General features: G+C 42.6%; 3 protein-coding genes across 3 annotated transcripts; 1 reads left to right on the top strand and 2 right to left on the bottom strand.

The window, feature by feature from the left end:
• Positions 1 to 19,000: 19,000 nt before the first annotated feature.
• On the bottom strand, positions 19,001 to 22,259 carry GDPGP1 (GDP-D-glucose phosphorylase 1). Its single transcript, XM_063445650.1, has 2 exons — positions 22,189 to 22,259; positions 19,001 to 20,563 (listed from the first exon to the last, which is right to left on the bottom strand). Exon 2 carries the CDS (start codon positions 20,530 to 20,532, stop codon positions 19,336 to 19,338), a length of 1,197 nt encoding a protein of 398 aa, XP_063301720.1. The 5' UTR covers positions 20,533 to 20,563; positions 22,189 to 22,259; the 3' UTR covers positions 19,001 to 19,335.
• A 1,164-nt stretch (positions 22,260 to 23,423) lies between these two features.
• On the top strand, positions 23,424 to 46,975 carry CIB1 (calcium and integrin binding 1). The gene is made up of 7 exons (XM_063445649.1): positions 23,424 to 23,622; positions 28,140 to 28,174; positions 30,828 to 30,930; positions 32,373 to 32,526; positions 43,837 to 43,955; positions 45,246 to 45,334; positions 45,904 to 46,975. Exons 1-7 carry the CDS (start codon positions 23,572 to 23,574, stop codon positions 45,923 to 45,925), a joined length of 573 nt encoding a protein of 190 aa, XP_063301719.1. The 5' UTR covers positions 23,424 to 23,571; the 3' UTR covers positions 45,926 to 46,975.
• Positions 46,976 to 97,387: 50,412 nt separating this feature from the next.
• Positions 97,388 to 384,914, bottom strand: SEMA4B (semaphorin 4B). Its single transcript, XM_063448921.1, has 16 exons — positions 384,756 to 384,914; positions 309,587 to 309,644; positions 149,833 to 150,179; positions 118,185 to 118,345; positions 118,034 to 118,096; positions 116,955 to 117,053; positions 115,901 to 116,012; positions 115,667 to 115,783; positions 113,086 to 113,243; positions 105,557 to 105,738; positions 104,678 to 104,828; positions 104,003 to 104,213; positions 102,095 to 102,210; positions 101,647 to 101,813; positions 101,453 to 101,547; positions 97,388 to 101,273 (listed from the first exon to the last, which is right to left on the bottom strand). The coding sequence occupies exons 3-16, from the start codon at positions 149,933 to 149,935 to the stop codon at positions 100,480 to 100,482; spliced, it is 2,529 nt and encodes an 842-aa protein (XP_063304991.1). The 5' UTR covers positions 149,936 to 150,179; positions 309,587 to 309,644; positions 384,756 to 384,914; the 3' UTR covers positions 97,388 to 100,479.
• Between the last annotated feature and the right edge of the window lie 191,802 nt (positions 384,915 to 576,716).

Here is a 576,716-nt window from a genome sequence, read left to right as displayed (position 1 = left end):
TGGTAGGTGGAGTCCTACTGATTTTAATGTTGTGTCTACTCCTGCCGTGTCTTATACCCTTAGTAGTTAGGTCTGTGCAAAGCCTGATAGAAAATATAGCAGAGAGGAAGGCTGCTGCACAGATAATGGCAATTTATAAGTATAAGGCTTTAGATCAGGGAGAACCAATGCAGGAAGATGAGTGTTAAAAGATTCACATCATAAGATAAGTCTGGTCTGGTTCAAGGTAACTTGCGGTGTATGCAAACCAAGGTTAAGTGATGCCTCAAGTAATTGTGAAATATCAAGAGGCATCAAAGGGGGGAATGTGGTGGAATCTCGGTAAAAATAATTTTAGTAGGCCGAGATTACCACGTGGCATGTGTACGTGCATATGCTGACGTATCGATCAGTTGGTTGCACGAGGCAAGATACGATCAGTAGTGTACGGAGCATGTGCAAGAATACAGGATGTAGTATTCCCCCTCCTCCATTGTGCTGGACAAGCCATGTGGTCAAACAGGAAGTTAATTCTTATTTGTGTTGATTGGTGAAGAGAATGTGCGGGTGGAGCTTAATATGGGAGGAGTTATGTGCCTATATAAGGAGCCTGCACTATTGTCCGGGGCTCAGAATTTGCTGTATTTTGGTGACGCTAGTCCCTCTGAGTCCCGATCGGTGATCCAATAAAGAATCTCTTCCTTCCTGAAGAAACCTGTGTCCATCTCTCTGTGCTTGGCTTCCGTCAGTTTCTCCGGTATCATTACTTGGGTGAGTGATGGAGGTGTGAGGGTTACTGGTGTGTGAGTGTTACTAGTGTTAGTGCTGGAGGGGATGTGAGGGTTACTGGGGTGAGAGCTGGAGGGGGTGGGAGGTTTACTGGTGTGAGTGCTGGAGGGGGTGTGAGGCTTACTTGGGTGAGTGCTGGAGTGGCTGTGAGGGTTACTGGGGAGAGTGCTGCACAGGCTGTGAGGATTTCTGGGGTAAGTACTGGAGGGGATGTGAGTATTGCTAGGGTTAGTGCTGGAGGGTCTGTAATGGCTAGTGCGGTGAGAGTAGGAGGGAAGGCGAATGTTACTGGTGTGGAAGCTGAAGGGTTGTGTGGGTTACTGGCGTGAGAGCTGGAAGGGGAACAAGTATAAGCAATTAAATTAAAAATAATAATAAATTAAATATGCCCCAATGCATCTCACTATACACACGCTACACCCCATTATACTACCCATATACACATTCACTACAACCCTGTACACACACACTATGCTCCCTACATAAACACGCTATACTGTTTATACACTCTTGCTATACACCCTATACTAACACTGCACCTCCTATACACAAACACACTATACCTCCTATACACAAACACACTATACCTCCTATACACATACAATATACCTCCTATACACACATATACAATGTAACCCTTATACACATATACACAAACTACAGCCCCTCCAGACACATAAACACTCAAAAATCCTGCACTGGGAGGGGTGCCTTTGATCTCACTTACCTTTATTTTATTACAGTAATACTATAGTGTTGTGAATAAAAATGCACAAACATAAAAAAGGGTCTGTGTTTCATGGCATCCTGACACTATTTTTTAGGACTGTGTATCTGTATCTGCATCTTAATAGTATATTAGTTCTATCGTTAACACATTAGTTTGTTTACTGCGGTTTTATTTTATAAATATACTTATATTGCATTTACAAGTTTAATACCTGTGATTAAACATTTTTATTTTTTATTCTTTATTTTAGCAGTGCTTCGCAGCAAACTTGGTATGTTACAAGCCACAATATGTTAATGGTATTCACAAGATTAGCACTTAGGTGTTAAAAACAAAGCACAATTTATTTATTTTATATACAAGTAGTGACAAAGTGGGTTCACCTGAGGAGTCATCGTCACAGAGAGACTGTAGGGATCGGGTCTCGGGTTCCCTAGATTGGACATTGGCAATATGCATGTTATTGTAAAAAACAGAAAAGAGTATAATCACTAAAGATATACATCATCTATGAAGCGCCGCCACAGGACCAAACCGCCTGTATTAATCATCTGGGATGGTACTCTGGAAAATCTTGAGATATTTTTGAGTCAAGTCAATGACAATGATTATAATTTAAAATTTACTTCTGTGTCTAGTGATCTAACTATAAACTTTCTAGACTTAACCATATACATAGAGCAAAATCAGTTAAAAACGAAAACATTTTTTAAGCCCACTGACTGTAATACAGCAATCGAGTATTCCAGTACTCATTATCCCCCTTGGCTCTCCAACATCCACAAGAGCCAGTTCACCCGACTCAGAAGGAACGGTACTGAAGCCCACGGAACAACGCAGAGGGGGAGTGGGCCTTGACAGGGCCAGAGAGTGGGCAGGGAAAAGATTTGGGGGTGGGCTTAGGGTAATGCAGCGTGGGGGTGGTCTAAGAGCAAGTTAAATAGCGGCCACCTTAGAGAGGAGCCATTTTAACAGAATTTCACTCACCTGTTCTTTGTCCCACCCACCCTCCCTTTAGGTTTTGGTTGTGTTCCCGTTTGGTCACAGCGGCGGGAACAGGGCATGGTAAAGTCGGAAGTTGGCTGGAATTGGAAGTGGATAGGCCAAGGCCTAGGCCGGAGTAGGCCAGGTGGATAAGAGTGTTGGTAGGTTCAAGCTCTTCGGTGGCTACGAACCTAGGGGGTAGGGGTGTCTGGGTACACCCCTACAGTAACGTTTGGTTGGGGCCTCTTTGGTAGGCCGTGTGTTATAAGTTAAATGTTATTGAAATGTTATTTATTGTTTAAGTGCTAGGGTCATTGTCAGGGGTATTGTATGGGGGGATAGTAACGAAATGTCAGAAATGACAATGACCCTAAATTTGTTAATTTGTTTAAGATTTAATAAAAGCTGTGGACGTTATACTCCAACAGAATAACTGGTGTCCGAGTCTTATTAAAGGTAATTTAAACTAACACCTGCCGAATAACGACAGTGCCTATGTCAAGATAACCAGGTTTTTTTAGAACAATCTGCAATCATTAAACAAAGATATGCTGATAAGGGTTACAATATTAAGAAAATGGAAACAGCAGAGAACGAGATACTAAATCTAGACAGATCACTAGTTTTGGAAAATAAAAACAAAAATATGAATGAAAGCGTAAATAATGACACAACTATTCAAAAAAAATTGAAAAATACATTTATAAAAAATAAAGACACCAACAACAGATTTGAATTTGCTTTTATAACACAATTTAATTCCCAAGCAAAAAAGGTAGAAAAAAATACTCAAAAAACACTGGTATATTCTGAAGAGAGACGATATTTTAAAACACGTTACCTGCGTTTCCAACAGTAATTTATAAGAAATCAACTAACTTAAAAAACAAATTGGCGCCTAGTTTGTTACCTATAACTCCCTCTCACAATAATGTTCTCAAAATCCCTATACAGGGCTTCTACAAGTGTGGCCATTGTTCTACATGCACACACCAAAAAAGAAAAATTAACAACTTTGTGGGAACATATACTAAGAAAACCTATACTATAAAAAAACATATTCATTGTTCTTCTTCTTTTGTCATTTATCTGTTACAATGTGGCTGTGGGGCCCAATATGTGGGTCGCACATCTAGAAAATTACATATTAGGATTCTAGAACACTTTAATAATATAAAGAAAAATAAACTTGATCACAGTGTACCAAAACACTGCAATTCTTGTCCCTTATTCTGTTGGAACACCTTCCAAGCCTTTGGAATTGATTCGGTGCAATTGGGTTGGAGAGGAGGAGACAAAATGCAGGAGTTAATCAAAAAGGAAGCCTTTTGGATTTTTAATCTTATAACTCTTCATTTAGGACTCAATCAAGAAATTGATCTCCAAGGTCTTATCTAACAGTGTTTTCTTTGAAAGTTCTCTAAAAATATACATGCATATTTACTATCTTTCATTCACGATTATGTTTTTATTGGATTATAGTGTTTATTACTGGAATATATTGTTTATGGATGGTATATCTATTATTATACCTACTAAGTGGGTGTTGGTATGTTTTTTAGTGTGGTGCAACAGAACATGATACACCAGCTTATATATTTATTTACATACATGTTACATAGTTACATAGTTACATAGTTAGATAGCTGAAAAGAGACTTGCGTCCATCAAGTTCAGCCTTCCTCACACCTGTTTTTTGCTGTTGATCCAAAAGGCAAAAAAAAAAAAAAAACCCAGTTTGAAGCACAATTTTGCAACAAACTAGGACAAAAAATTCCTTCTTGACCCCAGAATGGCAGTCAGATTTATCCTTGAATCAAGCAGTTATTACCCTACATTGAAAGATTATATCCTTGAATATTCTGTCTTTGCAAGTATGCATCTAGTAGCTGTTTGAACATCTGTATGGACTCTGATAAAACCACTTCTTCAGGCAGAGAATTCCACATCCTGATTGTTCTTACAGTAAAAAAACCTTTCCTTTGCCTTAGACGAAATCTTCTTTCTTCCAGTCTAAACGCATGGCCTCGTGTCCTATGTAAAGTCCGGTTTGTGAATAGATTTCCACACAATGGTTTGTATTGGCCCCGAATATATTTGTATAATGTTATCATATCCCCTCTCAGTCGACGTTTTTCTAAACTAAATAGGTTTAAATTTGTTAACCTTTCTTCATAGCTGATATGTTCCATTCCTTTTATTAATTTTGTAGGCCGCCTCTGCACTTTTTCTAGTGCCATGATATCCTTCTTTAGAACAGGTGCCCAAAATTGCACAGCATATTCAATATGTGGTCTTACCAGTGATTTATAGAGAGGCAAAATGATATTCTCGTCCCGAGAATGAATGCCCCTTTTCATGCATGACAATACCTTACTGGCCTTGGCCACTGCTGATTGACATTGCACATTGTTGCATAGTTTGTTGTCTATAACAATTCCCAAGTCCTTTTCGTGTGTTGTTATCCCTAATTCACTTCCATTAAGGGTATACGTTGCTTGTGTATTCTTTACGCCGAAGTGCATAACTTTGCATTTTTCAACATTAAATTTCATCTGCCATTTGAGTGCCCAGTCCTCCAGTCTATCTAAATCCTTCTGCAGCAAAGTAATATCTTGCTCACATTGTATTATTTTACAAAGTTTTGTGTCATCTGCAAACACTGAAACATGACTTTCAATGCTGTCTTCAAGATCATTTATAAAAATGTTAAATAGAAGGGGTCCCAGAACAGACCCCTGAGGGACACCACTTGCCACCTCTGTCCAGCTTGAAAATTTACCATTAACGACAACTCTTTGTATTCTGTTTTTAAGCCAATGTTCTACCCAAGAACAAGCATTTTCATCGAGACCGATTTCCTTGAGTTTGAACACTAATCTTTTGTGTGGAACTGTATCAAATGCCTTGGCAAAATCCAAATAGATCACATCCACTGCAACACCCTGATCTATACTTCTACTTACTTCTTCGTAGAACGCAATCAAGTTAGTTTGACATGACCTGTGCTTCATAAAACCGTGCTGATTTTTGCTGATAACCATATTCTTCTCAAGGAATTCTTGAATATTATCCCTTAATAACCTTTCAAATATTTTACCAGCCACAGAAGTTAAGCTCACAGGTCTATAATTTCCAGGCAAGGATTTTGAACCCTTTTTGAATATAGGAACCACATCGGCCTTCCTCCAATCCTCCGGAACACTTCCTGAAAGAAAAGAATCTTGAAAGATTAAAAACAGAGGTTCACTTATTTCTACACTTAGTTCCTTAAGTACACGTGGATGGATACCGTCAGGCCCTGGAGCTTTGTTTATATTAACTTTCTTTAGTTGCTGCAGCACATTGTCTTGAGTTAACCAATTACAATTATTCTGCAAGTTTTTAGTAGCAATCATTTGCACATCTATTGCCATGGGTTCTTCTTTAATATATACGGAGGAGAAATAGTTATTTAGAATTCCTGCCTTTTCTTGGTCTTCATTAACCAACACCCCCGTTTCAGTTTTAAGTGTACCTATACTTTCATTTTTGGGTTTTTTGGAATTTATGTACTTAAAAAATGCTTTGGGGTTGGTTTTGCTCTCTTTAGCTATCATTTTTTCATTTTGAAGTTTAGCAAGTTTAATTGCCTTTTTGCACGCATTATTTGCTTTCTTATATCTTTTATATGATGCATCTGATTTGTCTGATTTAAATGCTTTAAATGCCCTTTTCTTATTTTTAATCTCTTGTTTTACTTCTCTACTAAGCCACATTGGTTTTAATTTGTTTCTTTTATATTTATTTCCCAATGGTACATACTGAGAAATGTACCTTTCTAATATTTGTTGGAAGATGATCCATTTATCCTCAGTGTTCTTTTCACTAAAGAGTTTATGCCAGTCAATATATTGTAAAGCTTCCCTTATCTTATTGAAATTGGCCTTTTTAAAATTACATGTTTTAGTATACCCCATGTGCTTTTGTTTTTTTGAGTTTATTTCAAAGGACACTATATTGTGATCACTATTTCCCAAGTGCTCACCTACTTGAATGTTGGTCAAAAGATCAACGTTGTTTGTTAAAACCAGGTCCAGACAAGCGTCCATTCTAGTTGGTGCTTGTACAAGTTGTGACATGAAGTTGTCATTTAACAAGTTTACAAACCTAATTCCCTTTGCTGAGCTACTAGTCCCTATGTCCCAATTTATGTCTGGGTAATTAAAATCTTCAATAATTAAAGTGTTACCAAGATTTGCAGCTTTCTCAATTTGCTCAAACAGCTGTTGTTCCTCGTCAATATTAACATTAGGTGGTTTATAACATATCCCAACCAATAGTTGGTTTCCCTTCTTTTCCCCCAAGCAGATATTTACCCATAAAGCTTCCACATTTTCCTCATCGCATTCAATTTGCTTAAGATTTGGCTTTAAATCATGGTTGACATACAAACATACCCCACCACCCTTCTTGTTTTTCCTATCCTTCCTAAATAATGTGTACCCATTTAAGTTAACTGCCCAGTCATGTGTCTCATCCCACCATGTTTCAGTTATGCCTATTATATCATATTGTTTAGTGTATGCTAATGCCTCTAGTTCCCCCATTTTGTTATTTAGGCTCCTTGCATTAGTAAGCATACATTTAATATCATGCGTCTCTTGTTTATTTTGTGAATTACCAACATTACATAGCTTCTCTGTTCTGAGCTTGCCCCTCCCCCCGTCTCCACCCTCCTTATACTGTTCTAAAGCCCATCTCCTTTCTGTCCTATCTCCATTTTGTAGATTGCTATGACCCTCCCCCCCTACTACTAGTTTAAAATCTCCTCCAACCTTCTAGCCATCCTATCCCCCAGCACTGCAGACCCCCTTCCGTTTAGGTGCAATCCATCACTACTATATAGGTTATACCCAATCGCAAAGTCGGCCCAGTTTTTCATTACTTTCTTTTATATATAGATTTTTGTATATATATGTATATAAGTTTTTCATATACATATATTTTTTAATTATAAATTTCTATATTTTTCTATTATATTGTTTTTATTTATGTTAATAATTTTTATTTTGTCACTTATCTTATTGTTTGCTATATATGTATGCATTGTTCCAGTGCACCACACCGATATTCATTATACTTTGTGTATATATATCAGTTGTTCAGGCGATTTTTTCGTCTTTTGTCCTCCTTAGGCTACGTTTTTTTCATGTTTACGCATGCACGATTGTAGCGCGCATGCGCTACACAACCCAGAACTATTACAGACACCCATGGACATTCCCGCGCTGTTTATGCGCTTCATTAATGGAACGCACGTCAAAACGCCAAGTGTTCCGGATTAAACGAAGATTAACCACAGTATATATACATGTCAGGAGGAGTATGGAGATATCCCTGAAGAAGTCCAGCACCTGATCGGACGAAACGCGTTGGATACAATTTCTGTGTACCTTGTTCAAGTTTTATTTGTATTTTAATTTTTGTTTGGGTTTTTGGCTGCCTCTACACCATTGCTCCTAGATCCCTATTGTGGATGCTTACACCAGCACTCAGGAGCTCTAAGATTGTATGGAGACGCTACTTTTTATCTTCTATGTGTAAGTGCAACCAATAAATGCGATTTTGTATTTTTTTAAACAAACTTCACTATTCGATTTCTTTCATTTCCATATACTCCATTGGAAGACATGCAAGCCTTTATCCATCATATTACCCCTGAGAGGGTGACAAGCCTGATCACACGTTCGTTTGTGAGTGTACCTATATTTAGATTTATCTAAAATAATTCTTTATACTATTTTATGCTATGTTAGCTGTTTGATTTTTTTATACAGACCACATCTACGAATATTTTACCTGAATCCAGGTTGTTGTAATTTTTTTTTTTTTTTTATTCTTTATTTTTGTAGTGCATTTAGATGAAACATAGTCGCATGAGGTACCCCAGCGGCAATCCTCAGGTTCATTGTCAGCTTTTGTTACATGAAAGGCTTCAAGGATACTTAAACAATGAGGGAAGGGGTTATGAACACATGCACATTTTTATGTGTTAAAACAGGCTAATTACAGGTATGATCTTGTATCTATAGCTTAGTGGAAGCAGTGAGTGAATAGTAAGTCGATTAATATGCAATGGTAGATTAAAATTTCCAGCCTAAAGTGAGATAAGTAGATGCTGTATGGTGCTTATAATAAGCTGGGTGGTTGCTTGAAGTGGGGGAGATAGGATTCACCCCTTAGGCCCCTATAGCCACACATAGGTAGGTTTAGTAATAGTAAGGTTGGCTCATCATGACAGACTAACTTACGGTTACGCCATATACTAATTATGCAGGTTAGTCAGTGGGGCGCTTTAGCAGAGTGTCCTGATGAGTCCCTGTGTAGCTGATGCCCCCTGTGGGCTGTGTGTGTTCTCGCTGCATCCCGGCTCTCTGTACGTGTCGTGGTTCCTTCAGCTTTGGTCACGAGATCCAGGAGTGGTTTATGGCATCTAGCATGGGAGGTTGGTTTGTGTGGAGAGTAGGGTGTCGCAGGCTGTGTTTCGATGGTGTGTGCCGCTTGGCTGTGTCTCCGTCTCTTCTGCCCGGCTCCAGTGTCCTGGTGAGTTCCATAGGATGATTGTCATGCTGGGGCACTAAGACACGTGGCTGCTACACCACCGGGAGCTGGGTCGGTTGGTGTCTGTGAGCTGCGCTGGTTACGAGTGGTGCAGGGAGATAGTTTCCAGTCTCTCCTCCGCAGCACTGGTGCACGTGTCCTCCGCCATCTTTGATGCAGGTCGAGGTGGTAATGTAGTTTGATCCTGGGTGCTTGGTAGCAGTCGGGGCTCCATGGTGAGGACCGGGATCACCCCCACCGGTCCAGAGGGGGGGGGGGACAGGGCCAGTTCCTCGCTGGCCTGGGTCCCTGGTTGGGCACTGTTAGGCAGGATAGCGGAGCAGCGGCCGTCTGCTCCGCTCACTGCCAGAGTAGGCCTCCACCGGGATCACGGATGTCTCTCCTCCAAGGGACTGAAGCTTAGGGAGCCAGCCTCTCCTCAGATCCAGTGCCCCCTGTGCACTGAGGGCCGCCGTTGCTGGTCGGTATAGCCGTCAAAAATCTCAGTTTCAGGGCTTAGATGTAGAAAAATTGCCGGAGCTGAACTTTCCTGCGGCCATCCAGCTCGGCGGTCCAGCCCCGCCCCCCCAGGTTGTTGTAATTTTTAATCTTTATCTATTTCACGTATTCTGGGTGTTTTTCCACTTTTTGCTCTATTAAATATGCATGTTATATCTGCATAAGGGACAAAGGATGGTGCATATCAACGAGATCAAAGCTTACATAATTACTCCCGGTATATGGGGATTAGATTGGCGTGGAGAGGAACATGTAGGAGATCTAGTTTACAACATATTTCACCAATCAGTCGCCAGTGAAATCTAAACTATAAACCAACTTAAAACATAAAAAGGAGAAAGGAAAGAAACATTAACAGAACAGGTGTACATCTGCAGTGAGCTATGTGCAAGACAGTTCAGTTATTTATGCCAACCCCCAGTGAAGTCAGGTAACTGTGTCTTGCGATCCTCCGGCTCTCGATACGAACTGGACTATGGTAGTAGGGATACAGGTTTCCATGGGGGCTGCTGTAGTTGGGTTTGCGGTTTTGTCTGCCAGTCCCAATGATGTTAGGAAGGTGGGTACCTCTGCTTCTGAGGCAATGTGTGTGTGGCTCCCTTGTGTAAGGCCACCAAAGTTCCAGATGGTCCCCATCTAGAAGCTATCCCCGCAGCTCATAATATTGAAGTGGTCAGTCCCAGGGATTTGCGCCACTGGAGGGTAGCTCGAGTAAAGTCTTTAAAAAAGGATAAGGATGCCACCTGGTAGACTCCATTGATGTACACTCTTTTTGCAACTGGGTGAGGTAAGATTGTACATAGTAGGGTCTGAATGTAGTGCGGTAGCTCTTCGGTTGAGATAGTGGTTGAGATGCCGCGAATTTTAACATGGTTTCACCGCTGTCTGTTCTCCATGGTTGTCATTTGCCCATGTTATTTGCGGGTGCCTTCTGGGTTGTACAGGCCGTTGGAGCATGGTCCCAATATCTTTGCCTTCAGCTGCAGCGTTAGGCTTCTGGGAGCGGCGGCCCATGGCCGACATGCGTTCTAGCTGGGTTGGTGAGTCGGCTGATGTTCTTTCCGCTGGTTCCGCCAATGATTGATTCTAATCCGAGGATTGGTGGCGGAAAGTAGGCCTTGGTCTTGCGGCGCAGCCTAGGCTGTTTCGTCGGTTGAAAGACAGGAATCTAGTGATGCAGCCCGACCTGGAGAAACAGGTTATCGTATTTGGCAGGCTAGAGAGGCAGGGGGTTAAGGGGTATTTTTCTTAGTTTTGCGATTGATTGTGAGGAGCTGTTGTAAATGGCGTCTGATCAGGTTGCTTGCAAGCTCCGCCCCCGATAAAACATTTTTAAAATCAAGATTTCTTATTTTATTTTGGGGTTAATAAGAAAGGAAGTTTAAAAAGGTGGGAGATAATGGATGAGGGGGTGTAGCCAAGGAGACGCGCTGTAACGGTTGTTGCACAGGATGTCTAAAGGCCCATGGCCGGCCCTGGTTATGTGATAGAATAATACAAATAAAAATAATAAAAATAATGGGCTTTAAGTCCCCTATAGAAGAGGACACCTGAAAAAATATGCAGTGGGCATTCACTGAAGTGTAAACTGTGTCGAATTCAAAGTAAATCCAAAATAGCCAAACTCTGAAACAGGTGAATTTGAAAACTGTTCCAATTTAGCAGTCTTGCTCTAAAATGGTAAAACATGATAGTTTAGCCAGCTCCTCAATCAGTGGTATGTATACTTACTATATAATATTCCGAGGTAAAGCAGGGCATGGTATAATTTTATTTTGAAACAATGTGACTTGACTTTAGGGTCAGAAAGATTTATATTAAAATATCTGGCGTGAGATAGCGCTTGTTTTTAAACAGACATCAGGGGGCTCTTGTGTGAGTTAAGTGTTGCTTGTGTCACCAATAAAACTGGTAGTGGATGTTATTCTGTGTGCCTGGTCCTCCTTTTTTAAATATGGACATGGACTTGTTCACTTGAATGGGAAACTAGACAATGGATTTGCTAATTTTAGGACAAAATACCTAAAATGGAAAATCTCACACTCCTGATAACAATTTTGGCAGATTATGGTATGGGACCATGTGCACAGAATTTCTTCCCAGTGCATGTCTACTTGTGAATAAACAGGTCTCAAACATACAGTTCTTTGTTGTTGATTCCCCATATCAGCGTGTACAAGAAAAGTTACATCAGCGTGGGAGAAACAAAAAAAGAGAGACTTTGGACATGTTTTGTGCTTTTTCACTCAAAAGCAGTTCTGACTCTGAGTACACTACATGTTAAGGTAACACCCAATAGAGGTATTCTATGTTACCACATTTTTTTATCCAAGCAATAGATATTATGTATTTGTCCCGTGAAACCGTAATCCCTTAATCAGATAAAATCATTGAAATTCTAACGTAGTCAAAATATATCATAAGACAAAGTAAGGACTACTTTGTCTCATGGTAAATCCTCAAGTTGACAAAACTTGACAAAAGGCTAAGCTACTGCCATCAAGTTTTGTGGCTTCCCACAGCCATCGCGCAATAAAATATCTATGGAGGGTACCTCAGTCTTGCTGTATTCTCCTTTGACATTAGTGTTGTACTCTTGCTCATGTACGAGAGTAGAGTACTAACATGGGCTCCTGGCAGATGAAGCACCAGGAGCTAAAGATCAAAGATGAGCGGACAGCATTAAGTAAGTATAACTCACCTCTGTTGCAATCCTGGGTCACCCAAGAAGGGGACAGAGTTGCGGTATTGGTATTGGACCAACAGCTGTCCTATTTGGTTTTTACCACTTAGACATGACTTTTAAAGACATCTCCCAAAATGTCAAAATGACAAACAGTGACAATTTAAAGTAAAAAGCCATTTATATAAGGTTTTGATTTGATGTGTTTTTGTTTTGTGAAACTCTACACAGCACCTGGCTCTAACCCTTTTGTTGACGTTAACAATCTGCAAGATCGCATCTGTATTGTCATTCATTTTTAGTCATGTTAGCAACCAAACTTGTTAGGTTTTTTAAAAAAAACGTGTGTTTCCAGACACAATAGGGAATACATGCACACTCACCTGACATAGCACTGGAGTTGGCCCCCATATCCTTTATGCATCTTACAAATAATACATTCTACAATGCAAATAAATAAGAATAATCTTCTGCGCCATTCAAGTTTGCTACAAATTAGCAGCTTCATAAAAGACCAGGAAGAGGATGGTTATGGGAAGCCAGTCATGTTCCTACCATTGTTCCTAATGGAGGTGCTTATCATATCCCATAATTCTCTTTTCAGCAGCGGTTTATGAGACACTGGCAGGAGCAGATGCTAAAGAATTAAAATATTATTAGAAAATGTAATAGAATTAAACTACTGCAAGTTACAGAAGTATTTGTGTAGGATTTTTTTTTAGATTGCTTAATAGTTTCAGGTTTTTTTTTTTTTTTTAGTAATGAACTTACTTGGCAGTTACACCACAGACACAATGTATTGAATAAGTGTGCAAAGGTTTGTGAAGATATGCATGCAAATATTTATGTGGTCACTGAGAGGCGTACCTTCCTCCGAGATGTATCATAGGGCAGGAAAGGGAGATTTAGCTTGAACAATAAGTGCCAATCAATGTGACACTTTGGCAGCTCTTCATTATTAGCCGTGAGTCTCCCGCAAAGCAGCAATTAAAAGTGTTACTTCTCTCTAACACGGGTTTTCACCAAAGAGAGAATTCCAAGTGAATTCACAGAATGTCATCAAATTAAAGGGAAAGCAGCTGAACTGAAAGCATAGATGATTTTGTTTTTCAGTTATTTTTACCTTAAAGGACAACTGTCATCAAATTTTAATTTCTCATTTTATAAAAGTTGATTGCATTGAAAGAAACCTCACAATATTTCTGAAATGATGTAAATTGATAAAAAAAAAAAATATTTTTTAGAAAACTTTTTTATCTGCCTGAGCAGCCATGTTGGGTCACACTCCACGCTACTTAACCTATCTTGCCTGCAACTGTGATTGCTCTGTGCTCTCTGTGTTAAAATGCAGCTGCAGGTATGTTAGGTTGAGCAGCAGTTTGCGTAATGTCACTATGAGAGATCTCGCTCTCATTAGAGAGGTTGTTATTATTTTATTATTTATATAGCGCCATCAGATTCCGTAGCGCCTTACAATGGGATCTCCTTTAAACGCTTCCACCGTCTCAATCAAATTCAGGCAGTGAATAAACACTATGTGTTTATTAAACGCACCAGACTCTGCCTTCTTCTTTTTGACCTTACTAAAAAAAAATGTTTTCATTTATATTTAATTATACTATGATTACACCATAATGTATATAAATTATTTGTGTTTCATTGGAAAATTTATCTAAAAAATGGTTCTAGGAATGTAGGATGTGCTATTCCTAAATCGCTTTACAGACAAACCTGTTTTAAAGTACATTTTATTAAAAGAAGATTCAATTATAATAGAGTAAAATTGTTATATATACTATTTATATTCCATCTGACAGAGTATTTAGTACATATATGATCTATAACACTACACCAACTTTAACCCCAATGTGTGTCCAAAAATGAGTCGAATTCAGTTAATTTTTATTAACATGTTTATTATTAGTTGTCTATTAGTGTTCACCTATATGTATCACGCTTTTAGTCTTTTGAAACATTAGCAGAATTCTTCAGTTTCTAATAGATTGTCTCTATTTCACTTCTTATATATATACACACATGGTTTAATGTTGATTGGATCGAACAGATCTAGTTGCAGTACATGAATATGTAAATAAAGGACTTCTACGAATAACCAGTTGAAATATACAAGGGCGGACCACGATCTGCCCTTAAATACCCATACTAAAGATGGAGAAACTATAATCAACATCCTGACAAAGCCAGAAGGCAAAACGCGTAGTTGTATGAGGCAACGCCATATTATGGGCGGAGTCTAAAGGGCCAGCAGCATTCCGTTTGAATGGTTATTCCCGGGAATAAACAAGTTTGGAACCACAGAAGATAGCCAACCTGTGCATTGGTGTCGGGAATAAACTATTATTGATCTCTTATCGTCCATTTCTTTGTGAGCAGCGGCTTTTCAGCTGCATAAACTCATTAGTGTTTTCCAGTAAAAGGCTGTAATTCCCTTTTCCCTGTTCTATTTTTTTTTTTTTTTTTTTTTTTTAAATCTTTCTTTTATTAAGGCATATATGAGGGATACAAAATGAAGAAAGGGAAATGTATATGTATTACATATCTTGGTGCTAGTACATCGAAGACATAGTTAGTGACATTTCCAGAAAAGCAATGCCTTGTTTTTTATATTTTGTGAGTCGCTTGTTGCAGACAAGTTGTAAGCATGTTAGAATATAATGCAGCACAGCGAGTAAGAGCTTTGCATTAGAAATTAAAGACAGGTAGGCAATACAGTGTACAGTACACAAGTTAGTGTCTCGGGTAGCTAAGTCATGGTATGTCATTTAATGGCAGCCTGTGTCAGCCAGATTAGCATTGGGTGCATAAATAGCCATCAGCAGCAAATTAACCGGCTAGTTCGCCATCAAGGTCGCAGCTTAAATAGCCCATAGTCATATTAACACATGATGATATTTAGCGCTAAGGTATATATGGGCCATGGGCCTAACAAATAACATTAGTACAGTTACGCTAATGATAGCAATAGGCAACCTTAAGATATCGCTGTTCAGTGCCGGCTAAGGGGTAAATGACTGACCACAAAACCAAGGTGGCAATACACATGCTTTAAGAGTATGGTTATGGAAATGACACAAAAATAAGAGATTAAGTCCCCTGGCGGCCACCCCTGTAGTAAGTATAACACAAACATAGCTAAACATAAACTGAACAAGTGGGGGACCCTATGACAATGGAGCCGGTGTGGTAATTTTAGTAGGCTATATTGGGAGCATGGGTCTCCTGCCCTGTTGTCCCCTGGCATTTACCCTATACCCTTGCTGAAGAGGAGTGCGGCATACAGTGACAGTGTCCCGGTAGTCCATGTGTGGCCACTCTGCCAGCCCCAGGCCTTCACGAGGGCTCTTATGCAGTTCCCACCTCTCCGGTTGCTGACAGCTCCGTAAGCGAGGTCTCGGGCGGTCGCAGGTTGGTATCGGGCCGTCCGGATGTGTGGGATAAGCGTCGGGGGGCATCCCCTTCGTGCCCTCGGCCCAGGAAGGCGGTAGTGGGTCTTGGACTTAGTGGGTTGTTTCTTCTTCTTTGTTCTCCTCTTGTTGATTGGCACAGGCCGCCTCCAGTTCCCGCCATGGGCATGGTGCGGTTTGAGTGAGGGTGGGTATCTCTGCTCAGCTCTCGGTTGCTTCTCCCTTGAGGTGTGGAACCCTTTGCAATTTCAGCCAGAAGCTGTTAAGAAGGTCCTCCAGTCGCTGTTCGAATGTTGTCAGATGGGCCAGCATTTCCAAGGTTTGTTGGGCAGCCGCCATCTTTGGTCGGTTACAGTTATGCAATGCTCGTCTCACTCTGTCCGCAGCTCCCGTTAGCAGGGTGAGTGAAGCTGCTTATTTGCGGACCGGGATGACCCCCGCCGGTCCTGGGGGGGGGATGATGTCACTGGGGTCCCAGTCTGCGGTGCGTCGCCCGGAGAGCGGCCGTCTCTCCGTGGCTGAGTATTAGGTAGGCCGCAAACCTCGGCGTGTCCGGACGAGTGTACCGGGGTTCGAGAGAGGTACCCTTCGAATCGGCAGCCCCTCCCGGTCACCGTTATTGCGGTCTGCAGCTTGTGGGTGCTTGTGGCTGGGTGTAGTACCCCGTTTTCCGGCCCCAGACGTGGGAGCTCGCTTTGGGCACGTCTGGGCTGCTTGATCGCTTGGCTCCGCCCCCCCTGTTCTATTTTTTTTAAATTGTGCATGTTTAACAAACGTTTACATGTTATTACTGCACTTATGTTCTGTTTATAATGACTAAGTTGCATAGTTAGCTCTGGATATGTTGATTTTGTAATATATACAAATAGGGAATATCCTGTTAGGGAGAAAAATGGCACAACATAGTGCAAAACTGTGTGTTTTAATGATTTATGTATATGTCAAATGGCCACTCACAATTGTAAGAAGTAAAAAAGCCTTCATTTTAGTTGTTATGAAGTGGTTTTTAAAGATTGCTGAATTGTCACTGATGAAGTCCCTGAACGGGATGAAACGCGTAGGACTATTTTTCATGCCGACATTCATACCTGCTCATAACAACTTAAGTGCAAGCTAATAAATCTGCATTGTGCACTTTATCTTGGTTGCCTTGTCATTGGATACTCTGCTGTTTCTTCTCATTCTGAGAGACTGAAAATTCAAGATCACCAACAGACCTGCATCTTCAAAAACATATTGAAGGCTTTTTTTTTTTTACTTCTTACAAATTGTGAGTGGCCATTTGACATATACATAAATCATTAAAACACACAGTTGTGCCATTTTTCTCCCTAACAGGATATTCCCTATTTGTATATATTGGTTATTAATGAAGTTTATGCTGAGGAAATCTTTGGGTTTATTATCCTTAAAGGGACGTGTATTCATTTATGTATTCACTTTGTTTGTATAAATAACCACATCAATTGCACTTGGATCAATTTATCTAGTTGTGGAAGGTACTATTGTATTATAATATATGTTGATTTTGGTCACTTTTAAAACAGTATCACACTACTATTCTGCTTTTAAATAAATGTCTACATGATACACCTGCTCTTTCGTTCTATTTATAATGATAAAGAGGTATGATTAGCTCCGGATGATGAAAGTTGCAGTTTTCAATATTGCCCATTTTTTTTTAATATACATTTTTATAACATACATACACTATTATTTTTTAATGTTGCTTTTTTACATGTTCACTGGATTATATTCTGCCATTTAATTTAGACAGTCTTATATGAGTATAAGTACAATATATTGATATTTGTGTATTTGTATCCTTTTTATATATTATTTACACTAAAATGGTAATGGAAAACATGATATATGTTTGTGTATTATGCATTTTTAGCTGTTCTGGCTCCTCCTGCAATGGAAGGTAGAAATTATTTTTGAACAACTTTCAAAAGTGAAACATCATATGAATAATCAGATGTCTCATTTACTCTGGAACTTATGGAAAATATGTACACCACGTCTCCATAAAAATCATTGTTTTCTAATGATACATATATATTTTTTAAACATCCTGGCTTAAATGGAAAATCTGACGAATCTAGTCTATAGTTGAGTTACCAACACTGCTGACCAGGAAATATGATCTCCTGCATCACTGGTATTGCAGAAGGGAACACAAAGCTCAGTGAAAGCAGACTTGTTGTTTACATTATTAATTATAAAGTGCAGCTTATATGTGAAACTACTACATTACCTAGTCTTATGGGTTTCTATTTACATACCACCTTTAAATTTCTATCTAAAGTAATAATGCTTGTAACTCAAGGCCTTGTAAGGGGAAGAATGCTTGGCTTTTTGGCAATCTTTAAGGGTTGCGAGTGGGCACTTTATGTATCTCTCCAACCCCCCATATAAACAGGGTTATTTACTAAAGTGTGAATTGCCAGGAAGTCAACGTGAAATTCAATTAGGGCTGTATTTTCTGGAAGGCTAACAAGGCATTTGCCTTGGGCGGGACTTTCAGAGATGCGGCAAAAAACGCCCTGCCAGATGCCTTGTTAGCCTCATGTCATGGGGAGGTTCAAGAACTGACCGGCTGGCCACCTTAGCCCCCGAGGCATTCCGCTGCCCACGTTTTAGTGAGTAAGCGAGTGGGCACTGTCCTCTGAGCTCTTCTTGCTCTGCTCCCTCGTGTACCCGTCTGTGATGTCAAGAGCCAGAATATGACATCACTCTGGCCCTGGTATCACTAAGTGGCGCTCGAGGGAGCAGAGCAAGAAGAACTAAGCACCCTCACCGCCTCCATTGCGTGCCCACTTCCCTTCCTGTACATCAGCCCAGCCAGGAGCCTAGCAGCTACACTGGACTCAGGGACAGAATCCACTTCAGCTCTCCCAAAAGTAGGGCGGCTGAGTGGATTTAAAAAAAAAAAAAAAAAAAAAAATTTGTAAGTGTATGAGAAAATGTGTGTGTGTGTCTGTCAGTGAATGTGTGTGTCAGTGAGTCTGTCAATGAGTTTGTATGTGTCTGTCAGTGAATGAGTGTGTGTGTGTCTGTCGGTGAATGTGTGTGTCAGTGAGTGTGTGTATCTGAGAGTGAAAGTTCGTGGTGGCTAAACAGTGTGTGCGCCAATGACTGTTTATCTGTCTGTGAGTGTACGTCAATGCATGTATCAAAGAGGGCATGTGTCTGTTAGTCAAAAAAGTGTGTATTGGTCTTAAACAGGAAGAGGTGCGGCCTTGACAGGAAGGTGTGGGGCAAATTTAGATTAGGGGGGTGCCAAAGTTTAGTCATTCCTAGGGCAGCACAAATTCCAAATACACCACTGGTTATGGTGATTGGAGTGTTCCTTTAATGCAGCCATGAAATATGATTTCCAGCTAGGGCTTCTGTTAGATCTGTTGAGCAGAGACATCTCATTGGATCCCTGATTATTTCATCAATGTTATTGGATTATTCGATAACAAATAAATGAGAGAATACACCCATTTTATCAAAATCCCTTCAATCCATATAAAGCTGTTCAGTGGTCAGATTGTGCATTTGGAAAGAGACAAGCATGGACTTTCACATACAATCTCATATAGTATTTATTAACAGTTTTCCTCAAATAGCTATATGTGTTTACTAGTAATAAATTATCAAGCGTCTTTTGTCAAATGGGCTAAGAGTCCAGAAGATATCTCAGCAAATTCTTCATCTGAGAAAAGATACTTCTTAATAATACCAATGACAGATTCTTCTGTGGCACTGATAAAATCGTCATGGTTTTTCATTGGTAGGTGACCTGCAAGTTCACACAAAGCCACATTAAAAGCAGATTCCTCTTTGGCACCAAAGCACGACCTTCTGGCCCATAAGAAGACCCGTATGCCTTTTTTAGAAGTCATACTTCCAGGTTCACTCCCTCTGGTTGCAAACATGTTATGTGCAATATTTTTTCCAACAAAATATTCTGTAGCTTTGCATATATTCTGTGCCACCGATGCCAAGTCCTTCTCATTGGTATAAAACATAAAACCAGGAGCTGGGAAATTCGTCAGCAGGTGTAGGTTAAGTTTGGGACACAGCGGTTTGCTGCTTGAAGACTCTATCAAAAGTTCATGGTCCAGATAAAACCCATGCAAGTGTAAATGGTTCACAGAGGCAAAGGCCCCAAGGCTGTTGAACCCAACTCTAAATCCAGGATGTGAACTGAGGAGAATTGCTTTTAGACCAAACAGCATAAGATCGCAGGTGAGAATTTGTGTCAGACAGAGAGACGGATCAGGGATAAATAAGACGTGTCCAAATTCTAGAGGACTGACATTAATTACAACTAAGGTACCTTTACTACTAGAGGCAGACTCTACTGGACAAGGCTGCTGCAGTGTGATTACAGACTCTTGACTCAAAGATCCATGCAACACATTGTTAACTTCTTGACCATGCTTCATGAGTTCACTCCCCCGTGTCCTGACCATTTGAAACAACACCTCATTTGGGTTGATCTTATTGAAGTTAAATTGGCTGGCTTTAAACTTCTCCTGAATGCTCTGTATGTCTTGTGGCTTCCTCCGTTCCATGCCTCTCTTTATGTTAAGTTGCGCTACATAACTCATTTTACCAGGTAATATCCTGGTCTCTAAACTCCACAAGGGATAACGGAAAAAACCCTGCTTCATTTTCTCTACCCACTTGCTCCTCAGGGCTCTGTCAAACTTTGAAAGGGTGCTTTCATTTTCTCTACATTTCTGTCTGTCTTGCCAAGTCAATCCATGTATCATGAAATCGGACTCTGTATAATTATAATTTTCTATGTTTGCCCCACTAAGACCATTGACGTGATGCTCCTCCATCTTCCACCACTGAATATTTTACATGTATTTCCTGTTACAAAAAGAAAAAATTCAATGAAAATTAAATAAAATCCAATATATTTAGTGTTAAAGGGATACTATAAGTGCCATTAATACAAAGCTGTTTTCCTGGCACTACCGATCCCTCTACCTCACCCTCCCCCCCCCCCCCCCCCCACATGCGCTCCCTCCTAACCGGTAAATAAAGGGTTAAAAAAAACTTTATTTACTTACCTTATCCCAGCGTAGAAGTCCCTCAGTGAAATGGGTCAAAGCTCCGCCCCCTCCTCCATCCCATGACGAACGGGGTCTAATGCGCATGTGTGGCAAATGCCACGGGAGCATTAGACCTCTCCATAGGAAAGCATTGAATCATTGATTTGCTATGGGGAAAATCTGACGCTGGAGGTCCTCATGCAGAGCGTGAGGACGCCCAGCAGCAGATAACAGATCAAAAGTCTGTTACGATTCCGGAAGCACCCTCAGTGGGTCCACTGAGGGCAGACTTAGTGCTGCAATGTAAACATTGCAGTTTCTCTGGCACTGCAATGTTTTACACTAAATGCAAAAGAGTTACAGCACCCAGACCACTTTAATGAGCTGAAGTGGTCTGGGTGCCTACAATGTCCCTATAAGTTTTCTAGAATTAGTTTTAGTACCAGAATAAGTGGTAGTATATCCTGTTTTGGTTTTTGTGCATTTGTTAGTTCTCATATGTAAACAGTACTTAAATAGTTTATTGCATGAACCTACACTATGGTCACCCAGATAACTTCATCTTACAAAGTTTGACTCAATGAAACGATGCTGGATCTGCTCATGCTCTGCATCTGTCAGGGAAAGCACTGAGCAATGCTTTACTACGCGGAGGCCTAATGTGTGCGCAGGAGGGGGGGGGGGGGGGGGGGGCGACGACTGAGGAACATCTTTGTGTCCCTAACACTAAAGTATTCCTATAAGCCGATCAGAATCCCACACTCAAGACCTTGGCATGGATTAACCCCAAACTTCCTCTGATGGAAGGATCCAACTTCCTAATAAAAGCCATGCACTGGGCGTTCTTAATAGCCTGAGAGAGTCAGCGGATGCTTTCAGCCTATCACTGGATAAAATAGATAAGTAGCCTTTTCACCCAGTTTACTGAAAGATGACCTAGTGATAAGCTGAGCGTATCAGCAGACATTCTCAGCTTAACAATGGCGACCAGTCCGAGGAATACTGTACTGAAGACAAAAGACGAACTTGCTGGGTGCCATCTTTAAATGTTTGGGCTTAAATGGTTAACGCCTTAAAGAAAGCCAGCGCCTTAGACCTCTTGAAGCCATTATGATTGGGCTTTAAGGTTTAACGCCTTAAAGAAAGCCAGCACCTTGGACCTTCTGAAGCAATAACAACTTAATTGCCATGAAGTTGTTATGGTGCCCGGAGTGGTCCTTTAAGTCTGTTACAACTATTGAGTGTGAAACCTCCACCTGTTAGAATCACCCTATGGTTAGGGGAATGTACATTTTGTGTCAAAATATGAACCTGGAAAAATAGCCAAATTGCTAAATGTTTCTAGTTTGGCTATTTGGGCTTCTATTGTACAATTCACTTGTAATTTATTTTGTGGAGTTTGTGGAGCCATGAACCCCCCTCAGTGACTGCAAGTGGTACCTCTCACTCGTTACTGTGTCCGGCATCCCATACATTCCTCCTGTTCACAGCCGGTGCCTGAGTCGCTTACTTCCTGCTCGGACTGTACCACTAGGGTTACAGAGGAGGGGTGGGGAGGGGTGTGCTATCAGCATAGTATTTACAAGCTGTACTGAGATAACATAAATCAGTTTACATTGCGTTTTTCCCCTGAGGAATATTATAGATTTTCAAAATGTTCCCGTTTCCCTCTGGTAGTGTTCCCTGCTTTATACCATATTACATGTGGTCTACCCCTTTCTATGGACATTGGTTTAACCCCTTAAGGACCAAACTTCTGGAATAAAAGGGAATCATGACATGTCACACATGTCCTGTGTCCTTAAGGGGTTAACTTCCACATCACAGATTGTTGGTTATTTGTCACACTTGTTGAAGGATAGTGTAAGAGTGTGGATATTACACAGCATATATGTGGATATTGTAAGAGTGTGGATATTATACAGCATATATGTGGATATTGTAAGAGTGTGGATATTATAATATACAGCATATATGTGGATATTGTAAGAGTGTGGATATTATAATATACAGCATATATGTGGATATTGTAAGAGTGTGGCTATTGTACAGCAAGGTCCATGGGGTACATACTATTTATAATGATTATTCATGAGATCATTACCCAAAACAATGTATCCAAACATTGAACAAAGCATTCCAAATGCCATAAAAATGTCTGTGAGCATAAAATATGAGAAATAGACACTCAGTTTCATGGAAGTTGATCAGTAGAGGGTACTAGGGTATGCCAGATAATGTCTGACATGATATTTTGTGGTTTTCTCCCACAAGAAGCAGTGATGCCCAGATTAAATCTGCACTATATTATAAATGATGTTCAGATAGCTGGATATAAAAGGCATCATGGGAAATGTAGTCAGTGAGCAGTGCCACTAGTTGGACTCCCTTGCACCGCTTTTACTTGACCGCTAGAGGGCGGCCCTATAGCTGGCTAAGGTAATACACGGTTGTACTGCCCTGCACCGTCTTTACTTGGCGGCTAGAGGGCGCTGTTCTATAGCTGGCTATGGTAATGCACGGTTGTACTCCCCTGCACCGTCTTTACCTGGCCGCTAGAGGGCGCCCCTATAGCTGACTATAGTAATGCACGCTTGTACTCTCCTGCACCGTCTTAACTTGGCCGCTAGAGGGCGCTGTTCTATAGCTGGCTATGGTAATGCGCGGTTGCCTGGGGACGCAGTGACGTTGAAGGCGGAAGCTGTTGCTCGGCTGGGGGGCAGAAAGTTTCCGGAGTTGTTGTTGGGGTGAGGTGTGTTTGCCGAGCTCTGTGAGGGGTTCACTGACCGCAGCTCCATTATCATCATTATCATCATTATCATCATGGGGGGCTCATCCAGCCAGCTGTCCAAATCACTCATCAACGAGTATCAGGTAACTGGGCTCAGCTATCAGGAAGTGCATCAGGCTATCAGCTATTATCATTATTATTATTAATATCATAGTATGGCGGGCTATCAGTTATTATTATTATTATTATTATTATCATCATTATTATTATCATAGTATGGCAGGCTATCAGTTATTATTATTATTATTATTATTATTATTAATATCATAGTATGGCGGGCTATCAGTTATTATTATTATTATTATTATTATTAATATCATAGTATGGCGGGCTATCAGTTATTATTATTATTATTATTATTAATATCATAGTATTGCAGGCTATGTTATTATTATTAATATCATAGTATGGCAGGCTATCAGTTATTATTATTAATGTAGTATGGCAGGCTATCAGTTATTATTATTATTAATATCATAGTATGGCGGGCTATCAGTTATTATTATTAATGTAGTATGGCAGGCTATCAGTTATTATTATTATTATTAATATCATAGTATGGCAGGCTATCAGTTATTATTATTATTATTATTATTATTATTATCATAGTATGGCAGGCTATCAGTTATTATTATTATTAATATCATAGTATGGCAGGCTATCAGTTATTATTATTATTAATATCATAGTATGGCAGGCTATCAGTTATTATTATTATTAATATCATAGTATGGCAGGCTATCAGTTATTATTAATAATATCATAGTATGGCAGGCTATCAGTTATTATTATTATTATTATTATTATTATTATTATTATTATTATCATAGTATGGCAGGCTATCAGTTATTATTAATATTATTAATATCATAGTATGGCAGGCTATCAGTTATTATTATTAATAATATCATAGTATGGCAGGCTATCAGTTATTATTATTATTAATATCATAGTATGGCAGGCTATCGGTTATTATTATTATTATTAATATCATAGTATGGCAGGCTATCAGTTATTATTATTATTAATATCATAGTATGGCAGGCTATCAGTTATTATTAATAATATCATAGTATGGCAGGCTATCAGTTATTATTATTATTATTATTATTATTATTATCATAGTATGGCAGGCTATCAGTTATTATTATTATTATTATCATAGTATGGCAGGCTATCAGTTATTATTATTATTAATATCATAGTATGGCGGGCTATCAGTTATTATTATTAATGTAGTATGGCAGGCTATCAGTTATTATTATTATTATTAATATCATAGTATGGCAGGCTATCAGTTATTATTAATAATATCATAGTATGGCAGGCTATCAGTTATTATTATTATTATTATTATCATAGTATGGCAGGCTATCAGTTATTATTATTATTAATATCATAGTATGGCAGGCTATCAGTTATTATTATTATTAATATCATAGTATGGCAGGCTATCAGTTATTATTAATAATATCATAGTATGGCAGGCTATCAGTTATTATTATTATTATTATTATTATTATTATCATAGTATGGCAGGCTATCAGTTATTATTAATATTATTAATATCATAGTATGGCAGGCTATCAGTTATTATTATTAATAATATCATAGTATGGCAGGCTATCAGTTATTATTATTATTAATATCATAGTATGGCAGGCTATCGGTTATTATTATTATTATTATTATTATTAATATCATAGTATGGCAGGCTATCAGTTATTATTATTAATATCATAGTATGGCAGGCTATCAGTTATTATTAATAATATCATAGTATGGCAGGCTATCAGTTATTATTATTATTATTATTATTATCATAGTATGGCAGGCTATCAGTTATTATTATTATTAATATCATAGTATGGCAGGCTATCAGTTATTATTATTATTATTATTATTATTAATAATATCATAGTATGGCAGGCTATCGGTTATTATTATTAATATCATAGTATGGCAGGCTATCAGTTATTATTATTAATATCATACTATGGCAGGCTATCAGTGATTGTTATTATTATTATTATTAATATCATAGTATGGCAGGCTATCAGTTATTATTATTATTAATATAGTATGGCAGGTTATTATTATTATTAATACCATAGTATGGCAGGCTATCAGTTATTATTATTATTAATATAGTATGGCAGGCTATCAGTTATTATTATTATTATTATTAATATAGTATGGCAGGCTATCAGTTATTATTATTATTATTATTATTAATATAGTATGGCAGGTTATTATTATTATTAATATAGTATGGCAGGTTATTATTATTATTATTACCATAGTATGGCAGGTTATTATTATTACCATAGTATGGCAGGTTATTATTATTATTATTATTATTACCATAGTATGGCAGGTTATTATTATTACCATAGTATGGCAGGTTATTATTATTATTATTATTATTACCATAGTATGGCAGGTTATTAGTTTTATTATTAATGTCATAGTTCGGGGACACAGGGAATGTCATAGTATGGGGATAAAGGAAAGACCTCTAGGGTAATTATTATTATATTATTATTAATAATGTCATAGTTTGGGGGTAAAGGAAAAACCTCTCTATGGTAATTATTATTATATTATTAGGAATAATGTTATAGTATGGGGACACAGGGCAGACTTCTCCAGAAGCACTAGAGTTATTACTGGAAAGCTGATATTTAATGGGGGATTAGGGTATTGGGTGCTATGATTAGTGACTCCCCCCCTGTGAAAGTGTCCAGCAGGTGGGACCCATACAGACCGTACTACTGACAAGAAAGCTTTTAAATAAACAAATATATACACACACACCAAATTATTCTTTTATGCGGAGGGCAATACATATAAAGTTCTGCCCTGTAGTGTATCTTAGTATTGTTTCAGTATGGGACTCTGTTAATCAAGGAGAATTTGTTTTCCTTTTGCGGCATATGAATCCTACTTCCTACAAGGCAGTGCTTTTCATGCACAGTTAACCAGCGCAGAAAGTGATATTATGTGCCTTGGAAAATGTAATAGATCTTCTATAACGGGGTGAGGTAGTGCAAACAAAATAGAGGGTATATACCATATTTACCCGAATCTAATGTGCCATCAAATTTAATGCGCTCTTCAAGTTTTGAAACCTGGAAGATGACATTTTTTTTTCGCTTGCGAATGTAACTCGCATTTGTACACAGAAACCAAGTCTTGCATCCCTGTCGCAGCGATGCAAATGCGGGGAAGAAATACCTGTATATTAGAGGGAAAATATCATGTACAGTTTCATAATACCATAGCCTGCAGATGTTCAGTATGAAATTAAAGTGTGGCCACTAAATAGATTACTACAAGTTCTTAGAAGGAACCCTGCAGAGATCATCTAGCAATGTTTTCAGACTTGGGCTCATCTTACTGAATACTTACTGGAGATTTAGGGGCCCTCGGTAAATATACTGAAATATGTGGCCTTCTGTAAATAAACTGCAATATTCAGCTACCTATTCTTTATCTGATTTGCTGTGGCATTTGGTACACATTCTGCCTTGCTGTTTTTTCAGAAAAGTAAAGTAAGTAAAGTGTATTCTCACTATTGTGGGCATAGGTATTGGAATTGAATAATGATGAAATGCACTGGATTTTGGTGATAACCCCTTCAGTATGTTAGGGTGGTTATGGTTCCTGCATGTTAAAAGGGAACTGTCACTTCTATTTAAATGAAAGTTTCTCGTTCACTCACCACAGTAAACCTTGTTGAAGTGCTTGCCGGAGTTAAATAGTGCTGTGGACATAAGTCTAAGAAAGAAAAAAAACAAAAACATACCTCTGCCTTGCCTCTGTGTTAGGGACACTATTATCTGCTGATTACGCTTGGGTGAAAAAAAATAATGCATGTGCATGGAAATGCCATACAACCATATGTTACAGTTAAACAGATGAGATTATTATTATTTTTTAAATGAATGGGACACCCAATAACTAACTAAAAGCGATTGAGATGTGCAAAAATCCTACTAGTGACAGTTCTGGCTTGTCTGCTTCAGATGATTTCCTGAAGTTTACTTTTGTGAAGTTAAGTGTCTTTTACTCCACATATTGTATTTTGGAAACAGATGGTGCCTACCAAGGCACAATAAAGAAGGGATAATTCAAAGATCACATTATCTCCCTCAGTGTGCTTCTGTGAATCCAGATAACTCATTTCTAAACTGTAGTCTTGCTTTCAGTTATTTTATGCTGATTGTTCTGCAGACCCTGCGACGGGGTGAAAAACATGGAAATATGCTGGTGATATCAAGTAATATTTAGCATAGAGTAACAATAGGCAATGACAGCATTCATATTTGCACAACTTCATTAAACATTTTATTGAGTGGGTTAACTGTGGTAGAACAATAAGGTGTTTTTTTGTTTTTTTTTTCCATTAGGCCACTTGGCTTATCTGACTCGGATGTGGCCAACCTAACATAGGACCCATATTGTGCAATCCTTGTTTATTTCACTAATGCCCCTCATCTATGAGACACCAGAGAATTTGTGAATAACATTCTTGATACTAGGAAGGAAATGTATGCTGGTGGAGTTTGTGCTAACATATATCTGCTTCTTTATTTAGGAGCTGACCTACCTTACAAAGCAAGAGATCCTTCTGTAAGTACTGTGTGTTATATTTTACATGTAATTCTTGCAAACTTGTTGCCAGTGGCTGTGGTTTTGGAGTAACGTAGATGGCAATATATGACTTAAGCAGCTGCAATTGTCAAAAAAGATGTAGGGTACAAAATAGAGCACAATACACCCCAAATCAAGCCTACCACGTACAGACTACTAATAATCATGTTGATTACATATGAAATGATTCCTACCAGGACAGCCCAGTGCTGTATTCCAGGTACGTAAAACTTTTTTTTGTTTTTGTTGCTGCAGAAGGCCATAGTTACATAGTATTAGGATAGCTGTGTAACCTGTGTTGGAAATCTCATTGCGATGGCCTTGCAATGCCCTCTGTTGACTGATCGTAAATGTGTCAGTTTACATAATGTTGGTATGCAAATTAGCAAAATCAACAAGCAGATAGGCCTGCTCACAGAGACCCCGTCTCAGCGATGATCCCTCACTGAGGGGGCAGAACTGCATCAAAGGTGGAGTATCCAGGAAATTGATAGGCTCTGGGCAACACGTGCCTTCACAGACGTCTTACTGGAATACTGTTAATAAATGACCTATTTCACTTCCTTGTACACATTACTGTGGTTAAGTTATATTGCATTGCTTGAGGGTTGTTCTAGTTTATTGGCATGTGATTGCCTCTGTCACTATAGTCACAAGTTTACACTCCTAGTCAGAATAGTCTATTCACCGCTGTAAACTATTAAACAGGTAATGCATTAACCTTGTTCAACTGAGATTGCTGTTCACTTAACTTTACATTGTAAGCTTGTTTGGACAGGGCCCTCTTCACCTACTCTTTCTGCATGTCATGTGTGTTTTGTTAGAATGAAATGTTTGTCTTGTATTTATTGCACAGCGCTACAGAATATGTTGGAGCTGTATAAATAATTGTAAATGTAACTAAGCAATGGATATTGGGCAGCAAACTATTGGGTGTAAACTATGTATGATTCTGTTATAAACTAAATCATGCACATTTTTTTTTAATAATATCCATTTAAATATAAACTTGTAATTTTCATCTTTATATGGAACTTACTGATTAAGATGTCCATTAAAAGCAACACCTCTAAGAGTATTTGAAATTAATGATTAACTCTGTGGATACGACTTAACACTCAATTTAATTAGATTTCCAAATTACTCAATAGTGTTGCCTTGCCTTCTTAGGTCAGCTTCCTCGCTTCTAGCAGGGGACCCCGGAGCATGTCAGACCCCTTAGCCAAAGTCTGGATACCTCTACCCTGGATCAAGCAATTATAGTTATAGATCCCTGCAGAAGTTATATGGTTATTGCTTTGGAGACCGTCTCTCCTGTAAAGCGGTGATTATAGAATTTCCCTTACACATTAGTCATAACTGAATGTAGGGGAGTAGAACACATCTTTATTGTACACAACTCAATTATTTATACACAGAATCCTATATTCCCAAACCAGGGTGATCTCCATGCAATACAATTTCCCTTACATTTCGTCCCACCCTGGTGGCACTTTATCTGGGGTCTTGATTGCACCATTCCCAGGAAACAAGATAGACTCCCTGCTGTGCCTTCCCAGACCTGTAGGCAAGATGTACGTAATGTACCCTGCATAGAGGCACCTAGTACTTTTGCTGTCCAAATATCACCTTGAGCAGTCGTCGGGGGACCAAGAGATCAAAGATTCATAACCCCAATAAAAACATGCATTTATTTATGCTTTTTTTTCATTTGGATATATTTAAATACAGCTTGTAAAAGCAGCAAATATCTTGTCTGAAGCCTATAGAAAGTCCTCACCTTTTATCCCAGCATAGAAGCAAAAGAAAACCTCCAAGGCTTTCTGATTGACAGCCAGGGTGTTGTTTCTTCTCCAAACTATGATTTATATTTCGATTGGTTCTTTTATAAACTGTCACAAATGTGACACAAAGCACTTTTGTGGAGTGTTCCTTTAAAATGATTGAAATTCAGGCTCTAGAGGGTGAGCCATTACAATTGCTTGACTGGCATGCCATAGTAATTTCTGGAAGGGGGCTCTGGTAGCAGAAACCCTTCTCATTGCTCCATTATGGTTCATCTTAGGTATTATTGCATTATGGCTCTTGGGTCTGCAAGAGGTCTTGTGAAAGCTCTCTGTAGCTGAAAAATAATCGACGTATGTTGCTTTATAAACTAGACAGCAGGGAAGAAAGTGTGCTACAAAGGTAGGAGAGTAGCAGTGTAGAGGGCAATGAAAATGATTGAAGCATATAGAAGAAAGGTGAGAAGACAGAGCAGTATTATAGATGAGAAAGGAAGCAAGGTGTTGTGAGCAAAGAGAAGGTCTAAGCATGAGTAATTGGAGGATGGATGGGGAGAGCAGTGATGGGTCAAAGAGAAATGGAGGACATTGGAGATGGGGGAGACCTAGAGACTAAAGTAATGGATTTTAGGAAACCTTGGCTATAAAACCAGTATAATGTGTTCGCCATAAACCTTTATTAAGGTTAAAAAGGTAGATAACCAGCGTCGATCATATTGATAAATAAACTTAATATTGCTAAAGCTGTCTGGATGATAAATCCATTTTTAAAAGAGCAGCGTGCTTATAGTAATAAAATGATCTACTGAAACATTAGCCTTTTCTTAGATTTGTCCTTTCTTCTGCAGGGCTTATAGAAGATTCATTGAGCTGCTTCAAAAAGAAAACAGAAGCAACATTGAATCAGTTCGGATCCCCACGGAAAGGTTCTTGACCCTACCTGAATTAAAGGTACGTATGTTTTCTAGGTTTATGTTTAACATGCAAGAGACGTTCTAGAGTGTGCAGTGCCAGTTTACCTCTCCACATTCTTCATTTCTCAAATAGCTGGTATCTTTACTTTTTGAAACATGATGCAGTGTACTATCCATGTCTTAATGTTGAACAGTGACTTTTTTTTTTTTAGCTTTTTATGTCCTTCGGATATATATAATGTTGATATTTCTATTATTTTAATCATTACGTGAAATCTCCCATGCAGCTTTGAAGTATGATCTGTTAATGCAACAGCACGCTTTAATAGCAATAACTTAAAGGATCACTATAGGGTCAGGAACACAAACATGTATTCCTGACCTTATAGTGTTCAAACCGCCATCTAGCCCCCCCTGGGCCTCGCATGCTTCCATAAATATAGCAACATCTTACTGTATTAAAGACAGATGCTGAAGATCTGCATGCTGTTTGCCTAAAAAAAAACGAGCAGTCTGCTGACCTCATCAAAAGTGATAGCGTGATCCAATCACAATGCTTCCCCATAGGATTGGCTAGGACTGATAAAGAGGCAGATCAGGGGCAGAGTCAGCATGATTCAAACACAGCCCTGGCCAATCAGCATCTCCTCATAGAGGTGAATTGAATCAATGAATCTCTATGAGGAAAGTTCAGTGTCTGCATGGAGAGGGAGGGAATACTGAATGTTTGGATGCATTTTAGGCAGCCATGACCCAGGAAGGATCTCTAACAGCTATCTGAGGAGTGGCCAGTGAAGTTATCACTAGGCTGTAATGTAAACACTGCATTTTCTCTGAAAAGACAATGTTTACAGCAAAAAGCCTGAAGGGAATGATTATACTCACCAGAACAAATTCAATAAGCTGTAGTTGTTCTGGTGACTATAGTGTCCCTTTAATTAATCTGTTGATTCTGTTAACACGTACAGACATGAATGTTCATTGCAAGGGCTGATAAAGCATCATTGGAGGTCCTTGTGTTTTTGTTTTTACACCAAGTGGTCTGTCATACAGTGTAAATCTTTTTGTATCCAATCCTCATATATACAGGTGAAATCTTTTTCAACAATGTTAAAAATAAACCAGTGCACACATTTGCTATTATGCAAAAATATTTATCGATACAGAATTGTCAAAGTCAGCGCTAATAAAGTTCATAATATGAATATCAAGTATCAATATAGTATCACCATGGTATATAATAATATATCCTAATATATACAATGTAAGCATATGCTAACAAAATCATATATATACCATAAAACCACAAGTGTAACCATAAGTTAAGTGATCAAGATTTGAGTCAAGGGTCACAGCCACAATGTTTCTGCCTGATGCCTTTCTCAAGCGGAACCCCTTTATCCCATAAATGATGCACTTCCTCTATAAGTGATCTAATAGAACTACACAGAGCATTAATTTTGTTTTTGCTCTTTACAGGCAAATCCATTCAAACACCGCATCTGCCATGTGTTCTCTACTTCTGACCAGGGAGATGACAGCATGTCTTTTGAAGACTTCCTTGACATGCTCAGTGCTTTTAGTGAATCTGCTACTCTTGAAGTTAAATCCCATTATGCTTTTCGGATCTTTGGTAAGTTTTAGCCCATGTGATTTATTTTTTATTTTTTTATATTTATTTTATTTATTCAAGTTATGACATTCATCATGAGAAAACGCCAACACAACTTCTTTACACATCAACATAATAGTATTATATAACATAAAATAGCTAGAATTTCCATATACGAAATATAGTATTCAATAAAGACCATCAATTATGTATAGATAAAATATCTTCCAATTACACATTATACTTGCTTTAATAGCCAGCCATTATTGCAAGACTAATAGAAAAAATCCTTCAACCATATAGCTGTTACATTTGTGTACATAATCATTATTCCGATAATCCTTCAGCCATATAACTGATACAATGATAACTGATATATTTATATACATAATCATTATTCTGATAAAATGGAACTAACTAAAAAGAAAGAAAAAAAAAAAAACACAAAATAAATCAAGTTCCTGAGTCTCGACAAGGGGTTCAAAATGTCACAATCTTTGTTATCTTATAGTGTGTCTGTTTTTCCAGGGTGGCCATAGTTTATTCAAGTTCCTAGTACCAAAAAAGGGGTTCGATTCCATCCTATGCTGATAATCTATTTGCTCCGTAATATTATGCCAAGATAAAGGGATGTAAGATTTCCAAGCCCTAGCTATACATATTTTAAAGGCAAAAAAAAAAATGGGTCGGAAGGTATTTTTGATATTTGTCTTGTGAAGGAAAATCAATATTAAAAAGGAAGAGTTGGGGGCTAATTTCTTTTTTCCTTAAAAATAGAGTTAACAAGGCCCAACATTTGGATTTTAACATTATTAAGCCCCTGACATTCCCACCATGTTTGGTATATAGTGCCCTCCTTATTTCCACATCTCCAGCAAATCCTAGAATAGGCAGATTATATTTTGTGAGTCTAGCCGGTACCATATACCATCTATATATTATCTTTAGATGAGTTTCGTAAAGAGAGACACTTTGTAAGCAACGTTTTACTAGGAGTGTAACTTTGGTCCATTCTAAAAGTGGAAATGATTCCCCAATATCTTGTTCCCATTTAAAAAAGGAAGTAACATGGGAGTCTTGTTCCGTTGATTCTAATAATTTAATAAATCTAGAAATCCCTCCCTTCTTTTTATATAGCACTATAAGAGGATTGACATTATGGGACAATTCTAGATAATATAAAAAATGTAATCCTTAAATATTGAAAAAGATCTCTGGGGGGAAGATTATATTTTGCTTGTATTTGTGTAAATGGAACAGGTTTAGACCCATCCCATAAATCAGAATTCTTCAGTATGCCTAGGTGTTTCCAGGATTGAACATATATGTCATTCATTGTGTGTTGCAGGACCGCTAATGGAACACCATATATTAATTTGTCCTCCAACTTAAATTTTTTTATTTAGGATTTTGGAGGTGTTAATCATATCTATTAATATTTTAGTGGAAAAACACTTAATGTCCAATTCCCCTAGCTTCAACATACCCAACCAAAAGAGAACAGACAATTTATATCTGGAACTATCCTCCTGTTCTAAAGTAAGCCATGATTGAGTTCCCTGATCCGCATGTAACCTGTCAGGGTACCTGAGGCCTCTACCTCTAAAAGAGGTAGAGACTTAGTAGTTTATCCGTCCAAACGAGCTGTTTCCTTCGTTCCTCGCGGTTCATCCAGTCACTTAAACACCGACCGCGAGGAATCCACGTCCTTTTCTAGCGGGACGCTTAATACGTGACGTCATGACGCTATCACGAGCGACCTGCCACTCAAGTGTCCGATATCCAATCGGTACTTGTCAGAGGCGTGTCTACCATCCGGAGCCAGGGTATTTAAGCTTACTTCTCACTTCAGCTCATTGCCCTGTCGTGGTTCTAGCTTGTCTAGTCACTCAGTGCTCTGGTATTCTAGTTTGCTCTATTGGTTTTGACTCGGCTTGTTGTACTACCCTGCTTATCTCTGTTATCCCTTGACCCGGCTTGTCTCTCGCTTATCTGTCTTCTCGTTCCCTCGACCTCGGCTTGTCTCTGACTATTCTCTATTACTCTCGGTACGTTAGTCCGGCCATTCTAAGGCCCGGTATACGTACCTTTCCACTCTTTGTACCCTGCGTGTTGGATCCCTGTCCCGATCCTGACATTACGACAGGGCCAATGGATCCTGCAGGTACAAACAGTCAGCTTGGTTCCTCTGATCCCAGGTTTGACGCCATGGAGCATAGGATGGATCAGATGGCTCTAGCACTACAGGCACTTTTGTCTCGTGCTAGTAACCCACCTGAGGAGACACGTACTCCTTCTATTTCTCCTGCAGTCTCAGGTCTAGAGGTAGCCACTGTAGGTGCTTCTTCCCGTATTACCCCACCAGTACGTTATGGCGGGTCACCGGAGAAGTGTCGTGGCTTTCTGAACCAGATTAGCATCCATTTCGAATTACAACCCCGCTCTTATCCTACAGATAGAGCGAAGGTTGGATTTGTTATTACTTTACTCATTGAGAAAGCTCTGAGATGGGCCAATCCTTTATGGGAGAATGATAATCCACTAGTCTATAATTATAATGCCTTTGTAGCTGCGTTTAGAAGAACTTTTGACCCCCCTGGTAGAAAGGTCAATGCAGCTAGATTACTGTTGCGCCTTAGACAGGACAATCGAACACTTGTGGATTATGCACTAGAGTTCAGGTCCTTGGCGGCAGAAGTTAAGTGGAACGAACAGGCTTATATAGATGTGTTTCTGAATGGGTTATCAGATGTAATTCTTGACGAGGTCGCTACTAGAGAACTCCCTGAGAATTTGGAGGATTTAATTTCTTTTATATCTCGTATTGATGAACGCCTAAGAGAGAGGCAGAACACTCGAGATAGGACCCGTAGACCCTCCTTTAAACTAGCGCCTACCTTTCAAAATTCTGAGTTCGAGGACTTACGTATTTCTGAACCTATGCAGATAGGCAGTACTCATCTCACAGAGAGGGAGAGACAGTACAGGAGAAGGGAGGGTTTATGTATGTATTGTGGAGTCAGAGGTCATTTACGCCTAAATTGTCCTAATCGTTCGGGAAACGCTCGCACCTAAGTTTCTCTAGAGGACAGGCCTTGGGTGTTTCTACTTTGTCCTCTATTCACAACTACAAAGAGCTCAGGCTTCTGTTACCCGTTTCTTTAAAGTGGGAAAAGGGAGTAGTAAAGACTATGGCACTAATCGATTCTGGAGCTGCTGAGAGCTTTATAGATCAGGGTTTTGCTGCCAAGCATGCTATTCCATCCCAGTTAAAAGAGACACCACTGGCTGTTGAGGCCATCGATGGTAGACCGTTACTTGAGCCTGTTATTTTCCGTGAGACCATACCGATTAACTTAACTGTTGGCATCCTACATAGAGAGGACATATCCTTACTGCTCATTTCTTCTCCGTCTATTCCCATAGTCCTGGGGTACTCCTGGTTGAGGAGACATAACCCTATTATTAATTGGGAGTCAGGGGAGATAGTTTCATGGGGACAGAATTGTCAAGAGAAATGCTTGCGGAAGGTCTCACCTCTCTGCTTAACCAACACCTCGGCTAACTCTGACAATCCTACAGAGACACAAATTCCGCCTCAGTATCTAGATTTAAAGGCAGTATTTGACAAAAAGAAAGCCGATACCTTACCCCCACACAGGTCCTTTGATTGCAAAATTAACCTACTCCCTGGTACCATGCCGCCCAGAGGTCATGTATACCCGTTATCTACGAAAGAGAACTCAGTTCTAGAGGAGTATATTCACGAAAATTTAGACAAGGGATTCATTAGGAGGTCCTCCTCTCCTGCCGGGGCTAGATTTTTTTTTGTTAAAAAGAAGGATGGTTCTTTAAGACCTTGTATTGATTATCGAGGCCTAAATAAGATAACCATTAAAAATGCCTACCCGATTCCCTTGATCACCGAACTCTTCGATCGTTTGAAGGGCTCTACAATTTTCACCAAGTTAGATCTCAGAGGGGCATATAACTTGGTGAGAATCCAGCAGGGACATGAGTGGATGACGGCATTCAATACTCGATATGGCCACTATGAATATACAGTTATGCCTTTTGGGTTATGCAATGCACCAGCTGTATTCCAGGATCTGATAAATGAGGTTCTTAGGGAATTTCAGCAAGATTGCGTCATTGTATACCTAGATGATATACTCATACATTCTAGTGAGATTGAGACTCATCACAAGCAAGTCAGGAGGGTTTTGCACAAGCTTCTCCAGCATGGCTTGTACTGCAAGTTGGAGAAATGTAGCTTTGATCAAACCCAGGTAACCTTTCTCGGCTATGTGATCTCTGGGGAGGGATTTAAGATGGATCCGGATAAGCTCCAGTCCATTCTAGAGTGGCCTTTACCCAAAGGTCTTAAAGCCGTACAGAGATTTATTGGTTTTTCTAATTATTATAGGCGCTTTATTAAGGGTTATTCTTCAATTATCGCGCCTATCACCAATATGACCAAACAGGGGGCTGATACTAAGAATTGGACTACTGAAGCTCTTCTTGCGTTCAAAACTCTCAAGGAGCTTTTCGCTTCCGCTCCAATTTTAGTTCACCCCGACACTTCCCTGCCTTTTCTACTTGAGGTAGACGCATCAGAGACTGGTTTAGGTGCTGTCCTATCTCAAAGGTTGGGTGTTGATAAACCATTACATCCATGTGGATTTTTCTCTAAAAAATTGTCTGGTACAGAGAGCAGATATGACATTGGTGACAGAGAATTACTAGCGGTTATCAAGGCTTTGAAAGAGTGGAGACATTTATTGGAAGGTACATTACATCCTGTTACCATTCTAACGGACCACAAAAATTTGTCTTATATCGGAGAGGCCAAGCGTTTGTCCTCCAGGCAGGCTCGTTGGTCGTTATTTCTTACCCATTTCAATTACGTTCTGACTTACAGACCTGGGTAAAAAAATTCTAAAGCCGATGCGCTATCTCGCCAATATGAGCCTTCTGCTTCAGTTGAACCACTTTTGTCCTCCATTGTACCCAAATGCAATATTATTGCTAATACCAGTCTCAAAATCCATTCTCCGCTACTTGACCAGATCTTGAAGTCACAACATCTGGCACCCGGAAACACTCCTGAGGGAAGAAACTTTGTCCCTCCTGAACTCCAACTGGAGCTCTTACAATGTTTTCACGAAAGTAAAGTAGCTGGCCATCCTGGTATTCGCAAGACATACTCTCTGATATCCAAGGATTTCTGGTGGTCTTCACTACGAAAAGATATTGAGGAGTTCGTCGCAGCTTGTGAGACTTGTGCCAAGACTAAACAACCTCATACATCTCCTTGTGGTCTGTTACACCCCTTGGACATTCCTGAGAAACCTTGGTCCTGTTTGTCCATAGACTTTATCGTAGATTTGCCTGCTTCCAAGAGACAGACTGTTATTCTCACGGTGGTGGATAGATTTACTAAGATGGCCCATTTCGTGCCATTACCTAAACTTCCGACTTCTCCTGAATTGGCAGAGATTTTTGCGAGAGAGGTTTTTCGCCTACATGGGATTCCTTCGGAGATTGTTTCTGATAGAGGTTCTCAATTTGTCTCACGTTTCTGGAGATCCTTTTGTTCTCAAATGGGAATCAAATTGAACTTCTCCTCTGCCTATCACCCTCAGTCTAACGGAGCTGCTGAACGTACCAATCAAAAGATCGAGCAGTATCTACGTTGCTTTGTTTCCGAACACCAGGACGATTGGGTCGGTTTGATTCCTTGGGCGGAGTTCGCACACAATAACCTTGTTTGTGATTCAACTCGCTCTAGCCCTTTCTTCATGAACTATGGCTTTCATCCTTCAATTTTTCCTTCGGTTTCCTCTTCTCAGGGGATACCGTCGGTTGATGATCATGTCGCCAACCTGAAGAAATTATGGGATCAGACTCGGCAAATTCTGTTACATAATTCCTCGTTATTCAAGAAACACGCTGACAAGCATAGAAGAGCGGCTCCTGTCTTTGTTCCTGGGGATAGGGTGTGGTTGAGTACTAAGAATATTCGCCTAAAAGTTCCATCTATGAAATTTGCTCCTCGCTACATAGGTCCTTACAGGGTTCTCACTCGTATCAACCCGGTTGCGTATCGCCTTGCTCTGCCACCTGCCTTACGCATTCCTAACTCTTTTCATGTCTCCTTGTTGAAACCTCTTATTTGCAACAAATTCTCCTCTAAGGTTTCCTCACCTCGTCCTGTTCAGGTGGAGGGTCGGGAGGAGTACGAGGTCAGCTCCATCATTGATTCCAGAATTTCAAGGGGAAAATTGCAATATCTGGTCAACTGGAGGGGATATGGTCCTGAGGAGAGGAGTTGGGTACCTCAGGAGGACGTTCATGCTTCTCGCCTTCGCAGAGCATTTCACCTCCGCTTCCCATCTCGTCCCGGTTCCTTCCGCCCGGTGGGCGTATCTGAGAGGGGGGGTACTGTCAGGGTACCTGAGGCCTCTACCTCTAAAAGAGGTAGAGACTTAGTAGTTTATCCGTCCAAACGAGCTGTTTCCTTCGTTCCTCGCGGTTCATCCAGTCACTTAAACACCGACCGCGAGGAATCCACGTCCTTTTCTAGCGGGACGCTTAATACGTGACGTCATGACGCTATCACGAGCGACCTGCCACTCAAGTGTCCGATATCCAATCGGTACTTGTCAGAGGCGTGTCTACCATCCGGAGCCAGGGTATTTAAGCTTACTTCTCACTTCAGCTCATTGCCCTGTCGTGGTTCTAGCTTGTCTAGTCACTCAGTGCTCTGGTATTCTAGTTTGCTCTATTGGTTTTGACTCGGCTTGTTGTACTACCCTGCTTATCTCTGTTATCCCTTGACCCGGCTTGTCTCTCGCTTATCTGTCTTCTCGTTCCCTCGACCTCGGCTTGTCTCTGACTATTCTCTATTACTCTCGGTACGTTAGTCCGGCCATTCTAAGGCCCGGTATACGTACCTTTCCACTCTTTGTACCCTGCGTGTTGGATCCCTGTCCCGATCCTGACATAACCACAATAAGAGATGAGTTGCCATACATGCTTCATGGATTTTATCGACATATGGAAATGCTATTCCTCCCTTCTTAAAATCCATTTGGAGGATATCGAACGCTATCCTAGATGGTTTGTTTGCCCAAATGTATTTAGAAATCAGATTTTGAAATTGATTAAGAATTCCTTTCCCCAGTCTATAGGGAGTCGCCCTAAGATAGTATATGAGTTTGGGTATTAGGACTGCTTTGGCCATATTTAATCTTCCTATCCATGAAGTCTCAATATTCCTCCATTGATCCACCTGTTGTTGCAAATCTTTTAATAGATCGTCATAATTCGTTTGTATCATCCTGTCAATATCAAACGATAATTTAATCCCCAAGTAACCAATAGTATCCTTTGCCCATGGGAAGTGAAAGGGTACGGTCAGGAGATCTTTCAGTCAAGGTAAGAAGGACGTCCTCTGCAAAAAGGGAAATCCTGATTTCCCCATTATGAGACTTAATCCCCTTTACATTGATATTCTGGCTAATCAAAGTAGCTAGGGGTTCATTTGTGAGGATGTATAACAGGGGAGCCAAAGGGCAGCCCTGTCTAGTACCATTTTTAACCTCAAAAAGGTCAGACTCAAAAAAGGAATTAGTTATCTTGGCAGTGGAGTTCCTATATAACAGCATAGTTTTACATCTGAACTTTCCCTCTAGGCCAAACTGACGCATGACAGAGTCAAGGAATCTCCTATTGACTCTGTCAAAGGCCTTCTCAGCATCAAGGGCCATAATAACAGATCCCCATTTATGCTAATTTATTCTATGGATTAAATTGAATATCCTACGTGTGTTTGCTGTAGTACCTCTCCCTCTCACAAATCCAGACTGGTCAACATTAATCAGCTCACCAATAACCTCTTTAAATTGATTAGAAAATATTTGAGAAAATATTTTCATATCTAAATTGATAAGAGATATGGGTCTATAGTTAGCAATAAGTGTTGAATCTTTTCCTACTTTAGGTATGGGAATAATTGATGCCAACAACATCTCATTGGTGAAGGGGGTATCATCAGATACCTTCTTAAACATCTCTAGAAGGATAGGGGCAATAAATCTAGAGAAAGTTTTATAAAAAATTGCGGAAAAGCCGTCAGGGCCCGGTGCCTTGTTCAGTTTTAAATTCTCTTTTGCTTCAGTTACTTCAGATAATAGAAACGGGGCATTTAACATTTCCAACTTCCTTTGATTAATTTTTGAAAGTTTTAGATTTCCTAAGAATTTATCAATTTCTTCACTACTTTTCCCTACCTCCTCTAGATTGGATAAAGATCTATAAAATTCTGCAAATGCGTTTGCAATATCATTTGGTGAAGTTAAGTGTTTATCCCCTAGGACAATTTTCTAAAAAGTGTATGTGATGTATTTATATCTCTGCATGTAATGGAGAAATTGCCCTAATGTTTCAAAATGTACTTTAGGTGGATACTGACCTCCACTTTTACCCAAGCAGTAGCTTGTTCTATTACAAAACATTGTGTAGTCCAATATACCTCAGGGATCTACTCTACCCTGAACTTTTAGGCATACCATTTTAATGCTGGACTCTCTTGAGAGAGAGCATAACTCTGTCAGTTTTCATGACGGGTAATTGTAACGAGCGCTGGTATTTCATATAACCGTTCGTTCCTATGCTTCCGAACAGCTAGAGGCAGTGATTATAGCCCGCAGTCCGAAGCACTGATTCTTACATTCCCAAGAATCAAAGTGCAGCATGAAAGTACATTCAGCGGTTCATCAGTCACATACCCAAATATCAGCCTAGACTAGATGAAAGGTACAACAGCCGGCTTTTATGCAATTCAGGAGTGCAGTATACACTCCCCCAAAAACTCCCACAACATGCCCACGAAATTCTGAGTCACCATGACTCTGCATAAAATACAAAATATTAAAAAATACATAATACACACAAAACATATAGGGACCCCCATAAATGTCATATCCCCGGATAGCCTGGATCTGAGTGCCCAAGTTGTCCAAAAAGCGCTCAGATCCCACGAACACAGACGAAATGCTACCGGGGTAAAGTTTTGACTGACCGCTCATGAAGCACCTGTCCGAAATAGTTCCATAGTTTCTGTGGTAGCGGTCGTTCAATTTCGGGAGTTCTAAACCGAAACAAAACAACAAATGGTTCCCCTGGCTCATTGGTAGAGTTTGTTCGCCTTGTTTGTGGGAACAAACCTACCGAATAGCGCTCTCCTCCTGGCTTGTCTGTGAAAAGAAGCAGGCGTTCGCGAAGTTGCCCACGTGTTCACGGGGTCGATTGTCCGACTTGGAGTTCCAGACACTCAACGACCAAGTCCCGCTGCCTCTTTTCATGCGACACGTGTTGTTCGGTTATATAAACGGCGGCCACACAGGGAGAGCACTAAGTCCTGTGGTTTTCTTTGAACTTAATAAGCCAGGGGGGTGGTTGGTGTTCGGTAGATTTATCTACCGAACGCAGATTAATAAATTTTGGCAACCAAAGTATGTTGTTTTGTCACAGTAATAAAGCAGCCAAGGACATGGTCAGATCATCCTTGAAGGGGAAATGATCACTAAATTATATCTAATTTATAGTTTTTTTTTTTTTTTTGAGCTTCTCAAATACATGTCAAAATTTTTAAAATTAGTTCAGTATTCTCAGAATTATAATAGTATAGATACATAAAATTTGCAAAACATAGATTCCTGATGTGGTGGCCGGCTGGATAGGGACATGGGTCTCGCCGCCAAGAATGTTCTTTTTCCCCTATCTGGAACTCTGCTGCGCCGGATTCAGTGATTTAACTGCTAAGTGATTATAGCTGCCAGGTAATTAAAGCTGTTATAGCTTTCCCCCACAGACATTAGCCAAGACTTAATGCTGGGAGTGAACTGGTTTAATAGGTCATGGTACAGGCAATTTATACACAGACCACCCCAGCAGGGGGTCTCTGTACAGTTACATACAAACTCCTCCTCCGCGTCTCTGTGTCTGGGAGATAGTGTACTTTTGCTTAAACTAATTATCTCTCAGGCACAGAGGTACAATGTTCAAAACACCCTAAAACATATATAATATTACAAGAGACCCCCACAAGTCCTATATCCCCGGATAGCCTGGATTTGAGCGCCCAACATATTTAAATAACGCTCGGATCCCACGAACACAGCCAAATCGCCACCGGGGTAAAGTTTTGACCAACTGCACACGTGGTGCCTGCAAAAAATCTTTCCAGGAGAAATGTGGTGGTGGTTGCTCTCTTTTGGGAGTCCAAAAACAAATAAAAAACCGAACAGATTCTCTGGCTCCTAGGTAGCGATTCTTTCGCCTAGTTCATGCGAACAATCCTACCGAACAACGCTCTTCTGAGAGGTACGTAAACTAAAGCAGGTGAGGATGGAAGTTCAGCAGTGTTCGCGAGTTAGTCTATCTGATTTTAGTTTCATGCACTCGTCGACCAAACACTGCTGCATGCGTTTGTGCGACAAGACAAAATGGCCACCAAATCATTTCCCACGTGTTCGTCCATGCGAACAGCGCCCACCCAGCCGAACACTTGACATAACGAGGTGTGAAACGATGATGGAGGTGCCAAGAAGGGTCAACAGGGGTTAACAAGCTCAGAGGTGGTCAAAGTACGGGGGATATAAATGGGCAATTTGTTTGTTTGGTTCCTGAACCATAAGGGGATCACTATTGCACATGGGAAATATGAACGATCACATGAACATTTTATTGTGGACAGTTATCTGGAGTCTGTGAAATATGACTTACCTGTTCCAAGCAAAGCATGGGAGCCCAATTTTAAGATCCACGGAGAACTTCTGATTTAAAAAGATGATAATTGAAAAAAACTGCTCATAGTGTAACTTTCTATCCCTTTAATGCTAATAAACATCCAGTGCATTGCACCTGGTGACTCGGGTTTTAGAGTGTCAATGCCAGGAATGGGCTAGAGCTATTGACTACAAAGGATTCATCATAAAAACTATAACATGAATTCAAACAAATGTGCGACATAGCACTATACAAACTATATGCCAGGCTGTAAGAAGCTGTAGTATTTGTTCAAGTTTTCATCTTTCTGATGTTAAATAAAGAGTATAACTGAATTTGATAAATAGAGCATTTATATTCTAATCTAGTGCAAATTATTAGAAAGATGTGCTCGTGGATGAATAACTTTATGTTTTGATTATTGGATATACAATATAAAGAGCAGTGCTTATGGCAGGGGTGCTATACCACTGAGGCAGAGTAGAGTACCCTGCAGGGTCCCTATACTAATAAACCATGTGACTTTCCTGTCTGCAGATTTTGATGGTGATGGTGCTTTGAATGAATCTGATCTAGAAAAACTGGTGAACCACTTGACTGGGGAAGAGGAAAACACAAAATTAAGCCAAAATGAAATGAAGCAGCTGATTGCAAATGTGAGTTTGAAATGATCAATGGGAAATGACAGTATGCATACCAACTGTGCATACATTAGTATTACTAACACAGTGGTGCCCTGCGGCCCACCCTCCCACCTCGGACATATAAAGGTTTTAAAGAAACCTTTATTTACTCACCCGATTCCAGTGGGCCCTCTGCCTCCTCCAACGTCATCCAACGTGGGGACGTAATGTGCATGTGCGACCAGCGCCATGAGCACATGAGGCACTCACTTTTCAGTGACTTGTAAGTTTACGGATATAAACATGTGGGCACGAACATCTTTGCTAACTAAGTGTTTGGCCAAATGATCATCATTCTTTTATGCTGTTGCTTTAAATAAATGGAGAGCTAATACCCAGGGTGCTGGACTGTCATTTATTTTATAGCTATACTAGATTGGGTATCTCTATTTCAGTGCTCACCTAATTTCTTTTTAACTATTTGCTATGATAACAATAATCGCTAAAGGAAGAAATCCGCATGTTTTGGTATTGCCACAGAGTGGTTTATTTTTGGAAAGAGCTTTCCAGAGTGCTTTGCAAACTCACTGCTTCCTTCTTATACAGCCGCTATGCTTCACCAAACTCACCTCTTTACAAGACTATGAAATGTCTAATCTTGTGGGTACTGAATGCAGGGAAATCTGCTATCCCTCTGGCTAGGTGGATGCAGTGCAAACAATAGAGGATTTTAGACAGTTGGAGAACTAAACATCAAAGTCTCCTAATACTGTGGAGAGCTGTATAACTCACTGTTTCTACCGGTCATAACTCCCGTTTAGCCCGTTACTCCCCTGCACAGGATTTTCTTGTAATGGCAAATCATTTTACCCAAAGAGAATGAAAGTGATGATAATGAAACCCTCTTCATTTTGTGGGCTTATCTTGGGGGTTTGTGTAACATCTTGTCAATAAAACCTGACTGACTAAAGAGGAGAGAAAATCCATTGAGATATCCTATTATAAAAAAGTATCTAGCACAGGGGTAGGCAACCTTCAGCACTCCTGACGTTGTGGACTTTATCTTCCCTGATGCTTCACCAGCATTATGGTACAGTCCAGCCCTACTATCCTGCTTTTATAACACTGCAAGTAATGCAACCTGAAACATTTATACTGCAGCTTTTAAAGGTCTACATTGTGTTTGTTTTTTGTTTTTCCCCATAAGAGAGTGTTTTTGTCTCTCTTATAAGTGTTACGTGTTTCAGCACTGCATAGTCACTGGGTAAAAAGGTTTGATTTGTGTTGACAGTTCTGATATATGTATTTTCTACATTTTCTCAGATCTTGGAAGAATCTGATATTGACAAGGATGGAACCATCAATCACTCGGAATTTCAGCATGTCATCTCCCGATCACCTGACTTTGTCAGGTATATATTTTACTGCTGTCCTCTATAGTGTGTGTGTTTGTGTATCTAAAACGGTTGTTATTTTAAATATAGCCCAGCAAACAAATTATAAATTATAATCAGCTTGTCACAATTTGGAAAGAAATGGGCAAATATAGAAAATGGTTATTTCACCAAAAGAAATGTCTTCCAAGCAGGTACTGATCCATTGCCCAATTGATATATTGTAAAAAGATACTTGGCTGAACAATTGCCGGGGTCTGCCTCGTCTCCGTATAAATGGAAACAACTAATCATTTCTTTTTTAATATCATTTTATGCAATTATAATGAAGTATTCTATGCTTGTCAGAGAACAAGGACAGTTACAGAAGACAATAGAAAATACATAGGGTAGAACACCACTAGGCAATGGAATTGCTGGTCTTGGATAAAAGTTGTGAAAATTTTGTAAGTGGTCAGTAATATAAAAAATCCAGGGTGACCAAATTGTAACTGCAAGTCCTTATTCTTTATATGATTAGCTGTCTTTGCCAACATTAAGGTGAAGGTTACATCATTTTAACCTTTGTTTTGTCATTTGTTTTTCAGTTCTTTCAAGATTGTGCTGTGATTGAATCAACAGTATGACTTAAGTCTCATTAGTTTTTTGCCAACGGAATGAATCTGTCTCTTGTAAATACCTCCCTTCTCCAATCTATGCAAGTAACCCAATGAGTGCAGCTACCTGAATGCTACGGAGATAAGTTCTACTATGAACAAACCGTCACAAACCTCCGTGGAGTGAAATAGTTTTATCTGTTGAGTCTGTTTGTGTTTCAATATATACGACTGATTTTATGTGTGTAGTTCTAGACAAGGCACAGAGGTCTCAGAAGGGCTCTAAAGGCAGAGGGTATTTCTGTACAGTACACCTTGGTTTACAGCTATTCATTTAATACAGTATGAAGTCTTTAGAAATACTTTCTATCATAATGGGAATTTTTAAACCACCCATTTTAGCTGACCTGGCACTAAGACCATTTTAACCATAACATATATATAATTTCATTTTCTATTTTATTTTTTTTCCTATTTACTTGATATTGTGTCTGTATTTAGTAATTCCCTTAAATACTTCTCCATGTCAAGTATATGTTTAGATTATTGATGGTTAACCCTTCGCACTCCAGGTGTCTGGCTGTCTCAACATCGGGGAAAAAACTGTCCACAATAGCTGGGGTGTCTAAGATCATCTTATCTCTGTATTTTGCAGTGCGCTTTCTTTGGTCTGGTCAGTGTAAATACTGATTTTATATACCATACACTACCGATGTAGTATCTGTACCCCCTGTACCCCCTGAAACGAAATGTTTACTGGAACTGGAGAATTTTAAGATACATTTGTCTCGTTCTAGGAATGATTGCTATTAAACGGGTATGTGGTCTTCCCTGTGAAAAAAAAAAAATGAAATGGTCATTACTGTTAAATGTAAATAATTTTACATACATGGACGCTGTACATTTCATACTTCACACCAGAACATCATATTGTGATTAAATGATTCTATTTTTTTCTATACACTGTTCAAAACAAATGACTACTGGTTTTTAAACTTGCACTATTTATAATTAATTTTTCTGTAGAGCAGAAATATATTGTAATAAAAATAAATCTAACTTCCTTCAGCTTCATTGGTGCAATTCTGTATATAAGTAATAATTAAGTGTAATTATGTGCATGGTTTGGTCATCCTGGTCATTTTGTAGGGCATTCATTTATTTTATTTTATTTTTTTAAATCTTTTATCCGCTTCCTTTCAAGTGGGCTTCATTAACTGTATCCTTAAAGTCACTCCTCTGATCTCAAATGGACAAAATTGCTTTAGTGATTATAGCAGTTGGTACCACTAGGGGGCTGAGCAATCCAAAAATATATGACCTAGGTTACTTGCAAATTCCGAGGTATGTAATTTGAACTTGAATTGGTCTGCACATGTTAGGCATCTGGCCTTTTAGTGTAGAATTACTTGAGAGGCCTTTGTCACGTCCACGTGACTCCTGCTTACAGTGTTAAAAGTGGTACCAATGTTCCAGAGAACCGAGCCTTTTGCATTTAACATCTCGAACATCCGTTTACTCTAGCAACATTTAGGATTTCCATGTTATCTCAATATATCAACTATAATACAGTGATATAATGGAGTACTTAATGATTTTAATTAATTGGATTGCTTTGTGCTAACAAGATTCGCTTTCTCCACTGAGCTTATATTTTTGCTCTGTGAAAAGGGACTTATAAGTAATGACTGCCGCTAATAAAGTAAGCTGACCATTATTTGCGTTGCTTCCTTATTAAGCATCAGACAGTTGTTCATTTCTGAGTCTATGTAATGTAACATTTTTTTTTTTTTTTTCAAATTCTTTATTTTTGGAGTGACATTGGTATTTCTTCGTATAACACATCGCAAGTTACATTACAAGTTCCCCTGTTTACAATGGTTTGTGTACAATTGGCACTGGAACATACCGCGTCCGCGGTTTAGATATAGTTTCTCAGGTTCGTTAGTGTTAGCTAATTGGTGTCACGGTTATACATTATATACATTGTACATGTAGATAAACGACAAAAGTCATAAAAAGAGAACGACATAAAGAACAAAAACATATTAAATGTGCATGCTATAGAAGTGGCTAAGTAAACTTGATTAAACCATGTAGTGTCCAGCCCGGAGGGACGAGCCACGTAGCCCAGACCTGTGCTCCGAGCGTGGGGTATCCACTCATGTATCATCAAACACTGCTCGTTGGCTGGACACTTAATGGGTAAGTCCTCTCGATGCTGCGGATGAGTAGACTTAGCCTGTTGTCCCTCATCTTCTCTAGTAGGAATTAACCGAGGGGGGGGGGGGGGGAGGATAGTCTGGGGGGGGGGTAGGAGCGGAGTCTCATGGTGAGCATCGGAGCGTCGTGCAGGAGGTGTGACACTTCTTACCAGTCAAGCGTGTTAGCGGTGGAAGGCAGTGTGTCAGTGGGGTGGTCCTAGTATGGTTTACTTATGAGCCCCAGTCACCAGCCATCCACATTTCCCAGATTTTTTCGTATGATTTTATATTGCCTCTCACTTGTGCTGTGAGGTCGTCCATAACCCGTATGTCCTTTATTTTAGAAATTAGTGCGGTCACCTGGGGGATTTCTGGTTTAAGCCAAGCCTGTGCCATGGTAAGTCTGGTTGCTAACGTGATTTTATGCAACAGTTTTTGTTGCTTCCTAGGCCAGTCGTCTAGAGTTCTCGAGAGTAAGAACACCCATGGGTCTATCGTTACGTGCCTGTGGAATACTTGTTGCAATAGGTTCCCTACATCTCTCCAGAAAGCCTGTGCTTTAGGGCATACCCACCACATATGGATGTAAGTCCCCTTATGCCCGCACCCTCTCCAGCATAGGTCGTCGGGTTTTTCCCATGCGGTATAGTTTTGCCGGGGTCGTATACCATCTCAGCATGGTCTTGTAGGCCTGCTCTTGTTGGGTGACGCATATCGAGATGGTTTTGTTCGCTTCCCAGATTTCCCTCCAATCTGTGCCCTCTAGTGTCTCATTGAGGTCAGTTTCCCACTGTGTGGTGTAGGGGAGGTTGCCCCAATCTGAGCTGTTTGTGCATAGGTGTGCGTAGAGGTTAGATATCAACCCCTTTGGGGGGTTTTCTCTGAGGCACATTCGCTCGAAACCTGTGAGTGCAGTGGTTGCTGCCGTTTTTGCTAAATTATGTTGTGCGAAATCACGAATTTGCATGTATCTAAAGAAGTCTGAGGGGCCTAACCTGGTCCTTTCTGTCAGCATGTCGAACGTCACCAATTGGTTCCCTTCATATAAGTGTAACGCCCTCTGTATCCTCGCCTCCTCTATGTTTTTAAAATCTTGGGCCCTCATACCCGGTAAGAAAGCTCTATTTCGAAACAGGGGCATCATTGGGGAGGGGGCCGAGGTTAGTTTGAATTTTAGGGCCGTGGAGTCCCATACCCGTAGGGAGTTCAGTATGGCTGGGCAGCCCGTGCGCAGGATAGCCCTGTGTTCTCTCAGTACCCATATGTAGAATTGGGGCAAGTCGGCACCCGTGAAGCCAGCTTCAAGGTCTGCCCATCTGCGGTTTCCCGGTGTTGAATGCCACAAGGCCACCTGTGCAAATTGAGCCGCTAGGTAGTAGTTGTAAAGATGGGGTAACCCCAACCCCCCTCCATCTTTGGGTCTGTATAATATGTTGCGGGCCACCCTGTGTCGTTTGCGCTGCCATATAAAGTCTCCGATAGCCCTCTGTAAGGGGGCCAGGTCATTTTTAGTGACGGGGATGGGGAGGGCTTGGAAGAGGAAGAGGAGCCTGGGGAGTATATTCATTTTGATTGTGTGTACTCTCCCTATCCAGGATATGGGCTTATCAGTCCATTTGTCAAGGTCCGCGTCCAGGGTCTTGAGAAGGGGGGTGTAGTTAGCTCCGTACAGCTTTCGGGGATCAGCCGTCAAATGTATCCCTAGATACTTGATCGCGGTATGTGTTATGGGTATGTGGTGGTGATTCCTAATGTGCATCGTGTCGTTCGCCGTCATGGCTATTGGGAGGGCAGTGGATTTTGATAAGTTGACTTTATATCCTGAGAGGGCTCCGTATTCTGTTAGGTCTCTGTCTAGAGCCGTCATCGAAGTTCCTGGATTTGTGAGGGTGAGAAGGACATCGTCTGCATATCCTGAGACCTTATATGTTTGGTCGCCCACTGTGATTCCCTCTATGGCCTTGTTTGTTCTAATTGCTTGCAGCAAGGGTTCTAACGTGAGTACGAATAGGAGGGGCGATAGTGGGCAGCCTTGGCGTGTGCCGTTATGCAGGGTGATGGGGGATGTCTTGGCGCCGGGGATCCGTATGAGTGCCTTGACGTCGGTGTACATGGCTTGGATCGTTTTTATATATGTGTCTGGGAATTGGAGATGTCGTAAGAGTTCAAACAGGTATAACCAATTAACTCTGTCGAACGCCTTTTCGGCGTCTAGAGAGAGAACGAGCGTAGGGGTTTGTGAAGTCGTCTGTGTCCAAATAAGGTTGATGTTACGTCTGGTATTTTCGAACAGTTGGCGGTCGGGGATGAATCCTACTTGGTCGGGATGGACTAGTTTATGTATGTGTGGGGACAGTCTGTCTGCTAGTATCTTAGCTAATAGTTTTACGTCGTGGTTGATCAATGATATGGGCCTGTAATGTTCCGGGTATGACGCGTCCTTCCCCGGTTTAGGTATTAATACTATGTGGGCTGTTGACATATCTGGGTCGGGGCGTCCGCCCTGCATCAGGTGGTTAAACCATCCTAGCAGGTGGGGTATCAGTTCCTCCCTATACGTCTTGTTGTCAGACCTTCCGGCATTCGCTAACCGTGGACTTCCGGGTTCTCGGAGCGCGGCCACTCCCCCTCCTATGACGTGGTCGTTCCCAGGGTTCATAGAGAGTCCGCGCCAACACCACAGTGCTTGATCAACTCGAAAGCTCCCGCGAACTTCAAACTGGATATTTACTTCTACTGTGTATCGGACCCGGACTGTTTAATCATTTACCCTCCTTCTCCTCTCCTACGACCTCGGACTGTTTCTGGACATTCTCTTGCCTGTTGCAACCTCGATCCTCTGTGGAACCTCCATCACCAATTTGGATTATCTCTCCTTCATAAGTTAAGTAAACCAGATTGGCTCAAGTTTAATATAAAACCATCTCTAATCTAAGTGGTTTGCATTCTGCTCCACTTATTAATTATCTGCATCCTAATTTGGAACTTCTCGCTGGTTGTGTTAAAGTTACCTTATCCTAAAACAACTTCAAACACCGCTGCTGGTTATAACCTGCCAGGAATTAAAGAGACAGTTCAAAATTGATTATCTTTTTTATTTTAAAGTAATAAACGTTATCAAATTCAGAAATCTGCAGTTGTTTCCATCTTATCAACAATTGAGCGTTACAGATTGATCAAGCCTAATTAATGGATACAGCAGATCTCACTTCTGAAATCACCAGATTAAACCAAAGGGTGGATACTCTCACTCAAGGCATGCAAGATCTACAGATCACCAATGAAAGAATCCTTACTTATGTAAGGGACTTGCAAACCCATACTCCTCACACAGTTACACACTCGGCTAGTGACCCTGCTGTCTCCAACCCCGAAAAATTCTCTGGAGACAGGTCCCAATACCGAGAGTTCATCAATTCTTGCAAGTTGTTGATTGCATTAAAACCCCGATCATATCCCACAGAAAGATCTAAAGTCTGTTCTGTTATTTCATTTTTGAGAGGTGAACCCATGGCCTGGGCCCATTCCTTTCTTGAGAATGATGATCCCATATTGGATTCTCTGGATGAATTCTTTGAAGCCATGTCTCTCCTTTACGAAGACCCAAACAAACAAGCGACTGCAGATTTCACCATCAGAACACTGCAGCAAAGAAACCGGCCTGTTGAAGATTACATTGCTGAATTTAAACGATGGGCACCTGAAACTCAGTGGAATGACATAACTCTACGTAACCAGTTCCGTATTGGGTTATCTGAAGCTGTCAAAGATGAGCTCTCCAGAACTGAACTACCTACTACACTAAATACACTTATTCAACTGTCAATCAGTATCGACAGAAGACTTAGGGAAAGAAAAGCTGAGAAATCACTCACTAGCTCTCTATGGAAAAAACCCTTCACCTCTTCAAAGGCACCGGAGAAACCTATAACTCCCGCTGAACCTATGGAAATAGGGGTTGTGAGAAGTCCTCTTACTCCAGAAGAGAGAACCAGAAGAAGACAACTGAACCTCTGCATGTACTGTGCTTCGCAAGAACATGTGGTCCCAGACTGTCCCCTATTGAAACGTCCAAGAGGCGGTAAGCATGGTTCTACCACGGCTATAATGAGTGTACTTCCTTCTAAACCAACCTCTCATTTCTCCTCTGTCTCTCTCATACTACAGTGGGACAAAGAAAGAATTACTACTAAGGCCCTTATTGATTCCGGTGCTAATGGGGTGTTCCTGGACTCATCCTTTGTTACAAAAAATAAAATTCCTTGTGTTCAAAAACGTAATTCCGTCTCTGTCAGAGTTATTGATGGCTCCTTAATCTCCTCGGGGCCCATTCGCCTTGAAACTGTCCCTTTAAGGATTACTACTAATTATGTCCATTCTGAATTTCTTGTTTTTGATGTCATAAATTCTCCTCTTTATCCTATAATATTGGGGATAGACTGGTTACGGACTCACAACCCACTTATTACCTGGGCTCCTTTCTCTCTCACGTTTAACTCTGCATATTGCCAGAAAACATGTCTACAACACATCCCCATTTTGCATGTTACTAGGGAATCCACTATACCTTCCAGCTATTCGGAGTTTGCTGATGTGTTCAGTAAAAAGGAAGCAGAGACACTTCCTCCTCATCGACCATATGATTGTCCGATTGACCTTGTTCCTGGTGCTCCTATCCCTTTTGGACATATTTATCCCCTCTCTGAATCAGAACTAAAAACCCTCAAGGAATACCTAGATGAAAACCTCCGGAAGGGGTTCATTAGACCTTCCTGTTCACCAGCCGCTTCCAGCATGTTTTTTGTGAGAAACAAGGACCAGACTATACGCCCCATCATCGATTACAGGTCTTTAAATAAAATAACTATTAAGAATCGTTACCCTCTTCCCCTGATCAATGAGTTGATTGAAAGATTAAGAACAGCTACCATCTACACTAAACTTGACCTTCGTGGAGCATATAACCTTGTTAGAATCAAGGCCAATGATGAATGGAAAACGGCGTTCAGAACCCGATATGGTCTTTACGAATATCTTGTCATGCCCTTCGGGCTATGTAACGCCCCTGCAACCTTTCAGCATTTCATTAACGATATCTTCCGAGATCTCCTAGACGTTTGTGTCATCATTTACTTAGATGATATTCTCATCTACTCCAACAACCTTGAAGAACACAGAAAACACGTGAGATGGGTATTATCCAGATTAAGAACACACAAATTATACGCAAAACCAGAAAAATGTATATTTGAAGTCAATGAAATCACTTTTTTGGGATATGTTATCTCCCCTCATTCAATAAGTATGGATACCTCCAAAATAGATTGCATTGTCAACTGGTCTACTCCTACTAATACTAAAGACTTACAACGTTTTTTGGGATTTGCCAACTTCTATAGGAAGTTCATTAAAAATTACTCTAAGGTTGCTCATCCCCTCAACCTGCTCAATAGCAGTAAACGATCCTTTGCTTGGAACGAAGAGGCTCAAGCAGCCTTTGATGAATTAAAACGGAGATTCACAAGTGCTCCCATTCTTCAACTACCTAATCCTGCTTTTCTCTACGTCATGGAAACGGATGCTTCTGATACAGCTATCGGGGCTGTACTCTCTCAACACCAAACGCCTCAAGATCCTCTCCATCCAGTAGCTTTTTTTTCACGATCTTTGTCTCCTGCTGAACGCAATTATCCTGTAGGAGAAAAAGAATTATTAAGTATTAAAGCTGCATTCGAAAACTGGCGTCACATACTTGAAGACACACGCACTCCTGTAATTGTTTATACCGACCACAGGAACCTTGAATATCTTCATTCCAACAAAACACTCTCTGCCAGACAAGTACGCTGGAATCTTTTCTTTTCCCGTTTTAATTTTCAAATCATCTACAGACCGGGATCCAGAAATAAAAAGGCAGATGCCCTGTCCAGAATTCACCAAGATCTTCCTGTAAACGAAACTCAACCTCCTAAAATCATAGGTATTATTTCGTCATTAACTGATGAGATTAAACATCTTAAAGAAGAAGATCTTGAACTTCCCAAACAAGACAATCTATCAAAAAAGGACGGGTTGTACTACTTCAAAGACAGGTTATACATTCCTCCCTTGCTTAGGAATAAAATACTCTCCTTGATTCATGATTCCCCTCTGGCTGGTCATCCTGGTACAAGAAAAACACTGGAGCTGTCTAAAAGATATTACTGGTGGCCTCGCCAGGACAGAACCATAGAATCTTATGTCAAAAACTGCCCAACCTGTCTGAGATCAAAATCTGACCATCATCCACCATTCGGTCAATTACTGAGCCTACCTGTTCCAGAAAGACCTTGGCAGTCCATCTCAATGGATTTCTTGGTAGAACTCCCTCCTTCGCAACATCATACCACCATTCTGGTGGTGGTAGACCGTTTCACCAAGATGTCCCATTTTATTCCTTTAAAGAAATTACCCTCTTCATCTGAACTTGCAAAAGTATTCATCAACAACATCGTGAAACTCCATGGTCTTCCTGAAGAAATCATATCAGACAGAGGAACACAGTTCACCTCCAAATTCTGGAATGAGATGTGTTCCTCCCTCAACATTCAACGTAAATTATCTTCAGCCTATCATCCTCAAACCAACGGACAAACAGAGAGAGTTAACCAATGTCTTGAACAATACTTGCGGTGTTATTGCTCTCATTTACAAGATGATTGGATCACGTGGTTACCAATGGCAGAGTTCTCATACAACAACTCGGTACACGCTAGTAGCAAAATGACTCCATTCTTCTCAAATTTTGGATTCCATCCTTCTTCATTTCCCGATCAAGGACTTCCTTCTTCTAATCCATACGTCTCCAACCATAACTCGTTCATGTCTGCCCTCTTCCTCAAGTTACGTGATAACCTTAAAAATGCATCATCTGCTCAGAAAAAGTTTTTCGATACTGGTAGACGACCTTCCCCTACTTACAAGGTTGGTGATCTCGTATGGCTCTCTTCAAAAAACATTGTTACCAACCGTCCCTCAAAGAAACTAAGTTCACTCTTCCTTGGCCCTTTTCGTATATTGTCACTCATCAACGAAAACGTGGTTAGATTGAAACTTCCACCTACCATGAAACTGCATCCAGTCTTCCATGTGTCGTTGCTTAAACCACACCACTCCGACCCTTTCATGAGGGATGTTCATACCACTCCTGATCCCATTCTGGTACAAGGTGAAGAAGAATACGAGGTTCAGAGGATTCTCGACTCACGAATCCATCGTGGTTCCTTACAATATCTTGTCCGGTGGAAGGGCTACGGTGTTGACGAAGACTCATGGGTGTCGTCCTCCGCGGTGCATGCTCGTCGACTTATCAACGCGTACCATGCTCGCTACCCATCCAGACCTCGTTGACAGCATCCGGTGGCTGCTTCTTATGAGGGGGGTTCTGTCAGACCTTCCGGCATTCGCTAACCGTGGACTTCCGGGTTCTCGGAGCGCGGCCACTCCCCCTCCTATGACGTGGTCGTTCCCAGGGTTCATAGAGAGTCCGCGCCAACACCACAGTGCTTGATCAACTCGAAAGCTCCCGCGAACTTCAAACTGGATATTTACTTCTACTGTGTATCGGACCCGGACTGTTTAATCATTTACCCTCCTTCTCCTCTCCTACGACCTCGGACTGTTTCTGGACATTCTCTTGCCTGTTGCAACCTCGATCCTCTGTGGAACCTCCATCACCAATTTGGATTATCTCTCCTTCATAAGTTAAGTAAACCAGATTGGCTCAAGTTTAATATAAAACCATCTCTAATCTAAGTGGTTTGCATTCTGCTCCACTTATTAATTATCTGCATCCTAATTTGGAACTTCTCGCTGGTTGTGTTAAAGTTACCTTATCCTAAAACAACTTCAAACACCGCTGCTGGTTATAACCTGCCAGGAATTAAAGAGACAGTTCAAAATTGATTATCTTTTTTATTTTAAAGTAATAAACGTTATCAAATTCAGAAATCTGCAGTTGTTTCCATCTTATCAACAATTGAGCGTTACACTTGTAATAGCTGCCCTCATAGCCGTCTGGGCCCGGGGCTTTATGTCCTTTAAGTCGAGTGATGGCTCTATCTATTTCTTTTTTTTTTTTAATTCTTTATTTTGGTGGTGCATAGCAAGGTCATGGTATTACAATACACTTTTAGCCAGACATTGGCTGCAGCATTATACGATGGTAAAGCTTTAACAAGGCACCTTTTTGGTTTTATAGATAGATTTACAAGAATGAGCAGTCGGTTTGGGTTAATGGTTAATGGTAAAGGGTTAAGACAAGTAATAGAGGCATATCAGTGTAGTAGCATCATAAGCGTTACATAATAGGTTTCTCAGACTGATTCTGCAAGTGATCTTATGCAAAGTTGTGAGGACGCTTAAGAAGTTAGTGACAAGCTGCCATGGTAGGTATATTCAACTTGCGTATAGTACTGCATAGCATGCTATTCTACGTACATGTGCTTCCCATAGCATAAAGATAAACGTGCACGTTGTATATCAGTGGGTCCTGTCAACATTTACTGTGCCCGCCTAGCAGACCGTAAGCACTTGGACAATCCCAGTGTGTAATTAGACTAAGCCCATGTGCTGATTTTACATGGAGCTACATGGATAAGCGCACATTTTTTTAAAAAGAAAAAAAGTACAACAATTAACATGCAAGATTTAAATGGTTAACATTAATGCGGAACAGTTAATCTGGAAGCATAGCGGTCTAGGCTCGGTTATTACAGGGTTAAGCCGTGATGTGGCCGGTGTAAAGGTATGTGTGTCGTGTGTGGGGTACCACATGTGAGCCAAGTGCGTCTGGTGTATTTTTCAAAACATAACATGGCATAGAAAGGTCGTACGTGGTTTAAACTGACTATTGTGGGTAGGAGCTATGTATAGTTGAGTCGTCAGGGCTTTGAGTTAGACATTATACGCACACTTATGCTAGGTCTACATACGGTAACATGTTCGCTGCCTTAAGTGTGTGTCTGCGCCCTAGGGCTTACTAGTGTAGCTAGTTGTCATGCCTCGTGTTATGTGTGTAACTGGAGATCGTTGGGCAGCATGTCTGTCCAATGATAGTCCGAGTCAATGCAAGGGCCAAGAGTGCTATGCCTGGGTTTGTGCCCATGGGTGTAAGCATGGTCCAAGTGTTCGTCGAGTTAGGTGGGTTCTGTGTCTTTGTCGGCGTCATCACCGGAGCTGGCCAGCAGGCAGTTCGGGTCCTCTCACTCGCTCATCCGATGCCCAGTCTGTGGGGAGGTGTGTTTTCGTTCAGGCACGTTTGACCGGGAACCACATTGGTCCTAGGCATGCGAGGCAAGTCAGTCTCTTGGGCCGGGGTCCTCCAAGGTGCTGTGGGTGTGCCAGGAGGGCGCAGTCGAGGGTCTCTGTGGTGGGTGGCGAGGTGACAAAGGGGTAGTCCCTGCTGGGAGGTAGGACGACTCACCGCTGTTCGTGGTCTGTGGTGTCGGGATTGTTGCGTGATCGGGGCCCTCCAAGCCTGGGGCCCCCAGGGGGAAATCAAGTCCAGGAATCTTGAGGGCTTGTTGGGGCCTTGGTGCGCCGCTGGTAGCTTATTTCCCTGGTACCGCTTGAAAGCTGGTGCTTTTTCACCACGAGCCCGATTTCCGGTGCGGCCCGGGGTCTCCCCTGTCGGGATTTTACGGTGGGCTTTGTTTGCTGGTCGCCGTCGTTTGTGGTTTGCTCCCCTCCGTCTGTGTGGCTGACACCTGTGGGGTACCTCGCCTTTAGCTTTAGGTCCAGTAGGGCCCCTGGTTCGAGACTGGGGTCCCCGACCGGCTGTTTGTGTCGCGGTCTTTCTGTGGCATGGCCCTGCCGTCTGCATGCGGCTCAGTAATTGGGCCCAGAAGTTCTCGAAGATAACATCGATCGGGTCTCTCTTGCTCTCGCTGGGGCTCAACCTGGCAGGTTGGAATCCGTCTCTTGTAGCTGGTGCAGATATGTCCACCCTTTTGGAGGTTTCAAGCCCCCCTTTGCCCTTTAGTGTCGCTAGCTGGATCAGGGGTTGCGGGGTGTGGGGTGCTCCGTTTGGTGGGGACCGGGATAACCCCCACCGGTCCATAGGGGGGGGGGGGTTGCTGAACATGCTCTCGAGCAGCCGTGTGCGGTTGGCGGGGAAGCGGCCGCCATTCCCCGCTGCCGCCTGCAGTAGGCCTCATTCCGTCGTGGCGGTTCCCGGTACACCTGGGTGTAGATTTTGGTATCGCCAGGTTCGGGAGAGTGCTCCCCGGTGGATTGGTGCGGTTTGTCGTCGGTTTGTGGCGTTCCAACCCAGGCTAAACCGTGGAAATTGCGTTCGCCAGCAGGAGCTCAGTCCGAGCACGACCTGTCCGCTTGCTGGCCTAGCTCCGCCCCCCCGGCTCTATCTATTTCATCTGCTGTAAATTCTTCCCCTAGGGTTTCTATGAGTGAAGGGGTCAGTTTCGGGAGGTTGAGTTTATGTAGATATTGCCTAATCTCGTCCTGTATGTGTGGGGTCTTGTCTGCGTCTGTGGGTGTGTGGTTGTATAGAGTTTTATAGAATTCTGTGAATATTTGAGCTATGTCGGTGGGTGCTGTCTTTGTCTGACCTTCACGGTCTCTAATTGCCGTGATATGATTTTGTTTTGGCCGCGGGCGGAGAGTGCACGCTAAGAGCGTGTGCATCTTGTTGGCTTGTTCATAGAAATTTCTCTTGGACCAGGTCATAGCCTTAGCTACGTCATCTAGTAGGGTTTCCCTGATGTGGCGTCTGGTAATTTGTAGGGCTGCGAGTCCTTCGGGGGAGGGGTTAGTTTTGTGTCTCTGTTCTTGGGTGTGGAGGTCACGTAAAAGGGATTTTCAGTGCGTCGTTTTTCTTAACTTTTTTCTGGTCGCCTCTCTAATTATGGCACCTCTGATGACCGATTTATGAGCGGCCCATATGGTGGCCGGTGTCAGGTCCTGGGTGGTGTTTAACTGGAAGTATTCTACTATTTCTTTGCGGATAGTCTCTTTAATATCTGGGTCTTGTAGAAGGGAGGTGTTTAGTTTCCAATTCCATTGGGTTCCCGCGCACAGACTGCCCAGTTCTATGGAAATGTCTGCATGGTCAGACCAGGTGATAGATCCTATTGTTGTCTTAGTGGTTCTTTGGATGGTTTGGCCATTAACTAGAAAAAAGTCTATGCGGGAGTAAGAGTCGTGGGGCGCTGAGTAGAATGTATAGTCAACCTCCCCTGGGTGTTGGGCTCTCCACGCGTCTATCAGACCCGATGAGTTTATGAAGTCGTGTACCAGTCTATCTTGTCGCCCTCTACCGTGCGAGCGTGGTAGGCCCCTTATGGTCCCCCTATACGTAGCTGGGCACGGAGCAGCATTAAAGTCTCCCCCCATTATGATCATGCCGTGTTGCAGGGCCCGTAACTTGTCAGACATTTGGTCCCAGAATTCTCTGGTTGGTTCGTTAGGAGCGTATATATTTATCAGGTGTACGGTGTGTGCATACAATGTCCCGGATAGTATTATGTACCTCCCGTCTGCATCCAGCTTGACCCCTGTGACCCGTAGTGGGCAGCGTTTGTGTATCAGTATCGCAACACCGTTGCGTTTGGAGTGCGCTCTAGCCTCATAACCCGTGTTGTATATGTGGTCTTTGAGGGCAAACCCTAGAGATTTTGGGAGGTGAGTTTCCTGTAAGAAGGCTATGTCCGGGGCTAGTCGCTTAAGTTCTCTGTATAGGAGTCTGCGTTTTTTAGGGGCGTTCAACCCTTTAACGTTTAGGGAGTTAATTCGTGTGGTCATGGTGGTGAGTGGGTTGTGTGCGTGTGAGCTGACTTACGGGTGTTGCCTTCCTGCTGATTCTAGGGCGTTGTCTTAGGGTTGTCCCAACTCCTTGTTGCCTTGACCTCCTAGTCTGAGACGCTCCGGTCACCATGAGGGGGGAGAGGGAGGGGAGGGAGAGAGAGAGGTTATTCAAATTATCGCACATATATTTACAGAAACACATACAAATACAAATACAAATAACGTAAAAGAAACATAGTAGAGAGATAAACCGTCTGGTCTTATCTTTTGCCAGACTTGTGTGGGGCGTCTGCATCGGGGCTGCTGACCCTAAAAAAGAAAATGGGTCTAGTGCACCGAAGCAAGGTCCCGTACTGGTACCAATTTGTCCATTAGGCCCTGTGGTGGATGCATGAGCGCGGCTACTGGGTTGTCTCATCGCTCTGGCAGACCTGCCCGCCGGCCTGTGAGTTGCTCTCGTGGACTTTGCGCTGTACTTCTCTAACACGGCTGGGCAGAGTTCTTTTGGGGCATCTCAACACTCAAGAGTCTCCTTGTGTCTGGAAGAGGGATAGCGAGCCTCTTAGCCCTGTAGTGTATGCATTCCCTGTCCTACGACACAGTTCCCTTTTTCCCCTCCATACCCCCCATTCCCCCACCCCAATCAGGCTGGGACCAAGTGTCCAGGTGGCCTTCTGTCTTTACAAAAAGAAGCTGTGGATCACCTCTGCCATTCGTCTGGGTATTCTATCTCAGTTCGATAGTTTTTATTGCAAAAAAGTAAGTTCTTGGGTGTGGGCAGAACCTTGAATGGTCACATTGTCCTTCATGACCAACTTTTAGTTTAATTTTTGCTTGTTGACTGGTTTATTTGTGTTATTGTCATTTTTTATTTAACTTTTTTTTTATTTTTTTATTTTTTTTTTGTTTATTGTTTTTTCTACTATTTGAGTATTGTTTAAAAAAAAAAAACATTGTTAACCCCTTAAGGACTGGACTTTTTTTGCGATGTTGTACATTTGCGACCAGGCATCTTTTTGACACTTTTGTGGTGTTTGTGTTTAGCTGTAATTTTCCGCTCTCTCATTTACTGTTCCCATACAAATTATATATTGTTTTTTTCAGGACAAAAGGGGCTTTCTTTACATACCATTATTTATATAATCTCATCTAATTTAATTTAAAAAATATGATGAAAAATTGAAAAAAATACACGTTTTTTGAATTTTATGTGAAAAATCTTTTACTCATCTACAAAAGCGAATGAAAAAAACTGCTAAATAGATTAAAAATGTTGTCCTGAGTTCAAAAATACCCAGTGTTTACATGCTTTTTGCTTTTTTTTTGCATGTTATAGGGCTATAAGTACAAGTAGGATATTGCGGTTTCAAAACATACATTTTTAAAATGTATCAATAGTGACATTGTAACACTGTTATCTGTCATAAATTGCTAAATAACACCCCACATGTACATATTTTTTTAAAAGTAGACAACCCAGGGTATTCAATATGGGGTATGTCCAGACTTTTTTAGTAGCCACTTAGTCGCAAACACTGGCCAAAGTTAGCGTTCATATTTGTTTGTGTGTGAAAAAAGTAAAAAACTAAATTGAACGCTAATTTTGGCCAGTGTTTGTGACTAAGTGGTTACTAAAAACGACTGGACTTACCCCATTTGCAATACCTTGGGTTGTCTTCTTTTGCAAATGGTATGCCATCATGGGGGTAATTCTCATTCCTGGGCTACCATATGCTCTCAAAGGCAACGTAACCAACCTGGCCATTTTCAATGTAAAAATATTTGACCTATATATTTGACCCTGTAACTTTCAAAAACGCTATAAAACCTGTACATGGGGGGTCCTGTTCTACTCAGGAGACTTTGCTGAACACAAATATTAGTGTTTCAAAACTGGAAAATGTATCACAACAATTATATCATCAGTAAAAGTGCTGTTTGTGTGTGAAAAATGCAAAAAAAGTCACTTTCACTGACAATATCATCGCTGTGATATGTTTTACTGTTTTGAATCACTAATATTTGTGTTCAGCGAAGTCTCCCGAGTAAAACAGTACCCCCCATGTACATGTTTTAGGGTGTCGTAGAACGTTACAGGGTAAAATACAGTGATAGCAAATTAAATTCTCTGGTCTTTCGGCCTGGGTTGGCAGGCAGGTCCCTTAAATTGCAATCAATAAAATAACTTAATTATGTAAAAATATTACCTAAATACGCACGTAGAATTTAAATATATATGCATATTTATATATTTGAAGTCTACGTGTATATTTATATAATTATTTATGTAATTTTGTATATCGACATATGAATAGTTCGCATTCTTTTTATTTATTTAAATATACATAGATATATATACAATTTCATTCTAAGTGTATTTTGATATAAATATATATATATTAATATCAAAATACAGTTAGAATAAAATTTCGTATAGATATATAATTTTTTTTAAATTTTTTATTATTATTTTTAATTTTTTTAATTTAATTTAAATTATTTATTATTCGTATTTTATAATAATATATATATACAATATATATAGTTATTATATATATTATATATATACGTGTGCAAATTAATTATAAGTGTATTTTTATATTAATATATGTACATATTAATATAAAAATACACTTAGCATGACATTATATATATGATATATAGACATATATTATATAGGTATAATATATGTCTATATATCATATATACACATATATAATAATATATTTTTTTTTTATTAACTATAACTTTAAATTTTTTTATGATTTTACAGTTGCAGGGAGACTGCCTGTCAGCACAGACAGTCCCCCTGCAGGCAGAGTCTAGGACACCTATTGTGACCATGTGGTCGCCCTGTTGGGCGATCACATGGCCCCAGGGGTCCTAAACCGCCATGGGGAGACTGTCTGGGCTGCAGGCAGTCTCCCCACAACGGGAGCACCGCCGATCGCCGCCGGGGGAACGACGGCGATCGGGTAAGTACATTTTAAATTTAGGACGGTTCAGGACCGTCGTCGGTCGGCAACGCAAAAATGCCGATGACGGTCCTGAACCGTCCTGCGTCCTCAAGGGGTTAAACATTTAGAAAGTTATCATTCGGTATTCGTTAAAGACTTATTGTCTATCCTAATAATTTGAACTAGATCGTAATATTACATTACTGTTAATATTCGCTAGTTTTCTCTTTTTTTATATATATTTTCAAAACATTTTTCTTTTTTTCCTTTTTATTTTTTTAAGTTTTTTATAGTTTATTATTATTTTTTATTTTGGGGGTACAATGGGTCATGTCCTGCTGTCGTAGGGTAAGTGTCCCTGGGAAGAAAAGGTTCCCTTTTCCCACTGTCCAATTTCTGTGAATTAACTATTTGATAACAGTTTAGAGATTAATGTCCTTCTTTTTTTTTTTTTTTTTTTATTGTTTTTTGTTGTTTGTTTTCCCCCATTTTCTCATAATGCTGAGAGTTACGGGGCGCTTTGGGGGGAAAAGAAAGGAGTGATCTAGGGGGGGGGGGCATGATCGTCCATGGAGTCCCTGTTTACCTCACCCTTCCGAGGATGCATGTCCATGCGGGGTAGGTCTTGATGACAGGGAGCAAGCTCATAAGTAGTCAGTACCGAGGGTCGCCTTCACTAGTCCCCGGCTGTATACCACTCCCTGGGTAGCTGCTGTATGTCCGTCGGGTTTGCGGTCTGCCATTGTAAATTTGGCGGGGCCTGTATGTCTAGTGCGTGGAGGAAGGCTGTTGCGTCCCCATCAGGCGCCAACGTCTTCGGTCTTCCATTTTTGAAGGCCATGAGCTTAAACGGGTGTCCCCAGGCGTATTTTATGTTGTGATTTCTGAGTAAGTCCGTGATCGGTCGCCATTCCTTTGTCTCTGGAGGGTCTCTGGGGCCAGATCTTGGAATAGAAGAATTTTAGTCCCCTTATAAGAGACTGGGCCTTCCCTGCTGCACTTCATTATGGCTTCTTTTGTTTGGAAGTTTTGGAACCGCATTATGACATCTCTCGGCTGTTTAGTATCAGCTTTCCTGGCGCCTAGGGCTCTATGTACCCGATCAAGATGCCATAGTTGGTCGGGGATGTTTGGTGCAAGGGGTTTTAAGATTGCCAGCACTATGTCCTGTAGGCTACCCTCCCCCTCACCTTCAGGTAGGCCTCTCAGCCTAATGTTATTCCGGCGTGAGCGGTTGGCTAGGTCTTCAAGTGCGGATTCCGCAGCCCGCAGCCTCGTGGTGAGGGAATTTACCTGGCAGGTGACCTCATTATGTGCTCTGACGGTGGTCTCCTGCCTCTGTTCCAGGATGGCCGTGCGGTGCCCCAGTGCCGCGATCTCGGCCTTTACCTCCGCCGTGGTCCTGTTGATTTCGCCCTTCCAGCAGTTGCGCGATGATCTGGGAGGTGTCCCCTTTCGGTAAGCTGGGGCTCCGTGGGGACTCCGGTCGCACCGGTGTCGACGAGGTCTTAGGGCTGTGTCGGCTGCCATCTTGCTGCTCCGGCTGGTCCGCACGGGAAGCCGCGAACATGTCTGCTACGGACGTACCCGTTTCTGTCAGCTTCTTGTTTAGTTTCCGCTGGATCCTTCTATCCATGCCGCTGCCCAGTGTGAGTTTTTCTGCGTTTTTTGCTCGTTTGGTAGCTTTTGTGTGCTTTGGGGCCTAATGTCGGCGGGAGCTTAGCTTACATGCGTCCGCTCGGCTTCGTGGTCAGGCCACCTAACCTCATGTAACATTTTATATATTTGCGAATAGTTTTTTTTTTTTGGCAAGACAATTGCCTGTTTTACAAGGTTTAGATATACAACCCCATCCAATGACAAGAAGATAAAATACATCTTCATCATTTGGAACGTGAGACCTGTGGACCATGTTAATTGACCTGGTCTTTCTACCTTGCCTCTTACTGGGCACTGAACCTCCTGTAATACCTGCAAGGAATATACAGGGAATTCACATAAACCAGCTCTTGTCTCTTGTTCTGGGTTGGCCAATGAAAGCTGCTGCAGTTACACTTATGCAAGCAACAAAATATCAAATGTTTTGCTGCACGTCCAGGGTCCTTCCATCACAACCACTTCTAAACACTGTAAGGAAGTTGTAGTTGTTGTTGTTTGACTAGTTAAACTACAACTCCCAACAAATTGAGTGGGTCACATAGACAGCAAGGCTCAATTAGGCACTTTAATGTAATGGGGACCAGTGACAACTGGTGAAATATCAATATGGTGGGACACTCGACATTAGAACTTGAGTGTGTGTGGGAACGATTGGTGAAGAGGGCAATGCGCAAACAAGTTTATAATCTTATATCGGATTAAGTGTGTCTTGGACATTAATATAACTCTCCCCCCCTCCCCATATCTCCACTAAAATATATTTATAGATGTAAAAACCTGATAAAATTTGTATCTTTAATACAGAATTTATTTTAATGACAAGCTTTCGGGAGAACCTCCCTTTCTCAAGTCTAAAGCATTTCTGAGCAAAGACGACACATAGAATTCAAAGTTGAGTTGTGATACACGGGTTAAAGCGACATGAGTGCAGATAAGACACAGGTTTGTTAGAAAATAGACACCATTCTCACAGAGGGTCGTAAACAGGCCCGGACTGGCCATCGGGCACATCGGGCAAATGCCCGGTGGGCCGCGATGGCCGTGGGGCCGAGGCCGGCAGGGGAGATCACAGGATCTCCCCTGCCAGCCCCAGCAGGGCCAGCGCACTACCCAAGCGCCGGCCCCGCTGTGTGCCTCCATGGGCCGGTGGGGAGATCAAAGATCTCCCTCACCGGCCCACAGGCACTGTTAAAGGTGGCCGCCAGCTGGGGTGTGAAGGAGGGAGGCAGGAGAGGACCGGCGGAGCTCTAGCCAGCAGCTCCGCCGGGTCCTCTCGCGGGATTCTGAGCATTACCGCGGCAACGCTCAGATCTCACGAGAGTGAACTCTAGCCTGCAGGCTAGAGTTCACTCTCACCACTGGACCACCAGGGAAGTAAGCATTGTCCCCCCCCTCATGGCAGAATGGCTCCCATTGATACCGGAGAAACTGACGGAAGCAAAGCACAGAGAGATGGACACAGGTTTCTTCAGGAAGGAAGAGATTCTTTATTGGATCACCGATCGGGACTCAGAGGGACTAATGTCACCAAAATACAGCAAGTTCTGAGCCCCGGACAATAGTGCAGGCTCCTTATATAGGCACATAACTCCTCCCATATTAAGCTCCACCCGCACATTCTCTTGACCAATCAATACAAATAAGAATTAACTTCCTGCTTGACCGCATGGCTTGTCCAGCACAATGGAGGAGGGGAATACTATATCCTGTATTCTTGCACATGCTCCGTACACTACTGATCGTATCTTGCCTCGTGCAACCAACTGATCGATACGTCAGCATATGCACGTACACATGCCACGTGGTAATCTCGGCCTACTAAATTTATTTTTACCGAGATTCCACCACATTCCCCCCTTTGATGCCTCTTGATATTTCACAATTACTTGAGGCATCACTTAACCTTGGTTTGCATACACCGCAAGTTACCTTGAACCAAACCAGACTTATCTTATGATGTGAATCTTCAACACTCATCTTCCTGCATTGGTTCTCCCTGATCTAGAGCCTTATATTTATAAATTGCCATTATCTGTGCTGCAGCCTTCCTCTCTGCTATATTTTCTATCAGGCTTTGCACAGACCTAACTACTAAGGGTATAAGGCACGGCAGGAGTAGACACAACATTAAAATCAGTAGGACTCCACCTACCACTGCCTTGAGCCCTCCAAACCACTCATACCAGCTACCAAACCAGCTACTTGGATTGTACCCTTTCCATACCTGAGTAGGCACATGCGCTAGTTTAACCATATGGCTAGTAAGCTCAGCTATTGCTTTCCCTTCGTCATCTATTTGAAGACAGCAATTGCTCAGGTTAAACTTCCCACATACACCTCCCTCTACTGCCAAAAGGTAATCCAACGCTAATCTATTTTGGTATACTGCTGTCCTCATCCTGGTATTATGCTTCGCTAGAAGATTGAGCGCTTGTGATGTTTCGTTAGTAATGATCTCAACCACTGCCTGTAATCTTATAATACGGTTGAGCATATAAATAGGGGTTCTATAACCAAAGGTACCATCCTCTGCCCACGTGGCTGGCCCATAATAATCTATAATACGCTGGGGAGGCCATTCATTATCTTCCCAGGCGCCTATCTCTATGGGTCCCCTTTTCTTCCTATGATTCACATCATACACTTTAACACCTAAAGTCTCACCTGTTTCAATAGGTAACAAGAAGAAGGATGGTTTGAGCATACCCAACACACATGCCCCTTCCCAGTCCTGTGGCAACTCCGAATAGGCTTTCTTACCACAGATCCAGTACAAATTTGCTGGGGCTCTCCAGTTAGATGTGATGGATAAATCAAACCACACATCCTTTAAATTGGTGTATCTAGCAAACGGGTTAGATGGTTCTGAGACATTTGAAGCCGACCACCAAGTTGTATTCTTTGTATCATCATCATAAGCTTTTTGCCCTAGACAAGTTAATTCTCCTACAGAAGTATTATACATCATTCCTTTCCTCGCTATGCAAACATAACCTATGATGGAGGTCTTTAATCTCCACTCAGATTTACCTCTAACACTCATATGATAATCGGCTTGTGTAGATATTAATTGGTCAACTGCCTCAGAACCGGACATTACCTCCTTTGCTTCCCAAGGCCATTGGTCTCCCATGTTAGTACCTCCACACACATAGCAGTTGGTAACATTAAGACTACCGGCAATACTTTCGGCTAAATCTATGAACAGGTTTTTAGCATTATGGGGGATCTTATTATCTATGCTCATCTCTTCATAAAAGGAGTGGTATACTTGATGAGTTTGGGAGGTTACCGTATCAGTCTCTATCCCTATAAACAATATTGTCCCAGGATCTAAACCCGTCCCATATATTTGAAACCCAAATAAATTACCATATTTATCTAAGAACTTGTCGGGGTTATTTATAAGTATATGGATTGGATTGCATTCCATAGACTTACAGTATGAACTAGTAGGCAACTTAGTCACAATCATGTCCTTGTCTGCTGTCTGTCCCCAAGTTGCCCACCCCACACAAGACCAATATGGGCAAAAGTTATAATCTCTATTTGGGCATCTAGGACTCACATACTTATTTTTACTACTGGGACAAATATATTTATCGTTAGACCCATACGTTCTCTCCCATCTAAGATCCCCACATATATTCCACGGCTTTCTACCACTTGATATCGCCTTACACGCATCAAATAGCAGAACACCTGAAGAATATACGGATTCTAATACTGTCTTGTTAATTAGGGTCCCCTGAGGATCTCCATTCCTGAGAGTCAACCAAATTGTACGGGGTTGATACTCTGGACTGAAGCACTTAGGTTCTCCTACTCCTAAATGGCACACACTATATTCTATATTTAAGTATCTACATCTTGATACATCTCCTTTACATTCATATTGCGAATGCCAAATTAGGGTCTGGGATATATGGTTACCTGTTCTTGTAGTCTTAATGCATACCTCACAGCTAGGAGTGTCGGTACCTCTACCTTCCTGAATATAAAAATACACATAAATAAACATTATTATAAGCACATCTTTCGTCGTCATCCTCAGTCTTCGTCCGTGCGAAGGCACCTCAGCTTCCAGGTTGTAAGGGCTGCAGGGAATGGAGTTCTGCTCGTCTTCACAGGGGTCCCTTCGAGACTTTTCTGACTTATCACTCGTTGGTGGGTGGACAGGCTTTATTATGGCCTTCCCACTCACTTACCAAATCTCTGAAACAATAAAATTTGTAATCCACAAGGTTCCTCGTCACTCCGACTGAGTCGTGCGTTTTAACCGGATCTTGCAGGGATTCTCTGGATCTGCTGTAACTTGCCAAGAATCGACTGCTGCTGGTTTAACCCTGGAGTGATGTATCCACGGAGTCACTTCGGCTACTTTTATCGCTGTAGGGGTAGACAAAAGAACAACATAAGGACCTCTCCACTTGGGCCCTAACGGTACATTATTCCACTCTTTAATCCACACTTGGTCTCCTGGGTGGTAACTATGAACTGGGGGATAAATATTCACAGGTAATCTATCTTGTACCCATTTCTGTACCTCCTCCATAGTCTTACCCAACTCTACAACCTGCTGCCGGGTAATTCCTTCTCCCAACTGACTCAAATCCCCCCTTAAGTTACCAAGTACGGGAGGTGGTCGCCCATACATGATTTCAAAAGGAGAGAGGCCCATCCTTCTGGTAGGTGTACTGCGGATTCGCAATAGAGCTATGGGCAAGAGAACGTTCCACTTAAGTTGTGTTTCCTGACACATTTTAGCCAACTGATTCTTAATAGTTCTATTCATTCTCTCTACCTTACCAGAACTTTGGGGTCTATATGCCGTATGAAGCCTCCACTTTATACCAAGCATATGAGTCAGTTGTTGTAGGCACTGATGAACAAAAGCTGGACCATTGTCCGATCCTATAGAGCAGGGTAGTCCATATCGGGGTATTATTTCTCGTAGCAGGAATCTCACAACTTCTCCTGCTTTCTCTGTACGAGTAGGACATGCTTCTACCCAGCCTGAATAGGTGCACACAACTACCAGCAGGTAACGATGTCCACCCGATTTAGGCATCACTGTATAGTCAATTTGTAAATCGGACATGGGGAGTCCCCCCATAAACTGGACTCCTGGTGGCTTTACTGGTCCTTGTCTTGCATTATTTTAGCACACGTTACACATCTTCGTACAATGGCCTGAGTCAAGTTGGACAATCTTGGTATGTAGAAATGTTTTCTGAGAGATTCTTCTGTGCTATCTCTCCCAGAATGTGTCCCGTTGTGATAGTTCTGGACAATTTCTACCGCTAGTGATGCTGGAATGACTATTCTTCCATCTTCTAACTGATACCATTTGTTCTCCAAATACTTTCCAGGTTCAGTCTTTAACCACTCCTCTTCTTGAGCTGTATAAACTGGAGTCCATTGAGACAGTGGAGTTGGTATAAGAGCAGCTATATGCCCCACATACTCCTGTCTTCCCGATTCAGCAGCACGCTTAGCTGCACTATCTGCCATCCGATTTCCTTTGGTTACATCACCATCTCCTCTCAGATGCGCTCGACAATTAATAATACCGACTTCTTTCGGCTCCCACACTGCTTCCAATAGTTGTAGGATTTCAGCTGCGTATTTGATTTCTTTGCCTTCTGAATTCAATAGTCCTCTTTCTTTATACAAAGCTCCGTGGGCATGAGTGGTTAAAAACGCATACTTGGAGTCCGTGTAGATGTTCACTCTTAAACCTTCAGCCAATTGTAACGCTCGTGTCAGTGCTATTAATTCTGCCTTTTGTGCTGATGTTCCTTTTGCCAGTGGCCGAGCTTCTATCACCTTGTCTATCGTTGTTACTGCATATCCTGCATAGCGGATCCCTTCTTTCACATAACTACTGCCGTCGGTGTAATATTGAACATCGGGGTTCTGGATGGGAAAATCACGAAGATCTGGTCTACTTGAAAATACTTCATCCATCACTTCCAAACAATCATGTTGACTTTCAGTAGGTTGTGGCAAAAGGGTAGCTGGATTTAAGGTGTTTACAGTCTCTAAATGCACTCTTGGGTTTTCACACAACATTGCTTGATACTTGGTCATACGGCTGTTACTAAACCAATGATTTACTTTGTAATCCAACAACGTCTGTACTGCATGTGGGACTCGTACATAAAGTTCTTGACCCAGAGTGAGTTTATCGGCTTCATCTACGAGCAGGGCGGCTGCAGCTACGGCTCTTAGACAAGGTGGAAGTCCGCTGGCCACTGCATCCAATTGCTTAGACATGTAGGCAACAGGTCTTTGCCATGATCCCAAGTACTGTGTCAATACTCCCACAGCCATTCTTCTTTGCTCATGTACGTACAGGTAGAATGGTCGTGTGTGATCAGGTAGACCTAATGCTGGGGCACTCATCAAAGCCTTCTTCACATCTTCAAATGCCGTTTGCTGTTCCTGAGTCCATAAGAAGGGGTCGTGCTCAGTACCTTTAATAGCTGCATACAGAGGTTTTGCCATTATCGCGTAGCTGGGAATCCATATCCTACAGAAGCCTGCTGCCCCCAAGAATTCTCGCACTTGTCTTCTATTCTTGGGTATCGGTATTTGGCACACAGCTTCTTTTCTCTCTGGCCCCATAATTCTTTGACCTTCAGAGATATGGAATCCCAGATATTTGACAGTTGGCAAACACAACTGAGCCTTCTTTCTGGACACCTTGTATCCTGCCTTCCAAAGAATGTGTAGTAGATCGTGCGTTGCTTGCTGACATATTTCCTTTGTAACTGCTGCTATCAACAAGTCATCTACATATTGTAACAATACACACTCTCCTGGGATAGACTCGAAATCCAGTAGATCTTGACTTAGAGCTGAAACAAATAGGGTAGGTGAATTTTTAAACCCTTGGGGCAGTCTTGTCCAAGTCATTTGGCGTTTTGAGCCCGTTACAGCGTTTTCCCATTGGAAAGCGAAGATACATTGGCTTTCTGCGGCAATTCGGAGGCAAAAGAAGGCATCTTTGAGATCTAAGACTGTAAAATAAGTAGCCCCGCCCGGAATTAAAGCAAGCAGGTTATATGGATTGGGCACAACTGGATGTATACTAACAACCGCATCATTGACTGCTCTCAAGTCCTGCACAGGTCGATACTCATCTGTACCGGGCTTTTGAACAGGCAGCAATGGGGTGTTCCAGGGGGAAGTACAGAATTTTAGGATACCATACCGTATGAACTTATCCAGATAGGATTGGATGTTCTTCTTAGCCTTCTGTGGGATGTGATATTGTCTTAGGCTCACTGGATAAACCCCAAGTTTTAGTTCGATTTTAATAGGTGGAATATTGCGGGCCAGTCCTGGTGGGTTGTTCTCTGCCCAAACTCCTGTTATGTTGAATAAGGATTCATCACTCCTAGGGTTTTGGCTAGTCAACGCTGTATAAAGTCGCCACTCTTCTTCCTTTGGTACGGATAATGTCATAATACCTGAAGGTCCATTAAACTTTAGGGATGTTGTTCCATTTGGTAGGAACGAAATCTGCGCTTGTAATTTGGATAGCATATCACGTCCCAGCAATTGGACTGGACATTCAGGCATATAAAGGAATTGATGTTTTACTATGTGGCCTCCCAATGTACAGAGTCGACTTTTAAGAACCGGTTTTTCAGCACTTCTCCCAGTTGCTCCTATTACAGTAATAGTTCTTCCAGATGGAGGAGCAACTAGATTAGTCACCACCGAATGTTCAGCACCAGTGTCGATCATGAACGCACTCCTTTTTCCCCCTATTGATACATCGACCATAGGCTCCGCTCGACCAAGGGGGATGGAGCCCGGTCGGTATCAATAGTCCTCCATGACCGTGTCAGCCAATCCCACAAAGTCCCTACCTTCTCTATCGCGGGACCTTTGCGCTGCTGGAAAATACCTATCTTCCCTAACACTTCCTCTGTTTCCATTGCTCCCTCTATTACCATTACTCCCTCCGGGGCCTCCTCTACCTCTCGCTCTGCCTCTAAAGTTTCCGTAACCTGCCCTGGGTCTGTCTCTCTCATACTGTTCTCTTCGCGGACACTCACTTCTCCAATGCCCTTCTTCCCTACAGTATGCGCACTGATTTCTACTCAGAGGTTCCTCATTCCACTTACTATCGCCTCTATCTGGGCCCCGTCTATCTACGCCTGCGATCGCTACCGCTAGCATATCTGCCTTTCTACGCATCTTGCGCTCTTCCTCTTTCTTACTTTCTGTTTCCCTATTCATGTATACTTTATTCGCTACCTCCATTAGTTGGGTGATAGACATACCTGCAAACCCTTCTAATTTCTGTAGCTTGCGCTTAATATCTCCGTAAGCTTGGCTGACAAAGGCGGAGTTCACCATTCGGGAGTTATCAGCGTCTTCCGGATTAAAGGGGGTATACAAGCGGTATGCCTCCAATAATCGGTCATAAAAGACACTGGGCGCTTCATCACTTTTCTGAATCACCTCAACTGTCTTCGACATATTGATAGCTTTCTTCCCTCCGGCTTTCATGCCAGCAATTATAGCGTCTCTATAGGCTCTGAGTTGAACCATATCTGCGCCATTTACATTCCAGTCGGGATCGGTGTTAGGGTAATGTGTTGCGGCCAATGCTGCCGGATTGGCTTGATTCAAAGCACGGGCTCTATCCTCTAGCGCTTTAATGGCCGCTTGATTAATCCTTGTCCTTTCCTCATTATTAAACAAAGTCATTAATAACTGCTGGCAATCAGCCCATGTCGGGTTATGTGTCTGAACTATCGAGGTGAACAGATCGGTCATAGCTTGTGGTTTCTCAGTGTACGAGGAGTTGTGGGTCTTCCAATTCAAGAGATCGGTAGTCGTGAACGGGACATATACGAAGACTGGGTCAGCATGTGCCATTTGACCTGCGGCATCGATATAGGCTGACCCAGGATTCAGACGAAGAGGCATCTGATAATGTTTTAATTGTTGGGTACCGGTCAGTTGTCGGGTTAGTATAGGGCTACGTGGAGGGGCGTCAGTTAGAGATTCCGGTCGGGGGGTAATAGAGCATAAGGATGTGGGAGCTTGATTTTGGGAAAAGTTGGTAAATAGAACACTTCGAGCCGAGCTAGAAGAAGCTTGACCGGAAGTTTGAAATGGCGCCAAATCAGGATATTCAGATCTAATGGGGGTTGGTCCTGGTTCCGGAAGGGGAGATTTAGATTTAGAGAGGGGGTGGATTCTGTACTAGAGGAGGAAGCGGAAGTGGATGGGGGCAATGGGGGAAGGGGTGCAGAACTTCCTGCATTCGCGTCACTTCCTCTTAAAGGAAAGTAAGGGGGCGGCAAAGGGATCTCGGACTCAGGGGGCGTGTCCAAAATGGGCCTAACCACAGTCCTAGTGGACAAACAAGTCCTGGCCACCATGAGGCGACATTGCTCCTCGTGGCATATCTGAATCCATTTTGGCGAGTCATTTACAGCCTGTCTCCAACAATCAATATAAGGAAACTGCCCGTAAAGTTCAGGCCTACCCGATACAGTCACGTGTACGCGCTGTACCAGAGTTGGATCCAAACTGCCACGTGGCGGCCATGCCGCAACCAAAGTAGGCCACTCCCTAGTGCACAAAGTGACCAAACGTACAGGAGACATTTTAACCCCAAAATCACATGTTTTGAATCCCTTTTTAAAATGCTTCACCATACAACCTAAGGGATCCGGAATCGTTGACTCCGACGCGCCCATACTTATCAATGGAACGTCGTTGACAACGAATACTATGCACGCGTTCTATTCAACAGTCACACCCGTTTCCTCTGGCAACAGCACCACGTGGTACGGTTACCAAGTGAAACGTACACAATAACACAATAAACACTCAGGGAATTCCCGTGCATACACAGCTGTTACACCAGTCACTAAATAATCAATATTATGCCCTTTGGCGAAACTATACAGTCACCCACGCTATAATTCTCTATATATGAATTACCCGTCTATAACACACCCCAGTAACATCGTCTTTTACAAATAGTGGTTACAGTACGGTTAGCATAGGTCAAAGCACAATTTAAGGTCACAATACAATTATTAGTGGTTATGGTGTTAAACATGCAATAGACGACAATGATTAGTACTTATATACAGTGTCAGTAAATATACAGGGTTATGGTACTGTTATGGTACTTTTTAGCAGTAAACCAAAATGTTTAAATGTCTATCTGTTCCTGTCCAAATTAATAAAATAAATTGCGTATATACGCTGAAGTAATTAAGTCTGACACACAAGGTTCAGGTTAAAATAACTTCGAGAAAATTTATTGGCAAGTGATTAAAAAGCGGACGCGCAGGTCCTTTTAAGAGACATTTTACGTCATCATTGATTATTAGAATATCAGCAAATAAACATCATTAATTGGATTAATTGTTAAGTGTCGGGATTAGTGTCCTCCTATCGATATTATTAATTGGTTCACACAACTAAGTGGTTAGTCCCGTGTCCACCCACCAAGAGGTGGGATTGTTCTGGACACGGGTGGGGGACAAGGGGTCTTGAGCGTCATTTTACACGGTCGGTGATCTCAGGCCTCGTGGCCAGGTGCAAGGTCTCTTATGAATAGAACATTTCATTACTACTGTGTTCTCATGGCCTTCAAACTATACTATGTTGCAAATCTAAGGAAAAGTCAGCAATTCCTGTGTTAATCATGTCTTTATAGAAAATACAGTCTTTGTTCTATTGTATTAGATGTGCTGGGAAATTCTGTCATGTAAGGTAGTTTTAAAATGAACAAGTTAGGTTATGAGGACAAAATGGAGGATTGAAGAAGTCAGGTAAGGAGGACAAAATGGAGGATTGTCACAGTATAAAGTTAAAATGGAGTTAGTGCAATAATTGAATACAAGTGCAATAAGGTTTTTTAAATAATCCCACATCAGTCCCCCCTATGAAATGTTAGATTCTAAGAGATAAAACTTTATTAAGTTAGTACCAGGAAGACGTGTTAACCCAAAGGCACAGAAACCCCATGGCCGCTAGCTAGGTGTTAATGCAAAGTGCAAGGCTGTCCCTAGTTCTGACCCTGATAGGCTAACTCATCCGTCAGTATGGCTCTCGAACACTTCACACCCATGGGTATCCCATGGCAGCTAACCCACCACTTCTCCAACACGGGGCCTTTACCATTCACTGACAGATGCTGTCCCTAAGTTAGTCCCTTCCTAGAATTCCTGCACTTTATCAACAAAAGGGATTGTTTGCAGCGGCAGACAGGGTGAGTTGATGTCTTGGAGCTCTTGGTCATCAACTTCGAGATGGGTGAAAGTGGGTGCCGCTTGGTCAACAGTCTTCAGGAGGGATTTTCTCAGACATGGGAGGATACAACAAAAGAGAAGAGCAAAGATAAAAAGAAAAATTAGTATAGCCATACCAATATGCATTAAAGCCTTTTGCCATCCTGTCATCCAACCAAACCATCTTTCCCAGGGATCTTGTATCCCAGAATTCCTTTTTAACTCTATAGACAGGTCATTTAATTTTTCTATGGCTAATGTAACTTTACCATTAGGGCCTGTGTTTTCTGGGATGTAGGTACAACAGGTCAAGGTGTCAGGTAAAATTTTACAAACCCCTCCTTTTTCGGCTAAGATCATATCTAGGGCCATTCTATTCTGGAAAGCCATTTGGGATGTGGCCTGCAACTGTTCGGCCAACCCCTGGAGGGCGTCTCTGGTATAATTAACAAAACGCTGTTGATTATAATAAATGTAATTGATCCAATTTAAATTCTTGTTAGTGGTAACTATGGCAAAAAGTGATTCAAATCCTGCAGCAACTTCATCTCTTGCTTTAAATTCATTGGGCACCCCCCTCGGCACCCCAATAGCATCAATATAAACATGAGGATCAAAACTTCCTTTCACTGGGGCGTCACGCTTAACCTTAGTGTGCCTGGACTCATGGGTGACGAGGTGTGTGTCAGAGATAATATGTATAGGCATAATAGCTTTAGCCAAAGTACACTCCCCCCACCACTCCTTGTCCATTCTGGATCTCAGCTGTAAATCCCCACACAACCAGTAGATATCCCCTAATGACCTGGTGTGGAACTGCAACAAGTCCATAGAGACACTCCTGTAGGTAGCACAATACCCCTTAGAGAAGTTACCCAAGAATCTACCAATTCCATCATAATTAGCATAACAAGTGTAATTACCTTTATACACGGTAATACCGTCGGGGGGTTTGACATCCTTGGTTAGGAGAGGATACTCCTTTGTCCATGCACTACATATGGACCTGTTAAAATCATAGTGATAGGCAAAAAGGCTTAAAACACATTCCTCTATATCTACTGGCAGGATTAGAGGTACAGTACCCAGGTGAGGCCGGGCACCACCACACACATAGCAAGCAGTCTTATTATGCTTATTAGCATTATATTTCATCCATTCTAACCATAAATTTACATCATTAAAACCTGTTTCAGCGGCCATGGTATCTTCAAAGGTGGGGTTAGCAATGGCCATCATGTCTTGAAAGGTCTGGATATGAGGTTTTAATGGGTTAGGGACCATATGGGTGGCCCCTTGCCACTCGGAAGAGTTGCACATATCTTTTAGGAAGAAATGCCCTAATTTACGGTAGGAACCCTTTTTCCAATACATCCCCATCACGTACTGGTCTGCATCCGTTGGGCTTGGATGCTCAATGTTAAGGATTAATTTCATTGGTGTACCTCCCCCAGGCTTTCTCAAAGTCATTCTCTGGAGAAGGGATCTACCTTGTTCATCTACTTTAGATAAGGCACTTTTTGGTTTGTAACCCCAGGCAGGCCCGGCATTCCATCCCGCCGCCCCCCAATGATTACAATTGTGCCCCCATTGTTTGTCAACTACACAAACATATGGGTCTTTTGAATGAGGGATATCTCTGTAAATACTCTGGATTTGTGATGTGGGGAACGGGCATTCTACAATGTCACAATAGTCAAAGGTGTAAGTAGCCACATGGGTGCATGATGAATTGTACCAGAAGGTATACCCACTAATATCTTTGGTGATGGCTACTTGTTGGGCCTTTATAAGGCTGATTAAGGAGAAGGTGTACCAGAGGTACATGCTTGTGCGGTATCTGCTTCCTCAGGGGCTGGAGATTTCTTGCAGTGGGAAGCGTGGATCCAATTTGGCCTACCGGCCAGTTTGACGGAGGTTGCGGTAATCAGGAGAACTTGGAATGGACCGTCAAATCTTGGTTCCAGGGTATTTTTCCGCACAAACTTCTTGACCAGAACCCAATCTCCGGGAAGCAGGTTATGGGTACCTGTGTCCGAATCAGGATCTGGAATTGAAGAGAAAACTTGGGCATGTATTTTGTTCAAGGCACTTGCAAGTTCAGTTACATAATCTACTAAAACATCTGATTGGAGCTGTAACTGCTGCGGATAATAACAACCTAGTCTGGGTGCTGTCCCAAATAGAATTTCATATGGGGACAGTGAATGCTTCCCTCTAGGTGTGTGCCTAACACTAAATAAAGCTATTGACAGGCTTTCTGGCCAGGGCATCTTTGTTTCTTGCGACATTTTTAACATTCTGGCTTTTAGAGTGCCATTCATGCGCTCTACTTTACCACTACTTTGTGGGTGGTAAGGGGTGTGGAAGGCTAGGGTCACCCCTAGAGCAGTCCAAATTTCTTTAGTCACTGTTGCTGTGAAGGCTGGGCCTTGATCACTTTCAATGACTTCTGGGAGTCCAAACCTACATACTATCTCTGTAAGTAGGCGTCTTGCGGTTGTTTTCGCAGTGATATTGGCCACTGGGTAGGCCTCTGGCCATCCTGAGAACATGTCCACTATGACTAGTGCATATTCATGGGGCCCACTCTTGGGCATTTGGATGTGGTCAATTTGAATTCGCTGGAAGGGGTACATGGGCTTTGCCAGGTGTTTTGCAGGCACCTTAATTGGTCTTCCTGGATTGCATTTTGCACAAATAACACAGGCCTTACAGAAGCTGCTGATCAATGTTGTGATTCCGGGTGCTTCATAATACTTCTGTATGAGGGCGGCCATCAATTCTTTTGACAGGTGTGCAGGCCCATGTGCCCATTGGACAACTGCTGGATATACATTTTTTGGAAGACAAAATTTGAAGTTGTTGTAATATACTCCGTCCTTTTGGACAGCTCCTTTATTTTTCCATTTTTGGGTTTCTTCAGGAGTGACTGCAGCTTGCTGTTCTCGCAAAATTCGCAAATCAGTAGGAAGAGTTTGCAGAGCAAAAATAGGGACTTCTTCTTCTTCTTCTTCTCCGGACACTTCTTCATCCACTTCCTGCAGATCCCTGGCTGCTAGCTTAGCAGCCTGATCGGCCAAATGGTTGCCCTTTGCTTCATCTGTATCCAATTTCCCATGGGCCTTTACCTTCAAAACGGCCACTTCTTCAGGGAGTAGGAGGGCATCCATTAGCTCCTTGATTGCAGTACTATGTTTGACTGGTGTACCGGCGGTGGTAAGAAATCCTCTTGTCTTCCAAATTAGGCCGAAGTCATGTGCCACACCCAGAGCATATCTTGAATCTGTATAGATGTTGGCACGTTTTCCTTCGGAAATTTTGCATGCTGAAGTCAGAGCCTGTAATTCAGCTTCTTGCGCAGACATTGCTGGCGGTAAGGATGATGATTTGATAACTTCGTCTGTTGTGGTTACGGCATATCCTGTATGATATCTTCCTTCTTCATCAGCATATCTTGAGCCGTCCACAAACAGGGTAAAATCTGGATCTTGTAATGGATTCTCATGCACAGTTGGTAGGTGTACTGTCTCCATTTTCATCTGTTCAAAACAGTCATGAGGTGTTTCGGGGTCATAATCATTCATTATGACCAGATCTTGAAATTCCTTTTCTAGGAAGTGGCGTGGCCATGCTTCCAGAAGGTCAGTTGTTGGGTATTTGACAATACCATTTTCCTGTAGCTGTTCTTCATCCATGGTGGCCCATAGCTTTGCCATGGGCCCAAGGTCATTCCATGACCTTGTCTTCAGTTTGGTAACAGGAATATGTGGGATAGCAGTATCCCAATGGCGGTAGAGGTAGTTAAGTTGTTGAGGTAGTTGGATCAAGACCATGCTATTGCCTTCAGAGTCACAATAGAAATCTTGAGCAGTGAGCTTCACATCAGTCCAGTGGTAAAGCTCATCTTCATAGCAAGGTTCGGGAGTAATGTCTGGTTTGTACCACATGGTACAGAAGGCGTAATCTGGGCCTTCACAGAGAGGCTTCTCATCTTCATGAAATGTCAAATGTGGATGCATGACTTTCTTGATACATCCACAAAGCAGGTAAATGTAGGTTTCATCTGTGATAAATCCATAATAGATACCCCCCTCAGGGAGTGGAAGAAGAGTGGATGGGTTAAGAACTTGACATCTTTGGATGGAAATATTGTCAGGTAGAAGAAGATGGCACTGGAGGCGTAGGTGTCTGGCTGGAGACACGTGCTTGAGCTGGACTTGGTTGATGATGGCAGAAATGTCATGAGGGGCCAAAACAACCAGAGGGTGGCCAAGGACCAGGTCTGAGGTTCTTTCTATGAGCTCTCTTGCAGCAAAAACAGCCCTGAGACAGGAAGGAGTCCCTCTTGCCACAATGTCCAGTTGACATGAGAAATATCCAATAGGCCTTTGGCGGCCTCTTAAGTCATTAGTTTGGGTGAGAACTCCTGTTTGAGAACTCCTGTTGCGTGGCCTTGTCTTTCAGAGACAAATAATTTGAAAGGTTTTGAGTAGTCAGGTAGGCCCAAGGCAGGAGCAGAAGCAATGGCACGTTTGAGAGCATTGAAATTGTCCAGAGCTTCATTAGGCAAACAGAAAGGGTCAGACTTAAGTGCGTCATAGAGAGGTTGCATGAGCAGGGAGGCTTCTGGGATCCATGCTCTGCAGTAGGAAATGAGGCCTAGGAAGGCATGGAGGGATTTCGAAGTCCTTGGAGTTGGAATATCCAGTACAGCTCTCACCCGGTCCCGGGTAAGATGTCTGGCACCTTGAGATAGGCAATGTCCAAGGAAAATTACTGAGGGTTGGCAGAACTGTAGCTTGATGAGCGAAGCTTTGCATCCTTGTTCTGCCAAATAACAAAGCAGACTAATTGAGCACTGTTCAGTAGTGGGTATATCATCTCCACAGAGCAGTAAATCGTCCACATACTGGAGCAGGACAACTTCTGGGTGCTCAGCTTGCCATGGGTCAAGGATGGTGGCCATGGCCTTTGCAAATTGACTTGGTGAATTTTGTGCCCCTTGGGGCATGACAGTCCAGGTATACTGTTGCATCTCATGGGTGAAAGCAAACATGTATTGGCAGGATGGGTCCAGTGGGACACTGAAGAAAGCATTTGCTAGGTCAATGACTGTGAAAAATTTTGCAGATGGTGGGACTCCAGAGAGCAGAGTATGGGGGTTTGGTACAAGAGGGGTGTCCAGGACGGTAGCTTCATTGACAGCACGGAGATCCTGAACCATCCTGTACTTCTCTGGCTCACCTTTGGGAGTTTTCTTTTTCACAGGGAATAATGGGGTGTTGCATTCAGATTTACATTTCACCAGGGCACCCTTCTCCAAGAGTGCCTTGATGTGGGTAGAAATGGCAGCGGCCTGTGCTGGTTTCAATGGATATTGTGGTTTTCTTGGTAATTTAGCTCCTGGAATGAGCTTTACCACCACAGGGGGAACATTTAGGTGACCTATGTCCTCTGGGCCTGAGGACCATAACTTGGCGGGCACCTGTATCTTTAATGCCTCTGGGAAATTGGACCTTAATTCTGCTGCTTTCTCACGGGGCTTTTCTAAATGCAGCATTAGAGGCAAGGAGCACAAGGCTGAGGTGTCTGATTCAGATAGAGGTGTGGACATTTCTACCTGCCCATCCGGGGTAAAGGTGATGGATGCTTGCAGGCGTGAGAGAACATCAGCACCTAATAGGTTAATTGGGCATGTGGAGGATACCACAAAGCGAGCAAGCAGGCTAGAGCCAACTCGTAATGGAGTTGTTAAAGGGCTATGTCTTGGCTGGCCATCCACTCCAACACAAGAGACGTCAATATTTGACAGAAAGGATGGGTCTGGCAGGTCGTGTTCTCGCAGAACACTACGGGCTGCACCTGTGTCAACTAGAAATGTGGTAGGGTGGCCTTCAATGGGCAAAGTCACTGTGGCAAGTGGCCCCCCCTTATCCCCTGTAGACACTGCCATGACAGGGGTTGCAGACACAGGCTTGCCAATTTCCTAATCATCTGGTTCCTCAATTATCGGAACCTGTTTGGTGGCTTTGGGAGCTGGGGCAGGTTTAGAGGGCTTTCTGGGCTCCCTTGGCTCCTTTTTAGGTTCTGGGCAGTCACTTCTAAAGTGCCCCTTGGCTCCACAATTAAAACAATGTCCCCCCTCCTCCGGTCTAGTACCTTTTGGGACTGGGGTGGAGCGGGATACCATGAGAGGCGCTGAAGTGGATCTTCTTGGGGTCTGAGCGGATTCCAAACCTCTAGCAACTAAAAGTAGGGTGTCCAGGGGAACAACCTTATATTCAGGGCGTGCAGCAATGATTCCCTTGCGTATAGAGTCCTTAACACCTTGGACAAACGCACCTGACAGCATTTGTGAATGAATTTTGTCAGTAAGATCAAACCCCAAATCTGTAAACATTTGATACAGTCTTGCATGAAACCTTTCCACTGATTCTCCTTTATCTTGAATAACATCAGTAAGGCCAGCAGCCTGATCTGCAAGTTTGTCCTTAGCCCATTCTTTTAATTGGGTGCAAAAGGTTACTCCAGAGGGATAATCAACATCACTGTTGAGCTGATCTGTACTGAGGTGTCGGGCCATACTTGGCCAATATGCATCCCCTGCTTTAATAGCACAAATGCTCAATAGATCACGCCATGCGGCTGAATAAGTCTTTTGAATTTGAACTATCCCTCGGTAGAAGGGCATGGGCTGCTTTTCTGGGTCCGGGAGTGATTTCATCAGAGCACTAGCTTGAGTGGGGTTAAAAGCTACATATTTAGGAGGGGCCTGTTCTCCCCGACCCTTGTGGCCGAAGGGATCATCGATAGAACGATGAGTTGGGGCTCCCGCAGCAAGTTCCGATGAGACATGGGACACCCTGTCCATCTCGTCATCATCGAATTCTATGATATTGACTCTTCTACGCGGTGCAGGTCCCGCGTGAGGTGAAAGGATCGGTGGTTGGGAATGAGCCCCAGATGCAGGGGTGGCTAGCGAGTCGTAACCTGGGGACAGGTAGTCGCCGGGAATTACTGGCATCAGGGCTGAACTGGGAGCCGCCATATTGGAGGCGGGGAAAGGAGTTGCTTCAGGATTAAGGGAAGAAGCGGCGGCCATATTTGATATGGGCACTTCCGGGGCAGATTGGGCCGGACTGGGCATGACCGGAACCTGGGGAGTGGCTTGGGGAAAGGGAGGGTAACCGGGGTAGGGCAGGGCCATGGGATATGGGAAGGGGTAGGGCCAGGCAGGGGAGGGCAAAAGAGTAGGGTGGGCAGGTACGGTTAAGGAGGTAGGATATTGGACTGGGGCGGAGCTGGTTATCGGAGGAGACAGGACAGGATTAGTAGGGATGGACGCAGAAAGAGGAGTCGTAGCATGGGAGGGAGGGGTAGTTAGCTGGGCGGGTGCTGATGGAAGGGGATTAACCATAGAGAGGGATTGCAGGGAGGAGGCGGCAGATGAGATGTTAGGATTAGGCATGGAAGGGAGCGTGGGGATGGCTGAGGATGATGGGACCGTTAGAGAAAGGGAAGGGGTAAAGAAAGATCCATCAGAATTCAGGACCGGGCAGACAGGGGAGGTGATGGGATGGGATTCGGGAGGATCGGGAGTGGGGAACATAGTCAGCTGGCTATCACCTATGGCTGACTGAACCTTGGGGACGGACATCCCCTGGGCGCCATTTTGGGGCGCTGGCTGAGGGTAAACCCCAGCAACACAATTTTTATGATACACAAACAATTTCACACCTTTGTGATTTACTTCTTCCTCAACCCAACCTTCTAACTGAATAGCCTTCGCTACTCTGTACCATGCTTCAGCAGTCTTTAATAAACCATTATCTGTAAGCTTGCCTTTCATTTCTGCTAGTAACTTGCGCCAACTTTCTGGTTGCAATCTCCCACATGTCGGCACAGCAATTTTACATACTTTTGCAATCTTTTCAACACCTTTAACCATCTCTTCACCCTCTCTGTTCTCTACCAAATCACATGCTAACCAGCCCTTACTGGGCTTATCCAAATCCTGTCCCATAGTCCCTCTACCCCTATACCAGCGTCCCAGATATATAGAGAGAGAAGGAAAACTGAACAGGAACGTCTACAATGCTCGACTGCCACCCGAAAATCGTGGGACTTTCTCAGGTGCGTCTTCCCAAAACGTAGACCAGTCACTGAATCCGCCTACCCGGGGTGGTAGACACGGATTGGAGCGAGGTGAGAAGTGTGTGACCAATCACTTCTCTTTTAAGAGGAATGGGAGTGGATAGTATAATAATATAGAGAGTGTAGAAAAGATGAAAGGCAAGGAAAAATCCTTAGAGACAGACACAGGAGTACATGAGACTCCTCATTAAACAAACAAGACAACAATACAGTTAAAATACAGTGTATGCATCACAGTTCAAATGAAATCAACAATAATTCCTTTCCTTTACTCATGTGCTTACTCCAAAGTCACCTCCCTCAACCCCGTAGTGCCCCTATAAAACCCACTTATAAGTCTCACTACCACAAATAAACAGAAAAACTGGAATTCCACCAGCCCCAGCGCTCAGGGCTGTGGTTACCAAAAGAAAACTGGAATCCCCCCCGCCGAAGCTGAGGTTTACCAAAACTGGAATCCCCCCAGCCTCGGTACTCGGGACAGTGGTTACCAAACTTGGAATTTCACTAGCCCCAGTACTCGAAACTGTGGGTTACCACGTGCACAATGAGGCTAGCTAAGCTCTCAGAGTGTCACCAGAAGGACCACAGGAAATTATGAGTCTACACAAAATCCACAGTTCCAACAATCCCCTTTTTCCCTACAGCCACAGCCACGAGGCTCCTAAAAGAGGTAAACAGGCAAAGAAGACCCCCAGGAACGCATCCACAGGTCAACCCCCCTTTTTCCCTACAACCACAGCACCGTGGTTCCTAAAAGGAGTAAAACAGGCAACAGAAGACCCAGGCAAATCCCCTCAGGTCCACCCCCCTTTATCCCAAAAGGGGCAAAATACAAACAGATAGACAGATATACTGAAGACCCAGGCAAATCCCCTTAGGTCCACCCCCCTTTATCCCAAAAAGGGGAAAACAAGCAAGACAGAACCCCAGGCAAATCCCCTACAGGTCCACCCCCCCTTTATCTCAAAATGGGGAAACAGGCAAACAATTCAAACACAATCCAAACACACCCAGGCAACAGATAGACTAAAATGCAGGTAAACAAATGAGTAACGAGACACCGGGCAAGATATTACCTGTCTTTGATGTCCTCCCGGGAAGCAGTCACAGACACGTGGACGGGTCAATCAAAGGGGCCGGAACATACCGGTGGCTCTGCAGAAGTCTCTACCGTGTACCTGGAGGTGATCAATCTCCTTTCCTTCCCCCTGGATTCCTCCGTCCAACAGCGTCTTCCTTAGGACGGCTCACCGGCCAGACATAGCCCGGTGCCCCACGTTGGGCGCCAAGTTGTTATGGTACTTTTTAGCAGTAAACCAAAATGTTTAAATGTCTATCTGTTCCTGTCCAAATTAATAAAATAAATTGCGTATATACGCTGAAGTAATTAAGTCTGACACACAAGGTTCAGGTTAAAATAACTTCGAGAAAATTTATTGGCAAGTGATTAAAAAGCGGACGCGCAGGTCCTTTTAAGAGACATTTTACGTCATCATTGATTATTAGAATATCAGCAAAAAAAACATCATTAATTGGATTAATTGTTAAGTGTCGGGATTAGTGTCCTCCTATCGATATTATTAATTGGTTCACACAACTAAGTGGTTAGTCCCGTGTCCACCCACCAAGAGGTGGGATTGTTCTGGACACGGGTGGGGGACAAGGGGTCTTGAGCGTCATTTTACACGGTCGGTTATCTCAGGCCTCGTGGCCAGGTGCAAGGTCTCTTATGAATAGAACATTTCATTACTACTGTGTTCTCATGGCCTTCAAACTATACTATGTTGCAAATCTAAGGAAAAGTCAGCAATTCCTGTGTTAATCATGTCTTTATAGAAAATACAGTCTTTGTTCTATTGTATTAGATGTGCTGGGAAATTCTGTCATGTAAGGTAGTTTTAAAATGAACAAGTTAGGTTATGAGGACAAAATGGAGGATTGAAGAAGTCAGGTAAGGAGGACAAAATGGAGGATTGTCACAGTATAAAGTTAAAATGGAGTTAGTGCAATAATTGAATACAAGTGCAATAAGGTTTTTTAAATAATCCCACATCAGTACCGTGCACTATGATACAGCAACACACTATTAACACTCTCGCTAGACGGCTGAGCTTGCGCTATCTAACAAGATATACACTTTACTAAACAATCTTTAACACATTTACAATCCCAACTAAACTATTGGCCAGTACCTTGAATGGACTACCTAAAACTATATACATCCGTTTTGGTTAGCCACACTGCCCAAGCACCACATATAGCGAGCTAAAGGACCGAATTTACACAGACGCCTCTTAGTCGATTACTATCAAAAATCTAGTGGGTTCCAAATTTACACGCCTTCCCACTTAGCCAAGATAGGTTGAGAGCTAGCGAACCGAATTTACACAGACGCCGCTTAGTCTCCCAGTCCCTCCGACCTAGCGAACAAAAATATACACCCTAGAACGCTAGTCTAGACAAGACACCGGTGTCCGGCTAGGGCTATTTACACCAGAACCCCGCCTGACTAACCAAATCAAACGGTCTTACTAAAGAGCGTTCGATTGAGCGGTGCGCCTTCGCTCCTTCCCTCCGACAGAGGGGGCAGATTCCATACACAGATTTAAACCCCTTTTGGGCCTACCGCACAATCGGTATACCCCTAGTGGGTCTGCCGTCTAAAACAGCAGTTGTCTTACCTCCTCGTTCCTGAACCTGAGTTCACACTCATCGACGGGGACACCCCAGCACTTCTTACGTAGAGGCCGATGATCTCCTGGACAACAGACCAGTGGCGCCGAGACGAAGGGAGGTCCACGCAGAAGTTCAGGGGTGCAGCCGTAGAGAACGTGGGCAAAGATAGACCGTCTCAAGCCTCTGCCTCTCAGCTACCGTTGAACGATGAGCTTCCCGGCCAATGCACCAAATGATACCGGAGAAACTGACGGAAGCAAAGCACAGAGAGATGGACACAGGTTTCTTCAGGAAGGAAGAGATTCTTTATTGGATCACCGATCGGGACTCAGAGGGACTAATGTCACCAAAATACAGCAAGTTCTGAGCCCCGGACAATAGTGCAGGCTCCTTATATAGGCACATAACTCCTCCCATATTAAGCTCCACCCGCACATTCTCTTGACCAATCAATACAAATAAGAATTAACTTCCTGCTTGACCGCATGGCTTGTCCAGCACAATGGAGGAGGGGAATACTATATCCTGTATTCTTGCACATGCTCCGTACACTACTGATCGTATCTTGCCTCGTGCAACCAACTGATCGATACGTCAGCATATGCACGTACACATGCCACGTGGTAATCTCGGCCTACTAAATTTATTTTTACCGAGATTCCACCACACCATCATGGCAGAACGGCTAACCCCCTCCCAGACTAAAGGTAAGAAGGGAGGGGGGGGGGGGATATAACTTTTTATTTTATTTTTTTATTAATACAAAAATATATTTTTTAATTTAAATACAAAATACAGTCACACAGCACCCAAACACACGCAGCACCCACAGCACTCCCAGGCGCACACAGCACCCCCAGACGCACACAGCACCCCAGACGCACACAGCGCACCGTCAAACATAGCACCCTCGCTCACACACACTATATATATATATATATATATATATATATATAATAACCCTCAGTGAGTTAACAAAGAAAATTAGAAACCTAGAATGTGACGGCAGATAAAAACACCCTCACACACAGCACCCCTCTTACATACACACACTCACTGCGCCCCTCACACAAACAATACTTCAAAATAAATATATATATATATATATATATATATATACACACACACACACACACACACTACAGCAACCCTCACACTGCACCACTACACACATTACGCTCCAGATACAAGCTAGATCCCTTACCCTATATGCACTCTTAATCCTCTATACACACACACACAATCTCCTATACACACTCTGGGTCCATTACACACTAGAACTCCTACACACACACTGCATTCCTTCTGAGCAAACACATACAACATTCTCTAAACACACCCTCTCTACAACCCCTACACACACTACGTCCCGTATACACACACTCGTTACATCCCCTATAACACTATGCCCTCTATACACACACTCTCTACAGCCCCTAGCCACACATATTACACCACAAACACAAATTAAATTGACCTATTTACACAATACCACACCACACTCTACATACACGCAATCCCTCAAGCAGGCTCCAAACACATGCACCATACACTTTCCTGGCCCTTTTGTCCTCTGGTATCTCACTTGTGGAGACACCAGAGACAATTTAAAAGCAAACACAGCGCAAGCATGTTATTAAATATGCTTGCGCTGCGCAGAACAAATTCAGGGCCTTTTTCTAATGCTAGAGCTCTTCAGCACGGCTCTGCGCATTGAACCAACATGCTCACTTTGAGAGGGGGCGTGCTTGTAATTAGTGATGACAAAACACACCCTCTCTGGCCCCGCCTCGTTAGGGGGCCGCTCTGATTGAAAAATGCCGGGCCTAATTTTTGTCCCAGTTCGGCCCTGGTCGTAAATATCTTGTGTGAAGATCACAGAGTGAGGGGAGAGAGAGAGGAAAAAAAGCAAACAGCGCAGAAGATGGTGCTAGAAGGGGAGAGTAAAAACTAAATAATTACTTATATTAAGAATGCATGAATTCCCATCCAAGAGTTACAGAATATGCATGAAGGCCTATATCCAGCATTTAAAAACACCTCACCTAGGCAAAAAATAATGGGGGTTTAGTCACATTATATGATTATATATTGCATAAGCCTGCCAATATATGATCATATAATGTAACTAACCCCCTGTAATTTTATGCCTAGGTGAGGTGTCTTTTTAAATAAAACTATCACAATCTATGAGATTTGAAATCATTGTTTAGTGAATAAGCGAGTGCGCTGGATTGTGTATTTTGTATGTTATATATATTTTTTTGCAGCCCTAATTTAAGGTAAGCTTACTATAACTTTTCATAACGGAGGCCTTCAACCCTTCCCACCCCCCCCTCCCCCCCCCCCCACTCTCCCCCTCCTCCTACCCACTGTCCCGACGGACAGACTCGTTAATACTTATGTAGAGTCCATCCTGCTGACTTCCACAATGCGATAAGTAGTTGTGGCATCTGCCACAAACCGATCTCCGACGTACCGACTGACAGACCTACGCACCCCCTGGTGGGCCGTACCACCCTTATACGTCCTACTAATACTCTGCTTTCCAACCAATTTCATTAGTACCAGTACTGGTAACTTCACATACGACCTATTCAGGCTAGGCCTGATAACCCCAGGACCACCGCCCTTAGACCATGCTCATCTACCTGCACGTTCCTTGGTTTCAGATTACACAAGCCCCACCGATGATGTTTGGCAATGAAGCCAAGCAGCATGGTATGTTACCCTGCGAACCTTTCACTGGCACCCAGTTATCCCTTGGCTCTACCCCAATCTGCAATGTATACTTACACCCCAATTGATATTGATGACCATGTCGGAACTAGCATTCTTGTTACTTCTAACCATACTGTATGACGGTTTCTATGTGCTATATGTCGTCACCTGAACTGTAACATTGTACAAACATCTTTTCAAAATGTTGTCATGACCTTTTAACCAGAATTCATATAATGAAAAATAAAGATTGTCAAGATTACCAAGGTGAAGGAAAGAGAAGGAAAGGTAGGGAGAAAAGTGGAGATAAAGTATGACAGGTGGAAGCTACCCGCAGATATGTAAATGTATAAAATCATATCACTAAACTGCTAACATGAAGCTAGACAGCCTTGTATGTAATCCAGTAGATTTCCACATGTGTTTAACTATACTCCTGCCACCCCCAATACATCAAAGTTTATTTACTTAATTACGGAAGTTGATAATACTGTTCAGACTAGCACTCTTCGCTTTTAAATATGTTTGCCTACGATTATTTGTTAACTGACATTCGAAACGTAATATTGTAAAAATGTTCTTCGATATTGTTGTTCTGTAACTCGCTATGAAAAATTAAAAATAAAGATTGTCAAAAAAAATAAAAAATTAACCCCCCCATCAACATATATAATGTATCAAGCTTCAGGGCGACAGGACTACAATCTAAATTATCTACATGGATCTGCAGCAATTCTGATTTATGGGCAGTAAATGTGACTCTTCAAAAGCCTTTATGGGAAAATATTATTCCTTTCAGAGCTTAAGAACAGATTTGTTGTTGTTTTTTTTTCTCAAATCTATGCCATATACAGTACTTACCACCAGATCTTGAGTTTAAAGGGACACTATAGTCACCAGAACAACTACAGCTTATTGAATTTGTTCTGGTGAGTAGAATCATTCCCTTCAGGCTTTTTGCTGTAAACAACTGTCCTTTCAGAAAAAATGCAGTGTTTACATTACAGCCTAGTGATAACTTCACTGGCCACTCCTCAGATGGCTGTTAGAGATCCTTCCTGGGTCATGGCTGCCTAAAATACATCCAAACATTCAGTATCTCCTCCCTCTGCATGCAGACACTGAACTTTCCTCATAGAGATTCATTGATTCAATTCATCTCTATGAGGAGATGCTGACCAGGGCTGTGTTTGGCTTGTGCTAGCTCTGCCCCTGATCTGCCTTTTTGTCAGTCTCAGCCAATCCTATGGGGAAGCATTGTGATTGGATCAGCCTACCATTTCTGCTGATGTCAGCAGGGAGTGGGCAGGTCTAAAGGAAACAGTGACAAAGCCAGCAGCTCCAGACTTGAATACATGTAAGATTTTATTGTAGGGAGGCATGAGGGGACCAGTGTGGCTAGATGGTGGTTTTAACCCTATAGGGTCAGGAATACATGTTTGTGTTCCTGACCCTAGAGTAGTGCTCCTTTAAAGAAAAATGTAAAATGAGAATAAAACCACCAACCTTAGAATACACAGAATCATAGACACAGACCTGAACGAGAACATGCAATCCGCAGGCTATCCTAAGTCTCAACAGGCTGCACACTCTCAAGGGACTTACATTCCTCCTACAGTCCTATAACAGATCTCCTAGAGGTGTATGCGTATCCCCATAGAGGTTCCCAGCAGCTCACTATACGTTCAATGCTGTATGTTTTTGTTTCCTGTCTTATATACCCATACCCAGTGAAATGTTTACTATTATTCTTTTACAATTCACAGACAATGGAAAAGCTGTATAATTTATATACAAATTCTAATAAAATACAAATTGAAAAAAATACACAGAAAAATATTAATACTGTACAAGGAAATGTAACAAATGCTTATGGCATCTTTCTAATAACCTGTGGAAGAAAACCTTATTGGGAGTGGACTCATATTTTATAGTTCTGGTTGAGTGAATCTGCTGAGCAAGCAGTTCTTTGGATTCTTCTGTTCTTCCAGGTGAATTGATGTTTAAGGTTTACCTGTACACAACTTAAAATGAGCGTTGTCACTTTTAGGAGTCTTTGTATATTTCCAACGAGCCCCAAATGTGACATGCCAACTTGTTGTGTGTCAGTCGGGGGAGAAAATTAAGGCAGATAAGCTTTCACTCTTGGGTAGATCGTTCTAGTGATTCAGCCACCATGAGCTGGCATCTGTGATGTACTCTTCCACACAAGCAAATGTACAAAACAGAAGATTGGCAAAAGCCTCCACACAACTTATCTCGCAATGTGCCATTTCTTTTCAATGTGAACTGACAAAATCTGAAGGCTGATGCTGCACCATTTTTTTAAATTATATTCTTTTCCTTTTTCATCAATAAAAGAAACAGACATTACATGCATGGTAAACGGTAAGTAATGAAAGGCAAGAGTTCAAAAATACCAATGGGCTCCCAACATTCAGCATATTAAATACGAGAACATCAAGTTAAAAGTTCAGACTCTCTATTAGCCAAGGTTCATCTGAAGAGAATTATGAAGTCAAGGTTTTGGTGAGTTATACTGAGAATCAATCAAGGGAGGCATAAGAAGAGATCATGCCTATTGTGGAAGAACAGTAATACCGGTGATGGTGAAATAGGTATCCCTGGGGTATGTTTTCAAAGTCAGCCTATGAAAGTAATGTCTGGTAACTGCGATTGTGCTGTTGTCTATAGACCACCCCAATTGTTGGCTTGTGATGATGTCCTTACCGGTAAGCTACAAGGTATGTTATGAGCATCAGGTCAAAATTGAGGAACAAGGACTTGGTCGAAGGGGGTAATGGAACAGAGATATATACATACAACAGTGGGGTAGAGTAATAAAGGAGGAAGGGAAACTATGGGGTAGTGAACAGGTGTTGAAAGTGGAATCAGGTGCCTGCAACCCTCCAGAGGTAAAGAAAAGAAGAGACAAAGAAAGAGTGGAAGAGAAGAGATAATTAAATTGGTACCAGAAAGCACCTTTCCATTTCATAGTGTAGAAGAGGCTGAATTATGCATGGTGAGGTGAACTTTTTAAATTAACAAGAAAAATAGTTTTCTCCATCTAATCAAGGATCCAAAATTTTGTGAAAGGTGTTGATGGTATCGTGTAATTGTGATGCAAGTTGGTCCATATCGATGTTCTCCCAAATATTTTTTTTTCTCTCCCGATCTTGGTGGTAACCCAGACTTTACCAATTTCTCTGTGGGTGGATAGTGCTGTACTTGCGGTTAGCTTGTTCTGTGTCCTAGTGAAGAAGTCTAAAGTTTACAAAGTTAACAGGGCCCAAGGGTCTAGCGGGTACAATTTGCCAAGAACTTGAAAGAGTGTGGCTACGATTAAATTCCAAAGTGGTTTGAGCTTTGGACAGGTCTACCAGCAGTGAAGGAAGTGAGTAAATTCATTTTAATCAAGGCAACATGAACCAGTCAGAAAAAGTTCTTCATTGTGTTAAGTCCACGTGTGCTTTCTGCTGAAGGGGTGCATAGTTCCTGTCGAAGAGAGTGCTAAGGTCGCTAGAGACATAGATGGATGCCCAGATAAGTAATATTGGTTGTGCACATATGAGATGGAAATTCCCTTTGTAATTGAGTTGAGAGTCTATCACCTATTTCACTTGGAAACAATTCAGATTTTGTCAAGTTCAGTTTGAATCCTAAAATTATTGAGATTTGATATAGAAGGTCAAGTAGGGCTGAAATAGATGTCTGGTTTTGTGAGGGTATGAAGAACATCATTAGCATAAGCTGCAACTTTGAAAATTACACCTATAAAATGTATCCCTTCGATGATTTGGCTGGATTGTATCACCTGCAGCAAAGGTTCAAGGGACAATGCAAAAAGGAGGGGAGATAGTGGTCATCCTTGTCTGGTGCCGTTTGCTATAAGGAAAAAAGGAGGGGGAATGCTGAGGAGAGTTATAGATAGCTTTAAGGAAGCTAAAAAATTCTATAGGGAATTTGAGATGTGTGAGGAATGTGACCAGGAAGGGCATGCGCTCCCCTCCTGTCGGTCACATAATGTAGCGTGGCCGAGCAGGCAGACCGGGTAGGGGCAGTGGCGCACATACCGGGTCGCAGGGGTCGTGGCTGCGACCGGGCCGGCCCACCAGGGGGCCCGGCCGCCCCTGCAACCCAGTATGTACGCACTGGGCCAGCCTCTTCTCCTGGGGGGCCCAGGAGCCGGCCACCTCCGGGCCCCCCGAGGCTGGCCCTACTTACACACGGTTGGCAGTCAGGCTGGCCGGTGTGCGAGGGAGCACTCTCCCCTGAATGCTTCCTCTTCAGCTCCCTCGCGCGCCGCACTGATACCGGCGCCGGAAGATCACGTCATGACGTCATGTTAGTGTGTGTGTTAGTGTTACTGTGAGTGTTAGTGAGTGGTTTAGTGTTACTGTGAGTGTCAGTGAGTGTGTGTCTGCTAGTGAGTGTCAGTGAGTGTTACTGTGTGTCTGTTACTGAGTGTGTTTGTGTTAGTGATTTGCCTTGCCTTGCGGCTAACAGACATGCCGGTGAGCTGCTGGGCGGCCGGGCGGCCGGCGAGGGAGCACTTCCCCTGAGCTGTTTGCTCTGCTCCCTCGCCGGCCGCAGAGTGAGGCTGGGAGGCGGAGCCGGAATATGACGTCATATTCCGGCTCCCAGCCTCACTCTGCAGCGCGCGAGGGAGCTGAGCAAACAGCTCAGGGGAAGTGCTCCCTCGCCAGCCGCGCCGCCCGACCGCCCAGCCCAGCAGCCACTGGACCACCAGGGAGGAAGAGACCCCCCCAGCATTCACAAAGGTAAGGAGGCTTGGGGGGGGGGTGTCTAAATAAATGTAAAAAAATGTGTTAATGTGGGTGAGTGTGTGTGTGTGTGTATGTTAGTGTGTGTCTGTGTCTGTTAGTGTGTGTCTGTGTCTGTTAGTGTGTGTGTGTTAGTGTGTATGTTAGTGTGTGTCTGTGTGTATGTTAGTGTGTGTCTGTGTGTATGTTAGTGTGTGTATGTTAGTGTGTGTCTGTGTGTATGTTAGTGTGTGTCTGTGTATGTTAGTGTGTGTCTGTGTATGTTAGTGTGTGTGTGTGTCTGTTAGTGTGTGTGTGTGTCTGTTAGTGTGTGTCTGTGTCTATGTCTGTTAGTGTGTGTCTGTTAGTGTGTCTGTTAGTGTGTGTCTGTTAGTGTGTGTCTGTGAGTGTGTGTCTGTGAGTGTGTGTCTGTTAGTGAGTGTGTGTGTCTGACTGTGTGTGTGTGGCTGTCTGCCTATGTTTGTGTGTGTGTGAGACTGTCTGCGCGTGTGTGACTGTTTGCGTGTGTGTGTGAGACTGTCTGCCAGTGTGTGTGTGTGTCTGTCTGTGTGTGTGTGGCTGTCTGACAGTGTGTGTTTGTCTGTGTGTGTTTGACTGTTTGTGTGTGTGTGTGTGGCTGTTTGCCTCTGTGTGTGTGGCTGTTTGCCTCTGTGTGTGTGGCTGTCTGCCTGTGTGTTTGTGTGTGTTTGTGTGTGACTGCCTATGTGTGACTGTCTGGGCAGACTAGATGGGCCGAATGGTTCTTATCTGCCGTCACATTCTATGTCTGTGTGTGTGGCTGTCTGTGTATGACTGCCTGAGTGTGTTTGGCTGTCTGCCTGCGTGTGTGTGTGTGTGTGACAGGGTGTGTGGGAAGGGGTAAGGAGTGGGGGAGGGGGGGGCGCTGTGAAGATTTTTTGCACAGGGCGCCCAAATGCCTAAGGCCGGCCCTGAGTCTGTTTGATGTCTGTTAGTGAGTGTGTGTTTGTCAGAGTGTATGTTTTGTAAGTGAGTGTGTATGTATGTCTGTCGCTGAGTGTGTCTCTGTCAGTAAATGTGTGTGTCTGTTAGCTAGTGTGTAAGCGTCTGTTCGTGAGTGTGTGTGTGTCTTCAGCACTTACCTTTCTCCAGCGCCGGACTCCCTTGGCGCAGGGGATCCCTCCGCCGCTCAGCTCCGAATGCGTGGCAAGAGCCGTGCGCACATTCAAACCGCCCATAGGAAAGCATTACTCAATGCTTTCCTATGGACGTTCAGTGTCTTAGAATCGCGGAAGCTCCTCTAGCGGCTGTCAGTGAGACAGCCGCTAGAGGCTGGATTAACCCTCAGTGAAACATAGCAGTTTCTCTGAAACTGCTATGCTTTTAGCTGCAGGGTTAAAACTAGAGGGACCTGACACCCAGACCACTTCATTGAGCTGATGTGATCTGGGTGTCTGTAGTGGTCCTTTAAGTGTGTGTGCATCTGCATGCACTGGTGTACATGCCGCGGTCGCAGGGGTCGCAACCCTGCAACCCCTGCGACCAGGTGCCCGCCGCCATGTGTTGCGGCCCCGGCCTGCGCAGAGTAAGCATGTGGGGGGGGGGGGCCCACGGATCAATTTTCGCACCGGGGCCCCATATGTGTACGCCACTGGGTAGGGGAGCTTCTGTTCCCCTACCCGGTCTGTCAGGAACCTGCAAGCGAGAATGCTCCTCCCGCGAGCAGGCAGGTGCGTTGATGTGCGTTACCATGACAACGCTCCAACCTGCCTGCTGTTCTCGCGGGAGAAGAGCGAAGTCAGCCTGCAGCCAGAGGAGCTGCAGGCTGAACAGCACGGGCCACCACTGGACCACCAGGGATTGAAAAGTTCCCCCTCTCCCCTGGGCCCTGACCAAAGGTCCTTACCTTTTTTTTTTTTTAATATAAATATATCAATGCTATAAACCCCCCCCATACACACACTACACTCCTCCCCCCACCAACAGCACCCCTCCACACACACAGAACCCCCCCACACAAACAGAACCCCTTCACACACACAGAACCCCCCCCCACACAAACAGAACCCCTTCACACACACACAGAACCCCCCCCCACACACACAGAACCTCTTCACACCTTCACACACACAAAACCCACCAACACACACAGAACCCCCCACACACAGAATCCCTTCACACCTTCACACACACACACACACACACAGAACCCCTTCACACCTCCACGCACACATAACCCATCCATGCACACACAGAACCCCATCACACATAAACAGCACCCTCCACATACACAGCACCCCTTCACGCACACAGCACCCCTTCACGCACACAGCACCCCTGCACGCACACAGCACCCCTCCACGCACACAGCACCCCTCCACGCACACAGCACCCCTCCACGCACACAGCACCCCTCCACGCACACAGCACCCCTCCACGCACACAGCACCGCTCCACGCACACCGCTCCACGCACACCGCACCGCTCCACGCACACCGCACCCCTCCACGCACACCGCACCCCTCCACGCACACCGCACCCCTCCACGCACACCGCACCCCTCCACGCACACCGCACCCCTCCACGCACACCGCACCCCTCCACGCACACCGCACCCCTCCACGCACACCGCACCCCTCCACGCACACCGCACCCCTCCACGCACAAACGATTTCTTTCATGTTTGAGTGATAGTTTTAATTTTTTTTCCCGCTTCCATATCTGCGCACTATGCATTACGGGGCTGGTATCGAATTTTTTTCCAGGGCTGCTTTTCATTCCCAGTCTGGCCCTGCATCTAGCCATCACTATTTGGACCTTGTAAAAGTCACACATGAAATTTAAGAACCAACTGTTCACTTGCTGCTCAATATACCTCACTCCATGAGGTTTGTCACTGCACGTTTTACATATAATGTCCAAAAGCCCTCACACAAAGCCTAAACCATGCTTTCTCTTGTACCAGGAGAGAAAGATAGGGGTGGACTTTGGCTCTGCCTACAGCTGAACATAACCATAGTCTGTTCTCATGTGCACGCAATGCTGGGAATTCTGGAATACTTGTGTAACCAGGATTTCTTTGAATTTCTGTGCCCAGAGTGCAACTTGAGATATGCTGGTGATACACAAATGATTTATTTATTTATGCTTATATTAAGTGTTCACTTTCTATTTTTGTGGAAACAGCTATGTATTAGGTTGTACTTTACATTACAGTTTACACATATTCTTATTCTACAGAAGTAAGACATCCAAATAGAAAATAGCCAACATGATTTGTAGTTTTAAATTTTTTATTAAAAATTATAAAGTGCTTACATAAAAAACATAAACCAAAAACAGATGAGATCTCCTGTGCCGTTGAGGAGAAAAATCTAGAAATGGGGGACATATCACCAATTGATGGTTTGGCACAAAAAGCAGAACATTGATATTTACAGCAAACTTTGAATTAAGAAGCATGCAAAGTCATTTATTAAAAAACTAGCCCTGCTTTTATGCTGTCCTCATGGATTGGTGCAGTATTAGTTACTGACGCTAGGGGCATTGGTACATAGGAGCAGGCACTTCAAACAGGATGAATGCTCCCCCAGAAAGTGCCCAGGCTATGTGCAGCCACAAAGCATGGACATTTGGGTAGCATTTACATTGTGTGCCTATAGAGAAGAGAAAAACTAACAAACAGATCCTTTTTGCACAACTTCTACAAGTTACTTTAAAAGCTGGAGAGTGGATGTGCTTTTGTTTTTAACAAATTGTAAATACTGTACATTTTCTGGGCATATCTACAGTTTGGGGCATTTTTAACAGGCTTTATATTTGAAGATTAGCCTAGTCCTCTATCTGTGCTATACATGGCACCTATTTAGCAAGGCATATAATGCTAAGATAATTTAAACAACTCTTTCGGAGTTTAAGATTTCCTTTCTACCCAAATAGGGTATTTTTGTGCTCTTTTCTCCTCTCCACCTTACTCTATACAATATGCACATAAAATCTGTCTGACGACATGCACTTAAACAGGAATTCAACAGAAAGGATCCAACACACCACTGGCATCTTTCAGCTTGTGAGAGCAGTCAAGTCAATACACAGAAAGAGCTGAACAGCCTCCATTTGTGCTTTCTCATCTGTCTATGGCAGAAGCACCATAAGGAGAAGGCAAGGTACCACTGTTAAACATTCCCTTCTATATCAAAAATGATTACCAACACGGGAGAATAGATTGTCCATGAGAACACAAACATCACTGAAACCAATAGGTGACAGGGAAAACAAATACAGAAACCTGCTTCTACGTGATGTGCGTGAAGAAGGGGTTGAGGAATCAAAACACTTTTTAAACTAAATTCTCATTATTAACACTTAGAACCAACGCTTCAAGTTAGTGCTTCAAAATCCCTGTGGATCCAGTATGATCTTGAGCACCGGTCTTGCAAGATAATTTATGATGTATTTGTCATCATACGGACTACATAGTAGTCAGGAAAGCAAAAAAATTAAATTAAATTAAAAAAAAAGTATCTGAAAGGTTTATCACTTTTCACAAGACTCTGAAAAAACAAAACCTGAAAAAAAAGTAGTCTTCATTCATAACTTATTAGAACACATCAACTTGAATGAAGGTTATGAAACGTATTTGCAAACTTGGTGGGTTAATTTAATGACGGATGAAATATGCAGGTGTAATGATTAAAAAGTAAGGCTTCATGTGTTCTTCTAAAGTAGTCAATCACTCATGGATCTAGAAAACAGCGATAGCGACACACTCAAGATATCGTTTTGCTTGCCAACACTAAGTGATGAATAAAGCTTATTTTTCCGCATTTGCTAGCAGGCTCCTGTGAGTATAGCAGGATCTGTCAGAAATGTTGTTTAGCGTTATTCTGTATTTTTCCATTGATCCATTTTGCTTTAATGCAGGAAACAGACTATAGATAACCAGAAACTACATCTACTGCAATACGAGAAATAGCTGTCGGAAAGCCAAATATAGGCATTAAACGTATGTAAAGCACAGACATAAATACAAAATGACATTTATGCATTGTTATGTCACTTTTTTTGTTAAATCAAAGTGAGAGCATCATGAGATGAATCTCATGGGAATGCGTTAAAGCAATGGTTTCGGTTATGAAGGCACTAGAGAAGGTCTAAGAGGTATGAGAGGTCAATGGTCGTATGTTTGTCTCATTTTTGATAAAGCATGTCTACAGGTGGCTGGTCTCCAGACTGTAGCTGATGGGCTTTGCAATACAAATGGAGATGCTAAATATTGATGTCTCCTTGTTACTGTTACTAGCTCCAACTTGTAACTGGCAAACATCCGCACTGACTGATATTTCAGGGGCGGAGTAATATTACCAAAGTAATGGATTATGGGGATTATGGTTTCCAGCCTGGCCATGTTTCTTACTCGGTATACATATACACATGTATGCACTTGTACCAAACATTTAGCTAAACAGGTCAACAGATTGCAGTGAAGAAAAACAAAATGTACATCACAAAAACCATTCCATTTCAGAACATCCCACAAAAACAAAAAAATATTGGGTGAATAATTTAGGTAGAACATTATGTCCCTCATTGTGCTAGAGGCAGATAAATAGCTGGTTGTCAGTGTTAAGAACACCTAGTGTTTCTTTCACATTCTTTTTAAAGAAAAACAAAAATAAACAAAAAAACCAACAAATTTACCCACTCCTCAAATACAAAAACATAAACGTCCGTTATCAAACACAAACAATGGTAGTATGACATTACAAAAAAACAAGAAAAACCCCAAACTTGCTTCCATCCCTCCCTTCCTCTCTCCAAAATGTTGTGTAATAGGATTTGAAGGTGAGCTCAATCCTTTCCAACAAGTCCATAGAGCCGCGGTTATGTTCAGTTTGAGCAATATCGACTTGAATCGTCATACTTTGTGAAGACAATGAAACCTTTCTGTCGTGCTGGGCTATGACAAACTCAAGCAAGTCTCACTGGCAGTCAGCATTCCTGTGCTGGAGGTGCATTTACACTTCATCTGATGATAGGGGACAGTTGATTAATCCAAACACAATGTTTTTCGACAACTCAATGCTTCCTCCTCTCTTGCAGTAAGCAATGCTTTCTATTAATTCGAGTGATGATTGGAATAGGAAAAACCTTGATAATTTCACGATGAACATCTACAGTGCCTGCACAAAGAAGCTTTTTCCATGTATAAATGTTGACAATGTAAAAGTAATTGCCTCATCCAACTAGCATGCACAAATAAAAAAAAAAAAGGTTTTCCAGATTACTCTGTAGAGCACAAAGCCACTCAGTCTAGTCCCTTTGTGGCTTTAGTACATGGAAACGGTTTGTTCCATCAAACTGGTTCTCATACTACTGAATCTCGGATTTCTGATCCCAGCCGTACTCTGGGCCTCTGGCATGGTGGAGACACCTCTACAAAAGTATCCTTGACATTTAATGGCCTTTTCTCCGATTCCATTACTATTTTATTGATGATCAATGGGTCATGGACAGGAGTGCTGATTATGTAGTTGTCATTGAGAGTCTGGTAACCTTTGTGATCAGCTGCTGGAAGCGGAGCACTGGTCCCATTCAATGGCAAGCTTTCTGCAGGTTTCCCATTTTTACGGAGTTTCTTGTTCTGCTTTTCGGGGTGCTCTACTGGCTTCAGTATGGATTTCATTTGGTTCCGTTTCTTATATAAGAAAAAAAGGGTCATAACCACAACTACCAACCCAAACAATGAGGTCATGATTATGAATTCGTACCAGTAGGATTTCCCCAGTAGTTGCGCAGAATGGCTCCCAGAAGAGCTAAACGATGAGGAGTTTACAACTTTATCAATCGCACTCACTTTCTGAAGTATTGCTCCTGTTTTTGGACTTTGAGTAGTTGTCTTTTTCACACCCTCTGCTTCCACACAATATTTCACCATTAGCTTTCTGAAGTCTTCTTCTACAGACCAGCATTCGTATGTCCCCAGCCTTTCTGGGCTACTCAGAGGAATCAGCTCCCCGTTTTGCAAAACTAAATAAGAGGAGTTTATCTCCTTCCCATTGTGCATCCACAGACGAGTTGCCAAGTTAGATAAGAGTTTACAGCTCAAATTATTTTGTGATTTTGAGTCCAGGATAACCTTTTTACATGTTGGTGGTTCTTCTGTAGATAAAACAAACATGAGATTCTAGTTACTATTATAATAAATTGCTTCATGATATAAGATCTATTTTAACAAGTGACAGTCTTTAGGATTAGTAATATAACTTTCACTAGTAGGGACCTCTGATTAGAATCGGTCCCTAATGTCTAAAAAGCCATCCTGTCATTGCAGAACTTACCAGTACTTAAAGCAACTCGACCAGAAGGTCCTGTGCTGTTAAAGCGCTCACAATGCTTTTCTGTGTCTGCGTTTTCAATATCTTGGACCCAATGTCTGAAAAACAAGAACAAAATAGTTGTTTAGAATGGGGACCACTTTACCAGCCTTGATAAATGACTCAAAATATAGAAGGATAATATGGACAGCACATACTTTGAGACTGGTTCGTGCACATGGTGGGGCACATTATGACAGCCTCTCTTGTTCCATGCGCAGTAGGGATCTCGAGACAGAATGCATTCACCACACGTCCTGTACATGCTGCAGTTTGAGACAGGAATCTGGACCACCATGGATCGGGAGGATGCATATATTAGACCCTAAGAAGGGGAATACAAATAGCCATTAGGACGATTTTATCTTAGTGAAATATTTGCACTAATTATCCACAAATCATGGTACACATATTTCCATTAAAATCCAGGACTTGATGCCACCCCATGTTGGGCAGTAATGAGAGTGGGCACAGGGTGCCATAAGTACCAAGCACTTTGGAAAAATGCAATGTTTATCACAAATTATATGTAATAGACACATGCAAACACTCACAAGGGCAGTGTATGCAACGTAAAAAGACTGGGTTAATGTGGACATGGTTTACCTTATTGTGATCAATAAGCAACTCTTCAACTGGCTGTGAATTCTTAAACAGCTTGATCTCCTCGATGATGTGCTCCTTGCCACCAACACTCACTGCTTTGTGCAGTCTGCCATCATCTGCACTCCGGGAAAACATAAAAAAGACATTGTCTTTACAGCAGAAAACTATTAAGTCACTACAAATAACATATTATTGTTTTCCAGCTATGCCTTCCCTATTCTGTCAGACCATTTTGAGCGGTTGGCAAAAAGGATTTCCCTCTCACACCCAAAGCCAGGCCTGACAACCTTGGATTACTGTGATAAGCTCAGAGCACGTTAGCCGTGACCCTCACCCCTTTGTTGTTGTCCAAAGCTAGGTAGTTTTGAGCAACAATTCTCAAAAAGAAAATTAAGGGACTAGAAAAAGTAGTAAGCGGAATTGAAGATTTTAGTCATATAGAAAAGCTATAAAAATATCACCCAAGAGGTGTCTACGTTGCGATATGAAAACATCTTTCTTATAATCTGTTCATGTACAGAAGTGTACAACACAAAGTCAATTGGAAAGGGTTTTTAAAAGAAAACACACACATATATATATATATATATATATATATATATATATATATATATATATATATATATATATATATATATATATATATATATATATAAATAAAGATTTATATATGGTTGTTCAATGCATTAATTGGCACACAACACAACGTCACTAGACCCTGAATTTCATATAACAATAATAACTTCTTGATCCCGATCAAATCTTACTGCAATGTTACATATAGTTACATAGCTGAAAAGAGACTTGCATCCATCAAGTTCAGCCTTCTTCACATATGTTTTTGCTGTTGATCCAAAAGAAGGCAAGAAACCTAGTCTGAAGCGCTTCCAATTTTGCAACAAACTAGGAAAAAATTCATTCTTGACCGCAAAATAGCAGTCAGATGTCTCCTTGGATCAAGCAACTATTACGCCACTAATAGAAATTATATCCATATACGATATGTTTTTGCAAGTATTTATCCAATTGCAGTTTAAACATCTGTATGGATGGATAATTCCATATCCTTATTGCTCTTACTGTAAAAAAAACCTTTTATTTTCCTTAGATGAAATCTCCTTTCTTCCAGCCTAAATGCGTGAAATTGTGTCCTATGTTTAGCCCTGTTTATGAATAGATTTCCAGATAATGGTTTATATACTGGTCCCGAATATATTTGTATAATGTTATCATATCCCCTCCGAGATGCCGTTTTTCCAAACTAAAGAGATTTACATTTTTTAACCTTTCTTCGTTACTAAAATGCTCCATTCCTTTTAGCAATTTTGTAGCTCGTCTCTGCACTTTTCTAGTGCCATAATATTCTTCTTTAGAACAGGTGCCCAAAATTGCACAGCATATTCAAGGTGTGGTCTTACCAGTGATTTAAAAAAAGAGGCAAAATTATATTTTCATCCCGAGAATTTATGCCTCTATTTATACATGACAAAACCTTACTGGCCTTAACAACTGCAGATTGATATTGCTGGGATTTTATGTGCAAACTTGTTGTTTTATTCATATCATTGAGCTGATCCTTGAAGTACTTTTGAGGTGTTGTGTGTGTGTGTGTGTGTGTGTATGTATATGTGTATGTATTTATATATATTATTTATACATCACATTCAAAAAGGAATGGGCAGCTCCAGTCTGAAGTGTTTGTAACTATAGTAGTTTAGGATAGAAATATAGTCCTTACAGATACAGGTCACACGGTGGAGGGACTGCACAACAAATAACTGCAAACACATTATTAGAAAGGAGCAAAATACATATGGATACATCGGGACAGGAGGTCACGGTCTCACACAGCTTATAATAGCAAGACAAAAATAATACAAGCAGAGTCTCTGTGTATGTTTTCCTCACCTGTTCCTAGGAAGATGACATCAAAGGTTTGGGTCAGTCCTTTGACCCTCTGTACACTGATCTGCTGATAGCGTATTTGTGTCTGTAGCAGTAATGGCTTGCTCCTTATGGCGCTGTCCATAAGGAAATGATCCTTGATAAAGTTCAGAACACGGTCAGGCATTTGTAGCGAGGAATTGATTTTCATGTTCCGCACTCTGTTGGTAATGCACTGTTGGGACAAATAAAAAGAAAGCTCTTGAGATCTATCCATCTATAACTTTTTTTTCCCCTTTTCCTTCTTCAATGCATTCTGAATAAAGGGGTACATGAAGTTTCTCAGTTTTCTCACTAGAGGGCGATATTGATCTGTAACATGCCGGGGAGCGACACAAATGCTTAAAAACATTTAGCAGATTTCTTTTAGCAGGTATTAATTATGTCTGTCTAATCTCCTAAAACCATAGTCAGAAAAACCTCCAAACATGGCTGTTCACAGAGTCTGCAGAGCGAGTGTCGCTGTCACCATGCAGTGAGATTACATTAGCCAGGTACAGCAACTGAAATCCACAGAGTCTTTTATATTCAAACTCCATGCAACTTCAGACACACATGCCATTTAATTCTCGCCGTCCCCCAGATCCCAAAAATGTAACCAAAGTGTTTCGTCTCTTAAACACATATTGTAATACTCACAGCGCCAGGCCGTGGCTCCGGTACAGAGTGTGTATATGTGTACCACTGCTGGGTTTCACGGTTTACTTCCTTGTAGAGGCCACTGAAAGCCTTCTGTACATCACGCATGTTGAACGCACAAACTGCAGAGCCCCCAGCACCTCCCTTGTTCCTGGTGAAAAAAATATACAGATAATTACATATATGTAGATATTCAGACATTCCTCTAAAATACGCATCTTGTATGGTCAAGAGGACAATAAATGAGGTTTTCTTTTTTGTTCTTAGACAAAAGCAATTTATATTGACATATGTTGCAATGAAAAGAAGAAGAAAAAAAAAGACTAATTAAAAATCCATTTCAAAATATTTAAAAAAGGGACACATGGCACCCCACTACACTATATATTAAAGTAGAGTCTTTGTTGCACAGATGCTGCTCCTCTTCTTGGGCAACAGAAAACACTGCTATTTCTGGGAAATGGCAATGTTTACATTTCTCTGAAAACAAGTGTCTAGCGGCTGTCAAATTGACACTAGAGTTGTGTTTACCTAACACCTGCTATTTATGAAGATCTTCACACCCAGCATCATCACTTCCCTATGAGAAGCATTGAATTGGAAAAACACATTCATTGCTGCTAATGCACCACGTGTCCTCTGTGCTTCTTTATGAGAAGCATCTGATTGGAAAAAAGTCATTAGAATTGATCATTTAAACTGAGGAGGATCTGGATACAATAAGGAGACTGTACTGGAATAAAGGCAAGTTTTTATGACACATAAGTGAAGATTTGTTTTTTTAAATATGTTGGGAGTAGCTTGATAATCACAACATTAAGCCAACGTTTCATTGTTGTCTCCCACCAACACAGACTGAATATAAATATCTTAACATGCCATTGTGATGTGAAGACCCCGTAAAACACTGTGCTGTTCCAATGTTTCTCCCCCGGTGTGAGCACAAACATGTCTTGAAGGACATTGAAAGGAAAACCATCTTCTTGACGTATGCACAGTAACTGAGCCTTGAGGAATGAAGTCCACCGTCTCTGTAGGACACGCTCTCCACCAAGGTCTCCCTGTGTGAAGAACATTAATTGGTTAGGACAGCAGAATCAATGTCATACACTACAGAAAACCATCTAAAAGCTTGGATACCTAGTTTTCACTTTTAAAAGGTCTTCAAAGACTTGCCAGACTAGAAATAGCAGTAATATAACCAGAAATTGAACAGTTCCATTAAAGAAGATATTTTTAGAATCTTAATTCTTTGACAGGGGAAGCAAGACCAGTAACTGAATTGTTACAGATGAAGAGTTCAGAAATCCATGCTCTTGACAATTATATTATAAACTATGTCTAAATCAGCTTCCGTTGTTTTGAAGACAGCAGGGCTCACTACTATAAAAACATTGGACAAGTCTATTCCAAACAGTTCTCCACAACCATGCAGTAAACTACTCAAGAGCAACAACTGGGAGTTTGGCTGTAGAGAGGACTACCTTTATAAAAAATGTTGCTCTACACAATCTGATGTAAGGATTACATTGACCCATCAGAATATATATATTATTTTGGTTATGATGCCAGGAGCACCATGGCGACATTCATGGGCATCCACAGGGGGAGGTAATGACATCCATGCCCGGCCACTTTTTGACAGTGTCATAAAGGTGAGGGGCTTGGTCATTATCGCATAAAGCACAGGCATGCAAAGGACTGAGAAACCTGATGCAAAATCTTAGAAAAATAAAGTTGACATTGTTTGATTTAGGCATTGCAATTTCTAATCTGTTTTAATGTTAACACTATTCAAAGCATCCCATCAGTCATACACCCATGATCAAGGCACTATAACTGAATTATAAAAATAAAAACATAGAATCTGCATTTGGTGTTACATTGGGCCACAGCAATAGGTGACATGCACAGCACCAGATTGTACCCACAGCACTTTTTTGAATTGTATTTTTGCAGTGCATATAAAAGTTACAACACGCTTGAGGTACCCCAACGGCATTCCTCAGTACAAAGGGGTGAACGAATGTTCATGCACAATTTTTATATTAATAACAAGCTAGAACTGGATAGGTTGTTTCAAAGTAAAAGGTACGAATTTAAACTACAGGTTCAGATGCTTAAGGGAAACAGGCTTAATCTAGTAGTGAGTTTCATGCATTAGAAATACATTTTAGTACAAGCTTAAGTTGTTGGGCATGTTTATTTAACATATTGGTTATTTGTATGGTCTAACCAGCTTGGTCTAACCAGTGTGTGTCTGCACAAGAACTATAGGTAAGCATCATTGCATGGTATAACATCTGGCATATGATCTATAGTAGCCTAAGGGAAGAAGAAAGCAGATTTAATCTATGATTGTACCAAAAGCAGATCATCGGGGCATTGTGTTCTGTAAGGGCTGCACAGGATCAGCTATTCTGCCGCAGAATTCAGTGCAGCAATCACTCGTCCAAAGCTTACTGCTAGAGGGTGGGCCATGAGTCAGGTAGGTCAGCCGATGCCTAGAGGTGGGAGGCTAGTAGCTGGTGGGTGCTTGTGTCCGTCCGCAGCTCTATGGGAGGGGAGACCGTGCCGAGCTCTGAATGCTTGGCACTGCGTCTTGAGGCCTTCTCGCTGCACGCTGCGGCTGACCGCCTTTCGCTGTACTCCCAATCTTCCCACTACCTGAGCAGAGGCGGCTCTCTAATTAGGCGGTTTAGGCGGCCGCCTAAGGCCTCGCGCTGGCGGGGGCCTCGCGGCCGCCTAAACCGCCTGTTAGCAGAGTGTGTCAGGTCCTCGGTCAGTGACCGAGGACCTGACACCAGGAGGGGGCCCGGCGGCTTGCCCAGTATGCCGCCGGGTGCGAGGCCCCTCCTGGCTGCCAGGCCGGCCACCGCAGACACTGGTCTGCAGCTCCGCAGTGTGCAGAGCTGCAGACCATGTGACTCGCGAGAATTGGCCAATCAGAGCGTTGCCGCGGGTTACCACGGCAACGCTCTGAATCTCGCGAGATTACACGGTCTGCAGCTCTGTGGAGCTGCAGACCGGGAGCAGGGGCCACCGGACCACCAGGGAGCCCACTGGACCACCAGGGAAAGGTAGGCTCACCCACCACCATCACCCCCACCACCCTTAGCTTCACCCCCTACCACCATCACCCCCACCACCCTTAGCTTCACCCCCCACCACCATCACCCCCACCACCCTCAGCCTCACCCCCACCACCATCACCCCCACCACCCTCAGCCTCACCCCCACCACCACCATCACCCCCCACCACCCTCAGCTTCACCCTCAGCTTCACCCCCCACCACCCCCACCACCCCCACTACCCTCAGCTTCACCCCCCCACCACCACCATCACCCGCCACCACCCTCAGCTTCACCCCCCACCATCACCATCACCCCCCCACCAACCTCAGCTTCAACCCCCACCACCATCACCCCCACCACCCTCAGCCTCACCCCCACCACCCCACCCTCAGCCTCACCACCACCATCACCCTCACCACCCTCAGCCTCACCCCCACCACCCTCAGCTTCATCCCCCACCACCCTCAGCTTCACCCCCCACCACCCTCAGCTTCACCCCCCACCACCACCATCACCCCCAACACCCTCAGCCTCACCCCCACCACCATCACCCCCACTACCCTCAGCTTCACCCCCCCACCACCACCATCACCCGCCACCACCCTCAGCTTCACCCCCCACCATCACCATCACCCCCACCAACCTCAGCTTCAACCCCCACCACCATCACTCCCACCACCCTCAGCCTCACCACCACCATCACCCTCACCACCCACCACCATCACCCCCACCACCCTCAGCTTCACCCCCCACCACCACCATCAGCCTCACCCCCACCCTCACCATCACCCCCCACCACCCTCAGCCTCACCCCCCACCACCATCACCCCCACCACCCTCAGCTTCACCCCCACCACCATCACCCCCACCACCCTCAGCTTCACCCCCCACCACCATCAGCCTCACCCCCACCATCACCCCCCACCACCCTCAGCCTCACCCCCCACCACCCTCAGCTTCACCCCCCACCACCATCAACCCCACCACCCTCAGCCTCACCCCCACCACCCCACCCTCAGCCTCACCACCACCATCATCACCCCCACCACCCTCAGCTTCACCCCCCACCACCATCAACCTCACCCCCACCCTCACCATCACCCCCCACCACCCTCAGCCTCACCCCCCACCACCATCACCCCCCACCACCCTCAGCCTCACCCCCCACCACCATCACCCCCCACCACCCTCAGCCTCACCCCCACCACCCTCAGCTACACCCACCACCACCATCAGCTTCACCCCCCCACCACCGTCACCATCACCCCCCACCAACCTCAGCCTCATTCCCCACCACCATCATCCACCATCACCACCCTCAGCCTCACCCCCCACCACCCTCAGCTTAACCCCCACCACCATCACCCCCCACCACCCTCACCATCACCCCTCCCCACCATCACCCCCACCACCCTCAGCCTCACCCCCACCACCCTCAGCTACACCCACCACCACCGTCACCATCACCCCACCACCATCACCCCCCACCACCCTCAGCTTCACCCCTGCCCACCCTCAGCTTCACCCCTGCCCACCCTCAGCTTCACCCCTGCCCACCCTCAGCCTCACCCCCACCACCCTCACCATTACCCCTTCACCCTCAGCCTCACCCCCCACCACCCTCAGCCTCACCCCACCCTACACTATATTTTTCTATATTCCTTCTTGTAGATTGTATTTTGTATTAAGAAGATTGAAGGTTCTTCTTACAATCTAACATTTGGTAATTTTATTTTATATATTTTTTACCTACTGGGGAGCACGTGTGTTGTGTGTATACATACATTTCTGTCACCCCACCCTCAGCTTCACCACCCCTCAGCATCACTCCCCCCACCACCTTCAGCATCACCCCCCTCAGCATCACCACCCTCAGCATCACCCCTCACCACCCTCAGCATTACCCCCCACCACCCTCAGCATCACCACCCTCAGCATAACCCTCCGTCACCACCCTCAGCTTCCCCCCACTCACCATCACCCCCTCCTTCTCACATCACCCCCTTCTCACTCTCACATTACCCCCCCACTCTCACATTACCCCCCCACTCTCACATTACCCCCCCACTCTCACATTACCCCCCCACTCTCACATTACGCGCCCCACTCTCACATTACGCGCCCCACTCTCACATTACGCGCCCCACTCTCACATTACGCGCCCCACTCTCACATTACGCGCCCCACTCTCACATTACGCGCCCCACTCTCACATTACGCGCCCCACTCTCACATTACCCCCTCTCACTCTCACATTACCCCCTCTCACTCTCACATTAACCCCCTCTCACTCTCACATTAACCCCCTCACTCTCACATTAACCCCCTCACTCTCACATTAACCCCCTCACTCTCACATTAACCCCCTCACTCTCACATTACCCCCTCTCACTCTCACATTACCCCCTCTCACTCTCACATTACCCCCTCTCACTCTCACATTACTATCACCCCCTGCTCCCTCTCACATTACCATCAACCCCCCGCTCCCTTTCACCATCACCGTCCACTCCCTCTCACCATCACACCCCCCGCTCCCTCTCACCATCAGCTACCCCATACACATAGGGTCTCAGACAAAAACACAAACATGCTCACAGAGACATACATTCGCACACACAAGGATACTCTCTGTCAGACACACTCTCAGGCACATACACAGGTAGACAGTGCGTCAATGTGTATATGTGACACTTTTTTGTTAGTGGGGCCTCATGTTTGCGTTTCGCCTAAGGCCTCATAAAGTCTAGAGCCGCCTCTGTACCTGAGCATGTGTGATAGGACCGTGGGCCCGCCGGAGCCTTGCTCTCCTGGGACCTCTCCGGGTAGGAGGGCGGTGAGTCAGGCTTCTGTATTGAGAGTCCTTCTGCCCATGAGGAGGCCTGTTGCTCCCAACGGTTGTGGATGTCCGCGGTCTGTGGTGCCGAGTTAGGCGGTGTGTTTGGCCCTGTATGCTCCGCTGTGGTTTCGCTGCGGCCATTTTGCAGCCTCCACGTGGGTGCCGCTGTGGCCGGGCGCCATGACGTGTAGCAGCATTTCGTTGCATGCGCTTTTCCAATTTGCGCCAGAATGCCATGAAGATAGCTTCCAGCCGTGCTGCATAATCATTGTGGTCGGCTTGACTATCGGGCAGTTTTCCTCTGCTCTCTCCGGGTTGCTGGGGTACTCCCACAGCGGCAGTCCCATGGAGTCTGCTGGATTCCAAGCTGTATTGTGGGGGTAATCGTCCCCAGCGAAGACCGGGATATCCCCCGCTGGTCCAGAGGGGGGGGGGGGCAGCAGGGCTGTGGTGAGTCCTCTCGTGTGAGCGTGTCCTGTGCCGGGAGATCGGCCGCCTCCCCCATGCATCAGGTTCCGCTCTTGATTAGGCCGCATGGCCGGTGATGGCTGTTCCGTGGTGTTTTTGTGACAGGCAGGCACCATTCTGTTTCTTGAGGTCTCCTGTGTCCGTCTCCGGTCACCGTGTGCCGCTAGCATTATTAGTTCGGTCGGAGTTGGTATGATTGTGGCCACTTTTACAGGAGCTCTCGATGTGTGCGACCGGCCATCTTGGCTATCAGACCACGCCCCCCCCAAAGCACTTTTCACATCACAGCACCAGATTTCACCCACAGTGCCAGGTTTCACTTGCCACAGCACCAGACTGCAAACAAAGCTATTGCCACATCAATAGGTAGCAAGCACAGCACTTACAAAGCTACAGTACAGTCCGTGTGTCTCAATCCCCCCCCTGTGTTTCATTCAACTTCCAGCCCCTCTACGTGTCTCATTCACATTTTAGCCCCTCCATGTGTCTCATTTCCCACCCCCGTGCCCCTCCATGTTTCTTTCCCATCCCTTCCTGTGTCTGCTGACCTCCAAGTAGCATGGCAGAGCAGACCACGGTAGAGGATCGTGTGTATATATATATATATATATATATATATATATATTCTAAACAGGGTGCCCTTATGGGCCAACCTTTATATGGAGTTATTTCAAATTAAAGCAAATTGCAAATTTAAGACAAAGTTTGATTTGAAAAAAATATATATTTTGGCTTTAATTTTGCAATTCAGTTTTCAATTTACTATAACACAGAGTTTAGTGAAGACCCTGTTGCGTGTTTTCATTTCTGCAGAGCTCCTTAATGTAATATTTACTGTAGGAACAGCAATAAACCTCTCATATCACATGATCGTTTACCCTTAATCCCCTAGTGTCCTCCAGATACTCTCCCCCACTTTCCCTCTTTCTGTATATATTTTACCACCAACTTCTATCCCTCTCCTCATATTCTGCCCCACACCTTCTGCTTTCTCTACATCCACCCACCTCTCTCTCTCTCTCACACACACACACACACACACGAAAATCCTGTGTCCCTTTTCTAATATCCCCACATTAACCCCACGCACCTTTTGTCCTTTTTCTCATAATCTGCTCTAAACCGTCACCTTTCTCGATACTCTCCCCACTTTGTGTCCCCTTTTTCAAAATCACCCCACACTTCTCTATTATAATCAGATATAATTTCACCTTCATATTCCCCCTCCCACCCCCCATTCTGTCCCTTTCTCCATATATTTTCCCTGTCTCTACCTACCTGCTCAGGTGTAGTCTGGCTGAGTGGCATGGGACTGGTAGTCCTTGCAGAGAGCTCAGTTTAGTTTGGCGCCACCTGCAGGTAGGAGGCAGCAGTGCTTGAAATCTATCCCTGCTCTCCTTTGCAGCCTACTCACGGGAGTGAACACTCAGCTGCTTCATGTGCACACACTCTAAGTGCAGGCTTTTTACATTTTTATTAGTTAGTAAACAAAGTACCTGCTTCAGGTAATACTGCATGGGTACCTGTGGGGAAGGGGAGCAAGTTGAAAAATCCAGGCGGACATTTTAAGAGGGCAAACTGTTTTGTAAGGGTTTGCTGCTTCATGGCTTTCCCCGGACGCCAAGCCTCCCTAGATGGCAGCTGAACTGCGTCTGGCTTCTGCAGAGCTGCAAAAGCCGCATGCCAATCCTGCTGTTCATTCATTGGCTGAGAGCATAAGCTGAGTACTTTAAGCGAACGAATGAGTACCTGTGCAACTAAACATCACATAAATGACAGAGGCCTGGAACTCTTGTTCTGGGCTGGCTAATGGGTCTGCTGAAGATGGAGTCAAACCAGCTAGCCTAAATAACTATATACAGATTCCTTGCACAATGGCCACTTCAAAACACTGGAGTGGTTATAGCGCTGGGAATACCCTTTTAAAGTATACTCTTTCAAGTAGTACTTTGACCTACAAGATCCAAATATTTACATACAATACTCTGTGGCTGTAACACAACATGCACTGGGCAGTTTTAAGTACCTTGCATACACGAGCGATCCTTGAAACAATAGTGTTCTCGAAGAAATCAAACTCTGTCCCAGTCTCGCTAAAGAAAAAATAGACCTTATCATCATCTCCCACTGGATTTCCATTGGGAAGACTCTCCGGGATATGAGCCGAGCCAACAAAATCTGGGTCTGCGGTGACAAAAGCATGAAATTAATTTGATAGGAATAGAATGTCTTCTTTAACATGAATTGTGAAATCACCATAACCATGACTCATGTAACTACGAACAACAGTCATCAGCTTATCTACACACCAGGAAATGGACATCTCAGTTTAAAGTCTGCCTTCTGTGTAACCTTGGCAAATAAGGCTAAAGTAAATTTTTTTACATTATAAATGTATTCTTCTAATGATGCCTACAGAATTGTGGGTATGTTTCCCTCCCCAACGTGTCCCATTCTCAAGCTATTGGTGTGTAATAGGGACAGTTAAACTAATTGGAACTGCGTTCAGACGACTCAGAATGTTAGTGTTAATTAATCCTTTCATTGTACTATTTAATGTGTAACCTGGCTGTTGGTTGCCATCAGTTGTCCATCCATGTATGCAGAAGGGGTAGCCAATATTATGGTCAGGAAGAAGCAAGCATTTAAAAAAATAAATAAATTACAAACAGGGGAGTTTATGTCATGCTTGGTGGCAGTGCACATTTATATGTCCTTTACAGAAAGCAGTTTGTCTTCCTTTCCTGGAGGTGCACTCACTGACCCGGGCCTAGCTCTACTGAATTGTGCACCAAAACATGTCATGCTTAATCGAAATAAAACGAGCCTATGAACAAAATATGCATTGCTGTAAATATTTGTATTGCTAAATACAGGAAACACCCTCCACCAGACAGTATATTTTTCCTACACTTGAAAATCTAGTATGTACAAGAGAAAAGAAAAAAATAACAGCACAAAACACACTTTCTGCAGATAAGGCATCCTTAGCGCTGTGGTCTAGGCTGATACCAAATTACCTTTTACTTTCTTAATTGTCTTCCATACTTTATCCCAACCCAAAGCCACCCCATCCAAAACCCCTAAAATGAGTTTAGATCGTATTCCCAGGACTGTATCCCCATGTCATTTATTTTACCATTTATTTCATAAAAAAAGCGTTTTTGTTTTTTTTATATCTTGTTTCCAATGGGTAAAAAAAATTTGAAAGCCTGATTAACAGAAATCTTGAAAAGCAAACTTTTTAAAATTACAAGATCAATATCAGTCTGAATGCCAAACTGAATTCATGACACTATAGGATAAAAATATATAAAATCATTTAATGTATAGAAAGGTGGGTTACATGACGGTACATACAGCATAACATGGGTTTGATTTTAAATAGCTATATGCATGGGGCAGCCATAGTATTAACCTAGCTGGTTACAACAAACGGCTTGTGTGCCATCATACTTAGAAACAAATCAATCATGTTTAAACAGAGATATGTAATGAAAATGGTATCCAGGATTACATCACTTTGCAAACACTGCTTTTACAAAGGTTATCTGCAATGAGGTATTAAAACAAGATGGCGTGCCTTCCAGTATATAAGAGGAAGTACAGTAAGCTGTGATGAGGCTTTGGCATTGCGATAACAGGGATATATTACCATGTGACGCATGGTAGCAACCTTTCAATCCATTATCTGCTTCTAATCACATTGTCAGTGTCATCACGGAATACGCCGTTATAATAAGCATGTCCTGCATTGTCAGCCATGGTAAGGATAATTCAATTATACTAGGTGTACTCTTCCTCGGCAAAGACGGTGGGTACTCTGTATCTCTTATCATAACCACCTTTGAATTTTGCTAGTTAATTGCACTCAGCAAATACAGCTTCCTGTTACATGTTCTATTCATGTGTATCATATAATCCATTGTAACATTTGATTGTTTTCAAGGATAATCATTTAAGTGAACCTTGCAAACAGTTCTGCATTTCTCATCCCTCTTATTAAACCTTTAACAAAGCTCTATCCTATCCTCCCCTTTTCACTGCTTTGCCTTGTCAGTCTAGTTTTAAAGGCATCTATTAAAAAAAATAAAATAAAACATTTTAAATCTCAAAGATCGCGACCTTGCAATCTCGGAGTGGATTTCCTTCACATTGGGGCTCTAACTTTCCAACACAGACTTCAATGGCAACTTACTGGGGAATCTCGTTTTCTAAAAATCAAGCTATGTGTCTTGTTGGATATTAAAACTTACCCATTTAACAAGTCATATGAAAATCGCAAGTAATCAACGATTTCCCATAAACTCCCGTAATCCTCAGATAGCCAGGAGGTTTGTTTTATTAGGGTATAGGTACTGCCTAGCTCTCTAGTATTGCTCTCCTCTTCAAGCAACACAGTCTGACTGTGAAAGTGACTACGTGACTGTCTTTAAGAGATAAAGCCCATCTTTAAATGCGGATTTATGTTTTAGTTAAGCTTAGCCCATGAAAGGCCAAGCCATAGATCTCCAGCGGCTATTAAATTACAGACCTCATGCTACTTTACCAGCCCATGAACTACAGAGTAAAGATCCAGTGCTGTCATAAAGGAATGTTATACAAACCTTGGAGCCAGTTCAAGGAATTCTCGGTCTTCAGCGATATCCTGCTGTCGTGGCTCTTGTAAACGATGGGCTCGTTCCCTTGGAAATTGCTGATAGTGCCAGCATACATTTCTCCATCTGACAGAAGGGGAGAAGTGTTGGATGAAATGTAGTTTGGAAACAAGGTTGAGCTTTGTTGGCATGTTATTTAGATAATTTTACTCCCCGATTTAGTATCAAGTGGGTGACACTCACCAACCATTATGGCTGTAGTCTTGTATTTTGGATCGAATGGACACCGTCCCTTACAATCATCCAGAAGAATATTTCCAGAAGAATCTCTTTCCAGAGAAAAGTCAGCAATTCTCTACAACAGAAAGCAGCAGCCTTAGTCCCTTTTTCTAATCACTCATGGTAGCAAACAAATATTGATATTAAACATAGAAAATATACATCAATGACTAGATTAATCAATGAAAAAAAAAAAAAAACTTTCTTTCTTCAACACAGCTAATATTTCATTATATCGCACTTCAAAAAACATCGTAGTCCAAATCTAGGATACACACTACCTGTCAGTGTGTACAGATCTGTGAAGAATGTTTCTCAGAGTTTTGGGACATTCTAATTGGTTTTCACAGCAGGAAGTGTTGAAACAAGCTGAAATGTTTATCTGTTTACACATTTACATGTGCACCCTTGGGTATCAATGCATCTGTGCACATAACTTTGCTTATGTCAGGAGGGGGAGCAGTTGGTGTGTGGATAAATATTTGGATGCCAGGTCATTTATTACGTTTTGGTGTGCGCACAGTATTATTATTATTGCCATTTATATAGCGCCAACAGATTCCGTAGCGCTTTACAATATTATGAGAGGGGGGATTTAACTATAACTAGGACAATTACAAGAAAACTTACAGGAACAATAGGTTGAAGAGAACCCTGCTCAAACGAGCTTACAGTCTATAGGAGGTGTGGATAACTTGCTAGCTGCTGTCTAAGCCTTTCAAAACCAGGTGGGAATACTTTAACACAATAATAGGATTAACACTCTGATAGATGACTTTACTAAATTGAAGCGATCGGCAACAGACATGTATTGATAGGAGTGGGAGATGTCAATATGCAAATAAGGAAATGTTGTGGAGGGGTCAACATTCTATTTTATTATAATGTATTTGCTTTAAGCTAGGAAAAAGCAGGTCTAGAGTCTGAATATATACTCCTGTGCTGCCTGTTAAGAGACCATGAAGCCATTCACACCCAGTCCGTTTAGGTGAGATGGTGTTGGAGGAGTCATGCTTACGATGTAAGTGCAGTTGGGGCTGAAGGCGTATGTTCCACAGGTATAAAGGTGTGTGCTGTTCAATGGCAGGAGGATCTTGATGTAGTTCTGACAGTCTCTCTGAAACAATGACAAAGGTTTTCAGTTACTGGATTGCTTTCAGGCTGTTTATGGTATTCTCAGGTTTCAGCTCAGTTTACACCCACTATTGCTGAATTAGCACGCAAACATTTCTCCTTTAAAAAGGACATACATTTTCTTGGTGAGAGCCCTATCATTCTTCCTCTAGTCCCTCTCAACAACCTATTTTATTACACAGCCTAAAGCATCACCTGCTTGGCTGCCACAGAATAGACTGGCTAAAGAGATCTCATGAGAGAGAGAGTCTTTAAATCATAAAAAAACAAGTGTAAACTGTAGGTAGTGACACTGCATTGGTTCGGCTGCTTATTCTGCAACAACTCCCATCATGTTCAGCAAGCCAAACACTGACACTCTTGGTAGATCAGACATTAGATTGCAAACCCAGCAGAGCAGGACACTATTCTTGCCAACAACTGTAATCCAGTCTAAAACATTTAGCATGTGGTAATATGTTTTTAAAGTGAAACTCCTCTGTACCAAAACAAACAGACAAAAAAGAAAATAAAAAAAACTGTTTCGAGAATGACACCATGCTTGTTGAGGCTTTATATCTAAAAATAGTTTGCAAAAGTTGCAGATCTCGTCTGCTGCCTTTGCAAGTCCCTCCCTTTCTAACCCCGCCCAGACTTGTTGTGCCTGTCCAATCACAGACTTCCCAATGCAGCTCAATGAGAAGTATTTTGCAAGGCAAAGTTTAGTTGAGTTTAGTTCCACTGAGTTAACCAAATCAGGAAGTAACAAGACCTGCTGTTTGATTGACAGCCAGAGGGTATAACAAGGTTAATTTAGAAGTGTCAGAAAATAAAAAAAACTAAAACCAAAGTGCTTTAGAGGTCTGGAGTGTCTTTTCAATCACAGTAAAACTGAGATGTTTAAATCTAAAAGTCTACTTCCACAACAACAACAAATTATATATATACATATATATATATACACACATATGATATGGGCCATACCTGTGAATCCTTTCCCTTTGAAACGCATTCTCTCTTATTGTTGTCCTCTGCTTTCCATGTCAACTGAAAGAGAATGAGTATTTGTTGTTACCATGATGGGAAAGACAAGAGACCAGTTATGCGATAAGTTGAGTGGAAGGATGAAATTTACCTGCAGCTGGCCCTCAGCAGACATAAAGTTTGTGCTGTTAAGTGAAAATAGAGATTCTCTCGCTCCCACGTACAATGTGTTTCCATCTTTACTAAGAAGAAGGGTGGTAAAATGATTGGAAGCATCAGCCTCAAACCTGTTCACAGTTCTTTCTGGTGAACCTAAAAGAAAAAAAAAGAAAAAACAAGGATTATTACTATCACTGCCCGTTCCACTGGAATGGGCCAATCTAATGATTGAAAGTGCGAGAGAAGAGTTTTTAAAAAAAAAAAAAAAAAAAAAAAAAAAAAAAAGCGGCCCCACAACAACACAACACAAACAAAAAGCAAACCTAACAACGACAGGAAGATGGTGGGACAGGAACCAGGAGGAAAGGAAACATGGGAATGAGCAGAGGCCCTGTGGAGAGGTATTATTTTTTAAATGCCTGTCTCCTCACAGATATCCTGGTTAAAGCCTTCTTTCCCTGTACTGCAGTCTTGTAAGGACTGTAAAAGGATGTGAAGAACACTTTAATCCAGAGCTTTAATTTAACATCAAAGTGACTATTCTGTTCCTCAGGAGAGCTGAGACAACTTGTCGTTTATGAGAATCTCCGGATAAACAGGCACGTTGCGCTACTCACTTATAGGTCCTACCCCTCAACCCCAGCTGTTATGAGGTACAAATAGGAGTAGGACTACACAGGTGTGGATTAAATAGCGGTTTGCAAACATGGTTATTTGCTGAACCAGAAACGGACAGATAGAACTGCAGTTTTGTGGCCAAAATTGAGAAATCTTCTGAATCAGATCTTTTCATTGAGCTTGGCTATCTTGGCCTAAAACGATAGGGTTTCCACATGTACCTGGATATAGGCACTCATGACACAGGCTATAGTTACAGGAATAAAACAAGTGGCCAATGAATATAGTTAAAAGATGACAAGTTTAAACTTATCAGGTGTATTAGAACGACAGTAATCTCAGGAACAAAGGATATGTGTTAAGAAAGGCCATCAATACCTACTCCATATTGATTTTCCATTTAACCTAACAGAGTATTTTTCATGCTTTAGCCAAGAGGGCTAGGAGACTTCGGAAAAAGAGCAACACACCATTTTCTGATTGCAACTTAGAATTGGATATGTGTCACGCAGATGGTGGAAGATGTGACAATTCCATATCCTTTGGCCGATGGCCATCTTAAAGTGATCCACTTTAAAGTGATGAACTTTTTTTGACTTGTTTATAGCCCTACAAAGGCAGGTCTCACTTGAAAATTGGCTCGCGCGCGATGTTATATCTACTTCTGCTTGATGAGGTTCATCTAGACTTCTTGACATCTAGTTTGGGCCTGTTTGTCAGTATCCAATATCTGGAAATATTTTCCACAGTTTAATACAGTCATATGTTATTCTATTATTGCTAAAATAGCCCATCATAAAGGCTCAAGGTGACAACTTGCACTTAACCAACAAGTGTTTAATACATATTCCCTTGGTACAATGACTTCCATTACAATGTATTTATTATTCTCACTGCACACCTGAAACAGTGAAATCTGCGATCAAGGACTAAGTACACCAGTTGGTTCCATAATAAACAAACATATACATAGATTGATATAAAGACTTAAATAAACTATTTAGGAGAGCAGCCATGTCATTCTCTTACCACCCAGCCTCATAAAGGCCTGTAAGCAAAGAAAAAATGGCTTTAACAAAATAATACGGAGCTTTGTAATCTGATAAAGACTGCATCGCAGACTTTAAAGCACAAGAACACATGCAAAATTAAACTAATTAAAATGTAAATACGAGATCCATTTGTGGCGATGATAAAGCTAGATAAAGCAAGGGAAATTAATTGTTGCATATCTAAAGAAATTAGGAAATAATGTAATAGATTGATGCAAGCAGCCTGGGGGGTCAACAAAAAGGCTCCAGCAGAGACAGCTTCTGAAATTAATTCTGAGGAAGGGAGAGAGGGAAGAATAAGGGATAAAGGATGGGAAAGACGGAAAAAAAAAAAATTGAGAGGGGAGATCACAGCAGGGGCTAAATAATTCTGCATGTTCAGAGTAAAGTATCAGTTCCACTACCAGCAGCAGCCAGTGTACCAATCAATTGATCCCCAGTGGGAAGGTAGACAAGAGCGAGAGAGCAGAGGACAAACTGTGTCCCCTTTGAAAGGTTTTACACTTCATTAATAACCATGAAGTGATCACAATTCCCCCATGTGAGTTTAATGAAGTCCTTGTTTCCCCATAGCCGGCTTCGCAGCACATAGTCTGTTGGTCCTCCGCACACAGATTTTTGGCTGGGAAACGTATCAATATGTTCGACAGCATGACTGCTGCACAGTTCTACACAAGCAGCCGATAGACACGAAACAAGTGCTGGAGTAAAAAGCGCTAAGCAATTATCTGTTTACAGTAACGTCTATGTGTTAGGACAGTGAGAGTCCCTTTTGAAACTCGTTCCACTGTGCGTCCCATGACTGCAAGTGAATAATAACTCAAAGTGTTAATGGATGAGAATTACATTGGGCATGTTCCTGCACTTAAACAGCAACACACACAAAACAAAAACAGGTCGTCATAGCTGGTTTTTATTTGTTTTAGATTTTTTTTTTCCCTTTAACATGCTGTAACTGGAAATAGCAAGGCTGTTTAGACAAGCCACAGAACACTAAACAACAATAAAATACAGACTGTCCTTGGCTGTGAATCTAGCAAAGGCCACTGCCTCGCGAGGCCCAAGCACTGTCCCTGATGCTCTAGGAGAAAAATCAAAAGAAAATACATTTCTTTTAAGGACATTCTGTGTCGTTCAGGTGTCTGTTTGATGCACTAATCCGGCTTTTTAAGAAGTACTGTTTCTTTATTGGCGGGCTGAAAATTTTTCAGATAATCCTAGTTTTCTCCTCCCACCCAAAAATAATATGCAATTCATGCATTTTGGTTGTGTATAGACCATTAAAGACAAGCTTCAAAGCACTGGAGGCTTAGATGTTGGTTTTACGCTATGTTCTTTTTTTTAATATTTATTTCGTTGTTTGACTTGATTTTAGGAAAGTTTTTCTGTAATGACTCCTAATAAAATAATAGCCTACACAATTTCTGAAAGGCAAGCATAACCCTTAGGCTTTCATACTAAGCTGCAAACAAGCCATATTAATACTTTTCATTTATTTTAATTAAAATGTTCTGCAACTCAACAATAATATAAAGAAAAATCAGTCCAACAAATAATGGAAATGTTAACCCATGAAGCAAGTGGTTTCTTCTATGTGAACAGCAATAAGATAACCAACATAGGATGCAATCTCATTAGGGGGAAAATCAGTCCTCCTCCATGTCTGGATATCGAGCAGAAAAGGAGGGGGGGGGGGGGGAGGGGTATCACAGTATATGTATTATGCTCAAATGTCCTTAATTCATAATAAAGAGCATGGTTCCCAGTGGGACCTTCACATCAGACCTAACAAAACCGAGCATGCCTAGCATCAGAGATTTGAAGAAACCGGGATAGGAAACTGAAGGCAGCTTAGCAGACAGTAAATTCTTCCAGTATTTTCAGCCAGGAATGAGCAGGAGGCCCTTGTAAGTTGAGTTGCACCTGACCCACCCCCTAACAAGTGTCCTACGACGTTGGGTCTCTGTGAATCAACCCATATGTTCCTTTTAATGAATTGCCTGAATAAAAAACTAGGGCAATTTGGTTGGATATGGTATGGACGATAGGGAATTGTCCACCATAGGTCCTTGCTATAACCCTTGAAACCTCAGGACTGAAGGTTCAATACAATTGATGCTCTGGAGGATTATACACGGACTACCACGGAGATGGACAAAAATAAAATATAGGCACAAAATGTGGAATATTCATAACGCATAAGTTGTTCTCTTAAATAATAAGCAGGCTTTAAAAGCTCATTATGTAAAACATGGCTTTTATCAATTGTCAAATCTCAGGCAGCACGACCTGCTGTGTTTGACTAATTAACATGTCAGTCAGTTAACTGGACCATTAGAGATGTATGCCTTGGAACATTTTTCTTTCCCCATTTATAGGTACGGGCGGACATAAAAATGATCTTTACCGTTGGATTCATTATAGATTGTAGCGGTGCAATCTGGGAAATAGTTAGAACATTGAGAATGGGATTGAAAGTAGTCAAGGCTAGAAAGAACAACGGCATGGACCAGCATATCAAAGATGCTCAATAATTTCCCCCCAAATAATATTCACATGTTAAAGAGTGAGAATATGTAACAGCGGCGGAGGTAATGCAGTTTATAGTTACTGGTTAAAATCTAAGGTACGCTTAGTAATGCATTTAAGAATTATGACCAGAAACAAACAATTTTAGAAAGCTTGGGATTGTGTGGGTAATAATTAGGGTCTAGATTCACAGAAAACAAATGACAAAGTACACACCTGGATCATCTGGGTAAAAAACATCTATCTACATGCATTTATAAGTAGATACTGCCCCACTGGGTGGTAGGTATATACATAGAGAGGCCAAGATAGATGTCTAGATAGATTAGATATACCCAATTAGTCATTGCTCTCCTCCCCCCAGAGTTAGCTGCATTCTATGGATTTTTTAAAAATATATTTCAACCATAGCCCGGTATAATTTGTTGTTATATTAGTTTTATATTCATGTCCTCCTGGGACATCATGTCCCCTCCACCTCCAAAAATAAACCTCCCCCTAACACCTAAAAAAAAAAAAAAAAAACAATTTCACACCACAGAAAAAAAAGCTACAATTTAAATGGTTGAATTAGACAATATTTTATAAAGGATCCTGATGTTTTGTGACAGTCAACTATATGTTGCTTTCACAAGCGCAGGTCTCGTTAAACAATTATTCATCTAATCATATTCAACAGACGTCCAAGTAGGCGGTAATCCACTCCAAACCTTGACGAATTCCCCAGTATTCTCTGTGTACCTCAATGCTCACAATGGTTTATTTTAGTGGCAATCTATAAAATTTAATAACATGCAGAGGCAGCGTTTATTGAAGGAGCGGCCTTATTCCTTGATGCTCTGGAGAGTTTAACAAAATCTAATTTACAAACCGTGAAAACCTTTTTTTAGGCCTGGCAACATGGGACAAAGCCTCGCTGCTGTACACATCTGCAAGTCACTTGTAGCATTAGCATTGTAAAACACATTCTAGTACTAAAACTCAATGGCGCTTTTGAACTGAAATCAAACAAAAAAACCAAAACACAGTATAAGAATGATGCCGGCAGCCAAAATCAACGCTGGTTTGGTTCATAGAGATCTAAAAAGGTTTATATATTATTTTAGCAAAAAAAAAAAAAAAAAAAACTGTGCTTGTGTTTAATATATTTTATACCTGTTATTTCCACCTCCCTTTTAGAACACATTTTCTTTAACCCCTTAAGGACCAAGCTTCTGGAATAAAAGGGAATCATGACGTGTCACACACGTCATGTGTCCTTAAGGGGTTAAATGCTGGATTTAAAACAAACATTGTGCCTAAAGTTAGAGTAGAGTCAATTGGCCCTCTGTCACCATATATGTAATTATGAAGGATTTGTTGGTAATAAGCATCTCAAATCGGGTAGGTAGTCGCACATCTAACTTCCATAACACTTTGCTTATTATGACGTATGTCTGCCTTTACCAAGTTTTGACATTGGAGCAATTCAGAGATGATATTACCCCTAATTTTTACACACCATCTAGAAAATACATTAACATCGTCTTTCATTCTGAAAGATCACCTACATCTCTCTGTTACAAAAATAAATAAAATATTGGCAGGGATAACTTAAAGGTATACTACAATGTTAGGAATACAAACCTAACACTATACAGTAGTTCCCACTGATTCCCTCCTTCTTCATGGCTCCCCCAGGCCAATAAAGGTTTAAAAACAATGTAGATGGTCACTAGAGGCTCTTAGTCCTGCAATATAAACATTGCAGGACTAAGAGTTATAGCGACACTATACCCAGTCCACTTCAATGAGCTAAAGTAGTCTGTGTGCCTATAGAGTCCGTTTAATAATTCAATGCATTACAGACATTAACATACTCCATGATTTAGTTTACTCATAAGCCTTGCATCTGTAAAATCGCTAAATACGTCGCATAATGGGTAGACTTGGTTTACCAAATTTTTTTTTTTTGAATGATTTATGTGAAGCACTTGGTCTATGAAACTCATTATTTTACTCTTTCAGTTTTCCTTTATTTAGGCAACTATTATTACTGAAGAAAATCAGTAATAATTCCCCAATCGCCCTTTTTGCCATTAACAGCTGTATTTATGATAATTCAGTCTCTGCTATTTCCCTTGATGCAAAAGCCATTGGGATAGGCTACCTGGCTTACCTGGAAATGGACGATTTGCCAACAACCCACATTCTAACTAGGGAGAGCACAAAACAAATAAGAACATTTCAACTTAAAGGAGAATTTCACTTCACTATAGGTTATGGTGCAAGGAGATCATGGTCTCCCCTTCTGCTTTTAAATTTCCAATTCACTACAATTACTATATAACCAGAATAGCAGAGACTACATTTTAACAAATACACATGTTAATCAGACAATAATGTGAGCTTTTGGGGGATTCTTTCAATAAAGTAAAGTTCATCACATAATTCATGGAACTAAGAGGATTCTGGAGTGGATTGTAGGCTCAGAATGCCCTTTACAGTAAAAGAGCCAATAAAAGATGTAAGAAACCATCTAATATGGTTTGAGACTTGGGATGCTGTAAATGAATCTTGACACACAGTGCTATGTGCTGAGCAAGCATAAATCTGGATTATGGAAGTGTGCGATAGAACAGAAACCAGAGCACTTCAGTACTAAAGATAGGTCTGTCTGGGAGCTGCCAAGCGCAGACTAAACAGGCAGAGTTTCAAGGACACGCTTCATTATAATCTACATCAGTTGGGTGATATCTTACACGTCTGATCAGGGACATTTCACTACGAAGCGTTGCAGAGTTAAGCGTCTGCTGCCGGAGGTGTAAAAAGAATTTCTTGCTGGCCAACATCCATTCTGTGCATATTGGATGCCTGGAAGTCGGCACACCTAGCATGCCGGCGACAGGTGTCCAATGGCGGCACCACCCTTTCCCCTCCATGCCTCCCATCTGCTAGTCCTCAAACTGCATCCCTCCTCTGGCAGCTAGGAAGAGAACCTGGCCTCTGAGCTAGAACCTGAAAGGTAGGAGAGGGGGTGGGACCAGTATAGGAATGGATTCTCTAACCGAAACAAAACCAGTGTTTCTGAAGACATGGTTTCGGGTTGGTGTAATATTTTGGAATAAAAATATTCCATTGAGTTTATAAAGTTGAAATCCTGATTTAAAAAAAAATAATAATAAAATAAATAAGTATTGATCAACCATGGAAAGATGCCCCACAAATGCTGGGATAGAAAGTGTATACTTTTTTTTTTTAGCTGCACATCTCTCACCCCAGGTGTCACCTTAACGCTAGAAATAGTACTTAGAGTAACATTTACCTTTCACTTGTGCAAACTATCACTTTAAGCAATTACAATATATGTATGCAAGCTATCCAAAATTTACAATATGCATTAAAATGTTCCAGATGTATCCACTAAACTGACATATTGTGAGTTCACAAAACCAGGGCACAACAACATTTTAGGCCAAAACTAATTCAGAAAGATTTAGCATTTTCCACCAAGCATAATGTATTTTTTTTTTTTTACATTTTCCAGCATTTCTCAACTCACTGTTTAGTGAATAAACCCCCAAACTGTCTGCGTTTGATGGCCATTTCCGCTCTCCATAAATGAAACATTATTCCATTATCATACCTTTCCAAGAAACCAATGGGCCTTCGAACTGCAAACTCAGCACTCCTGCTGTACGGTTATACAATCTATATAACCGGCAGGTCATTGACAGCAATAGGCAAATTATAGAATAGAATATTGAGCATTTCAGCCGTAAAAAAAGCAACAACGTCAAAATCAGTACGCATAGAATAAACGACACATAAAAGATTGATTTTATATTTTTGGAAGTGAAACAGCAAAGCATTAAAATGTAATTAAAATCAAGTATACTACAGCTTAGAATTAACCTAACACTGCAATGTCGCCAGAGAAGGCAAAGAAAAAATAAATATAACAAGTCTTTCCAAACGGTGGTGAAAGTGTTTAAACAGTCTAGACCTGCACAATTTGTGGGAATTGGAAGTTTCACTTAACCCCTTTAGAACTTTAAATACTTGCATTTTAATATGAATATGTAGATCAGTTCTATCTAAACAGAACCCTAGACTGGAGGTGTGCAATGTATCTGAACTGAAAGGTCTTCCAAACTAGATGGCAGGGTGTCCAGCAAACACACAAACCCCTGATGACTAAAAGGACCACTATAGTGCCAGGAAAACAAACTCGTTTTCCTGGCACTATAGTGCCCTGAGGGTGCCGCCACTCTCAGGGTCCCACTCCTGCCGGGCTGAAGGGGGTTAAACACTCTCCTCCTCCTTCGGTCGTCATTGGCTGAATGCGCATGCGCGGCAAGAGCCGCACGCACATTCAGCCAGTCCATAGGAAAGCATTCTCAATGCTTTCCTATGGACGCTGACGTCTTCTCACTGTGAAAATCAGTGAGAAGCGCAGCCACTAGAGGGTGGATTAACCCATATGTAAACATAGCAGTTTCTTTGAAACTGCTATGTTTACAGCAGGCAGGGTTATCCTAGATGGACCTGGCACGCAGACCACTTTATTGAACTGAAGTGGTCTGGTTGCCTATAGTGGTCCTTTAACAATGGGCTTTAGCAGGACAATTTGTATTCAAAAACAGAACGGTCCAGCCTTGTCCCTACAGATGCTGTATGACCAAATTTCTCATAACTTTCTACAAGCCTATTTGTAGTTTAAACCTTTAAAAGGTGCACGTTAAACATCTGTAGTGGTTATGGTTCCAGGAGTGCCCTGCTGTCCCCCTATTGTAAGTAGTAAAAATGTTTGAGAACGGTTTGACTTCTTACCTGGTATCCATTAGGTGTGGCTCCCCTGTCCATAATCATTATAAATGGTTACCCTTTTCTACCATGGAACATAGTTCGTGGACATAACTCCTCCTCATTTGCCCCGAGTCCCCTGGCTTTGCCTGAGCTGAAATGGATTAAATCTTAAATGTTTACATTGCAGGATTAAGACAGCCACTAGAGGTGCTTCCTGCATGTTCACAGAGTTTAACACACTGAGCATGAGGACGTCCAGCATCTTCACAATCCCCATATGAAAACATTTATTCAATGCTTTCCTATGGGAAAGTTCTTAACGCTACAGTGTTCCTTTAATATCGTTATTTAAAGAAAACAAAGTAGAACATGAAAAACAAAAATGGTCAACACAAGATATAGGGGATGTGGAAGGTTTTATTATTCAATGTTGTAATTTTCCAGAGTGACAGTTCCACTGGAATGGAGGAAATAGAATAAATATAGGCTCTGGTTAGCTGAACAAAACAGGCAATGCAGAATTGCAACATAATGTAAAGCGGGGCACATGGCTAGAACAGACCTTTAATTCCAAAATGATGATCGTGTTTAAATGAGGCACAAAGTTAGAGACGGTTAAGATACAGAATGCCAACATTAATAACTGTGCCAATCTCTGCTTCGTGGAAACAAAAATGGCTCAAAGAATAAATAAAAAGCATCCTCAATCATTTCACATGATAATTCTCTCTAATAAGTCACACCCTCCCCCTTGAAAAAAACTTGCCAAGACATAATTTATGTAGGAATATCCATAACCTGTTAAGGGGTCAAGACATAAACCACTAAAAAAAGCAAGTTAAATCTCTATGGAGCCTCACTGCTGTCATGGGGATATCTTCGGGCCCCATGAAAAATTGTTTTGAAACAACAGCATGCAGACTACTTGTAAAAGGCAAAATGTATTCTTTTTATATTACAGGTTATTCATCTTTAAAAGCAGCCGGTATTTGTATTTGCCATGATACTTGACAGCATTAAACTGTCCATGATTAATTCCCTTTAAGTCTCCCTGCCATGTTGTGCAGAGTCTGGCATACACATACTGGCTAATTTTAAAACTCTGCATTGAAGTAGGAATTGCGTTCATGATAAATACTGCTCCCCCGATACAGAACAAACACTAGCCTGCACTAGCCAGAGTCACTGCGCGCAAATAATTCTGTCAACTCAGTCTAAAATTAAATGGATTCATGCGGCTACCTTCCCCTCTATGTAATCACTAACTTACAGTCTGATTAATAAGTGCACGCACAGAGATATTTTAGCCATGAAAACATAAAGCTAGATTATTTAAATTTACATCATAACATTTTCTTCTTGGTATATTCACCATGTAAACGTCATCTTGTCGCACTTTGCAGTAAAACCCTACATTAGCCTGATAATGCCTTGGACCCTGAATAAATTACTTTTAAAATTTGCTCAGAAATTTAAGATCATATTAGTAAGAAGTTTCAGGCAAGATTTTTTGAATTCTATGCTCTGTTAGACAGCATTTCCTCCTCCTTGAATATATAATATATATAAAAAAAAAAATAAAAAAATTATATATATATATATATATATATATATATATATATATATATATATATATATATATATATAAATGTTGCATTTAGTATAGGATACAACGTTGACCTCAACAAAGAAGGTCTAGGAGATTGGAAGACTGGAATAGAGCATGCTCTAGGTCAAAGACATGTAATGACACAAGGAAAGTATTACAATGCCAACGCAATCTAAGCAGCTTTTTGTCCTTCACCGATACATTATTTTAGAACACAAATTATGTCAATGAGACTTGAACCATTTCAAAACACATCTACTGTTTATTATTATTATTGCCATTTATATAGCGCCAACAGATTCCGTAGCGCTTTACAATATTATGAGAGGGGGGATTTAACTATAAATAGGACAATTACAAGAAAACTTAGGAGCCTATATTTTAGCATGAATATTACAAAGTATAGTTATAGAAAACCAATAACAAAAACAAACACATAAAGCGACAATTAGGAAAGAAATCATCTATATCTGTGCTCAATGGATAGTGTCCCCTGTAACGAACCCTGAAGTGGTAGCTATGGGTTTGTATGATTTGAGCCGAACGGCAGAGAGCCAGGGATTATAGCTCGCCGTTCGGTTCTTCTGGTTGGTAGTTAAAGTCCAAAGAAACGAAATCCTCTAGTACAGCTTTCCCAAAGTAGTAATCGGGTACCCAAACACCAGCCGAAACATGATGAAGGGTGTAACAAGACTGATGTTTATTGAGACCACACATGCTTTTATGGAGGTCCCCTTGCAGGAGGACCTCCCACAGTACACAAACCAAATAGCCAATCATAAGTTACAGTTACACTTAAACACTCCTTGTCTCCGCCTGCGAGATAATGAGATAAGTTAAGGAATAACCCAATTATCTCCAGGCGAAGTGCACACATTTTCCCCAAAACTCAGAACACCCCTTTATGCTTAAGGTATCCCCACAAATGTCACATCCCCTGATAGCCAGGGCCGGCGCGTCCATAAGGCGGCACAGGCGGCCGCCTTAGGGCGCCAGAGGAGGGGGGCGCAAAAATCCGAATCCCCTGCCTCTGGCTGGAGACTCGGATTTTTAATCTCACCTCTCTCCCTGCAGCCAGCACACAGGAGCCTGGCAGTGAAGTCAGCCGTCCTCCTCTGATGATGTCAGAAGGGGGCGGGACTTCTACTGCTCCCAGACTCCCCAGCGGTCCTGATTGCAGTTCCAGCCTCCAGCCTCCAGTGCAGCCCATCCCATCCCATCCGACCACCAGGGGTAAGATTCTCCCTCCTGGACCAAGGTAAGTCTCTGGGAGGGGGTGGGGGAAGAACTTGTAGCATTTTTTTTTTTTTTTTTTAAATCAAAACTTTTTTTTTCAGCCCCTGCCCCCACCATACTCCCCCCTGCCCCCACCATACTCCCCCCTGCCCCCACCATACTCCCCCTGCCCCCACCATACTCCCCCCTGCCCCCACCATACTCCCCCCTGCCCCCACCATACTCCCCCCTGCCCCCACCATACTCCCCCCTGCCCCCACCATACTCCCCCTGCCCCCCACCATACTCCCCCTGCCCCCACCATACTCCCCCTGCCCCCACTATACTATCCCTGCCCCCACTATACTATCCCTGCCCCCACTATACTGCCCCTGCCCCCACTATACTGCCCCTGCCCCCACTATACTCCCCCTGCCCCCACTATACTCCCCCTTCCCCCACTATACTCCCCCTGCCCCCACCATACTATCCCTGCCCCCACCATACTATCCCTGCCCCACCATACTATCCCTGCCCCCACCATACTATCCCTGCCCCCACCATACACCCCCTGCCCCCACCATACACCCCCTGCCCCCACTATACTCCCCCTGCCCCCACTATACTCCCCTGCCACCTCTATAGCCCCTGCCCCCACTATACTCCCCTGCCCCCTCTACAGCCCCTACCCCTCCAAACTGCCCCTCCAAACTGCCCCACCATACTACCCCTGCCCCCTTTACAGCCCCTCTATAGCCCCTGCCCCACCATAGTTCCTCTGCCCCCTCTACTGCCCCATGTGCCCCTCTACAGCACTTCTATTTCCCTCTATAGACCCTGCCCCCACCATACTGCCCCCTTTACAGCCCCTGCCCCCACTATACTCCCCCTGCCCCCACTATACTCCCCCCTGCCCCCACTATACTCCCCCCTGCCCCCACTATACTCCCCCCTGCCCCCACTATACTCCCCCTGCCCCCACTATACTCCCGCTGCCCCACCATACTACCCCTGCCCCACCATACTCCCCCCTGCCCCCACCATACTCCCCCCTGCCCCCACCATACTCCCCCCTGCCCCCACCATACTCCCCCCTGCCCCCACCATACTACCCCTGCCACCTCTATAGCCCCTGCCCCACCATACTACCCCTGCCACCTCTATAGCCCCTGCCCCACCATACTACCCCTGCCACCTCTATAGCCCCTGCCCCATCATACTACCCCTGCCCCCTTTACAGCCCCTCAATAGTCCCTGCCCCCTCTACTGCCCCATGTGCCCCTCTACAGCACTTCTATTTCCCTCTACAGCCCCTGCCCCCTGCCTCTGCCCCCCTTTCACACGCCTCTACTGCCCCTGTCTCCCCCCTCTACTTCCTCTACCCGCCTCAACAGCCCCTGTCCCCCTCTCTACTTCCCATTTACCCCCTACCATACTGTCCCTGTGACACCACTTTATTGCCTCAGTGTCCCTCGTTACAGCCTGTGCCCACACCATACTGCCCCTGTGTCCCCCTCTACTGCCCCTGTGTCCCCCCTCTACTGCCCATTTCCAACCACATTGCCCCTTTGCTCCCACCACAGCCCCTATACTCCCTTCTACAGCCTCTAACTCCCTTACTTCACATCCCTTCCACTCCCTTTTACCCCATAGCTCCAGTACAGCCCCTATTCCCTTACTACAGTCCTTACCCCCACTACAGCCCCTCTCCCCCAAATTGCTGCCCATATCCCCCACACTACAGCCCCTGTTCCCACTTGCAGCCATCAACCTACTTCAGTCCCTAACCCCCTACTACAGCCCCAATTCCCCACTACATTTCCTAAGCCCCCAATTACAGCCCCTAACTCTCAACTACAGCCCCTGTCCCCCTACTACAGCCCTTAACTCCTTAATTAGAGCCCCTATTACCCCACTAAAACTCACTACCACCTCCCCCCCCACCCAAGATTAGGTTCTGGATCTGCCCCTGCTCTGTATACCTGTCTGCATGTCTCTGTATGACTGTCTGTCTGTGTCTGTATGTCTCTATATGACTGTGTCCGTGTGTTTCTGAATGTCCCTGTATGCCTGTATGTCGCTGTATGACTGTATCCATATGTCTCTGTATGCCTTGTTCTGTATATCTTTGTGTGACTGTCTGTGTATATATGTCTCTGTATGCATTGTTCGTTATGTCTCTGTATGCCTGCATCTTCATGTCTCTGTATGTCTGTGTTTGTATAACTGTGTTTTTATTTATCTATATGCCAGTGTCTGCATGTCTGTGTGTGTGTGTGTGTGTGTGTCTGTATGACTGTATGTCTGTGTACCTGTATGTGTTGATTGTATGACTGTGTGCCTGTATGGCTGTGTTTGTTTGATTGTGTGCCTGCATATTTCTGTGACTATGTGCCTGTATGTGTGTGTGTGTAGCTATATATCTATGTCTATATCTATATGGCTTGGGAGGGAAAAGTTACACAAAGGAGCCTGAGGGGAAGAGGGACACACAAAAAACAGGCTGAGGGGAGAGACCCACAGAAAAGGGCTGTGGGAAAGAAAGACACACACAAAGGGGCTGGGGGGGGGGGGGGAAAGGAGATACACATGGGGGTTGTAAGAGACATACAAGGGGGTGTAAGACACACTAAAGGGGGGTACAATACACTACATGGGGATTTCAAAAGGCTGGATATGAGACACCGCTAAAGATACATCTTATTTGTGTGTGGGGGCGGCAAAATTCATCTTCGCCTGTGTAGCCAAAAATCCTTGCACCGGCCCTGCTGATAGCCCCGATCTGGGGGAACAAGATATTCAAATTTCACCCAGATCGGTTCAGGGTTTTTAAAAAAGTGTGGAAGTTACCGACCGGTCGGTCAATTCTGAAAATGTCAAATAACTCCATAATCCACGAACGGAGCCTCCTGGCTCATAGGAGCGATTGTTCCCCTCATACAAATACATCAAAGTACCGAAAAGCGCTCTCCTAGCGGTTCGGGTAATACAGTTCCATCGTTCGTATGTTTCAGACCGGTGTTCAGGAAGTCGAGTGTCCGATTTTAGTTCCAGACACTCAATGACCAAGTCCCGCTGCCTTTGTCCCGAATAAACAAGATGGCCGCCATTTTCTCTGCCACGTGACATTTGTATATACGAATGGCGGCCACCCTGAGAGAGCGCTTAATTGACGGGCCCCTTTGAAGTCAATGAGCCAGGAGGGTGGTCGGTGTTCGGTAGTTTCAATCTACCGAACCAATGTGGCATAAACTAACCAAATAAACTAAACAGACGAATGCTCAGAGAAAACCCCGAACTCCCTGTGGATTTTCTCACATCCCCCTACCTCCCCATTTTCTATTTTTAATAGAAACGTCACTATATTGAATAAAATACATGCCAGGTAAGATATCTTTTACCTATCAGTACAAATCTTTAAGTGTTTTAGGAGAAAATTCTGTGTTCTGCATTCCAAAGAGGAGCCGAAATACTAAAATGGGTGGAGAGGAGGCAGTAAATGTGATTAGAGCTGGGACCACGTCCATGCCAGTCTGCTTACAATGTAAAGGACTAATGAGCACAAGGTTAGGTCACATATTTTTGACTAGGTAGGATTGAGAAGACCTTCCCATGCATTAAGCAAATCAGTCCTCTCCTTCAGCCACACAAACAATGACCCAAGTCACAGATAAGTAGTGGAAGGTAGGGGACAGGGAAAGACTGAAAGAATGGAAACTAATGTACAGGTTAAGATAGAACATAAAATCCTGAAACATATTAAAATGGAATACAATGTTGGAACGGTCGACCTATGCACCGTGTAATACACCCATCCCAAGTGAATGTCAAAACACATTCCTTGGCTTGGTATTTCATTGAGCAATGAAAACAAGAACTAAGTTATCGTAAAGGAACATCAATGTAATAAAAGCAGAGAAAGACTGAGTAGGATGCTTGGAATGATAAGAATAGAATTTTTACAGACAGACAGTTCCGCAAATCACAGAGTCCTAGGTTTAACCAGTGGAGTAGCAGGAAGAGTGGTGCAATAAGTTACATTAGTTAGCCGATTATCACTTTATTCCGGTTTTTCAATACCAGTTAGGAATCTCCCACTTTCACAGGGATTCGTCTTATTTCTATATTTAACTATTTGATGGAAACTGACCACTTTGTCCCAAATCTAAGAAGTTTGGATTTGGTGACATTGCTTCTATGAAGAGTTGTGGAATAATCCTTGTTATCCTGAGCCAGACACTGAAATCGCAGCGAGCCCCAATAATAATCAGATTGAGCTGCACAGGACTTCAGAATGGATGGGACAAAGGCTGTGCAATGCTAGGAAGAACTTCATTACAAACCAATGGTGAAAATATACCAATGGCTTTTGTCCTCAACAGAGATTTAAATGTTATATAACAAAGTATGAGGCTATTAATCCCCTGCCACTGCATTAAATCTTATAGCCTCGAAATACCCGCAACTGTGTTCAGGTCTGACTGCAGGAAGAGGGAAGTACCTGGGATTTTCTTGAGTAGTAAAACTAGTTCTGTGTATTCTCGGGGACAGTAGCCATTCTTGAAGAGTAATATCAGCTAATTTTTAACATTTTAACAGTAGGAATTCCAGCAAACAATCTCACTACAGTAAACAATGTATCTAATGAATGTGATAACTGGTAAGAACTATGTCAAGTTGAAAGCAGCTGATCAAACTAGGAAAACAAATATATTCGCCCAATGTGTGCAGTAAAGTATTACACCAAACATCTTTATTTTCTTCACATTTAAAAATTTGTCTGGAACTACACAGCAGAAAGGGGGGGGGGGGGTGGGGGAGAGACCTAACCATGATGAGGTTTACGTGTTTTGTGCCTATTTCTTGAGTCCAAAATTAAGAAATACATAATTTAAACATTTATAGCACTGAAGTCCCCATCAGTCCTGGGCCCCCTCACACTCAGGTAGGCCGGTCCTCGTGGTCCGTCCACTGGTTCCCTGGACTGCCGTTGACAACAATGCCCTCAGGGGATGTCCGGGCAAGGCCTTACCCTGCGGCGTCTATCTGTAGTCCGGAGCAGTGAGGTCTTGGCGTGGTCCAGAGTGATGCGAGGAAGCATGCGGTTGCGCAAGATCTCCCAGACTCGCGCACGCAATCAAATTCACAGAGAAGTGCCTCCTCTGCTTCAAGTATGTCAGCAGTTCGCAGAGGTGTACAACACAGCCTATGCCTGCAGGAACCTGGCAGTAGTAAATTCCAACAGTCAACTGAGTTCTGTTAGCGAGTAGCCAAGTTTTGTGGCCAAATTGCGCCCAGTAACTACCGTAAGCATTTGGCTTAATAATTCGAGTTTTAAAGGAGCTCCAGCCACATACAACTAGCTTGGTTGGCTGTTGGGCTCCGCATACAAGCGTTTTTTTTTTTCTCAACCCCTGCAGTGACATTTCATGTATACGTCTGTATATAATTTAAGACTAAATTTTTTTTAGGAAAAAAAACAAAACAAAAACTGTTTTATACATGGAAAAATACAGTACATTTATTGTTGTCCATAAACAACTGAAAATCTTACCACGATACAGTGAAAGAAAATGCACTATAATCACCATTTCGCAAGTTTAAGTGATGAGGTGTATACCAGCACAGTGTGACTCTGGTAAATAACAAGCAGGAAAACAAGTTTGCTTTTTCTTTCCATTATGAGTTCACATTTTGTTTTATTTTATTTTTATTTTTTTTAACATGAGGGTGAACAAACTACTCTTATCTGCCTGCATGTTAGCTTCTCGTTAGCCTTTAGAAATACATTTTACAGTTCCTCAATCCACTAGGTTAGAAGGTTACAGTATCCCCACAAATGTCACATCCCCTGATAGCCCCGATCTGGGGGAACAACATATTCAAATTTCACCCAGATTGGTTCAGGGTTTTTAAAAAAGTGTGGAAGTTACCAACCGGTCGGTCAATTCTGAAAATGTCAAATAACTCCATAATCCACGAACGGAGCCTCCTGGCTCATAGGAGCGAATGTTCCCCTCATACAAATACATCAAAGTACCGAAAAGCGCTCTCCTAGCGGTTCGGGAAATACAGTTCCATCGTTCGTATGTTTCAGACCGGTGTTCAGGAAGTCGAGTGTCCGATTTTAGTTCCAGACACTCAATGACCAAGTCCCGCTGCCTTTGTCTCGAATAAACAAGATGAGGAAGCATGCGGTTGCGCAAGATCTCCCAGACTCACGCACGCAATCAAATTCACAGAGAAGCGCCTCCTCTGCTTCAAGTATGTCAGCAGGTCGCAGAGGTGTACAACACAACCTATGCCTGCAGGAACCTGGCAGTAGTAAATTCCAACAGTCAACTGAGTTCTGTTAGCGAGTAGCCAAGTTTTGTGGCCAAATTGCGCCGAGTAACTACCGTAAGCATTTGGCTTAATAATTCGAGTTTTAAAGGAGCTCCAGCCACATACAACTAGCTTGGTTGGCTGTTGGGCTCCGCGTACAAGCGTTTCTTTTTATCAAGACTAAATTTTTTTTAGGAAAAAAACAAAACAAAAACTGTCTTATACATGGAAAAATACAGTACATTTATTGTTGTCCATAAACAACTGAAAATCTTACCACAATATAGTGAAACAAAATGCACTATAACCACCATTTTCGCAAGTTTAAGTGATGAGGTGTATACCAGCACAGTGTGACTCTGGTAAATAACAAGCAGGAAAACAAGTTTGCTTTTTCTTTCCATTATGAGTTCACATTTTGTTTTATTTTATTTTTATTTTTTTTAACATGAGGGTGACCAAACTACTCTTATCTGCCTGCATGTTAGCTTCTCGTTAGCCTTTAGAAATACATTTTACAGTTCCTCAATCCACTAGGTTAGAAGGTTACATAAAAACAACACAATACACATGCAAACAAAAAGAAAAATCGGTATCTGGAACACGTTTCTGGGTTCTATTCTGCAAAGATCCACCTTGCCAAATAGGTGGTCTATGTCAGAGTCTGTGCCTTCGTTAATGACATGTCATAAGTAAAGATGGATTTGGACACTTAGAAGACAATAGAAAAAAAAAACAAGAAAAAAATACTGCTGTGAAGTGGTTACGGCCTATTTTGGCATTGACAAAGACAATATAAAATGCAAACAGACACAAAAGCACTACACTACCTTTGGCCTTTAGGGGCTATAGTAGGGGTTCATATCATAGCGGCAAGTTTCAGCAGGCTTGGAGAGCGTATGGTTCACATTGACATATATGGGGTTTTGCTTCAAGTCCAGATGTATGTCTTAATGAAGTGGTCAGGGGGGGAAGTGGTCCTGCAGTTTATTTTTTTAGAAACTCCAAGGTTTACACTGCATGGTTAAGTCCACCTTTTGAGGCGGTCATACTGAAAATCAGTAGAGGTGCTTCCGCAGGACTGACCATATGATACGGAAGCTCATAGGTAAGCACTGAATACAATGCCTTCATGTGAGTAGAGCCAAGTTATCTATATAGATAAAAAGGTACCTATATAGATCTATATATGAACTTGTATTGTGTTAGCAATACAGGTTCATATATTGCTAGTGACACAGTATTCCGTTAACATATATAATAAATATTTAGAAAGTGGCATCACAATTAAGTTCCAGCACAGCCAGGGAACACAATGCAAATGAGGAAAATAAAAACACTGTTTAAATTTCTCTGCTTCCAATAAATATATTCAATGGCAGAAAAAGGACAACATTTCTAACGATTGGCATGGAGCCAAGATGAAGGACCAGAGGCAGTGTGTTGCTGAAAAGACTGACAAGGCAAGTAAGACAGGTTCTTGCTATAGTAGTTATTCTGGGAACCCTCGTGCCTATGTCCTTATTCTGGTCTGACCTAACTTTATTCAGCGTAGGGGCCCCTGACGCACTTAACTTTACACGAGAAGAGGACACAGAGGTATGAATCCCACAGCAGCTAAGGTCTTGTGTGATGAGCGGTTAATGACTACTCACCAGCAGTTGTCACTTTGAAGGTCCTTAAGAAAGGACCTGCAGTATTAAAGAAAATAAACAAATATTTTGTAAAGTCTTTGTCTGCAAAGTAGATCTTCAGTCTTCATACAACTATCTTTCATGTTGTCTGTGCTCACTCTGCAATCACTGTTAATCTACTGGTAGAGCAGTCTCTGCATGAATGGTCTCAAAATGTTCCAGGGTATCCTAGGAGCTAAAATGCTTGAAGCTATGAAATAGTTGATGTTAACAGAGAATCATAAACAAACCATGTTAGTCTGAGTGAGCACCCCTGACGTCCATCCTACAATGACTGCAGTCTCTGCGCCACCAAGTGCTATCTTGTGTGGTGAAATGGACCGGCCGGCCATCAATAAATTAAGGCAAAACTAGCATTTTTAAATTGCTAATCACTCCCTAAAATGAATAGTCCTCACTTTACTAAAAAAGACACATTTTAACAGGTTTTAGAAAAGTTATCTTCTGCTCTGCTGACAACTTCATAGGTCACATGCACAGTAAGCTACATGTATGGATTAAACGTCATATATAAATCTGTCTATAAAAAAGTTAGTAAAATAATCAGGGCATGTTGACTTTTGTTTCACTTAACTGCTTCACGTGGCAATGCATCATAAAATCCATTACCACAAATCAAACAATAAAACAAACAGATTAAATAATAATAATAAGAAGAATATATAATCATGCATGTTTAGCCGGAATTACCACTTGAAGATCGATCAGTGTTTTAGTGCAGAGGTGGCCATCTTGGAATTGTATTACAATCTAAGGAAAAGTAGATGTTGTAGAGAGCATGTCATTACCTCCCAAAAAAAGGATTCTCTGCATTCAAAGTTTAATCTCTATGCTCTGCTTAAAAGGTGCAATAATGAGCATGATTAATTTCAAAATAATTTTTCCAAAATTATTTGTCGAAATAACTGAATCGTTGAAAGTCCTCTTGCTGCACAGAACAGACACAGGCTTCGTAGCTTGTGTCAATAACATGGGCCTGAGAGGGACTGCAACCTTGCCCTCCCTGCACCATAACCACTGCAATAGGCTGTGATATTTGAAGTGTTCTATTAAAACAACCTATGAAGGGCTTCAGGAACCATGTTGTAATGCCTGCAAAAAAAAATAATGTATTTCATCCTGAAGGGGTTAAGACAGCGCCCACTTTAAGTTTGTTCTATTTTAAGACCGTGAGAAATAAAAAAAAAATAAAAAAAATATTAAACACATGTTGGGAAGAGTATAATTGTCTACTCCTTAAAAACAAGCACAAGTTTAAAACCTTGGAGCAGAGCCAAGCCAGCAAACCCTTAGGACAAGGAGCAAAACACCAGTAACTGAGATCAACAATCCATGGCAATTTGCAGATATGACAATCACGGTTTCATTTTAGAAAGCAATGGGGGAAAAAAAAATTATAAAATACTTAGATAGATATTTTTGGTGACAACATATAATATTAGAAAAAGAAAAAATAATGATAGCCTGCTGTAAGTAGCAGTCATTCCAATTATTGCTCAGGAAAAGTAAATGATGCTCAGTAATGAATCTGTAACATAGCCAAAACAACGGATTTTCTGTCACTGGATCTTCATACTTTTTGTTGTTGCCATGGAAACAACTAGTAACTTGCAAAAAAGGAAAAAAATAAATTAGGTAGCAAAGCACACACACACACACACCTTTTGTCACTGTATTAATCAGAATGTGGTGTTCAGCAGCAAGCAGCTATATCTTAACAAGTTTAAAGCAAAATAAACAAAATTAAATAAAGTTAATAAGAACTTTAATAATAGGTTTAAATTAGGGGTCCACAGAAATACTGCAAATACAAATGGTACCAACACCCTGGTTTGAATGACATCATGTAAAAAAGTATGTTTTACACTGCAACATGAAAATAAAACCAGGAAGTGAGGCCATGTCTATGTTTGAAATGTAAAGTGTAAATAATCCCTCATTCATCTAGACGTCCAAAGGCAGTTAAATTATAGTAAATCATTGACATGGCAGTCTGAGCAAACACAAACACCTAATACTAAGAACGCAAAGTGCATTTTGGCCTGTGAACGTGCACTGTATATCGCATGACTTGTGTAAGAGTTTCCCCTCTGTCCTACAAAGTATAAAACACAGGCTGCTTTGAATAAAGACAATACATTTCAGTAGTAAATATGCCCTTTTATACATAAAATTGAATCTACATTGTGGTAGCAGATTTACTAGCAAATGTATGGAATGGGGAAAAAAAACCCTATTTAAAGAGAGAGTCTAAGCTGAATAATTTGCTGACAAGGGAGAGCAGAGAAGACATCACTACACATCACGCTGTTAGCACTGGCTATGAAATATGGGATAATGGAATACTGGCAACGAAACCAGCGTGTTGGAATCACAAAGGAGTTTTGTCCCGCTTGGGGGGCAGCCCCAAGAAGCGCAAAGGAAAGACTGGGAGAACCAATAATGGACCGGAGGTGGGTGTTACAGAAGAGTAACTCCACGAAGCTGAGGACATGGCAGTACTGGATTGAAGGAGAGTAGATCTAAAAAGATTTATATACATTTTTATAAATATGAAGCCAAAACACTGAATGAGAAGCATATAGGTGTGTAGAAATGTGCAGTAGGTCCTCAATGCTTCTTGTGAGAAGCACTGGACCAGAGATCATCCAGATGGATAATCTCAGAACAGGTGGAGGTCTAGTGATAGGAGACTACCCATGGCTAGATTATATATGTTAAGGGGGATAGCATAATTTAAAAGGTAGGTAGCGTGACACCATTAAAAATAAATATTTATCCGTAATTTTATAGTAATTATTTAAAAACGATTTGCAAAATAAAGAGGAAAAGAAAAATGCCCACAATGAGGGCCCCTTTTGGGCCCATTAGGATTTTTCATGCAGTAAGGACAGAAAACACATCTTGCAAACAGACCAGGAAAACAAGCATAAAGTAAGATAATACACCCAGACTTGTAGAACAAGGACATTCCCATCTTGTCTTTTTCCTCCTATTTTCTTTCACTAATAATTGAAAAGCTGCCAGTTTTTGCAGCCAAATAAGCATGTTGGGACAGGACTGACCCCTCCTTGATCGACTGTTCAAGACAGTGTTAGGCAGCCTTGATCTATAATCTCAGAACGCACCTAGAGCAGTTAACCTGCAGCCTGTCAACAACACAATGTCTCTTTGCCAGACCCATTTCCAAAGTCCATAACATTAACTTACAGCAATATACATAAACAAATAAAAATGTATCACACCTAGTGTTAAACTAAGTTATCTGAAACACTCCCTTTTTGTGCACGAAGGATATGTGCTCTGCCTGATGAGATAGTATAACAGGAATGATTAACTTCTCCAAAAAGGTCTCTGGCCACCATTATTTGTGATATGAGCAGCTGGAACTCCCTCACATTAAAGAAGGACCACAATCTGCAATAAGCTTGGTACAGCAGCCATTTTGCTTATATAAAAGAGGCAGCGAGATAGGTTAAATGCTGTTCTCTCCTGTTTATATTAAATCATTAAGAAGTATACACCAAAACGACAGTAATACATTTCCAACAGTTTTAGAATCCTCTTTAATTCCTAAATAAATGCATAGAACCCACCTTTACTATATTATTATTTATAAAGTGCTGTACAATAGCTGAACTAACAGACATATAATTGCACCACGACAAGTTGGACGCACAGGAACACAGGGAATTGAGGGTAAAGTGGCACAAGAGGTAAGGGTAGGTTGTAATTCATGTATTGGAAATAAAGTTGGTTACTAGGCATTTTTTGTTCACTCCTTGGTACACGAACACATAACATGTCATGTATACTCTAAACCAGTAGGTAAACAGAATACTAGCTCCTTTGCTCAGAATCTAAAGTTCCAAAAATATCAGTGCTGCTGAAACAGTTACTCTTCTACCACATAGTTTGTTGTTAAAGGTCTACTGATGCATTTTGTTCCCCCGTGCAATAAAAAGTTGGGGGAAATATATGCTGTATTTTTACAACTCTAATCAAATTATAACACTTTTCAACATAAACTCTCACGCATGTCCTGGATACATTTATGGGTATACAACAGCTTTAAGTGCAGTTCTCCAGCTGTTTGGGTGGGGTGATGGGCATTGTAGTCCACCAGCTGCTCAGCTTCTATTCTAAGAACATATAAAATCAGAGATTTAAAATGTGCTAAATAGCCCCCACTGTGAAATAATTTGAAATCACATTATTGTACAGTATAATAAAAGGCCATACCTCCCAGCATTAAGGCTGCAATACACTAATGCACATAAAACAGAGCAGGCAGGTGAATCTTACCAAATATTAATATCAGTTCCAGTAAATCAAATTTAAATGTTGACTACGGTAATTCTTGTTGCATTGGCTGCAGGGGAAACAGTCCAAGCATCTTCCCATAAGACAGTTCTTTCCGAGCAAGCATTACCCTTCAGTGTATGTGCTTCCAATTTAAACAAACTTCAGGTCACTGAAGGCATCTAGCTGACAACTCTATGGTTTTAGATGACAAACATCCTGATAGGAACAGGAAGGACTCCCTGGGTGGGGGTGGTAACCTCAGTCTGCTCAGCTCGTGGGAATATCTACTACCCTCATTGAGAGTTGTGGTCCACAGCAGTTGGAGCAAAGGAAGCTATGGTTGACATCAGCTGTGACAACACTTGAGACCAACCTGGGAGAAACCCATAGCATTCCTGGACTAGAATATTCACACCACATGATTTTTCCCTGGTCGTTTCCACGATCCCTTAATGATTTAGGCAAACATGTGTCAGGATAAAACGCAGAGTACGTAAAATATGCAGAGCAATTAAGCACATAAGTAATAAACAAAAAAGTAGCTAACTCCGGAGTATGGCAATAATGAACCAAGGCAGACTGAACACCAACGACACTCAAAATTAATAAATAAAAACTAAAACAAATAAGTATCAAAAGCAACATGGTATTGTTACGATTCCTTTATTAATAGATCTTGTGTTAGGATACAACAATACGAGCAGCACATTTTTAATTTTACAGAGCTCATATGTATGTGTATATATACACACACACACACACACACACACACACACACACATATATATATATACACACACATATACACACACACATACACATACAAAGAGCCATGAAACTGAGTCAAGAGAAACAAGTGTGTAATAACTGAATCAAAGATGGCATTACACAATGGTGCAGGAGATGGAATAAAAGTATGATATTGTCTACAGAGGAAGAGAGATTTTTATGACAAAGAAGTCCAGTGCAATTAGGAATGATTTATTCCACAAAACCAAAGACGGAAAGCAATGCAGCCCTAGACAGAGTCCAGGAGATCTTTCAACATGTTGAATTTCAGCAGTTAACATGATTTGGACGGACACTGCAGGCGATAATATTTATTGGGGTTGTAGTTTGGAGAGGCATTTATAGTAGAGATGAAATTTGGAGCAAATTAAACTTTGCTGGTATCAGCTAGTCACTGGCTCATTAACTGGCTATAACCCTTAGGCAATGTCCTGAAAATCTGGAGAAGTTATATCTTCTATTAAAGGAACACTGTAGGCACCCAGACCACTTCAGCTCATTGTAGTGGTCTGGGTGCCAATTCCCATCACCCTTTACCCTGCAAGTGTAATTATTGCAGTTTTTATAAACCGCAATAATTACCTTGCAGGGTTAACTCCTCCTCTAGTGGCTGTCTACCAGACAGCCACTAGACGGACTTCCGGCTTCTTAGACGACTTTTGGTCGTCTAAACCAGTGTTCCCCAACCCAGTCCTCGTGGACCACCAACAGTCCTGGATTTATGTACTTCCCTGTTGTATTCCAATGGAGATACTGACAAAACCTGGACTGTTGGTGGTCCATGAGGACTGGGTTGGGGAACACTGGTCTAAAACGACTCTGGACGTCCTCACGTTATACATGAGGGCTTTCAGCGTCACCAGAATCCACATAGGAAAGCATAGGAATGCGCATGTGCATTAGGTCTCCCCTGCCAGTGGACGTCATTGGAGAAGGAGCGTGGGCAGAGCCAGATCCAGCGACGTGGAACATCGGTGCGGGTTCAGGCAAGTGACTGAAGGGGTTTTAACCCCTTCAGTGACATAGGAGGGCACTCCATGATTCTCTAGTGCCAGGAAAACAAACTGTTTGTTTTGCTGGTAATGGAGAATCCTTTTAAGATAGTACAGCTCAAGATCCTTTAAATTATATTCTGCAAGTACACAATGTTGCTATATAGAATTTCTAAACCCATTCACCATCAATGAGGTAACATGAGCAGATGGTTTAGTCACAGTAACAGGAGATAGGCTAAGCTTTCAACAGATTGGGGAGCCTAGACGGTACATTAAAAGGGCTCCCATCAGTCTGGCTTTATTGCAACTTTCTATAGTTGTATCTATTCAGACTGATTAGTTTAACTCCTAGCATTTTATTTTTAAAAGAATAAAGCATTACAAGATGAGCTGCATCCAATTGAGAGAGTTCTTATTTGTACGATACTATATAGCAGGGGTGCCCAAAAAGGTAGATTCCCAGATGTTGTAGAACTACAACTCCCATGATGCTTTGCATGCCTTTAGAATAACAAAGCGTCATAAAGACTGTAGTTTTAAAACATCTGGGGATCTACCTTTTGTGAACCCCAGATCTAGACTAGGAATGATGTGAGATATATGCTTGGGGGGGGAGGGGGGGGGAGGCTGATAAAGAGCAGACGAATAAAGCAGAGTGGGGTACACCATCTATATAAAAACAGCCTGGTCCAGAGATAATGGCCATAAATGAAACAGTAGAGGCGAACATCTACATTACAACTGGGTAACGATATCCCCTCCATCGAACTACCCTGCCTAAATAGATGCAGTAATGGTAGCTGTATGCCACACCACTTAGGTGCCCACAAGAAAAAACATTTGCATAAGACAAGACTTTCTTTTAAGAATGATATATAGGGATCTCTCAATGAAGGGTCTCAAGAGAAATTATTTTAAATGCAAGCATGGAAGGAGGTGGTTTAATTATACACTCCACAAAACTTGACACTTATGTATCCGGGCATCTCCATGATTAATCTCCTAATGAGATCCAACCTGCCACCTCCTAAAACTGCAGCTGCTATATGGACGACTAGTCTCTCAAGATACTCGACCCGCCTTGCCGCTGAGCAACATGTAAATATTGTTAATTCTGGTCAACCTGCTTTGTCCTGCAAGTTAACATTACTTTTTCTAATTAGATGTATATGTATTAGGAGAAACCCATGGGTGTTTCTGTAGGGGAGTGGTGGGTTGAAGACTATTCGTACATTTGAAATAAGTTCTCCTCCCTACGAACAATACGATAAGGCAATCAGTTTGACCTGGCCCGATATTACCCAACAAGTAGAAAGTTCTACTATACAAACATCTCCATCCATAGTCACAATTCATAATGTAAAAGGTGTGGCTTGTCTCAACATGCACGGCTCATAGGTTTGCGTAAATAAAGAATATCAAGCATTCATCATTGTTTGAGAGAACTGATGGAGTCGCCATAGTATTTGTAAGAAGCAACTGCTAATCTCAGCACTGCAGATATTTGTGAACTCCACTTCTTATGATGCTCAAACTTTTGCAATGCAAAGGCGAGCCTGAGCCACCACTGCTATGACTGTATCAGTAACCTCCATAATATAGCACCGGTAGGCAATAGATAATATACTTATTAATATGCCATCAAAGGCCATGCTGAAAAAAGGATTAAATGTTAACAGACTACATTTGGTCACGGTATGGAGATCATTCTTGCTTAAGGAGTAAATATTTACTGAGACATTAGAGGGAAATATTGATAAATAATTGCATGACATTATGTAAAGGATGAGCCATAAAAATTGATTCTATGTAAGCCAAAACCAACACAACACTTAGCTCAAAGCTCTGTTTTTCAATCACAAAAGGCCAGGTTAATTTAACACACATTTTATGAAGAAAGAAGAAGAACTCTCTCCTTCTGCTTTGCCTCTCACGCACATATGCTTACATCAGGGTACTCGTAAAGTTCAGCAGACGGATAAGAAACGTTCTGAATCTCTGTAACAGAGAACACACATTATACTGCCATAAAACCCTTTAGTTTTATGTACTATTGAGGGATTATGAGACTTGATAAGGGAACTGCAATTCTAGGCCAAAATACCTGAACTGGGAAATATTTACTAGCCATCTATTTTTCTAGTGAATTGTAGCCATAAACGTGACATAGTAAATAAACTCCAATTGTTCTTTGTCGAGAACACGTAGACACTACGTACTCCTTTCTGGAAGTAGCTCAAAAGACAGTCATTTCTTGTGCAAGCTTCAAACCAACAATATAAATATTTAGCTAAATAAATCCTTTCATCAAAAAAAAAATTAAAAAAAATAAATCACAATTGTAAATGTTTAAACATGGGTTTCTATAATAATAAGATCAATATTTATGTGTGATGGCTACATTAAATGCAATGTGTATCAATGCTGATGCGTCATAGTCAAGAGTTTTCCCCATGATCTCTTTGGATTCCTGTACCAATCATCACTTGTATCTCCAACAGGGTGTTCAGCATCCAACATTATGTTAACTGCAAACCTGTACACGAGGGACAATGTACAAGATCATACAAAGGGCCCCTGGAGATTGGCTTCTGTGCAGAGCTACATTTGACTGTTAAAACATATATAGATTACCTAAAGAGTTTTGTTTTTGGCGGAATAGGAGATAATGAGTTAAACATGCAGGGGGTGGATGAGTGCCAACTTGTTGAAGGGTCAAGTCAGAATATTCATGTGAGGTGAAACCAGGACAGCCAACTAATTGGCAGTGAATCTAAAGGCCCTGCATAAAAACACATTGGATGCTACCCTGGCATTGAATTGGTTAAACGTTGAGTCGTTCCCTTGGTTTCAGCGATTAAGGGATTTAACCATTGTAGCAGGGGGCTATAGAACCTTATTGTCTATGGGCAGTAGCACGTCAAAAAACCTTTTATAGTCTTAGACTAGGAAAGAGGGCAAGCGGATGCCAGTGAATGTACTATAACCCCCATCTCTCCAGGAGTAATGGGAGCAGTAGTCCAAGAGCACCAAAGAAAGTGCAAGGATTAGTTTGAGAAGACAAATGCTGCATTTTATGTCAGTAGTGGCATACAATCTTAATGTGACACGCACATGGGAAAGATATTAGATTCTAGTTATTTGCAGACACTATAAGCATGACACAGGCCAAGTCTCCTGTGCAGCGTCCTGCAGGCCAGTGCAGAGTGGTGTTTACCGTAATCACTTGCATGATAAAACAAGCGTCAGCTGGAATACACGTAATACCCTAAACAGTATCCAAAAAGACAAAAACGTATAAAGCTATCTTTGATGCTCTTGAGGCTTATTTTATACCAAATAAAACAAGTCGGTACGGGAGCTTTACATACAGCAGTAAAAGTTGCAGCATTTTCACAGCAGGATGTGTCCCAATGAGGGCGCTGTGCCAACAGTAACTACAGTTAATTCTTCCAGTGCCAGTCCAGCAAAATCCAACACATTTTTATCTATTTTTTGGAAAAACAAAAAAACAAACTTGACACAAACATTACTTCTGTGATATATTCCCTTTCGTAGATCCTACAATATTGTCTAAAATAATTTAGTCAAGAGAAGTTAAATTATTTAAGGACACTTCTTTAGAAGAGAGTGTGGTGGGCAGTGTTAAATAAAAGCAAAAATTACAAACAAAAAAACAACCATGTGTCATAAAATAAAAAAAATATTCTAAATTACATTGCTGGTTATGGTTTGCAGTAAATAACTTTTTTTTTTTCCTTTTTGTTTTATCAGTCTGGTGGAGCAATTTGTGCTGACATTGCTTGACATAAAAGGCAGCAGATGTACCATAGTATGGAATTTAAAGCAACAGTATAGAGTGAGGATGCACTCCTTGGAAATCAGGAGACAAAATAACTAGCAAAATGGCTCTTTATCAGGAAACTGATTTTAAATCAAGAACGAGGAGTCATAAATACCAGCATCAGATTGATGGGTAGGACAGATTAAACCTCTAATTGTACCACTTTACTAGTTCCAATGCCATTCATATAGTGGATGATTCATATGCTAATCAGCTCACAGAGACTACATTTACCATCATCACTCCATCAGAAGAGAAAAGTTTAACAAAAGTACACCCAATCAGCCCTTTAAAACATGTGTACACAATCCCTTCATAAACCAATGAATGCAGTGGCATGTATGACCAACTGACATATTTTATTTGATTTACACCACATCAATATTCTAATAAATATTATTACACACACACACACTATAAAAAGTGTAGTTTTTCTAATACCCAATATATGCTTATGTTAGTAATGAAGTTACCTGCAAAAGCAGTGTAGAATTACGGCTGCCACCGATAAGATGTAACCCCTGTTTGAAACCAAATATGCATTTTAGACCACAAAAACAATCAGATATTTCAGATACGTTGTATGTTCCATTAGAAGGTAAAAAAATACACCGTAGGCATTCTATTTAATATTGTGACAGTTTTGCTCCCTAAGAATGGGGCTTGATTGAATGGTTTAGTAGTTGACAGTTCTTCAAAAAGACTCCTGTTTCAGATCACCATGAAATACAAGCTTTTTTTTTTTTGCAGCTTTCAGCAAAGTACACACAGAGCAACCAGCTCACCATGTGTTCTCAATCTACATGATCAGCCCTGCTACTCTGTGCACCATTGTCTCACTGGAGTTATAATTGCAACACTTTTCTTCCTGATCTACTGTCATTTAACCCTTTAAGTATTGGCATAATCCACTGCAGCTAGTCAATGATAGCTTTGCCAAAGTAATATTTTACACTTTCAATAACAACAACAACAAACTTTAAACACAAGCAGTAACAATTAGATGACTAGCACCAGAGCTCTTTGGGTAAACCACAAATTATTTATATCTGAGTATCTAATTATATAATTTTACTATAATTAAACTAACTTAGAATAAATAACTAAGTATTACTATTACTTAGTCTGAAAGGGTTAATAACATGGAAAATAATTAACAGCAAGGAGGAGGAGATAGAGATATTTGCCATCCTAATCACCTGTCAGGGCTGGGAGTTTGCAGCAGTAAAGTAGCAAAGGTCACTCACAACAGAGAGAGCTGATCGCGCACAGCAAGCAGGGGGTGGGGAGACTACACATGGGGTGGATTCACCAAACAGTGTACTGAAAGCCACATTTGCAAAACGAAGGATATGAAACCAGTAGATAAGGGACAATTCCTAACACGACCATGTAAGAAAAACTTGCTTATATTGTCCCAAACTGAGAAAAATAAATAAAAATATTGTTACCATTTTATCACAAACTCACAATGTAAAATATCCCACTGTGGGCACAAAATGTCCTGCAACATGCTTTATTAACCCTTTCCCTTGCATACATAGAGACTGTACAAAACAGTAAAGTAAAAGGCAAAGTCTAGCAGAACAATCTGTAGAATCCTGAAATTCGCTTTTATGCCAACACAGATAGAATAAGAACAATATTTGAAGATTCAGGTGTTATTAGATCAAAACTAAAATGAACAGGGTAAATATAAACCACAGTGCAGATAAGGTACAGTCGAACAATGAAATATAATGTTTTGAAACATAAGTAAAACCCACCCCCTTTAGTGATAGCCTTCCCTCAGGTTAGATTGCAAGCTCTTGTGAACAGCACAGTTTGTTTCGGTCACAGGCGGACTGTGTAATGGTAATAAAGCAAGTCAGCACTTACCATACTGTAGGGTGAGCCTGGGGATGACTTCTTCGTTGGCTTGGAGAAGAAACAAGGTGCTAAGTGTCTGTCCCATGACAAAGAACCAACTCCAGCTCCCCATGGCTGAGATTGGCAGGCTTCTTTTCAATAATCCAGATGGGTTGTTTTCCTCTCTGTATGAGCTGATTTTTGGTTGTTTACCCCTTTCGTAGAGCCAAGGCACGGGCTGTTAATCCAAATCAGGACAGGTTTCTTCCTCCTAGTTAGCGATGTGATCCACTTGGTAAAAGTTCACTGAGTGTGTGTAGCAAGGCTGTCCCTCTCTCTATGGGCTGTAACCTTGACTCCGCCTCCTCCACCCTGTGCTGTCACACAAAAGAAAGGCTCTTTAAAAAAACAACTCACACTGATTGGCTAACAGCAAGAGGTAAGGGTCTCCCTGCTCCCACTAGAGAGTGAGACACAATGCAAAATATCAAATGTTCAGCTCAGCTAACAGGGAATGGGGGGAAGATCTTCTAGAATTATGTTTGCAGAATGCTTTTAGAGTGGAGCAATCACCATGGAAACTAATGGAATGTTACTAATGGCGAGTGTTCCCTTTTTAGAGCTTTACTTTGGGTAATTTTAAATTAGTCCCTGTATATCTGCAATATATATTTTTAATTGGGGACAAAATGCTTTTATAAAAAACAAAAAAAAACAACACATTATACAGAAACTGTGATGCAGAGCAGAACATACACATCTATCATGCAGAACAACATCCATCTTAAGTTTCCTGGTGCAAGATATGCCAGTATATTAAATGAAGGGTTGGCACTGAGACCCTTTAAGATCAAGACCAATGTCAGAGTAGGCAGCTGTCTACAGGCACTTATCTGCTAAGGACACCTAATTTAACACGTTTTCTTTTTTTTTTTTTGTAGTTTCAGAAAATTCTTCATTTAGGTAATTCCCTTATTTGTTTATTAATTTTAATTTGTGAAAGTGAGAGATATTCTTCTTGACACTTTGACTCTTGTGTATCCTCAAAATCACAGAACAAGTAACTGTGAACTAGACTTTTTTTTTGCTGGTGAGGGGGTAAGGGCACCTGAAAATTCTGCAACTAGTTAAACAGCATAAACTGTGTACACGCCGTAGAAGTTAAAGGAACAATATAGAGTTAGGAATACAAACATCTATGTATAGTTTTAAGTTTTACTTGCCTTTTCAGCCCTCGCCACGCCGATTCCAAGTATGGGTCACGATTAAATCCTCAATAAAAATATTTAAACCGATTGGGATATTTAGAAATATGTGCATGCCTTTTATTTGTAACAGAAAAAAATACTTTGATTTTATTTTATTAAAGGTGCACTTCAAACTCTTAAAGCTGAAGTGATTTAGGGGTTAACAGAGTGTCTGCTGTTCCACACTTTTACATTTCCTAATTTTAAGAGAAATCGTAACTTTCATAAAAGTGCCAAGATGCTGGCAATCAGACAGCTGGGAGGTCGCTCTTCCCCATCACAAAGCAATTGACGAGGATTCTGTTTTAACTCAGTGCTTTTAATTTTAGTTTTGGACTTACATTACAAATTTACTTGAACTCCACATATCGAACTACATTAGTAAATAAATATGTCACTAAATATGTCACTAGCTGCAGATTGATACCTATTAAATCTGTATGTCGTATATGTCCCACACATTCAGGGCCAGATTAGGAGTTCATTGGGCCTGGTGCTGACAATTAAAACAGGTATACCTCCAAAGCAACATGTATCTGGTGGAGGTGGTGCTGGAGGGAAACTCACAGGATATAGCTATCAGAAAACACATACCCTTTGCTAATCCATCTTTCAAGTAAACCCATACCCCCTAACAGCAGTGTCTGGTGAAGCAGGATTTCGGTGAGCAGGGTAGAAGGGTGGGCCACTGATGTGAATCACGTAACCAGAACCACCCAAAGGGACAAACATACCCAAAAAGCATGCACGAAGAATTAGATGGTCAGCCTGGCGTGAATGCACTTCAGGCTGCCTACCAATCATGCAGGATGGCCAACCAAAGGCATACTGTGCAGATAGCACCCTGAGCTTGGCATAAATGCGTCTAATGATGTGCTAGCACTCACTTGCCCTCTCCTTACCTTCTTACTAGCAGGCAGAAGCTCCTGTTATACAGGAGACAGATAAAAGGTGGATGTAGTAAGTGTAGAAGTAAGGGAACATGTCACGGAGTTAGAGAGACTGAATCAGCAAGAGAATGTGCATAGCTAGTTAGTTACCTTAACTAATTTCATTGTCCGCCAGTACACACCAGTTTTGTTCCCCTACATCCATCTTAAGTTTCCATACTTAAGCAAGAGCATGTGAAGAGTAGTAAGAATTTTTTTTTTTTTTTTTTAAATCAATGGGCTATTCCACAGGCATGGGCCTGGAGCTGCAGCTCAACTGACTGCAATAGACAAATTTCATTTGCAAAGATTTAATCATGTATACATGATTGCAGGGTATAGGTGCCCATCCTGGCATTCATATACACAAGTGCCGACATGAAGGGGTTAAGGTAAACGGTTTTGTTTCAGCTTTCAATTCATTACACTTTGCTCTTAAGTGAATAGACCCCTCTGTAGCATTACCTAACTAGCTATGTCCAATTTATATCTTGCCTCTTACAAATGTAAAGCCTAACACAAACCAAGGTTTATCATTTCTTTCTGTTATGAATTTATTATTCTAAAATACAAAATTACATGAAAGTAGGCATTATGTCAGAAAAGTATGTACTTCTTGTCAGCAATAGACTTGGTTTTCCACCAATAGCCTAATCAGTAGTCAATGGAAGATGAAATTATATACTGACCTGAAGTCTTCTTCTCTGCTAGTGAATGGGTCCAAGCACTGTACTCTAGAGCAGTGGTGTATCCTTGTTTTGTGTTGCCCTAGGCAGGACAAAACTCAATGCACAATGCACTCATAGGCCAAGTTGTAATTTTATAATCTACTCTACCAGTCAAGAGTTAGAATAAACTTCTTGGAAAACAAACTTTAGGTTTTTAACTGTTCAACATCGCATAACTTTATTGAAATATTTGATGCTGTGTATACATGCTACAGTGTACTAAACAATGCATAAATAGTGTCAAAGAGAGGATTGGGAATGATAGGATAAGGACAGAAGGTGAAGGAGAGTTCACTCTAAAAACCTGACCTGCCCTGTCTCTGGATCACAATCATATATAGATTTACAAAAAATCAATGTTCTTGCAAAACCACAACGGTGTGTTTGAAGATTGTTTAAGAAAGCAATTTTGCCCAAGAGAAGCACATCCAGCGAGAGGACACCACAAAGCAAGAGTACTAATGCATTTGGCAGGTCGGTAGTGGTACACAGGGCCACCAGATCCACTCTTCCAGGACACAAATCACTTCTACGTGCTCACAATCGAGGTTCACAGTGTTGCAAAGGTCATAATTGCAACCTGTCAGATGGCCAGGGAGAGACGGCGCCCCCCACCTTCAAAACCGCTATTCAATATATTGCTTTATTTGGCAATATTGTAATATGGTCCATAGTGGGAATTCTGACACCCTCAGCCTAAGCCATTGGACCCCAGGGAAAGTCACCCTCCTACACCAAAAAGGTAGGAAACAGGAGGGTGACATTTTACGTGTGTGTGTGTGTGTATTGTATGTATGTATGTATCTCTGTGTGTATGTGTCTCTGTATGTCTGTGTGTTTATATGTATGTGTCTGTGTGTGTGTTTGTATGTACCGTATGTATGTATGTGCCTGTATGTGTGTGTTTGTGTATGTGTGTGTTTGTGTCTACATGTGTATGTCTATGTATGTGTCTGGATGTATGGGTCTCTGTGTGTGTGTGTGTTTGTATGTATGTGTCTGTATTTATGTGTGTTTGTATGTATGTGTGTGTTTGTGACTGTCTGTGTCTACCTGTATGTGTGTGTCTATGTGTGTGTCTGCATGTGTATCTGTTTGTCTGCATTTGTGGGGGGGCGTGGACATGTTGGGGGCGGGGACATATGGAATGGGGGGTAGATGTATGGGGAGGGCATGTGGGGGGGGGGTATGTGGGGGTGGGCGCCTAGGGCAATTTTCGCACCGGGGCCCTGTGGTTTCTAGTTACACCTCTGAGCTCACCACTACTTCACAGTACCCCAATATCGCTGGGTCCTACACTAATTCCAAATGTAATTAAATAGTGCTAGTGCTAAATAAGCTAAAGTGCATTTAAATAATCTGTTGTAACAGCATTGCAAACAAATAATGCACAATTAATGTGACAAAAACACAACACAAAATTTGCAGTGTCAGAACGTAACAATTATAGTGATAGCGCTTTTATTTATATACTCAACGCATATCATATATCTGCCCTATAACAACTGAAAATCATATTTAAAGTGACATTACTATATAACACCTGCTTTTAGAGGCATTTGTGGCAGCTTCCCTTTCAAGAAGCCAAAGGTGGTATGAGGTGTTTTTGATTGATCTAGATTCAAGATTTCCTGATTTCAGTATATGGCGATGCAGGCCAGGCAAAGAACTATGCACTTTTGTGTTCCTGTACATTTTAGACATATATCTAGGTGGAATTAGTAAAAGATTGCTGTAAAGTTAAAAAGTTGAAATGCACATTTTTTTTTAGTATTATTTATGCTTTTTTCTTGACAAATGTTTGGCTATCAGCTTTCATAGAGCAGCGATCAAATCTCAGCTTCACAAAGAAAGGATTCTTTTATTTTTCACAGCTTTATTGTTAAAGAAAGCACAGGAGTCTAGACTAACTGACATTTGTGCAATAAAATGATAGAAGTTTCTGTATGTTCTGAATTCCAGATTTAAGCACATAAAATATTCACTATTCTAAGCCTTATAAAAAGAGGGGGGGGGGGGGGGAGAAAAAAAACACCAACTGTGTAAGAAAATACTTGCACCTGTTAACGCAGCAAGATTACTGTAATGTACTATTGAAAGAATTAGAGACCATGCATGCTATTCATTCAACGACTCCTTGTCAAATAAATCAAATTTCCCATAAAAAATAATTGTGTAAGCCTGCAAATAAAAGTTACAGTAATTTCAAAAACAGCATTAAAAGCATTGGTATTTATCTCACACCCATTCCACCCCAATCCCCCCACCAACACACTTACATTTCTATTAACTGTAGGCAGCACATGTCTTAAAAATGACTGTACATTTAAATGAACTTGTTTAACTAAAATAAATAAAAGAAGAATATTAATAAATAGGTAATACCATGCATACTTGGATGATATTGTATTTTTTTGGAGGGGAGACTCATTTAAAGGGACACTATAGTCACCAGAACCTCTACAGCTTAATGTAGTAGTTCTGTGGAATATAGACTGTCACTGCAGGTAGAGCAAGTCTATTGGTCATCAAATTTTCATTTCATCAGAACACATTTGGACAAAACAATGTATAGTTTTGTCCAAAAAGAATTTCATCTATTCATTCATTTTCAGATAAAATTTGGCCTTTTTTTTTTTTATTCATACTAATGAAATTCTGATCCATGCTGTGGGCTGGATCTTACAGCTGTTTAAGCAGATAACTCCCTAAATTGGTATCCTTTTGATGCCCAGTCGCTAATCCAATCCTGACACATGTCCCCCATACCCACATGGTGGGGAAACTATTAAAATAAGTAACTGTGTGGGGACACAGCTTCACAATAAAATAGACAAGTAAGTGTCAAAATGTACCTGACAGAGCACTCTGATTGCTTGGCTTATCCAATAGCTGCCCAGTTGCTATTATTTTATTAATGTTATTATTAACAACCTACTTACAGCATGGTGGGTAGGGACAGAAGGGAGGATTTAACCTCCCTTATACTAATAAGGGGATTATATTAACTGCGTAGGTGAAAGATGAAGCAGGACATGGAGGGATTTACATGAGGTAGCCGCAAGCCGGTAACATCCTCCTTGTAATTATGACGAATGGAAGAACGAATTGCATGGATGAAATTTCGTCCAGCAAGCAATTCGCTCTTCGTTTCATTAGTTGTAACTCGTATTCATCCATTCATCTTTTGAAAAAATTGTTGAAAATTCGTATGAAAACATTAGGAATACATGTTTGTATTCGTAATGCTTTAGTGTTCCTTTACAATGACACTATTGGCACTCAGACCATTTCATCTCATTGTGGTCAAGTGGTCTGGGTGCAGTGCCCTTGTGCCCTTAATCCTGCAATGGTAATTATTGCAGTTTCTGAGACACTGCAATAATTACCTGTCAGGGTTAACTCCTTCTGTCTGGGGGACAGCCACTAGAGGCGGTTCTTGGTGTTTCACTGAGTTTTTCAAAGAGCTCGCTGTGCATGCATAATAGGTCTCCCCGTCGCTGGAGAGGAGGATGACGATTCAACGCCAAGAGACCTCATCGCTGGAGTAAAGGAATGTGAATGAAAGGGATTTTAACCCTTTCATGACAGGGACACACCGGAGAGGCAGAGGGAAACTATATTTTCCTTTAACGTGAAAAAGAATATAATGCTTTTTATCGTACTTCCAAATATACAATATTGTAAATTTTAGGTCAAAATAGCTGAACTGGAAACATTTTTCAACTTTCAACTCCACAATTGCTGATATACTGAATAATCCAAGAATCCTTAGACCCAAAACCAACATTAAATGTATGGTGTGTATGAGTGTATCACAGCAATTAAATTCACAGTGCTTTTTAAACTGCAGTAAATGCGTTTATAAATGAGTTTGCATAAATAAAACTACATTGTTTTCACTGAAAATGATTTGCGAAATTAATAATAATAAAAATCTGCATCATTACATATACTTGCTCTGTGAACTAGGCCCATGCAGAGAGTGCTGGTGCCGTATTGTGGGGGCCAGCCAATCAGGCTGTCAGTTCGCCTGGGGTGCTTGATGCCATGCTGACACATCCCTTCAGTGGGCAGACCAGTAAAGCGAGTCACGTGACTGGCAATTCTTCAATCAGGACCCAGCCACCAGATCTCATAATATTAATACTCTAATTGTATTATTATGAAAAAAATAATAATAATTTAAGCACCACAATGACCTCTGCACGTTGAATCAATTATGGTTATGAGCTAACAAGCACTGACTTTCTATTCACTCATTTTAGTGGTTATGGTGCAAATACATATCGGACATAATCCTCCAGTCATATACATGCATCTTGCGTCAGACTGTGTTTAAAAACCATCAGTCTCTCTGGTCTTTCTGTTTCTGTGCAGGGAGTGGTTTGAGAGCAGTGGTAATATAGTATTAACCTGCAATGTAAAACTTTGCAGGCTTAACTCTCTAGTGGCTGTTGTTAAAGAGGATCCTTTACATGACTAGAAAGTACTGTTCTCCCCCCCCCCCCCCCCGGTGCTACATCCCATTCCTATCCGAGCAAGATAGGCTGTGACCCAAGAGTCTAGCCACCTGGTCACTAATATACCCCATGAAAGACCAAGAAGAAACTCGGAGGTGCAAAGTTGGATGTATGGAATTATACACCGAATGAGAACTTAGCCGCAGCCGACCAAAGTTATAACCAAGTAGCGATCGAACCCCATATGGACAATCAAGGCACTCTTTTGACCGGGGGTAGCTGAAGGTGTGAGTTATCTAGGGATACCTTTGTTAATAGGAACTCTATGTTCTGGGGGGTTCTAAGGGTTATGCTCTAGGCTCCCTAGCTGGAAATGGTGGGAGAATATCAGCCAGGGCCGGACTGGCCCATCGGGATACCGGGAAATTTCCCAGTGGGCCGTGGCACTTGGGGCCGCACAGTGCAGCAGTCCCTACTCCCCTACCCAGTACACACACTCACATTGGGGGTCTGAGGAGCAAAGGTCACCCCTTACCTTCTTGAAGACACTTTCCTTTATCCACTTGCGAGCAGCAAGTGCTGGAAATTGAACTGTGTCAGTATGGATCAATATGTGTGTCTGTGTCAGTATGCATTAATTGTGTGTCGGTATAGATCAATATGCGTGTCTGTGTCAGTATGCATTAATTGTGTGTCGGTATGGATCAATATGTGTGTGTGTGTGTGTGTCAGTATGGATCAATGTGTGTGTCGGTATGGATCAATGTGTGTGTATCTGTATGTGTGTCAGTATGGATCAATGTGTGTGCGTGTGTCAGTATGGATCAATGTGTGTGTGTGTGTGTGTGTGTGTCAGTATGGATCAGTGTGTGTGTGTGTGTGTGTGTGTGTGTGTGTCAGTATGGATCAGTGTGTGTGTCAGTATGGCTCAATTTGTGTGTATGTCAGGGAGTATGTGTGCATTAGTGATTGTGTACCAGTGTTTGTATGGGATGCAGCATTAGTTTGTTTGTGTTCCAGTGTCTGTTGATGAGTATATGCCAGTATATGCATGTGTGGGCATCAGTGTGTCCATGTGTCTGTCTATATCTGTTTTTTTATTTAAAATAACAGATTGAATGAAAAAAATATATATATACTTAGTTTTGCTTTATCTATGTGATTTGTGGGAGTATTATGCATCTATATATTTGCACAAATGTATATTAATATATGTGCATTATATCAATATATATATAGGGCTAAACAAATATATATAGAGCTCAACAAATCCCAGGCGCCTGGGATTTGTCAGCCTGTTCAGCACCCGCAGTGACTGGCTGCCTGAGAGGGCAGCACAAAACCAGGATACACCACTGAAGGTAATGATTCTACCAGAACAAATTCAATAAGCTGTAGTGGTTCTGGTGACTATAGTGTCCCTTTAAGAATTTTATTTTTGGTGTTGATTTCTCTGGCTCCTAGCTTTTCTAGCTGACTGCTAGATTCCAGACACAAAGGTAATCTTATAAATTATCTTTATAATATATGATCAAACATCAGTATGATACACACATGTTAATAGACATATGTATACATAATACACATTTGTAAATTACACACACGTATATAAATGCAACAAGGGTTTTACATTTGTCAAAGGGTTATTCACTAAATTTCTAATTTTAGGAAGTGAAACTCTAAATTGCATAATTTAAACCAAAATAGCGGATCTGAAAAATCCAAACTTAGCCATACTGACAGCTTGACTATTGTAGCCTACTTTCTGGAATTCACAAAAATGATTTGTTTAGTGGATAATCCTGCCCTTCTCTCAGTCTTTCATTCCCTGGTATCAAACTACTGTATATCCAACACAGAGTGCACTCATAGGATTGAGGACTAAACAAAATAAAATTAATTTAAATCAGACAATGTAGCATGAAACGTGGGATAAATAACTTTCAATCTTTGGGGTTTTTCCACCTGTATATCTGTCACAGTTGGCACAATTAATGTTAGGGTTGATGCAAAAAAATTCCAGGCCTGCTTTTTATTCCTAGTGCGGCCCTGCTATCAGCCCCAGACCCGGAGGCGTTATTATTCTTTTGCCCTGTTATTAACCCCCTGGAGAGTGATTACACATTCTGACCAGTAGAAATATGGTGCCTGATTTTCAATAAATTTTATTTTTTTACCCTTTATTAAAAACCAACTGGTGTATGGGAAGGTTGCTGTCATCACTCTGGGTGTTTGAGCTGAACAAGGAAGGGACACTAGCAGAAATACTATGCTCGAGTACTGGAGCTTAGCTAAAGCTGTCTTCCTCACAACCACAGGCGCTTCCACAAGAACAGCCAATTAAAACTTATCTGACCAATGCAGCTCATAGGAATTTTAGATTGTAAGCTTATGGGCAGGGTCATCTACCCGTTGTATCAGTCTGTTCTTATTGTGATTATCTTTTTCCCAATTGTACAGCGCTGCAGAAAATGTTGGCATTTTATATATGACAATAATAAATAAATAAAATAGTAAAGCACTGAATTCACTACTTTCCTATGAGAAACATTTGGATGGGTGCCACACTCGGCGCACATGAGCATCAGTCTCTAATGCTCCTCTACGAGGAGAATTTTATTGGTCATCGCAGGAAGATCCAGATGACATGTTGGGAGTAGTTGCGTGTGGCAGAGCAGAGAGAATATTAGTGCTGCTATGAAGATAATTTAAACTTTTTAAAAAAAGGTTTTTACAGCAATTGGTGGAGGGGGGCTTGTATGCCTGATGCTATAGTGTTCCTTTAAAGGGACTCTCCAGTGCCAGGAAAACAAACAGTTTTCCTGGCACTGCAGGTCCCCTCTCCCTCCCACCCCCCATCCCAAGTTGCTGAAGGGGTTAAAACCCCTTCAGGGACTTACCTGTATCCAGCAACGATGCCCCTCAGCGATGGCTCACCGTTTGCTCACGCTCCTCCCCCGCCGACGTCATCCAGGGGGAGACCTAATGCGCATTAGACCTCCCCATAGGAAAGCATTGAATAATGCTTTCAATGCTTTCCTATGGGGATTTCAGCAACGCTGGAGGTCCTCACACAGCGCAAGGACCTATGAACACGGAAGTGTCCTCTAGTGGCTGTCTGGTAGGCAGCCACTAGAGGAGAACTTAACCCTTCAAGGTAAATATTGCAGTTTATGAAAACTGCAATAATTACACTTGCAGGGTTAAGGGTAGTGGGAGTTGGCACCCAGACCACTCCAATGGGCAGAAGTGGTCTGGGTGCCTGGAGTGTCCCTTTAAGGAAAACTGTATGACTCAAGTAGAAGAGCTCTTGCCTTTGTTGCAATTATTAAGTTTAATTTACTTTTAGTGAGACAGTGTTAACAACACTTGCTTTTATAGTGGAACTCAACATTGCTACAATAGACTTTTTAGTGGGGTTTTTAGTATTTTTTACTGCTATTTTTCGATCTTTATCTGATATAGCCCCTTTGGTGGTTACCATATTAACATTACTTTGTATAATTATGGAATAAAGACTTCTTAGTAGAATGAACATTAAAGGGACACTTTTAACACCATAACCACTACAACTCATGGTAGTGGTTATGATGCCACCAGGAGTTCCCTGGTATGGCCCAACAGTAAACTGAATTTATTTAAGAGTGGCGTGACACTAACCTGTCTCTGTGTGGCGCCTGCTGTCTGAACTGGTATGGTAAAGCTGACATTTTGTCATTGTCCTACCAAGCTAGGATATTATAGTGTGCCTGAGAGATATCAGCTAACTCTCTCAGCCAATGAATAATGTACCAGCTTGGTTTGAGTTGGTATGCTAATTCAGAAGTATAAAGTTATGCTTTGCCACACCAGCTCAGACCAGAAACAGAGGTCTGCATGCAGTAATGCGTATATGGTGCTTAGGGTATGCATTTTAGGTAGAAGGACATTACATAGATAAATATATCCTCTGTGCCAAAATATCTTTTTAACCCAGGCATTCACTAATACTGACAACTGTCTTGTTTACTTTATAGTAACCTGTTTGTGGTTTGTGTAGAGAGACTGGGATCCATGTCTTGGTTTCTAGCTTATAATAAAATCAGTTTCATATCCAATGACTAATAGCTGTTTTGTTTCCATGTCACATGGAATGAGGGCATGTTGCTCCCAGAAAAAAAAATACATCTTGGCATCCTATGAAATCCAGAGTGAGTTGTCACATACAGGTGACCTATATGTAATATGAAAATCATCTTAGCTAGTGTAGTAATAATGATTCATGCTAATATCTAAGTGTATCTGTCATGGACAATTAACCTGGTATGCCTTTAAAACTAATGATATTGTAGCTAGACCAAATGGCTAGCAAATGCATTAGTTAAACTGCTTTTTTTTTTTTTTTTTTTTTTTTTACTTTATAGAGCTAGGCACTAAAAATATTGAGGTTTCAGAGAATGCAGAGACATCTGTATGCTTTCAAATCAACAGCATTAAATAATACCAACTGTGTGACAGCCATCTTGGAGGAGGCAGCACAAACTTTAACAAAGTCAAATTTATTAATCTATGACTTTTTTCATTATTTTGTTAGTACAGTTTATATAATGTTTAATTTATACCACAAAGACACCTTTTGTGGAGGACATATCCATTTTAAGGGAACACGATGGCGTTTGGAATACACACTTGTATTCCTAACGTTACATTGTTCCCCTCATGTTTTGGGTGTCTGGTCTCCTCCTGTGAGGCTCTGCAAAATGGCAAAGTTTTCCGCTGCAGAGTTAAAAAGACACATGGACACTGCATCCAGACCACTTCACTGCGTTCAAGAACAGTTTAACCCCTTAAGATAGGAAAGCTCACCAGGGCCTCCTGGCATCATGGTGACCGGAGTGTTCTTTTGATGTTTGCTAAGAGCAAGAACACTTTGTTAGAAGTTCCTTATACAATGGTAAACATTCAAAATGAAAAATATCTCTAGAACTCAGCGTCAAAGGTGATACTAAAATTCTACAAAGTCACCTTTATTTTAGGTCAAGAAATTACATGAAACAAAATTAAATATTTTGCATTGCATTCTATAAACTACAGGGACTTAATCATAGATTAAGATACATTTTTTAGAATGAATTATTATGGATTCATATGCTTCTATACTTTTTTAACATAATAAAAATGGCTTTGCAGCCTTTTAATATTACTTTTGATGCTTGGTGCCACAGATGTTTTTCATTGATCATTGCAGAAGTTGAAGGTTTGGACTGCTACTACACACAGGTGCAACTACATTATGCATTGGTGAGTGCATTTTTTGGAGTGTCTGCTCCCTTGTTGAACCTGCCGTATGGTCGTTGGAGACCAATTTCTTTCAGCTTTTTCTATATTTAGAAGTTCCTTATGTCCAAAAACCTGGTGGGATTCAATTACACCATCATAACAGATGATGTGCCGAAAATATGATATATATATATATTTTGTACACTGATCTGAAACATACGTTTCTCTTTACAGGCATAGACAAAGTAGGAGCAGAGGCAAGTAAATGTATTGGCTATAGATATTGTTATGTATAGATATGGCTGATGAAGGCTTCAAGATGTGTCATCAGATATCCTGCAAGCTCCATCAGTATTATTTGCACAGAATAAACACACAAATTTCATTGCCAGTTACTGACTAAACACCTTACAGGATATCATACATAGTGGATGTACGATGTATGGCAACCTGGTCAGCCTCAGATACCATAGTCCACCACGTAATATCTCAGTGGGCCACTCCAGGCCTGGAGAAAATTGAGAGCACAGATCACCAACCCTATGCACAAACACATGTAGTGTCAGGCTAGCAAAGGCTGCGGATAATTCACACCTTCTGACTGACTCCTGTTGAATTGGGAAACAAATATCCTAATACACTTTTTAATTTTCAGAAGAGTTTGAGGCTGCTGCCCACAACTCTTTTGCAGGTTGACCTCCCATGCTAATGGCAAGTCAAGCAGTGTGTAATGACATTGATGTTACAAGGTTTTGGAGTCCAGTAGCCAGATCAGCAATGTTTTCTTCCAGAGGTAGCAACTTGTTACCCAGGTGGTTGAGCCCCTGAGCCTTGAGTGGCCGTCTGGTCTTAAGCAGAGATGACAGACTGGAACAGAAAGATGATAATCGTAGTGAGGCAAGCCGAGGTCATTGGGAAGGAGAAGCAGCAAAGTCAAAACGGTCCAAATTCAGCAACAGGTAGGAGAAACAGGAACAAGCTTGATTAGAGAGTACAGCAACCACAATAATCTGGCAGAGGTACAGAGACAGGAAGTGGCTTATATAGGCCAAGAACCAGATACCTGACCAGACACAGCTGAAGAGAGTTGTCACTGATATCATTGCTTGTAGAGTCACATTTGCAAAAGGTAGGCTGGTGTACTGGTAAGGAAGAGGTTTGGCAGCATGTAAACCAGGGTTTGAAACCCAGCAGAGTCAGTTCCTCACTCAGTGTGTGTGTGTCTGACAGTGTAACAATGTGCACGTGTGTTAGACATTGTGTATGTCAATGGCTGACAGTAGTATCCTTTTGTGTATGTTTCTGCCAGTGTGTATCTGGATGCACGTGTAAACAGGAGTGCATCTGGAATGCATATCTGTGTATGTGTCTAAGAGTGTGTGTCTGAGGGTGCCAAGCCAATGGGTTTGTAAGAATACCAAGATTTGTGATGGCAGTCCCGCTTGTGTGCCATGTAAGCATACTAACTAATTTTACAAGTAATTTGAAGAAAGCATGTTTGTGAAAAGGAATAAAGCTCATTAGGTTACAGTAGAATAAATTAGAATATGTAGCAACATGTTGCATTTTCGGAATAGCGCTCTATCAAAATGAAGTGGTGGGAAAATAAAATGATATGGTCCCCTCGATGTTGATATCTTTTTATTATTATGTACTAATTTTTGTTGATATCTAATTTAAATAAAACTACAGAGAAGAAGGTGGGAGAAGTGCAAATATTTATGCAGAAAATGTGCTAGAATAACAGAACTAGTACACCTGACACATCTAGGTATATTTGAAATATGATGTGTATAGTGTGAGTGAGTTATCAATGTCATACAGTTCTAAGTAATCAGAAAAGGGAAGAAAAATAAACAAAAGAGTAAAAAAAAGAAAAGAAATTGAAATTTGAATATTAAATTTGAGAAATTTGAGAAACACTCCACATACATAAAGCACTTTACCTTGCTGACATGGCATCTGTCATATTTGTGACAGTTTATAAAAGCACTGATTTTGATAGAAATTTTATAATCAGGGCAGAAACATTTCACTTAGACAGCCAGGGAGGTTTTCTTCCACTTCTGTGAGCTCCACGTAGCTCACAAAAGCATCAGGGTAGCTGTACTAGTGTTACGATAACTTACCTTTCCCCGCCGGACCCGCGCAGCGCGGCGTCCACTTCATATACTTCCGAGAGGCGGCCCAGTCTTTCTGACGCCGGCTGCTAGTAACACGCCCACTTTCAGCAAAATAGTGCTGCCAAAATTCAAACGTGGCCACGCTCCCTGACCTTTTGGGGGCGTGGTTTTAAAGCAAAATATCCCACACTATAAAAAAGCAGCCATGGCATTTGTTAGGCGCCCTAGTGCGGTTCTTGTCTGAGTCCTCTAGCGCTCTTTATATTCTGATTGACTTTTTGGTATCTGACTCTTGGCTTCCCCTCTGACTATTCTGTTCTCTGGTTTCCCATTATTTTGGCTTAGATTATCATGTGCCTGTCTTCTGTATTCCCTTGACCTCTGGCTATTCCTTTTGACTACTCTCAGACGCAAGTCCGGCCACTCTAAGGTCCGGTAAACGTCTTCATCTGGGTTTCATTCTGTGTCAAGGGGTCACTGTCGTGACAACTAGGGTGCACCTGTCTTACCACATCTCAATAAACTGTATTACAACTCATTGACAAGCATAGGAAACCCAGCAATCACCCGTGTCTGTGCTCATGTCTCCAACACAGAGGCTTATCAACGAGTTGGTAAAAAAACAAAAAAATAATTCAATGAAGTGTTCCTTTAAAAAAAGAATATGATCGGGGGGCGGGGCCTGACAGCCGAGATAGCCGGACGCGTTTCATATCGGCTCCTGCCTAATCAAGCTAAATATAGGCTATTACTGACCGATACTACAGAGATCAAAGCCCTAAATGAACAGCAAACGGGCACCGTGAGAGGGAGCACCGCGAGCGCACTCCAACATAAGGGCTCCACCGAGCACAAGCGACGCCTGACAGCGTGACCTACCAAGCCTGATGGCCCGGTGAGTGGGGGATGCGGCCGGTCTCCCACCGCTGGACCCACAATGAACGCACAGCCCTGCACTCCCACACCTGGACCGGCGGGGGTTATCCCGGTCCCCGCAGGAGGAACTACCCTCCATGCACAAGCAGAGTCTTACAGCGACCTGAATGCACAGGCACCGCGTGGCAATCCCAAGATGGCTGCCGAGCTGCGGGTGACACTGCCTCCTGACGCTTCTGAGAGACAGTGCTGGCAGGCACGCTTCAATGCCCGTTTTGAGAGGATATGCCAAGAATTCTGGGCTCGCATCCAGAGCCGAACCCGGGTCCCGGTACTACCAGCACCACAGGTGGTACGGGCAACGGAGCTAGACCACCAACCCGGCAGGGGTGTTAGGGCACAATAGCCCCGGCAGGGGATGGAGAAGCCACGTAGCAACGACAAGCGGCGGAGCTTGCCTCACAGCATCGCAAACCCAAAGGACGGCAAAAGATGTAAGCCGCGAAAACCTCCTGCTGGTAAGATGCACAAGGGGAAGAAAGCCCACCTCAAGCTTGCCCACACACGACCCATCTTGTCTCACACCCGCTACTACCCTTCTAAGATGGGGGCCCAGAGGGAGATTACCTAGATGCCCTTACCACACCCTCGGAGGGAGCAACACAGACCTCAAGACCGTGCTCATGGAGCAACGAGCGAACAAAGCAACAAGAACTGTGCACGGGCGCAGGTTGGGGCATGGAGCCGGCTCTGGAAGAACTACCCGACGCCATCAGTGCAAGTTCCACCTAGAGGAATCGGCTGATCCCTTAGCAGACGGGCGGCATGCCCTTCCCAGCAACCACAAAGGACGCTGTGCAGTTATGCAGGGACATTGGTCAGGAACTCACATCACCGAGACTTTGGCACCATTCCTCTCTACCATGCACACGCATGTACCTACCCCGAAGCGTGTTATACTAATCCAGCTAAACTTCATAGTCTTACATGCAGGTTATTCTAATTCCATTGTATTACTCTGACATGCAATTAGCATATAACTGTTTTCACCATAATATGCCTGCCTAGCATAACTGTTTTAAGCGGGAAAGGTCTGCCTGGCATATAACTGTTTTCAACACGACATGTTCACCCAGCATATAGTTATATAGCCAGCAGCATTTGTATGCATGTAGCCAGTGTGCTTTTATTTTTGTAATCCTATGTTTTTATAATTTCTTATTGCACCCACTAGGCATGTGTTCAACTAGTCTGTTAATCTAATCTCACACTGACACATATGCTTGCCTAATAATCTACCTGTTTATTATTTTCCTTTTTCAACATTCAACAGTCATGTCTCACCAGCTTGCTTGGAACCTCATTTTCACATACCCACTCACATGTCTACAGGGAGTGCAGAATTATTAGGCAAATGAGTATTTTGACCACATCATCCTCTTTATGCATGTTGTCTTACTCCAAGCTGTATAGGCTTGAAAGCCTACTACCAATTAAGCATATTAGGTGATGTGCATCTCTGTAATGAGAAGGCACCCTATATCAGGTGTGCATAATTATTAGGCAACTTCCTTTCCTTTGGCAAAATGGGTCAAAAGAAGGACTTGACAGGCTCAGAAAAGTCAAAAATAGTGAGATATCTTGCAGAGGGATGCAGCACTCTTAAAATTGCAAAGCTTCTGAAGCGTGATCATCGAACAATCAAGCGTTTCATTCAAAATAGTCAACAGGGTCGCAAGAAGCGTGTGGAGAAACCAAGGCGCAAAATAACTGCCCATGAACTGAGAAAAGTCAAGCGTGCAGCTGCCAAGATGCCACTTGCCACCAGTTTGGCCATATTTCAGAGCTGCAACATCACTGGAGTGCCCAAAAGCACAAGGTGTGCAATACTCAGAGACATGGCCAAGGTAAGAAAGGCTGAAAGACGGTCCACTGAACAAGACACGCAAGCTGAAACGTCAAGACTGGGCCAAGAAATATCTCAAGACTGATTTTTCTAAGGTTTTATGGACTGATGAAATGAGAGTGAGTCTTGATGGGCCCGTGGCTGGATTGGTAAAAGGCAGAGAGCTCCAGTCCGACTCAGACGCCAGCAAGGTGGAGGTGGAGTACTGGTTTGGGCTGGTATCATCAAAGATGAGCTTGTGGGGCCTTTTCGGGTTGAGGATGGAGTCAAGCTCAACTCCCAGTCCTACTGCCAGTTTCTGGAAGACACCTTCTTCAAGCAGTGGTACAGGAAGAAGTCTGCATCCTTCAAGAAAAACATGATTTTCATGCAGGACAATGCTCCATCACACGCGTCCAAGTACTCCACAGCGTGGCTGGCAAGAAAGGGTATAAAAGAAGAAAATCTAATGACATGGCCTCCTTGTTCACCTGATCTGAACCCCATTGAGAACCTGTGGTCCATCATCAAATGTGAGATTTACAAGGAGGGAAAACAGTACACCTCTCTGAACAGTGTCTGGGAGGCTGTGGTTGCTGCTGCACACCATGTTGATGGTGAACAGATCAAAACACTGACAGAATCCATGGATGGCAGGCTTTTGAGTGTCCTTGCAAAGAAAGGTGGCTATATTGGTCACTGATTTGTTTTTGTTATGTTTTTGAATGTCAGAAATGTATATTTGTGAATGTTGAGATGTTATATTGGTTTCACTGGTAAAAATAAATAATTGAAATGGGTATATATTTGTTTTTGTTAAGTTGCCTAATAATTATGCACAGTAATAGTCACCTGCACACACAGATATCCCCCTAAAATAGCTATAACTAAAAACAAACTAAAAACTACTTCCAAAAATATTCAGCTTTGATATTAATGAGTTTTTTGGGTTCATTGAGAACATGGTTGTTGTTCAATAATAAAATTAATCCTCAAAAATACAACTTGCCTAATAATTCTGCACTCCCTGTATGTAACACTCTGTTTGACTACCCTGTGACCTAGCTACTTAACCTAAAAAATGTGTGCACTGACCTTCTACGCCTTATACTTGTTCATGTATGTATTTTACCAATCTTGTACCTGCTGTTGGGGCATGGCAAGAGCGTGTGTTAACTATTTTGCACCACAAAAATAAAGAATTAAAAAAAAAAAAAAAAAAAAAGAATATGATCAGAAAAAAAATGATTTAGGAGTGAAAACAGAGGAGATTAAAGAAAGAATCAAGGTGGAATTTCTGAAATTGGCAATTAATTCCGTAGTAGCCCATCAAGATGCTTGGAGGATTCTTAAAATAGTGATGAAGAATGGTCTGCTGTCTGGTATATGATGACTGTTGGGATAAGAGTTGCTAGCTCTACCACATTTTAGACTGTACTGCTTCTTTGGATTGTAAGCTCATTTGGGTAGGGTCCTCTTCACCTACTGTTCCCTTATGTCATACATGTTTTGGTAGAATTAAATGTTTGTATTGTTTGATTATTGTACAGCATTGTGGAATATGTTGGCACTATATAAATAATTGTCATGTGTTTTTCATGGATACATAATATTACTTTGTTTTGGGGGTCTGTGCAACCCTAGTTTCTAGGTCGCTGTAGTGGATAATGGTGCCTGAAGTGCCCTGGCACCATTCCAGTGCAATATGCCAAACTGTTTTAGAATGTTCTGACAAGTTACCTGTATACTGCCAGATCCCCGAGGCTGCACACCCTGCTTCTGGGAATAGAGGAACATTCCTTTAACCCCTTAAGGACACATGACATGTGTGACATGTCATGCTTCCCTTTTATTCCAGAAGTTTGGTCCTTAAGGGGTTAATCAAGTAGAGACCCAAAACAAAATGCCTTGCCTAATTTAATAATTTCCCTTCTGGAGCATTGGAATTCTACATACTACAGTGGCAGTACTTTTATATACTTCCCATGAGCTTCCCAAGATGTGAAACATACCTAGTAAAACATGGTAGAACCAGCAACCTTAGAGCAATATTAGGGCAATGAGGGTCTCAGTGTTGTGAAAGGACTGAAGTTTATGTCATTTAACACACTGCATTGTACTCTCCATAATAATTCATTATATTGAATTACATTGAAACTATTTTCATGTTCGAGAGCACAGGCTTTTGAGAATTTGTCAAATTCAGTCCCAATTCTGTTGCTCCTCAAGTGACCAGCAGCCAAATAAGCCAGGTATTGCTCCAATCTAGACTCAAAAAAAAAAAAAAAATCTCAAAGATAATATGGATTTGGATTACATTAAAAGCCAAGTGCTAAAGTGTTTCTAATGAAACCAATAAAAATATTTTTTTTGTTTTACTAGCTATAGAGCATAACAACATTTAATTAGCCAAATTCTTACTTTGCCTGGTCATTTTGTAAATATTGTGCAATAATTAATGGAATTAAGATTGCATAGGAAATTTGCAATTGAACTTGGCCCTACTTAGTTCCAACACACCTGGATCTAGTCATGCCCTGTTTAGTGATCCTTGAACAAACACGTCTGTTTCACGGCTACTTTGATCTGACTGCATTGGGGGAGATGACTATCCTGCTTATTCATCAACAGAGGAGCACATTTCTGTCTTTTCCTTATTTTGAAATAAAATCACACATGAGGTTTGTTATCTACTATTGTTGAAAAAGCAGCATTATTATGGCTTACCATATTATACACACAAAAATACATTATTAGCCATCATGTATAATGCAGTGTTTTTCATAATATTTCATAAAGAAATCTAAGGAGAAGTTTGTAATCAAGTAGAGGGGGTCTCAAAGTACATAGTAATCAAGTTATAGTGGCAGCAATTATTCAATATTCACACACTTAACCTCTGGGTACAGTCAATTAATTCTTAACCAAGGCACTGGAGAAGCAGTGGAGAGTTTTTTAAGAGTACCTTATTTATATCTACCGATACCTAACCACTAATATTAACCCTAAGTAGGAGGGTGCAGTGCTGTGCCCACAAACACTCATGGACAGTTATCTAATCCTAAACCTGATCAGTGGAAATGCTGTGGATAGCCTCCCTGTTGAAACAATAAAATGGAATCTGTATACATCCACAACATTAAAACCACTAACAGGTGAAGTGAATAACATGGATTATATTAGTACATTATATTAGCTGCCTGGGCTATATCAGGCAGCAAGTGAACAGTCAGTTATTGAATTTCATGTGTTGGAAGCAGAAAAAATAGGCAAGCAAAAAGATCTGAGTGACTTTGATAAAGGCCAAATAGTGATAACAAGACACCTGAGTCAGAGCATCTTAAAAATGGCAAGTTTTGTGGGGTGTTCCTGGTATGCATTGTTTAGTACCTACCAAAAGTGGTGTAAGAAAGGACAACCGGTGAACAGGCATCCGGGTCATGGCGCCCAAGGCTCATTGATGCACGTGGGGAGCAAAGGCTAGCCTGTCTGGTCCAATCACACAGAATGCTACTGTAGCTCAAATTGCTATAAAACAGAATGTTGGCCATGATAGAAAGGTTTTCGGAATCCACAGTGCTTCGTAGTTTGCTGTGCGTAGCTACAAACTGGTCAGAGTGCTCATGATGACCCCTACGCACCACTAAAAGTGACTTCAATGGGGATATGAGAGTCAGAACTGGACCATGGAGCAATTAAAGAAGGTTGTCTGGTCTGATGAATCACCTTTTCTTTAAGATCAGGTGGATGGCCACGTGCATGCGCGTTGTTTACCTGGGGAAGAAGACAGCAGGATACACTACGGGAAGAAGGCAGGCTGGCAGAAGCAGTGTTAAACTCTGGACAATGTTCTGCTGGGAAACGTTTGGTACTATATGCAAGTGTGATGATAGAAAGCCCTCCAAGACATTTTTGGTGCTTGTGCCGCAGGATCAGGTTCCTGTTCCAGAGAAACCAAAATAATATCAGAGATCAAAATAATTCTCAGCACTCAGCAATGGTGTCTCATGGTGGCTTATTGGGACATGAAGCATGAAAAAACTTTTCGATACAAAGATGTCTTTCTCAAACCATATTTTAAAGTACATCAAACAAAGTGTTATATAGGTGATAACCAATCAAATCACATGTTCACATCACATATCAATCACAAGTGAACACCAATTTAAGTGATACAAACAGTTAACCATTTAGCATTACAAACAGGATTAACATATAGAATACAGTGTATGAAAATATATAACAATATTTTGGTTTCCTCCAGAAAAACACAACAGGGTTCCATTTTTTCTATAAAGCAAATTGGCTTTATATAAATTGTTACTATGTAAATGTTTTCAATCACAACACTTTACACAGAGGACAGATAAGAGTAACTGTCACATTAAATAAATATAGTGAAGATATATCATGATTCGTGACCATTATGTGCACAAATAAATTGTAACATGTTGTTATATTTGTAAATTAAATTGCACAAATTGTTGTAACATATTTTTTATTGCACAATGAATTGTTATATACTCTCATACATTGCATTCAATATGTTAATCCTGTCTGTAATACTAAAGGGTATGTTTTTGTATCACTTAAACTGGTATTCACTAATTGTGATTAATATGTGATGTGAACATGTGATTTCATTGGTTGTTATAACCTATATAACACTTTGTATGATACACTTAAAATTATGGCTTGAGAAAGACACACTTTTGTGCCAACACGTTGCTTTTTTTCCATGTTTGGTGGCATAATAAATCAGCATGAGACACCATTGAATGTTGTGGAATTTTTCTGGTCACACATCTTGGGTCCTGGTGTTCATGTGGATGTTACTTTCATGTCAATGATGTTCCCAAATGGCAGCGTCCTCTTTCAGCAGGATAATGCACCCTGCCACACTGCAAAAATTATTCAGGAATGGTTTGAAGAACATAACAAAGAGTTCAGTGTGTTGCCGTGGCCTCCAAATTGACCTAGCTCTCAATCCGATTGACCATCTGTAGAATGTTCTGGAACAACAAATCTCATCTATGGAGGCCCCACCTTGCAACCTTGCAACTCGCGGAACGTAAAGAAGCTACTGCTAATGTCTTGGTGCCAGATACTACAGGACACGTTCAGAGTTCTTGGCACACCAGAGCTGTTTTTGCAACACAAGATGGACGTATACAATATTAGGCAGGTGGTCTTAATGTTGTGGAAGATCAGTGTATAATGTGAGATTACAAACATAAAACACAAAATTAAATAAAGTATGGAACCTGTATACAAATAACTGTAAGCTGCTAAAACCTTGTAAGATAAGCAAACACACTTCCTATCACTATAAAACCACACAACGACAATTACAAATATTTATATAGAGCTAACATATGCTGCAGCACTAGGTAAACAAGACAAACATTTATTTCTACCAAAACATGTGTGAAAAATGGCAACTGTAGGTGAAGAGGGCCCTGCCACAAAGAGCTTACGATCTAAGACTACAAGTAAAAACATAAGCAGGGTGCATTAACATGAAACTGGCCTCTTGACCAGTACTTAAGCTGCTACAAATGTATCAATTTCGTGACAAAAAGGGGAAATAGTGGCAACATGAGACAACATTAGCTAAAAATGTTACTAAAAGATTGAGCAGTAAAACTAAACATCCCTCATTCAATGGATGGATAGCTAAATGAAAAGAAAAAAAAACATTAACATAAGAAGAGGATGATGTACACAGTCCAACTTACAGTATCTGTGTTACTAAAAGTATCAGTTTTGAAACAAAAGGAGAATAATACCAAAATAATATGACATCTGCAAAAAACGTTACTGAAAGACCGAGCAATACAACCAGACCTACATCATTCAATGACAGAAGATGGTTAGCTAAATAACAAACACATAAACCTGAGAGGGGGATAATGCACTGATGACAACTTTGAGAACATTCCATTGTATGGCGACAAACCTTGTTTGATAACTATTGAATGCAGACTACAACAATTTATTGAGTGAGGCACTGGACAGCCCTCGTGCACATGGCTTTGGACATGACCATTTGGGACTCTCCGCACATGGTGATTCTTGCATTTAATTTTTGAATGGATGGTACCTTGATAGAATACAATAATTCTGAGTCTGGCGGCATTTATCTGTTACTGCTCCACAATACTTCAAGTCCGACCATCAGTGGCCTCTGTTTGTACATGCCTAACAGCTGGGTTGTGGTTTAAAGATCATGGAAGAACGCCAATAAGAAGATTAATCATTTATGCATTCGGTACTGGAGGATCAAACATACTGAGGTGATGTGAGCATGGGTTTTCTTTTCAAGTTTTTCGGATGATATTAAATTTACCTTCCACATGAACAAGCATACATAACAACAGACAACACTAAAAGTGGACCTTAAATCAAAGCAATTTGTGCATTATATCCTTTGTAGGTTTATGTGCTTGGTATTTGGATAACCATGCCCTATAATGAATTGTGGGGTGTAGTATTATCACACAATCTTTTAGTAACGTTTTATTGCTGGTGTTATCTTATTTTACTACTACATTTTGACTTTTGTTGCAAAATTATACTTTTAGTAACGCACAAACTGTAACCCCTGACCCCTCTCATCTCTCATGTGACTTTAAGATCCCACCTCATCTAATTTTGCATAAATAAAAATCTTAATTTTCCATTTTTATTATATAAACTCCTTTTATTCTCCATAGAGAATGCTCTCCCTTAAATTCTTTGCTCTCCCTCTCACCTCTCTAATTCCCAAAATCTCTTTATCCCTCTGCTCACCTGTCCCTGCTGACACCATTTTCATTGCTCCCACTTTACTTCCCTCCCCTCTCTTTTCATCCCATGCACTCTACTTATACCTTTCCAGCCTATCTCTACCAGTCCTTTCTAAAACCTCTAAATACACACCCTCTCATAAAACTTTTCAATCGTACTCCCACCTTCTCTTACTCTCTATCCTTCTGCTCCTAGCAGCTTGTGATGTCTCTCCAAATACTGGCCCCATACCCATCTCATGTCACTCTTCCTTTAAATCCTCCTTTCATACTGCCCTCTGGAATACACGCTCTGTTTGCAGTGTTACTAGTCTTAACAAAAACATTGCTCTCTCCCTCTGACACCGCTACCCCTGCCTCTCTATCCTTTGGTGGTCTTCAATTTTCCCACAACCCAAGACACTCTGAAAACAAAGGTGGTGGTGTAGGGTTTCTGCTCTCGCCTCACTGCTCCTTTAAACCTCTACCCACCAACCCTTCCCTCTCTTTCTCCTCATTTGAATTTCATTTAACCCCTTAAGGACACATGACATGTGTGACATGTCATGATTCCCTTTTATTCCAAAAGTTTGGTCCTTAAGGGGTTAATTCACCTTTTCAAACCAATCTCTGCTAACATTGCCATTATCTATCGTCCCCCTGGTTCCCCTCTCCTCTTCCTTGACCACTTTGCTGCTATGCTTCCCTACTTCCTATCCTCTAATATTCCATCCCTAATTCTTGGGGACCTCAACATTCCCATTAACCTACCCTTGTCCTCAGCCTCAAAACTGCTTTCAATTATCTCCTCCCTTGTGCTATCACAATGGGATAAGTCCTCCACCCATGTAGCTGGCAATACCCTTGATCTTATTTTCTCTCATGAATGTACAATCTCTAATCTCTGCAACACTCCATTTCATCTCTCAGATCACCACCTCTTATCATTTGCTCTCAATAGCCACCTGAACCTCAACCTAACCCCCTCCAACTAAGAAGAAATCCAAATTATACCTCCAGCAGCTATCAGCTAATATTGATTCCCAACTTCTATCCATCCCTACTTTATCCTGTCCCTCACTGGCTGTCACCTCATATAACACTACCCTCACTTCTGCCCTGGATGCTGCAGCCCCGCTCCAAACACCTCCATGCACCTTGTGGAGAACACACCCCCAACCATGGCACGCTAAATCAACACCTGCAGAGATGCTCTTGTTCTGCTGAACACTGCTGGAGGAAGTCACGCACCCAGTCTGAATTCCTCCACTACAAATTCGTGTTGCAAACATACAGCACAGCCCTTGCCCTTGCCAGTCATATTTTTCCTCCCTCATTAACTCATGCTCCCACAATCCCAGACGTCTTTTTAATCTGTTTCCTGTGGCCACCCCCCAAACTAACCTTACAGCCAAAAGCTTTGCATGCTACTTTACCAGCAATATTGAACAGCTAAGGAAATAATTCTCACCACCTTGCTCCTCTCTTTCTCAACCACACCTTGGTTATGCCTTTCCTAGCCTTCAGACTTTCTCCCAGGCAACTTAACAAGCGGTGACCTTGCTTCTCCTTTCCTCTCGACCCACCACTTGCCGCTTGATGATGTCCCGTATCACCTTATCAGATCTCTCCCCTCTTCTCTTGTGCCCTCCTTAACACACATCTTCAACTGCTCTCTCTCTTCTGGTGTTGTCACTGCTGCCCTTAAACATGCCACTATAGTACCCATCTTAAAAAAAACATCTCTTGACCTGTCCTCCCCTTCTAACTATCGTCCCATATCTCTGCTCCCTTTTTCCTCAAAGCTTCTGGAAAGACTTGTCTTTACGCGTCTGACTTGCTTCCTCAATTCCAACTCTCTCTTTGACCCTCTTCAGTCTGGCTTCTGCCCCCTACACTCTACTGAGACTGCTCTTATTAAAGTCACTAAAGACCTAATCGCAGCACTACTCTATACTAATTCTTCTTGACCTCTTTGCTGCCTTTGACACTGTTGACCATTGTTCTCCTTCTACAAACTCTTCAATCACTCAGCTTCTGTGATCCTGCCCTCTCTTAGTTTTCCTGCTATCTCTCCCAACGCTCATTCAGTGTCCCCTTTTCTAAAGATACCTCCTCCCAGGGCCGGACTGGCCCACCGGGATACCGGGAAATTTCCCGGTGGGCCGTCGGCACCTGGGGCCGGGGTGACCTGCGGCCGCAGGGAGAACTTGATTGGCGGCCGCAGGGGAAGCTCTTCTGGGCCGGCGGCCGGTGGGGTAGCAGGCTGTTCTGGGGGAGCAGGCTGTTCTGTCTCTGCTCCCCCTCCCTCGCGCGCAGCTTAATGAGACCAGAGCCGGAATATGACGTCATATTCCGGCTCCGGTCTCTTTCTAGCCCGCGAGGGAGGGGGAGCAGAGACAGAACAGCCTGCTCCCCCAGAACAGCCTGCTCCCCCCCCGGCCGCCGGCCCAGAAGAGCTTCCCCTGCGGCCGCCAATCAAGTTCTCCCTGCGGCCGCCAGCACAGCAGTCTGCCCACCCACAGGTACCAAAAAGTATGTATGTCAGTGTGTGTGTGTGTGTCTGTCATGCTGTGTGTGTGTGTGTCTGTCATGCTGTGTGTGTGTGTGTCTGTCATGCTGTGTGTGTGTGTGTGTCTGTCATGCTGTGTGTGTGTGTCTGTCATGCTGTGTGTGTGTGTCTGTCATGCTGTGTGTGTGTGTGTCTGTCATGCTGTGTGTGTGTGTGTCTGTCTGTCATTGTGTGTGTGTGTGTCTGTCATGCTGTGTGTGTGTGTCTGTCATGCTGTGTGTGTGTCTGTCATGCTGTGTGTGTGTCTGTCATGCTGTGTGTGTCTGTCTGTGTCATGCGGTGTGTCTGTCTGTGTCATGCTGTGTCTCTGTCTGTGTCATGCTGTGTGTCTGTCTGTGTCATGCTGTGTGTCTGTTTGTGTCATGGTGTGTGTCTGTGTCATGCTGTGTGTCTGTCTGTGTCATGCGGTGTGTCTGTCTGTGTCATGCTGTGTCTCTGTCTGTGTCATGCTGTGTGTCTGTCTGTGTCATGCTGTGTCTGTGTCATGCTGTGTGTCTGTCTGTGTCATGCGGTGTGTCTGTCTGTGTCATGCGGTGTGTCTGTCTGTGTCATGCGGTGTGTCTGTCTGTGTCATGCTGTGTGTCTGTCTGTGTCATGCTGTGTCTGTCTGTGTCATGCTGTGTTTGTGTCTGTCTGTGTCATGCTGTGTTTGTGTCTGTCTGTGTCATGCTGTGTTTGTGTCTGTCTGTGTCATGCTGTGTGTGTGTGTGTGTCTGTCTGTGTCATGCTGTGTGTCTGTCATGGTGTGTGTGTGTCAGTCGTGGTGTCTGTGTGTGTTTTTAAAAATAATGTTTTACTCACCTTTTTTTTTTCCAACGTCGTGCTGGTCTCTGCCTCTATGACTGAGATCATCAAGCTTGATGATCTCAGCCAATCCGCACGGACACAGGAAGCGCCTCTAGTGACCGTCTGAGTGTCTGTCACTAGAGGTGTCACTAGGAAGCAATGTAAACACTGCCTTTTCTCTGCAAAGTCAGTGTTTACATTCAAAAGCCTGCAGGCTATAGACACCAGAAACACTACATTAAGCTGTGTGTGTGCGCCTGCTAGTGAGCTTGCTTGCTTGCGTGTGTGTGTGTGTGTGTGTGTGCCTGCTAGTGAGTGAGCTTGGGTTTTTATGTCAATGAGCTTATGTATATTAGTGAAATTGTTTGTCTATGAGGCTGTGTATCAATGAGCTTGTGTGTGTCAGTGAGATTGTCTGTGTCTGCATGTGAGTATGCTTACTGTATAATTAAATGTTTTACTCTGAAAGGACCAATATATTATATTAGAAAAAGCTATATATATATATATATATATATATATATATATATATAACATAACTCTATTATCTGGGGTGGCAAGACATAGCCTTACATATTACATGCGACAATATATGGCGCAATGACTTATGGGGATGGCATAGATTTTTTTTTCCAGGGCTGCTTTGTATCCCCAGTCCGGCCCTGCCTCCTCCCTTCGTCCTGTCTCTGTTGGAGTCCCCCAAGGCCCTGTACTTGGTCCCTTCTATTTTCTCTTTATACTGCCTCTCTTGGCAAACTTATTACCTCATTTGGATTCCAATACCACCTGTACACTGATGACACTCAGATATACCTTTCCTCCCTGGACCACTCCCCTGCCGTTCTGCAACGTGTCACTGCTTGCCTTTTTTCCATCTCTGATTGGATGTCCTCCCGCTTTTTGAAACTCAATCTCTCTAAAACTGAACTCCTTGTGTTTCCTCCTCCTAACACTGACCCCACTCTTTCGCTCTCCCTCAAGAGAGTGGTACCCACATGAGTCCATCCTTGCAAGCGCGCTGTCTTGGTGATTCTCACCTCACATGTGAGCCTCACCCAGTCTGTTACCAAATCCTGTAGTTTCCACCTTAAAAACAGAAGCCCGCACCCGCCATTTCTTACGCAAGATGCTACTAAGGACCTTGTCCATGCTCTAGTAATTTCCTGCATGGATTATTGTAACTCTCTCCTAATAGTTTTCCCCTCTGTCAGGCCTTACATTAGCTTCCTGTATCCTATAGGAGTCAATTCAAGGTACTAATCCACACCTATAAAGCACTGAATAATTCTATCCCCTCTCATATTTCTTCACTTATCCACAGGTATGTCCATTCTCGGTCTCTCCGCTCTGCCCATGACCTTCTCCTGCTCGCACCCGTACGGCCAACTCCTGCTTGCAGGACTTCTCGCGGACGGCTCCTTTCCTTTTGAATACCCTGCCTACCGCCATCAGACTCTCCACTAGTCTTTAATCGTTTAAGAAGTGCCTTAAAACCGATTTCTTTAGGAAAGCCTCCCAGAGTAACCTCTACCTCACATACCCGTCCCTTGCTCTCTCATAAAGGGCAGCACTTTACTCTCTCCTCCAGCTCTGCTTCACTCCAACCTTATTTGATTGCTATTTCCTGTCCTAATGTATTTTATACCCCCAGCGCCCTCTTCAACCTATTGTTCCTGTACGTTTTTGTAATTGTCTCATTTATTGTTACATCTCCTCCTTTGATAATATTGTAAAGCGCTATGGAATATGCTTGCGCTTTATAAATGGCAACAATAATGATAATAATAATTAGGACATATTTTGTAGCGAGCCTTGCCACTAAAAGTGGAATTAAAATAAAAATGAAAGGTACATCGCTCTCTTCTTATGTTTATGTATTTATTATTTAGCTAACCTTCCGGTACCACATAATGGAATAAATACTACAGCAAAAGCATAAATGCATAATATCATGCGAACTTACCCTAACATGAATTATAGGATGCAGAGCATCATAGGCTTTACTAATAGAATTTCAGTTTGTGGAAACTAACTTCCTATTTAAATCTCTGGCGACAGAAACAATTAAGGTTTTTATTATAACAGAAATTATAGCACACTGAACGTATATTTTAAAAGTGTTACTAAGTTTCCATAGATAATGACAACTTGGCTCCTACCAATTATCAGCTGTCACCTGTCTGACAACAGCTTTTAAAAATGTGGCTCTTTAAACTGTGTGTCTGAAGAACTAATGTCTGTCTTTAGTCAATGGGAACAGATAACAGAAAATGATTTAGGAAGTCTCCAGCCTTCTGAAAAATACTGAATAAGAAATTTTTCACGTTTCTCACAGTACTTTAGCAGGAATCTATATTTATTTATCTAGTTTGGCTACCGTAAACTTATTGAGTAGTTGTCCCCAGAACTTGCAAGTTCCTGAATTATGCTATATGATGCATTTTGACTTGGTTGCTTTCAACAGTTGCCAGTAGCGGGCTGATTATGAAGCTGCAGAAAGGTGCCCTTACCTCATAGACACATCTATCTATCTATCCATCTATCACTATATCTATCTATATCGATCTCGATAGGCATCAACCAATCTGTTTGTCTGTCTGTCTTTCTAGACATATACCTCATCTGGCACAATCAGCAAGGATATCTTCAAGTTTATCATACCACCCATGTAATTCCGTCATAGGGTACATGTAGTCACTGTCTAGAGCCCTGGACCAGCTGTGTCTGGCATTTACTCTCTGCCCAGCAGCTAGTCATTTCCTGGGAATATAGATCTATTAGGTTACCTGTGCTGCTGTATGAATAGTCTTTCTCCCCGTCACTACCTGTCTAAGCCTGCACTACTGAATATTTGAGAAGTTTTCCCCTCTAGAAACACAAATGTAGTCCTTATCCAGCACTAGCTAGTCTGATCATGACTAGTCTATTTCACTGAGTTACTTTTTTTCTTACCAGTTCTACAAGATTATTTAATGCTTTTTTTTGTGTTACATATCTGATGTTTACTGTAAAGCGGACAAATGCCTGAAACTTTAGGTGGTTTTCTGTTACCTGGAGAAGCCTGCTCAGCATTCCTTGTAAGAGATTTTAGGAACGTGCTACTCTAAGGACAAAACCTTCATTATGCAAGTTTGATCCTCCCAGAACAAATTTATTATGGTCCACAGGCAAGCCAGAGGAGTGAAGCTTTCATGTTGCTTGTTTGAACCTGTCCAAAGCACACGACCCGTACGAACAGGTTTCTGATAGACATCTTATTTCAAACTGTACTTCAATAGCAGAATTTCTGCTTGTACCAAAGTGAAGGAACACCCAACTCTTTCTCTTTACAATGATTAGTCATTTATAAGAGATCATGGGATTTAAAACATTTTAAAATCGACTTAATCTTAGAAGGCTTTCAATTTTTTGAAAACACAACACAAAGTGTAATAGGCAAACTTGGCACTACTGATGTTTAAGAGGATTGGAGTGGGTAATTAAATAGTAAACACAAGGGGCATCAAAGGTTGATTAGCTTTTACTAAAATACCAATAAATGAGTGCTGCTGTGTTCATGGTGTCATATAAGGAGAACACATAGGCACAAAGGCCTCGATTTAATAGTATTTGATAAGCTTTTCAAGTGATTTTTTTGTATAAACGTTTAACATTATTTTTTTCAAAATATTAAAATATCAAAAAATATATATCATATATTTTTTCATATTATTAAATAATTGTTAAAGTGTATCCAAAATAGTCAATCATTTGAAAAGCTTATCCAACAATATTAAATCAAGGCCTTTTGTTACAAAAGCTCAATTTTGTTTTACAGACTAGAAATGAAGGAATATCAATTTCATTAAGATGGTGTGGTGGGTACACATACATATACATCCCACACAATTATATATATATATATATTATGCCTTCTAATGGGTAGATCATGTTTTCAAACTCATTGATGCATGGTATGTGATGTTACACTGTGCATTAACATTGCTGAGACTAAGAAGAACCATAACGCTCCATGAAGTAATCTGGGTGCCAGGTCCCCCAGGTTTTAACCCTTCAGATGTAAACATAGAAGTTTCAGAGAAACTGCTATGTTTACATTGCTGGGTTTATCCAGCCTCTAGTGGCTATCTTCCTGACAGCCGCTAGATGCGCGTCCCCGACACTCAATGCGAAAATCGCATTGAACACGCAGAACGTCCATAGGAAAGCATTGAGAAATGCTTTCCTATGGGTGTTTTTAATGCGCGCGCTCCACTCGGGAGCTGACATCGGCGGGGGAGGAGAGGTCACCAGACCGATGGAGCCCGGCGCTGGATTAAGGTAAGTGGCTGAAGGGGTTATAACTCCTTCAGTCCAGCAAGAGTGGGGCCCTGAAGGTGGGGGGAACCTAAGGATCGTATAGTGTCAGGAAAATTAGTTTGTTTTCCTGACACTATAGTGCTCCTTTAATATTCTTCATGTAAAGATAGTCCTAATATCATCTATGTCCACAATCCTTATAACTGATATGATATACAATATTCTCAAGACATGTTTTTTACGGTTGTCTCTTCCTTTTAATTGTATAGTGAAGTCAAACCTCACAATGAAGGCCAAACCCCACATTTAAGATGAATGGGATTTAGTGCTTTGCACTACATATGCAGGACGTTTTATAATTAACTGCAAGTATGATTTTCTGGGTTTTCTTAGCTTTGAAGGAGAATGTGTGGCTTTACTGTAGTTTGACCACATTGCTGCAAAATAGATTTGAGATTTTTATTCCTAGCTGTTTGTTCAGCTGTCTCTGCCCTCAGACCTCTGAACAATTTCCTGCTAGGAATATATACTGAGATAGTACAAAGACAGCAGGAACCTTCTAGACTTGCTAACCTGAAACAAAGCCTGAAACAAAACTGTAATGATGACAGGAAGATTAACATGAAAATTCTAAGGTTATTGTATAGATTTGACGACCCTGACAATATTACAAATAATCTTGGGGATATTCCTCTATGGCTCATTGTTGCACATGAAAGCAAATTAGATGCCCATCTAATTCCCTTTAAAAAGTCCTTAAACACTTTAATACCAAGCAGTGACTTTATCAGGTTTAGACAAAATGAGATAATTATCCTCCATGTTGCAGTATATCTCTGTTGTCTTGGGTCATACTGGCCCAGCTTTGCATGATATGCCCGAAGGATGTCAGGTACATGAAGTGCATTAGGAATCAGAGCAGAAGGAAGCCAAATGCAGTGCAATTTATATAGGAGAGATGGACATTTAAATCAGATGTTATGATCAGAAAAGTGAGGCAGTAACCATGGAATCCAATAGAATCCACAAATACATTCCAATTGTGAGTATATCTTATTGCAGCATTGTGACGTGTCTGATTCTTTTGTATCCACTCTACTCGCTCCTCCTCCTTCTCTCTCCCCCCTCCCCACCATCCAAACATTTGGGAAGTACAACATTGAATATGAACTTCTGTTAATTTTCTTAACACAATATATTAAACATCTTGCAATGTCTGAAACAGGCCTTGTCATTAATATAAAATTGTACCTGACATGTCTACTTTATTTCCCCTAACTTCTACCATGATTAATAATTGCAATGCAGATTAAGAGATAATTAGAGATTCTACTATATTTTTTTTTAAATGATTGTTGTTGTGCATAGGAAGTACAAAGAAGCAAACAATGGCAAGCATTCTATATTTTATTTGCTGTTCTGTTTTTTTTTACTTGTATATTGACTATCCTGACCTTTCCTATCCTTACTTTGGCCTGTTTACCAATCCTCTCGTTATTATGCAGTGCTTTGACCTCAGCTTACTCCTTGACCATTCTATATCTGCTTTATGCATGAAGCAGAGCCATCTCTAAGAACCGGTAATAACGTGCTCTCCTTGTGCTGTCTTACATATGCGTGTTGGGACTCTGTACCTTCCTGACAGCATGTTATTTGCTGCACTTACCCATCCGAATAGTGCAGAGAAAATAAAGTATGCCGTTAAATAGTATAATTATTCTGAGTACATGTCTGATATTCTAACTCTCAAAGTCTGAAGCTGCACACATGCAATTTTCCTTTATTGATTGAAAAAAACAGCAAGATTTTAAGCCAGGTAAGGTCACAATGATCCTGTATTCATTAATGGATTTCTTTTTGACAAAAATGAAAAATAAAATAACATTTCTGAATGTGCTTTATTTTTTTTTGTTTTGCTTCCCTAAAGCAGATGCATAGTCTGCTCAGACTCTTCCCCAATCCAAACTCCTAAGGGGCAATTTACTATATGCTGTAAACGCCAGTGTAAAATATAAGATAACTTAGCTATACTCGAAAAAAGACTATGATTTTTAATTTTTTTTTTATTGGTGAAGGTGCTGTGCAAGTGCAATGCCAGGAGAAATAACTGCATTAATTATATCCACAAGCATACTTTGCCACTGTTTGTCTCCATAATGATGCTATAAAGATGCAATTTAAAAGAATTAAACACATCTGAGGACCCATTGTAGATCTAAAAAAAGCTGAGCAATTTGATCTGGTTCAAAGTTACACCATAGCCGGAGAGGGAGGCTTTCTCTGCCCCTCTTCACTCTGCATCAATGGGGAAATGGCTAATTCTAGTAAATGGTGGCAACTATACTTTATGTGACTCCTGCTACACTTTTAACCCTTGCCATAGCTTTGCGATAATTTTATATCACTTAAAACTTTTTCAGCTATTTATACTTATTAGCTATATCTAACTAACATACTTACCATTTTAAAGGGGTACTAAAATATAGTTTAGTTTTATATTTTAGAGGTCGAAACGTCGATCCTTGGAACTATGTGTTTTTCCCAATATATAAAGTTTAATTTTCAAATCCAGGAGTGCACCTCTTATTTTTATGGATATATTTTTTTGCGGCTTTGCATCCTGGTCATAACAGTTAAAATGACCATAGTAAGGAAGAGTGCCAAACTATAACTTTTTTTGTATATATATATATTATATAAAATGATGACAGGATGATTAACATGAAAATTCTAAGGTCATTGTATAGATTTGACGACCCTGACGATATATACATACATACACCAATTATAGATAGATAGATAGACTGGCTTATATACATAAACACACCAGATTAAACAATATGTAAATGAAAAAACATTTAAATTCTTAAAACAAAATTTCATACCTTTATATAACATTTATGTCACGTTAAGCATTTGTCTTTACTAAATTGTTCAGTGTGCTAGAATCTAGCCTCTGCATTTTCTATTAGAACTCAGTGCTCTGAATCCTGCTCTTTCTGTCACATTTGATTTTTTGACATTGCCATTGTTGATAGAACTATTTTAGATTGTATGTAACCATATAAATAGTAAGTCATTTAGTTCAAAACAAGTTCTTTAATTGCATGGTGACAAAGCAAAGTCACATGCTTCATTAAGAAGTGCTGAATTCTAATAATTTAATTGGTTCCTTGCATGATTGTCAGCATATAATGGAATCATTAAAAATAATGTCCCAACAAGTAAATAGTGTAGTGAGATGATAAAAGAGAAATCCTTGATAGCTTAATTTTTTCATAAAGGTTTATTTTGATTGGACAAACTATGTATGCACTTCTCGTCCCAATGCTTCTCAAACAAAAGCATTGATTTGGATGAGAAGATAAGGAGGAGACTGCCTGTGGGACTGTGCTTCTTTAAGTTTTGTTAGTATACCCTTTACTCGATGCATCCAACACTGCACAATATACTGGAATTATTTAAATAACCACATTATAATTAATTATACTGATAATAGTAAACACCACTGCCTCTCTGTAATACAAGCTGGTACAGCTCAGGGCTTATAAACCAGATGATGTCTACAAGGGGTAAGCAGGCATTGTGGACTTTACATTTCAATAGTCCCCAGCTTCCAAACATAAGACTTTGAATGGTCTAGGGCTCATTCTGTGATAATGAGAAATGAAAATGATTAATAAACCCTGTGGCCATATCATAAGTACTTCATTACTTCAAAGCCTGTTTAATTTAAAGAAATGGCCATGTTATCAGCTGAATTAAAAATCTTAACCTCACTTTACTCGGATGAATTATTAATTTTACAGTCACATCTATAATAATTATGGATAAACCCTGAGATTAACCATGTCTGTTCTCAAATAGGACCATGACGTGTTGTACATCTTAAAGAGGGGAAAACAACCAGTTCTTCATGTTGATACTTTTAACAAACAGAGAATATTTAATATGAACTTGCACAAATTGACCTAACAAGTAATTGAGATATGTATCAGGAATTAATAAAACGGAATGATTTTACCTTTTGTTTTATGATTAAAGTTAACCTTACCACTGGCGGGTGGGCATAGACACGGCTAACCATATGCTGGCAGACCACTGAGAGTGGCAGAGCATGGGCACACTAGCACTAGCCTCTAAAGACAGCAACATGGCAGATGACACTAACCCCGAGAGTAGGGGACAACAAGATAATGTAAGCTACATGAGACTACATTAAGGTCCAGGAAAGGGCTTTTAACTTTGCCACTCACATAACAAAACCCCACAGCGCTAACTACGACAAAGAGACAGCTAGAGGCAGAGAACCTCATAATGTCACTGTTTACGCATATCTCATGATACATGTTACACATTATATGTTGCTGTATTACAGTTCGGTAAAAAAAAAAACATAAATAAAGATTGTCAAAAAAAAAAAGTTAACCTTAAACAGAAACCTTCTTACCTTCAAATTATGGGTATCAAATATTCACGAAAGTTTGAAATGTCGGAAATTCAAAGTAAATTAAAAGTGAATTTCAAATTGCAGGCCAAACTAGATGAATTGGAAGCATAGCTGACTTGGATAATATTTTCGATTTAGTTTTTTGGCCTTAAATCATTAATTCACTTTAAATGCACTTTGAATTTCCAAAAGTTCTCACTTAAAGGGACACTCCAGGCACCCAGACCACTTCTGCCCATTGGAGTGGTCTGTGTGCCAAATCCCATCACCCTTAAGCCTGCAAGTGTAATTATTGCAGTTTTCATAAACTGCAATAATTACCTTGCAGGGTTAATGTCTATCAGACAGCCACTAGAGGGACTTCCGGGCTTTTAAAACACAAAACGCTGGACGTCATCAGGCTATGCATGAGGACCTCCAGCGTCGCCGGAATACCCATAGGAAAGCATTGAATAATGCTTTTCTATGGGGAGGTCTAATGCGCGTGCATGTGCATTAGGTCTCCCCCGCCGGCTCACGTCGGCTGGGTAGGAGCGTGGGCGGAGCCTGACCCAGTGCCGAGGGACATCGGTGCTGGATTCAGGTAAGTGTCTGAAGGGGTTTTAACCCCTTCAGCAACATGGGATGGAGGGTGGAAAGGAGGTGGGCACTGCAGGATTCTGCAGTGTCAGGAAAACAGATTTGTTTTCCTGGCACTGGAGAGTTCCTTTTTGAGAGTAACCCTGCCTTTTTGAAACCTGTATCAGTAGAAGGGTGTCCTGGGAATGTAGTCTAAAGTAGGAGGTGCTGGGGAATGTAATTTGAAGTAAGATGTCCTAGGGCAGGGGTGCCCAAAAGGTAGATCCCCAAATGTTTTAAAACCAAAGCTCCCGTGATGCTTGTCATTGGAAAATAAGTTCTAAATGCATGCAAAGAATCATGGGAGTTTTAGTTCTACAACATCTGGAGATCTACCTTTTGGGTAGATCTTCAAAAATAGAATGTACTAGGGAACATAGTCTAAAGTAGGGGTTTCTGGGGTTTCTGGGCAATGTAGACTGAAATAATGTGTCCTTGGGAATGTAGTTTGAAGTTGAGGGTTGAAGGGGGAAATAATAGCTCTTACTGTTGTTTCATTGACTCTCGATTGTGTATTGCCTTCTACAAATATTTAGAGTTGCAGAAGATAATTGTAGTAATGCATTTGTTTCACACACTATAAGACTGCGTGTCCAGTAGGAGTATCTTTCTTATTTAAATCTCTAGCAATTTTAAATATGGAGGCATTCTGGTGATATATCTTCTTGGCAGTTTATCAATGAACAGAGTGTTTTGCTGAAAGGTTTAATATTGCTATTTGCTGAAAGGTCCAATATTGCTACCGGTACTTTAGATATTTTTTCCTTTGGAGACATGATTTATTTTAGTTATTTTATTGATTTTTACAGATTTCATTATTTTATGCGATTTGTAAAAATCTTTTATTTTCAATACATTGTGATGCTTTTTATTTTTTTTCCGCAAATTGCCTTTTTTTGTAAAGTTATGATATATATAGATAGTTATTGGGTCATTTATCAGGTGAAGCCCTTGTGGCTTATGATTACTGGGTTTTTTTGTTTTTTGTTTGACTGATGACCGAAAGTTACCAACCAGCAAAACTACTTCACTTATATTATCCTGGCTAATATAATTTGAGGCTGGGGGTTTTGAGGAATGCAGTTTGAAGTTGGGGGTCCTTGCAAATGTAGTCTAAGCTACGCGGTTCTGGGGAAATGAGAGTGACGTATAAAGTTGTAAAACTAACTTATTAGTTAACCCAGGTAGAAATCCATTACCTGCTTTTTTACGCAATATCCCAGCAAACTGCACGTAACATCCCAATTGCCATTGTTTTTACTTTTTATGTTTGTTTATCAACCACATAGGTCTGGCTTGTCACCTTAGAATGTCAGATTTAAACTGTAGAGGCTGGATCAGAACAGGAACTAACAGGCAAAGGTGTTGTTTTTTAAGGTCTTAACTAGTATGATTTAGTTTACTTAATAAGTATAGCAAACCATTCAAGTACATAAGGCTCTGTCACTGGGCACTATTAAATGATACAATGCATTGAATCTATACATTTTTCACATGATGTTATGTTAGAATCTATATAATGAATGAAAAATAACCTTCATAAATTAAATTAGAATGTATATCACTTAATAATAACACAAATTAACATCCATATCATTAAGGTCTGAAAAACATTAGAACCTACAATGAAAGTACATAAATTAATTAATGTACAATGAATAAATGAATGATATAACCTACATAATAAATGAGATACACCCCAAACTACATTATATAGAAAACAATTGATATAAATCAGAAAGTATACCTTAAATAGATGAGATTACAAACCTACATCATCAAGAAATGATCATCAATAAATAATGTACACTAGGTCCATTTTCTATTTTCATGTAGGATGGAACTTCTGTGGAGTCCTCGCTATTGATCCAAGAGGCACCTAACAAGATAAAAATCAAAATTTTCCCCTTTAAACACAAACAAGATTATTTACTAAAGTGATCATTTAAAGTGAATTCAAAGTGAAATTCAAATTTAAGGCCAAAATAACTAAATTAGAAAAATTCTCCGAGCCAGTTGAACTTCCAGTTTAGCTACGTTGGCCTAAAAACTAAAATTCACTTTAGAATTCTCATTTTAATCAACGGGTATGTGTTATAACCGGCCCTGACTGTTTGAACCCTTTCGGAATGCAGTATAAAAGATATATTCCTTTCAGTTAGATAAACTATCCAGATTCCTATTTAGTGGGCTGCAGTCATGCAAAGTATAAACAGCAGGGATTGCAGTAAATTCAATCCCATCCTGCGGCTTGTGTTTCTTTAAAAGCAAGTATTTCTAAATGTGAAATTACCGAGTAAGTATAAGGTGTACTATGCACTGTCAGCTGCTTTGATTATCTGTTATTAATTTGCTGAAACTGTGCATATTATTCGAGAAACTGTGTAAGCTTTTACACACTTGAACGCTCAAGTAAATGTTGGCTTTAGTCATGCCATTGCTAAATCAAATATCTATTCAGAGCAGACAAGGCTGAGAGGTATTAAGAAAGACAAGGAAATTATAAAGGCTATTACATGTCCGCGGGGAGGAATATTGTGAGTGGCAGCTGTGCTTTAGACCTTTCCCCATTATTATATCCACATCTTCCATCACCTGTTGCAGTCAGCCATGTATTCAGTCAGTTTTGCTCAAAGTAGCACAATTGTCATAAATTGTTTATGCACAGGGGCGGACTGAGAACCCTCAGGGCCCCCGGGCAAAATAAATCAAGGGCCCCCTTACAGGCCCCACCCATACTCCGCAGCAAGCGCCACCCATGTCCCGCCTCCATGCACCGCCTCCAGCCACACCCTACACAATCTTTAGACACAAGGAACAAAAGTGCAATAATCCCTTCAAGGCTCCAGTAGAGACTACAATTGAGGGCTAATGGGCCATGGAGGGGGGTCTTTCTAGCAGAGGCTATCTCAGTGTCCTTTAGAGAGTGTGTTAGAAAGAATCCCCTCCAGGCCCTATTAGAGACTACAATGGAGTCTAACAGGCTTGGAAGGGGGTCTTTCTAACAGAGGCCATCTCAGTGTCCCTGATGGAAACAGTCGCCTCCAGGCCCCAGTAGAGACTACAATTGAGGGCTAATGGGCCATGGAGGGGGGGGAGCATTCTAGCAGAGGCTATCTCAGTGTCCTTTAGAGAGTGTGTTAGAAAGAATTTCCTCCAGGTCCCATTAGAGACTACAATGGAGTCTAATGGGGCCTGGAGGGGGGTCTCTCCAACACTCTGGTTCCTATTCACAATATAGCAACACAACATAGCTGATACCTAGGCCAAGTTGGCTCCTCTTACCTTAATTACTGTTGCTGGCTGGCAGTCTGTGGGCTTGCTGGAAGGCTGTGGGCTTACTGGCTGCGGCTGGCAGGCTGTGGGCTTGCTGGCAGGCTGTGGGCTTGCTGGCTACTGCCGGCAGGCTGTGGGCTTGCTGGCTGCGGCTGGCAGGCTGTGGGCTTGCTGGAAGGCTGTGGGCTTACTGGCTGCGGCTGGCAGGCTGTGGGCTTGCTGGCAGGCTGTGGGCTTACTGGCTACTGCCGGCAGGCTGTGGGCTTGCTGGCTGCGGCTGTCAGGCTGTAGGCTTGCTGGCTGCGGCTGTCAGGCTGTGGGCTTGCTGGCTGCGGCTGGCAGGCTGTGGCTTGCTGGCTGGCAGGCTGTGGCTTGCTGGCTGCGGTTGGCAGGCTGTGGGGTTGCTAGCTTTAAGCCTAACTGGTGGCCTGTAGGCTGGCTGGCTGTCTACTGGCCAGCCTGTGGGCTGGCTGGCCTGTGGGTTGGCTGGCTTGCTGGCTACTGGGGCACTCGTAGATTATTTAAAGAAATAATCCATGCACAATAACCACTACTACTCTGTGTAGTCGTTATGGTGCCAGGAGGGCCGGGCCCCCCTCCCAGAGTAAGTAGTCAAACCGTTTAAGAACAGTTTGACAACTTACCTGGGGTCTGCTGGGATATGAGGCTGTAGTAGGGTATAGGAGCAGTGGTGCAATGTGTAAGGGGTGCAATCTGTGTGAAAGGTTCAGTGTGTGTGAGGGGGTGTAGTGTGTGAATGTGTAGGGTGTGTGGGGCAATGTGTGTACGAGGGGGCTGTGTATGTGTGTGGCAATGTTAGTATGGAGGCTGTGTGTGTATGGGTGGGCAGTGTATGTGTGTGTGTGTGAGGCAATGTGTGTAAATGTGTATGGTGTGTGTGGGCAGTGTGTGTGTATGGGGGGCAGTGTGTGAATGTGTATGGTGTGGGGGCAGTGTGTTTATGGGGCTAAAGTTCACTCTCACCACTGCGACCACCAGGAATACCTGGTGGTCACAGTGTTGAGAGTGAACTCTAGCCCATAGCTCCAGGGCTAGAGTTTACTCTTGCAAGAGCCGTAACGTTGCCGTGGTAACCGCGGCAACGATCTGTGCTCGCGCAAGAAGGACCCAGAGGAGCTGCAGGCTGAGCTCCCGAGTCCTCTCTTCCTCCCTCCCCTGCCGGCTGCCCGCACAGTGCCTGCGGACAGGGGAGGGGGCAATTGCCCTCCTCTTACTCCCCCCTCCCCTTCTTCTTACCCCCCCTCCCCCTCTTCTTACCCCCTTCTTACTCCCACTCTCTTCTTACCCCCATTCTTACTCTCCCCTCTTCTTACTCCCCCCTCCCCCTCTCCTTACTCCCCCTTCTTACTCTCCCCATCTTCTTACTCCCCCTCCCCCTCTTCTTACTCCTCCCTCTTCTTACTCCTCCCTCTTCTTACCCCCTCCCCCCTCTTCTTACCCCCTCCCCGCTCTTCTTACCCCCTCCCCCCTCTTCTTACTCCCCCTTCCTCTTTTTACTCCCCCCTCCCCTCTTCTTACCCCCTTTACTCCCCCCTCTCTTCTTAATCTCCCCTCTTCTTACCCCCTCCCCCCTCTTCTTACTCCCCCCTTCCTCTTTTACTCCCCCTCCCCCTCTTCTTACTCCCCCCTCCCTTCTTACCCCTCTCTCTCTTCTTACCCCCCTCCCTCTTCTTACCCCCCCTCCCTCTTCTTACCCCCCCTCCCTCTTCTTACCCCCCTCTCTTCTTACCCTCTCTCTCTTTTTACCCCCCTCCCTCTCTCTTTTTACCCCCCTCCCTCTCTCTTTTTACTCCCCCCTCCCTCTCTCTTTTTAACCTCCCCTCTCTCTTTTAACCTCCCCTCCCTCTCTCTTTTAACCCCCCTCTCTCTTTTAACCCCCCTCCTCTTTTAAACCCCCTCCCTCTCTCTTTTAACCCCCCCTCCCTCTCTCTTTTAACCCCCCTCCCTCTCTCTTTTTTACCCCCCTCCCTCTCTCTTTTTTACCCCCCTCCCCTCTCTATTTTTACCCCCCTCCCTCTCTCTTTTACCCCCCCCTCCCTCTCTCTTTTACCCCCCCTCCCTCTCTCTTTTACCCCCCCTCCCTCTCTCTTTTACCCCCCCTCTCTCTTTTACCCCCCCCCTCCCTCTCTCTTTTACCCCCCCCTCCCTCTCTCTTTTACCCCCCCCTCTCTCTTTTACCCCCCCCTCTCTCTTTTACCCCCCCCCTCCCTCTCTCTTTTACCCCCCCCTCTCTCTTTTACCCCCCCCTCCCTCTCTCTCTCTTTTACCCCCCCTCCCTCTCTCTTTTATCCCCCCCCTCCCTCTCTCTTTTACCCCCCCCCTCCCTCTCTCTTTTACCCCCCCCTCCCTCTCTCTTTTAACCCCCCCCTCCCTCTCTCTTTTAACCCCCCCCTCCCTCTCTCTTTTAACCCCCCCCTCCCTCTCTCTTTTAACCCCCCTCCCTCGCTCTTTTAACCCTCCCTCCCTCTCTCTTTTTACCCCCTCGTAGCGTGGCCGAGAGGCTCTGCGTCCGCGGTGCCGACCGGATTGATAGGAAGGTGCACACACACTGAGTGTGCACCTTCCTGTCAGTCCGGCCGGGTACAGGAAACAGAAACTCCTGTTCCGCGCGGAACAGGAGTTTCTGTTTCCTGTACCCGGCCGGACTGACAGGAAGGTGCACACTCAGTGTGTGTGCACCTTCCTATAACTCCGGCCGGCACCGCGGACGCAGAGCAGCTCGGCCACGCTACGGGGAGGGGAGGTGAGAAGCTGCAGCCGCCTGAGCGCTCTTAAGAGAGCGCTCAGGCGTCTGCAGCATTTAAAGGGGCGGCCGGGCCCCCTGATGGCGGGCCCCCCTCCCGGCCGGGCCCTCGGACCATGTCCGAAGTGCCCGACCGGTCAGTCCGCCCCTGTTTATGCACCACTACAGTGTACTTTAAAATAGCCTATGTTTTATGTTGATCATTTTTAAATCTTGTTTTTTGTTTTTGTTTTTTTCTTTTTTTGTTGTGCAGGTGTTAGAAAAAGAAACACATCTGTTACTACAGTGATAAGGGTTCTGCAGTTTGTCTTTCTTATTAATTGATAGAAGTCTTGCTCTTGAGAGCAGTCAATAACTTGTAGAATTTGTGAAAATGCCTATGTTTACAAGGTTTTTGGTGTCGGAGCTGTGTCCCGTTGGTCAGAGAGAGAGAGTACATAGATATACTCCGACAGATCCAGAATTATGATTTAGAGGGATATGAAGCAGAGTCAAATTCTAGGGGTGGCGTTTAGTGCCCCACATCATCAAACTTTACCAGCCACCACTGTATAAAATACGAAGAGTTTTCTTGGTAACCTTTGCTGACACGGAATTATCTAACGGTTTGCGATTATCAACTGATAACACATGTTGTCTGCAGCCATGTATTTTTTTTCCTTTTAACTTGTGATGTAATTTGAAAATGGGTGTCTCAAAACTCACCTTCAGTGTCCCTTTATACCCCTACAGGTCTATATGAATTTTTGGGCGACGGTCTGGTGCGTTATTTGGGCAACATCATATCTGGACTTTCAGACATTGCAATTATGGCACTAAACAAAACGTGTGAACACTTCTTACCACTTCTTACTTAAACCATTACCATATACAAATCATTGGCAGGTTATGATTTCCGTTTTGGTACCTGAGATTGCATTTTTTTTACACTTGATTAATATATTGGTGTGAATGGTGTCTGACCTGGTTAGTCCTTAATCTCGAGTTCCCTTTTTCTCTGTCTGTTTTGTCTATCTTGGCACAGCATTCAGCTCAAATGGCAGGTAAAATGCATCTTTCCTGTCTATTCCACACTCTGGGTACATGTTAAAATGGATCTGTCACTATCTGGGATCTTTGCATAATTTGGTGACATCGGAGATATCCCTGGGAGCCGCCATCCCAATCCATCTACTCCCCTTCAGCTCCTGACACTTCAGCTTCCAGGTGCAGATGTCGGTGCTGTAGGCCTATGGGGAATCCAGCGGAATTCTCCATAGAAAGAACTTCTTATTCTTAGAGCCGTCACTGTTGACGGCTCGGTAAAATGACAAGCTTGATGACGATAGCTTCGCCAAGTGACAAGCTTTGTCATGTGTAGGAAAAAAACTAACACCCTACTTTGTCTCAATATATTTTTGACTGGTTTGGAATTTTAGTGAAATTCCAACACAGTCAATCTCATCTTATGAAATACTCATTTTGGAGGGGGAGTGATGGTGCCGTTAACATTTGTCATCTTAGCTTCTGTGGACCACATTACCTGTGATGTACAGCCAGCCAAAAAGCATTGTGTGAGGTATAGTCTACAGCAGCTGTGGTGTCAAAGTTAGTCATCAAGGCAGTAGATTCACATTTTAAAATAAGCAATTTATTTCCATTGTTTAACACACACTTTTTTTGTGTGCAATAGTTTTTTGATTCATATAGAACTCAGGCCCCCAGTCTATTTGATATATATATATATTTAAAAGAAACATTTCAGGAACCCACGCATGCTAGTAGTTATTAAATTTAGAGCTAAGTGCCAAGAAAGTGCTGCGTCATAACATGGCTTTACTCAAACTTTTAATGTTCCCCTACCACTTTATATCTCCTGAGGCCACATTCTCCCAATTAATTAATTACAGTAAAATGTTTAATTTTCAGACATTTATACATTTAGAATACCCATGTGGGAGCACTCCCACGGAACAGTCACTCACTGGAACAGGCTGATTTACGCAATCAGTTATCTGCTTGACGCACAGAGCAGCAGAGGTCACAATATAAAGTGTTCTTGTGCTGACATGAGCTGCATTCACAAGCGTCACTTAAGTAAGCAGGCAGGAACCTGACTGCGCAAACCCAGCAGCTATAAATGTTGATATTTCTCTGAAACAATTAAGGATGAAATCTGATTATTAGTTGTGCATATCTATTAATTTTTTTCAATAAACACTCTTTTTTTTTTTTTAAAAATTGCATTGAATTTGCCAAATTGGATAATATAGTGGGAAGTTTGTGTCCAGTACCAGGCTTCATTGTTTTACAAAGTTCCCTGTGTGGCCAAGGTTGCAATTCTTATCTCCTCTGCCTCTGGCATATATGTTAATCCGAAATCAATTAACATTCTGTGGAGCATAACAAAGAGAGGGCATTTTATCTCTAATGTGCTAAAAGTGCTGATAATGCCTTAAGGTATTGATATATAGAATGCACATGAACCATAGGTTCTGGTTTAATCGTGCTGATTTTGCAAGAGACAGAAGGCAAATTAAAGGGTCCATAAACAAAGGGATTTCTTATAAGAAAAGCATTCATTCAGAGGGGAACAATGATACAACAAAATATTTGGTATATAGTATTCCTCTGGGTGTGTGTATATATTAATATATATTATCAACTGGTAGGGTAGTGTGTTTTGCCAGTCTGACCACTGCTGCATCTACCTTTGGAGCATAATCCTAGGAGCTGGAATCGCTTTCCCCAAACGAATAAAGTCGTGAGATTCTGCCTTGTGCTGAAACTATTCTGTCTGTATTGGACCGTTTGTCCATAATTAAGTCCTTAATCGTATCGTGCACAGGAAACGTAGCTCTCTTTCTCCCTAAGTCTGAAAAGTACCCGCTGGAAGTAGAGGATTCTTCTTTAAAAACGTCCTTTAGGCTTAAGGACTTGCGCACTCTGGATATTAGATGATCCACATGAGCTGGTTCCAGAAAATCTGCAGCTTGAGGTTCTTTCTCTGAAGAAGAACATCTTTCTCTGTAAGATTCTATATCCACGGATTCATCTGATGTTTCTTCCTGTGAGTAGTCCAAAGGATCAGGGAGCCTTGGCCTTTTGTGTGCTTTTTGTTGCTGTTATCCTCCCTCTAGTCTGAGCTGCTATATTTACTGATTATTCCATAGTTTTCAAGAGTCTTTTTGTAATCTTTACAAAAAAACTCTGCTAATAGACAAGGAAGGACTTTCTTTATCATATGTAAGCATAGGATTATGACCAAATATGACCATATTTGTACTCTAGCTACTCTTGCAACATTACAAAGGTGATGGGTTTTGAGGTAGCCTTACCAGCCAATAGCTGTAGAGAAGTCAATTATTGCACCAATGAGGGAAAGCTTTAGGTCAGTATACAATGTCTTGTAAAAGTTCTCACATCTTACTGACAAAAAACTTGTATTAAATAAGATGCACTCCTAATTCCGAACTAGAAATATAACGAGAAAAATTAAACAACTACCACCCTTAAATATAGGGGATGTAGCGAGTGTGTGTGTATCGTGGCTGTGGTGTGTGTGCAGGGTATATGTCTGTAGGGGACATGGTATGTGTTTAGGAAATATAGTGTATGTGTATGCTTTAGGGGATGCAATATGTATGTTTAAAGAATGAAGTTTGTGTGTAATGAATGTAGTGCGTGTATATGGATTCCAAAATGTGTAGGGGTTATACAGTGCCGGATTAAGGATCTCATGGAACCTGGACCCTGAAACTGATTTTTTAATCTGCTTTATTACATGAGTGAGTATATTAAAGGAAAGCGCCAAACACCATCACCACTACAAAGCACTACAGTGAATATTGTGCGAGGAGTGCCATGGAGCCCTGATTGTAAGTAGTAAAGCAATTTTAGAATTGTTTGACTTCTTACCTGGGATCCGCCAGGTACCACTGCCCGACTCCACTACCTCAACCAGAGGGACAAGTATAAAGCCTTTCCTATATACAATGTGGAGTGTGTTCAATATAACATGAAATGTGGTGAACAGAAATGTTAATGTCAATAAAGGCAACAACAGCTGATTTGGAATTCTCTAACTCAACTGTAGTCACAGCCCGGCCATTTTAGCCTCAGTTTCTCAGATTTCAATTTGCTACAAACTGGGTGGTCAGTGCCATAACCCTGAATATCACACATTGACGTAGGAATCTTGTAAAAATTATTGAAGATTGTATACAGCAAAATACAGGGTAATACCGCAGGAGGAGCTTCTCAAGTCTGCTAAAAAGCTGAAGTTTGGGAGAAAGTTCCCCTTTCAACAGGACAAAGATCTCAAGCACAAGTCAAAAGCAAGTTTAATATGGTTCAAGAACAAAAACGTGAATATCCTACAGTGGCTCAGTCAAATTATAATCTCAATCCTCCTGGGAAACTGCCAAGAAGAATGGGCAAACATGACACCCAGCCAGTGAGCAAAGCTGCTAAATACTTACCTGTCTAGGCAGTGAATTCTCTCTGTTGCAATAGATGAAATCTCTATTCTGATGACTGTGTCATTTGGGCAGTTTTGCTAATTAATAAACAGATCACCAGATTGCTTACAGCAAGTAGACATTTTTCTTTTAAGACATTTCAACAACTTAGTATACACAAACATGTGTTAACATTAGTATCAACAATAGAATATTTGTTGATATAAATGAAAGTCAACTAACTGACTGTGTCTTCCTACATTCTAGGTCTGTATGGTGAATTCCTATAATTCTGTATATCGGCACAGACACTGTACACAGTCAGTTATTGCTGAGACAATGCATGAGTCAGCTTTAGGAATCAGGATGACTGAGCAAGGGTGAGATGATGAAATTCTAGAGGGAAGGAAAGGAAACCATTAATCTTTATTTCGCCTTTGGTCTTACCACTGTCATCTGAAAGCAGCCATCTTGCTTACTCATTCAGAAAAGTGTTGTTACTCATCGTGCATTAACTGAGGGAAAGGTTACAAGAACTGTTTATCAGATTAGCATTGCCAGCAGTAGAAATGCTGCATAGGCTAAAAAAAAAAATCGGAATATCTGAATATGTCTTAAACACATTTGTAACCTCAACGCCAGCAACAGTTATGAGAAAACCTGAGCTATCCAAATTTATATATCTAGACAGACAGATGGATAGATTGATGGATGAATAGATAGACAGATAGATAACTGATTCTAAGTTTTAGAATACCATACTGCACAGATGGAGACATAATCTGTGCAATGAATACCTGTACGGAACGAGCAATAATGGGTGGATCACCTCTGTGCAATCAGGGTGCCCTAATCTGTGGCATAACTTGGACATAAACATCAGGGTCTACCCAAGAATAGCAGGAGATAGGCTGTTTTGAAGAGGTGGGTTTTTAGGGACTTCTGAAAGGATTGAAGACTATAGGAGAGTCTGATGGAGGGAGGCAGGCTGCTACATAACAATGGAGTTTCCCACGAGAAGTCATGTAAGCGCGAGTTGGCAGAACGAGTATGGGCAACTGATTGGCCGAGTGGGGTTTTGCCTATTAATTAGTGAAGAAATGTAGCAGGGGAGCAGACTTGTGAGCTGTCCCTTTTTAGTCCCTACACTTGCCCATTTTAATTCCTACACTAGCCTAACATTTATATTTGCCCATTCACTACCTCAACACTAACCCTAAACACATATAGCATTTACAACTCCATACATAATAGTAAAATAATACATTGTGGATGTAAAAACAATCAAGTTTTTTGACCGAAGATTACATTAAAGGGACTCTCCAGTGCCAGGAAAACAAACGGTTTTCCTGGCACTGCAGGTCCCCTCTCCCTCCCAACTCCATCCCCGGTTGCTGAAGGGGTTAAAACCCTTTCAGTGACTTACCTGTATCCAGCGCCGATGTCCGATGTTTATGAAAACTGCAATAATTACACTTGCAGGGCTAAGGGTAGTGGGAGTTGGCACCCAGACCACTCCAATGGGCAGAAGTGTTCTGGGTGCCTTGAGTGTCCCTTTAAGAGTGATTTTGAATATGGCATTATTGTTCGTGCAAGACATGGTGGTTCCACAATCTCAGAAACAGTGACCTCCTGGGATTTTCACACACATTACAGTCTCTAGAGTCCATAGATAATAATGCTATAAACAAAACACATCTACTGAATGGCTTGTCTGTGGGAGAAATCACCTTGTTAAGGAAAGAGGCCATTTTGTTGTAAAAGCAAAATGCCTACAATACTCTACCACAATGTTCAGTTACCGTGGTATGCAGAAGGGCTTTGAACCTTGAATGAGCTACATTAGCAAGCACCACTCTGTGTTCTTCTTTTGCAACGGGCACATAACAACTAAAACTGGTAAAACCTGCATTTAAAGGGACACTCCAGTTCCAGGAAAACAATCCATTTTCCTGGCACAGCAGGTCCCCTCTCCCTCCCACCTCACATCCACGGTTGCTGAAGGGGTGAAAACCCCTTCAGTCACTTACCAAAGGCAGTGACGATGTCCCTCGTCGCTGCTTCTTCCTCCGCCGTCGCTTCTCCCCTTCATTACGTCAGCCGGCGGGGGAGACTGATCCCGCCCGTCGACTGGGGAGACCTAATGCGCATGCGTGGCAATGCTGTGCATGCGCGGCAATACCGTGCATGCGCATTTGACCTCTCCATAGGAAAGCATTGAAAATGCTTTTCAATGCTTTCCTATAGGGATTTTAGTGATGCTGGAGGTCCTCACATAGCGAGAGGACGTCCAGCGATGCTATATCACAGAAAACCTGTGATATGGACCAGGAAGTGTCCTCTAGTGGCTGCTGTCTAGTAGGCAGCCACTAGGGGAGGACTTAACCCTGCAAAGTAATTATTGCAGTTTATGAAACTGCAATAATTACAGTTGCAGGGTAAGGGTAGTGGGAGTTGGCACCCAGACCACTCCAATGGGCAGAAGTGGTCTGGGTGCCTGGAGTGTCCCTTTAAACGAGGGTGTCATCAGAGATGCCAGGACCATTTTGCAGGGCCCTCTGGTACAAACCCCTAAACATGCGCACATGCATACAACCAAACATATACATGCATTTGAAAATACACTCAAATGTACATTGCTAGACACTCACAATGATTCAGCCACAGATAAAAACAGCTAAACACATTTCCAGAAATATACTGCCATACATGCACACACTCAGATAGTCACAGATACACTCAGCTAAAGACACACACATACACTCTTGCATACAAATTTCCAGACAAACACACACAAATTCTTACACAAGCAGACACATACACTGACTGGCCAGGCAGTGTATATAAATACAGATTTCTGTGTGTTTTTTTCTGCTTCAAAATGTGCCTATCAGTGTATGTTATTGCTATGTATCAGTTGAACAAAATAGGGGTAGCCAGCCCCAGGTCTGGTAGCACCGGGATCTCTAAGAGTGATTCACTTTCTTTTTGATGCATTGCTATGTTTTAAACATATTATGTAAATCCCTGACAGTGTAAAAGTGATAAACCTCTTATTAAATATTTTTTTTATAATTACTTTAAAAAACTGATTCCTTCAAAGACTCAGTGCTTTGTCAAAGAATGAGTTAATGTCACATCTTTGTTTCCATAGTGGTGGGATGGTTGATAGCAGAGGGACGCAGCCCACTCTCTCGTTCGCTGGAAGTAATATAAGTAAAAGAACAGTTTGCACATTTCTAATTCTTAAAGGGAACGTGTGAAGGCTAAGTAATAAGATGTAGCGAGGTATATGCTAATTTTTTTCATTTGAATGCCTCCCTTGCCATGGCTGGTATATGTCTTTCTTCCACAGTTAATATAATATACTCATACACAGACTGTGATAGCAGGAAAGATCTATTGTTCACACGAAAAAGGCACAAGGCAAGGTTAGAAAAAAATTCAAGGTTTATGATCCTCCTTCCACTCTGTTGTGTTTCATGAACAGCAGCTGACCTCTATAAAAATATAGGATAATGGTAAAATCTATGATAGTGATTAGTGATGTCATCAAGAAAGACTGGAGAAGGAAATGAAAGTCTTGAAACATTACTCTAAGCACCATAACCACATCAGCTTGCTGAAGTGGTTATGGTCCACAAACTCTGTCTAGGAAATGCTTCTGCTAGAAACACCTCCAATTATATATATATATATAGATATGTTTTTAACTGGAGCGTAGCTCTCCCTCTGGCTCCTGTCAATCATCCAGCTGGACTTTTATGTTTTTGAGCTGCTGTTTCTTCTTCCTTACATCAATCCAATGTTCCCGTAGAGGAGAATTGGGGAATGAAGGCACATGCCGTATGGCACTCGCCACAATGCGCCTACGAGTCCTCCATAGAGATTCAATGTACTGAATGATTCTCTATGAAGACTTCATAGTATGAGAGTTGGGAAGTATGATTCCCAGGGGACTTGGAGGCGTAGCTTGAAGCTGCACTTCCAAGTCTTCAAATTAGTTTAATATTGTGTTTTAGGGTGTAGGACAGGGTGGCCAGCACTGAAGGCACTGTAACAACTTCAATAAGATGAAATTGTTTAAGAGCCTACAGTGTTCTTTTAATATTCTATCCCTAATTTTTTTAATGCGAAATACAAGCACTGAAAATTCTACAAAGGGACCAAGAAACTGATTCAAAAAACATTTATAATATTTTCATTACAATAGTAAAAGAAAACAAATTAAAAGGAGCATGCACAAAGAACCTGGCACCTTCCTATAGTGCCACTGCATGATCAGTTAGCACAGAGACTTAATACTCTGGGAAGCGCTTCAGTCAATAACATGATACATTGCTTCATTAACAAAGAGGAATACTCGGAAAACACCCTTAGCTATTAAAATGCCTTGAATAATAGCTATTTTCCATTATCCCATTTATTATAGTGATCCATTGTCTACCTTTATCTAGGAGCTACAGTGTAATACTTTCATTTAAAGGGTTTTGATTTTGATACAATAGATTAGGAGGACACTCCAGCATTGTCTCTAGCATTCATTAACTTGCACTCTAACTCCGCGGGACGGAATGCAAAGCAAAATGGGATGACTCCTCCATTAAGATCCTACCTTTGGAAACACCAAACTTTGCTCCTTCTTGGCTCTATCCCAGACTCACAATCAAAAATATAAAACTAGCAGCACTTTCTCCCACATGCACATAACTATATGTGATGTGATTGCTACATTTTTAGTGCCAACTGCTGTTCACTGGCATACTGCTATCCCAGAAGGATGGATCCAGACAAGATGCACTTGGAGATAATTATGCCTAACTTAATTTTGAGTAGGATATCTCTTCCACAGAGCTTGTGGTTGCCAAATGCGGTAACACACAGAAGTATAAATTAATCGAGCTTGGTATCTTCTTGGCTGCAAGTGCCTGGAAACTGTAACTGAGGCAAATACCTAGCATAGCAATTGCAGCACTTTTAATTTCTATAATATTCCTTTGTGTCATTACTGCTAAAAATATGAATTCCGCCTTCCTTCTCTGTGCACATCATTATCATTTAGTTGTTTGTCTGGTTTAAAAATAAGTTTACCATTGAGGAAATGCGGGACTCGTGACATTAAGTATTATAGCTGGAGCACAATACAAGAGGGTATTTAATCCCATAGTGAGTTATAAAAAAAATACATAAAAACACAAAGTTTCCAGGCCTGCTGTGGAAAAGCACACATTAAACATTGTTAATATCAACAGCCGACAATTTTCCATGGCTCTCTCCAGTGTTTACAATCTGCATGCTACTCACGGGTACCTCAACTGATCCCAATTACCACATTTTAACGTTTTGTACGTCAAGATATGATGTGCTTTTTAGTTCAATGCCAATGCGCAAACAGATAACCTTTTGTGATTAATTGAACTTAATTATGGAATACATCTTTTCCACTTTGCACCTAGATAAGGAAAGTGTCATTTTTACTCAGTGACAGTGGCTAATTTTTACCATCTAGCATGGAAACCAGGTGTTACCAGGTGTTAGACATTTGTGTCTATTAATCTCTATGAAAGGCATTACAACTTTCAGCACCCGCTGATTATCAGCTGAACGTTAAGCTTTGTAACATGGAAAGAGCCAGGATAGTGACAGCCATTTTCACTATCACTAACTTGTCAGAGAATTAAACAAACCCATAGTCAGTCACTCAAAAGCGATTATACATCAAATATAAGTGTTGCAACCCCTTAAGGACCAAACTTCTGAAATAAAAGGGAGTCATGACGTGTCACACACGTCATGTGTCCTTAAGGGGTTAAATGGACACTCTGGCCACCAGCACAACTTAGGTGTCTTTGATAGGTACCGGTCTCATATTCATGCTGTATTTTTCCACCTGTTCAAACCTCTTTAGTATTGCTAACAAAAATTTTTTTTAAAAAAATTGTCCATGTTTCCAATTTTCACTACACTTCTTCCTGATTGAAGGGGAGAGAGTGTAGCTCAACCAATGAGAGATTAATGTGAGCTGAGCGCCGGCCTTGACTTGACAGCATTATTGTGGATGCTGGTTATTTGATAAACACATTTGCACTTTAATATTGGAATTGTTTATAGTATTGAATGTTTGAGATTAGAGTTGCACTTAGTTCACTTTGTTCGGCACATTTGGCCCTGAAGTCCAAATTTATATGAGTTTGATAGATTTGAAGTGCTCCACTATTTAAATTATTTTTTAATATATTTTATTAATTTTTTTTTTCTTTTTTGCCAAAGTGATTTGATCAGGGAGGGAAAAAAACAGCATGAATATGAAGTCAAAACAAGCCAAATGTATATAAATAGTTTTGGTGCCTGGATTTTCCCTTTAGTTACCATTATGATATGATATACTGTCACAAGTCATCTGAACATATATGACATATCCAAGAATATGAGGACATCCTTCTAATTAGTAATGTTGGCTATTTCAGTCACACCCATCACTGATGTGTGCATATATACATATAATTAAAAGCACAGTCAATCTCTATGGACATATACTAGCACTAGCATGGCACACCCTGCTGAATCCTGTCATTTTGACTGTCACCTTTCCAAATGTCAGTTCATAAAACTCATCTATGAATTTTGTCATACATGGCTGAAACCACTGAATTCTGGAGCAGTGCAACTGTTATTTGGAGTTGTACATGGCACACTTCACTCTCTGGCAGTGTGATGCATGACACCTGGTTTGGCAGAAGCCAGTAGAATGCTACCTACAATAAACATAAAATGTGAAATAGGTGCTAAGCGTTTGTTTACCCAATTGTGAATTATAAAATGCTGCACCTAATACAAGTTCTGTGCTCTCAAACATAATTATAAGGAAATAAATGTAAACTAAGTATGCAAATGAAATACCCCAAACCTTGAACAGAACACACATAAATACATGTATATATTTGGGGAAAATGTCTCTTGATTGGACTCACACAGGATCCATGAAAATGAACACAAATGCACTGTATACTATAACAAATAAATAAAACGTGCCCACAAATGTAAAATGTGCACTCACAAAACTAAGAACAGACATGGTACTGCTTAACCCCTTCAGGACCGGACTGTTTTGGCCATGTTGTGCGTTAAGGACCAGGGCTCTTTTAACACTTTTGTGGTGTTTGTGTTTAGCTGTAATTTTCCGCTCTCTCATTTACTGTCCCCATACAAATTATATATTGTTTTTTTCAGGACAAAAAGGGCTTTCTTTACATACCATTATTTGTATCATGTCATATTTTTTACTTTTAAAAATATTCTAAAATATGGTGAATAATTGAAAAAAAAAATACGTTTTTTTACTTTTACTTGAAAAATCTTTTACTTATCTACAAAAGCTAATGAAAAAAAAACTGCTAAATAGATTCAAAATTTTGTCCTGGGTTTAAAAACACCCAGTGTTTACATGCCTTTTTGCTTTTTTTAGTTATAGAGCTATAAGTACAAATAGGAAATTGCTGTTTCAAAATATATATTTTTAAAATGTATCAATAGTGACATTGTAACACTGTTATCTGTCATAAATCCCCGAATCACACCTCACATGTACATTCATTTTTTTTAAAGTAGACAAACCAGGGTATTCAATATGGAGTATGTCCAGTCTTTTTTAGTAGCCACTTAGTCAAAACACTGGCCAAAGTTAGCATTTATATTTGTTTGTGTTAAAAATGCAAAAACAATTATGAATGCTAACTTTGGTCAGTGTTTTTGACTAAGTGGCTACTAAAAAAGACTCAACATACCCCATTTGCATTACCTTGGGTTGTCTTCATTTGCAAATGGTATGCCATCATGGGGGTAATTCTCATTCCTGGGCTACCATACGCTCTCAAAAGCAACATAACCAACCTGGCAATTTTCAATGTAAAAAAAATTGACACATATTTGACCCTGTAACTTTCAAAAACACTATAAAACCTGTACATCGGGGGTACTGTTATACACGGGAGACTTTGCTGAACACAAATATCAGTGTTTCAAAAAACGTCACTTTCACTGACAATATCATCGCTGTCATACGTTTTACTGTTTTGAAGTCTTCCGAGTAAAACAGTACCCCCCATGTACAGGTTTTAGGGTGTCATAGAAAGTTACTGGGTTAAATACAGTTCTAGTAAATTACTTTCTCTGGACTTTCGGCCTGATTTTTCAGGCAGTTCCCTCAAATTGCAATCAATAAAATTAATTATGTAAAAATATTACATAAATACGCACGTAGAATTTAAATATTTACATATTTATATATTTGAAGTCTACGTGTATATTTATGAAATTATTGATGTAATTTTGTATATGGATATATATATATATTTCATATTATTTTGATTTATTTATATATACATAGATATACATAGATAGATATTAATATCAAAATACAGTTAGAATAACGTTTCATATATATATAATTTAAAAAAATGTTTTATTATTTTTACATTTTTTTTATTTATTTTCATTTACTTATTATTTGTATTTTATAATATATATATATATATATACACACACACAATATTTATAATTATATATATTATATACACCTGTGTAATTTAATTATAAGTTTATCTTTATATTAATATATGAATATATTAATATAAAAATACACTTAGTATGACATTATATATATATACGATATATAGACATATATTTTATAGATATAATATATGTCTATATGTCATATATATATATATATATATATATATATATATACACACATATATAAATTATATTTTTATTCAATTTTTTATTTTATTTTACACATGCAGGGAGACTGCCCGTCGTTAAGGCATAAAACTATTATTGCCATGGGAGGAACTCTGATGTATAAAATGAATCCACTCCCACTTCGACGAAATCGGGCAGACTAAAGGGCGCCAAACTCTCAAGGCCTGCAGGGTAAGATGGCGGGCGCTTCCTACTCACCGCTCTGGCGATATGGAGCCACACTGAATGCCGAAACGGAGGATTGTGCAGAGAACACAGAGACAACCCCACCGCTGACCCCAGCCGGGGAGAGCACGAGACCAAAAGAGCAGCCACACCCTCCGCCAGCAACGCGAGCATCCCGACAGAATAACGGAGCTGGAGGGAAATTATGGGCCCATTGCAGCTTGTCACAGCCGGCCAAATATATTACCCACCTGGCTACCAACCAAAGGGGGGGAAAACTGACCAAATCTGTCACTACCTAAAGACGACCTGGTGGCACCTGGAACAACTCCTTATGGCCTGGCACAGTGCTGAACTACCCCAAGAACTCAATCGACAGCACCTGAACAAACTACACAAACCCTGAGACTCCCATGTCCAGAAAATAGCCCTGGCTATATAGCTCAACACATGCCACCTAAGAACCGACACCCTTGGAAGGAGCATGCAGCCATACCTTTATCCCTCCCCCATCTCCCCTCCGGGTCTCACAATGACACATGTACTGGCACGGACTGCTCGACCCCAGTGGTTTTCAAATTAAACCTGCATCGCTATGTTGTACTACTTGCCCTCTTCCTTTCCACTCTAGCATAATCAGACGACCTAGCTTGTCACACTAGCAACACTGCCACGGCTCACCTTAAAAATCTCTCTCACAAGCACACTATATATACACAAACCACGCTAGTATGCTACACGAGACACCATATTAGATGTGCTGTACTCTTGCCTATACTATGGGATAGCCGAGCAGAATATTAATGTATAGCTAGTACCTAGCCTGCCTACCATAAAACACTATCTTGTAACACGCTACTGCAACAAACGCATACTAAAATACTTATACAAAAAAAAAAATACAAAAAAAAATGAATCCACTCCAAGTTGATCTTCCACTCCAGAGAACAATGGGGATTAAAACAAGGTAAAAGTTTATTAAATATAAAAACATAAAGGCTTGCATTATAAACAGCAATTCTGCATCCTGAACCTACCCAGTGGCTCCAGGCCTTGTCTCCAGCTCTTTTCATTGTCTGACGCTCAACACCATTTAAACGTCCGGGAGGTGTGTCACCAATGACATCGGTGATGACGCATTTCGCCCCCAGAGATTTTGTGCACAATTTGTTAATTATGGTATACACTGTATATTTTGTCTCATTTTTATGTTGTGAACCCAAATGAATTCACATTTATTTTCAAGCAGAATGCTACCTGTCTGACTGCATTGTGTTAAGTGTTAACTGTAAAGTTTAATTAAAAATGACTAATGGTCTTAAGCTACATATTGCAATTATATTCTTGCTGATTCTACACTTTCCATCTTGTGGTAAAAGTTCAAGAAAAGTCCTTCCTGATTCAGTATTCCAATGCCCTCATTTACAAACCAGGACCATACAGAAATGTTTTGTTGAGACCAGTATGGAACTCTGTAAGGCCCAGTCAGAATGCTAATCAGCTCGCAATGATTAAACCCTCCTATATGGTCTCATGATCCGCTACGTGTAATATGAGTGCTGGCTGCCCCAGCCATTAATCCAGTTACAGAGCAGAGGAAGCCAATGAACATTGTCTTAGCATTGCCAGGAAAAGAAGACCATGTTTCTAAATGTACACAAGAATAATTGAAAAGTAAAGCCTATTTATTCCAGTGCTGAGTGGGTCTGCTGGCGATGGCTCCTCCCCCGATCTGCATCCTTGGCTGAGATCATCAGAATTGATTATCACAGCCAAGGAGGCAGGGTGGAGCCAAATGCCTCCCTGGCCAATCTACATCTGCTCATGGAGATGCATTGAATGCAGCACTAACCCAGGAAGCACATCTAGTGGCCAATGGGGAATAGCCACTTGAGGTGTCTCTAGGCTGTAATATAAACATTAACTTTTCTCTAAAAAGTAGTTTTTACAGAATAAAAAACTGCAGGGACTGACTATACTCACCAGAACAAATACAACAAGCTGTAGTTGTTCTGGTTACTATAATGTCCCTTTAATCATTTGATCAACCTGAGTAGCTAATATTAACTTGATTTATGTAATAAGGAGGGGAAGGATTGACAGCAAACTGTATGTCAATGAAGTAAAGTGTTCTAATGTTGAATGTCACAAATAAGCCAAACTCAGGGAAACACAGCTACCCTTAGGCAATAATGGAGTCCTCTGAGCGCATGTGGCCAAATCCAGGTAAAAGCAGTTAGACTGTTGGTCAACTCATGCAATTCCTTCTCCCAGCAGTCACTCTGGTCTATGTTTAATACTACTGGAAGATTGCTAAAGGAGGTGTGTCCTGCAGAAGGAAGAGGCTTATCCTATTATAATCTTTGCGAATACTACTCCCTCCCAATTTGTACTTTGTATTTCCCTCTTTGCACAATACACTCTCTCTCTCCGAGCGTCTGCTTGAAGAACACATCATTTGCAGAACAAAGGAGTGATAACTTGTATCACATGTCAATGTCTTTTTACTGTGTTAATTTAATTAGTTGCATTCCATCAACGAATAGTTGGTAACAGCATATACAGACATATGAATTATTTGTTTGTTTTATAGTCTCTCTTAAATAAATATTGTTAAATTGCCAAAAGCAAGGAGTGTGGACTCTGAATTTGCACTCAGTATTTAAGCTTCTTAATAGCATATTGGATATATATACTTTTATATTCCTACAGTAAGTGTTATTACATAACTACAGTAATAGTCTAAACTAGCAAGTTATTCCGTAAGTAATTTCAATATATAAGTGCATTTTTATCATGTCCCCACTGCAATATACAAAGTGGTTTGCACAGGAATAGTGACACAGAAATTGGTTGAATCTATTTGAATGTTTATGGCTGTCCAGCTCTTAAAAACTCCATACTGTTATTGCCTCGAGAATGGTACCCGGTTCCTTGAGCACACACATCATCAATCATAGCTTGACAATTTTACAGTGAAAACCACATCAGTTATTCCTTTCATACTCTCGAATGAGTGAGGCAGGCAAGCATGTATCACAGAGTCCAGTGGACATCTGAGAATTGGACGAGTCTTGCTGACATAGCTTAAATATATTGGAGCCATCGCTCTTTTGGTGCAGCCAAGCATGACTCCAGAGATTGGGTAAGAGATCTTTATTTTAATCCCTGCCGCGCAGTATGTAGGACATGCAAAGCAGTAGCAGGATTAAAAGAAATACTGTGAATGGGAATTATGTAGATTTGTACAGTCATTCTCCAACAGAGATACTTGCAAAATTCTTATTTTCACTAGTTTATTATGTTTAGACTGGAAACCTGTAAACAATGGAGCCATATTTATAAAAGGTGAAATTTTGAGTTCAAGTGACTAATTTGGAGCAATCACCATATATAGGGAGTGCAGAATTATTAGGCAAGTTGTATTTTTGAGGATTAATTTTATTATTGAACAACAACCATGTTCTCAATGAACCCAAAAAACTATTAATATCAAAGCTGAATATTTTTGGAAGTAGTTTTTAGTTTGTTTTTAGTTATAGCTATTTTAGGGGGATATCTGTGTGTGCAGGTGACTATTACTGTGCATAATTATTAGGCAACTTAACAAAAAACAAATATATACCCATTTCAATTATTTATTTTTACCAGTGAAACCAATATAACATCTCAACATTCACAAATATACATTTCTGACATTCAAAAACAAAACAAAAACAAATCAGTGACCAATATAGCCACCTGTAACGGACCGTTTCACTTACAAGAGGATAACCCAGTTTAGGCGATAATCCCCTTTTTGAGAGACAGGCACAGCTACTGCAGAACACCAAACTCCCGAACTGGAAACACACGGATTCACCAACTCTCGAACAGCAGACACACGAACCCTGGAAACAGCCGAACAGGAAAAGCAATACGAACAGCTTACACTCCTGGCAGTCGGCATACAGTCCCCTTTCCCCCCAAGAAAGAGACACACTCCAGCTTCAGGGTTAAACAGCAACAACACTGATTTATTCACACACAGGCTTATATGAGATTCTCCCATGCAAGGGAGGGGTTTACAGTACACCAATCCAGTTTAAGGTACAACCCACACATCTCCTCCCTCCAACATATCTGTTAACACAATTAACAGGGACATAGTTTTACCCAAGTTTTGGATGTACCCTAAATACTTGGGGTACATCCACAAATCCAATATCTCCAGATAGCCCTAGTCTGGAGGAACAACATATGTTAAAATCAGCCCATTCGGATAAACGGTTCGGGAGTTATGGGACTTTAAAGTATTGACCGACCACATGGGTAAAGTATCCGAAAACAGTTCCATGCATTTTGGCCCTGCGGTCGGTCACAGAAAAGGGAACGAAACAGACGAATTGCCTGGGTTATGGAGCCTAAGGGGGATTCGCATGAATCCCCTAGTTCGTGAGTTTCTTTCTACCGAACGGCGGGCCGTTCGGTAGTTTCCCCACGAAATCCTGGAAGTCTGGAGGTCTCAGCGGTGCTTGCCTAGTCGAGTGTCCGTTTTCAGTTCCAGACACTTGACGGCAAAACCCCGCTGTTCGGTAGTTTAAGATGGCCGCCGCCACGTGTTAGTTTCCCGAATGGCGGCCACCAAGAGGACAAAGAATATATTACACTGATTGCCAATTACCCGTTTGCAACATTGTTGCAACCGGTAATTGGAGGCACACTTATTCCTGGGTGGTCTGGTTGTTCGGTAGTTTCACTCAATATACTGAAGGGAGTGATTCTACCGAACAATCAGTGAATGCTGCATACATATCCCAGGTTAAACTCAACACATAAATACATATGTAATATTAAAGGCAGTATACTGGAAAATGCTCCACAGTCTTAAAGGTACAGTATCCCAAAAGTCCCAATAGGTCCACGGATGGCCCTTAAAGGCCCAGTAGCAGTAATATAAATTATTACATGCCCAAATATAGTTTTTACAGTACAATATGTCCAGGGGCCATAGTCGCAGGGCAGGAGGCTAGCAACCAGGCTTCTCCAGTTCACAGTGGCGAAGTTGGTTTCGCCACAATTCTCCCCTTTACCAATTAGACTAACAGGGTACCTGACCTCCTGCCGGTCAGTGCCCTGGTTAGTCCAGCAACCCACCCACAAAACAGAAACAGCAGAGCAGCCCACCCACAATAAACAGTTACTACACCTGGGTGAGGGAGAATTTTGTCCAGGTTCAGGTGCCTCACCACGGCTATGTGGGGGACTGGTAGGCTGCCTTGGTGGGTTGCTGAGGGGGCAGCGACCAGCGGTACTCTGTCCTGTTGCCAGCACTACCACGGGAGTAGTCTGGTTGGAGCCTGGTTGCTGGAGACCGACTGTCTCCCCTTTGGATATATTGCTCTGTGGCCTACCCCTGGTGCTGTAAGTGCAGAGACTACGGTCCCATCTGCACAGATGTGGGGCTTAACATCTCCCCTTGGTGGGTTAGGCTGCCGCTGGAGAGAGGGTGTAACAAGCTCCTCTCTCTGGATGGTAAACTGCCGCTGGGGAGAGGGGTTAGCAGGCTCCTCTCCCTGCCACTCTCTCTGCTGGTGGAAAGGGAGACCAGCTGTCTCCCCTTTCATTCTCTTGTCCTGCTGCTGGGGTGCGAGACTGACTGTCTCTGCTCCCTGGGTTACACACTGTCGCTGGGGAGGACGGACGACACCATCAGCTCCCTGGGTTACACACTGCCGCTGGGGAGGAAGGACGATACCTTCTGCTCCCTGGGACACACACTGCCGCTGGGGAGGGAGGACGCTGCTCTCCGCTCCCTTCAGTTCCCACTGCCTTCTTGGCATATCACTTTGCTGCTGGGGGGCAGGAACAACTACCTCTGCCCCCTGTAACTCAGCCTGCCGCTGGGGAGGATGGACGACACCATCAGCTCCCTGGGGTACACACTGCCGCTGGGGAGGAAGGACTGTACCTTTTTCTCCCTGGGACACATACTGCCGCTGGGGAGGATGGACGACACCATCAGCTCCCGGGGGTACACACTGCCGCTGGGGAGGGGAGACGCTGCTCTCCGCTCCCTTCACTTCACACTGCCTTCTTGGCATATCACTTTGCTGCTGGGGGGCAGGAACAACTACCTCTGCCCCCTGTAACTCAGCCTGCCGCTGGGGAGGATGGACGACACCATCAGCTCCCTGGGGTACACACTGCCGCTGGGGAGGAAGGACTGCACCTTCTGCTCCCTGTGTTACACACTGCCGCTGGGGAGGATGGATGACACCATCAGCTCCCTGGGGTACACACTGCCGCTGGGGGGGAAGGACTGTACCTTCTGCTCCCTGGGTTACACACTGCCGCTGGGGAGGATGGACGACACCATCAGCTCCCGGGGGTACACACTGCCGCTGGGGAGGGAGGACGCTGCTCTCCGCTCCCTTCACTTCACACTGCCTTCTTGGCATATCACTTTGCTGCTGGGGGGCAGGAACAACTACCTCTGCCCCCTGTAACTCAGCCTGCCGCTGGGGAGGATGGACGACACCATCAGCTCCCTGGGGTACACACTGCCGCTGGGGAGGAAGGACTGCACCTTCTGCTCCCTGTGTTACACACTGCCGCTGGGGAGGATGGATGACACCATCAGCTCCCTGGGGTACACACTGCTGCTGGGGGGGAAGGACTGTACCTTCTGCCCCCTGGGTTACACACTGCCGCTGGGGAGGATGGACGACACCATCAGCTCCCTGGGTTACACACTGCCGCTGGGGATCTGGGCCGACTGCCCAGCATCCCTGTTGGGCCGGTAGAGAGACCTCGGTCCCATCTCCACCTGCCTGCTGGGGGCCTTTCCAGTACCACTCCATGCAGTCCTCTACTTTGGGTTTCTCTGGTTTGTATTGGAGGAGGACATCGGCTACCTCATCTTCTTGACCCTGTCTCACCATGAACAGGATGAAATCGTGCTCGAGATCACGTGACCTCTGGTTCTCTTGAAGCAGTTGCTGCACAGCTGCATCAACAATCTCCTTCCGGGGATTCTGGCCATATTTGTCTATTCTCCTCAGTACTTCAGTATCAAAATCTACGCCTTCATATCGATAGAACATGACTGCTGGTGGGGACGCTGTACGGGTACTGGCGTTGTCCTCACTTTGTAAATCCAGGGGATGATGTTACCTGTAGCTGTCCTTCTGGTTGTAGGAACGATCCCACCGCTACCACCAATTGTAACGGACCGTTTCACTTACAAGAGGATAACCCAGTTTAGGCGATAATCCCCTTTTTGAGAGACAGGCACAGCTACAGCAGAACACCAAACTCCCGAACATACGGATAGCCCTAGTCTGGAGGAACAACATATGTTAAAATCAGCCCATTCGGATAAACGGTTCGGGAGTTATGGGACTTTAAAGTATTGACCAACCGCATGGGTAAAGTATCCGAAAACAGTTCCATGCATTTGGCCCTGCGGTCGGTCACAGAAAAGGGAAGGAAACAGACGAATTGCCTGGGTTATGGAGCCTAAGGGGGATTCGCATGAATCCCCTAGTTCGTGAGTTTCTTTCTACCGAACGGCGGGCCGTTCGGTAGTTTCCCCACAAAATCCTGGAAGTCTGGAGGTCTCAGCGGTGCTTGCCTAGTCGAGTGTCCGTTTTCAGTTCCAGACTCTCGACGGCAAAACCCCGCTGTTCGGTAGTTTAAGATGGCCGCCGCCACGTGTTAGTTTCCCGAATGGCGGCCACCAAGAGGACAAAGAATATATTACACTGATTGCCAATTACCCGTTTGCAACATTGTTGCAACCGGTAATTGGAGGCACACTTATTCCTGGGTGGTCTGGTTGTTCGGTAGTTTCACTCAATATACTGAAGGGAGTGATTCTACCGAACAATCAGTGAATGCTGCATACATATCCCAGGTTAAACTCAACACATAAATACATATGTAATATTAAAGGCAGTATACTGGAATATGCTCCACAGTCTTAAAGGTACAGTATCCCAAAAGTCCCAATAGGTCCACGGATGGCCCTTAAAGGCCCAGTAGCAGTAATATAAATTATTACATGCCCAAATATAGTTTTTACAGTACAATATGTCCAGGGGCCATAGTCGCAGGGCAGGAGGCTAGCAACCAGGCTTCTCCAGTTCACAGTGGCGAAGTTGGTTTCGCCACACCACCTTTCTTTGCAAGGACACTCAAAAGCCTGCCATCCATGGATTCTGTCAGTGTTTTGATCTGTTCACCATCAACATTGCGTGCAGCAGCAACCACAGCCTCCCAGACACTGTTCAGAGAGGTGTACTGTTTTCCATCCTTGTAAATCTCACATTTGATGATGGACCACAGGTTCTCAATGGGGTTCAGATCAGGTGAACAAGGAGGCCATGTCATTAGATTTTCTTCTTTTATACCCTTTCTTGCCAGCCACGCTGTGGAGTACTTGGACGCGTGTGATGGAGCATTGTCCTGCATGAAAATCATGTTTTTCTTGAAGGATGCAGACTTCTTCCTGTACCACTGCTTGAAGAAGGTGTCTTCCAGAAACTGGCAGTAGGACTGGGAGTTGAGCTTGACTCCATCCTCAACCCGAAAAGGCCCCACAAGCTCATCTTTGATGATACCAGCCCAAACCAGTACTCCCCCTCCACCTTGCTGGCGTCTGAGTCGGACTGGAGCTCTCTGCCCTTTACCAATCCAGCCACGGGCCCATCCATCTGGCCCATCAAGACTCACTCTCATTTCATCAGTCCATAAAACCTTAGAAAAATCAGTCTTGAGATATTTCTTGGCCCAGTCTTGACGTTTCAGCTTGTGTGTCTTGTTCAGTGGTGGTCGTCTTTCAGTCTTTCTTACCTTGGCCATGTCTCTGAGTATCGCACACCTTGTGCTTTTGGGCACTCCAGTGATGTTGCAGCTCTGAAATATGGCCAAACTGGTGGCAAGTGGCATCTTGGCAGCTGCACGCTTGACTTTTCTCAGTTCATGGGCAGTTATTTTGCGCCTTGGTTTCTCCACACGCTTCTTGCGACCCTGTTGACTATTTTGAATGAAACGCTTGATTGTTCGATGATCACGCTTCAGAAGCTTTGCAATTTTAAGAGTGCTGCATCCCTCTGCAAGATATCTCACTATTTTTGACTTTTCTGAGCCTGTCAAGTCCTTCTTTTGACCCATTTTGCCAAAGGAAAGGAAGTTGCCTAATAATTATGCACACCTGATATAGGGTGTTGATGTAATTTGACCACACCCCTTCTCATTACAGAGATGCACATCACCTAATATGCTTAATTGGTAGTAGGCTTTCGAGCCTATACAGCTTGGAGTAAGACAACATGCATAAAGAGGATGATGTGGTGAAAATACTCATTTGCCTAATAATTCTGCACTCCCTGTAAAGCAAACAAAGGGTACTGCTCAAAATACGGCCCACTGCCTTTTTGGATGTTTAGATCACTGCACGTGCAATACTCTAACAGTATATGGACCATTGAGAATAATATGAGCAGTTGGTAGTCATGCCCAGGGCTGGCCCGTCCATAGGCCCCAGTGGGGCCATGGCTCCAGGTGGCACTTTGACAGGGGTGGCATTTTGCTGCTCTTCTCAGAGCATGTTCCAATGCTGCTTATCACACTCCTCCCATGGGGATCGCTAAAGGGAAGCAGATGCCCCCTAAATTTTTCCCTACCTCCACTCCCCATGTGTCTCCATGCCAATTTGATACTTTACCCACAGTCTGTGTTCCACTGAAATCGAGGGGGTGCTCTCAGGAGCTTTCCTGGCTGTCTGGAGCGCCCCCACTTGAAAACATGCCAGTGGGGATAGAGTACAAGGCGCGCTGCTGGGCGGAAGCAGTAACTACGCTGCTCACCTCCCACCCGCTAAGATATGGACAGCCGGCTCCTGAAGAGCAGGGTACCGCGAGGGCTAAGCATCCATGAGCTGCCGTCCCCTGCTATGTGCCTTGGAAAGATACTTCTAATGGGCTGCTTGGCATTCCTCAAACCGACACTGTGTATGTGTTATGCATTGTGTGTGTATAAGGCAGTGTATGTGTACTAAGGCAGTGTGTGTGTCTATTAGGGAGTATGTGTGTATGTATTAGGCAGGGTGGGTGTCTGTGAAGAAGATTGTGGGTATGTTTGCATTAGGCAGTCTGTGTGTGGATTAAGCAGTTTGTATATAAAGCAGTCTGTATGTCTGGATCTATTATGCAGTGTCTGTGTGTGTACATATGTATTAGAAGGTTTTGTGTGTGCATGTATAAGCCAATGTGTTTGCCAATGTATTGGGTAATGTGTTTGTATATATATAAGTACGTATGTGTTAGACAGTGTGTGTTTTATGTATTAGGCAGTGCACATGTATGTATGTATTAGGCAGTTTGTATAAAAGACAGTGTATGAATGTATGTATTAGGCAGTTTATGTTAATGTGTGTATATATTATTTACTGAAATCTGGGGCCGTTTCAGAGAGCAGCAGGCCTGATATCGTGGTAACACTGGCTCTGCCCCAAGACCGCTCTCACAGACAGGCCTTCCATCAAAGTAGCCCGAGCCTCAGGTTATTGGGGACAGTTATTGCCGACACTACCATTAGGGTGCCCCAGCCGGGGGGCTCAATATCTGGGCTCTGGGTGACCGGCAGAAGGAGAACGCACAGAGCTCTGCCTCCTCCTGATCACTCCATGTAGTGTGGTAAAGCGGACAGCGCCACAGTAGAGGATCTTTATTCTCTACCTGGTCTGAGAGGACATGCTCAGTGAGAGCACTGAACAGCTTCCTGTCAGTCTGGTAGAGGAAACAGAAGCTCCTCTACCGGGGTCCGCTCAGCCACACTTCATGAAGGGAGGTTAGTAGGGGCACAATGGTGGAAGAGAGAAGGGCACTCAAAAAGGCCTAACATAATAGATGTGGGCATGGTTTGGTGGGTGTAGTTATGGTGAGGGGGCAGCATTTTATCCTTGGACCCAAGCAGCACAATGTCTTGGACCGGCCCTGGTCATGCCTAGTATTGAAAAAAATTTATTTAGCGCAACTAGATGCAAATGTGCACATACGATTTTATTTGAAGGACCAGGAAGAAACAGAGGTTTCGGGCCCTTTTTATGAATGCCAAAAATGTCACCTAAGCATTAGAGTACCTGGAACTTTTCTTTCTCCGGTATCTGTGTCCCCCCAATAAAATGCCAAATATTTAACTTTTTTTTCCTTTCTGGCAAATCAGGTTTCATCCATGTGGTGTTTGGACAAATTCGGTTCATGCAATTGTTTGTGGAAAAATTATTCAGCGTACCACCAAAAATGTGCACAAATTGTCCAAACAGTGTACTACAAAACATAAATATCATGTGGATATTTTGCTGTACATTGATAGATGCATTTCTTGTGCTATTTAGTTCATCGATCAAGTGAAAAGTAACTAATAAAGGGAAATAGAAGAGTGGCAGTAAGCAAAAATCTATATTTATATATTACACACACACATATATATATATAGGTTGGAAATTATAGCACTCCAAGGACTTAGTAAAGATGAAAAAATAAAACGTAATTTTATTCTGTTTGGATGCCAATAAAACCGATCGACGTTTCAGTTCAATACATGAACTTTCATCAGGATGACATGAAGAACGTGCATAGAACATTTAAATAATAGCAGAGTGATTAACAAATATCTGACTATTGGGTACTCACCACCTCTGATCCAGGGATTGCTACCACATGATCTTTGAGCAAAATCAACATGTCAACATCTCAACTAATTATCAATAATCTTTTTTTCTCATCAACCAACTCTCTTAGGCGCCACGCACAGTGGTGTATTTTGGATTTGTGCTGCCCTAGGCAAGACTAAATTCGGGCACCCCCAAAATCTAAATTTCCCCCCCCAATTTGTGTCAAGGCCATTTTTGTGACTGACAGACACATGCCCTCATTGATACATGCACTGATATACACTCACTGACAGACACAGTCATTGGCACATACATACAGTCATTGGCACACACTGTTTAATCAACACACACTTTCACTGACAGACACCCACTGACACACCCACTCACTGACAGGCACACACTCTAATTTTTGGCGCCCCCCCTGAAAGTGCCGCCCTAGGCAAATGCCTTGTTTGCCTTGTGGTAAATACATCCCTGGCCACGCACAGAATCATGAAATAAAGACAATAAACAAAACGTCTTGTCCGTTTTGTGTTTCATTTACTTTGTGAGTTATCCATGTAGCGTTACGGAGTTTGAAAATTTAGATGAACCAAAATTTGGACGAATGGCGGTTCTGGAGAAACCAAATGCACAAGTCTAGAAATTACACTTAATATAAAAGGCCCCAACTGCCCCATGAAACATAGGGAGCAGTGCAATTTTATAGTAATATGGGTGCCGCTATTGTCTTTATTCAAAATACTCTAGTTTGTAAGTTGTATGCCCAAAACTCTTGGGACATATGCAACATTTTAGATCTTCATCCTGAAAAAAAAACAAAAAAAACCACAACTGTTTCCATACTTTCCTATAATATTGCTCACTTTGACCTCATTAAATAGATGATAGACCCAAATGACTTTTCTGCCTCTTACAGGGACACCTTTTATTCCATTAAATTACACTCATAAATATATATGGCCAAACCATCCCTCACAGAATGTCTGCTGGAGGCCTGGGGATAAATTTCAACAATGGGTGGGAAGGAGTTGATCCCTTAATAGATGACGACCTAGATTGATTACTAACCCTTATCGTAATGTAGCAGGAATGATTATCTCTTCCTTCCCACTCTAGCCATCTTTGCTGTCCTATACTTTTCCACTTCTCCTGCCACCTTATTTTATGCTTTTTTTTTTTTTTTTTTAAATATATATATTTATACACCCACACATTTATCTCTTTCTTCCTGTGTGTGTTACTTTAACTTCCCCTGCAGCTATTTTATGTGCATTTCCATGAAGCATCTTTTTGGATTTTCGCTGGATTGTCCTAAAATGGAACAAATCAGTCCATCAATTCATAACCAATGGTACTTATGGTACTTTGCAAGGAATGTTTGTGAATTTGTTGAACTTGATCTATGTTGGCCTGCCACTAATGTTGGTTGGCTGGTGGCCCCTCATTTTCCATATTGTTTGGCAGCTGGACCAATAGCTTACTATCTTATTCAGCTTTTCAGTTCCTTCTACATATGCCACAAACACACACTGTTGATGATGTGCTGTGTTGTAACATTGGGGGGTGGGTGGAGTAGTGATATGCTGAAACAAGATGAACATATACTTGAAAAGTTGTATTTAAAAATGAAACAAAGTAAAACATAAATGTATTTAAAGGCATAGAATGGTCATAAGTAGTTATGGTGTTTACAGTGCCCCTATAACATATTTTTAAATATGTTTATATATTTATTAATGCCCCTTTAAATTTGAGCAGAAATCAGTGGACAATCAGTGGACAATATATGGAAACCTTTTTATTAATGCATATGTTTTAAGCCCAGCAGCCAGGCTGCTAGTATGTAACAAGGATCTGAAAAATACTTGTACCATATGCACAACTACTGCCACGTGGTTGACTCAGGAACCAATTATATCATAATCCAGAGGTATTAATAGGGTTGTTTTTATCATGTATGTCTACATGATTAAGGTCATCGGACCAAAACATTGTATGTCTTTTTTATTTTTGCACCAGGAGGTTCCCAAAATAAACACTGACATTTATTGCCACGGATGTGATACCTGTTTTCTGAAAACAAAACCGAAAAAATGTTGAATGAATGTTGCTCTCTAACTTACAGTTCTTGGTTCCTTGTATTTTGCTGGTTCTTTGTAAAAAAAACAGTTTTTAGACTGACTGAGAGTTTGCACACATGTGGGAAACACAGATATCCAATGAGTTCGCTATGGGGGCACTGGCCAGCTGTAATCTCATGCAGGCCCCTCTGTTCCTGACGGAAGCCTGTTACAGAGAGTTCTGTTCCACTTTAAAGAAAGAAGAAGGGCTAAACCATACATGGTTTGCCAGCTTTTAGAAGGGTATCTATGAAATGTTCGTTATTATATTATACGTTTTTGTGCACCAATCATGGATTTCATTTAAATTACTAATTTGTTCAAACACATCCGTTACAATAAGGGCAACAACTCATAGGCAATTTAACGTATTGGAGAGTACGCATGGAAACACAAGCGTCAGTAAAGCGAGGAGGAATATAGAGACATACTACACCAGCGCCTAGTGGAGATAATTGATGGGAGGTCACAGTCCTTGGCACAATTTCTAACTCTCAATCGTATATAGGAATAGAAGAACTTCAGTGTAAAATTGAACTGAAGCCAGACTCAATGGCATTCCCAGATCCCAAAAAGTCAAGTCTTCAGGGAATCTAAGGCTGTGGGATCAGCGAGCAAAGCACATAATGTTCGCCTAACCTCTGATCCCCTGAATTCCCAGGCTATGCAGTGTACTTTCTTCCTAACCAATGTACGTAGAGATTATGCATCACAAGCTTTGTTCTTACACATTCTGAAGCAGTGCTACAATCATTGCCAGCATCTGAAGTGGCCAAAAGGCAGCTATTACCTAATTCAAAGATTATAACCTCTTGTTTTCAATGTAATTTCCAAAGAATTTGGAAATCCTCTACACCTATTCGATTCCTAGGAAAAGGATCAAGAAGTCTATTAATCATATTAACAATCTAGTTCTGGAATAGTAAATCAGGGGCCCGACATCTGTCACTACGCTCCTCACTCTTAGCCAGTCAGATATGTGCACAATCTTTTTTACTCAGTTTAGTATATTTTATGTTTAACAACAAAGTGAAAAACCAACCTATTTTAAAAACTGAGTTTTACAGTAGCTATGTATACAGACACGGTTGTCAGGCGGTGATATTGGCTTCAGGTGGTCTTGTTGCATTAATGATATTCCCGCCCAGGCCCCAGGCACTGAAGCTCATCTCAACTGCTACGCACAGCTAAAACACCAGCTTCAAATAACCTTTAAAGTAGCAAAGTAAGTATTTTCAGTAATATCCATTTGTACATTCTAAGTGCTTCCTTGTAATCACATAATATGTGCAGATCGAATGAATGTTTCGCTTGAATTGGGATGTCGTAACAACAGTAAAGTACCTGGGAGTTAGGCAGCGTATGGTAGCCAGTAAGTGGGACAAAACATTAACTGTTTAGAAGTGCTAGAGTTGAACTGCTACACAGCATGGAGACAAGTGAGTCTTTGTTTTACAGAATTCTAGAAACATATTACTATAACTTCACTTTTAACCTAACACAAGGTGATCATTTATCGCTCAGTTGTTTTCTGGTTCTGATTTATATCTTGTGCCCTTCACAAGCTAACATGGACTGTCTCCTGTACTTATAGACTTATTTACTTAAGTGAGAATGCAAAGAGAATTTCTCGTTTAAGGCCGAGGCTGACTTACAGAATTTCTCCAGTCCAATCAAATACCAATACTGAAGATCACTGGAAGTCAATGGCACAACAAACTTTACTCCAAAACATTATTTTAGAGCAATGGTAATTTGCTCAAAGCAAAGTGAAGTTAAAGAAACACTCTTGTTAAAAAACAAATATTTATTTTTTATTTTTAAAAGGACACTAAAGTCGCCCAGACCATTTCATCTCAATGAAGTGGTCTGGGTGCAGTGTTGCTGTCATTGTAACCTTCAAGGTACAATATTGCTGTTTTACAGGAAGGTGGTGAGCCAAGGAGGCTCTGCATTGGCAAAAGGTAAAAAGCAAAGCTTTTTAATACATTTTATGGCACACATGTGGGAGGGTGGATGAACTGCTCTATATAAGGGCAGGGACACCATAGAGTTAGGAACACAGGTTTATATTCCTAACACTAGGAAGTGTATATGTGCTTTGATTTCATGTCAGAATACAGAGTACAAGTGAAAGTAACATTCTATTATTACCCAGTATAAATTGTATGCACACAATGTGTAGATGGAAGGGCAGAGCTATTCAGCTGGATATTTTATATATAGAAAAACAATGACATAGTATCAGTGAGTTCAATATTTTCAAGGACACTTTTCCTGAGTTCTATTAAGCTGAGACTCTACAGCAAGCATGTCAAACGCAAAGGCTAGCACGGGCCACATAAACAAGGTTTATAAAAGAAACAACAAAACCTTAAATTTTCATAGAAACATAGGTATGTTTTGAAAAGTACAGTATATAAAAAAAAAAATCAGCATCCTCCTCTACTAAACCCCAACCCCCACCTCTACTAAACCCCAATCTCCCCTCTGCTAAATCCCAGTCCCCCCTCTATACTAAATCCCAGTCCCCCCCTCTATACTAAATCCCACCCTCTCCATCTTCTGTACTAAATTCCAGTCCCCCCCTCCCCTCTATACTAAATCCCAGCACCGCTCTCTACTAAACCCCAGCACCCCCCTCTACTAAAACCCGGCCCTTGTTTTAAAAAACAACACACAAAAAAAACAATATTACCAACAAGCAGACTCCACTCACATTGCCACTGCCAGCATGCAACTCTGGAGTCCAACCTCTGGTATGGTGCCGTCCACACCCTGTGCCAAAACGGATCCTCCCGCTTATCCATTAAAACCTGTGAAGATGGGGAACGTTGATGTCATGTCGGTATGTGACATGGCATTGCGTGCCTCCGTGCACCTCCAGGTCTTCCACTGCCCAGCGCGGCCATCGCAACACTGACCAACACACACAGACACACACACACTGACAGATACACACACTGACAGATACACACACAGACAGACACAAACTCACACTCTCTGACAGACAGACACATGCACACTCTCTGACAGACACACACACACTCTCTGACAGACAGGCACACACACACACTCTCTGACAGACACACACACACACACACACATTCTTGCACAGACCAACATCATATGATTTATTGCTCCCTAAGTTTGGGAGCTTGTGTGGGACCTCTTCTCTCAGGAGCTTAGTCTTCCTGCTCCCTCACGCGCGCAGTTTAGTGATGCGGGGTGCCGGAATTACGTAATATTCCGGCACCCAGCATCACTACAGAGGGCATGTGCGAGGAAGCAGTGAGGAGCAGGAAGACTGAGCTCCCTCGCTGCCGCCAGGGACCTCTCCTCCGGCCGGTACAGGGTAAATTTGAGCAGAGTAGGCACCTGCAATGTGAGGTGCCTACTCTGGCTTAGTAATCATGGCAAACTCGCGGCTCGCTGGGCCGCAAATATATTAATTGTGGGCCGCATGTGGCCTGTGGGCCACGTGTTTGACATGCTTGCTCTACAGACTTTGATTGTATTTGCGCTCTGTAGGCACCTCTCTCTGCTACTTTTCCCCTTTGTTAATTTAAAAGCACACACCAAATACCATAACCACTGAACTTTATTGTAGTGGTTATGATAAAAAGAACCTATAGATTCAGTAAATAAAGAAACGGAGGAAAAGGGGAAATACATTTTTTTTGTAACGCTAACCAATTGCCAGTCTCCCGCACGTTTAGATTTATTTACTAAAGTGAGAATTCAAAGAGAATTTATCATTTAAGGCCAGAGTAACGGAACTGAAAGCAAGGTTGATTTAGATAATTTTTCCAGTTGGCTTTTTTTTTTTTTTTTAAATTCTTTATTTTATTTGTGCATAATAAGAAGAACATACGTTTGCACTGCCACGACAGCTGGTGCATACAGATTCGTAAACATATTATAACATTGGTATGGCATCAATAACATAGCACATTTTTTATTTTTAAAAGTCAGATTATGTAACAAGTCGAGCGTTGGTCATGCTTATACAGTTCGAGCTACTGCACGTTTTTAAATCAAGAGATAATCTAGTAATGATTTTTAGTAGTATGTGACCTTTAGTTTAACAAAACTTTGTGTAAACGTGTGTAGATCAAGCATTGAAACTTATATAACATATGCAGTGTGACTAGTTGCTGATATTCAGTTATACAAAGGGTTGGCACTCTGTCTAAACAACTTAGTTAAGTAGGCTCAGACAATTTAAGAACGTTATAAAAGTTAATAACATGAGCTTAGCAATGAGGGTAAAATAAACAGTGTAAATGGTGTCAAAAACTATTTAAGATTAAACGCCCACGTGAATAGTGAACCCTCTAGGGCTGAGTAGGTGTATGAGCATTTGTCATTAGTACCAGTTGCTCTGTGCCATATAGCTAACAGGTGAGATTATCAATGGAGTTGAATGGCTAACACGATGTAGGTTGATTGCAGGCCTATTCAGTGTGAATGTGTCAGACAATCAGCATGTTGTGTGTGATATGTGGCTAGGTACACGTGATTCTCTATCACTAGGCGCCTAAATAAGGCAGGGACTATACAAATAATAATATTTTCACTTGTACACATTTTTATAAGTAATACTCAAAAATGGTTAACATTAACTTCATATTTGACTGTGGATAAACCCACTGCAGAGGTAGATTAGTCAAACAGTGGTTTTGAGAAAACATGCACATTTTTAAGGGTAAAGTTGATATGTCTATGCAATAACAATCAGGTTAAGAGTAGATTTGTCTGCAGCTTCCTGACCACTTTGGTACTGAAAACTATACATATAAGAGTAAACAATTGTATGCATATGGATAGTTAGGGCAAGATAGATCATGTTAATTCTAAGGTTTGTATCGCATTACAAGAAACATCCTAGAGGAGTGCCAGGGAACACATTTAGGCTAAGCCATAGAGAAATAAGGCAAAAACATCTGTGCTAAGCTAATAGTTAGTGGGTCGGCATAATTAGGGCAGTTAATGTAGTTAGGCAAGTTTAGTAGAGTGAGAGTATTCAAATTGACATACTGACTACATGTAAATTGTAAGGTACAGGCTTATTCAAGGTTTATCTGTTGCATGTGTCTGTGACAAAAGTAACGATGAAAGTAACGATTAATGCCAAGGGCGAAGCAAAATAATAATCATAACCATATCTTCGTGCAAGAGGGGTCCGGCAGATCAGGTAGCTCCGGCGTGACTCGTGCGGCAGAAGGTAAGTCCGCGCTCAGCCTACTCCCGACAGCGGGAAGCGTGGAGAACCCGGAGGGTGGTAATCGGCACGTGTGCCTGCTAACTGGTACCCGGGTGGTCTGATGGTGAGTCCACTCACCGGGGTCGACAGTGCCCGCTCGCTTGGTGCCAGCCTCTGGTGCGGTGAATGTCGCTTTATGCGCCTCCATGTTGAGGCCTTCTTCATTGCCGCTGGCTGCTTCTGCATAGGGTGGTTCTGACCTCTTGCGGGTAAGCTCTTTCTGTTAGGTTGGTGGGAGGTCGGGCTACTGTGCGTCCGCTGGTGTACTTGTCGGCTCCCTGGGGCTTTTGGCGTGCTCCTGTTGCCATGCTTGGGTATAGTGCTGTGTCTTGGGGCCTGTCCGGGTGTCCCACTCCTCCGCGGGTGAGGGCAGGCGTGTGCGCCCAGTTTGTGTGCCTGCCACGCCGGCATTCGATGTCGGTGCAGCCGGGCGGCCGCCTGGAAGGCTATATATGGGTGCTCGTAGCGGCGTCTGCGCATGGTTGGCCTAACCCATGAGGCCACTAGTTTTGCTGCTCGCTGGTAGGTCACCCCCCTGTCCACCAGTGTTGTGCAGAAACTCAGGCACAGCCGGTCAAGGGCCTCCAGGGGCTGGGATGGGGTACGGCTGGCCGCTGTCTTTTTTCTTGGTCCTTGCTGGGCGGCCATTTTGGCTGGGCCTCAGGTGCCTCGTGTGTTTGCGAGGTGTGTGGTCGGTTCAGCTCGTTCACCGTGTTAGCGTGCTTGGATCAGGTATCGGTTGTGTCAGTCGCTTGGATGTGCCGGGATATCCCTCACCGGCCAGGGGGGGTTAACGGGGTCATGAGGGTCGCAGTGTTTTCCCGCTGTGCCGCTGGCGCGGAGGTCGGCCGCCTCTCCCGCGCCTGCATACGTTGGTAGGCCGCAACCCTATATCTGCTTCAGGTCGCTTCTCTGAGTTCGGCGATCCGGCTAAGTGAGCCTCGGGGATCACACCACTACTCTGCTGCTTCTTTGTGGAAGGTTCGGTGTGGTATTTTTAGGTATTTGTCGCTTATTTGCCGGTTCTTTCACGGAGCTCTGGTTTGGTGCGACCAGTCTGCTCGGCAGTCAGACCCCGCCCCCCCCAGTTGGCTTTTTTGATCTTAAATTTAAAATTAATCTTGAATTCACTTTGAATTCTCCCTTTAGCGAAAAACCCTGTCAATGTATCAGGTGATTAATAAATACTTTGTGTCCATAAATGTAGCTATTTACAGCACATTCTGTGGTTAAAGTGGCCAAGAATATTAGGAATTACATCTTGTTTATTTATTGTTAATATACAATTTACAGCAGCCTTTAGCCAACACATTTGGAAATGAGACCTGAATTGTTATGAAATGACCTGGGGATATATATATATTTTAGACCAAAATAGCAGCACAGGTAAATAAGAAAATGTTCCAATTTGGCTATATTGGCTAAAGCAACTGAACGCTCCTCGTACAGATGTATTGACTCAATGCATCTCTATAAAGGTGATGGAAAAGCACTGGTTGGCTGACATTATCAGGACTGATGATAACAACTGGGGAGGTGGTTTGGGCGCAGCAATATCTGCACACCGGGATTGTAAAAGTATAGAACTCTTACCTTCATTCCCACTATGTAACTGTGATGACCTTTGGTACAGCAGGTTTTTGTGGCTACCACCTGGCTGTTTACATTGTCCATAGCCAGGGGAGGGCTGGCAGCCTTTGGCCTGGGGGGCAAATCCAGTCAAGTGGCCCATTGCACCAAGAGGAGAGTAAAAACACCTTTCCCATGTGATTGAAAGGGTGGGCGGGAGGAGCAGTCACCTAAACAGACACTCAATGACAAGCACACACACACTTGCTGATTTGGCGCACACTAAAAAACACAAACTCACTGACAGGCACATGCACACACTCACTGACAGGCACACAGACACACACAGAAAGACACACTGTTACAGGCATACTGACACACACACACAGGCATACTGGCTGACATACACACACACAAACTGGCACACACAGAGACATACTTGCACGCACACACAGACATACTGGTGCACACACACAGACATACTGACACACACATACACCCAAACGTTACACTTTTAAAACCAGTAGACAGTGGCTGAGTAAAGGGACAGGGCTGTAGTGGGGGGACAGGGGCTGTAGTGGAGGGTATAAACTGTAATTGGGGGGGTTAGGAAATGTAGGGGGGTATAGGGGCTTAAGTAGGTTGATGGCTACAATTTGGGAAAGGGGTTGGGGGTAAGAGGAGCTGTAGTGGAGATGTTATGGGGCTGTAGTGGGAGGCTTGAGGCTGAGAAAGGGGGCAGGAGCTGATAGGGGGGGGGAAGGAGCAGGGAAAGGGTGGGACAGAGCCTTACTAAGGGACCAGAGCCTGACTAAGAGACAGGGGATGGCTGAGGAGGGGGACAGGGATTGAGGAGGGGGGGGAATGGTCTGAGGAGGGGGACTAGGGCTGAGTTGGGGGACAAGGGTCTGAGGAGGGGGACTGGGGCTGAGTTGGGGGACACAGGGCTGAGGAGGGGACAGGGGGCTGAGGAGGGGACAGGGGCTGAGGAGGGGGGCAGGGCTGTGGAGGGTGGAAGACAGGGGGCAGGGCTGAGGAGGGGGGGAAGACTGGGGGCAGGACTGAGGAGGGGACAGGGGCTGAGGAGGGGGCAGGGGCTGAGGAGGGGTCAGGGCTGAGTAGGGGGGAAGAGAGGGGGCAGGGCTGAGGAGGGGACTGGCGTTGAGGAGGGGGGAGGTAGGGCTGAGGAGGGGGAAGAGAGGGGGCAGGGCTGAGGAGGGGACAGGGGCTGAGGAGGGGGGAAGAGAGGGGACAGGGCTGAGGAGGGGACAGGAGCTGAGGGGGGAGGTAGGGCTGAGGAGGGGGGAAGGGGGGGCAGGGCTGAGGAGGGGACAGGGGCTGAGGAGGGGGGGCAGGGCTGAGGAGGGGACAGGAGCTGAGGAGGGGGGCAGGGCTGAGTAGGGGGGAAGAGATGGGGCAGGGCTGAGGAGGGGACTGGCGTTGAGGAGGGGGGCAGGGCTGAGTAGGGGGGAAGAGAGGGGGTAGGGCTGAGGAGGGGACTGGCTTTGAGGAGGGGACATGGGCTGAGGAGGGGGGAGGTAGGGCTGAGGAGGAGGGAAGGGGGGGGCAGGGCTGAGGAGGGGAATAAAAAAAACCTAAAGTGTATTTCCCCCTCCCTGAGTCTTACCTTAGGCCAGGTAGGGGTGGGCAGCAGCCAGCATACAGCAACAGTCAGTGAAGTCTGTAGCCTGCAGTCAGTGGAGTCGGCCGGCCTCTCCTGATGATGTCAGGGGGAGGGGGCGTGGCTTCCTCTGCTCTTCTCCCAGACTCCCCAGCGGTCCTGGGAGAAGAGCAGTGAAAGTCATGCCCCTCCCCCTGACATTATCAGGAGAGGCCGGCCGACTCCACTGACTGCAGGCTACAGGAAGAGTGAGGTAAGTTGAAAAATCTGAGTCCTCAGCCAGAGGCAGGGGATTCAGATTTTCCTTTTTTTGCTGGATGTGGGCAGCCCTGGGCCCTGGGTTTAGGGCGGCCTGGGGGGCAATTGCCTCCCTGCCCCCCTTCCCAGCCCGCCCCTGTCCATAGCAGTGGCGGAACCACCGTGGTCGCAGGAATCGCAGCTGCAACCAGGCTTTTCACTCTAGGGGGCCCGGCAGCCCTGTGGACCCCTGCGACCGGGTGCCGCCAGCCATGTGTTGCGGCCCCGGCCCGCACGCCTATCGGGTGGCCCATGCTGTTAGGGCCGCCCAATGGAAATTAATTTCCAGGGGGCCCAGTCAGCTCAGCGGCGCTTTAACAGCGCGACTGCACCGGTCACTTCCTCCCTTCAATCACAGAGGCCACGTGGGAGGAAGAGAGGAGGGAGTCAGAGTGGGAACTCCGGCTCCCATCAGCGTGCGCCACTGGACCCCAGGGAAAGTCACCCTCCTGCACCTAAAAGGTAGGGAACAGGAGGGCTACTTAAACATTTTGCATATGTCTCTGTATGTATGTGTGTCTGTGTATGTATGTGTGTCTGTATGTATGTGACTGAGTGTATGTGTGTGTGTATGTGTCTCTGTGTGTCTGTATGTGGGGGAGTGGGGACGTACGGGGGTAGGGACGTGTGGGGGCGAGGATGTATGGGGTGGGGATTTTTCACACAGGGGCCCCATGGATTGTAGTTACGCCTCTGGTCCATAGCTAGCCATTAGTTCTTTAAACCAATCTGAAAATACAAAATGTAAGGATTTCTGATTACACTGTTATACAGCACATTTTGTATTATATAAAAACAGCTTTCCGCTGTGAGAAAGTGCAGTAACGTTTTCAGATCAGTTAGTTCATACCTGATAAAAAATAATAATCTCTATATCTGCCTTACAAAAATAAACTGACAAGCACTTAACCTTTACAGTACTTGGGGAAAGAGTAATGAGTAATGTGATAAAATGATACACAAGTCAGCTCCTTGCTGAGCAAAAGGGTTAAGAGAAGCACAAAAGATGGGAAAATACAGAAGTTTGGCCTGGAGGAGGGTGATGTGCCAGCAGAATTGATCAGGCAAGTTCACACAAGTGGGCTCCAGCAAAGGAATGCAATTCTAGCAAAAACAACAAACTCATACCTTCGGGAAGAACATCAGCATTTGTATCAGGTAAAGGAAAATCTGGATGTAAGAAAGGTCAATCCCTAAAGAACGTTAAATAACACACACGGGGGCAGAACTGACAGTTAAGTGAATTTTTACTGGACATAACAACTCCTATATATGTCAGGTCATACATAAACATGAAGAGTGCTGTCAGTTAAAATAATACGCACGTTGATGGAGTAGAAATCAATCATTTAATTAGGTCAGATATCATTGGAATAGTGCAATCGATTTTCTTCAAACTTCATATTCTTAGTTTGTTTAGTTTATGTACTATTTGACAGGATGAAGATGTTATAGCTTTTCTGTTCCAAGAAAGAGATGGAACTGGTAATATTTGAGTAATTACCCCCAGTGCTCTACACTAGGGCCTGGTAGCAGTGATATAGGTGAGTGTCAGGCAGGGTAATCTGATATATAGGTAAATTATAATTTCACCCACTGATATTCCCATGGAAAGGGTTTAAGTCACGCTTATTTATCTTCATAAAATCTTTTACATTATACATCCCTGTCATCTCCTGCACAGCGCGTGGAGGGCAGGAGGGCTACACTTTGTTCCTACCCAATTTTTCTGCTGCTATGGAACCATAAACATATTCTCTTAGCAGAAAAAAGAAACGTCTGGACAGTTCTCCAGTCCTAAATTCATCACCGTACAAAAACAGAGGCTAGGAGTATCTTAACTATTTTAATATTAGTGCCTTCCAAAAGGATATGCAATCCCCTGGTCCTACCTAGACATGAAATAAAGTCTATAATCAGTTGGGCAGCAGTCCCATGGCCACCTACATTCTCTATACTAACATCATCCCATATTTACCAAAATAATTTATTTTAGAATGTCCCGAACAGTCAGATCACAGGTGGGCAACATCTCTTGGTCAGACCACGCAGATATTTCCATCACGCTGGGAAACCTCTGCACTGCTTCACTGTGGACGGGGAAGCTGAACACGTCCCTGCTTCGGGACCCGGAGATCTTAGAACAGACCAGGCAAGGAATCGTCGAATACTTTGAGTTGAACACCACCCCTGATGTGAGTGCGAGTACAGTTTGGGCGGCACATAAAGTGGTCATTAGGGCGACCTTAATTAAATTGGCCACCAGAAAAAAGAAAATGAAACACCAGACACTGGAATCTCTGCTGGGTCAACTTAGAACCCTTGAACACAAACACCAAACGGCGCCATCGGCAAGCATCTTCGCACAATTGGATGCAGTACGAAGGAACATCCGCACTTTACTACTGGATGACACGGCTAAAGCCATGACCTGGTCAAAACTGACTTTTTTCGAAAAGGCAAACAAAATGGACACCCTCTTAGCAAGGACGCTTAGGCCGAGGCAAGGAAGGTCCCACATAACTGCGATAAAACATCCTGACGGCACGACGAGAACGGGACCAGCAGAGATTGCAAAGATCTTTGAAGAGTTCTACGAAAGGCTGTACAATCACACTCCGGAAGGAAGTCCACACAGGTTGCACGAAGAAGAATATATTGTACGATACCTGGATGGGCTAGGGTTGGCTAAACTGAATAGAGAGGCAACACGTACCCTGGCAGCAAACATTTCGGACGAAGAATTGGACAAGGCTATTTCGAATCTACACGGCAATAAGGCACCGGGGCCGGATGGTTTCGACGGCTCATATTACAAAACATTCAGGGAGGAGCTCACGCCACAACTGGTCCGACTCTTTGACAGCTTACGGCAGGGCGGACAACTGGAATCTGACATGACACTGGCGACTATAGTACTCTTACCTAAGCCCGCAAAGGACCCTCTTTACCCAAAAAAAGGCCCATCTCGTTGATCAACCACGACCTGAAGATCTTGGCGAAAATACAGGCTGACAGACTTAACCCGCTGTTAGTTTCTCTCATCCATGCAGATCAAGTTGGGTTTATCCCAAATAGACAATTGTTTGAAAATACCAGGAGGAATGTGGATCTAATCTGGAAACAGGTGACATCAAAAACCCCCACGTTAGTGGTATCCTTAGACGCTGAAAAAGCGTTTGATAGAGTCCGGTGGCAATTTCTCTTTCCAGTTCTCAAGTGCATGGGCTTCCCAGAGGAATACTTAACTACAACGAAAGCAATGTATAACAACGTGCGGGCGCAGGTACAGATATCGGGCGCCCCATTACACCCTTTTCAGCTGTATAATGGAACGAGACAGGGTTGCCCGCTCTCGCCCCTCCTTTTCGTTTTGGCATTGGAGCCCCTGCTTCACGCGATACGTCAACATCTGAATATTGCGGGTGTCAGAGTGGGAGACAAAAACTTTAAGGTATCAGCTTACGCAGATGACGTCCTCTTAACCATCACGACTCCGCTAGAGTCGATGACTGCGCTTCAGGAAGTCATTTTAGAATACAGTGGGTTATCCGGATATAAAGCGAACATCCAAAAGTCCAGTGCGCTCCCGATCTGCCTGTCCCAAGTTGACGCGGCTAGGCTGCGGGCGGTATACCAAATCCGTATGGAAACAGACTCCCTGAAGTACCTAGGGATTAATATAACGGCTGACCCGGAACGCTTACATGAAGCTAACTACGCCCCTATGCTTAGAGTGCTGATGGGGGATCTGGACAAATGGACAGATAACCCCATCTCCTGGATCGGGAGGATACATTCAGTAAAAATTAACATCCTCCTGCACCTATTGTTCCTTTTTCAGGCATTACCCATCAGAGTCACGAAGACACAACTGCTCCCCTTGCAAAGGTCAATAGGAAATTTTGTATGGCAGAACAGGAGGCACAGAATTTCCAGACAGATATTATATAGACGTAAAGATAGAGGGGGCCTGGGCCTGCCAAACCTCTACTTCTATTACCTAGCGGCGCAATTGACGCAGATAGCCATGTGGCACTCTGCCCCTAAGGAGAGGCGATGGGTGGATATAGAATCTATGATGGTGGGAGGCGACATCCCCCAGTTTACAGACCGGAGATACGGATTACATGCCCAGCGATACTCAATTCGATTCGAATATGGGACATGTGTAACACCAAATATAAGCTGGCATCGTCCGCTTCCCCTCTGACCCCACTTCTTAGGAACAAAGAATTCCTGCCTGGTATGACCCCCAGGGATTTCCGCAACATCGAACGAGCTGGACTGCAACGGCTACATCAGCTGTTTCATAATGGAGAGGTCGTCCAATTTGCAGATCTTCAATCGGGTAATCACCTAACACCGGCGGATTTCTTCCGGTATATCCAAATGAGAGATTTCGCCCAAAAGACTCATATTAAAAAGGCTGCCTTAGAGACACGCACCTTCTACGAGAGGATATGTTCAGACGGAGTAACCCCCAAGGGGTTGATCACGCTATTGTACGCTCATCTCAGCGAAGAAAATGGAGAATGGGGCAGATCGACATACACTGTTCAATGGGAGAATGACCTTGGGGAGACATTGGGGGGAATTGAGTGGCGGGAGATATGGGAGGCAAATTCTAAGGTCTCCATGTGTGTCACTCTACAGGAGCAGGCCTGGAAAACTATGTTCCGCTGGTATACTACCCCAATTCAATTACATAGGATGCACAAACTAGAGAATGACGATTGCTGGAGGGGATGCGGAACCCAAGGTACGTATATACACATGTGGTGGGAATGCTCAAAGATACGCGGATTCTGGAAGTCTGTAGAAGATCTGTTGCAGCAGTTATTTGATAGACCTCTGAGATTAGACCCATGGATCTACTTATTAAACAGATCTGTGGACGGATGGACAACACGGGAACAGAAATTGGTACACAAGGTTACTTTATGTGCACGCCGAGCGATAGCGGCAGCATGGCTCACTCCAGAGGGCCCAGAATTCACAGGGTTTATATCCAGAATCAAAGAATGTAGAATTATGGATGATCTGACGGCTAAGGTAAGAGGGACAGCCGTAACATTCCAAAAACTCTGGGAACCATGGGACAATAGCGTAATTGGCTCGAGAGGAGATTGAAGGCTTACCTCTGCGGACACGGACCAAAATATTGTTCCGCTGGAATGGGATTCGCTGCTAACGGAGAGATGGTAGACCCGCCAACCCCCCCCAGTCCCCTCCCTTTCCTTTTACTGCCCTGACTATGTACTTCTTCCGTTATCTCTTTGTCTCTCACTTTCTTCTTTCTCTTTTCTCTCTTCGTTTTATACAGTTTTCTCAGGCTAGATCAAGCGGTCGGAGGAACAAGGTAGCACAGTTAGGAGATTAATTGGCACATATGATAGCTTCTTACAAACGGCGAGAGCCAAACTTAAGTTATGACACACGCTTGCAATGTTTACGAAGACTAAGGTTTCCATATGATGGTTTGTAATTTACTTGGCCTCCTTATTAGCCCGACAGCGATTGTATATTTGTTGAGTCGATTGTAAAATGATGTAAATCCTAGAAAGGGGTAATGTGAAGTTGTGAAAATTACAAAATACCTCGATGGCTGGCAGGTGCCGACGGTTTAAGAGAGTGTTGGGGCTCATAATGTTTCTCTTGTCAAACTGTATTATGCCACAATGTTGACAATGTTGGCTTCTGCGTAAGCCCGAAAGTTGGTGTGCACTTGTTATTGCTATTGAGAAAAAAAATAAAGAATTAAAAAAAAATATATATATATTTTATTTTACAAAATCATTAGAGAGGTCAATCTTATATACAATGGAAATAATTTTTTCATGAAAGTACAAATGGACTTCCAAATTGGGTTAGTGAGTTCTACAGTGAGGCCTTAAAGACATACAATGGACACAGGGCAATCCAATATGAAATCTTGCTACACAGCACAGCACAGCACAAGGGAGCAAACACGAGAAAGAGTACTGAGATAGGAAATGCTTAGTTGTCTCATTGTTTGAGTACTAGAGAGACAGAATACCCAGTCCCCTTGTCTTTACATCTTATCTGAGTCACTACCGCCACATAGAGACCCAACACCAGGAAGTGTTCCCAAAGCACTCAGGACCTGCAGACGATATACATAAACCTTATGTGTCCCGTGCACCATATATTTCACACCCTTGTTCTAGATCTTTGAATGCAGTATTTCTAACTTCAATGAAACACTGTGTATGACACCATTAAACAAAAAGGACCCTCTACAAGTTAATTGCCATCATAAAGGTGGCGATGTTGCAATACAGATCTACAAAGCCCTTCTTACGGATCAGGAAATTGTGTAGTAAATGTTTGGACTGGGAATCAGTGTTTATAAGGCTAACTGTGTTTAAATAGCAATAATTTATTATATTTGGCCTGAAAAAAATAAAGCATGACTAAGTGTAACCACACAAAATCTGTAAGACATGATGTTTCGTACAATCTTTCCTATGTTGTTTGGTTTGATGGATATAAATATTTTTACATGTTGCAATGTAGTATATATACACATTTACCCACACTAAAGCAGGGGGGCGGGGGAGGGAGGGGGTATCACCATCATGTCAAATTTTATTTGTGTGTAGTGAATCTATGGTTTCCAATTATCTTCATTCCTCCAGACATTTGTAAAGATAATAAAAAGGGATAGAGGGAAAGGTTGTGCCAAAGCAATATTAACCTATTACGTGTGAACAACACAGAAAGCTATTCCAACAGGATTTAATAAATATATCAATAAAATGATTCCTATTTCAAAACAGTTTGTATTTTTAATAACAGTTAGTATTTTTGGAAAAGTCCAGTGTAGAAATATAAACTTGCCAGAAGAAATGGTTATGGGATTCTTCAGAGAAACATTCTTCCTCCAGGGAGTCAGTGGTCAGAAGAAATCTTGAAATTCGTATATAAAACAAAAGTGAGACTAATAGTGTAATATATACCAGAATGTGGAATATATTTAAAAAAAAGTCAGGATTATACCACTCAAGCGCTAACCATTGAGCAGTTCGCCTGCTCAATCAAATGTGAGTACTAATTTATATATTTCTACACAAAGTGAGCACTATTATTGTTCCTTTATCGTTTTATGGTCTTCACAACATTGAAACAACTATCAACGTCTCACGTTTCCCATAAGTGGGGATTGTACCACTGTACGCTATCAATACTAGAGCTGGTCAAAGCTCTTAAAAATGTGAGTAGGACCATATATACTTTTTTTTAACTACATACCACATTCTGGGATATATATCACTATTAGTCTCTCTTTGTTTTTATACGAATTTCAAGATTTCTTCTGACCACTGACTCCCTGGCGGAAGAATATTTCTCTGAAGAATCCCATAACCATTTCTTCTGGCAAGTTTATATTTCTACACTGGACTTTTCCAAAAATACTAACTGTTATTAAAAATACAAACTGTTTTGAAAAAGGAATCATTTTATGCATATATTTTTTTATATCCTGTTGGAATAGCTTTCTGTGTTGCTCACACATAATAGGTTAATATTGTTTTGGCGCAACTTTTCCCCCTATCCATTTTTACTATTTTTTTGTCAATCCTTCTTTTATTAAGGCATGCAAGATGGGGTACAGAAAAGAAAAGGGGAAATGTACGTGTAGTATACAGCATAGGGATAATACAACGTTAACATCGAGAAATAACATTTCCTGGATAATAATGCCTCATTTTTGTTTTTATAATGTTTAGCTCATTTATGTCTGTTACGATAGCATTCAAATGTCTCTTGTCTCACTAGCTGGTCAAGAGTGTGTGTTCTGTATTACAAGGAAAGAACAAAATGTGTTGACGCTTAATTAATTTTAAAAGATAAGCAAGAACAATCAAACTGTACAATAAAGAAAGATTACCTAAACTGTTTTTGTTGCAAGATTCATGTGGAAGATGGGACAAGCAAAGTGCAAAACAGTCTGGTGTTAGTAGACCTATTGATACAAAGAGTTGACGGTTATAAGCATTACTTTGGTCTAAGAGATTAATGAATTATGCTAGATACGTTTCTAAACATGCTATAATAGTGTATCAACTAGCAGGTAGGCGCAACACAAGGTATGGTATGTTGGTCATAGTTCAGCAGGGGCACTTGTGGCCAGGTAGGTATCTGGGCTGTAGGTCGTCACCAGCAGTTTTAATGTCCCTGAGGGTGCCAGGCATGTAAGCTGGGGCCTTGCACCACAAGCCGTGTAAACTCATCCCCCTCAGCCTACGTCCACCGGGGGTACCGACCTGTCTATCTTGAGGTCGACCTGCCCGGGGGTGTCATTGGTCTGAGTGTGGAGCTTCGTGTGAGCTTGGTCACGAGGCTTCCGTGTTGCCCCTATAGGTAAGTTCTGTCGCGGGTGCGAGGCATGGGATTGTGGATGACCCCTCCTGAGCTGTGGCACCGATCGCTCCCGGTTTCCAGCTGGGTCCAGTCTTCGAGAGAAGTGTGGCTGGGGAGACTCCCGCGTTTGCTGTGAGGCTGGGTTGGGCTTTGGCACTCGGAGAGGTGTTCCTGAGTGTCGGTGGGGTCGGGCTCCGGGTAGCCGGGGGCTTCTCCGGGCTTGAGGGCGTCGGGCTGGCTTCCGCGTGGTGCAGGCCTTGCACCTGTATGGCAGTGCCACAGCTGTCTTTGCCGTCGGATGTACGGGTTTCGCATGAGTGGGTAGCCGGTGTGCCCGGAGTTTCAGGCGGAGCCAGAATGCTTGCCAGAATTTCTCAAAGGACGCCTCGATGGGCTCGATCCCCCGATCACTCCTTGAGTTTGTATGTGCTCGTGAGGGGAGCTTGACATCCGCCATCTTTGGAGGCCATGCGGTTCCAGGGTTTTTGCTCCAACTTGTTGACCCTGCTGAGGTGAGGTCGCGCTCTGTAGGGACCGGGATATCCCCTGCTGGTCCAAGGGGGGGGGGGGGGGGGGGACAGGGCTTCGCAGATTCCTGTGGCTGCCTGGAGCCCAGGGTCGGGAGCACGGCCGCCACCCCCAACACCCAGGTCGTCGACCGTACTAGGCCGCAAGCTGTAACGCTGTGTGTTGCCATCGGGTCACCCCTGTTCAAGCTTAGGGAGTTGTCAAGGGTGTTTAGGGTGATCCTCTGGCTGCCTAGGGTCGGTTTTCTCAAGGTTTGCCACAGTTTTTCATATGGTTTAGGTTAGTGTAGCAGGAGCTTGTTACAAACACGTCCAGCCATCTTGGCTGTCAGGCCCCGCCCCCCTCAATTTTTACTATTGTACTTGCTGTGTAGGGCTAAGAGGGAGCCTGACATTTTAAGGTGTGCTGCCTACTTGTTTATATTCCTTTTACTCTATCTGGTTTGGTTTAAGAGCGCTGATCTTTCTGTCTGTATCCTCTATTTGTAGAGATAAGGACGTCCTCTGCCCCCACTCAGCATTTAGTAATAGCCCTCTAGTCATGTCTGACAGTGTGTCCTATTAAATGAATACTATAGCATTAATAATCCAAACAAGTATTCCTAACACTTTAATGTCCTACTAACTATATATTATTGGGCCTCCCTGTGTTAAACAGACACTATAGTCACCAAACAATTCTGCTTATTGAAGCAGTTTGTGTGTGTGTGTGTAGATTATGCCTCTGAAGTCTCACTGATAAATTCTCTACCATTTAGGAGGCAAATTTTTGTTTCTGTTTATGCAGCCCTAGCCACACCTCCCCTGGCTGTGACTGACACGGTCTGCGTGAAAAATATAGTTTCATTTTCAGTCAGACTCACATAGTTACATAGTTAGATAGCTGAAAAGAGACTTGCGTCCATCAAGTTCAGCCTTCCTCACACCTGTTTTTTGCTGTTGATCCAAAAAAAAAAAAACAAAAAAAAAAAACCCAGTTTGAAGCACAATTTTGCAACAAGCTAGGACAAAAAATTCCTTCTTGACCCCAGAATGGCAGTCAGATTTATCCTTGAATCAAGCAGTTATTACCCTACATTGAAAGATTATATCCTTGAATATTCTGTCTTTGCAAGTATGCATCTAGTAGCTGTTTGAACTTTTGAAGTTTTTATCTCCTGCTCGTTAAACTAACTTCAATCAAACACAGGAGGTCCCTGCAAGGTCTAGCAGGTTATTAACAGAGCAGGAGATAAGAAAATCGAAATTAAAAAGACTGTGCAATAAAGGAAGTGTAAACAGTATATCCCACGTGACAAAAAGTGTTTAGGAAGGTTGTGCAGGTTACATGCAGGGAGGTGTGACAAGGGCTGAAGAAACAAAGTGATTTCATTCCTAAATGGCAGAGAATTAAGCAGTGAGCATGATCTATACACCAAAACGACTTAATTGAGCTAAAGTTGTTTTGGTGAATAGTATTCCTTTAAAACGCAGATTTAGTCACCTTTCTTCTAGCTGCCTACCAGTCTCACCACGGTTGTCCCGCCATTCTGGCCCAAAGTCATCAATCATGATGATCTTAGCCAATTCAATGCTTCCCTATAGAGAACAGTTGAGAGGCTAGTGCAAATGAGCGGCACAACGCCACTTTGCACCAATCAGCATCTACTCATTGAGATGCTTTAAATAGGAAATAGGAAAATAATAGCATATAAAAGCTATGCAAATGCCACACCACCTATGAAATGTGTTTAGATTATCTGCTGATATGCAGATGTCTAAGAAACTCTTCAATGTCCCAAAAGTGTCCTCACTTCAAAAGGAACCGTCAACGTGCCAAAAGTGCCCCTACTTCAAAGAAGCCTGTTAGTGTGCCAAGACTGCCCTACTCTTCAGGAACAAATCCATCCATGTACCAAGAGTTTGCTGCCTGTTTTTGCTTCTACCAGCACAACAAAAATAACTCTAATTACAATAAAGATATTGTTATAAAATAATCATCCAATTACATATTTTTTTCTAAAACTGTTCTTTGGGAATGTCAATCAACTATAAGATTTCAGTGGTACCCTGCCATTGGGCAGCTTAGAAATGACAGCAGTCCTTCTCGGGATGCACTTATCCATCCTACTTTCATACTTTCCACTGTTGGGAGTTATGCAGACAACACTGAACAAACCCTTTGGGGGTACTTTACAAAAAGTGTATTTTATTGCGTATACTGTTTGCTTCAATATTTTCCTTTACCTATAACACATTGTTCCAGGTTCGTCCTGCAGCTGTTTTTCAACTTTTATGACAGTGACACTGTCAATGTATAAAAAGAGGTGCAAAGGTGTGCCTTTTTTTCACTGTCAAAATTTTCCGCCAAATTTAGAAAAAGGTCTTACATTTTCTAAAAGCAATAAAAAAAGTCATTAAAATTACTAAAGCGTCTTTTTTTTCCACTAGTAATATCAACATTTGCCTTATTTGGCAAATGTAGACAAAGAAACAGGAGCAGCAAACTCAGAAAGAAAAAGTAGCAAAAAAAAAAAAGGATTATTTTCACGCATTACAGCAAAAGTGGAAACATTTGTATTGAATGTTTAACAATGTGGTAACAGTTTTATATATATACAAAAATGGAGTATGCACACAAAACTGGTGCATATATATGCAACCCCCCCCCCCCCCCCAACCTCAAAGGAAAATAAACCTTCCCTTAATTTGTTAGTGATAAAGTAGATAAAGGACAAAAAAGAAAAACAAGTGACTTGTTCTTTTTATAGTTTTACAGTCCCGAACAACTCCTGTCTTCTCCTACTTCTACTCCTATACCATTTTATGCTCAGTTGATCACCAAAATAATTCAGAACAAGTCCTACTCATTTCTATCTTTTAAAAATATTTTATATATATGTATATATATGTATATTTTTATTTTACACGTTCCCTTCAAATCTTTTTTAAAAATATTTTGCCATGTCTTTGACCCAAGCTGATAGCTAAATAGAATTAAGCCTTATATGTACTAATTTGCTTTGGTTTAACGATAAACAACACATTCCTTTTAAATTAAATTTTCTTTGTTTAACATTCTTAGCAGACGGAGCATGGAGAATAGTTTCTTGGAAAAAAAAAGAAAGAGAAGGGATACATAGGGAGGACGCGTTTATTGCATGATAGTTTGAATGATAACATGTTGAGAGTGAGGATTGCTTGTTATCTCTTGATAAAGTAGATGTTATGACAATTCCAAAGCATAGCATAGCTGCCTCTCTGACAGAAAGCAAAGCTAGGAATCCAACAAGGATATCCCCCTGTTCTAGGCCCCTCAGCTCTTAATATCCACCTGATTCACTAAATAGTGTGACTATCCTCTCCTCCGCTGCATAGCACAAATTCCTCATTCACTCTTTAAGCTTCTCTCCCACAATTAAACATCTCGATAGTTTATTTCTTATTGAGAAAGCATAACATATCCATCTTGCACATGCACGCTAGCTCGCATAGCTGTGCATGCAAAGACAATTTATGAGGTTATACTGTCAGCAAGCCTGCCGGTTAGCGCATGCTCTATACAGCATAAACATAGGAGATTGCTATTATATTTATGAAGTGTGAGCGTATTCTACAGTACTGTACAAGTGAGTGATACCAAGATCTATTGTGCTCACATTCTAAATAAATACAGGAAGTGGCAGAGCAATGTTATCAACAAGTTGTCCCTATTAAAGCACTTAGGCCATGGATTATTCTATGTCTCTGCACTATTCTTAATGTTTCAGAAAGTTAAAATGGCTCAGCCGCTTTTAAGCTTTTCATAAAAACAGAATCATAATGAAAATATTTATTTTTGAATGTGTTTGAAATTGTTTAAAATTTAATGACGAGATGTACATGAGAGAAAGGAGGGACTGCTCTGTCTCGTGTAGTTGCGAATATCTGGCAAAAAGAGTTGTCACAGTTGCCACCTCCCATTAACAAGTCGCAATAGCTGCAAGATGTGCAAAAGATGCATGTGGCACTTTTTTGTGCACATACAAGATTATCCTTGGTCTTGTGGTAGGCTCCTAAGATCTAATTTTGTATGCAATAGTACAGAAGTGATGACAGCTCGCCAGGAGGCAAGGAAGAATGGCAGCAATACGATGACAGTACTAAGGAAGGGCAGCTTAAGGTAAGTACATTTCCCAGGCTACTCCTCTTTCAGTCACTGCCACACAAGTGGACATGTCACAAACGTGACAGTGCTTTAATTAACAAAGCAAAAGTAAGTGTCCCCCATAACTAGGCTCCCTAAAGAAACACATACTAAATGACCCAAGTAGTGACGATTCACTCTAATAAAGGCACACATTTTTGGCTAAATGTTTCAAATGATTTAATACTTTTGGATAAAATGTTTAAATCATTTAAAAAGCTTATCCAAAAATATTAAATTGAGGCCAAAATGTGTTATATTCTTCCCACGTTGCTATTGCCTTTTTCATATTATTGATAAAATCGAAGAATACAATGTACAATGAAAACAATATATGTTGACAAAACCACATTGACACTTAAAGGATCACTATAGGGTCTGGAACACAAACATGTATTCCTGACCTTATAGTGTTTAACCCACCTTGCACCCCCTTACACCCCCCCCCCCTATAAAAGTTTAAAATTCACCTTATTTACAGCGCCGCACAGGTCTGCCAGCACTGGTCCGCACCCTTTGTGACATAATCAAAATGGCCAATTTTTAGCCAATCCAATGCTTTCCCATGACATTTTGACCAATCAGGACCCCCTTGAATCAATGCATCTCTATGAGGAAAATTCAGCGTCTCCATGCAGAGCGTGGGGGCGCTGAACGGCAGGGCTGCTTACTGTGCAGTCCTGAGCCAGGAAGCCCCTCCAGTGGCCATCTGAGGAGTGGCCACTTGGAGGTGTCCCTAGGGGCAATGAAAACACTGCCTTTCTCTTTTCGCTACTGCCATTTGTGTCAGTGATGAAATTCAATTATTAAATGGGTTGACCAGATTTTATTCCAATTCACTGGCACTTTAAATTGGACTCATTTAAAGATGAATTTCAGACTACCGTAGATGCTATCAAAGGAATGTGTGTTTTTCTATTGTGACAGCAACTCTTGCAGAAGGCAATTACTTCCATCAGCTGAAGAAACATAAGCATATTTATTTACTGTGTAATGAAAAAATGGATTTCTCCGCAGTATAAATAATGGGATGCATTTTAGAAAATTCAGAAAAATAATGAAATTAAACATTTTATGGGAACAAACAATACCATCTTACTGGAAAAAGATAGATTGGATGTGTCGTGTGAAAGTTCTTCACATTGTGAATAACAGAAAATGCTTCAAAATATATTCGGAGCCTCGCCAGTTCAATAAAAAGTGAGCTTGTCAACCAAGTCACAAAATTTGTGCCAATAATATGGTGTTTGAAAACAAAGAAACGCTAACTCATATAATATTAGAATGTATGGATTTATTACATTTTAATATACGTTGATGGAATTATTTATGGCACATGCACATTGCATTAAATTTTGGGGGATTTGATAAAAATGCTGTTGTGGTACAGCGTGCACACTCATACTTTAAGGACTCAGGGGCTAAAGCCACATGCAGGCATAGCACATTACAATAAACAGACACTCCAGACTCCTAAAGCACTTTATAAATTGGTACTTTTTATTAATTAACCTTTTTACAGCCCCTGGCTTTCAAGCAGGCAACAAGTCATTTTACTACCGGGAGCTACTGCAAAGACTTGTCATTGAGCTGCATCGGGAAGTCTGTGATTGGACAGCCACAGAAAGCCTGGGCTGGGTTAGATGGGGAGGGCTTACAAAGGCTACAGACAAGAGAACTGCAGCATTTGCAAGTTGTTTTTAGATTTACCCCCAATGAAAAAAAGGCATAAATCATTTTATACATGTTTTAATTAGTTGTATATTTACTAAACAGTCTATGCCGCACCACACCAAGGCCCAGAGGTATCGCCAAGACCTCAGAGCACTATGCATTTTCACAGTTAATATACCATACCACGCTACGAACTGACAGACTAATTAAAACACCAACATATGGGCAACATATCTTTTCTCTATGCCCTACACAAACAGAGGCACCCTGATGACAAATATGCCACTACGGTAACAGCAACACAAACAAGTGTACTGGATACACTACACGGTACATGAAAGTTAGCAACAGCAACATAGAAAGGAAGAGACATGGGGGAGAGGGAAGACAAACCACAGACGAGGAAACTAAGTTAGCTCATTGAGGTCGCGCACCACACACAGACAAGACATATGAAGCAAAGTACACTTGAGATCCACCAGCATGACACGCACCATATTTCAGGCTACACACACCTTGCGCTAGTCATAAAATCTCAACTGAAGCGATCTTAATACTTCAACATTATTGATATGTTAATGTTATGCTTGGGAAAAACACAAATGCAACCGCGATTGACCTCGCTGACTTGAAATACTACAACGAGGTTATATGCCGGTCTAACTTGTAACATAATTACATGCACAACTGCAAATATATACGCATTTTACAATGAATAATTTAATCTCATGTAAAAGATTAAATAAAATTAAAAAAAACAAAAAAACTTGTAATTGATAACTGCTCAAACACAACAAAAAATAATTTAAACAGGAAATTAAAGTAGCTAAAGTGCTAAACTACCAAAGTCACTGTTCCATCAATGAGATATGACTTTCGGCAGAAGCAATACAAAATCACTATAGACTGACTGTATTACACTCTGTAACATTGTTGAATGTTCATATGAGAGACCTGCGTGAGACTGCGTTACTTACTCATCTTTCTATACTGCTGTAATTATCTCGATGGCACAGAGAAAGCTTCTTTGGATAATATTTACTAAACAGTGATTTTTAGTTTATTTTTATTTGGGCAGTGGAATGTCCCTTTAAGGCAGGGGTTCTTAAAGGACCACTCTAGGCACCCAGACCACTTCAGCTTAATGAAGTGGTCTGAGTGCCAGGTCCAGCTAGGGTTAACCCATTTTTTTTATAAACATAGCAGTTTCAGAGAAACTGCTATGTTTATAAATGGGTTAAGCCTTCCCCCAAATCCTCTAGTGGCTGTCTCATTGACAGCCGCTAGAGGCGCTTGTGTGATTGTCACTGTGAAAATCACAGTGAGAGCATGCAAGCGTCCATAGGAAAGCATTGTAAATGCTTTCCTATGCGACCGGCTGAATGCGCGCGCAGCTCTTGCCATGCGTGCGCATTCAGCCGACGTGGCGGAACGGAGGAGGATCGGAGGCAGAGAGCTCCCTGCCCAGCGCTGGAAAGAGGTAAGTTTTAACCCTTTTCCCCTTTCCAGAGCCGGGCGGGAGGGGGACCCTGAGGGTGGGGGCACCCTCAGGGCACTATGGTGCCAGGAAAACGAGTATGTTTTCCTGGCACTATAGTGGTCCTTTAACCTGTTTGGTCTCACACCTTCCCCTGAAAGTAAACTTAAAGTTCACAACTCCTTTCCTTTCCAAAAGCAATTAATAATGGATAAATTACGTAATTGGAATGGACATTTTTTTTTTTTTTTTATAATTCTTTATTTTGCAATGACAGACATAAATGAATAGTGCAGTTACGTGGCTTGCGCAGAAGCCTAAGTAAAGTATTAGAGAATTGCATGACAAGCCGTTTACATCCATTGTATAAAATATCAGTCTGTCATCGTTTTTCAATAATGTAAAAAGATCAACACTTAGAAACATATATAACTTAACATGTAACTTTAGATCAAATAACAAAGTTGTCGTTTTGTTGCCGTGGTTTTAGTGTGTCGAACCTATAGGCCGGGTTACCGGTAAACTCGGCCTATAATCAAGGAAAGGGGGTAGCGGAAAACTGGGTGTAGAAAGGAGGGGGTGGGGTGGGGTGGGGGGGGGGAGGGGGACGGTCCTGGACGTTACCTGTGGCTAATCAGTCGTCGGTGTAGTTATCCCATGGTTCCCATACCTTCGTGAATGTTGTCATAGTGCCTCTCAATTGGGCCGTTAGTTTGTCCATGAGATGGCACTCTTTGATTTTGTTGAGCACTGTGGATAATGGGGGGGGGAATAGGCTGCAGCCAAGTTTGGGCTAGAGCCTTTCTAGCAGCTAGGGCAATCTTGTTGAGTAATTGTTGTTCTGATCTGGGTAAGTCTTCTAGGGGTCTGGCCAGGAGGAAGGTCCAAGGGTTTAGGCCTATCGGTCTGTGTAGAATCCCTGATATAAGCTGCTGGATATTTTTCCAGAATATTTTGATTGTGGGACAGAACCACCACATGTGTGCATAAGTCCCTTTTTCTCCGCAGTTATGCCAACAGAGATCGGTGGGTGATCTTTTCATATGATAAAGTTGGACCGGAGTAATATACCACCTCATCATCGTCTTATATGCCTGTTCTTGCATCGTTACACAGATGGAGGTTTTGGAATTGGCTTCCCAAATATCCTGCCAGTCTATACCCTCTAGGGTTTCCCCCAAGTCTGTTTCCCATTTCTCTGTGTAATGTAAGGTCCCCCATTCCCGTGTGGTGGAACAGAGGTGGGAGTACAATAGGGTGATTAGGCCTCTCTGATATCGTTCTGTGAGGCAGATGCGCTCAAAGAAGGTTGGGTTGGCTTTGGCGGCTGTTTTCACTGTCGCTTGGGTCGCGTAATGCTTAAGTTGTAGGTATCTAAAGAAGTCGGCTGGCTTTAAGGTTGCTTTGGCTTGTAGGTCGGGGAAGGTGATTATCGTGTCCCCGTCATAAAGTTGGTAGACCCTCTGGAGTCCGGCATGCTCTAGGCCTTTAAAGTCCCAGGGTCTCATGCCTGGTGTGAATGCCTTATTACGGTATAATGGAGTGAGGGGGGAGGATGTGGTGGTGAGTCCGTGTTTGATGGCGTAGGTGTCCCATAACTGGATTGAGTTAGTAATAGCTGGGCACGCCGTTCTCGGGAGCGCTCTGTGCTCCTTCGGTGTCCAGATATAGAATTGTGGGAGATCCGATCTCATTAGTGCTGATTCTAGATCTACCCAACGTCTAGTCTCTGGGGGGGTGTGCCATAGGGCTATTTGTGCCATTTGTGCGGCTATGTAATAAAAGTGCAGGTGGGGCAACCCCAGACCTCCTTGCATTCTAGGGCGATACAGTATGTTACGGGCTACCCTGTGTCTCTTATTTTGCCATATAAATCTATCTATTGCTCGTTGGAAGGGAATGAGGTTATGTTTCGCGATGGGGATGGGTAGAGCTTGAAAAAGGAATAAAATTCGGGGTAGAACATTCATCTTAATTGAATGTATTCTCCCTATCCAGGATATGGGTTTGTCCGCCCAGGTCTCCATGTCCGAGATGAGTTTTTCTATCATGGGTGTGTAATTCAGTCTATGGAGTGCGGTGGTGTCTGCTGGTAATTTTATGCCCAGATAGGTCAGGTATGTTGGTGTAACACGTATGTGGTAGTCTGAGGTGATTCTGAGTATGTCCGTCTGCGTGAGGTTAATTGGGAGTGCGCTGGATTTGTCTACGTTGACTTTGTATCCCGAGATCGTCCCGTACTCACCCAGGAGTGGTAGTAGGGCCTGTAGCGTAGGGGTGGGTTCAGTGATGGTCAGCAGGATATCGTCTGCATACCTCGAAACCAGGTACTCCTGGTTGTCAACCGTGACCCCTTTGATTCGTGGATGTTCCCGAACGGCTTGGAGAAGCGGTTCGAGTGTCAGTACAAAGAGTAGAGGGGACAGGGGGCATCCCTATCGGGTGCCATTGGTAATTGTGAAGGACGGGCAGGCCGTCCCCGTAATCTTTATTTGCGCTGAAACGGAGGTGTATAATGCACGAATGGCTGTTATGTAAGTATGGGGCATGCCTAGGTGTTCTAATAGGGTAAACATGTAGGGCCATTTCACTCGGTCGAAGGCTTTCTCCGCGTCGAGAGAAAGCGCTAAGGATGGTGTTTTTGTGTCAGCTAGCATCCCTATCAAGTCGATGTTGCGTCTTGTGTTCTCGAACAACTGGCGTCCGGGTATGAACCCCACTTGGTCTGCGTGGATTAGACTTGTCAAGAATGGGTTCAGCCTACCCGCTAAGATCTTGGCGAAAATTTTGCTATCGTGATTTATGAGTGAGATGGGTCGGTATGCTTCTGGCTGTGAGTGGTCCTTGCCTGGTTTCGGCAGGAGGATAATGTTTGGCGGAGTTCCCGTCATTAGGTCCCTGAATAAGGATTCTAGATGTGGGACGAGGGTTTCTCTGAAGGTCTTATAATAGCTGCCCTCAAAACCGTCAGGGCCGGGGGCTTTGTTGCTTTTAAGAGAGGAGATGGCTGAGTCGATTTCCTCTTTTGTGATCGGCGCTGCTAGTTCCGTTATGGCTGTATTATGCAGTTTTGGTAAATTTAAGCGGGTGAGGAAGTCGGCTATTTTCTGTTTCTCTATTGCATTTGTTGCGTCGTCATGTGAGGAGTGGTTGTATAGTGCCGTGTAGAAGGTTGTGAAAGTTCTGGCTATTTCGGCCGGGGAAGTTTTCAGGGTACCGTCAGGGGCTCTTATCTTGGTGATATGTGGGTGATGCGTTCTGGGGCGTAGTGTGCGGGCCAGAAGGGTGTCCATTTTATTGGACTTGTCATAATACGTTCTTCTTGTCCAGGTGAGTGCTCTGGCTGTGTCGTCTATGAGCAGTTGCCTAATCGTAATGCGGGTGTTCTGGAGAAGTTGTAGTGTTTGGGGAGTTGGGTCGGTTTTGTGGCGTTGCTCCGCCGTGCGGAGGGTGTCTAGCAGTTGAGTGAGTTTCTGTTTTTTTTTTTTTTTTTTTATGGGTAGCTATTTTGATGAGGGAGCCTCGAATTACTGCCTTGTGGGCCGCCCACACTGTGGTCATTGGGATGTCCGGAGATATGTTTTCCATAAAGTATGAGGTTAGTTGTTTCTGTATGTCCTCTACTACTAAGGGGTCCTTAAGGAGGGATGTGTTCAATCTCCATGTCCACGGGGTAGGGCATTGGAGGCCGGTAAGGTAGATTGCGATGTCGGCGTGGTCGGACCATGCAATGGAACCTATGTCTGTTTTTTGCGTTTTCGTGTAGCCTGTATGGTTGGTCAAGAACATGTCTATGCGCGAGTATGTGTCGTGGGGCGGTGAGTAATATGTGTAGTCCTTATCTGAGGGGTGTTGGGCCCTCCATGCATCTATGAGGCCTGTTTTACGAATAAAATGGTGTAGTTGTTTGTCCTGAGTGCCCATGCCGTGGGATCTAAGTAGTCCGGGGCGTGAACTTCTGTCGATGGCTGGAGCGGGTGTTGCATTTAAGTCTCCCCCCAGGAGGGTTATCCCGGGGGGGAGGGCGAGGACCATATCTGACATATGGTTCCAGAATTGGGGTGTGTGTGTATTGGGGGCGTATACATTGATTAGGTGGATGGGTTGCGAGTGGATCCGGCCGGTTGCTAAAACGTATCTACCGTCTGGGTCTGGTGTCACTTTTGTTATGTGAATCGGGCATCGTTTGTGTGTGAGAATCGCTACTCCGTTGTGTTTGCGAAAGGAGCGAGCCTCGGCTGTCGAGTGGTATGTGGAGTCACGGAGGGAGACCTGGGCGGACCGAGGTAGGTGTGTCTCCTGGAGGAATACAATGTCTGGATTCAGCCTGCGGAGTTCCCTATACAGTGTTCTTCGTTTGCGGGGGGCGTTAAGGCCTTTGACATTAAGTGAGGATATTTTAAGAGCCATGGTCATGAGGGTTTGGTGGGTGCTCTTGGACCCGATGGATATTCGGGGGGTATTGGTGTCGCCGAATGGGTCGAATGGCGTATGTGTGTAGAAGGTGGTGGGTTGCACTCCCACCTCTGTTCCATTGAGAGCTATGTTGGGACTGGGATTGTGAGTGTGTCAGTTGCGCCTCTAGTTTCGTCCAAGACCGGTGTGGACAATGGGCGGGGGGGGTGTTTAGGTGGAGGAAGAGAAGTAGGGGGTGAGGAGGGGAGAGAAAGGAGAAGGTACGGTATAGCCGTACTTGTCTGGTCTTATACCTCGCCAGACGGTGGGGGGGTGCATGAACCCTCGTCTCCGTGACGGCTATTCCAGTCAGGGAGTGATGGGTCATGAACCTGATAGCCGGTGCGGCCCCCTAATACCATAAAACGTTTGCCTATTATAACTTAAGTGTGTCATGAGCTTTCCGATAAACCTAGTGGGTTGTTCGGCTCCACCGCCTCTGGTTCTCAGGTGCTAAGTGGCTGCAACGCGGAGGTGGGACGGGGAGCTCTTGTGTTTTGGGGGGGGGGGGTAGTGTGGGGAGGGGAGGAGGTGTAAGCCTTTATGGGTGAGTCCCATGGTGTCGTCTCGTATGAGTCGTGACGGCTCTCCCAGCAATGAGCACAATAGCGCCGGGGATTTCTTATGTTGCATTTCTCTCTTTTTTTTTTTTTTTTTTGTTATTTTATGTTTTTGTTTTTATTATTATTATTTTTTTTTTCGTTTTTAGATAGAAATTAAGGGAAGGGAGGAAGAGGGCCCCACCGCCAGAATACGTGGTTGGTCCGTTTAGTGGACAGAAGCCCGGGGGGGGGGGGGGGAGGGGAGGAAGGGAGGGAGAGGGAGGGGGAGGGGGAGGAGGACGAGAACCGGCCCGTGGCAGCTGCATATAACATCACATGACAAAACATTTCACATCTTATTATGACAGAGCAGGAACATGTCTACCCCGCAATCTCATCCCCGCACGTTACACTGCTTTCCTTGAGTAGACTTTGTGTCCCGAGAATCGTGTGCTCTGCAACCTGCCCTAGCCCCCCACGTCCCCCCCGCCCACCCACCACCCACCATCCCACCCCACCCCCCCCAAGTGACCCCCGTCACCGGCCCCCATCCAAGTATAGTATGTCTGTGCGGTGGGATGGAGTCTAGTATGATGTGTTACGCTTACAGTGGTGTGTGTGTCCTGGCTAGCTGACTCAATACCTCCCACCGGTGTTATTGGTATACATTACACTTCCATGCGATGTCGGAATTGTGACAGCCGGTACCAAAGTCTCTTTTCGGTGTCAATATGGCGGCAATAGTCCATAGATAGTCTCACAGTACAATATAATTGGAGCTGTCGCCGCGACAGGTGTCGTGTGGGTAGACAGGGTCTAGGAAGCTGGAGTAGCGGGTGTCTGCGGCCGCCGAGGAAAAGAGAAGTCCATGTGCTGCAGCGTGAGGTTGAGATGTTGGGGTCCATCACAAAAACGGGGTCTTGGGTGACGCGGATTCAGTCCAATCAGCGGGCGACTCTCTCGACGTATAGTAGCCTGTTGATCTGCTTCTGGTGGATGGGGAAGGGTGGTAATGGCGCTATGCCGTTTGTCGAGAGGGGGTCAGGTGTGCTCGCTCCTGGGAGGTTGGGTATGTCTGATAGGTGTCTGTCTGCCGCCTGTTTATTCTCCGGCGGTGTACCAGTCGCGTGGTAAGGGTTGCAAGGCTGGGAGAGTGGTGTTTGGCACCGAGAAGCCCTCTGGCAATGTGATACCCAATTCTCGGAGGAAAGGCGTATAGGGTCAGTGCCTGGCATGAGGATGTGAGGTCTGCCTTGCTTAAAGACCATTAATTTAAACGGGTGCCCCCAGGCATACCTGATCGTGTTGGCCCTGAGCAGTTCCGTAATCGGTCTCCACTCTCTTCTGCGCTGGAGGGTGATGGGGGCCAAGTCCTGAAAAAGGGAGATTTCTTTGCCCTGGTGTTTTATGGGGTTGTCCCTGGCCCTCCTCAGCACTGCTTCTTTAGTCTGGAAGTGGAGGAACCGGACTATTATGTCTCTGGGCCTTGTGTTGTCGTCTCTTCGGGCACGCAAGGCCCTGTGGGCTCTGTCAATGTGCCAGTGCTCATCTGGTATCTCCGGCAAGAGAGGGCGCAGGATCGTGAGAAGCAAGGCCGAAATTGGGCCTTCATCTTGTTGCTCCGGTAGGCCGCGCACGCAGATGTTGTTGCGGCGCGACCTGTTCGCCAGGTCCTCTAGAGCTGCCTCAGATGCTTCCAGCCGGGCTGTGAGCAGGTTGACATGGGCGGACATCGGTCTGCTGTTCGCTCACCCAGCTTGTGGATTTCAGACATCACCGCCTTCGATGACCTGTCTATCTCTCGGGCTAGGTAGCTCTTAACCGCCGCCAGTTCGGTCAGTATGTGGGCCATATCCGAAGATGCCGGGCCGTGAGGCTGAGGTGTGCTCAGGGTCGTTGGTGAGGCTTGGGCTCGCGGGCTGGATCCGCCGCCATCTTGGGTGTCTTGGCGCGGCGTGCGGGAGGCCGCAAACAGATCGGGTACCGTGGCGGTAGTGTCCGTGTTTTTTTTGCCCGGTTTTCTCGGCAGGCGCCTATCCATGGCGGGTCAGGAGAAGGGAGGTAAGGTTTTTTTTTTTGTTTTGTTCGGTTTATCGCCGTTGTGAGCTGTTGGTACAGGGGGCTTAGCGAGGAGCTCTAGGCTTGCACGTCCAGCTTGGTTCCCGGTCAAGCCACGCCCCCCGGAATGGACATTTTTTTTAACATCCTCAGATACACATTAATAATAATAACAATTTTGCTGTAGTGGTATTGTTGACTATTGTGTACCTCTAAAAATTTTATTTTTGTCATTGAATATAAAGGTTTGTTAGTTTAAAAAAAAACAAAAAAACTTGATCCTATTTTTTTTTTTTAGCTGTCTCCTAGATTCCAAGCAAATTTGTCAAGCTATCGTTAATTAACATTAAACGATCTTAGAAAAATCCATTGTTGCAGTAATTCAGACTGTGTCTTGCAATTTAACAACAACAGCCAACTAGGCGAAGCGGGGCAGGGCCAGCCGCTACAAGACCCACGCGATGCTGGATTAAACGTGAGTTTAACAACTTTTTAACAGGAGTAAGGGGGTCAGACACCTAAATGGTGCTTTTAAAACTATAGTGTTTGTATTCCTGACACTATAGTGTTCCTTTATTGACAAATTGGCGTCAAAAGTGCCTGTGCACATGTATCGTTTCTGGATTTGGTACAGGTCCATGCCTAGTACCATCGTGATGAGCACCATGCTTTTATGGTTGTAGTTATGATTGCAGCACAGTTGTCATTGCTACTATGACGCTTGACATTTCCAAATTGTCATTTTAAAAACTAGTTGTTTTTTGCATAAGTGGCAATATATTATCAAACAGCACTTATGCTACAAAAGAACACATATGCAAAATCTAGCCTACTCTTTGAATTATGTATGCTCCACCAGAGCAGTGTAACCCCACGACACAAAATTACCTTTCAATTTATTGACAGAATGGACTGCAAGAATTTAACAGAACTGGACACGAAAAAAATGTTTTTTTGCACAGCCTTTACCACGGACTGCACAAACATGGTTGGAAAGCAAGGCAGGAAATGAGGAGATATATAATCAAAGTATAATTAAATCACGTAGAATATATTGTTTATATTAAGCCTGCTACTTACTTACAAATGCATCGCTGCACCACTTTATGCTTGGCCAGAGCTTAGTTAAAACACCCTGCTCTGTTGGGGCTAATGGTCATAAATTACTGACACAATGAATATGGTAAATACCTGTGACATATCACATCTAAGTGATGACGACTTTTTAGCCAAAGCTACCAGAAGATTCCTGACAACTGGGATTTTTTACACTATTTGCCTTGGTTTGTTCTTACACAGGCCAGAAATGAGGTTAGTTTCTAAATTCTCGGTTCCTAATAGTCAGACAGTAACTCATCTAACACAGAATATTGTTTTATACCTACACCAGAGAAACAAGCACTTTTTATTTTTGCTTGCGTAGCTCTTAAAAAGCATTATGGATATATGCCATGTTTGAGAGGGTTGGGGGGAGCCAGACGTTGTAACCTGAGGGATTTAAATATCTTTATTTATTCACAAACATAATCACATTGCAATGTAAACTGTCATCTACATGAAAGACAAATATTCTGGTTCCTACGGCAATGTTTATAGCCAAACATCATAATTATATAAAGTGTTGGTGCTCAAGTCAATTTAAGTAGACAATATCTTTGGAATGGTTTGTATTTCAGAATAATCCCCATATAATCTCTCAGGAAATAAAACACTCAAATTTAACACCCCCTTCCTTAGTGTTTTTCTACCACATCATTTCTATATCTATATCTCTTATCCAACATACCTCTTTGGTGTGTCTCTTAACATATCACAGGCCTTTCAAATAGAAACCTGATAAGACTTCTGATTCACTTTGCAAACAGAGAGATGTCATTCTGTGTTTAAAACCTGGGTGCTTATAAATCAGTGAAGGAATGCGAGGAGAATGAAGAATATATGATGAAAATTAGTATATTTTAATGTTTAATTTCAGTATGAATTTTCAATGCATAATATATATTCCTACAGGCCAGGGGCTAAATAGTATAAGAAGAAATAGGATTTTCTCTGGTAACTACATAGTAAATAAAGCTTGTTACAGAGTTCAAGGAGATAATAGCTTGAAACCAGCCAGTGGCTATGGATAAATATATTGTATTACAGATCTGTTAAACTAAATGAAATCTCAGTTTTTCAAAATATCAGGGCTGTTTATCTGAATTAATATTTTTATTTTGTTTTGATATGTTGTACCAATACATATCAGAACAGGAAGAGGCTTTAATGAGGCTTGTAAAGTAGATAAGCCCCTAAAAATGAACAAACCCTGTGCGATCTAACCAGAACTGCAAGATGGCTGAGACGTGGATACATCATGATGTATGGCCTAAAATTTGCAGTTTGGTTTTGAGTTCACCAACAATTATTGTTTATTGAAAACAAATAAAAAAAAAATTAAAAGAAGAGCAAGTATGGCCAGAGAGCTGTTCTAATAAAATCTCAGAACTTGGGTGCCTTTCTAGATGACCATAGATACAATCTTCATACAATCTGAAAGTTACATAAACAAAAAGGCCTGCTAATCTTGACAATCTCTTTTTGTTATTAATGTCTTAATAAACAGACATATGTATATTCAAAGGAACACTCCAACCACCATAACCACTACAGTCAGCTGAACATTCACAGCCAATGAGCTAGGTCCACATTGCAGGCAAGCTAATAGAAGTTTCGGCTGAGGAATCATTGTTCAGGTAAGAAGTCAAACCATTCAAAATCAGCAAGTTAGTGGTTATGGTCCTTTAAATTTTCCATTAACTACTATGGTCTGCAGGTTATAGAGGCAAGAAGTACTGAGTTAACTGTATCAATATGATAATTCAGACTGTAATATTCAATTAAAACGTCACACAGTAGGGCACATTCAGGATGGGTTTACATGTTGGGTACCTTCATTCACGTACAGAATTCTAAGCCCCATCCCCCACCCTCCCTCATAAAAAGGCACATGGGGGAAGTTTAGTGGATTAACTGTATAATGGAGACATTTGGAAAATTTAAAACATATATTTATATATGGATATATTTGACAACTGCATGTGTATATTTCTGTTTGTAATACATTGTAATTGATAATTAGAGTAATTAGTGTATGTAAAAGCATGCAGGGTTAAATATAATGTTATAAGTGGTTAGGGGGTTCAGTATTATAGAGGGGTTACATTATATAAGGTGTTTAATGTTAAGAGGATTACAAGTTTGAGAGGGGTTATAGTTGTGCTATATGGGGTGTTTAGGGCATGTGGAGTTTGAAGGATTTTTTGCAAAGTGCTCACCTACCTGTTTTCTCTAGTGTCCTAAGATGGATATTAGAGCTTGTGTTAAACAGTGTGCATCACTCAATGCTGACCCTGCTCCTCCTCTAAGCATTTCCTATGTGAGAGGTTACTAGTGGGGACAGATGGGAAGTGATCCTTACCACTTCCTGTCCAGCCTCACTGTCAGACCTTCCGGCATCCGTACTCCGGGGACTTCCGGGTAGACGGAGCGCGGCCACTCCCCCTCCTCTGACGCGGTTACTCCCAGGATACAAAGGGAGACCGCGGCAACACCTCAGTGCTGGATCAATTTGAAAGCCTCCCGCGAAAACTTCAAACTAAGTGTATCTGTGTTTACCTCTACTGTGTATCTGACCCGGACTGTTATCGTTTACCTGCCTTCTCCTCTCCTCGACCACGGACTTGCCTTTGGATACTCTTTTGTCTGCAGCAACCTTAATCCTCTCTGAGAAACATCTCTCAGCAAACCGGATTAACACCCCTACAAAGCTAAGTAGAACTCTTCTGCCTAAACAGGAGTATTAAAATCCTGCATCTCTGCTTAACTTCTTTTGCTTCAACCTAACTAATTGTTCTGCTGCCATTTAACAATTCTACATTGGAGTCTCATCTCTTTTCAGACTAATAATTGCCTCAACCTAATCTTCTCTGCAAATCCTGCTGCTGCTTAATTTTCTGACAAGGAATTAAAGAGACAGCTCAACTTGATTTTTACTTTATTTCAATTATAACAATTTAATAAACAAATTCAGTTATCTACAGTTGTGATCCATATTGTCAATAAGTGACCATTACAGATTGATCCAGCCTTCTTAATGGATCCAGTAGATCTCACTTCTGAAATCACAAGATTGAACCAAAGAGTGGATACGCTTACTCAAGGCATGCAAGACCTACAGGTCACCAATGAACGAATCCTTACTTATGTAAGGGACTTACAAACACACACTCCTCATACCGTTACACACTCGGCTAGTGATCCTGCTGTTTCCAACCCCGAAAAGTTTTCTGGAGACAGGTCCCAATACCGGGAATTTATCAATTCTTGCAAATTGTTGATTGCCTTGAAACCTAGATCTTATCCCACCGAAAGATCTAAGGTTTGTTCTGTTATTTCTTTTTTAAGAGGCGAACCCATGGCCTGGGCTCATTCCTTCCTGGAGAATGATGACCCCATATTGGATTCCCTGGATGAATTCTTCGAAGCCATGTCTCTCCTTTACGAGGACCCTAATAAACAAGCAACTGCAGACTTAACCATTAGAACACTGCAGCAAAGAAACAGGCCTGTCGAAGATTACATTGCTGAATTCAAACGATGGGCACCAGAAACTCAGTGGAATGACATAACTCTACGTAACCAGTTCCGTATTGGGTTATCTGAAGCTGTCAAGGATGAGCTCTCCAGGACAGAACTACCTACTACGCTGAATACTCTTATCCAATTGTCAATCAGCATTGACAGACGACTCAGGGAAAGAAAAGCTGAGAAGTCACTCACTAGCTCCCTATGGAAAAAACCTTTCACTTCTTCACGAGCACCAGAGAAACCTGTAACTCCCACAGAACCTATGGAAATAGGGGTTTTGAGAAGTCCTCTTACTCCAGAAGAGAGAACCAGAAGAAGACAAATGAACCTCTGCATGTACTGTGCTTCACAAGAACATGTGGTCCCAGAATGTCCTCTATTGAAACGTCCTAGAGGCGGTAAGCATGGTTCTACTACAAATGTAATGAGTGTACTTCCTCCTAAAACTACCTCTCATCTCTCCTCTGTTTCTCTCATATTACAGTGGGACAAAGAAAGGATTACCACTGATGCCATTATCGATTCCGGTGCTAATGGGGTTTTCCTGGACTCATCCTTCGTTACAAAAAATAAAATTCCTTGTGTTAAAAAACGTAATTCCGTCTCTGTCAGAGTTATTGATGGCTCCTTAATATCCTCTGGGCCCATTCGTTCTGAAACTATCCCTTTAAGAACTACTACCAATCATATCCATTCTGAATTTCTTGTTTTTGATGTTATAAATTCTCCTCTTTATCCAATTATATTAGGACTCGACTGGTTGCGGACTCACAACCCATATATCACATGGGCTCCTTTCTCTCTCACCTTTAACTCTGCATATTGTAAGGGAACATGTCTACAACACATCCCCATTCTACAAGTTACTGAAGAAACCCCCATACCTTCCATCTATTCTGAGTTCGCCGATGTATTCAGTAAAAAGGAAGCGGAGACACTTCCTCCTCATCGACCTTATGATTGTCCGATTGACCTTGTTCCTGGTGCTCCTATCCCTTTTGGACACATTTACCCTCTCTCTGAATCAGAGTTAAAAACCCTCAAAGAATACCTGGATGAGAACCTCCGTAAAGGGTTCATTAGACCTTCCTGTTCACCAGCCGCTTCCAGCATGTTTTTTGTAAGGAACAAGGATCAGACTATACGCCCAATCATCGACTACAGGTCATTAAATAAAATAACTATCAAGAATCGTTACCCTCTTCCCCTGATCAATGAGTTGATCGAAAGATTAAGAACAGCTACCATCTACACTAAACTTGACCTTCGTGGGGCATATAACCTTGTTAGAATCAAGGCCAATGATGAATGGAAAACGGCGTTCAGGACCCGATATGGCCTGTACGAATATCTTGTCATGCCCTTCGGGCTCTGTAACGCCCCTGCAACATTTCAGCATTTTATAAACGATATCTTCAGAGATCTCCTAGATGTTTGTGTCATCATCTACTTAGATGATATTCTCATCTACTCCAACAACCTTGAGGAACACAGAAAACATGTGAGATGGGTATTATCCAGATTAAGAACACACAAATTATATGCAAAACCAGAAAAATGTATTTTTGAAGTCAATGAAATCACTTTTTTGGGATACGTTATCTCCCCTCATTCCATAAGTATGGATACCTCAAAAATAGATTGTATTGTCAATTGGTCTACTCCTGCTAATATTAAGGACTTACAACGTTTTTTGGGATTTGCCAACTTCTACAGGAAGTTCATTAAAAATTACTCCAATGTAGCTCATCCTCTTAACCTGCTCAACAGCAGTAAACGTTCCTTTGCTTGGAACGAAGAGGCTCAAGCAGCCTTTGATGAATTAAAACGGAGATTTACAAGTGCTCCCATTCTCCAACTCCCTAATCCTGATTTTCTCTACGTCATGGAAACAGATGCTTCTGACGCCGCTATCGGGGCTGTCCTTTCTCAGCAACGATCCCCTCAAGATTCTCTCCATCCAGTGGCTTTTTTCTCACGATCTATGTCTCCTGCTGAACGAAATTATCCTATAGGAGAAAAAGAATTGTTAAGTATTAAAGCAGCATTCGAAAACTGGCGACACATACTTGAAGACTCACGCACTCCTGTGATTGTTTACACTGACCACAGGAACCTTGAATATCTTCATTCGAACAAAACTCTCTCTGCCAGACAAGTAAGATGGAATCTTTTCTTTGCCCGATTCAATTTTCAAATTATTTACAGACCTGGATCCAGAAACAAAAAGGCAGATGCTCTGTCCAGAATTCAACAAGATCTTCCTGTGACTGGAACTCCCCCACCTAAAATCATAGGTATCATTTCGTCATTAATAGATGATATTAAACATCTTAAAGAAGAAGATCTTGAGCTTCCCAAACAAAAGAAACTATCAAAAAAGGACGGTCTCTACTACTTCAAAAACAGGTTATACATTCCTCCCTTGTTTAGGAATAAAATTCTCACCTTAATACATGATTCCCCTCTGGCTGGTCATCCTGGTACAAGGAAAACACTGGAGCTGTCTAAAAGATATTACTGGTGGCCTCGCCAGGACAGAACCATAGAATCTTATGTCAAAACCTGTCCAACCTGTCTGAGATCAAAATCTGACCATCATCCACCATTCGGTCAACTATTGAGCCTACCGATCCCAGAAAGACCTTGGCAGTCCATTTCAATGGATTTCTTGGTGGAACTCCCTCCTTCGCAACATCATAACACCATTCTAGTAGTGGTAGACCGTTTCACCAAAATGTCTCATTTTATTCCTTTAAGGAAATTACCCTCTTCATCGGAGCTTGCAAAAATATTCATCGACAACATAGTGAAACTCCATGGACTTCCTGAGGAAATCATTTCAGACAGGGGAACACAGTTCACCTCCAAGTTCTGGAATGAGATGTGTTCCTCTCTCAGTATTCAACGTAAATTGTCTTCAGCCTATCATCCCCAAACCAACGGACAAACAGAGAGAGTTAACCAGTGTGTTGAACAATACTTGAGGTGTTTTTGCTCTCACTTACAAGATGATTGGATCACATGGTTACCAATGGCAGAATTCTCATATAACAACTCTGTACACGCTAGCAGTAAAATGACTCCATTCTTTTCAAATTACGGATTCCATCCCTCTTCGATTCCTGATCAGGGACTCCCTTCTTCTAATCCATACGTCTCCAACCACAACGCTTTCATGTCTGCCCTCTTCCTCAAGTTGCGTGCTAACCTCAAAAATGCATCCTCTGCTCAAAAAAAGTTTTTCGATACTGGCAGACGACCTTCCCCTGCTTACAACGTTGGTGATCTCGTATGGCTCTCTTCAAAGAACATTGTCACAAACCGTCCCTCAAAGAAACTGAGTTCTCTCTTCCTTGGCCCTTTTCGTATATTGTCTCTTATCAACGAAAACGTGGTCAGATTGAAACTTCCACCTACCATGAAACTTCATCCTGTCTTCCATGTGTCTCTGCTTAAACCACACCGCTCCGACCCTTTTCTAAGGGATGCTCTTACCACTCCTGATCCCCTTCTGGTACAAGGTGAGGAAGAATATGAGGTCCAGAGGATCCTGGATTCGCGAATCCATCGTGGTTCCTTACAGTATCTTATCCGGTGGAAAGGCTACGGAGTTGACGAGGATTCCTGGGTGTCGTCCTCCGCGGTGCATGCTCGTCGACTCATCAACGCATTCCATGCTCGCTACCCTTCCAGACCTCGTTGACAGCATCCGGTGGCTGCTTCTTATGGGGGGGGTTCTGTCAGACCTTCCGGCATCCGTACTCCGGGGACTTCCGGGTAGACGGAGCGCGGCCACTCCCCCTCCTCTGACGCGGTTACTCCCAGGATACAAAGGGAGACCGCGGCAACACCTCAGTGCTGGATCAATTTGAAAGCCTCCCGCGAAAACTTCAAACTAAGTGTATCTGTGTTTACCTCTACTGTGTATCTGACCCGGACTGTTATCGTTTACCTGCCTTCTCCTCTCCTCGACCACGGACTTGCCTTTGGATACTCTTTTGTCTGCAGCAACCTTAATCCTCTCTGAGAAACATCTCTCAGCAAACCGGATTAACACCCCTACAAAGCTAAGTAGAACTCTTCTGCCTAAACAGGAGTATTAAAATCCTGCATCTCTGCTTAACTTCTTTTGCTTCAACCTAACTAATTGTTCTGCTGCCATTTAACAATTCTACATTGGAGTCTCATCTCTTTTCAGACTAATAATTGCCTCAACCTAATCTTCTCTGCAAATCCTGCTGCTGCTTAATTTTCTGACAAGGAATTAAAGAGACAGCTCAACTTGATTTTTACTTTATTTCAATTATAACAATTTAATAAACAAATTCAGTTATCTACAGTTGTGATCCATATTGTCAATAAGTGACCATTACACTCACACACAAACAGTGGAGGAGCTGGGACAGCACCTCTATAACTCTATCTGCAGGCTGGACTAATTAGGACACTGGGCTAGGCTCCTAGTACTGAGCTCTCCCCACCAGCCCACTTAAACTCCAAAAAGGCACATAATAAGTTCTGAAAACAGGCGCCCCCTACAGGACATGCTTCCTAATGGAAATTCCAGCCCTATCTATTCTGTGGTAGGTGCTGGTGTAATTAGGAGTTTGTCCACTGTTATATGTGACGTTGTATGTGTTTGGTACAATTATATAGTTTTAGTTCTGCGGGCAGGCGATAAGGTAGAAGTAAAATGGATTATGGGAGGAATAAAAAGTGGGTGATGTTTGGAGAAGAGAAGCAGTGATGATATAAATCACACTATAATGTTTCTGTTTCCCCATAAGTTAATGATGAATTTCCCTGTTTTACTTTTACATATATTTACTGTCATTGTAGAGTGTGATATTTTTTATTAATTAGAGAGAATCTCCTAGATCTGGATGGAGGTAAGGAGGTTGGGTGCAATATATTTGCACTGATTAGAAAAGATGGATGGGTAAGTGAGTTTTGCATAATAATTCCCAGATTTTACTTTTAGTATGACATAAAGTCATGATTTTATTAATGACACGGAGGCTCCTATTATGCTTTCTCTTTCCTTTAATTTCCCTCAGCAGCAAAGAGAGAGATATACCAAATAGAATGAGAATAAAACATAACATTGCATAGTAACAGTGCAACCAATCACCACACGGCATGTAGTATATCCGGTGTTGCACTACTAAACTCTTCCTCTTTCTGTAGCGATCCGAAGACCAGCAGAACCCAAACATAAAATATAACCAAAGAGGAACCCGGGTCATCAACGTACCATCCTTCCTCTGTGGGATAACAAAACACTAACCACGAGATTTACACTGTGAGCTGACAGAAGAGCTGAACGGACCGGCGGAGGAGGAGAGAGCTGACAGGAGCTGCAGGAAAGACTTCCTGCTCCACGAAAACACACACACTGTGACAACAGCTGCGCAGTTCCTGTCAGCTTGGAGAGAACATAACAGAAGGAAGTGGTTCAGAGTCGCAGCCACCAGACAGCATGTTTCTTGAAAGGCCAACTAAACAACAACTCAGTATTTGTGTTATGTAGCGAAAGGACCAGTGTCTTCAATCACATGAATCTGATACTGGTCTTTTTGACAGTGTAAATGTTTCTGTTTAAATGTATCCAGAGCCTCCTACTTAAAATAGATGTAGTGTTACATAGATATTTTACAGTTAATAACCATCTAAAAAGAAATTCGGGGGCGGGGCCGGGCCGCCGAGCCGACTGGAAGCCATCTGCCCGGGGCTCCAGCTCTGAGCTCTGGGGAATGACAGAAAATTAAGGTACCGACTGCTCCAAATCCCAATTCCCCGATGTCATCAAATGGAGAATAATCCCAGCTGCACCTCGATACCAGAAGGCAGTCAATTGCATCCCAGACGAGCTGAAGCAGATACCCTCGGCCTACTAACCGCCACAAGCTTGCATCACGCAGCCGCAGAGACCAACAGGATGGCAAGAGGACACGGCTTCGTGATAAACCGGCTGGAGGACAGACACATCACAAGAGATCCCTCCGAGTGTGGAGAGAAACCCGGCTCGGGGCACGGCCCCGCGCCCCCCCTGGCTGGCGGGGGTTATCCCGACCGCATGGCGGTGGCTCGCCTGAACTGACAAAGGCTGCCTGAGGAACAGCCTGCTAGCAGACATGGACACTTGTATGGAGGGGGATATGCCGTACTGCGAGGAACCACCCTTACAATGCCCTGGGGATCCGGAAGGCGGTGTCCTGCGGGAGAACTCCTGGGCATCCGGCCTCCTGGAGAAGTCATGGGCCCTGCCTTTGGGTTAGGGGGTGGCCTAGAGGAAACCAGTCCCCGACACCGTGAGTCCTGTGGGACGGAATGCACCAACCCTTCCGGTATACCGGTCGCCGTGGGGAGTGTGCCCCAGTCCCAAGTATGTGGCCGGTGCTCAGTGGGACAAGTGGGTCCAAAAGCTTCACGAAAGCGTGTGCGCTGCTGGGGAGATGCAGGAGACGGTTGGAGCATGGATTCTTGTGTGGGGGGGGTCTAATGGACTGATCCGGACTCTGAGTGCCCACAGTGCCGCAGAACGCCACGCAGGTAGGCTGGACCTGACCTAGGGAGGACTGGCAGGGGATGGGCGGCCAAAGGAGCCCACGGCAGCACTGCAGCCTGGACTGCTGCCACACCACCAAGTCCATGCAGTCTTGGAAGGCTATGTTCCGCAATCTATTCAAGCTTTACCGCTCTGAAACAGACTAAATCTAGCACGCCTAGATAAACGTGATTATACTAATGTTGCTTATCCTGGTTAAACGCTAAATTAATGCAACCCTCGTTGAGATAGCACCTGCTAGCAATGCTATACCAAGTTTTTACATACTACAATAGTGAACATGTCACACGAGAGTTCACCAACATATGCTCTCCTTAGTTTAACATACAACTGTTTTACGCATATATGTCACACTAGTTTAGTTTTGCTATTAGTCTAATCTGGAAAGTCAAGCTATTGCAAAATTTATAAAATTGTGCTCATATTAAGCTACAGTATTAATAATTATAGTTTAGCATGTTACGAGACCTCTTCCTTGACAGCGTTATTGTCAGCCTACTCAATATGTCTAAAATGTGTTAACTGTCATCCCACTATCTGACATAACTTGACTCTGCTTGTTTATTACTCTTAACCCCTTCAGGACCGGCCTGTTTTTGCGATGTTTGTACGTTAAGGACCAGAGCAGTTTTAACACTTTTGTGGTGTTTGTGTTTAGCTGTAATTTTCCGCTCTCTCATTTACGGTTCCCATACAAGTTATATACTGTTTTTTTTCACGACAAGAAGGGCTTTCTTTACATACCAGTATATATATTATGTCATATATTGTATTTAAAAAAAATAATAAAATATGGTGAAAAATAAAAAAAAAAACATGTTTTTGGACTTTTACTTGAAAAATCTTTTACTTATCTACAAAAGCTAATGAAAAAAACTGCTAAATAGATTCAAAATTTTGTCCCGAGTTTAAAAACACCCAGTGTTTACATGCTTTATTGCTTTTTTTTGCAAGTTATAGGCCTATAAATACAAGTAGGAAATTGCTGTTTCAATATATATATATTTTAAATGTATCAATAGTGACATTGTTACACCGTTATCTGTCATAAATCCCCGAAACACACCTAACATGTACATATTTTTTAAAGTAGACAACCCAGGGTATTCAAAATGGGGTATGTCCAGTTTTTTTTAGTAGCCACCTAGTCACAAACACTGGCCAAAGTTAGCATTTATATTTGTTTGTGTGTTAAAAATGCAAAAAACGCTAACTTTGGCCGGTGTTTGTGACTAAGTGGCTACTAAAAAAAGCTGAACATACCCCATTTGCAATACCTTGGGTTGTCTTCTTTTGCAAATGGTATGCCATCATGGGGCTAATTCTCATTCCTTGGCTACCATACGCTCTCAAAGGCAACCTAACCAATCTGACAAATTTCAATAAAAAAAAAAAAGTAAAATCAAGCCTTATATTTGACCCTGTAACTTTCACAAACACTATAAAACCTCTACATGTGGGGTACTGTTATACTCAGGAGACTTCGCTGAACACAAATATTAGTGTATCAGAACAGTAAAATATATCACAGCAATAATATCCTCAGTGAAAGAGCTGTTTGTGTGTGAAAAATGCAAAAAACTTCACTTTCACTGACAATATCATCGCTGTGATATGTTTTACTGTTTTGAAACACTAATATTTGTGTTCAGCGAAGTCTCCCGAGTAAAACAGTACCCCCATGTACAGGATTTAGGGTGTCATAGAAAGTTACAGGGTTAAACACAGTGCTAGCAAATTAAATTATCTGGACTTTTGGCCTGGGTTGGCAGGCAGGTCCCTCAAATTGCAATCATTAAAATTACTTAATTAGGTAAAAATATTACATAAATATGCACGTAGAATTTTAATATATATACATATTTATATATTTGACGTCTACGTGTATATTTATGAAATTATTTATGTAATTATGTATGTGGACATATGTATATTTCGTATTATTTTTATTTATTTATTTATACCTAGATATATATATCATTACATTCTAAGTGTATTTTGATATAAATATATAGATATATATATCAAAATACTGTTAGAATAAAACTGAATATATATATATAATTTTTTTTTAATTATTAAAAATTATTTTTATTTTTTGTTATTTATTTTTATTAACATATTATTTGTATTTTATAATAATATATATATACCATATATATAGTTATTATATATATTGTATATATTCGTGTGTAATTTAAATATAAGTGTATTTTTATAATTATATACGTATATATAAATATAAAAATACACTTAGTGTGACATTATATATATGATACATATACATATATTATATATAGGTATATATAGATATAATACATGTGTATATATATCATATATATATACACATATTATTATTTTTTTTACACAGATTTTTTTTTTACACTTTATTTTGGATTTTTCACTTGCAGGGAGACTGCCTGTCAGCACAGACAGTCCCCCTGCAGGCAGACACATGGACCCCTATTGCGGTCATGTGATCGAGTGATCACATGGCCGTGGGGTCCTGATCTGCCGAGGGGGGACTGCCCGGGCAGACAGGCAGTCCCCCTGGACCGGGAGGAGAGCTGATCGCCGCCGTGGGACCGACGGCGATCAGGTAAGTAGCCCAAAACCGTTATGACGGTGCAGGACCGTCAGCGGTCCAAACGCACGTTTTACCGCTGACGGTCCTGAACCGTCAGCGGTCGTTAAGGGGTTAAACAATGTGTGTTTATTTGATGCCTACTCTTTTTTTTTTTTTTACATGAAAATATCAAAGTGCCAGCTAATCTGTCACAATCTGTAATGTTATGGCCAAGCTTGTTGATACTATTGTGACTCTTCACGCTTAATGCCAATCTATGCACAAGAAAAATAAAAATAAATTCAGTTTCTCAGGAAAAAAAAAAAAAAAAAACACTAACCACATCCCAAGACTTTGTAATGGTGAAGGAAGTATTCAAGCTAAAAAATAAAAGAAAAATGGTAATATCTAAAGTTCGTGACTCGACTTCTGCGAATGTGTGTAACAGTATTTAATATTTCATCTGGAAAATATTTGCAAAAGCCTCTAATATAATTAAAATGCAGCCACCTACCTGTGACCTCGTGAATTAGACATCCCATGTGTATTTACCATAAAGGACTGTTAATGCCTTTTTAACAGGAAGAAAATCCCAAACTCCCAACCCAAAGGGAGGGGTGGGTGGGAATAACACGTCCGTTCCATGTTTCCATGTGGGCCAACCACTTTGTCAGTTCCTCAATGGACTCATCTTTTAGCGAAATATCTGTTTCGGGTATTTGACCACAACTTAGGTAAGATGCCTTCAGTCTCTGTAGTGCCCGATAATGTAACGGGCCCAGGAAAATCGCCTGGATGGAGAAGGCTAACAGACCGATGACTCTCGCTAGTTGCTTGAGGGAGATGTGCGGACGATTTATCACACGTCTTATTTCTTTCTTGATATTCAAGATTTTTTCTGTCGGCAGAAAATCTAAGTTCTGAAGAAGATGGATGGTCCATGTTACGTGGACTTTCAGTTGATCCTGCGTTTGTGAAAGTATAAGGATGTCTCGAGGTAAATGATGAGTCATACCCTGTGTATCCGCAGAAATGTCACCACTGGTTTCAGAACTTTTGTGAAGCACCAGGGAACCAAAGATAGGTCAAATGGGAGGCATGTAAACTCTGTTTGTTTCCATCGGAATTGCAGCAAGTTTCTGTGGTCCTCCACAATGGGAATTGTCAGATATGCATCTTGCAGGTCTAGTTTGACCATCCAGTCCGTAGGTAATAATAGGTCTCTGAGGCAGTGAATAACCTCCATTTTGAAATGCCGATATTGGATAAAAGCATTCAGTGGTCGCAGATTTATGACCGGTCGGGCACCTCCACCCTTTTTTGGGACTAGAAAGAAGTTGCTCACAAACTCTGGCGTATCCCAATGAATTTCTTTTATAGCGTTTTTTTTACCTCAGTTCCATGATTTACTTGGAGATTAAGTTGTGATGTTTGTTGGACATCACTAGGACCCGAGGTGGGATTTCTTGTATGGGAAAAGAGGTTAGTTCTAAATGATACACCTGGATTGTGTGTAAGACCCATGCGTCAGATGAAATTATAGTCCAGGCTTGATAAAACAGAGCCAATCTGGGGGGCGGGGCCGGACCACCATGCCGAGCGGACGCACAGCGGAATGGCTCCCGACAAGCTATTTAGTTTTTAGCCCTTGAAAACCGGCAAAATTCTCCCCAAGCAACTGGCAGCTGTGCCACAACACTAGAGGCGACCCTGGTACCGGGGAGAGGCTTGCCGTGAGGTTTTAGTCCCTCGGTGGGCGATCCCTGTCAGCTAAGATGGAGACCGCCCGGGCGGTGAGCGGGGTGGACGGCCGCTGCCCAGCTATCCTGCCCGCCAGAGGTACGGCGGAACCGAGAAGCTAGGCGGGTCCGGCCCTGTTCCCCCCCCCTATGGGCCGGCGGGGGTGATCCCGGCCCCCACCCTGTGTCCCACCGGAGTGCCACTAACTTGCTGAGGGTCCGCTTCCAAGATGGCGGAGACCGCGTGGCAGGCGACTCTGCCGGACGCATCCCCTTCTTACTGCACAGGCGGACTACAGGACCTGAATGGACAGGAGCCAAAGAAGGAACTCCAAGGTACCACAAGCCAGGGGGGAGCAGCACTACCGCCCACAGCATCAGCGGGTACTGACCACACCACGGGACAAAGGTTTAAGGCCCTAACTTACCCTACTGAACTGCTTCACTCACCGCAGAGGGGCTGGAACATACTGCCCGACAACTCTCTCCCCCTGTACACGGCGGGCATCAGGCTGGACAACACGTACCCCTGGGTAGAAGATAGTTTCCCTGCACGGACACCTAAGGGAACTGCACTTGCCACCAAGACGTCAATCCGATCTTCCCACTATGGCAGACCGCACTACCAACAGGCGGATCGTCCGGCATCCCGGCAAGGAAGCAGGACTAACTGTATTGGCCCAACATGGGGTGGACACTAATATTGTTTTGCTTTAAATGCTTGATTCAGCTGAGCTTGTTATTTTAACAGTTTACCATATGTCAGTAAACTACTATATGTACACACCTGCACTTGAAACTCTGCCTGACACAACAGAATACAGCTTAGAATAACATAAATTAACGTATGATTTACTTACAAGCGACACCCTTGCGAATACCGTTCAGCACTTTTACTTGCGCTTTTCAACTTAGTGCTTTCACTTTATGGTTCACACAGTTACTTGCTAGAACAGTATCTACTTAGCGTGCATACTTATCTTACAAAGCGCAAGGTCCGTTATTAAATCTACCTGTTAACTTAACCACATTAATCTGAATGTTCACAACATGGTTATTGCACTGTTCTAACTTAATCATATTTCCATTCTAAGTATTATTTTATATGTTTAAACTTGACTAAATAACAAAAATTGTGCTTGATATGCATGTACCCCGCATGTTACGCGTGGAGAAGCCAGAGAACTGCTTTTGGGGCACCTCTTGCCAACTTGTATTGTATCCCTGCACTACAAAAATAAAGAATAAAAAAAAAAAAAACAGAGCCAATCTTCTCCCCACATTTATATGGGAAAAATGGGGATAAATAGTACTCACCATAAGGACATTTTCCTGGGGTCGTTCCCCGATCACCGCAGGCAGTCCAAGGTCGTCCTCTAGATGGGAAGAAGGGGGTATAAGTGCGTTCCTGCATTGGTCTGTGTGGGTTGAAGGAGCCTCTGCCCGGTCTGGTAGAGGCAGGAAGTTGCGGCCCAGATAGATGGATTCTACTTCTACCAGCCCCACCAAAAACCTTTTGGTGAACTACTTTCTTAATGGAGGTCTGCACTTTATCGAGCGCTGTAAATGTCTTCAAATATGCTCCAAGGTCCTTCACAAAGGACTTCCCAAATAGTAGGCCTTTAGCGGCCGCTCTTGACTCGTTGGTTGCCATACTAACCAATTTTGGTTCAATCTTAAGTAATATGGCTTTCCTGCGCTCGGTGGACATGGCTGAATTGGCGTTGCCGACTATGCAAACAAGGCGTTGCAGCCAATCCAAAAATCACCACAAAATCCAGTTGGGTTTCACCCAACAGCGCTGCTTCTAGCAGTTCGTATTGTTTGGTAATCGGACCTAGGGTGTCTAAGAATTTGTCTTGACAGTTTCATAGTGAAAAGTCAAGACCCTTCCTCAGCTTCCAGCTGGATTTAGCCCAAAATTGAACAATTTGTGGGTCCACCTCGGGGGTTTAATGTGTGGTATAATGGGTCAGGGGCATTTGGCCCTCAGTTTATTACAACCCTTTTGGCAAAGGGGTTAACAAACTCTTAGCACCAGATATGGCGCAATATGCTCCGGGGGTTCTCACTGTACGGCGCAATGATGGCAAAGGTCATCCTGGTCAAACAAAGGGGTTGCCTTGGTATCCCGGAGCTCGCCTGACCCTGCCATGTCTGATAGCGCAGTTGTCTGTGCTGTTTTGGGTATTGCGGAAGCAAATTGCTTCCCTGCAAAGTCCTCGCTATCCGATATCTCATCCTTATAAGGATCCAAGTATGGCTTGTCTGATCCCTCCTCCTCATTTTTGTCAGAATCGGACATTATATCTTGGGCGCTCGCTTTTTTCAAAATTCTGGCCACTTTTGCCCAGCCAGTGGCTCCATTGTGTGGTTGTTGCCCAGCATCATGGACAGCCTGAGGTGTGTCAATCAAGCCAGGGGTATCCTGGGATTGTGGAGGGGTTACTGTGTGTTTTTGCATGTTTAGGGCTTTCGGCCTGACAAGGCTACACTTGAAGTGGCAGGAGTCTGCACATGGGCTTGGGTAGCAGGGTGTGCCTGTCAGGATCGGGACAGGGATCCAACACGCAGAGTACGAACAGGAGAGATGTACGTATACCGGACCTTAGAATGGCCGGACTAACGTAAGGAGAAAGCAGAGAATAGTCAGAGACAAGCCGGGGTCGAGGGAACGAGAGGACAGGTAAGCGAGAGACAAGCCGAGGTCAAAGGACACGAGAGGTAAACAGGAACGATAGTACAAGCCGAGTCAAAACCAGATAGAACGATAAACATGAGAGCACTGAGGAACCAGACAAGCTAGAACCACGACAGGGCAATGAACCATTACCCACATCCCTCTTTTATACCCTGGTTCTCTAAATCATGGCTCCGCCCTTGCCGAGCCCTGATTCGTTGTTCCGAACCAGATTGACAGGTCGGGATGTGATTGCCGTCATGACGTCGGCTCCTGAGCGTCGTGTCATAAAAGGGAGTGGGGTTCTCGCGGCCGGCGTGGGAATGACTATGAGAGCTGTGAGGATTAGATGAATCAGCCCCGCTGAGAGAACGGACGTCGGGAAGTCTAACCTCCTCCGAGGTAGAGACTTCAGGTACCCTGACAGTACCCCCCCCTTCAGAAACGCCCACCGGGCGGAAGGAACCGGGGCGAGACGGAAAGCGAGCATGAAAAGCCCTGAGAAGGCGAGGAGCATGCACATCCTCCTGGACCACCCAAGACCTCTCTTCAGGACCATATCCTTTCCAGTCCACAAGATATTGCACCTTCCCCCGAGAAATCCGAGAATTGAGAATGGAATTGATCTCATACTCCTCCTGACCCTCAACCTGGACAGGACGAGGGGACGGCACAGTGGAGGAAAATCTGTTACATACCAAAGGCTTCAATAAAGAAACATGAAAGGAGTTCGGGATGCGCAAAGCAGGCGGAAGAGCCAGACGATATGCAACAGGATTTATCCGAGACAGAACCCTGTAAGGACCTATGAAACGAGGAGCAAATTTCATGGAAGGAACTCTCAAGCGGATGTTTCTGGTACTCAACCATACCCTATCGCCCGGAGAGAATACAGGAGCCACCCTTCTGCGTTTGTCAGCGTGTCGTTTGGACAACATGGAATTATGAACAAGGATTTGTCGAGTCTGATCCCACAACTTTCTCAGATTGGCAACATGAATATCAACCGACGGTATCCCCTGGGCGGGGGAGGCCGACGGAAGAACGGAAGGATGGAAGCCATAATTCATGAAAAAGGGGCTAGAACGAGTAGAATCGCAAACACTGTTGTTGTGCGCAAACTCCGCCCAAGGAATCAGACCGACCCAATCGTCCTGGTGTTCAGAAACAAAACAACGCAAGAACTGTTCAACCTTTTGGTTGGTGCGCTCGGCAGCCCCATTGGACTGGGGATGATAGGCAGAGGAAAAATGTAATTTGATACCAAGCTGGGAACAGAAGGATCTCCAAAACCGGGAAACAAATTGGGAACCTCTATCAGAAACGATTTCAGAAGGGATCCCATGTAAACGAAAAATCTCCCTCGCGAAAATTTCAGCCAATTCGGGAGAAGAGGGCAATTTGAGCAGAGGTACAAAATGAGCCATTTTGGTAAACCTGTCAATTACTGTGAGTATAACCGTATGTCTTTTAGAAACCGGTAAATCAACGATGAAGTCCATAGCCAGACAGGACCATGGTTTCACAGGAATTTCTAGGGGTTGCAAAAGCCCACATGGAAGCGTATGAGGTTGTTTAGATCCTTACGTAATGAAGGCCACCAGAAATCTTTAGAAATCAGAGAACATGACTTGCGTATGCCAGGATGTCCGGCAAATTTACTGTTATGAAAACACTGCATAAGTTCCAGTTGGAGTTTAGGAGGAACGAAGTAACGGTCCCCCGGAATAGGTCCGGGTGCCAGATGTTGTAACTTCTTGATCTCCTCCAGCAACGGAGAGTGAATCTTAATGCTAGTGCTGGCAATAATATTACGCTTAGGAACTATAGAAGAAAAAAACATTTCAGGCATAGTAGAAGGTTCATGTTGGCGGGACAATGCATCGGCCTTAGAATTCTTAGAACCAGGTCTATAAGTGAGAACATAGTTGAAATGAGTAAGGAACAAAGACCAACGAGCCTGCCTGGCAGATAATCGCTTGGCTTCCCCTATATATGACAAATTCTTGTGATCCGTCAAAATAGTAACCGGGTGTAAAGTCCCTTCCAACAAGTGTCTCCACTCCTTTAAAGCCAAAATTACCGCTAACAGTTCCCTGTCACCAATATCATACCTGCTCTCAGGCCCAGACAATTTCCTAGAAAAAAAACCACATGGATGCAGTGGTTTATTCAAACTTAACCTTTGGGACAGAATAACGCCTACACCTGTCTCTGAGGCGTCTACCTCGAGTAAGAAAGGCAAAGATGTGTCTGGATGAACTAATATCGGTGCTGAGGCAAACTGTTCCTTGAGAATACTGAAAGCAACAAGCGCTTCAGGAGACCATGTCTTAGTATCAGCACCCTGTTTAGTCATGTTGGTAATAGGAGAGATAATAGACGAGTATCCCTTAATGAAGCGCCTATAGTAATTCGAGAAACCGATGAATCTCGGAATGGCCTTGAGTCCCTTGGGCAATGGCCAATCCAAGATAGATTGGAGTTTAACAGGGTCCATCTTAAACCCCTCTCCAGAAATAACGTAACCAAGAAAATTTACCTGAGATTGGTCAAAGCTACACTTCTCCAATTTGCAGTACAACCCATGCTGTAGAAGTTTATGTAATACCCTTCTGACTTGTTTGTGATGAGTTTCAGGCTCTTTAGAATGTATTAGTATATCATCCAAATAAACTATAACACAATCCTGTTGAAATTCCCTAAGAACCTCATTAATCAAGTCCTGGAATACAGCAGGAGCATTGCAAAGCCCAAAGGGCATTACCGTGTACTCATAGTGGCCATACCGGGTATTGAAAGCCGTTTTCCATTCATCACCCTGCTGAATTCTCACCAAGTTATAAGCTCCCCGCAGGTCTAACTTGGTAAAAATCTTAGAACCTTTCAGGCGATCAAATAGCTCAGTAATCAGGGGAATCGGATAAGCATTTCTGATTGTTATCTTGTTCAAGCCCCGATAATCAATGCAAGGCCGTAGTGTGCCGTCTTTTTTATCTACGAAAAAGAAACCGGCTCCGGCTGGAGAAGAGGACCTCCTAATAAAGCCTTTGTCTAGATTCTCCTGCATGTACTCCTCTAAGACTAAGTTCTCCTTAGCGGATAGAGGATATACATTACCCCTCGGGGGCATAGTACCAGGTAGGAGATTAATCTTACAATCAAAGGACCTGTGTGGAGGTAAAGTATCAGCCTTCCTCTTATCAAAGACTGCCTTTAAATCCTGATACTGGGAAGGTATCTGTAAATCTGTGGGCTTGTTAGAGTTGCTAGGTGTATCCACTAGGCACAACGGTGAGACTTTCTGTACACAACCTTTCTGGCAACCCTGACCCCAAGAGACAATTTCACCTTGTTCCCAATCAATAGTAGGGTTATGCTTTTTAAGCCAGGGATACCCCAAAACTATAGGAACTGAAGGGGATGAGATAAGCATGAAAGAAATCTCCTCCTCGTGTAAAATACCAATGGTTAGTTTAACTGGTAAAGTTTCACGAGAAATAACTGGATCTAACAACGGTCTACCATCTATGGCCTCAACGGCCAGGGGAGTCTCCTTTAACTGAGATGGGATAGCATGCTTCTTGACAAAAGTTTGATCAGTAAAGCTTTCAGCTGCTCCGGAATCTATTAATGCCATAGCTTTAAGTACTCCCTTTTCCCAAGTTAAAGAAACCTGTACTAGTAGCCTATGATCCCTGTAATCATAAGTAGAGGACAAAATAGAAACACCCAAGGCCTGTCCTCTGGAGAAACTTAGGTGCGAGCGTTTCCCGGACGGTTAGGGCAATTAAGGCGTAGGTGACCTCCTACTCCACAATACATACACCGACCCTCCCTTTTCCTATTTTGTCTTTCATTCTCTGAAAGGTGAGTGTTACCAATCTGCATAGGTTCTGGGAGAGCTAGAATAGTAGATTCAGAATTCTGAAATGCGGGAGTTAGTCTTAAGGAAGGTCTATAGCCATAATCACGAGTGTTCTGCCTCTGTCTCATGCGTTCATCTATACGAGAAATAAATGAAATTAATTCCTCTAAATTTTCAGGAAGATCCCTAGTGGCAACCTCGTCTAGGATCGCATCTGACAATCCGTTCAGAAATACGTCCATATAGGCTTGTTTATTCCACTTGACCTCTGCCGCCAAGGATCTGAACTTTAGCGCATAATCCACAAGGGTTAGACCATGCTGTCTAAGACGTAATAGTGATCTAGCAGCACTGGCCTTTCTCCCTGGAGGATCAAAAGTCCTCCTAAACGTAGTAATGAACGCATTATAGTTATAGACTACTGGATTATCATTCTCCCACAGAGGGTTAGCCCATCTAAGAGCTTTGTCAATGAGTAGCGATATTATGAATCCAACCTTCGCCCTGTCTGTAGGATAGGCGCGGGGTTGTAATTCAAAATGAATTCCTATCTGGTTTAGGAAACCACGACAAGTATCTGGAGCACCGCCATACCGTAAAGGGGAAGTAACACGGGAAGAAATTCCCCCTGTGGCTACCTCTAGGCCTGTGTTAGCAAGAGAGATAGATGGATTACGAATCTCCTCTGCTTGATTACTCGGATGGGATAGTAATGCTTGCAGCGCTAGAGCCATTTGGTCCATTCTATGGTCCATGGCTTCAAACCTTGAGTCAGGTGAACCAAGCTGAGCGTTTGTACCTGCAGGATCCATGGCCCTGTCGTAATGTCAGGATCGGGACAGGGATCCAACACGCAGAGTACGAACAGGAGAGATGTACGTATACCGGACCTTAGAATGGCCGGACTAACGTAAGGAGAAAGCAGAGAATAGTCAGAGACAAGCCGGGGTCGAGGGAACGAGAGGACAGGTAAGCGAGAGACAAGCCGAGGTCAAAGGACACGAGAGGTAAACAGGAACGATAGTACAAGCCGAGTCAAAACCAGATAGAACGATAAACATGAGAGCACTGAGGAACCAGACAAGCTAGAACCACGACAGGGCAATGAACCATTACCCACATCCCTCTTTTATACCCTGGTTCTCTAAATCATGGCTCCGCCCTTGCCGAGCCCTGATTCGTTGTTCCGAACCAGATTGACAGGTCGGGATGTGATTGCCGTCATGACGTCGGCTCCTGAGCGTCGTGTCATAAAAGGGAGTGGGGTTCTCGCGGCCGGCGTGGGAATGACTATGAGAGCTGTGAGGATTCGATGAATCAGCCCCGCTGAGAGAACGGACGTCGGGAAGTCTAACCTCCTCCGAGGTAGAGACTTCAGGTACCCTGACAGTGCCTGAATAGGCACCTGTGTAATGAAGTGAGTAATAGTGGAGGACATGACTCCCATGGCCAATGGTAAGGCGTCCAACAGGCTCTGGAATTCTTCTGAAGCCATTAAGTTGACGTCATCCATGGGGTCAGAGATAGGTGACCCAGTTAGTGTCAGTTGGTGGCCAGAAGGCCCATCGCTAGAAGACTGCATGCTGACTTACTAAAGGAATCACTGTATCCCAATAATGGGTAATCAATCAATATATAAAGCTTAGCAGAGCCACTAGGTAAGATCTGTAGAAAAAATCCTATTAAGGCTAGAAACAGGTAAAAAGGAGCCATGTTCAACTACCGGGACGTGCACTGAGATTCCCGTTCTTTTGAGGGAACAAAATGGCCACCACACTCGTAGCGACGACAGAAAATCCAGAAAATGCCTGCCGCGAGCGAACAGTGCATGCGCAGCTGTTAAAACACGAACAGCGCCAGAGCAAGTGAAATCTTGCAGCGAAAGCCATGGGCGGGTCCCGGCGGGCCATGAGAGGGATAGGCTGTAAAAGAGGCCTATGTTACCTTCTATTGGCCAGGCAAATAATCGCCGCGAGAGAGGCAGGGAAGGGGTCCAAGAGGGAAGAGAGGGGGGGTCAGGTCACCCCAGCCAGGTATTAAGACTTAAAAATATCAGGCACACTCCCCATACATTAAAAGTAATCACAATCAAATATAAGTAGAAACAAAGTCAAACAAAATATGAATTCTTAGCATATAACCAATTCAATGCAGTGTAGGAACAAATAAGGTACTTAGCTGGTCTGAGGAGTGGCGAAGAAAGAGGTTTAGGAGAAGAACACCGGATATACTACATGCCGTGTGGTGATTGGTTGCACTGTTACTATGCAATGTTATGTTTTATTCTTATTCTCTTTTGTATATATCTCTCTTTGCTGCTGAGGGAAATTAAAGGAAAGAGAAAGCATAATAGGGACCTCCGTGTTTTTAATAAAATCCACGGTCTCAAGACAATTATGGAATAACCTCCCGGACACTTCCGAATCTACCCCCAGCCTACAACCCTAAAATATCTAAAAACAGAATGCACCTGTTATCATGGTATCATTATATTTCTTACATGTTTTGTGTTAAATGTTTATATGTGTCGTAATATTATTTTGTATTTTTAATAATATATTGACTCTATTATTACAATGCAGTGTTTGTGGGCCCAGGACATACTTGAAAACGAGACAACTCTCAATGTACCCTTTCTGGAAAAATATTTAATGAATAAAAATAAGTAAGAGGTAAAAAATGTACTGATTCTAATACCAAAAACGAAGTCCATCCTGTTCCTGTCACACTACCACTCCTATTATATTCATCTAATGATTCACATGATATCGTCTCTTAAACAAAAGCTATATTTCCCTTAGGCGCCATTGTACTATACCCATGTACAAAAAAAACGTTTATTTTTAATGTATCCATTCACAACATAACAGTTTGTTGCCTCTTCCTTTCTCCTGTCCGAAAGCTATACACTGAGCCGCAGATGTTTATGAACTTCATGTGCAATAGCCCTGATCCTGTCCTTTGGCTGCCAGTGGTAGCCATCAAAGTTCTAGCCCTCAAAACACAAATTACACATAGAACTTTTATTAGTTTGTGTTTAAGTTTCTTATCATTTGTGTGGAAATATGGTACATCATCTGTATTATGTAGGCGAGCAGAAAGCCTAACCCAGGGGTTTCCGGTGCACACTGTGTGTTCAAGTAAAAACATTGCTGGAAAGTAAAAGTGATGAAATTTGAGTCACCATCCCTCTCCACGTCAAGAGAGCAGAGTGAACAGCCCTTTGAGCCAAAACACACCTGCAATTTCCGTAGAACCTTATTTCAATACAGGGAGGGGATAGTGACACGTACTGTGATTCAGACTGACCCAGGGTATTTCCTTGTGTGAACGTAACAAGTAAAGTCATATGACTGAAAAGCAGGAAATGATTAGGTATTAACTTATTTGATACATATGGTCACTTGTTTTCCCACAAATCTACCCAAGGGGAGTATTGATTCTGTTTTTTTACTGCCAAAAAGGGCAAGCCACTACTATAATCTAGACCGTAGATAAGTGTAATGATTAATCTGAATTTTTAAAGCTGTGTTGAGTGAATTTTAATGTACCTGAGGAATAGTAGAATGAGCTGACCAGTTAAATAAAGAAATAAAATAACTGAATAAATTGGGCAGAGAGAGTTCAATGTGATATTACAACTGCTTTCTGAAAATACCTAATGTTATGGACTGACCAAAGATCCAACATGCTAAGCACAGATCATAAATAACGGTAAATATAGTTACACTAACATAATAGAGGAAAAAACACCAATACTAGACAAAACATATAATGGAAAATAAAAAATCTTATAGGTAGGATTAGTTTAATAGATTATCCTCCGTATAAGAGTATAAGAGAAAGAGAAAACAACGATTTTTTTTTTTCAAGAAGATACATCCCTTGTGGGTATTGTACCACATGTATATTTATTTATTTATTTATTTATGACTGGCATTTATAAAGCTCCAACATATTCCACAGCGCTGTACAATTGGGAAAAAGACAAACACAATAAGAACAGACCAATACAACAGGTAGAGGACTCTGCCCGTAAGCTTGCAATCTAAAGAATGTATATGCGAGTAAGCACTTTTAGTGCTGGTTTTTATTTGTGTTTATTTACCTCTGCTTATGTTTTCGACATACTTGGATTTTCTGTAGCACCCTTTTTTGTTAGGTCCTAGTGGGGATAACAAAATATATATATGTGGGTATGGTTTAGAGTTATTGTTTTATATAAGAACATTTTACAAGGTATGAGTTTCCTTAATCAGTTTTTTTAAAATTCAATTGACATTCATTGGATAAAAGATACTCACTAAGTAACTGTCATGTCAATATTTCACCGGTGACTTTATTCTACTATCAAAAATAGCCTGCTGCATTCCATCAAGAGAGCGCTACGTTTCTCAATAAAATGTGAGTGGAGTTTATTTAAATTCTACATTATAATTTAATTGAAAAAGACATACTTCATTATTTGGTCTTTTTATAATTTTTGTCTTACAACAGACGATTTGTCTTCAAGCAAATAATATAAGCACATTTATTTTATATCTTTAAATGTTTGTACTGGATTCATGTTTATGTTTTTCTCTATTCTGTTATTGCTACATATATATATATATATCTTTTTTTAATTATTGGATTAGATGGGTATATGCCTTTATGGTTTTGGTGCTTTTTGTTTTCTGTTCTTTTGATATAAAAGGAATAGTCAGGAATAGCCAAAAATGGCAAAGGTACACAGGAAATATGGAATACTCGAACAATGAGAGCCAAAATCAGATCAAGGGACCATGACAATCAGGGTAAATGTTAAACCACACAGCGTTAAAACCAAATATAAATCAACAAATAGAGATAAGAATACACTAAATGGTCAGGAAGGATTTTATAGTGGGAAATTCAGTTGTCCCCTGGTCTCATTCAGCTATGCCAAATAACTCCCATGTGCAGTTCAAGCAATATTAATTAGAGGCAACAATATGACATCAATGGGATTCTCCTTGAAAGGAAGATGCTGTAAAAGCCAAAAGTGTTGGACATGTGTCCTCAGGTAAAAACTGCGGGACTTCTGTCACACAAGCTGGGTATTTGATACAAATATATTCAAATTAAATGACATTCCTATTATCCTTCACTTGAAGGTCTCAGCATGTGTAGAACTGGGACTCCCGGCATCACTCTGCGGGGCGCGAGGGAGCTGAACAGAGACAGCTCACTAATTAGTGCTCCCTCGCCCGTGCTGCCCGCCCGCCCGCCCACCTGCCCGGATTTTTAGTTAGCCGCACAACCGCCTGCATGCCTGCCTCCCTCCCTGCAAGAAGACCCACTGGACCCCAGGTAAAAAAAATCCACCCAGCACTCCCAAAGGTAGGGCGGCTTGGTGGATTTTATCTAAAATAGAAAAAGTAATTGGTTAATGTTTGGGGAGGGGAGGGGAGGGGAGGGGGTCAGGGGCTGTCAGTGTGTGTATGTCTGAGTGATTGTGTGTGTCTGGCTGTCAGTGTGTATATCAGTGTTTTTCTGGCTGCTAGTGTGTGTATGTCTGTCAGTATGTGTCTGAGTGATTATGTGTGTCTGGCTGTCAGTGTGTGTATGTCAGTGTTTGTCTGGCTGTCAGTGTGTGTATGTCTGTCAGTGTGTGTATGTCTGTCAGTGTGTGTCTGAGTGATTGTGTGTGTCTGGCTGTCAGTGTGTATGTCTGTCAGTGTGTCTGTCACTGTGTGGCTGTCTGTCAATGAGTGAGAGTGTGTGTCTGTCATTGAATATGTGTTTGTTTCTGAGTGATTGTGTCTGTGAGGGCGCCTGTGTTTCTGAGTGATTGTGTGTGTGTGTCTGTCTGTCAGTGTGTGTCTGTGGGTGAGTGTCTGTGAGTGAATGTGTGTGTGTGTCTGAGTGATTGTGTATGCCTGTCAGTGTGTGTGTCTGCGTCATTGTGTGTGTATGTCAGTGAGTCAGTGATTGTTTGTGTCAAATCAGTGTGTGTATGTCTGTGTATCTGAGAGTGTGTCTGTCAGTCAAAGTGTGTGTTAGTCGTTTAACAGGAAGATGTGTGGCATTGACAGGAAGGGGTGGGGCAAATGTAAATTAGGGGGTGTCTGACTTCCGTCATGCCTAGGGCAGCACAGATACTAAATACATCACTGGCTCAGTGCCTAATTGCAGAATTCTGAAATGCTAACTATGAGATAGTCCTCCTCATTGACTCTCTTGAAGTTACATTGAGCCATTTTTTAATTAACACTGATGCGTTCCAATGCTTAGCTCACTGGAATCCATTTAGTATTGGATTCACAAAAGGATATTCACTAAATGTAATATCCTTCTAAAGTATGCCTCTAAATTACATGAAATTACGCCAATATTTTTTTCACAAAATGTATAATATAAATTTAGAGCTTGATGAGTAATGTCTGCCATGATTCCTTTCATTCTCCCCATTTTATCCTTTTGCCAGCTTCGTTATCTATACTTCGTTTCTGCTCTATTACCCTCTGTCAATGAAGGTCTCCAGTGTGAACTTAGATCTGTTTCTCCTCTCACACCAACTGTCAGGTGCTGTTCTTCTCTGACAATCGTGACAATAATCTCTCTTTGCTTATTACCAAGGCCGTAGGGTGTACTATAGAATTACTAACTGTGTTTGTACTAAGCTACTTTGTGCATGCTTTCACCTCCCATGTCTGATTTTGTAACAATGTCTCCCCTGAAAAAAAACCAATAAACTTGCTTTAACCAAATCATTTATTAAACCCATTGATAAACCTTCGGTTCATAGTTATTATTATTATCATTATTATCACCATTTATATAGCGCCATAGTTAAATTAAGTCTGCTGGATAGGGTCATTCTTCCTTTTAGTAATAATTCGATCTTCGAGTTTACAAACATTCCCACCTACAATTTATCGTACCTCAATAAAATAATCACCAACATTAGCCAAAGAATTTGACAGGATGGTGTAACTCCTGTGAACTATTTATGCACAAGGTAAAAAGAAGCATGATTAACCCTTTCCTGTTTACCCTGTGATAAAGCTGCACACCCAAGCAAGTAACATCATGACAGCAAGTTGCTTTTAATTATCTGTATCATAGAATCTGCACTGAGAACTGTTTCATTTTTTTTATTTTGGTTCTAGCATGGCATGGTTTATAAATCGTCCCAGATTTTCTTTCTTTAATTAAAGAAGTATGTTTTTGCCACTCATTACTTATTGTACTCCACGACTAAGCTTCAAGACTTCTCTGAGCGAAACCGCTGGCGTGTATTTTAATATCTCGAACATGTACAGCCATTTGCTCTACCGATGGACAAGTGTAGCAGATCAGCAATCAAGCCTCACAACATTCCCTCCCTCTCTCTTTTCATGGATGAATGGAGTCCTTAAGTGACTGTGACTTCAAATCTCTATTACCCAGAGGCCCTAATTCAGTTGTTGCACGCTCACCATGAAATCTCTGGTCCCAGCTCTGAATCCAAGCCAGCACAAACACTTTGTTATTCTTTTATCTCCTCTCTGAGGGGGTTTGGCAGTTTCCCAAATATTACTTTCCCAGTTCTTTCTCTGCTTAGACTGTTCTCGTTGCTTTGTGACTGTGCACAGCTTGGTTAAAGAAAGTGGGAAGCAGAAAGAAAAATGCTACCAATACAAATTATAACTTCAGAAAAATCATAATTCATGATTCAGGCTAACACCCACCAAGGTGATAAGTCGTGCCAGAATAATTTTGTGGTGTTTGTAAGCAGGTTGCATTACAGTGGTACAACTTTTCACATATTAATTTTTCATACTAGTTCTGTTTGTACTGTTTGTTTTCAAATAATGTTTGTTTTCCATTATTTGATTTGAAGAAAGCATTATTCACTACATTTCTCAAGCATTCTATTTTTGTGATAGTGAACATTTTCCTAATCTCACTTAAGATGCTCTTATTTTGCTAAAAATGTAAAACTCCCATTAGGTTTTACTTGAAAAGCACCAGTATAAGGCTACACAATGAAACTATAGACCACAATGAAAAACAAACAAGACAAAACATCAGGGCGCCTGTTTAAAGACAGACCATTTAAGATTTGGAATTATTACTACATGAGCAGAGAGGCCTCAATTTACACATTGTGCCTCTGTGATTGGCTATCTGTTAAAGGAACACGATAGTGTTAGAAATACAAACATGTATTCCTAATGCTGTAGTTTTCTTCTAGCTATTTAGACCTCCTGCAAGCAATTTACTTACCTTATATTCCACTGTGTGGTAGTCTCTCCAGGGCCATCCCACCTCGTTCACTGAGATCATCAGTCTTAATGATCTTAGCAAATCCAATGTTTCCCCATAAGGAAGCATTGGGGAGGCACAGGGGGGTAATGCGTATGTGCATCACATCATCACTCTGCACCAAACAAATGCTAATCTAGGAGCAGCATTTGAATGAGAACCGAGTTTGACTAGATTCTAAACATGGACGTGCCTCTAGTGGCTTTAATGAAGACAGCTTCTAGCGGTGTGATAATATTGCAATCATAACATTGCCGTAGCTACTCAACAGCAGTGTTTTAGATTGCAGGGTTAAAACTAAAAGACCACTGTATCCAGACCACTTCATTGATACAATGTGGTTTGGGTACCTTTTGTGATCCTTTAGTTAAGACATTATCCTTATAGCTAGTGCTATCCTGATTACCAAACACGGGGAGTATGATTATACTAGTCTCATGGCAAAATGACATGTGGCAATAATACAAGAATGGCTAGAGCTGCAATTCTGGGCTAATGGCAAAGCAGCAAATCTTTATCTCAATGTTTTAAATAGCAATTAGTTATTTCTTCTACTTTATATATATATATATATAGAGAGAGAGAGAGAGAGTTAATACATTGCTAAACACAAATACACACACCAGTCAAACCATAAGACTTTATATAAAGTTGAAAATCCTTGCACTCAGGTTGCAGTGAAGTAAAGTGGCCGGCTGCACTACCAGGGCTCCAGTATTCAAACGTTGTATGATCAGCTGCACTCACGGTCTTCAAATAAAACTTTTATTCTAGAGTTGTAAAAAACAGGATCAACGCTTCAGTCCCGGTTGGGGACTTTCATCAGGATCATGATGAAAGCCCCCAACCGGGACTGAAACGTTGATCCTGTTCTTTACAACTCTAGAATAAAAGTTTTATTTGAAGACCGTGAGTGCAGCTGATCATACAGAGTTTATATATATATATATATATATATATACACACACACATCCTCCCCGTACACATACCCATTTGTTACTTGTTGTAACATGATGCTCAAGCTGTTCTTTCTTCTCTGTGGTTTTTGATTGACCATATCTGAGCCATATTTATGAACATTTGAGGGTAATATTAATGTTTACTTCTAGTGTGAGATTGTACCAGAATATTACATTTAAGAAAAAATACCATAACCTTATCAGCATTTCCTATGATTACTGTTTGAGATTTCTGTTTTTTCTAAACTCACTCTGAATGTATTTGAAACAGAGTTTTCACCATCTGCCCATGTGTGTTTAGGAGAGAATGGGGCAATATTTCCCAAGACAAGTGAGTCTGTTTTAGCTAAGTCATAAACAGAAAATATTTGTATATAAACAGCAGTCAGTAGCATCTTTGTGTGGATTTGTGCACGTGTTTCCCATTTTTGAAATTTCAGGAATCATATTTTAGAAAAAGGTAATTTTATTTTGCAATAAATATGACTAATTTGTAATTTTAACCCACACGGTTATGATGAAATCAGCCATTTGTCAGCCTCCTTTTTTTGTGAAGTCAAACAGTGAAGTAAAATATATACTCTCGTTAATTGGTGCGGTCAAGATTCCATTATTTTACTGCCTTACAGTGCCAACTTTAGTCTCTACACTCAGCAAAGGAGAACAAGCAGCAAGAGCGGTTAATTAGTAAAGAGATTTTTGTGAATCAGATAAAATCCGATTGCCCTACTAATCTGCACATTTAATATCTATCATCAAGGCTTTATTCTTAACTGTGCTGCTCTGACAGAAGTGTGTTTATCACAACCTTTCCACTTTAATAGTCTCTATCACCACTGCTGGAAGATGTTTCCATCAATTAGGGTATAGGGGTTTCAGGAATGAGAGCACAGCAGTTTGCTCATATGGAAGCAAAACTGGTCCCTGCATACGAACATTCAAGATCAATATAGTAATTTTTATAAAGTAGCTTAACAGAGTAAACAGTATTTAATAGAGAATAAAAATACACATGGCACAGCACAGAGGTAGGCAACTACCCCTGGCATTGCAGATACTGTTTAAAGTGGACCTGCATGTGGGTAAGAATGAATATCGATACACAGGGATGGTGTTTTCAGGACGACAGGATAACTGCACGTGTTTTGCTTTTATTAGTTGACAAGCTCTTGCTATGATATTAGACATGATCCTACCTTTCTAAATATTCCTACAATGTCTTTCTGATACCTCCAAAGCCTTACACTTCTCCTCACTTATTTTTTGGCTTGACTAGTCTACTCCTGTCTTGTCTGCTTATTCCCCTCCGGAGCCATGGGTGCACTTTTTGTACATCTATTCTTCCCAGTCAGTTATTACTGGAAAAAATCCTCATCACTGTCACCCCCTTTATTACTTTTAATAAACTCCTAAAGAACCACATAATCACTATGTCATGTCTATCAATAAGACACCTTTGTGCTTCCCAGAGTGCATGCCACTCAAAGCATGGCATGTGTGTGCCACTGTGCCTCCAATCATGGGGTGGAGCTAGTTTCATCATAGGATCCATAATTCTACCATACTAGCAGGTAAGCACAATTTATAGGTCACATTATTGAACTCATTTACACAACTGTGGATGACCGTTCGCTTTAAAGGAATCCTGACAAATAATGAACCTCCGCAAGCACTGTGGTTGCTATGGGTAGAGAGCTGAAGGACCGCCTCTCGAAGATCTTTTCTGCTCTCCCTGTCAATCAAGTCTTTGGCACAGAGCCTATGCCAAATAATTGATTGACTGGTGGGAGAAAACCCCATTTTAAAATAGGGTTTTCTCCCAATCTATGTATTTGCAAGCAAACTGCTTCCAAAGTGTATAGATGAAATTTGTTTACTTTTCAAAAGCACGGAAGTAGCTTTTGGCATGACACGTGCCCTTTAAACACTGGAGTAAAAAAGCAATGACCCAGCACAGGAAGAATATAAGCTTGAAAGTGAACCAGCAAGCAAGCATTATACCGCATTTGTCTTTAAATTATAATTTAAAATAATCTGGAAAACAGATGTCAACACCCACTAAAACTCTCCCCATCTTCATGCTAATCAACTAAACATAATATATAGCTAAGAGTAACTTCCTATTCCCGGCTCTTTTTTCAAAGACCATATTGGCTTTGTAAGCACAGTCTGACTGATGAAAGCACTAAACCCATATACAGTGTCTGTACACAGGAAAATGATCAATGGAAGAGTCCATTTTCTGACAATGCACATGCTGTTTTTTTGTACATTTTTACAGACAGGACAGGAAAAAAAGTCTAACTAAAGTCTGCAAACAAGCACTTCAAAAACTTTATGGGAACATTATGCCATCTTGCTACTTCTTATATAGGCATTTTGTAGGATGCGGGGTCTTCTTTAAACATAGCTAAAAATATCTGTGTGGTTCCACTGGCCTTATCTATCAAGAAAGCAGTTCTTTAATACAAACTAAAATCAAAAATTCACAGAATATCTCTAAAGCCTTGCTCCTGACACAATTAACACTAAATTAATAGCAATAAAGGAGTTCTCATATGCACAGGAATCCGAAAGATAATGAGTAAGAAAATATTGAAAATCACACTCACAGCTTGTTATGGCTGCCGATATTACTTATATGATAGAAACTCCTACCAAAACACCACAGGCCAGGAGAATTGCAACAGTATACATAAATGAAGCAGCGTGTTGCAACCTGACATGTGGGGCTATGGTGTGTCAATTTGTAGCAAATATAAACCATAAAAAAAAATATTCTAGCGCTTAAAGGACCACTCTAGTGCCAGGAAAGCATACTCGTTTTCCTGGCACTAGAGTGCCCTGAGGGTGCCCCCACCCTCAGGGACCCACTCCCGCCCGGCTCTGGAAAGGGGAAAGGGGTAAAAACTTACCTTTTTCCAGCGCTGGGCGGGGAGCTCTCCTCCTGCTCTCCGCCTCCGATCCTCCCCGACGGCTGAATGCGCACGCGCGGCAAGAGCTGCGCGCGCATTCAGCCGGTCACATAGGAAAGCATTCATAATGCTTTCCTATGGACGCTTGCGTGCTCTCACTGTGATTTTCACAGTGAGAATCACGCAAGCGCCTCTAGCGGCTGTCAGTGAGACAGCCACTAGAGGATTAGGGGGAAGGCTTAACTAATTGATAAACATAGCAGTTTCTCTGAAACTGCTATGTTTATAAAACAATTAGTTAACCCTATCTGGACCTTGCACCCAGACCACTTCATTAAGCTGAAGTGGTCTGGGTGCCTAGAGTGGTCCTTTAATAAATTGTAATTACACAAGCAATAGTAGTTAAATAAATATATAAGAAAGAGTGCTAAAGAGCAGAGACTGGCACCTTAATTTTGTGCCTCCATAACTTGGACACTATCTATGATTATAAGTACCTGATCTCGGTGTGGGCCCCCACCTGAGGTAAAAAAATATAGGACGGAGAGGGAACCAATAGATTCTTCCGATGAAAACTGTCTGTTGTTGCTGAGTACTCAGCCGTAGAGCATCGTTGGAAAGCTGGCGGGTACTGGGAAAGCTGGGTCGCAGTAACGTGGATGCCAAGGCAGCGGTGAAAGGTGTCTCTGGATGTCTGATGGAGAACAGGAAGCAGCTAGTACATCTGCTGTGTTTGTATTAAAGAACTGCTTTCTTGATAGATAGGACCTCTTTTGGTTTTATATATTGTTTAGGAGCGCACATACTATTTTATATATTTTGAGTTTTCTCATTTCAAGTCGCTTGTATATGTATGTAGCTGCCCAAATTAATTTACCATTTTAGTTACCAGTGATTTGCCCTTTCACTTTTGACAACTACAAACTGAGTGACCTTCTAGGGAAAGGGTGTCAGGTTACTCTTTTGGTTCTACTGTCAGCATGAAAGTAAAATGTCATGTTTTGGGCATTTACCGAGTATATGGATGATTATTTAACAAATATATCCATGAAGGAAGCAGTTTACTCACTAAACGTAGAATTAAGAAGAATAGAAACTTTATGCTAAAATTGTGGCGCTGAAAAAATACCAAAGTTGGAGAATTTTTTTAAGTTTGACCATTTTGACCGGAAATGTCCAAATCCCTTCTTAATTCTCTGAAAAGCCCTCATTTTAATGTAAACATAGCAAATAATCCTGTAGGAAGAAGTCCGTGTCAATCTAACCAATCTAGCCATTCCATCTCATTGGTTGATCAATCTCTCATCCAATAGGACATAAAGAACGTGAAGCGTTGTTCTCTGTGTTTTGCCATTTTGTATTCAGTTCACAGTATTCAGTTCTGGACCACTCATTATTATCTGTTCTAAAGTTTCTAAAGTGGTGATTCTAAACAAATGCACATAAACCAATGTTTTCAGTGTAAATATGCTCAATTTCTTTTAATGTAAATAGTTTACATTGACACACTCACACAATATCTACCAATAATCCTTCCCAAAATAACTGCTATCTGGGACTTTGCTACAATTACAAGTAGCAGGATACACATGGTCATAATGACGTTGCTAATCTGATATCCACTCGCCCAGCTAACCTTCAAACATCAATACTGCTACACATGATTAAATAATGCCAGCACTGGTCAATGTGCATATCACAAAAGGTGGACTCTAATACAGAATTTAACATATTCTTAGGATAAGCTGTTCTAGTCAGGGTGCATGGGATCTGGTCACTGTAGTTAAACTGTTGGACCATACATATACGGTGGTTTTTAATACTAGTGATATCCCTTACCTATCAGTGGATCTATTTTAGATATCAGTGGTGTTCATTAAAGAATGTCTAAGTGCTGGAGACCCAGAACTGTGAAAGAGCTACTACCATTTATTTCATAACATTGTCCATCTAGTGACCAGGTGGCATGAAACCTAATCAGCAGGGAAATGCCAGATGTTTTATAATGAAACATATACAGTTGCAAGAAAAAGTATGTGAACCCTTTGGAATGATATGGATTTCTGCACAAATTGGTCATAACATGTGATCTGATCATCATCTAAGTCACAACAATAGACAACCACAGTCTGCTTAAACTAATAACACACAAAGAATGAAATGTTGCCATGTTTTTATTGAACACACCATGTAAACATTCACAGTGCAGGTGGAAAAAGTATGTGAACCCCTAGACTAATGACATCTCCAAGAGCTAATTGGAGTGAGATGTCAGCCAACTGGAGTCCAATCAATGAGATGAGATTGGAGGTGTTGGTTACAGCTGCCCTACCCTATAAAAAACACACACCAGTTCTGGGTTTGCTTTTCACAAGAAGCATTGCCTGATGTGAATGATGCCTCGCACAAAAGAGCTCTCAGAAGACCTACGATTAAGAATTGTTGACTTGCATAAAGTTGGAAAGGGTTATAAAAGTATCTCCAAAAGCCTTTCTGTTCATCAGTCCACAGTAAGACAAATTGTCTATAAATGGAGAAAGTTCAGCACTGCTACTACTCTCCCTAGGAGTCGACGTCCTGTAAAGATGGCTGCAAGAGCACAGCGCAGACTGCTCAATGAGGTGAAGAAGAATCCTAGAGTGTCAGCTAAAGACTTACAAAAGTCACTGACTAATCCCTTTTAGCGAATCTATAATACGTAAAACACTAAACAAGAATGGATTTCATGGGAGGACACCACAGAGGAAGCCACTGCTGTCCAAACAAAACATTGCTGCACGTTTACAGTTTGCACAAGAGCAGCTGGATGTTCCACAGCAGTACTGGCAAAATATTCTGTGGACAGATGAAACCAAAGTTGAGTTGTTTGGAAGAAACACACAACACTGTGTGGCGAAAAAGAGGCACAGCACACCAACATCAAAACCTCATCCCAACTGTGAAGTATGATGGTGAGGGCATCATGGTTTGGGGCTGCTTTGCTGCGTCAGGGCCTGGACGGATTGCTATCATCGAAGGAAAAATGAATTCCCAAGTTTATCAAGACATTTTGCAGGAGAACTTAAGGCCATCTGTCTACCAGTTGAAGCTCAACAGAAGATGGGTGTTGCAACAGGACAGTGACCCAAAGAATAGAAGTAAATCAACAACAGAATGGCTTAAACAGAAGAAAATTCGCCTTCTGAAGTGGCCCAGTCAGAGTCCTGACCTCAACCCGATTGAGATACTGTGGCATGACCTCAAGAAAGCGATTCACACCAGACATCCCAAGAATATTGCTGAACTGAAACAGCTCTGTAAAGAGGAATGGTCAAGAATTACTCCTGACCGTTGTGCACATCTCATCTGCAACTACAGGAAACGTTTGGTTGAAGTTGCTGCCAAAGGAGGTTCAACCAGTTATTAAATCCAAGGGTTCACATACCTTTTCCACCTGCACTGTGAATGTTTACATGGTGTGTTCAATAAAAACATGGCAACATTTCATTCTTTATGTGTTATTCGTTTAAGCAGACTGTGATTGTCTATTGTTGTGACTTAGATGATGATCAGATCACATTTTATGACCAATTTGTGCAGAAATCCATATCATTCCAAAGGGTTCACATACTTTTTCTTGCAACTGTATGTACAGACAGACTGCCTCTTCCTGTACTAAGATGGTCATAGCCACCAATTCATACAAACTGCACCCCACTATTTCTATCATTAAACTATGAGCAAGGAGCTAATGGATAACTCTGTGTCTCGTGGGCATAGGAATATGCAAGTTAAATAGGGCCAGAGAGTGACAGCCCCCATAAATATTATGGGTTTTCTCCCCCCACCGGACAATATTGCGTGAAAACTCATGGGCATGTATGGGGAATTTGGCTTAGAGGGTACATGTACCCGCCTCCCATGGAATTTTAAATTTAAACAGACATGTATACTCTATAGCATTTTTCGTACCAGTGAATTGAGACAAGGAGCATCTATCTCTCTTACAACCTCCACCTGTGTCTATCCCCCCTTCTGCCCCCACTTTGTTTCTCCCTCTCCCTCCTGTCCTCTAATTATGCCTGCCGTTGACATTTGTCCTCACTTGTGTCTGTCTCTCCATCTTTCTCCACTAGTGTATAGCTGTAGCTTGTGTCACAATTTCTACCCATTTGTATCAACTCACCCACACAACTCTTTCCCCCATCTCCCCCATATATGTCTCTTTCACTTACTTACTAATCTCTTTACCCCATGGCATCCCATATCCCACCTATCCATATTGTAGTGTGGCAAGGTATCACCACAGCAAAGGCTGTGCAGGCTCATCTGTTCTGTCTGTGTAAGCGCTGAGCTTACAGCCTGTGGTGTGAGTAGTAGGAGAGGTGGGATATCACTAAGTTACAGTCTTGCCCCTCTATTCTTTCTGCACACTGCTTGGATTACCACAAAGGCTGCAGTCCTGCTTTGCCATGCTACAAGGAGTGAGCCTTCATAGATTGGAGGGGGTTGCTAAGTGCACCCTCTCTCAGCTGTCACACAGGGCAGAAAGCCCTCATTACTAAGCTACTGTTCTTGGACACTGAATGTAGATAGTCCTCATCATAGCGATGAAGTCAAATAATGGAAAGCAGTATAATACACTGACTGATTGTATTCTCTAGATAAGGGAACTGTGCAGTTTATTGAATGCTAGATGCATTTTGAAAGAAAAGGCTAGAGTATCAGTACAAGTACTTTATGGTTTCTTCACTTTGTATAAACGATTTGTGTGAACCATACATCATGGCGTCTGCAGCACTATCATTATCATTCTACAGGACCGGCTGTTACTTTATATATATATATATATATATATATATATAAATATATACACACATTGTAATTTTCTTTTTTTTTTTTTTTTTTTTCATTAATCACATTTTATTGAGGAAAATAGTTATGTATATCAGTAGATAAATTTGGGCACGCAGGCCCGCAGAGAAAACGTAAGTATACAGAGCAGGGTTAACATAGTAAGAATTGAATACTATACATTACATATCATAAAATATTAACATTTACTGTTGCAGGCTCATGTAGCAATAGAGCGCCAGTGTCAGGTGATGTCTCGTTCCCTCTCGGGAAGCGCATCATCGTAGCTCTTGTTAGTTATGTTAGTTCCCAGGATCAATCAACTGCGGGCTAGGTCTGGGTGGGTAGATCTATAGGCAACTGGGCCTTGTGTTCATGTGTGTTGTAATGGGCTGTGTGAGAGTGTGGGGTAGTGTGGTGTGTCAGAGTGTGGTGTAACCCGAATGGGTACGAGATTGTTGAGTGTGATGAAAGGGAGTGGTACTGTACAGTTAAGGAGTGTACAAGAGCAAAGTAGGGTTAGCGGGGGAACCTAGTAGTGAATAGGGTCCCTAACAGTTATACGTGTTCCCACTCATGATTTCTACGGGTGTGTAGTGCCTGCCCCGATGTGTCGTGGGGGAAGCCGGTCAGAGAGGGTCCCCTCTCTTCGTTTAAGCTCCTAGGTCCCGGCTGGCTCGTGCAGTGGATATATGGTTTACGTAGCGGGTCTTGTATTGTCTGAGTGCATACTTCTCGGTTAGAGCATGCTAGAGGTATCGTGGGAAAAGGTGTGTGATGATGGAGGTGTGTGAGTCGGGTCAGGTCTGGTCTCATGTGATCCGGTGGGGGTTCTATGTAGGTAGTCAGGGAGTGCGTAGTTGTGGGAGTCCCGTAGGCGAACGTCAGTGGGTTTTGAGTAGCTCCAAGGGTCGTGGTGTGTGTCATGTCTGATTCGGTCTCAGGTGTTCTCCGCTGTCCTGCCTATCGTGGATTTACTGTCTGTAAGTGCTGAGTCAATGTGTTAGGCGTCGTGCATCTGGTCGGGTGTAGGGGTCGCGTATCGTTAGGTCAGTGTCGTGTCTCCCCGTCCGTCCCGCATGGGCTAGGAGAGTTTGAAGGTTCGGCTTTTCCGTCCCGAGTTTATTCATGGTCGTGTTGTTGTTATACATTACAAGTGTGTGCAGACTATGGGTGTGTGTCTGTTGGGTGGTCCCGTGCATGTGGGTATGGTCTCTAAAGTTAGTTAGCCGTGTTTGTGTGTATTTCTTGTCAGGGGGATACGGGTGGTCCGTGGAGTGTGGTAGCGTCCGCGTCAGATGGTTATGGTTGCTGTAGGTCGTATGAGTGTAAGGTTGGTGGTATTCGGGAGCTGCGTCGCCTTCCAGGTCCAGACCTTCCTTGGCAGATCCCCCCTACAGTCGCGTTCGGAAGGCGAGCCATGGTGCCCAGACAGCCGCGCATTTCGCTACCCTGCCCGTCAGTTCCGCTTGAAGTGTTTCTGCTGCTCTGATGTCGTCGACTCTGTGGATCCACTCGTCCCTGGTGGGGGTGTCTGTTGCCCTCCAGTGTGCCGGGATGAGTGACTTGGCCGCGTTCAAAAGATGGCGTAGAACTGACCTCTTGTAGGCCGAGATTGATAGTGTGGATATGTGCAGTAGGGCCAGCTCCGCCGACCATTCGGTGTCCTCTCCAATGGTCAGGCGAATATCCGATTTAATTTGTTCCCAGAATGGTGCGATAAGTCTACAGTCCCACCAGATGTGCAGGAGGGTCCCGTCGTCGTCCAGACATCTCCAGCACGTCGGTGGTGTGGCAGGGAAGATCCTATGTAGTAGCGCTGGTGTTCTATACCACATGGATATCAGTTTGTAGTTTACTTCCTGATAGCGAGAGCTAGAGGAGCTCTTATGTTGCCATATTAGGGCTGTCTCCCATTGTGTCTGGGTGAAGGTCCTGTTCATGGCCCATTCCCATCGTCGTTGGAAGGTATTAGCGTTTGTTGTGGGCTCGGTCAGTAGGTACTGATAGAGATTCGAGATGGTCCTTTCAAGTGGTGTGCCTCGGGTACAGAGTTTTTCATAGTGTGTCAGTTCCCTTTGTAGTTTGTCCTTATGAGGTAGGGAGGCTAAGTAGTGTTTAAGTTGAATATACCGGAGAGTGACCATCGGAGTTCTTTGTCGGTCTTCTAGCAGTGTGTCCAGTGTCTTAATGATGCCGTCTTGAGTGACCTTCCGTATCGGGATGTAGTCCTCGTCCCCCAGGAACCTCCAGGCTTCTGTGGGTAGTCCCCCTCCTATGTTGGGGTTGTGGGCGATTGGTATCAGGGGGCTCGGGGTCGGGGAGATCCCGTGAGTCTCCCTAAGAGTCTCCCACGTGATGAGTGTGTTTGCCACTGGGCCCTCGTCTTGTCTCCTGCTGCCCCTCGTCGCCCGTCTCTGCCATACCGATGCCTTCAGTTTCGCTGTGTCGCCCTCCCTGTCCAGGTCCACCCATTGTTTGTCCGAGTTTGTCACGTGCCATTCGAGAATACGCTGTAGTGTTGCTGCCTGATGGTATTTTTTGAAGTCCGGTAGCGCCAGACCCCCTCTGTGTCTGGGTAGGCACAATAGGTCGTGGCGCAGCCTAGGTCTTTCCCCCCTCCATATGTAGCGGATGACCGCCGTTTTAAGTCTCGAGAAGAATGTCGGTGGTAAGGCTATGGGTGTGGTTTGGAATAAGTAGAGGACCCTCGGGAGAATGTTCATTTTGAGGACCGCTACGCGGCCGTGCCAGGTTATGTGCGAGTGTGCCCATCTGTTCAGGTCCAGTTCAATCTTTTCCAGGAGCGGCGTGAAATTAAGAGTGTAGATGTCTCGTGGATCCGAGGGGATCCACACTCCCAAGTATTTCATCGCCTTTGTACACCAGCGGAAGGGGAATAGAGGGCCCAAGGCCTCGTATTCCGCCTGCTGGGTGGTTATGTTAAGTGCCTCGCATTTTGCTAGGTTCAATTTGAATCCAGAAATCCGTCCGAATCTATCTATTTCGGAGAGTATGCTAGGTAGCGAGATTCGTGGTTGGGAGACAAAAAATAGGAGGTCATCCGCATACGCAGCCACTTTGTGTTCCGTGTTGTGCCACGAGTATCCATGTATGTCCGGATGATTTCGGATCGCTTGTAGGAGTGGCTCCAGGGAGAGGGCGAATAGGAGAGGCGACAAGGGGCAGCCCTGTCTAGTGCCGTTCGCGATACTAAAGGTGGTAGTTAGTGCGCCGTTGACCCGTACTGACGCCCTTGGGGAGCTGTATAAGGCCGCGATCCATGTCATGGTCCGCTGTCCAACGCCCATATGTCGGAGAGTTCGGGACATATATGACCAGTCTACCCGATCAAACGCTTTCTCCGCGTCTGTGGAGAGTAATAGCAGAGGTTTCCGGTGTTTCCGTGCGTGGTGTTGTATGGAAAACAGGCGTAATGTACTGTCCCGTGCCTCTCGGCCCGGGATAAATCCTGTCTGGTCAACATGGATAACGTGCGGTTGGACCCTTTGTTGCCTGGTAGCTAGGACCTTTGTGAGGAGCTTCGTATCGACGTTCAGCAGGGAGATCGGGCGATAGCTGCTGCATTGTTCCGGATCCTTCCCAGGTTTGAGTATTACCGTGATAGTAGCCGTTAAGGATTCCATGCCAAACTGTGCCCCATCTGCTATCCTGTTAATAGCTTTAGTTAGCCATGGTAATAATAGTGGGGCGAAGTGTTTGTAATAGCCCGTGGAGAATCCGTCCGGTCCCGGGGCCTTTCCCGATTTCGTACCTTTGAGTGCCGCGGCTAGGTCGTCGGTCGTAATTAGCTCGTCAAGCATGAGTGCCGTATCTGGGTTTATCCTCGTTCGGATGTTGTCCTGTAGGTATGTCTGCTCTTGTTGTTCCAGGGCTCGTCGATGTGATGTGTCACGGGGTCGGTGTAGGTTATATAGCGAGGCGTAGTAGTCCCGAAACTCCCGTGCTATGTCCTCGGGGAATTGTGAGGTGGCTCCCGAGGCCAGGCGAATCTTGCGTACTTGTGTGCGTGTTGTTTCTCCCCGTAGTAGCCGTGCTAGATATTTTCCTCCTTTGTTCGCGTGCGTGTAAAAGAAGTTTTTCGATCTCTGGAGCGAACGTAGGTGTCGTTGTGTGAGGAGGGTTGTTAGGTTGCGTCGGGCTTCTGTGAGTTCAGTATAGGTTTCGACTAGTTGAGAGCGTTTGTGTTGAAGCTCGAGGCGTGAGATGGTATCGTAGAGGGCAGACATCGCTTGTGTTGTTTCTTTTCTTTTGCGGGTCGCGATACTGATAAGGGTGCCACGTAGGACACATTTATGTGCTTCCCATACGGATACCGGAGATGTTTCGTCGGTCCCGTTTTCCTCAAAGTAGTGTTTCAAGGTTTGAGAAATCTCAGCCCGTACCGCTAGGTCTTGGAGTAGGGACTCATTCAGGCGCCAGGACCGGATCGCCGGTTTGAATAGTGGGGATTCCAGTTCTATCTGGACCGAGCCATGGTCCGACCATGTTGCCGGCTCAATGGATGCCTTCCTCAGTCGCGATAGGCCTTCTTGTTTAATGAAAATATAGTCGATCCGGGAGTAACGGTTATGGATGGTCGAGTAGAATGTATAGTCTTTGCTAGCGGGGTGAAGTGTTCTCCAGCAATCGACTAAGGACAGTTCCCCCAGGGACTTCCGTATGGATCTGATGTGAGTCTGAGGAAGGCTGCTGTGTCCCGTGGAGGAATCCGTAAGTGGGTCCAAGGGGGTATTGAAATCGCCTCCTACTATCAGGGCGCCCTCCGAGAAGTCGTGTAGTTTACGTAATGTTGTTCGTAGAAACCGTGCTTGCTTTGAGTTGGGTGCGTAAATTGATGCGAATGTGAATATTCTATCGGCTATTGTTCCCTTGAGGAAGAGGAAACGGCCCTGGTCGTCTGTCATCTTGTCTAATTCTTGGAATCCTAGGTCGGCAGCTATAAGTATCGCTACTCCTGCCCGTCGAGCCAGCGGGTGGTTGTTATAGTAGTTGGTCGGGTAGTAGGTGTTACGGAGCTTGGGCGCCGCTCCGTCCCTGAAATGGGTTTCTTGGAGCATTGCGATTGATATGTGCTTCCGCCGAAGTGTCCTCAGTAGGTGGGAGCGCCGTTCAGGTATGTTTAATCCTCTGCAGTTAAGCGTCATGACTGTCATAGGGGAGTTTTGGTACGCCATAGTCTCTTCCGTTACTTAGGTGTTTCCGACCTCAGGAGGTCCGCCCAAGCGGCACTGGGTACCCAGTCGGCGGCGCAGCCCCGTGAGGGTGTGTATGTAGCGCTGTCCTATGGGTGTCCGTATGTCCGGTCAGAGTCTATGTAGTAGTTCTCGGTTATTGTCTGTCTTGTCCCCGGTCTTTCCCTTGTAGTGCCAGCGTCCAGTCCTTTCGCGTGTGTGTTTGAGTGTGGGTGTAGGGTAGGTAGTGTAGGTTGGGGGATTAAAATAGGGGTGGGCAAAGGAGGCCCCCCTATGGGGAAGTATCCCCGATGGATAGACGTTAGTACTATCCCGGTATCTCCTTCGAGAAGGAGTAACACTTACGCCTCGGCGTGAGTGACCAGGCGTCACCCCGATGATCAGATCGGTGAGTGAGTGTGCCTGTGGCTCCGTCGAGATGTTCGCGCAAGTGGTTATGTGGAGCAATGACTGGGGTCGAACCTTAGATCGTGAAGCGTGTCTAGATGTGTAGTTAGGTATGGGTCAATAGTGTCCGCTCCGACCGGTTCCTAGCCCGAGTGCTGTTGATCATGGGAGATGTGGGTGTACCCAAGGGTGTCCAGTCCAGCAACATATACAAGTGAAGAAAAAAGATTAGTTAACAGCAATAACAGTTGACATATATAAGGTCCTTAACATTTTCCGTTGGTCATATCAGCTACCACTCATTCCCATCTTGGTTCCCTATCAAGGTGTGGATGTTACATTCTGTCCCCCCTCTCCTCCCCGTCCCATCCCATGTTTCTGCTGGCCTAGAACGTTATGTGCCGCAGAATTTAAATAAGTTATGGTTGCTCGTTTTCCCCTCGCCTCCTATCCCATGTTTTGTGCCCTCAAGTGCGGGAGGTCCCATTAGGTATACGGGTACAGCATGTAGGGGTGATTCCCGTCCCCTCGTAGGTCACCGGGGTATACGTGGTTGTGTTGTCTGTACCACAATGGGTGGGGGCTACTGTAAAAGGTAGTGGTAGAGGTGTGGTCCAGCCTGCGTCATGGGTACCACGGTAGTTCTCGTCCCTAAGTCCCATCTCCCCCCCCCCCCCGCAACGGCCCCCCCCCCGTAGCGTGTCTCCTTTCCTCTTGCTACCTTTCTCATTCCCCCCCCCCCTGGTGGTCTCATACCAGGCCCCAGTATCCAATTCGGTATAGGTGTAGGAGGGAGCTCCAGCTCTTCTAGAAAGCTGGGGGCCTCATCTGGCCCGCGGAGCGTTACCCAGCCATTCCGGTGTCTTGCCGATAAGGAGAATGGGAAGCCCCACCTGTATGGTATATTGCGGTCTCGTAGTAAGGAGGTGATAGGCCGCAAGGCCCTTCTAGCGTCCAGGGTGATCGGAGACAGGTCATTGAATAGCGAAATTTGCACGCCATGATAGTCCCATGTGGGTCGTGCCCTAGCTGCTTTCATGATAGCGTCTTTCGTAGCGAATGAGTGGATGCAGCAGATTATGTCTCTGGGGCCTTCCTCCAGGGATCGGGGACGCAGGGCCCTATGTGCTCTTTCAAATCTGAGCGGTGGTAAGGTGTCGCCAGGGAGGATCAGACGAAATAACGCTGTTAGGGTGCCTTCCACATCTTCTTCACCTTCTGCCTCGGGCATACCGCGGACCCTAATATTGCATCTGCGGCCGCGGTTGTCGAGGTCTTCGACTGACCTCCTCATTTGGAGCAGGAGGTCGCCTTGTCTCGTTATGGCAGTATCGGTTGCCGTAATCCTGTGCGTTTGGGCCTCGTGGGAGTGTTCCAAGGCCTGTAGTCGGGCGCCTTGTGCCGTCACCTCCGTCCGGAGACCGGCTAGTTCCGCCCGCATTGCGTCTTGGATCGTGGTTGTCAGGACCAGGAGATCCGCTTTCGTGGCCATCGTGGCCATTGCTGCTGATATCGTGCGGAGTTCGTCTCCGATGCCTTCCAATGAAGGTGTGTGGGTGCCGTCTCGTCCTGAGGGATGCGCCGCCATATTGGGGCCTTCGGCCTCGTCGTGCATATCGGCCGGTGCTTGTAAAAAGTCGTCCATCGGACCGTGAGATTGGCTGGACTGTGAGTTTCTGGGTGTCCCAGGGGGGTCACCCCTACGGTTACGTCCCATGAGTGCTGATATTTTGCTTTAAATTAGGGCTTTTGGAGAGCCGGTGGAGCGGAGCTCAGTGCTTATGCTTCCATCTCGGTCGACGTCCAGGCCACGCCCCCCACACATTGTAATTTTCCATAGGAAGCCACTGGATGTTCCCCTTTGTGGATTTTCCAGCTCTTACAGAACACATTATCTCCTTTGAAATTTCTGTGAATCAATAGATTGACTGCAATTGGGTGGAATATAAAAGGGCTGTGGCTGATTGCCTTTCCCGCATAACCACTCATTAAACCCTCACCCTGTAAACTCTGTACGTCTAGAAAGACTTGATATAGGTTAAAAACAAAAATGAAACCAAGCTTGTATAAAATACATAAAGAAACCGATTTTTCAAAGCACATACAAATGAAAAATAAGTGTTTCTTTGTTTTTTTTTTTCTCTCTCTCTTTTATATATTGTTTTTACAAAGTCCATACTTTCACACACTTCCACATGAGGCTACTGTCTTGCCTTAGGGGGAATTTGGGGAGGGGGGGGTGTTTATTATTTAGGACTTATAGTATCTATTCCAAGGGGCCCAGATCTCGTCATATTTCTCTTTGGAGACTTTATTTGTTACTATGCCTGCTTCCATCCTGCCTTGGTAATCCACTTGTATGCAAATCTCATGCCAATCTAACGGGCCCATAGTTCTCCAATTTCTAGCCATAACTAATTTGATTGCCATAAAAATGTGTATCATTAGGGTTTTAAATTTTATCTTGACCCTTGGCATATCTAAATGAAACAGGAACATTTGAGCCGTGATAACCGTTTGTATTTTCAAAATAAGATTTACCAAATCAGACAAAATAATTTTCATAGGTTTCAACTCCTCACAGTCCCACCATATGTGAGAGAATTTACCTAATTCCCTGCCACATCTCCAACAGTCTGGTAGAAGTGTGGGTTGAAATCTATGGAGGCGAGTAGGCACCAGGTACCATCGGTATACTAGTTTAAAGTATACTTCCCGTACGTTTACCCCATGTATGTATCTTTTTACTAATTGTAGGCCCGAAAGCCAGTTTTCAACCGGCAAGGAGAACTTAAGTTCTTGCTCCCATTTATTCATAGCAGACACTTTATCAATTTGATTTTGTCTCCTTATGAATTGGTTGAATCTGGAAGCAATTTTTTTTCTATAATGGGATAATATAAACTGATCGATTGGAGAGGTTTCTGAAAAAGTCTTTCCCATAATAAAAGATTTTATTCTTAAGTAATTAAATATTTCTTTAGGAGGGAGATTATATTTAATCTGTAATATTGGGAATGACAATATTTTGTTATCCTCTAACAGTTCTGTAAATCTTACAATTCCACAATTTTCCCATTCTTGAATGTTTATATCTTTTATATAATATTTTAAGCATGTTAATGGAGCATTTCTTGATATATGATTGGTACCATATTTTTTCTTTAGATATTTTACTATATAAATCATTGTGTTGTTCATCGGATTGTTAGATTTTATATTTTTTACAAATTCACTATCGCACCACAAAAGGAATAGAGGTTCGATATTACAAAAATCTGATTTTTCGATATCTAACCAAATTGGTCTTGGTATTGTAAAGTTATCACACTTGATTAAGTGTGCAACCATGTTATTCATGTATAGTTTTTGTACATTCGGAAAAGATACTCCCCCGTCCCTCCAATGTCTCTGTAAGATTTCCAATGACACTCTAGGTCGCCTGTCCTGCCAGATATAATCTGTTATTTGTTTTTGGAGACCGCGTATCGTCTGGGGGGACACTCTCAGCGGGAGATTTCCAAATAAGAATATCAATTTAGGAAGTAGATAGGAATTTACTGCTTCAATTCTCCCCAGCCAAGACAATTCTAACCCCCTCCAATTTTTTAGAGTATTCCTAAATTGGGTTGCGATTTCTGTATAGTTAAGTTCTGCAATTTCTCTAAGTTCCAAAGATAGTCTTACCCCTAAATACTTTATATTTCTAACTTCCCAGTCACAATTGAATTCCTTTTTAAGCATTTTTTCCCCGGGCCTGCTTAAACCTTTTGTCAAAATTTGTGTTTTCTTTATATTTAGTTTATAGCCAGAAATTTTGCCATATTCTTTAATAAGACTGAATGTGGCTGGAATAGATCTGATAGGATCCGTAAGAGACAATAGAACATCATCTGCGTAAAGTGTAATTCTATTCTCCATTGTATTCACCATTAACCCGCTGATACCCTCATTCTGTCTAATCGCAGCTGCCAATGGCTCTATAGAAAGGATATATAGGAGGGGTGCCAAAGGGCAGCCCTGTCGCGTCCCATTTCTAATTGGGAACCAGTTTGATTGAAACATAAATCCTGTGACTCTGGCTTGAGGATCTTTATATAAGGCCATTGTACATTCCTTATATAGACCATCTATGCCGAAGGCCTTCAAGACCTCTTCCAGATATTTCCAATTTACTCGGTCGAAGGCCTTCTCGGCATCAAGGGTAACCAAGGCAAAAGGGGACGAACTTTGACTTGCATGGTATAAAACATTCAATAATTTCCTGATGTTATCAGACGTACCTCTACCTTCTACAAACCCGCTCTGATCAATATGTACAATATCTGGTATATTTCTTTTGAGTCTATCAGCCAAAATTCTTGAGTAGACTTTGATGTCTAAATTAATAAGAGAAATTGGTCTATAATTTGACGTATATATTGGGTCCTTATCTGGTTTAGGGATTGGCATTATGGAAACCTGGAGCATTTCTGCCGGAATAGCTTTGTGAGTGGCGAATTCATTAAATGTCTTCAATATTACTCCACAGGGATGGCACTTTCTATGGAAGGGAGAGGGGGCATGGAGGAGGAGGGAGCTGAGAGGGGGAGTGGATATGGGAGGGGAGTGAGAGGGAGAGGGGAGAGGTGGGAGTGGGAGGAGAGGGGAAGGAAAGACACTAACATAGGAGAACATAAAAGAAAAAAGAAAGAACCTAGGATAACGAACAGCTAAATAATCCCTCAACCGAGAGATCGGCCGAACTCAATATTAAGACATATTACTGCGTTTTAGCTCCACATGTTTATTGCATTATATGATCTATGAGAGACTGGGGTTGATATGCAATGTACTAGACTACACCTGCTATGTATAATCTGTACTGTATCCCAATCTTCTTTCTGTACCCCATGCGATTCTGTACATCAATAAAAAATGATTGACAAAAAAAAAAAAAAAAGTCTTCAATAGATATGGGGAAATTATGCCATTAAGTTTTTTATAAAAAATTGATGAAAAACCGTCTGGACCTGGGGCTTTACCAACTATTAGTGCTTTGATGGTGTTACTGATCTCCTGTATGGAGAATGGCATGTTTAGCTGGTTTAGTTTCTCCGTAGCTATTTTTGGCAGATTTAATTTGTCCAAAAACTGCTGTATTTCCCCTACGGACGGGTCTTTATGTTTTAAATTGTATAGACTTTTATAATATTCTTCAAATGCATTGGCTATTTGGGTTGGCGAAATACATTTTTTATTTCCAGCTATTATACATTTTATGGATTGAAGTTTATTTTTATTTTTTAATTTATTTGTAAGATTTTTCCCTGTTTTATTGTTTCCATAGTACCATCCTTGCTTTAGTGTTAGCAATGCTTTATTTATTTTCTCTTGGTTTTTTACTAGGATTTTTTTCCTAATCTCCTTAATATCCTCCAAGGTATTGTAATCTAAAGTAGTCTTATGTATATGTTCCAATTTTGCCAAATCAATATTAAGCTCGTTCAACTCTCTTCCTTTCTTTTTTTTTATATTGGCACCTAATTTAATGAGACATCCTCTCATGTATGATTTAAAAGTGCACCACAACATAGCGTTAGAGACATCCCCGGTATCATTGTTTTCAAAAAACTCTTTAGCCTGAATGCTCAGTTCTTCTACATTGATTTCTGATTTTAATAAAGTTTCGTTTAATCTCCATCTGTCTCTGCTTTTATATTCGGGATTATTCTTTATAACTAAGCATACTGGTGCATGGTCAGACCATGTTATAGGTCCAATTGTCACTTTATTAATTCGATCCAAAGTGCCAGCCCTAACCAGGAAATAATCGATTCTAGTGTATGACTGATGGACATTTGAATAGAACGTATAATCTCGCGCTTCTGGGTTTAATGTTCTCCAACAGTCATATAAGCAGTTTTTTGCTAGAAAGGTCTGCATCATTGATGGTCCTATTTTTTGACTATCATCTTTATTCTCCGGCTTGCTTCTATTCCTATCTACCTTGGTATCTACAATGCAATTAAAATCCCCACCAATGATCAGGCTACCAGACGATACGTGGTCAACCTTTTATATATAACCTCTTATATAAAAATCTATATGGAAGTTGATTTGGAGCGTAAATATTTACCAGGGTATACAGTATATCATTGATTCAAGCTATTACTATTAAAAACCTGCCACCAGAGTCAGCCTCCTCATAAACGAGCTCATATTTCAGGCTACTTGAAAAAAAAATTGCTACTCCTCTTTTCTTATTTTTTCCAGTCAAATCAGCTCTATGGACCACTTGATATTTTTTATAGTTCCATAGCTTAGTCATGGAGTTAACCCAATGTGTTTCCTGGACGAAACCAATATCCGTTTTGCTATCCATCAATAATTTGTACAGATATCCTCTTTTCTGTCCTGAGTTTAAACCCCTTGCATTAATAGATAATATATTAAGTGACATCTAGCCACTGTTTCCCCCAATCCCTCCTCCATTCTAACCTCCCCTCAGATAGTAGCCAACTCACAAATCCTCTCATGTCTTCCCCATTCGGCCATCTAATATCTGGCCTCCGGAGAAAGCTCCACATCACACAATCTACTTGAACATTAATTTCGTTATATGAAGAACTTCTATGTGAAGTCCTCATATTTAAACCTGCTGCCGTCGCAGGACTCTGAACCAGGATAGTGGGCCTTATTTTCTATTCAACTGAAGACGCTGCCTTATTAATTTTCAATCATATTGTTTTGACCCCGCAGCTTATCTGCAGATTACTCCTTATTTGAACCTTTATGCAGTTATCTAAATTTATCTAGGGCAATTTCCTTTATGTTTTTGTTATTGTATCCAAGATATCCTCTGTTAGCTTTCCCACCTCATGTAATTCCTATTTTCTCCTCTCGGTTGATTCTACTTTAACTACATAATAAAGTGAATGCATGTTTCATATTAATTTTAGTAATATACATATTTTAAGTGTGTTCCCCCCTTTCCCTTTATCCCTTCTTCCTCTCCTCTCCTTCCTCCATTAACCCTTTCTTTTCCTTTTCATTTTACTCTCTTTCCTTGTGACAAGAAAAAAAAAAAAAAAGTGCATTGATAATACATATTTCTACGAGTTTTCTCTCCTTTCTTTCTCCTTTCCTTTCTTTTTTCTTAAAAATTGTGCATTGTAATACTCCTTTTCATTTTTTATGTTTTCCGCTTTCAAGTGATACTAATCTAGGGAGACTTTTTGTCTTGTGCATTTATATTACTTATATATTTTCAAATTGTGCAATTTAATGATCCTTTTCTTTCTTTATGATTCTCCTCTTTTAAGTACAACTAATCTATATTGTGAGTTTTGTTTTTTTAACCCTTCCTCCTTATTTAGTGTACATCGTTGTGCTATGTGACAAAAAAAATAAATAAAAAAAAATAAAAAAAAAAATAAAAAAGGAGAAGGAAATAAGTTTTCAATTTGAGGTTGGAATAAGCTTCCAGGTTATCAGTTTCTCTTTTAGTGCCATATTGTCTCTAAAGATGTATGATTGGTCCTTGAAGAAGACCATAATTGCTGTCGGAAACAGCCACTTGTATCGTATGTCCATATCTCTGAGAATTGCCGTCTCCTCTGAAAAAGTTTTTCTTACTTGTCTTGTCTTTTGGGATAAGTCCTGAAAAAATTTAAGATGTCTCCATTCATCAGTATCCAGGGTCTTTTTCCTTGCTCTCTGCATAATTAAATTTTTTATCCGGAAGCTCAGAAAGCAGACTATAACATCTCTTGGATGAGAATTATCAATTTCCTTTGGTTTGGGCAATCTGTGAAATCTTTCAAAGGGTTCAGGACCCAGAGTCTGCGGGGACAAAATATATGAGAAGAAGCGGTCCAGATAAGAACATAAATCTTCTTGTGTTATTGATTCTGGTATGCCTCTGATTCTCATATTATTTCTCCTGGAACGATCTTCTAAATTTGTGATTTTAGTCTCGATACCTTGCAGTTTCTTCTCTAATTGGATATTGGATAATTTAATATGTTCATAATCATCTTGAACTTTTTGTAATATAATTGCCTGACTTGAAAATTTCTCAGAAAGGGTGGAAATTTCTGACCTCAGGTCGTTTGTATTTTGTTCAATGTCGTTTTTAATTTTTTTATGTAGATTATCCAGCATTTGAGTTAATAGTTATTGCGTCATTCCCTGTGAGGTTTTTGGCAGGTGTGGAAAGTCGTCTTCTGATAAATTAGACATTTGGTGGGCAGAGAGTTCAGCATTTTCTATGGGCAAAGATTTACGTTGCCTCTCTAGTTCTATAGGTGCCATTTTGGGGGAATAGTATGTACCAATTGTTGCTTTCTTTTTCTCAATGTTTAGGGCTTTCTCCTTCTTGGGAGCCATGTGTATTGTGGGGTCTGCTGCTTCAGTTTCGATAAAAAATTTTTTTTTGATGTGTTTGCCCCTTTAATTTAGCTTAAGCTTTATTTTCAAGCATATAATACGCTGCTTTTTTATATTAAATAATGCTCTTTTATAATTAAGTTCTTTCGCTTGGGGTTATATATTGTATAGTTGAAATGGTCTTTGTCCCCTCCGGCCTTTTTTGTTTGGAAAGGTTTTAACCTTTTTAAGTATGTATAACTTATTTGTGCAGCAGATAGCTAATACAAAATCAATAGCAGGTAACTGTATCTTTAAATCGGTATGTATTATTTGTCTCAGCAGAGAGCAGGTGCAAGTAGATTGCAGATATATAGATATCTCTTAGTTTGCTCTCAAGTATTAGTTTTTATATTCAATGGACTTACTTGTCTCAGCAGGTAATTATTACAAATTGATAGCAGGTAACTATGTCTTTCAATATATATCCATTATTTGTCACAGCAAGTAACATAACAAGTGCAAATACATTGCTGATAAGTAAATATCTCTCAATTTACTCACAGGTATTCTCTGTCCCCAACCTGTAGTCTCCTCTTGCCTCTCTTTTCCCCCCTTTATTTTCCTTTCACTTTAATTCCACTTAGATTTTCCTCCCTTGTTCCTGTCTCCAGCGTACCTCACATTCCCCTCGGATCGATGCAGAGATCGCTCTTCTAGTTAAGAAGCCCGGGTACCTACAGTAGCTTATAGATGGTCTTGTGGCACTTGTTGTCGCCCCCGTCTACCTCAGTTTTTCGTCCGCTTCAGTTTTGGAAGCCGTCGAGCACGGTGTCCATGCTGACCCTCTACCTCACTGCCGCCTCACTTCCTGGTCCCCGAAGCCCGCGGACCTGCCGTGCTTACGTCACGTACCGCCCGCCCATCTCCTCCTCATTTCATGATATAAATAAGTGTTTCTTTGAACAATATATAAATGATGAAAACATAAACTTTAATAATCTTTTATCCTAAAAGGTATAATTCAAGCAGAGACCCTCTGCTGAGCCTGGCATACTGTAAAAACGTCATAATTTCCCAGACCTCTTACCTGTTTGTTTGCATGTGTTTATACATTGTGTTTATGTGTGTGTCCTATCAAAGACTCTTCATTATTAGGGGTTATTCCCTGTCCTTGATTGGTAGCAATTGTTTGATCAGCTCGTTTGTCTTTAAATTCTTGCAGATTTTTAACAGCAGATAAAAGCCAACAGGACCTTAAGTCTGCCCATTTCCTAACTAAAACACAAGTTTTACTTTTATGATTTTGCTTCCCAGAGCACCAAGACAAAGAGCTGGACTTACCTAGGGTGCAAAATAGTCTTGCACCTGCACTGGTAGCATCGGTGAATGCATGGGGTTACATGATATAAAACACCTAATATTACTGTAATGTCTTCTAACCTTATCCTAAACTTTGCCATTAGTTGTGCTGTCCTAAATTGATGTAATGCGCTTACTGGGTTGTTTTGAATGCAGAACATTACTGTGTCACACACTGATAGAAACATTTAAAACGCAACGTTTCCATGACAACATGTTAATATATACTGTAGCTGCACTGCAACTATAGATAGTGCCCGGTTACTTAGCGAGAAGCATGACAATATATGTGTATGGCCACTTATGAAGGCTTCTGGTGCTTATAATTGCAGCCGCCTGCTGCTAGCTGTGTGGATGGCTGTGAAAAAGATGGACATGAGCTGCGGTCAGTGTGGTCAGTGCAAATCCCCCTGAGATCTGTTTTTGCAGTATTGAAACATTATGACATGTTAAAGAACAGCGCATTTTAAAGTAGAACTGTCATTGCCCAGGACGTATAATATTCAGTTTACTTATCCCATATATATATAGCAAATATCTTGTCTCTCAATTAATTATCACTATAAATGCTGCCCTTTTCTGCCAGAGAAACCGAAATAATGATTTAGTTTTGCTTCTCATTTGCACTGTGTACACTGGCTGTGCAGGGACTAAACTGGATTGTTATGTGATGTCACTTGGTAAATCTTTAATATAAATGTTAATGAATATGGAGCGTCACATGAAGTAAAGGTAAATGCAAGTTATAGGTGATTTTTATTTTTTTTAATTCTGTTATATTATTTTAAATGTAGTGATGGTTCCACTTCTAAAGGCCCCATGCAGGGTTGTCTCTGCCTTGTGTACTGTTATGTATATGTATATATATATATATTTGCATATGCCTACCCAGAATCCTTTGCAGTAGTAACATCCCTGCAAATTTGTGATTTCTGTGGGAAAAGCAAGTCTTATGGCTCGACTGGTGTGCAGATCTTTCTTTAACATTATATTGACAATCCACAGATTTCAGGTGGAAGGGGTTTTCAATCACATTTTTCCCCCCACCTTGTCTTTTTTTGTTCTTTGCTTCACCAAGTCCCGCCAAGTCTCAATAGCAAACCAGTAACCAACCTCATGCTGATGAGTTGCATTAACAACGAAACAGCTGTCCATGAGTGGTTCACTGGCTTTGCATCTTTTCCTAAGTTGTGTTTTAAAGCTGTTGTATACAGCAAACATAAAGTCAAAGGAATCCATGTTTAAAATGGAATGAGGTAAAAATGTGATTTATTGTTGAACTAATTTGCATATGCCCACCCAGAATCCATCACTAACAAATATGTGATTTCTGTGGGAAAAGCAAGTCTTATGTCCTGACTGGTGTGCAGATTTTTGTTTAACATTGTATTGACTATATATATATATATATATATATATATATATATATATATATATTTATTTTAGGTAGTTTTAAAAAAGGAATGTGTATTTATTCTTGATTGCAGTGATCTAGGCCAATGCTAATCAGGACCAGTGAAGAAATGGCTTATAGAGCTTATAAATGAAGATATCGTGTTTCACTGACAGAACCATATATCATGCTCTCTGCATATAACACAGGACACAAATCAAACATTTTCCTGTGCATGTTTGATCCAGACTTTTTGCTCAGCATCTCAGTTTAAACGAATCCAAGAAAAAAAGTTTTACTTTTATTCTTTTAATGCGTCTGTAGATCTGTGTTGCAAGATGCTCTGCTGGCTCCATGTTACACGGTACCATAGAAACCTGATGATGTGCTAAAATGTGTCTGCCAAGTGGCGTTGTGCCACTGGAAATTATTTTTAACAGTTGGCAATTATTTGACTTTATTTGATAACATAGTGTGACAGGAAGCAAAAGGCTCCTGCAAAATACTTCACTCCATCTCCCAAATGCATTGATGAGCAGAAAATCTAAAAATGCTGAATTACATTGTCACTGCCAGCAGGGGGCACAATATTTTGCACTATTTCATCCCCATGACCTACAGTCTGATGTCGGAATATATTTAACATACTTCTACATATATCTATGAGGATTAGATTAGGAAGCACAAACTCAATTTAGGAAAATAAGAAATGTTCCGAGAGTGACATAACGAGTTTCTAATAATGTGTGGAGCAGCATCAAGGCAAACTCTTTAGTACCCAAGGAATTTTTTTTATTTGGGCATTTTTGGGTGTAATTTCTAGAGATTATTCCATAGTAGCTCCAGGACCTGTAGCTAGGGAAAATTGAATTTTAGGGTTTATAGCTGCATTCAAATGGCAACAATAACCATCAGAACCAAAATTAGTAAGAAAACTATTTGGAATATTAAAGTATGCATTCAAAAATAAAATAAAATACATTTAAAAAAACGGTCTTATCAGATAGTTACACTCTATAATGTATTCCCCATTTTATTCATCTGTAGGCAATCACTATCCCTAATATCACATTTATTTTAAAATCTCCCCAAATAATTTTTAGGGGGATGTTTTTATTTCTAATTGGAGAAAGGTTTTAAAATATGAGACTTAAAAAAAAAAAAATGTGTCCATATGGTCACCAATGAATCGCTGAAGCTCCACTGTGCCACAAGAACATATTCCTCAGGTCTACAGCACAGTCCATCATGTTTGCCAGCTCAGAGAAACCTCTAACAGCTCTTCTTAAGGCTACAAATTGTCACATTACTCATTGCTAGGTTGTGGCCCTCTGAGCAAGCACATCATTTGCTCTATACGAAAAGGTCATCTTTGAAGAACTTGATGGAATGGCTCATTGCCACAGGATATCCTAAATGTGTACTGTTGGATCAAGCATTCACTTTATCATTATGACAGATTCACTTCTACTGATTAGGTGACGTGTTTAAAATCAGTTGCACCGACTCTTCTCCCATATGTGAATAGTTTTAATTACTTAAAGTACAATTGCCTTTGAAAAAAGGACACGTGTTTTATTGCCATTAAATTTCAGCCATTCCAAATACATATATAGATTCAACTGCTGAAAAACCTAGAATATTCCTGTAGTGTCCTGTAGTGGTACACACTACAGCTATACACGCAGAGAGATGAATGTGCATTGCATTCTGGGATTGATCTGTGAGCCCTGTAGACTTTACATCGCCCTGCACAATGATTCTGAATACAGGCACATTTTACAATGTTGTGAGCAGCACAAGCACTTTTATCACTTACTTGAAACAGGTTAAATAATACACAGGTTTTGGCAGGTTTCTTCTAAAAATGTGGATTTCTAAAAAATAAAAACAAACAGATTGTAAGCTGGAAAGGTCCAATTGTGATTATCTGGGTTATTCAATAATGTCTTAATTGTAGGGATTGCAAAGTGAATAAAACAAAAATCATTTACAATTTTAAACTAAACTTTACAAGCTAGGGCAATACATTTTACAGTTTGGCCTAAAATTTTAAATTCACGTTGTATTCCCAGCAATTTACACAAAGCAAATAACTTTGTCTTTATTAAAATATGGCTACAGATATAACAATATTGCCATCATAGGTTCAATTACAGATACATTGTAACATGCATTCATTACAGTGCACTATTGTTGCAGTGCTGATTATAATTGCATGACGGGTACAATATGGTACCTCACACTGTATCTCTGCATCTTTAGACTCAAAGAACAGATGTGGGATAGCTCATTCACCTAACATGGGCACAGTAGGCACAATACATTCACTGCCAGGCAAAATAATGGGAGTCAGGTGAAAAACATCTGATCCTCACCCCAAGCACAATGTGTACCCTAACCATACCAATACCATAAATCACTGTGCAATTATGAATAGTTCTATCAATTTGTTGATTTATAAATCGAATACATTACAACATTGCAATATTCTAAACAAGTGACATGTATCACACCATGTTGGAATCTCTCATCTAAAATTCTTCACACCTACATTCTATATAAATGTATGCATAGACACAAATATAGCATGCTCATTGTTAATATAAATGGTTCTATCTTTTCATGCAGGAATATTACATTAAATGTGCACTATTAAAGCTATCACAATGCATTGCAAAGTAGAGATTGACTTACTTACAGCCTGCGTCCTACATTCGAGCCAAGGTGTTTAGGTATGAGATTCTCAGTCTGGGCTCTTATTTAATAGCATGCAATGCAAATTTGATGAATAAAAAAGAAAAATAATTTTTTTTTGACGTAAAAGTAGAGTAATTCCGCTTTGGCCAAATATTCTAGAGACTGACTGCATCCAGACAACACTCCAAACGTCTGCATCAGACTCTCGCTCCCTGGAGAAGATGTGTTATGCAGTTACTATTTGTGGTGTCCTATGGGATACAAATATAAGGAAACATTTTTTTTTCCAACGCTAAACCTATATTCATCAGAGGTGATATTAACATTTAACACCTGACACACAAAATTAGCTTTGTTGTATCTTTGTAAGTATTCGCGCTGAACACGTCATGACTGAATTATATTTTCTTGTGGGATTTCTTTATTATTATTATTTTTTTCAATTATTATTATTATTATTATTATTATTATTATTAAGTTACAGTAATCCTAAGAATAGGCAGGTTTCTACTATTGATTCTTGATGATTTCCACAGTTGACCATCCATGTGCAGCCTTACACTGGTAAAAATACATGTGGTATAGTGATATATTTAATAATACATGTTTTAAAGATTTTATGTTTCCCCAGACTGTTGGCTTGTACTAAAATAGTGCTACCTAGCGGTATGTTGAACTCGCCATACTGCTTGGAAAATTCTATTAAAGGGACACTGTATGCGCGCTTACTGCTTCATCTCATTGTAGCAGTTATAATGTCTGGAGTCCACTGGTGCCATCCTTCCATTCAGCGTTAAACTGTTTTTAATGTTAAACAATAGTCCCCAGCAGTTCATTCTTCAGTGCTGCTTGGACTAATGAGGAAGTATTAGTCTGTGCAGGAATGTATTGCCGTGATTGGCTGTGAGAGTCAGCTGAGTGCTTCCAGCCTATCACAGCACACATTGAATCAGAATGGCTAGAAGTGTATAATCTCTGGATTAGACATACTACCATCGATTCACGATGAGCGGGCTATTTAAACGAGGAGCATAGGAGGAGCGACCACCATCCATGAGGAAGTCTAGAAGACGAAATGCGTTGGATTTACACCCTTCGAGGACTTTTTGTATACCTGTTCTTATTTTGTTTTTATTTAAGTTATATACCTCTTTGAGAGGTTCCATCATCTCTAAGATTAGTGTCCACTCTGAAGCTTCACCCATCGCTTGAGTGTTATCTAGAGATCCATATATTATGGAGAGATGCTGTATTTTATCTACTATCTTGTAAGTGCATTTTTAATAGATCTATTGTGAATATTACCATCTGCACTATCTGCATGCTTTCTGCTCTTTTTAAGCACAAGAACACTTAAGTCTATCACCCCAATATGGAAGGATGATGAGCCTAAATATTTCTGAACTCTTGTGAGTTTTTAGCATTATTGTTGCGTGTCTACATATTTGTTACGTGATTACACTATTTCCAGTTTGTTCTTCCCTATAGATTCATCTGGCCGTTGTCCTAGCGTTGATACCTAGGTGGTATTGCCTTTTTTTTTAATATATTGCTCACACCTACCTACTCTTCTTAATTTGCTTCACTTATTCTCGGTGTACTAGGGACATACCTTTTAGTAGGTTTTGTGATTTTGCTTATCTAGTGGGGATATTTTGTTTAGTGTCCCTTTTAGTAACAGAAGAAATTCCATTTGAATAAGGTGGCAGCAGAGAGAGAGAGACCAGCGTGCAGCGGGATATAAGGTGAAGGAATCTGCTTTTTTATCACTTGCAGGGGGGTCTTAACATCTAAATAGTAAGGAGAACATTATAGTACATGTTTGTACTTCTACTTCTATAGTGTAATTTAATTAATAGATAGCCATGATTGCACCGAATGGGGATAACGCATTTAAAAACATCCCCAAAAAGTTATTTACCAGAAATATTTTCTGTATCATTTAAAGGGACACAGTTGTTTCTGAGATTGCTTAGCCAAACCTGGTTCTCCCACTTTGTGAATGGGAGCAATGACCTTATTCCGCTAGTAGATTATGGGATATAGTTCAGCCATCAAGGGTAGTTTAAAGGGACACTATAGTCACCAAAACAACTTTAGCTTAATGAAGCAGTTTTGGTGTATAGAACATGCCCCTGCAGACTCACTGCTCAATTCTCTGCCATTTAGGAGTTAAATCACTTTGTTTATGAACCCTAGTCACACCTCCCTGCATGTGACTTGCACAGCCTTCCTAAACACTTCCTGTAAAGAGTCATCTAAAGTTTATCCTTTCTTTATTGCAAGTTCTGTTTAATTTAGATTTTTTTTTAATCCCCTGCTATTTTTATAGCTTGCTAGACCCTGCAAGAGCCGCCTGTATGTGATTAAAGTTCAATTTACTGAGCAAGAGATAAAATTGTTTAAGGTAAATTACAACTGATTAAAAGTGAAAACAGTTTTTTTCATGCAGGGTGTGTCAATCCAGGGGAGGTGTGGCAAGGGCTGCATAAACGGAAACAAAGTGATTTAACTCCTAAATGGCAGTGAATTGAGCAGTAAAACCTGAGAGGCATGATCTATGCACTAAAACTGCTTCATTAAGCTAAAGTTGTTTAGGTGACTATAGTGTACCTATAATTTACGGAAAAGAACTTAAATTCCTGTATTATAAGCCATGGATGGTCCATAGAGAATATATATGTATATTTGATTTTATACACCTGTCAGCAATGGGTGTGTATGAAATATCCAAATCCACTAATTGAAGGGGGGTTTGTACACTTCGGGTTATGTAGTGTAATAACAGGTGCAATACAGAGACACATTCATTGATTTTGAAATAAAATAAAAAAGTTAAGTGCCAGTAATAACCGTTTTAGTACACCCTTGCTACTGGAACTTGCCAAGCCTTGCTCTGAATTCTCAGCGTGTGCTCTTCTTATCACTTTATTTAAGGTCCAATTTAATAGCAGAATAACTTGTCCAGTGTTACATTACTGTACTGATTATATAATTTTTGTTTAAAAAAACAAAAAACCCCAGCATATAAATGACAAATAATTTAAGATTAGCAGAAACAAGAAAGCTTGCATAACTCCTCACTTAGTGAAAATATGCCGTGACATTCTACATCATCCAGAGTCTGTCTTTAGGCAATGGGAAATGACCAGGGCTTGTCAGCATCCCAAGTGTTTTTTTTTAGGGGCTAATAATGGTCATGTAATGGAAACTTCATCTGTAGAAACAAACCACGCCATAGCCGGTCCTCCCAGGCAAAGATAACTAATAATGTATTTAAACATCACCATGTTGTCATGGATGCCAATAACCGTGGTCTACAGGGTATTTAATCCTCATTGACTAAATAAGCCAATTAAACACTTAGTGTCCAAAAAGGGGAAAATGCTTCTCACGCCTGCTAATAAATCTGCCTGCTATATTATAGTTGCTGATTAATTTAGGAACTGATGACATAAATATCCAAGAGTAACACATTTTAATAGGATGTTGCCGTGAGACTCAATAAAATTATATATTAAAAAATGGAAAAATGTGCCAAGTATTATATGTTGGCAGGACGTACTTGAAAACCAGAGTAATCTAAATGTACCTTTCCTGGTTAAATACTTTGATATTATTATTATATACCGGATACAATTAAATCTAGTTACGTAATATATGTAGTATATTCAATTTAAGTAATGCATTTTTCCGGTTCCTTTGGTTCCTGATATCCTGCACTTTCCTCCCTGTTCCAGCCCACCACCACTTTCCAAATTTCTGCCAACACCTCTTTTATTTCTCACTATCTCCTTTTTCTCTCCCCCATACTTCCACCCCAGGTCTGTATTTATTAAAGTTTCCTCACTGGTGATTTAGTTTCATAGAAGGTTTTTTTCCCCCTATAAAAGTGAAGCAAACAATATTTTTGTATAGTTGAGGTGAAATCTCAGAGCTGGAATAAAGGTAAGTTTTACAGTGATATTCACTAAAGTCCAAATGACCCGAATGGGGTAAAACCATCTGGCTGCATACAGGGCTATACAGACTGCAAAATCTAGACATCGTTCACGTTATTCAGCAATGTCTGGCCTGAACGGGCCTGTATTTGGCCCAGATTTCAGCTCGACCACACACGGATGGACAGCTGAAATCTTGACTGAATACTGAATACTTTAAAAATAAAAATCCAAATTGCCCACTGGCTATGGGTGGGGGCAGCGGGCTGGACAGTGATTTCTAGTTTTTAACCATCCATTAGAAGGCATGTGGGCATATGGGGGTTTTAAACTTACTATATAAAAATATGGGGGTCTTATTGACCTCTATAGGCTATTTATTTATCTTAAATGTGGAGTCTGGCTAGCAAGAGTTGACCAACCATCACAGAATAATCCTTGCATTACCAAGGGTTAATAATGGGCAAATAATGCTGAAAATTATCACTCGATTGCATAAAAGCCAGTGAACAAGTATTCACTTTGTATAGAGTTCGGATGCAAAAGCAAAGATTTTGTTCTGGACACTGAACGCAGCCGTGCAATAGCGGCAGATTTGCCTGGGCTGACAGAATTCTGTCGTTATTTGGCTTTAGTAAATATGAGATTTGCTATTGCAGTTTTTCACTGGAGTTTGCCCATCCGGACAGAATCTGGTATTTAGTATGATTTTTAACATTTAAAAATAAAATAAAAGAGGAACCCAGTCATCTACCTCCCAACATTCTTAGGGACTGATTCTGCATGGGTGGACGGGCCTTTAATGGGGCATTGCTGCAGTGCGTGGTAACATACACTAACAAGACATATCAGCCTGGCTAAGCTTGCCATGTAATAATGCACTTGTGCTGTGTTGCCTGAGGTAAACAAAATCTGGACAGTGGGTCAGGACCCCTAATATTGGGACTGTCCAGCCAAAAGCAAGACATTTGGGAGGCGGCCTTCAGTAATCAAACAGATTGACAGGCATAGCACAGTGAAAATAAATACTATTTAATGTTATGAGTAGAATGTTGCTTTAATAATACCATAATTGTAAACTCGAGAGATGCAAATACGATGCCCTCTATATCGTTGCTAATGAATCACGTTGTGCTTTGCAAAGGGAAATTGAATTTAAAAGCAAATTAGCTAAGTTGGAAAAAAAAATCTAAATCAGCAGTTGCAGCTTAAAATGAGCCGTCCCATTGTTCATGCTTCACAATCCCCAGTTTAGTGAATACTTTACTATTATTGACATCTCTGTCCAAAATGGCCACAAGGGTGTAAGTTATGTATAATCTTCTCCCACAGTTACACTTTACCCAATTTAACTTAAAGGATCACTATAGGGTCAGGAACACAAACATGTATTCCTGACCCTATAGTGTTTACACAACCATCTAGCCCCCCTGCGCCCCTCATGCCGCCATAAATATAGTAAAAATCTTACTGTAGCTGTAAATCTGCATGCTCTTAGACTCAGAAAAACAAGCTGTCTGCTGACATGTGGTAGCCTGATCCAATCACAGTGCTTCCCCATAGGATTGGCTGAGACTGACAAAGAGGCAGATCAGGGGCAGAGCCAGCATGATTCAAACACAGCCCTGGCCAATCAGCATCTCCTCATAGAGATTAATTGAATCAATGAGTCTCTAGGAGGAAAGTTCAGTGTCTGCATGCAGAGGGAGGAGATACTAAATCACAGGATGCTGTGCACAGTGCTGCCCTGTGCTCTGCTGACAGCAGATCTGAGTGACTTGAGGAGTTTTATGCCTCAATCAACTCGGAAGTCCCTCTGGTGGCATTCTGAGTGACTGCAACTGGAGGTGTTCCTAGCTTTCAATGTAAACACTGTATTTTCTCAGAAAATACAGTGTTTACATGAGAAAGGCTGCAGGGAGCTATAGTTCTCACCTGAACAACCTCATTAAGCTGAAGTTGTTCAGGTAAATATAGTGTCCCTTTAACATAAAAACTATTTATCAGAAATCTCTCTGATATAACTTGGGGTTTTACAGTCCAGGTAAGAGTGGTAACGCTTGAGGAAAGGATTTCTTTCTGTAAAATCTACACTGATTTAAAACTTGTTATGAGTATGTGGCATGGGAAAGCTAGTTATTGTCTGATATGTTTTGCCAAGTGGCGTAGCTGTGAATCTGTTACAAGACAAAAAAATATGCTCATTAGAATGTTCACACCTGCTTTAGTACAGAGAGTCTTGGATCTCTTCACAAATGAGGCAGCTAATCGCGAAACTACAAAGGAGAGAACTCATCGTAGCTGCGTGCGTTTCATATGTCTTGGAAGACGGGATTTTTTTTTGATCAACACAAATCTTTATCTTCTTTTTTATAATGACAGATGTTATATCTCAGTCGGGGAAATAAGTAGTCAGAACAGAGTTTGACTGTGCAGAATCATTATCAATAAGCAATTAAAAAATCAAGAAGGCCCTCAAGATACAGTATATGGGGAACACTTTCCAGATGCTCTGTGCAGGGTGTTTTTTTTTTTATAACTGCAAAACACATGTAATTAAACGTCTCCTGCTCTTATGATGAACATACTTGTTTTCCCTAAATAAGACCTCAAGACTTTTGTCTCCCTTGGAAATGTATAGTTGGTACAGTTGGTGCTGTGTCAGTTGAGCTGAGATCAGATCTTAATCCTTGTCTAAGAGTTCTTGTTTAACAAAAAGATCCCTTGAGAAAGACAGCAAGACTGTCTAAATGTTACATGGTGGTGGCCTAGTGATAGTAAATGGATTTTGGTCAGCAGGCGTGACACTACCGGCGGTAAAGCTGGTGAAATTACACCAGGGCCAAAGTGGGTCAGGGAGCCCACCGACACTTCTTGCTAGCATGGGCACCATGGGGCCCTCCTCAGCTGCATTTACACTGCTGGAGATTCTCATTCAGGGCTAAAAGGAGACTTACTGGGAGACATATCAGGAGTGTGAGTGTGTCTATGTGTGTGATTGTGTGTTCAATGCATATGGATCAGTGTTTGTGGATGTGTATGTGTGCATATATGAAAGTGTGTCAGTGTGTATACCTGTGCATGTTTGTGAATATGTACATTTGTGTCAGTGTGTGTATCTGTGCATGTGTGTGTTTGTGTTTCAGTGTATCTGTTCATTTATGTCAATCTGTGTGTCAGCATGTATCTCTTAAAGTGTATCTGTGTGTGTATGTGTCTTAGTGCATCTGTGTGTGGCAGTGTCTGTGTGTTTCTCTGTGTGGCAATTTGCATCTGTATATGTGAACATGTGCCTGCATGCAAACACCAAAGCATGCCTGCACTGGAGCACTAACACTATACCCAAACATATCGCTGCAGTCAAACACTGACACTGCAATAAACACACCCCAAATGCCAACATTAAACAGAAAAATGTCCCTGTACACAAAAGCAGCCTTACCCACAAAATGCAAACACAAACAATATAAATAAGCTCACCTCATTCAAATACTAACACTACAAAAACCACAACCCTGCATCCAAACGCCAATCCTACCCACAAATACACCCCTGCATTCTGACATCAGTTATATACACAAAGACACAAACCTTCAAACACACATACTCCATACAAAGACACACCTTCACATACAGGCACTGCACATACAAAACCACTGAAATTCTAACATGGTCAAAAGAAAAGGTTAATATACCGTAAGTAAAATTCACTTTACCTGCCCCCCCCACCCCCCAGCCACTGGAACACAAGTGTAGATGGCACTGTCGGGGTCTTTGCGAATTTGTCAAAGCCCACAAACAGTGACAGTGTTTCTTTAAACCATGACAAACATAACAAATGACACACCTGTCTAGGCATGTGTGCTGATCTAGTGTATGGTGTTGTGCTAGTTTTTGTCTACAGATGTTACTAATTAAATGAAAATGAATTGCTTTACTACATTCAGGATATGAACCATGAGCGAGATCTTGACTATGAGCATGGATCGTAGTGTGGTCGAGAAGAATAGGGGCTGGAGCCAGCAGTGAAGGGACATAAAAAACCTACTTTAAAATGTCATGAATCTTGACCCAAAAGGGATGTACAAGTGGGCAGTTCTACCATAGGTGAAGAAAGCTGAAAATTTCCACTGAGCAGAGCTAACACCAGTTATCCCATGCAGTATCTAACGCAGACAGGAACTTTTAAAAGTTTATCCAAAAATATTAAATAATTTGAAAAAAATTTAGCCAGTAATATTAAATCATTTGAAAAGTTCACCCAAAAATATTAAATTGAGTCCTATGGATCTGTGGTCAATTGTGTATGTATTTGTCTGGACTTGCATATGGTAATCTTAGCCCTATGTTTCTCTGCTGAATCCAGATACTTGTAGTCTCATACTTGATGGGGAATAATCACAGCAACTAGAGTATACTCCAACAGCTGCGCTGTAATTGCTGAGAAGGTAAGTAGAAGAACCTTTCTGATTAGGGGACTCCTGCTTCTCATCTGTCAATCAATCTTTGATCTACCATAACAGATATACTTTATGCATGCCATGTTTTCCAAAATCAAGGAGTACGTTATATAGATTAGAAAGAGATATATTCAGTTGATAAAAATCAATATTATGTCAGTTATGAACAATTCGTGTAGCAATCTGTACCCTACAAATATCTAAAGGGTTACATTTTCTAAGAACTGAAGGTTCTAAGAAAAGCAGGACAAGTCAGCAGATCTCAATATCATTATTTTTTTCAACACGAGTCACTCTGTCTGAGTTTATGAGTTAGGATGGAAAACAGCACCTGTATGTCACCATGTTGCAAAGTGGTGCAGTAACAATGGTCAACAACTTCCACTATGAGTTCACTGTAATGGTGGAAAAATCATTGAAGAATTGTATGCCAAGATTCTAATTAAGACGCTTGGCTCCAGCATAGGTTCTCGAGAAATTCCTTTATGTGAAATAAGATAATGTTCAGATTACGTCTCTCTTTGCCATGAATGGTATTTGTGGTCGTCTGCAGCGTTAAAGGGACACTATAGTCACCTGAACAACTACAGCTTATTGCATTTGTTCTGGTGAGTAGAATCATTACCTTCAGCCTTTTTCCTGTAAACACTGTATTTTCAGAGAAAATGCAGTGTTTACATTACAGCCTAGTGATAACTTCACTGGCCACTCCTCAGATGGCTGTTAGAGATCCTTCCTGGGTCATGGCTGCCTAAAATGCATCCAAACATTCAGTGTTTCCTCCCTCTGCATGCAGACTCTAAACTTTCAATTCATCTTTATGAGGAGATGCTGATTGGCTAGGGCTGTGTTTGAAACATGCTGGCTCTACCTCTGATCTGCCATTGTGATTGGATCAGGCTACCACTTCTGCTGATGTCAGCAGGCAGTGGGCAGGTGTGAAGGAAACAGGGACTAAGTAAGCTGCTGCAGACTTGAATACAAGTAAGATTTTACTATATTTAGGCAGGCATGAGGGGACCAGGGTGGCTAGATGGTGGTTTTAACCCTATAGGGTCAGGAATAAATGTTTGTTTTCATGACCCTATAGTGCTCCTTTAATGCACTCTGTCTTGTTAGCATCCGTTACCTGGCAGTTGGTAAGTGAAGAAAGAACAGACTGAAAGGTTCATGGTGTCGCCTTTTATGCACTCAATAGCAGAGCAGTAAGCAAACTGTTTTAAACAGGTTTATAAAGTGGCGCATGCATAAGCATAATGAATCTAAATTGTGATTGCTGCTTATGTGGGACTTCAAATTTGTTAAGCAAGATGTGTCTAGATCAGAGCTTAACAAACCCCAGACGCCAGGTCTCCATGGCGACTAGGAATTTTGTCATGGTGCCTTGGGTATGTGGCGCATTCAGTGCAGGCGGCGAGGGACAATGCAGGAAGCTGGTACACCTGGCTGATGGGAGGTGGCTGGCTGTTTGTGCAGAATGGAGCCGGCCGGCAAGGAAGAGAGCTGTTATGTTCCTTCTCTGCTCCCACCCTGCAGTGATGCCGGGAGCCGGAATATGATGTCACTCCAGTGTGCTGAGCACTGCACGAGAGGGAGCAAAGGAGGAACATGAGAGCAGTCCCACTGGACCCTAGGGAAAGCTGATCCACTCCAGCTCTCCCAAAGGTATGGAGATTGGTTGGATTTCAATTACCGGGTGTGTCTGTCAGTGTCAATTGTGTGTGTCTGTCAGTGCGTGTCTGTTTCTTTTCAAATAATTTTTATTAAAGTTTTACATATTTGTATAACAACAAGAATATAAACATTGTATTGGGGGTAGGAAGGGAAGGGGAACTTGGAAATGGAAGAGAATAACTATCCAGTATTAAAATAGGCATAACAGTGTATATGGCAAAAAAAAAATAATAATAATAATAATATGTTTTTACATCAATGCACTTTAATAACAAATATGTCAAAGACCATATGCTGTTTTGATTTTTTCTTCACACTTATCCCAATTGTATTTTAATATTGGGAAACCACGCATATTAGCTCTATGTGATAATTCGTGTGCCTTGTTTTCTAGAATCAAATTAAAAACTTCCCTGAGAGATGGCACATCTTGGGACTTCCAATGTCTAGGTAAACAGGATGTAGCAGCGATCAAAATGTGACCTATGATTATTTTGTCTGATCTATTAATGGACTCCGGGAGTTTTTTAAATAAGGCTAGTTCCGAGGTTAAAATGCTAATGGTTCTGTCCACTTTAATAATTAGGTCGTGAATCAATTTCCAATATTTAGTTAATTTAGGACAGAACCACCAAATATGGGCCATATTGCCCACACCCCCACAATCCCTCCAACACCGGTCAGAATACATATTATTCATGTTGTGCAATCTAGACGGGGCCAGGTACCAACGATATAAAATTTTATAATGATTTTCAAAGTGGTCGGTGCAATACGAAATGCCTTTTAAAGCTTTAAAAAAAACGAACCATTCTTCTAGATCGTACTGGACACCCAACTCCGTCTCCCATGACAACATGTGTTTTAATTTAACAATGGGCTTGGCGTTATAAAACGAGTAGCATAAGGATACCATGCCTTTACTAGTGGGGCTGCATAGAAAAGCTTTCTCTAATGGAGACATCTCAAGCGTTTTATAGTTTTTATCCGTTTCAGGTACCTTATATAGTTCTTTCAATTTGTCAATGATTACCTTACAATCCAACTCACATACATTCGTTAATCCATACTTAAGTTTCAATTTTTCCAAAGAAAGAAGAGCATTGCCGTGAAAAAAATTGTCAAGATTAGTTATAGAGCATTCCTTCAACAGTTCTATTTTTAAGGATGGAATATAATCTTTCAATAACTCAATAGGCATTGCTCTATATAGGCTGGGAGAATGATCATTTTTAAAAACAATATCCCAGGCGTTAAGTATAGTCTTGGTAGATAAAAATAACTTTGTAATTCCAGGTCTTTTCTTAGAATTTAACCAGGGTAATTCTGACAATCTAACCGGTAAAATTTTTGATTCTTCTATTTCCATCCATCTGGGTTTATCAACCTGATTATTAAAGCTCACAGCCACTGCAGCGTTAGTGGCAAAATAATATTTGCGGATATCTGGAACACCGATGCCGCCATTCGATTTGTGGTACTGCAAGGAAGTGAGCTTCACTCGAGCAGGCTTATTCCCCCAGATGAACTCCATCATTGTCGAGTGAACTTTATTAAAAAATGATAATGGGATGGACAAAGGGATGGTCCTAAAAAAATATAGAATTTTGGGTAGTATCGTCATTTTAACAGTTGCGACCCTCCCCAGCCAGGAAAGTTCCATTCCGCCCCATCTCTCCATCTCCTTTTGTAGGTCCGACCATGCTTTCCTCAAGTTGTGATTATGCATATTTACCAAATTTTTGCATAAATTAATGCCAAGGTATTCCATGTATTCAGCTCTCCAATCAAATAAATATAATTTCTTAAGGGCAATGGTTTCCGAATTTTTTAAATGAAATGGAAGGGCCTGAGACTTAGACTCGTTTAATTTGTAGTACGATATCTCGCCAAATTGAGTTAAAATGTCTTTGAGGTGGCCAAAAAATTCTTTTGGATTTTTGACAGCTAGAATTATATCGTCTGCAAACAGGCCAATTTTGTGAGCGGATTCTTTAACAGCAATTCCTGCAATTTGTGGGGTTGTTCTAATTAGTTCAGCCAGGGGTTCTATTGCTAAAACAAATAGAATTGGAGATAAAGGGCACCCCTGTCTCGTCCCATTGGTTAGAGAAAACGTTTTGGATGTGAAACCGGAAGCTGAGACATGGGCGGAAGGTGCACAATATAGCGCCTTAATTGCTGTGATAAAGGATGATGGTATGTTGAATCTTTCTAACGTTCTCCATAAATAAACCCAATGTATCCTGTCAAACGCCTTCTCTGCGTCTAGAGATAGAAGCAATGAAGGCGTTTTGGTCATATTGATGTGCTGAATCAAGTTTATGAATCTTCTAGTCCCATCGGGCGCCTGTCTATCCTTTACAAAACCCACTTGATCCTTATTTATTAGCAATGGGATTAATTTGGTTAATCTATTTGCGAGAACTTTAGAATAAATCTTTGAGTCATTATTGATTAGAGAAATGGGTCTAAAATTGTGGCATCTATCAGGAGTTTTTCCCGGTTTTGGCAAGGTGACTATTCGTGCGCACAAGGACTCCTCTGGCATCGTTCCCCCGGACTTATAGGAATTGAATAATTTGGTCATGTGGGGAATTAAAATTTCTTGAAAAGTTTTATAGTATAAAATAGTGAATCCATCGGGACCAGGGGCTTTTCCGGATGGCATAAGTTTGATCGCCTCAGCTATCTCTTTTGCTGATATTTCACATTCTAAGCTTTCTAAGTGTCCTGGAGACAGCCGAGGCAATGTCACTCTGTCTAAGAATTTATCAATGGTTGTTGCAGAAGGCTGGGTAAGGTTAGAATCACATTCTAAATTATAAAGTTTACTATAATACTCTGCAAACATGTCACTGATTTTAGTAGGATGAAACACTTTTCGCCCCTGATCATCAAGTAAATACGCTATTTTTGATTGTGCATTTACATGCCGGAGTTTGGATGCCAAAAGAGTAGAGGCCCTGTTGCCTTTTAAGTAAAATGTTTTCCTGAGACGTCTCACCATAAGAGATGTACGATCTAAATTAATTTTGTTAATTTTAGCCTTATTGCTGATAGGGAAGACGAGGGACCAAATTTATTAGCCTGGTTCAAATTGTACAGTTCTTTTTCCAATGTTCTTAAATTATTGCTATTAAGTTTCTTCAGGTGAGACGCTCTAGAAATAAAATGACCTCTTAACACAGCCTTATGCGCATTTCAAGACACCTCACCAGGAACCTAGGGTGAGGCATTTTCCAAAAAATAATCGCTCAAGGCTTTCTCCGTCAATGATCTGTTCATAACATCGTTTAATAAATAATCGCCTAATTTCCAGGTTCTATTCGGGGCTGAAGAAACAATTTCGTCAATATGCATTATGATTGGAGCATGGTCAGACCAGTTAATGTCTAAGATATCAGATTTCAAGATGTGCGGGATTAAAGCGCTCTGGACCATAAACCTGTCCAGCCTGGAATACATATTTTTAGATACAGAATAATACGTAAAATCTCTTTCATTCTCATGCATCAGTCTCCAGGAATCATATAAACCACATGCAATCATGTATCTGGAACATTTGTTAGCTAATCTGTCGCTGTCCCCTCTATGTTGTTGATCATTGTCTTCCCTAGCGTTATCCAATTCACCGTCCATAACAAAATTCGTATCGCCACACATTACCAAGTTGCCTCTCACATTCTCATTCATTAAGTCCATCAATTTCCTAAAGAACTGCAACTGACCGGTGTTGGGAAAATACATGTTCACTATAGTGTATTCAATAGTGTTAAGCGAACCTATCCATATTAAATACCTCCCGTCATCATCCGTCATTACTTTGTTCGTCGAACATGCTACATTCCTGTGGAAGAAAATCGATGTACCTCTAGACTTGGATTTATAAGTGCTATGATATTGGACTGGGAAAAGCTTTGACATAATCTTATGTGTTTTATCATTTTTAAAATGCGTTTCCTGTACACAGATGACATCTGATTTGTTGTATTTTGCTTCTTTGAATAGTAAGCGTCTTTTGTGGGCGGTGTTCAGGCCTCTCACATTAAATGACATATATTTTAAAACCATAATTTATGGAACAGCAATGCTTGATAAAGAGTAAAAGAACATTCAACTTTGTGAGAGTCCGAACAACCGCCTTCCAATAAAGAAACATCCAACAATACTGTCACAACAAACTCAAGATGTGTACATGTGTGTATGGGAATAAATAAACAAATTTGTGCAAGTCGCTGATGCCACATAATATGCATTTTTGTATGAGGCATTTCTGTGATTCGTGTTCTGGAAACATTTCTACCAAATTTTAAAGGATGGATGGTCAAAGAAAATAGAACAATAAAAATATCAACGGGGTACAAAAAACTTGGAAATATACCCCTATCAGGGGAAATAAACAAACAGTAAAAAAGGGCCATGAGGGAGAGCAAAAAAAGTTTCTCCATCTCAGGGTATTAGGCCCAGGTTGGGGGGAGAGAAGGCTGCTGGATACAAGGGGAGCAATATAAATAAACAAAACAAAAAAAAATAATAATTTTTTTTTTTTAAAAGAAAAAACAAAGAGGCAGCTGTAAAATATAACATTTGAAAGTACAAAAATCACAGAACAATAATAAAATAATAAAATTAAATATGAAATGATATATATAAAAAAAACAAGGGACCATAAAATAATATTGATTGTAAAAATTTGGAAAGATTTAAGTGGTCAAATCGGTTTCTGAAATAAACCGTTAAGTCGCATGTCAAATAATCATTGGTGTGCAGACTCTAAGGACAGTCATAACCAGGAGAAACAAGTCAAAATTCACAGTAATCCCGCTAAATCTCCAGACTGGAGCAGAACTCGAAAGCCTGTTGCAGAGATAAAGTTTTCTCAGAACCAAGCCATAAAAATCAATAGAGAAAAAAATAAAAAATCATGAAAATAAACGTGTATATATATATATAAAAAAAAAAAATTCCTTAGTGAAGATAGGAAGAACATCTTAACTTGAAGTGTCGAACGATTTACGACCGTGGAAAATGAAGACTGTAGCTCTATGAACTGGGAACTCAGGAAGTGTCCGATTTGCTTCTCTTGCTGGCCTGCAGAGGAGTAGATGGCGAGAGTCTATGAGGCGATACCTGACTTCTATTCATGGATTGGATGAGTTCCATTCCTTCCTCAGGCGACGTGATTATGAAATTCCTGCCATCCATGCGGAAAAGGACTTTAACCGGGAATCCCCATCTATATCTTATCCCTCTTCGTCTTAGATCCGCGGTAAAAAGTTGAAATTCTCTGCGTCGCCTCGTTGTTTGGGCAGAGAAGTCTTGGAAGACCTTCATACCGCTGTAGTCCCCCGTGAGACTGACGTGCGTACTGCACCCAGAAATTCCTCTTTAATGTGGTAATAGTGAAATCTCACTATCACATCTTTGGGTGCAGCTGCAGGCGCATTACCGGGTTTAGGCAATCTATGGATGCGGTCCAGTAGTAAATCCGTATTTTTAGTAGTTGGTAGAGCTGACTTCACCATTGCCTGAAAATAACTTTGTAATTCCAGAGAGTCTATATTGTCAGGGATCCCCCTGATCCTTAGGTTATTACGCCTACTTCTATCCTCGGCGTCCGCTAACTTTTCCGCTTGTTGGTGTACTTGCTTCTGAAGCTCTTTTACAGTTTCAACCAAATCCAGGTGAGATTGCTCTTGAGAGTGCAATCTATTCTCTATTATTTCCGTCCGCTGATTAATGCCCTCCATGGCTCCATATAAAGTGTCAAAATCTTTCTTAAAGTCGTTTTTCAGATCGACTCTCAAATCTTTAATGAGTTGTATTATCATGCCAGCTGATGGTGGCAGATCATCTGCCAATTCAGGTGGCATATTACGATTGTAAGTCGCTGCCATAAATGTGGTGGTAGCCATATTGGAGGTGGCAGTGGCCATCTTGGGAGTGGAATACACAATGTCTGGTCTGACAGCCATCTTTGTTGTGGCATCATGACCTTTTCTCTGTGGTAGTGCAGAGAAAGTACTTGTTTGGAGCATTTCAGCTCCTAATTCCATGTTTTGAACCTCTGGGCTTTCCATAGCCCTTACTGTGCCTTTAAGAGTTTTGGGTCGGATAGCAGAGCCCCCCCCCCACCGGGACCGACAACCTGGAGGCCGAGGATCCCGATGGGGAGCGTGACCTCACACTACCCTCCCCTTTACTTGCAGCCCGGTCACTTTTGTAAGTGAGCGACCGGGCTGCTCTATGCTGAGACCGCGAGCGGCTTGCTGGGTGGTCCTTGCCGCTCGCGGGAGACACAGCTTTGTGCTCCGAGCATGCTGAGTGCTCGGAGCACTCTGAGCCGCACACAGAAGTGTCGGCTAGTGCGGCCGCGGTCCCGCCGCTCTCTGAATGCTGCGAGCGGGTCGCGACCGCACAGGCATAAGACTTAGCATGGGAGACCGGGAGGGAGGTGGGGAGGGATTTCCCCGGCGCCACCAACGATATTTTAAGCGGCGAAACCAGCCGCGAGCCAGGCTTGGAAGCAGGGGAGTGAGCCTGGGCACCCTTACTCACCCCAGCAGCTCCTGCTCCCGATTTCTTTGTTAAAGGTATGGATTTTTCAGATTTCTTCTGCTTCTCCATGTTAGGATTCTTATTAGCTATTAATATTCATAGATAGAATTTCTTCATTACAGTTGAAATTGCCACTTTTTGAGTTAAATTGCCCCCCTTGTCCAGGAGCCTCTCTAAAACGTGGCCATCTAAGATGGTGGCCAAGACACGCCCCCTGCGTGTCTGTTTCTGTGCGTGTCTTTGTCAGTGTGTGTCTGTGTTAGTGTGTGTTTGTGTCTGTGCCTCAGGGAGTGGTTCTGGAGACTATAGTGTACATTTAAGAATTTTTTTTTTGCCACTAAAAATTAAGCTTTGTTAGTTACAAAAACATGGCTCCTAAATTTTTTAGCTGGCTCTTAGATGTCAAGCAAATTTGTCAAGCCCTAGACTAGATGCAATTAATTTCTATTAATTCATGTAGAACATGTAACCCAATAACAATATGATGAGAACAGTATGACAGTGACAGCTAACTTTGAAGGGAACATCATGGGTCGAGTACGTTTAGCCATCAATGGGTTTTAATGTCCATTTCAAAATTTGTGCACTAAACGTTGAGTATGGTTGATCATCAATGACACAGGAAGTCTGGTATCTTTCAAATTCTATTTACCCTCAGCTGGAAGTGCCAAGCTAAATTAGAGACATCCATTCATTGACCCAAAGGTCCCAAATAGAGTTGAAGGGCCATTAAATGGCTTGAGGTCATCCGGTCACATCATCTAGCATGAGAATAATTCTCTAGAAGGTTTCTCTAAGGAAAATGCTGCACATCAAAATAAAGTCGTAAATTATTTAAAGTGAAAACAGAGCACTAAATATGATGATGGTTATAATTGGGTTAAATTTTAATAACTTCTGCTTCAGAAATTATAGATCCAATGCGTTGAAAAATTCCACTGAGAAGTGGAACACACCTACCAGCTGAGTAATAATCACACAGTTCTGAGTGTTAAATGTAGTGGGTTGATAATATTTTTCCATAACTAATAAAACTCAAATGATTTTTTTTCCATTTTATATCCACTTCCTTGGGACAACTTGAGTGTTAAAGGGGAACTGTCCGTTTCCTGTTTTATTTTATTTTTTATAATTTGTTTATTCGCTTTCTAATTTTAAAAAAATATGTGTTTAATAGGTTTGAAAATTAAAACATATAGGTTTATTTTTTTGAGAATTCAAAGTAAATTCAAAGTAAATGTTAAATTTAAGGCTAGAGCCTCATGTTGTTTTGCAATGCAAGCAATGAGCAAGTTGACTGATCCAAATCTATAGTTTTACTGAAAAAAGTGAATGTTAACAAGGTGACATGTCTATATCCTATAATTGTTAGGTCTGGTCCTAATTAAACGTATTGTATAGCACATACAATCCATTTTAATTACCTGAATATTTTTTTTTTTTTTTAAAGAATCAACCTTTACAGGAATTAATGAGTATTAATTATTATATGTATGTTTTTTAAAAGTGACATCTTTTAGCGTCTGGTATAGACGATATTGAGTCATATGATGCTTTGGCAATTAGTGAGTTAATCATTTATGTTTTGCTGTGAAATTAGCTCAGTCACCAAAGAGGCCTAGTAATTATCCACAATATTGGGAAATAATTTAGTGATATTTAATTAGCTGTTGAAATAACACATTCCAGTTTGGATTGAACTTTCTGTGCAGTTCTCATCAAACTCCACTGCCAAGAAATAAACTCGATTTAATCTGTACTTATGAAAATAACCGTTTGACCATTTGGACTCCAAAAATAGCTTCTGTCTTGTAAATATAATCTGTTGCAAGGTCACATTAATTTATTAAAGGGATTCTTCAGTGCCAGGAAAACATACTAGTTTTCCTGGCACTGCAGGACCTTGTAGTGCCCATCTCCCTTCCACCCCCCATCCCAAGTTGCTGAAGGGGTTAAAACCCCTTCAGTGACTTACCAAAATCCAGCACCGATGTCCCTCGGCGCTGGTCAGGCTCTGCCTACTCTCCACCCCAACCAACGTCAGCCGGCGGGGGAGACCTAATGCGCATGTGCTCAATGGCCGCCCACGTGCATTAGACCTCCCCATTGGAAAGCATTATTTAATGCTTTCCTATGGGGATTTCGGCGACGCTGGAGGTCCTCACATAGTGCGAGGACATCCAACATTGCTTAAAACACTTTTCGTGTTCTATGAACACGGAAGTCCCTCTAGTGGCTGTCTGATAGATAGACAGCCACTAGAGGAAGACTTAACCCTGCAAGGTAATTACACTTGCAGGGTTAAGGGTAGTGGGGGTTCGCACCCAGACCACTCAATGGGCAGAAGTGGTCTGGGTGCCTGGAGTATCCCTTTAACTGTCCATATGCGAGCCTTCAGCCTCCTCTTCCTCCCTCCCGTGTGGCTGTCCCTTAAGCTGGGAGGAAGTGACCAGATATCGCTTTCTCTCAGCAGGTAGATACTGCAGGGGCCCGGTCAGGCACTCAAAGAACCGGGGCACTCGACCAGGCCCCTGTTCAGAAATAACACCCATCGGGTAAGTAGTCAGTAGGGGGCAATAGCTGTTATATAGTGTGCATCACTCAATGTTGTTCCTGCTCCTCCAGCAAGGCATTTCCTGTGTGAGATATTATTAGTGACCACATAGGAAATGATCCCTTCCATGCCCTTTTAAGCCTAACATACACCTACCTGTAGGCAGGTACCTACTCTGCCGTATGGGAAATTCGGCCCTGGTTATCAAAAGGGATTCATTAGGTGCTGGTCCATGCCGTTATTCACTCTTGCCTTGACTACTGCAATACGCTTCTCAGTGGTCTTACATGTTCCAACTTACCCCATTACAGTCTACAATGAACGCGGCTCACAGGGCCGCCACCAGAAATTTTGGGGCCCCTGACAAAGCACAAAGTCTGCCCCCCCCCCCTGCCCGGCCGGCCTGCCTCCCCCCCCCCCCAATGAATGCAGTATGTGTGTTAGTGTAGTGGATGAAGAGTGTGTGTTAGTGTAGTGAATGCAGAGTGTATGTTAGTGCAGTGAATGCAGTGTGTGTTAGTGCAGTGAGTGTTAGTGCAGTGAATGCAGAGTGTGTGTCAGTGTAGTGAATGCAGTGTGTGTCAGTGTAGTGAATGCAGTGTGTGTCAGTGTAGTGAATGCAGTGTGTGTCAGTGTAGTGAATGCAGTGTGTGTGTGTGTCAGTGCAGTGGATGCAGTGTGTGTGTGTGTTAGTGCAGTGTGTGTCAGTGCAGTGAATGCAGTGTGTGTCAATGCGGTGGATGCAGTGTGTGTGTCAGTGCGGTGGATGCAGTGTGTGTGTTAGTGCAGTGTGTGTTTGTGCAGTGAATGCAGAGTGTGTGTCAGTGCAGTGAATGCAGAGTGTGTGTCAGTGTAATGAATGCAGTGTGTGTGTTAGTGTAGTGAATGCAGTGTGTGTGTTAGTGCAGTGAATGCAGTGTGTGTGTTAGTGCAGTGAGTGTTAGTGCAGTGAATGCAGTGCGTATGTGTCAGTGTAGTGAATGCAGTGTGTGTCAGTGCAGTGAATGCAGAGTGTCAGTGCAGTGAATGCAGAGTGTGTCAGTGCAGTGAATGCAGAGTGTGTCAGTGCAGTGAATGCAGAGTGTGTCAGTGCAGTGAATGCAGAGTGTGTCAGTGCAGTGAATGCAGAGTGACAGTGTAGTGAATGCAGAGTGTCAGTGTAGTGAATGCAGAGTGTCAGTGTAGTGAATGCAGAGTGTCAGTGTAGTGAATGCAGAGTGTGTCAGTGTAGTGAATGCAGAGTGTCAGTGTAATGAATGCAGTGTGTGTGTCAGTGTAGTGAATGCAGTGTGTGTCAGTGCAGTGGATGCAGTGTGTGTCAGTGCAGTGGATGCAGTGTGTGTGTTAGTGCAGTGTGTGTCAGTGCAGTGTGGATGCAGTGTGAGTGCAGTGGATGCAGTGTGTGTGTCAGTGTAGTGAATGCAGTGTGAGTGCAGCGGATGCAGTGTGTGTGTCAGTGCAGCGGATGCAGTGTGTGTGTCAGTGCAGCGGATGCAGTGTGTGTGTCAGTGCAGCGGATGCAGTGTGTGTGTCAGTGCAGCGGATGCAGTGTGTGTGTCAGTGCAGCGGATGCAGTGTGTGTCAGTGCAGCGGATGCAGTGTGTGTGTTAGTGCAGTGTGTGTCAGTGTAGTGAATGCAGTGTGAGTGCAGTGAATGCAGTGTGTGTGTGAGTGCAGTGTGTTAGTGCAGTGAGTGTCAGTGTAATGAATGCAGTGTGTGTATGTGTTTAGTAGTGTATGCATGTAAATGTAGTAATAGTAATTTAAATGTATTTTTGTTATTCCCCCCTCCCTGTTTCTTACCTGGTTCAGGGAGGGGGGAAGATCCTTTGATCCCTGATGGTCCGGTCAGGTGGAATTGTGGGCCCCCCGGCTCCCTATACTTGCAGAGGGGGCCCAGCGGACTGCAGGAGCACTTTACAGCATTTCCTGCTCTCACTCCCGCGAGATGTGGTGTGCGCGCCGCGCGGAGCGTTGCCATGGCAACGCTCTAACGGCCGCACGTCTCGCGGGAGTTAGAGCGAGGGAAATGCTGGAAAGTGCTTCTGCAGTCCGCTGGGCCCCCTCTGCAAGTATAGGGAGCCGGGGGGCCCGCGGCTGCACATATATATAGCGATGATCGCTATATATATGTGCAGAAAGTAATTGTGGGGCCCTGGACTGCCAAAGCAGTCCGGGCCCCCCAGGACCGCCGGGCCCGTGACAACCGTCACGGTTGTCACCCCCTGATGGCGGCCCTGGCGGCTCATATTCCTGTCCGCCTGCACCTCCCATGCCTCCGCCTATGTCAGTGCCTACATTGGCTTCCCGTAAGATATAGGCCACAATTTAAAATTTTCTGGTACTTGCTTATAAATCTCTGCATATTGCTGCTTCAACCTACCTATCCTCCATAATACACAAGTAATACACAAGTATGTCCCGTCTAAGCCCCTACACTCTGACGAAGACCTACGTCTATGCTCTGTTCGTACTCCCACCCAGGGCCGGCTTTAGGCACCCTGTGCGAAACATCTTCGCAGTGCCCCCCTCTCCCCTGTCATCCATGTATAGTGTGTGTATAGAAGCGTAGTGATTGTATAGGGGATTTGTTCAATTAATAATGATTTAAAAATAAATATTCATTACACACACGTACACATACAGAGTTGCAGGCAGACAGCCACACACACACAGTTACAGGCAGACAATTACAAACACACACAAGTATAGATGGACAGTCAAATACATACAGCCACATATACAGTGTCATACACACACACCGTTATATGCAGACAGCCATACACACACACACACACAGGCAGACAGATAGTCACACAAACACACACACAGAGGCAGACATTCACACACACACACACAGGCAGTCACAGACACAGACAGCCACACACGCAGGCAGACTGCCACACACACACACAAGCAACAGCCACACACAGACACACAGCCAGAGAGCCACATACACACATGCACACAGGCAGACAGCCACACACACACACAGGCAGACAGCCACAAATACACACACACACAGGCAGTCACACACACACACACACACAGAGGAAGACAGTCACAAACACACACACACACACACACACACACACAGGCAGACAGTCACACACAGGCAGACAGTCACACCTCTATTCATTTTGGAGGTGGAAGTAGTGCAGCTTCTGGATTCTGGCTGTTGGGGAAGCAGGGACTCCTTCCTGCTCCCCATGCAGCAATTACCCGGCACTTCTAGCCCCACCCCCAACATAATTTAGCCCCACCCCTGCCATACACTAAGTCCCACCCCTAACGCAATTTTTTTTTATCCCGGGTGGAGAATAATTAAATCCTCCACTCGGGTAGCCGGCAATGTTTGAGCTGTGTCGGCCGCAAGGCGCCCCCTGCTCCATGGCACCCTGTGCGGCCGCACAGCTTGCACACCCCTAAGGCCGGCCCTGCTCCCACCTCTAATGCTCGCCTTCAAGACTTCTCTAGGGATGAACCGTTCCTGTAGAACTCCCTTCCCTGCTCGGTTAGACTTTTCACCAGTCTGCAAATGTATCAATGAAACTGTTAGCAGATTTCCTTCTCTGCACCCTGATCAACCAGGGTGCCGGAATATGACGTCATATTACAGCACCCGGCATCACTAAACTGCGTGCGAGGGAGCAGTGAGGAGCAGGAAGGAGAACTCCAGATATAAGATCTTCACTGGACCCCAGGGAGAGGCCCCACACCAGCTCCCAAAGGTAGGGAGCAATAAATAAAATAATGTGAGTGAGTGTGTGTGTGCAAGAATGTGTAAATGTGTAAATGTGTGTGTGTTTCTGTCAGTGAGTATGTGTGTGTGTTTGTTAGTGAGTTAGTGTGTGTGTGTCTGTCAGTGAGTGAGTAAGTGTGTGTGTCTGTGTGTGTGTGCCAGTGAGTGTGTGTCTGTCTGTCTGTCAGTGAGTTTGTGTGTGTGTCTGTCAGTGAGTATATGTGTGTCAGTGAGTGTGTGTCTGTCTGTGTGTCTGTGTGTGTATGTCTGTCAGTGTGTGTGTGTGTCTGTCAGTGAGTATGTGTCTGTGTGTGTATCTGTCAGTGTGTGTGTCTCTGTCAGTGTGTGTGTGTCGGTTAGTGTTGCGATGGGCACGGCTGGACAGTGGAGGACCTGGAGCTGCACTGAGGCACGCAACGCCACGTCACATTCCGACGTGATGTTGACGTGTTCCACCTTCACAGGGTTTCAAGAAGTAGCGGGAATATCCGCTTTGGCACAGGGTGCGGGCGGCGCCATTTGGGGTATACCAGAGGCCTGGCAGCGGCAATGTGAGTGGAGTTTGCTTGTTGGCTAGAGGGGGGTGCTGGGATTTAGTAGAGGGGGAGGACTGGAATTTAATATATGGGTGGACTGGGGTTTAGTAGAGGGGGGACTTGGATTTAGTAGAGGGGGGTGCTGTGGTCTAGTAGAGAGGGATTGTGTTTTTTTTTTATACTGTACTATTCAAAATAAATTTTCTATGATTTTTAATTTTTTTGCAGCCCACATAAACTTAAACCTTGTTTATTTGGCCCGTGCTAGACTTTGAGTTTAAAATGCTTGTTGTAGAGGATGTAATGTGTGTGTGTTCTTATGTAATGTAGTGTATAGGGATACCAGTTTGTGTAAGGGATGTAGTGTGTGTGTATAGGGGATGCAGTGTTTGTGTGTGTGTGTGTGTGTGTGTGTGTGTGTGTAAGGAATGCAAGGTGTGTTTCTTTATATGTAATGTAATGCAGTGTGTGTGTCTGCAATGGGTGCATTGAGTGTTTGTAAGAGATGCATTAAGAGAAGCAGTGGTGTGTGTGTGTGTGTAAGGGATGCATTGTATGTGTGTGTAAGGAATGCATTGTGTGTTTCTGTGTGTGTAAGGAAAGCATGGTGTGTTTCTGTGTGAGTGTAGGCATGCATTGTGTGTTTCTGTGTATGTGTAAGGATGCATTGTGTATGTGTGTAGCCAGTGGTGTATCCTGGTTTTGTGCTGCCCTAGGCAGGACAAAACTCAGACGCCCCCTCCCCACCCCTGCGCCACCCCCATCCAACCCTTCCCCCCGCGCCACCCCCATCCAACCCTTCCCCCCGCCCCGCATTCTAAATACACACACATTCACTGAGAGATCCGCATACACTAGCTAACAGAAACACACACTCACTAACAGACACACACTCACTAGCAGACACAAACTAGCAGACACACACACTCACTAACATACACACACACACACATACACACTCACTCACAGGCAAACACACACACTAACAGACACACACAGTCAGACACACACACACACACACTCACTAGCAGACACACACTCACTAGCAGACACAAACTAGCAGACACACACACTCACTAACATACACACACACACACACACACTCACTCACAGGCAAACACACACACTAACAGACACACACAGTCAGACACACACACACTCACTAGCAGACACACACTAGCACACACACACACTTACTAACAGACACACACACTCACAGACACACACACACACTCACAGGCAAACACACTAACAGAAGCACACTAACGGAAACACACTAACAGAAACACACTAACAGAAACACACACACACATTAACAGACACACAGACAAACAGACACACTCACACTCACTAACAGACACACACTAACAGACACAGACACACACTAACAGACACAGACACACACACTAACAGACACAGACACACTAACAGACACACACTAACAGACACACTAACAGACACAGACACACACTAACAGACACACACACTAATTAGCAGTGCAGGGATCTCTCCATATCTCAATTCATTGTCACCAGTGGCACTATAGTTTATATTGGTAGAACAGTTTTGACACAGCTTGTTTCCCATAACATAAAAAGTGCAGATGTATATTGCCTCACACATGTATACCCACTTATTTAAACACCCCACCCCCCCAGCCTCCTTACCTGTGGGAATGCTGGGGGGGGGGGGGGTCTCCTTTTCCCTGGGATGTTTCCCTGGTGGTCCAGTGGCAGAGTGAGGCTGGGAGGCGGAGCCGGAATATGACGTCATATTCCGGCTCCCAGTCTCACTCTGCGGGCGCGAGGGAGCTGAGCAGACAGCTCAGAGGAAGTGTTCCCTCGCTGGCCGCCCGCCCGCCCGACAGCTAGTGCCGCCCAGCAGCCCGCCGGCATGTCTGTTAGCCGCAAAGCTAACAAGGCATTTGCCTTGGGCATTTGGGGGCGGCGTTTTTTGCCGCCCCCTGGAAAATGCCGCCCAAGGCAAATGCCTTGTTTGCCTCGCGGCTAATACGCCCCTGTGTGTAGTGTGAAAGAGAGGGTTTGTGGGGTAGGATAGGGGCTGCGAGGGGAGCAGCTCATTATTTTTATTATATTTATTTTGTTAATATCTTTTTTTAATATATTTTCTACGTTTTGTGTCTTACACCCCCCTTTAGTGTATCTCTTACAAGCCCCTTGTGTGTCTCTTATCCCCTCTTCTTTGTATGTCTCCCACATCCTCCAAACCCCTTTGTGTGTCTTACTCTCTCAAGCCCCTTTGTGTCTTACTCATCCCAGCTCATTGGTGTGTCTCTTTTCCCCCCAGCCCCTCTGTGTGTCTCCCTCACAAGCGACTCTGTGTGTGTCTCTCCTGGCCCCTCTGTTTCTCTCTGTCTCCCCTACCAGCCCTTTTGTGTTTCTCTTTCACCCCGGGGTGGTGCGCCATAGGCGACTGTGCCCATTAGAAGCAGTTATAGGCCTTTGCCTGTCACAGGTATTGTTTATTTATATCCGTTTATCACACACTAGAATGGGAATGCCAACCATTTTTGTTTTTAGTCCTTCTTAAACACAAAGATCATTGTTCTCACCATTTTATATTCTCAATAGCAGAATTTTATATTGCAGTGGCTCCCAAACCAGTCCTCATAGCACCCTTATGTGTTTTTAGAAAAGAAAAATGAAACACCTTAGATACAACTGGGTAAACGCTAAATCCTGGAATGGTAGGGGAGCCCTGAGGATAGGTCTCTGCTGCTATATTGTTTGAAGATTGTTGTGCTCTGTATCTTGCTATTGTATGTATCTTGATATCGTTCATGTTGGTATGAGTAATAAATAAAGAATTACAAAAAAATATAATAATAATTCAGTGGGCTTTAGTGGTTATGATGCTTTTATGGCTTGGAGTAAATCTACAGACACATATGCATCACTTGAATGTATATGCCACAAAGTCAAGTAAAAAAACAGGACAAGAGGCGTTGCGACCAAAAAGGAGGAATGTAAACCCAACACACATGAATTCTAGAAATCCAGCCGGCAAACAAGACTTGCGCATGCTCAGAACTGTGTGGAAGTAGGAAGATATACCTTGTACAGCAAAAACCTCTAATCACTTCTTCTTATATATATGAACTGGTCAAATGCCCTTTGAATTGGTATTCTTTGCTCGAACATAACAAGTGCACACAAAGCATTTCTCTAATAAATTCTGATTTAACTCCATTTCAAATCAATTATAAATATTTTATTCAATGTTTACTTTTTCATTAATGGAGTTTCTACAGGGCCGATAGAAAGTAATCCGGGATCTACTTCTTTCCTTTAAATAAATGGCCATGTTATCTAAAATACACTTCCATACATATTAAATATACAATTAGTATAACCACAAGATATGATATGATATAAAAATTGAACAATATATTGATTATGCTCTTTTCAAATGCATGGAGTACTTGGAACAGTAAAAGATTCATGAATAAATAATTAACAATATCCTCAAATCACCTGTATTCACAACTTGGCTACATTTTAAAAAAATTCCTTTAAAGTCAGCACAATTCACCATTTAGACAGGGGTAGGCAACTTGACACTTCAGATGTTGTGGACTACATCTCCCATAATGCTCTTACATCAGGGTAGATGTAGTTCACAACCTTTTTAGTGCCGAAGGTTGTCTACCGTTGATTTAGTGATTAAAAATCATACATTTCTTCAAAATGATTTTATCACCAATTCTTTTAAATTGGTATTAAAATGTAAAGCGAATCAGAAATGATCTCACACAGTGTATTAAGCTAATCTCCTTGAACTGTCTTGACCCGGTATTACTGGCTGTTCTTTGTCTATTCTTGTTTATATTATTTACATACATTTTATAAGCAAAGAAAATTGTCATAAAATATCCTGGAGGAACGCCGTAATCCAGAACAAACACATGCAAGAAGAAACTAAAACAAGGGAACAGTTCCAGTGCAGAGTAACTTAACACCAGATTAACTCCACAGATGGAAAGAGTTTGGGTTACACTTTGTACCAACTAAGCTAAATTCAGCATGAAGCCCGCCGCTACCGGAAGGTGGAGGGAGGAGTGCATTATAAAACAAACCTAGTGGATGCTAGTACAATTAATCATTTGCACCTGGATTTGTGAGCTTTTTAACACTTCACTTGTTCAGTTTGTAATTATATGGCAAACATTAACAAAAAAAAATTAGTCACTTTTTCAAAGAAAATATATCCTCTATAAACTCCTAGCTTTTGCGGTAAAATTAAGCTGGGAATTTGTGAGATTGGATAAGAGAATGGCAGATTTTAGTTCTGAGCATCCAAGCTTAAAAATAACAGAATATAAAGATTTATGTAATACAGTGCATCTCGTTAGCCTGACATTGAAATAACTTTTTTTTTTTTACTAGGAATCATTTCGCTAAACAGCTGACAACCAACTTATGCGGTTAATTAGCATAGTTGGAAAAATCTTCCATTTCGGATGAATTGGAGATATTGGGGTGTATTTACTAAAATTAGAATTCAAAGTAAATTTCAAATTCTCTAAGTCAGCTATGCTTTCATCTCATTTTCCCCCAAGTTTGAGGATTTCATTTTTGCAAATGCAGCTCGAAATAACCCACTGTTAAGGAAATAAATATCTTTCATACCCCAAAGGAGCATTCAAGACTTTTTCTATGTAAATTTTAGTTTTCTATGAAAACAGGCGCCTATGTAAGTGGTTCGTAACAAAGTTCGGCTTGATAATTTATTTCCTTATGGAAATATAAAGCGTAGTGGTTAACCCATATGTGACACTTAAATGACCTACTTATATCTCGACAGTTGGAATAAAAAAATTGTATATTTTCAGGGGTATGGGGCAGGGGCCTGTTGACTTTAAGAGATATACATATATACTAAACTGAGAATTCACAGTGAATTCAATCTAAGGAGATGTTATGTCCATTAATAAGGGAGATGTTATATCCATTAATAAGGGAGATGTTATGTCTATTAATAAGGGAGATGTTATATCCATTAATAAGGGAGATGTTATGTCCATTTATATAAGCACACACACATTCATTGTACTTTCTTGCTGTTGAGCAATGTGATACACGAAAAACACATGGAATGCTCTGTATTCCTAGAAAAGAGGAACATGACGATAAATACGAGGCTCAGAGGAAATTATAGCTGTAATTAGGAAACCTTTTCTTGTAGCATCCTATTGCATTGGCCATTCTGTTAAAGTGGCAGCTCGATAATTCAGTGGGGTGTAATTTCTGTATAATGTCCTTTCAGCACTTGCGCCATTAGGGGTTTGTGTAGGCGTAAAGGTTAGAGTACATACTCATATCAACCCAACAACATTTTAAACTTGTTAAATTAACACTATAGTGGCAGGAATACAAACCTGTGTTTCTGACACTACAGTGCTGGAATACATGTTTAGCTCTACGGCTCCCCTCAGATAAAAAGGTTTTTAATTTACATTTTCTCCACCGCCATCAATGACTGAGATCATCATTCTTAGTGAGCTCAGCTAATCCAATGCTTCCCACAGCAAAATGCACAGCTGAGCCAGTCAGTATCTCCTCATAGAGATGTATTGAATCAATGCATCTCTATGGGGAATGTTCAGCATCTCCAGTCTCCATGCAGGGTGTGGAGACGCCGAATGCCAGTGCTGCATACTAAGCAGCACTGAGATAGGAAGCACCTCTAGTGGCCTTCTGAGTGACTGCTACTAGAGGCGTTACTAGGCAGCAATGTAAATATTGCCTTTTCTCTGCAAAGACAGCGTTTACATTGAAAAGTCTGCAGGGACTGACTATAGACATCAGAACAACTACATTAGGCTGTAATGGTTCTGGTGACTATAGTATCCCTTTAATAAGTGCAAGAAAATGGCGCTCATAAATAGATAATCCATTCAAGGGACGCATATTGCAAAGTATACAAAATATTGCCCATAACAAAACATTAAGAATGGCTTTGCTTCACCAGCTAACCTAGAGTAGCATCTCATATAGAAGTAAAAGTTCAAATAAAAGTACAGCCGAATTGTATGAAACACTTGTGTATCTGAACAAATACTTGCTGTATTTAGGTAGACCTTCCTTTAGCAGCTGATCAAGTTGGAAGTTTGCACTGACAGCATCAACATATACGCTTTTAGGGCTATTCACTAAAGTCCATACTGAGCGAGACCTAACTATTCGCCGCTGTAAGAGGCCATTTGGATTTAAATCTGGTCCGGTGGTAGGCTGAAATCCATGCCCAAAGGCTTCAATACAAGGTTTTTGCCCAATGTCAAGACTAGCAACTAGCAGACAAATAGTTAAAAACCACTGGCAGCACGAGGGTTAATTATGTGGCAGCTAGCATTCTAGCCAGCCCCACGTAGCGCTGCCCAGTTCATAAAGAGCACAGACAACATAAACTGTTCCATTGGATCTGGGATTCTTGGGAGCCATAGTACCTATATAGGAACACTAGAAATAATGACATCCTACTTCTGTGTAATGTGCTAGGATTGAAATATGAGAAACAAAGTTTGGAGATACATCTCAATAGATTGTGTCAGTTTAGCCTTCTGCTACATATTTTATGTGAATCACAAGCATAGCCGTAACAGCGGCATTTTAATCTTTGTTAGTACAAATAAAACCATTATCATACAGCCAGAGTCTGTTCTTTTATGGCTTTTCCCTGTAGGAGAACTTAATTTTATCTTCCTTTTTTTTTTAGAAGCTATCACTGAACAAAGATTTTACAATAAAACAGAGAGTTGCTAAAACAAGTGTTCAAGCTGTTGGGTCAAAAACGGTAACAATGGGAGAACAACTTTAACTTCACGTTTAAAGGAGCCCTCTGCACATGACATGCTCAGAAAGCAAAAATAATTTCATGGCAAACTGGTTTGTCCTGCAGATTCAAAATTGCAGATGCGATTGCTTGAGTTCAGATCAGGGTTTGAGGTCAACCTTAACAGAAGAGGCCTAAATACCCTGTTTCCCCGAAAATAAGACATTCCTTGAAAATAAGCCCTATCTTATTTTCAGGGGATGCTCGTACTATAAGCCCTACCCGAAGAATAAGCCCTAGTCGCTAGTTCGCTAATCTATGTTCAGTGAATTTTCCCCGAACAAAAAATCATGGGATTCCATACACGAGTAAGCTAATCTATGTTCGGGGAAGTTTCCCTGATCATAGGTTTGTGGAATTCCATTTGCGAGTAAGCTAATGTATGTTCAGGGAAGTTTCCTCGAACTTAGATTTGCGGGATTTCATGCCCTAGTGAACTGTTATTTGTTCGGAGGAATTGCCCTGAACGTAGACCTGCTTTCTAGCACACGCTTGCTGTCATTTTCCCCTGAAATAAGACATCCTGCAAAAATAAGCCCTAGTGCGTTTCTCGGGAGAAACAAGACCTGGCCTTATTTTCAGGGAAAGACGGTAAGTGCATTCTTCACAAACGCCTCAGATAACGGTGGTCAGAACAATAGTTTACAGGACTTTGAGGAATTACAAACTCATGTCTAAAGATAAGCAGACAGGGGCACTCACAGCCATCCCCTACAAAATTCACAGCCACCACACACTACTCTCAACCACCACACACAAAACTCACAGCCTGCATACACTACACACTGTCACCACCCACTGCCAACACACATGCACCACTCTCATTCACCACATCCCTCCCAGTCACCACACACTCCGTCACACCTACCACATACACAACACTCACACACTACACTAAAAGTATACAAACACCGGGGAAATGCTGGTTAGTATAAAAATGACAGAGGAGGAAGTTGGACGACAAGTAAACAAAGAAAGAAAGTGGAAAAAAATGATAGTGGGGAGAAAATAAATAAAGATTGGCAGAAGGAGAAACTAATGAAAAATATGACTAAAAGACTAAAAGGATATGTGAGATTTATATAATGTACTTGAAATACTTGAAATAATAAAACAAATCCACTTACCTCTGCATGTAATTGTATGCATTTCCAAAATCTACTCTGATGTTTAATCCAACATGCCAATCACTGCCATCTCTTTCTTTTGAATGGCAGAAATACTGAGCATACGCAAGTGTATGACATCATGTTACATTTGCACATACTCAATAGTTTGTAGAAATGAATAGATGACTGTACATGCTTGTAAAATGAAGCCAAATTGGCATTACAAATATTGAAATATGAATGAGAACACGTGAGCTTTCAACAGTGTTCTTTCACTTGCATAAACATCTAGCACCATATGTACCATCCGATTGTACTTTATTAAAGATTAGTGAACAGGGACTTTTGTGGTTTTGTATAGCTGTCATGCTCCAGTCATGAAGCCCATGGAACAGTGAAACAGGGGAGTGGGCCTTGACAAGGCCAGGAAGTGGGCAGGTGGAAATTATGGGATGGTTTAGGGTGGGGCTAAGTAGGGGAGGAGTCAGGTAGTGTAAATAGGCGGCCATCTTAAGTGAGGAGCCAGTTAATCTGAATTGCACTGACCTGTCACTTGTGGCTGGTCGGCGGAGTTCTTTTCTTTTTTCTCCCTCTGCAGGTAATGGCGTCCCTGGAGGAGATTCTGGATGGAGTTCGGGCGGCGGTTCGTGACAGAGGAATGGCGTGGCTGCATGAACAGATCGGGGCTGATGCCACCCACGCGGAGGGACCGGAGAGGAGGTCAGCGCGGAGGACCAGGCCGCCGCAGAGGTTGAGCCCAGGGGAGGCCCCTGCGGCCCGGCGGCGGAGGAGCCCTTCGGCGGTCAGCGGGTCGGCTGCCGGACCGAGCACAGCGGCGGAGGACGGAGTGCGGCGGGCGCCGTCGGGCGGACCCGCCGGGCAGGCGACAGCAGGCGCGAAGCGGAGGCCACGAGGTCTGAAGGCGCCCCGCGTAATGGCGGCCGGCGGGACAGCAGGAAGTGGGAGTGCCGCAACGCCAGTGGACTATGCGGCTGCGGATGGCATCACCCACGCGGCCAGTGGACAACAGACGGAGCGTCCCGGTGAGTCAACCTCCAGCGGTATCACTGAGGGGCAAAAGGGGAACGCCAAACGGGTTCCCATAGTTCAAGCGGTCCGCCAGGCATTGCGGGGAGACCAGGTCAGCAGGGGATCCGAAGGGGCGGCCGGAGGGAGGATCAGTACTGAGCACAGTGGAATGGGAGGAGAAGGCAGCGGAGCGGGTCGGGCAGCTCAAAGGTTTTCGGGAGCTAGGAAGGCGACAAGCGGCCTATCCCAGGGGGTCCTGGCGGAGTCAGACAGGGCGGCCGGAGAGAGGCCAGGCGCAGCGGCTGTGGGAGAGCCAGTGGGTTTGACGCGCTACAGGGAAGCAAGGGGCGGCAGTATAGAGCGGGGGGGGCCATCCGGCTGCCCCCAGGCACGGCCAAGTGACAGTGGAGCGGCAGTAAGGGGCCAGGGCGGCGAGCGGCGCAGCAGCAGCGCCAGGTGCAGCAGTGATAGGAGCTGGTCAGGAAGACAGGAGAGCAGGGACAGGAGCCATTCACGGCTAGGCCGCAGTGAGTCAAGGTTCAGCGCCAGGGAAAGGAGAAGGAGGTCCAGGTCAGAGGAAGGGAGGCGGGGCAGGAGGCGCAGTGAATCGGGATCTTCAGAGAGGAGCTTCAGGGAGCAACGGCGGGGAGGACACAGCAAGGGAGGTCGGACGGAGCTGAGGAGAGGATACAGGGCAGTCGGAGAAGAGCGTAGGGAGGAAGGGCGGGTAGGGAGCTACTCGGGCAGACTACCCAGGATGTCTTCTCCTTACAGGTCGCGGAGTAACTCACCAGCGGTTCCGAGGAGGGACCAGGCGGGCAGGAGTCGGCGACTATTGGGAGCTCCAGTGTCTGAAATGGCGGATGGAGGGACTGCAACCCCGCGGCGGCCAGGGGCATCAGCGGTGAGTCTTCCTCTACACCACACCCTGGGACATTCATACACTGTTTGAAGTCATTCATAGATTCATGGTCAGAGGATAGGGAACCGCTTAGGTTCGAAAAGGTTTGGTCAGCAGGTGACGGCAGCGGGTCTGGGTTGGAGAGGGCGACCTCAGGAGTGACAGGTGGTAATGGGGAGGAGACAAGGCCCCCTGATAAGCCCGATGGATCGTCAGCGGGGGACGGGGTACTTGACGTGTCGGGTGGGGACATTGCGGAAGCTGCGCGTCAGAATGTACATGTATCCTTCGCGGGGCCGTTAGGTTGCCATTTGAAAGGGGAGGTGAAAGAGAAGATTGCGAAAGGGGAATTCGTGGAAATTTTTTCCCTTCTTCCCCTGGAGGAATTTTTAGATTTAAAAGAGGAGGACAAGAAGGACGCCAAGAAAGAGGAGGAGGAGAAAAGGCGAAGGTATCGGAAGATACCGAAGACCTTCGGCAATTGGCTACGGGCCTTTTGCATTTTGGCTAGTGTTATTGGGGAGAAGCGGCCGGAGTGCTGCTTGCAGTTGTTTTGTTACTTAGACGGAATTGGGGACGCATACCGCACCTATGGGGGGTTGGCATGGTGGAGGTACAATGAGCAGTTCCGTCAGCGACTGGCGGCCAACCCTTCCATGCGATGGGACCAAATGGACCTGCCGCTGTGGATGCGGTTAATGATGGCGCAAAAGAATGCGCCCTTTCCCGGGACTGCCGGCACCGCTGCCGGGGGGCGGTGGCGGCAGGTCAAAAGAAAGGTAACTGCTGGGCTTACAACGAGGGACAGTGTAAGTGGGGATCCGCCTGTAGATTCCGGCATGAATGCTCAGGGTGCGGCGGGAACCACGGGGTCAACAGGTGCTTCAAGAAGGGTAAGTCGGCCGCAGGGGGAGGGACAATGGGAGCAGTCGCTCCCGCAGCTCCCGCTGGGGGTGTCACCAGTGAAAGTAGGCGCGATGTTGCCTTGGCTAAGGCACTACGCTGATCAAGCCGTAGCAGAATTCCTTCGGGCGGGCTTTGCAGGGGGTTTTAAAATTCCCTTCAAAGCTACGGGACCGGGTGCACCTTGTGAGAACCTCAGGTCGGTCAGGGAACACCCGGGGGTAGTGCGGGAGAAATTAGCCAAGGAAGTCATATTAGGGAGGATGGCGGGGCCATTTCCGGCCACGCCCTTGGCGAATCTGAGGTTGTCACCATTGGGGGTGGTCCCTAAGAAGGAAGAGGGTAAGTTCCGTTTGATTCATCATTTATCGCACCCGAAGGGGTCTTCGGTGAATGATGACATCGACGCCGACCTATGCTCGGTCTCCTACACGTCATTCGACAAAGCCGTCGAGCTGGTTAGGAGAGCGGGGCGCGGGGCGCTGATGGCCAAGGTGGACGTGGAGGCGGCTTTTCGGCTGCTGCCCATACACCCGGACTGTCACCACCTGTTGGGGTGTCACTTTGAGGGTGAAATCTTCGTGGACTTGTGTCTGCCTATGGGTTGTGCCATCTCTTGTGCCTACTTCGAGAGGTTTAGTACCTTCTTGGAATGGGTGGTGCGCATGGAATCGGCGGGGGGTGCAGTAGTGCACTACCTGGATGATTTTCTGTGTGTCGGCCCGCGGGACTCTGAGCGGTGCGCTCAGGTACTGAGGGTGTTCCAGCGGGTGGCTCATACCTTCGGGGTGCCGTTGGCTGGGGACAAGACGGTGGGCCCCACCACGTGCCTTAGCTTCCTGGGGCTCGAGATTGATTCTGAGCTCGGGGAATGCAGGTTGCCTGGTGACAAGCTGCGGCATCTGCGACAGCTAGTGGCAATGGTCAAGGGGGCGAGGAAAGTGACCTTGCGAGGGCTCCAATCCCTCGTGGGGAGCCTCAATTTTGCGTGCAGGGTGATCCCCATGGGGAGGATATTTTGTCTGAGGTTGGCACAAGCAACCAGTGGAGTGAGGCGGCCGTCTCACTACATTCGGGTGTCAGCCGAGATGAAAGACGATTTGGGGGTTTGGGAACAGTTTTTGGGCAACTTTAACGGGAAAGTGTTCTTTCGGGAACCGACGGTGTCGTCGGCCGCGATGGAGTTATTTACAGACGCTTCCGGCAGCATTGGTTTCGGGGCCTACCTGGCAGGTAAGTGGTGCGCGGAGGCGTGGCCGGAACCGTGGAAGGTGAGTCCTCTGATTAAGAACTTGGCATTCTTGGAGTTGTTTCCCATCGTTGTCGCAGTGGTACTCTGGGGTACGGAATTGGCTAACAAAAAGGTGGTATTCTACTCCGATAACATGGCGGTAGTGCAAGCGATTAATAGCTTGACCGCCTCGTCGCCCCCGGTAGTACGATTGCTGCGACAATTGGTGCTTGGTTGTATGTCATTCAACATAGTGTTCAGGGCTAGGCACATCCCGGGGCTCCAGAATGTGGTGGCTGACTCACTGTCTCGTTTTCAGTGGGAACGCTTTCGGGAGGCAGCACCGGACGCGCAGGCCCGAGGGCAGGAGTGCCCGGGTGTGATGTGGCAACTCGGGACGGCCTGCTTGGAGACTGTGTGAGGAGGTCACTGGCGCCGAGCACTTGGTCGTCTTACGTAAAGGTTTGGAAGCTATGGGACGAGACGGTGGCTCAGGTGAGTAGCGCCCCTACGGAGGGGCAACGCTTGGATGCACTTTTATGGTTGCTCTGTCGATTGTTTGCGGCTCAGGCGTCGCCTGCCATGGTGGACAGACACCTATCTGCCTTGGCTTTCCTGTTTGGGCTCAGAAGAGGGCTGCTGTTCGGAGGAGTGGAGCACAGCTTGGTTTTCTTCCAGGAGAAGTGTCAATTTCATGGTTCGGCTTTAGGGGGTTTAGCTGGCAAAGCCTTAGTAGCACGTTGTTTAGCAGGTTGACCGGAGGGTCCTCACCAGACATAGTTTTAATACACGGGGGTGGGAATGATTTGGGTCTGATTCCACAAAGGGAGTTGGTTAGACGGATGAAGAGAGACGTTGATCGGCTGTTGGACCTGGTCCCTGGCGTGGTGGTGGTGTGGTCGGAAATGGTCCCCCGTTTCACGTGGCGGCACGCCAGGGATCCAGCTGCAGTGGCTCGATGCAGGGGCAAGGTTAACAGGGCAATGGCGAGCTTTGTGCGGCGAGTGGGGGGCATTGTAGTTCGGCATAGGGAACTGGAAGACATGTTGCCGGGTTATTTTAGGAGAGACGGGGTACACTTGTCGGACGTGGGTTGTGACTTGCTCATCCTAGGCTTTCAGGAAGGGATTAGCTTGGCCCTGTTTCAGGGTGGTGGGGGGCGCACATGTCCTTAAGGGATCAAGTCATGTGCTATGGCGGAACAGGGCGTGTTAAAGCCAGGAGTTAGCTGGAATTGGGAATGGACAGGCCAAGGCCTAGGCTGGAGTAGGCCAGATGGATTAGAGTGTTGGTAGGTTCAAGCTCTTCGGTGGCTTCGAACCTAGGGGGTAGGGGTGTCTGGGTACACCCCTACAGTTAACAGTATGGTTTTGGGGCCTCTCTGGTAGGCCGTGTGTTACTAGTTATATGTTAAGTGAATGTTAATTATTGTTCAAAAGATAGGGTCATTGTCAGGGGTATTGTGCGGGGGGATAGTAATATAATGTTAGCTGGACAATTATTATTATTATTATTATTATTATTGCCATTTATATAGCGCCAACAGATTCCGTAGCGCTTTACAATATTTTGAGAGGGGGGGGGATGTAACAATAAATAAGACAATTACAAGAAAACTTACAGGAATAATAGGTTGAAGAGGACCCTGCTCAAATGAGCTTACAGTCTATAGGAGGTGGGGTATTAGAAACATTAGGATAGGAAATATCAAGTAGGAGTGAGCAGAGCTGGAGGAGAGAGCAAAGCACTATCCCATAGGAGAGCAAGAGACAGGTATGTAAGGGAGAGATTACTCTGGGAGGCCATACGCTTTCCTGAAGAGATGGGATTTAAGGCCCTTCTTAAATGATTGAAGACTAGGGGAGAGTCTGATGGCAGTAGGCAAGTTATTCCATAGGAGAGGAGCCGCCCGTGAGAAGTCCTGCAAGCGTGAGTTGGCCGTACGGGTGCGAGCAGCGGTCAGGAGGTGGTCGCGGGCAGAGCGGAGGGTACGAGGAGGGGCATACCTCTGGATCAGTGAAGAGATATAAGAGGGGCTGGAATTGTTCAGTGCTTTAAATGTATGGGTTAGCACTTTGAATTGACTCCTATAGGATACAGGGAGCCAATGTAAGGACTGGCAGAGGGGCGAGGTGTGAGAGGACCGACTGGATAGGAAAATCAGTCTAGCTGCAGCATTCATTACAGACTGTAGCGGGGCAGTACGGCTTTTGGGGAGACCAATCAGGAGAGGGTTACAGTAATCCATGCGGGAAATTACTAGAGCATGGACAAGCTCCTTGGTAGCATCTTGCGTAAGAAAGGGGCGGATGCGGGCTATGTTTTTGAGTTGGAACCTACAGGACTTGGCAACAAACTGGATGTGAGACTCAAAGGTGAGACCAGAGTCAAGTATGACGCCAAGACAGCGCGCTTGTAGGGATGGACTTATGTGGATATCACTGACTTGAAGGGAGAGTGAGAGAGGAGGATCAGTATTAGGAGGAGGAAAGACAAGGAGTTCAGTTTTAGAGAGGTTAAGTTTGAGAAAGCGTGACGACATCCAGTCAGAGATGGAAGAGAGGCAAGCAGTGACACGTTGCAGGACGGCCGGGGAGAGGTCCGGTGAGGAGAGGTATATCTGAGTGTCATCAGCGTACAGGTGGTAGTTGAATCCAAAAGAGGCAATAAGTTTTCCAAGAGAGGCAGTATAAAGAGAAAATAGAAGGGGACCAAGGACAGAGCCTTGGGGAACTCCAACCGAGACAGGGCGAGGGGAGGAGGTATCCTTGGAAAAGGAGACACTAAATGAGCGTTGGGAGAGATAGGAGGAAAACCAAGAGAGGACAGAGTCACAGAGACCGAGTGATTGAAGAGTTTGAAGGAGGAGAGAATGATCAACTGTGTCAAAGGCAGCAGAGAGGTCAAGGAGAATTAATATGGAGTAGTGACCTTTGGATTTAGCGGAGATTAGGTCATTAGTCACTTTGATAAGAGCGGTCTCAGTAGAGTGACCCTAAATTGTTAATTTATTTATTTATATATTTAATAATTAATAAAGCTGTGGACGTTATAATCCAACAGATAAATTTGGTGTCAGTGTTTTATTTAAGGTAAAACTAAAAGTAGCACCTGCCGAATAACGACGGTGCATATGTCATGAAGCCCATGGAACAGTGAAACAGGGGAGTGGGCCTTGACAAGGCCAGGAAGTGGGCAGGTGGAAATTATGGGATGGTTTAGGGTGGGGCTAAGTAGGGGAGGAGTCAGGTAGTGTAAATAGGCGGCCATCTTAAGTGAGGAGCCAGTTAATCTGAATTGCACTGACCTGTCACTTGTCCCTCCCTCCCTCCCTATAGTTGAGGTTTGATCCCGTTTGGTCACAGCGGCGGGAACAGGGCGTGTTAAAGCCAGGAGTTAGCTGGAATTGGGAATGGACAGGCCAAGGCCTAGGCTGGAGTAGGCCAGATGGATTAGAGTGTTGGTAGGTTCAAGCTCTTCGGTGGCTTCGAACCTAGGGGGTAGGGGTGTCTGGGTACACCCCTACAGTTAACAGTATGGTTTTGGGGCCTCTCTGGTAGGCCGTGTGTTACTAGTTATATGTTAAGTGAATGTTAATTATTGTTCAAAAGATAGGGTCATTGTCAGGGGTATTGTGCGGGGGGATAGTAATATAATGTTAGCTGGACAATGACCCTAAATTGTTAATTTATTTATTTATATATTTAATAATTAATAAAGCTGTGGACGTTATAATCCAACAGATAAATTTGGTGTCAGTGTTTTATTTAAGGTAAAACTAAAAGTAGCACCTGCCGAATAACGACGGTGCATATGTCATGATGAATAACAGAGCAAAAATCTCAAACAGGTAACAGTTACTCTTTAAAGGATCACTATAGTGTCAGGAAAACAAACCCGTTTTCCTGACACTATACAATCCTAAGGGTCCTCCCACCCTGAGGGTCCCCCTCCCGCTGGGCTGAAGGGGTTAAAACCCCTTCAGCCACTTACATTAATCCAGTGCCGGGCTCCCTCCTCCCACGCCGACGTCAGCTCCCGAGTGGAGCCGAATGTGCATGCACGGCAAGAGCCGCACGCGCATTCAAACAGTCCATAGGAAAGCATTTCTCAATGCTTTCCTATGGACGTTCTGCACGCTGGATGCGATTTTCGCATCCAGCGTTGCAGAAGCGCCTCTAGCGGCTGTCAGGAAGACAGCCACTAGAGGCTGCATTAACCCTGCAATGTAAACAGAGCAGTTTATCTGAAACTGCAATGTTTACATGTGAAGGGTTAAAACCTGAGGGACCTGGCACCCAGACCACTTCATTGAGCTGAAGTGGTCTGGTGACTATAGTGTCCCTTTAACCCCTTAAGGACACATGACATGTGTGACATGTCATGATTCCCTTTTATTCCAGAAGTTTGGTCCTTAAGGGGTTAAGTCACTTAAAAAAACAAAAACGAAAGTCCTAAATATAATATATTTTGGTTAACTTCATGTTTCAGTGCCAGTACTGGAGAACTGTGTAATATACTTGATACCTTTCATTTATCGTGGAAACTCTGTCCATATAAACATGGACCGACACACATACCTATATTAGTTGCGAAATTAGTTCAACTGAATGCCATTTAGCAATTTTAAAAAATCCAGACCTTATAATTGGGACAAAGTATATGTTACTGGTACTTTGAGAGTCTGAAATATTGATTCAGCTATAATTCTGTCATACTATACAATATTTAAAGCTATATTGATTGAACCCTTACCTAGAACATAGTTATTTGAGCTAATAATTAGCTGAGCCAGAGAAACTGTGAGGAAAGCTAGGCCGCATTTGACTATTGATCTGTAAGCACCTCTCTGCTCTCTTAAAACACTAATGGTAAAATAAATATGTGGCTCTAATGCAGCTTAATGAACCTTATGTTGGTCTGTGGCAGTTTAACGAACCTTCTGAACTCTGTTTGCCAGATTTATGGTTCAACATATATTTAGCACATATTAAAAAAGAAATACATTATATCTTATATATAATTGCCGGCACTTTATTGTTTGAAGTGGTACGTGAGAAAGCCTATCTTAAAGGAGACCAGCCTTTTTCTGTGATACATATTTAAAAGAAGCCATTCTGGAGGGGGTGGGGGGCTATTGTTGGTGATCGCATTCAGGGTTATTCACTGAAGTAGGAATTTTAAGTGAATTTAAAGTAAAGTTCTAATTTAAGGACAAATATCTGAACTGGAAATTTTTTCTAAATCAGCTATGCTTTTATTTCAACTACTTTGGCCTTACATTTGACATTTTCTTTGAATTCTTACTTTAGTAAATAATCATGTAGATCTGTTTTACCAAAATGAAGGAACATTTAAAAAAAAAAATATTATCTGCTGCTCTGAAAATGTATTATTCAGTGCTACGCATGCACATAAAAAGCAGAAAGTTCAAATTTACTGGTTGAGAATCCATGAAATTGGCTTGAGCAGGAGCCAGCACTGTTTACGATGCATTTGTCTTGCACGTCTTTTGCGTGTTTTTTGGGGAAGAAATTCCAAAATGTAAATGTCCCTCTTGATCATGGACTGTTTTGGGGGTGGGGGATGAAGTCCCTTATGACAGGAACAGGTAGTTCATTGCCCTGAACTAGCTCTGCATGCTTGCTATCAAGTTGTAGATAGACTGAATATATCTTAAAAGAAAAAAAACACATTGATTTTACTGTATTTAAAATGCACAGTGTGCTGTAATAAGTCCTGTAAAAGAAACGCTAAAAAAAAAAAAAAAAAAACACTGAAATTGCACAGCACACACAAAAGGTGCTATTGAGGTGAGATGATATATTTGGAGTGAATTGTTGAGATAAAAATTAATGCCTTTTTAACCTTTCAGATGATGGGCTGCCAGTGTAATGCAAGTGCTACTTACATATAACATTTTGAAACATGTTGAGCCAGAAGTGATCATTACACAGTCTGGTTGATGGATGTGATCCGTTAAGAAGCATTTGCACTGGCTTTCAACGTAGTGTTCAAAATGTACAATTTGTTATATTGACTGATGCCAATGTGCATTAAATGTGACATTTTTTATTTTCTTATTTTAAAAGCAGGTTTATAATTTGAATGCCCATATTCTACATCAAGCATGTCAAACTTGCGGCCTATGGGTCGCATACGGCACACGGGCCGCATACGGCACACAATGGACATCTTTGCGGCCTGGCGAGCCGCGAGTACATGCTTAGTGTTAAAGAAGAGTAGGCACCTGCTTTCTCCACATTGCAGGTGTCTATTCTGCTAAAAGTTACTCGGACGGGGAGGAGAGGAAGGTGGATGCAGCGAGGGAGCTCAGCCTTCCTGCTCCTCACTGCTCCCTTGCATGCGTGCTTGTAGTGATGCCGGGTACTGGAATATGACATCATATTTCGGCACCTGGCATCACTAAACTGCGTGCAAGGGAGCAGTGAAGAGCAGGAAGGAGATCTCCGGATAGAAGAGGGCCCACACCAGCTCCCAAAGGTAGGGAGCAATAAATAAAATGATGTCAGTGCAAGAATGTGTAAATGTGTATGTGTGTGTGTGTGTGTCTGTCCGTCATTGAGTATGTGTGTGTGTGTCAGTGAGTGTCTGTATGTGTCAGTGAGTGTGTGTGTCTGTCTGTAAGTGTCTGTCTGTGGGTGTGTGGGTGTCTGTCAGTAAGTGTGTGTGTGTGTTGGTCAGTGTTGCATTGGCTGCGACTGGACAGTGGAGTACCTGGGGGTGCATGGAGGCACGCAACGCTACGTCACATTCCGACATGACATCGACATGCTCCACCTTCATAGGGTTTCAAGAAGTAGCAGGAGTAGGGCCGTCTTTACCGCTGGGCAAACGGGGCAGCTGCCCTGGGCCCAGTTACTTCTGGGGGACCCGAAGCAGCTGCACCGTGGGCCCCGCTGGCCTCAAGCATTTCTCCCACCGCCGGTACAGCCGCTCACTAAGGAGGCCCACTGGGTGGCCCATGCACTAAGGGCCACCTGGTGGGCTTCTGTCAGCAGGGACCCGGTTCTGCGCTCTGGCGCTTTTAGAGCGCGACCGGGCCCTCTTGCTTTTCGGCAGCCGGCTGGGAGGAAGTGACGCTTGTGGCAGTCACTTCCTCCAATAATGAGAGGAGCGCGCGGGAGGGGGAAGAGGCAGAGCGGTGGGGGTCTGGGCCGAGCTAGCCAGACCCCAACTCCCAGCACCTTCAGCCACAAGTGGGAAAGCCACCCTCCAAGGTAGGAAGGGTGGGTTTAATAGTGTAAATTTTGTGTGTGTATCTGTGAATGTGTCAGTATGTCTGTCAGTATATGGTTGTCAGCATGTCTGTTAGTGTATGTGTCACCGTGTGTCCATATGTATGTCAGTGTGTGCATGTCTGTATCAGTATGGCTCTTTGTGTCAGTATGTTGGTGTGTGTGTTGGTGAATGTGTCAGCATGTCTGTCAGTGTGTCTGTCAGTTTATGTGTCTGTGTAAGTATGTCTATCAGTGTATGTTTGTGTGTCAGTTTGTCTGTCTCTATGTGTCTGTATATCTGTGTGTGTGTGTATCTATAGGTTGTCATTGTGTGTATCTGTGTGTGTCAGTGTGTGTATATATATATGTGTGTGTATCTGTATGAAGTGTGTGTGTGTGTGTATCTGCAAGTGTGTCAGGTGTGTATATGTGTGTCTGTGTAACTGCATGTGTCTCAGTGTTTGTATCTTTGTGTATGTCAGGATGTGTGTCTGTATGTGTGTCAGTGTGTAGCTGTATGTTGTCTTTGTGTGTTTCAGTGTATCTGTACATTCTCAGTATGTGTGTCCGGTTGTGTATTTGTGTGTCAGGTTGTGTGCATATCTACGTGTGTGTTTGTGTGTGTATTTGTGCATACATCTCAACATTCACACGCAAACACTACACACAAATACACCCCTGCATTCAAGCTTCAGCACAACATACATATACACGTCTGTGTTAAACACCAACATTATATGTATACACACCCCTGCATTCAAAAACCAACACTATATATAAATGCATGCTTACATTCAAACGCCAACACCACATACAAACATATTCCATACAAAAACCTGTTTACATTGATACACACAAAAACTGTTTAGGGCTAAATAAAAACCTGCAAACATGGGTAAATGGTAGAGCCCCAGCTGTCAAGGCATTGCTGGAGTCGCACGACAGATCCCCATCTGTCGTGCGACTCCAGCAATGTACCTTTTAAACATCCTTGCAATAGGGAGGCCCTAAATAATATTCTTGCACCTCTCTACTTTAGGTAGCCACTGCGTTAAGGGTGATAACGTGTTTGCACGCCTGGAGAGGGGTACAGGGTCCAGGGGGCCCAAGCAAATGCTTTGCCCAGGGTCCAATCAATATTAAAGACGGCCCTGAGCGGGAGGATCAGATTTGGCACAGGGTGCAGATGGCGTCATTTGGGGAATACAAGAGGCCGGACTCCGGAGTCGCATACTGGCAGCGGCAATATGAGTGGAGTCTGTTTGTTGGCTTGAGGGGGTTACTGGGATTTAGTATATGGGGAGGACTGGGATTTAGTAGAGGTGGGGGGACTGGGATTTAGTAGAGGGGGTGCTGAGGTTTAGTAGAGGGGGATGCTGTTTTTTTTTAATATACTGTACTTTTCAAAATAAACCTACATTTCTATGAAAATGTAAGTTTTTTTTTTTTTTGCTGCTCACATAAACTGAAACCTTGTTTATGTGGCCCATGCTAGACTTTGAGTTTGACATGCTTGTTCTACATTGTATTTTTAGACTTCATATACTTCATATGTTTATGCTCAGTTTATTCAGAACACTATATTCAAACATATACTTTCCCGGAATAGCATTGAAAAATAAGAAAAATCCCATCGAGCTGGAGCAATTCATACATACTAAGCACTATATAAAGGCCTTCACACGCTTTGGAAACTCCCTACTAGCATTGTGATTGGTTGGCTTGGAACTTAAACAATCATGGAGTTCTGAAGGTCAAGTCTTTACTTCTTACATGACTTGCCCCATGGATGATGCACATCTATACACATTACCTTTATACGGCCTTTTCTGCTTTAAATGCTCAGTATGTGTGGAGCCAGTTAGCCTAGTTTTTTTGTTTCTTATTTTTTTACACAGTTTTTGATATGTTTTTGTTAGTGTGATTCAGGATTTTGTTAAATGTTTTTTTTAGGCTGCTTTATCCATTGATGGGTGTCTTTTTTTAATTAAACAAAGACGATATTTACAAGTGAGTGTTTTTTACATTTTGCTTTTTTAGATTAATTGGATTGCTTCACTATTATTTAGTTTGTGGATCCCATTTTTCTAAACTTATTAATAGATTTTTCATGGACAGTGTAATGATGGTCCTTCAAAGGGCCCAGTTAACGGACCATCTCCAAATGTGTATTCCTGACCCTATAGTGTTAAAACACTATTTAGCCCCCCTGGCTTCCCCTCTCCTTTTTAAAAATAGTAAAAAGTTACCGTATTTCCAGTGCCGCGTGGGTCAGCTGGCGCTGGCTCTGTGCTGGCTCTGTGCTGGCTCTGCGCTGGCTCTGCGCTGATCCGCCTCCCTAGCTGGCATCATCACAATTGATTATCTCAGCCAGTCACAATGCTTTTCCAAAGTATTATTGTCACTTCTGATGATCTCAGCCAAGGAGACAGGGCAGGGGCAGAGTTAAATGACGCCCTGGCCAGTCAGCATCTCCTCTTAGAGTTGCATTGAATCAATGCCTTTCTATTGGGAAAGTTCAGTGTCTCCATGCAGAGCGTGCAACACTGCCCCAGGAAGCATCTCTAGTGGCAGTCTGAGGAGTAACTATTGGAGGTGTTCCTTCCTAAGTGGTAATTTAAACACTACCTTTTCTCTGAAAAGGCAGTGTTTACAGCAAAAAGCCTGCAAAGACAGGCTATAGACACCAAAACAACTACAATAAGTTGTAGTTGTTCTGGTGAGGTAACTACAGTGTCCCTTTAAGCTCAGAAGCCAGAATGAGATTTATGATAATGAAACATATGGATCTTTAAACTGACTTCCAACTTTAACTGATTTTAGCTTCAGTACAGCTAGTTATGTCACTTAGTGAATCAACACAATTGATTTAAACGATGTGCAATTTCTTGTCAACAGAAGATAACATTTATATCTGTAAAAACGAAAGGTATTAAGTAAGATAGAAAATGATAAATTTTCAGTAGATATTTCAGGGTGTTTACCAATCAGGATGTTTACACATTTATACAAATATTTAATCATCATTCGCTGCCAAATTGGGTATTTATACTCGGTTTGTTTGTGGTTTTCCCTCCTACACATACATTATCCTGTGAGTACAGCAATGCACCATGCATTCAGCAATGCGTACAGAATAAAAATCTAACACCTATACTTTATTTAAAAGTGCGCCTCCACTTCTACCCAAAGATTTGGCAACGTTCCAATCAATGTCTTTGTCAAACCTGGGCCCTAATTTAACACTCCAACGGTTTTAGATATCGGAAGCTGGTCATTTCTGTCGGCGTTCCCCAAACTTCTGTCCTGAATCTTCTACTGTTCCCAACCTACAGTGCTTTCCCTGGTAGAAAATCAGTTATTTTGGTTTACGCGTCACTTTTACGCACGTGACACTCAGATCTACCTGTTTTCACTCATCACCTTTTGTTCTTGTATGAAAACCTTTCTTGTTCTGCTATTTGTTTATTAGTTCATCAATTGTATAGAACTGTGGAATATATTGATGCTTTTGAAATAACAATAATACTAATGTGACATAAAATACGTGACATCACTGTCCAAAATTGGACTGCTAATGCAGTCTTTCTTCTTCAAACAACTCAAAATGGTTTGGAGAAGAGACCCACTGGCAGAAGGCAAAGTCATGGGTACATATTCAGTGATGCACACTCGACAAGGGTAAGACTGAGGAATTCAAATGTGGACAAAGAAAAATACGAAGATAGAGAGTGAAACAAACATGGAAAAAAGGTCACGCATGAGAGAAACTTGGGAATAAAGGGTGAAGAAACAGATCTAAAGACAACAAAAGACACACACTTATACTTACAGTTTATTCAGACACAAGCACATACATACACACCTATTTATAAATAAAGACAAGCACTCACAGACATACGTACATTCATACAAAACTAAGCCCTGCGCGTAAACTCCCACTACTCATGTGCAGCAGGCAGCAATACCTACAGTATTCATCATCTCAAATACACAGAACAAAACCAAAAGAGGCATGACAGGCGCACAGTCGGATTTTCCGGCATATGCGCTAACCTTACCTAAACCTCCATTAAAACACGGACACAGGTTATACTGTTGGAAATAATTAGTCCACAGCTTTATTAAATTATTAATAAAATAATGAAGGAATAACAAATGGGGTAATTGCCAACAAATCTTATTAAAGTTAACATCCCCCATGTACATAACATACCCCTAGCAATGACCCCACAATAATAACAATAGATAACAATCTAAATAACATGTTAATTCAGAAACTGGCTGCCCAATATGACCACATTTCCACCAGATTAAATTGTAGGGGTGTACCGAGACACCGCTACCCACCATATCGATTGTAGGGGTGTACCAAGACACCACTACCCACCATATCGATTGTAGGGGTGTACCAAGACACCGCTACCCACCAGTTCCAGTGTAGGGTGTACCAAGACACCACCACACCCCCAGGTTCGGAGCCACCGACGAGCTCGAACCTACCAACCACGTGCAACACTGCCCAATCCACACTAAACCTCAGGATGCCCACTTTCTCCTCCATCTGCCCTCCGATTTAACCAGGCCATTCCCTGCCGCTGTGAAAAAACGGGAAATCAACTAACCTAACCAAATACAGGGTGGGTGGGAGGGACAACTGACAGGTAAGCTTAGGTTCAGTTAAAATGGCCACTTCATATCATGGCTCTTGTAAATACTCCCCTTATGGCTCCGCCCTACCCAGCATGCCAGCTGTCACTAACTTCCTGTGGCTGCTATGCCTACCTCCTGGCTCTGTCAAGGCCTATTCCTCTTAGCTGCGCTGATCCATGGGCTACATTCCTATTAGCCTCCACAAACAAATTAACCCCTAATAGGCACACATGGGGGGTGGGCGGCATCAATCTAACAATGATATGTAATACAAAAGCATGTTTATTTGTTTAAATGAGTTTGAAACTATCTGTAACCTTAATTAAAACACAATAGACCACAGTGCCACTTGATATGCAATTGTAAAAAAACATTTTTTTCTGGAACAGTGAAGTTTGATGTATTGTTTAGCAAAAAGATACCATACACTGCAATTACATAGGTGTTACACAAATGAAGGAGAGAGGAGCTAAAAATGCGTGTGTTGTTAGTTCATCACGTTGCCTACACAAAGCTGAGAGCATCTGGAGAAATAATTTCTATATCTGGCTTTGTGAGAAAAACAATTCAAAATCTTTCACTTCAACATAATTTCTTCTGCAGAACCTGGAGTCTGGATTCTAACTCACTGAACACAAATGGCACTTCTGCAGCAGAATAAAAATAAAGGATAGTCACGCTCGCATTTTGGGATGTTTGTGAGGAGTTGGTGTTTGATGGCTGAGCTCAAGTTTTATGAAGTGTCCATATATCTAAGCTATGGCTAATAACCAAACACTATGTCAGGCTCACATAATGCACAATGGAACACTGCTGAAAACTGTACGTTATTTGGTGCATATATATACATATATATAAAACCTTATAATGCTTTCTCCTGAACCTAAGTATATTGTATTGATCAGGGCCGGATTAACATAGGGGCTGATGGAGCTGCAGCTCCAGGCCCAGGCCCATGGAATAGGCCCATTGATTTTAAAAAAAAAAATGTAAAAAAAAAAAAAATTTTTTTTTTTTTTTTTTTTACATTTTTTTTTTCACACATTACTCTTAGGGATTCCACCTGGCTTTTATTTTATTGGCACAGCCAGTATTTGAGGCTGCCTGGCTGGTGCCAATATTGCAGTGATACTGGCAATATAAATGCTGGTATTTTTCTCAGTATAAACAAGAGATTACTATGCAATACCAGCACTGGCCAGTAGGGGTCACTGTATGTGGAGACAGGCAGAGATAGGAAGTTCCAGCAAATCCCTCCCTGCCTATCTATACTCACTGATCTGCAGGGGTGCAGCTACAGAGAGTCCAGACAGCAACTCCCACCCTGCAGAGACAGCCTATAGCTCAGAGAAGTAAGGGATGGGGGAAAGGCTGCAAGGAGACATACACTGAGACACTAAGGGACATTGGAAGACATTATGACACAGACTGTGGTGTCTCAGTGCCCCCTAGTCTCCCGGTGCCCCCAGTCTGCCAGTGTCTCACTGTCCCCATGTCTCCTAGTGCCTCAAGTGTCTCAATGTCCACATGTCTCCAAGCTAGTGTATGTGGCCCTGGTGTCTCAGTGTCCCCATGTCTCCCAGTGCCCCCATGTCTCAATGTCCCCATGTCCCCCAGCCAGTGTCTCTAGTGTCTGTGTCCCTGGTGGCTGTGTCCCCATGTCTTCAAGTGTCCCCATGTGTCCCAGCCAGAGTCCCCTAGTCTCCCAGTGTCACTGGTGTCTCAGTGTCCCTAGGTCTCCCCGTGTCCCCAGGTCTCCCCGTCTTCTTAGTGTCCTAGTGACATGGGGACCCTGGGATATATGGGGACACAGGGAGACATGGGGCATTGAGACACTGTGACACATAGGATCACTGGGAGACCTGGGGACACGACACTAGGGGACACTGGGAGACATGGGGCACTGAGACACTGATACATAGGAACACTGAGACCTGGAGTAATCGACACATGAGGGCACTGAGTCATGAGGGTACTGGGAGACATGGGGGCACTGGGAGGAATCCATCTATACAGCAGAATCAAACTAAGTAGTTTTTTGGTGATTTTACAGCATTTTCTCTTATGTCACTCCTTGTGATTTACATCATGTGATGTCACCCATACATATTTAATTATGCAAATTAGTAAGGCCGGTATGTTTTTCCAAGAAAGGTGGCAACCCTAACTACTTTTCACATACTCTTACTTAAGTATGGAAACGTAAGAGGGATGTATGGGAACAAAACTTGTGTGGACTGGCTGACAATGAATATAGTTAAAGGGACACTATAGTCACAAGAACAACTACAGCTTATTGAATTTGTTCTGGTGAGTAGAATCATTACCTTCAGGCTTTTTGCTGTAAACACTGTCTTTTCAGAGAAAATGCAGTGTTTACATTACAGCCTAGGGATAACTTCACTGGCCACTCCTCAGATAGCTGTTAGAGATCCTTCCTGGGTTATGGCTGCCTACAATGCATCCAAACATTCAGTGTCTCCTCCCTCTGCATGCAGACACTGAACTTTCCTCATAGAGATTCATTGATTCAATTCATCTCTGTGAGGAGATGCTGATTGGCCAGGGCTGTGTTTGAATCATGTTGGCTCTGCCCCTGATCTGCCTCTTTGTCAGTCTCAGCCAATCCTATGGGGAAGCACTGTGATTGGATCAGGCCACCTCTTCTAATGATGTCAGCAGACTGCTTGTGTTTCTGAGTCTAACAGCATGCAGAGTTACAGCTTCAGGCTTGAATACAGTAAGATTTTTCTATACTTATGGAGGCATGAGGGGCCCAGGGGGGCTAGATTGTGGTGTTAACACTATAGGGTCAGGAATACATGTTTGTGTTCCTGACCCTATAGTGATCCTTCAAGGTAATGCTGACTTTGGTCTCTCTAACACTGTGGCATGTTCCCTTTCTTCTACACTCACTACACACAGCTTTTCTCTGTCCCAGACTATATACCAGGAGCGTCTGCTTGCTAGTAAGAAGGTAAGGAGACAAGTGGACCAGTGAGTGCTAAGGGACAGTCCTTAGAAAGCGTTGCATCATGCATTTATGCCAAGCTCAGGGTGCTGTCTGCATAGTATGCCCTTAGTTGGCCAGCTGCATGATTGGCAGTCAGCCTGACATGCATTCATGCCAGGCTTGCCTTCTAATTCTTTGGGCAGACATGTCCTCTTTTTGGGCATGTTCGCCCCTTTTGGCAGGTTACATGATTTGTGTCAGTGGTACACCCTTTTACCGTGCCCATTGACTTCCTGCTTGACTGGACGTTGCTGTTAGGGGTTATGGATTTACTTGAAAGATGAAAACATAAATTAGTGAGAGATTAGCCTAGGGTATGTGTTTTCTTATAGCTGCTGTTTTCTTTCTCTCCAGCACCATCTCCATCAGATACATGACGCTTGGGAGTGTTTTACTGTTTTTGGTCGATATGATTCTGTAATTAGGCCCGTCATAATTGTCAGCACCAGGCCCACTGGGCTCTTAATCTGGCCCTGGTATTGATATTGAAACAAGTAACAAGAAGATAATAAATGAATTGGTCTGGCACACTGAGCACAACAGGCTTTAATATCCCGGCCAATATGCTCTAAGAGGTCAGAACCCACAAATATTTAGTACCCAGTAGTGTTGCATATATAGATACCAAACTTGTTTAAACAAGGAGTATATAGTAAGGGGTTAAATATTACATCTTAATAACTCTTCGGCTTGTGTAGATACCTAAGATTGATTAAATAAGAGCATAGTTGTAGAGAGACAGAGGGGAAATAAGAATAAGCCTCTCTCCCTGTAAAACTAACTAGATAGGTAAAGGAGAATAGTAAGAATAAGTTTACAGAATTAAATCATATCGCAAAAGAAAAATAAAACACCTAAATGTGTCGAACCAAAAAGTAAAGTGCCCGTGAAGACCAGAGATCTGCTCGACGTGCGTTTCGGTGCTAACCAGCATGCACCTTCGTCAGGGGAAAAAGATGTACTGGCTTGTCTCACTTATAACCGTCTACGCCACGTGGGGATATGATGAAGAGGGCCAATCAAAAGTTCAAAAGTTTCTACGTCATCGAAGGGCGTGATTTCAAAATCACACTAAGGTTCATCGCAACTACAGCTCAGTGTAGTTGCTATGGTGCATAAAAACACTTTTTTCCCTACAAAAGCCTGGGATCTCCAGTTCAAGCAAGCCTATAAAGTTACCAGGTGCTTCCATCCTTTTTCATTTTATTTACCTCTCCCGGAGACTCTTATAATTTTCCGTGTTAATTGGAACTCTGTTACAAATCGCGTGTATTGTTCACAACTCATTATAAGACAAGATTTTGATACCAGAATGGGAAACCAAAGACGACAACCGCCTTGTTGGACAGCAATAACATTGATTGCTATTTGTAACACCTTTTGCCGATTTGTGTAACTTGAACATTTGTGCTTATGCTTATTGAACATTCAATAAAAACTTTATGTAAAAAAAAAAAATGCTCTCTTGAAGTGAACTTCCACACAGAGGCGGCTCTCTAATTAGCCGGTTTAGGCGGCCTCCTAAGGCCTCGCACTGGCTGGGGCCTCGCGGCCGCCTAAACCGCCTGTGGGCAGACTGTGTCAGTGACCGAGGACCTGACACCAGTAGGGGCCCGGTGGCTTGCCCGGTATGCTGCCGGGTGCAAGGCCCCTCCTGGCTGCCCGGCCAGCCACCGCAGACACCGGTCTGCAGCTCTGCAGTGAGCAGAGCTGCAGACCATGTGTCTCGCGAAAACCGGCCAATCAGAGCGTTGCCGCGGGTTACCACGGCAACGCTCTGACATCACGCGAGATTACATGGTCTGCAGCTCTGCGGAGCTGCAGCCCAGAAGCAATGGCCACCGGACCACCAGGGAGCCCACTGGACCACCAGGGAAATTAAGGTAGGCTCTCGCTCACCCACCACCACCCTCAGCCTCCCCACCATCCTCAGCCTCACCACCCCTCCACCCCCATCAGCCTCACCCTCCCACCACCCTCAGCCTCACTACCCACCACACCAGCCTCAGCCTCACTACCACCACACCCTCCTCAGCCTCACCACCCCCACACCACCCTTAGCCTCACTACCCCCACACCACCCTCAGCCTCACCACCCCCCCACCATCCTCAGCCTCACTACCCCCCACACTACCCTCAGCCTCAACCCGCACCACCCTCAGCCTCACCACCCCCCACCACCCTCAGCCTCACCACCCCACCACCCTCAGCATCACCCCCCCACCACCCTCAGCATCACCCCCCACCACCCTCAGCATCAACCCCCACCACCCCACCACCCTCAGCCTCACCACCCCCACCACCCTCAGCCTCACCATCCCCCACCACCCTCAGAATCACCCCCACCACCCTCAGCATCAACCCCCCTCACATCACCCCCCTCCTTCTCACATCACCCCCTCCTTCTCACATAACCCCCTCCTTCTCACATTACCCCCCTCCTTCTGACATTACCCCCTCCTTCTCACATTACCCCCCCTCACTCTCACATTATCATCACCCCTCTCACATCACCCCCCACACCATCACCTCCCTGTCACCATCACCCCCTCTCACCATCACCCGCCTCTCCTCACCATCACCCCCCCATACACACAACACACTTCAAGCAGTTACCCCATACACATAGGGTCTCAGACAAAAACGCAAACATGCTCACAGAGACATACATTCACACACAAGGATACTCTGTCAGATACACTCTCAGGCACATACACAGGTAAACTGTGCATCAATGTGTGTATGTGACACTTTTTTGTTAGTGGGGCCACATGTTTGAGTTTCGCCTAAGGCCTCATAAAGTCTAGAGCCGCCTCTGCTTCCACATTATCCACCCAACCTTGCACACGAATGATAGGCTACATACCTATCATTGGGGGACACCAGGCAACAAATCAGAGACAACACGGCAGAAACAGGAACTGCTTGCTGTGTTTGTGACTTTTTAGGAGGCATGAGGCTTTAAGTAATAGGGGCAGGACATCTTAAGTTTATCATTGTCACTGAAGTGATGGGTAGTGGTAGTTTGGGGTATAACTGATATGTAACAGTAAAGAGTCTTAGATTGCTAGCAACTCCTGAATAAAATGGAAGCTTTATGGACGTATTAGTTAAAAATCAGTTTTTTTCCTTACAGGCATCCATAAGTCCTCTGCGTATATGGAAAAAAACATATGGGTTCCTATGCTACCCTACTGATGGATGGGTTTAATTATTTAACTGGTCTCCAGTTCAGTTATTGATCTATGAAGCATGTAGAGTGAAATGTACAAATCCTCTCTAAAGTTAGTGTCCGACTACTTGATAGGTCTCTTTCTCTGCAGTGAATGAGCTTATATTCTTTTATTCACTAAACTAGGAAACATCGAAATTGGAGTCCTATTCCATATTCTCAGGTTTGTACGCTGGTGTTCCACATCTGGTGACACTAAAGACCAAATTTCTATAAAGTACAGTACAAGCACGTACTACATAAGCTGCAAGAAGGGCATTCGTCCCATGAACAGAGTGTTTTAGCAGCACTACACGCATATACAGCTCAGAAGTGGGGCTGACTAGCACAATCGCCAGGCAAACGGGTGAACTTCAAGACTTCTTCAGGCTTTGGGTATTGAAAGTGACATATGTTATGTCACTAGATCAGAGTATAGAGGACCACGCACACTGTATGAAATGGACCTCTTCCCTATGGTGTCACAGGATAGAAGGGATGAATCTTCATGGAATTCCAATTACAAATAAAGGCCTGGGCACACAGGGATAAAGTCCTTAGTAGGTGTTATGAAGGATCACGGTTCCTCAGCTTTTTAGCTCCTTTTAGAAACATAATGTTGCTGAAAGCTGATCCTTTATAACACTTGCTACAGACTTACACCCTGTCTGCCCAGACCTTGGTTTGTTATAAGCCATATCACTGGTAGGGATCCTATAGGGCCACTTCTCTGTCCCGCTTAGTACAATTTTCCAATACAACAGTAGCCCCACTATATATTTATGAATAATGAATAAATTAGGGTCAAAAGATTATTAGGGTCATTGTATGTCTAGAGTCTGCCAGCAATTTAGATCTGGACTATCTCTTAGGGTGGGATCTGATGTACACATGGCATAGTCTGTGTCTGTGATGGCACATAATGAGCTTGCGAACAGACCCACTGAAAAGCAAGCTACTTCAGTTGTTATTCACTCTCCGCGTTCACTCCACTTGCACTCTGCTATGTTTCGTTTTTAGTGAATAAGCTCCCTGAGTTTTCCACCAATAATTAAAGGTTGAAAATTGTCATATTTTATGAAATAAATTAATTATAGAATCCACAGTCCTGTGCAATGTCATCATTTGGAGATAGTTCTCAGTACTGATATTGTCGGGAAGCCAATATAATAGACACACTAACATAATTACTTAGCAACCAGTGCTTGCTACTGACACCATTGGACAAATTATAGCAAATTGCTCACTCTCTGCAGGAATCCCATACTGCTCCTATCTGGAATACATTTATTTCTCTTTGTTCCATGTCTGAACAAATTCAATGCATTTACACAATAAATCGGACTGTCAGGCCAGCATATCTCATATGAATGTCAGCAATTTGACAGCTTCCAGAAATGGGTTGATAAGTCCCAGAATAATTTAGATTTTCCCATTGCTTACTGGTAATGGATACTGCATGCATTTTGTATCCTTCAGGTAATGCCTTTGATTGCATTGTTACATTTTTAACCCATCAAGTATCTAGCGGGTTTATTAAAATATATATTAAATAAACAGTTTTAAAAAAATTGTGTATGGTATTTAAAAAATAAAATAAAATGGTTTCCTGCTGACTGTCCGAAAAGATGGGCTAATATTTTACTGACTATTTCGTGTTGCTGTACATATATCAAGAAATATAAAAAAAAAGATAAAAATCTATATGCTAAATTGTTTTTTGTAACATGGATCTGGATGTTTCAACTGTACAACTATGGATCTAAGATTCCAGGAAGTATAGAAATCGTGTTAAACTCAGCCAGATATGGTTGTGATCCCAACTAGGAGTCATCTTTATACATTGTTAATAAGTGATGGGCACACAGATGAATCCCACATTTTGGAGCCAGAGCTAGTAGATAAGATCCACGTTCAACCGAACTGTCATAAAATAAATTAATATATATTTTGCTTTTCTGGATTTTTTTTTTCCAAAGCACACAAGATAGGTTTTATTCAAATTAGGCAAATTCTGTCCGTTGTACAACTACGACATTTTTTAATATTACGTCTATATATGCCACTTGGATTTGTGTGTATATATATTGGGTATCTCTGTTCTTTATCAATAATATATATAACAAAATTATTTATTTATATTCTTATTTTAGTATATTCTATTCTATATTTATATTCCTGCACATTGTTAACATGTTATCTTTATCATAAGAAATCATGTTCAACTTATGTATTGTATCTTTAGATTTTAATTATATATTATAATATTTTAAAAACGGCACTTAACTTAATTGAGATTCACTAATTGATGTGAACATGTTATGTTAAACAGCACTGTAATTGGGTGTAAATTCTCTTCATTTTTTTTATTTAACTACAGTGTATCTGTGCACTTCCTGGGGTAGGTTGCCAGTGATCCGCTGCATCTTAGGTGAGTACTTGAGGCCAGCTGTGTGACAGCAACAATCGGGTACGGTCATGTGTGCTTCTAATTCAAGGATGTTCTGTGCACTGCATTTTCTATAACCAATAATATAACATGGCCTAAACGACTCTATAATACATTTCAAATTACAAAACACAAATTCTGTTTTCAAATGACATTTCCTATTAATGAATCCTTGAGGATTTAAAGAATTGATTTACTTGCTCTAATGAAAAGTCATTGCAATACAAGCCAGGGCTTCCTTCTCGCTGCAACCCACAACCACAGAATTCCGTTTTAATATTTTAATTTCAGACACGATGTGAGCAGTCTGCAGGCTCTGTGCCTGTATCTAACAGGAAAACCAGACCAATTATTTTGACTGGCATGTCTATGCCCAATATACCAAATTACTCACGGAGAGATATAGCACCCCGTAGAGTCTATATTTCATTTTACAAAAAGAACCGGAAGAGTTTGGGGTGTCAACTAATGCAAATAGAATATGGTACACAATGCCTTATTGCTGCCAGAATGTGGGGGACAGCAATGTGGGATTACATCATGAATAGCTGGAGGTATGATAATTAGACCTGTACCAGCTTTCCATGTTGCTTTCTTTCTTTATTTATTTCCTTTGAAGTTTAATTTCTTTGCATTGTGCTCACTTTAGTCTGTCTGTGTGTTTCTTTATATTTCTGATGATTTAAGGAGTGTTCCATAGGAAAGCACCTGGAGTGAAAATATGGAAGCTTTTGAGAGAGACACAGGGAACTACATTTAGTTACCCCAAAAAAGATGTGCATATATTGTCTTGCAAAAATATTCAACCCCTGGCCATGTCTTTCATCTCACTGAATTACAAATGTCACAGTGAAAATCCATCCTGCATGATATTTTAACATGGAAATTCAAAATCATCAAATGTCAAAGGGTGACGCTTAGCTCGCTATAGTTGTTATGATGCCAAGAGTACCCTGGCCAGCTCAGTGGCGGATCCGGGGGGGCAACCTGCCTGCAGCTCCGCCGAGTTCTCCTCTCGCAAGCTCGGAGCATTGCTGCGGTTACCATGGCAACGCTCCGCCATCGCAAGAGTGAACTCTAGCCTCACCAGCTGCAGGCTAGCGTTCACTCTCACCACTGGGACCACCAGGGCTTCTTCACCAGACCACCAGGGATGAAAAGCAATGGCCACAGGTAAGTAGGGAGGGGGGGATATATAATATATTTATTTTAATTAAAAAAACACCATATTAAAAAAAGTTATATTTGCTTTTATCTGCTTCCCCTGCAGCAGTTAGACGGTATTTTAGCTCCGCCCCTCCGCACGGTAAGCCCTGCCCCGTCGCACGGTAAGCCGCGCCCCGCCGCAATTTTTTTTTATCCCGCCCAGCCATGTGTGAGCTGTGCGGCCGCAGGGTACCCCCTGCTCCATGGCGCCCTGTGCGGCCGCACAGCTCGCACACCCCTAAGGCCGGCCCTGGTCCCCTTGTGGTGGAATCTCAGTAAAAATAAATTTACTAGGACAAGATTGCCATGTGGCATATGTGTAAATGTTGTATCAGTTAGTTAGTTACACGTAGCTAAGATACAATCAACACTGTATTGAGCAAATGCAGGAATGCAGAAACTGAAAACACTTCCCCTCCTCCATTGTTCTGGGTGAGCCATGTGGTCTAACAGGTAAGGGAAGTTAGGCTTTGTTCAGCTGATTGTGTAAAGAGTATATGTGGGTAGAGTTAACTATAGGAGGAGCTATATGTCTATATCATGCATTTACACAGTCAGTTCTGGGCTCAGATCTTGCTGTATTTTGGTGACATTAGTCCCTCTGAGCCCCGGTCGGTGAATCGAATAAAGAATCTCTTCCTTCCTGAAGAAACCTGTGTCCATCTCTCTGTGCTTGGCTTCCGTCAGTTTCTCCGGTATCATTTGGTGCATTGGGCCGGGAAGCTCATCGTTCAACGGTAGCTGAGAGGCAGAGGCGTGAGACGGTCTATCTTTGCCCACGTTCTCTACGGCTGCACCCCTGAACTTCTGCGTGGACCTCCCTTCGTCTCGGCGCCACTGGTCTTTTGTCCAGGAGATCATCGGCCTCTACGTAAGAAGTGCTGGGGTGTCCCCGTCGATGAGTGTGAACCCAGGTTCAGGAACGAGGAGGTAAGACGACTGCTGTTTTAGACGGCGGACCCACTAGGGGTATACCGATTGTGCGGTAGGCCCATAAGGGGTTTGAATTGTGTATGGAATCTGCCCCCTCTGTCGGAGGGAAGGAGCGAAGGCGCACCGCTCAATCGAATGCTCTTTAGTAAGACCGTTTGATTTGGTTAGTCAGGCGGGGTTCTGGTGTAAATAGCCCTAGCCGGACACCGGTGTCTTGTCTAGACTAGCGTTCTAGGGTGTATATTTTGTTCGCTAGGTCGGAGGGACCGGGAGACTAAGCGACGTCTGTGTAAATTCGGTTCGCTAGCTCTCAACCTATCTTGGCTAAGTGGGAAGGCGTGTAAATTTGGAACCCACTAGATTTTTGATAGAGTAATCGACTAAGAGGCGTCTGTGTAAATTCGGTCCTCTAGCTCGCTATATGTGGTGCTTGGGCAGTGTGGCTAACCAAAACGGGTGTAGATAGTTTTAGGTAGTCCATCAAGGTACTGGCCAATAGATTAGTTGGGAATTGTATATGTGATAAAGATTGTTTAGTAACATGTATATCTTGCTAGATAGCGTGAGCTCTGCCGTCTAGCGAGAGTGTTAATAGTGTGTTGCTGTATTATAGTGCACGGTACCATAACCCTGTATATTTACTGACACTGTATATAAGTACTAATAATTGTCGTCTATTGTATGTCTAACACCATAACCACTAATAATTGTATTGTGACCTTAAATTGTACTCTAACCAATGCTAACCGTACTATAACTACTGTTTGTAAAGACGATGTTACTGGGGTATGTTATAGACGGGTAATTCAGATATAGGGAATAATAGCGTCGGTGACTGTATAGTTTCGCCAAAGGGCACAGTATTAGTTACTTAGTGACTGGTGTAACAGCTGTGTGTGTACGGGAATTCCCTGTATGTTTTGTTGTATGAGTTTGACCTAGTAACTGTGCCACATGGTGCTGTTGCCAGGGAAACGAGTGTGACTGTTAGAGGTGTGTTTGTTGTGTTTCTTTGAATTAGACGCTCCGTTGCTAAGTATGGCAGCGCCGGAATTTAAAGATTGTTGATCCCTTAGAATGTATGCTAAATAACTTTAAAAAGGGATATAATGTGTGTGATTTTGGGGACTACCTTATGTAGTAGAGAATGACCAGTTTTTGACTGTTAACACAGTTTGTGTTACTAGATGGTTATCAAAACTGGTCTGTCCATCCCCAATGGAATCTGACCCATCTGACCATCCCTCAACTAAATTCTTTAGCAAAAACTGGTGCAGCTGGTATGTCCCCCTGTGCTCTAATTGTCTCTGGCTCTCAGATGCCTGTCCCCTCCTATTTCTGTGCCTACCTACCCCCCCAACTGGTTCTTTGTATTCAGTTTTATTATTAGCAGTCAAAATTGTGAGGAGAATTCTTAATAACAGTAACTGAATCCACTGAAATCAGATAATTCTCAGCAATTACAAAACACCATAACCACTGATAATACCATAACCACTGAAAACACCATAACCACTGAAAACACCATAACCACTGAAAACACCATAACCACTGAAAACACCATAACCACTGATAATACCATAACCACTGAAAACACCATAACCACTGAAAACACCATAACCACTGATAATACCATAACCACTGATAATACCATAATCACTGAAAACACCATAACCACTGACATAACACTATAATTACTGAGCCTTGTGTGCCTTTAGTAACAGTAAATTAGTTTTGAAATACAACTGGATGAAATGGTCAATGGTATAGGATGCTGGAATACACTTTTACCATTTTTTGTTACTGGTCAGGCTCCTCCTAGCCCTGTCCGAAACATTTTGTTAACCAAGTTACTGACCAGTAAAATTAATTTATCCATTTCCACCTACCTCACCACTCCCCGACCGGAACCTATGACTAAACAACCCTATCTAAGTCCCACCCTAACCTGACAAATGACCGGTGCCCTCCAACTTTGACATTTACAAATGCCACTGCATCTTACCCCTGGTCCCCCACACATTGATATTAATGGTCAATTACAGTTGGCAGACCCTGTATTTGTTTATGTCCCGTTCACCATGACTGATCTGTTTAATTGGAAGACCCATAATTCCTTTACGAAAGCAGACGAGTCACCTAGTGCTTTCTATGAGAGATTGCTGGAGTCATATAGATTATATACTCCTTTTAATCCAGAGGCCCCTGAGAACTCTCGAATGAACAACTCAGCATTTGTCAGCCAGACCCAAGGTGATATCAAAAGAAAATTGCTAAAGTTAAAGGGATTTGTAGGAATGTCCATATCACAGTTAATGGAAATTGCAAGTCAGGTGTATATGAACAGGGAGGTGAATAGAGGAGTTGAGAATAGGCTGAGTTAGGGAGGAAGTAGGAATCACTGTGTGTATTGTAGAGAGGAAGGATATTGGAAAAGTGACTGCCCACAGAGGGAATATAAAGCAAGTTATAGATAAGACAAGAGAGAAGGTTACGAGATGGTTACAGAGGTGGCTATAGAGAAAGTCTTGGAGGGAATGACAGTAGTAACAGAGGAGGTGTTCAGGGAAGTAGATACTATTCCCCTACCCAGAGATTAAGGGATAGAGAAGATAGAGATTTTGTCGGTCTGGCTGACACTGTCATGGAAGACTATTGATACCGACTGGGCTCCATCCCCCTTTAGCCGAGTGCAGCCTATGGTCGATGTATCAATAGAGGGAAAGAGGAGCTTTTTCATGATTGACACTGGTGCTGAGTACTCTGTGGTAACTAACCTAGTTGCTCCTCCTTCAGGAAGACTATAATTATGATAGGAGCTACTGGGAAAAGCGCTGCTAGACCAATTCTCAGGAGTCATACTTGTATTCTAGGAGGCCATTTTGTTAAGCACCAGTTCCTGTATATGCTGGAGTGTCCAGTTCAGCTTCTAGGACGAGATCTATTATTAAAGCTTCAAGCCCAGATAACTTTTAAACCCAACGGATCAACGTCTCTGAAGTTTAATAGATCACCAGGCATAATATCAGTATCGGTGCAAAGGGAAGAAGAAAGGCACTTCTACTCTATAATAAAAAATACAGACCCTAAGAGTGATGAATCCTTATTTGACATTTCAAGAATATGAACAGAGAATAATCCTCCAGGACTTGCTCGCAATATTCCACCAATACACATTGAATTAAAGCTTGGAGCGTATCCTGTTAGCCTTAGTTAGTACCATATATTATAGAGGGCTAAGGAAAATATACAAACCTATGTGGATAAGTGTGTAAAGTACCTGTGAATATTTATCCACCTGTTCATTCTTACCATCCAGGGGATCAAGTGTGGATAAAAGAATGGAACACTGTTCCATTAGGTTCCAAGTGGAGAGGTCCCTATGTTGTTCTTTTATCTACCCCAACAGTTGTAAAGGTTGTAGAAGTGACTCCGTGGATTCATTACTCTATAATAAAAAAAAAAAAAACCAGCGGCAGATTCCTGACAAGCTACCATAGATCCAGAGAATCCTTGCAAGATCCAGTTGAAGCGTGTGACCGAGTTGGATTAAAAGTGGTTTTTGCGAAGATAATATTGTTAAAAGGGAACATCAACAAAGATCTACAAGTGAGTGTTTTTGACGGCCATAATAACGCCTGTCCGCTCACCAACGTGTTATTAAAAGCCAGGAAAGTCTCGAAGGGACCCCTGTGAAGACGAGCAGAACTCCATTCCCTGCAGCCCTTACATCCTGGAAGCTGAGGTGCCATCGCACGGACGAAGACTGAGGATGAAGACGTCGAAAGAAGTGCTTTTGATAATGTATATTTTTGTGTCTTTTTATATTCAGGAAGGTAGAGGTACCGACACTCCTAGCTGTGAGGTTTGCATTAAGACTACTAAGACAGGTAATCATATTTCCCAGACCCTAATTTGGCATTCACAATATGAGTGTAAAGGTGATGTGTCTAGGTGTATATATCTAGGTATAGAATATAGTGTATGCCATTTAGGAGTAGGAGAACCTAGATGCTTCAATCCGGAGTATCAACCCCGTACAATTTGGTTGACCCTCAGGAATGGAGATCCTCAGGGGACCCTAATAAATAAAACTGAGTTAGAAACCGTACATTCTTCGGGTGTTCTGCTATTTGATGCATGTAAGGCGATATCAAGTGGTAGAAAACCGTGGAATGTATGCGGGGATCTTAAGTGGGAGAGAACGTATGGGTCTAACGATAAGTATATTTGTCCCAGTAGTAAAAATAAGTACGTAAGCTCAAAATGCCCAGATAGGGAATATAACTTTTGCCCATATTGGTCTTGTGTGGGGTGGGCAACTTGGGGACAGACAGTAGATAAGGATATGATTGTTACTAAGTTGCCTACAAAGCCATATTGTAAGTCTAGGGAATGCAACCCAATCCATATACTCATAAATAATCCTGAACAACTTTTAGATTTGGTTCGGTAACTTATTTGGGTTCCAAATATATGGGACGGGTTTAGATCCTGGGACAATATTATTTATAGGGATAGAGACCGATACCGTAGCATCCCAAACTCATCAGGTTTTCCATTCTTTTTATGAAGAGATGAGTGTAGAAAATAAGATCCCCCATAACGCTAAAAACGTATTTATAGATCTAGCCGAAAACATTGATGGTAGTCTTAATGTAACCAACTGCTATGTGTGTGGAGGTACTAACATGGGAGACCAATGGCCCTGGGAAGCAAAGGAGGTAATGTATTCCGGTTCTGAGACAAGTGAACAGTTAATATCTTCTCAAACTGATTATCAAGTGAGTGTTAGAGGTAAATTTGAGTGGCGATTAAAGACCTCCATTATAGGTTATGTTTGCATAGCAAGGAAAGGAATGATGTATAATACTTCTGTAGGAGAATTGACTTGTCTAGGGCAAAAAGCTTATGATGATGATACGAAGAATACAACTTGGTGGTCGGCTTCAAATGTCTCAGAGCCATCTAACCCGTTTGCTAGATACGCCAATTTAAAGGATGTGTGGTTTGACCTATCCATCACATCTACCTGGAGAGCCCCAGCAAATTTGTACTGGATCTGTGGTAAGAAAGCCTATTCGGAGTTGCCACAGGACTGGGAAGGGGCATGTGTGTTAGGTATGCTCAAACCATCCTTCTTCTTGTTGCCAATTGAAACAGGAGAGACCTTGGGAGTTAAAGTTTATGATGTGAATCATAAAAAGAAGCTAGCATCCTTGAATGTAGGTAGCTGGGAAGATAATGAGTGGCACTGGCTACCTTAGCGCGCTTCATTGCCAATAGGAGGGATGTAATATGTGAGGGAACTGGTTAACAGCAAAACTGTATGCCCATGAAGTGTTATTGTATTCTAATACAGGGATTCAAGCCTCATTCTACCATTAGGCAATTATGGATTCCTCTGTAAAGCACATAGCCTTCTTACCAGGTAAACCAGTTGGGCTGTTGATAAAGTCCTCCATTCACTTCCAGTGCAAATAGAAGGAGGTGTATGTGGAAAGTTCAATCTCAGCAACTGTTGTCTGCACATAGATGATGAAGGGCAGGCAGTGGCTGATCTCACAAGCCACATGGCTAAACTGACGCATGTACCGACTTAAGCCTGGAACGGGTACAATTCTAGTAGTTGGTTTGGAAGTAGGTACGAGCAGCTTGGAGGGATCAAGACATTGGTAGGAGGAGTCATGTTGATTATAGTGTGTCTCTTTCTACCATGTTTGGTTCCATTGGTAATTAGGTCCATACAGAGTGTCATAGAGAGCACGACAGAAAGGAAACCAGCTGCGCATGTAATGGCTGTTTGCAAGTATGAACCCTTAGCCCAGAGAGAATATATTCAGAATGAGGAGTGCTGAAGGAATTTGTAAGGATGCTAAGATGCTTACGAGGTCTGTTCTGATTCATGGCAACCTGAGGTGTAAGCAAACTATGGTTAAGTGATGCATCTGGAATTGTGAAATATCAGAAGCATCAAATGGGGGAATGTGGTGGAATCTCAGTAAAAATAAATTTACTAGGACAAGATTGCCATGTGGCATATGTGTAAATGTTGTATCAGTTAGTTAGTTACACGTAGCTAAGATACAATCAACACTGTATTGAGCAAATGCAGGAATGCAGAAACTGAAAACACTTCCCCTCCTCCATTGTTCTGGGTGAGCCATGTGGTCTAACAGGTAAGGGAAGTTAGGCTTTGTTCAGCTGATTGTGTAAAGAGTATATGTGGGTAGAGTTAACTATAGGAGGAGCTATATGTCTATATCATGCATTTACACAGTCAGTTCTGGGCTCAGATCTTGCTGTATTTTGGTGACATTAGTCCCTCTGAGCCCCGGTCGGTGAATCGAATAAAGAATCTCTTCCTTCCTGAAGAAACCTGTGTCCATCTCTCTGTGCTTGGCTTCCGTCAGTTTCTCCGGTATCACCCTTAACACACACTGCAGCTCTCACACACTACACCCCCCGCACACACTGCCCCACACATACACACTGCACTCTTCACACACACTCACACTGCACCCCTCACACACACTACAACACTTACACTGAACCCTTCACACACACACTGCACCCCTCACACATTGCAACACTCACACATACACCACTGCTCCTATGCTCTACTACAGCCCCATACCCATGCGGACCCCAGGTAAGTTGTCAAACTGTTCTTAGACAGTTTGACTACTTACTATGAGAGGGGAGTCCCGGCACTCCTGGCAACATAACCACTACACAGAGCTGTAGTGGTTATTGTGCCTGAAATTTTTCTTTAGTTAATCTACAGGTGCCCATCCCGAGATCAGGCTCCGGATCCGCCCCTGGGCCGGCTCTCCAGTAATGGGGAAAAATGTTTAGCAACACTTACCTGGGCCCCTGCTGGGCTACAAGGCTGTCTCTCAACATGGGCGATGTGCTTTGGCTAAAGCAAGGAGTTAAACTCAGTATGTGCAGCATTTCACAGCCGAACAGTGCACATACAGGCATAGGCAGCATGACCACTTCAAAACACTGAAGTTTGTGCTTTGAGGTAAACCTTTAATATGGTTATATTATGGAAAATGTAAAGACAGTGTCTTGTCAATGACATATTTAGAACACTATGTGGGTTCAAACTATGAACAAGTAAACATCCTGCCAGATTTTCAGGAAATAATTATAATTGTTAACCAAGTATTGTTCATGTTGTGGAAAACAAAGACTTAAAAAAAACAGATACAATAGTTGATATTTTTATATTTACCAAAGTGTTCTGAAAAGGGACAGTTAAATTCTGTCATTTTGATCGTATTTCTTGAAGTAATCTAAAAAAGGAACGTTTTCCTTTACTGTAGCCCCATGTAGCTAGAGCGCAGCTAAGCGAAAAAAGGCCTTGACAGGGTTTAGGAGGCGGGCTTAGGAGGAAGTAAGCAAGGAGTGGAGTTATGGGTAAGTAGGTTTGGCTATTTAAATAGGCAGCCATTTTAGGTGAGTCATTTCTAATTTCCTACCTGGTTGAGTTTGTCCCACCCACCCTCCCTGGTTTTGTTATGTGTGGGGTTATCCCGTTTTTTCACAGCGGCGGGATGGGGAGCTGAAGGAGAAGAAATAGGCTCCCCAGGATGAACGTGATGGAAAACAAACAAGTTGTGGTCATCGGTGGTTGATAGGTTTCTAGTCCTGTCGGTGGCTTAGAACCTGGTGGGGTAGGGGTATCCGGGTATACCCCTGCCGTGGTTAATGGATGGTTGGCACTTTAAGTTGGTGTATTGAAATAATGTTGGTGTATGTTATATATATATATGTGTTATTTATATGGGGGTCATTGCCTTTTATATGTTAACAGAAGGAATAGGATGCGAGGGCGGAGTATGGGGGGCAATGACCCATGTTTTACTTGTTAAGTTATTATTATTATTATTATTGTTATTATTATTATTTGATTAATAAAGCTGTGGACAAATTTTCCCATATTCCCTAGTGTCTGTGCGTTATTGGGTTAGGATATGGGGTTGGTTGTCCTGGATTCCGACTGCCCAAATGGCGACTATACACCTGTCAAGTAATTTTGATGGTTTTCATAGAAATTTCCATTTTTAGTAGACTGCCATATTCATAGTGATAAGAAAATTCCACCAGTTTTCTGTTAGAAAAAGTGGTGGAAAAGTTCATAAATTACCTGTAGCTGAGTCACCAAAAATGGACAGCATTCATAAATGGCGGTTTGGGTGCAAAAAAAGCAAGAGATAAAAATATTTGACATATTTAATACAGAGCTCAAAAATGTTTTAAAAAATCAACTTGGAGATTGTCGGCGACCCTTTGATAAATATCTCCCCATGACACATGGACCCTAGATCACTACCACTCCACTACCAGACACAAGACAAATACAGAAAAGCAGCTGAGTGAGAAATACATAACAGACAGAAGCACGCTGCAAAAGCAGACAGATACTGACAGTGAACTCAAATTGAATGTCAAATTTAGGGTCAAAGTAGCCAAGCTGTAAAAAGGATACAGCAAGAATTTTGTTAATTGTAGCTGCAAGAAAACCAAAATGGCGGCATTGTCTACAGCAGTAGTTTTACAGCAAAAAGGCAAACACTGCAGGTTTAGAAGGGAGTGGTAGAGAGAAGGACCTATAAAACAAAATTCTAGAGATATATAAAAAAAAGATGGATCTGATTCACCAAGCATAATCTTTTCTAAACAAACTTGCACATGTGTGAAGTTGCAAGCAACATATTTCATATCTTTCCCCAAATAATACATACAACCAAGATTTCACTTAAAATAATTGATTTTCAGAGCGATACGGAAATGGATGTGTCAATAACAAAGGATAGCAGATTGAGTGGAATGGTAGTATTCTCAATATGTGTTGTACAGTTTGTAATGAACTTCATTTAAAAGGACACTTGATGCATCTTGGGACATTGTGCAAGGAGTTCCCATGTCCTTTTGGCAGTGAGCCAGTCTCCAGTAACACACATAGGCTATCTCATTAGAAAGAGCATGACAAGATAGATCATGTTTTCTGCTGAAAATACATAATGACAAAGCATGAGTGGACGCATGCAGTAAAGTGATTCAGCAATCCAGAGAGCAAATATTCACTACACAGGAGTTCAATGGGTGTGAGCTTGACAACAATTCAACTGGAAGTCAGCATTATACATGGTGATCTCGTTCTTGATTATTGCATCTTGATCACAGAAAACATTTTACAAAGCTCTTAATAAACCCATTTTTTTGCGGTTGTTGAATCCTGAACTTTATATTGAACTCTGATCCTAAGTATAGACAGTTTTTATGAACAAATTGAAAATTTATCTGCCTTAGAGAATCTTATACTTTTGGTATTTTGACTCAAATTCGAAATTCTCTTTGAATTCATTTTTTTTTTTATTCTAGGCAAAGCGTACTTTAGTGAATTTCCCTAAGTCTCTCTCGACTCACTATGATTTACTACTAAGGTAACTCTCACACAAACACGTTTAAAGGGAGTATTCTAAAATAGAATTTTAAGAAATGGAAATTTTACATTATTTTCATCATATGCAAGCATGGTTATTCACCAAAGTGTGAAAGGAGAAAAGTGAATTTCAGAATTTAGACAAATTTATTTTGGTTTAAAACATGAAACTTATTGGAACTCCCAACAATTCACTTTTTAATAAATAACACTGCCAATGGATTGTAATTTTGTTTTATATAGTCAAAAAAATGCCACACTATGTCTTTTATCAGAAGTAAATTTTCCATCCTCATCCCAATTTCTTTACTCAGGAGAGACACAGACTTGTGCATCACTCAATGGGACTGTATATGCTGGTCTCCCAAGCCCTCTGTTCTGGTGTCTACTGGTATGTTTGAAGACTGGAGTGCTGCATTCTAGCAGCAAGGGTCATGTGAGGGAAGACATGCTGTTTTTTGTGTAGCCTGTGATATATATGTGTATAGATACTATATATGCCTAGTTTTAGCCAGGCAACTATACTTACAGCTAGTACTGCAACATTCTGTTGACTATAAAGGGCATCTATATTCCAAAAAATGCCGCCAAATTCCTTACAAATAAGCAGGATATTTGAACAGCATTATTTATCCTTTTTGTAAGACCTACTTAATCTGACATAAATTGAGTTTGGGCATCTATGCTATTACTTCATAAGCATCCAGAAGTATTGCAAATTAAGGGATACAATATAATATCTAAAATGTTTTATCTCCCTAGATTTTTGTAACAGCTATATGCAGAGGCGGCTCTAGACTTTATGAGGCCTTAGGCGAAACGCAAACATGAGGCCCCACTAACAAAAAAGTGTCACATATACACATTGATGCACTGTCTGCCTGTGTATGTGCCTGAGAGTGTGTCTGACAGAGAGTATCCTTGTGTGTGCGAATGTATGTCTCTCTGAGCATGTTTGCGTTTTTGTCTGAGACCCTATGTGTATGGGGTAGCTGATGGTGAGAGGGAGCGGGGGGTGTGATGGTGAGAGGGAGCGGGGGGTGTGATGGTGAGAGGGAGCGGGGGGTGTGATGGTGAGAGGGAGCGGGGGGGTGATGGTAATGTGAGAGGGAGCGGGGGGTTGATGGTAATGTGAGAGGGAGTGGGGGGTGATGGTAATGTGAGAGGGAGCGGGGGGGGGTGATGGTAATGTGAGAGGGAGCGGGGGGGTGATGGTAATGTGAGAGGGAGCGGGGGTGATGGTAATGTGAGAGGGAAGGGGTAATGTGAGAGTGAGAGGGGGTAATGAGAGTGAGAGGGGGTAATGTGAGAGTGAGAGGGGGTAATGTGAGAGTGAGAGGGGGTAATGTGAGAGTGAGAGGGGGTAATGTGAGAGTGAGAGGGGGTAATGTGAGAGTGGGGGGATAATGTGAGAGTGGGGGGATAATGTGAGAGTGGGGGGATAATGTGAGAGTGGGGGGCTAATGTGAGAGTGAGAGGGGGTGATGGTGAGTGGGGGGGCTGAGGGTGGTGACGGAGGGTTATGCTGAGGGTGGTGATGCTGAGGGTGGTGGGGGGCAATGCTGAGGGGGGTGGGGGGGAGTGATGCTGAGGGTGGTGATGTTGAGGGTGGTGGTGGGTGGTGAAGCTGAGGGTGGTGAGGGTGAGGCTGAGGGTGGTGGTGGGTGGTGAAGCTGAGGGTGGTGAGGGTGAGGCTGAGGGTGGTGGTGGGTGGTGAAGCTGAGGGTGGTGAGGGTGAGGCTGAGGGTGGTGGTGGGTGGTGAAGCTGAGGGTGGTGGTGGGTGGTGAGGCTGAGGGTGGTGAGGGTGAGGCTGAGGGTGGTGGGAGGTGAGGCTGAGGGTGGTGGGCGGTGAGGCTGAGGGTGGTGGGGGGTTATGGGGGATGATGAGGCTGAGGGTGGTGGGGGTGAGGCTGAGGGTGAAGGGGTAATGGTGAGGGTGGTGGGGGTGAGGCTGAGGGTGGGGAGGGGTGATGGTGGGGGTGAAGCTGAGGGTGGTGGGGGTGAGGCTGAGGGTGGTGGGGGGTGATGGTGACGGTGGTGGGGGGTGACGGTGGTGGTGGGTGTAGCTGAGGGAGGTGGGAGGTGACGGTGGGGAGGGGTGATGGTGAGGGTGGTGGTGGGTGTAGCTGAGGGAGGTGGGAGGTGACGGTGGGGAGGGGTGATGGTGAAGGTGGTGAGGGGTGATGGTGGTGGGGGTGATGGTGGTGGTGGGTGTAGCTGAGGGTGGTGGGGGTGAGGGTGGAGTGGTGGTGGTTGATGGTGGTGGGGGGTGAGGTTGAGGGTGGTGGGGGGTAATGGTGAGGGTGGGGAGGGGTGATGGTGGTGGGGGTGAGGCTGAGGGTGGGGAAGGGTGATGGTGGAGGGGGTGAAGCTGAGGGTGTTGGGGGGTGGTGGTGGGTGAAGCTGAGGGTGGTGGGGGGTGAGGCTGAGGGTGGTGGGGGTGATGGTGGTGGGGGTGAGGCTGAGGGTGGTGGGGGTGATGGTGGTGGGGGGTGAGGCTGAGGGTGGTGGGGGTGATGGTGGTGGGGGGTGAGGCTGAGGGTGGTGGGGGTGATGGTGGTGGGGGGTGAGGCTGAGGGTGGTGAGGGTGATGGTGGTGGGGGGTGAAGCTGAGGGTGGTGGGGGGTGAGGCTGAGGGTGGTGGGGGTGATGGTGGTGGGGGGTGAGGCTGAGGGTGGTGAGGGGTGATGGTGAGGGTGGTGAGGGGTGATGGTGGTGGGGGTGATGGTGGTGGTGGGTGTAGCTGAGGGTGGTGGGGGTGAGGGTGGGGTGATGGTGGTTGATGGTGGTGGGGGTGAGGTTAAGGTGGTGGGGGGTAATGGTGAGGGTGGGGAGGGGTGATGGTGGTGGGGGTGAGGCTGAGGGTGGGGAGGGGTGATGGTGGTGGGGGTGAGGCTGAGGGTGGGGAGGGGTGATGGTGGTGGTGGGTGAAGCTGAGGGTGGTGGGGGGTGAGGCTGAGGGTGGTGGGGGGTGATGGTGAGGGTGGTGGGGGGTGAGGCTGAGGGTGGTGGGGGTGATGGTGGGGGGGGGTGAAGCTGAGTGTGGTGGGGGTGATGGTGGTGGGGGGTGAGGCTGAGGGTGGTGGGGGGTGAGGCTGAGGGTGGTGGGGGTGATGGTGGTGGGGGGTGAAGCTGAGGGTGGTGGGGGGTGAAGCTGAGGGTGGTGGTGGGTGGTGAGGCTGAGGGTGGTGGGGGTGATGCTGAGGGTGGTGGGCGGTGAGGCTGAGGGTGGTGGGGGTGAGGCTGAGGGTGAAGGGGTAATGGTGAGGGTGGTGGGGGTGAGGCTGAGGGTGGGGAGGGGTGATGGTGGGGGTGAAGCTGAGGGTGGTGGGGGTGAGGCTGAGGGTGGTGGGGGGTGATGGTGACGGTGGTGGGGGGTGACGGTGGTGGTGGGTGTAGCTGAGGGAGGTGGGAGGTGACGGTGGGGAGGGGTGATGGTGAGGGTGGTGGTGGGTGTAGCTGAGGGAGGTGGGAGGTGACGGTGGGGAGGGGTGATGGTGAAGGTGGTGAGGGGTGATGGTGGTGGGGGTGATGGTGGTGGTGGGTGTAGCTGAGGGTGGTGGGGGTGAGGGTGGAGTGGTGGTGGTTGATGGTGGTGGGGGGTGAGGTTGAGGGTGGTGGGGGGTAATGGTGAGGGTGGGGAGGGGTGATGGTGGTGGGGGTGAGGCTGAGGGTGGGGAGGGGTGATGGTGGAGGGGGTGAAGCTGAGGGTGTTGGGGGGTGGTGGTGGGTGAAGCTGAGGGTGGTGGGGGGTGAGGCTGAGGGTGGTGGGGGTGATGGTGGTGGGGGTGAGGCTGAGGGTGGTGGGGGTGATGGTGGTGGGGGGTGAGGCTGAGGGTGGTGGGGGTGATGGTGGTGGGGGGTGAGGCTGAGGGTGGTGGGGGTGATGGTGAGGCTGAGGGTGGTGGGGGTGATGGTGGTGGGGGGTGAAGCTGAGGGTGGTGGGGGGTGAGGCTGAGGGTGGTGGGGGTGATGGTGGTGGGGGTGAGGCTGAGGGTGGTGAGGGGTGATGGTGAGGGTGGTGAGGGGTGATGGTGGTGGGGGTGATGGTGGTGGTGGGTGTAGCTGAGGGTGGTGGGGGTGAGGGTGGGGTGATGGTGGTTGATGGTGGTGGGGGGTGAGGTTGAGGGTGGTGGGGGGTAATGGTGAGGGTGGGGAGGGGTGATGGTGGTGGGGGTGAGGCTGAGGGTGGGGAGGGGTGATGGTGGTGGGGGTGAGGCTGAGGGTGGGGAGGGGTGATGGTGGTGGTGGGTGAAGCTGAGGGTGGTGGGGGGTGAGGCTGAGGGTGGTGGGGGGTGATGGTGAGGGTGGTGGGGGGTGAGGCTGAGGGTGGTGGGGGTGATGGTGGTGGGGGGTGAGGCTGAGTGTGGTGGGGGTGATGGTGGTGGGGGGTGAGGCTGAGGGTGGTGGGGGGTGAGGCTGAGGGTGGTGGGGGTGATGGTGGTGGGGGGTGAAGCTGAGGGTGGTGGGGGGTGAAGCTGAGGGTGGTGGGGGGTGAGGCTGAGGGTGGTGGGGGGTGAAGCTGAGGGTGGTGGGGGGTGAGGCTGAGGGTGGTGAGGGGTGATGGTGGTCGGGGGTGAGGTTGAGGGTGGTGGGTGGTAAAGCTGGGGGTAATGGGTGATGGGGAGGGAGAGCCTACCTTTCCCTGGTGGTCCAGTGGGCTCCCTGGTGGTCCGGTGGGCACTGCTCCCTGGTGGTCTGCAGCTCCGCAGAGCTGCAGACCGTGTAATCTCGCGAGATTTCAGAGCTTTGCCGTGGTAACCCGCGGCAACGCTCTGATTGGCCAATTCTCGCGAGTCACATGGTCTGCAGCTCTGCACACTGCGGAGCTGCAGACCAGTGTCTGCGGTGGCTGGCCGGGCAGCCAGGAGGGGCCTCGCACCCGGCGGCATACCGGGCAAGCCGCCGGGCCCCCTCCTGGTGTGAGGTCCTCGGTCACTGACCGAGGATCTGACACACTCTGCCCACAGGCGGTTTAGGTGGCCGCGAGGCCCCAGCCAGCGCGAGGCCTTAGGCGGCCGCCTAAACCGCCTAATTAGAGAGCCGCCTCTGGCTATATGAATAAAAGTAAAATTTTAAATCATGCAGAATGTAAACTGTAAGCTACCCATGAGCAATGTTCTAAGAACCAAATTTATTTTGTGCCCTCATTTAAGGTGCTAGTTAGTTAGCTATCCCATGTTCAACTAAATGTCTGATTTGCAAAAAAAACAATAAAACAACAACACTCGGTAATGAAGACAATCATAATCAGAACAGAGAGCACAGACCTATTTTATGGGGATGAAACATGTTTTGGGTTTTCACTCCTGTGATCCGAGGGTGGGATTGTCTTCTTCTACACTCGGTTTAACAAACTGTCAATTTTTTGAACTACATTTAACTCACTTCTGCCTCATGTGTTGTAGCTTAGCAGAAAACATCTGACAAATAAATGCTGATTCGAATCAATTAACTCTCACTGTGGGATCTGTTACAGGGTCAACGTTCGATTGAACCGAGAGTAGTTGTGTCAGCATGATCCTTGTATGAAAAGCAGTGCATGTTGAAAGGACTTCTGGAACCCAATAACGTTCCCTCCCCTCTTCTTTTTTTTTTTTTGTTCCAGCTTCACCATGGTTACCGCACCTGACATGAAGGGGAGCAGCATCACAGCTACTGTACAACTGCTGTCTCACTAGCTCAATGGGATCTTGCCGTATAGACAGGCAACATTAAAATACAGGGATCCCCTGTCTTAACCCAATATTAGCTCCACACACACCTCATGTAATCCCCGATTAAGGGGACTTGGGGAATCTGAAATCATTCTTTCTTCTCTGTAATTCATCTAGTGTTATTTTTGTTTAACGTGCACGTAATGTATTCACTGCAATAAAATGAAATCTGGGTGCCCATAAAAGATATGTAATTCATTCATGCTACACAAGGGTGTGAGGTGTGTTTCCTCGTCTCCTCTTCTAGGAAACCCAATTCACACAATCTGACTGGTATAAATAGTTATACCCTATCAAGTTTTCTACCATCTCATCAGAAACTGATAATTAATGTTAAATGTATGTATCACAGCAGCTGATGTATATATAGAAGGTGTGTGTATATATAATGCAAAGTCTTTAACATTACATCATTTGCACATATTGGGCGATTCTAAGATGATTTAAATTGGCAGGTTTTCCCATTCATTAAAAATAATTAACATAAGAGGATATTTGGGTGTTTTCCAATATTTCCACCAGGTCTGTCACATTGTACTAAATATCTATATTTAAAAAAAAAAAAAAATAATGTGTATATTATATGTATTACTGTTACAAATATTTGTTTTCACATAATGTACATTGTTTCCTTACAGCAAGAGATACTAGTGCAGATTTAGATTTTTACACCAGGTGACCAAATTGATAGCAGGTGTACACACAGGTATATCCAATGTTATTTCAATGATTTTTTTTTTCTAATGCACAGTGCTGTTATGTGAACATAGCCTTGTTGTGTTATATTGCATAGGAAAATAAAATTAGATATTAGCAATGAGCAAAGCATTACTATAAAGGTTGAGAGGATGCTTTGAAGAGAGGGTGTAATAGATACATGCACACACACAGGGAAAAGGGTAAAATGTTCTTACCAATCACATGCTGAATGTGCCCAGAACTAGTTCAGTAATTCCAGAAAAGCAGGCAGGATGCTGGAGTAGGTATGGGGGTCTCAGGTAATATTCTACACCAAAACTTCGTACAGCAGGTAGCACGCAAAACATCTTAAAGGGAAGAAACAGGAAAATGGGCTGGGCAGCTGGTGAAACACATTGCACTAAGGAAGGCTTGTGTTAAACTACCAGTCTGATGGTGAAGGAAGGAGAGGGGGGGGGGGGGGGAGCTAGGGAGGAGGGGACAAGAGATTGTCTTTCAGACAAGCGATGTAATGTGCTTTTCTTTGCAGTTCCTTGGGGATATTCCTTTCCTTAGTGATACAGCACAAACCGGTGATAGGTAATAAGGGACGAATAAAAAGTAATATGGCTTTAGTTCCTGCAGTAAATTAACCCCGATTCTTCAAATTGTTTAACAGTTTCCACATTGCCGTGAGAGATTTCACCAAGCTGCAGTGGAATGTAGTTCTGAAATTTCATAAAATTATAATTATTTTAGAAATGGCAAAACAGAGCGGAAATTAGAGATACACCTTTTTCTATAAAAATACATAGATTTATATACCCATTATGTATGTACAAGGAAGTCCATTAAATCTATAGATAATGACACATATCCGCACCTAGATAAAGATGACAATGATATTATATACCCAATGGGTAGGTATTGTCACTGTTGTCCTACACAGGGTTTTAACCTGATATATTAACAATGTTGCACCTGCAGCCTGTGACTTCTATTGCAATGTCTGTGTAATGGAATAGATATGGCCGTTACGTCACACAGCAGAGAAGAGCCTCTATGACTCCATTTTATAGTGGCAAAGGTGTTAGCATTAATCTTGAGAATTTAGCAATGTTGCGAGCTATATACAGTGTATGGACATGGGAAAAAAAGAACCGAAAAGATTCATGGAGAAAAGATTGATAAAACTGTCTATACAATATATAGAATCATTTTATTTATTATGTACTATTTTTGGTTGTACTATTGTGATGAACACACCACATCTCCCCTTGCACCTACATCAGCCCCTTGTCTCCCTGCACCCACCTCAGCCCCCCTGTACTCACCACAGCTCCCCCTCAACCCACCTCAGTTCCCCTGCACTCACCTCAGCCACCATTCCTCTCTACACTCACTGAGGATCTACCTATCCCTGTACCCACCTAAGCTCCTATGCACCCACCACAGCCCCTATGTCAGCTCCACCTAGCATAGCTCCTATGCCTTCCAGTACCCACCACAGCCCCTATGTCCCTCCCTGTGCCCACCACAGCCCCTTGTCTACCTGCACCCACCACATATCCCCCTGCACCCACCTCAGTTCCCCTGCACTTACCTCAGCCACCATACCTTCCAACACCCACCCCAGGATCTACCTATCCCTGTACCCACCTAATCTGTTTTTCACTGTTTTTGGTTGGATTAACCCCTTTAAAGTAAAACTGGCCATTTTGGGGGGCTCTGCGGGTGTGGAGTCATAGCTATGTTGCTCTCACACAGCCAATCTGTGTGCTGGACAGTGAACACATAATATCTGTGTGAAAGCAGCAGAAAGAAGGGGGAGAAGAATAGTAGGGGGCGATAAAACCTTGCACCAGGAGGGGGGGAGGCCTGATCACCCACTGCGGTCCTGTGAGTGGTCAGTCCACCCCTGTTGGAGAATAAACAGATGTGTCCACTTATAAATCTCAAAACTTCCATTTTTTTTCATTGTTTATTGACATTACAAGATGGCATTTATTGTCTGAGATATCTTATTTTAATATCCCGTTAGATGGCAAAGATAAATCTCAGGGTACTTATCATTACCAAAAAACCCACGCCCCCCTCCTTTTACCATATGTACTTACCAAAAAAATGTGTTATTGCTGAAGAGTTTTAACATTTGGAAAGAAAGTTAATTCACGTCCGTGGTCGGGTCAGTGGTCAGCAGTTTCACAAAAGTGGCGAAACCCATTTTCTAGAAAGCAAATGTGTCTGTTTGTTTATTTTTCTCATTACACAAGTTGATATATTGATGGTACATGCTGGCAACTTTTGGCCAAAGATACAAGTAGAAATTAACAGCTTTTTTTTCGGTCTTATTGATCTCTTTGTGGCTGGTTCCATTGCAGAGAATGTAATATATTGGTTTGACAGATGAAGGCTGATGGAGTTGTGAGGTCTGACACCAATTATCTTTGCAACCTCTATAAGTTTGACCTACACAGCTTGATATAATATTCACAGTGATTTGTGCATGACTTAGGGATGCAGACTGTATAGAATGATTCCACTGTTACCAATAATAACTGGTGTATGAACACAAACTCAGTGCTAAACTACCAAAAACCATGTACAGTTTCTGCCTCTTACATCACTTCTTCAGTACTGAGCCAGCAGACACCCCAACACACCTCCTATTAAATTAATCTCCATAAGAATGATGGGAGACTTCAAAACACTAGCATAAAACTAGCGGGCCCCTGTTATATACATTGCTACCTCTCATTTTGATTACTTGCCTTGTTCTCTTTTTAGAACAAATATTCTATAACATTATATTATTTGTATATGTATGTATGAGCTATCACTTCCTTTTACATAAAGTACTGTTGCCATTGTGCCTTTTTGTTCAACAAAATAATTGAAAAAAATATATATCACTATAAAATAGCCAATGGATGTAAAAGTACAATTAATCCCAATCTATGAGTAGTAGTTTACAAGTCATTATATTATAATTTCTCTCCCCTTTGTATCCCCCCTCCCCCCCCAGAATTCCTCCAGTCTCCATTACACTTTTGTCCTGCTCTCTCCCTATTACCATTTCTCTCTGTCAGTTTTTCATTATCTCATCTCTTACAGGGAATTTCTTTCATTGTTTTCTCCCCATTATCACACTGCCTTTTTGATGTGGTTCTCCGCATTACTTTTCATGCATTCCACATTTGAATTTAGGTGGGCTGGTAAGGAGAGGTAAGTAACAGGAGTCTCGGCCAATGTCCTTTGTAATCCAGTCAGCCACCTATGCCTGATAGCAGAGCTGCATGAACAGTTATAGAGGTGTCCGAGCTCCTCCAGGGACTGTGTACTGCTGGACAGGAAGTTGAAGTGATCACTTTCCATCTGTTCAATAACAGGAATGCCTTGCAGGTGGAACAGGGACAGCACTGAGTGATGCACACTGTATATAAACTCCTGCAGTTCTATTAATATAATATCATAGGAACGGGGGTTGGACTACAGAAGACATTGGTGGGTGAGTGTTGTTTAAACTCCACAATACCTTAAACACCCCTTTTCCCTAAATCTAAATTTAACATACCCAGAACCCTAATCAAACAAGCATGTATTTCTAATAAGAGAATGAGAATGCAACCCTAAACATTTGGATTATTCCCGCCTCCCCCCACTAAACTAAATAAAAAGGTCTTACAATAGTCCATGGTCACCCCAACTCCATTGGCTGGGATTATTAATCCTTATGATCTCAGACAATTCAATGCTTCCCCTAAGGAGAGTATTGAAGTAATGCATTGCAATCACCATGTTCCACCAATCCGAATTTTCTCATAGAGGTGCATTGACTCAATGCTGCTATGGGAAGGTTTCAGCATCTCCATGCAGATCCAGGAAGCCACTCTAGTAGCTGTCAGAGTGACTGCCACTAGAGGTTGTCTTAGGCAGCAATGTACACACTGCCTTTTCTCCGAAAAGGCACCGTCTACACTGCTGAGACAGTTGGGACTGTCTCTATGCCTCAAAAGCACTGGTGCTTATAGTTTTTTTGTGCATATAGTTTTCCTTTATGTTCATCTTAATAGAAAACGACATGAGATACGCAAGATATGTGGAAGAGGTCTGTATTAATAGCCCATATAATATACAAGTTGCAGACAAATGCACAATTGTGACTCCACGCCCACAGGCCACCCACAGAGGGTCAGAATCACTTTTAATGCACCTGTGGATGCAGAATTTGGGAAGTTTGCCCCTACCCGCTCCCACTCCAAAAAACTCACAAATTCTCAAACACACATGCATACACATTCTCACACACACTTTGCCATGCACACATACATACAAACTCTCACACAAACACACACATGCATTTTACTCATCTATTTATTTATTTAAGAAGTTCACCCAGTCTCCATACCTTTACCAGGAAAAAAAGGAGAAGATGTGGGAAGTATAGTGCGAGAATGGGGAGAGAGAGACACAAACAGGTGGAAAGTATATGGGGTTGGAGGTGGAATGGCCACTATTGCAACAGGACCCTAAAGTTCCTTTTCAAAAATACTACTTGGTATTGTAGTGGATACAGAAGGTCTGATGCCAGGCTTGGGACCCAGACCTATTCTGCCCAGTGTTTGTCCCTTCTCCAAAGGGAATATACAGCAGGGAGACAGCCTTTTCTTCCAACAGTACCCGACTAGTAATGTCAAGCAAATATCAGCCAGACACTTGATAAAGTGGGGAACATCAATGGACCCTGTATTTAGACTCACATTGAGTTTTTATCTATTTCTTTTTCTGTACAGTGAGCACAAGTCAACCAATAGCAGTAATGACTTGAGATAGCAACCAATCAGACCACTAAGCTTAATTAAATTACTAAAAGCGTGAATGGAGTTCTGTGTTTACAATGAAGGAAGGGTGGGGGCAGACAATAACAAGGACTGTTCACCATATGGGAGACTAAATGGAGTGGCAATTCAGTCAGTTTGAACTGGTCTGGAACTCCCTGGAACTATGGGACCATGACCTAATGGGAAAACAATAAGACAGGAAAGGGGGGAGGGGGAAAGGCACATACAACCTGGACAATCAATACATTCATTTTAATTCCAACTACACAATATAGAAAATCACCACTATTTTAAACCAGATTAAAAGCAATTGAAAGGCGAGGAAGCATCCGTTAAAGGTACATTACAGATAACTGGCAGTCATGTATTGAGGGCAGGGGGTGGCGATATCTAAAGCTCTAAATTTATTTCTTACTCGCTCCCCTGCCCTGCCTCTTCGTTAAGTCTTGCCATCCTGTAACAGAAGGAATGCTACCATAGTTTACTTGGAAACTCATAGTGCATTGCTTCTGCTCCCAGCAGAGAATCAATGACGAGACTGGGCAGGGGAGCAGCAATGGAATACAGATCCAATTGCTTAGTAAGTAAGTCCTTACCCTATGAAAACAAATGGATCCAAAATATTTTGTTTCAAATCGTTATGAATTCTTTCATTTTCAGTTTGTTTGGTGTGTAAAGAATTCAGAAATGTGGGCGCTGTCGACTTGACGTATTTGGATGAAATTCGATTCGGAATTAAAGGACCACTATAGGTACCCAGACCGCTTCAGCTCAATGAAGTGGTCTGGGTGCCAGGTCCATCTAAGATTAACCCTGCCTGCTGTAAACATAGCAGTTTAATTCTTATTGACAGACGCTAGAGGCGCTTCCGCACTTCTCACTGTGATTTTCACAGTGAGAAGACGGCAGCGTCCATAGGAAAGCATTGAGAATGCTTTCCTATGGATTGACTGAATGCGCGCGCGGCTCTTGCCGCACATGCGCATTCAGCCGATGACGTCAGAAGGAGGAGGAGAGTCCCCAGCGCCGAGGGAGCCGGTGCTGGAGAAAGGTAATATTTTAACCCCTTCCTCCCTGTTCAGCCCGGTGGGAGGGGGGCTATGAGGGTGGAGGGGACCTAAAGACCCTATAGTGCCAGGAAAACAAGTTTGTTTTCCTGGCACTATAGTGGTCCTTTAACCCCTTAAGGACACATGACATGTGTGACATGTCATGATTCCCTTTTATTCCAGAAGTTTGGTCCTTAAGGGGTTAAACAAACTGTATATGTCTAATTATAAGTACATTTCAAATTTAAGGACAAAGTAGCCTGCATAGCTGACTTCAAGAATTTGTATAGTTTTTCAATTTTGTACGTTGAATTTACTTGTTCTTGTCTCTCTGTAATCTCTTTATCAGTGGTTAAGTGTAGGGATCAAAGCTTTTTCAGGTGACTTCATAACCTTGTGGTAGTCCTTCGTGTAATTTAACTCCTGTAGTATCAAGCACTTTTTGTTTGAAAAAATCTTAGCATAACATTTATTTGAAATAAGGTATGCATAGTTAGCACATAATAAAACAGCAGTTGTGTACATTTTGTCATTCAGACAAACATAAAAATTAAAGTTATGTAAATGTACACAATCTTTTTCTTTTCATTTTTCATCCTTTATAGAAATGTTTGGGAATGAAAAGCTATTCAGTTTACAGAGTGCTTTATCTGGAAATATTTCACTCAGGGTGTTAGTGTTAGTATCAAAATATATATCTTCTCACATACACTAGGTGTGACAAAAATAGATAAATACAAATTATCGACTGTCGTGCTTACAGATGTGTGTATGGAATCTGAAGGTATTACAGCTTACAGAAAATGACAAAAGAATGTAAAAAGAATATTTGCATACTGCAATTGAGAATAAAGCCTATATACAGAAAATACAGCTAAATACAGCATATATTTGTAACATAAATGTATGTTAAAAACTATTACAATCTTTATCAGTCTCTGGAGTGTTAATGTTATCCTAACAGCAAAATGGTAGATCCCATTCATTCCTTTCCTCTCTGACTGTAGGAATAGTATCTCCAATTGAAACTTCCTTTACTGTTTGGATGGAAAGGGTGAGCTGACCTTTTCAGCACACTTGCTGCCATTAAATGACTAGTGACTAGTGTTTTGTGGAAGATAATGTGTTACTCTACAGGCTGGTAATCATTCCTAGAGTATAAATGAGGATGAGTAAGGCCTTATGGACTAAATTGCAACTTGCAAACTATATGAAAATAAAAACATGTATACTTGATTGTGGAAGTAAAGGGGTTAATAATTAAATTCCAACAAATAACATATTTTATTCTCCAAATCTGATAAATATGTTTACTATAATATAAAGGCAAATTACTGTGCATTTTGCTCTTTTGCAGCTCTGTTTTACATTCAGACACCAACATTGCTGAGCTCCTCGAAAAGAAGATTAATGTAGAAAAGAAAGCCATAGTGATTAGGGTCACGGAAACATTCTCGCCTAAAGATGGATTCTTGGGAGGTACAGGCGTGGGAAGCACATTTCCTTAGGGTGTGCATCTGGATAATTTATTTTTTTATAGTAAAGGGAGATTATTTATTGAAAACAACCAAAAAATAAATAAATCATAATTCAATTTATCCAAACAAACTTAACTATTGTTTTTAAATTACCAGCTGGAAAATTGCTATACAAATATACTAAACTGACTATATGTTTCTGATCTAGTAATAAACACTATTTACAAAGATAATTGACCATTTTAATCTTCAACGAGCTAATGAGCTATTCCAAATTGGCACATAAGTGCCGGTAGGGGCATAAATTAGGGCCAGTTGTGGACAATTGATTAATGAATTCAGGAGTCCTTAGTTACACCTCCGAATTCTCTTGTGTGTGCCTATTTTGGGAGTTACTACACAATTTGGAAAAATCTGTTTTAACTTCTAGCCTTACTTGGTGGCTAGGTGCATTATTACTCCCTAGCCTTACCTTTTTTTTAATACCCGTTCCCTTATTATATAATTTTCTAGAAAAGTTAGAAAAAAACACACCCAAATGTGTCTCTTCAAACCACATGAATACATTTAAATATATTATTCAAAAGTTGGAGAACTTAAAGTGATAGTGCTACCTTCTTGAGCTCAGCAAATTAACCTTTCTCTATTTATATTTACTTAAAGGAGAACTATAGCATTAGGAATATAAATCTGTATGCAATAAAATAAAATAAAAATGTAAAAAAAAAGTTAGACTTAACTTTTTCAAACATTGAGGCTCGCTCTGTGCTGCTCAGCTCCTCCGGTGTGGTCCAATGCAAAGCTCCACATAAAGGTGAACAGTGAGAGCTGTGGGTGCATTCAAACTTCCCCACAGGAAAACATTGAATCAACGCTTCCCTATGGGGCTTCCAGTCATGTGACCGAGTTTTGCTTAGTCATACTGACAGCCACTAGATGTGGCTTTTTTACAGAGTAACGGGACAAGGACACTTGCTGTGCTCTGGGTGCACTTCATTTAGATGAAGTGGTCTGGGTGACTAAAGTGTGTCCTAAAAATTTACGGCCTGCTTTATCTTTTCATTAATGCGTATGATTGCTGCATCTTGAATGCATTTCAGTCTAGTATCCAGTGTCTTCTCTTTATGATTTTACCATGACATGTCTTGTATTGTACTATCTGCTTGCAACTATCACGTTTACTTCCTTATATACAAAATCTGTAGATTCTATTTTTTACTGATTTTTCATTTATTTCACTCTATCTGCAGACAATAAATAAATAATTTACCAAAAAAAACAAAAAAAAAACATAAAAACACAGTTGAAAAAAAGAAATGGCACAATAAACCAGAAGCTGGTCTGTTTTCTCTGTCCCTCGTACAGCTGAAAAATAAATTCCTTGAATTCTAGGGATTAGTGACAATGGCTTCTGTGAAAACTCTTATCCAGATTCATTTATGGGGTGGAAGTTTAGCCAGCATTCCTAGAGACCAGCTCAATAAGTATGTGTTGTGTCACAGAAATGTATTGATAATTACACAGTTAGTATGGAGGCTAAACCATTATGTGCAAGAATCTGTAATATGGTTTGTTTTCGAGATGTCTGTGCCTTGAGGTCATGCAAAAAGCACTTACACTTAGGAATAATTTTTCATCACTGGCAAAAGTTGGAAAAGAGCCAACAACATGTCATATATCATAAGAACTCGGAGCTTTGATGATTTAAAAAGAACAGATAGAGAAAGCACTTCATCATCACCACGCTCCATAAATAACATTTAGCAAAGCACAGTATAACACGCTAATTAGGTATCATGTCCGGACATCAATTCTACCCTTGTTAAAGAAGAGAAATGGCATACAGTTTACAGCGAACTTTAGACCCCGTGCTGTTGGATAGGGACCTTAGGTTAGCTAGTTGTTTTAACCTGTTAAAGTATTTTTTGTTTTATAGACTGCAAAATAATCAAAAGTCTAAAGTCCAAAGGGCGAATCATCAGGAGGTCAAAGTGAAATTCAGATTCTCCAGGTCAGCCACGGTTTGAGTTTGAGTTTTTTTGGCCTAAAAGTTGAAATTTGGATTCATGATAATTCACACTTTAGTGAATAACCTAGTATGGAAACTTTCACTTAAGCATCAATCAGTCACTGGGACCTTCTGAGTTATTCATATGAAGGGCACCCTGCTATATATTGATTCATTTTTGACAAACTTTACAACTCACATGAAGCATTGTTGCAATACTTCATAGTTTTGCATCCAATACCCCTAAAATATATGTTTTGTAATGTTAGTATACTTCTTTAAGTTGCATAGTATACTGATATTTTTAACACTCTTGTTCGACCGTAGCTTATGAAAAAAAACACCCCCTCAAGTACATGTCAAACTCATATCTTCATAAATTTGATGTAATGTTGCAACCTCTCAATAAAAAAAAAAAAATCAATAAAAAAAAAAATCAACACACCAGTGTATTAGGGTGAAACACATACAAAGATTAGTTACCTCTCTTTTTTGACTTTGTCTTTTGTACAGAAAACATTCCTCCCAACTCTTGAATAAAAATTACAACATGGGTTCTACAGTCAAAGTAATAAAAGCATACATAGGGTAATAGTATACAACAGTTTGCGAAAAATTGTGGTGTTGAGTGGACTCACAAGAGGAATAAAATAAAACAGTATATCTCCCATTCCTGGGTTACATCATCAGGGAACTCCAGACTTCCATAATAGATTCTGGAACATAAAAAGAAAACATAACGCAGAATGTCAATCGGTCACAGAAACCTTTAATAAGATATTGCACATACAAAATAAAGAAGCTGTATAAGCTTATCTCCACGCAAGTGGTATGATCCTAGATCCTTTGTCTCTAGTGCATAAGTCCTGAAGCAGTCCCAGGTATCAACCAGAGAGTGTGGTTCTATTAACAAATACTGCCATGTCAAGGAAAACCAACCTCTTAGGTGAGACTTACTTTAAAGGGACACTATAGCCACCAAAACAACTTTATCTTAATGAAGCAGTTTTTGTGTATAGATCATGCCCCTGTGATCTCACTGCTCAATTCTCTGCCATTTATGCGTTAAATCACTTTTATTTCTGTTTATGCAGCCCTAGCCACACCTCCCCTGGCTGTGACTCACACAGCCTGCATTAAAACAAAATTATTTTACTTGCTTTAATAGTGTTTATCTCCTGCTCTGTAAATTGAACTTTAATTACACACAGAAGGCTCCTGCATAGTCTAGCAGGCTATTAACAGAGCAGGAGATAATAAATTCTAAATTAAACAGAATTTGCAATAAAGGAAGTGTAAACATTAGATGACGCTTTACAGGAAGCATTTAGGAAGGCTGTGTAAGTCACATGCACGGAGGTGTGACTAGGGCTTTATAAACAAATTATTTACCTCCTAAACGGCAGAGAATTGAGCAGTGAGACTTCAGGGACATGATCTACACACCAAAACTGCATTAAGTTTAAGTTGTTTTAATGACTATTGTGTCCCTATAACAATTCACATTGCTACTTGAAACTAAAAGACAAAATCCTTTAAAAAGACAATATGTACAAGGTAGACATTTTGCATTCCAAGCCCAAGCCTTTATTCCACATGCATTCAGATGAATATTTAAGGTAATGCACCTAAAAAGCGTTAGCTAGAACTATTTTAAATTATAGACGGAACAAATCGTGAAAGTGTCAATACTGAATATCCAATCATATAAACCTCTCAAGCACCTGAGTGAACAATCATATGTATTGCTCTGCACCATTGAAAGGGTTAATGGCAAATTCGTTTACTGTTCATTTCCCTTTCACACTTTATTTTTCCAGTGTGTGGAAAAGCATTTTATTTTATTTCCGATTTAGCTCCATAGTAGAGTATTTTGCCCTAATTTATTCCCTTGCCTGTACTAATTCTAAGGATGGATGATTTGGTGTCTCTTCCATCTAAATCTTCTCATTAGGTAGAATTTTCAGGAGAAGGGTTTTCATCCAAGCAGCTGCACAAACTGAGATACACCACCAGGGCCGGTGCAAGGATTTTTGCCGCCCTAGGCAAAAGTAAAGTTTGCCGCCCCCCATCCCCCCCCCGATATGACATCACAATGCCCCATGTTAACTAACGCAAGTGCTGCAGTGCCACCGTGTTTACATTAAAAGGCCTGCAGGGACAGGCTATAGACACCAGAACCACTACATTAAGCTGCAGTGGTTCTGGGGACTAAAGTGTCCCTTTAATGTGAGGTAAATTAGAGATTAGTGCCACGAATAATATACTAGATTGCCTACTTACAATCAGATGAGGATGGTGATGGGCTCTACCTGCAGTCTGGCTCCACTGGTCTGGTGTAGAACAGGCTCTCTGGAGGCTGTTTGTGTTCTGGGAGAACAGGAAGAAGGCTCCATTTTTTTTAAGGCCCTTTGCACAGCTCAAGGTCTGGGCCCCAGGGTCCACCTTCATGTTCCACCAATTAGTTTGTTCACAGGAGTAGGGGATGTCCTGATATGTGTGTAAGGAATGCATTGTGTGAATCTGTGTTTGTATGTGTAAGGGCTGCAATGAGTGTTTCTGTGTATGTACGGGATGCAGTGTGTGCGTCTGTAAGGGGTGCATTGAGTGTGTGTAAGGAATGCATTGTGTGTTTCTGTGTGTGTAAGGGATGCATTGTGTGTAAGGGTTGAATTGCTTGTCACTCTCTTCTCCCCTGCGTGTCCCTCTCTTCTCCCCCTCCCTTGTCACTCTCGTCTCCCCCGTTGTCACTCTCTTCTCCCCTCCCCACTCTCATTCCCCCTCCTAATCCCGTCAATTCCCCTCCCTGTCAATTTATCCCCCCCCCTTTCAATTTATTCCCCCCACCCTGCCTGTCCATTTATTCCCCCACCCTGCCTGTCCATTTCCCCCCCCTCCCTGTCCATTTATCCCCCCCGTCCATTTATCCCCCCCCTCCCTGTCCATTTATTCCCTCCCCCTCCCTGTCCATTTATTTACCCCCTCCCTGTCCATTTATTTCCCCACCTCCCTGTCCATTTATTTCCCCCCCCTGTCCATTTATCCCCCCCCTGTCTATTTATTCCCCCTTCCCTGTCTGTCCATTTATTCCCCCCTCCCTGTCTGTCCATTTATTCCCCCCACCCTGCCTGTCCATTTATTCCCCCCTCCCTGTCCATTTACCCCCCCCCCCTGTCCATTTATTTCCCCCCCTCCCTGTCCATTTATTTCCCCCCCTCCCTGTCCATTTATTTCTCCCCCCTCCCTGTCCATTTATTTCTCCCCCCTCCCTGTCCATTTATTTCTCCCCCCTCCCTGTCCATTTATTTCTCCCCCCTCCCTGTCCATTTATTTCTCCCCCCCCTCCCTCTTCATTGATTTCTCCTCCTCCCCTCCCTGTCCATTTATTTCTCCCCCTCCCTGTCCATTTATTTCTCCCCCCTCCCTCTCCATTTATTTCTCCTCCCCCCCCCTCTCCATTTATTTCTCCCCCCCTCCCTCTTCATTGATTTCTCCTCCTCCCCTCCCTCTCCATTTATTTATCTCCCCCCCCCCCTCTCTATTTATTCCCCCCACCCTCCCCTACCTCTATAGTAGCGTGGCCGAGCTCTGTATCATGGTCCGCGGGTACAGGGAGCTTTTGTTTCCTGTACCCGGCGGACTGACAGGAAGTGAACACCAGTGTTCACTTCCTGTTAGTCCGTCCGAGTACAGGAGACAGATGCTCCCTGTACTGGCGGACTATACTGCGCTCGGTCACGCTACAGAGAGGGAGTGACAGGAGGGAGCGCTGAGCGCTTAGCGCTTCCCTCCTGTCAGCCCCCTCCCTCTCCTCATGCTGTGCCCGGGCGGTGCGCCCTCATGGACGCACCAGCCCGGGCAAAGCTGCAGCCGCCTGAGGCTCTCTACAGAGCGCTCGGGCGGCTGCAGCATTAGGGGGGCCGGCGCTCCTGGCGGCGCCCCTTCCCAAGGGGCGCCCTAGGCGGCTGCCTAGTCCGCCTTACAGGTAGCGCCGGCCCTGTACACCACATATGTATGTGTCTGCTGTTGACTGAAAAATATCCCTTTAGGCCTCATTTCAGCAGTCAGTGATAACAGTAGAAGATGCAGTTTTATCATGTTTTATTTGTGGAGGAGCAAGATAAAAAAATAAATAAATTCATGTATATTAACAGATGCACAATAACATGAAAACAAAAAACATTAGGCGGAGTCGCAAACAGTGGTCCATTTACTGAAGCCTTGTTATGGTGCTTCTAGTGACCCTTTAACTATAATTACAGTTATTTATATAGTGCAAAGATATACATTAGCACTGCACTGTACAACAGGTAACAAGACAAACAAATAATTCTAACAAAATATGTTTGACACACGAGAACAGTAGGTAATGAGGGATCTACCCAAACAAGCTTACTATCTAAATTAACGAGCGGCAAAAACACAAAGGAAGGTGAGGCAATCTGTATATATCTGAAATAATGGGAGAGGTGTTTGGGAAGAGGCTAGTGGTGTTGTGGAGACAGGCTAAGGCACTGAGGGTAGTGGTATTATGGAGACAGACTTGGAGACCATGGTGAAGCCTAACAGAAAGCAGTTGTTGTTGGGGGATTTCATCATAAGCGGTGTGGAGCTGAACACTAGTGGTCTTGTGAGATGTCTTCCCGGAGCTACTGCTCACAGAGACAGGAGACGTATTTGTAATATTGTTAAGCGAGAAAAGCAGGAAGGGGAATTGAATTTACTTGTCTATCTAGGGACAAATGACTTGGCTTGCAATGAGGTTTCAGAGGTAAAGAAAGTTTTTTGTGTTTTTGCCAATGATATACAGCAGGTTGCTTCCACATTTTCATTCCATGAAGTTCTGCCTGTGCATAACACTCAGAACGACAGGCAGATGCGTATTAGGGACTTTGACTTGTGGCTTGGTGAATGGTGTTGGGAGCAAGTATTTAGCTTCATTTCTCATGGTAGCTCTGTTTGGAATGGAAATTAACTGTACAAAAAAAGATGGTTTGCATCTTTCTCTAAAAAAACAAACCAAATGTTCTTGGGAATAAGATCCATGAACTTATGGCAATAATGGCAACTGATAATGTAGATTTGGTCGCTGTTACTGAGACATGGTAAAATGAGAAAAATCACTGAGACATAGCAATACCAGGGTACTCTTTATATAGAAAAGATAGGGAAGGCAAAAAGGGAGAGGGGTGGCCCTGTATGTGAAGGATAGCACAAAATCTAGCCTAATAGAAGTTAGTGAGGCAAACATAGAGTCAGTTTGGGTTATATTAGAAATTGCAAACAGTAATCACACAGTAACTAGTGTAGGTGTGATTTATAGACCCCCAAGACAAATAGAAGAGTTAGATAATATACTAGTTGAGGAAATAGCTAAATTGACAATGAATTGGGAAGTTATTTTCATGGGTGACTTTAATCTTCCTGATGTGAACTGGAAAACTGCTTGTGCCAGGAGCAAACTTATTCTAAACTCCCTAGTGGGATTGTCTCTAAAACAAGACAACACTGATACTAGATTTAGTGTTAACAAATGGAGATTTGGTATCAGATATTACTGTAGGTGAAAGTTTAGAATCCAGTGATCATCAGTCAGTGTCGTTTAATATATGAGCAGTGACTGAGTCACACCACACAAAAACAAAAGTTTTAGATTTTAGAAAAACAGACTTTTCTAAAACTAGAATATGTGTAAAGGAGTCATTATCAGATTGGAGCAATTTAAATGGAGTTGAAGAGAAATTGGATTATTTAAAAGTTGCACTGCTGAAGACAACAGAAAATTGCATTAGGCTTGTCAGTAAAAGCAAAATAATTCAAGAAACCACTATGGTACTCTGCAGATGTGGCCAAAATAATAAAAAAACAAAAAGTTAGCATTTAGTAATTATAAAAAAAAAAAAACAGTGAGGAAGATAGACAGATCTATAAGATTAGGCAGAAAGAGGTTAAGCAAGTTATAAGAGATTCCAAATCACACACAGAAGAGAAAATATCACAAAAGGAAAGTAAAACAAGGATTAGTTAGATTAAAAGCAAAAGAAGGAAGGTATGTAGAAGAGGATAAACGTCTAGCTGACTGCCTCAATTAATATTTTTGTTCAGTATTTACAGATGAAAATGAAGGAAAGGGGCCTCAGTTGGGAAAAAGGACAAATTAGTAATTTGTTACATGTGAGTATACAGAGGAAGAGGTTTTATTTCAACTGTCAAAAATAAAGACAAATAAGTCAATGGGACCTGATGGAATACACCCAAAGTTATTGTTGAACATCTAAAATCACATGGATTTCAAGATCAGAGACAACAAGGGTTTACTTCAGGGAGATCATGCCAAACTAATCTTTTAGATTTTTTTGAATGGGAAACTAAAATAATAGACCAGGGTGGCGCAAAAGACATTGCTTACCTAGATTTCAGTAAGGCTTTTAACACTGCTGCACATAGAAGGCTTATCAATTAACTGCAATCTTTAAGTTTGGATTCCAATATTGTTGAATGGGTGAGGCAGTGGCTGAGTGACAGGCAACAGAGGGTTGCAGTCAATAGAGTATATTCGAAGCATGGGCTTGTCACCAGTGGGGTACTTCAGGGATCTGTACTTGGACCCATTCTCTTTAATATTTTTATTAGTGATATTGCAGAAGGTCTTGATGGTAAGGTAAGTCTTTTTGCTGATGATACTAAGATATGTGACAGGGTTGATGTTCCAGGAGGGATAAGTCAAATGGCAAATGATTTAGGAAAACTAGAAAAATTGTCAGAGTTGTGGCAACTGACATTTAATGTGCATAAGTGCAAGATAATGCATCTTGGATGTAAAAACCCAAGGGCAGAGTACAGAATATTTGATAGAGTCCTAAACTCAACATCTGAGGAAAGGGATTTGGGGTAATTATTTCTAAAGACTTAAAGGTAGGCAGAAGGATATGGATACTGTAGAGAGAGTTCAGAGAAGGGCTACTAAACTGGTTCATGGATTGCAGGATAAAACTTACAAGGAAAGGTTAAATTAACTTAATATGTATAGCTTGTCAGTGTAGAGACTGACAGAGGGCAGAGGTGTGAGAGTTGCAGGACATAAGGTAGATGAGTCTGGCAGAGGTACTCATTATGGATTATAGAGAGATAGTTTTCAGGCCAATAAGCAGAGGTTTACAACAATCAGTACAGTCATGGAGAGGTTGAGTTCTAGAAATCGTGAAGTAATTCAGTCAGGAACAGAGGATCGGTAGTCGGGGACATTGCCCAGCAGATGGGGAGAAAGTTCAGGTGAGGAGAGGTAAAGCCACAGCTTTACCTCTAAGCATGCAGGTGATATTAACATTCATAGGGTTGAACTCCATAGGATAATATCAGCCCACCATTAGAGGCTGGGTACATTTAGAAAAGAAGAGGTCCTGGAACCTTGAAGAACTCCAACTGAAAGACATTTAGAAGTGGAGAAGGAACCAGAGGAGATGCTGAAGGTGCCATAAGAGAGGTAGGAAGAGGACTAGGACAGAGTAGTGTTCCTGAGGTTTAGGTTGTGAAGAGTATGAAGAAGTGAATGGTAACTCTGTCTAAAGTGGCAGAAAGAGCAAGATGAATAAGTAGCGAATAATGGATTTTGGATGTAGCTGTCATTAAGTCATGAGTTCATTTGATCAGGGCAGGCCTTGTGGAATGTTGGAAAAGGAAACTAGACGAAAATGGAAAGTAAGAAGTTTTAATGCACATAGCTAATACGGAAGAACTGATCTTTATATAAAAATGCCAAGTGATAAAGCTGTATAAAAGAACAAACTGAGACTGGAGAGATGGCTGCATCAGAATGAAGTGGATAACTTAATTTGGAAAATGAAAGAACCAAAGAAAAATGAAATGCTGTGTCCTTCAATTCTTTAGAATAGTATGCAATGTTTTGCTGTAAATCTGCAAAAAAAATATGTAATAAAAATACTTTTAATAAAACGTTACTGGCCTACGGTAAGAATAGACAATGGATATGTTTTAATGTCTTTAAAAGAAAGAAGCTTCAGATGAATAATGTGCTAAAGCAAAAAAGGGGGTTGAATTGGTAATATGAAGGACTTAACCCTAGTTAGTTTAAACACTAACAACGGCAAGTTCCACTGAGGAGCATGTCTTCAAAACAAATTACCGCTAGTTAAACATCACTTTTATTAGAAATAGCAAAATCTATTATGGATATACACTAGAGTTTAAAGAAAAAATAAAATAATCAGGACCACCCAATAAGTGCTAGTGTAATAAGTGCTCAAGCGCTTAAAATGTTAGTGAATAAGGAGGTCACACAGTATTATTCGATCCGATATAACACTAGTTTGCTGGAAAAAATTATTCATTTTCACTTGTAGGAAAGTTTGAAGATACAGCATTCTAAAGAAATACCACAGTATTTTAAGTTTGTATCATTAGGTAGAACACAATGTTAGAATTGGACTATAGATTAGATCTGAGTTTGAGTTTTGAGTTTGCTGAGAAAAAAATATTCAGGTCCACAGCGTCACTTGTAGCAAAAGTTTGAATAAACTCTGAAGAAATGCCAGAATAGTATTAGTCTGTATCATGGAAAAGAACACAATGCTAGAATTGTGGGATATAGATTAGAACTGCTACAATTAGAGCAAAACATTTGTTTTATAATTGGAGCTAAATAGAAGCTTGTAAAATATAAATATAATCCAAACATTTTTTTTTATGTGTAGTTAGAAACACTCCATACTGATAAATAAAATGGATTATAATAAATGGTTATCAATATGCATGAAAGTAAGTGTCCATAGAGACCATAGATAGTTGAATTATCTATAAAGAGATGGAACCTCACAGTTAGAATACAATCTTAAAATATCTGGCAAAAGATGACATTTCCAAAACTCTACTTAATAGGCACTCTGTGCTGTCGATAAAGCACATTATGTATGGTTGAACAACACTAAAATGGTACTTTGTTAAAAAAGATCAGAGCATCAACAGTTGGCATTTTTAAAATGCAGCTAGGAATACGGTTAAATAGAGGAAAAGCCTAGCAGAGAGAAAAAGGAATTACAGCCCACAGAATCTTGAAGACAGGACCACATATCTCCCAACAGTTCTAGATTTAGACTTGTCGCAATTTTTCCAGCTGTGGTATGTGGGGGGATAGGATTGTAGTAGGGGCGAGAGGGACTTATATATATATATAAAGACTGCAAATATAAAACAAAACAACAAAAAACTAACTAAAGTGTATCCCCTCCTCTGGCTTACCTTGGGCCATGGAGGGGAAAATCCTCATCCCTGGTGGTCCTGTGGGAGATGCAGCTTGTCCGTGCCCCTTGCGTTTCCAGACAGCTTCTTTTGGCTAATGCCAGAAAATGTATCAGAGTGTCTCTGGGCCAGATGAGGAGATAATTTAATCTCTACTGTCAGCCTCAGCAGGTGTATTTATTTATTACTGGTATTTATAAAGTGTCAACAGATTCCGCATTGCTGTACAATTAGTGGAGAACGTACAATATACACAGACAAATACAAGAGATAGAGAGGGCCCTGCCAGCAAGCTGATATCTAACCATTGGAGCTCTTTTATACAAAGTGCTTAGCTAGATGGCCTGTGAGCTTACAATCTAATATACAATAGGGATTTGAGACAAGAGGTAGCAGGGGAAATTTGGAGGTGATTGCTAAAAGAGTTAACAGAGAGAAGCAGCTATTGGTAAAATATAAAGGGAATGAGGAGGTAATTGAGTGAGAATCTCAAGCAGCTGGAGGAGCATGCTATATATTTAGGGGGAACCCGGGTGGGTGGATGCAAAGTGGTGGGAAAAAATGCAGAGCTTCACGGAGTATGAGTGTGAGGTGAGGCCTGAAGAACAGAGATAGAAATAGAACAGTTATATGAAGGTATTTACAGCCAGGAGGAGCATAGAAGAGAGGGACAGCGGGGATGGGGGTGGGTGGGGCAGGGTTGGGCAGCCAGCCATGTGTTGTATACAATTGAAAAAAAACAAATTCTATCAAACAAATTCTATCACCCAAAATATTAATAACTGTGTACATGAAATATTGGTCAGAAACATTAAATGACAATAATACAAACTGCATGCACAGAATATTACAGTGGCAAACTACAGTATTAGGATGTGCCTGGGCACACCCGGTGAGCACATCTATATGAGCATAGCATGATGATAACACTAGTTGTAGTGTGTATGAAAAAAAACTACCGGAGACTTCAGGGTGGATCCAATGTGAAGTTAAAGTCCTTCATGACATCTGCGATTGCAAGAGAAATTAAACATCATTAACTCAGAGTAAAAGTCAAGTATTACCAAGTCGAAATGGAGTCACAATGAGTACTTTAAAATCAGCTATAGAGTATAAATACAGCTGAAGCAATAAGAGACTTCTATGCTTAAAAACAAGATGAAAAAGAGCACTGGGAATCCTCTTCATAGATCAAGTTCCATGAGGACTGTATCTTAGAATTAGCTGCAACCATAGAAGATGAACCCAGGACTGGAGAAGCAAAATACAGTACAAGACAAGAACAGGAGATACAAAGTGTCAGAAAGGTGCATGCAGGGCTGGCCTTAGGAATGTGCGAGCTGTGCGGCCGCATGGAGTGCCATGAAGCAAGGGGCGCCATGCGGCCGACACAGCTTACACATGGCCGGGTGACAGGAGTGCAGGGGGAGTTAAACAGGAATGCAGGAGGATTTCATTATTCTCCACCTAGAACTATGAAAGTAAATAGCAAAGCAGTGGGGGTGGGGTTTACCAGGTGGAATGGGCGGGGCTAAAATGGCAGCAAAGGCGGGGCTTCAACAGTGTGTCACTGTTTGCCAGTATGTGTGTGACTGTACTCTGTGTGTCACTGTCTGCCTGTGTGTGACTGTAACTGTGTGTGACTGGCTGCCTGTGTGTGACTGTCTGCCCGTGTGTGACTGTCTGCCCGTGTTTGACTGTCTGCCTTTGTGTGTAACTGTAACAGTGTGTGTGACTGTAACTGTGTGTTACTGCCTGTCTGTGAGTCACTGTACTGTGAGTATGACTGTCTGCCTGTGTGAGTCACTGTAACTGTGTGTAACTGTCTACCTGTGTGTGACTGTCTGTCTATGTGTGTGTGTGACTGTACTGTGTTTATGACTGTAACTCTGTAACTGTCTGCCTGTTTGTGTGTAACTGTACTGTCTGTGTGACTGTCTGCCTCTGTGTGTGACTCTACTGTATGTGTGACTGTCTGCCTGTGTATGTGTGACTGTCTGCCTGTGTGTGTATGACGGTAACTGTATGTGTGGCTGTAACTGTGGGCTTTTTTGTGTACCTGTGCATTTGTGCATGACTGCTACTGTGTGTTCTTTTGGATCCACAGCAAAAAAACTAATGTGAGAAAGGCTGAACTTGATGGACACATGTCTCTTTTCATGGAAAAAAAAGGACAAAAAATATTCAAAAGAATTTGATGGAGGATGACAATATTGTGATTAGAGCAGCAGATAAAGGAGGAGGTCTGGTAGTCATTAACCTACGGGACTATGAAACCGAAAGTAAGAGACTACTTAGTGATGTAGATACGTATATGATATTACCTGGTAATCCATGTGATGAATTCAAAAATGAATTATCACACGTATTGGAGAGGGTATTCTCAGCAAAAATGAACATGACTATTTATTCTGTAAATATCCTAGATCGGCTGTTTTCTACCACCTCCCAAAAATCCACAAGCATTTGATTAACCCACCTGGGAGACCAATTATTTTGGGGATTGGATCCCTGACATCAAATCTCTCAGAAAATGTTGATACATATCTGCACAAACCGGTAACACAACTTAGATTCTATCTTAGGGATACGACCCAAATTATTAAAATACTATCAACAGTAGAGTTGGAAAGTGGATTCATTCTGGTGACAGCTGTTGTGACATCTCTATACACAGTGATAGAGCATTTACAAGGCTGTGAAGCCATTCAATATGCTCTGGCATTCAGAGCTTAAAAAAATATTTTTTTTAGTCAAATGTGTGGCCTTTATACTGAGCCACAATTTTTTCTGGGCTAATGACAAGTTCTATCTTCAGACTGAAGGGACTACCACGGGGACCAGATTTGTGCCAAGCTATGCCAATTTGTTCATGGGTAAGTGGGAAGACGAATACATTTGGTCCAATTCCCACTTTGGTGCAAATCTGGTCCTCTGGCAAAGATATATAGATGATTACCTCATTAGAACAGTTCAAGGATTATCTTAATTACAACACCTATAATTTACGCTTTACTTTCAACTACTCTCAACAGAAGGTAGAATTTCTGGATTCAGAAATTTACATTAAAGTGGATGCTATACACACCAAAACATAAAAAACAAACAAACAAAAAAAAAAACGGTTGGCTGTAATAGCTTTATCCCAGCAAGTAGCTATCATAGGAAAACCTGGCTGGATACTATTAATTTCAACCAGTACATGAGGATAACTGTTGGGAATATGATGTTGCCAAATTACAAATGGAGGAAATGACTAATCAGTTTTTAGTTAAAGGATACTCCAAAGACTTGCTAGAGAGAGCATCTAAGCAGGCTTTGGAGCTACCTAGAGAGACAACTCTGGAGACAAAACCCAAGAACTTGAATAGCACAATGGAAGTTCCAGCTTTTATAACCAAATACAGCAACCAGGCACATACAATTGGAAACATTTTACACAAAAACTGAGGAATTTTAAAAGGGGATCCACTTTTTTTTTTGGTAAAAAACCCAGGATAATTTATTCTAAAGCCCCCAACCTTAAAACAATGTTAGCACCCACAGTTATAAGAAATAAGAAGAAACTAATAGGCACCAATGAACGTGGTTTTAAAAAAAATTGGTAAATGCCTAGGTTGTAACAATAACACAACACAGGATCCCGTAATTAAAGAATTCTCACATAAAGAAACTAAAGGAAGTTTTAAAATTAAAACAGCCCTTGATTGTAATTCTATGGGAACTATTTATTTATTAATCTGCCCCTGTAATAAACAATATGTGGGTAGAACAAAAAGACGTTTTCAAATTAGACTGGGAGAACATGTTCGAAATATTAAAAGAGGGTTCCAAAGTCACAATTTATCTAGACACTTGCATGAGTGCTACTCCAGTGCAAGGCCTTAGATTTATGGCAATTGAAAAAGTGGATGCCAACTAGAGAGAGGATAATGTAGAAAAAGAGCTGGACAAGGTAAAAACTAAAATGATCTTCTATCTAGATACGCTAGAACCAAAAGGTCTCAATGTCGACTTTGAACTTAATGCTTTTTTATGAGCTAATACTTCTCATTCGATTTATGTGGCAAGGCATGTTCGCCACAATCTATATGTGATATGGCTTAATATTGTGTAACACGTCGTATTTGCATCCTATTCCTACATATCTATCATCTCTAGTTATTCTTTTTTTTATTGATATATAGACATATTGTTTTTGTTTTTTTTAGCAAGTCTCTATTTTTAGCAAGTTTCTATTTTTTTTTTATCAAGTTTCTATTTTTTATGTCCCCGTTTTTACTCATTTTTTTTTTGTTGTAAATCTTTCTTTTATTATGGCATATGCGTTATGGGGTACAGAATAGAGAAAGGAGGTACATAGGGATAACACACGTGAATGCTAACAGGATGGTTCTCCTAAGAAAGACTGCCATATTTTCTTTTTTTTAAAACATGAATATACACAGCGTTACAGGTTAAGTTAAGTGTCATGAGGTAAAATTACATGTAAGAACGTAAATGAGTGACGCTTAGTAGGGATCATTATAACACACGTTAATGCTGCCAGGCTGGTTTGTGTTTCACATTTAGGAAGGACTGCGATCTTCACTTGTTGAAACATGAAGAGACATAGTGTTACTGACAGTACAGGTCAACTGCTAGCCTACAATGATGCATTCGTTCAATTGTAAGGGATTTATAGGCCATTCAGGCGCCACACTATTTTTAATCTATGCGTTGTATTACAGGCTGTGGACATACAACTCTAGTTGCGCAAATACATACTAGGTTAAGAAGTGAGATAAGCAGTTACGAGTAGTCTAATGCGACTTGCAGGATAATCGTTATAGGCTAATACTAGCTTTCCTGCAACAGTTAGAAACGCGGGTTCAACTTAGGTTATGTTCAGGAAAGACATGGTTAGTTACAGGCTGGAGATCAAGTGTATGGGGGATAGCCCCCTTTAAATGCTAGGGTCTAAACAATAACATTATAAACACAAGCCTAAGATTGCTAAGCATTTAGGTAGTTGGTAACACAGTAGACAGGGTAGACAATATGCCGCTCCCAGGATAAAGAAACATTTTGCCAGTACGTTACATGGTCGGTTGCACGGTTTAAACACGGCTAGTTTAACCATATAGTGTCCTTGGGGTCGAGAGTCCCTTATCAGCCGATGCCCTTGCTTGGCAGGACGACACCCCCATCCAGGTGAGACCGCGGGAAGGCAGCGGGGCGCCGTTGCCCGATGGCCATCAGCCAGCCCCAGGTCGTGGTGAAGGCCTGCACCTGTACTCCACTGACTCGGTGTCTCAATGAGGCCGGGTCTTCCCTTCTTTGGGCGCCACTATCAGCTTGGGTGTTCTGCCGCCGCCTGCAGCGGCCAAGCCTGCGGCGTTGTGGTCGGTGCCTCGGAGGTTTGTTCCGGGTGGTCTTCGGCCCAGGAAGGCGTATGGGACGACCATTAGGCGCAGCGGCCATTTTGCTGGTGCCGTGAGGTGGGCTGTCGGCCTGCCGAGGCTGTGCTTGCTGCCGCTGGTGCAGGGCCAGGTTTCTCCAGAAGTTGTTGAATATTTCATCCAGCCTTGCAGAATAATTTGATCGCTCGGTAAGGCAATCGGTGGATCTCGCTGTAATCTCCCAGGGCTGCGGGAATAAAGCTGTGACTGCCCCTTGTGTGTGGTTTGTCTCGCTTGTCGGCGCCATCTTAGGCAGGCCATGTGCTTGATAGCTCTTCAGTTTCTCTCCTGTGAGCTGTGGTTTCAGGCTCCGTCTGTCTCTCCGGTTGCCCAAGCTAGACCGAGATAACCCCCATCGGTCCAAAGGGGGGGGGGTAGGCGTTGGGAACCCCTGGGAGTCCATACTCAGGTCTGCAGCGTGGAGAGCGGCCGTCTCTCCACTGCCCGATCTCTGGTAGGCCTCGGGTGTTAATGCAGGGTCTCGATGGGTTACACGCTTCGTTTTTGCACCCAAGTGTCACCCGGGTGTTCCCTACTTAATGGCACCTCTCCTGCATGCCTTTGTGTCGTTATTTGGGGGGTAAATTCCCCAATTTGTGCCGTTTTGAGCAGGAGCTGAGGTGCAGCACAACCGCTCCGTTTGGATGCCAGGCTCCGCCCCCCGTTTTTACTCATTTTAGGAAGTTAAAAGTGTTCAGAGTCTGACCTATCCATTATCTACAACTAATGTTCCGGATTATATGCACTTTTTTGGCAGTGTATATTTAATCTGATTTATCTGATATTACCTTTATTTTCTATTCCTTTTTTATTCTTATTTGATTCTTATGTATTTCTTTTTTTTAATTATTTGGATGTTCATTCATCTCTCTCTCTCTCTATATATTTTTTTGATTCTTCATCCTCTTCTATTTCTTTTTTTATATAAGCATTTTAGTATTATAGTGCACTGTTTAACTAGCTGTTGGCATTACCATTATTGTTGGAATTATGTTTTATGATGTCCTAAGCGGTCTCTGATTTCTAATGTGGAGCAGAGATATCGAGGGTTAATAGCCGTGGGATTTAGCCAGCTATTTAAATCCAGAGAGACCGATCACCTACTAAGCCTCTGATGAAGTGATGTAGACTTAGACGAAACGCGTAAGGCAATTTACCGTACATCAACCTGTCTGAGAAGAACATCAGTGGAACGCAGGAGCGGTATCCCGGGGGAACTCACGCTGCAACTTATTACCATCACCTAATCTTATCACATCCGGACTCCACTTCAAGCCGGCAAAGTATAGGAAGAAGGGACTTCACAGCCTCTTTGCGAACATCTGGATATAGGACTCCTTTGTTACCACAGATATGCTCGTAATTCCAGACATCTTGTAAGTGTTTTTTTTTTGTTTGTTTTTTAATTCTTTATTTTTGTGTGCACATGTTTTACATAGCATCCTTCAATGCCCCAACAGCACTGATCAGGCAGTTAATTAGACATTTACAAGTTCCAAGGCATTTGAGTATTCTGCACATTTTCTTGTTAAGCAAGGTAGATTACAAGCTAAGCAAAGCATGTCTAGGTTACACATTCGACAGGATGATTTGACTAGGCGGTTCAGAATCCTAGGCATGTTGATAGAGTTAGGAAGGTAAGAAAACATATTTAGTAAGATAGGCTAGCCTAGTGTGACTGGTGTACTGGGTTGCGTGAGGTATGCTGAGCCTGAGACATTAGACAGGTGTTGGGTCCAACGTGTGTAGGTGCTAGGGGTGGTAATCAGGATTATAAAATAGAATATAGGGCTAGGAATTAAGCAGGCTATAATGATTATTAGGTACCAGGAACCCAAGACCCCCAAAGCCCCTCAAGCACACAAACATCTTACGTATATCAGCTGCCACAGTAGTGAAGGAATTAGTGCGAGAACGAGATTATCAAAATTAAAGTTAACACAAGGAATATGATTCAGCATGAGCGCTAAGGTGGATACTTGAGTCCCTTACGTTTAAGTGGGGCACGCAGTAGTGACTGTCTCCCTACTGATTGCTCCCTAGATGTAGTCAACCTACCCCCGCATAGGGAATGCACAGTCCCATATGGCACCCTTGGGCCTGTAGTCCTCTGGTCCCTGGCCTTCTTACCACCTCCAACACCGTGCTACCGATTGGGTCGTTCCCTTAGGGTGAGTCTCTATTCGACATGGTGTGCTGTGTGTGCAGGTGGAGCGGCGGCTTGCGCTGTTAGGCCGGCGGTAGGATCTGTTCCGATGCTTCCAGGGGGACCGCATGAAAGGGAGAGTCTTGGTGTGTGGCCCAGGTCTCCGGCTCCACTTTGGGTCCTTTCCAGACCTCGATGGTAGGTCCCTCCGTGGAACCACTGGATATTGCAGGTGCCGAGGTAGGGCTTTGGGTGGCAGTTTCAGTGTGGGGTTCTGCATTCTGCTGGTCAGCTTGGCCCAGAATTCTGTAAAGATTCTGTTGAGCCTGGTCTCCAGATTGAGTTGCTAGCCCATTGGACACGAGGCATCCACCATCTAAGTTGCGTCGGCATGTCGAGTTTGGTGCCTTGGTCCTGGGCTGTAGGCTATAGTTGCCGGGATATCCCTCTCCGGCCTGGGGGGGGATGTTTGTCGAGGAGACCTTCGGTGTGGAGCGTTGCAGGTGGTGGAGGGAACGGCCATCTCCCCATGCCGTCCGAGCAGGCCCCATATCGACCTCAGGTTTATCCCCTTGCTGTGTTCGCCCATTCCGGTCGTTATCTCGATTAAGCGTCGCTGAGACCATAGCCACCTGTCTCCGGGGTTGGTAAGCATGCCATGTATAGGGTGATTGCAGGGTTTTAGACATATTTTTGCTTGTTTGGCCCGGAGCTCGGCTAGTGTGAGACCGTTCAGCTAGGCTGCCAGCTTGTAAGTGTTTTTAACCGTACGTTACTATGAATAAAGGTTCAACAGAGAGCGCTATGTCTCCATTTTCTGTCTCCTGTAGATCTTAAGACATCCACTATGTCAGGGTACCTTTTGTAGAGACTCAGGAGTCTGGTCACAGTGGAGTTCATCTGCAGGACTCTGGGGACATGACCTGGCAATCTTCCAGCAACTTTAGTCATTTTCACACGATAGCCCCGCTCTTTTTGTGACGCAAAAAAGGGGGCGGAGCCAAAATGCAGCTGAAAAGGGGGCTGGGCCAAATTACATCATTAATCATCCAAACGTCTGAAAAATTACGTTTTGGGGGCGTGGTTATCATCCCAGACAGATCCAGATACAATAAAAAAAGGCTCCCATGAGTTAGGATCTTTTCCCTGTTGTTGTTCCTCTTGGTCCTGAAAGCGCGTTATATTCGTATATTTTCTGGTTTTGAACTTTGGCTTGTCTTGACTATTCTTCTCTCTGGTATCCGTTTGATCCGGCTTGTTATTCTCGTTTTGTCCTACCTCTGGCTTCCCTGACCTCGGCTCGTCCTGTTTATTCTCTTTCTCTCAGTAACATCAGTCCGGCCATTCTAAGGTCTGGTGCGTTACTACTTTACTTTCACTCTGTGTTAGGATTCCCCCTATTCCTGAATCCTGACACACAATTGAAGAGACCGTTATTGTGGTCAGCAGTTATTTATAGATGAAAATACTTTTGTACCTCTATCTTAATATCTGTTATTATAGGTTCTATATAATACAACAGCGAAAGGTGGCTTCAGCTCCTACTGTTTGGTAGCAGGAGTTTTACATCTCAAAGCTGTAACATGCTGATACATTGACTCTGCTACTATCCTATATTGATTCTACGTTTTACTTTTTATTGGGATTATGGACTGATATTTTATTCCATCTTATTATATTTTATCTGATCATTTTAAATTTACGTCATATTTTCTTTATACCCTATTATCTTTTCACTCTTTAGTTGTTTGTGGCCATTTCCCATTGATATTATAGGGCAGCACTTTTCCTGTCCATCTCTACATATCTTATTTTGCATATTAACTTGCACTATTTGTATTATTTACTTAGAGGTATGTATACCCCATACTCCACATTATACTGGCATCTAGCTGATTGTAAAAAATCTTCAGTTGTTTTTTTAGGGCAGCCCTTTTCCTGTCCTCCCATTTTTTGCACTTATTTCATTATATGAATTTGCATTCCTACTTAAAGGAATCTTCTCTCCACTTCTCTTGTTTTTTTTTTTTTTATAATTATCCTTTTTTTTCTAAATGCCTCTTTTCAGCCTATGTAACTATGTAATTATGTGTGTGACTGCAACTGTGTGTGTGACTATCTGCCTGTACCTGTGTGTGTATGTCTGTCTATAACAGAGTGTGTCTGCCTGTCTGTCTGTAACTGTGTGTGATTGTCTGCCTGTAACTGTGTGTGTATGACTGTTTGCCTGTAATTTAGTGTGCCTGACTGTCTGCCTGTAACTGAACGTGTGTGACTGTCTGCTTGTAACTGTGTGTGACTGTCTGCCTGTACCTGTGTGTGTGACTGTATGCCTGTAGCTGAATGTGTGTGTGTGTGTGTGTGACTGTCTGCCTGTATCAGTGTATCACAGTATTATGTGACATACTTAGTCTGCCCCTCCGTAATGCTGGGGAGGCAGTCTGGCACCTCTGGCCTCCATTTCTGCAGACTGTAGACCATAAGTAGCCTTCCGAGCTCCGGCCAATCACAGCGTTGCTGCAGATTACCAGAGGAAAGCTCTGACACTGTAAATGTCTGAGCTAATGAGACTGTTACTCATAGTCTGCACCCAGTGAGGGGGCAGACCAGATTCCCAGCACAATGGAACTAGTGGCGCCATGGCCCCCCCTACATCATGCTGTGCCCCTCCTTGTGCCCCCCCAAATGCTGGCATCTTCCTGGCCATATGCTGTGCTTAAAATTATATTCCCTCGGGCTGTAACACTCTGTTACAGCCGAGGGAATGCAGGACAGAGATGTGTGTGTGTGTGTGTGTGTGTGTAGGAACTCAGCAGTCTGTGTGTGTCTGTATGGACTCAGCAGTGTGTGTATGGACTCAGCAGTCTGTGTATGTGTGTGTATGGACTCAGCAGTGTGTGTGTGTGTGTGTGTGTATGGACTCTGCAGTCTGTGTTTGTGTCTGTGTGTATATGGACTCGGCAGTCTGTGTGTGTGTGTGTATGGACTCAGCAGTCTGTGTATATGTGTGTATGGACTCAGCATTGTGTGTGTGTATGGACTCAGCAGTCTGTGTGTGTGTATGTGTGTGTGTGTGTATGGACTCAGCAGTCTGTGTGTGTGTGTGTGTGTGTGTGTGTGTGTATGGACTCAGCAGTATATGTGTGTGTGTATGGACTCAGCAGTCTGTGTTTGTGTCTGTGTGTGTGTATGAACTCAGCAGTCTGTGTGTGTGTCTGTATGGACTCAGCAGTGTGTGTATGGACTCAGCAGTCTGTGTATGTGTGTGTATGGACTCAGCAGTCTGTGTTTGTGTCTGTGTGTATATGGACTTGGCAGTCTGTGTGTGTGTGTGTGTATGGACTCAGCAGTCTGTGTATATGTGTGTATGGACTCAGCATTGTGTGTGTGGATGGACTCAGCAGTCTGTGTGTGTGTGTGTGTGTGTATGGACTCAGCAGTCTGTGTGTGTGTGTGTGTGTGTGTGTGTGTATGGACTCAGCAGTATATGTGTGTGTGTATGGACTCAGCAGTCTGTGTTTGTGTCTGTGTCTGTGTGTGTGTATGAACTCAGCAGTCTGTGTGTGTGTCTGTATGGACTCAGCAGTGTGTGTATGGACTCAGCAGTCTGTGTATGTGTGTGTATGGACTCAGCAGTGTGTGTGTGTGTGTGGACTCAGCAGTCTGTGTTTGTGTCTGTGTGTATATGGACTCGGCAGTCTGTGTGTGTGTGTATGGACTCAGCAGTCTGTGTATATGTGTGTATGGACTCAGCATTGTGTGTGTGTGTATGGACTCAGCAGTCTCTGTGTGTGTGTGTGTGTGTGTATGGACTCAGCAGTCTGTGTGTGTGTGTGTGTGTATGCAGTGGTGTATCCTGGTTTTGTGCTGCCCTAGGCAGGACAAAACTCAGGCGCCCCCCCCCGCGCGACACCCCCCCCTCCCCCGTCCCGCCTCCCCCGTCCCGCCTTCTAAATACACACACACAAATTCACTGACAGATACGCATACACTAGCTAACAGACACACACTCTCTAGCAGACACACACACACTCACTGATATATAATATAATATATATATATATATATTATATAATATATATATATATATATTATATAATATATATATATTTAATATATTATATAATATATATAATAATATATATAATATAATATATATATATAATATAATATATTATATAATATATATAATAATATATATAATATATATATATAATATAATATATATATATAATATAATATATAATATAATATATAATATAATATATTATATATATATATATATAATATAACATATAATATAATATAATATATAATATATAATCTATTATATATATATATATAATATAATATATAATATAATATAATATCTAATATAATATATAATATATTATATATATATAATATATAATATAATATAATATATTATATAATATATATATTATATAATATATAAATAATATATATATAAATAATAATATATAATATATATATAATAATATATATATATATATATATAATAAATAATATATAATAATATATATAATATATAATAATAATAATATATATATAATAATAATATATATATATAATATATATAATAATAATATATATATAATATATAATTAATTTAACCTACCCCCCAGCCTCCTTACCTTTGGGAATGCTGGGGGGGTTTCTTTACCTCCCTGGGGTCTAGTGGGGCTGCCGGTCGGGCTGCTGGGCTGGTTGCTGGGCGGGCGGGCGGCTGGCGAGGGAGCTCTTCCTCTGAGCTGTCTGCTCAGCTCCCTCGTGCGCCGCAGAGTGAGGCTGGGAGCCGGAAGATGACGTCATCTTCCGGCTCCCAGCCTCACTCTGCGGCGCGCGAGGGAGCTGAGCAGAGAGCTCAGAGGAAGAGCTCCCTCGCCAGCCGCCCGCCCGCCCAGCAACCAGCCCGGCAGCCCAGTTAGCCGCAAGGCTAACAAGGCATTTGCCCTGGGCATTTGGGGGCGGCGTTTTTTGCCGCCCCCTGGAAAATGCCGCCCAAGGCAAATGCCTTGTTTGCCTCGCGGCTAATACGCCCCTGTGTGTATGGACTCAGCAGTATATGTTTGTGTGTATGGACTCAGCAGTCTGTGTTTGTGTCTGTGTGTATATGGACTCAGCAGTCTGCGTGTATGTGTGTGTATGGACTCAGCAGTCTGTGTGTGTGTGTGTGTGTGTGTGTATGGACTCAGCAGTCTGTGTGTGTGTGTGTGTGTGTGTGTGTGTGTGTGTGTATGGACTCAGGATGTATGTATGTGTGTGTGTGTGTGTGTGTGTGTGGACAGAAGTCTGTGTTTGTGCCTGTGTGTGTATGGACTCAGTCTCTGTGTGTGTGTATGAACTCAGCAGTCTGTGTGTGTGTCTGTATGGACTCAGCAGTGTGTGCATGGACTCAGCAGTCTGTGTATGTGTGTGTATGGACTCAGCAGTGTGTGTGCGTATGGACTCAGCAGTCTGTGTTTGTGTCTGTGTGTATATGGACTCATCAGTCTGTGTGTGTGTGTGTGTGTGTGTGTATGAACTCAGCAGTCTGTGTGTGTGTCTGTATGGACTCAGCAGTCTGTGTGTGTGTGTGTGGAATCAGTAGTCAATGTGTCTGTGTTTTTATGAACTCAGCAGTCTGTGTGTCTGTCTGTGTGTGTGTGTGTGTATGGTCAGCAGTCTGTGTGTCTGTGTGTTTAAGGACTCAGCAGTCTCTGTGTGTGTAAGGACTCAGCAGTCTCTGTGTGTCTGTATGGACTCAGCAGTGTGTGTATGGACTCAGCAGTCTGTGTGTGTGTGTGTGTGTATGGACTCAGCAGTATATGTGTGTGTGTGTATGGACTCAGCAGTCTGTGTTTGTGTCTCTGTGTGTGTATGAACTCAGCAGTCTGTGTGTGTGTCTGTATGGACTCAGCAGTGTGTGTATGGACTCAGCAGTCTGTGTATGTGTGTGTATGGACTCAGCAGTGTGTGTATGTGTATGGACTCAGCAGTCTGTGTTTGTGTCTGTGTGTATATGGACTCGGCAGTCTGTGTGTGTGTGTGTGTGTATGGACTCAGCAGTCTGTGTATATGTGTGTATGGACTCAGCATTGTGTGTGTGTGTATGGACTCAGCAGTCTGTGTGTGTGTGTGTGTGTATGGACTCAGCAGTCTGTGTGTGTGTGTGTGTGTGTGTATGGACTCAGCAGTCTGCGTGTATGTGTGTGTATGGACTCAGCAGTCTGTGTGTGTGTGTGTGTATGGACTCAGCAGTCTGTGTGTGTGTGTGTGTATGGACTCAGCATGTATGTATGTGTGTGTGTGTGTGTGTGTGTGTGTGGACAGAAGTCTGTGTTTGTGTCTGTGTGTGTATGGACTCAGTCTCTGTGTGTGTGTATGAACTCAGCAGTCTGTGTGTGTGTCTGTATGGACTCAGCAGTGTGTGTATGGACTCAGCAGTCTGTGTATGTGTGTGTATGGACTCAGCAGTGTGTGTGCGTATGGACTCAGCAGTCTGTGTTTGTGTCTGTGTGTATATGGACTCATCAGTCTGTGTGTGTGTGTGTGTGTGTGTGTGTGTATGAACTCAGCAGTCTGTGTGTGTGTCTGTATGGACTCAGCAGTCTGTGTGTGTGTGTGTGGACTCAGTAGTCAATGTGTCTGTGTTTTTATGAACTCAGCAGTCTGTGTGTCTGTGTGTGTGTGTGTGTGTGTGTGTGTGTGTATGGTCAGCAGTCTGTGTGTCTGTGTGTCTGTGTGTTTAAGGACTCAGCAGTCTCTGTGTGTGTAAGGACTCAGCAGTCTCTGTGTGTCTGTATGGACTCAGCAGTGTGTGTATGGACTCAGCAGTCTGTGTATGTGTGTGTATGGACTCAGCAGTGTGTGTGTATGGACTCAGCAGTGTGTGTGTATGGACTCAGCAGTCTGTGTGTATGTATGGACTCAGCAGTCTGTGTTTGTGTCTGTGTGTATATGGACTCATCATTCTGTGTGTGTGTATGAACTCAGCAGTCTGTGTGTGTGTGTGTGTGTCTGTATGGACTCAGCAGTCTGTCTGTCTGTGTGTGTGTGTGTGTGTGTGGACTCAGCAGTCAATGTGTCTGTGTTTGTATGAACTCAGCAGTCTGTGTGTCTGTGTGTGTGTGTGTCTAAGGACTCAGCAGTCTGTGTGTCTGTGTGTGTAAGGACTCAGCAGTCTCTTTGTGTGTAAGGACTCAGTAGTCTATGTGTGTGTGTGTATGGACTGTATCAATGGAAATGTTTTTGTTTTTTAATAATCCTTGGTGGAAAATAATGAATTCTCCACCAGGGATTATTAAAAAAAACAAAAAAACACATTGTGTCGGGGGCGGGGCTTAACACGCGGCAGGGGCGGGGTCAAACTGCGGCAAGGGCGGGGTTAAATGTGCCCCCCTACTTTTGTCCCTGGCCCACCATGTGCCCCCCCTAAAAATGAATTGTAGAGACGCCACTGACTGGAACACCAGAGATCAACATTTTCCCCTCACTGCATAGTAACAGGAAAGGGGGAATAAATATTTGTTTTAAAATCATTATTACTTTAATAAATCCCCTATACAAACACTACACCCCTATACACTCACACATACATGGATGAAGGTGTATGACTGGGCATGGAGGGGCGTTGTGAAGATTTTTCGCACAGGGCACCGAATGGCCTAAGGCCGGCTCTGGTTGGATGAAACATGTACAGTCTGTTTCTGGTCATCTCTGTTAGCAAAGTCCAGAAAAACTAGTCCTTAGAGACCACTTGGCTATAGTTAGCAGAGGTATACAAAACAAAGAGAAGATGGGAATTTTTGGAAGGCCTGTGTGTATGATTGCAGGGAATTTTACAAGCAGAATATGTGTGCATGAATATAGCGGTGTGTTTTGCAGATGTGTCAGTATTTGTGAATGTATTTGCCAATCCTAAGGAATTTTGCTATTTTAGTGGGAGTTGCAGTTAGGGATGAGCAGGCACTGTTGATAGTAGGGGTTGTTGGAATGGATGAATGGATAGTGTGACAGCAAAGTAAAAATAGTGGGTGTTATGAATAGGAAGAAGTGGACGGGAGTAGTACAATGAACAGTGGGAGGTGGAGTCAGGCACAAGTGGTTAGTGGTATTTATTTGGATGGTGGGTGTTGCAGTAAGGTAGTACTGGCACTAGTATTATAGTGGACAGATTGATTTGCCATAATTAGTGAGAAGACAGTTGTATAATGAACAGTGTGAGTTACATTCACTAAGCAGAGATATTATCTTGGCATTTGCAGTCATAGAGGAGTGGGCATTGGAAATACAATGGAATAGCGAAATGAGGATCACTGCCACTAACGAATTGTCAGTTGTAATACAGTGGTAGTGGGTAGTGCTACAGTCAGACTGGAAAGCGACATGAGGAATTGCTGGGTGCATAAATATGAGTGATTCTGGAGTGCCAATGAGACACTCGACCAAAGGAATGTCCAGAACACATGTTAAACCAATCTGATCCACTAGCTAGCTATGAGTAGATTTACATTTACCAAAGGCAAGTGGAAATTTTGAGATCAATATAAATTAGTTAATTTAAGTACATATAATCAGAAATACACGTTATACATTAAATATGTATATATTATACGTTATACATATAATTAAAAAAAACTTATTTTTCTCAGAGAAAATAAAATAAATAGTCAATTCTCAGCTTAGATACCGTACTTAGTTTATAAAGGCTATAACACATGTCTACCAGACACACACAAAAAAAAAAAACATTTTGAACATTTCCGCTTTTCACAAGCCAACTCCAAATTGCTCCTTTCCAAATTTTACAGGATTTTAGCATTTACTGATCCAGAGCACAAAGACATATGATATATATTCCAAGGGGGACTATTTCTGGACACAACTCAACAATACAATATGTCAACTAATGAGGTCATAGGCAGCTAATGGCTCAACCTGCATTACTACAAAGTGAAACCCTAAACAATCCTGTATTGTTGGTACTAAACTCTAGACAGAGCTTGGCTATCTAACTAGAGACTCAGGCTGGATGTGGCCCACGGTGGTTTTTGTGTAACCCCAAGTCAGTCTAAAAATCCATATGCTCTAAATGACCTCATGCAATTAACAAAGGCCCCTCCACCTTCATTTCTGTCTTATATACTGCTCATCCCGTAAGAATAGATGAACAGTCAAAGAGAAGAACCTTAGAACAACGTTGTTTTTGGAACCTAGTTCCATAATTTATATAACAGACATATAAACCTAGCCTACAAAGTTTCCTGATGAGCACAACATTTTAGAAAAGTGTGTTAGAACAGAATATAAAATCTTGAACCACATCTTATTGGCTTGTAAAAATCCACTTATTTTGCACCTGAACTCACACATAAAACAGGAAAGACATACTTGCACCAGGTCGATATGTAAAAAGCAACTCAGAAACTGGGACACAATTTGTAATTCTTCTGGTGTGGAAGGAGGTTAATTCTCCCACACCCAGCATGCAATTGGTAAATTAACAATACAAATTGTGTGCATCCTTCATCAACTTCATTCACCTTGGTCAGAGCTGACCTGTATTTCAGCTTGTGCTTAAGAATCAAAACAAATTTAGCTGACATCACACCCAAGCAGCCCAGGGCAGGTGGAGCACTGAGGGTGTGTACACCTATCTGTCAAAAGTCACAGCAGGCTGATAGCAGAAGAAACGTAATATGATAGGAGGTGTCTTTTGCAGTAACTGTATTAAAAAAACACTCATATGGAAAAAAAAAACTTTTTTTTTTTACAATTAAGTAGATATACCCCCCAGTGAAAACATGCACTTAATTATGAATTTGCTTTATCGGGGATATATTTAAAAACAGCTTGCAAAATTTCGTAAGCTCTCCCCTTCTAAGCAAGTCTACACTTTCTGTGGCTGTCCAATCACAGACTCTGAGTAATTGCCTGCAACATGAGTTTAGCACCACTGTGTTACACAACCAGGACGCAAAGGGACAGCCTGTCCTACGGATAGTAACAAGGTTTGTTTATAAATGTGCCAATTTACATATAAAAAGGATACAAATGTAAATAAGAGGACACACTCTTTACACATGAAGCACTTAAAGGAACACTGTTAGGAAAACAAAACTGTATTCCTAACACGACAGTGTATCGGTCCATCGTCCCCAAGTCGCGAAAAGGTTAATAACCCTTTCTTTCACTTACCTTATTCCAGCGAGGAGGGAACCTAGTACGTATGTTCAGCAAGCACCACTCAAGCATTAGGCCTGTTCTATAGAAAATAATTGAATCAGTGCTTTCCTATGGCTATTTAGAAGACGATTGACGTCCTTATGCAAAGCGTTAAGCTCTGTGTGAATTGAGTAAGCACTTCTAGTGGCTGTATATGAGGCACCCATAATAGACTGTCTTAAAGGACCACTCTAGTGCCAGGAAAACATACTCGTTTTCCTGGCACTAGAGTGCCCTGAGGGTGCCCCCACCCTCAGGGTCCCACTCCCGCCCGGCTCTGGAAAGGGGAAAAGGGGTAAAACTTACCTTTTTCCAGCGCTGGGCGGGGAGATCTCTGCCTCCGATCCTCCTCCGTTCCGCCCCGTTGGCTGAATGCGCACGCGCGGCAAGAGCTGCGCGCGCATTCAGCCGGTCGCATAGGAAAGCATTTACAATGCTTTCCTATGGACGCTTGCGTGCTCTCACTGTGATTTTCACAGTGAGAATCACGCAAGCGCCTCAAGCGGCTGTCAGTGAGACAGCCACTAGAGGATTTGAGGGCTGGATTAACCCTATTATAAACATAGCAGTTTCTCTGAAACTGCTATGTTTATAAAAAAAATGGGTTAACCCTAGCTGGACCTGGCACCCAGACCACTTCATTAAGCTGAAGTGTTCTGGTGCCTAGAGTGGTCCTTTAACCATACAATGTAAACATTGCAGTTTTTAAAATGCTGTCAAGTTTAATATTGCAGAATTAAAGGGACAGAGACATTGCACCCAGACCCCTTCACTGAGATGAAGTGATCTGGTGTTCATATAGTGGCCCTTTAAGCAAGCTGAAGTGCTTTATGTTTGTGGAGTGTCTGTATAAGTAAACAACCAGCTTGCAAAATTTAACCCAAAAGAGCATGCTGCATGATTTTTCAGCTCCCTACTTTAGCCTTGATTTTCAGTGTCTGTCCATAAATTACCTCAAGGCACTCATCAATAATTAAACCCCTGTGGTAATGGGGGAACACAATGCTTGACTTGGTGAGCAGGATTTATATGAAAAAGGCAACTATATCAGCTTTATCCCCTGTAGGCAAATAAGATAAGTGCCCACTCCCAAGGGTGGCAGCACCTCCACAGATGATGACATTGCTTTGCACCAGGGAAAATCTTCTGTGAAATACTGTAGGCATGATTTTTCAATTTAATTCTGCTTAAATTGCAATACCTTATGTGAAGGAGCCTGCTCCGGTCACACTAATAACTGCTGCAGGACTTTATGCAACAACCCCAAAATAGCCTTTCCTACACCATTGCTTCCATCCTCCCTATATTTTATAATGGTAGAACATACAAATTAAGGAACCGCACGCACACAACAAAATACAGTTTTAAATTTTAAAGGCTACTTAAAATAACCTATTTAAGCAAACACATATGGGGATTCAGTTTCATCATATGGCCATATAGTAGGTTTGGAATCCAAACCAGTTTCTTATTGGGCTACCCCTTTTTTTCCAAATAAAATGGAAAAATCCATTCAAACCACCCTTCCCTGACTGTAGGAATAATATGACCCATGGAAACTTCCTGTATTGTTTGAAAGCAGCGGGAGAGTTTAAATTTTCAGCAACTTTACAATCATTATATCAGTGACTAGTGGCTTCTGGCAGAGAATGTGTTTTTCTAGAGGCTGGTAATCATAACCAGAGTGTAAATGAGGACGAGTAAGGCTTTATAGACTACATTTTATACTACAAAATATATGAAAATTTAAATATTTATCCTTAATTTTGGTATTGGGAGTTAACGTGTAAGGTCTCACTATGGTAAGTACTACACTAACAATTCACCTTGCTGCTCTCAGTTAAAAGGCAAAATCTCTAATTAGGCAGAAATGGGTATTCTTATGAACTTCTATACAATTATTCCTCCTTAATAGGACACACAAAAAAGATGGGCAGCAACACTAACATATACTCTGTAATACAAAATTATTAACACAGAAATAATTCATGTGCTTCTACTACTACTTTTTTATTGAAACATCATCTATAGAAATCATAAGACAAAATACATAATCAATTCCAAAACCTCAGTTTTTTACATGCACATAGTTGTTTGTGATCATAAGCAGGTGATCTTTTGGGGGGTTTGTACCACACTGGGAATTGAAAAGAGAAATGCAAAACTGTAGGCCAAAAGAGCAATAGTAGGAATATAACTGTAATGCTGACTTTTTCCAAGTTATTTTTATTTATTTTTTGATAATTAAAACTGCATTTTCAAGTCAATTCCCTTATAAATCACCACCTAAAAATAACCTCAGAAGAGGGAGACTTTAAAAAAAAAAGTTTAGAAAGTGGGGCAATCACCATAGGAACGAATGAAATCAGCAGGAATATTTCATTAGTTTACCTGATAATTGCTAGACTTTTAGAACGTTGACCCACTTAATCAACACATTTATAAATGCACAGAATTTCTTTTCTTGTAATTGGCTACTGAAATCCTCCATGCCATCGCCATACATATAACTTTTTTGTGCTGTTGCAAAGTTCAGGATACAGCATCCCTGCTCTGTGATTTTGCTGTGTAATTAGTTGGTAATTACTGAAATGAAGAATGCAGCAGCTTACTACTGGATCCAAGTGCATTCATGGAATGAGAGGGCCTATAATGGAAATACAATTAAGATACTGTGGCTAAAGCACGCTCATGGTTCCACACCGGCTACTTTATTGCCAGTGAGTGAGAAGGTTGTAATGGTTCGGAATAAAGTGCAATGCTGACTCTGGAGAAGAACACTGTATGCTGTGAGCCGACTGCAGATTAATGACACGCCGATGATATGCTGTCATGCCAATTTTCAACAAACACACAATCCTGAAGGATCAACAATATATCAGAAAGAGATATATCAAAAAGAGTTTATGTGGATCAAACATCAAAGATTTACCGGTGCCAAATGCCAACAGCCATCTGATTAAGTGCAGAATAGCCTGCAGTTGATCCCCCTTTCAGTATGTGGAATAGAAAGATGCATTATTTTGTAAAATGACTTTGATATGTAGCAAAAGCTCCCCCTTTATAATGATTTAGGTTGTTCCCACCTGTTAACTCTAGAATAATGATGTCTAAATTCAATTTGCATATACATTTGGCAAGTGTGAGCTGTGGAAGCTTTGTATCGGACTAGGCTGCCAACAATACAAATGGCTTTTTCATCAGTGAACAATAATGCAGTAACAAGCACAAAAAAACGAAATCCACATGTTATGGTTTAAATAGAACGTCACAAAATAGCAGACATGCTTTTTTAGCTGTATAGCCCTATACCGTGCCTGTTTATTAAAGTCTATCTTCTACTAATACCATTTGGATTAAGAATAAGATATCAAATGGAACTTAATGTGACAGGTTCACTTTTTTTTTATTATTTTTTTTAATAACTATTTCATTATATTATTATTATTTATGCAACACCAACAAATTCCGCAGCGCTGTACAATAGGTGGACTAACAAGTATTTGCAACAGGATGAGTTGGACGCACAGGAACAGAGAATGTTGAGTGCCCTCCTCAAATGAGCTTACATTCTACAATGACGATATAAGATTTTATATTCGATAAAAAGGATATATTGCAATGAAAATGAAATATCCCCATTTTAGTGCTGTCCTGGTCTTTATTATCCTAGCTGTAACACTCACCCCCTTCTCCCCTACCTCCCTCCCAGCTCCTGCCTGTTTGGTCCTGCTTTTGAAGAACACGTTCTCTTCCTAAGCTAGTGCACACCACCATTGTCAGTGCATTGGCATGAACGGAGTAATAGGGTGATATAATCCTCCATAAAAGTGAGAGTCTTTTATAGGTTTTTTTTGTGTTCCAGGGATTATCACATCACCCGGCCATAGTGTATTGCAGCGAATGTGTTTTAGTTACTTGAAGGCAAACTGGGGAACTGCATGGTAGTGTGTGCTAAGAATTGACCGAGAAAGGGAGGATGCAACATTTTAAATTTAGATTTCCTATTAAATCTATACATTTCCAAGAATCTCTGATAACACAATGAGCTTTTATTCTTTTTTTTAAATTAGCACAAGTCATGTGCTGTGGCAGGTACACTTTAAGTTCAGTTTATGTAAAGAGCACTTTACATAGTCGAAAAATTACGCAGTATGAATATTTTATGTGTACAACTCCAGTACATTATATCATAGAGAAACTGCATGAATGACTAGCTTATTATGATTGCCCGGTGAGTAATAGATAGAGACAGAGGTCAGTCTAAGGTATTTACTCGTTCCCAGAATAAAAACAAATTGTTGCTCCAACCTTTGTGTCTCTCTGCACCCAATCACCACTTTTGTGTCTCTCCTTACTTTCTCACTTTCTTTTGTGTCTCTTCTTACCTCCTTATTAGTAATTGTCATGCCCTAGTTACCCCGTGACTCTATGCCTTCTTCCCCCTCACCCCATTTTATGTTTCCTTTATCTGTCAGCTGGTGAACCCCCAAACCCCATTTATATGCTACTAGATGGAGATTTTAAATCTAGTACGCAGTTGTCCTGAAACTATACTATAAACTCACAGCCAATCGTAATGCTGCTTGAATTTTTGTCCCATATCCCTCTGCAACTCAATAAAGTCAAATGAGTATAATGGCTGTATACTGTGCATTTTCTACTTTAAATGTGGGTGTAAAGGAAATTTATAGCAAGCCTGTTATTGATCATTTGAGTTGAAGAATGGCTCCCTCTTTAAAAGATGAAACCCACCATGTCGACGAGCTGCATTTCTGGGGCTCCTTATCTGACAAATCCAATCTGATGTCATTGACATTGTAACGGAGCTCCCTGTACCCCTGGCTGGGTACCTTCGCCAAGGACCGCTTCCTAGTTGAAACAGGGGACAAACTGCAGCACTTCTGCCTTGACTGGGGTCCTGGAACTGCTCCCTCCAGGAGCCGAATGGGGAACTCGCTCTAGCAACCCCCAGGCACTGGACGACACTCGGTTCTGGGAGCTCTAGTCCTTACAAGGACTTTCCCGCTTGAATCCTGCACACTGGAACAGTGATCAGTGATTAGTCCTTTCGCCTCCCAGTAACCAGACGAGACATAGTTCTGGGAGTATAAACTGGAACACGTTTAATCTGGCCAGATGGCCTGCTTTTATAAATTTCTTAACACAGACAAGCACACCCATGACACTCCCACAGAAAACAGGATAATCCCTCCCCTATGCCTGGGAGATAATTGAGTCAGGAACTGTACAAAACTTTATCTCCAGGCACAAAAAACACACATTTCACAAACACCCCAAATGTACCTTAAAAATACATAAAAAAAAAACCCCTAAAAGTTTTGGTGTTTGTCACAGACATGTTCCCGAGATCCATACTATAAAAAGACATACCTGAGTACATTCTAGCAGCCGTGTTACGTCACTGAAGGAAGGATCTCTGTGCTTGAATTCAGTTAGTGGAAAATGGTTTTAACTCTTTCATGCCCATGGGGGGGGGGGGCTAAAGTAATAAGAACAGGGGCATATGATGGCGTTAGGAATACAGTTTTGTATACTTAATGCTATAGTATTCATTTACGTTTTGGCCTCATTAATATGCTGTATGTCATGAAATGTTTTTAAATTGTATTGTTGCCCTGAGATTCCTTTTAACTGTTAAACTGATTTTTTTTTTTTGTTTCATGTAGATCTGGAAGTTCCTCTGATGGGAAAGATTAAGGGTAGGAGCTCATAATTATCATAATAATTATTCTGATCTAAAAACCAACAATATCAGCATCCAGGGCTGCCATCAGAAATTTTGGGGCCCCTGACAAAGCACAAGGTCTGGGCTCCCCCCCCCCCCCCCCTCCCGGGCCCGCCCACGCCCTACCTAGTCCGTTGACAATGATGCAGGACTGAATGTGGTGTGTATGGTGGAAGTAAATTAGAATGTGTGTAATGGATGTAGTGTTTGTGTGTATTAGATACTGTTTGTGCAGTGAATGCAGAGTGTGTGTTTGTGTAGCGGATGCAGTGTGTATAGTGAACATAGAGTGTGTTTGAGTAGTGGATGTAGTGTGTGTTTGAGTAGTGGATGTAGTGTGTGTTTGTGTAGTGGATGTAGTGTTTGTATGTACTATATGAAATGTGTTTAGTGGATGTAGTGGATGTAGTGTGTGTATTAGACGCAGTGTCTGTGTATAGTGAATGCAGAGTGTTTCAATTTATGGTGGATGTAGTGTGTGTAATGTGAATACAGGATGTTTGTGTAGTGGATGCTGTGTGTACAGTTAATGCAGAGTGTATGTTAGTGTAGTGAATGCAGAGTGTGTGTCAGTATAGTGAATGCAGAGTGTGTGTCAGTATAGTGAATGCAGAGTGTGTGCATAGTTTAGTGAATGCAGAGTGTGTGTTAGTGTGTAATAAATGCAGAGTGTGTGTTAGTGTGTAATAAATGCAGAGTGTGTGTTAGGGTGTAATAAATGCAGAGTGTGTGTTAGGGTGTAGTGAATGCAGAGAGTGTCAGTGTAATGAATGTAGTGTGTGTAAATTTGTAGTGAATGCAGAGTGTGTGTTAATGTGTAGCGAATGCAGAGTGTGTGTTAATGTGTAGCGGATGCAGAGTGTGTGTTAATGTGTAGCGGATGCAGAGTGTGTGTTAGTGTAGTGAATGCAGAGTGTTAAATGTGTAGCGGATGCAGAGAGTGTGTTAGTGTGTAGCGGATGCAGAGTGTGTGTTAGTGTAGTGAATGCAGAGTGTGTGTCAGTATAGTGGATGCAGTGAGTGTGTTAGTGTGTAGTGTATGCAGAGTGCATGTTGTATTAGTGAATGCAGTGTGTGTATTGTATTAGTGTATGCAGTGTGTGTGTTAGTGTATGCAGTGTGTGTGTGTTGTATTCGTGTATGCAGTGTGTGCTGTGTCAGTGTTTGCAGAGTGTGTGTTGTGTCAGTGTTTGCAGAGTGTGTGTTGTGTCAGTGTTTGCAGAGTGTGTCTTGTGTCAGTGTATGCAGAGTGTGTTGTGTCAGTGTATGCAGAGTGTGTTGTGTCAGTGTATGCAGAGTGTGTTGTGTCAGTGTATGCAGTGTGTGTTGTGTTAGTGTATGCAGAGTGTGTGTTGTGTCAGTGTATGCAGTGTGTGTGTTGTGTCAGTGTATGCAGTGTGTGTGTTGTGTCAGTGTATGCAGTGTGTGTGTGCAGGGCCGTCTTTAATAACGACTGGACCCTGGGCAAGCGCTTGCTTGGGCCCCCTGGGCCCTGCCACCGTCGCCCCTCACTCCCTGGTATGCAATCACGGCATCCATCCCAATGCAGTGGCGGCATTAAATAGAATGAATTTTATTGGGACACCCAATTGCAAGATTGGACTAAAGGTAGAACCCCATCTGTCGTGCAACTCCAACAATGCTTTGACAGGTGGGGCTCTACCAATTTCCCATGCTTGCAGGGTTGTATTTAGCACTGTTTGTGTGTTTGAATGTAAGCATGTGTTTGTATGAAGTATGTTTGTGTTAATGTGTTTGTATGTGGTACTGGAGTTTGAATGCAAGTGTGCATTTATGTGTAGTGTTTGTTTTTGAATGTAGGAGTGTGCTTGTATGTAGTGTTGAAGTTTGAATGGAGGGGTGTATTTGTATATAAAGCTGCGGCTCAGATGCACAGGTACATACTCTGACACACAAGCAGATACACAGATACATACACTGACTACATACAGATAAGCAGGCACATACACTGACAGACATACTGACACACAGGTGCATATATATTGACACACACAGACACATACACTGGTAGACGTACTGACAGACACACACAGGCTCATATACAGACATACTGACACACACACTGATCAACATACTGACACACATACACTGACAGAAATACTGACACCCACACACAGGCACATACACTGACCGAGATACTGACACACACACACACACACTGACAGACACACTGACACCCATATACACTGAGAAATACTGACACACATCCAGGCACATATACTGACACACACAGACACATACAGAGACTGACACATGCATGCACATGCACTGACAGACATACTGACACACACACATAGACATACTGACACACACACAAATATTTTGACACACAGATAGACCTACTGACACACACAGATATATTGACACACAGACACACAGACATACTGACACACAGACAAACAGACACATACAGACACACAGACAGATATATTGACACACAGACAAACAGACATACTGACACACAGACATACTGACACACAGACATACTGACACACTTGTAAAATGTACATTTTTAAACCCACCCTCCAGTTTCCTACCTTTTGCTGGAGGGTGGATTCCCTGGGGTCCAGTGTGGTGCCTGAGGATGATGGGAGTGAGGATCCCCCATCCTCACTCCCTCCCAGCCGGCTGCCGGAAAGCAAGGGGCCCGGTCGTGGGGGGAAAGAGCGCCCGACCGGGCCCCTGCTGATACAAGCCCTCCGGGTGGCCCTAAGTGCATGGGCCACCCGGTGGGACTCAGAGGAAGGGGGAAAATTTTTTACATAATTTTTTTAATTTATTTTAATTAAATGGTTTCTCCCCCCTCCCTGCTTACCTTGTCCAGGGAGGGGGGAGATTCCATGATCCCTGGTGGTCCGGTGGGGGGCCCCCCGGCTCCCCTTTACCGTAGAGGGGGCCCAGGCAGCACACAGCCTCTCTTCTCTCCTCTGTTCCAATAACTCTCGCGAGACCCGCGGAGCGTTGCCATGGCAACCGGGTCTCGCGAGAGTTATTACAAGAGAGAAGAAGCTGTGTGCTGCCTGGGCCCCATCTGCGGTAACAGGGAGCCGGGGGCCCGCGGCTGCACACATAGATAGCGATATTCGCTATCTATGTGTGCAGGGAGGGAAAGTGGGGCCCAGGACTGCCAGAGCAGTCCGGGCCCCCCAGGGCCGCCGGGCCCGTGACAACCGTCATGGTTGTCACCCCCTGATGGCGGCCCTGTCAGCATCCGGTTAACATTCGCCGAGTTGATCTATAGCTTACTGTAGGCATTGCTTCCTTGGAGGCTGCTGTATATTGCCTCAATCTGAAGGTTGAACCTGTGTCAACAAGCTGGGAAAGCATTTAAGAGTAATGGAATCAGAACTGTATAGACAACATCTGGAGCCGACAGTTAAATTACTTTAACTGTTACGGAAAATTAATGCCAAACTGAGGGCAATCATACCGCCTCGGAAACAGAGGATACAAAGAGGAGGATGGAGAAAAAAAAAAATATTTTTGTAGCCAATTTTTATAATTAAAACACATTAAACTGAAAGGCAGAATGGGGACAAATATGGTAACATTTTTGTCTATTACAGGATACCAGCTGAACATCAGAGAGAGAGGGTTTCGATCATCAAATGAAAACGGACTACGACCAGCTAAATTTGCCTTGCCACCTTCCAACATTTTTTTTTACAATCTTTATTTTTGCTGTGCACAGTTTAAGAGACAAGAGAAATAACAACATTGTCATGCGAGATATCAAGAGTAGAACTGCACTTTTTATATTAATAATGAAACAGATAAACAATGCATGAGTAAGTGATTATAAGAAAAACAAGTGAAGTATGCATGCGTAGACAGAAAGGTAATATACTATATTGGTATACAGAAGCCGGTATCAAGCAAGTATACCACCACAGGGGTCTTCAGGGACATAAAGGAAACGTACTAATTGCCTTGCAGGAATACAACAAACAGAGTAATGTTATATGCGGTGTAATAAGGATCAATAGGCTGTGGGCAAACATATGGTACAGGGCACATTCCAGCAGTCAGCCTATTCCCACTGTGGGCATGGTACAGTCCCATCCAACCCATCAGGCCCAGAGCTGCAAGCCTGTGATGGGTCAGATGTCGAGTAGCATTCTGCTTGTCAGTCTGTATGGGAGTGCCCCAACCTGGTGTGCATTTGCCCCGTGTCAGCTGATGCCTGTGCGCAACTTTTCTCACGCGGTGTCTGTGTGGTCTACGCCGCTGAATGCGGGCCGCCTTAGGACCTATAGCCTTTTGATGGTTACTGGGTCTTCGAGATGGCTGGACAGGTAGGTATGGTGGCTGATCCTTTGTAGCAAGCAGGAGGATACGGAGCTGCAGCTTTTGCCAAAATGCGTCAAAGAGACTGTCCAGTTTGATCAGTAGATCGGACTGCTCCTCCATGTATAACCTGGAGCATGCGGCCTTTGTCATATTTGGAGCGCCAGACATGGATGCAGCTGAAGTCTCGGCAGTACCCCAAGCCCCCTGCAAAGGTAAGGAGCCCTGAGGGTGGGGACCGGGATCGCCCCCGCCGGTCCAGAGTGGGGGAGTAGCGGGGCTTTGGTTCCAGGAGTTAGCAGGCGTCGGGACGGGAGATCGTCCGCCTCTCTCTTCCACAACGCCCGCTAGGCCTCAGTCACGAACAGCAGGATTTTCCTCCAGACGGCCACTGGAAGCAACCCCGACCCGGACAGTCTGTACAATAGAACAATTTGACGCTGTCTGCTCGAACTAAGAAGCCCAAGATACTGGCTTCTAGACTAATTCATCAAAATAGCTAGGAGCTCAAACAGAACACGTTCAGTCGCCATCACAGTCAGGCCCCGCCCCCACCTCCCAACATTTTAAATGGACAAAGAGGGACACTTTAATTTTACAGGTTTAAGTGGAGTGTGGCCAGTGGCATGGCTGATGTGAAAAATGTTTGGCAACTTAAAGCGGCACTCTCACCCTTCCCTAAAAAATTAGTATTTGAAATCTTTATGAAATACACATATTAACTGTGTTGGAATTTCATTGAATTTCCAACCCAGTCAAAGGTATAGTGAGACAAAGACTACTTTTGTCTCTGTATTTCTCCTATTCCTGACACCTGTAGAGAGTGGCCAGAGCTGCCGCCATCTACTCTCTCTACTCACGCATGCCTCCGAACCCCAGCGACCGTGTCACCAGCAGGGTCTTTGCAAAAAGACATTGCCGCTTTAATAACAAACTGTGCAACTAAAATGTAATTTAGAAGAAGAACAATGTATCTTATTTACACTGACTGATTTCTAAACACATTCATTGTATTTTAAAGAAACATTATTGGGAGTATTATTACTGTAGAGCTCTGTTATATATTTAGACAAACCAATAGTATTGAGCTCCTTGAAAATAGAGACTTCTGAGTAGAAAATGTGTATAGAGGTATTTGGACAAGAAATATGGACTGTTCCTCTTAAATAGGGACACTTGAGTGACATGCATTAGGGCAGTTAATTATGCTAATTGTTAATAATAATGTATAGAATTCTCTGTATATTTCTCTACCCTCAAACTTTCAACTGTAAATTTTTCAATGCTTCTCTATTCTAGCAGTATCTTAACATCCCTCACATACATTTTAATCTCCTTTCCACTAGAAAATTTTAGTATAAAAAATGTAAAGTAATATATGACATTTTTTAACGAGACTGCCCTTTTCCCAGGTGGCCCCGCCTATTGTGGGCATCACTAGTGACGCACCTCATGTCACTGGTAATGCTCCCTAATAACTCCGCCCACCCGTCCCGACTTCCATGGAATGAATTTTGGGAGGTCTATTCAGCGAAACAATTACTGAGCCTTTCAGAGCCATAGAAGACACATGTCAAATCTACTCATGCCACCCAAAATATGCAGTCCTGCCCAGAAAGGGTATCCAAAAAAGGAGCATGCAAGCCTGGTATGATTGAAGTCCTCAGTCGTCCAGTCCCACTAATCCTGGCTTTCTCCTCATCATATGCAATGCTTTCCCTGACTTTGCCTGGTCTGAACCAGAATATGATGTAATGGGATAAATGTTTATTATAAGTTTAAAAGAAAAACGCATTTCATTAGAAAAGGTAACACAGGCAGGGCCGGACTGTCCCACCGGAACACCGAGAACATTCCTGGTAACGTAATTTAAATGATTTTCCCCTTTGACTGTACCAGCCCATGTTAGTCCGTGGGGAGCAAAAAGGGACGAGATGGGGGCTGGTGGGGCAGCAATTAGGCTGCCCGGCCAGAGGGAGACCTATCAGTCTCCCTTCAAAATGGCAACTTCACCTACTAGTGCCAGGTAAGCTTCAGCCATTACAGTGATTGTCTGTGTGCCTGCTGGTGAGTAAGCTTGTGTGTGTGTGTGCCTGCTAGTGAGTGAGCTTGTGTGTCTGTGTGTGTGTGTGTGTGCCTGCTAGTGAGTGAGCTTGTGTGTGTGTGTGTGTGCACCTGCTAGTGAGTGAGCTTGCGTGTGTGGCTGCTAGAGAGTGAGCTTGTGTGTGTGCCTGCTAGTGAGTGAGCTTGTGTGTGTGTGCCAGCTAGTGAGTGAGCTTGTATGTGTGTGTGTGTGTGTGTGTGTGCGTGCTAGTGAGTGAGTCTGTGGTGAGCATGTGTGTGTTAGTGAGCTTCTCTGTAGAGAGCATGTGTATGTGTCAGTGTGCTTGTGTGTAGTGAGCTTATGTCAGTGAGCTTGTCTGTAGGAAACATGGGTGTGTCAGTGAGTTTGTCTGTAGGGAGCATGTGTGCATCAGTGAGCTTGTCTTTAGTGAGCATGTGTGCGCCAGTGAGCTTGTCTGTATTGAGCATGTGTGTGTCAGTGAACTTTTCTGTAGGGAGCATGTGTGTCAGTGAACTTGTCTGTGGTGAGCATGTGTGTGACAGTGAGCTTATCTTTAGTGAGTTTGTGTGTGTCAGTGAGCTTGTCTGTATTGAGCATGATTGTGTGTCAGTGAGCTTGTCTGTATTGAGCATGTGTGTATCAGTGAACTTTTCTGTAGGGAGCATGGGTGTATGAGCTTGTCTGTAGTGAGCATGTGTGTGTCAGTGAGTATGTGTGTGTGTGACAGTGAACTTGTCTATAGTAAGCTTATGCATGTCAGTTTGTCTGTGCTACGTTTGTGTGTGTATACTAATAAGCTTGTCTGTGTGTATCAGTGAGATTGTCTGTCAGTAAGCCTATTTGTGTGCATCCATGAGCTTGTGTTTTTATGTCAATGAGCTCATGTATATCAGTGAGATTGCTTGTCTATGAGATTGTGTATCAATGAGCTTGTGTGTGTCAGTGAGATTGTCTGTGTCTGCATGTGAGTATGCTTAATGTATAATTAAATGTTTTACTCTGAAAGGACCAATATTTTATATTAGAAAAAGAAATATATATATATATATATATGTTTATATATTACTCAATCATCTGGGGTGGCAAGACACAATATATGGCACAATGACTTATGGGGCTGGCATAGATTTTTTTTCCAGGGCTGCTTTGTATCCCCAGTCCGGCCCTGAACACAGGCTATAGGTGATTTTCCATATTTTATTAGTGGTGTAACTGTTAGAGAAGTGACAGCTCCGGTTAATGGCCTAGTCTTTATTTTTTTCCTTCTCATGATCTACTTCAAAGCAAATACATGGTAGTTTCCAATGTACCGTACATAAAATAAACAGATGGTTTAATAAGATATGATGACTCTACCAAACATTACATGCATTTCAATAGAAAATGCAATTACATTTTAATGCTATTTTTTTCTCTTAATATGCACGTTGTTTTGCAGTGCGAACATATCTCATTAAAGCACATTTTTATAATAAACAGTGCATGTTAATTTATACAGCTCTGACAGATCTCTGCACTCCCCATAACGCAAGCTGTCTGGTATTGAAATACCAGGGCACTTTATGATAATTCATTTTGCCGGGTTGCATTGTTGCTAGGCAACCTGTATGGTATGGTTTTAGTGCATGCTGATTTATGCCGTGTTGCGAGAAAACTGTGGCTTTTTAATGCATATGGGGGATACTGTGCCTGTTAATGTAAAATGTCATAAACAGGCTATTTAGCACAATTTAAATCCTGGAATTTTCAGAAGCACAACGCTTTTTAGGAACCAGGGAATCCTGGAGTTCTACAGCTGCTGTGCTCACTAGGAGATATCCCCAAGGTGTCCTCAAACACCAATGCCAGAAAGAGAATACAAAAAAATAGAGAAAAAATAGAGGACAGAACATATAGCAAAGTTAAACAACGGGGCAAGCAAAAGCAAACTCAATTGTAAAGCAGTACAAATCAAACAATAAACAGGAGAAGGTTAGGTGTTGCGGTTATAACTAAAAGGCAAGAACAACAAGGCGAACAGAAAAGACAAACAAGTGCAGACCAGAGGTAAAGGTTTTTCTACCTAGAATATCTGCCTGTAGGATTTTCAAAAGTTCTCAGTGTATCCTTCAGGCTTTTAAATTTTTTTTAAAACTTTTTTTAATGTGGGGGCTGACTAGGAAGTTAACTCTTGCATTGTCCAGGATTATTAAGCTATTTTACTGCTGGCAGCTAGATATACGCAAGGGGGTAAACAGTAAATCAAATTATAATTCACTTGCAAAAAGCAAGTGAACGATAATTTGTGAATATGCAATCCTTCTACATGCATTTGGTTCCAAATTGTGTTAATATGCTGCTTTACGAATAGTTTGAATGCTATACTTTGTATAGGGTTCGGAAAGAACCGATTCAATATCGGACACCGAATGCATCTGGGCAATGGTAGCAAATCTGATCACGCCAACCAAATTCCCAATGAGTTTGGTTTCAGTGATTATCCGATACCGTTCCGATCTAAATTCGGCCATTTTCACCAGATTTTTTTCCATTTAAACAAAATCTGGTGTTTAGTAAGTAATGCTGTGAATGTCTTTCCCTCAGGTTAATTCCTCAGGTGTTTAAACTGTTAAAGTTCTTGGTATAGTCAAAGTCATCCAGAACTGAGTGTGATGGCTGCGGGTATCTAAGTTAATATTAAATATTAAAGGGGCTACAATGGTAAAAGAGCTTCTAGGTTCTGGACTGGATGCTGTCTTCAATCAGCAGGGGCAGTATGTGAGCTCAGTGACACTCAAGTGATGATTTCAAAGCTTTTCTTTCATCAGATAGTGGCAACACAACAAAATCCTGGAATGACCTGAAATGTCTTGATTTGCGAACTTATTGTGCAAAAACACATAAATGTTAGAAATAATACACATCAGGTACATGTACTGTCTCCTAGAGACAGCAGCACTGCCCCCTCCAATGTCACACATACTGTTACCCAGTGTCACTGCGAAGGATCTGTGAATTTGTCCTAATGGGTAATCGGAAAGCCGTGTTCACAAGAGCTTGCAATCTAGTAAAATGTGTGGACACAGAATACATAAGATATTGAGAAACATAATACAGCTGTGATATCTCTTTTTATTTTTGCATATATCAGGAAGGGACTGGAAGAACAGATGGCACATTGTGGCATTTTATTACATTTGGCAGTGCTCGGGTCACTTGTAAGCCTTTGTAATGATATAGCCTGCACTTCATACTCTGTGGACACATTATCTGCAGGATGTTCTTTTCTTTTTAGATATGTGTGTACCTCTGCAGGTGTAAATCTGCAGGCAGAACATTCACGATTTATGTATCCCTATCTTATCCCTGAGATATGATCTAGATGAACTGGAGCTAGAAGGCGGACAAGTAATATATTTAGTGGAATCCGATGTGGCCGCCTTTATATAAATTACTACTTACACTCATCAGTGCATCGGTATTAGAAGCCCTGCTGGCGCTTAAATGATTAAAGAGGGAAAGCATTAACTATCCACACATGAAATTTCAAATAAAGTGCTTTCTATTCAACAGGAAAAGCTTATCATATTAATTTACTAACTTACCTCATGCATTATTAGACAATGCAGAGCTCCCCTATGGTAGGATTTTATAGACTTACCGTAATTCATTAATTGGGTATCAATAATTTATTGGCATTTGTGCGGGAACAAACTGATGTGCTCAGTGCTACATTGAACACACTGATAAAAGCATTTTGTGATCATATTCATTAGTTTGACATTTATGTGCGGTTTGACATCCCCACTGTAATCTTTTATAATGGTATCTATGCGTACAAGTGTTCAAATTCTCTCATAATGGGGGATTACAGATCAGTGATGCCCACCCTTTCAGTGTCACAGTAACTGGACGGCACAACACAAACTAGATAATAATATGCAACTTATAAATATAGAAGGAGATTTATCATAGTGTTTCTAAAGTTCTAAAAGAGTGGCAATCACCATAAAAATCAATGGAATATGCTCAAAAATTCCAGTGACGACTTCTCTACCTTTACAACTTGACATCCCTTCAAAATGTAAACAAAATCATGCATCGAACTGGGGCATTTTTGTAATTCCTGACTCATGCATTGTTTTAATGGACCATATGAGCATATCTTAAAAACACCTAAAATTCTGCACATTTTCTCAACATAAATATATTTATATTATTTTTCTTTGTGATATTTTTTTTCATTCTTTTTTTGTTTGTTTGTTTTTTTGTGTGTGCTGATAGTAACATAGAGGCTTGTAATTCCACAACAACAGGTACAAGCTTATAGGGACAATTTCAGATAAACACTATCCTGACATTTGATAGGTCAGCACAATTTTTGGGGGTAAGTAAACATGTTTCGCAATTCTACCACATAATGAAAGCAGGGAAAGAATTCACAACAATATCGTGCAGAATTGTAACAAGATTTTAAATGCCACTGGGTGGCCAGCGTGATTAGCTCTACGACAAGATCAGTTAAGCTGCAGGTTATGCATGACGGAAAAGCAAAAATAAGATTGATTATCTGAATCTGCAGTGTTAAAGTAGAGCACAGACTAATATAAGGATGATACCAATAGATGCAAGTTTGCTAGGCAGAGTGTAAAAGCCACTGGGTACTAAAAAAAAAGAATTAAACATGATAAAAATAAACTTCAATAGTGACATCAGAGGTGTAATAAAACTCTCTGACTCAGAGGACCAGTAATGGAGAATGTCCTCTGCTATCGTTCAGCCCACACCGGTGAGAGGTCACGGGAGAGAGTCCTTTACTGTGCCAGCGCCATTCACCCTAGGACATTACAGGAGATGCTGGTATTTCAGGCGTGGGTTATGCCGTAGGTGGTGCTGCTGCAATCGTGCAGATCTTCGGTTGCAATGTCCCTGCTGTCCATGGGTCTCCCTGCTAATTGCGGTGGAACCGTGGGGCACCGAGTCCCGGAAACCCTTCTGGGTACATGGATGGTGGATGGGAGGCGTTACAAATTAGGCCCTTGGCCCAGAAGAACGGACTCCCTCCGTGCGCTCTGTTGCATGTGTTGGGCCGGTTTTGCCAAAAGCGTGCAAAGATTGCGTCCAGCCTTAAAGTTAGGTCAGTCCGCTCAGTAGTGTGGGGCACAAGGCCCTCAGAGCTCTCCCTTTGTTGGATAAGTCATGAGGTAGCGGCCATCTTTGGTACCGCGTGTGGTTGCAGGGCTTTCAGCTGCGGTGAGGAGTTGAGTTTCCCCAGCGGGGACCGGGATATCCCCCGCTGGTCCATAGGTGGTGGGTTGCATGGCTGTGATAGGCAGTTTTTTCTCAGCATGTCCCGAGTAGGGGGATTGGCCGCCTACCCCACACAGCAGGCCGTGTGTCAAGCTAGGCTGCATGACCAGACTTCGTGGTCTCCCGCAACAAAGGCGATATTCATGTTTCCCTTTGTGCCCTCTCGATACAGGTCTGTCTATCGATCTGACAGGGCTAAAACCAATGTTGCATTGGGCAGTACAAACTTGTTATATGCGTATTGCTGTCAGAGCTTTCAGAGAACACGTCATTTTGGCACTCAGGGCCCACCCCCGATATTTTTTTTTCGAGTTCAGACACTCGGGACAGATTTGAGACCACAGCCTTTTGCCCATTGCTTCTTCCAGCTAAACTGGAGGACAAAATAAGTCACCCTTAGTGACTTTGTCCACTACAAGCGTTACAAATATACAGTATGTAGCATTTAACTGGTATTCAAACTATTGATTAGTTGACAGAGTGGTAAAATTGTGTCTATTATATTGGAACCAGCAGGGTTTTTTGCTGAATACAATACTGTGCATTGTAGAGAAAACACACACAATCTCTCTCCTTCGACATGAGCGTGAATATTTTAACACATTTCCATTCTACCTTCTCTGGCCTTGATTGCTCTGTCAGTTTCCCCCCAGGAGCAGTGGGGCACATACCTGAGGCTATGTTAGTTCCCCATGCTTACTCTGCGAGTGACAATGTACTCAAGCATAGACTTCTGCTATTCTGCCTCTCTTGTAAGATTTGTCGCCAGGGGGTTTAAAGCTTTTACAGATCCTTGCATGTTTTAAATTTAGCCTCCCGGTTTCATGCAGTTTCCCTGGCCTGACGATATCCGAATTGCTATAATACAATATTGAAATGGGAACTAAGCGATGTGTAGCATATTGTTCTTAGATTATTTATTAAAGTTAGTCTGCTAATTAAAAGGATGAGATTACTGCACGCATACTAAAGGAAATAAATATCACATGTTTTCATAGGTTGCCTATATCTAAAAATATTACAAAGTCTCTGAACACGTTTAGTTGTGATATAAAATGCATGTGGTGATCCTATCATGCTATAAGACTGACTTGGAGATTTGTTTTGGACCAAAGTGCAATTCAGATGAATTCAGTTGATTTACGAATCATGACGTGGCAGAATCTCTGGTGAACAAACTCGAGCATGAGGATGGAATGTTCGGCTTGGCTTTTGATTCTGGTGCTGTTCCTGCCACCAGATAAAAAGGGGATGTCTAATCATGCGGGCTGGATCTCCTGGACAATCCAGAGGTAGAAAGAAAATTATTGATGGCTAGGAGTCAGCCACTAAATGTTGATTCTATTCAGAGGTCAAGTGATGTGACCAATAAGGAGGAATGAAATATAGTATGTTTACTATCGCTGTGTGGAGATAGCCTGCAGCAATGATTCTATTTTACATGTATGTATATAACTAATTTATTGTAATAATACATAATAAAACCCACCATCATCAATGTCACGTACTACTCCCAAACCAAAATTGAGGGTATACTACAGATTGTTTTTGCATAATACCATCATGGTGTCCCCCAAGAAGCAGCAGAGTATACTTTGTGAGCGTCGTCATAGTCACACTTTAGTGAGGACTTACAGTGGAGTATCAAACAAGTGTCCTCTGTGTCTGGTGGTGGTGGTTCCAGTGATGATTATTTCCCCCACCAGTGCAGACATAACACTTTTACCTCTGGCCTAGATGCTACTCAACTCTGAGTATGATGAGCCGGAGGAAGTAGAAGAAGAGAGCATGGAGAAGACAGGTAGCAGCTTAGTATTTTCTCCAGATCCTTGTATACATTCAACTCCCGCTTCTTGTCCACTATCTCCAAGACCATCTGTATTTGCTATAGAATATCATGCAATGGAGACAGTTAAAACATAAACTGCACCTACTACCACTGGCACAAGTAGCTCACCCACTGTTAATGTTAGCATCATCACCACCACAACAATCACCAGCACCACCAATATCACCACTATCAACATAATTTGAACTGGCACCATCAACATTTCCATTAGCATTAATCAACCAAGTACCAGCCCCCTGCTCTGCTAGTCTGACCCTGCCTTTGCCTCATCCTTATCTCACTTTGGATTTTATTAAGCCCATTACTGTGCACTGGGCTCTGGAACTAAATGGTGACACCAAGTGCTAACGTACAGACTAGTGTTCTGGCAGCTTTCACTGCCACCAATTCACCTGTATCTTCAACAGATGCAAAGCAAAGGGTTGAGGCTTATATATTGAAATGAAACAAAGCTTGGGATAACTCTGAGTGCCTCAAAGAAGGCCCATTTGCTAAGGGCAAACTGTGTGGCATGGAAGTGAGTGAAGGGTCATCTCACTAGTGCCGGTATGTATATGTAAAGATACCACAAACTTGTATTACTGAGAGAAGAAGCAGACTTACTAAGAGTACTATCTGATTCCACGTAGTTGTCACAACCTACCACCAGTGCTTCTTCTTCCACCACTACTACCACTATCCTTAAGCAGAGCAGGGGGGACGGTGAGGGTAGTGCCAGTAGTCATCAGAGTAAGGTTGGACAGGAATAGTCGGTCCCCTCATTATCCATTGGATTAAGAAATGTAATTAAGTATGAAAAAAGAAAAAAAAAAGAAAAGAAAAAAAATACAAAGTTCCTTTTGCCTAACTGCTACTGTCAGAGCCAAGTACTCCCACTTCCACTTATTGATTTAGGATTCAGTGCCACTGCTTCCTGTGCTTTGGAAATGGCAAGCTTCTTCCCTTATTAATATACACAGTGTAGTGCACATATAAACCTTGCCTGGACTGAGTGTAAATAATAATAATAAAAATACATTGAAAGGAAATTACTCCTGCTACTGCACTGCCTTTTTTCAAATGCCAGTCTTGCAGTGCCTGTTACCTGTGCAGACGCATTTGGGGGAAGCTGATAGGACACAGTTTTTTCACACTGAAGGACAGTGATTGGGCACTGGGCAATTGACCACCCATTCACAATTTCCGTTCTGAAGTCACTTACACCACAGACTAAATGTGTAGGAGAGCTTTGTTCTTGTCAGGATGGTAGGGTTGAGTGGGTGGTTAGCTGGCAGGGCCAGCCCTAGGCAAAATAAAATAAAAATTGCCGCCTAATTCACTACACAGTGGTCCTATAGGTTTAACATGACAAGATAAAACATTGCCATACCTTGAAGGGTTAAACATACCTCTAGTAGCTGTCACACCAATAGAGGGACATCTGCTGTTGGAAGTGCAAAGAGCTTGCCACTTATGCGCATCAGGTCCCCAATGCTTCTGTATGAGGACCATTGGATTGGACCAGTGTTGTCCCATCAGTGACATTAAGCGAGGTAAGGAGGCAAGCATTGCAGAGGGAGTTTTGATGCTTGAAAAACTTAAATAAAAGTAAATCCCTCCTCACTTTTTTTTTTTTTTTTTTTAACGTCATTTTATGGGGGTTTCAATCTAAGTAGGGACAGATACACTATAGTATTCGGAATACAGGTTTATATTCCTAACACTATAGTGTTCTTTTAAAAACTATTGATTTTTTTTTCACACACTGTCCTCAGCAGACACACACACTGTACCCAGCAGACACACACACACACCGTCCCCAGCAGACACACTCTGTCCCCAGCAGACACCACACACACCGTCCCCAGCAGACACATACACACACACACACCGTCCCTAGCAGACACACACCATGTCACCACCACACACACACACACTGTCCCTAGCAGACATACACACAAACACTGTCCCTAGCAGACACACACTATGTCCCTAGAAGACATATACACACAATGTCCCTAGCAGACACACACACAAACACTGTCCCTAGCAGACACACACTATGTTCCTAGAAGACACATACACACAATGTCCCTAGCAGACACACACACAAACACACACACACTGGCCCATGTGAACACACACACTGTCCTTAGCAGACACACACACTCAATGTCCCTACCACACACACACACACACACACACTGTCCCTAGCAGATAAGTAAAAAGTAAATAAAAGTAAATACCCCCCCTCCCTTTTTCTTTTTCAAAATAATTTTATGGTGGGAGGGTGTTTCAATCTAAGTAGGGACAGATACACTATAGTATTTGGAATACAGGTTTATATTCCTAACACTATAGTGTTCTTTTAAAACTATTGCTTTTTTTTTATTTTTTTTACAAAATGGTCATTTCTGCCCAAATGCAATCACTGATACATACTGTGATAAAGTGAAGGCAGAGAGGCCTTTTAACCCCAGGGGAAGTATGTGTAGTTTTTGTGTTGCACAACACAAAGCTTTGTTTAGTTATGGGCCCCTGGGGTGGAGTATTTGGAGAGAAGGGTGGGCCAATGCTCCACTCCACAGTTTAGTGGTTTTCTTGGGAGACAAAGATCCAGGCCAGGGTTTTTTGGACTGTCTCCAACCCACTGCTCAGCTGCAGATGATCAGCTGTAGCAGTGGGAATAAGCCACTCCCTGCTAGGCAGGTACAGGGGGATTTCTGGCTTCCTCTCAGGAAGCAGGTAGGAGAGAGGGTGTTCTCTCCAGTAAGAGAGTCAAGGAGACTAGGCACTGGGAGTGCTGGCTTGGAGCACTAGGAGTGCGGAAGGAAGCAGTCAAGGCTGGCTTGGAGCACTGGAGTGCTGAGAGCGGACAAACACACTAGGTTGGTTAAACCCACAAATTTTGTTATAGTTTAACCCCTGATAGATAGGGAATCTGATGTGAGTTAGTGCTCAGACGAGCTAGGCTTTTTGTTGTAGGGATTTGTGTTACATCATTGCATTTATGTTTCGTTTGCTGCTGCCTGATGTGTAAATTTACAAATAAAGTTGCCGGGATTATAAGAAAATAAAAGGACTGTGCATGTTTTTGCCCTAGAGGACCGTGCTATCTACTAACAAGGATCACAATATGGTGGAGGATGCGGGCACAGTAGCACATTGAGGGTCTGTGGGTGTGCCAGTCATCCATGGGTCTGCTTATTGAGGACTTTTATTTTGGCAGACCTGCTAATCGAATAAAAAGCACTGTACCTTTAAGACTGTTACCTGCGTGGTGCTATAATGGAGGACCTGCTGAAGGCTCTGGTACAGGCAACTGCTGTACAACAGGAGGCTAACAGGAGAGCTGCAGAAAACAATGCAGCCCTGCAGCAACTGGTGCTGGCCCAGGCAGAGGGTGCTAAAGTCCTGGCCAAAACACAAATGGAGTGCACTGAGTCCTTGGTGAAACAGCTTGTTGTGACACAAGCAGAGATGTTTAAAGTAGCCTGTGAGGAGCAGAAGAATCAGAAGGGTGAACAAGACAAACTGATAACTGAAGTTGACAAGTGTTTATATGAGAATCAAAACATTGCAGCTTCACATGAAAGCCTCAAACTTGCTCTGAGTGACATCACAACAGGTGAAGTCTTAGAAAAAGAGTTGGAAACAAAAACATTTTCAAACTCAGAAACTGAATCTTGCATGTTTCAAGAGAAAGCTGGAAAGACATTTGGAAACAGAAAGGTACTGATAACTCTTCCCAAGGCAACAAAAGGAGAAAGAAAGACTGTGACTGAGGCCAGTAGTGTAAAGTCTGTTTGTGCTATAAAGAAAGAGACAAGTAAAAATACACCATGTAAAGGTGATGAGACTAAAGCATGCAGAAACATCCTAAAGAAACCAGCAAGGATGAGAAAAAGATGTATGCAAGGCCGAGGGTTGGTGGTAAGCAAAAACCACCCAGAAGGTGTAAGGAAAGCTAGTGTATACAGCCAGGGAAAGAAACATGAAGCAGTAGCCACTGATGTTCACCGAAGTGAACAAGTCAAAGGCATGAAAAGCAGACTGACTTGGGGAGTCAGAGAAGACAACAGCAAAGGAGCTGAGCTTAATAGAGAGAAGCAAAGCACCCAAGTTGATTTAAAAAATGCTGTGCACTGTTTAGTAGCCGAGGCTACCCAAGAATGTCAACCAGCTGTTGGACAGTCTGGCAGCCAAAAGCAAGGCAGAGAAGTAGTGGCAAGACAAAGTCAGAATAAGAAAGGCAAAGTAGCCGCCTCTGATCTAAGCCAAGAGAGAGCGACAGTTACAGAACCAAACTGTGGTAATAAGATTGACACATCCGCACCTAAGCCCAACCAAGTCGAAAGTGACAAAGTAGAGGAAATTGGCGTAGCAGAATTAAATATTTCAGAGACACCTGGTATTGCTACAAAGACTTTGAGTGATTGTTCGGGAGTCGTAGAACTGGAACTGCTGGCAAAGACTACTGCTACGAGGCCTGGGCGCACTGACTACCTGGAACAGCTGCCAGATTCTGGGAACACAGTCATGGGATTAAAGGCGGGACTCGGAATGCCTGACCGGCTGTTTGATACCGGGGCTGTCCTGACCCAGCGAGAGGCCATGACTGCGTCTCTGGACACCCCCAAGGGAGCAGGGAGACCGCCAGACAGCCCAGAGGAAAGCATTGCTGACATTGAGAGGTGGCCACTCAAGGCCGAGCAAGCAGAGGATAACCCTGGGGAGGAAACCAGGCAAAGGAGAGATGAGCTAAGCCGGGAGTCTGGGCCTACGGCACAAGAACAACTCGCCAGGCCAGGCGATGGGATGGAGCTGAGATCAAAGGCTGCATTCATGCAGGAGGAGGTTGCTCTAGGCAGCCTCCCTGGCAAACCCCCTGAGGATATAGAGGTGACACCCGTGGCATTAACCGTAGAAAGCAAGGAAGGTTCCCAGGGATTCACAGAGCAGATGGAGGATTTTGTGAAGCCCTTCACGGAGGGACCTGTTCCAGTGGAGGATGAGCTGGTGACAGAAACCGGTCTTGAAGACGTTGAGCACCTGGGAAATTCAGCTCATGAAGGAGAGACAAGGGTTAGGCCAAAGAAAACCGCCAAGAAGCGAGTAAGCTGGCATAGCATCTTCGAGATCTATGAACGCAGTGAACTGGAGAGTAGCCACCTTACTGACCAAGACAATGAGATACGGACTACCGACCTGCCAGAGAGGTTTCAGCTCCATTCCATACCCGTTAAACCGGCTGAAGATGATGAGCTTGAAGAAGAAGCTGACTGGATATATAGAAATGCTTTTACAACACCAACAATATCTCTACAGGAAAGCACGGACTACCTGGAACGTGGACAAGTTGGAGCCACCTTCAGCAGGAAGGGTCCAAGCACTATACAGAAGATCAGAGAGGCCCTAAATTTCATGAGGAATCAGCATTTTAGGGTCCCCTTTATTGCATTCTACAGAAAAGAATATGTGGAACCAGAACTTAATATTAATGACTTGTGGCTTGTGTGGCAGTGGGATGAAAAGTGGACCCAGCTGAAGATTCGAAAGCAGAGTCTTATCCGCCTTTTCCAGAAGATGCAGGCTTACCAATATGACCAAATATCTGCAGACCCTGACAAGCCTTTAGCTGATGTAAAAAGGCTAATTACACGCCAAGCCTTTGTAAAGTTCGCGCTTGAAAGTTACTCCGACGTTGAGAGATTATCAAATCAAAAGCTGCGGATGTGGAAGCAGATGATGATGATGATGATGATGATTGAGAGGAACTTGGCTGCTAAGGAGCCACACCGTATTGATCTTCAGCCTAGATCCGCTAACAACCATATTAGCGGGGAAACTGGAAAGAAAGGACAAAACCTGATACTGAGCCTGGGACAATATAAATATGATGGTAGAGTGTACCCAAAAGTCCCATTATGGCTACGAGACCAGACTGAGAAAAAGCTCAGATGCTTCAACTGCCACCTGCAAGGACATATTACATATAACAGTCCTGAGAGTGAAGAGACAATACCATGTGAAATAGTATTAAGGGCTCTGCATAGGATTGTATTGACCTGCTTAAAGATGTGTATGGTGACTGGTGGTGGTGTTACGGCACAGTTAAAAGTGGTGATGGTGGAAGGGAATTGTGCACAAGCACTAATTGATTCAGGGAGCGAGGCTACTTTGAAAAGTGTTCTGCTTCAACCAGAGAAATGTGATATAAGACAAATGTTTAATATTGTGTGTACACATGGTGACACCCGCACATACCCCAAGGCAGAGGTAGAGTTTGTCACTGAGGTTGTAAATGTTAAATGCCCTGTAGTACATGCAGCTCAAACGCAAGAGCGTATAAGCAAGGCCAGGTACCTGAGTACCTTGGACCTGGTCATAAGGTATTGGCAGGTTCCCCTGACAGAGAAAGCAAAGGGAAGGACAGCGTTTTCTACTCCCAAGGGGTTATGGCATCATAAAGTACGGCCATTCAGGTTGCATAGTGCACCAGCCCCCTTTCCGCATATAAATAGGATACTTTGGCCCCACAGAGAGAATGCAGCTGCCTACCTTGGTGGTGTGGCGATTCACAGGGTGGACTTGGAAGCACACCTGATGAAGGTCCAGTTAGTTGTGCATAATGTAAGGGCTACCGGTTTGACCGCTAACAAGTGTTATCTAGGATTTGAGGAAGCTAACTATTTGGGTTATCCACTTGGGTGGAGGTTCCTTAAACTACAAGGGAGCAAGGTAGCAGCCATCTACAATAGGCCACTTCCTGTAACTGAGGAGCAAGTCAGGGCTGGTACAGCCCTAGGTGACGTGAATGTTCACGGTTTGTGTTCTAAGGCCGCTCGACCCGATGGGTCTGAGCTGGGGGGGAGGATATGTGATAAAGTGAAGGCAGAGAGGCTTTTTTTTTTTTTTTTTTTTTTTAATTCTTTATTTTTTGTAGTGCTTTGCAAATTTCACAGATGAACATAGACATTGCAAGGTATCAAGAGAAAATATCAACCAGTAAATAGCATCACATGTCTGATTATCTGCACATTTTTTAGTTATAATATCTAGATGTATATTCATGCTTATAAGATACAGAGTAGGGTAAACATTGGTAATGTGCTACACAGATCTCAATCATGCTGATGGAGATTAATAGAACATGCTCACAAATTACTTTTAACTGTAGATAACCACGTTTAGTTAAAGACATACGTAGGCAGGACCAGCATGACTAGATATAAGAGAGACCTTATAATAGCAAAGAGTAGCTGGACAGTAAACTATAATAATGGTAAAGGTTGCTCCAGGCTGAATAAAAGAAAAAATATTAACCACTGGAAGTATAGACTAAGAAGGCATTATGGTATACAAAGCAAAAGCCGAAAACATGTTCTCACGATTAGAAGTTAGGCATGTCAGCTGTGAGAAAGAGTAATGGGCGCTTTAGCCTATGCCCAGTACAGGAATGTCTCATTTTCTGTCACTGTCGGCCCCTCCGATGGAACCCCTTGGCGAGACGTTCTCCTGTTCAGCAACGCGGCGTTCAGCTTTAACCCTTAGGTGCAGAGTTGTGCATCGCTGATCAGAGGATCCTGGGGCAGGCGAGTTGCGTGCAGGCAGGGTTTACATGTTGATCCAGCAGCTCTGGTGTGTGTGAGAGTGAGTGCGTGCGCCCGAGTAGCATGGCGCTGTTTCCCGCCATCAGCTTAGCCGGATGGCCGCTCTGGAGGCTTGAGGTGGGTACCCATACGCCTTATTGCAGGGCGAATCCATAAAGCTGATCTAACCTCTAGATTGCAGGTCAGTCCACAGTTACAGAGTGTTGTTCAGAAGCTCTTGCAGAGCTGGTCAGAGGCCTCTATGGGATGCGTGGGCGGCTGGCTGCTGGTGCTGGGTGTGCTTCTTCTCGGGCAGTTCGGTCTTCCAGGCTTTTTGCGCACATGGCTGGCGTGCGGCGGCCATCTTGTGGAGAGTTGCCCAGTGGATTTTTGATGCCAGGGAGGTTGTTTGGGCCCAGCTTAGGGTGGTGTGTGGTGCCCTCGCAGACCGGGATGACCCCCCCGGTCCAGAGGGGGGGGGGAAGCGAGACGCCGGCCGGAGACCCGGGAGAGCGGCCGTCTCATCCCGGCTCAAGCTCCAGCGAGCTCTGGGCCCTTGTCGGGTTTCTGTCAGTGCCGGGCAGGATCTTGGACTGTATACCCGTTGTGGCTCTATCTTCGCCGTTGGCCCCCAGTTTACTCCGGTTTTCGGGCCCTGGAGCGGGAGCTCAGACAGAGCATGTCTGATCCCGCCGGCGGTCAGGCCCCGCCCCCGGCAGAGAGGCCTTTTAACCCCAGGGGAAGTACGTGTAGTTTTTGTGTTGCACAACACAAAGCTTTGTTTAGTTATGGGCCCCTGGGGTGGAGTATTTGGAGAGAAGGGTGGGCCAATGCTCCACTCCACAGTTTAGTGGTTTTCTTGGGAGACAAAGATCCAGGCCAGGGTTTTTTGGACTGTCTCCAACCCACTGCTCAGCTGCAGATGATCAGCTGTAGCAGTGGGAATAAACCACTCCCTGCTAGGCAGGTACAGCGGGATTGCTGGCTTCCTCTCAGGAAGCAGGTAGGAGAGAGGGTGTTCTCTCCAGTAAGAGAGTCAAGGAGACTAGGCACTGGGAGTGCTGGCTTGGAGCACTAGGAGTGCGGAAGGAAGCAGTCAAGGCTGGCTTGGAGCACTGGAGTGCTGAGAGCGGACAAACACACTAGGTTGGTGAAACCCACAAATTTTGTTATAGTTTAACCCCTGATAGATAGGGAATCTGATGTGAGTTAGTGCTCAGACGAGCTAGGCTTTTTGTTGTAGGGATTTGTGTTACATCATTGCATTTATGTTTCGTTTGCTGCTGCCTGATGTGTAAATTTACAAATAAAGTTGCCGGGATTATAAGAAAATAAAAGGACTGTGCATGTTTTTGCCCTAGAGGACCGTGCTATCTACTAACAAGGATCACAATATGGTGGAGGATGCGGGCACAGTAGCACATTGAGGGTCTGTGGGTGTGCCAGTCATCCATGGGTCTGCTTATTGAGGACTTTTATTTTGGCAGACCTGCTAATCGAATAAAAAGCACTGTACCTTTAAGACTGTTACCTGCGTGGTGCTATAATGGAGGACCTGCTGAAGGCTCTGGTACAGGCAACTGCTGTACAACAGGAGGCTAACAGGAGAGCTGCAGAAAACAATGCAGCCCTGCAGCAACTGGTGCTGGCCCAGGCAGAGGGTGCTAAAGTCCTGGCCAAAACACAAATGGAGTGCACTGAGTCCTTGGTGAAACAGCTTGTTGTGACACAAGCAGAGATGTTTAAAGTAGCCTGTGAGGAGCAGAAGAATCAGAAGGGTGAACAAGACAAACTGATAACTGAAGTTGACAAGTGTTTATATGAGAATCAAAACATTGCAGCTTCACATGAAAGCCTCAAACTTGCTCTGAGTGACATCACAACAGGTGAAGTCTTAGAAAAAGAGTTGGAAACAAAAACATTTTCAAACTCAGAAACTGAATCTTGCATGTTTCAAGAGAAAGCTGGAAAGACATTTGGAAACAGAAAGGTACTGATAACTCTTCCCAAGGCAACAAAAGGAGAAAGAAAGACTGTGACTGAGGCCAGTAGTGTAAAGTCTGTTTGTGCTATAAAGAAAGAGACAAGTAAAAATACACCATGTAAAGGTGATGAGACTAAAGCATGCAGAAACATCCTAAAGAAACCAGCAAGGATGAGAAAAAGATGTATGCAAGGCCGAGGGTTGGTGGTAAGCAAAAACCACCCAGAAGGTGTAAGGAAAGCTAGTGTATACAGCCAGGGAAAGAAACATGAAGCAGTAGCCACTGATGTTCACCGAAGTGAACAAGTCAAAGGCATGAAAAGCAGACTGACTTGGGGAGTCAGAGAAGACAACAGCAAAGGAGCTGAGCTTAATAGAGAGAAGCAAAGCACCCAAGTTGATTTAAAAAATGCTGTGCACTGTTTAGTAGCCGAGGCTACCCAAGAATGTCAACCAGCTGTTGGACAGTCTGGCAGCCAAAAGCAAGGCAGAGAAGTAGTGGCAAGACAAAGTCAGAATAAGAAAGGCAAAGTAGCCGCCTCTGATCTAAGCCAAGAGAGAGCGACAGTTACAGAACCAAACTGTGGTAATAAGATTGACACATCCGCACCTAAGCCCAACCAAGTCGAAAGTGACAAAGTAGAGGAAATTGGCGTAGCAGAATTAAATATTTCAGAGACACCTGGTATTGCTACAAAGACTTTGAGTGATTGTTCGGGAGTCGTAGAACTGGAACTGCTGGCAAAGACTACTGCTACGAGGCCTGGGCGCACTGACTACCTGGAACAGCTGCCAGATTCTGGGAACACAGTCATGGGATTAAAGGCGGGACTCGGAATGCCTGACCGGCTGTTTGATACCGGGGCTGTCCTGACCCAGCGAGAGGCCATGACTGCGTCTCTGGACACCCCCAAGGGAGCAGGGAGACCGCCAGACAGCCCAGAGGAAAGCATTGCTGACATTGAGAGGTGGCCACTCAAGGCCGAGCAAGCAGAGGATAACCCTGGGGAGGAAACCAGGCAAAGGAGAGATGAGCTAAGCCGGGAGTCTGGGCCTACGGCACAAGAACAACTCGCCAGGCCAGGCGATGGGATGGAGCTGAGATCAAAGGCTGCATTCATGCAGGAGGAGGTTGCTCTAGGCAGCCTCCCTGGCAAACCCCCTGAGGATATAGAGGTGACACCCGTGGCATTAACCGTAGAAAGCAAGGAAGGTTCCCAGGGATTCACAGAGCAGATGGAGGATTTTGTGAAGCCCTTCACGGAGGGACCTGTTCCAGTGGAGGATGAGCTGGTGACAGAAACCGGTCTTGAAGACGTTGAGCACCTGGGAAATTCAGCTCATGAAGGAGAGACAAGGGTTAGGCCAAAGAAAACCGCCAAGAAGCGAGTAAGCTGGCATAGCATCTTCGAGATCTATGAACGCAGTGAACTGGAGAGTAGCCACCTTACTGACCAAGACAATGAGATACGGACTACCGACCTGCCAGAGAGGTTTCAGCTCCATTCCATACCCGTTAAACCGGCTGAAGATGATGAGCTTGAAGAAGAAGCTGACTGGATATATAGAAATGCTTTTACAACACCAACAATATCTCTACAGGAAAGCACGGACTACCTGGAACGTGGACAAGTTGGAGCCACCTTCAGCAGGAAGGGTCCAAGCACTATACAGAAGATCAGAGAGGCCCTAAATTTCATGAGGAATCAGCATTTTAGGGTCCCCTTTATTGCATTCTACAGAAAAGAATATGTGGAACCAGAACTTAATATTAATGACTTGTGGCTTGTGTGGCAGTGGGATGAAAAGTGGACCCAGCTGAAGATTCGAAAGCAGAGTCTTATCCGCCTTTTCCAGAAGATGCAGGCTTACCAATATGACCAAATATCTGCAGACCCTGACAAGCCTTTAGCTGATGTAAAAAGGCTAATTACACGCCAAGCCTTTGTAAAGTTCGCGCTTGAAAGTTACTCCGACGTTGAGAGATTATCAAATCAAAAGCTGCGGATGTGGAAGCAGATGATGATGATGATGATGATGATTGAGAGGAACTTGGCTGCTAAGGAGCCACACCGTATTGATCTTCAGCCTAGATCCGCTAACAACCATATTAGCGGGGAAACTGGAAAGAAAGGACAAAACCTGATACTGAGCCTGGGACAATATAAATATGATGGTAGAGTGTACCCAAAAGTCCCATTATGGCTACGAGACCAGACTGAGAAAAAGCTCAGATGCTTCAACTGCCACCTGCAAGGACATATTACATATAACAGTCCTGAGAGTGAAGAGACAATACCATGTGAAATAGTATTAAGGGCTCTGCATAGGATTGTATTGACCTGCTTAAAGATGTGTATGGTGACTGGTGGTGGTGTTACGGCACAGTTAAAAGTGGTGATGGTGGAAGGGAATTGTGCACAAGCACTAATTGATTCAGGGAGCGAGGCTACTTTGAAAAGTGTTCTGCTTCAACCAGAGAAATGTGATATAAGACAAATGTTTAATATTGTGTGTACACATGGTGACACCCGCACATACCCCAAGGCAGAGGTAGAGTTTGTCACTGAGGTTGTAAATGTTAAATGCCCTGTAGTACATGCAGCTCAAACGCAAGAGCGTATAAGCAAGGCCAGGTACCTGAGTACCTTGGACCTGGTCATAAGGTATTGGCAGGTTCCCCTGACAGAGAAAGCAAAGGGAAGGACAGCGTTTTCTACTCCCAAGGGGTTATGGCATCATAAAGTACGGCCATTCAGGTTGCATAGTGCACCAGCCCCCTTTCCGCATATAAATAGGATACTTTGGCCCCACAGAGAGAATGCAGCTGCCTACCTTGGTGGTGTGGCGATTCACAGGGTGGACTTGGAAGCACACCTGATGAAGGTCCAGTTAGTTGTGCATAATGTAAGGGCTACCGGTTTGACCGCTAACAAGTGTTATCTAGGATTTGAGGAAGCTAACTATTTGGGTTATCCACTTGGGTGGAGGTTCCTTAAACTACAAGGGAGCAAGGTAGCAGCCATCTACAATAGGCCACTTCCTGTAACTGAGGAGCAAGTCAGGGCTGGTACAGCCCTAGGTGACGTGAATGTTCACGGTTTGTGTTCTAAGGCCGCTCGACCCGATGGGTCTGAGCTGGGGGGGAGGATATGTGATAAAGTGAAGGCAGAGAGGCTTTTTTTTTTTTTTTTTTTTTTTAATTCTTTATTTTTTGTAGTGCTTTGCAAATTTCACAGATGAACATAGACATTGCAAGGTATCAAGAGAAAATATCAACCAGTAAATAGCATCACATGTCTGATTATCTGCACATTTTTTAGTTATAATATCTAGATGTATATTCATGCTTATAAGATACAGAGTAGGGTAAACATTGGTAATGTGCTACACAGATCTCAATCATGCTGATGGAGATTAATAGAACATGCTCACAAATTACTTTTAACTGTAGATAACCACGTTTAGTTAAAGACATACGTAGGCAGGACCAGCATGACTAGATATAAGAGAGACCTTATAATAGCAAAGAGTAGCTGGACAGTAAACTATAATAATGGTAAAGGTTGCTCCAGGCTGAATAAAAGAAAAAATATTAACCACTGGAAGTATAGACTAAGAAGGCATTATGGTATACAAAGCAAAAGCCGAAAACATGTTCTCACGATTAGAAGTTAGGCATGTCAGCTGTGAGAAAGAGTAATGGGCGCTTTAGCCTATGCCCAGTACAGGAATGTCTCATTTTCTGTCACTGTCGGCCCCTCCGATGGAACCCCTTGGCGAGACGTTCTCCTGTTCAGCAACGCGGCGTTCAGCTTTAACCCTTAGGTGCAGAGTTGTGCATCGCTGATCAGAGGATCCTGGGGCAGGCGAGTTGCGTGCAGGCAGGGTTTACATGTTGATCCAGCAGCTCTGGTGTGTGTGAGAGTGAGTGCGTGCGCCCGAGTAGCATGGCGCTGTTTCCCGCCATCAGCTTAGCCGGATGGCCGCTCTGGAGGCTTGAGGTGGGTACCCATACGCCTTATTGCAGGGCGAATCCATAAAGCTGATCTAACCTCTAGATTGCAGGTCAGTCCACAGTTACAGAGTGTTGTTCAGAAGCTCTTGCAGAGCTGGTCAGAGGCCTCTATGGGATGCGTGGGCGGCTGGCTGCTGGTGCTGGGTGTGCTTCTTCTCGGGCAGTTCGGTCTTCCAGGCTTTTTGCGCACATGGCTGGCGTGCGGCGGCCATCTTGTGGAGAGTTGCCCAGTGGATTTTTGATGCCAGGGAGGTTGTTTGGGCCCAGCTTAGGGTGGTGTGTGGTGCCCTCGCAGACCGGGATGACCCCCCCGGTCCAGAGGGGGGGGGGAAGCGAGACGCCGGCCGGAGACCCGGGAGAGCGGCCGTCTCATCCCGGCTCAAGCTCCAGCGAGCTCTGGGCCCTTGTCGGGTTTCTGTCAGTGCCGGGCAGGATCTTGGACTGTATACCCGTTGTGGCTCTATCTTCGCCGTTGGCCCCCAGTTTACTCCGGTTTTCGGGCCCTGGAGCGGGAGCTCAGACAGAGCATGTCTGATCCCGCCGGCGGTCAGGCCCCGCCCCCGGCAGAGAGGCCTTTTAACCCCAGGGGAAGTACGTGTAGTTTTTGTGTTGCACAACACAAAGCTTTGTTTAGTTATGGGCCCCTGGGGTGGAGTATTTGGAGAGAAGGGTGGGCCAATGCTCCACTCCACAGTTTAGTGGTTTTCTTGGGAGACAAAGATCCAGGCCAGGGTTTTTTGGACTGTCTCCAACCCACTGCTCAGCTGCAGATGATCAGCTGTAGCAGTGGGAATAAACCACTCCCTGCTAGGCAGGTACAGCGGGATTGCTGGCTTCCTCTCAGGAAGCAGGTAGGAGAGAGGGTGTTCTCTCCAGTAAGAGAGTCAAGGAGACTAGGCACTGGGAGTGCTGGCTTGGAGCACTAGGAGTGCGGAAGGAAGCAGTCAAGGCTGGCTTGGAGCACTGGAGTGCTGAGAGCGGACAAACACACTAGGTTGGTGAAACCCACAAATTTTGTTATAGTTTAACCCCTGATAGATAGGGAATCTGATGTGAGTTAGTGCTCAGACGAGCTAGGCTTTTTGTTGTAGGGATTTGTGTTACATCATTGCATTTATGTTTCGTTTGCTGCTGCCTGATGTGTAAATTTACAAATAAAGTTGCCGGGATTATAAGAAAATAAAAGGACTGTGCATGTTTTTGCCCTAGAGGACCGTGCTATCTACTAACAAGGATCACAATACATACACACCCTCACACACCCTCACACACACACACATTCACTCACTCACACTCAATGGTCCACACAATCACAATTAGTGACCGATGCACACACACATTCACTGACTCATGCAGAGTGACACACAAACACTGACTCAAGCAGACATAAAATTACTTGTGTTGGCTGACACACACTGTGTGTGTGACCCGTGCAGACAGTCCCTAGCAGACACACACTCTGTCCCCAGCAGACACACTCTGCCCCCAGCAGATGCAGACACACACACTGTTCCTAGCAGACACAATCTGTCCCCAGCAGACACACACACACACACTGTCCCCAGCAGACACACACACTGTCTCTAACACACACTGTCCCCAGCAGACCCACACTGTCCCTAGCAGACACACACACACTGTCCCTAGCAGACACAGACACACACACACTGTCCCCAGCACACACACACTGTCCCTAGCAGACACACACACTGTCCCCAGCAGACACACTCTGTCCCTAGCAGACACACACACTGTCCCCAGCAGACACACTCTGTCCCCAGCAGACACACACACACCGTCCCTAGCAGACACACACACCGTCCCTAGCAGACACACACACACTGTCCCCAGCAGACACACTCTGTCCCCAGCAGACACACTCTGTCCCCAGCAGACACACTCTTTCCCCAGCAGACACACACACACCGCCCCTAGCAGAAACACAAACTGTCCCTAGCAGACACACACCCACAATGTCCCTAGCAGGTATGCACACACAAAAACACTGACCCATGCAGACACACACACTGTCCTTAGCAGATACGCACACATAAACACACACACACTGTCCCTAGCAGTCACACACACACACACACACTGTTCCTAGCAGACACACACACACACACTGACTCAAGCAGACAGACACACACTGTCACTAGCAGAGTCCCTAGCAGACACACACACTGTCCCTAGCAGACACACACACACACACACACACACCCTGTCCCTAGCAGACACACACACACACCACCTGAAGCAGACAGACACACATTATTTAAAACACACACTATGAAGTGCACCTCTTACCATAATTTCATATGGGCTCTCCATGTGTCCCAGACTTCCTCATTGTACCTTGCTGCCTCGATCTCAGCTCTGCCTCTGCTATTCTCCCACCCACTTGACCACGAGTATAGGGCAAGGGGCAGGAGCGATCGAGCAATGAGCCCTTGTGCTGCCGGCTTTTTCAATGGGTGGTGGGCTGCTCTCCGTGGTAGTTGCGTGCGGAGGTTGATGCCATCGGGCGCTAATCTGCATCTATGTAAGTGCTCACTAGCGCCCGGTTGTATTATCTGTGTCACGCAATACAGAACTAGACTAGCATTAGAGCTACTGTAGGTGCCCCCATCTCCCCTTCAGCAGCTCCCTAGACGGCCTTCTAGTTGGCCTATAGGGAGCGCCGGCCCTGTTAGCTGGGTGACCACTGACTTTTTCCTTTCTGGATAAATCCCCTAGTTTGAATTTGAAATTACCTTTCTCCATTTTTCATTAAATGCTTTTCCCTCCCTCATGTTCCCCCTCTGTGTTGCAGTAGGGGGTTAAAAACCCCTTCTGTCACTTACCTGGGTAAAGCACTGATGGGTCGGGTCTGCCTTCGTTCCTCAACCACTGACGTCAGCCGGCAGGGGGGGCCTAGTGCGCATGTAAAGCGTGAGGATGCCCAGCGTCAGTTAGGCAACCAAAAGTAGCTAACAGCACGTAAGTCTCTCTAGTTATCCCAGAAAGGTAATTTCTGAAACTACAATAATTACCTTTGCAGAGTTAAGGGACCTGAGACACTGCACCCAGAGCACTTCAATGACCTGAAGTGGTCTGGGAGCCTATAGTGTCCCTTTAATACAAGATAACAAAAGACAAAAGATTACAATAGTTGTAAAGTTTACTCACATCCTTTTCTTTAATCCAAATATCTAAGAATAATCTAATTTGCCAATTTAGAATTGTCATTGCAAACATAGTTGATATTGCACGATAATGGTAATATTGCACCCATTTGTGTATGTCAGGGCAGTCATTGTCCCCTTTTTTTGATGTTCTGACCTTTGCAAAAAAAAAATTCTGCAGTAAAATTCAACCAAAAAGAAACAGTCAAACTAAATTCTCTTTACCCAATATATTTTTTTCCAATAAGTGTTTTGGAAGAACCCGCATTTTTCGCCCTGCACAAAGTTACCATAAAGTGATGTACACATTTCTTTATGCACTGTTTGTATATTGGCTATGTGATCTGTCCATCCAATAGTTTGTGTCATGTTTTTTTTTACATTTTTATTAAGGTGTAATTTGGGTGTAAAGTCCAATGTAAAACATTTTTGAGTAACATGTGCAGAGTCATTTACTAAAAGGAGAATACACAACTTGCTATGTGTAATGCATTATTTGTAACTACCTATCATTGATACTTGACAATAAAAAAATGTTCTAAACCAAAGGGAGAATTCAAAGTAATTTAATTGAAAAGAATAAAAAATAATAATAATATATATATATATATGTGTTGTAGCCTGGAGTGACCATTTTTAGTATGGATATGCTATATAGTATTGCTCCTTGTTTCTCATATTACAAAGTCATGTTCAATGAAAGATGAAAAAACAAAAGTTCTAAGAGTGTATTGATTCCTGGTCTGGAGGGCACACTTACACGGGTTATCCTTCCACATCATTGCTTTGAAGATGCAGCCTCTGTTCAGAACCCTTTTAAGTGACGAGTTTTTGCAAAAAGGGTCTATTGTACACCCAGCCAACCCTTTGTAATTAAATTAAAAATGGCCTCCTATAGAGCCTGTAGGTAGCTCACGTGTTGTCATCTCTGGTTTGGTTACATAATGATGAGGTGGGAGCTTAAAGATACAGTTCATTTCAGGATAAGATGTGCAATTCGTCTGGATCAGCTTCCCATAAAATCCTGTTAAATTTTACTAACTCCCTAAACTACAACCCCTGGCTATAAGCTGTTTCCTAAAAATCTTTGTTCCTGATTATAATGCTGTAATCCATGTTTGTTTCAATATATTTATTTACAAAATGATGGGGAGACATAACATAGAAAATAAGTGAAGAAGTAAATAAGACTTTATACCTACTTAACCCCTTAAGGACTGAGCCAAATGTACACGTTGTGAACAAAAAAAACGTAAACAAAACCTGGCATTTGCACTATATATCTGTCCAACCGTAAGTCACCTACTCTTGGGCGGCAGCAACGACCGTAGTACACATCAGCCCCAATAGATACAGTAAAAAAACTAAGAAAAAAGTTACCTGCGCTCTTTCCATTCCCTCCAATGGCCATTGGAGAAACTAAATAACCTTCATTTGTTTAAATATATATAGGGATTTGGGACAGAGCGCATGTAACTTTTTTTCTTAGGTATATATGATACACTAACACACTATATAAATTATATACACGAGGTAGATATCTGAGGCCAAAAACTATTGACAGGTATACAACCTCCTAGTTCATATTTATTTTGCCCCTACAGATACCATCCGCATCTTATAGTTTATCTGTTATGGATGCAAATGTTAAGCGCTAAAATGCATTCTTTCTAAGCTGCCACAACGACACAGTAAACAAAAGGCACCCTTTGTGCATGTATACTTCATCTGCGATCAGCCTTAACAAGAGATATCTACATATGAAGGTTGATGTACATTTTCAAAACCATGTACAGTAGGTTGGGAGAGCCAACCTCACTGAGTGAGGACTGGAATATAATGTAGATTAGATAATGTAAGTAAATATATCAATGTACCAATATACTGTATATCTATAGAGATTGGCTAGAAATGTGAGAAGAAACACTATGGTGAAGTGTAATCTGAGCCTTAGTGGCTTACCTCCAGCTATCCCAGTGATAAGTACGAACTCACTATACTCTTCCTTGGCGGCTGACTAGAGACTTTAATTAACTATATATGGTCAAGTCTAGTCGCTCTGAGCTTGTGAGGTCGGTCACTGGGAAACTGGTCACTATAAAAATGCCTGATTGTTGCAATATGCTGTGTGAGTCGTGATGGCGTGATAAGGGCTTATCGCCTATATATGCACATTATATACCACAATTTTCAGCAATGTCCAAAGACCGGCTTGTTGGAACAAATAGCTGCATTAGAAATTAGTTTAATTGAGGTATCTGTAAAGAGTGGGTAGTGCACCTTTAACCCCTTAAGGACCAAACTTCTGGAATAAAAGGGAAACATGACATGTCACACATGTTATGTGTCCTTAAGGGGTTAAATAATGGTGCATGTGCTATTCCACTAAACAGTTATAACCTCTGGATAAAGTGCAGCTAACAAAAAGGATTTATGTCCCAAATTCAGCAATGTCAGAAATTATCTAGACAGAGAGATAGTGACCAGTGAGGAGGTACAAAAGTGAGGAAAGGAAAAGTTAAAGTGACTCTATGTGCAGAACCATACTTAGGATGTTGGTTGCCTGCACATAGTGATAGGTAGCCCTGGTGAGAAAGGAAAGAGAGAGCTTAGAGCCCGACGCGTGTTTCGGTGCTTTCTATGATGGTGCACTACCCACTCTTTACAGATACCTCAATTAAACTAATTTCTAATGCAGCTATTTGTTCCAACAAGCCGGTCTTTGGACATTGCTGAAAATTGTGGTATATGATGTGCATATATAGGCGATAAGCCCTTATCACGCCATCACGACTCACACAGCATATTCCAACAATCAGGCATTTTTATAGTGACCGGTTTCCCAGTGACCGACCTCACAAGCTCAGAGCGACTAGACTTGACCATATATAGTTAATTAAAGTCTCTAGTCAGCCGCCAAGGAAGAGTATAGTGAGTTCGTACTTATCACTGGGATAGCTGGAGGTAAGCCACTAAGGCTCAGATTACACTTCACCATAGTGTTTCTTCTCACATTTCTAGCCAATCTCAATAGATATACAGTATATTGGTACATTGATATATTTACTTACATTATCTAATCTACATTATATTCCAGTCCTCACTCAGTGAGGTTGGCTCTCCCAACTTTCTGAGCATATAAATTCTACTTCCAGTAGGGGTTATGCCCCAGGGCACCACTGGAGTGTCCATCCAGGTGTACTTCCACCAGTAGGACAGATCCTAACTCGCTAGGACCCTCCTACATAGGTGGATTTTTTCCAATTGCTCATGTACAGTAGGTGTATTGAATTGTGCAACAACTATTTTGTCAATTAGCGGCATATTGGTAAAACTTAATGACAACAGTGGAAATGAGCGTTTAAACTGGAAAAGCAGATGATTGGCAAAAATAGCCAGGAGTTGGAGAAACTTTCCAGTACAGAAACTTTGGCCAAGAATTTGCTAATATCTGTTCACTTACAGGAGTATTCACTATCGTGAGAATTTAAGATGAATTTAGAGTGAATATCGAATTTAAGGTGAAAATAGCCAAACTGTAAACATTCTCTCAATCAGCTATGCTTTCAGTTCCGCTACTCTGGCCTTAAAATTCACTTTGAATTCTCACTTTAGGTAAATAACTCTGTAAAAGGCTATTTAGTGAATAACTCTGTATGGGTAACATGGGCATTATATATAAACTGCTCCCGATCTCTGCAGCACACCACTCTGCAGCAGCTTGACTTGCTGACCACCTGCTTCCCTCCTCTTCTGGATTGGTGATGGTTATCCTGGTCTCCACAGAGAAGGCTATCTACCTGTATGGGTGGCTAGTTGAGCATGTTTCAAGATGGCTGCAAGGCAGAGTGACCTGCAGCGTGGACCTTAGCTAGGAGGGATTTTGATAGCCTTTGATCATATTTGTGAGGACTTTTGGGCCTGACTGATCCATATCAGACCAACTGAAGCAAAATATGACATGATATGAGTCGGCATTTTAGAAAGTCTCAGGTCTGTACTGGGCGTTTCTGTCATATCAAGTTGTGTGTCTTTACTGTGGCGCCTTCCCGGGCTGAGAACCACTCAATGAATTATCTCATCACACTTCCCATTCCTGAGGAGGGAAATTTGCAGGAGAAAACAGATACTCTGAATTCGACTTTGCCTCAATGCCCACCTAGGGGGAGATGAACTTGAGCATGATTAGTCGCTGGGTCTGTGAAAAAATGGTGTCAGCCCCTTTCCAAGCTCAGGACTGTTATGGTGATCTTCCTTGGCCTACTCAAGGAGCATTTTGGGGTGGTCCTCGCAAGAGAGTTCTGCTCCTACCTATCTTTGGTATTGGTTGACTGTTTTATTTCCATCAGTTTGCTAGTTGTTTATTAGGCCCTCACATGGTGTTTATCACCATTTTTTTATTCACAAAGGTTCCTGTGGTCTTCATATTTTCTGATTGCAATTGTAGCCAGTGCATATTTTATTTTTAATTGTGTTCTACGAGTCTTCTGTATCCTCATTTAAAACAAAAAACCCTCATTCCACTTTTCCACCACCATTTGTAATATGATGTTTTTATGCAATTTCCTATGAGCAATATGTTGCCCGTATGTATATGTCATGCTTGTAGATTGAGACATAAATAAAAAATTGGAAAAAACTATAAAAATGTTTAGCAGGTTCCATATATCTATATAACGGGTAAATTAAGCAAAATAATTTTGAAATCATACACAAGTAGTAGTACTATTATCAATGAGGAAGAACAATAGAGGTCGGGAGACCACGAGCTGAAGATAATGAGGCGTTCCTTTTACATTTCACGCAGAAAAAAATAGAAGCAAGATGTTACACTGATTGTTCTATCTATCACTGATGGTTTATATTATTAACTTCATGCCATATAATTAGCTTAAACTTTCTGCAATGTGTCATTTACATGGAAACATCATTGATTATTTGCATAAAGTGGTGGCAGGCTTTGATAAATGAGCCAGAATTTAATCATTTTAAACATACTATTACACTTAAAGGACTACTAAAGCACTCAGACCACGTCACTCAATGAAATGGTCTGGAAGCAGTGGCTTTTCAGGTTTAACCCTACAATGTAAAACATTTCAGTTGTGAAATACACCTCTACTGGTTGTCTTCCTCGCAGTCACTATAATGCTGTTCATAGAGAGCATTTAATTGGTGTAGGGAAGGGATTTGCTGTGCATGTCCAGCAGCCACCCAATGGGGAAGCATTAGATTGGCTGAGATAATCAAGATTGATGATATCAGGCAGCAAGATAGAGTAGGGGTGGCAAGGCCAGTACAATGACTGAAGAAAGTCAAGTAAACTTGCATTTCAAACCCTCATGGGGGATTACCTAAATAGGAAGGTGGATGCGATAAAGTTCGGAATACATGTTTGTTTAAGGTACATTTTTCATTAAAAAAAATTATTCTGACATAATTTCAATATCAGTGTGATCAGGTAAAAATATTAAGAAAATGTTCAAATCTTCACTTACTGTTTATGTTTAAAGGAACACACTAATGTTATAAATAAACACATTTATTTATAACCCTAGAGTGTATTTAGATCACAAAAGAGGTTACTGATCTGAAATCCAGTGCCAAGAGGGTCTTCTCATCCCAGCTCCGCTTTGCCCCCAGGAAAACATGCAATAGCCAATCCAATTCGAGCACCTGCCTGACACCTGGGAGAGTGCAACCTAGGAGCATCATAAAACTGACAATTTCTCTTGATATTAGTACTTTTATAAAATAGGAAAGAAGAAATACTCTGTAAAACCCTAAAGCACTCCAGCAAGCTAAACTATTTTAGGAGTTAGGAGTGTCCCCTTAAAGTAGCACTTTTGCTTGTGGGGTGTTTGCAGTGTGACATGTCTGACAGGTAGCAGCAAGAAGTTTTTAACATAATAAACAGGTAAATATAAACATTTCCCTTCAGAACTATGGCAGGGTTACTCTCTAAACATTTAAAGGGACACTCCAGGCACCCAGACCACTTCTACCCATTGGAGCGGTCTGGGTGCCAACTCCCATCACCGTTAACTCTGCACGTGTAATTATTGCAGTTTTTATTATCTGCAATAATTACCTTGCAGGTTTAAGTCCTCCTCTAGTGGCTGTCTATCAGACAGCCATTAGAGGGTCTTCCGTGTTCTTAGAACACAAAGTGTTTTAAACGATGCTGGACATCCTCACGCTATGTGAGGACCTCCAGGATCGCCGGAATCCACATAGGAAAGCATTAAGTAATGCTTTCCTATGGGGAGGTCTAATGCGCGCGTGGCAGTTGCCGCGCATGCATATATGGTCTCCCTCGCTGGCCGACGTCGGTGGAGGAGCCTGACCCAGCACCTAGGGACATCAGCGCTGGATTCAGGTAAGTCACTGAACGGGTTTTAACCCCTTCAGCAACATGGGATGGGGGATGGGAGGGAGGGAGCACTGCAGGATTCTGCAGTGCCAGGAAAACGGATTTGTTTTCTTGGCACTGGAGAGTCCCTTTAATTGGACACTCAAAGCATCAAGACAACTATAGCTTAATGAATGATTTTGTATATAGCTCATGCCCCTGCAGTCTAATTGCTCAATTCTCTGTCATTTAGGATTTTCAGCCTAGACACCTAAATGTCCTGAAAAAGAGACAAAAAAAGAGAAAAAAAATTTCTTTTTTTAAACTTCACTTATTGCAAAGTGTGTTTAATCTAGAAATTCTAGTTTTGTTATTTGTCTAGTAGAGAACTCTGCAGCGTACTGTGTGTGATTAAAGTTCAATTAACAGAGCAGGAGATGAGATCTTCTAAATCAAACACTCTGCTATATAAACTTTTTTTCATGCAGGATATGTGAGTAACATGCAAAGTAGGTATCAGTGGTGTACACATGACCCATGGGGCCCCGGTGCGAAGATTGATCCGTGGGCCCCCCCCGCACTTACTCGACGTGGGTCGGGGCCGCAACACATGGCGGCGGGCACCTGATCGCAGGGGTTGCAGGGCTGCGACCACGGTATGCACACACACTTAAAGGACCACCACAGACACCCAGATCACATCAGCTCAATGAAGTGGTCTGGGTGCCAGGTCCCTCCAGTTTTAACCCTGCAGCTGAAAACATAGCAGTTTTCAGAGAAACGGCTATGTTTCACTGAGGGTTAATCCAGCCTCTAGTGGCTGTCTCATTGACAGCCGCTAGAGGAGCTTCCGCGATTCTCACTGTGAAAATCACAGTGAGAAGACACTGAACGTCCATAGGAAAGCATTTAGTAATGCTTTCCTATGGGCGGTTTGAATGCGCGCGCGCCTCTTGCCTCGCATGTGCATTCGGAGCTGAGAGGCGGAGGGATCCCCAGCGTCAAGGGAGTTCGGCGCTGGAGAAAGGTAAATTCTGAAGACACACACACTCTCACGAACAGACGCATACACACTAGCTAACAGACAGACACCTTTACTGACAGAGACACACTCAGCGACAGACATACATACACACTCATTTACAAAACATACACTCTCACCGACAAACACACACTCACTAAGAGACATCAAACACACTCAGTAACAGACACACACAGTAACACACTCACTGACACTCACTAGCAGACACACTAACACACACTAACACACACACACACACACACACTAACATAAACTAACACTAACACACACTAACACTAACACACACACTAACACTCACACACTCTAACACACACACACACACACATGTTTTTTTAAAAGGTAATCCCCCCAGCCTCCTTACCTTTTGGAGTGCTGAGGGATTCCCTGGGGTCCAGTGGTGCTGCTGGGCTGGCAGGCGGGCGCGCGAGGGAGCACTCTCCCCTGAGTTCTTTCTCTTCAGCACCCAGTCTCCACTCCTTCAAAAAATCATTAAATACCCACTTCTTCATAAAAGCGTATCAATTAAACTGTTAATAGCTCCCGACTGATTCCTCTCTTGCAACGGTCATTAGTCTAATACTATCCTTACCTTTTTGTGTCACTATACCCCACTCCCTCCTCCTTCTAGCATGTAAGCTCATTGAGCAGGGCTCTCAACCCCTCTGTTCCTGTGTGTCCAACTTCTCTGGTTACAACTACATGTCTGTTCGTCCACCCATTGTAAAGCGCTGTGGACTTTGATGGCGCTGTATAAATAATAACATAATAATAATAATTTTGAAGGTCTGGAATGGATTAATCAATTTTACATTAATTCTTATGGGAAATGTTGATTCGGATCTCTGTTAATCAATTTTTGTTCACACAAAACCAAAATCTATCAAAATCAAAATCTGTTTGTCTGTCTCTCTGCCCATCGGTTCTTCCGTCTGTCTTTCTATCTATCTACACACCACCATCACTCAAGGTTTGCGAATGTTATGACAAAAAAAAATTAGCTTGCCAAAGATATAAGCAAAGAAGTTACCATGCATGTGCTGGAGTTGGTAAGACAGGAAGCAGGAGAACCTCCTGCAGCATGGTTCTACTGCTCTCCAAAGACTTGATTGATAGGTGAGGGGAGAAGCCACATATTTATGGAACTTTATGATTTTTATTTAACAATACCATTTGCACAATGTATAAATTATGTCATCTCTGTCATCAAAATAAAAATTAGGAGTTTAATGACAGACACCCATTATTTTTATTTTCTTCTTTTTCGTGTGCTTCAATACTCTTAAATTCATATGTTCACAAATTCTAATTTTAATTTTAGAGCATTTCCCTCTTAATTTAAAGATGCATTAATGTCTCTATTCACCCAAACCTTCACTTTATCCAGCTGAAATGTCTTAACCAACTTTAAGATTGTTAAGGTTTCTTGCCTATTCCTGACGGGTTTCTTTGCAATCTTTTCTATTCTTCGTGGGACTGATAGACCGAGCAGTCCACATTGACTAAAGATGCTCAGTGATCTGCTTAAAACCAAATAGCAGGATTTCTATTCTCTTTTAATTGTGTTACCTCTTTCCTAAATTTTACAAGGTTGTTCACCCGTTTCTACATTAAACTTTAAATTTCTTGTGACAGAGAGCTTACTTGTTTCATTATACTTCAAGCAATCTTTAAAGCAGCTCAGTAACTGGAAAATATCTTAATACGAGTCAAGTTAACACAATATTCGCAACGGATAACTATTATTTTCGTTTAACAAAGCTATGATAAAATGTAAGTGTAATTGGTATATGAAAATATACCCATTTCACATGGTGGAGCTAGCTTGCTAAGATATATATTTATTTATTTTTTACAATCTTTATTAGTAACGATTGAGTAACACAACATTAACATTAAGTTGTATGTTTCCAAAAGAGGCAGTGCTTATCAGCATTCCCAACTGCTCAAATAAAGTAATACATTTGAGCTGATTATTTTTCAGTATTTCAGACTGCTCAGGAAATTATATTATTATGTTATGCTATATAAATACCAATAATAATAATAATAATAATAAAAATAATAATAATACAAATAATAATAATGTGAGTAATGTAATGGTAACTGGTTTCCTGCTTCCTGACTTTGGATCTAGATCTGAACCCGCTCCATACCCTTCTCCATACCTTATGACTACCCACCTGGCAGCCTCAGGTTCCCCAGTGATATCGCCCAACCATCAGCCATATACTGGATAAAGTGACTAATAACAGAATAGCACTTCTCACTTTGAACCCAATCAGTAGACAAGACTGTGACAGACCACCCTGTCCCTTCTCCTGTTTGTTCGGTCCACCATGTCCATCTGTGATTTTATTATTATTCTGTCGAATACCGAACAAACGCACGGACTACCAGACCACCCATATGCTGCGTGTGCTGCTCGTTAACCTCCATCACCCCTGTCAACACCTCATTAACACTGGTAACCGCAACGTTCTAACCGGTTGGCTGGGTGGTCGCCGTTTGTATGTCCTAACACGTGGTGATGGCCATGTTGAGTCCCAAACACAGGAAGCGGTGTTTGGTCATCGAGTGCGGGGAACTAAAACCGGACACTCGGCCGCGCGAACACTGCTGAACGTTCATCTCCGCCTGTGTTCGGTTATATTTATACGAAAGGAACACTGTTCGGTGGGAGCTTACTCCGAAACGAGTGACACAAAATCAGCATACGGACAGATATCTAAGTTCGGTATTTTGTGTGATTTTGTACCCCCGAAAGATTCGGTCAGAACTTCACCCCAGTGGCGTTTTGGCTGCGTTTGTGGGATTTGAGCGCATTTTGGATATGTTGGGTGCTCAGATCCAGGCTATCGGGGATATAGGACTTGAGAGGGTACCTGATTGTATTGTGTGTATTTTGGGGTGTCACAATTGTATATGCTCTGTATCTAAGGGATAATTTAAATGTTTGTTTTCAAGCAGTTCTCTCTCAGATACAAAAAACCATGGGGGAGGAGGGAAGAGGGGGAATACCCTGTCGTGTTGAGTTGGAGACCCCTTGCAGTGGCTTTTTCATAAAAGGCTGTGTGTGGCCTCCATTAAACCAGTTTACCCTTTAGAAAGCTATACTTGCTCTATCACTACTTCACCTGCTTTGGATTATCGCTATTGGGAAACTCTGCTTGGGAATACTACAGCATAAATCACACTAGGGGAAAAAGAACATCTCTGGTGGCGAAACCCTTGTTCCTATCTGGGTGGCCGCCACAGAGACCAAGTGTAGGGACCAGACAATTCTGGTTTATTGAACAACAGGCAGTATATTTATACAGTACAAGGTGTTACACAAAGGAATAATGAACATGTAAAGCAGTGTGTGGACCTGTTGGGAGACAACGGGAACTGTGCTGTGCTTAGTGCTGGGCGCATACATACTCCTGATGTCAGAAAGTTTTGGCTAAGCTGGACAAATAGCACAAAAATAGGGGGTGCTTTGTGCAATATTAGACTGGCGCTTAATAAAGAATATAAGTGTATATGAAGCAGCTCAACACACGTGCAGGTATCCCAATCCAGCACAGATAGATATATGCAAAAAAAAAGGGTGAACCAGGTGGATTACACTACCACTACAAGAATCACACAGTGGAGCGTTAAAAGGGAAATGTCTTACCCCTATTTGATATTGGGGAAATCAGATGACACTTATCCCAATTGTAGAAATATAAGAGACAATATTGTCTAGAATGAGAGAATAAGACACATAATGGTGCAGTATGCCAGTGGAATCTGGATATAGTGCAAAGGGAGTATATATATCCAACTCACATGATGGAGAGCCTAAAGATCGGCTTTTTCAATCGGGTGATCATGATGCCCTGGTTGGCTGGGGTTCAGCAGGTGAGCTACTGATATCAGCCCCAGACTTAGTGTTGCCATGGAGGGAACTATCCATTGTTGTGGTGATAACCTCCAGGAATGGGGAATACACATTTGTAAGTGTGTAAATGTTGTGTTTGTGCCTATGAAGTGTATCAAGTATGGAGCAAGTCTGGGGAGACTACCAAATGGGTTATAAACACTCTGGATGTCCGAGCTATACGAGGAAGACTAGCGTATTTTCTCTGGCTGACTACAGTTACACACACCCTCTGGAGCAAAAGCTGGTAGACATGACATTAGTAGCCAAGTTTGATGATTGCTTTCCACAGAGCCTCGATAAAGCTCCAGGACATGTACCCCTAAGTACCAGGAGGCTCCACGGAGAATGTTGTGCTCACAGTCGGCCACATTGACCAGAGTTATCTGCTCAGAAAACCATGACATGGAGAATTGCATTTTAAACTATAAAAAAAGCACACAAATAATGCTTTCAGTTCTGCCACATCAAATACAGTACTACAGTGTACACTGCACCAGACCCACACAATTTTAACCCTTTGTTGTTCACATTGGTTTGTGCTCCATAGCGTTATCCCAATGTCCAGCCTGGTGATTTTTACTGTGTCCTTAGTGTCTAACGTTCTAAATGCATATGCCCATATGTTTTCTATTGATATGCTTTGAATAGTTTAACCTTTTCAGGGCTGGAGGGTGATTTCCCTCACAAGGAGTCTCTAGTCTCTGGGTAAATGGCTGTCCTGTGATCTTCTCTACAAGGTTCTACTACAAGTAATTACTCAAATTGATCAGGAAATGATATTACTTAAACGACTCTAACAATTTATGCACAGTTTGCTAAAAAAAAATATGCAGATAATTGGTGACATAACACGTTTTAGATATGCAGGAAGAAGATGTGAGGACTGCCCTGTTAACACAAGCTTATAGCCAAAGAAACTAAATTACAGCCTTAAGTGCCTCAGGATACACTGTGTCTACTGCACTCGTCAAAATTATAAAAGAAAATCATGGTTATTCCAAAACCAGATATTTACAGATGTAGATGCTATACATGGATGCTTTCTCTAAAGGGACAGTCTAAGCACCATAAGCACTTTGCATAATTTAGTGAATGACTACAAAATGCGTGCTGCTTATAGCTAGTCGAGCGCGATCATGTTTGAAATTGCTTATAGCCACAGCACAGGAGACAGCGAGAGAGCAGTGTGCAGCTTTCCCAATAGTAGGACACAGCCTGGTTCACTAAGCATTGAATCTCTCCTTATGCAAACCGCTAGAACGGAGGCATTCCATTTATACCATGTGACCCACTAAGCTGTGGAGTGGGGGACACTTTTGGAGGTTTTCAACTTTTGTATTTTTTAAATGATTGGGCAGTATTTGTTTTTTATTTCATATTTTATATAATGCATTAGAAAATGTTCAGACATTCCCTTTTATAGTGCAAAGAAGATTTCGGATGACAAATCCACTGTAAGTGATCTCTAAACAAAAATTAAATCCACAGGCTCAATAAAGGAATACATGTTTAACAACGTAGAATTTGACCACCACTGTATGGCCCATCTCCAGGTCATTAAGCAGTGTGATAAATGCGTCTGATACGATTTATATCTCATTAATTGTCTAGACTTTGTACATCATGTTCTGCTCCAACTTGCTTGACACGTTTCCCAGCAACTCAAAACACCTTTTCCACATCTTAAGCTACTAAACTGCAATAAAGAACTCAAAAATCACATTAATCACAAACTGCTATTCCAATAATCAATGAGTCAGAGTTTGTCAAGCAGAAGTTCTGATTTAGTATACTTGTAAGAGCTCAACTGGTGAATGAATCACCTTCTTTTTAACCTCCCCGTTGTTGACACTGCTTCCCACCTAGCTGATGTTTCTATTCTTCAACCAGGTGTATAAAACAGTGAGATCATTGTGGTTAAACATTAACTATTGTCTGCTTTAAAATCTCAGATTTCAGCCTTTGAAAAATTGCAATACACCAGTCTTAACCAAGGACAGCATTGCAAGGGAAACCAGGTGAGATGTGTGAGGTAATTGGTGACTTTTGCATGCTTTGTAATCTAATAGCCACAATGATTCAATGTCTCGTAACAAACCTAGCCCACGTTAGTGGCTTTAAAGGTTTTGTAGCTGGTCAAATAAGATTTTACTTAATAAAAATGGTTTGTAAAATGTGTACGACTGATTTACTTACTAAACTGTGCAAACACAAAAACGATTTTATAGTTACATAGTTACATAGTTAGATAGCTGAAAAGAGACTTGCGTCCATCAAGTTCAGCCTTCTTCACACCTGTTTTTTGCTGTTGATCCAAAAGAGAAAAAAAAATAAAAAACCCCAGTTTGAAGCACAATTTTGCAACAAGCTAGGACAAAAAATTCCTTATTGACCCCAGAATGGCAGTCAGATTTATCCTTGAATCAAGCAGTTATTACCCTACATTGAAAGATTATATCCTTGAATATTCTGTCTTTGCAAGTATGCATCTAGTAGCTGTTTGAACATCTGTATGGACTCTGATAAAACCACTTCTTCAGGCAGAGAATTCCACATCCTGATTGTTCTTACAGTAAAAAAACCTTTCCTTTGCCTTAGACGAAATCTTCTTTCTTCCAGTCTAAACGCATGGCCTCGTGTCCTATGTAAAGTCCGGTTTGTGAATAGATTTCCACACAATGGTTTGTATTGGCCCCGAATATATTTGTATAATGTTATCATATCCCCTCTCAGGCGACGTTTTTCTAAACTAAATAGGTTTAAATTTGTTAACCTTTCTTCATAGCTGATCTGTTCCATTCCTTTTATTAATTTTGTAGCCCGCCTCTGCACTTTTTCTAGTGCCATGATATCCTTCTTTAGAACAGGTGCCCAAAATTGCACAGCATATTCAATATGTGGTCTTACCAGTGATTTATAGAGAGGCAAAATGATATTCTCGTCCCGAGAATGAATGCCCTTTTTCATGCATGACAATACCTTACTGGCCTTGGCCACTGCTGATTGACATTGCACATTGTTGCATAGTTTGTTGTCTATAACAATTCCCAAGTCCTTTTCGTGTGTTGTTATCCCTAATTCGCTTCCATTAAGGGTATACGTTGCTTGTGTATTCTTTACGCTGAAGTGCATAACTTTGCATTTTTCAACATTAAATTTCATCTGCCATTTGAGTGCCCAGTCCTCCAGTCTATCTAAATCCTTCTGCAGCAAAGTAATATCTTGCTCACATTGTATTATTTTACAAAGTTTTGTGTCATCTGCAAACACTGAAACATGACTTTCAATGCTGTCTTCAAGATCATTTATAAAAATGTTAAATAGAAGGGGTCCCAGAACAGACCCCTGAGGGACACCACTTGCCACCTCTGTCCAGCTTGAAAATTTACCATTAACGACAACTCTTTGTATTCTGTTTTTAAGCCAATGTTCTACCCAAGAACAAGCATTTTCATCGAGACCGATTTCCTTGAGTTTGAACACTAATCTTTTGTGTGGAACTGTATCAAATGCCTTGGCAAAATCCAAATAGATCACATCCACTGCAACACCCTGATCTATACTTCTACTTACTTCTTCGTAGAACGCAATCAAGTTAGTTTGACATGACCAGTGCTTCATAAAACCATAAAAAAAATATAGCAGCTCACAATATTTTTTTAAATACCGTTATATATATATATATAATTATTATGTTTTTATGTTATTATTTATATAGCGCCTTCAAATTCCGCAGCGCTTAACAGTGGGTGGACGAACAATGTAATTGTAATTGTAACCAGACAAGTTGGACACACAGGAACAGATGGATTGAGGGGACTGCTCAATGAGCTTACATGCTAGAGGGAGTGGGGTAAAGTGACACAAAAGGTAAGGATAGTATTATACTAATGACAGTAGCAAGAGAGGAATCAAGCGGGAGCTATTAACAGTTTAATTGATAAGCTTTTATGAAGAAGTGGGTTTTTCATGATTTTTTGAAGGAGTGGAGACTGGGTGAGCATCTAACGGAGGAGGTAAGCGAGTTCCACAGGAACGGTGCAGCCCTCGAGAAGTCTTGAAGGCGAGCATCAGAGGTGGGAGTACAGACAGAATATAGAGTAAGTCTTCAGCAGAGCGTAAGGGCCTAGACAGGACATACTTATGTATTAGGGAGGATAAATAGGTGGGAGCAGCATTATGTAGAGATTTGAAAGCAAGAGCCAGAATTTTAAATTGAGCCCTATATCTTACAAGAAGCCAATGTAGGGACTGACAGAAGGGTGAGGCGTGGGAGGTGCGGGCAGAAAGGAAGATGAGCCTCGCCGCCACATTCATTATGGACTGTAATGGCCCAAGTTGGGAGCACGTAAGACGTAAAAGAAGCGGATTACAGTAGTCAAGGCAAGAAAGGACAGTGGAATGGATCAGCACCTTAGTTGCATCTGGCATTAAAGGACCACTATAGTGCCAGGAAAACATACTCGTTTTCCTGGCACTATAGTGCCCTGAGGATGCCCCCACCCTCAGGGCCCCCCTCCCGCCAGGCTCTAGAGGTGGAAGGGGTTAAATTACCTCTTTCTCCAGCGCCGGGCGGGGAACTCTCCTCCCCATCCTCGGCTGAATGTGCATGCGCTGCATGAGCCGCGCGTGCATTCAGCCAGTCCATAGGAAAGCATTCACAATGCTTTCCTATGGACCCTGGCGTCTTCTCACTGTGAAAATCACAGTGAGAAGTGCGGAAGCGCCTCTAGCGGCTGTCAATGAGACAGCCACTAGAGGCTGGATTAACCCTATTATAAACATAGCAGTTTCACTGAAACTGCTATGTTTATAGAAAAAAGGGTTAAACCTAGCTGGACCTGGCACCCAGACCACTTCGTTAAGCTGAAGTGGTCTGGGTGCCTATAGTGGTCCTTTAAGTAGGGTCAGATGCGCGCAATGTTTTTGAGATGGAAGCGGCAGGATTTGGCGATAGACTGAACATGAGGCGTGAAGGAGAGGTCAGAGTCAAAGAGAACACCTAGGAAGCGAGCCTGCGCGGTGGAGCTGATGGTAGCACCGTTAAATTGGAGGGAGACAGACACAGGAGTAGCAACACTTGAGGGAGGAAAGACCAGAATTTCAGTTTTGGTCAAGCTGAGTTTAAGGAAGTGGGCAGCCATCCAGTTAGAAATAGCAGAGAGGCAGTCAGAGACACTAGTCAAGAAGGACGGGGAGCGTTCAGGAGAGGACAGATAGATTTGCATGTCATCTGCATAGAAATGATATTGGAAGCCAAAGGAGCTTATGAGTTTACCAAGGGAGGCAGTATAGATGGAGAACAGTAGGGGACCGAGGACTGAACCTTGGGGAACACCAACAGAGAAGAGTTGGAGAGAAGAAGCAGAGCCAGAGAAAGAACCCCTGAAAGTGCGCTGTAAGAGGTAGGAGGATCAGGAGAGAGCATCAGGAGAGAGCAATATCTTGTAGACCGATATTGCGGAGGATGAGAAGAAGCTGTTGATGATCAACAGTGTCAAAAGCCCCAGAAAGGTCAAGGAGAATTAGGATAGAGTAGTGACCACGAGATTTTGCAGCGAGTAGATGATTAGATACTTTGGTCAGTGCCGTTTCCACAGGGTGCTTAGCGCAGAAACCAGACTGAAGCGGGTCTAGCAGAGAGTTGGACTTGAGGAAGTCTGTCAATCTCGCATACACAACTCTTTCAAGGATCTTGGATGCAAAAGGCAGTAGCGAGATAGGACGGTAGAGTTAGGGTCAAGGTTGGGCTTCTTTAGAATTGGTGCTAAAGTTGCATACTTGTATACTATAAAAATAGGGTGCACTCACAGGTCTTCCAATAAATCAACTATGTTTAATTTGTAAATCAAAGTTCCATAGATGTTTTGATCCATTCGGGTCTTTTTCACATTTTTGCCTCATTCCATTTTAAACATGGATTTCTTTGAGTCTGTGTTTGCTGTATACAAAAGCTTTGAAACACAACTTGGGAAAAGATGCAAAGCCAGTGAACCACTCATGGACAGCTGTTTCATTGTTAATGCAAACCATCAGCATGAGGTTGGTTAATGGTTTGCTATTACGGGTTGGTAGTGCTTGGGAAGCAAAAACCAAAAAGGTTATGGTGGGAAAAAATTGTGATTGAAAACTAATTTGCTAAACAAATTTGCCTATGCCCACCCAGAATCCTTTGTGGCAGTAAGTCTTATGGCTTGACTGGTGCGCAGGTTTTTTGTTTAACATTGTATTAACTATCCACAGATTTCAGGTTGAAGGGGTTTTCAATCACAATTTTTTCCCTACCATAACTCTTTTGGTGCAAATATCGATAGTTTCACAGATAAAGACCACTCAATTTACTTTTTCTTCAAAAATCTTGATTTAAAGCTAACAAAAGAATCCAAGGCTTCATTGCTTTCACAGGACATTTATTTAAAACTAGGGTACTCTTTATATAGAAAATACAGGGAAGGCAAGAAAGGGGGAGGGATGGCCCTGTATGTGAAGGATAGCATAACATCTAGCCTAATAAAAGTTAGTGAGGCGAAGATAGAGTCCGTCTGGGTTACGTTAGAAGTTTGTAATCACACAGTAACTCGTGTAGGTGTGATTTATAGGCCCCCAAGACAAATAGAAGAGTTAGATAATCTAGTTGAGGAAATAGCTAAAATGACAATGAAGGGGGAAGTTATCATCATGGGTGACTTGATCTTCCTGATGTGAATTGGAAAACCAAAATTGCTGTTTGTGCCAGGAGCACACATATTCTAAACTCCCTACTGGGATTGTCTCTAAAACAAGTCGTTGAGGAGCCAACTCGTAAAGAGGCCATACTAGATTTAGTGTTAACAAATGGAGATTTGATATCAGATATTACTGTAGGGGAAAGTTTAGGATCCAGTGATCATCAGTCAGTGTGGCTTAATATAAGAACAGTGACCGAGTCACACCACACAAAACCAAAAGTTTTAGACTTTAGAAAAACAGACTTTTCTAAAATTAGAATATGTGTAAAGGAGTCATTATCAGACTGGAGCAATTTAAAGCGGCACTGTCATGCCGAATTCCGTTTTTTTTTTAACCCCCCTCCCGCCTCCACTACATCCAATCGACCCCCTAGTCACCCCCAAATGCCCCTAAGCCCCCCACATTACCTCTTTTTAATTCTTTATCTTCTGCCCCGATCTATATTCAGGGCGCCGCCATCTTTGTGTGGGTAGGTGAAGTCCCTGTGGGACACGTCATCTACCCACACTACACAGACTGTGAGATTTCCGCACATGCCCAGTGAAACACCTGGACATGCGAACGGGAATTTCACCTATTCATTCATTCATCAGACAGACGAATGACTGAATAGAAAAAATCAGATGAACAAACTAACACTGTGTATCAGTGTTAGTTTGTTCGTTCAGTTTATTACAAGGAGGGAGCTACCGGCGTGCAGCTCCCTCCTTGTAATATGTAACTATAGAAGCGGCAGGGAGCAGTGCTCCTCGCCACTTCCTAAGCCCCCCATGTCCCCCCCTCACTCTATGGGGGTCAATATGACCCCCATAATAGCACAAGGGAGATTAAAATCTCCCCAATACCCCTACTCGCTATACCGCGAGTAGGGGCATGTCCACTAAACAGTGAGCAGCCTGTGGCTGCTCACTGTAAAAAATAAATAAAAATGGTAATAAGGGGGAGACCTACTGTCCCCCCCCCGGCCCCCACCCCTGCGCGGTGGGTGGGGGCCCTAATAAAACAATAAGGGGGGGGGGACCTTCTGTCCTCCCCCCCGGCCCCCACCCCTGAGCGGTGGGTGGGGGCCCTAATAAAACAATAAGGGGGGGGACCTATTGTCCTCCCCCCCACCCCTGCGCGGTGGGTGGGGGCCCTAATAAAACAATAAGGGGGGGGGACCTTCTGTCCTCCCCCCCTGGCCCCCACCCCTGAACGGTGGGTGGGGGCCCTAATAAAACAATAAGGGGGGGGGACCTATTGTCCTCCCCCCCTGGCCCCCACCCCTGCGCGGTGGGTGGGGGCCCTAATAAAACAATAAGGGGGGGACCTATTGTCCTCCCCCCCGGCCCCCACCCCTGCGCGGTGGGTGGGGGCCCTAATAAAACAATAAGGGGGGGACCTACTGTCCTCCCCCCCTGGCCCCCACCCTTGCGCGGTGGGTGGGGGCCCTAAATGACCCCCCCCATCAAGGTGACTAGGGGTCCCAAGCCCCTAGTCACCCCCCACCCAAAACATTCTATCCCCTACCTACCCCCCTCACCCTAAAAATAGTGAGGGGGGAATAAAATAACTAACCTGTAAAAAAAAAAAATTAAACTTACCATTTGACGTCTTCTTTTTTCTAAATTCTTCTTACTTCAGCCCCCCAAAAGGCCAAATAAAAATCCATAAACCCGTCGCACTTTAAAAAAAAAAAAAACGAGCGCAAACAAAAATTCATCCATCTTCACCCATGGAGGGCACGCCGCGTACTGAGCTCCGCAGGGCGGGTCAAGGCTTATAAAGCCTTGCCCCGCCCTGCAATTAGGCTTAGAACACAATGATTGGTTGGTTTAAGCCAATCAGAGTGCTCTGTGTCATTTTACACAGCGTGGGAAAATTCAAAAGAACTTTCCCACGCTGTGTAAAATGACAGATCACTGTGATTGGATGGTTTTCAAGCCATCCAATCACAGTGCTCTGTGTCATTTTACAAGCGTGGGAAAATTCCAAAGAACTTTCCCACGCTTGTAAAATGACACAGAGCAGTGTGATTGGATGGATTTCAAGCCATCCAATCACAGTGCTCTGTGTCATTTTACACAGCGTGGGAAAATTGAACTTTCCCACGCTGTGTAAAATGACACAGAGCACTGTGATTGGATGGTTTGAAATCCATCCAATCACAGTGCTCTGTGTCATTTTACAAGCGTGGGAAAATTCTTTGGAATTTTCCCACGCTTGTAAAATGACACAGAGCACTGTGATTGGATGGTTTGAAAACCATCCAATCAGAGTGATCTGTCATTTTACACAGCGTGGGAAAGTTCTTTTGAATTTTACCACGCTGTGTAAAATGACACAGAGCACTCTGATTGGCTTAAACCAACCAATCATTGTGTTCTAAGCCTAATTGCAGGGCGGGGCAAGGCTTTATAAGCCTTGACCCGCCCTGCGGAGCTCAGTACGCGGCGTGCCCTCCATGGGTGAAGATGGATTAATTTTTGTTTGCGCTCGTTTTTTTTTTTGTTTTTTTTTAAAGTGCAACGGGTTTATGGATTTTTATTTGGCCTTTTGGGGGGCTGAAGTAAGAAGAATTTAGAAAAAAGAAGACGTCAAATGGCAAGTTTAATTTTTTTTTTTTTTTACAGGTTAGTTATTTCATTCCCCCCTCACTATTTTTAGGGTGAGGGGGGTAGGTAGGGGATAGAATGTTTTGGGTGGGGTGTGACTAGGGGCTTGGGACCCCTAGTCACCTTGATGGGGGGGGGGGTTCAGTTAGGGCCCCCACCCACCGCGCAGGGGTGGGGGCCGGGGGGGAGGACAGTAGGTCCCCCCTCCCCTTATTGTTTTTATTAGGGCCCCCACCCACCGCGCAGGGGTGTGGGCCAGGGGGGGGAGGACAATAGGTCCCCCCCCTTATTGTTTTATTAGGGCCCCCACCCACCGCTCAGGGGTGGGGGCCCGGGGGGAGGACAGTAGGTCCCCCCCCCTTATTGTTTTTATTAGGGCCCCCACCCACCGCGCAGGGGTGGGGGCCGGGGGGAGGACAATAGGTCCCCCCCCCTTATTGTTTTATTAGGGCCCCCACCCACCGCGCAGGGGTGGGGGCCGGGGGGGGAGGACAGTAGGTCCCCCCCCTTATTGTTTTATTAGGGCCCCCACCCACCGCGCATGGGTGGGGGCCAGGGGGGAGGACAGTAGGTCCCCCCCCTTATTGTTTTATTAGGGCCCCCACCCACCGATCAGGGGTGGGGGCCGGGGGGGAGGACAGTAGGTCCCCCCCCTTATTGTTTTAATAGGGCCCCCACCCACCGCACAGGGGTGGGGGCCAGGAGGGAAGACAGTAGGTCCCCCCCCCCCAATCTTTAACCCCCGCGCAGGGGAGGGGGGGTGTTTATTATTATTTTTTTTGTTTTTTGTTTTTTACAGTGAGCAGCCACAGGCTGCTCACTGCTTGCTAGACATGCCCCTACTCGCGGTATAGCGAGTAGGGGCATATTATTTACTAATACTAAGTAATCTTTACTTAGTATTAGTACATTTGGCTGAAAGACCAATTCAGGTCTTTCAGCCTTTTAGTAGATAGCTCCCTGATACCGTGGGGATTAGGGAGTTATCTACTAAGCGGCTGCAAGATGCAGCCACAGCAATGAATAGGATCGGAGTTTCATTCATTAGAATGAAATTCCGATCCGAACAAAGTACCGAATTGCATCCTAACACCAATGGAGAAACAGTGCTCATTCTGTTAGGATGCAATTCGGCAGTTTTGCCGGCGTTCTGTCTAAGTGACAGGACGTTCGGCAATACTGACAGGAAGCATTGTGGGAACAGGGAGGAAAGCTAGGGATCATGGGAAAATTGCTCTGACCAGCGGAAATGAAGCACACTTTGCTCCTCTGCTGGTCAGAGCTGGTCAAGCGGAGGAATCCCATAAGACAAAGAGTCCCTACTTTGTCTTATGGTTTTAAAGAAAACTAAAGAAGACAGGAAGAAACGGAGAACAGATCCTGAGAGAGGGGGAGAAGAGGAAGAGATTGAGGAAAGGTAAGTTCGGCATGACAGTGCCGCTTTAAATGGAGTCCAAGAGAAATGGGATAGGTGTGAACAGCCAATACGGTTGTAAGGGGCATCCACTAACATCCACTACTTCACACATACTCTGCATTCACTACATGCACTGTATCCACTACTACTACACACACACACACACACTGCATCCACTACTACACACACACGCACTGCATCCACTACACACACATATAAATGGCAGCACCGGCACCACCAAGGTGGAGGCCCATTATGTAGCGCATGCGCTTTGTGTTACTTTAACCCTTTTTGATAAAAGATACAGCCTTATATATACATATATTGTATCTTTATTTTAATTATTTTTTATTTTATGCAAAAGACACCATTCTATTACCCATTATTCATTGCAACCCTAAAGCGTGTGATCTTGTTTTTGGAGGCTACTTTTTGTTTATAGTTGTCCTCTACTGGAGAATGAGAAACCAGTGCATTGTTGCAAAGCAGACAGATTATATGTTTTAAATGTGAAGGCTAAGGTAGCAGTTATATTGTAACTGTTCCGCTGTTGAAAATGGCTTTGTCCTGTAACTTAGTAACTACCCCCAGGAGTCTCTAATCTCTCTCCTACCAAGCCTCACATGATACACAGTATCACTTCAGCCAAACAGGTTTAGAAAATCCTTTTCCAAGCCATTTTGGCAGTAAGGACAGGACACAATTTCCTTACAGGAACTAACATTACATCCTATGTGATCCCCCTCGAGGAAAGATATTATTTACAGATGGTAAAATGGAAGATATTAAAATTCCTACAAATCCCTATAATTTCACACGTCACGCCTTAATACAGGACAGAAAGATTCAAAGGAAACCGTATCACCAGCAGAGAGGCGTAAATCACGATCAAGCTATTGATTTTCACTGCATGTTTAATCCTCTTTCAAAGCAGCACGAGCATTGTTTGCGTTCTTGTCTTGTAAATAAAGACTATAGATCTTTGGTTGGACACTGACAGGAAATATATATTGGGCTAAATATGAAAAATATCACGTTCTAATTGAAGCAGCTGCACCACTGATAGATAAATGAGATTTTGTGCTGGTCTGGGGGGTAATTTTTTTTTGTTATCGATAAATTTCAGGAGCCAACCGCAAAATGTTACAATTATCATAAATCTAAACAGATGCCTTCCGAGGATTTTATTTCCCCACATCATTCTATAAAGAATTGTTCTCTTAGAAATAAATTTCAGATTGCAGATTAAAAATGACTAATAATAACAAAGTATTTAACCAGGAAAGATACATTCAGATTGCTCTGGTTTCCAAGTACATCCTGGGGATGCTACCTTAGCCCAACTATCACCCAATTTAATGGTACTCATTTTATCTACCTCGGAAGGATGAAGGGCTGAGGCAACCTTGCCGGGATTTGAACCTGCAACCCAAAGGGTTAGAACAGATTCTGCTGATGCATTAGCCCACTTAAAAATACAAGAGTGAAATACAGTCAATTACATGACAGATAGATCAGTTCACTGTAAGAATAACAGAGACAATTGTGTATCTACCTAGTATTTACCTATGTTTACCTTATTTTGTATTTGCTGTTTCTTAAATATTCCTGAGACTCTATTGATGAATGTTCTCTTTATATGTTTGTTAGCTCTCTTTCTAATCTTTACTAAAGAGAGACCATCACCATTTTGTTGGTGGTACCACTGCTTATCTCACTCTAGTAAATAATGTATTACTGGACTGAAATGTGTAGTAGAGGTAAGTTTGAGATTCCTGCGCCTCTGGGAAACTTGCAAAATGCGAAAAAAGTACTAGTAGTAGACAACTTGGTAGAAAATGGAAATCGTTAGCCAAAATAGCCAAAGTGAAACAAAATCTGTATTTCAGTCATTTTTCTACTTTGGTTATTAGAATGATTAATTGAATAAGAATTGATTATTAATCACATACTCAGTGATAGTTATCAACCAGAAGGCTAAACTACATGATTCTACTTTTTTGGGAGCATTATACACCTAGTGGCTATTTAGTTAGGAACGTGCGCCTTTCGAACACTAACTGAATCGCTCTTTGCCCCCAGACCAACTTTATTGCATGAATTCAGTGCAGGCAGTTGCTGCACATTGGTGCTGCAATTCTCCCAAAGATTCTGTATTGGATTGAGATTTGGTGACTGTGGATAAAATGAGATACATTTAGTTAGCATCAAAACCATTATTCCATGATGCACAGTAATGAGCCTCTTACAGATTGATAGAGAAGGCTTCCTATTATGGTCCTTGCCCCCTGCATGCCATATATTTTTTTTTACTACTGTGAATTTTAAAAGTAACTACCACATTTTACTTGGGGCTTGTTTACTGCATTCATGCAATGGATCCAGATATGCAAGGGGGATTTGTCACTCCTCCCCTAAGCCATTAGTAGTAAGAGGTTTGTAGGCTGCACAATATTACATATTTTCGACAACTATATTATTTTATTATTATTGTATTAAAGTTATTGCACTATTTGTATAAAACGTAATATAAAATTGCGAAAACTGGTGGATTTCAGGTCCCCACTCCTCCCCCAGCAATAAAACATATACCATAAAATGGAGAAAAGGAGTGGATATCATGATCACCCACGACACGTTTTCCTCTTGTGGGGACACCAACCTGGCGTGCAGCTCTGGGGGGATTTGGCTCAACCAATTTTATGCTGCAAATTGGTAACAAGCATACTTTCCTGCTTCAATGGCGGTGCAGCGTTCTCCTTGAGAGGAGCTTCTCCAGTTTGGTATGGTGGGTTGGCTGGGTCTATGACGGATACAGTCTTCCTAGGTGCCACAAGCCAGGAGAAAACCTCCTCTGGCCATCTACCTGGTTAAAAACACACCTTTAAATCTACTCCAAGAACAGCTGTTCCAGAGCCTACTTTGAAATATGATATGGTTAGAGGCTCAGAAGGCACAAATGGGTTCAAGGCCTAGAGAATTCTCATGTTTAACTTTTATTTATTTTTTATCATTTATTTTTTTCCTAGTTCATTGTGTGTCTTCATTGATTGCAAACAAATGTTTGAAAGGCTGACAGCGTGAACACATCAAACATCAAAGAGACACGTTAATAATACAGACATCAAGGTCATCTTAATGTCAGGTGGTTCCACTGTATTTAACAAAGTTCATGTAGTGACTACAAACCGCAGCTACGTCCAAACCAGAACACCATATCCAAGCCAGCACAGCACAGAAATTCAAACAGCTCACACAAAGGGGCAGAGGGTTTCTGCTGAATGCATTTGGCACACAGATGCAAAAACTATTAAACTCCTGGCACTCAGTGTTCAAATGTCTCTTTTGGCTGTTTTTTTTTTTTTCTTTTCTGCTTTTGTTTTCTTTTTAAAGTAAACCTGTCACGACCTTTTTTTTTTTTTTTAAATTATAATTATGTAATGTAATTTATTATTTATCATGAATACTTCGTGACATCACTCCCCTATTTGATTTCTGTAAACCAACAATAAAAATAAAATAAGCTACAAATTTTATTATATTAGGAGATATAAGTGAAAGGGACACTAGTCATCTTAATGTAGTTGGTCTGCTGTCTACTGCCTGTCCGTGCAGGATTTATAATGTAAACTGTGTCTTTTCAGAGAAAATGCATTGTTTGCATTGCTGCCTAAGAACATCTCATTCGGCCACTCCTCAGACGGCCACTAGAGGTGCTTCCTGTCTTAATGCTACACAGTATGCAGCACTAACGTTCAGCATCTGCACGCTTTGCATGTAGGCGCTAAATGATCCTCATAGAAATGAATTAATTCACTGCATCTCTATGAGGAGTTGCTGATTGTTGCAGTGCAGTATTTTGCCGCGCATGCGCAATAGTCTCCTACAGCTTTCCAATGGGAAAGCATTGGATTGGCTGATATGATCAAATTTGATAAACGTAGCCAAGGAGGCTGAGCAGAGACAGGGCAAGCTGCAATGGGCCCGCGCAGCGCTGAAATAAAGGTGAGTAAATTAAGTTTTTAACAAAGGGAAGGGGGGACTGGAGACCTAAACAACACATTTAGACCTAAGGTGTGTGGAATACACATTTGTATTCCTGACACTGTAGCGTTCCTTTAAATGTTTACTAATTCTCAAGCAACAACACCTACCCTTAGTCTCACTTACCTCCTACACGCACTATTCTGTTGCTTTATTCCTCTGGCACATTTCTGACATGCTCACTAGAGAAATAATCCCAGCAGCTATAGAATATGTGCTATAATTGCTCTGAAGAATTGCAGGGGAAAGGCCTGTATTTACCTGCTCTCCCCAGACACTCTTTTTTTGCTTTACCATATGCATAGCTGTGTATGCAATAAATTGATTGGGAAGTGAAAGAAGGGACTTTTTTAAAGAGACACTCCAGACTCTTAAAGCACTTTAGCTTGTTTGCACTGATCTACAGAGGCAGCAATTGCCCAGAGCACCTGCCTTGCAAAGACTTCTCATTGAGCTGTATTGGGAAGTTTGTGATTGGACAGTCACAGAAAGTCTGGGCAGAGTTAGAAGAGGAGGGCTTGCAAAGGCAGCAGACAAGAGATCTGTGGATTTTGCAAGCTGTTTTAGATATATCTCCAATGAAAAAAATGCATAATAAAATGCATGCAAGTTTTCCATCGTTTTGGACATACTCATGCAGATGTGCTCTAAAGAGCTTCTCGTGGCTTGTGAGATAATTTCTTCTGATATTGCAGTGATATATTGCTGAATGACGGTCTTCAGCTCATCTTCAGCACCTCCATTGACTTATAAAAAGCTCTCTATAATGAAAGCACAAACACAGATGCTATAGACAGCACTAGAATGTTCTTGCTGTCCGTCCACCACCAATAGCGCGGGAGAATCTGACATTACAAAATCATCAGGTTAATCTGACGGACCTTGTATATCCCAGATGAACTATTACTCCCAAGATGCTTTGCAGTAGTTAGAATGGCAAATTTGTAGTTCTAAGACATCACAGGATCTTCCATTTGGGCACAATTGATTTAAATGTTTGCAAAATAAATAGAAAATGTTAAAGGCACACTATAGTTACCTAAACAACGTTAGCTTAATTAAGTAGTTTTAGTGTGTAGTTCATGCCTCTCAGGTTTTACTGCTCAATTCACTGCCATTTAGGAGTTAAATCATTTTGTTTCTGTTTGTGCACACCTTCCCTGGTTCTGATTGACACGGCCTGCATGAAAAAAACTGGTTTCACTTTCAAGCAGATGTAATTTAGCATAAAAAAAAATTGTATCTCTTTCTCTGTAAATTGAACTTTATTCACATACAGGAGGTTCTTGCAGGGTCTAGCAAGCTATTAACATGGCAGGGGATAAGGCAATCTAAATTAAACCAAACTGGCAATAAAGAAAGTATAAACTTTAGATGACTCTTTACAGGAAGTGTTTAGGAAGGCTGTGCAAGTCACATGCAGGGAGGTGTGATGATTAGGGTTCATAAACAAAGTGATTTAACTCCTAAATGGCAGAGAATTGAGCAGTGAGACTGCAGGAACATGATCTATACACCAAAACTATGTGTCTCTTTAAGCATAATTAGGTATATCCGTGACAGGTACAGTTTAAAGCAAAAGAACATACATATAGCTGTATCAATAAAATGTATAAGAAATTTAACCATATGTTTATTTGTTTTTGTTTTTTTTATTCCTTTGATAATTATCCCACCTAATAGTAATACTATAGACCACGGGTAGTCAACCTTTTAATACATACCGCTAACCTTTGTATCTTTGTTGATGGCAAAATGTCCTTACCGCCCACCAGTGCCTCAGTAACTAATATACTAGCGCAAGTGCAATATTTTTACATTTTTTACACAAAAATATGTACTTAAATTTATCTTTTTTCCTATTCTCTATTATACATTTTTTTCTATGTGTGCCTGTGAGGTGCTGTGTGCGTGAAGGGTGCTGTGTGTGTGTGAGTGGTGCTGTATGTAGGTGAGGGGCGCAGTGTGTGTGAAAGGTGTAGTGTGTGTGTGTGTGTGAAGGATGTAATGTGTGTGTGTGTGTGTGAAGGGTGCAGTGCCTGTGTGAGGGGTGGAGTGTCTGTGAGGCAGTAAGTGTGTGCGAGTGGTGTAGTTTGTAAGGGGGCCGTGCGTGTGTGAGGGGGCAGTCTGTGTGCGTGTGAGAGGGGGGGCAGTCTGTGTGTGTGCATGTGTGAGGAGGGCAGTGTGTGTTTGTGTGTAAAGACTGTGTAGGGTCTATGCTGTGTGTAGGTGAGTGAGGTGTAAAAATCTATCTCAATGTCTCCCCCTCCCTTCTTCTTACCTTACCAGGGAGGGGGGACATAATGCTGCAAGCCCTGGTGTTCCAGTGGTGGCATGTTCACTTTAGCCTACAGCTCTTCTGGCTGCAGGCTGACTCTCCTGTCCTCCTGTGAGCACAGCACTGTATTGGAGCATTGCCATGGTAACATGCGGCAACGCTCCAACCAGCCTGCTCACTAGAGGAACATAGAGCCTCCCAGGTCTTCCCTCCCTCTGCTGGAACTAAGTGCCAGCAGGCCGGTGAGGGAGGTCTTTGATCTTACATCAAGTCTGGCTCTGCATGGTCCGGCAGGAGAGATGAAAGGATCTCCCCTGCCAGCCTTGGTCCACGGCCATCAAGGGCCACTGGGTGTTTTTCTGCAGAACCCACCACCGCCCACCTGAAATCCTAAACTGCCCACTTGTGGGCAGTAGGGACCAGGTTGACTATCCATACTATAGACTATCCTGGGGTGCTTTTTTCTCACAGGGCTGTTCTTAAAAGTGTGAATTGTTAGGTGTTCACAGTGAAACCAAAGTGAAATTCAAATATTAGGACAAAATAGCCGACACACGATCACATTATGTGAAAGTATGTATATTACAGCTATCGACATTGGCTTTGATGTAATTATTTTGCATATGATTTTTAAATGATCACAATCTGTTAATACTTTTAAAATAATTTATCCAAAAGAAATTAAACTCGAATTAAAATAGACATCATGCTGACTATACTTCTACTGTCATTATGGTCAAATTAAAAGAAAATGATAAATAAAGAATATTTTAAAAAAATAGACTTCAATGCTGACTTCTATAGATAATTAATTTGAAAACGTTTTTCTAACGTATTGTGATCATTTCAAAAGCGTATCCAAAAGAATTAAATCAAGGCCATTATATTTCTATATTATTATATTTTTCTGTGTTCAGTATCTACAAATACTTTTCTGCTTGGCTTATTGAATCAAAATTAAACTAAAAACATTTCTACACGTTATCTTTGTTCTCAGTTCTGCTATGTGAGCCTAAAATGTGGAATTTATTTAAATTCCTGACAATTCAGACTTTGGTGGACAAATGTCAAGCCTGGAAACCCAACGCAAAGTTATTGAAATGGATTTTTGGGATTCGATTTTGTAAAATGATTTCAATAATGTTGGAATCTTCTGCCTGTGGTGGTTACATTTTCACTGACATCAGTTCACTAGGCTCCAGAAAACCAAAACACTAATTAGGTAAAATACTTAAGTGTGGGGTTCTCAGTTCACCCATAAACTGGAGGGGAGACAGCGGTTGCTTTTCTCCATTTCCCACATGTGTGTGTTGAGATTTGAATGAAGGGAGAGGGGGGATTGCCATATGTTCCTCACTCTTCCCTTGTTCTCTGAGATTTTGGATGAAAGAATTAGGAATACATTTAAAAGGTCTCTTTTGCCACTTTGCTGTCCAATAAAAGGATTTTATCATGAAATTTGTCTGGTTCTGTTTTGTATCTTTAACATCTTTTTGTTTAACAAAAATGGTATAGCATTTATTTGAAACATGGGATGCACAGCTAGCATATAAACATTGGAAAATACAGCACGTTTAGGAACAGATTGCTGTTCAGGATATCTACAAAACTCAAAAGATGTAATTTTACACAAATATTATTTTTCACTTATTTGTTTATTCCTTTTAGAAAAATTGGTTCAGTCAAACATTTCAGAGGCTAATATAACCCATATACAGACAGACACAGTCTGAATTATTTACATAGAAATACAATTTATTTATTATTGGGCAAACAGTACAGCAAAAATGCATAAGCAGCACAGCACATGTAGCACATGTCTGAAAATGAATAGTACTATAAATACCATTGAAACGTATAACTAGATGGATAATCATGTGCCAACTGGGTTTGTGGTCTCACTGTGCATCAGGGGAAGTCAATGCTGTGTATACAGCATCCAATGGCTCCTAGACTTTCTCATGATTTCAGATTGTACCAATCACTCTGTGGGTCATTTGATACCAGAAACACAAAACACTAATTATGTAAAATAATGAAATATGGGGTTCTTGGTCCACCCCTAAACTAGAGTCATTTTAAGACTGTTCAGATTGATCTGATCAATAACTGTTAATTGATGCACATTGTTTCATTGCTTTTATGTCTTTATTGAAAACCCCAAAAAGTCGAGACATAAAAAAAAAAAAAGTATAGGTAAGGTGTTAATCTGGTGCCCACATACAGACCACCCAACTGTCCCGTTTTCATCCAGACAGTCCCTATTTTAGGGTTCTGTCGCAGTGTACAGATTTAGTTTCTTGATGTTCCACATTTGGGGACACCAGGGAACTATTTCCAGACAGCACAACACAAGTGCATCATTAGACAACCTTGTGCAGAAACAGGCACTAGGACCATGTAGAGAGTTATTCAGCAGCACTCTTTGCCTAGTCCTGTAGGCAGGGCAGGATTTCCCATTAGACAGAGCAGGCACCTGCCTACGGGCGTTTGCTCACTTGGGAGCGCCTGTTTTCAGCACTTATAATGTACCTTTTTGTGCTTAAATTGGTTGGTGGGGAGAGATAAGTGCCAGGAGACTTTGCCAGTATCCTCCGTAGCGCAGTCAGTCTTAAAAGAACACTTTTGGCACCAAAACAACTTCATCAAAATTAAATTGTTGTTGTGCCAGGCAGGGGTGTACCTAGAGCATTTGGCACCTGGGGCGGACCCTGTGTTTGCCCCCTTTCACCTTTCAACTGTAAAAAAACACCAAATATTTTTTTTTAATTCTAATTATTTATTTTTTTAATTGTCTTCCAGTCCTCCCTTCTACAAAACACCTGCCCAGTCCCTCTTCTACAAAACCACTGCCCCCTCTACGAAAAACCTGCACCCCCTCTAGAAAAACCACTGCCCAGTTCACCTTCTACAAAACCCCCCTTTCTATAAAACCCTGCCCGCCTCTACAAAAACCCTGCACCTGCTACTCTACAAAAAAAACCTGCAAAGTCCCCCTTCTACAAACTCTTCCTTCTACACAGTCCCTGCCCAGTCTCTCTTTTACAAATTCCCTGCTCCCCTCTACAAAAACACCTGCCCAGTCCCCCTTCTACAAAAACCCTCTTTCTACAAAACTCCTGGTCAGTCCCCCTTCTACAAAAACCCTCTTTCTACAAAACCCCTGGTCAGTCCCTCTTCTACAAAAACCCTGAACCCCTGTCTAAAAGAAATCCTGCACCCCTCTCTAAAAAAAACCTGTACAGACCCATGTCCACCCCCTCTACCAGAGCCCTGTCCCCCATACAAACCACCTGCACCCCTGTACAAACCCCTTACACCCCCCATTCACAGAAACCCCTGCCTACCCCCTTCTACAGACCCCTGTCCATCTACCTCTACAGACCCCCACCAACCCCCCTCTACAGATCCCTGTCCCCACCCCCTCCCTTACAAGACCCTTGCACAAAAAACGCTTTAAAAAAAACAATATTAGCAAGCACTCACCCTGCTGCTTCGCCTGCTCGCTGCTCCCTGCTGATCCGGGCTCCAGACTCTCCCGCCACGGCTTCGCCCACACAGAGTCAGAGCGCTTCTGCTCAAAACACTGTGACGGTGAAGCAAGTTGACAGCCTCCGGTTTCCTCCTCCTGCTGCCCGGCCGCGGCTCTCACTAAGAGGGTAGGTGGCACCCCTGTAACAAAATGTTTTTACATTTCTGCGGTGTTTAGCTATAATTTTCCTCTTACTCAATTACTGTACCCACACATATTATATACAGTTTTTCTTGACATTACATGGTCTTACTAAAGATACCATTATTTTCATCATATCACATAATTTACTATAAAAAAATATAAAACATGAATAAAAAAATAAAAAACACACATTTTCTAACTTTGACCCCCAACATCTGTTACGCATCTACAATCGCCAAAAAACACCAATGCTAAATAGGTTCAAAATGTTGTCCTGAGTTTAGAAATACCCAATGTTAACATGTTCTTAGCTTTTTCTTGCAAGTTATAGGGCTATAAGTACAAGTAGGACATTACTGTTTTAAAATATATATATATATTTAAAATGTATCATTATTGTAACACTGTTATCTGTCATAAATCTCTGAATCACACCTCAGATGTACATATTGTTTTATAGTAGACAACCCAGGGTATTCAATATGGGGCATGCCCAGTCTTTTTTAGTAGTCACTTAGTCACAAACACTGGCCAAAGTTAGCATTTATATTAGTTTGTGTGTTAAAAATGCAAAAAACTATTATGAACGCTAACTTTGGCCGGTGTTTGTGACTAAGTGGCTACTAAAAAAAGACTGAACATACCCCATCTGCAATACCTTGGGCTGTCTTCATTTGCAAATGGTATGCCATCATGGGGGTAATTCTCATGCCTGAGCTACCATACACTCTCAAAGGCAACATAACCAATCTGGCAAGTTTTAATGTGAAAAAAAAACAGTAAATCAAGCCTTATAATTGACACTGTAACTTTCAAAAACACTTAAAAAAAACTGTACATCGGGGGTACTGTTATACTCGGGAGACTTCGCTGAACACAAATATTAGTGTTTCAAAACATTAAACGTTATCACAACAATTATATCATCAGTGAAATTGCCGTTTGTGTGTGAAAAATGAAAAAAAAAAAATCACTTTCACTGACAATATCATCGCTGTGATATGTTTTACTGTATTGAAACACTAATATTTGTGTTCAGCGAAGTCTCCCGAGTAAAACAGTACCTCCCATGTACAGGGTTTAGGGTGTCATGGTAAATTACAGGGTTAAACACAGTGCTAGCAAATTAAATTATCTGGACATTCGACCTGGATTGTAAGGCAGGTCCCTCAAATTGCAATCAATAAAATTACCTAATTATGTAAAAATATTACATAAATATACATGTATAATTTAAACACATAAATATTTATATATTTGAAGTCTACGTGTATATTTATGAAATTATTTATGTAATTATGTATATGGATATATATTTTTGATATTTTTTATTTATATTATTATATAGATATACAGTGGTACCTCGGTTTACGAATTTCATGCGTTCTCCGGGACGTTTCTTATTGCGAAAATTTTAAACCGAAACATGGTTTCCCATAGGAATGCATTAAAAACCAATTAATCCATTCTGGAGGTCAGAAAAAAAGTCAAAATGAGCTGGCATGCAAACCAATTCACAATGCAGAACACACTGTAAAAGGCATACAAATGACGAAGCTTAGCTCCTTATCTTTCCACCGCTTAAGAAATGCACCAAGAAAAGTTCCAAAAAGTCCCCAAACCGCTGCAAAAAATTTCCAGAATGGCTCCAAAACTCGATGCAAAAGGTGCTCCAACACCTCCACACTCAATGCCACGTGCTGCCCACAGACTCCAGCGTGCAGGGGGAGGCGTTATAAACCTCCCAGGCGCAATGCATCCTCGGGAAACTTGCTTTGTATTGCGAAAAAAAATTGTAAACTGAGACATTATTTTCAATGGATTTTCATTTGTAAACCGAAAGTCATGTTAACCGAGGCGTTTGTAAACCGAGGTACCACTGTATATATAATTTCATTTAAAGTGCAGTTTGTTTTATTATATATATATATATATATATATATATATACACACGTGTGTAATTTATAAGTGTATTTTTATAATATAAAAATACACTTAGTATGACATTATATATATATAAGATATATATACATATTATAGATATAATATATGAATATATATTTTTTTTTTCTGTTATATATTTTTTTTATTTATTAACATATTTTTTTTATTCTACAGCAGCAGGGAGACTGCCTGTCAGTTTTAGCAGTCCCCCTGCAGACAGCACTATGGACGCCTATTGCGGCTATGTGACCGCTCTTTCAGAGCAATCACATGGCCCGCTGGGGCCTAATTTGCATAGGGGGTAATGTTTGGGCTGTCAGGCAGTCCCCCCAGACCGGGAGCAACACCGATCGCCGGCGGGGGAACGGCTGCAATCAGGTAAGTAAAAGGAAATTACACAAACGTACTAGGCAAGTCCATGGACCTTAAGGGACGGTTTTTGTTGGACGTACCTAGTACGTCAGCGGTCCTTAAGGGGTTAAGGCTAACATTAAGGGGTTAAACTGTTCTCCAACAATTTAACCCCTAAGTCTGTGTTCCAGCGCCTATATTTCCTTTCGTTTTCTCAAAATTGTGAAACTGGAAGGGTCTTGCAGAATCTGGCAGCGGCACCGGTGATTGGCTGAGAGCAGTCAGCTGACACTCTCATTCAATCAGTGACTCTGCATCCATAAAACTGGCTTGAAAAAGGTATGTTATTACATTACATGCTAGATAACTGGATTATATAACCCCTAACCTAGGGGGTTAGCGGGAGAGGAGGGATAGTTTAAATAATAAGGGCTAAAAGCTCACACAGGCAGGGTATTTATATGAGATAAATTATCCAACTCAGTGCTAGTTCAAAGAAAGTCAAACAGGAACGGATATATGGGAAATAAAACGAGAAGAAATGGGCCATAGGAGTGCTCAAGACACCAAGGATAAACCGTCTCTCCTCTGTGGGACAGATGGAACAACGCACTCTGAATCACATAAACCCTGTATTTTAATCCTATGTTTAACTCCTTTAAAAAACGAAATACACCATGTACCCCAATACAAAGTTTAACCCAACTCTGTCCCTAAACCCAATAATCATAAACAGCCCTTATACTACAACCTTAAGTCGTCTTGGGCTTTTATTCTTCTTAACACTAAACATCCTATGTAATCTAACTGACATTAACCCCCCTTTACCTAACTACATTTAACATACTCTCTAACTCTGCGTGCATTTACACAGCTGCATACACTCACTATACTCACAGACGCAAACACAATACATTACAAGCAGAGCAGAAATGTGCACATACATACATTTGTACATATGCACTTATCAAATATGAATGTTTTATATGTTTTTATATGCCTGCAATGTCCAATTAATGAATTCATTACATTTCTTGATATGCCTTTTTTCGGGGTTAGGAAGCAAGGGGTGCCTTAAATCCAAAATGTAAATCCAGCCTTGTCTGTAGGCATGCTTGACTTCAGACTGACATGTTCCTTCAGTGGGAGGTATGTACATACAGTAAGGGCAGGTACACAAAATATCTGTACATTGCTACACCTGTGCTCAGTGTGCCCTCACTCACTTGTACGAGATAAGATACTCTGTTCTCCTGCTTTTACTCATCTCTTGTGCCTTTCCTATCTTCCTCACCCTGTCAGTTGTCCACAGTAAGCTCAATGGAGATTATCAAATGATTCTCCAATGAAATTACACTTTCAGATTTTTTTCTCAAATGTTGAGAACTATGGACAACATTCAAAGAGAGGAATGGAAAAGCATTGCACAGATAAACTCACATTTGTCAATAATTTAGCAATGCATTATAAAGTGAGAAAGCAGAATTGCTCTCAACTACCTCTTTATACAGGGTGGATCCAAGCATTAACATTTACAGAAAAGTTTCAGGAAGAAAAAAAACAAAACATGTTTTTTTCGTTTTTAGAATTGTATACTCTCTCTCTCAGGATTATTTAATTAAATGAGAATTATCAGGACTTCAAAGCAGAGGCTTAACTAGAAACGACAGGGCCCTGGGGCTCCCCCATACATCTAATGCCCCCCACACATGCAGACAAACAGATACACATGCAGACACATACATCCAGACACACACACACAGAGACCCATATATACAGACATACATACAGACACATGAAGAGACACACACACACACATGTACACTCAGACACACACGCACTCAGACACACACACATACACATACACTTACAGACACACACACTCACATACACTTACAGACACACACACTCACATACACTTACAGACACATGCATTCAGACACACTTACAGACACACACAAATTATTAATATTAAATGTCCACCCAGCCTCCCTACCTGGAGAGCTGGCATGGATCTGTCCCTGGGGTCCAGTGGGGCTTCAGTGCGGCGGGCGGCAAAGTTCCTGTCAGACACGATGAGGGAGCTGTGCTCTCTGTTCTGCTCCCTCGCGGGCTGTCTACTGATGCTGGCAGCCGGAATGTGATGTCATATTCCGGCTCCCGGCATCAGCAAACGGTGCACGAGGGAGCAGAGCAGGGAGAACACAGCTCCCTCTCCACGTCTGACAGGAACTCTTCTGTCCGCCGGGGGGGCCCATTAGGTGGCCAGCAGGCCACCTCTTGGGCCTCCCATGACAGGGGGAACACGGAGGGGGTGGCATCTAGGCACTGACCTCTGCAGTGAGGGGCCCGGTCGCAGCTGCGACCCCTGCGAATCTGGTAGGTACGCCACTGCTTCAAAGTGAATTTCAAGTTTAAGGCCTCAATTGCTGGGCTCACTTTGAATTCACTTTGAATCGCTGACATTTATCACGTTAGTAAATAACTATATGTTGTATTTAGAGTAGGTTTTTTATAGCATTACAATGTGTATTCTTTGGAAAAGAGTTTAAACCCACAGAGTCTGTTTAATTGAAGGTTATAGTTACATGTAATTTTTAACTATGCACATAGTTGTCATGACATGAAGGGGTGCTGCCCTGCAACAGCACTGTCCCTTTAAGTGTGGGAACCAACTTAGCAGAGAAATAATTCTAGGACACGATAAATGGAGTAATAAAGAAAATGTATTAAGGCAAACCAAAAGGATAGATATATATAATATATACAAAACAAAATATGACAATGCCACAAATATATAAATATATACAATAACCCAATATATACAATAGAGCAGGCAGAGTCCACAATAGTCCTAGGCAAAGGTAAAGGCTTAGTCAGGTTAGTACAGCCACCAAGTACAAAATGAACATCAAGGGGCAAAGTCCTAAGCAGGTCACACAGAAATAATGCAGCAAGGTCAGAATCACTGGAGAAGGAGTCTAGACAGGAACACTGCAGGCGAACAGGAGGCACAGGACACAGGACCATAAGGACATCGGAACACCAGATCAGGATACTCAGGATACTCAGGATACTCAGGATACTCAGGATACTCAGGATACTCAGGATACTCAGGATACTCAGGATACTCAGGATACTCAGGATACTCAGGATACTCAGGATACTCAGGATACTCAGGATACTCAGGATACTCAGGATACTCAGGATACTCAGGATACAAGACACAGGAGACAGAATCACGGGAGCCAGGAAACAGCAGGTACAGGGTCAAGGATAGAGGATAATGATCTGACAGGGAGTGAGGGGAGAAACCAGAATATATAGGTGCTAAACAAGGGCCAGGTGTAGTGCCTAACGAAAGGAAATGAGAAACAGTGCCAAACAGAAAGAGTGGTGAGTGCGAGTACTGCACGAGGGCATATTGACTAAGGAGTGTCGTGACAGTACCCCCCCCTTAAGGAGCGACTCCCGGCGCTCCAAAACCCAAAGATTCCCCACGGGTGACAGAAGAAAATCAGGGCCACCCAACCAGTAGAGGAAACCAAGGAGGAGGCTTAGGAGGAATGAGAGGTGGACAATCCCATGGGAGAAACCAACGAGGCAGAATAGAAACATACAAAAGCAAGGACTGTAGAGTAACAGTTAGCAATAGAAGGGCAGACACAGAAACAGAAGGTAAAGGCACATAAGACAAGAAACACTCCTTACCAGTGACCGACAAATGTGCTAATCCACTAGATCTGGGACTATTGCTAGTAACAGGTTCGTCACTCAGAAGTCCTGGGTCTGACTTGGTTTCTGGCTTGTGGGATCCTCGGAACAAAGACTGCGATGCAACTTCAGTCGAAGGGAGAACAGTCTTGGGTAGGTACCACTGGAACCAAACAAGGAGAATCCCCTAAATTAATAGGTACAGGATCAAGAACATTCTGCGAGCCTTCCTCCACAGACCGCAGATATGCATCAAGGAAGGGTTCCCCAAATTTCTCCGAGCACGGGGCTAACCGAAGCAGAGACGACTCTCTCTCAAATTGACATTTTTCTGTAGCGGCTAGAGATACCTGGTTAATGAAGTCATTCTCTTCTTCCCTAGTGAACTCAGCTCGAGGTAGTTCTTTATTTGTCGTAGATAGACTTTCAACTGAAGGCAAGTCTTCATTTAATACTTGCTGGAGTTTAGGTGGAGTGATAGACATCATGGTAACTGAAATGTCATAGAAGGAGCTTCCTTCATCATGGGAACAGGTACCTCCTTGTTCGGTTACACTCCTTTCCTTTGGCGTTTGGTTAAGCGGCTGATCCATCACGGGTTTGTCACGTTGCACCCAGTTTGAGTCTTTGTCTTCTATTTGAAGATAACTGTCTTTTTAACTTGGCGACAACTCATTTTCCACAGTTGCGGTTGGGAGAGGGGTGCCAATCTTCAAACCCCCAGAGGTAGAAGGGTTAAAATTGGAATCATCAAGCCTCCCCACATCAACGTCATGAGCTGCCTTCGGCACAATAGCCTCTTCTTCCACTGGTTGTTCTGAAGTTTTCACCTTTGGTTCTTCAGCCTTCTCAGCCAGTGTCTTGAAAGAAGTAGGTCGTTTACCACGTCTCCTACGTGGTGACTTTTTGACAGGAGATTCACCTTCAACGAGATTGGTCCCCAATTTCAATGGTCCAACCTTGTCGTCACTTGCATCACCCGGAGCACATTTTATAGGTGACTCTTCTAGTTCGGATGCATTGTCCTTTGTGGGACAGGCCTTCAGATCAGATCCCGTTACCTGGTTCAGGTCACTGGTGGTCTCCTCAATTGGCACGGTGAGGTAGGAATTCGTATCTCTAGTTGCAGACTCAGGGGAGTCTGTTTCTGCTTCGTGGTTGGGCAGAGTTTGCTTGAGACTTTCTCTGACCAGACATGTACCCTCTTGAACGGTGTTGAGATCGTTCATCTTGGTAGCCGGTAGCTTCACCTTGGGAATAGGCGAGTGGATCTTGCAGAAAAGAGATGGTAATATTTGGGTACTATGTGTCTCTGGTACTGAGACAACATTAGGAAACTGCGTACTGGTACTACCTTCCCATTCAGACTGCTCGTCCACTAAAGCTGCTATGCAACGAGCACCCAGTTCATCAAAGACTTGGTCCATGAGGGGATCGCCAGTGCTGTATAACCCCTCAACATCTTCGTCTTTAGTTTGGGCAGGAAGGCATTCAGCTTTAATTTCCAGAGGGACTTCGGTTTTGCAGTCGAGAGGACCAACAAGCCATTTTCCCAAGTCAGAGTCAGGAGGATTAGTTATGCTATGTACATCAGAAAAGGGAATACCATCATTATTATCAGGCATAAAGACAGTCATTCTTTCTTGTACAAGATCAATAATAAATTGCACTTCAGGTAACAAGGCAACAAGATTATTGTGCATTACTCTCACTTGTCTCTGCAAATATGATAAAGATTTTTTATGTGATCTCTTTAAGAGACATACGGATAAGTGTATACACCCTACTTATCACAGGAGGCTCTCTCAACCATATATCGCAATTAGGTAACTGAAAAAGCAATGAATCACATATGTTTTTGTGAAAAGTTTGAAGTTCATAGATAAATCCACATAATACAGATTTCTGGATTTGACAGGAGACATCTATAATAGATAAGCATAAATTAGAGGCCTTTCCAATCTGCCGCTGAATTTTTCCTAACTGATTACAACAAGTCTCAATGAGAGCACACTCTTGCTGTGAATCAGCATGAATACCAACAAGGTTCTTCATTGTGATCCTAGACATTATACTCTGCCGGTTCCAAGTGGTCAGATCATTCTGTCATGACATGAAGGGGTGCTGCCCTGCAACAGCACTGTCCCTTTAAGTGTGGGAACCAACTTAGCAGAGAAATAATTCTAGGACACGATAAATGGAGTAATAAAGAAAATGTATTAAGGCAAACCAAAAGGATATAGATATATATAATATATACAAAACAAAATATGACAATGCCACAAATATATAAATATATACAATAACCCAATATATACAATAGAGCAGGCAGAGTCCACAATAGTCCTAGGCAAAGGTAAAGGCTTAGTCAGGTTAGTACAGCCACCAAGTACAAAATGAACATCAAGGGGCAAAGTCCTAAGCAGGTCACACAGAAATAATGCAGCAAGGTCAGAATCACTGGAGAAGGAGTCTAGACAGGAACACTGCAGGCGAACACTGGAACAGGAGGCACAGGACACAGGACCATAAGGACATCGGAACACCAGATCAGGATACTCAGGATACTCAGGATACTCAGGATACTCAGGATACTCAGGATACTCAGGATACTCAGGATACTCAGGATACTCAGGATACTCAGGATACTCAGGATACTCAGGATACTCAGGATACTCAGGAGACAGAATCACGGGAGCCAGGAAACAGCAGGTACAGGGTCAAGGATAGAGGATAATGATCTGACAGGGAGTGAGGGGAGAAACCAGAATATATAGGTGCTAAACAAGGGCCAGGTGTAGTGCCTAACGAAAGGAAATGAGAAACAGTGCCAAACAGAAAGAGTGGTGAGTGCGAGTACTGCACGAGGGCATATTGACTAAGGAGTGTCGTGACAATAGTAAAGGTACTAGTCGGGATTTTCTTTTTTACAATCTAGTGAAGCTGACTTAACCCCTTAAGCACCAAACTTCTGTAATAAAAGGGAATCATGACATGTCACACATGTCATGTGTCCTTAAGGGGTTAAAGGGTTAGTCCGAAAAAGTTAAAGCACTTTAGCTTGCTGAGAAGCTTTATGGGTGAAGAGTGTGTCCCTTTTTTTCATTTTACAAAAAGTGCAAATTTCTTTCAAATAGTTTTTATTGATTCATTTTGATAAAACATAACAATATAATTTTGAAAACAAACATGTAATAAGGTGGGTGAGGGGATGGACAGAGTATGAGGTGGGGCATAGAGGTTGTGGTGAGCGCAGAAGGGGACATAGGAGCTGTGGTTAGTACTGAAAGGCAGAGGGGCTATGGTAGTTGGAGGTGGTATAAGGACTATGGTGGGAACATAGGGGCTTAGGTGGGAACAGGGATAGGTAGATCCTGGGGTGGGTGTTGGAAGGAATGGTGGCTGAGGTGAGCTCAGGGGAACTGAGGTGGGTTCAGGGGGGCTGAGGTTGGTGCAGGGAGACAATAGGCTAAGGTGGGTAAAGGGGGAGCTGAGGTGGGTGCAGGGGGAGATGTGGTAGGTGCAGGTACACAAAGGGCTGTGTTAGGCACAGGGAGGGACACATGGGCTAAAGTGGGCGCCGCTAGGTACATAGGGGCTCTGGTGGGTACTGGAAGGCATAGGAGCTGACAGCCTGTCAGAGTGATGACAGCTGCAGGGACAGTGAGATGAGATCGGGTGCTCCCGGTCTGCCTCAGTCGCCACGATCTGGGGTTAATTTTAGTGCATGACGGACCCAGTCTATCTTAAGGGCTTTCCCAGCATGCATCCTTAAGGGGTTAAAAAAAAAAGAAGAAGAAGAAAAGAAGGGGGGGAGGGATCCATCATTTTTGTTGATAGTAAAAAATATAGTGCAAATTTCTAAGAGAAATTTTCACTTTTATAACTTAAAGGACCACTCTAGGCACACAGACCACTTCAGCTTAATGAAGTGGTCTGGGTGCCAGGTCCAGCTAGGGTTAACCCATTTTTTTATAAACATAGCAGTTTCAGAGAAACTGCTATGTTTATAAATGGGTTAATCCAGCCTCAAAGCCTCTAGTGGCTGTCTCATTGACAGCCGCTAGAGGCGCTTGCGTGATTCTCACTGTGAAAATCACAGTGAGAGCACGCAAGCGTCCATAGGAAAGCATTGATAATGCTTTCCTATGAGACCGGTTGAATGCGCGCACAGCTCTTGCCGCGCGTGCGCGTTCAGCCGAATGGAAGGAGAGGAGGAGGATCGGTGGAGAAGAGCTCCCTGCCCGGCGCTGGAGAAAGGTACGTTTTAACCCCTTTCCTCTCCCCAGAGCCTGGCGGGAGGGGGTCCTTGAGGGTGGGGGCACCCTCAGGGCACTATAGTGCCAGGAAAACGAGTATGTTTTCCTGGCACTATAGTGGTCCTTTAACCCTGTTACACCCCCTGGCTGTCAATCAGACAACAGATCCTAATTCTTCCTGGTTTGGTTAGCTCAGGGTAGCTAAACTCAAGAGGCAGCAATTGTGCAGAGCACCTGCCTTGTAAATACTTCTCATTGAGCTGCATTAGAATATCTGTGATTGGACAGCCACAAAAAGTATGGGCGGGTTAGAAGGGGAGGGCATGCAAAGGTTGCAGACAAGAGATCTTTTGCTTTTGCAAGCTGTTTTCAGATGTACCCCAATGAAAATGAAAACCATAATTAAATGCATGCTTTATTTATTAGATGTATGTCTGCTAAATAGTGATTTATATATTTTATATTTTATTTGTGCAGTGGAGTTTGCTTTACATGCTTCAACCTAATTTTAAGTCTAATGGAGATTTAAATGTTTAATTACTGAAGAGGAAATTGCTGTGAATTAAAGGCTACAAAACTGTATTCCTAACAAAATAATTGTCCATCTGCCCCAACCACTGTGGCAATGAAAGAGTTAAAAACCTCTTTTTATTTTTCACTTACTTTATTCCAGCACCGAGGTCCATTGGCGCTGGCTCCGTCTTTGCCTCTTCTGATGTCATCAATGCGATGAAGTGGTCTAGGTGCCTACAGTTTCCCTTTAACTTTGAAATTCACTTTGAATTCACCTCAAATTCTTACACTTTGAATAAGCTTGTTAGACTACCACTTGCAAAATTTTGGACACAATTATAAATCTATCAAAACAGAACCTCCACTTCAGCAGAACTGAGGGATTTTTATTTTTAAACTACACCCTCTGTTTAGTGAATAGGTTCTCTGTTGTAAAAGGGCAGTCAAACAATGGTTAATATAGACATCATTGATCCTGCGTGCAGTTCTGCATCACATTCAAGGAAACTGGCATCCAAATAAGATTTACTAATGAAATCTGGCTGAACAAATGACTTGTGACAAGCGAGAATTGATTGGAGTTCATTAAACTCTATGAATTCACTATTCTGGACTTTGTTATCATATTTAAGCAATGCGTGCAGTATACCAGAACAAACAGACAAAGAGATAAAAAAAAACAAAAAACTAAACAATTAGAAAATTAACTCAAACTAGCAGTAATAGAAATGATCTCTGATGGCTTATATCTGTGCTGTGATACAGCCACAAAACCGAGCTTCTACTGGGCTTCAGTTCAGCTTCTAACTCAATACATTTGTGTTAAGATCCTGCGCTGTGTTCGCTCAGCTTTATTGGCTCTGCAAGACAGTCTCTCACATATGTTTGTGATTTCGAAATACCGCAACAGCTGGTCTGCTTTGCTTTGGGATGCTATTGGTCTCCTTTGATCTTTTCTAATTAAAAGGGAGAAGCAATCATTTGGAGCTATATGAACGTGCGGTTGCAAACACTGTCTATGTATAGAAGTCACCTATATCCCAACTTCATTATTTGGGCTAACGCAGCAGCGGTTCGAGGTCTGACGTCCTATTTAAAGCATCTGCACCTGATTTGGCTTCAGAGAGAACCAGTGCTCCTTAATATTCTCACTCTTTGAATTCCTAGTCTATAGAAGAACACCAGAATTAAGAGAAAACAGGCTTTCCAGACTGCAGAGGTGTTGCAGAGGCCAGATGTGCCCAAATTTAAGAAGACATGCCTAGAATATCATTGGAGTGTATCCACTAAACAGTGAAATGTCGGAAGCTGAAAGTGAAAATTGAATTGCAACATTTAGGCCGTTACTGCAAAGCTGTCACTATAGCGGAGTTACAGAATGTTTTCAAATCTACAATTTTTGTTTAAAATTTGCAATTTGCTTTTCAATAATAATAATGCTTAGGGATTAACCCCCAATTATTCTAATAGTGATCAGCGGTTTGTTGAAAGTGCAGGTTGGTTTCCATGCACACCCACATAAGCTTTCCAGCTTTGAAAAGTGAATAAACTGGGTTACATAGTTTCATAGGTTGAAAAGAGACTTGCGTCCATCAAGCTCAGCCTTCCTCACATCTGTTTTTGTTGTTGATCCGAAAGAAGGCACAAAAAAAAGAAAAAAAAATCTTTTTTGACCCCAGAATGACCGTCAGATTTATCCTTTGATCGCGAAGCTATTACCCTACAGTTGAAAAGTGATATCATTGAATATTCTGTTTTTGCAAGTATGGATCCAGTTGCGGTTTAAACATCTGTACGGACTCTGATAAAACCACCTCTTCAGGCTGAGAATTCCACATCCTAAACAAAATAACTTCCTTTGCCTTAGACTAAATCTTCTTTCTTCCAGTCTAAACGCATGACCTCACATCCTATGTATAGTCCGGTTTGTGAATAGATTTCCTCACAATGGTTTGTATTGGCCCTGGATATATTGGTATAATGTTATCATTTCCCATCTGAGGCGACGTTCTGTTAAAAGGAAACTGTCACATACCAGGATTTTAAATATTATGCTTACTTTTCCCATATATTTAGTAAATACGTTTACCTGAAGTCTGAAATATAAAGTTAACTGAATTTTCTTTTTTACTAAAGTGAGAGTTCAAAGTGAATTTCAAATTTGAGATTAGAGCGGCAGCACTGAAGCAAAACAAGCTATTTTGACCATAAATTTGCAATTCACGTGAATAATTTAGCAAACGTCGAAATCTGTATACATGGCTTCTTGGCTTTGTCTGTCAGTGCTATAAACTTATGGCTATTTTCTACTGGAAAACAGTAATGAGAGTAATTTATAACTATTAGTGATGTCCCGAACGGTTCACTGGCGAATAGTTCCTGGCGAACATAGCGCGTTTGCGTTTGCCGCGGACGGCAAACATATGCGATGTTCAGTCCGCCCCCTATTTTTTTTTGTGGTCTTTCAGCCAAATTTACTAATACTAAGTAAAAATTACTTAGTATTAGCAAATTGTGCCCCTACTCGCAATACCGTGAGTAGGGGCATGTCTATTAAACAGTGAGCAGCCTGTGGCTGCTCACTGTTAAATAAAAAAAAAAAAGGGTCCCCCCTCCCTGAGCGGGTGGGGGCCCTAAAGTAAAAAAAAGGGGGAGGACTTATTGTCCTCCCCCCTGGCCCCCACCCTTGAGCGGTGGGTGGGGGCCCTAAATTCCAATAGGGGGGGGACCTATTGTCCTCCCCCCCGTCCCTCACCCCTGAGCGGCGGGTGGGGGCCCTAAATACCAATGGGGGGACCTATTGTCCTCCCCCCCGGCCCCCACCCCTGAGCGGCAGGTGGGGGCCCTAAATACCAATGGGGGGGTACCTATTGTCCTCCCCCCCGGCCCCCACCCCTGAGCGGCGGGTGGGGCCCCTAAATACCAATAGGGGGGGACCTATTGTTTTTTTTAACAGTGAGCTGAGTGATTGAGTGAGCTGCCACACCTGTCCCTCCATTGATAGCAGTCCACTTCTGCTGAAATCACTGACCTCACGAGTTTATTCATGTACTAGTCCAACCACTATTTAGTGGACATCCCATAGCAGTTGATACTGATCTTGGGCTTGGGTATGGTAATTTGTTTAGAGGTTTGTGCCTTACTCCAAGGACACATAGGATCCTCTGATGACATATGTACATTTTGTCTCACAGCAGCTGTTCCATATATAGTGCTTTTTATTTTTGCCCTATTAGTAAAGCATTTATTATTTCTCTGCACTTATTGGAACCATGTGTGATTGAGAATTTTTTGGTAATCCCCACTTACCTTAACTCTGGGCTTACTATTTACTAGTCACAGCCCGTCTTATTATTATTTTTTCCCCCGTTGTGTATAAAAAACAGCATTGAGTCTCATTTTACTTTGAGACTCAATTTACTTATTATCTTTTTCTAAGCAATATTTTGGGTTCAAGCCTACCTGGTGGATCTGGTACCACCACCCTGACCTCTGTGTTTCCATTTTTCCATTTGTGGAATTTGGTATACACAGTTATTCTCTTTCATTAACACCACAAAAGCTTCTTACCTGTTTAAGGAAATCTGCTTCTCTAACAATGTGTAAAAATTAGTTGGGGACAAAAGCATACTCCAGCACAGGGGTAGGCAACCCTCAGCATTCCAGATTCTTTGAACTATATCTTCCCTGATGCTGTGCCAGCACTACAGCTGTAAGAGCATTAATATTATTATTATTATTATTATTATTATTGCCATTTATATATTGCCAAAAGATTCCGTAGCGCTTTACAATATTATGAGATGGTGTATTTAACTATAAATAGGACAATTACAAGAAAACTTACAGGAACGATAGGTTGAAGAGGACTCTGCTCAATTGAGCTTACATTCTATAGGAGGTGGGGTATAAAACACATCAGGACAGGAAATAGCAATCAAATACGGTGGAGTGAAGCAGAGCTGGAGGAGAGAGTAAAGCACTGCCCTTTAGGACAGAGCAAGAGACAGGTATGTAAGGTAGAGGTTACTCTGGGAGGCCATAAGCTTTCCTAAAGAGATGGGTTTTAAGGCACTTCTTAAACAATTGAAGACTAGGGGAGAGTCTGATGGCAGTAGGCAGGCTATTCTATAGGAAGGGAGCCGTTCGCGAGAAGTCCTGCAAGCGTGAGTTGGCCGTACGGGTGCGAGTAGCAGACAGGAGAAGGTCACAGGCAGAGCGGAGAGACCAAGAAGGGGCATACCTATGGATTTGTGAGGAGATATAAGAGGGGCTAGAATTGTTCAGTGCTTTATAGGTATGGGTTAGCACTTAGAATTGACTCCTGTAGGATACAGGAAGCCAATGTAAGGACCAGAGGTGTGAGAAGACCGACTAGAGAGGAAAATCAGTCTGGCGGCTGCATTCATTACAGACTGTAGCGGGGCGATACGGCTTTTGGGAAGACCAATTAGGAGAGGATTACAATAATCCATGCAGGAAATTACTAGTGCATGGACAAGCTCCTTGGTAGCATCTTGTGTAAAAAAGGGGCGGATGTGGGCTATGTTTTTAAGATGGAATCTACAGGATTTGGCAACATACTGGATGTGAGGCTCAAAGGTGACGCCAAGACAGTGCGATTGCAAAGATGGACTTATGTGGATACCACTAACTTGAAGGGAGAGTGAAAGAGGAGGATCAGTATAAGGAGGAGGAAAGACAAGGAGCTCAGTTTTAGAGTTATTGAGTTTCAGAAAGCAGGAGGACATCCAGTCAGAGATTGAAGAAAGGCAAGCAATGACACGTTGCAGAATGGCAGGGGAGAGGTCCGGGAAGGAGAGATATAGCTGGGTGTCATCAGCGTACAGGTGGCAGTGGAATCTAAAAGAGGTAATACATTTGCCAAGAGAGGCAGTATAAAGATAGAATAGAAGGGGACCAAGGAGAGAGCCTTGGGGGACTCCAACCGAGACAGGACAAAGGGAGGAGGTATCATTAGAAAAGGAGACACTGAATGAGCATTGGGAGAGATAAGAGGAAAACCACAAGAGGACAGAGTCACAGAGACCGAGTAATTGTAGAGTTTGAAGAAGGGGAGCATGATTAATGGTGTCAAAGGCAGCAGAGAGGTCAATAAGAATTAGTATGGAGTAGTGGCCTTTGGGTTTAGCTGCGATTAGGTTGTTCGTAACTTTGATAAGAGCAGTCTCAGGAGAATGGAGAGGGTGAAAGCCAGATTAAAGAGGGTCAAGGAGAGAGTTGGAATTGAGGAAGTGAGACATATGGGTAAAGTTAAGTCTTTCCTGAAGCTTTGAGGAAAAAGGGAGCAGGGATATGGGACGATAGTTTGAGGGGGAGGACGGGCCAAAGGATTTTTTTTCAGGATAGGTTCTACAGTGGCATGTTTGAGGTCAGCAGGGACAATGCCAGAAGAGAGAGAGCAGTTGAAGATGTGTGTTAGAGAAGGCACAAGACAAGGGGAGAGAGATCTGATAAGGTGAGATGGGACAGGATCGAGCGGGCATGTGGTGGGGCGAGAGGAAAGGAGAAGTGCAGCCACCTCTTGATCAGTAGCCGGGGAGAAAGTCTGAAGGGTAGGAAAGGCATGATGTACGTGTGGTTGTGCAAGAGAACGGCAAGGTGGGAAGAATTCTTTCCTTAGCTGTTCAATCTTGTTGGTAAAGTAAAATGCAAAGCTATCGGCTGTAAGGTTAGTTTGGGTGGTCGCCACAGCAAGGCTAAGATGAGAGTTAAAGGTGTCAGAGACGCCTGGGAGCTGTTGTAAACTACATGTCCAACAATGCTCTTACAGCCATAATGCTCACAAAGCATCATGGGAGATGTAGTCTGCAACACTGAACGTTGCCTACCCCAGTCCTATCACTTCTTTATGCATTCACTATATACATATACTGATCTGTTGTAGTTATGTTGCTTAGACCGCCATTATAAATATTGCTTACCCAATATTCCTTACATTGTTTGCCCATTTTCACTTTTACCAAAATAATTGCTTTATTAAGTGAGGGCATTCCCTTTACCCCTTTTAAATACGCCTGCAGCGATGGCTACGGTATTAATTAGACCAAATACAAAGAACAGAAACCAAAGTGCGCACTATACCAAATTCCTATGCACAAATAAATAACTGGAGGACTCACCTCACAGTTTTTGCCTTGACGTGGAAGGTGAGCTTACAGAAACGTGAGTTATTTAAACATGCACAGTAATTTGGGATAGAGCACATGTAACTTGGTTTGGTTTCTGTTCTATGTATTTGGGTGATGAATCCTGTAGCCATTGCTGCTGCCCAGGAGTAGTGGCACCATTTTTTGTGTACTTTAGATTTATTTGCAGAGCCTGAATCATCGGAATGCAAGGTGAATTTTTGACCAAAGTAATATAACAAATATATTCAGTTTGACTATTTTGTTCTAAAATGTGAAATTCACTTTGAGCTCGCTTAAAATAACTCAAGATTTACAGAGTTATTCACCAAAGTGATAATTGTCTGGAATTCAAAGTCAATTTGATGTTTAAGGCCAAAGTAGCTGAGCTAGAAGATTACCCATGAAACACGGCATTGTGTCTACATATTGTGTTGATGGAGTAAGGGTTAAACATTGTGGAAACAAACAGAAAAGTTAATGTATCTAACTGCTCAACACAGGAAGTAGGGAGAAATAATGACAAAGGATGGAGTATGTCAGGCTAATAACACCGTCAAGTTGTTTTATGTGGAAATAAATCGTTCCCTTTTACCATATGCTCACACAGGTCTTCAAGAAACTTCCTGTGAGAATCATCAGCAGGATGCAAGCCTAAAATCAATCATTGGGTTTATTAAAGATTTGTGATATCGCAGAAGAACTGGGAATATACTCTAAGGCAGTGCAGTTATGAAGATTTATATAGAGAAAAGTCAGTACTATAACTGCTGCAATTTGTAATTACTGTGATCTATCTGGTCATCTATCAAGAGCCAAAAACATGCACCTTAATGTGCGTTTATAAAAATGGTAAAGTGGATTTATCACTATCCTTTGTGATTTTAGGCAGCACTACTTAAAATTAGTCAGAGAGAAAGCTCTCATTCCCAATGCTGGAAGTGGCTATTTTATCCTTCATTCTAACAGTCATAGGTTGACCATAACATGGCCGACTACTACTGCAGGAAAATACTTCAGGATATGCAGTTCAGCATACTCTGTTGGAAACTTAAAATGCTAAGTCCAGATACACACAGCACAAACCAGCAAACATTCAGAGAGTATAGAAGCTTTCTTCCATTGTCTTTCTCAGTCCACACGCTCTTTCCAATCCTCTAACCACTTCTGCTTCACCTTGATTAGCCATAAGCATCACATGACTCCTAAAAGTGCAGACATGTTCATTCTGTGGTTTTTATGCTTTCAAGCATCGGGAAGTTGGATGATTGTGGCAGAAGAATGTATGTGTCCCTGATGTCCTGACATAAAGCTCTCCTCTTGACCTGTCTTCTGTTCTGACTATCCTGCCATATTCTTGCTCCTCATTTCCTCAAAGCTTCTGCTAAGACTTGTCTTTACCAGACTTTCTTTTTCAATTCCAACTTTCTCCTTGACCCTCTTCAATCTGGCTTCCACCCATGCACTATACTGAGACTGCCCTGGTTAAAGTTACAAGTGATCTAATTGCTACTAAATCCAAAGGCAACTACTCTATACTAATTCTTCTTGACCTATCTGCTGTTTTTGACACTGTTAATCATGTCTTCCTTCTCTAAACCCTTCAATCCCTTGGTCTCTGTGACACTGTTCTCTCGTAGTTCTCCTCATATCTCTTCCAGCTTTCATTCAGTGTCTCCTCTTCTAATGACACTTCCTCCCTTTGTCCTGTCTCAGTCAGAGTTCCCCAAGGCTCTGTTCTTGGTCCACTTTTGTTTCCTCTCCTGGCAAACGTATTTATTCATTTCAATTCCGCCACCATCAGTATGCTGTGGACATCCAGATATATCTCTCTTACCCTGATCTCTTCCCCGCTGTGCTAGAATGCATCACTGGTTGTCTATCTTCCATCTGTGATTTGATGTCCTCCTGCTTCCTGAAACTCAGTCTCGAAAACGGAGCTTCTACTTTTTCCTCCTCATAATACTGATTCTCCTCGTTTGCTCTGCCTGCATGTTGATGGTACCTGCATCAGCTTGTCAATCCTTACATTGGCTTCCTGTATCATATAGGAGTCAATTCAAAATACTAACCCTTACCCATAAAGCTCTAAATGACTCCAGCCCCGTTATATTTTTTCACTGATTGATAGGTATGCCCCTTCTTGGTCTCTCCACTGTGCCGGAGACCTTCTCTGGTCAGCTGCTTGTACCTTTACTGCATTTTTGCATTTGCAGGACTTCACATGGGCGGCTTCTTTCCTTTGAAACAGCCAGCCTACCCCTGTCAGACTGTCCCCTGGTTTCAAAAATTGCCACAAAATCCATCTCTTCAGATAAGCTTATCCTTCCCAGAGTAACTTCTATTTCACAAACCTGTCTCTTACTCCCCCCCATAGGTCAACACTCAACTCTCACCCTAGTTCTGCTACTTTCCTACCTTGTTGTCTGGTTGCTGTCCCCCTCAATGCCCTTCATATTTTGTTTTTATACCCCACCTCCTCTAGACTGTAAGATCATTTGAGCAGGGTCCTCGTCAACCTATTGTTCCTGTAACATATTGTAATTGTCTCATGTATTGTTAAATGTCCTTCTTTTATTATATCATAAAGCCCTTCGGAATAGGTTGGCACTAAATAAATGTAAATAATAATAATAATAATGTATTTATTTTCACTGTTCACATCCAATCACTGTATATTTCACGAACTACAGGACTACAGCCACATCAATGAAGAATTATTCATATTTCAAAGATGAAAACAGAACAGCACCTAAAATATTTGACATTGTGAACACAGTGTGAATACAGAAAGAAACATTCTGAGCACTAAAACCACTACAGCAATACAAAGTGGTTATGGTGCCAGTAGTGCATTGCCACACTTCCTCCCAATATAAGGCATCAAATATTTAGTGATTGGTTGATTTCTTACCTGGGATCCACTGGGCCCCCCTCCACCTCTTCTTTGCTTGAAACTTAGCTTTTAGATCAGGGTTTAGATCAGGAGATAATGGAAGCTCTTAACCAGGAGCTTCTGGCTCTCCTTCCAGTAGAGAGAGAAGGTAAGAGTAGTTTCTGGCTTTCCTTCCATTAGAGATAAGGTAAGAGGAGCTTCTGGCTCTCCTTCCTGTAGAGAGAGAAGGTAAGAGGAGCTTCTGGCTCTCCTTCCAGTAGAGAGAGAAGGTAAGAGGAGCTCCTGGCTCTCCTTCCAGTAGAGAGAAGGTAAGAGGAGCTCCTGGCACTCCTTCCAGTAGAGAGAAGGTAAGAGGAGCTCCTGGCTCTCCTTCCAACAGTGAGAGGAGGTTAAAGGAGCTACTGGCTCTCCATCTGGCAGAGAGAGAATGTACAAGGAGCTTCTGGCTCTCCTTTCAGTAAAGAGAGAAGGTAAGAGGAGCTTCTGGCTCTCCTTCCAGTAGAGAGAGAAGGTAAGAGGAGCTTCTGGCTCTATTTCCAGTAGAGAGAGAAGGTACAATGAGCTTCTGGCTCTCCTTCCAGTAGAGAGAGAAGGTACAAGGAGCTTCTGGCTCTCCTTTCAGTAAAGAGAAGGTAAGAGAAACTTCTGGCTCTCCATCCAGTAGAGAGAGAAGGTAAGAGGAGCTCCTGGCTTTCCTTCCAAAAGTGAGAGGAGGTAAAAGGAGCTCCTGGCTCTCCTTCCGATAGAGAGATAAGGTAAGAGGAGCTCCTGGCTCTCCTTCCAGTAGAGAGAAGGTAAGAGGAGTTCCTGGCTCTCCTTCCTATAGTGAGAGGAGGTAAACAGAGATTCTGGCTCTCCTTCCAAAAGTGAGAGGAGGTTAAAGGAGCTACTGGCATAGGCGTGCGCACGGGGTGTGCCGGGTGTGCCTGGGCACACCCTAATCCCCGCGGCACGTCTATGGATTGTCCTGCAGGAACAGCGTTCCTGCACTGTTATTTGCGCAGGAACGCCGTTCCTGCAGGCACTCAGCGCAACTTAATGTCCCCCTTCCTCCCCCTGTGTCCCCCCTGTCCTTATCAGCCTCTCTCTCTCTCCATATCAGCCGCGGCGAGGGAGCTGTGAGCTGTGAGCTGTGTGCTCTCTGCTCGCTCTCGCCGCGCGCTGTTTGCTGATGCAGGGAGCCGGAATATGACGTCATATTCCGGCTCCCAGCTACTGTAGACAGCCCGCGCGGCGAGAGGGAGCAGAGAGCACACAGCTCACAGCTCACAGCTCCCTCGCCGCGGCTGATATGGAGAGAGAGGCTGATATGGAGAGAGGCGCCCGCCCCACTGGACCCCAGGGACAAGTCCATGCCAGCACTCCAGGTAGGGAGGCTGGGTGGACAATTTTTTATTTTTTTTTTATTAAAAAAATAATAATTTGTGAATGTGTGTCTGTATGTGTGTTTGTGTGTCTGTGAGTGTGTGTGTGTGTGTGTGTCTGTATGTGTGAGTGTATGTGTGTGTGTGTGTCTGTATGTGTGAGTGTATGTGTGTGTGTGTGTGTGTGTGTGTGTGTGTGTGAATGTGTGTGTGTCTGTGAATGTGTGTGTGTGAGTGTGTGTGTGTGTGTCTGTTAATGTCTGTGAGTGTATGTGTGTGTGTCTGTGAGTGTATGTGTTTGTAAGTGTGTATGTGTCTGTGAATATATGTGTGTGTCTGTAAGTGTGTGTGTGTGTCTGTGAATGTATGTGTGTGTGTGCCTGTAAGTGTGTGTGTGTGTGTGTGTGTCTGTGAATGTATGTGTGAGTGTATGTAATTGTATGTATGTGTCTGTGAATATATGTGTGTGTACGCGTATATATATATATATATATATATATATATATATATACACACACACACACAAGTGTATATTATTTTTTTTGAGGGGGTGGGAATCTTGGGAGAGATCCCACATATTATTCCCCAGGACTTGACCCCTGCCGGCAGGGGAGATCTCCAGATCTCCCCTGTCGGCTCATGCAGAGCTGGCGCTATCTGAGTGCCGGCTCTGCTCTTAGCCTCCATGGGCCATGGAGATCAACGATGTACCTCACCAGCCACAGCAGCATGGAGGGAGGAAGGAGAGGACCCGGGAGCTCTAGACAGAAGCTCCGCCAGGTTCCTCTCGCGAGATCTGAGCTTTGCCGCGGCAATGCTCAGATCTCGCGAGAGTGAACTCTAGCCCCGCAGGCTAGAGTTCACTTTCCCTTGGACAGCAAGGATCCCCCCTCCCTACATAAGGTAAGAAGGGAGGGGGGTTATTTACTAATCTGCCCCCACCTTCACAATCCCTCCAAACATACAGCACCCACACACACATACAGCACCCACACACACACACGGCACCTACACACATACAGCAACCTAACACAAACAGCGCGCGCACACGGCACCCTCACATACACAGCACACAAACAGCACCCTCACACACACATCACACAAACAGCACCCACACACATACAGCACCCACACACACCGCACACATACTGCACCTTCACACACAGAGCATCTTCACACACACACACACACAGCACACAAAGAGCACCCTCACAAACACACACACACACACACAGCACCCTTACAAACACACAGCACACTAACAGCACCCTCACAAACACATACAGCACCCTCACACAAACAGCACCCTCACACACAGCACACTAACAGCACCCTCACAAATACACGACACAAACAGCACCCTCACACACACATATCACACAAACAGCACCCTCACACACAGCACACTACCAGCACCCTCACCCACATAGCACACCACACACACACACACACACACATACATCAGTATATGTATGTGTGTGTATGTATGTATATATATATATATATATATATATACATGCGCCGTGTGTTTGTGCTTTAGGGTGCACACCCTAATGCAATTGGCTGCGCACGCCTATGGCTACTGGCTCTCCATCCAACAGAGAGACAGAGAAATTAAGGAGCAGTGCTTATCAGACCCCCGTTTGTGTGCTGTAGTGGTTATGGTGCTTAGAGTGTTCCTTTAAATAACCCACTTACCCTGTCTGCGCTCCCACTTACACTAACAAGGCACCAATAGTTTTGTTACGTTATATGTTTGCCTTCATACAATCTTGTTACCGGTATATAAAAAAACAAATTCATAGCAATGATGTTTTATTTTTCCCAGTGGTGGGTATTGATCTCTGGCCCCTTTGAGTTTTATACCTGCTTTTCTCCCTTTGTCACTGGATTCTCTGTAATGAAACTGCTGGGAAGCTTGTTTATTAACATCTTGGTGTGTACCTCTTACAACACCTGGAAAACCTTATATTTTATTCTCTACAGCTGCAGCGTATTCCATGCCTTTAAACTCTTTATACCAAGACCCTTCGTGGTTTTCCTCCTGAGATTATATTTTTGAATTCTGTCACACATGTTTATGGTTTATTATGTCCTTTTTTTCCTTACATTTTATGAGGGACTCCAGTTAAGCTCTGGTTTTTACTAGGAACTGTCCTTCCCAGGATTTGTAAAATTATGTTTACTTACCCCTATATTTAACAAATATGTATTTCTGATGTATAGAAAATAAAATTACATGCAGAAATTCCCACCTTTTATTTTTTTCTTCAATTGGGTGCCTCCATCTTTGCTCCCTGTCAATCATTGTTAGAAAAGACCATGAGGAAACTATAAATCATATTAATGTTTTCGAAACCATGTAAGAAACATTTCTGAAATTGTGTTAGGAATACAAACATGCACTACTCGCGGTTTAGACTTCTGCACCACCATGCAAAATTATTTTTTAAAAATTTATATACCTTTTTTTCCGGATCCAAGATCCAGTCCCTGCATCCCATGATGTCACAATGACTCCTTTTCCTCTTCTCTTCCAATTCAATGCTTCTCATTGTGAAGCATTGTGTAGGAGAAGCATATGCTCCAATAGAATGCTCTCATAATGAGAAGCATTGATTGAAGAACCAAAGTTGACTCAGTTGTAGAAGCAAAAACTCCCTCTAGTGGCTGTCAGGAAGATTGCCACCAGAGGTGTGTTTAGCCTTGCAATCATAACATTGCAGTATCTGCAAAATGGCAGTGTTTTACATTGCATAACTAAAAGGCCAGGAACACTGCACCCAGACCACTTCATTGAGAATATATGGGACACTAATCCCAGAAAAGGGCAATATAACTGGGTCCTGAATGGACAACTCCTCCTGCACCCCCCCGATCTCCTGTCCCTGCAGCACACTAAGCACACATGGATGACTAACATGAGATAACTCGCGGTATATTGCTAAAATGTTCTGTAATATGAGAGAAGGAAGATGAATGGACGCCTACTGTAGCATGTAAACCTGTGTGGGTAAAACGACTGACAGCTCCAGTGTAATCCAGCCATGACATACCGGCATAATGAATAAAGACTGATCAATAGACAGAATCTTATGTACTGAACAGTAAGTTCCTTTGGTTGACATCCCATAACTCCTGTTTGGCAATGCCTGTATATGAACATAAAAAATTGTAATTGTTACTCTCTCAAGTCACATCTGTTTGAGATACACATTTTTTATTGTCATTCTTCTGGGCCGTGTATCTGCCTGTTTGAAAGGAAACACAAAGGCTAATTGTGAATAATATTAATAAAAGCTATTTTCCCTGTGCTTATTTAAAAAAAAACGAAGCAGCGTAATGTTTCACGTTCGATGCTGGCGCATGTCACCATTAATGAGCTGTAAGAGCCGAATATTAGATCAGTATTGCTCTAACGTAACAATGTATCATCTGTAATAACTGCAGTGTGTGGCCTCTGCATGAGTACAGATGTCTGGGCAGAGATTTTTTATAATCATCTTCCCACGAGCCTTAATGAAAAAAGCTTAGAGACCATAATCAGTCCATTTTTTTTTTCGGCGTAATGGAAGTGATCTACATGCTCATCATTTAAATCACCGGCTGCATTCAGACAAAGGAAATTATGTGGTTATCTTCAGCCATTAATGCAAACTGCACTTTACCTTGAGCAATGGATAACTGCACTTCTTTAACCCTTTAATGTGATGTAAAGAATGTCAAATGCATCACACGGCACATATTCCGATAGCTCTAATGATTCTGTCTATTTTTTATTTAATAGTAGATTTAACCAGATAATGAACATGCCAAAGCAACAGGTTAACCGCAGAGTTTATATAAATGAGGCCTTGCCTGTAGATAAGAACAAAATTAATGAATATATATTCACTAAAAACAAACTAAGGTTGAACACGAAATAAAGCTTTCCTTAAAGGGAAACTGTCGCTGTCCCTGATGTTTAATACTTTATTTATCACCCATTTATTAATTTATATTTATGAATAAAAAAAAAAAGTAATATTTAAAGCCACACAATCTCATCCTGCAACTAGACACTTCCATCTTAGCTCCCTGCCATTAATAATTATATGCTCGGTCCGAATTACAGAATCTTATCGACAGAAAACACTAAAACAGTCATGTAAAATGAGAGTAACGCTAAAAGTTCAAAAGAAAGTCAACTGGGCATCAAACGCTGAATATAGGAATCGCTCTAAACCCTACAAAATTAAAGTTATTGTACGGTAAACAGGATGCACCAAGTCTAAAAATAATACTTAAAATGAAATGCAACGGATAAGATTTGAACAAAGCCCAAAGTTGGTCTGGATTCTTAAATGGTGTAATCCTTCCTCGGTAGGTAAATATAAAAGAACAAGAGAAAAAGAGCAAACTGATAGTGTAGAATATTCCGACAGGCAGTAGATTTTAATATTAAAAGTGAGTAAGTGCCCACTTACATGTTATGGAGCTTTTATTTGAGCTCCAGTAGTAAAAGCATGTAGCGATACAATCCCCACTGTTGGATATAATTGGTGGCATAATGACTTCAGTGACTCTCAATGGTGGATATGCAAAGGATTGCAAGGATTAAAGTGAATAAGTGCTTATTAGAAAATAGAAAATACACTCACATATAAGGAGTTTTAATAAAAGGATATATCTGCTTCTCACAATTTAGATATGGATACCTTAATGTCTCGCAGTATGGTACATATAATGACACAATAAAAAAGAAGAAAGATGATGGGCCCTCCACCTCTCCGTTCCTGTACGTCCAGTTGTCTGGTTACAATTACATGTGTTAGTCCACCCATTGCACAGCGCTACGGAATCTGATGGCACTATATAAAAAATAATAACAATAATAATACAGACTATCCATTATAAAATGGATCTTGTGTTAGATAAAAAAAAGAGGTACACTCACAAACAAAGAGTTACATATAAAGCTCCAAATTTTGAAGTGTGAGGTGGTACAAACCCCACCTATGGATAAGTTGTCCTCAATCAATAGCACATGTGTACATAAGAGAATAGAAAAATATATAGTGCTCTCTGGAAGTAGGTTAACACATGTTAGTGATTTTCAATGTTTTAATATGGTATTATTATTATTATGTTATTATTTATATAGCGCCATCAAATTCCGCAGCGCTTTACAATGGGTGGACGAACAGACCTGTAGTTGTAACCAGACAAGGTGGACACACAGGAACAGAGGGGTTGAGGGTCCTGTTCAATGAGCTTACATGCTAGAGGGAGTAGGGTAAAGTGACACAAAAGGTAAGGATAGTATTAGACTAATGACAGTTACAAGAGAGGAATCAGTCGGGAGCTATTAACAGTTTAATTGATACGCTTTTATGAAGAAGTGAGGTTTTAATGATTTTTTGAAGGAGTGGAGACTGGGTGAGAATCTAACAGAGAAGGAAAGGTTGAAAGGTATTCATAGAAGGAAAGGTTGAACTGGCTTTTTCCACAGCAAAAGGCAGTCTAAAACTGAAAAGCCACTCCAGTCTTTGCTGTGATACACTTTTTCATGTTCTTAGAGAACATCCCTTCCATATTTGTTGGTATACTTGTTATCTCTAACTTCTTGTCTGTCTGGCTCTTGGCCTCCATACTTACCTATTGGAGTGTTTCCCATAATGTCAGGCACCTCAACACTCCCTTATCTAGCCAACCTCATATAATTGGTAAGGGCCTCAGAATGGAACCCAGCCAAATGTATAATATATATTTTAATGTGATATATTTTCAAAAGTGCTAGAATAGTTCTAATGTGTGAAAATATTTACGTACTCATGAAAGTTGCTAACAACTTACAACTTGATTTATAAAGTAATAGCGTGAAACCCCCAAAAATAGTAAATATTTGTTAGAGTCTAATTTTTGGTGGATTTATTGCATTAGGACATGCTTACCATATTTATTAAGATATGCAGTTTGAAATCTTCACTTAAACCAGACCATCTTAGTAAAAAATGTTGCTAAGAATATTTATGGTGTTTAGGGTTTGCCTGTTTATACAGGAAAACTATATTGACTCTATTTTTTTTTTTTCGTTTTCCTGTAGAAGAATATCCGATTACACTCACAATCATTTATTACTCAAGATTCGTGAGATCCAACGCGTTCTTATTCAGCAGTCTGGGAGAACTATTTTCCAATCCACCCACTACCGCTTGCTGTGTGTTACGGCACCGTTCCTCTCACATTGTCCTCACAGGAAGACTCTTCGGATAAAGAGCAAAGCAAAATTGCTTCCATGTTTGCTTAAAAACTGTAGCATAATTAGAAACATTACCTTCTGGCAGGATCTGGAAACATTTATAAGTAACATGTGCTAAATGGGTGTATTCAATCTTTCTGCATTTGGATTCTCCTCCTTGACTTACATTCATGTTGAAACAGGGAAGGTGAGCTAGAACTCTGCTTCTTAAACTCGTCTTCCAACATTATAGTATTGATATCTCGAATGTTCCCCAAAACCTGGACCCATAATCCTACTTAGTAGTTGGCAAAACTTTGCGTTTTCTCCATGTGCCCTTTGCAAATATACCAGCGTATCAGAGCGGCAACGAGACAATATAATTTTTTTATTCTCTATATCTATTAAATTTGAAAACTCTTTCTCTTTAATTTTATGTTTTGTGTTTAATCATACAGTGTTGTTTAAGGTTCTGTTTATTTATTTATTTTTAAATTAGTTATATGTTGTAGCTTCATCGTGAAAGCTTATTGTACTAATCCACCTTTACATCTTAACTATTGTATCTTGGGAAATCCTGAAGCATTGGCCTAGCAAAGTGCATTGACTTCACTTGATGGGGGCCTACAATGATATAGAGCTCTCCAGGGAAGTGTTGTGTAAATTAACCACTAATTAGTCTCTCACAGGTCTAGTGGGATTTACCGCACTATAGTTTATACACAGGACCCAACACTGTGTTAGTAGTAGCTGTAGTACTAATAAGCTTGGGAGACTGACTTTCAATGTTCTTTGGCAAAATGGAACCTCCTATCGAATATTACAATAACTGCCAACACTGGATTTTGCCATAAACAGGATACAAGAGTTGTAGAATTATTGGCTTCAGTCTACAAACTGGAACGAGGAATAACAACCTTGCTGAGTTGTTATTAATAATTATCTTTTTGACATGTATCTTTATAGGTGCTATAGTTATAATTAGTCAATGTTTAGCCCGATTTGTACTTTTAAGAACAATCCATGTTCCTGTAAATATGTACAATCTTTAAAAGTCCAGAACAGTCATATCATCTTAAAACTACAAAATGTATTACGTTTTATGGTTTATCGAATTAAACTGAATTGGCGAAATGTCAAGATGTTTAATTTTATTGAGTTCTATGGAATTCGTTATTATCCCACCCAACAATGATATATATATATATATATATAGAAGGCTTGGCCTGTAATTGTGGGAGGCACTTAATTTCCCTATTTAAACCCAGTAAGCCCCTGCTTACCTGTCTTCGACGATCTCGGAAGTGCTTCAGTGTACTTCCGGTTTACAGTTCCGTGACGTCAGTTTTCCCGCCCGCCGGCAGCCCGGTTCAAACGCCCTGCGGCTGTATTCGTGAGTATACCGCTCTTGCCTTACACGGACGGCATCAAAATCGTAAGTTTAGCCCTGTCGCTCACGGGCTCGGATTCACTCCGCTCCTGCATTTTCTCGGTCAGTGTAACACGTTCAGTTACACTTACACCTCGTAGTCTCATTCAGCCGCACCGGGTTGCCATACGTTTTCGTTTAGTTGGCGCAATATCTTCATTCTGTTCCGTATTTTTTGGATATTGTTCACGTTTTCAGCTATGATTTAGTAGTTACGTTTTATAAAAGGGGTTTAGGCGGGTTGTAGTATTGCCCAGTATTCTAAACTTCTGTGTTTAAAGTAGTTTATATGGTCCCCTTAAAGTCATAAATAGCTAAGTAGTGTAAATAGGGGGTATGTTGTTCCGTTGTATTAAAAGGCTGTTCATGTCCTGTTTTTTTTTTTTTTATATAGTCCTTACTAGTACTGACACTTCTCGCAAGTGGCCCTTCGCGGGTATACGTATTCGCAGCTTTGTTATAGAGGTAGGCCTCGGTTTCACCCAGTTCGTTTGTGTGTATGTTATAGTTAAATAGTACGTTTCATAAATAGGTCACGTTTCTTTTCCTTTAGTTCCGTTGGTTCCCTTCAGGATTATACTTTATTAGGTCAAATAAAGTTCCCTTCCTCTGCAGGTATGTTATTGGTGTGTCCTGGGGGGGGGGGGTTCGAGGACTAGTTGTAATTCTCCCGCCAACTTAGGTATGTTCCCATAGGCCTCTTTGCCTATAAGTTTAGAGGTCCCGCAAGGCATAGGTCAGCCTTTACGTTCGGAGGTTCAGGCCAATCGTCCCAACGCATAGCTATAGCCTTGCTTCAAAAATTAGTTAGGGCCTCACCAGTCACGGCCAAACGTTTGCTTCTTTCTCATGTCACCGAGAGGCCAACTCCCCGCCACCCACCTCAGTGGCACCAAGGCCCCACGCGCCAAATCATAGTTAGTGCCTCTCATAGCCACTTGGCAAGTAGTTAGGGCCTCATCTGCCACCAACGTAAGCTAAGCTAATACAATTTCGCCTGTGGGCACTAGCCTAGTAAGTGGGGTCCCTCCAGCTATTTATTTTCAGTACTAAACTCGCCCTCTCTGCCCCCTTAGAATGTCCAACGCTTCGGTGTTAGAAGACAATCTGTCGGTTACCAGCACCCCGCTCAGGTCGGGCACGCAGAGAACGCAACCAACCCCTCCAAGTCCAGCTTCCAGCTATCGCTCCTGGACTATCCCTAAGATTACCGCTGAACTTAAAAAGAGAAATATCCCTTATCCGGCTTCAGCTAGGAAGAATGAACTTTTTCGTTTATTGAACTCTACTGAGGATAACGAAAGGCCTGGCCCTAGTTCACAGGTTAATGTTCTTAATAGCCTGGCTGAATTACACGCCATGATGGCCTCCCTAGTATCCTCAGTTGCCACCATCAATAACAGATTGGATAACCTGGAAGCTAGTAACGTTCCTACAGTCCCCGAGATTCCCGGGCCGGTTGTCCAACCCACGCCCGCCCTAGGAGGTAACAGTGACCCTCCACCGGCTAGGAAAGTTACTAACGTTATTAATCCTATTCACCTAATACCGCAGTCTCTCAGACGTGACATCATAGAGGGAAAGGATGTTAACTTGGCCTCGCTACTGATAGCAGCTCAAGACGTGGTAGAAAACAGGGCATACACGTTTGAGGACCTATCAGTAGTGATGAGGGCCAGGGACCCTAGGTTGAATAGGAAACTTAACATTCCTGAGTTTGTCTTGGCATTTGGCCTATACAGAGACGTTATCTGTACTGCTTTTCCCCTCCGCAGAGAGGAGCTAGATGTGTACCTACACAAGGTGATAGAGCTAGCTTATAAGTACGGGGGCTTTGCCTTTTACGACTATCACAAGTCATTCTCCTCTAGGTCAGCCGCTTCATTGTCCCAGTATAATACAGTCACGGACTGGGGTCAGCTAGATACAGAGTTGTTTCTTATGCATTTTGCAGGTCTCAAAACCCCTTCCTGTGCCATTTGCTCGTCTGCAGCTCACTCCATTAATTTCTGTCCTGAGAACGTAGCTATCCCCTCTACCAGTAACGCCAACTCCGATTTTCAGTCAACTTCCAACCAGAAGGAGATTAGAGACAAATTAGGCAGGCCTATAGTGTTCTTGGGCAAAGCTCAGGTCTGCAATAATTTTAATGCTGGGGGTTGTAGTTACAGTGCTTGTAGGTTGCTGCATGTGTGCTCGCTTTGTTTCAGGGCACATGCCAAGACGATGTGCCCTAACAAATTGTACCCAAAAAAGGCATCTACTCCAATAAACATACCGAGTTTGCAACGTTACCTGGCTAATCATCCTTCTTTACATCTGGTGGAATTTCTCACATCAGGGTTCACTCACGGGTTTCACACAGGCTTTGTCTCTCTCCCCTCAGGCATCTTGGAGTGCCCCAACCTTCAGTCAGCTCTCACAGACCCCGACACCCTACAAGTACTCTTACAGAAAGAAGTAGATAACGGCTTCATGATAGGCCCTTTCACTACTCCTCCTTTCTCCTCATGGAGAACTAACCCTCTAGGTATCGCCACTGGGAAGTTTAACAACAAAAAGAGACTTATTATTGATTTTCTGCACCACACGCCTCTCCCACACCTAGCCTAAATGCACTAATCCCGTCAGAGGATTTTTTTCTTCAGTACGCTAGAATCGATGATGCCATTCAAGCGATTATTAACTCCGGGAAGGCAGCCTGGTTAAGTAAGTCAGATATTACTAACGCCTTTAAGTTACTTCCCATTCATCGATCACTCTGGCATCTGCACGGAGTTAAGTGGCTAGACAACTACTATTTCGCTACCAGGCTTACTTTCGGCTCCAAAAGTAGCCCCAAGCTATTCGACCTGTTCGCCGAAACCTTGACTTGGCTTCTCCTTAACTTCTGCAGATGCCCAGTTGTCATTCATTATTTAGATGACTTCCTCACCATTGAACCTCACCACTGCACTCCACGCAGCCTTAATCACTTGCTCACGCTCTTCAAAGATTTAGGTGTCCCCGTAGCCCAGGACAAAACTGAAGGTCCCAAAACCGAAATTACTTTTCTAGGGATTACACTCAACTCTGTCACCATGCACGCCAGCCTGCCCCAGGAGAAAGTAGACCGAATTCTATCTTACATTAGCACCTGCATGTCACTAGGCACTTGCACCAGGAAACAGCTACAGTCACTTTTAGGCTCACTTAATTTCGCCATGAGAATAATTCCACAGGGTAGGTCTTTCATTTCCAGAATCCTTTCACTTTTGCACGGTCTCCCTGATGATGACTCCACTACATCCCTAGACGAGTCAGCTACAGCTGACCTGAGAATGTGGCAGCTGTTCCTTTCCTCGTGGAATGGCAGGTCACTGTTTGTTCCCCCCGTTTCCGACGATTCCCCTGTACTCTGGACTGACGCTTCAGGTGCCTTAGGTTATGCGGCCATATTTGGAGACGAGTGGCTATACGACTCCTGGCCGGTCGAAACCACGTCACTCGAGAGTTTCAGTACCACCTCCTCTCTTTTTGAGATCTACCCTATCGTAGCAGCAGCTTACACGTGGGGGGTACAGTGGAGGGGGCAGTCAGTCAGGTGTTTTTGTGACAACTTAGCTACCTGTAACATCATCAACAAGGGCCGCTCTCAGTCCCTCACGATTATGAACCTAGTCAGGAGACTCACTTGGCTAGCAGCTAATCTCCAGTTCTGCATATCCTGTGTCCACGTCCCAGGTATACAAAATACTGCCGCTGATGCTCTGTCACGCTTCAATTTGCAGGAGTTCTTCAGACTACATCCTACAGCTTCCCAGTGTCAGGACCCCGCGGGCGGCTGCAAGGGGAGGCTGCAGTCCGCTCGCGGCACTCACCCTCCAGCCGTCCACGGTCCCCTTCCTGCCAGGTGTTCGGCGGGCGGCATCCTCCCAGCCACGGGTGCCGTCCGCGTCTTCTTCCGGGTCCCCCAGTGGCAGCATGCATGACGCTGCACGCTGGGAGACCGGCCAATTTGTTACACGCCGGGGTCAGTCACCTGACCCGGCGTTAAAGGCACAGTGCCTCAATCACAGTGGGAGGTTTAGATATCTCCCACGTGTGATTGTTAATTCTGATTGGAAATTAGCCAATCAGAATTAACCTTCTGGTTTATATACTTACCTTTCCTGTTCCTCCCTGCCCTGTTGTGGTCTTTGCTTTATAGTATTGATGCTGAACGTGTGATTTCTGGTTACGTACTCTCTGGCTTGTTATACTGACTTTGTGACTTTCTCCTACCCTTTGACCTCGGCTTGTTTCTCGTTATTCTGTTTTCTGGTTCCCCTTACTCGGCTTGTCTCCTGACTATTCTGTGTGTGCTTAGCCCGGCCACTCTAAGGACCGGTACTGCACACTTTCTGTGTGTGTGTCTGTGTGTATGTTAGCGTGTTGGGTTCCCCGAATCGTGACACCCAGCAACCCAGGGTACCTCCAAAATTCGAAGACCTGGTAATGCTTTAAGCTCTCTCCTACATCTGAGCGGCACGCTTGCTCAGGCGGGTTTATCCCTCAACACGAGGAAAGCCTATTACAGAGCATATGAACTGTTTATGTGTTTCATTCGTAATTACTGTGTAATAAATGTTTTTTCTGTTGAAACCATGGTTGCTTTCACAACTTTTTGCCACTTTTCTCTTAATCTATCTTACAACACAATCAAACTCTACTTAACGGGAATCCAACACTACATGTTAACCTCCTTTCCCAACAAGTCTCCTTTCCTATCTTCCTACCCTCTTAAAAGTGTCCTCAAAGGCATTCATAACTTGTCAGTACACATACCCACTAAACGCCTTCCCATAGATAGTAAGCTGTTTAAGAACTTGTCCGATATACTCGACACGTCCCCTTTCGAACATATCACAAACCTCGTTGTCAAATCAGCGGCTTATCTAGCCTTTTACGGTTTTTTGAGACCCAAAGAGTTCACCGTAGAGAGAGCCTCTGATTTCAGCTCGTGCCTCCAAAAGAAACACTTAGTTAAAAATCTGGATCACTACACTCTGTCCGTTACCCGCACCAAAACAAGCCAATCAGGCCCACCAGTGGAAATTAACTTTTATCCCACTTCAACCAAATGGTGTCCCGTTCGTGTATTGGATAAGCTAGTAGCAGCCCAAGCTAATTCCGCTCCCGATAGCCCACTTCTAGATATTCTAGGGAAACCCCTGACCACAAAAATTTACATACGCACCCTTTTACTCCGTTTGGGACAAAACCCACGCTCATTCTCGGGCCATTCTTTTCGCATTGGAGCAGCCACAGCTGCCTCAGGTAATCATGTACCGACACACATAATTAAAAACATGGGGAGGTGGAAATCATCCGCATACAACAGATACATTCCCAATCCAGAGAGAGAGATAAGGATGGCTTTCTGTGATATGACTAAATGATGTACCGCTTAATAAACGCATTTCGTTTTAAATGGTTATTATTTTTGCCCTCTTTTACAGGCCTAACCTTACGTCAGTTTCGGCACACCTCAACTGACTTGCTATTAAGGAACTACTTATTTTAAACCCTGTTTTCCTTACGTCCTCGGAATGTGCCGTACACAAATAGAAGGCTTGGCCTGTAATTGTGGGAGGCACTTAATTTCCCTATTTAAACCCAGTAAGCCCCTGCTTACCTGTCTTCGACGATCTCGGAAGTGCCCCTCCCACCGCTCCCTCAATTTTATCATTTTCCTAGGTGGGCCCTCTTTTACAGGCCTAACCTTACGTCAGTTTCGGCACACCTCAACTGACTTGCTATTAAGGAACTACTTATTTTAAACCCTGTTTTCCTTACGTCCTCGGAATGTGCCGTACACAAATATATATATATATATTTTTATTTTTTTTCAAAGAATAATGGCATATTGGCAAATCCCATAGATGAAGAACATGATTTCTCTAGAACTACAGTAAATACAGAACTCAGATTAGCCCTGGCAAGTTGAAACAAAACTGCACTATATCAGCAATGTCAGAGTTTTGTTTAAAGATTCCAAATGTTGTCATATTAGTTCCCCTTAACAAGCCTGAAATCTGGCCCCGGGACAAAGCAGCTTCATGAGATTTCACAGAAAGATATTGTACAGATTATACTGGTAGCAGCGACTTGTTACAAACATATTGCTTATTTTATTTTTAATTCTATTATTTTATGTTGTTTAGTAATTGAAGCAATAAAGTGCTGCGGTATATGCTATCTTGAAAAGTCAAGGGTTTATTCGTTAAATTTAGATTTTAGTAGAATTCTACTTGAATTTTAGGCAGAACTAGCAGAATTTGAAATATTCTCCAACTCAGCCAGTTTAACTTCTCCGCTATTTTGGCCTTCCAATCCTTAGTCAATTCCTCACAATTTCAGGTTTAGAAAAAAAAAAGTGTATAATCACTCACGAGCATGATAGATAGAAACTGATAACGCTATATAGAATTTTGTTTATACCTTTTTAAGTTGAGCAAGATTGATGTTGCAAAGGCTATTATTGTCACATAGTTTCCATGGGTTAAACTTTTTCTCACGCACACACTGGATATTGTTCTTAGTAATATAATACTGTCAGGAATAGATTGGTGTCAGTGATGTGTTCTTGGGAACAGAAACTGTATTAAACAGTAACAGGAGTAAATCACGGTCTTGTGTGCCAGTATCAGATGTTGGCAGTATGTGACTGATTGGAGTCTCCAAGGCCTTTCCTCTTAGTACAGAGAATGTCCTTTTTTACACATTCATAAAGACAAAGAACGGTACTATCAATCTTAGATAGACAATAACTGTATGACAGGTTATCATGCAATACAGATTAGCTTGTTGCTGCACTTAGAAGAGCAATGCTTGGAAGATTGATGCTGTTTTACATATATATAACATTTTTATTTACTTGATTATTGCAATTTTTGTGGGCACTCCCTTAATAATACGTTAAGCTATAAGTAACACTATCTAAAATAGTAAACTGTTTTCGACTAGTGCACTGAAAAGTTCTGCATAGGACATAATATATACAGCAATGACTATTCAGGACAGGATTTACATAGTCAATCTAAAAAGGGCCCCAAAAGGCAGACTCTGAGCTGTTGTAGAACGATTCCCATAATGCCGCGAGCACCGTTTTGGTGACATGGGTCATGACTTCCTTGCATACTTACCTGGGTCAGTCCTACAGGGCAGTTATGGATTGGAGGATTGATATAATGTTGGGGTGTAGCTTTCCAACCCCTTTTTCTGGGCTTGCTAGCTTTTCTTCGCTCCATTTGGTTTCTTTGCTTTTTCCTGACGGTTTTTGTGTTTTGTATCTCAGTTATTGTAACAGCTGCGGATTTTGCCCTGGACAGCACCTGGATTAAATGGTAGCGAAAGCTGGACCAATGGGAGAGGGGGTTCCTGTTGTTGGTATCGAACTCTGGGTTATACAAGTCCCAGAGTCCAACAGCTGAAGATAAAGGATTGTTAATTATAATGTTGGTTAAATAAAGCTATGGACAAACCCTGCCCACTAATTTGGTATCGGTGTCTTTATTTGGGAGTTTGGGGAAAGTTGGGCTTGATGGGGTCATTATGTGGTTCAGGCATGCCTGGGCAGTCAAGCATTACAACAACTGTGCATTTACCTTTTGGACAACTCTGATCTAAGGTATTTTATCTATCATAAGCTTAGATGTGAAATAACCTTAAATTAGTATCTTGAAATACACTTTTTGTTGGACTGACAGAATTTTGGAATGTAAATGTAAAAATTTCTCAATGCTAAAGCATTTCTGAGCAAATACGACACAAAATTCAAAGTTGTGGTGTGATGCGACACAAGTGCAACCCCAATATCACAACTCCCTGCTCTACACTTGTGAGTGTATTGAAAGTTCTGATAGTTTTACACTATATAAGTCTCTTTTTCCTGTCATGTACAAATTCATGGATGATACTCCCTATGTAAGTGCCTAATCGAATGATTTGGGGTCATCACAATAACACAGTGCCCTTTATTAGACTGATGTGAATTCAGCATCATGCCAAAAAGATGCTTAAGGAGATCAGAGAGCTGGAGCACAGTATTGGGGAAAATTTAAGGAATTAGTATTTATTACATAGCTACCCAACATTATTTTTTGTTACCTTTTTTTTTATTATCTTATACTTTAAATATACACTCTACACACCTAAAGCTGTCCAGCTTGATATGGTGCTTTAAGGGTTAATATAGTTAATATAGTGTTCCCTCTTTGTCACTTTATAGAAGACACACATTTAGAAAGTGACAAGGTTGCAGTCAGACAGCGGGGAGGGTGCTGTTTCTGATTGCTGTGTGCTTTTCAAAGAGAAGTATTGGATTGCCTGTGCAGTATGCTGCTGTATCCCAGCATGAGTAGAAGAACTATGATAAGGAGACCCTCTCATAATTTGTTCCTTTAAAAGTTGTGATAAGAATTAAGTGCTATAGACAATATATATCAATGTGGTCGGACCTGCCTGAGCTTGATGTGAGTCCCAGGCTTCCACCCAAGTTCAGGACTGTCATGTCACCTTGTTGGAGATACAGTGACACATACTGTCTCACTTCTCCTAGCACCTTGCCCAGTGAGTTAGCAAGGTGAATGGGACAGAATGAGTGGTGGGTGCATTAACCAGGCATGAGCTGTTATGCTGTCTGGAAGGGCTCAGTAGTATGTGTCAAATCCCTGTCTATTTTCACAGTGGGGTTACGAGTGTTCCATTTCCTAACAGTTGCAATTGCAAATCTCTTCAGCTGCTGTGGAACAAAATGTAAAAAAAGTTGATTTTTTTTTTTTTTTATAGAATGAAGATAGTGCTGAAATGTGTGTCGTATTATGCTTGTTATGGGCAAAAAAGCCCATATCAGCAACTTTGTAAGCCCAAAAGCCCAAGTTCAAACTTTTTGTGACTGACTTCAAAGCCCCGAGGCAGCATACCCCATCCCCATTTTTTGCATTATTTATTTTTGTATATTGCTGTTTTTCTTATAAATAAGTTTAGGATAATGTTATTTTTTTAGCTAGATTTGGGGTTGGGATGGATAGGACATAAAGATAGTGGGGCAGTGGAGTTTATTTTTCAATTTCCAAGATCCTTTTCTAACATATCATTAAAAGGACACTGTAGGTACCATAACCATGTCAATGGATTGAAGTGGTTATTGTGCCTGGAATCCGCAGATGCTGAGTCTTGCATCACTAAACAGTTTACTCACTGTTTAGTAGATTCTCAGTAACCGGCAGCCTGTAACCTTGCCTCATGTCATACCAATTCATACCAGGGATTTTGGGCAGTAACTGGCTGAGACCACTCAGGTGAAGTTCTCAACCAATCCTTACAATCTCCCTTTGTATGGCTATGCTTTGCCTCCACCATTTTATTATTGGAGACCTGGCCCGTTGTCAGTTGGTGGTCCTTACCTTCATAGTGTTTTATGCTCGTTCTGACGTTAGCTTGCCATCTGTTGTACATTTTCCTTAACCATCCGGATTGCTAAAATTAAAAGCCATCAAATGTGGAAAAGCAATGTTTGAGGGCTGAATAAACCACCAGACTGCTGTGAATTGAGGCTTCCATTTTGATTGTAGGAGGTTTGGTGCACAGGTACCAAAGATTTGGCATTTCACTGGAGTGCTTTACACACATTATCTTTACATCCCTGATTTCTGCCCACCCTGACCTTGACTTGTCTTTCATACCTGCTCTCTGCAATCCAGACGCCGTCTCAGTTTTGCTTGATAGTTTAAATTTTGTAGTATACTTCTTCCATGTGAAGCTCAGCCTCACTAAGATCTGGTAACATTTATTTCTATCCGTTTGTCTACATCTGCATTTAGCGATACACTTGCTTACCTGTGGTACTCTGGCACAGATGTAGCCTAAAACATTGCCATTTGAACACCAGTAAATGCACATTGTATAACTTTAAGGAGAGCAGGACCCGGTCTTTTTGTTCCTGTTAATTGACTGTTATTGATTTTGACAAAATAGAAAATACTTGCACCTTATTAAGTAAATACTCAACCAAATGTCATTTGAACTTTGTTTCTTAAGGAGACCGCTTCCTCTGTAGTTTCACCAATTGTATGAATCACTGGCATCTCCCCTACTAGCCTACCGTACTGCACAATTCTCAATTCAAACCACACATGGCATGTTAATGTAAACATATCACCCTGATTCCTTTGGGATACAGGCCATAAAATAATTGAATCCACACTGGGAACACATTAATTCCACATATTGCTGGGTAGCATATTCAAACCATTCTGGGCAAAAAGCAGAAATCAATCATGCACCTTGTGAAAAATACTGCAAAATAGCTGTCCAAATAAACATTTATGTTCTCAAATCTAAAATGTTTGTACATCTCCCACGTGGCCCTCCTGTGTGCCACTATTCGAAGGACGCAGCAGATTACTTTTTATTTTTCAAACGATAAATAAGATTCTATAAAATGCGATCTTCTATAATTTTACAGCAGGGCCCCCAATACGTAAACATTTCACTTTTTTATTTTGCAGAAAACTGTAGTAATGGGTTCTGTTCTTGCACCGCGGATGGGAATTGACTGATTCTTGGTTACGTTTCTGAACAATGCTATTAACCTTTTAAAGATCAGCACGTCGCCTGGCAGAATGAGCACCGAGAGTTCTGCACGAGCAGTAATTTCCTTGGTACTGCTTCAGGCAATCACTTCTTTCGATGCCAGTTTTCCAAAAGCACATTACATTTTGTCTGGATCTATAAATATTATGAAGCAATATGGGCAGATTTACTGAGAAGTGTCCCAAAGTCAAGCTGCCAACTTTTCGAGCTTGTTTCTAATGTTGTCGCTACTTTTTAAAGGCCAGCTGCTACTTGACTGCAAAATTTCACCTGTAGTGACAGGGAGATACCAGCTGACACTTCTTAACCCCTTAAGGACAGATGACGGATATATTCCGTCATGATTCCATTTTATTCCAGAAGTTGTGTCCTTAAGGGGTTAAACCCATTCACTAAGTAGCTGCTAATGGCTCCCTGTCATGTCTTAACTGCCGGCATTACCGTTACAATGTCTCTTCCGGGTTGACGGAGCTTGGCCACACCCCCTTCTCTGACGCGGTCTCCCCACGCTACATAATGAGACCACGCCAGATTCAAGACGCTGGATTATTGAAATGCGTTACCGCGAAATCAAACCAGCTAGCAAGATTCCTCTAAAACCTTTTGTGCACCGAACCCGGACTGGAAAACTGTTGAACCACCTTCTCCTCACCTCGACCGTGGATTGTAACTGGATCTTCTCCTTGCTGCTTAACCTCTTCCCTCCCCGGAGGAAAACTTAGGAAAACCTGGACTCCCACCATTGAAAAGCTACGTTATAATTGCAACCGTAATAGGATACTGCCTGCTTTCAAGTCTGCTTACCTCTAACTCCAATCTAATTCATACCTGCTGCAACTTTCATTTCTTATTGCTTCGTTTCCATGGACTGGCAAACTCCTATCTGCTATACTGCATGCATACCAGAAGCTGCTTACTCCGTTTAACAAACATCCACTTAATTAAAGATACAGTACCTGTGTTATTCTCTAACATCCCAGTCATCACTCTAAATCCTGAGATATCTGCAGTTGTGTTCCATTTAAATTCATGTAGCATTACAGATCACAAGTTATACGCTAAACCAGAAAAATGTATTTTCAACGTAATGAAATTACCTTCTTAGGGTACGTTATTTCACCTCATTCGATAAGCATGGATAGTTCCAAAATCAACTGTATCCTCAACTGGCCCATTCCTTCTAATAACGATTTACAACGTTTTTTGTGGTTTGCCAACTTCTATAGAAAATTCATTAAAAATTACTCCGACGTAGCTCATTCACTTAATCTACTTAACAGTAAAAAGCATCCTTTTACTTGGAATGAAAAGGCTCAAGCAGCCTTCGATGAATTAAAAAGAAGATTTACAACTGCTCCTATTCTTCAACTTCCAAACCCCACATTTCTCTATGTCCTGGAAACAGATGCTTCAGAGACAGCCATCGGAGCTGTCCTTTCTCAACACAAAACACCTCAAGATCCTCTTCATCCAGTTGCCTTCTTCTCACGATCCATGTCTCCTGCTGAAAAAAACTACCCTATTGGTGAAAAAGAATTACTGAGTATAAAAGCAGCCTTCGAAACCTGGCGACATCTTCTTGAAGGAACACAAACTCCTATAAGGGTATATACTGACCACAAAAACCTTGAATATCTTCACTTCAACAAGACTCTCTCTGCTAGGCAAGTAAGATGGAATCTTTTCTTCTCTCGGTTTAATTTTCAAATTGTTTTTAGACCCGGATCCAGAAACAAAAAGGCGCATGCCCTTTCCAGAATTCACCAAGATCTTGACTTGAGAGGTCCTCTTGTAACTGGAACTCCTCCTTCTACAGTCATTGGAATCATAACGTCCCTTCTAGATGACATAAAAAGTCTAAACGAGGATGCTCTTGAACTTCCCAAGTCAACCAAACTATCAAAGAAAAACGGTCTCTATTATTTCAATAACAGGATTTACATTCCTCCCATAGTCAGAAATAAAGTACTCAAATTAATTCATGATTCTCCTTTGGCTGGTCATCCTGGAATAAAAAAGACCCTAGAATTATCCAAGAGATATTATTGGTGGCCTCGCCAGGACAACACCATCGAATCCTATGTCAAAACCTGCTCAACCTGCCAAAGATCCAAGTCTGACCATCATCAACCATTTGGTCAATTATTGAATCTACCGATTCCGGAAAGACCTTGGCAATCCATTTCTATGGACTTCTTGGTAGAACTCCCTCCTTCTCAACATCATACCACCATTTTAGTAGTAGTGGACCGCTTCACGAAAATGTCCCATTTTGTCCCCTTGAAGAAATTACCCTCATCATCTGAACTTTCTAAAGTATTCATCGATAATATAAGGAAACTTCATGGACTTCCTGATGAAATCATATCAGATCGAGGGACTCAGTTCACCTCCAAATTCTGGAACGCATTGTGTTCTTCTCTCCATATTCAACGCAAACTATCTTCAGCTTATCATCCCCAAACCAATGGGCAAACTGAAAGAGTTAACCAATGCGTAGAGCAATATTTACGATGTTATTGTTCCCACCTACAAGATGATTGGATCACATGGTTGCCTATGGCCGAATTTGCATACAACAACTCAGTTCATACCAGTAGTAAAATGACTCCCTTCTTCTCAAATTATGAGTTTCATCCCTCTTCGTTTCCTACTCATACCATTCCTTCTTCTAAACCCATCGTTTCAAATCAAAACTCTTACATGTCTTCTCTGTTTCTTAAATTGCATGAAAATCTTAAACTCGCATCGTTTAATCAAAAGAAGTTTTTTGATACTAAGAGGCAACCTCCTCCAGCTTATAAAATTGGTGATCTTGTCTGGCTCTCCTCAAAAAACATGCCCACCAACCGTCCTTCAAAGAAACAAAGTTCTCTCTTTCTTGGTCCTTTTCGAATATTGTCAATCATCAACCGTAACGTTGTAAAATTGAAGCTTTCACCTACTTTGAAACTGCACCCTGTCCATGTTTCCTTGCTCAAACTTCACCTCTCCGACCCTTTCCATAGAGATGCAATTACTACTCCTGATCCTATTTTGGTACAAGGTGAAGAGGAATACGAGATCCAAAAGATTCTGGATTCACGGATCCATCGTGGCTCCCTGCAGTACCTCATTAGGTGGAAAGGTTACAGAATCGATGAGGACACTTGGGAAAACTCCTCTGTGATCCATGCAAACAGGTTAATTACCGCATTCCACAAGCGCTATCCGTCTAAACCATGTTGATAGCACCCTGTGGGTGCTCCTTACAAGGAGGGTACTTTCATGTCTTAACTGCCGGCATTACCGTTACAATGTCTCTTCCGGGTTGACGGAGCTTGGCCACACACTCCCTTCTCTGACGCGGTCTGAGACCACGCCAGATTCAAGACGCTGGATTATTGAAAAGCGTTACCGCGAAATCAAACCAGCTAGCAAGATTCCTCTAAAACCTTTTGTGCACCGAACCCGGACTGGAAAACTGTTGAACCACCTTCTCCTCACCTCGACCGTGGATTGTAACTGGATCTTCTCCTTCCTGCTTAACCTCTTCCCTCCCCGGAGGAAAACTTAGGAAAACCTGGACTCCCACCATTGAAAAGCTAAGTTATAATTGCAACCGTAATAGGATACTGCCTGCTTTCAAGTCTGCTTACCTCTAACTCCAATCTAATTCATACCTGCTGCAACTTTCATTTCTCATTGCTTCGTTTCCATGGACTGGCAAACTCCTATCTGCTATACTGCATGCATACCAGACAGAGGCGGCTCTCTAATTAGGCGGTTTAGGCGGCCGCCTAAGGCCTCGCGCTGGCGGGGGCCTCGCGGCCGCCTAAACCACCTGTGAGCAGAGTGTGTCAGGTCCTCGGTCAGTGACCGAGGACCTGACACCAGGAGGGGGCCCGGCGGCTTGCCCGGTATGCCGCCGGGTGCGAGGCCCCTCCTGGCTGCCCGGCCACCATCGCAGACACTGGTCTGCAACTCCGCAGTGTGCAGAGCTGCAGACCATGTGACTCGCGAGAATTGGCCAATCAGAGCGTTGCCGCGGGTTACCGCGGCAACGCTCTGAAATCTCGTGAGATTACATGGTCTGCAGCTATGCGGAGCTGCAGACCGGAAGCAGTGGCCACCGGACCACCAGGGAACCCACTGGACCACCAGGGAAAGGTAGGCTCTCCCTCCCCATCACCCCCACCACACTCAGCCTCACCCGCAGCATCACCCCCCACCACCCTCAGCCTCACCCCCCCACCACCCTCAGCCTCACCCCCCACCACCATCACCCCCCACCACCCTCAGCCTCACCCCCCACCACCATCACCCCCCACCACCATCACCACCCTCAGCCTCACCCCCCACCACCCTCAGCCTCACCCCCACCACCCTCAGCCTCACCCCCACCACCCTCAGCTTCACCCACCCTCAGCCTCACCCCCCCACCATCACCCCCCACCACTCTCACCATCACCCCCCACCACCCTCAGCCTCACCCCCACCACCATCACCCTCAGCCTCACCCCCACCATCCTCAGCCTCACCCCCCACCATCACCCCTCCCCACCCTCACCATCACCCCCCACCACTCTCACCATCACCCCCCAGCACCCTCAGCCTCACCCCCCACCACCATCACCCCTCCCCACCCTCACCATCACCCCCCACCACCCTCAGCCTCACCCCCCACCACCATCACCCCCACCACCCTCAGCCTCACCCCCACCACCCTCAGCCTCACCCCCCCCACCATCACCCCCCACCACTCTCACCATCACCCCCACCACCCTCAGCCTCACCCCCCACAACCATCACCCCCACCACCCTCAGCCTCACCCCCCACCACCATCAGCCTCACCCCCACCACCATCAGCCTCACCCCCACCACCATCACCCCCCACCACCCTCAGCCTCACCCCCACCACCCTCAGCCTCACCCCCCACCACTCTCACCATCACCCCCCAGCACCCTCAGCCTCACCCCCCACCACCATCACCCCTCCCCACCCTCACCCCCACCATCATCCCCACCACCCTCAGCCTCACCCCCACCACCATCACCCCCACCACCCTCAGCCTCACCCCCCCACCCTCAGCCTCACCCCCCCACCCTCAGCCTCACCCCCCACCATCACCCCCCACCACTCTAACCATCACCCCCCACCACCCTCAGCCTCACCCCCACCACCATCACACACCACCCTCAGCCTCACCCCCCACCACCATCACCCCCCACCACCCTCAGCCTCACCCCCCACCATCACCCCTCCCCACCCTCACCATCACCCCCCACCACTCTCACCATCACCCCCCAGCACCCTCAGCATCACCCCCCCACCCTCAGCCTCACCCCCCCACCATCACCCCCCACCACTCTCACCATCACCCCACCACCATCACACACCACCCTCAGCCTCACTCCCCACCACCATCACCCCCCACCACCCTCAGCCTCACCCCCCACCATCACCCCTCCCCACCCTCACCATCACCCCCCACCACTCTCACCATCACCCCCCAGCACCCTCAGCATCACCCCTCACCATCACCCCCCACCACCCTCAGCCTCACCCCCCACAACCATCACCACCCTCAGCCTCACCCCCTACCACCATCACCCCCCACCACCCTCAGCTTTACCCCCCACCACCCTCAGCTTTACCCCCCACCACCCTCAGCTTTACCCCCCACCACCCTCGGCTTCATCCCCCACCACCCTCAGCCTCACCACCCCCCCACCACCCTCATCATCACCACCCCCCCACCACCCTCATCATCACCACCATCCCCCACCACCCTCATCATCACCACCACCCTCATCATCACCACCACCCTCAGCATCACTCCCCCCACCACCCTCAGCATCACCCCCCTCACCACCCTCAGCCTCACCCCCACCACCCTCAGCATAACCCTCCGTCACCACCCTCAGCCTCACCCCACTCACCATCATCCCCTCCTTCTCACATTACCCCCTCTCACTCTCACATTACCCCCTCTCACTCTCACATTACCCCCTCTCACTCTCACATTACCCCCTCTCACTCTCACATTACCCCCCTCACTCTCACATTACCCCCCTCACTCTCACATTACCCCCCACTCTCACATTACCCACCCACTCTCACATTACCCACCCACTCTCACATTACCCACCCACTCTCACATTATGCCCCCTCACTCTCACATTATGCCCCCTCACTCACACATTATGCCCCCTCACTCACACATTATGCCCCCTCACTCACACATTACCCCCCCTCACTCTCACATTACCATCACCCCCGCTCCCTCTCACCATCAACCCCCCGCTCACCATCAACCCCCCGCTCCCTCTCACCATCAACCCCCCGCTCCCTCTCACCATCAACCCCCCGCTCCCTCTCACCATCACACCCCCCGCTCCCTCTCACCATCACACCCCCCGCTCCCTCTCACCATCACACCCCCCGCTCCCTCTCACCATCACACCCCCCGCTCCCTCTCACCATCACACCCCCCGCTCCCTCTCACATCATCCCCCCGCTCCCTCTCACCATCACCCCCCTTTCACCATCACCCGCCTCTCACATCACCCCCCTTTCACCATCACCCGCCTCTCACCATCACCCCGCCCCCATACACACAACACACTTCAAGCAGCTACCCCATACACAGGGTCTCAGACAAAAACGCAAACATGCTCACAGAGACATACATTCACACACACAATGATACTTTCTGTCAGACACACTCTCAGGCACATAGACAGGTAGACAGTGCATCAATGTGTATATGTGACACTTTTTTGTTAGTGGGGCCTCATGTTTGCGTTTCGCCTAAGGCCTCATAAAGTCTAGAGCCGCCTCTGATACCAGAAGCTGCTTACTCCGTTTAACAAACATCCACTTAATTAAAGATACAGTACCTGTGTTATTCTCTAACATCCCAGTCATCACTCTAAATCCTGAGATATCTGCAGTTGTGTTCCATTTAAATTCATGTAAGCATTACACTCCCATTATTTTCTTTGGGAACCACCGACCACTACATAGCAGCTGCTTTTTGACTGGTTTCTAGAATGTGCATGGTGTAAAAGCTCAGTTTGTCCGAATTGATTGGTCTGGGGTAAAACAAATCAGTTCTGGTGGTCCGAAATGCATTCATTTCGGCCATGTGTTTGTTTTGGGAAAAACATTCCAGACAAACTAAAATGGCTCAAAATTGTATGGTGTACTGCAAAATATTAATTATATATAAATATTTTGCAGTTTTAATAGGTGCTTTTTCGCACATTTGAGTCACGAATCAGGTAAAAAGAAGTAACCAATAAAAAGATAAAGGCGCCGTTGACGGAACTGGGAATAATGGAAAAAATAAAACAGCTCATCTATTTTTATTTTTTTCTTCCATATGTTATTTTTGGAATTTCGAACAAGGTGCTGATCACCCCAAATCAAGATGAAATGCAAAGCCTACTCGTTTCCAATCCTGTCACTGCTCTTTGCTGGCTCCGCCATGTTGTGTCTTGAGCATCCTCTAGGAGTCACATTGATGTTATACGTTTGCACATGCGTAAGAATACAACACTGTCATATATGGAGGATCCTTCGAGACAGCCTGATTCCCATCGCTGGTGAATGTTGGGGGAAAAGTTTGTCAGCCTCAGGGTTTACTATAAGACAAAGTAGTCTCTGATTAGTCTTATGGTATCTTATGACTGCTTTGGAATTTCAATAAAAAAAGGTGTTTTGTTATCAAATTTTCTGTTATTGCTCTCTTTTGTTTTTTCATATTATTTTTTTTTCCTTTTTGGTTATATTTCATATTTACCTAGTATCTGATAAACTGATTGTAATAATTTGTTGCTCTAGTTTGTGTATAAACGATGTAACATTTGTATAATGTCCAATGTAATGTACATACCCCAATAAAACATTTAAATGATAAAAGAAAACCCTGTTGAATATTTTAAAGCTTATACTAAAATGGATAACGTCATCTGTCTATGGTCAATAAAAGAGAACATTAGAAAGTGAAATAGTTTTAATAAAACATTAAAGAGAGCTCACACGTGTATGCTCATGAGAAAACAGTTTTCAGCTTTACACAGCGCATTACTCGTGTAATTGTGTTTATTTTATCCCATGGCAATATTGCTGATGTATAGACACATATAGGATAATTAGAGGCAAACAATGACTTTGTTCCAGTTTTCTATGATCAATATTTGATTGAATTGGAGGTAATGATCAAGGACATGAATTGTACGTATATGGTTACCACGACGATCAAACTATACAATACAATAAACATTGTTTCAAAATGAGTTACAAGACTACGCAATAATTCTTTCCTCACCATGTCGTACAACATGAAAATATTTATTTAATTTAAGGTAGATATAATTAATGTCAAGTTCAATCTAGAACACACTTTAACGTTACCCATGTGCGATTCTTGTGAGATTCATCTTGAGTATTCATTTTGTTGGAGGAAATAAGACAATAGTTTATACTTATTTATTTCCCCTGTTTGATATCTTTCTTACATTCCCAAACATAAGATATTTTTTAGGAAACCAATTAATGTGGGAAGATTTGAATATTCTCCATGTAAGCCCTGCAAGAACAAGTCAGCTACTAGTACTGCAACGTCTGTACTAAACACCAATTCACCAAGGGAACTCGTTATTTAATATTTTACTACGTAATATAGATATAATAATATAATGTTTCAAGAAAGTAACATTTAGAAAACAAACTATATACTGAAGGATATCTTCGGTAGAGAGATTAAGCTGAACCCATGGGTGTTCCTTCTGGCCAGACCTCTAGAGCAGTGTTCCCCAACCCCCGGGCCGCGGACCGGTACCGGTCCGTGGATCAAACGGTACCGGGCCGCCCAGGGGTGTGCGAGCCTGCCGGCTCATGCAGGGCTGGCATTGCCCAAGTGCCAGCCCTGCAATGTGCCTGCGCACCGGAGGGGAGATCAGAGATCTCCCTCCCCGGTCTGCAGGCACTGTGATGACAGCCGGCAGCGGAGGGAATGAGAGAGGACCCGGGAGCTCTTACCTGCAGCTCCTCCGGGTCCTCCTCTCGCGAGATTTGGAGTGTTGCCGCGGTAACCACGGCAACGCTCCAGATCTCGTGAGAGTGAACTCTAGCCCTGTAACTGGGCTTGAGTTCATCTCACCACCACCGGACCACCAGGGAATCCCCACCGGACCACCAGGGAATCCCCACCGGACCACCAGGGACTAAGAAATGTCCCCCCTCCTCACAGTAAAGGTAAGAAGGGAGGGGGGACATGAATATATTAATTTTAATTAAATAAATTTAAAAAAAGCCTCCCTACCCTCCTTACCCCCCATACACACACTGCCCCACAAACACTGCCCCCATGCACACACTACACACACTGCCCCACAAACACTGCCCCATACACACACACTACACACACTGCCCCACAAACACTGCCCCATACACACTACACACACTGCCCCATAAACACTGCCCCCATACACACACTACACACATTGCCCCATACACACACTACACACACTGCCCCACAAACACTGCCCCCATACACACACTACACACACTGCCCCGCAAACACTGCCCCATACACACACTACACACACTGCCCTGCAAACACTGCCCCCATAGACACACTGCACACACTGCCCCACAAACACTGCCCCCATACACACACTACACACACTGCCCCACAAACACTGCCCCCATACACACACTACACACAATGCCCCGCAAACACTGCCCCCATAGACACACTGCACACACTGCCCCACAAACACTGCCCCCATACACACACTACACACACTGCCCCACAAACACTGCCCCCCATACACACACCGCCCCAAACACACACACACTGCAACTCTCACACACACTGCCACCCTCACATACACACTGCACCGCTCACACACACATACACACAATTTTGAGTCTATGTCTTTATGTGACTGTGTTTGTGATTTTCTGACTATGTATGTGTCTGCGTGTTTTTTTTAATATATGTGACTGTTTTTTTTTTTGTCTTATTAAATCAAAATAAGCGGGCCACGGAAAAATTATCAAACGTTTACCGGTCCGCGGCGATAAAAAGGTTGGGGAGCACTGCTCTAGAGGACTGGACCAGAACTGAGCAGAAGTTGGTACATAAGGTGAATCTGGTGGCGAGGAGGGCCCTAGCTCAAGCCCAATGGGAGGCCTCCAGGATACGGCCGGCTTTTTAGGAGTTGTGATACTCTATGTCAGGAACAATTTAGCAATGCTATGATCAAGTGCACTGTCTCCTAGGTTGTTGTTGATGGACATGTATCTACACCATCCCCTCCCATTAATTTACCCTCCCCCCTCCGTCCCCCCTGATCCTTCTTCTTCCTATAATCTTTTCTATCCCCGCTTCCCTATATCTTTACTATTGTTTCTTTTTTTCTCTCTTTCTTATACTAATGCTCTGCATGGCTTCATATTCTTCTCCATTTCTATATTGGCTACGACCTTGCCCTGTCTGGAAAGAGGCGCTAGTACCTAGAGATCTTCTTAGATATGTGCGATTATACTACTTGGCGTCCTCGTCAGCGGGGCTGGGCGAGGTACTTATATAGTGCACGGGATATGTGACTACGTATGTTTAATTTTTTAGCAAAGCGTACCTCATGTGTTATAGCCATTCCTGTTTTTTTTATATCTTTTTTGATTCTATATTCACAAAAATTAGTGAGACACCATACATCCATATGGACTTTTCGTGGCCAACATGCAAACGATATCAACGAGGCTGCCAAAGACTCCTATTTCATCATATACAATGTGTTTTATGTATATTTTGGCTCATGACTATGTCCACGCTGCTTTACATCTGTCAACATTTCTTGTGCAAATGGTGTTTTACCTTGTTATAAATAAAGAATTAAAAAAAAAAAGAAAACAAACTATATACATAGATATTTAATTTTAACGCTTTTAATTTACAAATACAAAAAGAAAAGTCCTGCGCTCACTCCCATCACTCCTGGGCGGCAGCAACGACTACAGTACACATCAACTAATACATATAGTAAAAACCAAAGGAAAAAAAGTTACCTGCGCTCTCTCCTTAATCCTTATGTATATTTAAACAAATGGAGGTAATTTAGTTACTCCAATGGCCATTGGAAGGAATGCCCGTCTGCCAACGTCAAGGCAGACCCCCCTATATGGGTCCTACTCTTGTTACGACTTTTTACCTTGCTTCCTTAAACTTCTGGCAAAAATATCTCTAATGAGACAGAAAGGGGTACTTTTTATATACACCCCTATATACAGCAGCATTGTAACCTAGCTGTGTGATACAAAAAGTGAATACAAATACAAAAAAGAAAAGTCCTGCGCTCACTCCCATCACTCCCATCACTCCTGGGCGGCAGCAACGACTACAGTACACATCAGCTCAAGGAAGCAAGGTGAAGGGTCAGAGTAGGACCCGTCTAGGGGGTCTGCCTTGACGTTGGCAGGCGGGCATTCCCTTTGGCTTTTAATTTACAGGCAAGCAGCAACAGCAGAGGTGGCTTCAACAAATTAGTACTGTTTGGTCTTATGTTTTCCCAATTGCTTTCCAGCCTTTCCAGCAAGGGTTTATGGGATATGCAATCCAGCATAGAGTGGAATATACCGGTATACAGGAGTATACATTTTTACTCCTCCTCAGTTTAGATGCTTCTACCTTCCTAATCACTCAGCTAATCCCGCTTTCCAATTCTGAATTACTTAACCGATCAATTGATCACCATTAGTATAATTGTTGTGTTGCCAGTTGAACACCAATAGATGCAAATACAGTGCACATATGTGAATTGAAAACACCCCTGCCCTGTAAAAAAAAATAAAAAAATCTGTATGTCTGTCTATCTGTCTGTATCTATCTGTCTGTCTATCTATGTCTAATGTGTTAATCTATTAAATCTAATCTGTCAATCTGTTTAATTTAATATATCTATCTTCTAGTATGTCTAATCTCCATGATACTCTTTACCAGTAAATTTCAGGACTGTTCATTTTTTATCAAAGAGGACACGTTTAGATATACACAGAAATGAATTCATGTGCTAATGGTGGTTTAATTTCTCCCACACTAAATAATTCTCTGTCTTTCTCTCAGTTTGTTCATGTGATCAGAAATGACTGTGAACCAGAGCCTCGTGCAGCCCAGCAGTGGGATACGGACCACCACTTTTAACTCCTGGTTACATACATTTATAAGCGAGACAGCTCTCAAGAAATCTTGGGATCTCAAGACCTTGGACAACTGATTGCTTTCTGGACCAAACTGTGTTTGTATAAATGTTTAGTTTAACACGCTGTTCTTAGAAGTATCGTACTATCTCCAAAAACAGTTTGAGAATGTCTCCATGTTTCCATTGTACCTCTCCTGGCCTACAATTTGCAATTTCCCTGTCAATTCTCCACAATTCACAGCTTAGTAAATAAGCACCGGTGCATCTACACAACATATAATAGATATGGCTGTCTTGACTTCCTAAGAATCCAGAGAAGTACGAGCAGTTCAGAGTAGCGGATCACTAGTGTAAGATAGATCCCCTGTCTGTTTTTATTCAGTCAGACAGTTCTTACTTCGTTACTAAGCTCTCTTCACTCCTGTAAAAACACTGTTGAGAGTGTAACACTGACAAAGATATATATATAGACAGTGTGTGCTGATTTTATCTCCTGTCACTTTCAATCTGTGTCTAAAAATACAGCAGACACTGTTTAAACATTGGAGTGTAATCCAGTGACATTGCTAATCTTCTTCTCATGAAACATAATACAAACTCTTTAATATACTACGGCTGAATTCTTTAACCCCTTCACTGCAGAAAGCCTTACCAAAATAATGCGTCCATAAACTATGCAGGCTTTTTGGATAACTGATTTAATTGTGGTAATATTTCTTTTTTTTTTTTTTTTATCAAAGATTTTTTTTTGGTATTCTATTAATATTCTGCCTGTGTGGTCCCCGGGATTATGTACTTTTATCTCGACTTTGTTGTTTTAGATCTGATACTGCTTTCATTTATGATATCTTGAAGACTGGATTAATGTTTAATTTTATAGCCTGCATGATCCAATTTTTTTTCTGCTTACCATTATTATTATTTTATTGTCCCTCCAGTTACTTCTAAAACAAATGCTCCAGTTTTATTTTAATATTATGTTTACTTATGTCTGTATTCAACAAATGGATATTTATGAGATGTAAAAAATAGAAGTAAATGTCAAACGTGTTTTGTTAGAATTAATCGGTTGTCCTGTTTTACCTTACGTACTGCGCTGCAGAATACGTTGGCGCTATATAAATTGTTGTAATAGTAAATCCATATCTATTTATCCCACAACATGGCTGCTGCATCTTAGCTCCCTGTCCATTAATGTTATAAACTCTGTCCTATGCTCCAAGCATACAGAGAAGAGGGGAAACAAAACTATGTTTCTACAAGTCCTCTTCATTTGCAATTGCCTCGACATTTTCTTGTCTAAACTGATTTATGATTTCATTAGCTAAATCTTTTATATAAATTTGAAATAAAAAGAAGTATCTTATAACAGTTATAGGTGATTTTCAATGTTTTATTCGATGATGTAAATTCCAGAGACGTGACAGTTTCTCATTAATATTTAGTCAGTGATCAATACCAGATCATTATGACCCAATTATCGCTCTTCAAGAATAACAGACGATTTTACAGACTGAAGTTCCTCTGTCCTTGGTGACCATCTTTACTGGAAGCTGAGAATGTTTCAAACTCACAGTCGTAATGTATATCCCAGAGCTCCACAGCAATTAAACTCATATTAGTGTAAAATATATATGTCATCTGTGAATAAAATTGTATTTTTGTAAATTACAAGTTCAATAAAAAAAATTATATAGACCCTTGCCGTTGTGCCCTTTTAAGGCTATATAAATAATGGGAGGTTTTAAATATACTAGGCCAGTATGTTCTGGACTTTGTCGAAATCACAAATCTCATAGTCAGGTTTGGCAATGATGGGTTATAAAATGATGAAATGCAAAGAGTAAATTCCCTGAGAGTGTCTAACTTCTTCACATATATACTTTATGTTGTGCTTCTAGTTTCAGTGAGTACTATCAAAGTTCCAATCCTCACAGTATAAACATTTGCAAACATTTAGCTTTATTATATTTTTTTATCCTATAACTTCCAAAAATTGATTGGCATCCTAGATTTATAAGGTGTTTCGAGATTCATGACTAATGAATTAGTCAATTTAAAAAATGTTTTCTTTACCTGCACTAAATATTTTTATAAGCAAAACTGTGAAAATGTATTTTTTGTTTCCCCCCTCATTTTTAAATATTTTTAAAATATTTTGTAAAATAATCTAGTACTGTATCAAATATTTAAACAGAGCATCAGACGAACACCCTATCTGTCCTTTAAAAAAATACATATATTATGAGAAAGTGGGAAATGATGTTGAAAGAAATATACAGTAAGCATGTCTAAGTCATAAATGCACTGAATCTCAGATAAACCCCATTGGGTAAAAAGATGTTTGCTCACTGCTATGTTCATTTTCATTTTTACAGCCCTGACATACATTTTATATAACAAACGACAAATTGGTTACTTGAACGCAAAATTCCAGCAGAACCTTCCATGATTCCAGGAAGTCATCTGCTAAGCTTCACGGGGAACTATACATGTGTAGTTATAGCTAATCCCTCAGAATTTGTGATCTTGACCAGTCTGCAGTTAAAAAAATAACACACATATAAAATGTATTAAAAAAATTATATTGGAGTAGACTTATAATGCTAAAAACATCCATAGTTGTGAAGGTTCTTGACACATTTTAGCAAAACACATAGTTTAATTAGTCAAAAGTACTACAATGTTTTCATTTTACATTAGCTCTTTATTTAATTCTTTAGAGATTGTTTTTGGCATGTTTGGATAGGATACAAGTTACTGTATTTTCCTTAAACTAATTGCCTGTAAAATCACACACACAAAAAAAGAATTTCATGAGTCTAGCGAGCATTCTCCTATGGCAGTCCTCGTTAGGGCTTGACAAGAGAATTGGGTCTCAAGAAAACAGATAGCGACAAACACATCCTAACAAATCATGTGCTCAGGTGTTAAATCTTTTCATGCGTGAAATAAGATCTATAATAAACCACTAAATTCAACTTCCAAAAATCAAATAAAAAATTCAAATAATCTTTTTTTTTTTAGTTCAGATTCAGTTTATGAGTAAAATAAATAAATAAATAAATCACTCAGATAATATAATCCAGCAGTGGTTCTGGCTGCTACAATATTAATGAATTCATAGTTACTGTAATTTTCTTTTCCTCTGTCCAACATGTAAGATAGGATGGGAAGAAGATCAAATTCTAGAAGAAGAAACTCTTGTCATGTGACCCTCAATCCGTGTTCCAAACCTCCCAAAGTAAATATTAGGCTAATCAATGGAGGAATTATATGCTGCCATGGGTAATAACTAGGAAAAGAAAACCATGATAACTATAAATACATTTTTCTTATTCCTGTCTAATCATGGTAGCATATACGAATAGGTAAAAACCCAAACTTTTAAGGTGACAAGAACCAGAAAAGTAGAGACAATTTCCCAGAAAAAACAAATAAAATAGCTAAAGTTACCACTACCGAACTACAGGAAGATAAGGTTCATTAAGGTGAAAAATGACAAATGATTAGACCCCCAAGTGTGGAAGAATGGCTGAAAGCTGTAACAAAATACAAAGTTCACACTAAACATGACATAACAACGTCACTACATCAGAGAAAACAGTTAGAAAACTGAACCTACAATTGGAAAGCAAAGTAAATATGTGCAATGTAAACTCTTAAAACATCAAAGCTGGTACGGTAACTTCCAAAGAACGTTTAAGACTACAAAAGAAAGCACACAATGGTTTGACAGGTAGTCAGAGAATAGAAGGAAGACTCTTTAAATCAGGAAACCAATAGGAGATCTTTGTTTCAGATAACAAAAGCCAGTAGGAGGAAATGGTGTACTCTAAGCCTTAGAGGCAGGCTATAGAAGATTAGACGATCACAGAGAATATGACAGAGATACAAAGATCATGAAGTCATTGTTGCCTTTAACACAGAGTTACAGTCCTATTAATTTCTCCAACTCAACTGAGCCTTCTGCTGTTTATCCAGCCCCATGGATTATGTGAGAGTATAAAACATGGAGGTCCTCTCTTGTAAGCAGAAAATAGGCTTTAACGTACAGTATAGCCTTTAGATTTCCAAATAACATTGCCATAAAACTCGTTACAAGTATAGTAAATGGTAGGGTTGGCACCTTTCTAGGCAAAAAATAGCAACCATGCTAATGCACATACTTAATTATATATAAATTACATCACAGGATGCTATGCAATATCACAGGGAGTGACATAAGAGAAATAAAATACGTTTGGAAGAAGAAAATTCCCCAAATCACTGAAAAAAACTTTTTTTTTAAATTATGTTTAACTGTGTGTGTAGCTTTGTGCATGTGTAGCAGTGTAGAAGAATGTACCTCTAGACCACAAGGTCAGGAAGGGGAAAACAATCTTCAGTTTAGCCCACCCCCTCTCGCCCCTCACAATAAAGCCTCTCAGAATGTATCCCCCCACTACAGCTCCTGTTCCCCCACTAAAGAACCTATCCCTCCACCCTAGTAGCCACTATCCTTCCCACTAGAGCCACTATCCCTACTATAGTCCATATCCACCATTATTGCTACTGTTTTAACACCCACAGCAGTCCCTGTGCCCCCAAAGCATCTATTTAAAAGTACACATAGACCAAAAAAGTTATGGTGGGGAAAAATAGTGATTGAAAACCCATTCCTCCCGAAGTCATTGGATAGTCAATACATTGTGAAACACAGATCTACACACACGAGTCAAGCCATACCACTTACTTTTCCCACAGAAATCCCAAATTTGCAGTGATGTTATTACTGCAAGGCATTCTGGGTGGGTATATACTAATTAGTGCGACAAAAAATAATTGCATATATACACTTCAGTATGGTAAAAAAGGGAACAGCTCCTTGTGGGCAGGTAATTGTAAGTAGATATGTAAAAGAAGAGGACAAGGAGACACAATACAGTGTAGCATCTTCTGACAATTGGTAAAGAGGGTACAGAAACGCACTTAAGGTTTTTTGGAGCTACAACTCAGCTCCAGATCACAGCGCCTGGGCGGCACAATCCCCGCCTATGAATATGTTGGTTAAATAGGGCCATGGCAGATGGTGTGTCGGGATCTGATCACAGTCATAGTGCATGGACTGTACATCGCTACAGAATTTGCTGGCGCTATATAAAGAATAAAATAATAATAAAAAATAATAATAATGGTCATCCTGGCTTAAAGGCAGCAGATAACCGTTGTGGACATTTAAGTAAAAGAATAAAACAGCAAATAGTGTCCCCTGGTAAAAAAAAAAAAATTTAAAGGAAATAAAAGAAGAGGTAACACAGGTTCACGAAGGGGGAGCAAAAATGTTTTTACTCACTTCCAATCGCATGGATGGTATAACCCCACCAAGGATGTTGCTGAAGTGGTCCTCTTGATAAAATCTTCTAAAACAACCTTGCAAGAGGGTCCAGAATAAATAAAAGGTATATACTTTTATTGAGAATCAAAATAATATAGTAAAATACACTAACACGTTTCACCAAATAACAGGCTTTATCAAAGTGTCTACATCTGTAGCTTCAAAACAGCTGATCTGTAGCTGCAAGAAAATCGTAAGTGCATCTCTGTCCCATTTTCAGTGTTTCCCTGACCTCTTCTTTTACATATCTACTAACCATTACCTGGACTTCAGGACACCCACAAGGCCCTGCTCTCTTTTTAACAATACTGGACTGTATTCTCTACCAGAAAAAAAGAGACTCTGATTTGGGTTATTTCATCTGCCTACCTATACCCTTATTAGCCCTAAAAATCATATCTGTTTTATGATACATACACTTTGAGCGTGTGTGGCATTGTGTGCATACTGTCTCTGAGAAGAAGTGTGTCATTGTGTGTATATAACAATGTGTGTACATTCCATGTATAATATGTATAATTTGCAATCCATTTTTTTTCCCCACCTTCCTTTGCAGCTCCTCAGATGGCTTGTTCAGTCCGAGAGTGTGGGGTCATGTAGAGCTTAATCTCCCTCAGAATGAGCATCGTCTCAGAAATCAGTCGGAGAAAAATACTAGTCTACCCTAGTGGGCAGCTGATGCAGATTATTGCTAATGTGATGAAACACATATTAGCAATATGGGATACTTCTATTCACCAGAGCAACCATTTTATCTTTCACATCACAGTCTGCAGATATCTCAATTGCCAAATAACTTGCTACAGGAAAGCAGTGGGTAGCTGGATCAGATAATAGCATACCTCCCAAGTGTCTAGAAGCTCCATATTGGTGTGTCTGAGTGTATAGCAGAGGTCCACCGCAATATTACTCATAGTAATATGTCTTCAAACTACAATAAATAGATCAGTCGTTGGTAAATAAGATTTATTGCTCTTGTTGTAACTTACATTTTAGTTGCATAAATTATTAGTAAGTCCCATACATTTCTCAGTACAGCCCTGCCCCTGGCCACACCCTAAATGACAGCCCTAAAATTAAAGGGTCTTTCTTTACCCTTTTGAAATGTTGGTAGGTATGTTAGAGTATGTGAGAATATTGGTCATATATGTCATACAGTAGGCCTTCATTCACAAGAAGGACTGGGCGATGATTTTGCCAATCTGCACCATGGCCTGAGGCATCACAGTGCAGATCATCAAAGCCACACACCTTTCTACAGACAAGAACACAAGAGTAATTTCCACTTGCATTGTAGCAGTATAGCCTTTGTATTCACTATTTTATAGAACCCATCATTGGACATTTAGTACTTACCTCAATACTCACCAACATACTCCTAAAGCAAGATGGCAACTGAAATAACAATAGCCCACCACACTGATGCATTAAAAGTAAAACCCATAATTAACAATAATCCTTCAAGAGTTTGCACATCTGCTGGACATTGATGCTATAAACAAGCAACATGCATATCAAACATAGGAAGAAGAAGGTATACTGCAACGACCATTATCATGTCCCTTAGAAGAGAATGGTCAGACCCCACCACTAAAAGGAGTACACTCAACCTTAAAATGGCTGCCTGGTGAGCGTGACATAAAACATGGCTTGCAACGCAGACCCCATCATTCTACACATGACATGGCAGCCTCTTTATTCAATTTGTTATTTTTCCTGTTCTATTTGCTGTTTGGAGTGGTGATAATCTATTCCGGAAATGGTTCCATGGTTAAAGTGGGACATTTTTGACATGCTGCAGACCTCCCAGCATTTCCGCTAAATTTGTGGGACACCAGGAAACCATCAGCACAGCATAAGCCCATCATTAGACGCGCTCATGCGATGAACGAGCACTAGGATGGGCTTCAGAAGTGCTCTCTGCGTGGTCCTGTGTGTAGGGAGCTGTCCAGGCAGGATGTCAGGCAGCCTTACATGCTTGACACCAGGCTGACATGCCCCTTCAATGGGCGGCCTGCCACATTTTCTTAGCCGGCCTGCCCATTGTGGGCATCACCAGTAACGCAATATGCGTCACTGGTGACAACGCCTCAGGGCCCGCCCACCCATCCCACCAAATGTTGGGAGGTGTGATGCTGGGGACTTTTAAAAGTCCCATGTCATTAATTCTGTGGAATTGTGATTAGATAACTTCTTGTTTAATTCATAGTATTCGTCAGAATGCAGCATTCATTTCTAGATTAAAGTCAATGTATGAATCCTCTATACACCCATTTCTTTGGGGCTCTGTTTGCAGCAGCAGTTAGGCTGTGCACATTCTTTTTTCAAATGTTTCTATTTCTAGATGTGCATTTACTGATTAGAATATGAAAACTCAGGTATTAGCTAATACCAGATGTCATAAACGGTAGACAAGGAATTTTAACTATTTGAGTGCCAGAGGAGTTCACAGTGTATCCCACAGCATGTTCCTAAGTTGCTAAAAAAAAAAAAAAAGTACTTTTGGAACATCCTCAAACACCCCATCCCCCCATATGTTTAGAGGTGGGTATTTATTTTATTTTGAACTCCTTTTAAGCTGTATTTCAATTGAGCACCCAAAAATGTATTTAAGACAGGATGCATTCCCCCATCATTGTGGAAAGCTGTTGACTAGTCTCCGTGATTGCCAGATGTACCTTCTTGTCTGGCTCATTACTGCTTTCCTAGAGAGTTCTAGCACTCACTCCAGATACCCCCACTTTACTGCCTGTAATCTGTTATAACAACCACTTTATTCCCTTTACACACCAGCAGCTATTCACGGACATGTCTGCTACACATTATTTGTAGTTCTTATTCTTCATCTTATTAAAAAAGTTAAAAAAAGCACACAAGAGAGGAATGTGTGGTGCACATTTTTGAATATCTCCACAGCTACCAGAAACAAAGAGGCTGCCAGGCACTTTGTCTTCATTATTCAAAGTGGCAAAAGGTGACATGTAGAAAATGGAGTCTGAACGCCCTCTACTGCTGAAACAAAGTATCATCTCTATTAACATATACCCTCAACCAAACCATTTTTATGTTGAAGCAGGATCGTCACCTGGGTTTCAGCTATATTATTATTAGCAGGTATATATCGCCTACATATTCCACAGTGCTTTACAATTATAGAATGGAGATAGTTGACAAAAAGTAATTGGCATACACAACATCAACAGCAGACAATCTGTGAAGAAAAGGGTAACGACACACAAGAGAAATAACCGCATATCAGAGGGGAGGATGGATTGATGAATAAGATGTCTGTGTCGAAATAAGCTAGTAATAGTAGTGTGTGGAAGGGAACGCTGGAAAGAGAGAGAGAGAGCTGGACTATGGAGGCGAGGGAACTGAGGAGGAGCAGTTGTAATGAGAGAAGAGTTACCCAGGAAGATGTTGGGATTTTCTAATGAGATTTGTTTTCAGTGACTTCTTAAAAGACTAGAGCTTAAGGGAGAGTCTGATGGCAGGGTCGCGAATTCCAAGAGACAGCCCATCCTGCAGATGAGAGTTGGCAATGCTGGAACGAGCAGATGACAGGAGAAGGTCACTAGTAGAGTGAAGGGAATGAGAAGGGATGTATTTGTTGAATAAAGAGGAAATGTAGTGATTACTGGAGTTAGTGATGGCTTTGTAGGTTAGTGTTAGCAGTTTGGATTGGATCCTGAAGGGTACAGGAAGCCAATGTAATGATTGGCTAAGGAGTGAGGTGTGGAAGTAGCTGTCAGTCAGGAAGATGTTTGTAGCTGGAGCATTCATTGCTGTCACGACAAAGTGACCCCAACATGCATAATGCAAACCTTAAATAGAGAAAACGTATGGCCGGGTTTAACGTGGATAGTGTGGATAGCGTGGATAGTCAATGAGTAGCCAAAGTCTAGGAAAACCAGAGATCAGAATAACGATAATCAATAGTCAAGTCAGGATATCATAAAACATTATAAAGGAGAAAACAAGCTGAGTCAGGAGAGCAGAAAGTAGAATAGTCCAAATACAAGCCAAGTCAAAAAATACCAGAGAACACTATTAGGAAACTCATTAACTAGAGGGAACAACAAGGGAACCACAATAGGGCACTGAACCAAAGCAAAAGGTGCTCTATTTATAGAGGAGCGTCTTTTGCTGTAAAACCACGCCCCCAAAACATTAGTGGCGCTGAATAATTGGAATTTTCGTGGCATTGCCACTATGATGTTGGTACAGCGGAGTAAAATAAAGCATGAATGGAACCATGGCGACATCGGGAGGAGGCGGCAGCTGGAGTTCCCCCACATGGACTAAGGTTAGGTATTGTGACAATTGCAGACTCAGTGCTGGCGCAATCGCTAGGCGAACTAGGCAGCCTAAGGTGCGGGGGAGGGGGGGTGTAGTCTCCAATTGATTAGAAGGAAGGTAGTGCACAGCACAGGGCTCCTCTCCTGCCGGTCACAGCATGTAGCATGGTTGAGCCGCAGACTTCGGTACAGGATCTTTTGTATCCTCACTCCGGTCTGACAGGAAGTGCATACAGGGAGTGCCGAACTGCTTCCTGGAATACTGGGTAGAAAAAAAAATTAGATCCTCCACCACAGTTTGCAGTTCATGGACAAAGAGACAAACTGATTGGCTGCGGGGTCAAAGAAACACACAGAGGGGCAAGGGGGAATAAAGAGACACACATAGTGCATGGGGAACAAGGAGACACACAAAGGAACAGGGAGGGGACAAAGAAACATTAAGGGGCTGGGGCAGCAAAGAGACACAAAGATGAGATACAGTGGAGCTGGGGGGACAAAGAGACACATAGAAGGACTGGGGAGACAGAGACGCAGAAAGGTGCAGGGGAAAAGACACACAAAATTGCTCGGGAAGAGTTAAAACCCACAAAGTAGTAGGGGGAGAAAGAAACACACAAATGGACTGGGGGAAGAAAGACACACAAATTTGGCAATTTTTGTTTTGGGTGGGGGGTGTACAAGTAGCTGGACTTGCCTAGGGTGCAAAATAGTCTTGCAATGGCCCTGTACAGACTGAAGAGGTGCCATGAGGGGACCGATGAGTAGTGAGTTGGTATAGTCAAGCCAGAAAATTATAAGTGCATGAGCAATGTTTCAGCCATATTCTGGTTATTTTCACGATCTAAATCAACCCCATTAACCACTTACTGACCGGTGATGTACCAGGTACATCCGACAAAAAACAGTAATTAACAACCGCGGACGTACCTGGTATGTCATTTTGTAAATCGGCACTTACCTGATCGCTGACGATCCCCCGCTGGCGATCGCGATCCTGGGGTCTGCCTGGGCGCTCAGACAGGCCCACACTGCCCGGGCCATGTGATTGCGGGGTCCTCGCGATCACATGGCCAGAATAGCCGGCTTGTGTAGTGCCTACAATGGGCCCCCTAGTGTCTGAAAAAAAGTTTGAGAAGTTAGTAAAAGTTAAATAAAAGTTTATAAAGTACATAAAAAGTACTTAGATTATATATAATTATAAATATATATAAAAAATAAAAATAATAAATAAATAAATTGAAAAAATGGAACAAAATAAAATTAGATACCGGTTTAAATTTGTTCCAATTGGATTTTGATATTAATATACATATATATTTAAATCAAAATACATTTAGAATGACGTTATAAATACATATATCCTCTTAACCACCATGGACGTACTAGGTACGTCCGACAAAAAACGGTTGTTAAGTACCTAGTATGTCCGCGGCAAATAGGAGCCCTGGACTTACCTGGACAGGCGATCTGCGGTGATCACAGTTGGGGGGACTGCCGGAGACCCCAGCAGTCCCCCTGCAGCAGTTTCAGTCATCACCATGTGATCACCATGATGACATGACCGCAATAGGAGCTCTATAGAGCTGCCAGCAGGGGGACTGTCTGAGCTGTCTGGCAGTCCCCCAGGCTGTTAAAAAGGATTAAGAAAAATAAATAAAATAAATATTTTATACATATATCACATATGTATAATATATTATAAAATAATTAAATCATTTTATAATATATAATACATATATAATGCATATATATGATTTCATTATAAGTGTACTTTGAGATATATACACATATATCTCAAAATACACTTATAATGAAATCATATATATGCATTATATATGTATAATATATTATAAAATGCTTTAATTATTTTATAATATATTATACATATATAGGAAATACAAGGGTGTGTGTGTGTGTTGTAAGGGTATTTATATCGGCAGACATTTTGTGCTATGATATAAATACAAAGTGTATATTCTGAAGTCATTGTTAAACAGACCAGACTCCATTTTGTATCTTCAAGTTAACAAAGAGACACAAAATTTCTATCCTTTCTCTTTGACTGACTGCTTTGCCCAAGCTGAATGGAATGTGTATTGAGAATGGGGGTGGACAGACTGTCTAATTGCAAATGGAATATAATAAATTCTATTCCCAGACTTAGGTGACAGAGGAGATTAAACAATTAAATTTGACTTTCGATATTGTACAACGTCCCATTATAGTTTAAGGTGAAACTTCACATACTATCAATTTTAGGAATTATAGCAGAATTTGCAGACGCATAGTCTGGACAAAACTGAGAAAAACTGTGTGATCTGACAGATAAAATAAGTTATTGGATACATAAAGATAACGTAAATGACGTCAAAAATAGCCACCAGGAAAAGTTAACTCTTTCCTGGATAGGTATGTCTAGTGGAACAAGGCTGCCCTCTTGAGTTCAAATACTAAAATGATTACCTAGAAGGGAACCACACCCCACATTTGTGATTGGCTATCACCTAAGGAATTTTTCCCTTTAAAAAGTTAAGACAAGGGAAGATTCGGAAGGATTCAAAGATTGAAGAGAGACACATTACGACACTCTGGGGATTCAGAGAGATCCAGGCAGAATCGGGCGACCAGAGTAACCAAGAAACTCTCACACTCCATGCAGAGAAAGAGATCTATGACATTTAGCTACCTGAGGATATCTGATGAGAAAATATCTACATAACTGGTAAATATACAGGCATTTTATTAATTAATTTAAATTAATTAAAATTAATAGCATGATATATGACTGGATAAATCATGTTTGATTTCATATTTAGAAATCTTAATTATTAAAGAATATATATATGGTTATAGCATCCCATCTGCAGCTGGGATCAATATAATCATTAATGTATTTGTGTGATTAATATCACGTTAGCATATCATGACCATTTATCCAGCTGTATTGATTGGCTCTAAAATAAGATAAAATATCTATTTAGGCAAATTAATTAAAATATCAGCTTATGTAACATGTAGATTTCTCATTGGATGGATCAAGGAGTGATTACTGACTATTTAAATATTATTTTTATTTAATATTACATAGGAGTAAATCTTAACTACTTAGGAGGTCTAACCAGCATTGAAAGGGTTACTTCTGCCAGAAAGTTTTACTGCAGCTCTAAGGAATGCTCTATCTCCTTAAAACGTTGTTTCCTTAGCTGTAAAGAAAGGGTCGTAAATCAATCTTGACACCTAATGCTTTAGATTTAAACTACGTCTTAGTCATTAGGAAATGTTGTTTTAAATTACCATATTGTATTACATATTCATGTTATACTGAAAATTCCATTGATTATTATCATGCATGTTACTCATCATTATTATTTAAATTGTTAAGAAATAAATATCTATTTTTATAACAATTTGTGATTTTTAATTACCGGTATATGGTTATACATTTCACTTATAACGATAAACGTTCTTAGGGATCTGAGAATTGAAATCGTGGGCAATTCTCATCTGTTTACATTATTATCCCATAAATATCCCCACAAATTGGAGGCACTGTCGCTGAGATCGTTTAAGTTGAAATTATATTCCATATACAATAATATTTGTGTAATTCATGCAATATTAATCTTAATATAGAAAAGAGTTTTGTATTGAGATTAAATCACTGTATAAAATATGGCCAGCGATACATCTGTAACAGATAATACTGAAATAATTGAAGACCTAAGAAAACATGCTTTAATCAATATTCATACACATATGAAAAATGATTTAAGCTATGACGTTTGGTTAAAGAGCGTAGAATGGGATGCTAAACGGACGCTTATGACTGATGAACACATACTGAAACAACTTAAAGTAATTGCTGAACAAAAGAACATAGAGAAAAAGATGGGGTACATAATACACTCCTGGCCTTTCTTTATGACAGCACTTCTTAAGGCGTTAGATGAAAACAAGGTATTGAATACCAAACTGGACACGTACAGTGAACAATTTGGCATTCAAGATGGGAAACTCCAAGATTTACTTGCTGAGCATAAAACCCGTCAGGCTGATCATGAAAAAGAAATGACAGCTTTGATGGATAAATATGCACAGGAAATAAATCAGCTCAAAATGCAATTGGATAAGTATGAAGAGGAGAGTCTGAAATCAGGCAGTGAGGTTGATAGCCATCATTCTGTGCCAAAAAGTTGCACAAAAATGAAAGAAAAGACTATCTATAAATCCCCTCCTTGTCATGATTTTCCCACACCAGACCAGGTTTTCATAAAACAGTCTGTAAGGAATGAGGTGAGTAATTCAGGAATATCACCTGTGAAACAGAATTCTCCATCTCCTGGCATTGCCAAACAACCTTGGCAATCTTGGGCAGAACAGTTTGAAAAAGCTGTCTTGGCCAAACTTGAGAGGGAGAGTCCAGTTTAAGGTGATAGGAATGAAAACAGACATGGTTCTGTACACTGGCAGGATTCTGATGCTGATCAGAATTGTGACAGTGAACAAGAAGCTCAGAGTGATGGGAGTGAAAGTGATTGCACTGTCCACTCTGAAGGCCATGTGACTGATATGCCATCTGCACTGTTGTACGGGTCTAATTCCTCTTCAGCAGACAGATCGCATAGACGTTTACCCAAAAACAGAAACAGAAGTCGTAAATCAACGACGCCTGTTTATGAATCGCCAAAGGTTGTTAAGTTCCTTAGAGAGACTGTCCCACAATTTTCTAGAGGTTCAGGAAACATATCCGAACATCTGGAAAATTATGATAGAGCAATGAATTCATTGGGCATGTATGATGACATTCAAAAGAAATGGTTCATTACATGGACCTTTGATTCAATGTGCCGTGTTCATCTTGAAAGTCTTCAAGCTATGCAGTTAATGTCCTGGTCCAAGATGAAATATGAAATAATCATGGAATATGGTAAGTATAAAACCGTTGCTTCTGCAAAGAAGGCGCTTTATAACTTAAAGTGCCGTCCAGATCAAAGTCCCAGAGAATTTTTAGTAATTCTTAAAAATGCATACTCCGTGGCCCAAAGAAAACCCAGGTATGAAAGCACAGATTTCAAAGATCTGTATTTTCATGCCATGCCGGTAAGTATACAAATGAATCTAGCAAGAGATTATGATTGTAAGCTACCATTAGAATGGCTAGTCAGTCAGTGCATGAAATTGTATACCATACACCATGCACATGACGAAAATCAGCCAAAGGTTAAGAAACCTGGTGATAAAATGGTATCAGAGACTAAAATTCAGTTAGGTTTAGAAACCCAACAGAAAAAGAGGACCTATTCTGAGGTTTTGAAAACACCAAAGCCTCAGAAACAGGAAAACGCCAGAAGCAATTCTGCAAACTCCTCTGACAATAACTCTGAAAAATCCAATACCAATGGGAATAAACGCCCCTGGGTTAATAAAAACCAAGGCAATTCCCAATGGAGAAGGAATCCTCAGGGAAATAGGAGATATGGAAACAGAAACAACCAATCTGATTCCAGTAACTCCCAGCAGTCTCAGCCATCCCAGCCAAATTCTAATGGGCAAAGACAAAACGGCAATGGGGGAAATAATTTGCGTCGTCAGGTTGGTCAATTGACAGACCAGATGGGCAAATTAATGGAGGAAATAACAAAGATTAACAAAGCCTTTGCTATCAATCCTTTTTTAGGGACAGCTCAAATTGCAGAGACACCTGTCCAATTGCAACAGCAACAACAAGTGCCGCAGCAAATATAGCTACAGTGACTAAACAGGATAGGTCATCAGTAGATGTAATGCCTAACCCTGTTTCCTTTCCAGGTACTAACAGTCAAATAAACGATAGTTGTGTTAGGAAACCTATTGCCAATTCCGTCACTTCACTTCCGGGTGAAGGAGGCGCAACGTGTTCCTCTGTTTTTTCATTTCAGCCAAAGGCTAAAATAGCCCCAGCAACCACTAGTTTCCAGGATCCAGCCCTGAAAGGGTTAACTGATGAGATGCCGACCACTAGTTCCCGCTTGAAAGCTCAAGATAATCCTACAAAGGATGGGCCTGTGGGTAAGACTGAGCATTCCTCAGTACAGGTAGAAACTACTGCTGTGACCGGTAATGTATGGAAAACAAGTAATATGTTGACACATTCTAAATTCTTATGTGAATTAGAAGAACATGAAGGAAGGTACTACATGTCTGTAGAAATACAGGATTCGCTACCCCAGCCTTTCAAAGGGTTAATAGATACTGGTTCACAAGCCACGATCTTATCCAATACCTACTTCCAGCAGGTAATGGACTTAGCAATGGATAAGCCGAAGCTAAGAGATTTCCCCAATGCTTTGTTGAGCGTTGGAGGAAATGCACTTCATGTTATTGGCAATACTTGGTTAAAGTTTAAAATAGGTAACAAAACCTTTAGACACCCGGTGATAGTGGTAGATCTCCCCTATAACCGACTAATTCTGGGTATAGACATACTCAGAAGACTTAACACAATTATTGACTGTGTGAATGGAATTGTATGGTCACAAGCTAAGGTTCCTATAACCTATGAGAAATCACATGTACAATCTGATCGTAACTGCCATGTAATAGAAGAAAGACCTGACTCGATAGAGGTACATTTTAGGAATAGTCAGTCACCTGACGTGACTATCCTGCAGGTGAATGACGCAATCGCACCTGTAGATGAGCATTCCGTAAGAATTGCTCCAGAGAGGATCCAGAATGTCTCTCTGGAAGGTGATGTTTTAACCATTTCTCTCCACAGGGACTATGTTGAATCTGTAGATCTGGCAGGTCATGCTCAATTCCTTGCCAGAATTGAAAGGGTTAATAACAACTTATTCTTTCCTATTCAGATAAATGACTTAGGAAGAAATAGGAATGCAAAGCTGGTCTTACAGAGTGAGAACAGCTATATTAGCAGAAGTCTGTTAAAGCAGATCGCTAATCCTAAAATGATCAGGTACGCTTCCCCACATGACAGGTGGATCCAGAACCTGGATGGCGAATCAGAGAGTCACAATGTGATAGCAAAATGTTTACTATCTATTTCCATCGGAAGTAAGACAGTTAAACATCTATTCCTAATGATAGACGAACCTCGCTATCAGGTTTACATTGGCAATGATGTCATACATCGCTTTGCCATACACCTTGACCTGATTAATTCCAACTTGTGGACAAGGTTAAAAGGCAATCCTTGTGGATACCTACACGAGGAAAACGCCCTGAAATCAGGACAAATACTACCATATGCGGTAAGTATCCAAGTTCCTGGTGACATAACCATTCCACAAGGGACAAGTAACTTTCTTTTACCCCTACAGGTCAAGGAGGGTCAGAGATTAGAAAACTCTGATGCCCTAATCTGTTTATCCAACAGGATACAACAATTAGGGATGGTGGTAACACATACACCAATGGTAAGTATTGATAAGAATCCCACCTATATTATGGTCAACAATGTTACACCCAATAGTGTTACTTTACCAAAAGGAACATTATTAGGTCTAGCATTGGATGCTGAGTACTATACATTTGGTTTCCAAAACCAAATTATAGGCCTCATCCCTGAAGAATACTTAACTGAGGACGAAATTGTCGATCAAATATTCCATTCCTCCCCAGAAGGATTATTTACTATCCTATCTGTATATCCCTTCAACGTCGAAGACGGCTTGTGTAAAATCGAAGAAGCATCAATCACCTTCGATCATCCGCTCAATGAGCAGGAATCACAAGAGTATCACGACCAAAGAGAAAAGGTAAGTCAACACCGAACTGACCTAACTTCTAGGCTTAAAGAAGCTTATGAGATAGGCCAGCCTGAAGCCTTTCCAGGATTTCAGGAAAGGCTAGAAGAGCAAATATCTTTAGCTGACGGTTGCTCCAACGATGCTGAGCGACAACAGTTAAAGGAAATCCTTTTGGAATTCCAAGATATTTTTGCCAAAGATTCATACGACTGTGGGTTAACTAACCTCCACGTAGCCAGAATACAAACTGATCCAAATTTACCACCTGTATTTATCAAACAATATAGACTCCCATTAGCGTCATACGATGGTCTACAAGACATCATTCAGAATTTAAAGGAAAGGGGCATTATACGTCCAGTGCACAGTTCGTATAATAATCCGATCTTGGGGATTCTGAAACCTAATGGACAATGGCGTTTATGCGCTGACTTACGACAGCTAAATAAACGCGTCTATATGTCTGGTTGGCCAGTGCCATACATAGACCAATGTTTGGTACAAATGCAGGGATCCAAAATATTCACTGCCATTGACTGTGCGCAGGGATATTGGACTGTACCAGTCCATAATGAAGACCAATACAAATTGGCCTTTACATTTGGAAAGCAGCAGTATACCTGGACCCGTATGCCTTTCGGTTACATAAACTCTGGTCATGAATTCGCTGTGTTCATGCATAAAGCTATGCCTGACGCACTAGAGAGAGGAACGTTATCATATGTCGACGATGTCTTGCTGAAAAGCACTTCCTTTGATAAGCATATCATAGAGATTAGACATGTTCTCACTCAGTTAAGAGAGGCAGGGATTAAACTGTCTTTACAAAAGGCGCAATGGTGTCGCACTCATGTCAATTTCCTCGGACATGAGGTAACCTCTGAAGGATTAAATCCCCAGAGGAAGAAGGTTGAAGCCGTACTAAAGGCTAAAACACCTTCAAACATCAGGGAATTAAGATCGTTCCTTGGTATGACTAACTACTCTCGTAAGTTTATAGATAACTATGCAGAAATAACGAAACCACTCTTACACCTGCTTAAAAAGGAAACTACCTGGAACTGGGGGGAGCCTCAGGACCAAGCAGTAAGTGAACTGAGGAGGAAGCTCACTCAGGCACCCTGTTTAGCATACCCAGAGGGGGGTAAACCCTTCTATCTGGAGACAGGTTATACCGATTTAAGCATCAGTGCTGTTCTGTACCAGAAGCAGGACAGTTTAAACAAAGTTATTGCATATGCTAGCAAGACTTTGTCACCTGTTGAAGTTAAATTCAACACGTGTGAGAAGGCGTTATTGTCGACTGTCTGGGCACTACAAAATTTTCGTAGCTATATCCAAGGTGAGAAAATAATTGTAGAAACAGCTCACCAACCTCTACAGTATCTGCAGAGTGAAAGAATTAGAGACGGTAATCTCTCTAACAGTCGGATTACTGCATGGACTCTATCCTTACAGAGATGGCCGTTAGAAGTCCGTTATAAACATAATAAGAGAAGCCCAATTGCCCAAGGTTTAGCAGAATTACATGACTGTACTGCTCCATCTCTGGATGATAATGACACCGGAGATGACTTCCTAGAAGAGCAATTGCTATCCCCTTATAAAGTTTATGACGAGGAATACTGTCGACCACTACCGTGGGTATACATTGATGGTTGTTCATATCACCACGTCGCTGGTGCTGAACGGAAGTTAGTTGCAGGTATCGGAATCGCCTGGATAGGTGATTATCCCAATGTATCTATAGGATACAATATTGGTCCCAAAAGCAGTCAGATAGCCGAACTCTGTGCAGTATATAAGACCATTCAAATGGCAATAGAATATAGTATCAAAGAATTTGTTATCATAACTGATTCCAACTATGTTCGCAACAGTTTCGTTGAATATCTGCCTAGCTGGAAACGTAACCAAATGCTGAAAAGCAATAACAAACCTGTTAAACATGGGAAATTGTTTTGTAAAATCGATGAGTTGGTTAAGGAACATGGTTTAACCATATATTGGAAGAAAACCAAAGGCCATTCTAAGATAGAAGGTATTGACAAGGATGGTAATGACTTAGCCGATTCACTGGCAAAACAAGCAGCCATCAATGGTGAAACCCTAAACATTGATGATCTTATGGGTTCAATTCACGTTGAAGCCATAACTAGACGACAGGCTAGAGATAATGCCGACTTAAATGTCGTGCAATGGAGTCACGAGGCTCCTAGTGAGGACCTGATTACTGGTCAGAAGAACGATCCTGTCATAGGTATATTCTATAAACATATAGAAGACCCTACTGTCAATCCCATCACAGATGAGGATTGCAAAAATAATGAAGATTTACGAATCCTGATGAGATATAAAGTCCAATTTAGTATCATGGATGGGTTGCTGGTCAGAACTTCTAAACATGGTATTCAACAATGGGTAGTCCCTACTGTATACAGATGGTTAATGCTCCAACACGCACATGATGCACCTACATCTGGGCATCGTGGTGATAAGATCACATATGAGATATTGCGTGATTATGCATATTGGCCACACATGTTAAGAGATGTTAAGACATACTGTCAGGGATGCTTGATTTGTCTGCAATATCAACCCCATGGTCCAACCCATCGTGCACCACTTCAGAAGAAGGGGGTGTCATTACCCTGGTCTGATATCCAAATTGACTTTATAGGTCCTGTAACAAGATCTTCAAGAGGTAACAAATACATGTTAACCGTTACATGTATGTACACAAAGTGGATAGAATGTTTGCCTTGTAAAGAGAACACGAGTACCGTGTGCGCCACTTTGTTGATTAACCATGTCTTTTCCAGGTTCGGTCTGCCTCAAAGAATTGAGTCAGACAGAGGTAGTCATTTTACCAGCGAAGTAATGGCTAAGATGTGGAATATTCTAGGTGTTAAACGAAAGCTACATATTGCATACCGCGCTGCGTCTAGCGGGGGGGTAGAGCGATATAACCAGTCTATCGTTAATATTCTGAAAAAGTACGTTAAGGAGTCTGGTAAAGACTGGGACATTAAATTGCCCCTAGTTTTAATGGCGATTAGAGCTACACCTAGCACTGCTACCAAATTGTCACCTTTTGAATTGATGACAGGAAGGAAGATGGTTTTACCACAGCATTTACTATATCGTACTTCGGATCATAATTTGATCAATGCTGCCACTACGCATCAGTATATCGAAGATTTGCGCAAGCATTTACAACATGCGTTTGCTTTTGCCCAAAAGAATCTAGAAAAAGCAGCGACAGGGGTTAAGACCTATTACGATTTAAAAACCACGAAAAAGGAATATGAGATAACAGATCAAGTCTATCTGTATAATTTTGCGCGAAATCAAGTCAAGGAAAAGAAATTTTTACCTTCTTGGAAAGGGCCATATGTCATCATTGACAAAATTTCCCCAGTAGCGTACAAAATAAAAATTCCTAAGGATGGCGATTTTATTGAAAAGTGGGTTCACATTAACCAGTTGCGTGCTTGTCATCCTAAATCTCAATTAAGGATTATAGGTGTGGATTCGGATGCAGAAGGGTGAACGACTAACCTGGATGAATGCTTGATTCACGTGGTATAGTATGATGTGAAATGTTGTGATGTGTCATGATCTCATGTACGTTCATGTCATTAACCATTTCCTTGCCATCCAATAACTACATTTTCTAAGCAGGTTACCAGCTTGTTTAACTGCTATAGGCATATTGCTGGGGAGTCAGTAATAAATGTAGTAAAGGATGAAGTTCTAAAAATAGAATAAGAAAGAATACATATGTTGATGAATCGTAATAATGTGTTGTCCTAGGCCAAGTGATGTCATACTGTTATAAGTTTGTATACTTAACAAACCTTGAATCATTAGTAGATAAGTCTGAAACGAGTTCCTGATCCGTGACTGTCGAAAGATGTCCAAGAAGGATGTGGCGTGTTTCTGGATCGTACTGCTCCTGTGCCAAGAGCTACGGACCGACCCGATCGCAGAGATGGGACCATCTTCCGGCATCCTGATTCAAGAGACACCAGGGTTCATCTTAACAGAGAAGAGGATCCTTACCCGACGTGTGTTCGTCAGCTTGGACCCCAAGATTTCCATCGAGAAGGCGTACAACATTTCATCGATGCAGCTTCCTGAGTTACAGACTTGGTACCAGATGCACCTCCAAAGAGCACAGGACCATGTGCGAAACATCTTGGAGCAAGCCCGGAAACCATTTGTAGCCAGTTCTATTTCGATGAGTAACCGACCCAAAAGGTTCCTCACCGCTATAATTGTTGCATTAGTTTGTGCCACAGTTGGTGCAGTTGTCGCAACTGGAATGTCTGCAGCCAACTCTATTACTGTCCAAAAGCTGGATATGGAAATCTATGCGCTAAAGCAACACATTAACGATATTCATCAGGTGATAAAAGAGCAAAGAACACTTCTCCAAGACGTGTTAACTATTGTGGAAGACACAGTTGTTACAACAAATTTGCATTCGGAGTTAATTGCCAAATCCACTGAGTTGCACCAAAGTCATGACTTATTTAAGCGTGAACTTCTATTTCTGCATGACCCAATATTGTTCCACACACTTGCTTTTCTCGACGAAGTGCAAACTGGAATGACCGAATTGGCAGGGGGACGCATACCTCTGTATTTTGTATCCAAGGATATTGTTCATACGATGCTTGCCAATCTGGATGGAGAAACAATTGAGCCCATGCAATTAAATCTGGCCTTTGAGATGGGGAGCGCTATACCTCTCTTAATTGATCCGGAACGTATGGAGATTTGCTTTTTATTGGCCATACCATATGTAACTCCCAAAAACATTTTTCAAATGAAAACAATTTACAACGTTGGTACATGGAAGGAAAATATCCATGTAAAAGTCCAAACCCCAGATGTTTTGGCTTTTCAACCGTGGATACCAGATTGGTATTCAATACCCATTTTGAATGACTGTGAGAAATTCAAAGACAATAATTTCCAATGTGATGGAAAACCTTTTGTGTACGATTCTACCAATGCTTTGTGTGGGATCGAGTACCTTAAACATGGCTCTGAAACATGTCAAGTGACTATGTCAAAAACCGACAGTAATGCGTTAGTACATGCTATCTTAGTAAAAGATAAATGGTTGATAAGCACGTGTCTTAAAAACATGAGTGTTTTTCGCAGGGACCAGGTGACTAATAAAGTAATTGCCTTACCAGCACCTGTATCACTGATCAAGGTACCCCACGACTCTCGTATCACCATCGGTGACGTTACGCTATACCCAGTGTACACTGACGTCCTCGAAAGTGCTATTGAGATGGTGGATCCCTTACAGAATCTAGATATCCCTCTAGATCCTAATCTAAAGTTCTTGCTGGACCATAAGCCCAACCACACTATCCAAATGTCAATCAAGAAAGATAACATTTCTGTGGACACATTTAAATACTCTGAGTTAGATACTGACCTTATTGATCGTGTTGACTGGTTCATCCATGTTAAGATTGTTATTGGGTGTGTTATGATAATGATGTTACTATGGTTGATTGTACTAAGCATAAAGTTCAAAACACTTACAGGTACAAAAATATACAAACATGTTCATTCCACGCATGAGCCTATGTTAGAAATGATGTGATTGCACACTATGTCTTGTGACTTCCATAGAGCCTATTCATAAGCTAAATTATTTGGCTATGACAGGCACTAAAGGGGGGTTATGTAAGGGTATTTATATCGGCAGACATTTTGTGCTATGATATAAATACAAAGTGTATATTCTGAAGTCATTGTTAAACAGACCAGACTCCATTTTGTATCTTCAAGTTAACAAAGAGACACAAAATTTCTATCCTTTCTCTTTGACTGACTGCTTTGCCCAAGCTGAATGGAATGTGTATTGAGAATGGGGGTGGACAGACTGTCTAATTGCAAATGGAATATAATAAATTCTATTCCCAGACTTAGGTGACAGAGGAGATTAAACAATTAAATTTGACTTTCGATATTGTACAACGTCCCATTATAGTTTAAGGTGAAACTTAGTTCACATACTATCAATTTTAGGAATTATAGCAGAATTTGCAGACGCATAGTCTGGACAAAACTGAGAAAAACTGTGTGATCTGACAGATAAAATAAGTTATTGGATACATAAAGATAACGTAAATGACGTCAAAAATAGCCACCAGGAAAAGTTAACTCTTTCCTGGATAGGTATGTCTAGTGGAACAAGGCTGCCCTCTTGAGTTCAAATACTAAAATGATTACCTAGAAGGGAACCACACCCCACATTTGTGATTGGCTATCACCTAAGGAATTTTTCCCTTTAAAAAGTTAAGACAAGGGAAGATTCGGAAGGATTCAAAGATTGAAGAGAGACACATTACGACACTCTGGGGATTCAGAGAGATCCAGGCAGAATCGGGCGACCAGAGTAACCAAGAAACTCTCACACTCCATGCAGAGAAAGAGATCTATGACATTTAGCTACCTGAGGATATCTGATGAGAAAATATCTACATAACTGGTAAATATACAGGCATTTAATTAATTAATTTAAATTAATTAAAATTAATAGCATGATATATGACTGGATAAATCATGTTTGATTTCATATTTAGAAATCTTAATTATTAAAGAATATATATATGGTTATAGCATCCCATCTGCAGCTGGGATCAATATAATCATTAATGTATTTGTGTGATTAATATCACGTTAGCATATCATGACCATTTATCCAGCTGTATTGATTGGCTCTAAAATAAGATAAAATATCTATTTAGGCAAATTAATTAAAATATCAGCTTATGTAACATGTAGATTTCTCATTGGATGGATCAAGGAGTGATTACTGACTATTTAAATATTATTTTTATTTAATATTACATAGGAGTAAATCTTAACTACTTAGGAGGTCTAACCAGCATTGAAAGGGTTACTTCTGCCAGAAAGTTTTACTGCAGCTCTAAGGAATGCTCTATCTCCTTAAAACGTTGTTTCCTTAGCTGTAAAGAAAGGGTCGTAAATCAATCTTGACACCTAATGCTTTAGATTTAAACTACGTCTTAGTCATTAGGAAATGTTGTTTTAAATTACCATATTGTATTACATATTCATGTTATACTGAAAATTCCATTGATTATTATCATGCATGTTACTCATCATTATTATTTAAATTGTTAAGAAATAAATATCTATTTTTATAACAATTTGTGATTTTTAATTACCGGTATATGGTTATACATTTCACTTATAACGATAAACGTTCTTAGGGATCTGAGAATTGAAATCGTGGGCAATTCTCATCTGTTTACATTATTATCCCATAAATATCCCCACAGTGTGTATACACACGTATATGTATGTGTGTATAGATACATATATATATATATATACCTATATACACACGTATTATATGTGTGTATATATATATATAATAAACATTTTAGAAAAACATTTTATTTATTTTAATATATACACACACACATTATACATATATATATAAAACTATTAACTACATAATTAACAATACCAAAAGAAACTAATTTAAACACCACAATATCAATAGAATGTAGTGCAAATTACTTAGCTTCAATTAATGTGCAGCCTCCCGAGATCGTTAACCATGACAAACGACCTTTACAGAATCGGGATACGGCTGTATAATCTATAGAGAGAACATATAAAAACAAAATAGTGTAATACAGTATGCACAATAGATCTTGCGCTGTTAATAAATGCACTCACGAGATAGCGTAGAAATAAGCCCTCACGAGGTGCCTCCCCTGATGATGTGGGGGGCTAGTAGTCCCCTTGCCAATGCGAGATAGCCAATGGTACACAGGACTCCAGGTAGATGATGGTCAAAATCAAATTATTTTATTTGTTTAAAAGGTGAAAAACACCATAAATATAAAAGATAAGAATGAAGCGATAGGTCCTATCGCTTCATTCTTATATTTTATATTTATGGTGTTTTTCACCTTTTGGTGGTAAGAAAACGCTCTTGAAAAACGCTCTGTTTACTATTAATAAATCAGATTTTAGACAAATTTTTATCTAATGTACTTTTAGTTTTACGTTAACTTTTACTTAGCATTGATTTGGAAGAGCTAACATGTAGCGCCATCTAGTGGTTTAGTTTGTCGGTTAATGCGGATCTGAAATTTAATAAATATAAATACCAAATTAGCTCTGGTGAAATTAGTTGTTTTTTCTTTAAATTAAGGTAATTTTTTTTACTTACTATAACACTTTCACTGGGGAAACAATTCAGAGTAATTTTTCTACACACATTTTTATTTTATTTCCATTAGCAATTATTCTGTTTACCATGGAGTAGTAAACATCTAAAATCAATATCATAACAGGTGAGTGACCCCAAAGAGGTACTTGAGTCAGTGGACTTCACATTAGTTTTAGAGTAAACAAGTTAATTGGTCATTGCATCCCTAGGATCAAAATATCTAGATAATTGTATGGTCTCCGTCATTGCCAGACAGGTAGGAGTGTAGGGGAAAGGAGGGGGGCCCAAGAGTGTATGAACATTCGTCCATTTTAGTGTATTTGCTTGAGTCGTAGAATGAAGATAGCAAAACCAGATGTTAGAAGGGTATCGCCCTTTGTGATAGCAGCATATGTAGAGTTGTTTTAGTCGCTGTATCATAGGGTCATAGATAGGTGGATATATAACTAAGCCCTGTATATGTGATGTTATATATATATATATATATAAATAATTGTGGGTATTTTTATTCCAATTGCCTTGTTCAAGTGCATACAAATTGAAAAATCTAAAAACAAATCCATCATGTTTGCTTAGTATAACATCACGAGTTTTACTCTTTTTGATTGGACAATTTTGACCTAAATCCCTGTTCCTCTTTTCTTCCTTGTTGCCTTTTTTTGGGAGCTCGGAATGTTGGTGTGTATGAGTCTGACTACATGACAGTGAATTACAGCAATTGTCTCCTTAAAGCGTTTACACAGCAGTAAATGCATTTACGAATTAATTATAAGTACCGTACTTTGTCCTTGTTCTAAATAACTTATCCAATTACACGAATAGTTTTTAGTAGCAATAATAATAATTAAAATAATTATGGGTATATAAGTCACCCTCAAATTTTAACAAGTGCTCCACCTGTGGCTGTGTCAACAAATGTTTCCCTCATTGGTCATTTTGAAATACAGTAAGTGTTAAAACAGAACCTGTGATATGCTGACAGTTGGCGGTTCACAAATGTATTATATACAAGCATTACAATATAATTGAATGTATATATAATATATATAGTGACAGGGTCACTGGGGGCAGGTTCAAGGAGAACTACAGTGTAAAAATGTGTATTCCTAACACTATAGTGTCCTCTGGTTCCCCCCTCCCTCGCGGCCCCTCCGATACCCGATTCCAGCACTGATGTCCCTCGGTGCTGGATCAGCGCTCTGCCTCTTCCGATGTAATCCGATGGGGGGACCTAATGCGCATGCGCCTCAATGCTTAATTATCAGGATTTCACTGACGCTGGATGTCCTCAATCAAATGCTGAGGACGTCCAGTGTCATTTAGGGGACCCAGAGTCTAGGAAACTCCCGAAAGCACCACTATAGGCTATCTTAGTACTGCAATATAAACATTGCAGTTTCTAGAAAACTGCATTGTTTTACATTACAGGACTAAGAGGGCCAGGGACACTGCACCCAGACCACTTCAATGAGCTGAAGTAGTCTGGGTGCCTATAGTGTACATTCAATTAAGGGCAGCTTTTAGAGTTAATACATGTAGTAGCTTCAGCTTCTACTTAATTAAAATTGCCCAGCCCTATTTAGCCTGCTGAGATTTTATCACTTGGATGCTGATCACAGAGACCAAGAGGGTAAAACTGAGCCTGAGTGGTAAGAAAATCTGTATGATATTTAAAGGAACACTATAGAGTCAAACATGTATTCCTGACCCTATAGTATTAAACCACCATCTAGCCTACCCCCCCCCCTCCCGCCTTCACCCCCAGCCTCCCTTAATATAGCAAAATCCTACTTTTATTCTAGTCTTCCAGTTTGAATCCATGCATCTGAAAGTTCCATATCTCCATGCAGAGGGTGGATACACTGAATGACAGTGATGCACACTATGCAGCACTGCCACAGGAAGCACCTCTAGTAGTAATTTGAGAAGTGGCCATTGGAGGTATACCTAGGCTGTAATGAAGCCCATGGAACAACGCAGTAGGAGGAGTGGGCCTTGACAGAGCCAGGGAGTGGGCAGGTGCTAGTGTTTGGGGGTTGGATTAGTTTAATGGTGCTTGGGGGTGGAGACTGGGAGTATAAAGAGCAGCCATTTTAGAATAGGGGCCATTTTAACCAGAGCCTCTCTTACCTGTAAATTGTGTCAGGTCGGCGAGGTTCTTTTTCTTTTTCGTTTCTGCAGGATTATGGCGTCGCTAGATGAGATCCTGGATGGTGTTCGGGCAGCTGTGAAGGACAGAGGGCTGGATTGGCTTCATCAGCAGTTGGGGACTGCCGGGCCTGCTCCTGCGGTACCGGCCCGTCGACCGGCGAGGAGGACGAGACCACCTCAGCGTTTGAGCCCGGGCGCTGGGCCCGCAGCGCGGCGGAGGAGGAGCCCTTCGGCGGGATGTGGTGTGACCGACGGTCCGGGTGAGGCCCGGTCAACGGAGCCAGGCAGGCGCACGGCTCGCTCCGGTGGGCGCGGCAGCGGCCTGGCGAGGACGGCCGTACAGCGCACGGTGGCGGAAGGATCCAAGCCACGCGGTTCCGCGGCTGGCAGGAGGAACGGTCCGGGCGGATCTCAGAAGACGGCCGGGACGGAGGCCGGGCTGGCTGGGGGTCATGTGAGCGGCGGCGCGAAGCAGACACGTCCCGGTGAGTCAGCCACTAGTGCGAGTGCTGGAGGGCAGGGGAGTGATGGTGATGGCGGGTATGTAACGGCCCCTCAGGCCTTAGGGGGAGGCCGGGACAGCGGAGTCATGACAGGGACGTCTCAGGCAGAGGCGGGTCAGGGAGACAGCTGCAGGGACAAGGGGACTTCACAGGAAGCGAGTGGGTCTGGGCACACGGCAGTCTGCCAGGATAGTGATGCTGAATCTGGCTTGGGGCAGACGGCCGAGGAGAGGCCAGGCTCGGCACTGACAGTTGGGGGGCAGGGTGCTCCTCCTGTTAAGTTAGTTAAGGATGTCAGCGGTAGGTGAGAGGGCCCATCTGGCCGCTCTCAGGGTCAGCTTCATGATATGGAGGCCGCAGGGAGCGGGTGGAGAGCAGAACAACGCTTCTCTGGCGTCAGGCGCAGCGTCTCGAGGAGCAGAACAAGGAGTTCAGGGAGCAGGGAAAGATCACCTGCGCGGAGCGGGTGCAGCGTAGCAGGCTCCTGTTGCAGGAGGCGCGATTCCAGGGATAGCGGAAGGAGGAGTCAGCGAAGAAGATCAGGTTCACCGGGAGGGAGGCTCAGTGATCGGTGGAGGGGACCACCTCGTGAGGGCAGTCGCCCTGCGAGACGAAGCGTTGCTAAGGAGGATTGGGAGGAACGTAGGGAGGAAAGGCGGGTGAGAACGGTTCAGGACAGACTACCCAGATTTCCTTCTCCCTACAGGTCTCGGAGCAATACCCCTACGGTCTCGAGGCGAGTCCAGGCGGATGGGAGTCGGCGACAACGGGATTCTCCGGTGCCTGGAAAGGTGGACGGAAGGACGGCGCCTCTGCAGCCAGCTGCGGCCAGAGGTTCGAGTGGTGAGTTCCCACACACACGACACCCGGGACAGTTGTTAAATGATTTAAGAACATTTTTAGATTCTTGGTCTGGGACGGAGGGGTCGCCTGCACAATTCGGGAAGGTGTGGGCGCGAGAGAGTAGTCGGGACACAGCGGCGGGGCTCGGGGGGACACGATTGTCCGCGCCCGGCGGAGGTGAGTCAGGAGCGGTGGCTGAGTTGTCTGGGTTGGAAGGAGGGGGCGAGGAGCGTGAGGTAGGTGATGTCCCGGATGCGGCGCGGCAGAATGTGCACGTGTCCTTCGCGGCCCCCTTGGATGTCATTTAAAAGCGGAAGTGAAAGAGAAGATATGGAAAGGTGAGTTTGTGGAGATATTTTCCCTCCTTCCCCTAGAGGAGTTCTTAAACTTGAAGGAGGAGGATAAGAAGGATGCCAAAAAGGAGGAGGAGAAAAAAAGGCGGAGGTATCGCAAGATACCTAAGACTTTTGGGAATTGGTTGAGGGCCTTCTGCATTCTAGCTAGTGTAATCGGGGAGAAGGCTCCAGGGCGTTGCTCAGAACTCTTTTGTTATTTGGATGGGATAGGAGACGCGTACCGAACCTACGGAGGTTTGGCTTGGTGGAGGTACGACGAACAATTTCGTCAACGGCTGGCAGCGAATGCGAGCATGCGGTGGGACCAAATGGACCTGCCGTTATGGATGCGCCTTATGATGGCCCAGAAGGCGGCGCCCTTTCCCGGGGCAGCCGGCGCGGCCTCAGGGGCCGGGTCGGCTGGGCAAAAGAAAGGTTTCTGCTGGATGTTCAACGAGGGACATTGCAAATGGGGAAATACTTGCAGGTTCCGGCACGAATGTTCAGGCTGCGGGGGGACCCACGGTGTCAACCGTTGTTTCAAAAAGGGTAAGACTGGCAGGGGAGGAGGGCCCACAGGGGCGGCGGCTCCCGCAGCTTCCGCTGGGAGTGTCTCCGGTGAAAATAGACGTGATGTTGTCTTGGCTAAGGCGATACGTTAACAGGGAAGATGCAATTTTCTTGTGGCGGGGTTTTCGGGAGGGGTTCTTTATTCCCTACGTAGTTAGGGGACCTGGTACGTTATGTGGTAATCTCAAGTCAGTTCGGGAACACCCGGAGGTAGTGCGGGAAAAGCTAGGTAAGGAAGTGCAACTGGGGAGGATGGCGGGACCGTTCTCGTCACCGCCATTGCCCGATTTGCGAATATCCCCGCTGGGCGTGGTCCCCAAGAAAGAAGCAGGCAAATTCAGGTTGATTCATCATTTATCTTACCCGAAAGGGGCTTCGGGGAATGATGACATCGACACGGCCCTTAGCTCCGTCTCTTATACGTCATTTGACAAGGCAGTCGAGTTGGTTCGGAGGCTAGGGCATGGTGCGCTGATGGCAAAGGTAGATGTGGAAGCAGCGTTTCGACTGCTCCCGATACACCCGGACTGCCATCATCTGCTCGGTTGCTGTTTTGAAAGGGAATTTTTCCTTGACCTGTGCCTGCCTATGGGGTGTTCGATCTCGTGCGCCTATTTCGAGAGGTTTAGTACCTTCTTGGAGTGGGTTGTGCGGACGGAATCGGCAGGGGGCGCGGTAGTGCATTACCTCGACGATTTTCTTTGCGTGGGCCCGCGGGACTCGGACCGTTGTAAACAGATATTGGACGTGTTTCAATGGGTAGCGCACAAAGTCGGGGTTCCTCTGGCGGAAGACAAGACGGTAGGGCCTACGACGTGCCTTAGTTTTTTAGGTTTAGAAATTGACTCCGGTAAATGGGAATGAAGGCTACCGGGGGACAAATTATCACGGCTCCGTGAGCTGGTGGCCACGGTAGGGAGGGCCAAGAAGGTGACACTGTGTAAGCTCCAATCGCTGGTAGGGAGCCTTAACTTCGCGTGCCGGGTCATACCCATGGGGAGGGTTTTCTGTAGGCGCCTTGCGCAAGCTACGAGCAAGGTGCGACTGCCGTCGCATTACATCAGGGATTCGGCGGATATGAAGGCGGATTTAATGGTGTGGGACCGGTTCTTGAAGGCTTTTAATGGGACGGTGATTTTTCGAGAGCCGGCGGCATCAGGGGAGGTTGTGGGTCTGTACACCGACGCTTCTGGTAGCATAGGCTTTGGGGCTTACCTGGGGGGTCACTGGTGCGCCGAGCCATGGCCTGAGGCCTGGAGGCAGAGCTCGCTGATTAAAAACCTAGCATTTTTGGAGCTATTCCCGGCACTCTTTTTGCATTGGGGCAGCGACAGAGGCTGCGCGTTTAGGTTTGGGGGACGAGAGGATCAAACAAATAGGGAGGTGGGAGTCCGTGCGATTCCGCTCGTACGTAAGGCCGGATAAGTTGGTGTAATTGTTCGGGTGCAAGAATCTGGGATGGGGACGTTGCCTTTTTCTGCCACTAATTTTGTCTCTTTTCAGGTTTGGAAGTTTGGTTGCTGGGCCACTCGTATGTGTACTGGGTGGAGAAGAGAGCTGCAGTTCGCAGAAGCGGATCACAGCTGGGCTTTCCATTGGAACGAGTGACTCTATGTTGGTTTGGTTTTAGGGGCGCTAGTTGGCAGAGTTTATGTAATTTCTTGTTTCGGAAAGTGGTTGGTGGGTCGGTCCCGGATGTGGTGTTGGTTCACGGAGGGGGGAACGACTTAGGTGGGATTCCGCAAAGGGAATTGGTGAGAAGGATGAAAAGGGATGTGGATCGGCTGAGGGAGCTGGTTCCTGGTGTGGTGGTGGTGTGGTCCGAGATGGTTCCACGCTTTACGTGGAGACACGCCAGGGATCCGGCTGCATTAGCTCGATCAAGGGGTAAAATTAATAAGATGATGGCAGTTTTTATTAGACGTTCTGGGGGCATAGTGGTGCGTCACAGGGAGTTGGAGGGCATGTTGCCTGGGTATTTTAGGAGGGACGGGGTACACCTGTCAGACGTGGGGAATGATTTGTTGAACCTTGGCTATTGAACAGGCCCTGTTTAGGTGTGGTGGGGGTCGCACATGCGCTTAAGGAGGTCAAGCCATGTGCTGTGGCGGAACAGGGCATAGTAAAAATTGGAATTTGGCGTGGAATTTGAACTGGACAGGTCGAGCTGTAGGCCTGATGGAATTAAGGACTGGTTGGTTCTAGCTCTTCGGTGGCGACGAACCTGGGGGTGTAGGGGTGTCTGAGGTACACCCCTACAGTTAACAATATGATGTGGGGCCTCTTTGGTTGGCCGTGTTTCAAGTGAATTGTTATTTGGTTATATATTGTTCAATTGGTAGGGTCATTGTCAGGGGTACTGTGTGGGGGGTATAGTAATTTAATGTATAGTTGGACAATGACCCTAAATTATGTTAATTATGTTAATTTATGATAATTTAATTAATAATTTAATTAATAAAAGCTGTGGACTTTGTACTCCAACAGAATTAACTGTGTCCGTGTCTTATTTAGTATAAGGTTATAGTGCATGACGAGTAACGTCTGTGCAAAGGTTTATATAAAATTTTTAGCACATGCCGAATAACGTCTGTGCAAATGTCATGTAAACACTGCCTTTTCTCTGAAAACGCAGTGTTTATTGCAAAAAGCCTGAAGGGAATGATTATATTCACCAGAACAAATACAATAATCTGTAGTTGTTCTGGTGACTACAGTGTCCCTTTAATTATTGTTTTGTGATAGGGAACCAGCCTAGCTGACCAGTACTGTTAGAAATGAAATACCTCCATTTAGTTAGTCTCCTAAAAGGAGAATGCTTTTGTTTGCTGTTCGTTGGTTTGATTTATGTCTTAAAGGGAAAGTGTACCCCTGATGTTAAAAACTGTTAGTTTTGTAAATAAACATCCTGAAAAAGCAGTGGCTGCTCCTGCAGTGGTCTTACCACAATATGTATATACTAATTAGAGTGGTAAGATCAGTTACTTAACTGAGAGATCACACTAAGCTCCAATAAATGTAATGCTAAAAAAAAAAGCCATTGTTCATTAAACCCACACCACCACCAAATACATCATGGGAAACCCTGCATATGTCCTCACTTCTCACCTTTTCCTCCACCCCATGGGGGTGAAGGAGACATATTGTTGATTAATAACTTGGAACATTTAGCACCAAGGATTCCTCTCATACATAGCGGGATTCTCCACACTAAGAAAAATATAAAAGTGTGTGTGTGTGTGTGTGTACATTTAAAACAAAATCAGCGTTACAATATAATTTTGTAATCAAGGAAAAGAAAGCTTACTTAGCTTTGAAGGAAAATAATCACAGATTTGTGATATAATATAATAATTAGAGAATAATATGTATTTCATACAATTTTCACTTAATTTTCCTTGAGGCTATTATACCTGCAGCGTTTACTGTTGCTGTAATATGTTACCCAGTGTGTAAATAGTCAGCAGTTTATTGAATCTTGTAAGCATGGAATATTGATAATCCAAAATGTGTTTCATCTATAGATCCTGCTGTAGTCACCATTACTGGGGGTGAAGGATGGACACTTTATGTAGGTCCCCAGATTATTCCTATGTTTTAGTCACCCTGTGCCCATTATAGGTGCAGGGTGTGTAATGTATTTGTTTATTATTAAATGTGCTACATGCACTATCTGAACAGCAAAGCTTGTTCATTTGCATATTCAGGTAGACTTTATTTGTATATTATGATTGCTGCAGGAAGGGAAGACATATTGTATTAGTTATTATCTTTCCCATCCTTTATAAAAATGTTACTGTGTTATTATGAGTTCATGTATGTTTCTCTATATGTTTCTCCATATGATTTGGATATTTGTATTATATTTAGTTTTTCAGAGTAAGTTTAATGTAATGTGCAAATGGGCTAATCCTGAGTAAAAATAAAGCTAAGTTCCTTTTGGAACTGTGTGTTTATTTGGGGATCCCAGCAGGGACGTATTAGCTGTGAGGCCAACAAGGCATTTGCCTTGGGCGGCATTTTCCAGGGGGTGACAAAAAAAGCCGCTCCCAAATGCCCAGGGCAAATGTCTTGTTAGCCTTGCGGCTAACTGATATGCCGGTTGGGCTGCTGGGCGGTCGGGGGGCGCTGGTGGGCAGCTGGCGAGGGAGCACTTCCTCTGAGCGGTCTGCTCAGCTCCCTCGCTCGCCGCAGAGTGAGGCTGGGAGCCGGAATATGACGTCATCTTCCGGCTCCCAGCCTCACTCTGCAGCGCGCGAGGGAGCTGAGCAGAATGCTCAGGGGAAGTGCTCCCTCGCCAGCCGCCCAAGCGCCCCCCAACCGCCCAGCAGCCCCACTAGACCCCATCGAGAAAGAGACCCCTCTCCCCCCCCCCCCCAGCATTCCCAAAGGTAAGGAGGCTGGGGGGGACTAAAAATAAAATAAAATGTGTTAATGTGAGTGAGTGTGTGTGTGTATGTCTGTTAGTGTGTGTGTCAGTGAGTGTGTGTGTGTCTGACTGTGTGTGTCAGTGAGTGTGTGTGTGTCTGACTGTGTGTGTCTGTTAGTGTGTGTGTGTGTGCCTGACTGTGTGTGTCAGTGAGTGTGTGTGTGTCTGACTGTGTGTGTCTGTTAGAGTGTGTGTGTGTCTGTTATTGTGTTTGTGTGTTTCTGTTAGTGAGTGTGAGTGTGTTAGTGTGTGTCTGCCTAGGGCAGCACAAAACCAGGATACACCACTGGATCCCAGTAACATAGTCCTCAGACTTGTTGGCTGGCTGCTAGGTCCCTGGATTCCATGACAAGGTAAAAAGAGTTAGCCTTGAGCTGGTAACAGTGTTGGTAGAGTTGTGGATACCTGCCTGGGAAAGGCGATGAAGAGGCAAAGGCAGAGGGGACGATATCTGCCTGGAAGGAGGGAGCTGCAGCCTGGTCCAGGGTGGAAGAAGTTCTCAGCAGGGCCGGACTGGCCCACCTGGGGCTGGTCTGACAGCCCTGATCATCCTAAGTAATTTCATTTAAATAATTTTCCCCTCGGACTGTGCCAGGCTGTGTCAGTCCGAGGGGAGTAAAGAGGGACTAGCTGGGGGCTGGTACGGGCGCAATTAGGCTGGCTGTGGCCGGAGGGAGACCTATCAGTCTCCCAGCACAATTTACCTAAATTTCGGCCGCATGCCCCACCTCCGCACACAGCCCCGCCCCCTGAACATAGCCCCACCCCCACACGTTGCTCGCTGGAAGGAAGAGACTACAAAATGGAAACTTCACCTACTAGTGCCAAGTAAGCTTCAGCCATGGCTGTGATTGTGTGTGTGTGTGTGCCTGCTAGTGAGTTAGCTTGTCTGTGTGTGTGCCTGCTTATGTGTGTGCCTGCTAGTGAGAGAGCTTGTGTGTGTGTGTGTGTGTGTGTGCCTGCTAGTGAGAGAGATTGTGTGTGTATGTGTGTGTGCCTGCTAGTGAGTGAGCTTGTCTGTGTGTGTCTGCTAGTGAGAGAGCTTGTGTGTGTCCATTCTAGTGAGTGAGCTTGTGTGTGTGTGTGAACACTAGGTGGTTTCACCAACCTAGTGTATTTGTCCACTCTCAGCACTCCAGTGCTCCAAGCCAGCCTTGACTGCTTCCCTTTCTGCACTCCCAGTGCTCCAAGCCAGCCTTGACTGCTTCCCTTTCTGCACTCCCAGTGCTCCAATCCAGCCTTCACTGCCTCCCTTTCTGCACTCCCAGTGCTCCAAGCCAGCACTCCCAGTGCCTAGTCTCCTTGACTCTCTCTGGAGAGAACAGCCTCTCTCTCCTACCTGCTTCCTGGGAGGAAGCCAGCAATCCCCCTGTACCTGCCTAGCAGGGAGTGGTTTATTCCCACTGCTACAGCTGATTATCTGCAGCTGAGCAGTGGGTTGGAGACAGTCCAAAAAACCCTGGCCTGGATCTTTGTCTCCCAAGAAAACCACTAAACTGTGGAGTGGAGCATTGGCCCACCCTTCTCTCCAAATGCTCCACCCCAGGGGCCCATAACTAAAC

The sequence above is a fragment of the Pelobates fuscus genome, chromosome 3, assembly GCF_036172605.1.
Source record: "Pelobates fuscus isolate aPelFus1 chromosome 3, aPelFus1.pri, whole genome shotgun sequence".
Classification (NCBI taxonomy): Eukaryota; Metazoa; Chordata; class Amphibia; order Anura; family Pelobatidae; genus Pelobates; species Pelobates fuscus.
The sequence above is the reverse complement of the archived record's forward strand: the minus strand, read 5'-3'. Positions and strand labels throughout refer to the sequence as shown.

Excerpts from the sequence above, each read along its gene's own strand:
- GDPGP1 (XM_063445650.1), bottom strand. The coding sequence starts at position 20,532 with ATGGAGGAGCATCACGTCAATGGTCTTAGTGGGGCAAACATAGAAAAT.
- CIB1 (XM_063445649.1), top strand. The coding sequence starts at position 23,572 with ATGGGGGGCTCATCCAGCCAGCTGTCCAAATCACTCATCAACGAGTAT. Across the intron at positions 32,527-43,836 it reads TTATGCTTTTCGGATCTTTG|ATTTTGATGGTGATGGTGCT; the intron begins GTAAGTTTTAGC and ends TCCTGTCTGCAG. Across the intron at positions 43,956-45,245 it reads TGAAGCAGCTGATTGCAAAT|ATCTTGGAAGAATCTGATAT; the intron begins GTGAGTTTGAAA and ends ACATTTTCTCAG.
- SEMA4B (XM_063448921.1), bottom strand. The coding sequence starts at position 149,935 with ATGGGGAGCTGGAGTTGGTTCTTTGTCATGGGACAGACACTTAGCACC. Across the intron at positions 116,013-116,954 it reads GCCCCAACTGCACTTACATC|AGAATTGCTGACTTTTCTCT; the intron begins GTAAGCATGACT and ends TTTCTGTTGTAG. Across the intron at positions 101,274-101,452 it reads TCGAGTTGCTTTAAGTACTG|AAGAACCACCAACATGTAAA; the intron begins GTAAGTTCTGCA and ends TTTTATCTACAG.